General features: G+C 42.4%; 1 protein-coding gene across 1 annotated transcript; it reads right to left on the reverse strand.

Annotated features, from left to right (window-relative positions):
- Window positions 1-32,097: 32,097 nt before the first annotated feature.
- CDH4 (cadherin 4) lies at window positions 32,098-447,442 on the reverse strand. Its single transcript, XM_041478439.1, has 16 exons — window positions 447,316-447,442; window positions 445,197-445,308; window positions 200,542-200,765; window positions 185,602-185,778; window positions 129,140-129,295; window positions 120,938-121,082; window positions 107,862-108,034; window positions 75,330-75,467; window positions 56,057-56,242; window positions 49,889-50,142; window positions 46,654-46,796; window positions 42,442-42,675; window positions 41,151-41,384; window positions 36,889-37,028; window positions 33,691-33,855; window positions 32,098-32,321 (listed from the first exon to the last, which is right to left on the reverse strand). The coding sequence occupies exons 1-16, from the start codon at window positions 447,379-447,381 to the stop codon at window positions 32,115-32,117; spliced, it is 2,754 nt and encodes a 917-aa protein (XP_041334373.1). The 5' UTR covers window positions 447,382-447,442; the 3' UTR covers window positions 32,098-32,114.
- Between the last annotated feature and the right edge of the window lie 129,274 nt (window positions 447,443-576,716).

Raw genomic sequence — 576,716 nt, forward strand, 5'->3', positions numbered from 1 at the left:
GGCAGATTGGAATATGAAGAACAATATATCTAATTTCCCAGGAGAGCAGCGTGCTGATGTTTAGGCACAGCCTCTCTCAGTGAAAATGAAAATCCTTGTGTCGTGTTGAGTGTGTCACTGTTCAGCTCCTTTGCTCCACTTTGAAAGGGACAAGAGTAAAATCTGGGTAGGTTATAGGTAAGGCCCTTCACCTTCAGGTGGAATTGGTGGGATTGATCATTTATATTTGAGAAATAAGAGTTAAGTTCCTTTTAAAAAATTATATTCTCACTTTCCACACTGATGCACAGCAGTGGTATGTGATTTGAAATTGTGGATTTCCTTCCTATAGTGTTTTTTGTTTGTCCTTTTAATTCTATTTGTGTGATGTGAATTCCTGCTTTTCCTACTTACCCATACTCAGGTGGTGGGAATATGTTTTGTGTTTGCTTTTTCTGGACACAGACATTTCAAGGTCTCCATTTAGAGCACAGCTCTAAACCAGCTGTGCTGGTGGAGCTGAGTGTGCCAGTGGAGATGGGCACCATTCCCATCCAGCCCTCTCCTCCCCAAACCCAGGGGAGGCCTGTCCCTCCTGTCCCTGCAGCTTGATCTCAGAAAAACTCCCCAAAACTCAGTTCCCTGATGGAAAAATGCCCAGGAGCTCATGTGGGCAGGGTGAAGGTGCAGGAACTGACAGCTGGGAAAGGGAAAATGAAAGACATGGACAGCCAAGGTGAGAGGCAGCACAGGGTGGTGAGATGGAAGCTCTGAGCACTTTCATCCTATGGGAATATGCCTGGTGCTGGCCATAAATTTAAAATATAAATACCCTAAAAATAGCTAAATCTGATTCCTGCACAACACAAAGCAGGTCTGTGTGAGCATCCCCATCTCCTTGGCAACAGAGGCAGTCAGGGAGCAGGGAAGGTGGAGTGTGGTCAGCAGTGGCCATGGAGAAGATGAGGGCTCAACCCCCCAGTGCCAACATCACATTCTTGAGATGGGAAGTGCTCTCTTGCAGGGTTTGTAGGTTTGGATGGATTCTTCTGTGAGTTTGTGAAGTTGCTTTGTGAGCATGGAGGGAAGGTCAGGATGTTTGGGATCCCCCAGGCTGCTCCTGGTGTGGGCTGCCCCTGCTCCCAGCCCACCTAACTTATGGACAGATATATATATATATCTGCACATGAAATATGTGTGTCTGTATATATATTTGTGTATAAATACATGCATACACTGAGAGATATTTATAAAAGTCTGCTTTATATAGATGAAAGATGCACGTTTTTGAAACATGCAGGTGGGGCTGACTCTGTGACCCACCAGCTCTCCTGTATCCCTGATCCTGACAAAAGCTGATTTTGAAGAACTGGGGAGTGTAAGTGTCACTAAAAGCTGCTTAAAGGTGTAAAATGGAATAATTGTCCAGCAAGGAGCCTCTGGGATGTTTCATCCTGCACATGGAAACTACAGAGGGATGCTCCTTCTGAGGACGGGGATGCTAAGAAAAGTTTTCAAGGAAAACTCCTGGGGTTTTTTGCCCTTATATCCAGCGAGCACTCTGTAGATTGTTTTGTGTCTGGATTTGGAAAGAGAGTGGTGTGACGAAGTGTGAGAAGTTGAGGAAAAAAAAGAAATCAAAGTGTTGGCAAAGTAGTTCAACACTCAGCGGGAGTTCAGTGGCAGAGCTGGGGCAGTGTGGGCCGGGCGGGGGCGAGGAAAGGGGTCAGTGCTGGCCTCTCCCTGCCCTGGGGGGCGAGGGAGAAGGCAATAATGACTCCTGGGAAAAATAATACAAAGAGGTGAGAATCGTGGAGGCAGCTGGTCCTTGTTTTCCCGTGTCAGAGGGGATTAACACCGACTGCATCCCTTCCGTGCCTCAGCTGAATTCCCGCCGAGGGAGGGCACGGAAACCCTCGGCCGGGAAACGCTCTGTAATCGCTGTTATTTCATTAGGAAGGAGCCGTATCCGTTTTCTCCCTGTGCAGGGAAAAGCTGGGAGTCCGCACGGCCGGATCGCCTGGTCAGGCGGCAGAGGGTGCTCTGAGCCCGGCTACGCCGCGCCCGAGCGCTCCGGATCCATCCCCGCTCCGGATCCAGCTCCATCCCCGCTCCGGCCCTATCCCCGTTCTATCCCCGTTCCGGCTCCATTCCCGCTCCATCCCCGCTCCGGTTCCATCCCCGTTCTATCCCCGCTCCAATCCCACCCCGGCTCCATCCCTGCAGTATCCTGGCTCCATCCCCGTTCCATCCCCGCTCGGAAACACAGCCCTGCCCAAACCACGGCCCGCGGTGGGGGCAATGCTTTTTCTGCTTAATGCGAGGTATTAATTATTAATTTGCTGACTGTTAAATAATAGAATGTGGGGAGGGGATAAAAGGGGATGTAGCTTGGATAATGCTATATCATCCCCCTCACCCTTCCGCCGAACTCCAATTTTAAAAAAATAAAGAAAAGGAATGTGTGCTTCAGTAGAGTTTGATCAGAATGGCTGCCCCAGACTATTTAAGTCTTTGGGAGGCACAGTCACTGAGTGGAGCAAATGTTTGTAAGCTCCAAGAGCAAAGGCAGGTACAAGCTGAGGGAAAAAGTGCAGAGGAAAATGAAGCTGTCGATTAGAAACATTTACAAACAGGACAGAGATGTTCAAAGGAAACTCCTGGTGATGGCGAGATGTAAGAAAATCGGTGACAAGAAGCACAGTACACACAGAATCAACATTTTAACCACTGCCTCTTAATCTCCTCCCTTCTTTCAAGCGCTGCAATTCCTACAAGTTGCAAATGGATGAGGGTCCACGTGAATTGTGTTTAGAAAGGGTGGAGGCAAACTGAGCCAGAGCTGTGCACGCTGGAGGTAAAAAATCCCAGCTATGCCAGGAATGTGCTTTGGGACTGCGGGGCTGCAGAGCGGGGTCTGTCGGGGTTCTTCCCCTTCACTGCTGCCTCCTGCCCTTACCCTAATTCTGACTGCTGCATGCAGGAGCAGGCTGGTGTGGGCTTCCCAGCTGCCTGGATCCAGCCAGGATCCCTGTGGCACCTGGCCCTAAATCCCAGTTAATCCGTGCTGAGCTGTGCATCACAGGGATTTCCCTCCCCTCATCCATCAGTGAGGGATGCAGCGATGGGCAGAGATGGGTGCAGGGCCGGGCTGTGGGGACAGCAGTGGGGTGACCCTGCTTGCATTCCATCCATCCATCCATCCATCCATCCATCCATCCATCCATCCATCCATCCATCCTACTGGCAGCACTCAGAGGGCTGAGTCTGCTCCTTTTCCCATCTCCCTGGGTGCCTAAGTCACTGTAAACCCCCAAGATGCTCCCAAAGCCACACTCTAATGTCACCCTGTGGCTCAGGGGCTGGCTTGGCCCTGGCTGGCAGTGCTGTCATGTCCCAGCCCTGGCAGCTGCGTGGATTCCAGGTCAATCCACCCCATGGGCAGCGCCGTGTCAGGGAATCACTGTTTTCTAGGTCGTTAAATCCTTCGCTCTTTAATTCTTTGCCTCCTGAACACCCCCAAGGTACATTATAATCACCCCAAAATGCAGCCACTAATTGTTTGGTGTCCCCATGGGGGAGGAAGAGCAGAGTCACATTAAATCACAATAATCAAGAGCTTCTGTAACAAATGAACTCGAACCTGCTTGGCAGGAGGAAACCGCGGCGCTGCCTCGCGCTCCGCGCAGGGCCATGCTCACTCCTAATCTTATTTGTAATCTAATCAATATGTTTACTGAAGGGGAGAATATCATCAAGTATTACTTTAAGACACTTAGGGGATGTGACACCGTTCCCAACTCCAGTGTAAACAGGTTTGTTGGCTGTTTCTGGTGGGAGGAAGGCGCTGTGCTCTAGCGGGGCTGGCGGAGGGGTGTGTGGGGAGTGGGGCACCCCAGCTGCTCAGGGAGCCAGGGTGGGCTGTGCTGAGCCCCTCCTCAGCTCCCCATCCCTCCAAGTCCGTGTCAGTGCCCAGGCCCTTTCCCTTGTGGGCAAGCAGTTCCCTCCAATCTTCTGTGGCTGATGGTGAACCCTGCCCTGCACCAAGCCCAGGTGTCCTGTCCCATGAGACTTGTTTTGGGTGTGAGCCTTCAGGAAAGTCTGGAGGATGTGGCTGATGGCAAACCATGCCCTGCACCAAGCCCAATTTTCCTATCCCATGAGCCTTTTTTTTGGGTGTGAGTCTTCAGGAAAGTCTGGAGGTTTTATTAAAAACTTACCATGTAACGTCCATAACAAACAATTAGGCTCTAATGCACCCAGTGGAGGAGTTCCCCCTTACCCCAGGCAGTTAAAAGGTGCTTTTTACCCTGAAACATGAGGGTTATACACATAAAAGTGTATATAATGCTTCCCTTATAAAATTTTTATCCTGTTTAATGTATCCTAAAGCTCTTTAAAAGCTGCAAGCAGAAACTCTGGAGGTTTGGCTGCAGCTCTGGGGAAAGGGAAGGTTGTTCAGGTGAAGGCAGCCCAGGCAGACTGGCATCATCCAAGACAGGCAGGATGGCACCAACCCCCTGGGTCTTGGACAGATGTGCCAAGATCCTGAAGCATCTTTAGGGGTGCAGAGCCCATGACATCCCACAGACATGCCCCCAGCTCACTGATAAAAAATCACATTACCTGTGAGTTAAACTGACAGGGAAGCTGGTAGGAAAATAAAAACGAGAGGAAAAATAAATGCTGCCTGTTCAATTACTTAAATTGATACTGATTTGAAAGCTGTGCTTGCAGAAAACACCCTCCTTCCCCTTTATATTTTAAAGAGTTGGGGTTAGGGTAAGGCTTAGGGTTAGGCTTGAGCCTAGAAAAGCCTAGAGCTTTAGAAAAGCCAGGAACACTGGTGCTGGAAAAATGAGTAAATGTGGCACTTGACAGCGTGGTTTAGTGGGCAAGGTGGAGTTTGGTTGGACTTGATGATCTTGGAGGTACTTTCCAAGCTGAATGATTCTATGAATGCATCTGCTGCTGCTCTGTGTGGAGCTGGCACAGGGCTCCTGAGGTGGCTTTTTGTGGGATTTTTGTTATGTTTTTCTTGGAAGTGGCATGGGTTTTTTTTGAATAACATAAAGAGTGATTTCAAATAGAGCCCACTCATCACAGATGACAGGGTAGCTACAAAATCCAGTGTTTCAGGGGAGAAATGCCAACACAACAGCCCAAAGGCACTTGGAAAAGCCAATGGATAAAGGGTGGGAGGCTGTGCTGGGGCTGGTGCCTGGCACCATCCAGGGCTGGGAAGCTGCTTCCCCTTGCCAGGAATGGGGGCAGCAGGGTGGGGATGGCATTTCTGGCACAGCAAAGTGAGTCCAGGTGCCTTTGGCTGGGTGGGATGTGGATGGGAGCAGAGGAGAAGCACGAGGGGAGGGTGGTTTTCCACAAAAGCCTTGTAGGGATGCTCCAGGGCTGATGGCCCAGCCAGGGCACCCCCTGCCAGCTGCCATCTCTCCTCAAAAATAGAGTAAATGCTTTGGCAGCTCATCCCCCTGCACATTTGGCTGCTGCTGCTGCCTGAGCCATCGGGTGCAAGCCTGGGGGTGCTGGTCCTTTAATTTAAGGGGTACTGGAGAGGAAAATGCAGGAGAGACATGCTGCTTCAGGGATGTTTTTCCAGTGGACCTGCCAGAGGCAGGTGGCTGGTTCCCCCATGCTGGCTCAGACATGCTCCACTCCCTGCGGGCTGAGTCTGCCTCTGGAATGGGGCCCTACAGCCCCGAGGAATCCCCGAGGAGCCGCGGGCATCCCCGGCAGGCAGAGCTGGGAGGGTGTGTTCCTGCTGCCTGCAAGCAGGGAGCACTGTCCCCACGCTGGATTCCCTGCGAACCTTTGCCTGGCGAGTGCAGACACTGCCCCATCAGAAACGCTGTCCCTGGGTGCTCTGAGCACTGTCCCATCCTCACCCATGGACTGGAGGGATCCCCCCAGTTCTCCTGTGCAGGGACAGGGCTTTGCTTTCATTCTGTTATTATCAGATAGACCGAGTCACACTGAGACAAATCCTGCAGATATTACAGCCTGTATGTGCCTGGAAAAAAAAAAAAAAAAAAGATGTATGTGGATGTTAACATTGCCAGTTGTCACCATGCTATGAGGGATGTTGTGGAAATAGAAATGGAGAAAATATAATAGATACTTCAGATTTGCAGCCTTAATGGCTTTACAGCACATCTAATTATTATATATCTATCACATCAATACACTGCAGCACTCGTGGTATTTTTATTTAGCTCCATCTGGTGTATGATAACACAATTCTGGCACCAAACAAGCATGAATTGGAAAGGAATTTAATACATAGTTCTGCAGAGAAGTCCCTTAAAACACATCCCAAACCAAGCACGTGTCGTGCAAAACCCATACTGCAGTTTGGACAGAGAAAGCACTTCTGGGTGAAAAGGAGGGGTGTGAGCAATTAAAGAACACCCAGGCAGACACTCTGCCCAGGTTTCTTGCCTGTGGCCTGCAAATCTGATGCTGATGCTGCACGCCCATCTCCCAGCAGTTAGTGTGTACTCCTGGGAACAGAGGTGTGGGATGATTCCAGGTCTTCTTCACCTTTGAGAGGGGTGAAAATGACAGGCACAGGAGCACTGGAGGCTGAGGGATGAGAGGAAGGGACCAGCAAAACACCCTGTGGATTGAGAAGGGTGGGAATGAGAAGCACTGAGCCCTGCTCACTGAGGGCTCCTTTGCCAAGACATTCTGACTTCCTCAGCTGTGTGGAAATCACTCAATGGCAAAACCAACCAAATAAATTCCCTGCTTGCTTTCCCCCCTGCTCCCCAAGCAAGGGGCAGAGGTGGGGATGTGCCAGACATTGTGGCCCCATTAACTGCAGGGGGAATAACACTGAGGGAACGTCTTAAGAAGGAGGAAAGGGGCTTTGTGAGGGGAAAAATCCATTCCCAGCTGTGTGATGTGAAGGAGATGATGCATATGCTGCCAGCATGCCTTGCTGGGGAAACCACCTGCAAACCCCTGGGATACTCCAGTGCTGAAATCCTCCTTCCTCCTGCTCTTCCAGAGATTCACCTTTGCTCTCCCAGATGAGCCCTAGAAAGTGTAATTGCATTGAACAACTCCAGTAATGAACTCCAGGTCTGCAGAGAATCAGTTTATAGCCGGGCTGGCCATGGCTGGTATTAAAAACCTGGCTCCACCTGGCCCCAGGTGCCCCAGGGTGTGCTGGCACCATGCACTGACCCTCCAGGCTTTGGGGTAGCTGCAGAGCAAGCACTGAGGAAATGGGGCTGTGCCCTGGAGGAGCTTCCAGGGACTGCTGGTGACACAAGGTGAAGGATGCAGGTGATACAGGCGGGTGAGTGATGACCTCCCCACTTTGGCACTGGGAGTTCAAGTGGAATTTTCCAAGGAAATCTCCCTCTGCCTCACCAGCAGCACATCAGTGACTGCACAGGCCCCAGATTTGAGGGTGGGAAGGACAGTCACAGCTTCTGTCCAGAGCTGACCTGTAGCTCCATGCAGCTGGTGCTGCACTGCAGGCAGAGATGTGCCTGACTAACCTGTCCCAGAACAGATGACAGGGGAGCTGTGCTGTATTTACTGCTGGATTACTTTTAATCATATATTTTCCTCCAAATAAAGAATTGCCAACTTGGTACTTAGAGATCAATGCATTTTATTTATCATCTCCAGGCAGGCACTGTTTCCTATTAACATTTTCCACACTTTACAGCATAATTAAGGTCATCAGACCAGCAGAACGCTGCTGTGTGTGTTTTAAACTACTGTACCTAATTATTTCTTTTAAACCTTACATGGAGCAGCCTGTGTCTGACCAGCAGGTCCCTGCTGCAGGCTGGGGGCTCAGCACTGGCTCCCTCCTGCTCCTGGGCAGGAGTCAGCACATGGGGGGACATTGCACGTGGTCTCCGATGCTTACTTTTTTTTTGTTTGTTTAAGATTCAGGAGCTCAAAAAAAAGCCCTGAAAACTGCTAGAAATTGACTCAGCCTTCCAGCATGAGCAGCACCAAGGCCTCTTGCTGTGCTGTGACCTCTGAGCACTGGGATGGTCCCACCTGAGCCCAGCCCGGACACACCTGAGCTACCTGCATCTCCTGCAGATTTCCTTGATGTCATCCCCATGCTCTCAGCACTGGTATCACTGAGCTTGGCTCAGTGTCACATCTGATTTCACTGCAAATAACCCCAAAATTCTTTGAAAGGCACGGCTTCCCCTAAACAGATTGTGGGACCTGCCCCCGCCTCCCTGCTACCTTTAAATCAAACTTCTCTGAATATATTCCACTGCAGAGCCATATGTTCAGTGCCACTTCCCTTGGAGTGCCACCTAATTCACTGGCTATAGGCTCCCCAAGATATATGGACATTGCCAAAAATAGGGAATGCTGGATCAACCCTCCTTCCTCCTCAGCAAAAATGTGCTTTCAGCTGCTGGGGGAGAGGGCAGGTGGGAGTGGGCTTGAGGTGTGACTACAGAGGAGAAAATCCCTTAAATTTTGTTCTGCAGACCCCATCCTGTGAATGCTGGGAGGACAATCCTCCAGCCCTGTCACACCCAGGATTTTTCATGGCTTTCAGTCTGCATTTCCATGTAACACTCTGCTGGATAGAGAAATTGGAGGGTGTTGGGCAAAAAGCATCAAGGGCATCAATAAATTTTCACTGGCATAGGGGGACAAATGTGCTCCATTCACATCTGAAGAGAATGGGACCTGCTAAAGCTCTGGCAGGTTTCATCTTCATCAATATGACTCAATGGGATCATCAGTTCCCTGTCCCCATGGTGTGTCCTTCTCCTGGTGTCCCCATCCTGGGACGGGCACAGAACAGCTTGGGTTGGAATGAGCTCTAGAGCTGAGGCTCTCCCAGGTTCTGTGTCGCAGCCTCCTTAATTCCACCTTGGTTTTTGGGTTGGAATGAGCTCTAGAGCTGAGGCTCTCCTGGGTTCTTTTTCACAGCCTCCTTTATCCCACCTTGGTTTTTGGGTTGGAAGGATCTTTAGAGCTGAGGCTTTCCCAGGTTCTGTTTCACAGCCTCCTTTATCCCACCTCAATTTTTGCACCTTTGGCTGGGGCTGCCAGTCCATTTGGGGCTGTCAGGGTCTGAGGAGGTGCCAGACCCCAAAAAGCCCCAGGATCTGCCTGGCTCCTTGCTCAGCCCAGTCCAGCACTGGCAGGGCACTGCCAGGCCCTGCTGAACGGGCACTGCCGAGTGCAATTACAGCTCTGGAATGCTCTTCCCTGTGAATCCCTTCCAGGACCAGATAATATATGCTCTGATATTGGCACTGCTCTCGCTAATATTCCTGCCAGCGAGTTCTCTGCTCTGCTTGAATATTCATGGCAAGTGAATGTGAGGAGAGGAACAGCCTAAATGAGGTGAGTACGTTTAAACATTCAGCTTCCAAATTCAGTGGCTATTTCTTGCAGTACTCACCCAAGCGTTAGCTCCCATACTATTAATTTCAGTCTGTGTTTCAGACTTGTGAGCAAATTTTCTTTGTTTTCCCCTCATTGGATCTGCAAACTCTTCCCTCCCTTGAGATCAGTAGCTTTGTATAAAAACAGCAACCCTCTCTGATGAACTTTGCAGTCAAAGAAGTTCTTTTTCCTGACTTTTATTTAAATTATTCTGCCTTCACCTCCCCGTGCATGGTTCAGACGCTATGGTGGCTCTGTGCTGGGATTGAAATGATTCTTGCTTAGGCAAACTCTCATTTGGACTTGTCAAAGGAGTTGAGTGTGTTTGTAATTAAGTGCTTCTCACACCTTCTTTAACCTCGCTTACAAGGAGTCCAGGAGTTAGAAAAGCCTGCAAGAGGCAGGAGAGGCTCATTTGCACCTTGAAATGCCAATGTTTTGGGAGATCAATGCTGTCTGTATGGAACACAACTATAAGCAACTTTCAAGGGCTTTTTTTAACGCAGTGTCTCCTTTGCATATGGGACTCATGTCTGATTACATGGTGAGTGAGGTGTGAGATGACAGCGGAGCAGCTCCGAAGCGTTCGCTCCTCCACACGTGCCGGGGCTCCAGCTCAGCTCAGCTCTGCTTTCTCGCGCTTCCCCCCTCCCAAACTCAATCACACCCCACCGGAGGAGGGGAAAGAAACGCTACAGTTCCCAAGCCGAGCGTGGGAAGTTGAGACTGTACCAGAATTCGGGTAATTAGTGTTTGCATCAGGCTGTTTCTCAGCCGTGCAGCCCGTGGTTCCATGGCAGGAAGGGCTGCTCTCCTCTTCCTCCCAGGAGGTGACACTGAGGCAGGATCTCCACCTGACCTTGTCTTGCTCTCCAGCTCCACGGAGGTCAGAACCATCCCACACCCCTGTCGATGCAGGGGTCTCCCCCTTGTTATGAGTAGAAAAGTTGTCCATTTTTTTAAAAGTTGCAGAGTTAACAAGTTAAACAAATTGCTGCTAAGTTGGAGTTTTAACTATTTGTTGTTAATAACTTCATGTTGTAATCACCTGTTGTTAATAGTTTTTCTTTAATTACCTGTTGTTGATGGTTAGAAATCTCTCTTCATCGAGTATCCCCCTGCTGCTTCCTGAAAAATGACACCTGGGACTGAGGAGGAGGTGACATCGGGGCTGGTGTGCCAATGTGGGAACACCTCACCAAATCTAGCAGGAAAAACCCCTAAAACAACGAGCCACCATGGAATTAAAAGATCTAAGTGATGTCTAGAGGTGAGGTACTGAATCCAGTGTCTGTTAAGATCCTTTTTACCTCTCACCCTAACCTAAAGGATGTCGGCCGGAAAGAGGACCTGGAATGTCAGACTGAAAAACTGGAATCTCCAGGTGCTCTCGTGAGGACGGAAGCTCTGCCAGCTCTCCCAGCCCTGCCTGCACACCAGCAGACACAGCTGCATCCTCCTCCTCCTCTGTGCCACTCCTGGGAGCAGCGGCAGCGTGGGCACGACCTGTTGGCTCTCCCCACTCGAGCTGATTTTTAATAAAGGCATTTAAAAAGGAGAAAGATCTCCTGCCCTATTTATTTGACACGGGTGCAGTCAGCACTGACTCCATGATGCAGAAGGCTGAACCATTGCTTTATTCTTCTATGCTACATTAATTCTATATTCTTGAGAAACCCATAACCCCTTCCAGCCTGTCTGATACAGCTTTGGCCTCGTTGGTCAAACCAACCAAAACACCACCACCCTTTGGAAAACAAATCTCCATAACACAGTCCACGTTTACCTGGCAACAGGTGCAGCAAGTGGAGATAAGAATTGTTTTAATTCTTTCTCTGAGCTTTCTTTCCACAGCTTCTGGCAGCCTTCCCCAGGGAAGATGCCTGGGAAGTCCTGTGCCTGCCCTCTGTGGCCAGGGAGCTGCTGCACATCCCTGTCTCCCTTGAGCTGCAAGGGAACAATTCCAGGCTTTGCCCCTCTGCTCACAGCACTGCTGGGCTCGGCAGGACCAGGTACCTTGGTAATCAGCCCTGGGCCACTCGTGAAAAGCTGTGAAATTTCCAATTAGCCTGGAAAAAAAATGTAGATAAGCGTGTAATTCTCAGCCCAAATTAAATCAAGCGTCCAAGCACGCTCTTCCCTCTCTGCTGAGCTTCATCCACCACCACCTCCCCTCTGCATCCTTCAGCACAGCACATTTTTCTTTTTAATTGGTGGCAGACTTTATCCTTGGAGTTTAAACTTTGCCAGTGGATGGAAGGAAGGGGCTGTCTTCTTTATTTGATTTAAAGAAAGGCTTTGCTGCTGTGAGGATCTAATGCATGAGATTTTTGGGGGTTTCATATCTACTCCCATGGCTGTGGCAGGTTGGCTTTGGTCTGATGCAGCAGAGGAAAGCAGGAAGCTTAGTCTGAGATACAGGGAGGGAACCTGGCTCATTTGGGAAGCTCTGCCATACATTAGAAACATGTTGACACTGCTGAACAAGGAAAACCAAGGGAATACTAATGGCCCATTTATTAAATATCTCAAAGTCCATCTAGGATCCCACAGAGACCTGGAGTAAATTAGAGTTCAGGAGACAAACTGGTGCTGTTGAATATGCCAGAGTGAATTTGTGTGTCCGGTGAGGGACACCCTCCACTGACAGGTGCCACCAGGAGGGGCAGATTCCAGCATTCCTGTGCCACCAACAGCTCCCAGACAAAGCCCAGGAGATGCTGGGCATGACACAAATTGGAAAACCTGATAAAAAAATAAAGAAATAATGCATCAGGCCATGGCTTGCCCCAGTGGAGCATGTTTTGGGTGCTTGGAGGTGGCATTGATAGAGGTAGACACTGAAATTGTCCTCAGTCAGAGCAGAGTCATCCTGTCCTTCTCTCCTGGAGTGCTTTCCCAAAGCTTTCTGATGCTTCTACCTTTCACCATTTAGCAAACAAAATTCAACACAGACCCTTTTTTTTGTTTACTTATAAAACTTTTTCACAGTTTTATCTTTTTCCCCATATAAAACTGTGAAAAATGTCCAGATCACAGGGACAGCCAGGGAGCCTCTTTCACCCCAGCTCAGTTGCTCTCCCAGTTGCTTTTCCAAAGAAATACTGACCAATTATTTTTCTGTCTATGCAGCAATTGCTCCTAATTGCTGCCTCCATTGTGTGCCTTCTGGTTTGGAGCATGTTTAGTGGGAGATTTGTGCTCATCTTGAAAGGATGCTGGCTTTAATGATCAGGGAGAGCGCCAGTGAGCTGGAAGTTCACAGAGCAGTGTCCTTGTTTCTGATTTCCAGTGTGAAACCCCATCTGCAGCTCCTGCAGTTTAACACTGTGGAGAACCCAGAGCTGGGCAGAGAGGTTTCAGAGTGGGTGGTGGTTCAGTTGTACCAGGGCAGGTGAGAGGACAGGCAGAAACAGAAATCATGGACTCAGAGAGTTATTATGGCTGGAAAAGAGCCCCAAGCCCAAGCTCTGCATGGACACCACCAGGCCCACTAACCCACATCATTCTGGTGTCTGCAGCAAGGACTGGGCAGGAGCTGGACTCAGTCCCTGTGGGTCCCTTCCAACTCAGCTTATTCTCTGATTCTCTGAGCCCTTCACTCCACCACAAGCACCAGATATCAGCAGCTCCTCCACTTGCTGCAGAGGCTTGGCTTTGCTTCAGCATTTGTGTAACAGCAGGAGAAACCCAAATCCTCTGAGAATGTGTCCCGTGCCCAAAAAAGTTCATTTTGAGCCAGGTGGGAGCAAGGCCACGGTGTCCCAAGGTGGTCTTGGGCAATGAGAGCAGTGTCCTGCTGGGACAGCCAGCAGGGATGGCTGTGGGTCACAGTGGGATTCTGATGGATGCCTCTGTGGGCTCCACAGGCAGCACAGAACAGATGAAGTGGGATCAGCCAGGTGCTCTGGAGGCAAAGCCTTGTGGTGGGGGCACAGGGCTCCTCAGCCCAGGGCTCCTCAGCCCAGGGCTGAGCTTTGTGCTGCAGAAAGCTGGGGGGAGCTCACCTTTATGACCCACTGCTTCTTCCAGCTGTGGGTCTCATTTGGTGGGGTGGATTTGGACATGGAGTGTGACATTCACATTTTCTGAAAAATACCTTTGCCCAGGATTTTTCTCCTGGGGAGCTGAGAAGCCTCAGAGGAAAAGGAAAACAATTCTTTTTTCATTGTTTCTCCTGTGTTTTGCTCCTTTGGAATGTGTTTGAAGATTGTTTATCCAACAGGTGATTGTTTCATTGGTTTCATGTGCATTGTTTTAACTCATTGGCCAACCAGTGCCAAGCTGTGTCAGGGCTCTGGAAAGAGTCACAGGTTTCATTATTTTGTTTTTAGCCTTTTGTAAGTATCCTTTCTGTATTCTTTAGAACTTTTTAGTATAGTATTCTTTAATAAAATACAGCATCATAAAATAATAAATTAGCCTTCTGAGAACATGGAGTCAGATTCATCATTCCTTCCTGCCACGGGATCCCTGCAAATACAATAATGGAGCTTTGAGCAGGGATGCCTGAGGTGGGACAGCGAGAGGCTGGGGAGGGCTGGAGGAAGGGACTGGTGCTCTTATCCAAGTGCCAAAGGGACACTCCTGCAGCCTCACACCCTGATTTTGTTGTGTAACTCCAGGGAAATGGGAATGATTGTCTGTGATTAGATGGGTTTGGGGGGAGAGCTTTGATCTGTCAGCAGAGATGGGAGAATGATGGAAAGAGAAATGAGTGCAAAGAAAGGAGAGGGGAGGAGGGAAACACCATCAAGGTGGTCCTGACAGACGGGGAGGAGGTGAGGGATGTGTCAGGAGATGTTTCCCAAGGCTGCTCAAATAGGCAGGGGGAGGACAGGAGCTCAGGCTCCTTCTGGGGAAGAGCTTTCTCTTAAACCTAGGCTGTGATTTCCATTGGTACTGTCAGATCAGCCCCAAACCTTGGCAGGAAGGGCAGTCTGACATCAATTACTGCAGCCCTGTCTCTCCCTGCTCTGGCAGCAACCCGGGAGTGCACTTTGGAGACAGATGTGTTTGACTCACAGGTGTGATGCAGAGCAGGGTGTGAGGCAGTGCATTGAGTTTGGTGCTGCTCTGGCTGTTTTAGTGGGAACCAAGACCCTGAACAAGCTGGATGCAGTGGTCTCAGTGGGCAGTGCACTGCCCAAATCCCTGTTTGTGAGGCAGGGATGCACACAGCCACAGGGAGCTCTGGAAGCCTGGCAGCACTCAGGATGTGGGGACGGAACAGTGAGTCTTGAGCTTTATCAAATCACCCCAAAAAGCAGTGTCAAGTAGCTCTAGGGGTGCAATTCTCCCAGGAACTGAAGGAAAAACAAACCCAGTGCAAGGCAGTACCAGCCCTCCCTTCTGACCTTCCTGTCCTTGCTGGGGAGTGCCGTGTGTGGGGTCTCACCTGCACCTTCCTGCAGCACAGAACCTGGGGTTATCCTGCAGCTCCACCATCCCACCTCCCTCTCAGCCTCCCCACCCATGGCAGATCCCAGAGGATGAAGCAAAACTTGTCTGGATCAGATATTTTTGTAAACACAGCTCTGACACCCCCACACTTTAATACAGCGCTTCCTGCTCTCTGTTGGAGGTTCTGTAGTGGAGGCTTCTAAAAAAAGGAGAATTTCTGGCATTATTTACAGTTAAAAAGATTGGGTTTGACACATTTATGGCTGAGACAGTAAATATGACTTATGGCAAATCAATTCACTGCATTTGACTGTGACATTGGTGCTGGCAGGGATTTGATTGGGGATTGATGGGGTTGTTTGCCAGAGGGCTGGGGGATGCCATCAGGGTCCAGGCTGGAAAATCGGGGTTCTGGGGCATGCTGAGAGCTCAGCCCATGCTGGCCCACCCTGCCATGCCTTTCCTGCTCTTCCCAAACCCCAGGAATCACCACCTGGGGCTGTGCTGAGGCTGATGCCATCTCCCTGTGCTGAGCTGGCATTTTCACAGCTTCGCCAAATTTTCGGGTTTGTTTTCCAGCCCTCCCCCTTTTCCTTGGAGTCCATTTGGATGTCTGAAAACAGAGATGTTGAACACTGAGTTTATGCTGCAAGGAGAAGCAGTTGAGATAAGGGTGGGTGTGTGTGTGTGAGGGGGGAGCTCGAAAAGCAGCTTTTTTATTTTTTTAAAACTTTTTTGCTGATGGCAAGTGGTAAGCATGTTTAATTTATGTATTCTGAGATGCACCAACGTTCTGTTTTTCTCCTGACTGATGCCTTGGCTGCAATGACAGCTTACTGTGTACAAGCCTTATTTACCCTCCACAGACACCTCCCTGAGACTGACAGTGAATTATTCTGCTCCTTGAACTGCTCCTCAGTTAATGCAATGCAAATTTGGCTCCTTTGTTAAAAAGTTTTGGGTTTTTTTTTCTTTTTCCAAATGTGCAGGTTATTTTTTCAATGAAAAGGGGCTGGAGCCTTTTTTGAGGTGGTAAAAATAAGGCATCTTACAAAATTTTAGTGAACTTTATCTTCCACCTGCCTTGCTGTTCCCTGACTGTGCTGGGTGGTGCCTGTGTAAGGTGAGAGCTGAAGGATGGGGATTCCTTTCTCCCTCCTCTTGCTGCTGGAGGAGTGATGGGTTTTGCCCATTTTTTGAGAGCTACACTGTGCATTCCCAGTGCCTGCTCTCCTTTCCCATTACTTTTGTGAAAACTCATCTGCCTGCTTGTCTCCAAAACCCTTCTTGGGGTGGCCAAAACCAGATCCAGGCAAAGATCCAGGTGTAAAATCAGGGAGAAATTAGGGGATGCTCACTGCCAGCTGCCAGGCTCTGTGGGAGATGCTCATTCCATGTGTCCACGAGCACGTGTGTGTGTTCAGGAGAAACTTTTACCACCAGGAAAGTTCCTGCTGAGGCTGTTTTGCTGGTTCCTGGTGGAGCAGGGCCCTGCTTCAATCCCAGCTGGGGAGCTACTTGGGCAAAATCATCACTAAACGAGGTTTTTAGCAGCGTGGGGTATGGAAGGCATCCAGGGTTGTGGTTTTCCAAGGTAGAAGTTGAGGGAAAGGAAAAATAAAAAGAAAAAAGAAGAAAAAAAAAAGTAAGCCTGAGCTTTTGTTAAGTAATTAAAGAATTCCGGGTTGCTGGAAAGCCTCAGGGCTCTGCTTCTGTGGCTGATCAGAGTCTTTGTTTGCACAAGGCTGGTAAACAATTTGCAGTTCTTGGCAATAACCTGAATTATGTCCTACCATTAAAAAAAAAAAAAAAGGAAGAAGTTGAAAACACTGAGTTTATATCGTTATTGCAGGGCAGGGAGAGGAGTGAGGGAGGGACTTTAGGTGGGCTGGCATTCACTGGGTCTGTGTGGAGATGCCCTCACTTCTCCAGCTCCATCCACGGGATGCTTTTGGGGAAATAATAAAGTTCAGCAAGAGCAGAGAGCCCAGGATTGCTCAGCACAGGAGTTCCTTCCCTCAGAATGGGTTTAGGCACCGATTTAGGCAGGGGGCTCAGTGCACAAAGCATTAATATGCTCCCTACGTGCCCTGGCTGTGCTCATAGCCAGGAGATTTGCATGTGAAATCTCTGCTCCTGGAGCCTCCACACCCACATCCCTAATTAAGCAATGCCCCGTGTTTTTCTGCTCTATAGGATAAGTGAATATATGCAGCTGCAATGCACAGGAGAGGATTTTGCAATGATTTTGCTGTTTGTTTAAGCGAGGAGGAAGTTTGCTCCGTGGGTTCTGGGGACCGCCAGCTACACTGGGTTGGAAAAATAAAAGATAAATAAAAACAAGATGCAATTTCCTTTTTGGGGTGAGCTGCCAAGACAACACCTTCAGTGGCACATGGGGAGAGCTCAGGGGGGCCATAGCCCTGCTCCCATCTCTGCTGGCAGGGCCAGGATTACCCCACACCCTGTGCTCAGCTTTGGTCAGGGCACGCTCAGGGCAAGGGGGAATGGGGAAATTGGAATAAAACCAAGGAGCACATGTAAAATATCCCCTGTCTTGCCCATCCCTCTGAGGGTGAGGCTTGCAGGGGAGGATAGGGGAGCACATTCCCCTGAGCTGGGGATGCCTGTTGGTGCTCCAGCCCTGCTGGCCCATGTCCCTGTAGCCCTGTGCTGTCACCACAGGGTCCCCAGAGGGGATCCTGCTTCAGGGATGGGATGGCAGGCAGCAGGACACTCACTGCATCCCCCTCAGTCCTGAAAATACACTGAGAAACCTCCTTGGACCCCTCCCAGGAGGAGATCTATTAGGAGAATCTAATTTTTAAACACTGTTGTCTCTGTTCAACCTTGAGTCAAGTGGAGTTTGAGAGCGTGGTAAAGGACACGTTCTCTGTGGCCCTTGGGAAACCACAGGAGATAATTTTTTATTTTCCACAGCCACTGAGGCTGGGAAAAAAGCTTCTGGGAGAGGCACCCTTCCTCATCGTGCTGCAGAAAAGATCATCTGAATTAACATGAGCTCCTTGGCTATTAAACGGAAATTTTAAATGGGAAGAAAATTCTGCAGTGACTGCTAAATTGTTTGTCAGCAGAAAGGGGAAAAAGCGACGTGTGTCATTCCTATTATCATCCTGAAATCCATCTTCCCTCTCCACGCCATGGTAATCCCCGACACGACGCCTGCATCGCTGATGTTTGCAGAGGCAGAATTCCTGCTCTGGAAGAATTTTGCTCTGCATATCTTATCCCCCACCTTGAAGACATGGTCTGAGATGATCAGAAACGCTGAACACGCTGTTCCTGGGGGTTGAGTTTTGCCACTGGTGGCAGCAAAGTGGCCTCTGAAGCCCAAGGAATCAAGGGATTATTGGAATGCCAGTCACTGCTGGTGTGTCCCTACGTGCTCTGTGCCTGGCTGGGGGTTGGACCTGACAAGGACAAGGGGTGTTTTCAAACCAGGAAAATTGTGCCAAGCCCAGCCAGGGTGAGGGCAAAACGTGTGTGTGCCCAGGGCTGCAGGAGCACACCTTCAAAAGGAAGAAGAAAATCTCTGCTGCTTCTTTATAGCCTGTGGAAAAGCAAGGAGATCAGACAGGAATGCCAGGGCACGATAAATTTTACAACACCTGCACCTTTTTAACCCCTTGGTGTCATGGGGTGTGATCAGATTTTGGCTGTGGTGGGTTTAGATGTGAAGTGAAGGTGGGAAGGGGTCTCTGCTCCCGAGAGGGGGCTGCACCTCCTGCAGCTTCTCCTTTGGGATGGGGGCTTGGGGCTGTTGGTGGCACAGCCCAGCTCCAGCTTCCAGCCCTGCAGGGTTTGTCAAGGTCATTACCCAGGTGCCAGGGGGTGGACAGGCTCACGCTGGGGGAGTTGAAAGCAGGGCATCACAAATGAGGGATAATGCACAGTTTGTCAGCCTTGGGGATCAGCCATGGCCTGTCACAAGTCTGCTCTCCAGCCAATGTCCCAGGGGCTGAGCGAGGTGGTGGCTGTGATCTGGGTCACAGCTTTGGTTTTCCAAGCCAGGCTTTGGTGTTCTCATGGTGAAGGTGGGCTCTGTGTGCCAGGTACCACTCCGTGGGCAGGTTTTGGTGCTGCTGTGTGTGCCAAGGCTTTGCACTGCTGCCCCACAAGTCATGGGCTGTGGGGAGGAACTGGGGGGGTTTGTGTGCATTGAGGAGTCAAGACATGGGAATGAAGAGAGTGGTGGAGAGCCAGACCTTGTGCGTGCTCATCTTTGCATATGGCATGGAAAAAATCCAGACCAACTCCCTCCTTGAGAAAAAGAACCTCAGCACTAATAAATCTCCCCCTCCAGTCCCCATTCCACTTTGCCTGGCAGGGAGAGGAGCATGAGGAGGAGAAGAGTACAGAGGGGATGTGATCCAGGGTGAAAAAACCCAAGCTAATGATGTAGACGTTTGTGCAGAGGTTAAAAATGAAGCAATAAAACCTTTACACAAACTTCCAAATGCTTCAGCAGCCACAGGCCACAGCTCCAAGTGGGGAATAAATAAGGGAAGGCACAGGCAGGCAGAGGGAGGCTGACAGAGCCATCACTCCTCAGTGGCAGCCTCAGAAATGTGTCCCCACGGTGTCCCCACAGCCACGGGGGGGAAGGAGTGGGGAAGTGGAAGTTTGGGGTGCCTTGATGCCTCTTGATGGGTTTGGGTCATCCCATGGGGAGCAGAAGGGATGAAACATGAGCTGAATTTGCCAGGTCTCTTTGGCCCACAGCCTGGCCTGGAGGGTGGGTCTGTATTCCCTGGCAAGGGCAAGCTGAAGCCTGTGTGTGTGGGATGGAACTCACTGAGCATCCTTTCAGGAAGCCTGTGAGAGGTGGGCAGGAGGCACATGGGGGCCCTCCAGCCCTGCCTTGGGTTTGGCTGTGTCTGGGATGAGGCTGCTGTGGCTAAGGGCTGAAACCCAGTTAAAGCCCAGCATTTCCCTGCTCCTCAGCAGCTCTGCTGGGACTCCCCCAGAGGGATCTGTCCACAGGACAGGGAGAGCAGGGGCAGCTCTGGGGGCACAGGGACAATGCCACTCCCCATCTCCCAAGGCTCTCCTGCTGTTTGCACTGACACAAGCTTTTCTTAGCTGGGTCTCTGATGAGTGCTGCTAAAGGCACAGCTAATTCATCATGGATTTCCAAAAGCAGAGACTTGCTGCTGGGAGTGCCCTTGGATTCCTGAGTGGGTGCAGCCTCCCTGGTGCCATCCTGCTGGATGGTGAAGCTGCAGCCACGGACATTGTGCTACAGCTCCACGAGGCTGCCTGGAGAAGGGAGAAGGGGAAAAAAAGGCTTTTCTTCATTTAGAGCCAGGGGTCTCGGTGGTCCCTGGGGAAAGCTCCTCCTGGCAATGCAGCCGGGAGCTCTGGGTCATCCTGTGCTGGGGCTCCTGACTGTGAGCCACCTCCAGCACTGCTTGGACCCTTTGCTTTACAAAGGAGTGTGGAAAGGGAATGTGAGCATGTTGCAGCTTCCCAGGAAACTATTCTGCAGCCTCTGCAGATGAACTCACTGTCTCCTTAGCTTAAGGCCTGGGTAAAGAACTAATTATTTGGACCTAAGCTTAAATCTGTATCCACAAAGATGGATTTGTGACTCTTGCCAGCTTCCCCTAGAGGATTGCAACCTCATTTTGTTCCTCGTGAACTTCTGCTGAGGTGTAAAATAACAACAATCTTGAGAGCTAAAATTGCTGAAGGATGGATTAAATTATAATGCAATCACTCCAAAGACCTTCTGTCTGCAAGGAGCAGCATCAGGCTGTCCCAGAGCAGGCAGCCTGGCAGGATTACCCAGCCCGCTTTGTTTCCACCAGGAAACTGCATTTCCTGGGCATTTTCTGTTATCATCTGTGAATGCTCCTCTGGAGCCTTGGCATCACCCTGCCCAGGGCAGGACTCTGAGAACAGCTCCATAAACCCACAACAGAAAAGGACAGATGGCAATGAATATTTCGAGGTCTGCAGCATATTCCTGGGGAAGGATTGCTTCCGACCTGCCATCTCTGCACAGACTTTAAATCACAACTTGAGCAGCAAGCCCGGTCTGGGGCCTGTTAATGTGTGTTTGGAGAGGATTTAGCATAGCAGGGCTCCAATCCCCACTGAGATTTTCGAGAGTAAGCTCCTATAAATAGCTAGGATGGAGCCCATGGGACGATTTTGAGGCATTTGAAGTGCCCTGGGCCATGGCCTGGCAGCTCTCCGTGGCCTGGGGAGCAGCTGGGGGAGCAGGAGCTGCTGGTTGGGACTGACCCTGCTGGGTCCTGCCCTGCTGCCCATCCTGCTGAGCCTCACCCCAGAGGGTGACGTGCTGCTCCTCCAGCTGCCCTGTGACACCTTGTCTCGCTGGCAGGAGGAACAGGGCTTATTTTGGGGCTGCAGGCAGCTGCTGGGATGCTGGGCAGTGACCGCACAGCAAACAGGGCATCCCACAAGCGCCAGTGCAGAAGATGTGGAGCTCCTCATGGCTCCTTGTAGCTGGCTGCAAGGCCCCTTGGAGGCTTTATCCCTCTTCAGGGCAGCTTTAAGGTCTCCTTTCCTGCCAAAGCTGGACAAAGCTAACAGAAGATGCAGGGCCTTAATTATCTTTCTGTCTTTATCCAATTTAGTTCAAGTGTTGCTGTGGAGCAGGGGGAAGCAGGGGAGGGGGATGCAGGCAGAGCACAGCTGCTTTTGCTTAAGAAACCTTGCTAAAAACACATCTCCTTTCTGCAGATAACCCAGCACTGCCCTCTGCTCCATGCTCAGCCTGCTGGGAGCCTCTGTGCTGCTGGGCTGTGCTCATTAGGATGCTTTGAGAGAAGAGGTCCTTGAGGACCCTGCCCTGATACTCCCCTGCAGAAGGCAGCTCAGTCTGGACCTGACCCTTTGCCTGCTCACCTAAGCTGTTCTTAGGCAATGAAATGTGGAGTTTCTCCTAAAAGAAGCCCTCTTCTGCTTGGGCTGAAGTCCATAGGTTGACTACAATCTCCCCCTAGAAGGAGGGAGCCCAAATGATGGGGACAGAGCTTCCACAGCCAGGGAATTCCCAGTGACTGGACATGATTTCCAATTTGGCTGAAGCCTCACTCGTTGTTTCTTTGATAAGTCTCAATGAAAATATTTTGATTTTTTTTTTGTTAGATAGTTTGTTTTTAGTGTTATTTTGTGCTTTTTTTTTTTTTTTTTTTTTTGGGAAGAGGTTGCTGTGCTGAAATAGATTTCTTTGCAAAATGTCAAGTTAAGCAGTTCCACCCCTCCACCCCCCTGCACATACCATTGCCTCAGTGCCACCAGGGCCCTCCTGCAGCTGCAGAAGTATAAGAACAAATGGGAGAGACAAGTATGAACAGAAGCAGAACAAATGGAAAAGTAAGGTGCTCAGTGAAAAATTTAGAGAAGCATTTTAAGCAAGGAAAAGGTTGTTCCTTTTCTATTTGTTACATGCCTTGGAAGCGAGGCACTGCCTGCTCGCAGGGGCTGGGTACCTGCAGCAAAGCCCTGCTCTCCATTTGCATGTTTCCTTGCATTAAGGCAGGGAAGATGACAAAATGCTTTCCATCAGAGGCACTTAAATAGCAGGATTCTCTGTACAAACGTGCTTTCCTGCCCTGATGTACTCAGGAGTGTCTCAGCCAGGGCTTGGGGGCTGTGCACAGCACGTGGCCGTGGTGGCATCCTGAGCTGGGGCAGGAGGTAATGAGAATTTCTTGTCAGACTTGTCCCAGGTCCCCTGAGCCAGCATGGCCGTGGCACTGCAGTGATGTTTGGTTGTTCTGGGATGGATATTTGCTCTTGGCTTCATGCCTTTTACAAGAGCACAAATGTAATGTCAAAAGAAACCACCTTGGTAATGTACTTAGAAGTTAAATATTTTATACAGTATTATAGTGACGTGATGTATTGCCTTCCTGATGTTGCTTTTTGCCTGAGGTCTGGAATTTGGGGTCATCTGTGGGGCTGCATTCCTGCATCTTCTCCTCTGTGGTGCCTCACGTGCCTTTTTCACAGGGTGCTGAACTCCTTTCTGTCCCTCCAAAATGCTAAAGAGCAGCTCAATCCCAGTTTGTGGTAAAACGTGAATTCTGATTACCCAGTGGTTATTGCTTGAGCCCTCAGGATCGATTGCTCTGTATTAAAGCAAGGCACTCACTCCTTCTCTAGCACAAGGTGAGAAGATTTGTGGGGATGAATGTGTGTCAGGCTGAGTGCTGGCTGCCAGCACGCAGCTGGGGAGCAGCACAGGCCAGGGCACAAATCTGAATATCTGCATGTCTGATTTGCACTCCCTCCCAATCAATGTGGTTTTCACAGACCAGGATTAGCTGGGTTGCCCTTTATACTCTGAGGTAACTCAAACTACTTAATAAAGTAATGAGTTTGGCTACAGATAGCACAGGTTAATGGCATGGTTGTTATGTACTCGGTTACAAAGCTTCCATGTGGCCTCAGGTATCACAAATCTGGTTTATGAAGATTGGGAGTATTGACAGAGACCCAATTCTGACTTATTCCTTCTGCAGCCTGCCAGGGATTTTTGACAATCCACTTTTAGCAGCTTCCAGCACAGGCAGAGAGAGACTTTATCTCTCTGAGGAAAACTTCTGGGTGAACACCAACTTGTTTTTTATTTGCCAACATTTGTGTGTGCTTGGAGGATAAAACAGAGCCAGGATAAGCACAAGCCAGAGGGGCTGAGCTAATTCTCCAAACCAAGGTAGGTTTGAACTACTCAGAGTGACAGTGGCAGGACAAACCCAGCCCTGCTATCTGCCCTTCCCACCTCACCCCCAGCCAATCCTTGTGCCCAGCTCTCCAGCTCAGTTTAGCAGCTGCTGAGCATCAAATGATGATTCTTCTGCATTTTTACTGCCAGGTCCAATGATAGATTTTTAAAGGTGCCCGTGCCAGGCCAGCCCCAGGGAAATCCATGGCACTGGGTCCTGCTCACCAAGGCAAACCTGGAGCTGCTTGCACAGAGATTTAATGACTAAAAATGCCTCAAATGGCAGCTGCTGCTCTAAATGCACCTCTTGTAGGGTCAGTGTGTGGTTTGGGGTTCATGGCCCTGCACACAGCGAGAGCCTGGCCCCAGGCTGTGAATTCCCAATTATCTGGGGAGGGACCATTTTCCTTTGGCTGCAGGTGGAAATGACCCTTCCTAAAGCCACTGATCACTAATTAAGGCAAAACCTTGAAGCAAAGTTTCCCTTCCAACCCTGTGCAGCTCACCAAGGCCTCCAGGCACTTCAGCAAAGCTTTGGGGTCATTTGGGTTAGGCTGGCTCAAAAACCACCTTTACAAGGAGGTGGATGAAAGGTGCCAATGGAGACGTCCCTCCTCCCCAGTCCTCTGATCTCCATGGAGAATGGGATGGATGAGGGCAGCAGCAGGGAGGGCAAACCTGCCAGCAAGCCCTGGCTTTTCACAAAACCCCAGGGGTAGCCAGGAGGGTGTATTAAATTTGTATCTGGAAGTCCTGGCCGTGGCACCGGGCCCCTGTCACCAGGCTGGACTGTCCCCACTGTAGGGGGACACTGCCCTTGCCACTGCCAACCCTGCTGCTGTGGCCCTGCTTGCAAAGAGCATTGCAGAAAAAAATAAAAGAACAACAATACGTTCTCATTAAAACAATGAAGTGGGGAGGAGGAGAGTGAGGTGAGGAGCAGGAGAGAGGGATTGTGCTGGGGCGCCGAGTGCGGAGCAGCCGCAATTAATCACGGGCAGAGGGAGAAAATCCCACAGCTCTGCTGGGAGGAAGGGTTTGCTGCTGCCCATGTCCCCGGGTGCCTGTGCCTCCCTCTGCTTGGGGGCTGCTCCAGCCCCACTGCTGGTGAGGGATCCCCAGCACCCAGGCTGAGTTTGGGAGCACCCAGCTCTGCTTGGCACCGACATCCAAACCCTCAGTGTCTCATTAACCCTTTCCCCACGCAGATCTGCCCTGAATGGGAACACAGGACACCATAAATAATAACTGGAGCACTGCTAGGGCCATGTGAGCACAGGGCAGTGCCTGCTGAAGCCCATCCTCTGTGGGTGCCCTTGTCCTTTCAGTGTATCCCAGCGTGAAGAGGGATGCTGCTCCTGGAACTCCTGAGTGCTCTGCTGCTGTTGGGAGGCTGCAAGAAGTGCTGGGGCTATTTCCAAGTTAAGGGAGCCACTTAGCTGGGCATGGGCTTTCCACAGGTGTCTGTATGTCCCTGTCCATCCCACCCTGGTTCTTTGAAGATTTGTTGACCCTACTGATAACAATAAATGCAGGGGAAGAGGCCAAAGCTCAGTCTCGGGCAGCAGCAGTCCGTGCTGTGCTGGGCAGGGGGATGTGCACACCAAGGGACTGGGAATGTGAAGGTGCTCAGCTGCACACAGGACCCCACCATGCCATCAGCACAGCTGAGCACATTCTTCTTTACATGTGGAGTGAATGTGCCAGAAAAGAGGTCTTTAGGCTCTTTTACCTTTTTTTAAATATATTTTTGAGCCCAGTAAACAATTTGGCCAGTGATTAATACAACACTTGAACTTCCCAATGCTTCTTATGCCCTCTCCCACTACTGTCTTAACAGTATTGCAGTATGGCATAAGAGTTAGGGTTCTTTTTTTTTTTGGTTTCTTGTGTCTGTTAACTCAGTTTTTGGCTAAAAAAATCTGCTAGGTATTTAAAAAGAAATTGGGGAGGAGGGATGGGCAGAAAAAGGTCTTGGTAATGCAAAGGTTTTAGTCTGGAGAACAAAGAAAAGTTCAGTTATTTAATTTATTGGAAAAAAAAGTAGTAATCCCTGTGTGCTTTGGTTTGATCTGAACCAAATTCTATTTCAAATTCTGGTGTATGACTTGGGAGAAAAACCCCAACCCAAGAGCCTATAATAATAACTGCAATAGTAATTGTTGTTGTTTTTAATTTTGGTACAAAAGTCCCTGGATTTAGGGGAGGGCAGCTGTTTCCAACAGCTTAGGAAAACTATTCACATGGTCAAAGTTAAGCATGCAGCTCAATCATTTGAGGAACAAGACTTTCTGCAGGCAGATAAGAGCCTAATAACACGATGATGGGAGCCCAGCCTTCCACTGATAGCAGAAACTAATATTTGTGATGCAACAGTCTTGCATTATTCAGTGGTTAAAGATAATTCTAAGAAACAGAACAGCTTGAGAATTAGCAAAACTAGCAATAAAATATTCTTAGCTGACTCCGGGGGGAAGTAAATTGCCATGTACAGGATTTGCATTCATCTTAATGTTCATTAAAAACGAGACAGCGCTGCCTTCCCCACTCTTGGCCAGAACAGCTCCGCGGATCACTGGAGTGTGACCTGCTGGCCTCCCTCAGCCTTGGGACCCCTGAGGCCCCCCCAGCTCGTGGCATGCGTGGGCTGGTGTGGGGTGAGAGCGATGGAGCCCCAGCTGCCCACCCGGACACGTCCCCAGGGCGCAGTGAGCGGCGGCTGCCAGCACTGACTGCTAATTGTGCCCAGCACTAATTGCTACTTGTGCCCAGCCCTTGCTGCTCAGCCCAGCACCAGGGTTCTTGTCCCCCCTCCCAGGGGTGAAACCACCAGGGAAGAGCAGCTGCAGGGAAGCAGGAATGCTGGCCCTGCAGGAGATGTGCTGCTGCACACAGCAATGCTGACATGAAGGGTTTGCTCACTCGCTCACAGCAGCATCTCCAGCCCTGACTTTGCTCCTGTGCTTGCAGAGAAGCTCGAGAAACACAGCTGGGAGAAGCAAGCTCAGGTTACCAGCAGGCCATCAGCTGGCACAGGTGCTGTCATTCTGTAAGACCTCTTTGGACCATTCCTGTTCCCTGGCAGTGGGCAGGTGGAGGGGCTGGATGCCCTGATGCAGCAGACAAGGGTGACCAAAGTGTTAGCAGAAAGTGAAAACCTCTGAATGTGCTGGAATTGTGCTAAAGCACGAAGACCTGGTGCTGCAGGAGTGAAACCACCACCCAGCTGATCTGCACCAAGAGCTCAGAGCAGCAGAAATGGGTCACTCTGGGATGTGGGAGGAACCTGCACCACCTCAGCCATAATCCAAACAACAACACGGGCCAGAGGGGAGCCACGCTCCTGCCTGTAATGAATGCAAATTTCTGCAGGAGCACCCAAGATCTCCAAAAACCCCACTGATGTCTGTGCACCTGGACCCACACCTGCAGCCAGGCCACCCCTTGCTGGTTCACTGTGAGTGTAAGAGCCACAAACAGCGACTGAGCTGGGGTGGACATGTGGAGAAGGAAAATGAAACAAACAAAATAATAATAATAATAATAATAATAATAATAATAATAATAAAGCAAGTGAGACTACTCAAAAGGGGGACTTTATTTTTATTACACTGGAGCCAGGCGTCAGTGCGCCAGTTCAGCTTTGATACACAATAAATCAGCAAACCTGTCACTCAGTTTGGAAACCAAGATTGCAGTGGCACTAAAAACACATTGAAAACATTTACTTTCTTCCCTTTTTTTTTTTTTTTCCTCTTTTGTTTTTGGTACAAAAATGGTACAAACAACAATACAAAATATTTGTGCTGTTGGCGGTTACAAAAAAAGGTTTTTGAACTGGGTTAACAGACGCAAACTTTTGCTTTTGCGCTTCAGCGTGAATACAGCAGAACAGCAGAAGTCTTCCTTGAGAACAACCACAGTCATGCGGGCTGCTACACAGCTTCTCCATCAGAAAGGAAACATGCAAAATCATCATTAAAATTAAAATTAAGAAAAAAGAAAAGTGCTCCAATTGTACACCTACATGTTGTTGGGGTTTTTTCCCCCTATTAGGTTTGTAGCTTCAAGCACTAACTACATTATGTACACTGTGTGTGAGCAGTTGTATGTGGGGTTGGTGTGGACTGAAAAGAACTTTTATTTTCCCCATGAAATGAGTTAATTTGCGTGGGAGATACCCACGTTGTCTGGCTGCTGTTTTAAACACTTGCATTCATCGTGACACAGCATTCCCCCCCTCCCCCAGTATTTTTTTTCACACTTAAAATGAAGAGCTCCAAAAAACATCACAAATAAAAGTTCTGTATTTTACCTTTAGTAAGTTTTTTAATAAGGTTTTTTTTTTAGATTAAACAAAGTTGCAATCTTGGCATATTGCGTGGTACAGACGCTGCACTGACCATTGCCGTTCTTCAACGCCCGAGTGTCCACCCTACGTGAAGCAGTTACAGCCACCTCTGAAACCCCACTTCTGAAGGCTGGATTTGGACCCAACTGTCCCTAAAAACCCACGGGGAGCAAACTCCCCATCACCATTGTACAGCTGCCAATGGCATTGCCTGGTCCAACAAAAAAGCGGAAAAAATGGGAAACACAAAACCAGAAGCGAAACCGTGACTAGAACGTGGGACACCTAGAACAGACTTGCCTATTTACTGTCAGTAATTACCTGCTGAATCTCCTCCTTGCCTTGCAAAGCATTTCTGTGACTGATGCTGCTCCCAGTCTTAGGCTACGTGATGAACAGACCACCAGGGCTGTGGGCCATGCTCTGCCAGGGGTGGCTGTGGGTACAGCTGTGACACTGGACCTGCACGTGCCTGGCTTGGGGGTGTGCAATCCTCATCCTTAGGAGGCAGGGAGGCCACCACGTGTTCAGCCTCAGTGCCTTGGGAACTCACTGTCCCCATCCCTCAGGCAGCAGGGAGAGCTGTGGTGGTGTCCCCTGGAGTGCTATGGGGTAACAGGGTGGGACAGTGGTGGTTTAGGGACAGGATACCCTGCACCTGCCTGAAAGCAAGCTCTTCCCCACTAACTTGAAGGGTGCAAAGAGTGGGGATCACTTATTCTAACAGTTTAATGTTTTAGTTTAGATCAGTCAGGGAACAGGGACTCCGGTGTCTATGCATTAACCCCTCCTGTGGCCTCTCAGAATAAACAGCAACTGCAGGCTCAGCCAAAGGGCTCTCTGCCTCACCACAGCTCCTTGAAAGTCACCTCCAGCTGCAACTGATGTGTCACATCCATGAGGACCAGAGGGGGACAGAGTGATGGCAAAGTCACCTTGTCAATGGGACCCCGTGGATTAATGTAAATTTTCTTAGCTGGGTTACAAACCACCAGTAACCTTAGCGAGCAAAAAGGTTTGTAAAAAGTGATCTCTTTTCATTGCTGGATGTGCCCCTCGCTTACCTTCCAGCAATCCCACTGCGAGAAAAGTGGCCTGAGGCTGCTGCTGCTTGTGGGGCTGTAAACCTCAGAGAGGGAGTACACAGGGAGGAGAAAGGGGAAGAGGAAAAGAAGGAAGAGGTCCTGCAGAGGGAGACTGAACAGAACTGGGTCAAAACACAATAATCTGTTTGGTTTGATTTATAGGCTCGTGGGATTGGAATGGCTGGATTGCAAATGCTGCAGAAAAGAAAATCCGCTGATTTTAAAAAAAGTCGCCAATGGAAAGAGGTTGGTTTATTTTTAATCACTCGAAGAGTTTTGTTTGACTTAGGTTGCATAAATTCTTGAAAACCTGAAATGTTTAGACAAGCTGAAGTCAGACAACATCCCCTCCATGGCTAAGTGGCTCCTTTCACCGCTGGGGAGAGTGCACACTGCTGACGGCCTGGAGCCGCCCTTCCCTACCTGAAACCCCCATCCCAGCCCAAGCCACAGCAGATGTTAAGCACCAAGCACTCTGGAGCAGGGATTGAATTGCTCTCCCAGGTAAGCAGTGCCAGGTGGGTGGCAAGGCACAGCTCACAGCAGAGACCTGGCTTTGCAGGATCCACACAAGCATTCCAGGAGCCGCGCGGAGCCGGCAGGCAGCGGCACCGACCCAGCGGATGGAGAACCATCGGCATCACCCGGCCCTCGAGCTGAGTCCTCCTCCCGTGTCGGTGATGAGGCTACGGCGACGGACACCAGCAGCAAGAAACACCAAGTGCATTTTTATTATTCGCTGTGCCTGTGCACGAGCAGCTTCTGCAGAGGTGCAAAGCCCTGGTGGTGAAATATTCCAGCCCGTGGCTTTTCCAAAAGAAACAGGGAAGAATCAAGAGTGCCGTGGGTAAGGAAGAGAGGCTGTGGGGCCATGCAGCCTCTGTGCCAGGGAACAGGGGCTATGAGGTTTGCCAAGAGTGGTCGAGAGGAGGGGGACGGCACACGGCAGAAGCAAACTTAGACTTTCATGGTGGTCACACAAGATGACTGAGCTCACAACGATGGAATGGGAATCTGGAAGAGTGTCAGGTGCTGCCAGCCCATGCCCGTGGTGTGACATCCTCACCTTGCTGGTGCCATTAGCGTCATCCCTCTCCTCTGAGGTCCACACTATTGCCTCCTGGTGTCCTCAAGAACCTTGGGTGAGAGTGAGTTTGCTCTCCGAGCCATGAAAGACAAACTGACCCACTGACTGGCGACCAAGACAAAAAGAAAGATCTCACCCTTGTTGGTTGATAACATCCTGGTAACGCTGAAGTCCCCTCAGGCAGACTTTTACCATATTCCACTTCATACAAGACACATTTCAAATGCTCATTAATTTACAGAAATTGCATTTTATAGAAAATATGATACAATGAAATATAAAATGCACTAGGAGCATTTCAAAAATCTATAGAGACGATCTTGCAGCCCAATTTACCCTCTGAAAGGCTCTCACTCATCACCCCAAGCTCTCGTCCTCTCATTCTCGCTCTCATGTGCACGCGCTCGCTCCCCCCGCCTCCCCCCCTTTAACTCTTAGCATTCAACTTGAGAATCAATAGAGATATCAAAAAAAGCGTGATTATCCCCTGGATAATCACTTTCCAATACTGTGCACATTCTTGGATTTAAAGGAAAATATATCTAAGCACTTTTACAAGTTTTAGCGAACCCACTGCAAAATCGTCTGCAGAATATAAAACACAGGTAATCCAAGATTTCATAGCACATTAATTAAGTGGCTCATAATCCATTAAATGTGGTTTATATTACACATCCATGCAGTCTAAATCATTTTACAAACATTAGACATAAACCCACTAGTCCAAATCAGTAAAGGAAAAATGTAATAAAAAAAGCTAATAACTATTTGTTATTGGTTAAACTGACCCTACATATAAACTAGGTAGTTTGCTACCATTTATAATACTGATGTTGAATTATGCCTGGATGCTGCGAAACCTCTTGCTTACTTGGCAATGCTTGAGCATATTAACCACAAGATACTTAACAGGCCCTCGTTGCACTTCTTCTCCAAAAAAACACATTTACTACAGATAGCAGCGCCTACCCATCGAATAGAAAGGACACACATTAGCTGAGTCACACGATGTTGTTGAGCTTTGGCTACTAATGCTCCAAGGCATTAATGTGGTACTAGACTAACTCCATACTTAGGGATGGGAAAAGTGTGGGTAACCTGTCCCTGTCCTTGGCACTGCCTCGGCCGCACAAACCCTGCCAGGAGAGCAGCACCGGTGCTGGGCATCCCCAGGGATGGGGGACACCACCACTTCCACCTCCACCTCCACCTCCACCTCACCCCGCCGGCGTGTCCATCGCTCACGAGGTCGTGGGAGCCAAAACACGGCGATAGCAGAAAAACAAACAGATGGGCCTTTGGTCATGTCACCGTTTACTTCGTAGGGTTTAGGCAAGGGCTGTCGGAGATTTCTGTTGCAATAACCAAAGGCTTTATCAATGCTATAGTTCTATGCAGCTACATTGAGTGTGACCAGGGGACAGCAGAGCCCTCTGGTCAGTATTTTGCATCTGATAACACTGAATTATATACAACATGATGACTAGTTCACCACCTGCTGAGGCTTAAAGATGGCTGTTAAGATTTTGACTCAAAACACCTCCCCCCCCTCCCCACCCCCCATCTTCTTCCACCCCAGAATGAGTCACCCCCTTAAAAAAAACCAACGAAACAAAACAAAACAAAAAAAGGCAAAAAAGAAACAATCTCCACAGTTCCTTTTTGTTAACTCCTTCCCAGCTAGAACTGGCTTAGGGTCACAGGGAGTGCTGCCCAGGATGGTTGTATGTTTGTTTTCATCACTCCTGAGATTGAAGGGAATCTGACACATGCACCAAAAGGCACTTTCAAATATATATATATATATATATATTTTAAAAACAGTGCTTCTGTTCTAAGAAATTCAAGTTAAGACAGAGTGCCTTTCACTCTCTTTAGTCATAAAGCAGGTAAACGAGCAATATCCCAGCTGACATTAAAAAAACAAAAAAAAACCCAAAAAGAAACCTGCAGCAGAGACAAGTGTTCATGCGAGACAGCTCAATATTCTAGGAAAAAAAAAATACAACAGAAAAAAAGGAAAAAAAAAAGAAACCTCCTATATCACCACTAAAATTTTTGTAATAAGATGAGGTCAGTTTAATCTTCCTCTCCTCCCCCGTACATGTCCGCCAGTTTCTTGAAGCGGGGCCCCCAGTCGTTCAGGTAGTCGTAGTCCTGGTCCCCGGAGCTGGAGGAGTTGAGGGAGCTGACGGAGCCGGCGGTGGAGCCGCTGCCCTCGTAGTCGAAGACGAGCAGGGAGTCGTAGGGGGGGGCTGTGGGGTCGTTGTCTGCTGCACGCAGGCCCTGGGGGGAGAAGGAACACACGGTGTTAATGCCCACCACGGGGTCTGAGGGGCGCTGGCATGGTTGGGGTCCCTGCAGCGAAGCCAAAAGGGAAAAATTGTATTCCTGGGGCTTCCCGGATGCACCTCCAGGTAGAGACCTCAGCTGCCCCCAGCAGAAAACCCTGTAACTCCCACTGTCCCTGAAAAGAGTCGTTATTTCCATTTGTTTATGTCCAATGATCCATTTCTGGATCTGGAGAGCTTTCTGTCCTACCAGCGTGCCCTTGGGGTTGCCTGTTAAGATCTCCAGTTTAGCCAATGAAACAAAAACCAGCACCCTTCCTCTCCCACCAATATTTTAATTCTGGTGATTTTCGTTCCTTCAGGAAAACAAAATAGTAATAAAAAAAAATCACTCCTGGCAAAATTCTGCAATTAGGACAGACGTGGGGTGTGGAATCCTGGGCAGAAGGCTGGGGAGCATTGCTGCTCCTGTGCAGTGTGGGCAGCAGTGTAGGCAGGCCATGGAAATGGCCTCGGGATATGGAGAAAAAGAATTGCTTTGCTGCGGAGCCCAGTGTCAGGAAAAGCCGGGTGGAATTGCCCTGCAATAAAGCAAATGTTCCACATTCCCACCCTCAGAAGCCCTGGCCTCAGCGTGGGGAGATGGAACTGCTTTCAGCAGCAGGGGCGTGGGTAAGGACAGTGAGTCCTCACGAGCACAGATGTGTGTAAATGTGAGTGAAGGATGGGCAAAGGGACAAAGGAAGAAGGCATTTTAATGACGAAAATGAGTAAAGCACAGCAGGAAATGCATGTAATAATAGAATTAAATGGCTGTAACATTTATTTTTCTGGCTTAGGAAATGGATGGTGTTCTGTGTCTCAGAGGAAATAATGCATTGATTGGTTTGTAACCACTCAATCACTCAAAACTAAAAATGAGATAACAAATACCAAATGGATAGATATTTGTACAGGCAGATAAAGGAGCAGTAATCTAACATAAAATAAAGAAACTCTGTCTGATCTGAGTCTCTCTGTGCTGCAAACTCTTTGAGGCTTTACACCAAACACAGCTTACGAGGAAGGCACAGACTGCTGAAATAATTACAAGCACAGGAGCCACAAATGGCTCATTCTGCCTGGGTTCTGAAAAGCATGGTGTTTGTGACACCCATGAGACAGAAATCTTGGGCTTTTTGCTGGTTCAATGCCTTCATTAGGCCAAACCCTGCACCCTTGGCTCACACCAATCCTTTCCCTGGCTGGCATCAGATTTCTGGCCTGAGCAGTAGCACTGCTTGGTGTGTGCAATCAGGAAAACCTCACTTTAGCTAGCTGCTCAAGCTTTGAAGATGTGACACAGGACCGCCTACAGAACATACCTCATTAATAAAATCACCAATATCCCCTGGATGTGGGATTACTGGTCTTATGGGATACTGTGGTTCAGCACCAATAGGTCTTTCATCCACCCTTCTGACTCCAGGTGTCTTGTTCAGCACGTGATCCATGGTCTCTGGCTGCTGGAGCTGGCTTAAATCGTAATCCTGTGACAAATGGGAAGGCACAGTGTGAAAACCAGAGCTTTTCGTTCAGATCACCTGCTCACTCCATGTGCAAACAAGTCGAGGGCTCTAATTCTGTTTCAGCTGAAGTTTGATGGCAAATCTTATCCCTGGGTATGTAGCACCTCCATCTGAATTACAGATGAACCTGACCTCTGAGGAGCTCATAAAATTGACCTCCTAAGAGTGTATTTTATAAGTTAAATTAAGTATTTAAATACTTTCTGAATATTTCACACAGTGTCTAAATATTTGGGATAAAACCGTGGCTTTTGTTTGCGTGTGCATAGGTGCACACATAACTTTTTGACAAAATACACAATATAATGTAGAGACACAGAGTTAGCAGACATATTATTGCAATTACATTTCTACAGAAGTAAAACCATTAAAATGTGTATTGCATTTATGCATGTAGACCTTTCAAAGTAATTATGTTCTTTTTGCTTGTGAAAAATCCCAACAGAATAGGTTTCTATCACAAAATGAGAACCAGGTAATATTTCATTAAAAATGTATTCATGTAGGTAATGGTGTTTTGCTGCTTATCCTTTGCTGTTATTTTTAACGAATCCTTCCTAAAATATTTAAGCCTACTGTGTAGTTGCCTGAAACCAGATACTTCAGCTACTTGGAATGCTTAGAACCGTGCTTTGTTCTACCAGGAAAACTATCCTTGTGCTCAGATGGGGATGACTGAATCTCCAGGAGCAATATTTATAAGTAACTTGACAGTGATAAGAAAAAAAAAAAAATAAATGTTAATTGCAAGGATTTTTCTGTGGAATAAGAACTTTTCAAGGTTTGGGTAAACTCAGAGTTTTCCATGGCAGCTCTCACTGGGCTCGCCTGCTCGTCACCAGGACCTCCACGGCAGGATGTGCTGCAGTGGTTTTGGTGGGATCCCCAGGCACTGACCTGGAACCACACAGTCCAACTCAACAAGCAAAAAAATAAAGCAAAAAATAAAGCCATTACACAATGTACAGTCACATAATCTGCATGAACATCATATTTGAGAGTGTCCTGGGCTCTTTACTTGTGTTTGGTAGGAGTGAAAAACCGGTGACTTCGACGTGAGTGACCCAACTTTGTTATTTTAGCTGAGGAATTGGACAGGTAGCAGTGGAAAAACACATCCCAGGAGTGCAAGTCAGGGAAGTTTTCCTGCAGTATCAGCACTGGTGTCTGTAGGAAGAGCCACTGGAGGAAAGCTGACGTGTTCAGGCAGCCTGTGGCTCAGGGCTCTGTCACCCAGCACAGCTTTGCCACCACGCGCTGCGTGGTGAAAGAGAAAATCCCCAAATCTCTTTAGACATTTCTCACAAACCATGTCCAGAAATTAAAAGAAATTAAAGGCACATTAGAGATGATTAGAGTAAATGCAGGGAAAGCCCACAGAAGATCAAGCAAGCCAAGGCAAGAGACTGCAGCCACAGGGCAGCGCAGGGCAGTAGCTACTGGCTGGTTTTATGAAGATCTCTGGTAAAACATACAATTTTAATGACTTAAATAACAGAAATATGGTTTGAACATGAGTGTCAATGGAGTGGCAATTACATTTCTACAGAAGTAAAACCATTAAAATGTGTATTGCATTTATGCATGTAGACCTTTCAAAGTAATTATGTTCTTTTTGCTTGTGAAAAATCCCAACAGAATAGGTTTCTATCACAAAATGAGAACCAGGTAATATTTCATTAAAAATGTATTCATGTAGGTAATGGTGTTTTGCTGCTTATCCTTTGCTGTTATTTTTAACGAATCCTTCCTAAAATATTTAAGCCTACTGTGTAGTTGCCTGAAACCAGATACTTCAGCTACTTGGAATGCTTAGAACCGTGCTTTGTTCTACCAGGAAAACTATCCTTGTGCTCAGATGGGGATGACTGAATCTCCAGGAGCAATATTTATAAATAACTTGACAGCGATAAGAAAAAAAAAAAAGAAATGTTAATTGCAAGGATTTTTCTGTGGAATAAGAACTTTTCAAGGTTTGGGTAAACTCAGAGTTTTCCATGGCAGCTCTCACTGGGCTCGCCTGCTCGTCACCAGGACCTCCACGGCAGGATGCGCTGCAGTGGTTTTGGGGGGATCCCCAGGCACTGACCTGGAACCACACAGTCCAACTCAACAAGCAAAAAAATAAAGCAAAAAATAAAGCCATTACACAATGTACAGTCACATAATCTGCATGAACATCATATTTGAGAGTGTCCTGGGCTCTTTACTTGTGTTTGGTAGGAGTGAAAAACTGGTGACTTCGACGTGAGTGACCCAACTTTGTTATTTTAGCTGAGGAATTGGACAGGTAGCAGTGGAAAAACACATCCCAGGAGTGCAAGTCAGGGAAGTTTTCCTGCAGTATCAGCACTGGTGTCTGTAGGAAGAGCCACTGGAGGAAAGCTGACGTGTTCAGGCAGCCTGTGGCTCAGGGCTCTGTCACCCAGCACAGCTTTGCCACCACGCGCTGCGTGGTGAAAGAGAAAATCCCCAAATCTCTTTAGACATTTCTCACAAACCATGTCCAGAAATTAAAAGAAATTAAAGGCACATTAGAGATGATTAGAGTAAATGCAGGGAAAGCCCACAGAAGATCAAGCAAGCCAAGGCAAGAGACTGCAGCCACAGGGCAGCGCAGGGCAGTAGCTACTGGCTGGTTTTATGAAGATCTCTGGTAAAACATACAATTTTAATGACTTAAATAACAGAAATATGGTTTGAACATGAGTGTCAATGGAGTGATTTATAGTCCTTCTCCAGGAAGGTGCCTAGGTGTAGAAAAATCCCCGTGGCACTGGCCTCTTGGCATGGTCCTGCTTGCCCAGGAGTGTATCCCAGTAATACCCTGAATGTCCTGGACCTGCTGTCCCTCCACCACACCAGAGAAAGCTGTCTGGTCATAAATAAAGGAACACAACCCTTTTGCACATATTCTACTAAAAATAATGTGGTTTCTGCCTTTTTCGAGAATGCACATCTGCTCTCTGGCCACAGCTCAGGGGCTCTTCTCACCTGATCCTCCTCTCCACCTCCCTCTTCGTCGTACTTGAGGATGTTGTCCCTGACGTCGTCCTCGGGGTCGATGAGCAGCTGCTTGGTGTGCCGCTCCTTCTCCCGGCGCTTCATCCACACCACGAAGAGCAGGACCATGGCTGCAACGAGGAGGAACCTGGGTCAGCTGGGACCTCCTGCAGCACAGGGCCAGCCCGAGGCTGTCCTAACTCCTCACCTACCCTCGCCCACTGCAGAGAACCTCACTGGCTGCTGGTAGGAGGAATAAAATGTTAACCTATTGTGTGGTTTAATTTTTAAAGGAGAGATCAGTGAGTGCTGTAAATACTGTGGCAGATTCCCACTACAAACATTTCTTTAAGATCCATCACTGACGCTGACTGAGCTGATATTAATCAGGAATAAAACACGCAATCAAAGGAGAAGAAACCAAAAAGTGTGAAAACTGCAGCTTTCTGAAAATATTTGATCTGGATCCTAAGTTTTCAGGATTAGATTTCCACCTTTATTTTATTCAGGGATATAAAGATGGAGGGAAGAGAGCTGCAGAGAAGGAACAGGTGCAGCTACCCAACATTTGTGCACAAGGGGCCATTCCAGCAGCATGGCACAGGTTCAGCCCATTCAGGTCATGAGCCCTGACTGTGACAGTCTCTGCTGTTTTCTGCAGTTGGCCAGGCAAGACTGATCTGGGGAGGATGCACAACACTGAGTCCTGTAATCCAATTTGGCCTCTCTCATATTCTTCTTTGGTCCATGAGGGAGGCTCTTTAGACTTCTGAGATCAGATTAGCCAGGACATTAGCACATGCATTTGGCCATCGACTTGGAAAGCAAATCTCAGATCATCTGAAATCCTTTCAGAGAGTATGGCTAGCTTTGCAGAACGGGGGAGAGCAAATCTGGTAGCACACAGCCAAGCTCCTCAGGCATCAGCATTTGCATGCCAGGCTTGGCTAATCTCTCTCAGTACAGTAACAGCAAGAGATGAGCAGTTCTTGAATCATGAGAAATTTTTCCCTTCTTAAACAACTCTACCCACAGGGAACATGGCTCACTGCTCCACAACCTCATCCTTCAAAGGGACACCCGCATGCCAGGGGCTGGCTGTGTGCTCCCTGTGATTTACTGCATGCAAGACATCTGGGAACTCAAGTCTCCACTAACATAAGGCAGCCAGACCTCTTCTTCTTCAAGAACGTGCTAATACGTTTGTTTTCATTTTTGTAATCAGTAGCTGCAAATAATGCCCTGAAGAATCAAAGTTCAGCCTGGGCATCTGCTGCAGTCACACCTTCCACTGCCTGCTCTCCCCTCCGCTCTCCAGGCAAGCCCCACACTGAGCTGCAGTGGTGGCAATTTGCAGGAGAAGGAAGCAATGGATGGACAGTGGAGGTGGGAACAAGTGTCCCAGGTTCATTTCACCTGGGTCAACCCTCAGCTGTGCCAAACCAATGAAGCCAACACAATCAAACTCAGGCAGGATGTGAGATCCCAAAGTTTGGGGTTTTTAGCTGAGACCAGGCCCTGGGGACATGGATGGAGGAGGTGGTTAGGAGGATCCAAATTCTTCCTCCCAGCACCAAAGTGTTTATACCCAATAGGAATTCCAGGAAGTGAGCAAAGAGGACCGGACAGCTAAATACTGCCATTGTGTGCCAACTGGCACATCCCTGCCTGCCAGCTAACAGAATTGTTTTCAGATAGTTCAGCATTTCTTTAATGCTTATCCCAGATCTATTCAAGAAAGAAAAAAAGAAAAGGAAAGAAAATGTAACTCTCATCTGTAATATAAAACCTCAGCTATTTAGCAGACTATTGAAGTCCTTTTTTCATTGTTCCTTTTCAAGTCTCTCACAACAAGATACCTGACTGGTCCACAAAGACAATATTATAATGCTTACTGGGGTTTATCTTTTTATTTCCCTTTTTTTTTTTTAAATGATACTTTTTCACGCACTTGTGGAAAAAACGGTGCCATTAATGCCTTTACAGCTACCTTGGAAAAAAAACCACCTTCAAAGTGTCAATGGTGGATGTAGTGCACTCTCCTTCCTTTTATTCACTCTGCAGAATGGGAAGTGCTATTACTGCTGTTAGAACCATTTTCGCTCTGCATGTAGTTTTCCTTGAAATCTATTGTCTTCACCCTTCACAATTTTTTACTGCATTGCTCTTCTAAATGTGTTATTTGTGCAGCTAATACATCAGGTAGCAAGAAGGAGGAAAAAACCCCTTTGAGCAAAGGTAAAGGCATCAACTTCCTTCACAGGAGCAATCTTGGATCTGTCCCCTTGTTTCTTTTTCCTTTTAAAGTCATCCAACTTTGACCTGATGACTCTAAAATGGACAAATAGCACAAGAAAATCCCTCTTCTGCCTTCTTCTAGGCTATTGTTTAGAGGTCATGATATGAAACAGATAGAAAGGAGGAAAAACACTGGAAGGATGTAACTGTAAAACTGCTCATTGCAAATTACATTTTTCATCACTGATACAGTGCTTTGCAGCTCTCCAAGATAAAAAAAAAGTCAATTAGAATTACAATGAATGTAAAAATAAGCTTTTGTAATAAAACCCATAATTTAAAATGGGATAATGTATCTGAAAATGGAAAGAGGAATCTCTTAAATCAAATGTCCTTCAGCTGAAGTTAATTTCAGTCAATAGGATTTTCAACCGTTTTAAATTGTATTTTACCACTGGATTTATACAAAAGCAGCAAAAAGAAGACCTGTGTTTAATCACCTCTGTGGCTCCCGTGCAAACTTTGAGCCCAGGGGCAGCAGCAAACCTGCACAGCAGAAGGAGGTGAGGCTGATGAACACCTTCATCTTCACCGGGGTGTGTGACTGCAGTGCCCCCAACAACCACCCTGGCTGAGGCAGCAGCCAGAACTGGGAATGGGGGCAGGAACTGGGCACTTGGCTGGGCACAGGGATGCTCCACCAGCTCAGCTGGGTGGGGAGAGCAGCAGGGTCTGCACAAACACCAGCTCCTTCCTCACTCTCCATGCTGATCCAGCAGATCAATACACACCAATACATTTCCAGCACCAGCCCAGGATGTGGATGGAAGTCCAGGGGTGACCCATTCTCCAAATGTGCCATGTCATGTCCCCATGAGGTGACACTTGGAGCATACGTCACTCTGTCTGCTCTCTGTTAAAACGCATTGGGGGTAAATATTAAATGTGATTTAGCACCATAACTCCCATTAGCTTTAATGAGAGTCCCATGGATTCATCCTGTGTTTCTTGATTAATATTTACCTCATTGTTCATTTCAGTGCTTGTTTTTATCTATTCCTACTGTGCCAACTCCTGCTTGAAGTTATAATGATATAATTTCTGCTTTTTAAGTGTGCGCATGCATGGTTATTGGTAACGCTCATGGAAGCTTGGGACTGACAGCATTCCTGGGCAAAAGGGATAGTTTTGCCTTGAGAAAAGGGATGGCTAGTCCTTCTCTGTGATGTATTCCCAGTCCTCCACCATTTCTGACAAACCTGGAATCCTTCCTCTAAAAACACTCATAATCCCCCCAATATGAAGTAATTTTAAAAGCAATGGGAATAGCTAGCATTCTTCTTTTCCTTGGAACAATCAGAAAAACACAGTTATGCACTGGCTCTGCAAGGGCCTAGCCTGGTTCTCATAACCAGTGTATCTGGTACTGGGAACCAGTATATCCACAGCCAGCCAGACATGAGAGCTGTGGGAGAATCTGACAGAGAAATTTGGAAGGAGCTTTCAACATTTTCCTGCAAAATATGGACAATCCTATCACACTCACTACTTACAAGCTGTTGTCAGGTGTAATAATGTTTGTAAACCTACTGGAAGTCTTAGAAAGACAGGTCTGACACAGGCAGAGCTCATTTTGCTGATGCTGCAGTGAAGGAGGTTTGAATGCAGATGTGTGAACCACTTCCACAGCCCAAGCTCAGGGACCTGCCCTCTGCACGGAGCTTGAAAAATACAAACTATAGGAAAGAACAACAGGGAAACATGAAGGAGGGTAGATTTAGAGCAGATTTTGGGAAGTAATTCTTTACTGTGAGGGTATGGCACAGGTTGCCCAGAGAAGCTGTGGCTGTCCCATCCCTGGAAGTGTCCACGGCCAGGTTGGACAGGGCTTGGAGCAACGTGGCATAGAGGAAGGTGTCCCTGTCTGCGACATCAGGGTTGGAACAAGATGAACTTTAAGGTCCCTTCCAACCCAAAGCAGTGTGAGGTTTTAGGCCAGGCCCTGTGGTACTCACTCAGTAAGATGATGATGCAGATCAGGATGGCAATGATGGCCCCCGTGCCCAGCCCCGCGGCAGCCACGGCCCCGATGGTGGTGCAGTCGCCGTTCTCGTCACACGGGCACACCTTCACCTTGATGACAGAGGTGTTGTACAAGGGGGGGTTTCCTGAGTCTGTCACGATGATGGGCACATCGTACACTCCCGCTTCCAGGTACATGATCCGCAAACTGAGCTGGGCATAGTCCCCTGGAGACCAAGACAGACAGACAGACAGATGACAGACACTGGTACAGCCTTGCAGCCACACTTGGGCAGGCTTCTCTGCTAGAGCCTTCTTCTGAGCCCTGCAGAAGAGGTTAGCAACAGCACACCTGGGCAGGACAGCTTCAGACCTCTGCCCCCAGCAGTCTGGCCAACAAGCAGCCTGTGCTTTGCCAAGGACTGTGTGCTCTCACTGCTGCACTCATCTACCTGGATGCCATTTGCAAATCCACTTGCATGTGTTCAAAACGGCATCAAACACAAATAGGAACACATGGATAATGCTTCCTGAGGCTGGGCTGCCCCTGGCCACTTGTATAGGTTCTGCACTCACTCACCCTTCCCCCTGAGGATTTTGGGAACTCAGTGATGACAGGCACAGCCAGGTAATCCCCTTGTGACTGAGCCCTGAGCTGTGAGGGCAGGAGCTGTTGCCCTCGTCTAGCACCCTCTGCCAGACCTCAGCGAGAGGGACCAGCACTGAAGCCAAAACCAGCCCACAACTCCATGATATTTTCCATCCTCTGCTGAAACTGCCAATAAGCAGAGCAATTAGGGCCATTTGTGGTTGCACGCTGCAATATAAAAATCCTTCACATACTGGTAATCTTCACACTTACCTAGCCCTCCTGGTTCCATGGTAAATTAAAAGGCTGCCTTTATGCAATTATGGTCAGAGAAATGAACATTGATCCTGATTGTGGCTTATGACAATTACACTGGAGGAACATAAGGAAGACTGATAATAGCTTTTTTCCCCTTGGCCATTATGGATGATTTATACTCTGTTCACTACTGATAACTGTTCATAATTATGAACTGCATTAAAAAAAGCCAAGTGCCAAGGCTCTTAGAGTTATGCTGCAGGTCTGATACAAATCATTTCTGATTAACTATCTTGTCTATAATGTCAGCCGTAATGTGCTTTAAAAAATAAAAATCGGATTAAAAAAAGTGGGAAAGTTTTGGAGTTGGAAGCCTCACGTGGGGCTCATCAGCGAACCAGAGCCCAGATGTGCTCAGCATTGCCTGCCCCATTTACCATTGAGCCGTGTGATGGTCCAGTTCTTCCTCACTGCAGATGGCACACTTGGCAGCTCGAAGACGAAGGGCCCCACGTTCGGGTCGATGTCGGCGTCCGCGGCCGTGATGTTGATGACGTTGAGGTTTGGCTTCTCACAGATCTGCGCCTCCTTGGGCAGCAGCTCGGGAGCGTTGTCGTTGATGTCGATCAGGTAGATCTGCAGAGTGCCGGTGCCGCTGGCAGGGGGAATTCCTGCATGGGAAACACCGGCCCGTGAGCACCACCTGGGGAGCAGCAGGACTGGAAACACCAAGGACCAGCCCCCTCTCTGCCTTACAATTCCAATAAACCAGGATTTCCACCTCCCCTCCCTGGACCTTATTAGGGACATACTGCACTTTCATGGTCCCTTGCTTTACGTGGTATAAAACTTCCCCAAGCCTCCTGATGTTGCTGTTTTTCACTCCTGCAGAACAGGAGGTTGAGTTCTGCAGATCTGTAGCCTGCAGCAATGCCCCCAGTCAAACTAAAACTGCAAGCAGGTGATGCCAAGCTGCTCCTGCAAATCTTGGTAATGGCTGTTTTGAAGAAGAAAAACCATTAGAAAGAGAGCTGACAAGGGGAAGAAGAGGGCTTGGAGGGGAGAAAAACCTACATAGTGTAACCCATTGGTCAGCATTTACAGTAGAACTTGCTGACCAGTTTTCAGCTTTGCAGATCATTACTCTGCTTCTAGGAAAGCCCAGCTCCCCAGCATGTCCCACATCCAGCCCCAGCTTTAGTGGTGAGAGGTCCCTGCTTGAAGCCCACAGTGTGAGCCATCACTAGACCTGCTGGGTGATGCCACTAACTGAGAGGTCCTTGCTCAAAGCCCACTAGACCTGCTGGGTGATGCCACTAACCCCCAGCAGCAGGGCTATGTCCCAACACACAATTCCCCACCCTCTCCACGTCTGTCCCAACCAGCAGGGATGTCACAGCACAGCAGTCCTGGCCCTCCACCCTTTCTTGATGGAGAACCACATTTGTCAGACTAATGACTACTCACACAAAGTAGTATCTGCTCTGGCAGGAGAGAACAGCCTTCCCAAAAATGGCACAGTGTTTTTCATTTCTCTCCCCACACATTTATCTGGCAGCTCCGTGTTGGCCTGCCCTCTGCCTGCATGGCTTCAGCCGTTCTTTTTAAAGTTTGCATTTTCAGTCCTGGCCCTTCCTCCCAGGGCTAGATACAAAGCTACACAAACCACTTCCCCATCAGGCTTCTGCTTCCACAGACCTTCCTTCCCATATTCTTTTCTCCGTGTCTCAAGGGAGCCTCAAAAATTCTGAAGGAGCCCTGGAAATCCTTTTTTCATGGCTCCCACATAAGCTCTTCAATGGACTCTCATCCTCTCATCTTGTAAGCACGGCATAGGTCTCCCTCTAAAACAATGTCTTTTGATCAGCCTTGAAACCTTCTGGAGAGGCAGACAGCCCACCAGGATACTGGGGCTGGACATGGAAACTGACTTTTGGGACCAAGCAAAGTGATTTTACTGCTTTCACATTACCCAGAGGATCTTCTGGGATAAAAGCACTGTAACCTTTGAGACAGACTGAACACAAACCCTCAGTCCTGAGAGGCACTAAATGGCATGTGGCTGAAATAACCTGCAATTGCTGCACATACAAATGCACTTTGGTTGGGCCATTGAGTATCGCTGGGGTCTGAGTCCTGGTATTTTTGTTTCTTTTGTGTTTCTGGGGGCAGTTCTGGGGCAGTTTTAGGAGAAATGAAAAGTAAACAATTCTTTTAGTGGCCAAGTCCTACCAACATATGGAACATTTCACATTATTTCAGCTGTCTTATATGGAGAGAGCAAGGACACAGAGCAGGTACTGATGTGCAATGAAAGATCCTTGGACTTTATCCTCAGGAGATGAGGACTAAAATAGCATCACTGACTCCAGTGGAGAAGCTGGTCTGATCCCTGGAATTAAGACTGGAATACTAATGCCAAGAGGAAGAAGACAATACAACTTCTGCATCTACATTTAAATGTTGAAGTCTCCATCAGTGCCTTTTTCACAGGGCCAGTGTCTGCATTCCCACAGCAAGGTATAAGCCAAGGTTTTCATGCTCAGATCTTTGCTTCATGAAACCTGCTGGAATATGACACATTTAAGTTCTCAGCTTCCCTGGGAGATTGGCTGAAATTGGCTGAGGGGTTCAAACACTGCCAGGCTCCACTCTTGTGATCAGTGTGATCCAAAGGACTCTCTCCTCAGAAACCAGGTTAAAACCATGCTGTTGATTAGGATTCCCTTTCTGCCCTCCTTACACTGCAGCCAAGACTTTTCTTAAACACACTATCTCTACACTGGAGCCCAGAGAGAGAAAAAGAGCATGTCCAAGGAGTATTGGCTAAACTTCTTTATCATGTACTGAGAACAGCAAAAAGAACTTCAAGGAAAGAAGATGCTGTTGCTTCTTCAAGAAAGACAGAAAAATCCCCAGCAAAACCCTTGACCCAAAGCTTTTCTTTGATGCTGGAGAACCTGGAACTTGGGAGCAACGTGGTAAGAGTCTATTAGCCTAGATGAAACTTTAGCTGTTATCCTAAGCACTCTAGACAGAATTTTAAATAAGGTGTTGCTTTATGTGCATTTTAATGGCTGCAATATACCAGTGATAGATTAATTTTTCAGAATAAAGAGATTTGTCTAGGCCCTCACTTTCTGAGCTGCTGAATGATGGATGTGGAGGTGCTGATGCACTGCTGCATCAGCACCACAGCCAGGGAAAGGGGCTAACTCCACATCATGTTGCACCAAGTGCCTGGAATTTGCAAGGTCAGATGGTGAGGATTAGGTTGATAGGTTCAAACTCTACCACTACATCTGTGAACAGCCTTGGCCTACTCATTTGACCTGTTTTGCCCTATGGCTTTTACAGATGAACACCACTAAACCCATTTGAGAATATTTTGAATTTCCCTGTCCTGGTTGCCTTCATGGATGGGAAGCTCAGGACAGGATTGTGAGGTGAGTCCTACAATTCATGGCACAAAGAAGGGGCAAAATGCACTTCTTGATACAGCTCCTCAGCACTGAAACTCTTCCATGAATTTCCCTCACCCCTGTGACCTGGTGCTGGGGATGCAATGATTGAAGTGATGCCTGGAGTTCCCTCTGGAACCCCAGAGGGAGGAAGTTTTTATTAGCCCTGCAACCACCACCAGATCTGCTCATAATGACCACGGCATCTCCAGCCTGAGGGATCACACCAACCCTGCCCTGAAAGCGCCTGCAGAGTATGAGCAATATATTGAGGTGCTCACAGCCAAGCCCAGACTGAATTGTGCTGCTGAAGCAGGGCTTTGGTTAGAGTGCTCAGCACCCTGCAGCAGGAAATGAGGGTGGGTGAGGGGGAGGAAGGCCTTCTCCTTGTCCTGGGAAACTCCTGAACCTCTTCCAGGAGGAACTGAGGAATGAAATACCAGCATGGCCACATTTGGGTGTGGTTAACAAAATTTGTCAGTTCACCCTAAGTGGGATTAGGAAGAGAAAAGCAGAGCAGCAGCACTGGGCCAGCCCTTGAGTGAGGCCAGCACAGTTCTCAGCGCTGACTGGACCAAAAGCACTGAGCGATCTTCAATGAGAAGAACAAACAGGACTTCTCCAGGAGCTCTGACTGGCCTAAGTGGCTTTGGAAATAAGCACAGCAGCACCCAAATGATCTGATGATGGCTGCACGTTTCAGGCAGGCAGTGGCCAGGAAGAGCCCAGCTCCAGTGACAGACACACCTTTTATGAAAACCACCACCGTTCAACAGATGGGCTTATTTTTAATATCCTCCTGCAATCCCATAAAATTATTTCTGGTTTCCTGATGGAAGGCTTCCTGAATGTTCTGATCAGTGCCTTTGGGAGGATTACCAGGACCTGTGTGCTCAGCAGCCCCAGGAGAGCACACCCCTTTGACACTTTTTTAAGTTCAGGCTACGCCGCCGCACTGAACTCCCCAAATCAATTTTCCATTTGTCCTCCCTTTCCCTTAATAACACTCCCCGTATACTGTGCACATTTAATTTACTCCAGCAATTTCCCGTCCCACTTTCACATTTTTGACCATAAAAACCTGGGAAAAAGATAACTTATACTGACAACTCTGTCAGGGCATCATTTCTCTTAATGCATCACATTAGAGTCTTATTGAAGCATGAACAATGTGAAGCCTGGGCTCACCGTTGTCAGCCGCCAAGAATGTGGCCTCGTAGACATTATTCTTAATGTAGTCTGACTCTCGATCAAGGACAGCAGCAGTAGTGATCTGACCATTTGTGGCATTAATGTTCAGCCAGTTTGCAGGATCTGACAGCTTAGAGTATCTACAGAGAAAGGAAATAAATACATGGCAGTCTTTTCACTGACATATCCTTAATATTGCTTGAAATACTTTTTTTTTTTTTTGTCTGGACTCCTGACCTGTGATTCAAAGGACCTTTGGATAACTGGTTTTGTTGACAAACACAATGCTAATTGAGTATCCGGTTTTTGACCTTTACAATTATTCAATTTTTCAATTATTTTAGTTTTAAAGGTTCTTCTTTCCACTAAATGCCACTTACATGCCAGTTTCCTGCTGCTAGGAGAGGGCATTTCCTGAGGTCTCTGCAGCTGAGCATTAATGGGGTCTGCAGTGACCATAGCATTCATATTCCTGAACTGGAGGATGGATTCCTGCTCCCTCCTGCTCCTGACCTTGTTCTTCTGAAAACTTGTTTTTGAAGTCAAAGATATTCCTGTTTTCTGCCCACCACTAATAAACAACAGTTTGGGAATACCACACTGTCAGAATTACCTCCCAATTACTCAGTCAACTCACAGCTGTTTTCTGTTCATGTCCCATGCAACCAGCTGAGAACATGGGGGTTTTTTTGGGCAAGCTTTTCCTGTGTTCTCCAGATCAGTGTGTTCAGTTCATCCTTCTTACTTGCTTGTTTTCTTGCTTTTCTGTTTACCAGTTTTGTACTGTTTGAAGTGAGATGGACCATAACCATCCAACTGGAAGCTAATAAATGGCCAGACTATAAATTACTGAAATAAGCAAACAGAAGCTGAGCTTATTTCATGGGTAACTCAGACCTGCTGATAGTTTTATATAATTTGTCATTAGATATGCAGGTGAGAGCATTACTGGCTTCTGCTGAATATCCCTTTCCAGAACTGGGCTGTTTGAAGCAGAAACTCAAAGGGAAACTTGAGCTGAGTCAATCCATGTGAAGAGAAAAGCAACACACAGCTGCACAAACTCCTGCCAAAGGAAAGAATTACATTTCATGGAGCTAGACTCTTTGGGATGCTTTCATTTCAATATCACTGCTGTGAGGCTCCTGCCCTTTTCTCTGCTAAATGACCAGGGATCCAGTTTCAAAGCTGGCTTTGTGAATGTGTCTGTGGCTAATGAGGATAACCTGAGGTGTGACACTGCCCATGCCAAGCTGTGCATTACTGGAGATGCTCCTGCTTCCTCATCTTCTATTTGTAAAAACTCTGTTTCATCAAAGACAATTTAGAGACTGAAATCTGTATGCAAGGCTCTAGCAGCTGGATCAGCTCTGCAAAGTGCTTATCACGGATCTGTAGGTTTAGCCTTTTGGGTATCTTTTTTCCTAACTCACCAATGCCAACTGTGAAGTAAAAATGAAATATCTTTTTTACATCTCACAAAGACAGGACCCCAAAACCACCCCACTGCTTCTTGCAGAGCCTGGGCATTGGCTGTCCTGATGCAAAGGGAGAGAGATTGTACTGAGGTTTGGAAATGAGGTGCTGGTGGATGCACAAAATGCATGTCCTGGAAGCCCTAGAAAGAAACAACTCAAGTAACTGGCTTTCCTTTCTGCTAAGGAAACCTTAGCAGACCCTACGCATGCCCTGTGCAATGACAGGAACAGCAGGAGCTCGTTTGGATTACAGATCACCCCCCTCCAGGTTAGAGGGAGTACTCAATCACAAATGAGTTGTTCTCTCCTCTGAAAACCAGCCTTGGTACAGACATCAGGGAAATAAAGACCCTTCGAAGGCCAATATTTCAAAAAGAACATAAGAAAAATGGGCTTGTTAGTTAGGATGGTCTCTTTCCTCCAAAGTCACAGTCCCTGTCTAAAGACAACAAGATGAGGCAGTGAATAAACTACCATTTTCTAGACCCGACAGCTCTGTGCCAGGTGAAATATTTCAAACTCTTCCTGACACAAAATGTCACAACTGATCCAAGTTTAAGTGGCCTCAGCCATGGTCATGTTGTATACTCAGGTTTTGCCAAAAATACCACAGCTCTTACAGACTGGGAGCAAAAAAGAAAACAATTTCTGTAGATGTGAAAGTATCCAAGAGCAGGAAATGCATTTTCTGTCTGCACAGACGGAGCTGAAATAGTTGTGAAAGTGTCACAAGGACTCATCCTCACCTACACTTTTCTGCCAATTATTTCCTGCTGGGAAGGTGTGTGAGCTGGGGTCCTGGACCCTGGATTCAATCCTTGCTCTGCCCGGGAGGGACAAAACAGAGTGAGTGACACCCTCCTGGTCACAGCACGAATTAAAAGTGATCTTAAGCTACTTGGGTAGAAATTTGACTTTTACAAGGTTAAAATTTTGCCAGCTGAATCCCATTCATAGGGAAAGCAGCTAAGGGAGGTTATGTTAGGCAGGTGCTCTGAACAGAAAGGGAAGGTTGGAACAAATTGCACCTACTGGGAGCAGGCAAGGGGAGCACTGGTGAGATACAGACCAAGTGCCAATGGCCTGTGAATGGGTGTTTGACTGCTCAGGCAACACTGAACAATTTGACACTTTAAAAGCCTGCCCAGCAGCTGTTTGTAACCCCACCAGCCTCGCTGCGAACTAGACAGCTCCTCTTGCACTGTGCTTTTAAGCAAGGTTGAACCTAAATGTTCTGGAAGGCATGATTAAAAATCCCAGCCATTCCCTTTGAAAACCCAGGCCTAGCCCTTTCTATGCCTCAGTTCCCCCCCTTAAAACAAAAATAACAAAGATGCCTTTTTCTAAACCCCTGTGTTTATGAAGTGCATGAACCACACAGGTCAGAGCACCCTGGGTGAGGCACAGCCAAAGACTGGGTACGAAGCAGCCCTGACCTCTGTAACAGCACAGAAATCTGCTTCACTTCAAGGTGTGCTCTGCCCCACGGCAAGCCAGTAACACAGGACCCAGCTGTGTCTGCTCTCCTTGACCCAGCTGCTCAGAGCCTGCCTTACCTGGAGCAGGGGCTGTGAATTTACAGACTCACAGGACACCGTGCAAGCGCTCGACTGCAGGCGCCACTCCCTGCCACGATCTCACTCACGTCCCACCAGCCAGTTTGGAAATCAGCTTTCAGCTGCCTGGCTCCCCAGATTCATGCAGCTGAACCCCCCCCAGCTGCAGGGGAGCCCCCAGGCTGCCTGGTGTCCCACCTTACTGCCTGCTGCATGAAGCGATCGGGATCCACCGCCGAAAACGTGGTCAGCACCGTCCCTGTTGGCACCCCCTCCTCCAGCCTGATCAGCTTGTGGTTGGTTGGGAAATACGGAGCTTCGTTGACATCTGTGACTGAAATGGTGACTCCTGCTGTCGACTGGAAGGACATCTGGATGCCACTGGCCAGAGGAGCTTGGTTTGACACCATCACTGTCAGCATGAAAGCTCTGTTCATCTCGTAATCAACTGCCTAAAACAAGCAAACAAGCAAGTAGAGAACCAAGCAGAGAATAAATTCTACCTTCTGGCTGGAAGCTGCAAGACTAGAAGGCAGATGATATCAAAGTCATTGCCTCATCCTGCTTCCTCCTGAGCTCAGTTCTTTTGAAAGTGTAAATCCAGAGGAACTTCAATCCAGTGGAGGATTTGGCCTTCCAGTTTTTGGAGGGTCAAGTAGTTAAAAAAATTCCACAAAGGAAAAACTGCAAACAGCAGGGAGCATTTGCTCTGTGTTTTGTTCCAATGCTAAGTGGTTTCCAAAAGACAACTTGCCTGTGAGAATTGAGCATCAAACGAACAAACCCACCCAGGGCTGCTCTAATGCAACAGGTGGAGACTGTTCAGAGGGCTGGGACTGACACTTAGCAGTGCTATTAGCACTGAAACTGCTGACTGTGGAACCAGGACAGTCTCTGTGGACCCATGAGCCTGAAGGGCTCTTTATTTTCCCTCTTAAATGAGTTTATAAGCAAAGGTGGAGCTGCCAGGAACAATCCCTGGTCAGGCTAAGCAGGTCGTCCTTCCAGTGGGACCTCTCATCCTCCTGCAAGGCACCTCGTGGTCTCTGGAGGTTGCCCACAGCTCTTACAGCTGGGTTTTGCTGCTGGGAGGCCACAGATCTCTTCTCAACACACACATGAAGACAATGTTTCTGTCCCAGGAGCCAGATGGAGTGAAAAGCCTTTGCTGGCACGACTGACTGAGCCCAGTATAATAATAATTTCTAAACCATCCCACTAATTATTATGAGGGAAGTCGCTAATCATCTTCCAGGGAGGCTTGAGTTATGCAGGATCACACCTCTGCTTGTTAAAAACTGCTTTGCCGTGATTTATAAATTTAGAAGCATATCCATCCTCCCTAATACCTTCTCCAGCGCTGAGTCTGCAAAGCACTCAGGGTGTAAAACGCCACAGCTACACCGACTTGGACGGGGATTTACAGCAGCAGGAGCTGCCTGCCATGTCCTGTTTAAAACCCAGTATTGTCAGGAGGGAAATCAAATCATAGGAGCCTACACGAGAGAAACAAATTTCAGGGGCAAAAGGTAAAACAGCGGAATCTCTACTCGATTGAAGTGCAAATGTTCCCGATGCTAAATGGCTTCCTGACAGGCAGGGCCAACATTTAATAAATAAAAGGAAGCATAAAGATTCCCAGTACACCCACCCGTGCTGACTCACGGACTTGTGCTGCATTCAAAACCAATGCATGGTAAAAGTTCCCATTTAAACACTATTCAAGGCCTTGAAACAATTTGACTAATGCATTTCCTCAATTTCTTTTCACATCCCCTCTAATTTATATTCCTGCAGTTTTCTTTTTTTTTTTTCTTTTTTTTTTTTTTTTTTTCATGCTGCTCTGTTTGCTAGGCTGTCCACAGCCACTCTGCACCCAAGGGGGCTCAGAGGCAGCTGGGGGCTGAGCAGCTCCACGGGGAATGATGTGGGCAACTCCCTGCTGCTGATGCTCAGGACACACAGCTCTGCTAGGATGTGGCCTGATGTAAAGTACTGGGGTTTTCTCCACCAAAAAAATGTAGGGCTTCCCTCTCAGCTTCTTCCTCTTTCTTCTGGAAGCCACAAAACCTGGGCTGCAGAAAAATCGTGCAAGGAGCAGAGCTGGACCAGGATCAGGCACCCCAAAGGCTGTCTAGGAGGCATCAGTGTCACCAAATAGTGTCCACCACACTTCAGTCTGCAAGACAGAGCTTATATGCTCATCTCTTGTGTGTCCACTGAGTCCTATTTCACACAGTTTTGTAAAGAAGAAAAAAAAAGGAAGGTAAAATCAAGAGTCTGTGCTGTCCTGGCAGTTTGGGCTATTGAACCCCATGGGAGCCCCTTGCAGCCTGACACTGTCCAGCCCTAAGGCAGAACTTCTTTCACTCCTTAATAAGCAATTTATACCAGAACTGTTCACACCTCTGCTCCCTAAAACTGCTTCCCTCTGAGGATAATGGTGCACAGAGCACTCAGTGTTCCTCACACCACACTCACCCCTTCCACCTCCGTGCACCTCACTGGAAATGCTGTCCACTGGTCATCTGACATGGTTTTAGGGACACGGTGGACTTGGCATTGCTAGGTTAACAGCTGGACTTGATGATCCTAGAAGTATTTTCTAATCAAAATGATTCTTTGATTCTATGACAGCAGGATCCTGAAAAAGCCCACAGAGCTGCTACATTTGGGACAAGGACACATGGGACTCTTGCCTACTTTCCACTTTCATGTCCAAGAAGCACTTGACATGAAATTAAAAAGCAGCACTTTTGCAGGTACTCCTTGCTGGACGTTTGGTGCGTGATCTGGCTGTGAAACATTCCCTGGAGATGCTGCACATCCTCCTCCTTCACCAGCACCTCCAACCTGGGTGCAGCAGAGCAATGCTGAGGGCTTGCCACTTGTCCTCCTTTTCTTGGGGTACTTTTAGCTGAAGTGAACAAATTTGCCTGGTTTTACAGTTGAGGCAAATAATAACTGAAGCTTCAGCAGCATCTCCATTATAAATTCACAGCTCTGATCCATGCAGAGTTTATAATAACATTTTACTTAGCTGGCTGCCACAGGGCAGCCACTGCTGCTCTGGGAGATTGTCTTCAGTCTCTGTGGTGCCTCATCTGAGTGGGAAGCTTCTCTCTGCCCTTGATCAAGGCTTTCTTTGAAGATTAGGCTCTTGCACAGTTTTGGAAATGGTTTGGAAAGGCAAGAGCAGAAAAGGGAAGTGTTACACTTTTGGTGATCACACTGGAGATACAGATAGGGTTTTGCTGAGGGCAGCTTCAAAATGGCCCCCATGAGCATAATCTGAACTCCAAAGGGAAATCTGGCTTGGAAGGATTTCTGGCCCTCCATTTCAGGCCCCTGAAATGCTGGTGAAGTGGTGGGATTCTGCACAGAGTCCCTCTCCGTGTGCTGTTGCTGTCACTCCTTTGCTTGTGGCAGGAGTTATCTATGAGTGGCTTTGAAGAGCCACGTGAAAATCCAGCCATGTAGGGTCTGTAAATAAATGGTTCATTACCTGACTTTAATTTTTTACCTGTGTTTTCAACCCACATCAGTGATCAAACCAGAAAGAGACCGCTCCAACACACAGCAAAGAACAAGCTCTGACTGGCCACCCAGTCTGATGAGAATACATCCCCCAAATCTTTAAGCATATTCACTTATTAACAGAGAACAAAATATTTCAAAGAAGGTGGAATCCTAAGAGTCTTCCCTTCTTCACCATGAAAATTTAATCACAAGCAATTTCACTCATTCTCCTTGCTGAAAATACACCAAAAAGCCTCCCAGCCAGATAGGGGTAGGGAACCCTGGTGCCCAGGAGGATCAGGTGATGTGATGTAGTGAAGACATCCAATGTAATTTCAAGCTCTGAGCTCAGCTTGATGAGATGGGATTTTCATGTGGTTCTCTGCTTTGTGATCACTGTGGGTTACACAGCAGTGGAAAATCAACACCAGCATCAATGGTGTCTTGACAAATCTGCCCTGCTTTTTGCCTGCAAGTTGTGAATAAGGGATGGTTCATTATGCACAAGTCCTTGTGCAGCAGTGTTGATCATGCAAATCCCCTGTTGTTCACTTTGATGTGCCTTTAAACTACAGTCCTGACACTTTGCAAGATTAAGAGTAAGGGGTCCTCCCCTACTTGCAGTGAAAATGTTGGCATTTCGATTTCAGACTGGCTGCTGATGTCAGTGGAAGTTAAATTTTTGCACTTTTTTTCGATCAATGTTTTCTGTTTAAGCAGAAAATATACAGATTTGGATATGTGTATGCTTACACACATATATGCAACATATACATGTGTCTAAGCTTGAAGAGGTTTCATAGTAAGGCTGTCAACCATCATCACAGAGCAATAAAAAGTGATAAATAAGAGAACCCTGCTGAAATACCATCTGGCAGGTAGGATGATGTGTCCCTTGAAGTTTCAGCAGAGCAGCATCTGCAGACACACACACATAGCCCAGGGCTCAGGGAACAGGACAGGCTCACACGTTCCTGCCAGCGTGACCTCACTGGCATCTCACTGATACCATTTCTCCTAAGACACAAACTGTGCACATTAGGAATGATTGCAACTTGTTTAGCTAATAACAAGGAAGCAAGGCTCAACACAGCTATCCTTGAATCATGCTGCTCATTAAACTTAGTATTTCTACCTATGTTGTTAATTAAAACTTTTTGTCAGGGAAGGCCAGACTTATCAGAGGGTGCTGCCTTTATCCACCCCAGCAGGTATTAACCCTTCCCATGTGCAGTGCAGTGTGGGCTGTGCAGCTCCTGCACATCTCAACAGCCTATGTGAGATGTCTTTGCTGTTTTTTGTAGTCAGAGGGAGCATCCGGCATCTTATCTGGGAAGAGCTTCAGTGAATGCTGAAGGGATCCAGAGATGTCCTGGCTGTGTGTAATGACTGCAGAAACACTCACTGGCCTCACAACTGAAAGAGAAGCGAATGCTCCAATGAAGGTAAGAGTCACGTTCTTTGGAAACATGGAGACAAGGAAGGAAACACAATTTGGCACTTGCTGCAGGTATTTTGAGGCTTCTAGCTCTACCAGCACATGGAGAGAAGAAGGGATGGTGGATATTTCTGGTTTGATTTCTTGGGAGTCTTTAGACAAGATCTTCTGATGATCCAGCCTGGGGGGTGGCTTTGAGTGGAGCTGTCCCACACTGTGTGTTTATCACTTAATACCAGGAAAAGGAAAATCTCTCCAACAGTTTTGCTGCCAAACAACTCAGTTCAGCAGCAAAAATGTTGGAGAAATTTTCTTCCCTTTTGTTACCAGAAAATTCACTCCTCCTGAGATCTCTCCTACACACCCTGCTTTCATAGAGGATCACTTGACTGACCCAGGCAGTGGAACAGTGCCTTGATTCACAGCAAGCAGGGGCTTTTCTGGCTCAAGAAGGGCAGGGCTGCCCAGTCCAGGCTCTTTCCCTCTTGCAGAGCTCAAAGAGCCAAGGAGAAGCAGGAGGTGGAGGCCAGGCTCTGGTGCTGGGAATCCCTTCAGCATGTGAGACTCTTCGAAAGCTCATGGTGGGCTGGGCTGAGCTGGGAAACCCAGAACCAGTGCCACATGCTGGAGAGTATTCAGGACTCCTACACACAGAGAGATGGGAACAACAGATCCAAACACTCATATTTCCAGGCAGGGAAGGCACGGAACAACTGCAGGCTCCTGGCAATCCCTGCAGCTGTAAAGGTGACAAACAAGCGTGCTTTGGCTTCCTCTTCACTGGAACCCAGGACATTCCTCTGACTGTCCTGGATGACTCGAGACCCTGGCAAGGGGCTCAGAGACCTTGGCATGAAGTCAAAAACCCCTGTGCCTTTGATTTTAGCTCATGGAAAAAATTACCCACTTTGTGTGACGATTTACAAGTCACAAGAGTTTGAGCAGAAGGATAGTTAATTTGTCACAGGGTGAAAAAGGAGAATTTTTGGGTTTTAGAATGGTGATTCAAGGGGCAAGACGGAGGAGTCTGGGCATGTCCTGTCCTTTCTTCTCCTTCTTCTTGTCCTCCATCTTCTGCTCTGATGGTGGCACTTTTGGATTGGTTTTGAGTAGAGACAGACTGTCTAACATAGGTGATAGATACTGGAAAATTACTGTAAATAAAGTACACGTAGTTCTTAGTATAAAAAGTTAACACCACCCCAAGGGCAGGTAGTGTGCCACAACCCGACCTGCTGGACAGATCTCAGCTGGTCAGGGAAAAAATGTTACAGATAAGGAAAAATAAACAACCTTGAAAAGCAGAACCAACCAATCTCAACTTCTTCTTCGGTCGCGGGGCTGGGAGAAAAAAAGACTTTCTACTACCTCAGGGTCATCCCAACCTCAGAACCCCGACCCTCCCTCACCTTTACCACGGTGACCATGCCCTCGTTGGTGACGGGGTCTGTCCGGATGGTGAAGTGGCCCGAGGGGTCCCCGCTGATGATGCGGTAGATGGCGTTCCAGTTGGGAGAGTGGGGCTGGTCCCGGTCCATCACCGTCAGGTTTGCCACCACAACCTCCACTCTGTTCTCAGGCACTTCCCCTGAATACTGCAAAGGAAAGACAAGGGTGGTCATGCTGGGAGCTTTCTGTCCATCCTCACACCTCCCCTACCCTCTCCCCTCCATCACCATGCCCACTGGGAAGCCAGTCCTGTGAAGGGGACCATGGCGTTATTTGTAATGAGCAACACATTTCTTTTTCCATTCTGCTTTTCTGTTGAAACCCTGGTTACTGAGAATTTTAGACTTTCTGTGCTGACAAGCACTGACCCCCAAGAGAACACTGCCTTTCTACTGCTTGAGTAAGGTGATCTGTGAAAGAGGCGAATGGCTCATATATTCCCTGCTTTACTTCTGTATAAATGCCCTCTGGGATTCCAGTAGGTTGGATTTACAGAACAGCTTTCTGAGCTGCTTCCTTGATATCTGAAATCACATCTCGAGGCAGATCCACAGCTTGGTCCTCAGGTTTATTATGAGGAAAAGACAAGACTTCTCCTATTTTTTTCCTTTGAGTATTTCCCCAAAGCCTAACTTCACCTCTCAGCCCAAAGGAGAACAAACCTGCTATTGCACAGCCACTGCAGAAGATTCAGCAAGATTGCTCCAAGGATTCCAACAAAAAAAATTCTTGATATTCTTGCTCAATTACAGCAACTAGAGAGTTAATTGTCAACAGCATGGGAAAATGGCATACTGAAATGCCTGAATTTTTTAGGATGACTATCTCCATTTATCTCAAGGTATTTTGCTTCACTCGGATTTCAGTGATGGCATTTTATTGCTTTTTCAGTGATTTTACTTCATTTTATTTCTTTCTTGCCCCTGATTTTGTCTCATTATTTGAAGTGTTTCTTGTGATTTTGCCACAGCCTCTCCTGGTGCTTAATTTTCTCATTTAGCACTGATTTCCATGGAGCATGTCCCGTTAAGGCACATCCTGAGACATTAACTGCATTCTTTTCTGCTTTCCAGTCCCTGATTTATCTCATGGCTGATCAGGGATCCTGGCCTGTGAATACTTCCAGTGTTTGGGGCTCAAAAGCTGCCAGTAAGACACATTCCCAAATTTTCAACTGTCCTCATGTCTCAGCACTGCCTATTAGCAGCACTTGCAAATCAACACTCTGATTGACATATGGCAAATTAAACACTGGGGATACGCCGGGAGCGGCTGGCTCGGAGTCTGCAACTGAAATTCTGGCCCCAAACTGCAGGAGCAGAGCACTTCTAAAATCTGGCCTTTGGTGTGCACAAATGCCAGGTTGTGTAAATGATAATAAATCATTCCTTCGTTAGCACAAGAGTCCGTTTCCCCTCCTAACCCATCCCCATCCTTTGGCATCTCTCCGTTACGGATACTTGTATTCAGTATATATTGTTTCACCGCTGACAGTGAAAATATTCAATCTGCCTTATGCTAATATAAATTTAAATTTGCCCCTTAGTGGTATCCTGAATGGCATCTTGCCCTCTTTTCTGCTATGCACCTGTCCTAAACAAGTTTTCATTAGTGAATGCAGATGGCATCTCTTTCTAGCCATGCCGAGTGGTGGGGAAGAACAGTGGGAAGCTGCAGGATAATTCTTATTCCACTACATGCTACACATCTTCTTTTCTCTTTATTTCCCCTGATTTCACTTGTTCTTTACCCATTCTCTTGCCCAATTTGGAGTCTCTGCGGCACACAGCTTAAGCAAGGGAAATATATGGAAATTTATCAAAAGCCTCTTGAAAAATCCATTAGATTATGTCATATGTACACTCTACTATCAACCTTGTCTGAACTGAAGCAGATTAGTTAAACAGGATCATCTCTTCCTAAATCCACACTAGTTATTGCCCATTACATTAAATTAATGTTGTATGGCATGGCAGCAGTGACAAGCTGATGAGCCCCCAGTCTCTTTTAGGCTGCACTGCTGACAACAAGGTATCATACTGTAATTCCAAAGGAGTTAAACACTCCGTGAAACCATCTCAAATCTTCAACCCAAGACCACAGATTTCATCTGTCAATCCTAGGCTTATCCCCTGCAGAACCAAACAGAATGAAGTCATCAAGAACAAACCATCAGCTGCATGTAACCCATTTAAGAGGGCCAGTCCTGTGCGACCCCTGAACACCTTCAGTAGGTCACAGCCCAGGTGTTGCCAATGAGTTTGGGTTACATGGAAAAGCCCCACACAACAGATTTCACAGCAGCTCCTCTAGCAGCCATCACAACATCTCTTTTCAGCCCACAGTATTAGAGCTTACACATTTTAAAACACAAGGTTGTATTAAAAATTATAAATACACAAGCACATGCCAATGTAAAGCCCGGAGGAAGATCACAGCGGCTTATAAAGCTTCTCTACTGGGGTGAATAGCACAATGCTCAGCACATCCTAGGCAATCCAGGAGTTCATCCACTTGTTGTTGACCTCTGCTAGGTGAAGTTAGGAAATTATCAGTCCTAAGCAGAATTGACAGTGGATACTGCTTACTGTGCTTATAAAGCAAAGTATTATTCTGAAGAGAACAGAGCATCTTCACTGGAATCAAAGGAGCCATCCAAAGCTATTCAGGGTAAAAAGCAAATCTTGGAGAGATGTGCCATGGAGAAAAGAGTAATTTTCATCAGCTACAGATCAGCAGCTACTGGGAATTCAAACTGGAGTCTGCCTTTCCTCCCTCTCACACTCCCCCACTATCATTATTATAGGTAAATGCTGTAATGTGTATTGTCCACAATTGTCTTTACCTTTAATAAAATTAAGTAATGACATTAAATTACACCTGCTAAAGGAAGGATGGCAGCTCAAAGCTACCCACACTTCTTTAATGTCATTCCCTCCCTACCCTTGAGTAATTCAGTATAATGAACATCTTTCACTATGCTGCTTTCCAGCATTCCCTCTGCTCTAAGTTCTCTTTCATAAGATTACAATTGATTTTCAAATAAAGAGAAGCATATCTATTCAAACAAGGTAAAACAATGGGCAACAGAGGAGCTGCTGGAGTAAACACAAGATTGATAAAGCAGTGCTTGACCTATACCTGTAGCATTTACTCATATTCCCCTGTATTTCATTTAGCTTCACTTTCAATTGTTGCATTCGAAGTCCTTGATTTCCAGAAAAAATTTAAAGACCACTCACAAGGACTTCTCTGGCTGATTGTTACACACTTCCCTTCTCAGATAAGGATTCGTTCTGAAACTGGCATTTCCCTTTAAATTATGTGGGGTATTATTTTCTTCCCCTCCTATGAAGACCTGTGCTGGCAAAGCTCCTTCTCCCACTCCTCTTGAGCTGGCCCCTCTGAAGTTATGCCTTGCTGAAAAGGAAATAATTCATTCTGATTTTTGGGTGGGTACTAAAATTGGTTAATCTCAGAATTTGTCTTTTGTGTCATTTGGACCTGACAGCACATAAACACGCAGACAAATATCATTCCAGAGGAGAAAGGGATTGATGTGGAGGACAAATGATGAATTCACACCATGACTTGACTTTGTGCAATAAATCTGGAGTCTGGGCAGTGAAGCCATGCACAGCTGAGTAAAACCAATTAGCTGCTGCAGCCACTCCTAGGGAGGTGTGGGATTGAGACAGGTGAACACAAAGATAATTTTTCAGGCTTCCTTCTAAAGGGAATTCATTTTTTTCCAATGTTTTTACTTCTTTCCCTGGCTGGTTTTGCTAAAAAGCTGTGAAGGCAAAGACTTGTTCAGATGCATGTCTGCAGGAAAGATCTTTCTGTTGCCTCCAAGATTGGCTAATGATGGCACAACATTTGTTCCAGGCAGCAGTGGTTTATGAAGGCTGAATTGCCTGGACAAACAATGTTTCAGGACCTATAGCTATGGATTAACAGAAGAATAAGGCCATCTCAGTCCTCTTATTAGACTCTGAGCCCCTCCCCTGACAGATGTGACTGCTCCAAAGGGCTGAATCTTCTCTCTAGGTCCCTTAGGCTGGGAGGAACTGAAATGAGAGTGAGTGCATGTGGTGGTGGGGAGTCCCATCCCTCCCCAGTTCCTGCTGCCAGGCTGTCCCAGTATGAGACAAGGTGATGTGCAGCCAGGGATCCCAGCACTCAGGGGGCTCCACTGGCTGAATAAAACCACAGCTCCTCATGCTCCAGGGCATCCACACAACCCCATGCTGGCATCCCAGGCTAGGGTTTACCTTTTCTGCTAACAAAGATTCTTGAAAAGCACGAAAATTAATAAACAACTGTGGTCTGGTCGCAGCAATGTGTGTAAAATGGAAGGGGGGGCAGGGGAAGGAGAAAAATCTCCTAATAAATCATTAATTGTGATGTACCTGCCCAACAGCAGCACGGAAACAAGCAAATGCCATCCTAATTGATTGCTTCTTATTCCACCTTTATAGGCCTGCATTTTTTATTGTGTGGGTTGAATGAGCCCAGAGGTGTAAAAAACTTCTAGATTGTACTCTGCATATCTGCCAACTTGATATTTAGATCAATAATACTCTTTTTTCCCTCCGCTCTACTCCTACTACTGGCAATTTAGCTTTTCTTCCTAGCAGACTAATTGCTGTTTTCTTAAGCCTTACTATCAATTCTGTGACCTTTAATTTCCAATATTGTTTTCTGTGGGGATGGGTGTGCTGGGCTGTGAGTTATCCCAGCTCTCAGCTGCTGTGACAGTCGCACAGGGACTGCCAGGGTCTCCTTCCACTGTGTGCAAAGGAGACCATGGGCTTGCTGAAATCTCCACAAAACCCCTGAAAAGTCAGCCTTATTTTGAAAGCCAGGCTTTGAGGTGCTCATCTCTGGTTTTATTAAACTATTCACTCTGGTGAGGTCTCGAGTGACAACCACTGATGTTCTCACTCCTTTTTGAGGCTGCTCTGCATTCCACCAGCCAGCCAGCATACCCTCCATAAACCTCTGGGCTGTTGTTTTTCCAGGTTCATGGCCACAAAATCCCCTGCACTGCAGCATCCCTGCTTCAGCTTCACATCCACGTGGATCTACTCCAGAATCCATGCATGCATTCACAGCCAGCTGCCACGGTGCTGCCTTGCAAAGGAACTGCCTGGGCTGCAGGCATCACCTCGTGGTGGCCAGGCAGGAGTCAGCCTTGCCCAGCCCACTCAAGGAGCGCATGACAATGAGCTCACCAGCTTGGAAAAGATGCTTTGGAAGTTCTGCCCTCCTCCTCAGCACTTTGTGCCATGAAAGCAGCTCACCTGCCTGCAAAGGAGCCCCCTCAGCTCTGAGCATGGTGTGGGGCAGGCAAGGCTCACAGGAGTTTGTGCAGGAAGCTTCAGTGATGCTCAGCGTGGTCCCCATGTGCTGGTTTCTTTTTCTTTGGAAGAGTTTGAAAAACAACAGCAAGCCTTAAAGCTTGGCACTTCTGAAGCTGATCCCAGGCTGGAGCACAGACCACCTCTGTCGTGTTCCTGCCACAGGTGACAGCCACTGGCTCTACACTTTGTCTTTACCGGTGTCATTTTTTCAAAATCTCAAGTAATGACTAACTCTGGATCAACATACAAATTTTACTCTTTGAATATGAAGACAAAGCTGGAGCAGAGGAGAATAAAGCAATACCCTCACTTTCAGAAGCAGCAAAAGAAAACCCTCTTATTTCAGACTCTGGTGTGAGGAAGGAACATGTAGGTTTCACCTTGGTTCAAAGACTCTTTGAGTACTTGCCAGGAGTTCAGAGCACACAGTAGTAAAAGGATATTAAAAAAAAAAAAAAAGTAGTTTGCATATCTAACAAAGAGCACTAATTTTTTTTCATTATCAGATGTTACATTCTTTTGATAGTATGAAAAGATGCTGCAGAAATGATGACACAAGACACCATTCTGCTGCAAGATAACAATTTCCAAATAAATATATCTTAAGAAATGAGGTTTGAAGTTTGCATAGAAATTTAGATATTTTATAAAAATGCATTACAACACAAAGGAGCTTTTTACAATGTTCATATGAAAGGTTTAAAAAGATATTAAAATTATGTCCTTGGAAGGCATATAGCCTTGTCAAGAAAAAAAAAATCTACATTAACCCGTGTAGGAAAGTTGTACTTTATCTCTATTTCAAAGGCTATAAAGAACCACTTTAATCAACCTACTTGACTTTGGGGACTTGCACATCTCACTGAAACTCATGAAATCTGGTATAGTGTGGTTTCCAGAACACAAAAGCCTTTAATCCGTAAACTGACACTCTTGTACATTCAAATCCTGATACTATCTCCTTGTTAGGAACAAAAATTGTGAATTTATCCAAAATGGGATCTCATCTCCTCTAAATGATGTAGCCTTTGCAACAGTGACCTTTAACAATGGTTATACCCAACAATGAAAGATTTTATGCCAGGAACCAGTGGAAACAATATACATTAAAATTCTGATCTGATAGCACAGCCCTTTATTTTTCAGTTTTAGACAAGGATCCTTTGAACATTTCGTTTGCTCTCTTGTCTAACATATCTTTGTTTCTTGCCCACGGAATGAACAGCAGGAAAAGGTGGCTGATACTTTTCTGCAGACTATTTGATTGTCAGGTGTAATTAGTAATGTTCTCTTTAAAATAGAGACATAGATTTTAAAACAGCTGGAACTGCCTACAAAGCCTCATTCTTAAAAAAAAACCCCTTATATACATACATTTATATAACAGAACATTTTTGAACAGATACATCATGGCTCTACAGTGCTTGACAGCCCTATGCTTCCCTTCAGCTGCAGATCCAAAGGCTGAAGTGACTTGTCTGTCTCCTGAGGCAGCGGCAGAACGGGCTGGAGCCATGCCCTGTGCTGGGGCAGAATGCTGAGAAAATCATTAATTCATGTGTTACTTGAGAAATCCATTAGGTCAGCCTGGATTAGCCTATCTACCTCCCCAGTGCATTGCCACAGAGCCCTGTGATCCTCGCTGAGCTGCCAGGGTGGAAAGGCCCCAGGAAGGCTGGCAGGGAACTGGGATGAGCTGATCCCAGCACGGCTCTTCCCAGGCTCTGAGCTCCACTGGGGAGCCCAAACAGCTTTGTATGGGCTGGGCTGAAAGAGGCCAGAAGAAGCTCGCTCTGATTCCCAGCTGGGAAGCTCCACCACCTCAAATTAAACCACCATGGTTTAATGAGGCTCTCCAAGGCCAGGTCTGGGTTGGGAAGGAGAATTAGAGCATTTTGTGTATGACCAAAAGCAAAAAGAGGCACAAAATCTACAAGAAACCATGCAAATTTGAGGGAAATGCTAGAGATGAAAAAATGTCAGACAAGAAACATGAGTAGATATGTGATACCCTGACCTGGAATTGCCAAAGCAGAGCCCCCTGCCTCCCCCACCATGGCACAGGGGAGCTTTCCAATGTACTTTTACTCTCTAAAATAACCAGCTCCCTAAAAAGAGGATGCAATCAATTCATTTGTTGGCATGTCCCTTCTCCTGCAAACTGCAAAGCAGCAAAAACCACGCTGCTTTGAACAACATTCTGAAAACAAGATCTTCTTAATTTACATGTAAACCAGAGCAGCAAAAATTGAGTGAGAGAGCTCGGCTCCTAAGTGAGCAAAATGTACTCCACAGGTCTGGCTCTGTATCTCTTGGTGAAATGTGTCTAGGAGGGGATGTTTCAATTCAGGCACCTGTAATAAAGTTTCATAAAGAAGGGCCTTAAGCTGATAAATCTGGTTTAGGATTTTCTTATTAACTGCCCATTCCCCATAATGAGTTTTTAATTTAATTTTTTCAGATTTCAAGGCATATGAAAGCTGCTCATGTGCCTCTGGGATCTCAAGATGGGTATTTGGGAAGGGAAGAATTATGGGAGTACTGAAACTGAGTTTTACATATGCTATAATCCTGGTATTGAGATTTCTAACAAGTTTCCTGTGCAGCACAGCTCAGCCCATCTGCACACTGACTCCTGCTCAAACTTCCTCTGCACTGCAATTGGAATCTCTGTTATTCCCAGATTAGTCTCAGAATTAGCACACAAGGGGGGTTTTGAGTTTTTTTAATGAGTAGGTTGGAACTCCATCATCAGGCCCTGGAAGACCCTCTGGTCTGGCCAAAAAAAGGGGTCCTGACTGGACAGAGTCTTGTAGGAGAAAGCCACTGAAGCAGGTGTTTTATTCTGAAAATGTGGTTTATTCTGTGGTTTAAAGACAGGATTTTCTGCGCTGGTGCCACAATGGACATTTCTTTATATCCTTACTGATGCTTAAAATGTAATGTCAGCCAGCGGAGTGAGAACCTGCACTCACAGGAGATTTGTGCCAGGGTTCCTGCAAGAAAGGATGGAGTGCTTAAAATCTCAGAGTTACAGAATGCTTCATGTTGGAAGGGACGTGTACAGGTCACCTAGCCCAACTCTCTGCCACCTTCACCTTCTCTGGCATTCTAGAGAAATGCCTGCCTGTTTGCAGTAACTAGAGCACAGAAAAGACTACATTAAATCCTGTGTAATTAATCAGCCTTGCCATGAAAAAGAGGCTTCTTGCTGAAATTTTGTTTACAACATTTCCTGTGGAATGGAGCAGAGGAATGCAATGAGAAACACAGGAGGTTGGGTCAAAGAAAAAGTGGGTCGTAAATTCAGGGAAGAAAAGACTATTATTTCTCCTTTTTTATTTTTTAGCAATTAAAACCTATGCTGAAGAACTCTACCACACTCAAAAAAACTCTGTGAAACCTTTCAACCATTCTCTGATTTTCACTGGCTGTTCTCTGTGTTGTGACCCTTTCTTCTACAACTGGGAAGCTTTAAGACATCCTGGACAGTTAGAAAGATTTGATAAGAGAAAACTCACAGCACTCCAAAATCCTTTGCTAAATCTCCCTTTTTCTTCCCCCACAGCATGTCACTAAAGATTTCATAAGTGAAATGTACTTAATGAAGTTCCAGATATATATCCTCTTAAAATGACAGCCCTCAGAAGCAACTGTTTTTAAAGCAAAAGAATACTGAAGAATTAAAAACCTGCAGACCCAAGGAAGTTAGCCAACCCCAGGAGGGGATTTATTTCACTGCCCTCCAATAATGGAGTCACAGAATGTATTTAAATTTCTCAGCCTCACACCAGTGCCTGAGATGCTGAGGACTTTAGAGATAAAGAAGTAATCCAGCACAAATGGGTGTCTGCCTGGACATCTGGCAGACATGGACATGCCAGGCCTGTGTGGATATCCAGCCTATCCATGATGGTGCTGGGTGTCTACATGCAGACAGCTGAATGAGGCTCTCCAGGGGCAGGTCTGGGTTGAGGAGGAGAATTAGAATATTTTGTATATGACCAAAAGCAGAAAGAGGCACAAAATCCACAAGAAACCATTCAAATTTGAGGGAAATGCTACAGGTGGAAAAATGCCAGACAAGAAATGTGGGTAGATATGTGATACGGAAGCATCAATGTCTCATTTCTCCTTGAAACTGCAGCCTGACTGACACACCAGAGATGATGGGAAGAGTGTCTGATCCCCACACACGGATCTGGTGGTGCAGCCCAGGGCAACTTCCATGGCAGCACAGCCCAGAGTAACAAGGGCATTTCCCTCTGATAATTCCTCTGATTCCAGGGATTCTGCCAGTGACACGTGGCCCTGTCACACCTCCCTGCACACAGGGAGAAAACACCTGCCTGGAACCTCATTCTCACTGGGCAATTCCATGGAAAGCACGGGGTAGGGATGTGGTCTGGGGCTTCTCCCTCTAGGTCCTGCACAGACTGGACAGGGGAGGAGAGGGAGGAGAGAAATCCCTGCTAAATGAGACACTGAACCAGGAGACAGCTCTGCCAGATGCTCAAATGAGAGGGCTCATGACAAATGGGGACGGTGAGCGATGGCTGATGGGCGCTGCCGTGGGTTGTCTGTGCTTTGATAATATTATATGGTATTTAATATTAATTAAAATTTTAAATTATATTATTAATATAATTATCTTATAGTATTAACTACTAACCCAGCTGCAGTATTAATACTAACCCAGCTGCAGAAACCAGCAGGCTAGAGAGCCAAATGCCAAATCAACTGATGTGCCACACCCGTGCAGTGCCAGGTGTCTCCGTGGTGCTGAGGATGGATGTGCCACTCTCCCTGTGAGTGACAGCTGCTCAAGCACTGCACAGGCACAAGGCTCCAGGTGCAACACATGCAGGAATGCCCAGCACATGGAATCTGTGCTGCTCCTCCTGCCTCTGCCTCCCGTGAGGTGCTGCAGCTCCAGCTGACTGAGATTACACTCTCCAGCATGGAGAGCGGGTTGTATTATTCCTGATTTTACACCAAGTATTACATGTGTCCAATCTGAGAGAGACCAATAGAGTATTTTTTAATATCCCCATCCCCCCCATTTTTTTTTTCATGACAGAAAATTGAAATTTGTAATGGAACTATCGTTCCTGGTTTTTTTTTAATCACTGGTCTTTGGCAATTTTAAACTCTGAGGTCTGAAAAATTCATTACCACTAACTTCCATCAAGGGTGTTCCTGAAACCAAAATTACTTAATCAACTCAATTTAGCTTCTTGTGTAGACCTAATTCAGAAAAACTTTATCTTCTTGAATTGTTATTGCAATTAATTTCCCCCCCCTTTTTTTTTTTCTGCAGCAGATGACATTTCAGTAATTAGATATTCTATAAAAATGACTTATTCATTCAGAAGAGCTTCACTTTTATATTTGATTAATCACATTACCACTGAGGTCTGGGTTTTGTCTCCAAGGAAAGTTTAATGACCTCATTTTAATCCTTCTTTTAACCACCAGGCAGGTATCAATGAGAAGAAATAAAATTATCTTCTTTTTTCTTTTTCTCTGCTTTATTTCACAATCTTGAGATTACATTTGATGTTTTTTCCGTGTGACTGACCCATTTAGAAGGAAGAATCTAGCTGATTCCAATTAGGTTCAGGGCAGAATCAGGCTAAACAGAGCCTTGAACTGTGCCTCAATAACTAATGCTCAGTGTAATGGAGAGGAACCAGAACTGCTTTACCACGTGGCAGCCAGTTTAAAGCTCTGTACATGATTAATTTAGTGATAATTTGAAAATGAATGTACTGAAAGGAAATACACAAAACAAAAGGCACTGTAAATTTAGGTTTTGATTAATGGGGTACATTAGGAAGAGACTTCCATCAAGGAGATGACGCTTTTTTTTTAAATCAATGCATATATACCCACACAATATAATGGAATAATTCATATAAACCACAATTTATCTGTGAGTAGAGACTTGGATATGATTGATGACTGTTTCCCTGGCATCAGCATCTATCTATGCTTTGGATCCAGCAATATGCACATCTATATTTGGTATTTATACATATACATCTCTGTATCTCTATCTGTTTTGCAGTCTCAAAGGTATCTCATCCTTTCTGTCATGTGTTACACTGGTGTAAACGCTTAACAGACACCACAGAAGAGGCTGATGCTTATTTCATTAAGACATGAGGAATTATTGTTTTCTCATAAAGTGAGAAATAGCTTTCATTTTAGATGAAAGAGGTGATAAAATAAAGAACAAAAGTTGAGCATCCACAAGAGAGAAGGAAGTGTTTCTTGTGTTCCCTAGCACAGCACTGAAAGGGCCTCCAGGCACTCAGAGATGCTGTGCCTGGGAAAGCCCCAGAGTTCCCAGGGAATCTGCACTTGGAGCTGGGGATCACCCTCATCTCTCCAGAATGGAACTGGGTGGGCACCTCACCTCCTCAGCTCCCCTGGACAGGCTTTGCACTGGGGTAGGGATCCACCCCCAAAGGCCAGTTTGACTCCAAAGGCAGATCAAGATGTAAATAATTTCCTAGTCATGGTTAACCTGTGTTTCTACAGCTGCAAAGCCCTGGAATAATTATTGTGCTGAGTTCAGCACGAGGCTGTAACAGGATGGGAAGAATGAATATTGTTTCTCCTTGTGCTCTGTTTGTTACCTTTACCTCCCAACCTAACATTCTTAATCTAAATTCATTGTTCATGGCAAAGGTTGTCACCAGGACATGCAACGAGAGGCAGAAAGTCCATTTCAATTTATAAGCACTGGGGTCTTATTTAGGAAAACTAGACTGATTTGTGGTTTTTAAGACTTCACTGACTGTATATTTAATGGAAATGCACACAGAATTAGGTAGATGCTCATATACCCAAATGCTACTGGGCATATCTGATTCACTTGAATATAATAATTTATTTCAGTTAGAGGTTGACAGCTCTGTAACAGCCCAGGCTTTGCTGGGTAGTTTGGCTCAGCCTCGTTTTCACTGGAAAATTGCAAGTGAACACAGACATCGGGGAATTTCCATGAAAGCATAATTGATTTTTAACAATAAAGCCTGTCTGCAGGACTGCACAGAACTCAGGGTTTGTCTTCAGCTGTAAAACAGCACAGTCCTGCACATTCCCTCACCACAGCACTGGTCCTTCCCCTTGCCAGCTCTGATCTGTGCCACCTACTTGAATTCTGCCTCGTGTGACAACTGCCTCTAAATTATGCCACAGGCAGAGTTCTGATGATTTAAAAACGCTGTATGATCCGGGCTAATCTACATCCAAATGTCACTGCTGACTTTCTGAATGGCACAGGTGTAGTGACAGGGACAGTGAGACCTCAATGGACAGCTACATATGCAGCTTTAGTCTGTACACAGTGCTCAAGATTTAAGCCCTTAATCTTTTCCAGGGTCTAGGAACAGGGAGGAGGCAGGTGGACACGTGCCAAGGTCCTGGGAGAGAGCAAGCTACCCACTTTCACTAGTTTTTCTTGGATCAGCCTGTTAAGATTTCTTTTTAGGAAGCCCTCGAAGGCATCCTGGTCCAATTTTCTGTCTGTAGGAAATCCCAGTGACATCCCACTCCTGCTGGGCTCTCCCTCCACAGTGTAAGATGAATTTGTAAAACATGAGCATGCATGTAAAAGGGATTTCTCATAACACTCCCATGTTCCAAATGCTTCTGGGGACATCTGCCTATAAATGTGTTTAGGAAACCCCAAGGCAGCCCAATGTGGATGCCAATTTTGGTTTCCTACGACCATTAAATATTTCTCAAAGCAGACCTATTTGCATCTTTGCATCCCAGTCACTTGGAAGTCACAATCTTTCAGCCTGAAGGAAGAGCTGAGGTTTTCCCTGCTACTTTTCTATTTTGAAACTCACTGTTGAAAATGGAGCTCAGCAGGATCTGACTGAGGGGGCCGGAGCCCAGGCAAAGCATTCACCCCACTTGCAAGAAAGTCACATTTTTACAGTTCACATCAGCTATTTCTGTGCACTGCTGCTCTTGCATAGGTTGATGCACAGCTATATTCTCTCCTCAAACAAACAATGAATGTGAGAACAAACACATTCAGAACAGGGAATACAATTTTAGGTTATGCTTGTTTGCTTTGTTTCCACAATTTTGGCAAGTTCACAGAGCAGGAGACTAAGTGAGAGTTACACCATGGCTGTGAAAAAGGAAACACTAATGCCCTTGTTCAAGGCACTGAAACTGGATTACTATATCCAAATTGGGTCAGAAGAATGCAAACTGAGCAGAGCATGGAGCACAGCAGGGTTAGCAAGACAACCACAGAAGGAAAGCTGTAAAGCAGAAGAGGTTGGAGGATCTTGACTTGTTTTGCTTCATGGAATGAAGTACACTAGTAAATCACAGGGGAGAGAAAACATGAAGGAAACATCAGAATGGGAGAAGGAAGAACTATTTCTGGTGAAGGCAATGTCAGCAGGGCAGAGATGCTCCGAGAGCATCTTCACTCTCCAATTCCAAAGCACTTCTCAGAATGGGCTCATCAACATCTCCCACAGCACTCGAGGAACCAGAACACCTGCACAGAGAAAGGTCAGGCACTTTTGGCAGTGTGGTGCCAAAACCAAGAAGCTCTTTTATCATGGGTCTCTCTCTGTGTTCTTTTGTTCAGGAAGCACCGAGGTCTCCCCTGCAGATTCCAGCACTGCCTGATCCAGCCCAGCACGAGCCAGGCTCACTCAGCCTCACTGCAGCAGCCAGGGGTGAGCCTGCTCTGACAATATTAATTAAATAGGCCAGGTAGAAACTGGCAAGAACTGCTTTTCCCAATGTGCTTGCAACGAGGACTTGCTCCTTTGCACTGATTAGCCAAATCCATGCTGTAACCCGATTAACCCTACCCAAAACCACCTCCCTCCTGCCTAACACAGCCTCCCTGAACTCAGGTTACTCCACACCAGCAACTCTGCTTTGAGTTCAGCCAGTCTTTGACCAGGCAAAGGCCAGCACTGTGAGCTGGGAAGCACCCACCCATCCCCAACAGTCCAGTCCTAAACCTTTGGAGCTCTTCCTAACTCAGGGATTAGCCAGTGAGGCAGGGAAGGGGATGCTGTCCTAGAGCTGCCTCTTCATAACAGACTCCACTGGATTCAGCTTTGGAAGAGGAGATTCTCAAAGCAGTGACAAAGGGCAAATTTTAAAGTAGCTTAAAATAAGACCTCCTAAGGCTCAGGAGCTTAAAGAACTTGAATAGCCCAGTTTCTTTTTTCCTTTTCTTTCCCTCCAATTATTTTTTTTTAAGAGGCTGATTGCCAGGCAGGTTTACCCAAGAATTCACAAACTCAAGTAATCATGAGCACTGTAGCCCTCTGAAATAATATTTTCCTTACATGGGCTACTATAAAAACAAGTTCTGCACAGTAGGCAAATTTAAAATAACTTTTAATTAACATTTCAGACACAGAAGTCTGATCATGCAAATTCATCTGCGTCTCCTCTCTGTGCCTGATTGTTCCTGATTGAATATGATAAAAATAGACTTTGTATGAGTCAAGTGTAGGCATGGATTTCTTTCACTTCTCCTCCCCTCTGATTATGCATCTTCTTAGATAAAGTGGAAATCCTTGAATGGCTATTAACAGTATCATGGGTCAGACTGGAAAGGGCATCCTGCCTGAGAGGAGTTAAAGATTTCACTGGAATTAAAGGTGCTCCTCCTGTGAGCAACAAAGATGCTTCAATCTTACATAAACCTCACCTGAGACTATCCAGCATTGTTCTGTCTCAGCTGACTTTTAATCTCTGAAATACCAACTCTGATTTCACTGCACCCCCTGTATCTGAGGTGAGCATCTGATCAGAGGCTACGGATCCATATTAATATGGAAAACCCACAACTCATTTGCACACAGGAGATAAATATTTGAAGGGAGACTGAGGAATTTCTCCATAATTAAGACATGTCAGAGGACATGACCCTGTTATAAGTAACAAGGACTATGGATAATGGAGGGCACAGTGATACCTTCATCTTACAACAGTAAGAGAGCCAATAAAAATGCCTACAAAGCCTTTGTAACACAGTCCAGTTAAAATGTCAATATTTTACAGCAGCTGGTGACTTGGCAGGTACAAAAGCCATCAAAAAATCCACAGAAATGAATGAGTCACAGAAAACTTGAGCATGGGGGGTTAAAACACCTTTTTCTATGGCATCTGACCCAGAGCCTGTGGGCATGGGCTGGTTGGGCACTTTGAGGAGTCAGTGCTACCTCTCCTCTTTGGCAGAGGCAAGAGTTGCCTCCCTTCATTTATCTTTGCAAGCAACAATGTCACACGAAGAACACAACACTGTGGACAGGCTGAAGTCCCTTAGATAGCCAGAAGAGCACTCCCTGGGACACAATCCTGCATTAAACCATTAAAAATGCCCCAAACAGCTGCCTGTGATGTTTACACCGTTTCAGGGCATGCTTCACTCTTGTGGTGTCTCTCTCAGGAGACACTTCCCCACTGCTGGCTGCTCTCTGATGCTTCTCAGCACAGGCACAGGTAGCATTGCAGATCAAGAAAATATTCACTATCACAAAAAAGAGCTGGACAGGACCAGAGGAGGCACCTGGTCCTTGCTGTGCTCAGTGCCTTGCAGCTTGGTGCAGGTAATTCTCATGACTGTCAGGACTGGCCACGCTGATGGAGACTGCCCTTAGAGGTAACAGCAGACTTGAGTTCCAAATTGTTTCATCCAGAGACTCTGATTTCCTTCCTCCCACATAATTTCAGAACCCCTTGTTTGAGAAGGTGGGGCTCCTTCTTCCCCTGCCTTTCAGGTGGTGGACCAAAGGATGTGAAACCCACTGACATCAGTTTTCATGGAAGCACCCAGGAATTCTGGAGTTTTACTTCACAAAATCTTCATTTTGTACCTTTAAGGATCATCTCTGAAATTTTATTGCTCTTTTACCACTTCTCATCCAGCACTACACTTTGATGCCAGCCCATCTGGTATTTTGGATGTCCATTCACCAACACACCTCTGCTGGATGTGCCATTTTGGCCATTCTGGCACTGCTGTGCCTGTGTCTGAACTTGCTCATGGTCCGTGCACGCAGCCTCTTCCCCCTGCCCTGTGCTTGGCTGCAGACGTGCCCTGACTCTCTTGACCATCACAGTGGATGCTTTCCTCTCTCCCACCCTGTTGTTAAATTTTACACAGCAGCATTAATTCCTGCTGCTGAATACATGAGCTGTGACACCAGCGTGGTGCAGTGTCCTCCTGAGCTACATTCCCATCCAGAAAAGATTAAGTCTGAAACCACCCTGGCTGAATGACAGGTAATTTGAGAGCGCTATAGGGTGTGCCTCTGTATCTATCTGGGATGAATACAGCTCCTGAGTTCCTCTCATCTGGCTGCTTGCCAAGAGCAAGCCACGCTTTCAGCTATTCAGTCTATTTTTGTTTTTACAGCAGCATCTCACTACAACTATTTAAAATAAAAATATACAATATCACTCCAAACAGTCCGCAGACTTAAAAGAGACCATGGGCTTTCTCACTCTCTGAGGAGCTATAGATTTCCTGGAAAGTGATTTTTGCTATTTTTTTTAGAGGTGTTAAAATGCAGATCAGACTATTTGAGGACAGCGAGGAGATTCAGCTCAGGCTTAAAGAAACTCATCAGCCTGATGCTGTTCCCTCTGCCAGTAAGAGAAAAAACATATTATACTTTCATACTCACAAGAAATTCAACCTGGCTATACCCGGGAGTATATAAAAGATATTTGTTTCCATAGAATCAGAAAGTATTATTGTAAAACACCCTTGCTTTTCAACTCTTTATAGAGAAGTCCCATGTGCCACAATGTAAAGCCCTTTGGCCCTTGCAAAACTCTTTCTTCAGTGATTGAAATTAGAGAAATAATGGTACACATCAACTCTGCTTAGAGGAAGAGTAGCATTTTCTAATCCATTTAACACAATTCTGTGGGTAATTCTCTTGATGGCTTTTATTCCTTCCAGGTTTAATACACACCAAGACATTAAATACTCAGAATTCACCTGAAAGAAAATTTCCATTATCCCATCTTCCATCAGCTTTGAGAAGTGCTTTGGAAAGCCATTACAATACACCACATCTGGAGGGGATGCTGCCCTGCAGAAGGCACCACTGTGCTCGTGCAAAGAACCCTGACCCAGCTCACCCTGCTCCCCAAAACCTCACCTTGCACCTGGAGACAAGGACCCCACCACCTGGTCATGAGAACAGCCTGTGCTGAAGTGACATGGCCACTAGATGTCATTCCTTTTTCACTCAGATGGAGGGCAGAGAAGCATTTACCTGGCAGAATGAAGTCCCCACACACGCCAGGGAGCTGCGGCAGTGCTGTGGTGCAAGGTCCTGCAGCCCCACAGACACAAACCTCCCTCCAGAGAGAATAATTCTGTCCTGGCAGGACAAAGGACCACACAGCCCAAGACCTGTGCTGTGATTTTATGGCTCTTCACAACTGTACCATACTGAGGGAGATCCTTAACCACAGCTTTACAGCAGAGGAGTATCCACGATGGACACAGAGCACACGTGTGCTGTTACATCCACTGCAGCTGGGGATTGATGCCCAGACCTGACAACATGTTGGGTGTCCATTCTGCTGAGACTCAGGAGGAATTTGGCGCCTTTTTTCTTCTTAGAACTTACGTCCAAGTCACTGTGTGAGAAAATGCTGTTTGGGAGCTGAGCACATCACAGCCCCAAGCCCAGCTCCCCGTGGAGATGGGAAGGAAGGACCCAGACTCCAAAACTGACATGAATCCAGTCTGGGTCCACAGGGGCATAAACTGGGCTCTGCATGACATCCTTGAGTTCTGTGACATATCTGCAGTTTGTAAGAGTATAACTAAGGGGAAACTTTGGTCCTACACTAATAAATATTTAGAGACCCTTTAGGACGGAATGAAAATTCAGAATTATATAAATAATAAAAACATTCCTCCAAGGATGTTCAGTGACTTGAGCACAAAGAAGTCAGACCACCTGTATTTGAAAAGATTTGATGTCTATTTAAGATACATCACTTACTGCTCCTTGTTGACCCTCCTATGAATACAGACAGGGGGTACACAAGGATTTCTCATTTATTAGCATATAGACTTCTGCACTGCTCTGTGATTTCTAAATTTACCATGCACATTTCAGATATTCTGCATCTACGGATTATGAAGGCTAGAATGAACCAGACCACATCATTTCACCTTCGAAATCTTCATTTTTACCTTAACCAGCTCTAAAAATTTGTCATTTGCAATGTCTGGTTTTTTTCTTCTTGCCCTCCAGGAATATCTTGGAACATATAAGAACAGAACAGAAGAAGACTGTGCTAATAAAGCATAAGAAAAATGATTAAAACCAGATGTACTGAAGAATGTCTACACATTTACTGCCAGCACACACAAATACATCTGTTAGAGCTATCAGTGAAATACAAATTTTACCAGCTACCTGTTACCATTTAGAGAACTTACAGCCCTCTTGAAATTATATCCAAGCCATAAACCCCAAATATCTCTCACTGCTCAGGATTTCACTCAGAAGTATTAATAACTCTGATATGTCTACAGCCAATTGCTGTGAAACAACTTCATCCTCTTTGGTGCAATCAGACATGGGCAGTTTGCCACGTTATTTCAGCTCCTTCAGCGCCTTGGCCAAATCCGTCACCAAACAGTTTTGCTGGTTCATGAATCAGTCTTTTCCCTTTTCCTTTTTCTCCCCTGAAAGTCTTTATTCCACAGTTATCCATCAGAGCTCCTCCTCTCTGCCCAAGCAGCTCGGAGAGGCAGCAGATATCAACATCCATGAATTAAAACCGGTGTGAGCATGCATCACCCTGCTGCTGTGGGGATACTCACAGTGCTGGTCGTGAATTCAGGGGGGTTGTCATTCACATCTGTCACTGTGATGATCGCTGTGGCCGTGTTTGAGAGACCATAGTTCAGATTTCCTTCCATATCTGTTGCTTGAACAATGACTATGTACTGCTGAACTTTCTGGAAAAAAAAAAAAAAAGAAGAAAAGATGAGAGATAAAAATGCACCCTATAAAACACCTTGGTTTATTTTCCACATACAAGTGTGATTTTTAAGCAGACTAAGAAGTCAATTGGATCAAAAATGTCAGTAAAAAAAAAATTCAATTAATTTTTCTGCATTGTTTTTGAAGTGATTTTTGCATAGATTCGTGGACATCACCTGTCTCATGGGAAAATAAAAGTCTTATGGGCAAAATTCTCTGGTTGAAGCTGACATTTTTATTAACTTTTAAGCATTTTCTGCAACATTAGCTTTTGTCTTCAGAAAACCAGTAAAAGTTTTGTTCATGTGTTTTCACTGAAAACATTGCTAAGAACATTATACCCCCAAAATTGACATCAACATTGCCTGGCAGCCCTCCAGCTCAGTCTGCTCACACTGTCTGATGCCCAAAAAGCATTAAAATGCTCTTCGTGTTTCAATCCTTAACACAATCTTGGTAAATAAGGAGAATTTAAGTCCAGTATGGAAGAAAAAAATAATTCAATGCAATAAACAGCAGTTCAGCAGAACTAATTTAAATTCCTGAGCACCCCCTACAACACAGCTCTCAAAGGGAAAAAACCTCACAGATCCAGCCATAAAAATCACACAGTGAAGTTCTAAAGGATGCTGTAAGTCAATGCAACTGGAAAATAAACCTGAATAAAACAGGAGAGGCCATCTGATGTTGCATGTGTACATATCTTCCTGGGATCTCTTAGGAGTATCTGCCTGCATCAAGAGAAGTCTCCTGATCTTTACAACTGGCCCCAACAATAAATTTTCATTTAGACCTGCAGAATTTACTATTGATTACTGTCGTGCTCACAGAGCAATTTACAGGCAGATAGGAAAGAAAAGCTCCTCTTCTGAGAAGTGGACAAAGGGAGGCACAAGAAGCAGGGAAGGATCCAGCCAAAAGCTCAACACAACCCTGCTCCTTAAGGCTGCAGGAGGCACATCAGAGAGCCCCAGAGGTGTGTAAACCAAGTGGAGGCAGAATTTTATGCAGGAAAAGCTTTTTTGTGAAGTCAATTGGAGGGACTTTGGTGCAAAGAAAGACCAACTACCCCAAAACACAGCTCTGGTACCCAGGGCTGCTCCTTCAAGGTGCCAATGCTAAAAGTGTGTGTAAAATGTCAAACGTCCTCTGAAGTTACAAAGGGCAGGAACTGGGTCAGTTAGGTCCCTTTATTCCCACATAAACATCCTTGAAGTGCTGTATCTGGTTAAGTTCTTTAATTCTTCTGAGTTGCCAGAATAAGAGATCTGCATTTTAGCTTTATCTTGATTCCAGGGCTTTTAATTGACCTGCTAAATTGACAAGACACCACACTTAGGGATCCATCAGCACCTTGCAACTGGAATATATTATGGAAATGCACTTTCATTATCTCTTTCTATCTTGTATAATAAAACATGAGGGAGAAACTATTGTTAGCCCTTGTTTTGCCTCATGCAAGAAGGTTCTGTTCATTACTCCATTTGTAAAGCACTGCACAAGGCTGAAATGTCCTTATTAGTGAATGCAATTTCTATTTCATATCTAGATTTTACTTCCTTATTCTCTGTTATAGACTACCTGGGAAGCTGATGGAAGTGTTTCCTAGCAGGCCAAATACTCTGGTTTAAATAACAGAAGGTTTAAATCATAGAAGGGGAGGATACTTAAAAAAGTAGCAGCAATCAGGTTTCACATAAATGAGAAAAACACATCTGTGTGTGTGTACTCACAGACCCCAGGTTTACAACGGAATTGTTTTCTTTAACAAAGCACTGTTCACTGAGCTCTGTAGTGTTAATAAAAAAACCCCAGACAAATTCAGAGCACGAAATTAAAGAAGTTTAAAAGAAAGATGTTGATCAGATCATACAACACAAAAAAAAAAAAAAAAAGAAAAGGAAAATGGCCACAATTTATAAGAATGTGCAAATGTACCACAAGGAGCTGGTGTAGAGGGATGGAAAGAAGGGAGGGATGGCAAAGGAACACAGCACTTGTGCAGCAAGTGCAGGCAGTGAGAAAATGTGGGAATTGCAGCAGATCCCAAAGGGATGGAGGGATCAGGCAGGACGGACCATGATGGGAATGCACATGTTGGGGAGGTGTTGGATCTCAGGATAGCCACTGGGTACACATCAGCAGTGAGCTGCTGGGGGAACCCCAGAGACATCCCCAAAGCTGCCCTGATTTCCACCAGCTGAACACAAAACTATTGTGTTTAGAGCAAAAGAGGATTTGGACATGGAGAATGGTGTGGGAAGTTGTATAGAACTGAGACATATGAAATCACAGAAATATCTAGGTTGGGAAAGACCTTTAAGATCAAGGCCAGCCATAAAGCCAACACTGCCAAGTCCACCAAATGGAAACAGTCTGAGATCTGATCTGCCAAACCTTCAGGCTGCCACCCACATCCAGCTCCATCCCAAAGGCTCCAGCACTGTGGGCATATAAGGGTGCTCCTTTCAAGTGCCTAGTTTTACTTTATAACTAATTCAATCTCCAGTGAGATTGGCCCCAGCAGATAACAAATTACTGATTTTTTGTTTTTCTCTAGCTAATCTTTTTGCTTTTGTGCATTAAGCTGATTTTATTGAACTATTCAATCAATTTCAATTTCAGCATGTCCTTCCAATTTGTCACATCATCTCCAGGGGCATCTCAGTTTGTTGTCCTAATAGTATTATTATTGTTACGACTATTAAAAAAAAAAAAGGCAGCCTCATGCCCCCAAGCATGAGAGACATTTTCTTGATGGCATTTTGATCATACAGAATAATTTTCCTATTCTCTTTCTTTGCAAAAATGACATTTTAAGTAGCACAGGGCAGGAACTACAGCATGGAGGTAAACCAAAATGTTCCTAACATTTACTGTAAGTTTGCTCTGATGGTGATGCTGTGGGACTCAGGAAATGAGCTGTGGCCCAAGGGGGTCTAGACTAAAAACCCAGCCCCACTGAAGCCTGTGGGAGGTCCTGTGGCAAGTGTTTCTAACAAATCTTAACAGATCTTCATGCTACAGCAAAGCAAATGTGCTGTTTCTACTCCAGACAAGGAAAAAACTCATCTTGATAAGAGCAGAGCTTTTAGTCTGACCTAAAAACTAAGAAGGAGTTTTGAAGGAAAAAATTATGAAGGAAGGAATAATTAAAGGAACTGTGGCAGATATAATCTGTCTGCTCTTCTGTCAGTCATCTGACACAGTGCCCCAAAGAAATATATCAGCTAAATTCCAGAAGATGGGAATTAGATGAAGGAATTTGTTAAGCTGGCTAATGGGTAAATTAGTCAAGGGCTTGGTTGAAAAGGTGCTTTGTACAGGAGGAATGGCAGCTTGGAGGAAGGGCAACTGACTAACAGAAAGATGTGACCTAATAGCACAAAACTCAGGAAAATGCAGCAAGGCACCAATAAAATAAAACCTTCCTGGAAGTTGTTCTGTTGGACACGAGGAAGAAGGGCTGTCCCCGTGTCCCACCAGCTCCCTGCTGCCGAGCAAGGGGGCAAACACCCTGTGTGCAGCTCTGAGCAGGGCACAGCTGGCAATCCTGAGCCCTGTGCCAAGCAGCCAGGGCTCATCAGGATGCTGAGCACAAGCCAGGCCCTCCTGCTCACTGCTGAGCCCCTGGATCCATCCAGGTGCTGGCACTGAAGAGCCCATCACAGGAGAAGAGCCTGCAAGAGCCTGGCTTGTTTAGTCTAGCAAAATGAAGGCTGATAGCAGATATGATTGCTGTCTATAAATAACATCAGGAGGATAAACACTAGGAAGGCAAGGAAGCAATTTAAACTAAAGGACAATGTTGACACAAGAACAAATGGGTATGAACTGGCCATGAATAAATTTAGGTTGGAAATTAGTAGGTCCTTTACCAATAACAGAGTGAGATGCTGGAGCAATCTAATACAGGGTCTGGGGAGCAAAAACGTTCAAAAGAATATATTAAATTAGGGCTAAATCCTCTTGGTCTAGGTAGAAATTATGATAAATTGAGCTAAAGCAGAAGGCAGATCTCTTAGCATTCTCTGTGTACAAACAACTTTTTAAAAAGAAAAAGAAAAAAAACCCCTTCAGTCCAAATAGCACAGACTGTTCATGTGAAAAGGCTTAACACTGATCGTTATCACTGAACCAGCCCATTCCACTGGCACACACAAAGGACCAGGTGCCCCAAACAAAATTACAGGTTTTGCAAGTGGCTCTCCCCATCCAGACAGAGCCTGGCATGGAAAGCATGGGCTGAAATCCCTGGCTGAGCTGAGCAGAGTCTTGCTGAGAGAGGGTAGAAACAAGAGTAAATCGTATTCAGAGACAGAGTAGAAAAGAACAAAGTATTTTAAAATGAAGCCCTAGTGATGGAGTGCTACCTGTGATCCCAATTTTCAAATCTGCACGCACAGTATTTGAGAAATGTGGCTACTGCCAGTTTACACAGGCAATTATTATACATCACACATAAGCTGGGGAACTGTGTATACCAAAGTCCAGAAATGCAGTAATTATGTGATTAAATTAATCTGCATTATGGACAAAGGGTTTGCAAAATTAGGAACTACATTTTCAAAGCTCTGTACAAATATTGTCCAATTAATTACTACTTCCTGAGGAATGTATGACTAGCTAATTTTAGCATCACGTCTGGTAAAGCAAATAAGGTTACCAGGATGTAGGATGTATTAGCATGAATCTACTGGTGAAGGAGATAGGAAATCTAAATTCTCTTTCTTCCTGTGGTTATCCTCACATCTCCTTTATATCTATGTTTTTTTCCATTTCCCCTTAATTTTGCAACACCAATGAGATGAATATGAAATGTTCTTGTAATTTGTTTTCTAAATAATTTTTTTGCATCCTAGTGAAGACTTGATGTTCATGTTTTTGGGTATCAGAGATGGCAAACACACCATTAATAAATACTGCACCAGAACCAGGAAAGGCAATTTAAAAATAAATAAACAAACTCTTCCCAAACATTCACTTGACTCAAGCAAAAGTACTTTTTCCAAAAAGACCTCAACAGCCACCATTTATACAAAGCTCACAGGAAGCTTTTAAAGCATCTATCCCTTAATACTCCCTACTTAGCTTTGGTTAAACAAAAACAGATTTCCAGCAGGAAGCCCTCTGCTGGGAGCTCTGGGAAGAAGGCAGCTTTCACAGGACACCCAGGGAACCCAGCAGAGCTGCAGCTCCCCCAGCGATGGTGGTGCTGGGTGAGCCTCACCCCTGTGCCAGAGCTGAGCAGAGCCTTTGATAAACCTTGCCTTTTTCATTCCTCACATCCAACACAGCATCACGCTGCGGCTGCAGAGCCTCAGCAGACATCAAACCCTGGGCTGGAAATCCCAATGCACAGGTTGCTGCCTGAGCTAAAAAGATGCAGTTCTGCTCCATCTCTGCCTCGCTGCACAGGACCAGCTCCTACCTGAGGTGCCCATGTTTCTGCTAAGACAGGCATAAAACAAGGGAGGGAATGCTATTTTTAAAAAAACACTTGCTTAGTGCTGCACAGCCAGACAGTGAAGGAAACAGCCAGGGTGTTTTCTCCATTTGGCTGAGGCTACATTGGCTTTTCCTCCAGCATGGCAAGGTGTTCCCCTTTCACAAGCCTCTGGTGTATTTGATTTTATGAGCTGCCTGTGCTGGCAGAGCCCCAGGCAGGGCTGGTGCTGCTCTGGCTCTGCCCAGCAAGGCAGCGTTTACTCTGCTGGGAACAGCCCTGTGCTCCCCAGGCTGCCTTTCCTCCTGGCAGAGGTGTTGGTGTGACACCCTGGCCTGTGATGTGCTGGTCAGACTCTGTGTGTTGCTGTGACCCTCTGACCAAACCTGCCACCACCCAAACACCAGTGAACTCCTCTGTGCCAAGAACAGTCTCAGTCCCACCACCCACACCTCCAGTCTGGAGGAGCTGTTCCACTCCCCTTCAAAAACCATTTTTTCTGATAAAAATTAAGGTCCACAGCCCACGACTGGAGCTATATTGACATCCAGCTTTAATGGCTTTCTCCTGGCAGCCTGATTAATAACCAGCAATAAAACTACTTCTTAACACTTTCCCTCTCAGCACCTTAGACCCATAACTTGGGGGATCTGACATACAACTGATCTAATTCTCTCTTAAGCTACTGCACTTCCTGATAGTAAATTAATGTGTTACAATTTACACCTTTTAACCCATTTGGAACCACCAGACACACCATTGACTTTTCCAGCTTTTCCCAGGGTGGGTGTTGAATCTCCCACATAAGTGTAAACGGGACCTGCTCCAGCTTTTAGCTCTTTCCTCTTTTCTGTGGCAGCTTCTGAAAGCCAAACAGCCTCTGGTGGTGGGTACAACACCCAGCACTAGCAAGCTGAGCTTTCCTATGAAAGCAGGAGGAAGTGCTTTAAAAGTTACCTGAAAGAAACTGAAAATGATCTTTTTTATCGCACAGAGGTTACAACATCAAAGAATGCCAGAAAGCTTTTCAGGAGTCTGCTCTGTTTGGCCTTTCAGTAGCGTGAGACCAAGCAGCAGAGTGGCTGCTGCCCTGGGCTGCCTTTTCTTGTGTCATCCAGGCAGGGGAAGTGGTGAAGTGGAAACTGCTCCTGCACTGGGTACAGAGCAGACCCCAGCAGGCATCCCAAAAAGCCTTCCAGCATCCTGGCCACATCTCCCTGGAGCCTCCCAGACAGAAGGTCTGTGAACCAAAGAGAATTGCTCATGCACCTCATCTCATGGTGAGTGCCAGGACGCTGCTGAGCTGCTCCAGGAGCTCAGCTCAGCTCTGAGAGTGATCTGCCACTTGTCAGGGATACACAGGGAAGCTCACAAATACAAACTCCAAGCACTAAACAGCCCTGAGACTAAACCAGGAAAAAAAAAAAAGGAAAAAAAAGAAACAAAACCAACCCACAGCAGACAAATAACTGGAAATGGTAAGACAGACTGGGGATCCTGATGGATCATTTTAATGATTCTCTTAACAATGCCTGGTGCCAGCAATACTGTGCATAGAAAGGCTGTATTAAGCTGGATCTGAGGTGCTTTGAGTGCAATATGCTGCCACCACATTCATCTCAGATAGATACTTTCTTTTTTTTTTTTTTAATTTTTTTTTAAATTTTTTTTTAGGTGCTTTGAGTGTAATATGCTGCCACCACATTCATCTGAGATAGATACTTTTTTTTTTTTTTTTTTAATTTTTTTTGGAGTTTTATCCCTAAGGGATTAGATACTGAGCCTGGGCTATCAAGGTTTTGAAAAAAAAGACCCAAGCTGCAGTAAAAAATGTGGAATTTCAATGCAGCAACTTCTGCCCAAAGAAAGGTGCATACAGGAAAATACATCCACCAAAACAGTGAAGTGACCCAAACACACCCTGCAGAGGGTTTGCCAGGCTCTGACCCCAGCTGGCAGCAGCACGTTTAGAAATGTGCTGTGTCCAAGGGTAACAGCACAGCATTGTTTGTTATTAACCCCATATTTGTTCTATACTTGTGCATTTTGACTGGTAAAGGGTGGGCAACAGAGGCCACAACATTTCTTATCTGGTATTTGAGCATAGGCATTTCTCAAAACTTGAATGAAGTGACTCAGGTGCTATGAGCTGACTTCAAAACTATCAGAATTATTGTCAAAATTATCGTCAAACCCCCCATTGTTACAGTATCTCTGTCCTTGGATAGTACCAACTTTTCTTTTAGAAAGACCATATGACTAAACTGACTAAATGTCAGTTCATGAGCTTCTCATGTGGTTATCTCACTTACACCAACGTTAGAATCACAGCATCACTAGGAATGGGCATCTCTCTTTTCAGTGATCCAAACTCCAGATCAGATGTAAGTCCACAAGGAGGCAGGGGAGAAATAAGAAAACTGAATTACCTGCTGCTGACAGTCATGTAAAGGAATGGCAGTGAGCTGGCATGAGCTACTGATAAATTTCACTAAAAAAAAAAGAGATGTGATGAATATCTTGGATAATGTATTTAGATTCTGACTACAGCCACTGTGCCAAAACAGAGGAGGGTTGTGATTAAGGCTGCAGGCTGCAGCTTGAAGATCTGGATTTCTTTAGCATTTTCCCAAACCCTCCCCAAGTGACCTTTAGCAGGTCATTTAATTTTTCCGTGCATCAAAGAAATTGAAAATAACACTTCAAAATGAAACTAAAACTCTTTCTTATCTAACAGTGATGCCATGAGAAGAGAAATCCATTTGTTGGCTGGAGCACTCGGCCGCTGGGATGAGGGAGGCTGCAGAGCTCCCATCTGCAGCCCCTTCCCTCTGCCCAGAGCTGGTGTCCATCTGCACCTCCCAGGAGCAGGAACCAGCCCAACTCCCACCAACACTTTCCAGCCTTTATGCCCCAGAGATTCCAGGTCATCTCACTAAGAGCACTTAAAAGGACACCTCAGGAATAATATGCCTTCTAACTTTTGGCTGAGGCAATTTCTGTAAAACCATGAAATTACATCTGGCTTTTCTTGGGCAGGGAGAGACGAGCAGTAGTTCAAAGTCTGGGTGGTCACACAGCACCTGGTGCTGCAGAGAGGTGCCCTCTGGTAAATATGCCAGCAGTAAATTGATGCTGCTTCCAGGTGGTTTCTGCCACTTACTGACAAAAGCAGTGAGTGCTGAGACAGAAAAAACTCAAAATCTCAAGGCAGAGAAGGGAAAGTAAACAACAATCTCAGAAACATTCATTTTTTTAGGTAAAAAAACAACCTTCTTTGGACTTGTGGAAAGCAAATTCCTCCTGCAGCGTGTAACTTCTTGGTGATTACCCAAAGGCCAGGCTTTAGGATAAAAAAAATATCCTAGTTATGTCCATTGCAGTCTTATAATCCACAAAACCTTTGCTGTCAAATGCTGCCAGAGCAATTTAATAAACAGGGAGAATGCCTTAATGTATTCTGAAACCTGAAAACCACCCATCATTAGCCCCACATGCTGTTTTCCTACTTTCTCTGCTTTAAGCCATTTAGCTGCTACAGCTGTTTTTCTTATAAGTCTGACTTCTGTTTTCATCAGCCTGATTTGTTTGCTGGTATATCACGCTTGATTAGAAAGAGGAAGAAAAACCTTTCACAATTCAGGTAAAACTGCCTTCTTCTTTAAGCTCTGTCAGGCTGGAAGCTTGAAAAAGATCATCAGGAGGATCAGTGTAGGTGAATAAATATTCATAATATTGCTCATTACTTATACTTGGTCTCATTTTTGCAGAAAGCTTGAAATTCCATACTCATGACACCACTGATGTAGCCAGACCTTTTTATTCTGAGGAACATGAGTTTTTTTTTTTAAATCTATCAGTGCAGCAACTAAAAAAAATTAAAATCAATGTAATATATTCAAACCATTTTGTCTAATCCTATATGTATACATGTGGTATGAACAACACTAAAATCCTGGATTTTAAAATTATTGGCAGTCAGGAGCACAACACAAGTCTGGGGCATCTGTACTGTGTTGACTCCTTATGGTCTGGATAAAATAAACTCATTTGGTGTCATTCGTTATTAATTGCCGAGAATTATTTTAAGAAAATAGCTTGGGTAAGCTTTTATTTTTTTAAGAAACTAGCTTGGCTAATAGCTTGGCTGGCTGCATATCATATGTGCCTTATGAATTGAAGGAAATGTCCAAACAGAGAAGAACCAGGTTAGAGCCACAAAAACAGCTGATTTAATTAAATTTGGCAGAAGGAAAGGTTAGTGGAAAACAGTCAAATAACAGAGAGGAGAGATTAATGTGAGATGCTCCCTATTGTATTTCTCTTAAGAGCTGTTTCACCCACCGTGGGCAGGGTCATGTTGTGTCGATCTGCTGAGGGAGAATGTGATTGACAACTTCTGGAAAAGAAATTCAGTCTGGTTGTGAAGCTGGAAATAGTAAAGGGGGCTTTTGTCAAAACCAGCTCTGTCTGCAAAGGCTTTGTTTCCCTGCCTTGGAAAAGGGCTACACGAAAATAGGTGCAATGGAAAAGATCTCCAGTGCTGTGGGAAAATGAACTGAAAGCTGATCCTGTGAGTGAAGGATTATTTTTTTTTCTGGCTGGAAATTCTGACCCATGACAAGAAACAAAGGCATTTGAACATGAGCAATATTTGATCTTACTGATTTTGTATATATTAATAATGTTAAAGTTGTAACACACAGGAAATAAAGACATGCAGTTGATTCAATACTTGTACTATGTCTTGGTGTAGAAGGGCTACAATTCAGACTGAATCTGATGGAAAAAACACTTAGGTCCAGAGCAAAATACAGTAATAAAGTTTGTGATAACTTATCAAATGCTACACAGCTACAATTACTTCAATGATACAAATCATTCACTGAGCAAGGTCTAGGATTAATGGAGGATAAAGTGCTACACTTTTCTGAAGGAGGCATCTCAGCTTTTTTTACAAGCTACTGATCCTGATGTTTATATCTAGTTGTATTAGACAAATAGAAAAGAAGGATTTTTTATTAAGCATTGTAATAATGGATTTGAGAGAAGTCACAAATGGGTAATAATGTGTACTCTTACAAAAGGAAGGCCACCAAAATGAAGAACTATTTTCAGAGAGCAGTCTTAATAGCACAGGGCTTCCCATGGAGCTTCCTGATGGCTGTCAGCACTCACTGCTCTCTGGGCTACAGCATTTGGGGAATGAGACACAGAATTCCCACCTGGGCAATGAGATCCCAGGAAAATACTGACTGCTCTACTGACCCATCATGGGTTTGCAACAGGAAGTGGCCGCAGGACACTCGGGCAAACTTAATTTTGGGTTCCATAATAACCAAAGCCCCAGCAGAGAAACAGCACAGTGAGGTCTGAACCCCAGCCTCTGGTGTTCAGGGGTTTTGCAGACGCTTTTCAAAGGCAGCCTGCTCTGCTATGGAGAGCACAACTCACTGTCCTGCCTGCTCAGAGGGCTTCAGACACGAGATAAAACCGGGCAAGTGAGGAACAGGAACAAATGACTTTGTGATAAAGGGAAAAACTGCTGATAAACGAAATGATTGAGATGCCAGGCTGGCAGAGTGCCACTGTGAGAGCTGCTGTGACGAGCAGGGACGTTTTCCTTCCCATACTGAGCCTGTCAGCCTCAATCAGATGTGCCTTAGCAGAGTCTCTGCACACCCAGGTGAAACTCCAAAGAGAACAGCCGCTGGCATCCGGAGGAAAACTGCTCCATGTCAGTGACAGGAGGGGGTCTGGGCAGAGCAGAGCTCCAGAAAAAGCAGATTGATATATGGAGTGTGAAATTGAATGCCCTGTTTATTAGCTTGAAAGAGGAGGGAGTAGACCAAGAAGGATTTTTGATAATCCTAAATTGTCCCAGCTGTAGAGGGAGACCTTTGGAAGGGGACCTTGGGCCCTTTCTGGTGACTGTGTATGACAAGAGGATGGAGCAGCAGCCAGAAGCCACTGCAATAATTGAAGGCAAAATTTAATTTTCTCAGATCAGAGCCTTAATCAAACAGCATTTAATTTCTACGCTTTTTTGTCAACTAAGGGATGTGCAGGATCTGTGCAAGTGTCAAAGGCCTCTGGGTGACCAGGAACAGGTTCCATCGTAGCAGGGGAAATTTTATAAAGGAATTGGCACTGCAGAGACCCTCCTGACAACCTCCCAGGTTCCAGTAATATGGAATTAACTTCACATTGCCACGAGGTATGAAAGAGGAACTTGCCAGCCACCTTTATGTGATGAAATGCAATTCTTGCAGTTACAAAATTGGAGGAATGTAGCAGTTTCTTGGCTATTAGCTGCAAGAGGGAATTTCAGCACTTCAGCTCTCCCCAGTTCTGGCTACATTTCCGCTTAAAAAACATTTATGTAGGGAAGTGCCGAATTCCATACAAGAAGCAAAATGACCCTGAATTTAGTAGGCTACATTATCAAATACTCAAAAGCAACAGACTGAAATGAAAAATTGCAAAGCATAATTCTGCCAAGATAATTAATCCTTGTTAACCCATGACCTGATCATATATGATGCTGCTCTGAGGAGCTTACTGAAATGCTATAAATAATGCCAGCATATTTTATTTTCTTTGTAGGCATAAATATTGACAAATTCACACTCATTAAACTTCTGCAAGCTGAGAATTATTCCTGTTCCTCAAATGGGGAACAAGAAGAGGAATTAAGGCTCTTTTTTCAGAGGGATTCATTGGTTTGCAGAGTCCAGTTGGAGATGCTGAATGCAGTTTTAAGCCTTCTTTATGCACAGAAGTAAAATTGTATTGATTAAATCCACCCTCACAATGTTACTTCTTTTCCCCCCACCCCCAGCTCAGACCTGTTTCTATGTGCAAGACAGTCCTTTTGCTGAGTTGCATCAGTTCCCTGAGCAGAATTATTCCAAAAAGAAACTTTTTGCACATGTAAATAAACTGACTAAGTTCTGGGCAGCAATTCATCAGTGACAGAACCAGTCCAAAAACGCAACTGCAGATATAGGTACATAAAAAATTGTTGAGAGACAAGCTGGAGTGTGAATTTGGAATGCTTTAGACCTTCCACAGGATGGCTTCATGCCACCCATCACCTGCCACAAACCTGGGATGTCTTATCCCACTTAAGGGTACCATGTGTGAGCTGGAGTCTTTTCAGGCCATGTTAATTGCAAACAATAGTCCTTATTCCAGAACTGATAATCTCCGGCAATTACAAAGGAAAACAGACACTGTGGAAAAAGAATTCCCTTAAAACAAACTATTTTTGCTTTGGTTGTGAAGTGGAATTCAAATGAAACCGTTTCATCTGTGGTCCATGCTCCAAAATTTCAGCTGCCTGTACAATGCAAGGGAAACATCCCCAAAACTGCATCCCTATTTTCTTCAGAATCCAGTTGAACATCTCAGCCCTGCAGCAGATTTAGGAGGAGTTGATGAGATTCTAAGTTTAATACTCTCCAAAATACTGGTGAGATATGTACTTTTGGAAAAGCAAATTAGTATTTTTCTGCTCCTACAGCAGTGTTAAGCTCCTGTGGAGCCGCTCACCTCAGGTTCAGGTGTATGAACTTACACTAAATAAACGTTGTGTGTGTGCTGCTGTATTTCCTCCACTTCTCAGACAAAACCATGCTGGGAAAGGAGAAGACCAGAAGCTGAAGTTTTTCACTGCAAGAAAGAAGCAGGGCTGTAAGACCAGGCTCCATGTGGGGATGGTGGGACCATCCTCTTCAGGCAGCACGCAAAGGGATTTAGGACTCTTGTCTTGGTCTCTCTCAGAAGAAGCTGGAGGCTGTGATAAGGGTATGCCAAGAATTTTGTGAGATGGATTGACTCCCTGTGGGGAGTTAAGGTGAGATCATGAAATGTATTTAATTTTATCCTAAGTTGAACTCACATTTGTGTCCCAGAGTGAAAAGGTTTTTATCTCACCCCACTAACAGCAGTGTTTACCCCTCTCTCTTGGTTAATGGGAGCTGTATGGATTTTTCATTTCTTTTTTCTCATAGGAAATGTAAGAACAGTCCAGATTTAGAGATGTATTATCTGACAGAAGAAACAAAGTGCTATCTCACACCAGCTGTAACAGGTCCTTACTCTGAGTCATTAAGGGGTCTAACTAAGCCATTAGCCCAGGGAATCACTGATGGGAGCCTTTCCCATGGAAAACCCCACAGAGACCCCACTTTCACTGCCCTGTCTGGAACAGAAACACCATCCCAGGCTGGCACCTTCTTTGGTCTAGATATTAGAGGGTACCTGTCTGAGGGACAGGGATTGTCCCAGGGATTCTGCATGGCCTGTGGAGAGATGCCATGATCTGGGCTCCTGGCAGGCTGAGGGCGCAGGGGCAGGCACAGAGGGACAAGCTGGCTGCAGGAGCATCTCTTCAGGAAGTTTCCCACCTGCTCTCCTGTGCGCATGGAGCAGAGCCCTCTGCCCTTGGCTGAGCACAGCCCTGGATAAACAGGGAATTCCTGCTCTAACAAACCCTCCTCTCTCCTGGAAAGCTGCAAACAGAGCTCTGGCCACACTCCAGGGGCAACAGGAGGTGTGGATGGAGGGTTTCATGGGTTAGCTCCTGCAGTGGCAGGTGGGGTACATTTGTCTGATGTTTCTCAGCTCCTTTTCCAAAGGGAAGGGAATGCTCAGCCCTGTACCCAGGGGCTGGTGTGCAGCAGGACTGGGCCTCGGGATTTTCACAAAATGGGAGAAAAAGCAAACAAACACAATCAACAGATGGAAACCCTCAGATGGAAGGGGACATAGTGGTTATTTATTTAAAGAGCTGTTAAGTCCTAATGGAAATTTTCAAGAACCATTCCATTTAGAACTAGCAGAGGTTTACTTAGCCCATATTTTCTGTTTGTTTTCACTCATTTTTCATGTTAAAGAACATTTGCTACCAGTACTCATCTCCAGCATCTTCAATTGTGTATTCCCCAGCATTACCCTGGTTGCTACGGAGACAAGTGAGATGCCACAAACAACAAAAACCTCTTCTGGTGCAGCAGCAGTGCTCCAAGGAAAGAAATAACCCTGGAAAACATGATATCCACCAGCCCTTGCACACAAGCATGGAAAATGGGGGACATTTATGGGACAATCAATGTGCTGGACCCTAAGTCTAAACAAAATATTTCCCCAGAGCTGCTTCCCCGTCGCCAGCTGCTTTTCAAGCTGCACAAAAGCCACAATCCATATTCCTCTAGACGTGATGCCAAAGAACATTTTCTACCTGGATTTGAATAATGTGAATATATTAATTAAAGTTGATAATGGCTGATAATGATTTCCATCAGCAGTAGAATGTTGCTATATTTATCATTATTTATGAGATCACTGTACCTCACTGTAATTTATACAGAGAAGACTTGAAGTAACGTGACTTGACATCTTAACAACTTTTCTGATCACACCTTTAAAGCCACAGAACGTTGTTTTTTCAGACAACTAGATTAGTAGGGAAAGGAAAGAGAAGAGATCAAGCCCCCCAGGTTTTGATCAGCTTACCCTTGGAAGGGAGTTGAATTTGAGACTGGCCACAGCACTGGCAAAATTAAGGGGACAATTTAGCATTTGTATTAATTATGGCCATTGCTTTGCAGATCTCAGATGTGATCTGCAGACAGAAGTAGGGCTTAAAGAGAGATGTGGGAGGGAGAACAGAAACTCTGTGTCTTGTCCTTTCTAAAATCCATCAGGAGCTGCCCCCACGTTCCCTGGGCTGAGCAGCAATGCCACAGGGGTCTGGGGCTGGCAACCCTCCCAGCTGCCCTGGGGCTCAGGGAAAGAGCATCTCTCCCTAGGCAGCCCTGAGGGGCCCTTCACAAAGGGAGCTTGGCAGCAAGGTGGAAGAAGCATCTTGCAAGAGCCAGAGGAGGCAGCAGGAGGAAATCTGGAAGATGTCTTCTGCAAACTCTTGGGCTGGATGGGTGGGGAGAGACTGGACCCTCCCTCAATGGGGACAAGAAGGGATGGTCCCACTAAGGAAGCACCCAAATCCTCACACAGGGGTGGATCAGTAAGGTCTACAACCCCGTGGGGTGGGACTCATGATTGCCTGGTTCTCAGTCTGGGTGCTGGAGGCATTTTTCCTGCTGCTGCTGTGGCCGGGCTCAGTGGGGCTCCTGGTGGGGAAGAACCTTCCAGAAGAAAAATTAGAGAGTCAGGCACTGAACATCAGGCACTCCCAGTGCTTTCATGGTAGTATAACCTAAAACCAGCTGAATTATATCTGACTTCAAAAATTCTGTTTTATATCAGGTCACTGGTTATAGACATGCGAGTGAAAATTCTGAAAAAACCCACCAAAATATCAAAGTAAGCATTTCCTACAAAGCAGGTCCTAGTGATATAAAATTTATAAAACATGAATTCATAAAATATGCAAACCAAATTCACTTTTAGCTGGCATGGCCAAAACTCAGAAACATCAGTAACTGACAGACTGAGGTTAAAACAGCTCAGAAAATACAACAAGCAAAAAAACCATCCAGGAGCCCCCAAATCTCTCAAAGCTGCTGACATCCCTGCTTTTGGTTTCAGCAGACTGGGGCACAAAGAGAGAACAACAGGAATCTTCTTAAACATTTGTTGTTAAGGTAAATCTAAAATGATTGTCTAGCACAATGTTAATTACATTGTACAGCAATCAAAACAGAGACGCCGAGTCTAATGAATCTCTACTCTCACCTTTGGAACTGAACTGGAGTGTCTTGTTCACCTCCTTATTAGCCCATAAATATTCTAATTAGGAAGCAACTCCAGATGAATAGGATTAGCAATAAGGACATTTTAGACTAGGTACACAAGAGATACTCAAAACTCTCATGTCTTATCTAAGGCTCTCCTGACATTTATAATCATGTAGAAACGCTAAATTTACATAGCTCTGCCTAATTAGACATGGTTGCAATTATGTTTGTGGGCTTCCTTTTTTTCCTGCCCAAGTATAACTTACACTGTCAACACAGGAAGCAGGAACTGAATAGAAGCTCAGCAAGAAATAAAAGTGTTTTCTGCTATTTATTTTTTCCTGGTTTTAATTTGAAATTCATATTTCTAAGCTTCTTTTTTTTTTTTTTTTTTTTCAGCTTGCAGGCAAGAACTGGCTGTTATGGATCCAAGTCCAGATCACTGCTGCTTTAGATGTAGGAAATATGCTTTTTTTAGATCATCAGCATCCCAAGAGCAGGCACTAAACCAGGCCAAATTCTGCAAAAGGTGACACATTCTGCAGCAGGTGGGTCGCTCGTGCTCTTGGTGACAGCAAGAAACCAAGAAACTTGTTTCCTTTGAGGACTGTAAGGTCCCTGAAATTCTTATCCTGCTTATGAATTTTCCTAACTGCCCTGGGGTTTTTGATTTCAGTCCCTCTCTCCAGCCTGAACTTGGCATTTCTACAAGAATCCTGTGTTTATCTTTCTTGGCCTTCAGAAAGCTGGTGGGAAGCAGGTAATCCATCACGTTGTGTTTCTGTGCAGCAAATGTTGGCATTATTGGGCAGAGATTTGATAAATGATGTGTACATTAGAAAACTGAATTTCAATATATTGTCTTTGATGTCCATAATCACAGATAGAGTTCTTTCACCTCAGCTCAAATATAAATCAAGGTAAGTTATATGCACTCAATTCAACATGCTCACAAATTCCTCTTTCAGAACTAAAGCACAATCACGAAAGCTCACCTGTGTCTGCAGGCTCACCTGCACCGAGGTCAGGCTGCAGCCAAGGTAGGAGGAGATGCCCATACATATAAAAACCCTCAGGACTGGGATATTAGGGAATTCCCAGGACAAACATCCACAAATCCTTTTTCCTGACTGCTTAATTATCTCTACTCCTAAATATTTTGTTTATTAGAAAACCAGCACCTTATTTGACTCCCACATCATGTTTCAAGCTCCATGACAGTGATCAGAGAATCATGGAATCATGGAACAGCCTGGGTTGGAAGGGATCCTAAAGCTCATCTCCTGCCCTGGGCAGGAAAACCTTCCCCTATCCCATCTTGCTCCAAGCCCTGTCCAACCTGGCCTTGGACACTTCCAGGGATGGAGAAGCCACAGCTTCTCTGGGCACCCTGTGCCAGGGCCTCACCACCCTCACAGTAAAGAATTTTTTCCTAATATCTAATCTAAACCTGCTCTCTTTCAGTTGGAAACCATTAAATGGCTCATGCCAGCAGAGTCACAGAGCCCTTGGAAGCCAGGCTGCCTGGTGGCAGAGGTCAGTGGCTCCAGGCAGAGCAGGACTAAAGAAAACTGTCTTAATAAAGACTCCTGAGGAATGAGACAACAACCAAAGAACAGGATGAAAACCTCCTGTTTCTAGCTCCACTGCTTGGAACGTGGGAGAGGTGGAAAAACAACAGTTCTGCTCCGGCAGGTTTATAGAAGCCAAAATTAAACAATTAAGAAGCCAAGTCCCCTCCTTCAGCAAACTGAAGTGAAGCAGATCACGCAGCAAAGTGACCCCCGTGAGCACTCCAGGCTGTTCCTCACAGCCCACGCTGGGCACATCCAGCAAGGCAGCCCAAAAACCCAACTGCAGCTTCCCAGAGAATTCCACAACACAGAGCTGCCTCCACGGAGCTGAAGAGCAGGGCTGTTCCTGAATATCTGCTCCTCAAAGGATATACCCAGCAGGCTTTCTCTGGCCAGGACATCAGCCCTGTGCCTGCTTTCTTATCAAGCCTTCTTATCAAGGCTTGTATCGGTCAAGGCAGTCGGATGTGAAAGCCTCTGATGACAGCCCAAGGAGCTGAAACAAAATCAATAACCACAGAAACCCCATCCCATCCCCTGCTCTGCTGTATTTAAGATCAATCAATATGCACAAACGACCAGTGCCAGGCACATCTGCACTACTCGTGCACATAATCAACTTTGTCTTGTCTCAGCTTAATACAATTTTCCACCATATTAGCAGCCTTTATGATATCCTGTCTTCTCAAATAGACGTGATTCGGAATCACTGCATAGTTCAATTGGATTACTGGAGTTGCACACAGACCCACACTGTCACACTTCCCCCTCCAAATCCACTCTTGGTGACAGCCTCTCCTCACTCCACTGAGGTTGGGATTACAGCCATGTTTGAAGTGTTTGCAAGGAGGTGACATCCGTGGCCACAGCCAGCTTCCACCAAAACCTCTGGCAGAAGAATATGTGTGTGCGTGTGTATGTATAATTAACAGACTGGGAAAAGAAATGAACAAACTTATCAAATGCCATGCTGAAGCATCCATTAGAAACTGCACACACTTTTAATGACTTGGGTGAGGGTTGCTGTTGCATAAATTTATTTAACATTAATGTCCCCAGTTTGCTGTAAATTTCACACTGTGAAATTACCAGGGCAGTTCTAATGGAGCTGAAGACTCCAGCTGCACTCCATGATAAAGGAGGAAATAATTATGAATTCCTCTGGGAAGCCAAAGAAAGTCAAAGATCTCCTTCGAAACTGCTCCCAGCTGAACTGCTCATCAGCCAGCTGAGGAGGTGCAGAGCTGGGGGAGGCGGGATGAGCAGGACGCTCCCACTGACGACGGCGCTGCCATCAGCTGACATTTAATTTGGAAGGATTGAAAGCTGGTGTCTGAAACAACTTCTGCCAAGAAACATTATGAACAGTCAAGACAGAGCATGGAAGTGGTTTTATGTTCCAAGTTGGGATGATACTGTGTAATTTTACATCTAATCACCTAGCGCGAGACGTAACCGGCACACGCAGCTCCAGGAGCTCGTGCCTGCAGCTCTGAGATGCCTGGATCATGAGAGGATGCTGCACTATGTGTACTGTTCTACCTAGGATGGCATTCTCTATAACCCTTCAAATTCAGAGCTAACAGCCTTTTCAAGAGTTTACAAGAGTGGAAAAAGTAAAAACTCCTCTCTTCCACCCTCCTTCTATCCTTACAAATGTCTCTTCCTCCTGTTCCTGTTCTCCCTTTTATCTTCCTGTTCCTTCTTGTTTCCTCCACACCACCATGGGCTGCCCTGGCCAGCAGTGCTCTCCCTGCAGCAGGAAAACCCACCTGGACAGAGAACAGCTGGGGCACACCTGGAGACCCCAGCCCCTGCCTCCTCCCCACCACCGCACTCCTTGCCTGGCATCCTCCCTCTGTAAGCTTGGAATTCAGGCACGCAAACCAATCATGGCTCACCTCTGAGTACACCTCTAAAATGATAAAACAACTCATTCCTGGTAGATGAATCAGAGAAATGTAAGAAACAAAACCACCTAACGGGGCAGACAGGCAGTATTTATTCAGTTCCTCCCGGTGCATCACTCATAATAACGTCTTGCAGTGTACTTCAGGCTTGTTCCCTAAGAACAAATATAATTCTTATTTATAATGCAACAAAGGATAAAGCAGGTTTCCTGATTCTGATAAGCGACTCTCTGATTATTTCTTCAATAAAAACCGTCACATCTTTCAGATTATTCTTTCATGTTTTATTCTGGTTTGGAACAGAGACAGCACAGACGAGCATCTCTGCGCCTTGAGTCACTTGGTTTATTTCCTCATTTATAGAACCTTGGGACCTGCTAGAGAGAATTTCAGTGGTGCTTTAAGGACTTCTCAACTTTGTGGACTGGACTTGCCGCAGTGAGTAACCAAGGCCCGGCTCAGGGTCACCCTTTATCAGGTAATTGATCTGTGAGATGAAAACAGAGGGGGAGGGAGTGAGGCTTCATCACCTTGGATGGTGACAAAGGGCTCTCCTGGAACTGCAAACATCAGCCCTTCCCAAGAAACAGCAGCCCAGGATGCTGCTGGGGAGCCTGCCAGCAGAACAGCTCAGTGCATCAGCACACACCAGACATTGGTTTGATGCACTGAAATGGGGTGAAAAACGTGAAATGAAATGTGATCGCTTCTTTGGACTCTCTGCTTGCATTCCAGTTTCTCTGCAAAATACGTGCCATATTATTTACTGTGTCTTCTTTTGAGGTATCTGTCACCATATGACTTAGAAACTCCAAACATACTAAGAATGGGATTTTCTGTGTCAAAATGTCCCATTGAAATTCAGACACCTCCTTCTCACAGTCTGTGCAACACTGAGAAGCAAACAGGGCCCAGACCTTATTGGGAAAAAATCCCCAAACAAATGTTGTGTTTATGTAACGATCTATTTATTTAGGGCTACTTCAATCAGATACAGCTGGTTAGACTTGAAAATAACTGCATGTGAAAATGCAAACAATAATTTATGTAACTTTAAATGAGTTTTTGCTAGATGCTTTTGATGCATTTTCCTTGAATGCTCCCATGCACATCTGGATATGAAGTCTGTAATTTAGCTTTATTTATTCCCTATGGAAGTTGGAAAGGACTGTGCCTGTGCCCCTCTCTGAACTGCCCTGGCACAGAGTCTGGGGTCAGCAGAGTAGCACAAAATCCATTTCTCAAATGTGTCAGTCAGCCTTTGAAGATGCTGATACTGCAGGCAATGGTCACTCCGAGTTACATTAGCAGCTCTTATTGCAAACACTGGAATTAGTTTTCAGAAGAACATCCCTAAATACCCATTTTGATATGGTTGGATGACAGTAGTGGCAGAGACCATATAGAGAGCTGAAGGGGCCTGAGGATGAAAACTGGTGGAGAATATTATGACAAAATGGTTTTTCATCACAAGATGCTAAGAGTGAAACTGCTCCCAAGGACAGGCACTTGAAAGCTCTCCCTCACTTGGAATTTATTTTTACATTGCAAAAGAGTCCTTTCTAAAATGGTTTTAATGGGCTGAGCTAACTTTGACAAAAATTGATCTTTCAAAATGTCAAACATCATTTTAAAAGACCAATATCAATGCGACATTTTTGCAGCTATTAAAACAAAAATGCTAAATCTCTCCAGATTTTATTTTCTGACTGGTAATTACAATTTAAAAAAAATCATTATTTTGTCCTAATCTGGGAGTGGGGAAAATGTTGTGGGGTGCTTCCTGCTCAGTCAGGATCATCTGTATAAATGATTGCTGATGCTTCGATTTTAATCTGATGGACAGATCTCAGAGATTCTCCTGCTTTTTACTTTAGGGGTTCTCAGGGATATAGCCATGGCCAAAGGAGCTGGGGGTGGGCTACCTACCCTAAGAACCCTCTGATGCTCTGCAGATTACCCTGCAGGCTATTTTCCTAGGGAAGTTTGCTCAGTTATTTTGTCAAGAGCTGATACCCTCAAATCATGAGGCCACCCAGCTCCTCTCCAGCACTCACTGGTGGAAGCTGCTCTGCTGCTCATCTGTGGAGCAGATTTTCTCATAGTGCACAGCACTGGTAACCTTCCAGATTGTCTCTTTATGCCCAAAGATGCTTTCTTTCAGACCACATCTAGCTGCTGATTTACCAGCAAATACTGTTCATTATCTTCTCTGTCAAACATCATCTTCTGATATCAAACATACGGGGAGGGGAGGGAACAGCACATAATTTACAAACCTAGTAATGCATTTCCCATCACACTCCTCTCCATTGCCATGGCCACAAAAAGATGGAATCAGCCAAGATGAAAGCGTTTTCAGGGCTGAAGTTTAATGGCTAAAATAATTGCAGAAACATACACATCTCCAAAACAAACCACTTCCAGAATGAGTAATGTGTGGAGTATCCTCTCATCTACTACTTCACATCAGTACAGGCTCCCCTCTGAGCAAAACACACCCAGTGTAGGGTAGGGTATTTTGATAACAGCAGATCTCTGAGGCTGGGCCAACTCTGCTGCAAGCAAGCACAGGGTTGGCCCTGAGTTCAAGAGACAAGGCAAGGATGCTGCTCTTCTGACCTCTCTGAAATCCACCTTCAGAAGGTGACCACTATAATTCCTAAGTAGGCATTTCGTTTGGCATGTTCCTGCTTGGGTGGCATCAAACCCTCCCTTTAGAGTAGCAGATACCTGGCAGAAAAGCTTCCCACTCCTACAAGAGTCATTTGCTGCTGACTTACAGACCCTGATGCCCATCCTCAGACAGCTGCAATCAGTCTGGTCAGTTCACCTCTTCTTGGGCATCTGCCCAAACCTTGAACCATTAAAACAAGATCCTTCCCTATAAACTGAGGTGAATTATATGTTGTTATTAATAGAAAACTACAATCCTTTCAATTTTCAGGCATGTATAAGTAAGTTGGAAAGACCAACTTATTGAACATCTGGATATTATGAGTCACTGCATTTTTATGCAATTAGTTTCCCTTCTCAATTTGAGCCATCAGATTTAAGGTCACTGAGTATGTGACCTGTTTACTTTAACTGAAAACCACATTTATTTTTCTGGAAAGGCATTTAGAACAGAAAGCATTTTAAGTGCAAAAAATGAATAGCTTGAATAAAACATGATTGAACTGACAAGTACTCTATTTAATGAGGACTTCTTACACCAAGTCCTCAGAATTTTTTATAAAACTGGAATAAGAGAACAACAATGAAAGGAAAATATTTAGCCTAAAAATTAGAAGAAAAATGGTCAGGTTACCATGACAAAAGAACAAACTGCCTCACAGCTTCGGCTCTGCTACTACAGGCTCCTAGATGCTTTAATGTGCAGTTCTGGGAAGAATAACACACAGCTCCATGTGACATCTTGCTGGCCTTATCCATGAGCCCTCTCAGCCTGCAGTGGATGGAGAATAGCCCAAACCTCAGTACCTGATGCTGTGATTATTTATAGCCAGCCTAGCGATGCTCACAAGTGTCTAACAAGAACAGTCCTCCCCTTCAAAGAGCCACCTTCTGCCACCTTTCTGGGTACTAATTAGTACAGAACTCAAGGATTCGTGATGCAGAACAGCAAATGCCCACATTTTGGTCCCTGTGCACACATTTCTGTATTTTTGGAAGAATTACATCCTCTGCAAATACAAACGCCACGATCTTGACACTGTTCCAGATGAGATGTACTATAAAAACTCCAGATATATCACAATTTAAATTATACTTTACAGAGCATGTAACAGCCTCTCCGCTGTTTACACTGAGAACTTCCTATTTTAAGAATATTTCAGAATACAAGAGACTGTATTTGGTCTTCTGACAGTCACAGTCCTTTGCATTCAAGCTGCCTTCTTCTTATGCCCAGTTAAGAAAAGTAAGTGATGCAGGGTGAAACATCCCACAATCTCACTCATGCTCTGGCAAATGTGTTGAAGACAATATTTAAGCAAGAAATGGAGCCAAAGATGCTCACACAAATGAATTCTGCTATTAAAAAAGTAGTACTAGGTCTAGGAAGAAGGAGTTAACAAAGCCTCTCTTTAATATGCTAATAACAGACAATGGTCTGTGGATAAGTTAATTAGTGGAGCCAGCTTGTGTTTAATTATTTCACTTGACCTAGTGCAGATTTAGACAATAATCCCTTTAGAGAGGGGAAGGGGCTGTTGGAAAGTATGTGATGTACCAAAAGAAAAACTTTAAATCTGCCTGAGCTGAGCAGGTAGTCTTCTATCTGAAATTGGAACGATACACTCTTCTCCACTGTAAGACAAGCTCAAATAGAAAAAGAAATGCAGGTCTGAACCAGAGAGATTATGCTAAGGACCTGGTGAGCTTTCCACTCCGATACTTAACTTTTTTTTTCCTCCTCCCTATTCAGCTGGGATTTTACTGCTGAATAATGTATAAACCAACCCACTGTAGTCAGAGGTGGGATTTCATGAGCAACTTGAAACAAGTGCAACCAGACTGTACCAGAACTCTCTGAAAATATTAAAATGTGTGTGAAGAAAGAAAAGGATCTATAGACTATTAGTATATGTGGAATTTTCTTACAGGAGAGGCTCTGAAGATTTCCATATTTAAAAGAAGGAAACTGATTAGGTGGGGTGTCAATATTCTTGCTTGGACTCTATAATCGGATCCAATTAAACTCAAAGCTTTGTTTTATCTGAACAGTTCAACCCCAAATCATGCAGCTTTTCAATTTGGTAATATCTCTTCAATAGCTCACCCAAATATGAATAAAAAGCCATTACAGTTCCACATGTGAGTCAGTACAACCTCCTCCAGAGGCTCCAGCATCTAGATGCTGGCAATACTGAAAGCAAGCCAGGTGTATGAAGAGTCTAAGCCAAATGGGAGAAATAATTAAAAAACCAAACTGTGAGCTACTCTGGCAGGCAGTAAATAGTGCCACAGGCACTGCCTGAGTGGGAGAAACTCTTCATTTCAGCCAAAGGGCAGGACTCACTCTTGGTGGAATCGGCTCCCCAGGAGATGTAAACTGGCTGTAGGCTTCCCTTCACAGCCCAGTTCTGAGGCTGGAGCATCCTCCTGTGCACATCTTCAGGAAGGACACAGAGCCCTGAGACCAGGGCTGACAACCTACACAGCAGACCAATAAAACCAAACTGCTCTGTTTGATCCTCTTTATTAAAAACGCAATCTGATGGGGAATGAAAGGCCTTAGGATGGGACAGGGCCAAGATGAGTGCAAGCAGATCACACAGCCAGGCTGAGCTGACACAAACTCCCAGCCAAACTGTGCCAACATAGTCTCAGTTTGTACAGCCAGCTCATCTTCAGCCTGTTGCACTTGTGTCCTGATCTCCTGGCGTATCTTTTTTGGGAGATAAATACCATGGCTGTTTTGCTCTCTGCTCATAGGACTCCCACAGGTTTCAAGCTATTTACCGCCCTCTTTCTTTGGAAAGCTCTTTTATTCTTTAAAAGTGTCTCCCATCATATCTATTTTTTTTTTCCATACTCATGCTGTTTTGTTCCAAGGCCATGGCTCAGTGCCCTTCCTCTATCAGTTTTACTAGTCTATCTAGCTATCAGGTTTTTTTAAAGGAAAAGTAATCAAAAAACCCTTTCCATACACAGGAGCTCTAAAACTGATTGCCAGCTTCTTGTTTAGAGAGTTGCAGCAACCATGCAGAAGAGCATAAGGTACAGATCATTGCAGAAACACCCACCAGAAAGACACGCAGGCAGTGCCATTTGAGGTGCTCAGATGGGGAGACAGATTCCTTCTGGGAATTGTGGCAAGGTTTCAGAACCACTGGCATTGTTCCCTTCTTAATTAAAACAAGTGGTGTGATTTCTGTGACAAGGATTTGCTCACATCTTTCCCACCCTGCAACAAAGGCTATGAGGGATCTCTTAAGCAGTGCTGGACTAAGAGTGCTCAGAGCAGATTTGAGCCCTCCCCCTCTGCTAGCTTCTGGTATCTCAAATTACTGCAAGTGGCCCTCCACTGAGTGCACAACACACTTGCAAAGCACTGAACAGGGTTAATAAAATGATTCTTCTTCACTGATGAGTGGTAGTGCTCCTTACCATAATTTGCTGAGAAAGGTCATTCTTGTCTGTAATGAGAAAATGAAATGCACTGGAATGGTGGAGCAAACTCAAATCAGTCCTACGTACAATGTAGAAACATAAACCAGAATCCAGCATAAATCTGCTGGCTAAATTCAGCTTATGGCTAATCAGCTCTTCCTTTGACAGGATATGCTGCTGTGGAAATGGGATAATTTTATAACTGAATAATTTAACCAGTTTTATCTTTAAGTAATGATTTCAGGCATATTAATACATAAAGCTTCAGTATTTACATTTTCGTTACATGGCCCTGAAAAATTACAAGGTATCAGGGATAACATAGTATTCACGAGAAATGACAAATGACGTGCACAGAGTGGATTTCACCCCTCAGAGTGACTTTGTGCTCCACAAATCCCTGGCATGGCACGTGGCTGCCAGGCAGACAGCGAGGGCAGAGCCTGCTGTGTGACAGCACGGGGCAAACTGCTCCTCAGTGGCAGAGGGGAACTGTTTTCCTGTTTTCTAATGTGTCAGAAACACATTAGGGCCAAGGCTGGAAGGGACAAGTAAAGCACAGTCTGACAGAGGATGCTGAAGTATTTTACCTGCTTATCCCTGCTAAGACTCTGGTAGTTTATATCTGCCTTGAAGACATGTTCCACAAGGACTCCCAATCACTGCTTGAATGCTGTGAGAAGTGGAAAAGCCACTTAACCCTGGAAGTCTGTTACAGTCCTTCATCATCCCAGTCACTTGGGGAGCCTGCAAGTCTGGAAGCTAAATACAAGGACTTGTGGTCCAAATCCATAGAAATGGATGTGTCTTGCTGGCAAAATAATCACTGATCCCTCACTCTGGTTCTCCTCCTGTGAGTTCAGCTGTGGAGGCATTTTTCTGCATGTTGCGATGCAGTGATACGGGAAGTTCATCTTGAAAAGCAAGATACTCATGGCTCCACAGAGTGTAACAACCTTGTTTTAGCTCTTCTCTGGAAAAAGCAGTGAAAAGAACATGAAAAGCAGAATCCCTCTCATTTTGAAGAACTCCTGTAATAGATACAAATAGCAAACAGGGTGGATGTTGGATTGTGCATGTCAGAAGGTGACATGCTTGTAGCAATTCTGCATTACTCCTCTCTGCTCCTTGGAGAAGGCTAATCTGAGGAAAATGGGAACAGGAGCTCTCAGGATGCAGTCGAGCTATTTAGATGTCACATTCCCTCATTCTCTGTATTCTGTCAGTACACACACAGGAGTGACAATCTGCCCAGGTAAAGCCATCCATCACTGGTGTGGTGTGGGATCCCTCAGCCTCACGCTGCAGCAGATGTTCCTCCAGCCCTGCTCAGAGGAGCAGAGGCAGCTTTGCAGAACATCACAGTGATATGCAGTGAGAGAAATCATTAGCATGGGCCATGGTAATCTAGAACAGAACATATTCCTTTTGCTGTATTCCAGGGGTGGATGGAGGATTGAAAGCTGCTGGACTCCACTGTCAGGGGGGAGTTTCCTGGTACAGAAAGGCAGGTTCAGCCTGAGTTACCTGCTGGCTACACTTGGATGATTGTCTGGCTGGAAGAGACAAACCCAGACTGAACCCACTGTATTTGGGTCATCTCAGACTAGTGGATGTCTACCTATGGGAATGTTTCACAGGAATCTCAATGGCTAAACTCATTCCTGTACCAGGGCACTGCCTTGTTTACTCTCAGCCAGCATCTGAATGAACAAGGTTTTGAAAAGCTATTGCAATGACCTGGAGATAAATGTACCCAAAATAGTTACTGCAGATAGTAAAAAAACATCCCTGCTCCGTGTTTTGAGTAGTGTACAGTTGTTGTTGTTTTTTTCCTTTAACATAACATTTCAAATTTTGCACTATCAGAAACGTCTAGCTGCACCGAACCCAGAGTTTTGGAAAAGAAATCAACTGTCTCTGCTAATAAGAAGAACTTCTCCTCTTCCCCACAAAAATTCTGCCATTTCATTCATAAATAAAATAAAGCTCTAACTCAGTTGTTGGCAGGCTCTCCCTTTTATCTTTCACTCACTTGAGAAGGACCAGCAACATCACGTTTTCAGAAAGCCAAGTGCAGTAATCATAGAATCGGATTTCATGTATTTTTAAAAGCATTTGCAGCAGCAGAGATCCAATCACTTTTAAAAGAAATACAAACATACAGAAATTTGGAAGAAGCAACTCAGTGCTCCTGACTGCCTTCATTTCCCCAGCACCAGATGAATGTGCTGGGAAGGGACTCCTTTCTAAGGGACATCTCAAAAAGTTAGCAACATTATACTACAAGCACCACAGTGCTGAAACACTTATTATCTCAAATAAACCTGGATGACATTTGAGATGTCTCAACATTTATTGGCCTGCCAGCAGAGCCTGGGATCAATCACCTCCTTTTCTCTCATTCCTTTTTTTTTTTTTTTTTCCCCTCCTGCTTGCTCAAAGTCCGTGTTCATAAAATATTTAGGGGAAGCTCTTCAGAGGATGATACTGCCTATACTATAGCCCCAGTGCAGGTTTACTGTGCTACTGAGACAGATATTCTGCCACCAGAGAAATCAAAATTGGTCAGGGGGTTGAGTTACTGCACCAGGAAAACCATCAGCCTGACAGTCTGGGCTTGATCCCACCTGGGACACTGGGCTGAGTGAAAGAACTAAAATAACACACAGACCAGAGCTGGTCACTTTTGCAAGATTATACAAAGAAATGTTACTTTTCAGGATGGAAAACAAAAATATGAATGTTTTGCTTGTGTCTGATACTCACCTTACCTCCTGCAATTTTCTTCACAGTGGGAAAAAAAACCCAGATTAATGAAATGTGGAATTCAGACGTGCTGCTAAATGAAGCCCTCAGTCTGGCAGCATCTCGTGTAGTACCACCCACTCCTGCAGCAGCCTGCCATAAATTAAATCAGCTGCCATGGTCCCTTCCTACCCCTGAACTTTGTCAAAACCTGCTCATCCCATGCATTCACAGCCTTCCCTATAATTCACACATTCTGTGCTCCCACCATCACATGATTTTTCCCTCTTGATTTCATTAAATCAGCTGCAGATTTCCTTTGCTACTCCGATATCTTCCTGCAGCAAGTATCTGCTTTTAACCTTCTCATCAAAACCTGCCTGTCTGCATGTACTTCTGAACCTCTCATGACCCTAAATCCCTATAATTTCCCCTCTTAGTTCAAGGGATGGGTGTTCCTTTGTTCCACCCCTGGCATTTCTCACCCTCAGGCATCCAGGCTTACATCAGGCTGTTGCTAAACTGTCTTCCTTTAATAATTTTTATGAAGTGCAGTCCAATTAACTTTATCTTCCTTGGGGATCCATTCAATTAAGTGCAGTCATAATGAGAGAGTGGACACAGAGCATTGTCACCATATTTACATCCAGATTAATAGGAACCAGGTAAGATAACTTTAAAGCCATCAATATTTTAATACTTTGGCTTTTGATTGTGCTATCTTCAGTGTCAGACACATTTAGGAGAGACCAGCACAATTTGAGAGGCTGAATTTTTTAATTTCCTCCACGGTTTGTGGAAATGAGGGTTTAGAAACAGCAGCAAAAATACATGACTTGGTCTTAAAATAGGTTTCCCACAGGTTAAACAAAACACTTGTCCTGACACAAAATAAGCTAAAACTTCATCCAGTTCATTCTTTCATGGATTGAAGGTAATTTAGGAAACCAGCAAAGAACCAATGTGGAGATGCTGAGAACATCAGGAAATCTCATTTAATGAGCATGCAACAGAAATGCTGAGCTAGGAACACCAGTTCTGAAGTGACTTTTCTCCCTTTTGAAAGACAAATGCTGGATCTGGAACATGGACCTGTCTCTCAGATATGGAACAGCTCTGGAAGTTATTTTTACTCCTGCTTTGCATTGCAGAAGCAAGGGAGAAGGATACCAATGCAGACTGAAAACCTCATTCTGTATCACCACAGCTTAACTTAATCATGTCTCAGCCACTGATAAATGTGTCAATAAGCATTTGGAGAAATAACTGGTATCCTGGGAATTTATCTTGGTTATAGGAGTTTCAGCTGAATAGGTCAGATTTGTTAACATTTTAATTTATACAAATCTGCATTCCAAATATTGCTCTTCGTCTCCTTTTCCTAATGACAAGGAAATGTCAGCAGCAACCCCAAATTCACTCCTCTAATAGCTTCCTCAAGTTTCTAGGAAAAACAAACAAAAACAAAAAAACCAGTCCATGGTACAGTAATGGGGGTGTTTAAACACAATGTTCAATTTAGATGCAATATAACTTTATGTTAATAAACCAGAAAGTTTTGCCAATTCCAGATGTAATCCTGAAAGCAGGAGAGAGAGCTGGGAATAAGCATGCCCCGTAGCTTCAGGGCAGCCCCAGGATTATGCCCAGAGCTGGTTGTTCTGCCTTGATCCAAGTGTCCCTTGCCCACTCTTGTACTCAGCCTGGGACACTCAACACCAGACTTCCACATACAATGTGCCAGCTGTGAGTTCCTGACCCTGTGCACAAGGGAACTTACATGAAGCACATGGTTCCCCTGTAACTTTTTAAAATACTTCAGATGCAATGAGAGAAGCAATAAAAAAAGATTCTGCCTTATCCTTTTCCCCTAATTATCACCTGCCTCTTTTCTGAGCTGATTTGCTGAGATTAAAACCTCTCTCCCACCAAGTTATCCCAATCTGTGTTTCTGGAATTAATATAAACCGACGACCTTTCTCTGCCCATAAAGCCCAGCATTAAAATGCTGGCCCCCACTGATGTCAGGGGGGCAATAACAGTTCTTTCATTTCCATAAAATCAGCATTTTCCTGCCAGAATTCCAATTTCTTCTCTGAGTACTCTGCTACCATCCCCCTGGGGGCTGCCAGCAATCTCTCCAGCACTTGTTTCTCCTCTTCCACTGCAAGGCTGCCGCAGGCTCCAGCACAGCCTGGGATCATCTACCTGCTTAAGATTCAGCCAACTTCCCAGCTCTTGGAATAAAAGGAGCAGGGAAAGGTCAAATCCACCCTAGGTTGTGCTTGCAGAGTCTGCCACATCAGGTGGGAAGGAGCAGATGCTGGAGCTCCTCCTGCTCCCCCAGCTCTGCTTCCTGTCTTCACACCTGGAAAGCTCTCTGCTCTGCTGACCTTCTCCTTGGAAAGCTGTCTCACACAGCGTGCCCCCCCGGGCCAGCTCACCCTGAAACAGTGCTGGGGGCGAGCCCTGTGCTGCTCCCAGCCAGCATGCCCATCCCATCCCATCCCATCCCACCCCATCCCATCCCCAGTGTCCTGGGATGCCCCAGGGCTCCACACGTGTTGCTCAGCTGCCCCTGGGGCTTTTATCTGCTCTCAGCAGCTGCCTTTGGGATCCACCCCGAGCTGCCCTGGAGCAGAGAAGCAGCCCCAGACAAGGGAATGAAACGGGCACAATCCCTGGCAGGGAATGTCTCCTGACTGGAGCCTGGCACAGCATCAGCAGTGGGGCCAAACGTGCGCTGCTGGCCTGAGGGGCACCGGAAAAATCTCCAAGGTGCTGGAGGCTTCACCTCTCAGAGTTTAGGTCCCAGGCCCACATGTGGGGACTCCTGCTTGCCCTGCCATTGCCACAGGGGAGGAAAGGAGAGAAAGAGGAACAAAACCAGTTTATGGTGCCTTCTCCTCCCAGAAATGCAGCACACTGGGCTCTCCCAAACTGGACTGTCCCACTGGATGTGCTGGCTCTGGGGACTGCCTGAAAATAAACACCTGAGACTCAGACTAAGCATGTCCTTTCTTCCATTCTCTCTGGGGCCATTGTTCCCATCACTTAGTCCACAGAGCTCCCCTAGCTGCACTGAGCTGAACTCCATCACCTGCACAGTCCAATGGGGAATAAAAACAGAACTGAAGTTCTGGGGTTCTCTCTCTTTACAACCATTGACCCCATCCCCTTCTTCCCCACTCACTGCATCCCACCACTGACACTGCACTGATTTTTGTTTCATGTGTGAGGTATAAATGCTTTGTCCTTGAGCTACACCCACAACCAGAGGAGGCAGAGCTCTGAGAATCATATATAGTTTACACTGGCAGAGTATTTTTTTGTCAGTAAAAGTGAAATTTCTGCTGCATTTGGAAAAGCTGCACATTGTAAAATGCCAGAAAGAAGAGGCACTAAAGGCAGAACATCACACAAACCCAAAATCACTGGAAGACTTTTTACTAGTTTGGAAATGACACAAGGACCTGAAGTGTGCTGAGTGCAGGCTGTGCTCCTTTTCCAGGGAGCAAAGAACTAAGAAAGACAGGTCTGGAAAGGGCTACAGATGTCTGGCACTTTATTTCCCCCCAGCAGAAGGGGGGATAAATGACCATTTATTCATCCCCCTATGCCTCCTGGAGTATTTTCTACATCTTTTGAGTTTTACAAACTTAGGAAAGGAAAATATCAGCTCCTGGAGTTTGAAGATTCTCCCAGGGTTTCATTGACTGATATGGATTAAGACAAAAATATCACATCAAAGCCACGATGCCCCACAGTTGCTGCAGAAGCAAAGACTGTGATCTCCACACCTCAACTGCAGCTTTTAGAGGCTTGGGATTAAACACAGGCTTTGGGCTTTCCACATCAGCAGCCAACTCACCTCCCTGTCGAGGCCAGCAGCCACGGTGACAATGTCCCCTGTCTCGCTGTTAATGGTGAACATGTTCTGAGAGGGGCTCTGCGGGGTCTGGGTGACGATCCTGTACCTCACCATCCCGTTGGCCGTGGTGCCGTCGTCCGCGTCGTTCGCCGTCACCGTCATCACGTAGGTCCCTGGGAACAAGGCAAGAGGAATTATCAGTGCCACCTCACTGCAGGGCACGCTGGGGTCCCACCGACCTGGGGTCACGCATTTTGTTGAGAAATGCTGTGGAATAGACATCTCACTTCAATCCAGCCAGGCAAGGCGAGGGTTATGGAAATAGCAACGCTGCTGAGACAGATGATCTGGAAGGAGGCTGATTACACGTAACTGGTAGACAGAGAGAAATCATGTGAGGCTATCTATGATTAACTTCTAATTCTTTCAGTGATTGTAAGTCTTAGGGCAGCATTTTTTGTCCTGCAATTTCACAGATTCTTTTTTTCATCCAATCACTGCATTCACATGCATTCAGAAGCAGAATTTAATAGTGGAAAGCCCATCAGACTTCTCAGCAGCTTCAGAAGGACACCATCAACATGCCCATGCCTAGTGCAGGAAGCAGCTGCCTGCTGCTTCCAGTTCTTGGAGAAACATCCACCTTTCTTGTCCCTCCAGGATTAAAATGTCCATTTCTGCAGAGCAAATACAACAGCTGCTGCCCAGCAGGACAGAAAATCAATGATTTGGTATGTGTGGCCAGTGATGTATTGAATTGTTGGTTTGTTTCTTGCTAATCATCAGTGTCTTCATTTGCCTTGCAAAAAACAATCCCTACATTCTCCATACTGTCGGGAGTGCACTGATGCACTGACAGGCTCATTAGCAATGGAGTTTGGCAGCAGGGTGTTTTGCTATAGTGGGAAATTATCATTATGAGCGTAAAAGATGTTACTTGATTGGATGGACTCCTGCAGCTGTATGGTCCTGTGACCCCCCCAGAGCTCATAGGGCCCAGCTTTACATTTGTTATATTGGTGGGAGGGAATGAGTAGAAGGGCAGGCACACACTGCTGACACAAGGCAATCTGCAACAGTGGATGAATATAATGATATGAGACCTGAGAAGAGGAGTGGGAGGCAAAGAGAGACAGCAAAACCAGACAAAACCTCGTTTGTGATCACCAAACCCAACAGCATCCATGAAAAGAGGGAAGGTGCCGCTTGAACACTGCACATTTGGGAAGTCTGAGCACACAGACCAATTTATGAACCTGCCATGCTGGAGAGATGCAAAGTGATCCCAGCAAGAACCTGAGCTGACCTGAGATGGAGCCTTTATGTGGCTTTACAAAAAGAGCTGAGTTTGTTCTGCTCTCTGGGTCAGATGTGAGCCATGGGCAAACTTGAGGACGTGTGGCTGCATCAGCATCGTGCCGTGTCTCCTCTGCCCTGGTCACACTGGGAGCTACCACACTCCCAGATCAGGAAGACCAGAGAGCTGCAGAGCTTGTATCTGTTTACAAAAGACTTGAAAAACACCACATGCTCTAAATAGATGCAGCATTTGGTACCTTAGCCAAGTGTCTTTAAGCCACTCAGCACGTAGGAATCCCCCCAGTACCTTTCCCAACTCTGGGAAACCAGTGCTTCTCAGTATTAGCAGAAGTTTAGAAGAAGTTCCTATTTTTGCACTTGTGTGAAGTGCTTTGCTGATCTTCCATCTGCCTCAATCAGGCTCTTTTTGTTCTCAGTGGTGATACATATATTCCTGTTTTCTTAGTTCAATAGGAATTATAGATTAAAAAATAAATGAATGTGTAAAGCAAATCTTAATGATGAATACATTCCTGTTTTTCTGCAATAATCCTGATTCACATTTGTGAAATGAAAACAAACTATTCAACAACTTTAACATTCTCCCGATCAATAAACTTAAGAAGACGGAAGGAACACTGAATTGAAACAAGGCTGTGCAAGCAACAAATTTTCTCTACAAGCATTCGTTTTTTGCTCTTTTGCAAAACCAGTTATCACGAGACAGTTGATACAAATAATGAAACCAACTCTTAGATAACTACAGGGAAAATGTACAGGAGAAATTTAAATAGGAAATATGCTGAATGAGATGTTTGATTTGGAATTTATGTTATCTTAATGCATTCAATACTGAAAATATCTCTGAACAGAATGTCAAAACCTGGGGCTAATGAAAACAGAAGCAGAAGAGGAAAACATAATCTATTTTAAGACACCTGCAGTCTTAGGATGTATTCCAAAAAACAGGTGGTATTTCATGATGCACTTCTAGCTCAAAAAGCTGCTCTGAAAGTCATTTGGACTTACAGGTTCAGACAAGAGCACCCCACAACTGTGGTCCCTCCTCATGTGGGATGTCTCAGACTGTGTTGTAGATTCCAAAATTACCAAACACATGCATTAAATGGTGGGTTCCCAACTTGGCAGGGGAACCTGACAGGCTGCAGCTCTGGTGGGAGGGGGTGGGGGGACAGCAGCTGTACTGTGGATGCAGAGCACAGAAAGTCTCCTTCACTCTTTCTCTGACCCTTTTGCTTCTTTCCTGTGGTGCAGCACTGGACTGAGCACATCTGCTCTAGAGAAAAAGGACTATTTCAGCAGCATTTGACCTGCATCTCCATAAAGGGAGATGGGGCTGGACAAATGTCTCTAAAGTCATGAACTGAGCACCAGGGAGCTGTATTTCAAGAGGCAATCTGCTCCCTATCTCCTATCTTTAATTTCCATTATGAAACCCAACCACAGAGAAAATAAAGAAAGGAACTTGGCATTAATTACTATCTTGTAACTTAATAAAACGCCCTCTGCAAAGGGCCCTGTGTGGCTGCAGCACATGGTGGAGCTGGAGCAGCCACTTCCTTCCTGGGGCTGGCTGTCTGACCACAGTCTGCTGTAAACTGGCTGCAAATTGCTTCTCCACAGTCTGGACAGTGGCTGATATCTCCTCTCCCTTCCCTGTGCACACACTTTTCCCACCTGGCAGTGCTAACCGACAGCATCTCCTGCTCTCCATGCTGAGGGCACCATCCCTAGGGATGGCTCCTGAGGGATCAGCTGGGGTAAACTACACCACTGCCATGTTCCACTTGGTTTGCTTTGCATTTAGCCTGTCTTTAAGCAGGATTTATCCTCCAGATACCTGCGTGCTGCAGTGAGTGACACAAACATAGATCTGTGCACAAGAGTATTCCACAGAGCGATGTGGATATACACAGATAAAGTGTCTGACATCCTCTGGGTGCTGTATAAACTCTTGCTCTGTACTCGGATGGTTGGTGATGATTTACCTGCAATGAAGTAAATAATGTCATGCTTCTATGTCCTTTACACGGAGATACATCTTCATGTACTTTATATTAAAATAAAGGCAATATATCCCTGTATCCACCCCTAATACTACACAAATTAGATAAATATGCAGTGGCAGAGAGCACAGCTCTAACACACTCGAGGATTAAAGCTGGTATTGTTTGGTTTGAAGTGACAAAGTACTGACTGCCCTAATCTAGCCCACAGCATGTGTGTCTTTTGTGGAAATCAAAGTATTAACCACACCATATTTACAGCCCTATATCCTACCCAAACAGAGGCTAGGAGCAATTACTACAGACCAGAAACACTGGGAAAACTCCTCCAAGTCACACTCAAGACCCCCAGTCTGTACTCTGTCAATTTGCATCAGATCCTGCTGGTGGTGATGAAGCTCCAAGAGTAGGTTAAACAAGTGTAAACAGGGCAAGAGGGACTTTCTGCTTTCAGTGCCTGAGAAAAGCATCACCTTTATTTTTCTGCTCTGCAGGGCTTGCTCTAAAGCATGCTGACAACATTAAATGAATGCATAAAGTGCCCAAGTTCAGAAATTTGCCCCAGTCTGTGCAGTGTATCACAGGATGAATACCCAGTGCAGATACAACAGAATATATCTGATATAACTGCATTAAACTACACACCTGGCCTAACTCAGGTACGTAACCTGTTGAAAGAAAACTATTTATCATCAAATAAGGCACATGGTACGTTAAATAAAATACCAAACCTAGTACATCATGTCAATATTAAATCAAATTTGCTGCATGTTGAACAGCTCTTCTGAGCACCAGATTGAATTACCATGCACAGCTAGTGATGACAAGATTACTGTGCATTAGCCTTCATTAACAAATGTGCAGAGTTCATATATCACCTGAGTTAAAATTAATGGATGGCATGAAGAAGGAGATCTATCAATAAAGGCGAGACCTCCAGAATCTGTAACTTCCCAATGCATTCCCTTTGATTTCCAAGAGATTGTAACATCCCAGATGTGATTTTGTCAAATGAGATGGTTTTGTTTCTAACCATGGATAAGACACATGAGAGAAATGCTTGAAAGCAACCCTTATGGAAAATATCCCCATTGGATTAATTAAAGTTTCTACAGGATAGGAAAAAACTGCCTTACAGAACCTGGGGGAATGGAAGAAAAGGGAGATAATTTATACCTGTACATTCAGTTTTGTTTGTCAATTTTCAAATGAATTGCATCTCCTTGTAAAAGACTGCAAAGAGATTTTGCTAGATTCACCATATCTCATTCCATCTGTACATGCTAAGGAAAAAGAAAATCAAAACAAGAGAGATAGCTGCCCTGAGCATGTGTAAGCAGATAAGCACAGTCATAAACAAATGTCGCCCTCAAATCACTCTGGAATCTGAGAATCAGCCCAGTTCTTTGTAGCTCAGACAATCCCAAAGCATGCTGAGGGCTGCTAATTCCCCTCACGTCATCTGCAATCTCTGCTCTCCCATCTATGCAACTTCATTTCTCCATAAAGATGGAGCTTTCAGGAGTTTAAGGCACACAAACAATATTTTGGCACAGTTGTGCTCCTGAAGTCTTTGTTACAATTGCTTTATAATTGCCATTTTTCTAAGTTGGTTTGATATCCATTAGTTAGATTTAATGCATGTTAAAATAAAGAGCTAATGGGCACTTACCAGGAAGCTAACAAAATATAAAAATCAAAACTCCTTTCACTTTGCCCTTTATCCCACATGTCACTGCAAAACTACATAATCCCCTCAATCTTCTCCTAAGATATAAACAGAAAACATTAAAAATTCACCCACTTTTTACTGATAATGATGTTCCTCTACCCAGCTTTATCTTACAGTTTATGTTTTTAAATGGCTGGTAAATGGCTGCAGAATCATTAAAGGTTGGTTAACCTTCTCAGTCTAATTTTGACCTACAAGATACTTAATTTAATCATTCCCCCATAGAAAAGGATGGAATCATTAAGTGCAGACATGTGGTGATAGCCATGTTACATTAGGTCTTCATTAACCCAAGTTAATAAAGGCTTTGTACTAATGGAAACTTCCCCTTACTCCTCATTTTTCCCCCCAAACTGGAAGGCTCACTTAGTGAATCCTCTGCATCCAATGCTAGATAGAGAAGACATTAAGACTTAAGTGGGAAGATTAAATACTGAAGAACAGTGTAAAATTTACTACATTTCCTAAAACTAAAATTTTCCACTCAGAACCGTTTCCTGATATCCCACAGGAATGGACTTCCTTCCCCACAGAGGATGGGAATTTCATGCCACTACTCATAACAGGCACACTTCACCCTTTAGGTGATTTCACTCATTGCAAGGAGGTCTCAGGGACAGAAACACACACAAGAGAAAGCAAAGGCATCAAAACCAAGTTGCAATGACAAGTATGATGGGATCCTGAACAAGTCCTCAGAGTACAACTGAACTTTCTGTAATGTTAAAGACTAAAGCATTTCATCTAACAAACCTGCATCCTCAAGTGAAAAAATATTAAATTTATTCAGTGGATGATGTGAAACAATTTCACACACTCATTTTTTTTTGGGGTTTCAAATGAAATTGGGTAGCTGATGCAGTAATGGTGCTGAGTGGAGTCACAGAGGTGAACAGGAAAATGGACAAGACATCAAGTTGACAGAAGTGAGTGCAAGTACTGCAGGTGTAATAAATTGCAAATATACTTAAATTAAACTGCATCCCACATGCTCTGGATAAAAAAACGAAATAGAAGCAGCACTTTCCTTCTGAATGATATTCCTTCCGTTGTAACTGATAGCTACTGTCATTCTCCTTCACCATAATTTTTGTAATCATTGGCAAATTTTGACCTTTCAAGCAGCTAACCTAATTCATAACGGATGCCACTTCCTAATTAGCAGAGACATTGGATTTTCAGCTTCAGACAGGGCAAGAGCCAACCTAATGAGAATAAAGAGAGCGAGCATGTCTGGAGAGACAACAGAGAGAGCTGAAGAGGCTGCTGTCACCCAGGACGGAAGTAAGACCTCCTGATTGTTAAAAATGGAATAAATACCTCCGGAGAGCCAACCAGCAGATGCACTGACTGCAGCACACACATGGCCCTTGCCAGATTTGGAGATCATTCCCCTCTAGCAGCCTGCAGCTCACTGAGACCCCCTTACCCCAGAGAAATCCCACCAGTCAAACGTCAGGGTGGGTAAAGGCACATCCAGCCTCTGAGCAAATGGTTCTGGCTGCGTAAATCCACGAGCTTCAGCTTGGCTGAGTCCCTGCACACACATCCTGTCGATTTCCAGGGCTAATTTAAAGAAGGGGGAAAGCATGGCTGCTTAGGACAAGATATCCTGAACACCCCCACTGAACTGTGCTGAACACCCAGGTTTGATGCTGCACTGAAGGCATGATGCTCCAGAAATCATGCAGCCCCAGCTGCACACAGCCTGACACTGAACACACCCTCCACAAGGCTGCAGTCCAGTCCCTGAACTTTGATACTAGAATACAACACAATATAAAGTGGTCTAAGATAATATAAACATTATTATATATATCATACTATGCTATTTGTAACTATTTTATATGTATTTGTAACTGCTGGTTAAAAGGAGGCAGTGTAGGCTATTACAGTGTTCAGTTGTAATTCCCTCCTACATTGGTGTCAGACCATGATTTCCACTTTTTTTTTTTTTTTTTTTTTTTTTTTTTTTTTTTTTTTTTTTGAGGGAAAGCCCACCAGTCTTGGGATTTGCATTTTGTTTCTCACTTACAGTCCTATAATTCACTTCCTTGCTCTTGGGACTGGATGCTTCTGAAAAGGAAATTAAGAGCACAGATTTCATAACCACTCACCTCGAAAGAAAATGGAAAGCACTACCACATGAGTCTGCAGAAAAACAATTTCTTACCTTAAAATTGTGCTTGGCTGAGCAAAAGAACTTGAAAAAGAATATTGTGTATCCAAAGTCTGTGTGTAATGTGTGAAAGAATAGGATCAGGTTGGACAAAGCCATTTTTAATAGTATATAAAGTGCAAGGATAAGAGCAACACCTGCCCAGGGTGCAGAAGATGGCACTGCCATAGATGAATATATTCCAGCTTGGGATGGATCCAGAAGTAATGTACCCAACCTGTGAATACCTCTGGGATAAATGGAAGAATCCATTGAGTCCCACTCTGACCCTCTGAAATATTTTACCTGTGCATGATCTCTCTCTAAAACATTCAGCATTTGCATTATTTTAAGTTTCTAGTGCTACAAACCAGAACGTGTGGCAGCCACACCCATGAACTTGCTCAGGTGCTCTCTTGAACTGGGACCTTCCCAAATGAAGAGTTCTAAAATTAACTTACCTCCGAGCTGGAAAAAACATATTGAATGTTTTGAGTATGAGCAGTGCTATGGCACTTTTGGAATGGGTTGCAGTGGCAGGAAGAGGGATTCACTCTGTGTCCTATTAATTTTTTAAAATGAAACATCTTCTCTTCAGATTTCAGGCCCTGCCAGCCAGCTACACCTGCTCTGTTCCTCCACTGAACAAACAACCAGGCACACCAGGCATCTCCTCATGAATTGCACTGTCAGGTTGGAGAAGAGGAACAAGCCAGAACTGCAGAATCCAAATTCTCCCCATGAATATATATATACAAATGCAACTATATGCCTTAAAAGATTAATTTCACATGCCTTAAATTGCAGTTTAATTTGAAAACTAATTCAGCCTCATAATTGGCTTTCTGTTCAAATCACTGAGGCTAAAGATTTAAATTCTTAATATTCAGATGACTTTCGAGTTTCTGGCCCCATCTGTGCATTAGTCCATGGTGTTAATCTCTGAGGGAATCTCTGCTGGCATAGAAATAAAATAAACAAACTGGGACAGTAGTAGAATAATCAGCATTTAAAATCCTTGGGTTTTTTTATATACTGATTATTTTTTATGAGATTTCTTTAACTCGATTTGCCACATATAGACTTGGCTCCCAGCTATTTCATTTTTCACGTGGCATGTTATCAACAATTATTCTATCAGAGTTCCATGGACTCAGGAGGAGAAGGAGAGATTTTAAATTACAACATTTCTCATGTAAGAAATACTAATATTCCTTTGTTTTGGAGGACTCTCTGTACTCAGCATTCTTTCACACCACCCCTAAGAAGGGTGGTAGGAGTAAACTATCCTACACAACTCCAGGAGAATGAAGGGGCTGGATAGAATTTAAAAGAAGTCCCTTGGACTTGTGCTATTGACTTGAAAGGGACCAGGATGCATCCAGAGAGTTAGTGAAGTGGAAAGGATGAATGGGAATGGAAAAGGCCAGTCTGACAGGAACAAATTGTTTTGGAGAGATGAGTTAATTTCTGACAATCTTTCTGTTAAAACAAAATAGATACAACACAGAGCAAAGCACTCAAGTCGCTGCAGAGCATTTCACATTGACCTTTTCAGAACTGAACACTTCAGTTAAGTGAGACATCCACATCCTTCCACGAGGAAGGGTCTGCTGTGGTTACAGCAAAACAAAGCTTCTGCAGAGATGGAAGTAATCCTTCTCCATCACACTATTTTGTAATTAAACTCCCTTTCTTCTTTAATGTTTAAGCATTTTCATGTCATTTTCTTGAGTAATTTTTTTGAAACTGTAAGTTCCTCCCAAAAGAGCCCTCCCCAAGGACTCTGCTGGGATCCTGCACACCCAGCAGTACAAGTTCAGTGGCTTGTGCTCACAGAGGGGAAAATCCCACTCCAAGCCCCATCCCTCCCTGCTGTAAGGAGCTGGTGCGATGCAGCTGGGAGTCGTGGGCATGGAAAAGGCAGCAGAATCCTTGCAGGGCAGGCTGTGCTGGGCAGCCAAGCTCTGCACCCATCCCGCTTTGTCAGCGCTCGAAAGGCAGCTCCAGGAGAGCTCTGCTGGTTAAGGCTGCCAGAGGGAGCGGGGGAATTTCAGCTCCAGCTTGCAGCTGCATTTTTAAAACCTCGCTGTGTTCTTCACACAGAGGCAAAGTTCAAAGAGGCAGAACATTATTCAACATGAGTAAAATACGGTCTTTTAAGATACACTTTCAAACAGTGGCGTGTTAAATCAAAACAATGCGTGGAGGGGGAGAATGAGGAAGAAAGATAGTCCTGTGGAAAAGGAAATCCTGCATCACTACTCCTGATCTGCATTTTTGGAAGGGCCTGCTTTTACACATTTTAAATTGCGCAGCTACTTGACCTGAGACTAGAAATGCATTAAACTGTTTTTCCAGAGAGTATCAGAAAAGGAAAGAGATGTAATTCAGTTTAAGAGCCAGCACATCTGAGGATGTCCAGGGGCCAGTTCTCACCACAGAGAACTTCACCGAGAGTGAGCTCCTGATTTTCAAGAACACTATGCTATGGCTCAAGACACTATTTCAATTAAGTTATTATAATCTTAACCAGCAACAACAACCTATTATAATTAATAATACTTGATGATTTCTTTTCTATTCCTGTCAAGGGTTGCTTCAAGGTGACTTGCAGAGAACAGGCTCCTTGGGAACCCAGGCTGAGTGCTCTGCAGGCTGGGAAGCCCCTTCACTTAAACCCCATCAGACTGTCTAATGAGTCTCTTCACATCACTGCCAATTCTTCCAGCTCTTGGACAATTTTGTATATTTGTATTCCAGGCTAAAGCAAACTTGTTCCTGCGGGAGGCTGAGTGCCCAGCAGTGTCACACCGTGCTGCAGGCTGGAGCACGCCTCCTTCTGCATTCCCTTTCCTTGGTTCACTCCACCCTCTTTTGGCACGTTCACCGTTGAGTCAGTAGGTCACATCTTACTTGGCCACCCTCCATGCCCTGCCCTGGCCTGGCACACTCTGCAGCTCCCTGCCAGGCTCAGAGATGAGGCCGCACACTCTGTTCCAGGTCACCACATCCCGGCCCCGAGCAGGGACCAGGATCCTGCGGGGGGACAGCCCTGCCTGCTGGGCACACACAGCCCTGCCTCTGCTCCAGCCGGACCCTGGGAGTGCTGGACAGCACCTCAGGGCCCTTTCCTGCTCACTGGAACGGGATCTGCTCTATTGATCCTGCTGAAGCCTTACCAGGCTTTCCCTGCAGCTCAAGGTCACTGCGCCCTGCTCAGCCTCTGCTCAGTGGCACATTTCTGATGGTCTTGCTCTGCAAAATTTCCATGGGTAGAGCTCGAGCTCCATATATCCTTTTTTTTATCTGGGTTTTTTTCTACTAAATCTGGGCAAAATTCTGACTGACTTCAAACAGCCACTGGCTGCTCATTCTAGCTGCCCTCAGAGCCAGCATTTATTTGGGATACTCTAATATCTCTCATCAGAGGTGTGCAAAATTAAGAACATGGCAGATACTGCCGTAATCAAGTAATCCTGCATTTTTAATCACAGCCATTATAAATGGGCATATGGAAGATGTGAGAAATAACAATTGCACAGGATATCCAGGGAAGCATTTTCAGTCCTCAGGCATAGTTCAGCAGCACTGAGCAGAGGAAAATGAATGCTGAATTCCTGTAACATATAACAAGATTTTTTGGTTTGCTTGAAGCACGGATATTCACACATATGCAGATATATTTTTATAGATGCATATACATCTCTAACTTACTGTTGAATCAGTACTGAACAAATTTTGCTGTTACCTCAAAGAATATGCAGTGCCTTTCATTTCTCAACCGCTGCCAGAAATAATCATGAATTTTGGTAACGTATTTCTTCTCTTGCAATGGCTGGTGGTACCTCCTTAGTTGTTACAATATTCTGAGGCATCTTCAACCAATAAGAAGTTTCTAAATATTTGCAAGATCTACCTTTAGCTAAATGCATTGTGTGCACTTGTCTCTGCACAAAAGAGGGACACATAATTTTGAGGCAAAGGAGGAGCATGCAGATATTCCCTTTTAACTCCATGACCTCTCCATCACTTTCTCAAAGGCACAAGATCATGTTTCTTGCCAAGCACACGGAATGAGGGCCTCCAATACCCAAATTCCTAGGAGGCTCAACAAAAGCAAGGAAGAGAAATTCAATACTAATATAAACCTTTAAAAGAATACCGATTAAACAGGAGAGAGAGGAAAAAAAACCCCGACAAATACATCAAAGACAAATGTAATTGCTTTTGAATAAAAACAGATTGCTTTCTACCTTCCTGCCTTAAAGGCAAGCACTCCAGCCTGGGATAGAGAATACCAAAAAACACTGCTAGAAGCAGAGGCACAAGTATTTTGTAGGCAAATTATCCTGTTCTATTTAATAGCTCAAAGGCTTATCTGGATTTCAGACAAGAAGAGGATGCAATTTACTGCTTTTTTGACAGATGAACAGAGCTAGTTAAAACATTTGGGAACACTTGGAATATTGATCTGTCCTCGAATAAGATGTAAGAAATTTGATTTGCTATGGAAATGTTGTATCAATCTTCAAACTTTTATATGCCCCAAAGTGGCCTTCAAATGAAAGCTGGAAAAATTCTCTGGGAAGATGTCATCAGAGCTGTCAGCTCAGGGACTTCTCACATTCCCTCCTCCAAGCAGGACCAGGATCAGGACTTTGAAGCTGGAACATCACCACCCAAAGGAATCAGAAAGGGAGCTGTACCTATTCTTTGCTCAGAAATAATGTCACGTTCTGCCCCCACCACGTGTCCCCCACAGCTGCCCGTCCCTCACAGTGCTGGAAGACAATAAATCAGGACTGTGAATCACCTTGTTAAAAACAGTGCCCACCGGAGACTCCCCTGTCACACCTCCGGCAGCAGAGCCGCTGTGATAAATGTTTGCTGACACAAACCAAAGTCGCGGGGTATTTAACCCCCCAGCTGGCAAACAACCAAGGAGAGAATCTAGGCAAAAAACTCCCTCTGATTTCAGGAGAGTTCCAATTGTACTGGTGACACAGAACAATGTTCAAAGAATGGATACAGTCATTTTAGTTACGCCCAGCAATGAGCTAAACCAACCCTGCTCCCATATAGGAAACTGCAGGGTTACACCACACTTAAATAACAAATCAACAGTAGAGTTGGAAATAGAACATTAAAGACCTTTACAGCTCTGCTTCTTCCAAGCATATAAATGTGCTCATGTAAAAATCATCACTTTTCCCCATACAGCTTACACCCTCACTGATTTTTCACCCAGAAATTTCCTGCTATTTACCTTCAGTTTTTTCCCATTTTACCCTCTGTTACAGAAGTCTGTGGGGACAGAGGATGAACCTGCTATTTCAATATGAATATTCCCACTTCTGCAGGTTTCCATCAGGTCCCAAGTAAGAAAGTGTTTTCTTGAGACAGCCTTCCTTGGAGTCTGACTGGATGCCAGATATTGAGTTGGCAAATGACTGAATTAAATATCAAGGAGGAGGATATTGAGCATTTGAGACACAGGGTCAGTGAAAGGCCACCGCCAGGCTGGTTTTCAGTGCTCTGTAATTAGAATAACAGCCCTGTACGTGTGCAGTGAGTGTATGAGAATGGTGCTACACAGCATTACTCTACAAAACTGCTGCTTTTCCAAATTCCACAGCCAGGAAAGGACCACCAGGACCCAGGTTCCCTCCATCCCAAGTCTGCACTTTGTCTTCATCCAGAAAAACAGACATAATGGGATTGTTCTCACCTCCATCAGTCTTCCACCAACAGCCAGCAAGATCAAACCTCATCCTCTGTTCCCAGCAGAGCCCAAGCCACCACACCAGATGAATGACTGAAAAGCTGTGAAACTTTGAGCCTTTTTTTTCAACTGTACCTGGTTTAGAGCCTTCATCAACAGATCCATTATAGACTTGGTTGATGAACTCCGGCCTGTTGTCATTCATATCAATCACATAGATGTAAAGGTCAATAGGATTCTCCACCTTGTTTCCATTCATATCCACCGCATGAGCCCGGAGCTGGGGAGGAGCACAAAGAAAGCACAATATCAGAAAATGGATTTGTTGCAGAATAAGAGACTGTTTTGCAAGGATTGACTTTACATCATAAATACTTCCTCAAAATTGAATGGAGGCAGTATCTAATTCCAGCAGAAAGCACTGACATGGTTTCCATCTACACTCGACTCACAGTTTTTCAGAGCTTAATATAATATTGAAATAATATTTTAAAACAGTGATTGTCAGTGGAAACACTTCAGCTCTGGTGTAGTGATGCTATCTTATCTCCTTCACAGCTCACAGACCACCCTATTTTAATTTTTAAGACATATTGAACCTCATCTGACAATCTGAATAGCAAATTTTGCTTAGTTCCAAATAAAGTGAGGAAATGATTTTGAGCGAGAGGTTTCTTATGGGAACCTGCAGCATTTCACACCCATAATACTGGGAATTAGGAAGTGAGAAGATTTCAGCATGATCTTAGTAATGTTTATTCTTTGTTTAATCATGGTCTCCAGGAACAGCAACAGCTACCGACCCCATTGCTCTGCGCACCAAAAGACATTTAAAAAGTCCCCTTCCTTCAAATAATGGGAGCCCCCATGGCACTAAGAATGCAATTTCCTCAGGCTTGAATAAAATACCCAGCGCTGAGGCATTTCAATAACCAGAGCCACAGTGTTAAGCCCTCAGTTAAACTGGAACTGCAGCTTTATCTTATTAGCAATAACCATCAGTAAAAATGCCCAGAAACAAGAGCATCTGTTTTCTGAACAAAAGAGACAGATACAGCATGTCAAAATGAGTAATTAATAAAACGAAGCAATCACAATAGTCTGGAACAATCAGTAACCAGGTGAAAAAAATGGATAGCTTTCTCATTAAAGGGAACAGATGGCTACTGTAAATGGCGTGTGGCTGAGCACCGCCGGCGTCGGGAGAGCTCCGACAGCGAGGGGAGAGCTGCACGGCCCCGACCCGGCTGGCACTGGGGAGGCACTGCCTGCCTCTGAGTGCTGCAGGTTCTGGCCACCATCCCTCTTCATCTCAGCCCCTGTGAGCACTGCTGAGCCTCCACTCTGCCATGAGAACGGGGGATGGCACTTGGGATGGTGTGACATCGCACAGGGCTGGCGGGCTGGGGAACCAAGGCTTCAGAGGATGTCAGCTTCACAGAGTCACAGAGTCACACCATGGGCTGGGCTGGAAAGACCTTCAAGCTCATCTAGTTCCAACCCTCTGTCACAGGCAGGGAACCTTCCACCAGACCAGGGTGCTCCACGCTCCATCCAACCTGTGCTGGAACACTTGCTCTGGGCAACCTGTTCATGCCAGGGCTGGCTGGGACAGTGGGGCTGAAGGACAGGGGACACACCAGACGGATGGAGACCTCTGGTCCCTCCCAGCAGTTCCCTACACCATCAGGCTGCTGCTGGGAGTCAGAGCTGACTTTCCAGGGAGGTCTCCAGCTCCTCTGATGCATGACAAATAGATGTGCTAATTGCATTAGCCCTGGTTCCTGTCTTTCACTCTCCCTGTGCTGGTGATTGATGCAACTTTCCCCTTCATGTATGGTGCTCAGAAGTCCAGAGCTTAACAAAAGGAACTGCACACCATTAGGATGGGCTGGATTAACATTTAATCAAGCAAAGAGAACAAACTGCCACATGAAATGAGCTGGGGGAAAAACACTTTTTTTTTTTTTTTCCAAAGGAAATTAAGCAGCACGTTTTCTTTAAAGCCTGAAGAAGTCCAACTTTGCTTTCAATACAGGGTGTACCATTTGTGTTTCATAACTTGCAATGCTCTTAATATCTGCATTTCTTTCCTACATAGGAACTGCTTTGGCTCCCACCTGTTGAGCTATCCTTCATCATGTCAGATGTAGCAATTCAATAACTTTACAGTCAGAGGTCAGACTGTCTTTGAAAAAAAGTAATTCAGAGCTAAAATTAAAGTTATTATCTTCAAACTGAGGCAGCACTGGGCTCTCTCTTACAGCATTTCCAGCAGCGGAAATGGTTCCATTCAGAGATAAAGCAGAGAGCAAAGCTGGTATCTCCCCCCTCAGATCTGACTCTCCCCCTGCAAATTTTTAATTACATTTGATAGCTTTTGTTTGAAATCTCCAGGAGTAAGGGATTTCTCAGCAATGCACATCTATCTGCTTGTTGCACTCACTGAGCACATGTACCCATCACCGCATTACTGCCTGCACTCAAGGCAAAAAAAAATTCAATAAGCAAGACTGCAGGAATCTCATCAAACCTGTGGTGACATGCTCAGGTGTCCTGAGCACTGGGCTAAGCTATGGGAGGCAGGGCAGTGCTGGGCACTGGAGTGGTCACTGGTGTCCTGACTCAGCATCTGCAGTGCCAGGAAGATGGCAGCCTCTCTCCTGCTCCTTTTTTTGGCCTGGCTTCAGTGAACATTTCTACTTTTTTCCTTTTGTGCTTTTTTGCATTAATTTTCTCTGCCTGCTCTCTCTGAACAACTCTCATGTGCCAATGTCTCCATATCTCCCACAACACGTGGCTCCCCTGTGGTCAGTGCCAGCTGTGGCAAAAGCAGAATGGAGTCCTGAGCCACAGGGTTGAATTTCAACTCAATGGGAGCTGTTCCTGCTAAAAACTATTCCTTGTTAAGAGACAATTCCTCATTAGAGACCATCCTCAGCAGAGAGAGCCAAGGAAGGAGGGACTCCAGGGGGTCAATCTGTCTGCTGGGAAACTGGCTGGATCTCCAAGGCAGATCTATACTGCACTTCTCTTCCTTAATTAGCCTTCTCCCTCATTCTTTTGTCCTGCTTTTGGTATTCATGAGGCACCCTCAAGGTGAAGAACACACTTTGCTCTGGAGCCATTCCTCAGTGGCTGAGATGGGGGGCACAGTCGGAGCCCACGTGGGGCTCTGTGGCCACCTGTGACCAAGCCACCTCTGCCACCTCTGTTCTGGTGTTGAAGTGATGGAGGGCATAAAAAGCAGATGCATGGGAATGCTTTGTAGCACTGGGAAAGGCACAAAAGGTGATGGCTGAGCTCCACCAGACACACACATCATTTTTAAGCTGGAAAACACACAAGTGCAAGGTGTGTGAAAATCACCTGGGCCACAGGCCACATGCCACACATGGGGCATGTGCAAGTATTCAAATGGGAGCTGCTGTGTGCCTGAAGAGACAGTTAAGAAACATTTATAAAGTTAGTTTGAAATATTTACATTTTCCTCAAGAGGGAGAACATGACAGGAGTGAAGAAGGAATAAAGTCAAGTCAAATACCTTACAAAGGATTCTGAAAAATTAATACACGTAGCCAACTAATCTCTAGCTGATGCATCACTCTGCTGTACCAGCCAAGGAGCTGGCTCAATATTCTTTAACAAATATTGTTTAAAAGTGTGACAATTATTGCTATCATATTCAGCAGCAGCTACCACAGGTCTCTGAGGTTTTCCTACTGACAGTTTCCAGTGTAAATGTAGCTGTTGGCATACAAATGATTTGGTATCATGATTATTGATTACACTGGAGGCTGGTGGTATCTGAAGGTAGTTAGTCAAAGTCAACACAGTGAATTGTGTTAAATATGAATATTACTTAGGCACTAATACTACTAATACAAATATACATTATCAATCAGTGACAGAGCCTTTAGGCAATAAGCATACAATGTCATGCCTAATTTGTGTGGTCTTAATTGTGATTAAAAGTTCAATTTAGAGCATTGTGACACAAATGGCTGGCATTATTCAACATGGTTGAAAATACTGGAATTATCCCTTAATTTGTAGTAAAATTGTTTTGTTCCTTTTCATTTAAAACAATTCTTTGTCAGTCTATAACCCACCTGTTCTGCTCCAGCCATTTCTGAGGGAGTATTCCATCAGCCTGAAGCTGACAGTGCACACATGTGTCTGGAACTGGGTTAGGACTTGCTTCAAAGTTTCTCTATAATGCATATTACTTGAGTATCATAAGCAATGATTACTTACTGACATGTTTATGCTGATGTCTTTTGAAAACAGAGCTTGAAAAACGTCTTGGAAAACTAAGCTACCAATTTTCTATCCCTTGTACTTGCCAGGCCTAACTGCAGCTTAATATGAAACTGGTGTCTGGATCAGAAAAGACACTGAGAGCCACTAATTCTGTCAGCAGCACAAACGGGACTTGGGGAGTGCAGCTAAATAAGGCCAAGAGAACTCATGCATATTAAGTATTACTACCTGCTGAAACTTCCTTGGCATGCAGAGAACATTCCAGGGGCTGACTGCAAGGGGACATGCAGCACATGCCTGCCACAGTGAGATGGCAGAGAAATGTGGGAAATGTGCCCCACGGCTGTGTGTCCCTGGCTGTGTGTCCCTGTCTGTGTGTCCCTGGCTGTGTGTCCCTTGCTGTGTGTCCCTTGCTGTGTGTCCCTTGCTGTGTCTCCCATGGCTGTGTGTCCATGGATGTGTGTCCCTTGCTGTGTGTCCCATGGCTGTGTGTCCATGGATGCGTGTCCTTTGCTGTGTGTCCCTGGCTGTGTGTCCCATGGCTGTGTGTCCCATGGCTGTGTGTCCCACAGCTGTGTGTCCCATGGGTGTGTGTCCCTGGCTGTGTGTCCCTGGCTGTGTGTCCCATGGCACTAATGACGCCAGGGTGGCTCCCAGGCCATCACTCAATGCCACCTGTGCAGTTCCACACCATGACATGGGGTTGGTTAAGTGGCTGCAGAGCCCTTTTTGCTTTTCTCTGCTCGTATTTTCAGCTGACTCTGTGTCTGGGATGTCTGCGAGGTCCCTGGAGAGTTTGTGCTCTGGTTTGGAGTGCAGACACAAACAGATGAGGCCAAAATACAGCTGAACTTGCCATCACCAGCACAAACAGCACCTGGGCTGGGGCTCTGAGTCCCAAAGGCACATACATCTCTACATAACTCAAGCTCAGAATGATCCTCCCTAAAAGTTCAAGAATGATCACAAAAACAGGAGAAGTTCTGCTGCAGAACTCCTGATCTAATTAGAAAAAAATCTGTTTCACCTTAGGGAGTGAGGCAGGTTTCATCAGACAAATGGCTTGCTGAATGCAGGGAGTGTTAAAACACTAGTATTTTAAAAATGGTAGTCCTGAAGCAATACAGATAATTATGCATAAGAAAATATGTGTTGAAAATGTGGGAGTTAATGAAACAGAACTCTTGATATGTAGTCTTACAAAGACTTGCAAATTATTGTTCTTTCTTTTATAATTAGTTTTTAGATTACCTGGGAACAAAAGCAGCAAGGACAACACTCGAGAGTGACAGAGATGCTGAAAAGATTCGGTTTTTGTTGTTTGGGGCTGCAGAAAACCTGAAGCTGTGTCAATGCACCCACCTTCAGCTGGAGCACAGGGCTGCACCAGACACAGAACCCATGTCCTGCTGGGTCAGAGGGACCAGTGGTCCTTGCAGCTCCACTGACATTCTCACTGAAGAGCAAAGCTACTAATTCAAGCCAAAGGAAACCACAGCAGATCTCAAACAAGTTTGAAGTGGCCAAGCTCTCCAGTTCACATCCAAGCCTACACCTCAGTCACTGCTCTTCCAGCACTCAGTTCAAACCTGGCTGCATGTTGCCTTTCCTATCAGTTAGAGACTGGGCTCTATGAAGTGGCATAAATTCATTGACTTCTTCAAACCCTCCACTAGCCAAGACTTTGGAATTTATTTTCTTTCTGGAAATGGGCCAAATTTTTTTTCATTTCCAGCACTGATCATTCCTACTGTAAGTTTCTGCTCAAGTGTTTGGGTCATTGCTTTGTGCATGGTGTATTTATAAAGGCTTTGTAAAGGGTTAGGAAATGAACAACTGAAATCATCAATCCATTGCTACTGAGGCTGAAGGACCTAAAGGTCATTTACAGACACAATTTAAATTTTCTTCACCACCTTCTACTATTCTCCTAACAAAGATTTTTCTACCATTCAGTATTCCTGTCTATAAGTCTCATAACATACTCATCAGTTATTCTCTCTATGAAATACATCTTCCTGTAACCTTCAGAGTATGAATATGCTTATTTACACATGGATGCCACTAGTTCAAGGTTTCTGTGAGGAACAGCAAAGGCTGGAAATCCTGTGGTATGTACAAGGCAGATTCATCCCATCACCTTTGACAAGGCAAGAATTCAATTTGCTCAATTCACTGTGACTGGTAGGTTCAATTCATTTTTAAGGGGCACAGGGTTTGTTAGGATGGAGGACAAAATCTGTTTCATCTCATGTTTTTGGCTGCGAGTGTCTGATTGCAGACATCACAGCGGCTCCATCAAAAGTCTTAACTTTTTTATTATTGACTAGACTGTTATAATAACCTGGCACTGCTGAAACAATATCAACAACGCTGAGATGACACACACTTTATCTCAAATACTTCTTCTCCAAAACAACCTTTCTTCATATTTTCCTAGGCACAACAAACAAAATAATTGTTCTTGTTCACAGAGTATAAAATAATTTTTCTTCAGATCTCCTTTTACCCAGGGGAAATCTCTCTTTCCACCCAACTAAAGAGGTAATCTATTTTCTTTATCTTTCCACCCCAGCCCAGAAGCTGTGTCAACATGGTTAACTGGATAGCTGATAAAGCTGACAGAATGAGCATCTCCGACGGCGCAGTTCGGGATGCGGTGTCACTGGAAGTGACCCGTGCGCTCCGCTGGCATTGCAGCATCCCTGGGAAGGGCTATTACCATGCCAGGAGATGGGGCTAAGGCTGATAGCAATCCAGGAAACAGCCTTTCACAACCACTTCAGCAGACAGCTAGAGAGCAGATGCAGAAAATGTTTGAAATCTTGCAGGGCTATCATGCAAGGCGTAACCTATTCTTTTAGCAATTTGTGGGACTGGAACTGCTGTGCAATTGAGGAGCTGGGATTTATATCAAAACACAGCAATCAATTACACTGTGAGCATTCTGCAGGTAGTGCATTTTATGAACAAGGATAGCATGAGGCACCATCACTTTTGAGTGTAATTAATCTTAATTAATTCCCTGATATTTAATATTAGCCTATCTGTGTATTTAAAAACCTATCTGACACACCCCCATCATACTGCCTGAACATCTCCTGGTGAATTAAAGTGAAAAATGACTATAGCAATTATTGCATGTTTAGATGCAGTAATGATTCTTAAATTAGTAATTTCCCAAGGCATGCTAATGTAGTGACTGGCTTCTCATGGTTTTGGGTGGCTCAGTCTTCACATAAATTTGCATGGATTTAACAAGCAGTGTGAAACTGCACCATTTTAAACAAATGACTCTGTGTCTGAAAAAGACATCAGTTTATCTCCACTTTCATATAATCACAGAATTGTTTAGGTTGGAAAAGCCCTCTCAGATCAAGTCCAACTGTTCCCCCAGCACTGCCAAGCCCATCAAACAACCATGTCCTCAAGTGCCACATCTACACGGCTTTTGAATCTCTCCAGGGATGGTAACTTCACCACTGCCCTGGGCAGCCTGTGCCAGGGCTAGACAGCCCTTTCAGTGAAGAAATTTTTCCTGATATCCAACCTCAATCTCTCCTGGCACAACTTGAGGCCATTTCCTCTTGTTCTCTCACTTGTTACTTGGGAGAACAGACCAACCCCATGTGGCTACAACCTCCTTCCAGGGAGTCACAGAGTGATGAGGTCTCCCCTGAGCCTCCTCTTCTCCAGGCTGAGCCCCCCACCAGCCCTGTCAGCTGCTCACCATCAAACTCATCTCTCTCCACCCTTCTCCAGCTCCACCACCCTTCCCTGGACATACTCAATGTGGTGAGGGGCCCAAAACTGACCCCAGATTTGAGCAGTGGCCTCACCAGTGCCCAGCACAGGGCGACAATCACTGCCCTGGTCCTGCTGGCCACACTACTGCTGATACAGGCCAGGTGCCATTGGCCCTCCTGGCCACCTGGGCACATGCTGGCTGATGGTCAGCTGCCACCAACCAGCACTTTGCATCGGCCTGGCAGATTCAGCGTGCCCCTTCTTGAACCCAGCAATCCTGCCTTGAGCTTGTGAGCCCAGCTGTAAGTCAGGACGTTTGATGCTCACGTGGTAGGAAGCTCTTTCCTCCCTGTCCATCGGGCGTGTCACGTACATCCTGCCAGACACAGGGTCAATGTTGAAGACCTCCATGGGCGGCTGGTCGGCTCCCACTCCAGTGATGCTGTATCTGATATGGATCTCCTTGTCCTTATCCGAACGGATCTGGAGGAAATAACAGAGACGGGAATCCATAAGTTCTGGACAAAAGCCATATGGATGTTTTAGCAACTTTAAAAGATCTCAGCCTGAAGGCTGCAGAGATGTAATACCACTGTGAGTCCTGACAAGGGAGCTGAACGCCAAAGATTTGGCAAAAAGCCATGAAAAGTACATTCCACAAAGTTTCAGCTATTTTGCTCCTTTTTAATTCATGAGAAATCATTGAAATTGTGACTTTCAACTGAGATGTGGAATAGCCTAAAATACATAAAACCCACTGTTTGCATATTACTGAAACCCTGGTCTCCTTAAAGTGTCCAAATTTTTCAGCTATACCCAGAGTCTCCCAGCCATTAATCATTTCTGAAAACGCTGTCTGCAAGCTCCCCCATTGTATTCTCCGTCCTGGTGACTGTGCACACAAATACTCCCATGAAATTCAAAGAACGGGGCTGTTTGCTCCTCTTTGTCCAACCCTGCTGGCTTGACGAGGCCAGGCTGGGAATGCCCAGTGGGATGTTACCATTTCATGTGATATTTGTTGAGGGAAAGCATGTTTTAGACACTGTTTCTAAAGCCCTTCCCTCCTGCACTTTGAGAACAACACTGCAAGCCGAGTACAGCACAGTGAGTTCCATGAACCTTGGATACAGAGCTGAGGAAAAAAAGAAGGGAGGTTAATATGTTGTCCTAGCAACCCTGACTATCTCTTTAAACACAAATTTAATTTTCTGATCAAATGCTGAAAGAAGTTCTTGCAACAGCATGACTATTCCCAAAAGAAAGTGCAAGGTACAAATAAATTACCACCCCCTGCACCATCACAAAGTGTCTTGGCACTGCAAAAAGCGACGTGCATAAATTTTTCCCTAACAGGTCTATGAATACAACGAAGTAGTGGGAAGATAATAGAGCCCTCGTAGCTGAATGCACGCTGGCATCTCTGCTACGGCAGCTGCACCCGTGGAGGTGCCTGAGTGAACTTAGTGGGATCCTGTGTCCCCCAAACAGCCTGGATTTGGGGAGAGAAGGTCATTTTCCAAGAGAAGAGGAGATTTTGCTTGTCAGGCAGAGGAATTGGGATGGGGCTGTGGGCTGCTGCACACTCCTCCCACATGTGACCTTCTCTGTTCCTTCCCCTCCTGACACAGGAGGCTGACAAGATGCTGAACGTGTCGGTGCAGGGCAATATCAGATCCCTGTCTCCCAGAATCTCCTTTGATACCTTTGTCCAGATCATTACCAAGTTTCTACACTGTTTTCTTTCTGCTTCCCCCACCAAACTGTCTGCTCCTGCTAATGGCTAATCATGTCAGTTATTACAGGCACCGCCAGGATTGATCCGCGCGGCACCTGCGCCGCTGGAGCTGCAGGTCAGGGAATAGACACAGCTCCATTTGTCTTCTCTCCAAAGGATTCACTGCTTGTTACACTGTTAGTACTGAGAAAACTGACTGGACTTACACTGGTACAGTCATTTAAAAGAGGACCTGGGCACACTGAAAGAGACCTCATGCTGCACAGGAGGATTTGTCCAGATTTACGTGGGGCTAGCGGGTATTTGGAAGAAAGACCCAAGTAGAAAAGCCATGAATTCAACTTTCATTAGCGAATCTGTGGGTGAGGAGGGTATATCAAAATCAAGCATTGCTTGCACAACTGTGGTTTCAGTGACAGCATTGTCACCAGTTTGACAGCTGAAGATCACAGTCCCCATTTTCAGAAGGTCAGCTCTGCCCTGCCAGAGGGAAGGGCTGGAAATCGAGCTGGTGGCAATGTCTGTGCAAATGCACAGCTCACACCAGGGAGTTCAAGCTCCAACCCACTAAATCCACACCTGGAGCCAGGCTTCAGGTAAGTGGAAACAGGAAGACACTGCTGGACCTCCAGCTCTGAGCCAGGGTGGGGTTCCCACCTTACAAATTAAAAAGGGTAATGTGGGACACACAGCTGCGTGTCTTTATCGGTGTGTGTCTGCACAACTCCAAACAAACTATAAATTTACCCTTAAAAAAGGTGGAAAAAACCCAAAACAACCCAACAAAGGTATTTCGCACTTCTACCCAGCCCCAGCCTGGCTCAGCTATGGCTGTGCTTGAGCACAAATGCCAAAGAGCTAAGCAGACACTCCAGGGAACCAAAATGGGAGCAGTTTTAACCCGAATCACAGAAGGGAAGAGCCTGTTAGTGGACATTTTTCTGCTCTATTTCCTGTTGCATATAGTACCCAGATGCCATTGTGATAGAAGCATTAGAAATGCATAGAGAGAGACAGAAACAGGGAAAAGGAGCCTGGATTTAAATATTCAGTGCTAAAGGCACTATATTTTATTTTTGGGAAACGCAGATAAACAGAAGCTCTCGAAGAAAGCTATGTACAGTTTAATAAAGTGCACGCTATAGGATGTCCTTGCAGCACTTTTATTAGCATTAATAGGGTCTAAGCTGTCTGTATGTAAATCATTGCAGATCTAGGAGATGAAATATATCATAAGACCCACAGCCCATTATACTGAGAGAAATCCATGAGCTAATTATACTGCATTGAGCAAAACAAAGATGGGGAAATATCCTGCAAATATTCAGCAATTTGCTGTTAATTGCAATCATAGCACAAGGGTTTGCCTGCTACCTATACTTAAATCCATTTCCAGTAAAAATACAAGGGTATGAAGTGTTCAGAAAAAAAATAATGTAAGAAGTAGCACTTGTCACAGAAAGTTGCAAAGACCATTGACAACGAAGCATAGTACATTTTACTGCCAGGGAGATATTTATCACACACATACTTTTTATATTGGAGCATATAATTTTAGCACTCTTAATGAGATTAAAAAATAAAAAAAAAAAAAGATTTTTTTCAGTAATCCTGTAACATTTTGACCAAAGGTTTAATTTGCCTAATTCCCAGGGTGCAATTTATTAAATCTTGTTGAGAAGTTAAGAACATTATCTTGAATACAATGCAAGGTTTACTTCTTTTGTTGAAACTGTTCCTGGAGCAGTTTACCATAATAATAATAATAATAATAATAATAATAATAATAATAGCAATAAATCCCTCTCGATTCCCAAGGAGCTCACTAAATCAGGAATAAAAATTACAGGTTGGGGGAATTTACTGGTTCAAAAGGGAGTTACTTTTTCCTTCATTTATCCTGGGAAGTGTGAAGATGGTAACAGATCCATATGATAATCTTCTGACTGGAGAACATACACATGAATTTTCCTTTCATTTATCTCTCCTTTTATAATGCAGTCAAGAGGTATGCAGGGCTCTGGGTTACAGAACAGATGGCAGAGGGATGGTTTTCCTTAGCTGCATTTATACATTTTTTACTCGGAGAACCCTTGGAGCTTTGAGCTTCTCCAGTGCCTGGCATGATACAGCTCTGCATATGATGATGTGAGCAGGATGAATGATGGTGGCTGATGACTGTCATAAAAGGAATTTGCTTGCAAAGCAGCTTTTATGCTCTAAAAAGCCCCTCTGGGATGGAGCTTGGAGTGGATTGATTCACTGGCGAGGGAAAATGTCCCAGATCAAAAGGCAATTTATGTTGGAAGATGCAATCCCTTGTTCCCACCCTACCTCATGAACACAGGTAGCATTTTCCACGCAGGAACCCTCACCAAGTCTGACAGATACAAATGGCCCATCTGGAAGCTGTGGGATCAGCCACCAGAGCCCCAGAGGGAGCGTGCAGCAGAGCCAGGCACCTCTCTGGAGCTGCCATCCCTCTGCCTGGCTGTGGCCAGCAAGGACAGGGTGGCTTTGCAGCCCAGCACTGAGTGGCTGGAGCTCAAATCATTGAGGCATCACCCAAAACACAGCAATGTTTGCAACTCAGAACCACAACATCCGGAGTCTGATTCAGCCCTTGTTTCTACAAAGCAATCCCAGAAACAGGAGAAATGGTGCAATGTCACAAGATGGGGATCTTCTACTGCAGGTTCTGATCTAATAACGAAAATGTTTGAAAATGAACATTGCAACTCTTGAGACAATACAGGGCTAAGCCGTTCCAAGCTGGCCTCTCCTCAATGTCACATTTAGACAGAAAAGCAGTGTTTGTGGCACAGGATTGCATCCTGCTTTTACAGATAACATCTTGGGGATTGTGCATCTCCATCAGGATTTATTGGGAAGATAAACCATTCCCACAAACTTTACTAGTGAACAAAATTTCAAGTGGTGAGCTCCTCTAAGGTATCAGATTTTATCACTGTTTTTCTTCTGCTGACCCACACCCTTGTGCTCTCAGCACTGCCCTTTCTTGCTGCAGGGGTTTGAATCCCCAGGCCCTCCTCCCTTGTCCTGGCAGTGACAGAAACCTCCAGAGATCCCTGCAATGCTCCCATGCCAGGAACAGGGGTGGTACAGAGCAGGCAAAGCTATGTGGTCAGCAGATTGGAGGGCACCAGTGAGAACATAAATTATACAGTTTTTGGAGCACGACATTGCCAGGAAAAAAAGTGTTCCAATGGAGACTGTTTAGAGAGCAGTAAAGGAAATGCCTGGAGGCCCAGGAAATGGGGTGTGCAAGGAAAAGCTGAATGAACAAGGACAACTGAGCCTACAGAAGAGAAGATGTGACCGTAACAACAGTACTCCTGTACCTAATAAACTGTATTTAGAGAATTTCATAAGGTGTCTGTGGTCTGGGTTCTGCCCATCCCTGCACTGTGCCTGGAAATGTATCTGGAGAAAGTAAAGTAGGACATTTATCCTCTGTTACATTTTCCTTCCACAGAATGAACCAGAAAATAAATTTCCTTTGAAATTCTTTGTCTTGCTCTACAACATATGGAGTCAAAAATGCCCTTCAAAAAACACTTAGTTTACCAAATCTTCCACTGAATAATATACAAGATTTGCACTAACATGACCTGGGGATACTTAGACTTGATTTTTTTTGTTTTATAAAACCCATTATAATTATTAATGAACACATAAAATAATGTAAATGATAAGCAGTAAGTGTCTTTTATTATTAAGCTCTTAGCTATTTTGCCCATTAAGAAAACCAAATTAAAATAATTGAAGATTATAATCTGTCATGCATTCAAAATGCTCCATAGAAATTCAGACAGGCAAACATATTCAAAGCCTTTAAAAGAGCACACTTAAGAGTCAGTCTAAGCATTTCAGGATTGGCTCATTAATTTTAGTGGAAATATTTTAATTCAACTACTCTTACTGTTTATTGAAATCTTTGCTAAGGACTTATTTATTTTTAACTGAATTTGCAATATGTTTAGGACTCATTTGTACTAAAGTTCTTAACTCTTATTTCACAGTTGTTTTAGAAGCCAGTAAAGAGACACATCTCTAGCCCTGTATTTCCAAACAAATTACTGCATGTTGCTGAAAGAACCACATATGGTTTCAATAAAAAGATGCAAAAGTCAAGCAGAGAAAAATTAAGACAGATTTGGAGACCCAGCCAGGTGAAGGTAACATTTAACTTCTGTCTCCTTTTTACCACACTTGCCAATGACCCCAAGCTACCTCCTAGAAGGAAATGAAAAAAACCCCAAAACCCAGAAGATCCTCTAAAACACTTCTGTCTTCAGAGTAAATCCTCTCTTCTTGCCTCTCATGCCTTGCAAGGGGGATGCTTCGACATGGCAAGGGTGGTTTGTAGGATTTTCACTAACTCCAGCCCCGGGTTTAGCAGCAGCTTGCCCTTAAGTGTTCATCCACCCCTGGACAAAATGAGCATTGACTGAGCCAAGTGTCCATGGTGGTGGCATTTACAAACAAGGTTAAGTGGGGAAAGATCTCTACTGGCAAAGAAAGAAGGGATGGAATTGCACATTTTTACTTGGGGATTTCTTTCTTTCCTCAACTGGGACTGGTTTCATCTCACACATGATTTTCTAAAAACTTTGTATCTGGTTTCAGATAAAAAGAAGAGAAGCAAGTCTTTCAAGGGTGAAATCCATCCTCCTGAAGACTTAAGTATATATCACATTTCCTGGAAGAAGTGGTTTTCTCTTTCCACCAAGAAAAAGAGAACCAAGGACTACACCTAGACTAGAGACCAGATTTTCACATGGTTGAGATTCACTGCTGAGAACTTAAGTTTCTTCCTCTTCTTTAAAATACAAATCCAAAGCTGAACTATAAAATGTTCCCTTTGCCTCAAAGGCTGGATGTCTCCCATGTCAAGCTAAATCTTCCAGCTAAAATCTGTGCAAAGTGATTTCTAATGTTATTTATTTTGATGATAAGACAGAGTCCAAATAGTGCCCCAGAGAGATTCAAGCTGTATTTTAAGTCATTAATTTAACTGATGATGCAGCCTGTGTTAAAGAAACGAAGCTATGAGATGCCTGAATCCAAAAGAGAAGAACCTCTCCTGTGTGCCTGGCTTGTTCTGTGGTACCTGCAGAGAAGCCCATTCCCATCCAGCCACTCCCATCCAGCCATTCCCATCCAGCTCATTCCCATCCGGCCATTCCTATCTAGCTCATTCCCATCCAGCCATTCCCATCCACCTCATTCCCATCCAGCCATTCTCATCCAGCCCTTCCCATCCAGCCATTCCCATCCAGATCATTCTCATCCAGCTCATTCCCATCCAGCCATTCTCATCCAGCTCATTCCCATCCAGCCCTTCCCATCCAGGCCTTCCCATCCAGCCATTCCCTCCAGCCATTCCCATCCAGCCATTCCCATCCAGATCATTCTCATCCAGCTCATTCCCATCCAGCCATTCTCATCCAGCTCATTCCCATTCAGCCCTTCCCATCCAGCCCTTCCCATCCAGCCATTCCCTCCAGCCATTCCCATCCAGCCCTTCCCATCCAGCCATTCCCATCCAGCTCTCCTGCTCCTTACCAGGAGGATTTGCTTCCTCTGCACGCACCCTGCGAGTGCTGCACCAAATGTTCAGCTGCTGACAGCTCCCAGCATTTCACAGGTCATTTGGCTTCCACATGGCTCTCTCTGTCCAAGGGCTCCTCTCCAAACCTGCTGCTCCCATCAGGCCAATTACATCCACATGGACACACTCCTCTGGAGCCTTCCCTATGCCCATGGGTAGCTTTGATAGTTTTCACTCCTCTCGCGTCCAAGTTTTTTTGAATTGTTTACCAGGATTTTCCTCCTCTACCTGGATGAAAATGTAACACTGAGCAGATGGAGAGCAGCATATCAATCAGGCTCAATAAGGAGCTGGTAATGCAGTGGGAGAGAATTTCTGCCTGCAACTGTGGCCAGTAACTGTGTGCGACCCCACACGTAAGTACAGGATGAAATTGAACTTGTCAGACTCACAGCCTAATTCAAAACTACCATTATTCTGCTTGGGATAAAAGTGAAATAACAATGCTTTTGCCTAGAAAACCAAATTCTTTACATGATGAGATGACACACCACAAACACAGAGTACCTGGTGTGCAGCAGTGCATTGAGGCCAAGGATTTGCTGCAGCTTAACTCTACTTTCCTACCTGCTGAAACAGCAAAGAATTTATGTTTTAGCTTGAGTTGTCCTGACACAAAAAGATTGAAGTCTGCAGGGCTCAGGGGGCCAATCTGCTCTGTGTAACTCTGCAGCTGGTCCAAGTTTCTGAGTGGTGACTAGGGACTGCCAGAAGCTCATGTCAGGTCTCTGTCTTTACCAGTGAAAAACTCAGTAAACTGCAATTTGCTGCATGGTCTTTATGATTAAATAATTAAGTAATTATTTATCTCTCCCACTCACTATTATAAAGGTCAAGAAGCCAGGGTCCCCATATCAGGAACTGGCCAATGCTAATGGATTCCCATCCAGCTCATTCCCATCCAGCCCTTCCCATCCAGCCATTCCCATCCAGCTCTCCTGCTCCTTACCAGGAGGATTTGCTTCCTCTGCACGCACCCTGCGAGTGCTGCACCAAATGTTCAGCTGCTGACAGCTCCCAGCATTTCACAGGTCATTTGGCTTCCACATGGCTCTCTCTGTCCAAGGGCTCCTCTCCAAACCTGCTGCTCCCATCAGGCCAATTACATCCACATGGACACACTCCTCTGGAGCCTTCCCTATGCCCATGGGTAGCTTTGATAGTTTTCACTCCTCTCGCGTCCAAGTTTTTTTGAATTGTTTACCAGGATTTTCCTCCTCTACCTGGATGAAAATGTAACACTGAGCAGATGGAGAGCAGCATATCAATCAGGCTCAATAAGGAGCTGGTAATGCAGTGGGAGAGAATTTCTGCCTGCAACTGTGGCCAGTAACTGTGTGCGACCCCACACGTAAGTACAGGATGAAATTGAACTTGTCAGACTCACAGCCTAATTCAAAACTACCATTATTCTGCTTGGGATAAAAGTGAAATAACAATGCTTTTGCCTAGAAAACCAAATTCTTTACATGATGAGATGACACACCACAAACACAGAGTACCTGGTGTGCAGCAGTGCATTGAGGCCAAGGATTTGCTGCAGCTTAACTCTACTTTTCTACCTGCTGAAACAGCAAAGAATTTATGTTTTAGCTTGAGTTATCCTGACACAAAAAGATTGAAGTCTGCAGGGCTCAGGGGGCCAATCTGCTCTGTGTAACTCTGCAGCTGGTCCAAGTTTCTGAGTGGTGACTAGGGACTGCCAGAAGCTCATGTCAGGTCTCTGTCTTTACCAGTGAAAAACTCAGTAAACTGCAATTTGCTGCATGGTCTTTATGATTAAATAATTAAGTAATTATTTATCTCTCCCACTCACTATTATAAAGGTCAAGAAGCCAGGGTCCCCATATCAGGAACTGGCCAATGCTAATGGATCTTCCACATCCAACAGTAATTGATATGGCACAATCATTTCTAATGCAATATGTGCCTTTCTTTGGGCCTTTTGCAGCCTGAGAACTCCACTGTGGAAATGCTTCAGACTGTAGCAAGGCAAGAGAGAGGGAGGAGAGCAGCTCTGATGGGAAAAGAAGATTACAGAACACCTCCATGTGACCAACATCTTATCACTGCCAGAACCTTGATAGCAGAAGCAACAAAACTAATTTTTACTACTCTTTCCCTTATCTCTCTTGCAAGAGAGCAGATTCTTCACTGCAGTGACTGAAGGCATCCCAGTGGAGCTGATGTGCTGCTATCAGGTGAATTTTGGCCTTGAAGAAGTGAGGCAGGTTCCTACTGTGCAAGATGCAAGGGGCTGATAATGCCTGGCTGGGATTTGAACCAGATGCACAAACCCTCCTCTGCTGCAGAGGATGCTCCACGACAAAAGGTGAGAGGAAATACATCTGAGAGTTCAAAACACACTGTTCTTACTCCTCTGACAGAGGAGTTGTGACAGGCAAGAGAAGATCATCCTTCATGATCTGTTTAAGAAGGGCTACCCACTGTTTCTTTGCAGAGGGCATCATCCTGCAGCACCTTCGTGCAGCTGGCCCCACTGCTGCCTGTGATGGCTATGCCTAAATGAAGACAAAGTCAAGTAAAACAAATCATGGCAGTGGGAATTTGTCCTCATTTCTTTTTGAAGTGTATCTCTCCTGAAGCCTTATGTCCTTACATCATGTCTGCCACAGAGCAAGCCTGGAAAAGTGAATCCAGCACCTTTCTGGGTAAAAATGAGCAGGAAACTCGAGTGCTCAGTGCAGAAGATAAATAAGGGTAGCAAATATTGACCTGCACAGGAGTAACCTGATCACTGTAACTAATGATTGAGGCCCTCAGCTGATATAAATCAGTGTAGACGCAGTGGCTTCAAATAGAGGCACGCTAATTTATTTCAGCTGAAAATCCAGCACATGGCATTTAAAAATTTAGCTGCACAGCAGAAGAACAAGTGAAGAATGCTCTTCACTCGACCCCCAGCAATTTACCACAAGCAGCATTCCTCTAGGTAGGACAGTGAGCTCAGACACAGGGAACAAGCATTCAGGGGAGAACAAACACACTGGTGTCCCTATGAAGGAAGTTTTTCCCAGCCTCAAAGGATATAATTGGTCTTAGTGTGTGTGACCCTTGCTTTTGTAGTGAGCTTGGCTTTCCCAGAGTCATGCACTGAACTCCCCATGGCATGATACCTATAGATACCCCTGATCATGGAGAAGTAGTGCTGTGGCATGATTGTGAGTGCTGCCCTCAGCATAAAATAAAGCTTTTGGACCTGCTGCAAATAGCTAACAATGGGAAACAACAACAAAACCCTCCAGTGTGTCTATTTTGGAGAACAAAATCTGCTGAGGCTTCTATTTGAGACACTACTTTGGGATGCTTGCAGAGCAGGATTTAAAGCTCTGCAGCTCTCATAGTCTCTCTAAAAAGTTTAATTACAGGAAGAGCAAACCTATTTGTTTGTTATGTAGGGTAGATTACATGGCATAGCATATACAGAAGTTATTTCAATGGTCAGTAAAAGGGAACACCAGTGTGAGGAGGCAGGGGATGAAGTTCTTTCTGTGCACTATGGGAGCAATCCTAAAGGACATCAGTGCAGGTCCAGGTTTGATGATCCTGAAGGATCCTGTCCACCCTAAGATATTTTATGATTCTGTGATTTACTGACCAGTGAACAAAGACAGCATGAGGTGCCTTTGCTCCTAGGACTCATCCTCTTGTTACACAGACAAAATATTGAATTCTCCAGGATAACTCCTCCCTGATGGCCAAATTCTGCCCATGCATGCACACATACGTTTCCTTCCACAACAGCTATGCTGGACACTCCAGAGCTGTATTTTCCCTTCAATAAACTTGCAGAGCAAGACACCACAAGAGCTCTGTGGTCAGGAATGCCCAGTAAGGTGACAGCAAACAGGCTGGCATCAGGCTGGCTCACCCATCCCGCACAGCTGGATCCAGCCCGTGCCCACATGAACACATCTGGCATGCAGGCACACAGCTGCATGCAGGACACTGCAGCTGCAGGACACACTGCCAGGCTCATGCCAGCATCCCCTCTCCCAGGCAGCTCTCCTGTGCCCTCCCATCACCTTCCTGCAGCCCCCGCACCAACACCCTGAGCTCCGAGGGTGCCTTTCCCTCTGGTGTGGGTGCCCTCACTCAAACACCCACTGCTTGTGCAGATGTGCCTCGTGCATCAGGGATGGGAGATTGCCTTCGAGGAAATTTTCAAACCTGGCTGAACTCTGCTCATTTGGAACGAATTCACAGGGCTGGATTTTTGGCAAGTTTTTCTCTTTCGTTAACTCTGTTTCTGAGTGGGTTTGATCTGAGACCCCTGCTTGCTTTGACTTGAATTCATGTTAGACTTATTCATGTGACTTATTGATGTGCTTCCCATCCACACACTTCTAATGCAAGAGGCAGACAGGCCAGCTTAAGGACATGGCGCCAGAGATTTAAAAAAAAAAAATAAAAGCAGTAATTTCTGACACATTACAGAGCCCTTTCATATCACTTCCATTTATGGCACATTCTGGTTCTGGATTTAACTCTCCAAAGCAAGTAACAGTCCTCAAAGATCACAAACACAAGCTTCTCACCCTCCAAAAACCCCAACAACAACTGCATTAAAGTCATAAACAATTTTAGAGTCCAGACTGGTCTGGGCTGTCTATTCTTAACTCCCCTTTTAACTGCAGATACTCTTATAGACGTACAGAATTTCTAGTTTAATTTTTTTTTCTGCAGTATTATTAATTGATAATTTAATTTTTGATCTGGTGAATTACATGCATTATATGAATTCACCATCAGTGAAATGACAAGTTTAGAGCAGAATAGTTTAGGTAAGCAGATTGTCAGTGCTTATGGCTGTAAGACATAATTATGTACAGCCAACTGTGTAACGCGCTTGAAAAAATTATAAGCCTAGGCACAGAAATTAAAATTATTTCAAGATGAAGTTGTACAAATACAGCTGCAAAAAGCTGCGAAATCCTATTAATTTATGCCAACTGTAGTGGGTAGTGCAGGGGGGATCCAGCTCCCTCCTCCCTGCCAAAGGAAGTTTAACACCCGGTGAATAAAGGGCTGGGTGTTTAAACAAAAGACTATTTCAGCTATTCTTTATATACTCATAAACTTGTGGGCATCAGCTGGTAACTTGGTATGATGACTCCTCAGCGTGTCAGGACAAACACTAATTCTAAATTACCATATGTCAGCTTAGGGTGGTTAATAATTCTACTGCATCTTGGACAACTTGAAGGTTTTCCTGAAACTGCTGTCAAATTGAATCTTTCCTTCGATCAATAAAGGAGCACAAGGAAATACACCATTCGTGGTGTCAAAAAGAACAGATTAGCAAAATACCGTAAATGCAGCTGGCAGGGACAACAAACTGCATTCTCTTAGCTAGAGATGCCCAATAACCACATCAATAATTCCAATGAGGGGACCCACACGAGGAAATGGCAGTGTCTGCTCATCACATACCTCCTGCTCTGTTCTGGCTGCCACCAAAGCTCCCCTGACCCAGTGCTACCTGTGGATCTAACAGGCAGCAGGTAATTATGGGAGCAATATTTGTTCTACACCGCTGGGTCCATCAATTGCAGCCAGAGGAATGAAATAGAGAACGACTGTGAGCATGGAGAACCCGTCTGACCTGCTGCTTGCTTTCCAAGCTGTGTAATAGAGATAATTCTGGCAATACTGAGGATCAGGACCAGCTGGGAACAGCCAAATCACGTAGGAAATGCAGAAATCTGCACACTGGGCTTATTTAGAGGGGTACTACCCACCCCAGACCGTGCTGCTTCTGCCACTTCTACTCTCAGTCAAGCACCAGCTACAACAAACACATGCTACTCCAGCAAGTAAAACAGATTGAAAGAGATGTTGTTTCCTCTGTGCATTTGATAGCATCAACGACACATTTCAAGATACTCAACACTGGGAAACTGGGATCAGATCTCCAGTTCAACTGTGGTTCCTATCGAAACACCTGAAACCTAAATCAGATTATTCCTAAGGGTTTCCTGCACATCTTACCAGGGATATACCATATCTGGCCATGGGCTCCTGGAGAGCAGCCACAGGATGCTGCAGCCTCTATGTGAGCCCTGGAAAAGATTATTCCTTAACATCAACTGACAGAAAAGGTGTTGCACTGCAGATGGCTTTGCTGAGCAGCACCCAACCTGCTCCTTGCTCCCCTGAGCACCCTCCAGGAACAGGGTTGGGAAGCCCTGCTCCAGTTTCCTTTTTAGAAGCACTAATGAAATCTGAGCTCTTACAACATCTCAGTGTTTTCTCCTGCTTTTTGATCTCTTCACTACATTCACTGTCGTGTCACATTTTATAGTTCAGTTGTGAGTCAGAAAAGGAAATTAAAAGAAAACATTCTGCCACACACCCAAACCATGCAGCTGCTTTATAAGCCATGCCTTGCTCTCTGAGCTGGTGTAAACCAGCACAACTTCTCTAAGTTCAGCTTTACACCCATTTCCAGTGGCTGCCAGGCTGACCCAGTATTTCTGTGGTGATTAGAGTGGGATATCTCTTCATGTTTATTTCTGGGAAAGCTCAAAGTTGGCTCTTGTGCCTTTGAGGAGCTGGATGTATGTGGGGAAATGATGTTTCTTCAAATTCTAAATCTTCAGGGCTTTTTATTTTTTTTTTCTTTTTAATAAGAAGCAGGAGGAAGATTTCCTGACCCTCTGAACTATCTCTGGGTTTGAATACACTACATGGCATGCCTGTAAACACAAGAAGAAAGCTCTTGTGTGAAACTTCTTAAACTGCAGAGGATGACGGACAGCAAATGGGATGCAAGCCAAGGAACATGACAATTAGCACAGAGAAAGTTTTCAGGGTTTATTCCATCAGTCAGCACTTAAGGAGGCTTTGAAGGGGAAAAAGCATCCTTTTTATATTAATCCACTATTTCTGCACTTTCCCCCATTCCATGGATTTAGTGCTTAGCTGCTAAATATCTATATGCAGAGCTTTATTAAGAGGAGTTGGTTTACTTTTTGAAAGATTCCACATCCATTAGTTCATAGAGAGAAAAGAGGCAAAATCATTTCTCCCGCTGCAATACCCAGAGTTTAAATGACAATTTACTCTTCCCCAGCTTTTAGTACTTAAAGATGTGGATGAGAAAAGACTTAGCATTTCTTGCAATGGTATTTCTGGTCATCACCTTACTAAAGAGTTGGTTGTGCTACTGATGATAAAGTAATTCAGTAAAAGCAAAGGGAAAATCCTCCCTTTTCTCCCCCCTTTCTTTCCTATCTTGGCAGACTTCACATCTGAAGAGGCACCTTACTGTTCCAAGAGAAAATATTTGCTTTTTTCTTTAAAAAGAAAAAGTTCTCTCAAGCAAGAACTTGGGCAACAGCAGGGGACAACGCTATGCCAGTATTAATTAGCAAATTCCAAATGAATCCTAGTTTGTGCTTAGCAGGATATGGTTGAAAACGATGTGAACTTTCAAAATGTTGTGTTGAGCATACAAGTTACTGCTTACTTTTTATATATATTTTTAATGAGCCTAACAAAGAAAGACTTGCTTTGGAAGGGCATCTTATTAATTTCCTCCATGGCCCTGTTCCCAGGCATTTGTGCTCTTGCCCATCTCTTTATCCAGAGGTTGACAGTCACTCTTAGCTTATCCCTTTTGGTTTGAGGCCACGACTGGGGGATGGCATTTAGTCTCTATTTAAGAGGTGGCATGCGGGGCTGTCCCCTCTGTGACCTGAATAACCTAGCAGGGGGGCACAGTGACATGGAACACTCATCACCTCTGTGCCTCTTGGATCCTGAGTCCCCAGGACTCCAAGATGTGCCTGCCCCGCTGAGGAGTGGTGCTCCAGCACCTCTGATCCTGGGCTCTCCACCACAGCACAGGAGGCAGAGCTGGGCAGCGGCTACATCTGGCAGCACTGATGGACTCTAATCTAAATTTCAGGATTATTCAGGCTGTGACTAAGCTGGGGCACCTGCCAGTGCAAGGCTCATCAATTCTCTTTGATTTGGAAAACTTTGCATCTGTGTCAGAACTTCAGTTTCAAGGCAGAGCTCTGTGGCTGTTTTTCCTCTCTTTCCCTTCAATATTGAGTTTAAAAGAATCAGGAGCTGAGAGAAGAGACTGATGCACTGGTCTGGGGTAAGCAGCCATGGGAGGCTGTGAGTATTCATTCAGGTAGCTACAAGGAGAAAAAGATGCCCTTGGCAAGCTGAGAAACGTGAGATTCCCAAGTCTCCTTGTGCTTTCCCTTACCCTGGCAAACAGAACTGACAGTGCACAGAAGAGCTGGGGGCTATTGCAACATAAAGAACAACTGCAACATCCACTGGGATCCAGAACATTCAGAGCTATTTTAATCAAATTACTATCGATTAGGGACAAACTAGAGTCTGCTGAAGTTAATGGACACATTTCCATCGACTTCAAAGGGCTCTGAAACAGCCTGTAACCGAAAACAAGCAAGTACCAAAATGAGAAAATGCATTTGAGTCTCACCCTAATTGCATGAGATGAAAGAACTGTTTCAGCTGGAACTTTTTGAAATTATTCTGCCCGAGACAAGTGTCAAACACCTCAAATGGTCAAAAATTCAGCAAAGCTACCAGAAATAAGGAGAGCTTGACAGCAGCAAGCGTGGCCAGCTGAGGGTACCAGAGACACACAGAGAGATGTATCAGCTCTACTGACAGTTCTGGAAGACCTTCACTAACCTACATAGGAAAAAATCTCTGCAATTCTGTGTGTGTTTAGATATATACACTAATTTAGTTTTACTTTCCAATCAAATTTATTTTCTGTAAGAAGGAAGAGGTTTTTTCTTCTTTTTCCCTGGAAACGTTAGGGTTTAATTCCATGCTACAAATGTATCATTTCTCCTTTTGTCTTCACAGGACCTAATCATCTTCTCTGAGGGATGAATACGAAATCATGACACAAGCAATTTGTTTAAACTAGCCTCTTTTACTGCCTAGAACATTTCATTGTCTTTAAAGCTATATATTTATGCGACAGCCAGACATCCATTAAAACACACAAACCTTAAGGCCTAAGAGGTACAAAAGGGATTTCTTCTTTTAAATTTTGTAAGGGAGAAAACCAGGCCTGAATCCTGGAGGGTCATAACTTTACTGACCTTCATAACATTCAGTTCTTCCCAGAGCAGCTGTAATTAAGTGTTGAGTCAGTGGATGAAATAAGGGTTTTATTTTTTTTTCCTATATAAGAAGCTAAATTGAGATGGCATTTTAAATAGCTTGTAAGGACCAGCAGCACCATATTGTCAACTCCAGCACTACCCTTCTCCAGCTTTTATTCATTCAACAGTCTTAGAAAGCAAATGGATAAATCCCACTTGAGGTTGTTTGTGCCACGCTGGGATGGTAGTGGAAGCTGCAGTGGCTTTTCTTGACTGCATGGTACTTGAGAAAATTTGGGGCAGTATTAAAGAAAGATTTTGGGATTAAATGCTCCATCCTGCCTAATTCCTTCCTCCATAAATTCTAAGGGAGATGTTTTTCTCAAAGTGTATCAGATCAGAATAAATACCAGCATCTGCATATACAGAGATATAAGGAGATTTATATAGATATGTATATATATACATACAGACATATATATGGATGGATGGATGGATGGATGGATGACAATTCCAGCAGCACTACTGCCAACGAGAGAAGAGTACAAACATCCAACAAATACCCAGATACCAGAGGCCTGACTGACAGCTCTTTGGTAGAAAACCACACAGAAGACTGTCCACCAAAGGCCACAATGCCAAGGCTTTCCAGACAAACCCTTCACCCTGTGGGAGAGAACAGCAGGAGCTGATGGGAGCCCTTTTCCCAGCCATGTCAAACCACAATGTTCCATCAGGGAGATGCTGCTCATCCTTCCCTTCGTGTTGTTCCCAACCAAGCGTCACCTCGGTGGTCATCTCAGGTGTGTGACTGGAGCATGGGCTGAAGAGCTGCAACCTCCACATCACTTCAGATACCCAGCTGGGATTGAAAGATATGGTTCAAGCCCCTCTTAATGTCCTATTATCTGTGGATCACTGACAGGGTTGATTATAACAGTTTGACACGGCTCCAGAGGAGCTGTTACAGTCTATTGTGTCAATAGGTACCTAGGGAGTCTTTAATCTGCAGATACATGTGTAAAAACAGCAGACTAAAAACACAGCTATTTTTTTTTTCTTTAAAAGTTGTTATTGCTAAAGCAGTAAAAAGAAGCAAAAGTAATGCTCATTGTAGAAATAAAAGCCCTGTCACTTTTCCCATGACAAGAGCACAAAAGAGTCTGAAACCCAAGATTTTTCCCCTTTCAGTTGTAATATAAAATGATCCAAAATGTTTACGCCAGGAGACAATTTGGAATGACTTGTTTTCCTGCTGAGCTATAATCTTGGTCAGCGGGAATGCTGCTGATGTGACTCAAAATGTATTGCTGCTCTGGTGTGAAGGAAAGAAGGGATGAACTGTCATAATTATTAAATTAGCAGAAACGGGTTTCTGTGTATATGATGTGTGAAAGTATGACAGTAAACATGGGGGGAAATTGTTTGTTTTCCTTGGAAACTGGTAGCTGGATTTGATTAAGGGAAGTGTAGCTCCATGTTAGGTTCTCATGAAGCTCCGGGATACTGCAGACAGGCGTGGTGTGCAGGCACACACAGAGATACTGGCATGGTACAGAGAATATACAATTATCACTTATGAAGTCACAGGCTCCTGCTTTTAACAAGCAGATTCTTTCAAAACACTGATTTGCCCAGTGAGGTCTGTGAGATGCCACATACCCAGAGCACTGAGCAATTCAAATTTGTTTTCCTAGAAAATGCTGTTAAAAATGGTTCACTTAATAAAGAATTCTGTTTACAAGCAAGAAGTTAGAACATGCCTTGGAAACATCTGATTGCTCATTCTTTAAGCAGTATCTTTTTGCAGATACAGTATAATTTTCAAAAAAGGGTGTGAGGTACATAAACATCCAGGATGTGTCATGAGAACATCACTGATTTTCAGTCCTATTTCCATTTAGTCCCAACAAAGAAACACATCCACTGGAAGTTTTGCAAGAGAATAAACACTTGTGATGCTAGCAATTAAATCCTTCCTTGTACAAGGGTCTTGATGTTTTTTTCTACTAACAGTCATGACAGAAGAGCACCACCATCTTATGAGAATTTTAATAAAAAACTATTGAATGCAGAACTTCCCTTGTGTGACTTGGCACACTACAGTCCCCAGGTCTTTAGGGGAAAAAGGCTGCATTGCAAAGCCCATACAATAGAAAAATATTTGACAGTATGTTTCAAAACATTATTTAAATAGAGACTTCTGTTCAAGTTATTAATGCCTTTAATATGGATTCTCATCTCCTCTTTTTATTGCTTTCTGTGTCTTTCTGGTTATTTAAAGGGTTGTGAAAAGAGCTGGTCAGCACTTCAGAGCTCCCACTGCTCGTCAGCGACAGATGCTGACCGTAAAGTCAAAGCCAACACAAAAGAAAAGCCCAGTGCAGATTTCTTCTTCCTCCTCTCAGGGGAGGGAAGGCAAATACATCCATCCTTCCCTACCCTGCTCCTCCCAGCTTCCTACCAGAGAGCAACCCTGGAGCCAGAACCGAGCTGCATGGCTTATTTTAACTAAGCATGTGGGGGAATGAACTCTTTATTAATCACTACCTGACCTGGAGCAGAGCTGCTGCCCCACGAGGGAGTGCTAAGAGAAGTCCAGCAGAACATCCTGCATCCTCAGAAGAACCTGCAGGTGCTGGGGCAGCGCGTGCCCCCTCCTCTGGCACCACGCTGTCCTTTCCTCGGGGCAACAGCTGGCTGTGACAGCCTGTGTCTTTGATGGCCTGCATATCACACACATGGGAGAAGGGTCACGCTTTCCAGATCATCTGGTGCAGTAATGGGAGGAGACAGCTCCCCAGCAGCACGAGCCAGAACATCTCTGCGCTCTGACATCGCGTCAGGGCAGCGGCACAGGCAAAGGCACAGCAGCCATCTCCCGTGTCCTGCAACATCTGGTCATCTCCATCACGCCAGGGGTGGTGTCACATCGTGCCAAAAGCATCTGGGCTCCTTGTTTGCTTCATCTCCCACACTTTCAGTCTGAACTAATTCAAAGTGCCGATCAGCTGGTGAATTTTTAGTGATGATGAAAGCTGGCAGCATTAAACAAACACAGCAGAACAGGACAGATACAATCCAAAGGCAAAAACTTCAGTCCTATCTTCTAATACACCTACCAGTGTAGTCCCAGGCTCTCCCAGTAACAGTTTCTTATCTTGACATGCTGAATGTTTATGTAGCATTTTCCACATTAACAGCACAGCAAGGAAAAAAAGAGCCAGACAATTCATACTTGTGAGTAAACGATGCACACAAGGAGAGATAAAGCCCTAATCCATTTGGAATCTGAAATCAGATCTCCAGGGATGCTTTAGATTATTGCCCTACAGGATGCCCAGAGTTTTTAGCCAACTTAATGACTTTCCTAATACCGAGATGCTCCTAATGAATAACAGGGCTGGATGAAAAAACTTTATAAAAAGTCACTTACAACTGGATTAAGTGTATCAAGATGTTTTCTTTGATATTGTCTTGTCAGTTCATATCAAGTGACTCTTCCATGCTTTCATGTCAGGTAATTCCCAAGAAATTCATGGCTACAATCTAAAATAAATGTGTGGCTTTCAAATCAGCGAGAGCTGAATGATAGGAATTTTAAATTGCTGGGATAAAACTGCTACCTACTTCATAACACACATGCTGCTTCCAGATTTAATACCTGCCTTTTCAAACACTATCAATTCACTTAATATGTCAGTGGGGAATAACATTACTTTATTTTATTTTCCTTTATAAGGATCATGAACCATTTTCTCTTACAGAAATGTACCAATTACCCACATGCCAATTGTCCCAGCCACATTCTAATCTTACAGCGTGGACATTCAGCTCAGGTGCACACAGAGCTTTCTGATGCTACAAAAGAACCACTGTGGGCTAAATTCCAGACTGATGTAAGCAGGCACATTTCTGCTGACATCAATGGAACTGCACTCCCCAACGCAGGTTTTGAGCTTTGCCCTCTGCCCTAAGAATCTGACAAATGCCGATGGAAGTCAGAAAGAAACCTTTCATGTGAAGAATTCCTAATTTAAGAAATTAGCAGAGCAAAGCCATGGAAAGAGAGGCTAGAAATAAGACACCATATTGTTCCATTTGTGCTGGGATAGGCAAATTGTGCCTTAACTCTGGCAGCTGGGACATTTGAGGATGGAGAATTGCCAGTGGGGCACGGCCAGAGGTGCTGGTGCCGCTCCCTGCCCTTGCAGGACTGCTCGGTACGAGGAGCACAACAGGGAAAAAGGGAGCCAATGCTCAGGAAAGGCTGGATCCAAGGAAACACTGAGGGATCAGGTGTATGGGGGCAGAGTTGGCCACTCAGTGTGGCACAGGGGCTGCAGTGTCTGCAGGGCACAGCGAGCAGTGCCAGCGCCGGAGGCTGCGTGGCTGCGCCTGCCCTGGCTAATTGGTCCTGCTGAGGGTTTGGGGGTGTTTGCCAGGGCACAGTGCCAGGCTAATGGAGCTGTGCGGCTGCTGGAGCAGGGCTGGAGCTCTGCAGGGCACTGGCCTGGGCTGGCCAGGCTGTCCTGGCTGCTCACAGTACCACGGCTGCCTCACCTGTGCTGATGTATCCCCAGCTGTGCTGCAGTGAGCTCTGCCTCCTGTGAGGGTACAACAGGCTCTGATCAGATAAAGGAGGTTCATTATTCCAAAGCTGCATCCACTGACCACATCCCAGAGCTACCAGCATGCTCTACACCTTTTGCAAGCTTTTGCAAGCTCCCCTGGAAGAGGCAGGGCATGGCTCTTTGATCCAGGCAGAGCTAGCAATGCTGGGAGCTCTGCAGCAGGTCCCTGCCAATTTATTTCTGGTAATGGATTGTCCCACTGTTTCAGTATTGTTTACACTGATTTATTCAGAGTATATCTGCATATATATTATACATGCAATGCTCACCAATGCTGGGTAGACCTTATTCTGCATTGATTGGGATGTGCTGGGAGATATGCCAAACATTGTTAGCACAGAGTATCACACTGTACTTGGAAACCTGGACCTTGAACTTACCAATTCCTTTCAGCAAGGAAAACTCACATGTCCCAGTCTTTTGGGAGCTACTAATAAAGCTCCAGTTTATAATGCTACCTGCAGTATCACTGATGCCAACACAGGTTAAAGACACAAATACTACTCTCAACAGACTAATGAGCTCACTGTGATACCCCAAGCACTGGGGGACATCATCCCAAGAAACAAACTTTTTTAGATTTGAAGTAATTTAGGAATTAGGTGACACATTAAGAACTGAACTGTAGAAGCCAGCATTTCCAAACCAGAAGTGCTTTGCTCCTGGTGAATGGGCATTGCATGATATTCCCCAAGGGTAAAAAAAGAAGGAGCAAGACCCTGACATGAATCCAGCACTGAACCTGGAGATACATCTGTGTGATACTGTGGCAGGGAAAAATTAGGAAGAAGAAATGGCAAAGAAATCAGTTGCAGCCGTATCATAAAGGAGAAAGATCTCACTGTATCTGCACACTGGGGTATAAAACCTGTATGAGCCAGTAGGGAAGATATTAATGAGCATCAGACAAATCTAACAGGAGGTATCAAAAGCAGATACCAAAGATGCAAATAATGAAAGAGAAAAAACACACAGTAAGAGAATAACGAGACTGAAACGGGTTTTGAATCTTTTGGACACCAAGTAACAATTTAATTTGCACTGACCTTCTAGAAGCAGCCACAAATCTGATTTTAGATAAGCAGGCTGCAGTGCTGGTGCTCACTCACAGGGCAGAATCCTGCTCATTCCCTCTCAGCAGCGCTGGAAACAAGGGATAGAGGGGACAACCTCCTCCTGAGTTTTACAGCCTCTCCTGGCAGAGCCAGGGCAAAGTGATAAAGCCCAGGGCACTGCAGGAGGCAGGGATGTGTTACAGGATGTGCCACAGCTGGCTTGCTCTCCTACAGCCCAGTGGTTTCATGGCATATTCCTCTTTTTAAGAGGTTGCGCTAGTATCGATTCAAATCAGTGAGAGCTGTATTGATCCCCCCAAGGGTTCAACTCTTACATAGGAAGAACATTTTCAAAAGACCTGATCCTCCTTATTTTTCACTCTTATTCCCAACGACGCAATAAGAGACAGCTTGAGGCTTCCTCTGTATTCCTTCCTTTTACTGCTGCACCTTAAAAACCTTTCCAGGAGGTGATCCTCAGTTGGCAGCAGCATTTTGGGCAGCTGAATTTCTCCATGTAAAATCAGCTGGCGACCTCTCAGCGTGGCTTCCTTGGCCAAGTGCCCTCCAAGCAGGTTGGCAGCCCCTGTGGCCAGCAGCCAACCTCCCAGGGCTCCTGCTTGGACAGGGCCCGTCTGTGTTTTATCGGCCTTCATTTCATTTTCATTTTAATGTGATGGTAAAATTTTTATCTGATAATCTAAACAAGGTAATAATTTTGTGCTGTAAAAGTGCCTGTCTTCTGATGTTACTGTCACCATCGTATATTGGAGGGTAATATTTGCAACATTATACAAAACTGTTATTGTATTAAGATGATAAAATGGCAGCAGTTTTATTACATGAGTGATTTTGGAGGCACTGAGATGCCCTTTACTGCAGACAGGAATAATAAAAACATTATTCACCAACACATTAGGGAACAATCCTGTGATTTTGGAAAACAGTTGTAACAAACAAGTAAGTTATTACAGTGACATGCTCAGGAAACACAGCCCTAAATCTTGTCTACTGTAAGTAAATAGTGCTAATAGCCAGGGACTCTGTCTGCTCTGCACTTCAGCACCCTGCCCCCAAAGAAGTTGGCAAATCATAAGACAGACACTGAGAATTGTCCATGCACTTTTTGCAATCCCATCTAATCCAGGCCTTTGGATTTTAACCCTTTATTCCTACTGAAGTCTTAAGGATTTACCATCTGTCGCTGCAGAATCCGTGAAGATGAAGAAGGGGAGAGGATTAAATTAATTAACAAATTCTAATCCTGAAACAGTGTTGGCGATGTTAGGGCTCTTTGAATTCTAATGAGGATTTAAAGCAATACTGACAACTTTCCCATAAAAAGGAGGAAAATAGTGTCACATTATCACATCCCCAGCCTCTGCCCACCCCACACAGCATTTTATCCAACAGAAACCATTACAGGGATCATTCAGTTACCCAAGGCACCTTCCCTGCCACATCTAGGAGCCTAAAGCCACGTGCACAGGCCAGAGCTACATCAGGCTGCTGCTCAAACACATTATCAAGGTTCTCTATTTATTATTATACATCCTCCAAGTTTTTTATAAGGTAATCCTGAATCAGGTAGTACAACCTGGTATATCTGATTAGTAAACAGACCTTGTGGTTTATTCCATCCTGCTCTATAACTCCAATGGATTTGCATCCATTGCCAACCAGAACTGCTGACAGTCTGTGCCTGCAGGAGATGAACAGGAAGGTCAAACAACCCAAGTAAGTGTCTGAGGTGTCTGAAGTCACCAGTGACTCCAGTTCAACTGGGAGAATGCAACATGGAAAGACAAAGTTGAGCAGGGAGAACTTCACAGGGAGAGCACAGAGTTCCCCTCCTAAAGTGTTCTGGTTTTGTCATAAAAAAATCAAGCACGGGATGTAAATCAGACCACACCAAGATGCAATGCAGTGATGTACAACACGTTCTCTCTGCAACAGCAATGTATAATGTGCATTGAAACAACAGTCCACAGCCCCACATCCATTTAAAACCCAAGATTTCTTGTGGAAAGTGCAAATTTAGGCCATGTTGGGAAGGGAATTTCACTGGGGGACCTGCGCCCTTTGAGCAGGGAAGCAACTTTATATTTTCTGACATCGCCGTGAATTCGGAAAGGAAACATATGGAAAGCAGATGACATATTTCACAAACTGCCAAGCAGATTTTGCGTGGTTTTAGAGAACGTGTACTCCAGGGAGTGTCCACAGCAACTTGATGGTCCTGATGGCCAACATTTGTTTGCATCTTTATGCAGAAGAAGCGAGACATGACCATTCATCTGTCTCCTGTTTCCGTACAGGTGCGCGTTTCTCAGCCGTGCTCGGAGGACAGATGTTGCTTGCAAATGCCTTTTTAAAAGAAGGAAAATAACAGGAGGGAGGGGAGAGCCCAGTGGGGCAGCTCAGAGGCTTGGACTGCTCTCTCTCCTGGAGAGCCCCGGCAGGCAATGCGGATGTGCTGGCCGTGGCATCGCTCCTCGGAGCTCGGGGTCTTTATGGGAACTGCTCACTATACTGCAAATGAAGTCAGCTTCTTATTAGTCTCCATAGTGGAATAACAAACTACAGGATTCATAATATCTAGAGACCAGTGGCTACATTTTGATATCCGAGCTTTTGAAACCTCTGTGCGCAAACAAACTCTTCAAAACAAATGCAAATTTGGCAGTTTATGCAGCAGTGAAAGCCACTTGGGGGGATTAAAGGCTGATGTACTATCAGCTGAAGAAATGAGTAGCCCTGAAACACAGAAATAGAGCTCCAACATTTGTATATTGATCCTCTATAAAATAGGGCTGAAAGCAGATTCTGAAGGACACCAATTCCTTAATTTTTAAGCCTTTTTTTTTTTTAAGTAGGAGGAAGCTGAAGAGATTTGACTGCCTGAATGCTGTGAATCCGATTTTCACAAGCACACCCTGAGTTTTAGAAGCACAGCCTGCAGCACACAAGCTCCCAATGACAGTGTTAATATGTACCAATACCAAATCTATTGAAGCCAATGGGAGTCTCTAAGGCCCCACCAAAAATTAAGTATTTTATTTACATTTTGCTGCTTGCTTTAGAGAACTGATTCACTGCACAGTGTGATGCATTTGCAGATACTCCTCCATCTCTGCATCCTTAAGTGATGGAGTTGTCTGAATCCTGCACGTTTGTTCCTTACTAAGGATGGCTCACCTGCACATCATGATGAGAACTTGCAGCTGCCAGTAAACTTAAAAACATAATTTCAGGGACTACAGAAAAACTTAGGCTACAGCAACCTGAACCCCATTCAAATTAGCCTGTCTCCTTTGAGACAGCCTGCCAGGCTAGCAAGAATAAAAACCAGCTTTCCCTTCTGTACATTGTGCTGCAGAATACTGTTATCTCCAAGACATTTTGTTCACTTCTTGAGAAGGTGTTATCAGGGAGGCACAGAATGTTAGAAAGCCCAAATAACCATGCTCCCAAAACGTGTGTGCATGTGTGTGGGTATATATCCACTGGAAGGACTGAAATAGATTTTAAAACACTTCCACACAGCCAAAAATACCTGGAAGATATGGATGGATTATATGTACATTACAAGTAGACCACACATGGGGGGGTGTTGAAGCATTCATATAAATTATACCAACCAGCACAGAAAGGAGGAAAAGAAACACTGAGGACATCAAATATAACCCTTGATTAACTGATACACACAAGTATTAAATCATGGCAAAACAGTGCTTTAGAAAACAATGACTAAAATGCCATCCTAAAATGAGTTCCATCTATAGCTCTGCTGCCTCTATAAATGCACATAATCATATTAATGATCCATTTTGAGGACAGAAGATGAACCAGAGAGCCAAAAGACCCCATGGAATGTGAATACATGGGGAGATTTTTCTTCTGGAGGAAATAAGGTATTGCCAAAGAACTGGAGTGCCATGTATTGTAAAGACTTTTTAATTGTGTGGTTAAATGGGGAGGTCCAACAGCTTCTGGGGTGTGATAAGAAAACGGGTTTGATGAAATTTTCCCCCTCAAAGCACAGCACAGGCTGATGGTGGTTCTGGAGTGCCTGACCTACATGCCAGCAGAGCCAGCACGACACTGTTTTGTTCAGAAATCTCCAGTCATGGTGCCTTGGGACAGGGGAATTAGAAAAAGAATTAGGATAATCTTTCCAGGCAGAAGATTTAAAGTCTGCTACAGTTATTCTCTATCGATCCCCAAAAGATTGCCAAGAAGTGTGTATCTTAAAACTGCTGCTAATTAGGAGGTTTTAAGACACCGTTATAAAACACCTTCTGCCTGGCTTGTAAGGGAAACCATTTAGACACGTAGTATAGAGAACAAAACAGTCATAAAATGTTATTTGTAGCTTCTATTATATTATCATTACACTATATTATCACCAGCATAGTTACATACCTAACATAAAACCATTTAATGAAATGTTTGAACTTTCAGGAGACCTACTGGCAACCTTCTCATTTTTAGCAACAGGGCTGACATTTCTTGTTTGCTGCAATACCAACAATAATAATTACACATTGAGATGTTAATGGGGACAAAACCTAATATTTAGTGCTGCTGTCTGCTCATGACCACTCACACAAATAAAGAGTCCAGGATTAGGAATTTAAGAGGGCTTTGTTGTTGTTACTTGGATATATAATTTATTTACTTTATTATTATTTATCCTGCATGGGATTTTGAGGTTTAGACTAGAAAGCAGTGACAGACAAGCAAACAGGCTACTCAAATGAAACAGGCCGCTCTACAAACTGAAAAACTCAATGTTCTTTTCATTCCTGTAAGAATGGAACAACCTTTGAAAAGTTTTCATCATCAATTTGCACTCTGTGCAGCTGGGCTGTTCTAAAAGATGTATCTGGAATATGCTACATCTAAATGCAGGCCCTGATGCTGTCTGAACATTGATTTTATTAGCCTGTAAGGATGGCTAATCTTGCCTGGCCAAACTGCATGACCTTTAACTATTTCTTAAGTGGGAGCTACAGAAAGCCTGTCCCAGACAATTACTTGAGATGTCAATAGGAGAGGGGAAAGAATAATGAAAATGTTTCCTAATTTTTTCATGTTTTTCCTCCTCCTTTGTGTTATTTGCATTTTTCTCCTTGCTGTCTGTCTGGATCTCATTAGTGAGCAACAACTCTGCTTTTCAGCGCTGGCATCCAAACTCGAGTTCTGTGGGATGGTTCACAGTCTTTGGTAATCACACTGAAAAACACCACGAACCACAGCCAGATATGAAAAAACCAGTCAGAAACAATTGTCACCCCAATAATTGATTTTTGTGGGATGATTTATTCAATTTTCTGTTTGCTTGCAATGGCTCACAGAAGAAGCTTTCTTAAGATTCCCGTAAATGGGGAAAATCATTGCAGGTTTAGGTAAACACAATTAGGCCCGATCAGGAGGCAATTACAACATCCCATTTCCAGTGAGTAAAGAGCGTGCAGACAGCAGGTCTGACTTGACTTTCCATTTGAAAGCTCAGCTGCTCTGATGTCTTTATGTCTCTTTTTTTCACATGTTTTCTCATGATAATTTAGGATTAGCAGCTTTGAGAATCAAATCAGAGAACAAAGTTCCATGAGCCTACATTTAATTCTGACTTGGTTCTGATCCAATGTCTTTGTACACCCGCCAACTGTGGCATACAACATCACTGAGAAGAGGATCATTGAGTGATCTTTTAGGTCCTGCAGGTTTTATTTTCTTGTTGAAAAATGGAAAAAAAAAAGAAAAAAAAAGAAAGAATTATGTGGCCTCAGCACATTTCAAAATATTTGACTAAGAGTTTAATATTACAGGATTTATCTCTTAGATCCACTAAAGCGATTGTGTCTTAATACTGAATCCCTGAAAACACCTGGTATATGAGAGGGACTGGGTCAACTCTTGGTCATGAAAGAGCAGAGAGATTGACAAAGCATGTCAATTATTGCAGCATGCCCGTGACTTTGAGCTGTGCCAGCTTTGCTTTAGAAACCACTGGAGTACAAAAAGAAAAGAAAAAGACCATTAACCTAGGGGGAAGGAAAAAAAAACAAAAAACCCACACAGGGAGATGTTAGTCAACTCAAATGCAGCAATGTACTGATCAGCCATAAATTCTGGGGCAAAGCTCTCCTCCACCCCGAGCCCATCCACGGGCATGTCCAATTCCCTCCATGGCTATTTCCTGCTATCTCTCCCAGGGGTGATGTTTGCATTAGAACTGTCACTGCAGGCGACAGCTCATTCCACTTTGCCAGTGAAATACTCCTTGAGGAGTGTCTGTGTGCAAATAATGAGGGGGCAGTAAATTCCCAGCCCATCTCACCACACGCTCCCATTTGATCTCTGTTGAGCTTTCTGACACAATACAGAAAATACTCAGAACAGCCACCCTCTCTCTCCCCCTTGAGAAGTGACCAGCCTGCTACAAGGTGTGGACAAAGCTGCTCCCCCTGCAATCTGCCCCAGTGTCCAGCTGTGTCCAAGCTCCCTGGGGCCCTGCACTGCCACATGTGAGCTGGGCAGGGGTCATGACAAATGTGACACAGCTTCATTTTGGGGCAGCTGGAGTGAGCAGGGAGATCCAAGCAGGAGCTGCAGGAACCTATTTCAAGTTGGATCAAGGTTAACCCCACTCCCAGTGCTCATACACTGCAGCTCATATCATAGTAGAGAAGGAGGGAAAATAGCAGAGCTTGCTGGATGTGGAAGGAGATAGTGCTGGGTATTAGGGGGAGACCAGAGGAGAGAAATGGTGAAATTCAGAGGGAACACTGGCTTTCTGTGAAAAGGATTAATACAAGAAAGCCATGGGTTTAAAATAGCCTAATTGACCCAGGCATAATGTAGCTCACAGTCACATGGTGAAAGTCAGGCAGTATTTGAATGCCTCCTCATCATTTAATGTAACATTTCTGCTAATAGAATATGTAAGTCCTATTTTATCAAAATCTCATCGCTCAAGTGTAGGAGCCTTTTCCATTGCTGAAGCATACAGTGTTATAAATTCATGAAGGTCATAATTATGAGCAGCTTCAACACTGCAAATGTGTTTGGCAAAGATATTATGCCCTTTCTAAACAAGATTTGAGTGACTACAGCCCACATTCAGAGTTACAGGGCTTTGCTTTTCATGTGCCTTGCAAGAAGCAGACTGTTCCTTTTCTCCAAGATTCCCACTTGGACAGAAATGCTCCATGGCCAGGAGGTCATCCCAAAACCACCACTGCCATTTCCTCCAATGAGCAGGCACAGAGGAATAATCCTGCTCTCTCACGACACAGGAGAAGCAGCATGTTCAAATCCTTCTTTAATTCAGCCATTTCACATCTGAATAATTAGTCAGGCATGAGATTTTCCCAGCATACAAGGACTGATTACCTGTAAGTGCAAGCATCCCCAGACCAGCACTGTGGGGGACTTGGTGGCCACAGTACAACCTTGGCAAGCTTTCCTCTCTCTCAGGAGATGACACTTTTTTATCCCACTTTTCTTTCTTTGATAGGCAAACAGCTCCTCTGCCCAGCTCTAAACTGAGGCTGTTGCTCCAGGATCACCTCTGAGCTGTTGATATTTCAGGCAGAGCTCAGGTCTGAGCTGACCTTGGTGCTCCTGGGTCCCTTCCTGGCACTGCCTGCTCAGCTGAACCCTCTCTGTGGTGCTGGGATCACACAAGGCTCAGCTCCAAGCTGGACATTTGAGCACTGTGCAAAACTCAGCACTTGGTACAGATCCCACACAGGCCAGGGTTGCTGGAACTGATGGTAATGCCAAGTGCATGTACCAGTCCATGTTTTCCTCTCTGGAACACCTGGGCAATCTAAAAAAGATCCACTTTGGGCAGCTGAGCTGCTCTGTATTTGCATTATAAGTGAGGAGATGAAATTCCTGTGACAGTTTTACACAGGGCTGGCTCTGAGCAAAGGCTGCTGTGTAGGGAAGTGGTTTGGGAGGCTTTGACAAAATCAACTCTGCTCCCTCTGGCCTCATTCAGGGATTTCTAAGCCCTGGAAAATCAGCCTGGCTCCTGTCACTGCTACCATAGCCGAGACTGAAAAAACAGAACTGCACAATGGTAGTGCCAAAGCCCAGGACAGGCACTTCCACTCACACCCATCTCTCCCTGCAGGGCCACAGCTCATCACCTCCATCCTCATCCCAGCCCTCTGGTGGGAGCAACCAGCTTCTTGAATCCACCCACAGTCTTGGGAAGCCCTGAGCTGGCTCTGCTTTACTATTCTCCTTACAGGAATTAGCAGGAATTCGTTTGGGAAGGGGAAAAAAATGCTTAAGAGATGTATTCTTTAGCCAAATCTAAAATTATTTTCCAACAGATTGAATTATCCTTCTATGGGGGAAACTGACCAAGAGGTTGAAGTCATGTGCATGAAAAAACAAATGGAAATAAGTAGCAGAGTCAAGACTACATTCCCAGAGATTAAGATAACACATTTTTACAGCCTTGTGCTTTGTGCACTTTAACCTGTGCAGGAATAAAATGTGGCCATGTGGTTTTCCATGCACTCTGTTTGCTCTCTGTGACCCATCACTGTGCATCACAAACAACAACACTGCATGCTCAGGCAGCCAAATTCATCCACCAGTTACACCCCCCTGCACATGAGGGCACACAAGAACAAAAATCACAAGTCCACATGGCAGCTGAGAAGTCAATGTCTACTATTTAGCATTGCACAGCACACTAACACATCCTCATAACCTATTTATTTTACCAAATGTTCCCTTATGCTCAACAAGAACACAGTTTTTGTACAACCCTAACAGCAAATTCCAGCGATTTTCCAATCCTACAACTGCTCTAAGACTAGTGAAATCAGTAGCAATTTTCAAACAGTTCTAACTGGATATTATTTGATATGAATTGTCTTATGAATATCAGAAACAATTGCTTTTATTTGAAAAGGCTCATTGCTAAACAAACCAGGTATAGTCATACTTAATAAAATTGTCATGGTACAGCGTTAGGGGTGAACACCCTTTTCATTCATATCTTAACTTCTGCACACAAGTGTCAGGTCTGTAACTTTTCTATTTCTACCATCAATGGTAAAATCTGTCATGAAGCACAATGAAAAATCACATTTGAGATAAGAAGATGTGCAGAAGCAAAAGGCAGCATACATAAAAGCTACTGCACTAGGTTTTTTCTTCATGGTCATGACTTCTAGGTTGCTTTCCAGCTGGATATATCCTTAAAAGCCTTTTGTTCACATTCTTTATTCTCTTCTTACTTGCAAACACTTAACAAGAATCAAAGCCAACCAGGCACACAAAGAAATAGCCAAAATGCTCAGATGCAAATAAAGGTTTGAGATATGTATTTTTTAATAATCAAAGCAAGCTTCTCGGGTCTGAAGTACAAAATTCTAAAAGAAAAAAAGTCCTAAACTTTTGGCATCTAGCTATGAATGTTGGGCAAGGGGGCACAGGCTGACAAGTAAATATTGAATTATACAGAACCTTTTGTTAATATTTATGTTCATGCTCCAGATAGTCTTATAGAATGGATCAGATCTGCACTTTAAGACAAAACTATAAACATGCTTTTCACAATCGGTCTCTTTGCTGAAAGATGAGCTTTAGTGAAATTAAAATATTCCAAAGTTACAGCATTTTGCTCACAGGAAAGTGTCCACAGTATTGAGCTCTTTAGTCACTTCTTGCCAGAGAGACAAGAAAATCCAATCTAACAAAGAAATCCCTGAACAACTTGACTGTCTGCCTGAAAAAATTAATACTTGCACCCAGGCTGGCTTCCCCAATCTAAAATAATTTGAAATGGTTTGTTATCTTCCCATTATGAAGCAAACACAAATTCAGAAGCTTGGGAAACCCTTGCTGTGGTGGAACCAAGGATGCAGAGATCCAGCAACAGCCTGTTCCTGGGAAAAGGGGGCTGCATCAGGACACAGGAACAGGTCAGCCTGCAGCAAGGGCTGTGCACAAGGGCCATGGCACGTCCTGTGGAGATTTCTGAACCACCCAAGCTGAGACTGGCAGTGCTCTTGGCACAGCCATACCCCCAAAGATGCATGGAAAAGTGGGTGGTGGGATAAAATTATCCAGGAGAGACCTGGAAATGCAGAGAACCCTTTCTTTGTAAGCCATTTAACCCTTTCTTTGTAAGCCACTACCTCCAGCCAGCACTAAGCCCAACCACCAGAATCTGAGTGTATTAAGTGGCTTTTGGAAGGCTTTTGTATTTATAAATGTACCAGAAGAGAATTCCAAAGAAGGAAGTGCAAGTTGTTAAACTAACATGACAAAAACCAACATAACCCACTGAGCTTTAGAAACTGAAATCAATTGAAGCCTTTCCATTGACTTCAGTGAGAGCTGGATCAGGATTTAAAGAGATTACAATTCTGAAGTTCATCTCAGTTGCAGTTCAGACTTTTTCTTTTGTTTCACATCACATTAAAGATTCAGCATCTCTCTTCTTAATGCTCTGAAATATAGTATGATCTATAAGAGAAAAGAAAACAGAACTAAAGGGGAAAAAAACTCTCCTAAATCTCATTAAGATCTAAAGTTTGTCCTTAATGTGTGCATGAACTCGGAATGAGTGTCTAAATGGAGACGTTTTTTCCTGCTACAGGGTAAAGTGATTATAAATGTCTCTGTGCAAAAGCTTAGTGGTATTTTATGCAGCTGGCACTACAGAGTTTGAAACAAATCCAAGAAAACAGATTGTATCTTTAAGGTTAGAAATCAAACCTTCTCCTGCTGGGGTGCACACTTGCTGGTACCGGGCTGGGCTCTGACACCAGCAGCCATGCAAACAGGAGCTCTGCCACTTCCAAGTGTGTTGCTGTCTGAATTCCCTATGGCCTCTTCATCTATTCATTCCACTCCCAAACCACCATCAAATGGACATTATGAAGTCATTTTTTGTAGTTTTCTGCTTTGGGTACTTACCATTTTTTTCCCTCTAATACTCATTCAGAAGTGTGCCAGCCATCTTTTCCTTAAGCTTTTTAACCTACATTCTCCTACAGACCTGCAAACAGCATTGATGCCTTTGTCAATCAGCAAAAGCAGCAGCTTCAGTTTACAGGTAGGAATACCCCAAGCTGCTAAACATCAGTTACAATAAACCTCATGTGAGAATAGAGATAGCCTCATCCACAGGCTGCAATTCTTCCCAGACTTTGGAGGTATTTCAATGCCAAGCACATAGTTTGCATATGTTCTTTCAAGACGGTTGAATTGATTCTCAAAAGCTTAAGAAATCCTATATAACCATATAAATGACATCCTACTTTGCCTGTACTGCTAAACTGTGCTCTCACCCAGTGAAACAGGGCTGCTCTGCAGGACTGCTGGGAACAGCAGGAGCAAGCTGCTGGATTCCTGGGCTAGAGCAGCCCCAGGAGCTAAGAGATTGCTCTCCACCCCTCAAGCAATCTGTGCTCAAACCGTCTGGTGATGTGTAGGTTAAAAACAGCCTCTGGAGGTGCATTTGACTCCCCCGCAGTGGTGGGAGCCACAAAGTGGTCTGCTCTGCATGATGAACTACCCAAGGAGTGGCAGCTGTGCTCTAATTTAGCTCCTGACTAGTCCTAATGAATAACCTCATGTACAGCACAGGCCACGGAGAAAGGATTTGTCTCCTATTCCTAGCTAGAGGCAGATGAGGAAAAATCCTATTTTTGGCTACAATTGCTGTTTGATCTTCCACAAGCAGCCCTGCTTCTAACAAAACTCCACTCAGCCGTGCTCAGTGGGGACACTGCGGTGGAGAGCGGAGGGCAGGGAAGATGCAGGCTCGGAGAATGGCAAATGAGTCTGTGAACCAGCTGGATTTATGACCCACAGTTTGATCCAAAGTGGTCTGTGGCCAGCAATTCCTGCTGATCCTGTACAGGGATGGCTTTCAGCTTGCTCTGTGCTACTCCTGCAGGTGAGGGGAACCTGTTCTTTCCAAAATCTGTGATTGCTGCCCAGGAACTTTGGCTGTGCTGTCACCTCACCTCTAGAACTTCATCAGATGTTTCCAGCACGGGTACAAAGCACATCTTCTGCCTTGGCACATAGTGCAGGGAGAGATTACACTCTCACAGTACATTGTTGTTAGTATTCCTTACATATTTGTGAATGTCTGGGTTCAGGGAGTGTGTCAGGTTAATTCACAGCTCTGTGACTAATTTCAGTGGAGCAGCTCTGTGATTACAGTCTGACTCAGCACAGGTACCCGAGCAGCTGCACAGAACCCAGGGGGTGCCCTCATGGGAACATCCCTGTGGGGTACTGACCTCAGCACATCACCTGCTCCAACATAAAACCACCTCCATAAATTTAAGTTTCCCTGGAATGCACTAAGGTGAAAGGCAAGCAGATTACCCTAAAAGTTTGTAAAAAAAGCAGATTACCCACTTGGCCTACAACCTGGTGAAGGTGAGAGCAAATATACTGTATCTCCCTGCTGGTATAATTCAGACCCGCAATCTCTTGTCACAGATACCTGCTCAAACATGACCTTGACTCCGTTCCTGGCAGTTCTGTGCCACTAATAACTGATAGACAAACAGGGATATTTACTTGATGTTTACCTTTCTCTTTCCCTCCCTTGCACAGGCTGATGCTCAGAATCAGGCTCCTCGATTAGTTCTGCTCACTGCAGTAACCCTGTGGCCCTCATTAAAGAAAAGCTTTTTGAGAACCTGTATCCATCCCATTTTCTATCATCAGTCCTTTGTGAAAACTGGATTGAAAGCACCTTGGTGGCAAACCTACCTCTCCCAGAGGTAAAATGCAAAGAGCAGAGAATGATGCTCACCAGCAGAGAGAAGAAGTGATTGAAGGATAGAGAGAACAGAGGATGAAATGCTGGCTTTAACAGGAGATGCTGAGAATAAATGCTGAAATTCTTTGTTTTCAAAGAACTCCCTTTGTTTTGTTTTCTGCTTCAAGTAAATCTAGATCGCTAACCCCAAAAGCCACGGCATGAATTAGCCTGATGTCACTTGGCAATCAAAGACAGCACCCTACTTACTGAGGATGGGAACTGCACTGATCCTCCAAATACATTTCAAATATCTGGATCTTCCTGTCATATTTACTATTTGCATAAAATGACATTCTCCTTTTTTTTTTTTTTAAAAAAGGAAGAGCTGTGGGGGGTAGCAAAGATTAAAGGCAGTCTGTCAGTCTGCCTCTGCCTGGTTTGTATTCTCACTGGAGTGTATAAGTAATGCCTTTGATTGCTTCCACGATGGGGCTGGTGTCACCATGGCATTTGAATCACAGCACTTTCTCTTTGTATTGCTTCTGTCAGTCAGGAACAATAAAGAACTTTTTTGTTAAAGCCTTTAATTTCACGTAGTAATTACCTATTTGATCAGACAAAAGGTGCTGTGAATGAAAGTCATTTGCTTGTTTGATGTGACTGAGAGTGAGTGTCACTACAGCTGCGAGACTGTCAGAGAAAACACTAGTGGCTGATTAGATAAGCAGTCTTGCCCAGAAAAAAAAAGGATGAAAATGGAATGGGGGAAGAAAAGTCAAGTTGTACCTCACTTAAATACAAGGAAAATGAGAAATCCCTCAGACTATAATTAATGCAGCTATGGGAAGATGCAACTTCTTTACAGCTTCACTGAGGTCAACTTTCCAGATAAAGGGTTAAACACCCTCCTGGCTCCCTCCTCTCTCCTTTCACTCCATCAGCCAAGGCCAACTTACAAAGAAACCAAGGATCTGCTTGGCTCTTGCTGAACACCTGCTGCTGCTCATGTGCACATTCACACTGCAGCAGAAATCATGCTACAAGGACATGAAGAAGCATCATCTGCTCGTGCCAATCTACTACTATTCAGATAAAGTTTTTGTGTTTGCAATCTGAGATGTTGTCACCTTGCCAAGATGAGCCTTTAGGCACCTTCTGGGGCACAGAAGGAGCTCCAGGACACAGTGGGGATGGCTTCAGCTTGTGGAGTCCTGCTGGATTCCCCCAATGAATTATAACAAAAATGAAAAAATCTTTGAAGCTAAGCTGGACAGTTAACTCTGCCAGACCACAGCCCTGAGAACCTCCCTCCCAGTTTTCAGGTCTGGCTCCAGCACAGAATTGTATTAATTACAACAATGAATTATAACAAAAATGAAAAAAATCTTTGAGCCTTAGCTGGACAGTTAACTCAGCCAGACCACAGCCCTGAGAACCTCCCTCCCAGTTTTCAGTTCTTGCTCCAGCACAGACCCAGCCACAGGTGGGAAAGGGACCCAGACCTTGCCTTCAGATCTGATACTCTACCCCAACCACAGTCATTTGCCCCCCAGAGTCCATGCTGGGCTTGAGTCTCATCTCTCTGCACAACAATCAGGATTTTATGGAGAGAAGGACATTTTCTGGATGTGAAACTGATGAAGTAGAACCTGCAGGTTGAATTCACTCTTCTGATCATCTCGACTTCATGCCAGCAAAACATTAATTGCACGGCAGCTGAATCATCTCTTTCCTTTTTGTACACAGAAATATGCACAAGGCAGGTGGCTCCAGATCCCAAAAAGCTTTTCCTTCCCTCCCCTTTCCTCTTCTCTCCCTCCATGTAAGCAGCAAACGAGGGGACTGCAATTTCCAGCAGTTCCTTAGTGGTAAGTATGATGCAGGAGCAGGCTGAAATGCAGGCTCTCATCTCTGCTCACTGCTGGCCTCTCTGCACTTGCTGCTTAGAGCTGCACATGTTTAAAACATTAACTGGAAATATTTTATTCTGTTGGATAACGTATCAAACAACATTGTAATGAAACTTTCAAGGGCTTAGAAACTGTGCCTGGAGGTACTTGAGAGGTCCCATGGACTCCTTCAGCAGAACAGCCCCAAAAAGCCCAGAATGGGTTTTTTCCTCCACAAGTGACTCAAGATGAGTGACTCATGTAGCACGGAGGCTGAACGCCTAAATTTGTCTTTCTACTCTCTCAAACAAGGCAGAAGGTAGAAGATAAAAGGGAAACCCTCAGCTGGCTGACAATTTAGTGCATCCTCAATGCACAAGGCTACTGGAGTGATGCATGGCACGCTGTGGGAAGGCTGGAGCCTCTCTGGAACAGCCCTTGTAGCCTCTGGCAGCAGGAGGACATGTCCCCAGCTCCACTCATGCAAAGAGGGAACCCTGTGCCTGCCCCTGCCCAGCTCTGCTCCAAGAACTCACCTGTCCTGCGTGAGCTGAGGTGTCCCCTGCCGTGTCCCCACGCCTCACTCTTGGGACAGTGGCTCCTGCACAGGGGTTCCTGTTTCTCCTCAGGCCACACGTTCCCAGCCATGGCTGGGAGCTGCTTTGGAGCAGCTGCTGCTGCCCCTCTCCCCTGGAGTGGCTCTAGCACTACAGACACTCTCACAAAGGCAAAGCCAACACCACAGGGGAAACAGTTCCCTAAAAAAGCAAACAGACTATTTCCCTTTACAGGCTGCTCTCAAAATCTAATTTCACAGCATGATCAGTCACTGCATTGGAATGACTTGCTTTCTTATTCAAATAAAATGAACATATTAACAAATAATACTCATAAAATTCACTGGACAACACAATGGAAAGAATTACAATGCATGAAGAAGTAGGTTACAGAAGCTACATCACTGCTTGAGTTAGATGCAATATGTATTAACCCAGAGAGCCTGTATACAGAATTAAAGAAATCATCTAATTTTAAAGTAATATTTTATTCAATGCATCCCTCAGTGCATGTAACTGCTAAATGAAATGCATTGCATGCTCTACAAACACATCATCACCTTGTAAATGAAATACTCATGATATTAAAACTGATATAACATTTATTAAAACCATCATGCCAAGAACAAGGTTGGGTAGTTGAAATGCTGAGGGCAAGTGCTGGCTCTGGCCTCGCACACACTGAGCAGCCTGTGGCTCTGAAACACTAATCAGAGATGTCTTTTCTGAAGGTGAGAGTTCATTCAGCTAGAAAGAAATCCACATCTTGCCTGAGAAGAGTAAGGAAAGGTGTGGGAGTCTTTGGCAGAGCCGTGCAGGATGTGAGGGGCCGTGGGCTTCAGGAACAGTGTCACTGCCCCAGTGCAGGGCACCAAGGTGTCTGCTCTGCTCCACAGGAGGTCACTGTAAGAGCGTGCTAAACCCTCCACAAAGCTGAGCTCTTTGCTTTCATGTTGTTTCTTCCTTCTAGACTAACAGCAAAGTTCAACAGTAAGGTATTTTGGGATCAGATCCTGACCTGTTTTCTCAGGATGGCAGAGGTGGGAGCACGGGGAGGATTTGGTGTGTCACCTTACAGCTCTGCTGTGATGGCCAGAGGATGCTACAATGCCTGGACTGAAAGCAAAGCAGTCACTGATGTGAGAGTCCCAAAGTGCATGTGGAGGGGCTGAGCAGAGCCTGTGTGCCAAAGAGAAACTGTGCTAAACCCAACAGGGTGATGCCACCTTCTTCACAGTGGGTTTGTGCGTCTCTGGACATCCTTCTGCTCCCTTGCAGAGTGCTCTTGCTGCTGATTCTCTCCATACATTTTCAAGACATTTGACAAGTTTTTCAATGCAGCCACCTTTACCATCCTCTCCTTTTCAAAATCAAGCATTGTACTATTAATTAATCTCTAGGGGATAGGTCTGACTGCTTTAAAAGCACAGTTCTATTGTGAATACTTGAAGCATATTTTTAAAGGAAAATCTCAGAAATTTACTTTATGCTATTACTTCATTCTAGCCTATGACATTTTTAGCTTTGCACAAAGGATGCCTCTCTGCAGAACCCTGGCAGTTCAGCCGAGTTACACATTATAAAATCCCTCTATTTGTCACTGCCTTCAAGCCTCTTCAAAATGAATCCTGGTTAGGATATGTGAATGCAAAATGCTCTTGTTTCCTAGTGAAACGCTTTGAAACGCGCTGTAGGAGAGGCTTGATTTTACCCTTCCACAGGCACAAAGAGGAGTTCTTGCCTTTAAATGTTCTCTCCTGAAAGAAGAATTCACACAAACCACATAGAGCTCAGGCTGCCAAAAAGGGAAATATAAACTCTTCTCCATCGCTTTCAACAAATCTCAGCACAGAACAGAATGAAATGAAGCATACATTCAGCAAAAAGGGATTAAGGGAAAGATGAGGAGAAAATCCTTTTAAATACTAATATTCACTGAAATTAATCTCCAATCACATCACAACAGAGACAGGCCCTTGACAAAGAGACAGTAAAAACCCATCTAAATATACTCCATGATGGTAGCTCTGCATCTTTCTCCAATGAGTGTTACAGGAATCTATATGTACATACCTATAGAAACTCATTACCAGGACCCCAGTGCAAGCTGTATTTTGGTACATAGGTACCATATACTGTGTTCCACATCTGGGGATGGTAATCCTGGCATCTCCACATTTATTATAAACTGGTTAGGGGTCTAACATGGCTGGAGTCTGGGCTAGTTTTTTATTTCTAAGCATGACTAAGCAACAGAATTAAAACATGTTATTTGAGAACACAGGTTTAAATTTATGCACTGCGTGTGTGAAAGTACTAATTTTTTTTGACTTTCAAATATTTGAGCATTGGGAAGTTACACTGTAGAAAATGTGCCTGGATTGACTTTTTCACTGTCACCATCATTAAGTGTTCCCTTTCATGAGTCTCATGCAATGCCCTGAAATGCCGGGGACTTTCTGGTCAGACATTTCTAATCTGATCAAGAGAGCACTGTGACATTTCAGATGGCAACACACTGATAAAAGCTCTCCGACACTTCATTATGTAAACAGGTATAGCTGCTAATTAATGAATTACAGTGGAGAAAGAAACTGTTGGCAAGGATGGAAACTTGGCCCAAAATCTCCCCTGAGTAATGCTCAGTCAAGTGAACTAAGCCCTTTTAGCGCTCACTGACAGGTGCGGCTTCAGCACCTGCTGAAAAAAGTGGATTTTTAACAATATTCACATTTTCCCTCTTCCCATTTCCCACTATCTAAAGATTCTCAAGACTGTTTTGCTTTGCTGCCACGGAGCTGATATCATTCCATATGTACACATCTCCCCACAACGGGCATGGCAACAAGGAGCCGAGGGTCAAGCTGCTCCTCCCTGAAAAGGACACGTGGTGCCACCTTATCTCCACATGATGCCACCTTCTCATCATGTGGTGCCACCTTCTTGCCATGTGGTGCCACCTTATCTCCACATGATGCCACCTTCTCATCATGTGGTGCCACCTTCTCGTCGCCTCCTGCCACCCGTACGCGGCAGCGCTTGCAGAGCACCGCGGAGCCGCCAAGCCAGCAAGCTGCTCAGACACGGCCTGGCTGCAGAGGGATCTTGGGGAAATTCAAGACTGTTTGAATTCCTGTAGAGTTTTTTGCTGTTTCCACACAGGAGGGAGAGGGTTGCGTTTAGGAGGCCGTATGGAAATCTTTGGACGGTGGTAGGGAATACGTGTCTGAGCAGTGGAGAAGTGTTGGAAAGCAAAGTATGAAAACTGAAACCATGCTGGTCCGAATAAGGAAAAATTACTGTCTCTTAATCATACACCAGGCTGCTTGGTTTTTATGGGATGATGTTCCCATTTAGCTTAGTGGTACTGTTTTACGCATGATGAGGATTTCAGAAGTGCAATTAAAGCTTCATCATCAACATAAAACCCAGCACAGTTTGCCCAGTGCTAGACTTAAAAAACACTAAGTACTGTGTACTAACCAAGAGGAAAGTGGTTATATTTTCACTACATATAGCTTGGAAAGTTGGGGTTAAATGAAGATGAGAATTACAAACCAATATTCCAGAAGCACCACTGAACTGTGTTCTAAATAAAAGCCATTTAGAAACTGGGATTTTTGCTTTATCTGCAGAAAGTTAATGAAGAACAAAACCTACAGTCACATATTGAAAACTAGGGCCTTTGCTGATTATGAGAAGTATAATACTACTGATAACATTATAAATATTAGAATCTTCATTTTGCCAAAATACAGTCACATTTTGAAAACTAGGGCCTTTGCTGATTATGAGAAGTATAATACTACTGATAACATTATGGAACACTTGAAATAAGTTTCAGTTTGGCTGTATGTTATTTTTAAAACTAGATTTTGCAGAAATATCTACCAGCTCAAGTTACCACCAGCAACATCTTAACAACTCCAGAACAAATGCAAAAAACCTAAGGTGGAGGGATTACTTGGGGGATTTGGGAGAGCCTGCTCAGTTCTCAAATATACCCTGGATTTCCTTTCTGACTTTTGCAGAGTCATTTAGGCTCCCCTGGCATCAGCAGCATTTGTGCCTGCAATTCAGTTGAGAACTGAAGTCTGAGAGCACGTGCTACTAAACATCTGAGGAGAAAATCCAGGTAAGCAAAGCTGTAGACGTAGTCACAATTCCATTTATAAATGAGAACCGGAGCCAGAGAAAGAGAGGCTGGACCTTAACTTTGTTGGGTAATTTACTGCTTAATTTCTATCAGTTTCTTGTTTTAAATTTTACCAGGTATCAGGAATAATTGGTTTTGTGTACTTGTGGTAAGAATATGCTATGCACCGTTTACTGTCCGACTGCAGTTAACAGCAGCTTGGATTTATACAACATTTTCACATATATAACTAAAGCAGATAACTCAGCAGGACAGTGAGTCAACCTAACCATTAAAAAATAAATAAATCAGTTCTGAGTTCAGACTTCAAAAGCGAAATGGTAGATGCTCCATGAAAATCTCTGTAGGCTGAGTTTTCCACAGAGCAGGAGCTGAGCAGCTCCACGGCCGCATCCTTGGGCAGCACATCACGGTCCTTGCCCAGCACAGATTAATGAACAGCAGGAATGGAAACGCTAATAATTAAGAAAAGGTTAAAATGTTCACACTGTGTGAGAATGATGCATAAAAGGATACAACCGCTAAAAATCACTGCAGCGATGAAAGATGTATTTTTTTTCAGAAACTAAATTCCGACTGGGAATATATTAAGAACAAAAAGAAAGAAATTCTCAGGGTAAAAAAAAACAATGCAAAGCTGGTGAAAACCAGTCAGCTCTGTGGAATGGAGGCACTATCCACAATACAAACTAAAGCTCCATTCTGAACCAAAAGCCATCTGAAAAATTTAGGGAAATATCCAGACAAGACAAATCCCAAAATTACTATAAAAATCAGACATTTTTCCATATGAACAGTTTGTGTTCAAAGCAGCATTTGTCTCTTAAAATTCTACTAATGTAGCTGTAATTCAGAGTAAGAAACTGAGCCAAATTTTCCAGGCAGGTGTTCAGTCCCACTAGTTATTCCAGTGAATCCTCACCCTCTGCCTCCCAGAGATTCCTCCCATGAGATCTGTACTGGTGGACCAGTCCCATCCTCTCTGGGCACAGCAGATGTATGATTTACACACACTATTAGTTCAAATCTATCACATATATAAAATTATACATATATATTGGTAGGGGTGGGATTTGTTTTATCTTTAGAATTCAGTACACACTGACACACTACAGGAGACCACTGCCTGTGAATTGTACCAAACCTCCCAATTGTACCAAACCCATCTCCACATTACCCCATCCACCAAAATCTGGCAGTCACATCCTGCTCTCCATGAACTGCTCTGGCAACAAAATTTGAGGAAGCAACTTCCTATAACTAATGGGCAAGAAAACACAGGGAAGAGACATGGCCCTTCTTCAGACAGGGACATTGAGATTTTATCATTATCTTTTGCTGACTATTGCTTTCATACACTTTTCTGAGATTACAAACTTAGCCTTAGATTTTATTTTTACATACAAAGTCAATTTCCACTTGTATAATAATAATAATTTCCAAACCACTAACCCTCAACACAGATAACAGCATATGAAGATTTTCCTTAAAGATAGTACAAGCATTGTACCAGAAAAAACCTAAAGGAGAACGGGGCCTGTAGAACATGGGTTACCCCCACCTGTCCAAGAGATCCTGTCAGCAACTGGCTTCCTAATTCCACAGATTCATTTTCCACTTGCTTGCTGCAATTATGCTATTGAAACCTGCAGGTCTGGGGTTTTTTTCCCCCTTCCCTTACTCTAAACAGAATTCATTTTTAATGTCTATTGCAGAAGGCCAATATGATATAAAAACCCCAAACATTTCACTACTCATGCACTCTTATTCATAATATCACATCAAATTGCTGAAGTAGTACCATATGGCGCTTGAGCACCAAGCCAGAACAAGTTGTTCAGCTTGTCATAATCTCAAAAGCTGCATAAAACTTAAATAATTTCTCTATGAAGTGGAAGATCTTTGGGTTTAATATAAACTCATCAGAAATGGATTCTGAATTTTCCTCCTATTATTTCCCATGTTTTCTCTGATTCACATTCCATTTTCCAGTGCAAGCTATCAGTATAAGTGGCTACAGCTATGGGGCTGAAAGGCTTTAAAAGCATCCTGTCCATCCTTTCTTCTTGATAATTCATCATTGAACAGATAAATAGCTTTCTCAATCAGACAGACATATAATTATAAATAAAAAAGCTCAATCAGAAAAACTGAATGGAAAAGATTAATGAAATCTCCCACACTTTGATTCAGCCCTTAAAGCAACACCCTTGGTTGTGAAATGTCCACACTTCCGCCCACACTGTCCTGTAGGAAAACACATTTAACTGGTACATAAATCCATGGAGAGATGACGGTGGGAATGCTCCAGGTTTCATCACAGATTGCTCTGTATTTACATTCTCAATTTCTGGAGACACCACAAGTCGAGGTGTTTGTGGGTTTTTTATTTTTTTAAAAATATTTCCAACTGAGAAGAAAGGTTTGGAACTGATGGTACAAGAAGTAGAGACAGCCAAGACTTCAGCCAACCTCACAGTTTTCAGGGATTGTGACTGACTCCTGATCCTGGCACAGCGACCACCTGAGACAGAGAAAACGTGTGGAAAGATGGGAACACACTACAGCAGAAACAAAAATGTGAAAGCAAGACCTGAAAAGGTGGAACAGGAGACAAGAACTGGAAATGTGAAGACACAAAGAAGGGAGGTACATAATATGGGCTGCAGTATTGCTTTGGGGGGGGGGCATTATGGAACTCCTCCAATGGAAGGCTCATTTTAGCAGCTGCTTTATCAATTGAAGAATAAAAAGGAGAGCAGCAAATCAAGCAGAATTTCATAACCCTTCCTAGCATATATGTTCAATCCTCATTCCCATATGGGATTAGGATAGGCAGGAACTGCAGGCTGGCACACAGGCATCACAGAGACAGCTATTACACAGCCTTTTGCTTAAAAATTACAGAGAATGGGGACATGTCTTATGGAGATATGGATTGAGAGTTTCCAGAAAAACATTTCTGTAATGGTTGCATATGTGATTGTTCTTTTTTTCCTTAGCTATATGGAGGAAATAAGTGACTTGTCACCAGCCCAAAGGGAAAAGCACTTGGCTGCATGGAGGAAGACAGGATGTGTTGCATCTGTGGCTTCACAGAAGGAAAGAAACAGCTCTTCGAAAAGGCAAGAAGCGCAGAGAATATCTAAGATAAATAAATGTAAGGAATCAGTCCCACTTCTCTGGTGAAGAGATGATGTCACAGTTCCCAAACCCTCCACATTCACAGGCAGTATCAGCTGGGAGGGGGCAGCAGCAGCCCGGTGTCCCTGCCGTGGTGGCCCTGGGCACGTGGCAGGATCTGCTAAGGGACCCAGGTATCCTTCAGACCTTGAGGGAATCTGTGGCAACAAGGACTAATTCTCTGCTGTTCCTGATCATCCTCTGCACACGGTCTGGGGAAGAAATGGAGCTTCTCCAATAATTAACAGTATTTTGGGTACAAAAAGGGTAAAGCCAAAGGAACAGACTAAAATATTGAACACACGCTGCTTTCACATGACTTGGTGGAGGTTTTTGATCAGCAAAGCCCCAGGGAATACTCCAAGTAGTCCAAAGGAATAGAAAAACAGCCTTGCTGGGGAGCTGACTGGCACCAAGAGCTCAGGCAACACAACATTTTGGGTTACTTTAAATGTTGTGTTGAAAGCACCTTACCCCAGAGAAGAAAAAAAGAGGAAATGCAAAAGCTGTGTTGCGGAATTAGCATCTCCTTTCCAACAACACCACCTTTTTTGCTAACAGTTAGTTTCTGGAAGAATAATTTAGATGGAGCCAAGCCAGGCACGACTTCAGAGCAGGAGGATGAAAGGGAAGATGACCTGTGAGCGACAGCACCCATCAACCTGGGCCAGAAAACTCTTCCCCACCAGCATCAACTCCCCAAAGGCTGAAGCAGAGCTACAGCACAGATGCAAAGGGAACCTCACCCTTAGTTAGGATCACACCATTCAGCATTTACTCCCTTCCTTCAACAACATCCACACTCAGTGCTCAGTCCTTAGGAACACCCTCTATCCAATTAATACCCCATTAAGCCGCCCGCCCGCAGTGACTTTATCCTCAGACCACTCTACGGCAGCTTTTAACTCCATAATACCCCGGCATTATTTCCATATTAGACTACAAGGGTTTGATCTAAAGCTCATGGAGGTTAATGAGGGCTCATTAAACTTTGAATTGAGCCCTAACTGCTCAGCAAACACGGAGTGAAGTGAAGCAGCTCGTGTCAGATGAGATGACAGAGGGTGTAGTAAACTTTAAGGCGAAATATTGAATGCTGATGGTGACAAAGGCAGGGAATGTGTGAGAAAGCAGCCGTGGGAGAGAATTATGATTGTGTTACACTCGATATCAAGCAGGACAGATTTGTGCCTATATAAATAGATACGCCTGGTCTGACTCTGATGTGATTTTTGTCATCATATGGTTAGACAGAGCATAATATTGACACTATGGCTTTCCTTCACATTTTAGTTTTGAATTTCAGCTGGAGAGTATGATACTAAAGACTTGAAAGCAGTATGACTCCTTCCCTAATTACTGATTAATCAAGAGCTAAGGTTGCCTACATAAAGATTCATGGGGAGAAGGAGGAAGTCTCATTAAGAACAAGAGGTTAAAAAAAAAAGGAAGGGAGGGGGACATTTAACACTGAATGGATACAGAAGGAGGAGAAAAAGAGCTGATTTCCTAATAGCATGTTATACCCAAATGCTACATTTTGTATTCATGTCTAATTAAAAAATTAAAAGAAAATGTTTTAATGCTTGCAGATACCATGGGTTATGATTCAAAAGGAAGTACAAAAACAAGTTGGGTTGTTTCTTTCCAGTGACTTCAGAAATACATATGTGTTGTGTCATTCTGTCCCTCAGGTGCTCAAAATACACAGCAGCTGTTTCATAAATTCTGAATTGCCTTTTCCTTTAGCATACAAAAACCTGTGCCACGAACATAACACTGTCTGAAAAATATTCGGTAAACCCAGACAGTTGTTGGAAATGCTTCCTCCGATATTTAAATTCCTCTCTTAACAGGAGTTTCCCTGCAAAACCAGATGCTAACGAATAGTGCTTTTGCCATTGAGCTGAATGGGAACACTTTGGTATAGCATTTTCCTTTTTTCCATGGAGACATTACAGGGTGCATTTCCCATGACTGAAAGAAAATGCCACCTTGCTTCTCAATTCTTTGCTTTCAAATAATAAATAACTGCTATAATCTTCTATAAAAGATTTATGCTCTGATGATGTCTGATTCTTCCACTGTAATTTCTTTTTGTTAGAGGCAGTTGAATGCCACTTACTGGTAAGTAAATTGTGTCATCACTTCACTGCAAACCACACCACTGAAAATGTAAGCTGGCCCAACATTTATTTTTGTTTTCCAACTCACACAAATCCCTTCCGAGGGCTTGGATTAACTAGCAACACTTTTTAGTGCAGATCCTTAATCTTAGTTTCCTTTCCTCTCTCTACTAATATGCTCCCTTCCAGTGATGTTACTTCAGAAATAACTCCAAATAGCTCACAGTGTGGTCAGAAACTCTGCCTTTTAGCTGCCATAGCTTTTTACAGTGACTTGGAAATAAGGAAAATTGGCCATTCCCACTGAATTTTTCATAGTCCTGCACTAATGGGGACACTGCAGCTCTGCCTTTTCCACAGAGGAGTTTAACTAGCAGAGGGGAACATGCACTACAAGTTCCCCTAAAGGTCCAAACCACGGGCTCCATGTCCAATCTTTTCACAACACAATACATGCCTTTCATTTCTTAGACAGAAACAACAAGCCCACACAGTTTTTCTTCTTGCTTAAACTGTCCCTCTTTTAACAAGAAGAAAATTAGGTTCTCTGCTTAAATAAATGTTACAGCTCACAAAGCCTCAAAGCACAAATCAAACAAATAAGTCAACTGAAAAACAGCCCAAAAGGGCTAAAAACCCAAGCACAGATACAAAACCCTCCTCAGGTCATGATGTTTTGATTAAAATGAGCAGAGATCACGAGTGGAAGGAGGAGTCAGGAAAGCAAATGTCCCAGCAATGCCACCAGCACCATGGCATTTAGGGATCTGTTAATATTTCCATGAGAAACTTCTAGGTTTAGGAGTTTACAGCTTGAGTCATAGAGGATCAGTCCTGGTTTCCAAAACCTAATTCCTAAAGGGGAATTCCTCAGGTAAAACTCAGCACAGGGAGGGCAGGGCCAGTGGTTTGTTATGACAAGGATGAGTACATGCAGGTTCAGCAGCTGTGGGGGCTCTTAGGGGATGCATGAGTTGGTTCATGGAAGGGAAACAATTCAGCTCTCTTTATCCAGTGCCAAAAAAATACAACCAAGGTCTACTGGGTGGCTTTTCAAGGCAGGTTCTGCTGTCTATTAGGAAAAAAAGGACATGTGTAAAGGCTGATGTGTGTGCACATCTGAGATGTGCTCCCTGTACGCTACCAGTACACTCAGAGAAGTGTAATTAAAATTGGGAATCTAATAAAAACCATAAACATGACCAAAAAGGTTAGTACTGCACAATGCTGGGTACACTAATCCAGTAAGGCCTTATTCATGCCCTTAGTTTCCAGTCAACAAATATATTCTGAAGAGCCACTGGAGTTACTTAAAGGCTCAAATTTAGGCAAATTCTTAAAATCTCTGCTGAACAAGGGCCAAAATGTTCAATACCACCATCTGCAGATATCCAAATTGCCTTGGGCAAAATGTTTCCCTTAATATAATCCAAGGTTTTGTTTGTTTGCTTTTTAAGTTGTCGAACTGTTCGGATAGGAGGAAAATGTCCTTTAAATTAAGGAAATTAGCAACAAATATGAATGTTATTATAAATATGATAATTATAAAAAATATGGTAAGAACTATGGGAAAGGAAAAACGGCAAAGAAATGGGGCCTTTATTGAAACTGGTAAACTACTGCATATCCACTCTTTGCTGCCCCACCATGTAGCCATGGGCTTACATCTTTAATCAGCCTGCATTAGAGACACCTAAGAAAGGATTTGGATGGTGACACCTTTATCTCTGAAAATCTCAGCTGTTATAAAAAAAACAATTAACCACAGCAATGAGAGCTTAAAATTAGCCTAAGAGTAAATTCTCTGAAGTCTTAAAAGCTGACATCTGAAATTCCAGGGTGCTGTATTTAATTCTTCATTGGTGCAGACTATCAAGAACATATGCACTAGTAAGGAAATAAAAACTGTAGATTTTTTTTTTTTTCCCATCTCATCCCAGCCTGCTACAGTGAATTTCAGCAACAGCCTAGCTGTCAAGGTTATATCTGCAGCATCATTCTGCAAATCCAAACTCACACCCACACAGCACCACTCTGTCTTCGGGACTCCAATTCAACTCATCAAGGAAGCCAAGTCCCACACTCACCTAATGTGGGTGCTGAGTGTTAAAGAATGAACTCCTGCAGCAAAGAGGCAGATTGTGAATTCTTTGTCTGCTCTGTCTCGGCTTTTTTCATTATTATTGTTTTACTTTGGAAAATGCAGGAGCAAAACCAAAGCTCTTTTCTAAGCAAATTAACCCACTGTTTTTGTGTACACTGTCTTCACAGATTTTCAATAGCTTTCATGAGCTGTGTGCATTAGCTCTGACTATGCCTTCCTGCCTTTGCCTGTACATGTAATGACAGCCAGCCTGAGTGGCTATTACAGTTATCTCACTTTCTGGAGAGGATGGGAGGTAATGATATGTTGCAATATGTGCAATGGGGTATTATAGCTAAATACTCTTTGGAGTGACTGATGAACTCTTTTGCAGTACGCCTGTGATGACAATTCGAGGGGTAGTTATCCTTCTGTGCTTCCTGAATCTCTTGCTCCCAAAGTGAAGCTGGAGCTAAAAGGTGTGGGCTGGATGGGGGTGGTGCTGGTGGTGGAGAATTGGTGGAGAGCCAGCAGAGAGCAGAGAAGCACCTTTGCATGGCTATGAAAACAGACCTGTGTGTAACAGACCCGATGCACAGGAGGACTCAGACATGGAACAATGTGACTGACCATAACCATCAGCAAAAGATTTCTGACTACTCCATTAAAATCTGAGTCCATTATGAGATTCTTCAAATAACCCCAGGACAGGCCCCGATGCTGATACCCAGAGAGTGCTGCCCATGGCCATGGCAACAGCTCTGTGGTCTCAAAGCTTCCCTGCCTCGGGTTCTTATCAGTGAAAGACCATCCTCAGTGATGCAGGCAGAGTGAAAAAGTCAGATCCTGCATGGAAAAATACCTAAGCAAAGACTGTATGGATCACAGCTGGACTTGAGGATCTTAAAGGTCCCTTCCCAACCTAAACAATTCTATCATTCCCTGTCTCTCACTTACAATTTGTATTTAACCAGCAATCATTGGTAGTAGGGTCACAAACCCCTGCTAGTATATCCCACCCCACTGCCTCAGGGGATGCTGAGTGACTGCAAACCAGTTTGGAACATCAACCACAAGGTCAGACCACAGGTCTGTTATCCCAGCCTCCTCCCAGTTTGACTTGCTGTACCCTAAATTAATGTCTTGAAGTTAATCATAAATATTATTAATGATTTTTGAGACTTCTGAAATGTCATGCTGATACTTCCCAATCAGTGGGAGCAGTCTCACTGCTTCCAGTGGCTTCTGAGAATCTCAGTTTTTATGTTATGTGAGAAATTAAAAATGGTTCCATTTCCCTCATGCAACTGGGATGCTACATTCAAAGATTTATCACTTCCAAATCAAATGGTATTTTATGATATAGTGGGTTTTTTTATGATTTAGTGGGGCATTTTTCCATTCATGTTATTATTCCCAAAGTATCCTGGAAAATGGCAAAACTTCAAGGGCAGCTTTTTTAGCTGAACTGGGCAATAGGAGTCCTTGATATCTGTCTGCAAAGTGTCAATCACCTTTAAATCCCAACCTCACTTACGACGGTTCTCCTTGAGTAAGTGACAAGGCCAGTCTGGCAAAATGAAATTTTTCAGTAATACATTGACAAACTCAGAACCACAGAGCACCAAATTCTCCCTCAGTCTGGATTTGAATGCATAAATAAATCAGGCTCTTGCATTTATTTCTGCTAGAAGATTGTATTATTCCTTTCTGCAATTATGGAAAAATGCAGAGCACAGGCAAGATTTAGTGTCTGAGTTTTTGCTGCAAGACTTATGTCAGTAGAAAGGCATTTGTGCTCTTGGGAATCAAAGTGAGATTCACCCATTTGTGGCAGGTGTTTTAAGCACTCAGCCTAACAATCTACCCACGCATGGCACTACAGCAATTCAATGACTAAATTAAATCTCTGAATATTAAATTAATGATGGAAATCTAAAATATTAATATATTCTAATTGAATATTCTCCGATAAATTATCTAGGCATTCTCAGCAATTTGATTTTACTTTCATTTCTTAAGGAACTTTCAGCTGCATAAATACAGCTATTAAAGCAATTCAAAAAGGGAACATTTTCTGCTCAGACAAGAGAACTCTAAACACAAAGAATCTAAAAATTTCTTTCATATGATTGATTAAATCATAGAGCCCAAGACAGCTGAATCATTAAATGACTGCTTTCCTCCAGTCCCTCTGGCTTTAGCAAGGACAATATAAATTCCCTATGGGTCTGAATACAAGGAAATACAATATGTATAATTACAGTATAGGCTTGAATGCTGTTGTAAGAGAATTTTAAATGGAGCATTTATGCTGTAGCTGCACTTTTCAATCCATAATGCTGGATGTGCGTGTGCATGGAAAGCCCATAAAGCACTGGGCATCTGCTTCCTTCGACCCAGATTCCCAAATGGCACACACTGGGGTAGCCCCACCAGCTCTGGCAGAGAAGCGTGATTTACATCAGGATCTGCCCTTCTCTTTTGGGGAATGCTGGAAAATGAGCATGGCATCCTCAGGGAGAATGCGAACAGGGATGTCCTTTGAGCAGTACATACAGTGTGGAGTATGTTCAGGAACTTGCTTCAGACTGTAGGTTTTAAAGGAATTTCAAATGGACATGTCAAGGAAGCACTGTGTCATATTTCACTTTGTCCATTCATTCTGTGAGTTATATGTGAGTCCTGGTTTGGTAACACACACACACACACAGAGGAGAGATCAATACCAGAGCCAAGACCATGGCAAGATGAACATTTAATGAACCATTTTTCTGCTCATCTTCCCCTCTTTGATGCCAGGTTGGTTTGTGGTGTGAAATTGCAGTAGAGCCAAGAGCTGCCTCAATCTACATCCTTGAACCAGCTTTCAAAGAAAGGCTGTGACTCTCCAGAGCACCACAACCTGCACAATGTCCCATTTCCTCTCCACCCTCTGGGCTTGCTCCTTATCCTGTCCTCAGTGTTACAATAAAGACCAAATGCCCTCATTTCTGAATTTCAGCTGATGATGCTCACAGGGCATCACAAAGGTGAGGTGCACTGAGAACCAGAACTAGCCATTTTTTTTCTTTGAGTGTGTGTGTGGCTGGTAAGGCAAAAGAAACACCTGTTCCTGTGGAGAACAAGAAAGATCTAGGTGTATTTGTAATCAATGCTGTCTGCATCTCTCTCAGGAAAAGTAAGGTCTGATGTCCTTTGGGAAGCATTTGCAAGGCCTTTTCTCAACAAACCTTCTCTCACCACAGACAGATGCCATCTGTCTTGCAGCTGGGAGCTAATGGATTCTGCACTGCCAATTTCACAGCAGTGAGCAATGCTGTGAGAGAGGAGGCAAGAGGGATTTCCTACAATAAAACTATTTAAAACAGCGCAAAGGCACACGCTGAAACAGCCATGAGGAGCAAAGGAGATGGCAGCACTGAGGGCTGGTGGTCCAAGCTGGCAGGGATTTCACAGCTCAGTGTGCCTTGTGTGTCTCCAGCACCAGGATTCCAGACTTTGGGAGAGCTGTCTCACCCATTTCCTGTGCCAGGGTGGGCTCTGGCTCACAAACAGGTGTTGAGCTGAAGAGTGTGCTATCAACCTTTTTAATATTAAATATTCAATGTCACAGAATAGCTTAAGATGTGCTAACCCCACCCATGAGTCCACCACAGGGTTTTGCAGTGTGTCAAGAGGAGCTCTCTGCTCCTCTTGTGTGCCCCGTGCTGCTGGGAACCCGACACGCCATCGACACCTCTGCTAAGCAACAACACAAGAGCCTTCAGGTATATTATATTCTGCCAACTTTCCAAGCCACTTCAGGACTTTCTGATTAAATTTACATAAAATGCATCCTTCCCTCTTGTTCCCTGTTACACACATCAGGTTATTTCTAGCATTCTTGTGGCTGAGATCACCAGCGCTGGGATGCGGGAGCCCATGCTGTGCCTGTAGCGTGCAATCAAGGCAGTTTGTGAGAGCACCAAGATCCTGTCTTGGTCATCCTCAGGGGATTTTCATGCTGGCATAATGAGAATGAACAAGTTGTTTATCATAAGAGATCTAACAGGAAAATAATACATTTTTCAGTTTTATGTTTAATAAAGGCAAGCTGGAAAAATTAGGGTCTATGAGGTGCAAGATGGGAGGCTCTGCAAAGGTCCTGGAGATGAACTGAAAGTTTGGAGCCCTCACAGAACAAAGGAGAACATAGTTGCAGTGCTTGACAGAGCAGCCCATTATCTAAGCATGCCGAAGATGACCAAAGGCCAATTCTGCACAAGGCTTGTTTTTTAAAATTAATTATTTTCATGTAGTCCGTTGAGATGAACCAAGACCTGCCTTGAAAACTGAGTCAAGATTCCCATTAGAAGCAGCTGGATACTGGCTTGTGGATCCAAAACTGAGATTCTTTTTGAAGTTCAAAAGAGGATGAAATACAAGATAAGCTAATAGATAATTAGATAATAGATAATTAAGAATTAGCTACGCATGTAGCTAAAAAGGATGAGTCAGTGAGAAAATAGACAGAGCTCAGCAAGGGTGCAACTATTTAATATATTATCTTAGCTGATCAGTGTGCCTGCATGAGTCATTTGCTTGGAGAGGGAGGGGGATTTCATATTGTTTTTGTATTTTTAATAGGCATTTTTATGGACTTCAGTTATAATAATGAGAGTACCTGAAAATTAGTAATGAAATTAGCCTCACAACAGTGAAATATTTCCCAGCATGTACAATATTATTCCTAGTACAAAGGTGGAAGTGAAGCAGAAGGAAATTAAACTCAAGATTTTCATAAATGTTTCCAAAATAAATAAGCATATATCAATAAATTTTGATAACTGTTTTCTCAGCTCAAAGACAAAAGCAGAATTTACAAAACATTTTTATACACTAACAATTTTTTTAGCTTATAAATGTCAGATGTTAATTTAAAATCTTCAAAGAGTAAGTAAATCTTTTCAGCAGTCAAAATTAATTAGAAATTATTTTTTCAGCTATTATTTTTCTGAAACACATTTCCTAGTTAGTGTGGTTGATGTATATGAACAGACATGGATGTTCCTCAGAAAGAAAAAACCTTGTAATTAACAGAAGGGTTTTTTTGGCAGGGATAATGTTCCTTTTTTATTTTTTTCTATAAAAACTTTTTCATTTAACGTATTTTATCAGAATGAAATGGTTTAATGAGCAGAGAATTACAGTTGATCCCAGCTGAACCAGACAGGGCTGCCTTTCGAGGTATGTGGCTCCCATCAAGCTGCATTCACCTTTGCTATGATTTAAACTTCATTCAGGCACAGCCTTGCTAAAAATACTGACAAGTAACTAATCAACTTCCATAAAATGGAATTTTTACCTTCACAATAGGAAGCAGGAGTAGGAGGGAACCTGAAAGATTTGCCTATGCATTTCAAATTAGTCTGACCTATAAAAACGCAAACAGCAAGTGGTTCTATGTAAAATGTACTTCTGGTAGGGATTTTTGGTTTTTTAGTGATGAGATTTTTCATGCCATCTCTTCCTCTCCTAGGAGGAAGCCAGAACCAAAGATAGCACTATGGAGGGACTGGTTTCCATGAGTTATACCTACAAAATGCAAGCTCAGACTGGTCTTTCTGAACCAAAAAAAAGTTCAGTGTCCAAGAACCAGTGGTAGGTTTGAATGTTTTATATAAAATAGCAGAAAAAAACGTGACAGACCTGCTTCTGTACAAATGAGAGCTGAGCTGCAGCTTCACATGTGCACTTCTGGTTCCAGTTTGTGAGCAGATGGACACAAAAATATTCAGTGCCCAGCGAGCAAAAGCATGGGAAATCAGATCAAAACTCTTACCTATATCTAGGAGACAGCAAAATGCCTCAGGGCAATCTGAAGATTATGTGGACGGAAATAATCAGATAGTGCTGGTCTTTGAAGATGTTGATTTGTCCTATTCTGGATAATTAAAGAGCAAAGTCTAACGGAGGGAGCTGTAACTCCTGATAGGAATCACCCAAGCTTCACATTCAGGCGTTGGCAAAAGGGCCAGATGCTGCAGAGGAGCAGAAACTCAACCCAAGCCTGAAACATCAGGGGTCTCACGCTTAATCAAGTTGCACTCTTTGTATGATCTTCCCTGTCATTATGATGCTTTCTGTATGTCAGGTGAAGAGGAAAACAGCCCTTTGTAAGCCAGTTTGTTTTTTTTATTTCCCACTCCATTTTCACTTTATTTCAGTGTTTCCTCTAGCATCTGTATTTGAAAACTGCAATGGAATATATTGTTGAAAATCTGTGAGTTCTGCATTTCCATAAGCCAGGTTATCTTTCCAAGGTTACCGGTAGTCTAAGTGATGAATATCAATTCTTCAGTGCCTATACAAAATTTATTATTTGTCATTTCCATTAATATTAGAATTTTGCATAGTCGAGTCCTTCTGTTTCATCTCCAGACTGTATGGTAAAAAGTGCCACAGAGATTTCAGTCCTTATAAATCAACAAATTTGCCACGGTAAGCTGGTGCCAAGTTGTCCTCTTGCTGTCTAGTCAAAACTCAAAAGAAATCAGTAGGGAATGGAAGAGAGCACAAGTTCATTTTGCAACTACCACCCTTTATTTTTCACAGGAATTCAAGATTTAATCTAAATTATTAATTTAGAAAGGCATTTTTGACACATCAGGTTATTCTGCTCTTCAGACATTTCCTCAGCTTAGGACAACGCATTAATGGGTCACTCCGTACCCCGCACCGCTGACCACACAAAGACTCTCTGGCTTCCCTCCCTGGTTTTATTTGCCACCTGGTACTTCTTAGTCCTTAGTACTTTATTCCCTAATTGCACAGAGGAATTGCACCAACGATCCAAGCTTAAAAATCCCTGGCTGAATTGGAACATGCCCCTTCCTCCCAGACACAGAAACAGGTAACGATGCAACTCATGTGAATCCAGGCACTGCTTCAAAAGGACTAAATGTATTTCCTGAGAAGGGGTAGCCAATGACACACCACTGCTACCTGAAATAACTTTTGAATTTTTATATTGTTGCCTTTTTCTTCCAAGGGAAGAGTTAGTTGCAAATGTCTGCCAAGGAGTTTTACTTATTATTTTTTTTTACAGCTAATCATTTGACTGCTCCAAAAAACCACAACCAGCACCCACAAGAGGAATAGCAACATGTGTTTGTATTTCACTAACACTTATCAACAGCAACAATAAATCAACCAAATGTCTCTGTAAAACACTCCTTTTCCCTTCCTTTTCTTTTCCTGTCATCCCATAATCACCACAGAAAACCACATGGGTAAACTTGATCTCAGAGATTATCCTTGTGAAGAAAGAAAGCAGCAACACAGGGGAGGCTGCCGGATCCATCTGCAGCGGCGGCAGGCAGCCAACCTCCCCCGGGCCGCCGCGCATCTGCAGCGGGATCGGGGAGGGAGGGATGGGATGGGAAGGGAAGGATGCAGCACCCTCATCGCTGGGTGCCACCCAGCCCAGCTCTTACACCTGCAGACGCTTTTTGGATGAGAGCGTGGGCAAAGTGCCATCCTGGCAGCAGTGCCAGTGTCTCAGGAGGGACTGGCTGGAAGGAGGCGATTAGGCTGCCGTCAGCTGGGAGGGAAACTGGGGCGAGGAGCTTTGGAGCAGCATGGAAAAGGCAACCGATCCTGCAGGAGGGAGGGAGAGCAGAGAGCCTGTGCTTTGAGCCAGGCTTCCCACACCTACTGCTTCACCAGAGCCATTACAAGATCACCATTATTATTAGCCCTGTTATCACTTGTCCTTGAACTCACCCGAACCAGCTGCTGCGGGAAGGGCCCTTATTATTAGCCCTGTTATCACTATTTTGTCCTTGAACTCACCCGAACCAGCTGCTGCGGGAAGGGCCCTCTGGAGTTCTCGGGCACGTTGATGGGTGGGATGACCCAGTCGCGCTTCTGCCGCCGCAGCCCGTTGGCACTCTGGTGCTGCCGCCACGGCAGCAGGGTGTCACTCTGCTGCTGCACCAGCTCTCCAGGCAGTGCCTTCCTTCCTTTGGGCTGTTTTGGGAACAAGAAAGCACAGACAGTTAGCTTCTTCCTCGCTTCTTAGGACCTGTCCAACAGTGGCATCAACGGCAACACGGAACAAAGGCACAACGTGTTTACTGGCAGCTCTGCTGCTGCTTCATTTTCACAGAAACACAGAGTCAGAGAATCAGCTAGGTTGGAAGAGACCTTGCAGATCACCAAGTCCAACCTATGACCTAACACCACCTCATCAACTAAAACATTCACAAATGAATGGAGCTGTCACTCCGAAGTCAAGATGCCTCCCAGAATGTATTGTCCTCATTACACCAGCTGCAAGGAGAGGCAGCAGAGAACTGGAGTAAAGAATTTGCTGAAAATTTCCCATAAGTACAACCTACCAGAACACAAAAAATGGGAGCTGATTCCTTTGCAGTCCATCTCATGGGTCCAGCTTTACAGTCTGGTATTAACCATGAGCAGGGCTACAAGAATCTCCAGTCTGTGGCTCTGCAAAAGTATTCTGCCACACAAACCAGAGGGAGAGTCAGCCCCATGGCTGCAAAGGTGCATTAGTTCAGATTTTTAGTGCTTCATAACAAATGATCTTTATATGAGAGCTGGGTTTTGAACACAAATCCCAAAGTACACACCCCACGCTGCCTGGGAAGTGTAATACATCTCAGGCACAGTAAATTTTCATTATTTGGTATGACTTTGAGTCTTTGTGATTTTTTTTTAACTATGGATTCTCTGAATGGAATACTTTTGTGTTGGAAATGTTACAGTGCTATGAATAAAAATGGAAATGGTGGGACCATGGTTTTGACTTAGAGAGACTGGCTCACTATTAGAAAATTTATGCCTTATAGAATGGATGAATCAATGAAATGTAGATTTGGGAAGGCTCTTCAGAGGTTATGCAGTCCCAATACTTCAATACTCTGTGGTCTTCTAGGATTCCAGCAATTACTTCTAAAAGTCTGCAGAAAAGATAACTAGCAAGGTCTTTTGTTACCATATGGTGACCCGCACTCCCACCAGAAAATGTTTAAACTTTCATAAATCACAAAGACTGCAAGTCACATTCTTTTCATTTGAGGTAAGATCCAGTGGGAATACTGTTCTCTGAATGTTACAATTTTCAGCTATTTTTCTCAAAAAACTGCAAAACCCCCACTCACCCTGAACCCAATGCCCCAACACACAAGAACAATGCAGGAAAAGCTATCAAAGCATTTTCTGAGGCTCCTGCCATTTTAAGCCACATTCACTTTTTGTCTTACTCCAAACATAAAACCCAAACACCCTCCAAGCAGTTGTCTGTAGGCACTGATTTCAGTGGGAATCATTGCTTCAGGCCTTCTAGTCTGATGTAAATCCATCTATTAGCACATTTCAATTCCTGATCAGGAGGTAAAGGAACAGGCAGTCACCTCCAGACTACACAGTATACGAAAACTAAACAGTAAAACTGAGATGCGGCTCCAGAGCTGTGTGGACCTTCTCCAGAAAGGATGGAGATACTGAGAGCAGGGCACAGCAGCAAGGAGCCTATGCTCACAGCCTGGTCATGGCTCTGAGCTCTGTTACCTCTGGAGGGCAGACATCCGCTGGCTGCAAGGACTGGAAACATTTGAGCCAAAATGCAGCTATTTTTGCTGCAAAACTTAAAAACAAGCCTGTTCCAGAGCTGAATTTTCACACAACAGACAAATATGGTCTTTTGAGTCACACACAGAGGCATGTTCCTCAGGTCCTGTCTCACACTCACAATGTGGGTTGTGTTCACCTAAGTGCTGTTTCCACACCTTCAAAAAAATCACAGCACTGTGTTCAATATTTAGATGTTGCACTTAAAATGCTTACTGAAGTGGGCAATAAGCAAAGAAACACAATCATAGTGTGGCAGTGGAAGACTTTCTTGGGATATCCAGGATACTGGTAGGCACTACTGACCTCCTCCTTCCCATGGGATGCAATGCTATATTCAAAAGAGGTTTCATTTTAAAATTATTTTATTGATAGAAAGGTATGTTTTCTGAGCACTGGTAAAATCAATCTTATCTAAAGAAGACACCCAGAAATGCATGACAACAAGAAATAGGACTATGAGACATGAGCCACAGAATAGTGGATATCCCCTATTTTTTTTAATTGGCTTGTGATTCCCAAATGGGAATCCTTTGAGAGCAGGTATTTGGATCAGTTTATATAATTGGCAAGTGAGCATGGGGACAGATTATGAAAGGATGGTCAAATAATTTGTGCTCTTCTGAGTTTACACAGTGGAATGAGTCTGAACTAAAGACAGACTTGAGAATTAACACGAGTCCCAAAGCTCCGTGTATACTGAAATAATTAGTGTCAGCTCAGCAAGGCAATACCAGCCTTTTTAGTCTGTATGAAATACTTGCTGGCAGGTGACTAGACAGTGACTAGCTTGCTTGTCACTCTTGATGATGTTTTCCTATATTAGAATAAATCATCAACATGACTCTGAATTTGATATGTAGAATTTCAAAAGCATCTTGCAACAACAATTTTTCTCTCTTTTTTTAAACAACAGCTCTTTTTTATCTTCATTTGTTGACAATGCATTCTCTTGACCTTAATTTCTCTGGTGTTGTTTAAATATGTTGTACATGTTTTCTGCTGCTTAAAAGCTGTGAGACAAATGCAGTAACAAAGTCTGGTGAGTATAAATGCCAGAACTATTCAGATCTCTGACTGAAACATCCCAGAACATATCTGGAATAACAGCATTGTTGAACTGTGAGCCCCAGAAAACTCTCCAGCGTTTTTGAGTTTGCAAGAATCTAAAGTTCAACTCAGAAGCAGAATATGACACCAAATTCAATTAATTCTAAAATACAGCTTCCAATTCTAGTTTTGCTGGGGAACAGTTTTTAGTGAGATGACAACTGCTCATTTTCTCATGGCCTCACTGGCCACATGCTTTAAGGAATCTCAGAAACATTTTCAAAAGATAAAATATTCCTCCACCTTTTGTAGTGCCAGCAGAACACAAACACAGTCCTTCACAAAATCAAGAGAAGCACTTCTAGCGCTCCTGCTTTGGGGTGTTTTCCCTCCTACTGTTTTTGTGACTCTCTTATACATGGCACAAAAATGATGGTGTACAGAGCCAGGCAATCCATGAAACACGTGCCCAGGGGAAAGTGAAATCCGCTCTCCATTCCAAAAATTACACAGTGACATTTATAACTCGTTACAAGAGGATCAAACTCTAAACATGGAACATGTGAACACAGTTTTTGGTAATACAAAGATAATTACAGGAGGATACAAAATAGTCAGATAATTTTGCCTGTCTATCACTTTAGGACACTGATAAGCTAGAGAAGTACAGCTGAGCCAAAACAGATGAAAACCTTCAAGATCAGGGGGAAAAAGTAATTACAAAGTGTGGGATGAAGAGAAACAACAGGAGAAGAGCCCATGCTGGGATGTAAACTTGTTAGGAGAGTTTGGATTCAGCAGGATCTAATACTTTAGTATTGTATTGGGGCAGAATTTTTAAGAGCTTGCTGATGAAGCTCAGCAGTCTTGTGCTGGCTGTATTATCTAAAGCCCAAATTCTGCAAGCCTGGGATTGACACTTGGCTCTGAGTTATCCCATGTCTCTTCCAGTGGGCTTCTGGCCCATAACTGTGACACACACGGACACTGCCAGTGCTGGCAAATCATAACACAGCCATCATCTTCTGCTGATAAATGTTTCTTTCTTTGGAATGTGCAACTCTAATATTTGTTATGAGCAGTTGCAGGGCAGAGGAAGAGACTCTTGGAGACCATCCTCCCTGCATTTGGTAAGGCAGCTGAAGAGCTGGATCAGCTGCAGCTCAGAGTGGCAGAATTGCTCTGCAATTCCCCTTACCACTTTTTAATTTGGTTTTTTTTAGCTATTAATTGAAATCAATTACAAACATATAGAAGTCCATCAGAAACCTTTCACTGAGATGGCAGATCAAGCTTTCAGAAAGCAAGGTCGGAGGAGGTGCAGCCTCAATCACAACCCTAATTTTTCACAATCTATAAGGATTGTGAAAAGAACTTTCCTCTCCCAGCCTGCTTCACAGAAGGTGTAGGGGTATCTTGGAGTCCATGTCAGCAGTTCCAGTGGAATCTCCCAGAAGTAATTTCCAGTCCCTTTTCAGTCTAGAATTGCCTTTAAGGATGGTGAACACAACCTGCTGCATGGAGCTAAATCCCAAAGGGATTGTTAGATTCAAAACCCAACAGCTCCAGGACACCTTACTCCAAACTAGTGAGGCTGCAGGGTGCTTCAACTAACTCCATTTACACCATAATGCTGAGAGCCCAGGGACATTCCTTGTCTGCACCTGGCACTGGGAATAAAGAATAAGTTGGAAAAGCCATTTAGTGAGCCCATAATCTCCTGTCAGCGCTGGTCTGTGGCTCGTCAGCCATTCATTTACTGGGAGACTCAGCCTAAACCCAACCTCTACTGGTGAAAGAGGTCGAACGATAATCCCCTGACAGAACGAGACACGGGGGATGCCAGCAGCCCCTCCAGCCCCATCCTGCTCGTGACAAGAAGGCTGCGAGCCGCTGACTTTTCACTAGCCCACCAATAAAACCAGCGAGTGTGAAGGAACACCAGCTTCCACCTTCCGCTACACTTAGCAGTAGCCAGTCTGCCAGCTGGCTTGTCTCCCCTCCCAGCCAACCTGCCTTTGATATCCGTCAGCCTCTGGCTACGGAGACATCTGGAAGTTATTATCCAGCAGAGCGTATCGCAAACCCATTTACATAATATAATATCATATTTTGTGTTCCTGCTTAGCTGAACATTTTGGATCACTCTAATGTTTGGGTAAATAAGCCGCCATTCCCTGCATATAAATAACAAGCGAGTCTTAGGGTACGTTTGTTGGAGATTAATAATTTCATAGGGCTCAACCCGAAAAATGAAATGCTTCGGCACTAAAATATATTATACTTGCATTTGCAATAAAAAGTACCTGCAATTGGAAGAAGGGAAATAAGGCCTTTATTTTCCAGGTATCAAAATGATTAATGATTTAACCTCTTTTATTTATATGCCAGTCTTGTTATTTTCGTAGGATCTTTAACACCTCACACTAGACATTTTTCAGAAAAGAAATAATACCTAGGTTGCTTTGCTTCTAGTGTCACTCATAGGGTTTAACTGAGGCAATGTGGTTTTAATATATTTTTGTCAATACAAGGGGATACAAAGCCACCTTTAGTCCACTGCTTAAACATATTTCCCTTCATCTCCTATATCAATATACATTTTGAAAACTGGGACCATTTTCTACCAGGGAAAATAAGAACCTATTAAAAAAATATTTAATCTGAAGCATTTTTGCTTGTTTCCATGGTAGCTGCAGAAAGGACAGGAGAAAATGATATTTACCAAACAGAAAATAAGACAATGAAAATAGAGCTTAGTTCTTTAACAAAGGGAACATGAGAGCACTGCAAAATAAACATTTGCATGAATTCTGTTCTAAGGAAACAACATTTTGCTGACATCAGGGACAGCAGTGGAGGACGAATGAACCCTTTTTTCCCAAAATGCACCATTTCTCCAGTTTTTGATCTTTCAGTATAGAAAGATATTCCATTTTGTGTTCTCGTACAGTAGAATGAAAGGGTTGCAGAACAAACAGCAAATTTATTTATTTTACGGTAATTGATTCCTTTTTTTATTTAGGTCATTGCTGAATTTGCTGAAGTTGGAGACAGGAAAAAAAGTAGTTTTAAAAAGATCAGACTTTTTATTTATTATAGTTGTGCTATGTGCAGCTATTATTTAGGAACTGCATAGGTAAGAAATCCATAATCTGTTTTTCTCCTTATCCACCCTCTAGAACTCTGAGATGACTGTCTGTATTAGCTTTATTTACTAATAGTTGTAAGCTGTGGTAAATTTAATCAAAGATAGCTGCATGTCACATCCCATTACCATCAAGGCATAAATTGCCATTCATGAATGATTTGTGTCAAAGAGCTCTGAAAACTATTGTTTTAGCAGCAAGATGTTCCAACATACACAGCTCTTCAGCAGGGGCATTAAATTAATGTGTTTGCAGAGAAGCCACTAATTGACAATGAGATGGGATTTTGGCAGTACACTTCCACTTTAAAGATAATGAACAGTGTTCAAATACAGAGAAGAACCCCCTCTACTCCTAAAACTATACTAATAATTTCTGGTATAAACAGGAATAGAGGGAACCAATCCTGACAGGATATTTCCAGTACCCAAGCAAGCTGTTTGATCATCACGACTTCCAAAAGCAAACAGTGGAATTGCAGCGTTTGTGACCTTTATCAAATCTGGCTACGTACAATCAGGAATGTTATGTTTGGTTAGGAACTCATTAAACAAAATTACCTCTCCATTTATAGAAACCATACAAGTACAGTATAAAACATTTTAATTAAATCAGCTAGTTAAGCAAAAATTCATTACTTTTTGTTTTTATCAGCTAGCAGTGGGGCTGCATAGAGCAGTTCGCATTAGAGTCAATTAGTAAGAAAAATTGTCAGATTTGGCAAGTGCATGAGCTTCTAGAACACATCAGCTGACAGGGAAGAAAAAGTTTGACTAAAAGCTAACCAAGTTACTGCCCTCAGAGGAGGAGAATGAGCCACGTAACACACACAAATGCATCAGCCATGCCAAAACCCCTCGTTCCTGAGTCAGTGTCAAAGCTCTACATGCCCTGTTCCTTGAGAGCTGAAAAATGAGGCATGAATGCAAATTTAAGGTTGTTAGGTATCTGGCTGGCTTTGCAGGCTTTGGAAAATTTTATCTGATAGAACTAATAAAATGTGATCAGAGTGACCGAGGAGCCAAAATGCTCCTTGGTGTTGCAGGGCTGCAAAGCAAGAAAAAAGCTGAAGAATAGTACGGGGTAAAACCATGGAATTTTTAAATAGGGAGAACATGACAGATTGGCTTGTGAGTCAGGCAGGAGAAGATCCTTTCTCTGCAAAAGGTGCAGCAGGGCCCTTTGTGGGTTACTGTAATTAAATGCTGAGTTAAATCTGGACTCCAGAGAAAAGAGATGCACCAGCTCTGGGCATAACCCATGTGGTTACCACAGAAGGTTCTTATTTAAAAAAACCCCAAATACATGTTAATCTCTTTGATCAGAAAACCTAACAGGGTTGGTGAGGGCCCCATGGACACAGGCTGCAGCTAACACCCCCAGGGCCAGAACGGGCTTTTCGGGTGCCTGCTGACCAGGCTGGGACACGAGATGGTGATTTCCCAGTATAATTTAATTGAAATCAGAAATATCCTGCACTCACCCACACCTTCTGTTGGGTAAGTTATCACCAATTTAAGCTGAAATCCAGCCAGTCACCAGAGCACTTCAATGGGCTTTGCTTTTGTGCTGCAGAGTCAGGACGGGCGCGGGCAGCGCGCTCACTTCGTTACTGAGCAGACACAAAATGCCCCCGGGATCTCTAAGGGATGGGAGTTTCAGCAGGGAAGGAAAGGCAGAGCTGTGCTCACACTTATTCTGTGGTACCACACGGATGATTAGAGGCACCTCCTGGCCAGTGCACTCTCTCAGGGTTCCAAATGATCTTCCTCTTCCATTCTCTGGAAGAAGCATGTACCAAAGGAGGTACCTTAGAAATCTGTCTGCCTTTGGTGGAATCTTTTATGGCTCCCACAGGTGTCCAGCATCTGTGATACTCTTCTTGTCATTGTCAGGCTTTGAATATTGCAAGAGCTGTCAGTGGACAGAAGATGACATCACCCCCAAAGCACAGCTCTGGATGTACTTCTCCTCCTCATTTTAAGGCTTGAACATCTTATCTCAACAGGAAAAGTTCTGATGAGGTTGTTTCCTTGCAAAGCTCCCCACATCAACTTGACCTTTTCACACTCCCTTTGTAAGATCTAATCTCACAGTGCTTCTCAGGTAGGATTGTTTAAGAAACATCTAAATTACTGTTGTACTCTACCTTCTAGTGTTTACGAAGAGACACTTCTATCTTCAAGTTAATGTCATTCTCATAATTGGGAGAAGCCATACACAATGGCTTCAGAAGTACAAGCACTTCTCAAGAGCAGGGCTATTAAATCACAAAATACTCATACTCGTTACCTGTATATTAGGAATAAAGTTGGTAGATCTTGCTACATACTATACAGTGAAAACCTCTATTGCAGCTTCGAATTACCTCTCTCATCCTGCACCTAATCTTGAGAAAAATGTATGAAATATCTGGGCTAGCAATCTCAGCTCTTCCTCCCCAATAAAATTTCTAAAAAATAATTGAAAACATGGCTCCAAAACACAATTCTTTTGCTTCTAAAACTCAGACTACAAGTGCTCTTCATCGCAGAAAGAAGTGGGAGCAAGTCTACCCCTTAAAAGCCTGTGAAAAATTGTAATCTCATTTTATTTCTCTAAAGCCATGAGGTTCAAAAGATACATGAATTAAAATAATCATAATGAATTAAATGTAACAATACTCCTCCTCTTCATAATGTTTGCAAGTAAAAAGATCACAAGAGATTTAAAAGATCACAGGCGCTGCTGCTACTTTAGCACAAAGTAAAGTAATTCAGTCTGGTACTTCTCCTCAGTGCTAGTGTGAGAATTTGCCCTTTCAAGTTATCCTTTGGTTATTTCAAGAGGCTCTTGAGAAAAGACTGTTCTTCTTTTTTTTCTCCAGTTCCACAGTGCACCTAAGAAATGCTCAAATTTGACCGTGAGGACACATTCAATTTGTCTCAATTTGCAAGATGAAATTTAAGCCTGAGTTTAAATGCTTTGCTGGGTGGGGACAGTGTTTGAGATCCCACTCCCTGAGGCTCTCAGGCCACCTGCCCTGCTGGACACCCATCCCTGGCTGCTCTCCTCACTGCAGCTGGACATGCCAGAGGGTCACTACCTCACCCAACAATCCAGAACAATCCTTCACACTTGAGCTTGCACCTACCAATCTGTCCCAGCTTGCTGGGCTAGAGGAAAGATCCTGGACACTCAGAGCCCCTAAAAACCAGTTTATTTTAATGGACGTGCCTATATGAAGCAATTTTTGTCTGTACTCAAACTCATGTTTACAAGCAGCTGCCATCAGATTATCACAGCAATGAAGGTATTTTTAGGATATCCAGTCCAAAATTTTTTTTTTTGAAGTGGCAGTCAGACTTCAGCAGTTACCAACAAAGAACATGAAATGGGAGGTCAAAAGCTTTGATCTGGCAAGGGCAAGGAACACATCACAGGCAGGAGCACGCAGCAGTCCAAGGGGTTTGTTTTATCAGGAAAATCTTATTTCAGTGTAGGCAGTTCAATCCTTAGGACTTTTTTTTTATTTGAAGGAAGACAGATCTGGAGTGAATTTCACTTACAGATGGTCTTTTGAGCACGGCTTTGAGCCTGACCCTTGGTATGATGCTGACTGCTTAAGAACTAAATGCAGCAAGTGCAGTGCTTGGAAACTTCCCGTAGCAGGCTGATTTTCCAAGGCAATGAGCACCTGTGTGCCATATCTTATCCTGGCTGCAGCACGAGGCCATGGCATGCAGCACACCTGAAAACCAGGCCAGGGAAGTTCACGTGTTTTCACAAACACCACTCTCTCCTCCTGCAATGATTACATGTGAGACGTCCAAATTCACTCAAGCACGAGGTCAGGCAAGTTCAGCAGATGCATCTTCATTAGACTTGCACAATTATCATGAGCAGTCTCACTGGTAACAATTATATGATACTAATTTATTAGTCATCTTCTTTCTTATCTTTTCCACTGATCTGATTTGTTAAAACCCCAAAAAATGTCTCACAAATTATCTGAAGGAAACAGAAATCTCTGCATGTACCCTCCCTGACAGATAAATCCAGGTCTTGCTTTACTGATGAGACACAGAAATAAAAATTATTCCAGCTGCCATTTTTCTGGATTTAGTTGCTGCCTTGGATCCCCCACAGAGGTAGTGAAAGAGGACAGTGCCACTGCAATGACCCAGTACTCAAAATATGCACCAGTATCGTCAGAAAAAGGCAGGATGGCAACTAAAACCTCATTTTTTCAGCTCTCCTCTAGCGATAAAAGTTTGATGAGGCAAACTCCCCTCACCCTGATGCCATAGATAACATCTCACCCCAGTGCAGGGAAAAGATGGAAGAAAGAAAGTGAACACATTTTGTCTCATTTCCTCTAGGTGCACCTGCTCAAGAGTGCCAGGGAGACTGGAGTCACTGGAAGCACAGTTCCCACTTAAACTCTGATTTTCCTCCTTCAAGGGAGGGCTCCCCAGCCTCGTGCAGAGCATCCTGGCTGCACAATAACCCAGGTCATGAATGAGAGCAGTGCTGAATAAGCCTTTCCTTGCCCAGAGACCTTTGTGCTTGTGATCAGCAATAAAAGGCTGTACTTGGAACTTAAAACCTCAGCCAGGTGAAATACCACAGATGATTATTTAAAGGCTTTAAATAAAAAAAAAAAAAAAGCCCTGTGTCTGTAAGAACCAGCTTTTCACATTCACATTGTATGGCTGCGGACTCAGAGCTGGGTTATGAAAGCACACCAAAATAACATGAGATATAATAAAACACAAGCTGGGCTTAAGCAAGAATTGATTTCTGACAGCAGTTTTCAATGTTTTAAACACTAGATGCAGACCTCATATATTTCTAAATTTAATTGCACATATAATGATTTAACATTATAAAAATTTACATATTTCCATGCTCAGAATTTGAAAAGCTAAAACAACAAGAAACTTTGGTTGACATAAACACAGTTCAAAGAAAACAGTGTATTTTTTTTCCAAACTAAGTCACTGGCAGATGACTGACATCTTACATGTGCTGAATATATCCTGTACCTCTCAGCTCTTCTGCTGTGAATTCCTTTCTATGCTGTACTTCTGCAATCTGGATTTTAGCTTGTGAGGTAAGAACTACAGAAAAACAGCTAAATAAATACAGAAGAAAATTTACCAGATGTGCCTTAGACACATGAAATGACTGAAAATTAAAGAAAACAATCAATATAAAGGAGAAGGTCAGAACTTCAGCTGGGATGAGCCAACACAGGGGGTGGAGGAAGTTGATTTTTAAGGAACGATGAGGAGGAGCTTGGACTGATGGACACAGAGGGCAGGTGCAGGGTGTGAAGGACAAATGCCACAATATTTCTACTCGTAAATGGGTAAATTTGAGTTTCTCTAACTAAGAAACAGGACACTCTGAAGACTGCAGTCCTCAGCAATGTCACTGTTCACAAACATAATCTTCATTTTTAGACTTTTGGTTGAATCGATATCCAATTTTTCAAAATAATAGCATGCACTCTTAGAAAAGAAGACATTACACTGCTAATTCCAGATAAGTAAAGCTCGGCTTTACTTTGTTTTCTTCTGGAACATTATCCCACTCAAGTTCATCTTTCACAAATGCTGACACAAGCCACAAAGACTTTATATTATTTCATAAAAATAGCATCTTTTCTCTTTTCCTTTTCTCCTTTATTCTTTTTTTTTTCTCCTTTATTTTTTCTTTTCTTTTTCCTTCTTCCCAAACTACACCCACAGCCCCGACTGATACTTTCAATTGGAACAACAGGCAGCCAGACAAGAAGGGTAGAAGAAACTTTATCTTAAGTATTTATTGTTATGCTGGAATATCACTCAGTTTCCTCTGGGGTAATTCAGCGCTCTTGTGGGAAATGTGTGACCTCATTTGCATTTTCTAATTGAATTGCTATCAGGTTTCCTGCAAGACTGAACAAAAAAGTTGCTTGAGTTACTAACATCACTTGTATTAACCAGAAAAAAAAAGTTTACATTCAAGTGTTTGCTGGGGAGGAGGGGAAATGCATGCTTTGTGTATCATAAAGTACATTTTTAGAGTATTTGCCTTCTTTTCTATCATTTCACCCTACTAGCATGACACTTTAATGTAGCAGTTAGAACTCTTTCCTTATAGTGTTTTTCACTGAAAACTGACAGGTTATTCAGTCATCTCAAGCAATCAGCACGTTTATAAGGCCAACACTGAAAGAGGGGGAATTGTCACTATGCTGGGTCCCTCCCCGTTAAAATGAGAGGCTGCATCAAGAGCAAGGCTCAGCTGGGGGATCTGGGGCACAGCAATGGGCACCAAACCTTCTGATTTTGCACTGAAAGCACACAAGGAGGGGACTGGCCCAAGAAGAAATGATTTGGAAGCTCCTGGCCAGCACCAAAGCAGCCTGTTGCACAGATTTTCAGTCATAAACACTGTGACAAGAAAGGATCCCAGATCCAAAGGATCATTTACTGCTGGATAAACCCTCTGTGCTCTCCTGGAAAGCAGCCCACTGTCCCCACTGTGCAGGCAGGCTCACTCTTGGTCCCACAAAATCTCAGCCAGTATCCCAAAAACATTGATTTCTCCCATAACATTTATTCTGTATTATAACCTCCACAACAATGGCCATTCTAGGAGGGCTGGTTTTGATGCAGTTTTAATCCCTGGATAATCATGAACTGAATTCTGATTTATCCTTTCAGAGGGGGCTCTGAGGGGCACCAAGGCCCCTGTCACGAGGGACTGCCCTCACTGAGGTCACTGCTCATGGAGCTGAGGAGGACCAGGCAAAAGGACTTTTTTTTGTGCTGTAGGTGGCAACAAACAGTGACCAGCAGGTGCAGTAACTGAATTTCATGCCAATTATTTATAATGCCTGGGAACTGTTCAGCATTTTTGCAAAATCAGTCACAAATTTACAAAGTAAAATGGAAATAAATGGATGCACCAGAAGAAATCTGGTCTCCCTCCCTCTCTCAAGTCACCTCCTCCTTTCTCTCCCACATTTGCCGTCTCTATATCCTGAGTATAACAAAACAATCTGAAATTTCTTAAAAAAATATATATATGTATAGTTCTGCTTGAGTCATATTATTCTACACAAAACCAAATGTGAGATCTGCCTCTAGAAAAAGCCATAAAACATATAAGGGTCATGGCCTGAAACATATTGAACTGGATATTGTAAGGTTTGGGGTTCTTTTTTTCTGCACAAACACTATTATTTTTTAAAATAATCTCATAATCATATTTATTTCTTTAGTAAACAAAGGATTATTTTGCTTGCAAAAACCACAGGCATTAAATAAAACACAAGTCAGATGCCTGCTATAGGGACCCACAATAAAACTGCTTATGACCTTGTCATTAGTCTTGTTTTCTGTATTTTTCCAGCCTCAAACTACACACTAATAAGGCTTTTAGAAAGAAGGGATATGAATTTTAAGAAGCTTAGCTCTCTGTTTTCAACCAGAGTTCAGATTACATTAACATTAGATGAATTTCCAACCAAATATTCTACTAAAACAGAAATGTGTGCTTATTCAGGTTTTTTTTTTCTGCTACACTGAGAAGAAATTTAAGGCAGTATGTAAAACATCTTACTTTGTTCCTTCAATATTTAATTACTTTTAGAAGGAAGCAGTATTCCTTTGGTTAGAAATGGCAAATAGAGTTGACAATAACAAACAGGGCTTAATTACATCTTGCACAAGCTCAAACCCTACTGAACAGCAGCAGAAGTGTATTCATATGACTCTAAGCCCTGTAAAATCTTAGGGGTCAGCCCACTGGGCAAGTGAGAGATTTAAGTCTGTCCAAGTTTTTCCTTTTTGTCCCAAATGTTACATGGTAGAATTCTAACAACTTGACACAGAAAGTCTCTCCTCCTTTCCCCACCCTGCCCTGCACTCTCTGTCCAAGCACTGCAGACAGGAGGACAGCAGAGGCCAGTCTTGCTGTTTGGAAAATTACTGGGGTGCACTAATCCAAATTACAGCCATGGCCAAGAGACCCCACCTGTCCCTGGAGGAGCCATGGCTGCTCCCAGGACACACACCCTCATCCTTACTCTGCTGGTCCTCAAGATCCAGCAATAAACCAGGCTCTTGAAACAATTCCCTGCCAAATCCTGCCCAAATGTCACCACCCAACCAGCCCGGCGTTGCATTGTTTGAGCCAGCACCAGAGAAGATAACTGTATTTACTCCGTGGAGTAAAAGGTCTTCAGCCCAAACCAGCAGTGAAAATGAGAAGGTGAACTGCTGCTGCCAAAGATGATATGGAAGAGGTGGGAAAGCGACAGCTACTCCAGGGGCAGAGCAGCAATGTGTTTTCATGGAGCAGCCCCCAGCTGCAGTGGCTCTGTGCAGCAGATTTTCACTGAAGGCACAATGCACTGACTGCTGGGCAGGGACAGAGCCCTCCTGCTTCTCAGCTGCCTGTATGGAGCTAAAGCAGAAAGAAAACATCTCTACCTTTCTGACTGGAACGCTGGCTCTGGATTTCTCTGCTGGGGTGGGTGGGGGAAGCTGGAATGGGATGAATAACAAAAACCTGTGACTGCTCAGAGAATTGACACAGCTGGACCATGGTTGGTCATTCAGTAGAAACAACTCACATGGATTAATCAAAGATGTACCTGTTGGTAAACAACTTCTAGACTATATTCTACAGCTATTAGATAGCTGTTGTTTACATTTCTTTTCTGAGGCTTTGCAGCTAGAATAGGAGAAAAATCCTAGCAAAGGATTTTCATAAAATATCACATTGGCAGGAGACCTTAAATAATTTCTGTCAGAGAGGTTCAAGGATCATTTGCCAGGAATTTGACGCTGCTCATGGTGTCTCCTACTTGGACACTTCCTTATGAAGCACAGAACAGACAACACAAAGACTTTGGGGCAAAGGAAGAACAAAGCAGGGAAAAGAGCTTTGAAAAAACTCCTACCTTGTGTCCGTTGTGTTGGGACTTCTCTGCCACCAGAAACCTGACCATGGCCTCCCACCTGCCCAGGGTCTGGGGGTCCCAGGCGGTCACCACCAGGATCAGCTGCTTGGAGGGCACCTGCAGGTGGTGGGCGGCGTACAGGGTCCCGTCCGCCCTCACCTTGAAGTCCAGGCTGTTGGTTTCGTACCGCACGCCCTTGTTACCGGCACAGTTATTAAATTTTACTAGAACAGAGAGGAAGAGATGGGAGAAATGTGTGAGATTGGCGTGATAAGGAAAGCAATCAAATACAAGTTTCAGACATTTAATTTTCACTGATGTCTTCTGTATCTCTAATAACCATCAAGGAAATGATTTAACTGTTTCTTCGACCTTTCAGGAGTGCTCTTGTGCTTTATCTCTGTTCCCCAGGGAAGAAGTTGTAAGCCATTTTTAAAGTATTTGATACAGTTTCATTAGATCTCAAACACAGCTGTTCCCCATTTGTACAAGTGGATTTCTCCCTTGTCGCCATTATCTCTTAAATTCAACTGGAGTCTATTACCCACGCTGTGGGTATTTTTTTTCAGGAAATGTTCTCCATTTCCCTAACCCTTCAATAACCTACTTACCAGATAGCCTATTTGCACATTCTTAACTGAAATTCAAAAGCCCATAACAATTCCATTATCAGAAATATAAAAACAACAAAAAAAATTTAACACAGAAATAAAAGTTGAAACCATCCTGGAGCACGCATCTGCTGCTGGAACTGGACCCCCCACCCTGAGCTGCATTCCCACCTTGGACAACCCCTCACACGTTACAGCTATTGCAAAAAGGAACTGTAAAACTGTGCTTCATAAACCATAACGTGTCATTTGAAAGCCTACTTTGTCAGATCAAAGCTCCCCAGTCGCTGATATTTCTATTTTCGCCTTTTTTTTGGTCAAAGTCTTTCACAGTCTAGTTTGAAAACTATTTTTATTGGCATTATGAAACATGTCACATACATTAGACCAGAAAAAAACCTCAACCCTATTATATGACAGAATTGACAAATCGGATAGAAATTGAACCTGCAGCTAATAACACAGGAAACCAAACACTTTCTGCCATTTTAGTAATCCACGGGGCGGAACACACATGTGGTGAAGGGAAACATATTGTACCCGTAAAAACATCTCAAGTGAGTGAGAGTGGATGCACTAGCTCGGATCGCTAGACAGGTTCTCATGCTGAGATGCTCCAGCCTGCCTCGAGATGAGGACAACCTGCTGGGCCAGCCCTGGTGGGCCTCACTAGACACTTAATTCCTGCAGAAGAAGGGCTGGGTCAGATGGATCCACCCAGACTGGTGGGAGAAGGGATGCAGGGCACTCCGGGGGAGAGTGGGACAATTGTACCCCAGCTGTCCCTTTTCCCTGTACCAGCCACAGCTCTGCAGCCCTGCTCTGAGCTGAATCAAAGGCTAATTAGGATTTAAATTTTAAAAAACCCATCCACGGCACAGGTGAAAGAAAAAAGCAGCCAGGAAATGGCTCAACTCATGCAGCTGTCAAAGCCCCCAGGCACATCAAAGGACGGAGAAATGAGGAGCAGACTGTGGTAGAGGAGGGGAAAATCCTTCCCCTCTTTCACCAAACTGCACCCCTCAATAACTGGGGTGTTGTGATCGTGTCGTAACTGAACATCTACAAAGGCTTTCTGTGCTCTGTATTTATTTAGACCACACTGGTACATTTTTATGTGTGTGGTGGGAAGTGTTACCAAATGCCGCAGCAACTGCTGGGCACAAACAGCGAATGTCACACATTGATTTATAAAAAATAAGATGGATAAAGTTATCTAGTACATAAAAACTACCTGAAAGGCCTGGATGAGCGTGAGCACACACAGGATTTGCTAGAAGATCTGGGACAATCTCAGAGATCTGTGAGGGAAGATTCCCTGGACCTCTGGGACCACCCTGCTGGGAGATTGCCTTCATCTCTCTGGAATTTCTGCACATCTCCCCTGCATTCACAGCTACAATAAATATGTGTGAATATATCAAGTGCATCTTCACTTCTAAATGTTATCTATTTTCAGCTCAACACTATGGTCACTGTAAGGAACTTGGCACATCAGCTGCTGTATTGCTGCACCCCTCTGCTGTGTAATGGTCACTAAAACTCAAGTTCCATCCCTACTCCCCAAGTACCCACATACCACTCACTGAAAGACATTTAAAGAAGAGAGAAAGGAGTGATAATGACTGCACATTAAAAAACATTTCAGAGCTTACTTTGATTTTATTGAGATTAAAAGAAAGCCCTACAGTGTACCAGCAGTCTGAGAGAAAAAAAGAACCCAAGCCTTCTATATGTGTATGTAGTGATTTCAGTATTCAAAGTACTTAAACATCTGCTTAAGACCCAGCTCGTGGCTCCAAGATGCTGCTCTGGTGTCATATGTCACTGTGTCGACTTTTATGCTCCATTATCTAAAAATGGCTACCTCGTAGACAAAGTCCCTCTGTGACTTGCTAATTACTTCCATTAGTTTAAAACAAACTTGACTAGAGACGGAGAAAATCCTGAGAGAAATAGTCTTGATTTTTTTTTTTTTTTTTTTTTTTTAAACAAGCACCTTCTCTGTCCCACATTGCTCCTCTCAGGTAGCACAGCTAGGTGAATGCTCAGCAAGGGATTAACACAGCCAGCTCCTCTCCTAAGAGCCTTTGGGAACTGCAAGAAAGGCTTCAAGGACACAAAGACTGCAGAGTTTGCAGTCACTCTGCACAGCAGCAACAGCCCTGGCTCACCTGGGCAGCTCTGCAGGAGATTCCAGCCCCACAGGGATGACCCTGCTTGGCTCTGTCAGGCACAGGAGCTGCTCTGGCTCCAGGCTCTGCTCAGACACAGCCCAGGAAACACACTGGAAATATGCAGGAGAGCTGAGCTGCTCCCACACAAAATCTATAAACCTCATTTATATATATTTATATATAAAATACTTTTCCCAAATATATGTGTACAGGCTTAGGAAAAAAAAAAAAAACCCACTGGAAATATGCAGGAGAGCTGAGCTGCTCCCAGCTCCATCACAGGGAAGGGCAAAGCTCAGTGCAGGGTTTGGCAGTGCTGGGTGAACAGTTGGACCCAATGATCTTTGAGGTGTTTTCTAACCCAAATGATTCTGTGATTAGAAATCCTAAATCATCCTCTTTGCTGCCCTTTGAAAATGAGTCCTTGGGATGCTACAAGACTGCTGAGCTGCACTGGTTTATATATATATATATATATATATATATATACACACACATACCCACACAGAAAGATCCACAAAATCTATAAACCTCATTTATATATATTTATATATAAAATACTTTTCCCAAATATATGTGTACAGGCTTAGGAAAAAAAAAAAAAACCCACCAAGCTATTGTTCTATAATAAATAGCATAGCTCAAGGAAAGGAAGTCTCATCCATATTTTCAAATTCTACCTCTTACCCATACTCTTTGCTCTTGTGGAGACAGAAATTAAAATTTCATTCAATGGCAGACAACTTTTTGCTTTTTTTCCTCCTTTTTCTCCCTTAGAAATCTCTAAGTCTACGTAATTTGCAGTTGATGCAACTCTTGACTTTCAAATAATGCAAAAAAAAAAAAAATAAACAACGGTTGGCTGTGTTTACCAGTCTTAAAACTCTCTGTGGACACAAATCAATCTTTCTTTGACCAGTCTGAAGCCTAAAGAACACTGCATGAATTTAACATTCTAAAGCTGCAGCATCAGTAATTAGGATTTTGGATAAGCAGCAGAGTCACACATCTATCATTTTTACAGGATGGTAAAAAAAACCCCAACTTTTTAAAAGCTACACTGGAAAAATGTTCAGTGAAGCTTATCGAAAGCTTATGCTGAAAACAACATCTAATACCTGATGAAAGGAAAACCAAGAAGGCACCCTCATTAGCAAGCTTTTAGGTTTAACCCTTTACCCTCATCATTTTTAATTGCTTCTCTATGAAAGGAGGAAGTACAACAATTTGATAAGCTGAAACAGGTACTGAGTGATGGGCAGAGAAGCTGCAGGAGTCTGCAGCAAACTGCTGGGCATCTGAGAAAAAAAAAAGGTATTTTACTTCAAAAAAGACACAGGGTGAAAAAAAAAATTCAACAAGTTTTGCATTGTTCCCTTTTATTATTTAGCTTGTTAAGCTGGCTGGACAGAGTCAAATGATCAAGCCAGGATCTTGAAAGATGTACGAATACACTGAACTTCTTGCCCCCCAAATGTCTGAGAGAAATACTGAATTTAATAGGACTATAAATGGTATAAACCAAAGAATTCGCTTTTAGCCTTATCCTTCTGGATTTTCCTTTGACTTCTCCTAGTCCATTAAAAAGTGCCCCCTCTGGCAAGCAGCACAGGGCTGGAAGAGCAGGAGGGATAATACTCGTTTATTAGGATAAACCCCCTGGCAGGACATCATCCCACAGTTCAGGATATGGGTCCCTTCAGGACTCTGTTTTTCACCATGGTTTTGAGGATTATTTCTGCAAAAGATGTTTCTTGCCTGATGAACTTTAAAGCAGCAAACACAGAGCACTGTTTCCAGCAGGATCCATCTGCTTTTCAAGTTGTGTCTCCTGACCAGCTCCCTTGCACATGGTGCACCGTGATAAATCTGAGCTGCCAAATCCACCCCTCACCCCTTCTGTGAACATCATTAAGGTGAGGATGGCTTAACTGCAACCTTTGGGATTTTCAGATGTCTGGGTAACCTGCAGAGTCCTCACCATGCACGGAAATGTCCCTCCTGTGTGATCATGAGCATATCACTTGAATTCCTGCCCTGGCACTTCTGGCCCAATGCTCCCAAATGTCTGCACTCATCCATCTCCTCTGGCTTCTGCAGGGGGTTCAGTCCTGGCCAGCCTTCCCTGCGTGTCACCACACCAGGAATTAAAAAATCCCAAACATGTCCTGTATGGAGAGGCTCCTGTTGCCTAAGAACAGGCACGAAAGCATTCAGTTAACCACAAAAATGCACGGGCACATTACAGCCTCACAAAGTGATTTCTCCATTAAGTGCTGATGTGAAGCAGAGCGTGCTGTGCCTTGTTGGGAAGCTGCATTTATTTGGCAAAGTAAGTACGCAGCATAAAATTTTACACAGCCACATTTTCCAGGCATCCTTCTTTACATTCGTGCAATCCCTCTGTGAGTCTGAGAAAACTGTTTTACAGCACTGGGAACCAACTGCAGCTGAGTGAATTCCCCATGGCCATGCTGGAAACCTGGAGCAAAGCTGGGATGTGAGTCCTGGAATTCAAACAGCCAGGAAATTGCCTCCATCGCCCAGACACAAGTGAACAAGACAGAAAAATTAGAAAGATGGACTCTCAAAAAGCAAACAGAAGCAGATCCTTCTCCCTACAAACTACTGGGCATTTCCAAATTAGTGCAGGGTGAAAAATTTAAGGGATGTCACACAAATTATTGCAATTGTTGTGTGAAATGGAGTCCCATGAGCACGTGTAAATACACAGTGGAATTATTCTGTGACTGAAATATCTTGTCTACAAAAGGCAAATGCTAAAATGGAAGCAAGAGGATTTTAATACAATTACAGAGCCACAAAGGTTGGAAGAGACCTCTAAGCTCACAGAGTCCAGCCCTTAACCCAACCCTGCCAGGTCCACCCCTAAACCATGTCCCCAAGTGCCACATCTGCACGTTATCTGAGCACTTCCAGGGATGGTGCTTCCATCCCTTCCCTGGGCAGCCTGTTCTACTGCTTGACAACCCTTTCAATGAAGAAATTTTTTCTCATATCTAACCTAACCCTCCCCTGGTGCAAGTTGAGGCCGCTGCCTCTTGTCTTATCTTGTCCTATTTTGTTTCTCTGTATTAAAAGGATGGATGTATCCAGGTACCACAGGCATTTTAACCACTCTGGAACAACTCAGAGATGGTGTTTTAGTGTTTTGTGGAAATTAAAACTGACTTGAGCCATCACACTTACGCACAGTGCTACATCTAAGCCTGGACTCTTGTGTCTATCCCACTCCTGCTTACAGTAAATCCCACACTATCATACAACACACAGCCAGATTTGCTTCCTGCAGTTCATTAAATGCTCAGAGCCCTTCTCCTTCTCCACTAGAAAAACAACACATAAATAGGAAAAAATGATGGCTGTAAAACCTGATGGAGACAATGTGTAATTTTTATCTTCTCATTACTAATTTTATAGGTTACATTTTCCACCATGTCCCCATAAAGGATATCATACTAATAAACTCTTAGTGTCTTTATTTAATATTTATAGCACCGTGGGAGAACCAAACTCTTCTGGTAAAAGGTAAAAACAGCATTCAAACAGCTGCTTCAAAGACTAATAAACACATCCCCAGTGATTGAGTTTAAGAGTGTACAGTTTAAAAAAATAATTTGTTACAAAAAAACTGTAGGAAATAAATGCATGGATCTTGGTTGGTATATGAATGTATATAAAAATGTGCATTCCCACACCCTCAGCTTCACAAAGCATTGATTATTCATTAAGTGTTCTTGGAGTAAAAAACAAATATAATGAATGAGTTTGGAGAATTAATGAACTATCCCACAGTCTATCATCTCCTGAAAACATTTAGCATGATTTAGCATGTTCTTAATGTTATTTTCTTGCAATTAATAGCACAGAAATCTGCTGCAATTCCACCCATTTCTCAAATCTCAGGTCAATGTGAAACATTACATCCAATTTTCTAGTGCATTATTTATTATCTCTGAGCTATGACTGCTAATATTTGCCTTTCTGAAATAATAGTAAATTACCATAACAATTTACCATATGTAATTATGTTAAACAAAATCTTTCTTTATTTATCTTCTTGTAATCTTCAGTTACAGCGAATCCTCCTATTCAGACGATGCAATAATACAACATTCATGACATTCCCAACCCATTACATGCTTGTTGGAAATGACTCCACGTGCCACTCAACTGGTGACACCTTGGAATCAGCAAACGAGCAGCAATCTGCCTCCAGCAGAAACTCAGGTATTTCAAAAGGGACACAGAAGCATTTTATGTTTAAAGGCACATGTTGAATTTGCCCTCTTTAAGTTCCAAAGCTCAACCCCCTCCACGATCAGATTATCCATGTGGGTTTTAGGCACACACCACTGAATTCCTGACTACCTCACTGTCACCTGCAGCTGTTTTGCTTCCACAAAGCCAGGACTGTAGGTTTTATGGGGGAAATGGCAAGGCTTTTTCGTGCACAAGTCATTTATTTTAAAAATATAAAATACTTCTGTGGGCTTGATGGAACTACATGGAAAAGTAATATTTTCATTTCCACAGCCACGTAAATGCTTTCAACACCTCTTCCAGCTTTATATTCACTTTTATCAGCTCTTGCTTACACAGAACTTCTGTTTCCATTGCTAGAGGAAAAGGAACAATACAATTCAACAGACAAATCGGGATCCTTTAAAAAGTCACTCTGTCACGTGTGCAGTCAGCCAGCAGCAATGAGGAGTTAAGGGTACATTAAAAAAAAATCTAAATCCCATTCAAACCAAACAAAAATCTAAATCCCAGACACTGAGTGCCTCCTCCATATTCCCACCTGTGCTATTTTTCATTTACTGGAAGCCAATTCAACTAAAATACATGTTTTTAAGGAAGAAAAAATGAAGAAGTGTATTTCACTTTTGGTTTGGAATTGGAGGGGAGTACAGACCCCTGGAGAGAAGGACTATAGAACATGATAGAAAAGATGAATCACTCTGGCAACAGCCAGCCAGCCATTAATTTTCAGCAAGCCAGGAGTTGGTCCAGTTAAGCCAGGCTCCTTTCTCTACATTAACATGCTTTACTCAGTTTTTTTCTGAAGCTAAAACATCAGCTCGAGACCCCAAAGGCTTTTCTATTTAGGATCAATCAATCTACCTTGCTGCACTGTAAAACATACACTGTCAGCTCCGAGGCGAGCTCCAAAAAAGAGCAATGGTAGAAAAATTTGATAAATCGACATGTTCTGGCAGTTAGTAGAGGGATTCTTCCTACACTGTCACTTATTTTTATCTGATTAGAAACAAGTATTAGTAAAGGGAATATTTCCTTCTATTCTCTTTCTGGTATTTAGCATTAAGAGGAGTCTTTTTATCCCCGATTTTCTACATTTTATCCAGCAGATTGCTGCCAAAAAGGCACAGAGATACTACCCAGATTTCAAAGGGCAGAGAGTTTGAATTGGATTTGCAGGATGTGGACTCACATTCAAGCATTTTCTTCTGCACAGAAACATGAACCTGCATCTATTGGTGCTCATGTTAAAGACCTTTTTCACTGCTTTCCACATTGTCATGCTCAGGGCTTTACTGTGAGTATGCAACCTCACCTCTGGGTTTCCAGCACCTGCTTTGGCAAGGATTGCTTTATTCGGGATTTCACTGCCCATCTGAGATGCACTCACTCTCCCTTACTGAGGCATCTCAGAATGGTTTAATTAATACATGAGCCAGGGCCATGTAAGAAGAAGACAGAGGCAAGGACACTTAACAAGGTCTGAAGTTTTCTGCTGGGATAACTTGGCCCCTTTCTTTGGTAAAGACCAAATCACCAAATCACCACAGTGACTCTGCTGTTGGTTTCCATGTTGTTCTCAGCATCTTTATCTTTGGATAAAAACCTTTCCTAGCAGTTTCAGCATGACAGTCCTGCTCTGTTTTTAGCAGCAATGTAGACAGCCACTGGGATGGGCAGCTGATGTTCCAGCTCCAGATTAAAAGGCTAATAAAGAGAAGCCTGGTTTGGGTAATCCTGCCAATACCAACTGTACCAAACTTTGTGGCAGATGCTGAGTTTTTGCACACAACCATTTTTGTTCTTTGCTCTTGAAATTCCACACGTCTGTAGGATGGTACTGAGATTCACTATGGCACTAATGAGATCATTTTGCAATTAAAGGCTAAGTAGAAACAAACCTCTCACCACTCTACAGGAGAGTTTGGGTTCTCTGATTAAGCAGCAGTAAATAAACCTGATTCACTCTTGGTCCTGGTGCACACCAGAAATTAACTCTCCAAACAAGATGGACTGATTGACCCCATGGATTAATCAATGAGTTTCCCAGCTTCAGAGCAAAGTGCAAGTTGTGGGAGTTACCTGCAGTAGGATATGTTCTAATTATTATTACCAGCACAGAGTACATAAATCCCAGGGTGCTTTATTTGGAGGTTTTTCTCTTAGCACTAATGATCTCCACAACACTCTCATGTTTGTCAAACTACCTATGTGGGAAAACACTTTAAACACCACTATGCATTTCTTGAGGAAGAACTGCAAGTTTTATGGAAGCTTGGTGTGATAATTACAAAGGGTGGAGTCTGTGTGATGGTAGGGCAATCTCTAGGATGCAACAGCTGCTTGCCCATCACTCCTGTGGGCAGGAGCATCTCTGGAAGGAGCTATTGGGAGGCTGGGACTGTGTTGGAGACAATCCCCATGTGAGGCTTGGAGCCCTCCTGGGCAGAGCAGAGAGCCCAGCCCTGCTGGTACAGGAACATGCCAGCACTGGGAGCACTGGTGGGAAGTGGGAAGGACACACAGCTCCTGCACAGCCACAGCCACCCCTGCCAGCCCCACTGACAGCGACCTGCTGGCCTTGGGGGGTTTTCCTCTCTGCCACAGATCTCTTTTCAACTTGCTAGAAGTGTATTAGGAAGACATCAGAAGCTGCAGGAAGATTTTTAGTGAGGAAAAAACCAAAGTGAACAGAGGCCATTTGCAGCCTAGGAAAGGAAGTTGAAAGAGATGCTCCAACTGCAGCTGTGTCAGACAGCCTCAGGCTTCTCTCTCCTCACACTCTTCAAACAAACAAACTCTCAGCACCTAGAAACAGAGGCTGCACATGTCAAGGGAAAAAAAAAATCAGACACACCAGTAAAGACACTGAACTCCTTACGGACTTGACTTGTGTGTAAACACTGACAACTTTGGGGTTGAGTGTTCTCATCTTCCTCAGCCTGGCTCGAGTGTGAATGCATGCTGATCCAGGGAGTCACATCCCAATGCAGTAAATGAATAGATGTTTCAGGCAAGAATATTAGAAATGGAAGACTTTGTTACCTGAAAGAGTCAAGGCAGGGTAGCTATATTTAACTTGCAGCTGCTGTGAACCTCTGCTCTTCTGCCTGCACAAAAAGCAGCAGCAGTCCTTTACCTTCAGCTATAACCTACACAAGTCTGCAGGTTTCAAGAAAAATTACTATTATGTAGAATAAAACACTGTTTGGTTCCTGGTGGGCTCAAGTGCTTTGACATTTGGACAAATTCAGTGAGTTTTATTTACAGATGGAGGCTCTGGTTCTGTGTCTGGCACTTGATCAGAGGGAGCAGGAGGAGAACAAGTGGCCTTGATGCCCAAACTGCACTTGTGGGGGTAACAAACACTGGCCAGTGTCAGAGCTGCCAGGCTGCAGAGAGACAGAGGATCCTGCCCTGGGGCTGGGCTCCAGTTACACTGACTCCACAGGAAATTCATCCATAGAGCAGGAAATTAACTGGAAAAAGCAAAACCACAATAAAACACAGATCCAGGCAGTCTGGTGGTGGTCATCACTGACCCAAGCAGAACCTCCTGGCCTCTGCAGCCACCCTGGAACATGTTCTGACCACAGCATCCCCACAGGCACAGAGCTTGGCTGCTGCTGCTGCCACTGATGGAGTCACAGGGATGAGGTTTACTGAAACTTTCCCTTTCCTCTTTTACATTCCTCCCCTCTGGCCTTTCTTGCTTACAGTGGTGTCCAAAAGAAACCTTGCCCCCTCGCCTGAAGAACAACTTCAAGATTAAACTAGCAGCCTTAAATTTCATGGAGCACTTTTGCCGGACTCAGTCCCTTCAATTAAAACCGAGAGAGACTGAAGCCAGTAAATTAGAGAATGTGACAAATGCAGCACAAAGCACTGAAGATCCCAAAAGGTATCAAATTTAGTGTTAAAGTAAAGAAACAATAGGGAAGTCCAAGACATTTCAGAGTGTAGTGAATCAAATTAAATTGCCTGAAATTCCACATGGAATACATTTGACAAATTTCTTTCCCCCTCTTCAGCTTTCTGTTTGAGATGAACTGTCGTCTGGCAGCTTCAAACGTCTGGCACAGCTTCAGCTTCAGTTTGCTGGGGCTGAATCCAAACACGAACCTGAACTTTACCAGTTCTGCTCTTTTTGTAAACATACTTGCTGTGGCTGCCAAATGCTTTCCAAAAGCACACAAAACCCAGAATCCAAAAGGAAAATATTGTCTTGCCGCAATAAAATTTGCATTTTGCCACCTATGGGCAGCAGCCCGCATGCAGAGCCAGCGGTCAGGCTGAGCCCACCTGGCCTTGCATTCCTCCCAGATTTGGAAAGGAAAAGGTGATTTGGGAGCTGATGTGGGAGGGATGAGTCTCCCATGCACCCAGCACGAGCTCAGCTCCAGCCACAGCAGTGCCAGTGCCACTTGTCCCCACAGGGCTGCAGGGGCAGCAAATAACAACAAAAATAACAATAATGATAATAATAATACAACAATTAGCAGTAGGATTCCTCAGATGAGCTGGGTAAAGCAAGCAGTAAAATGTCATTAAACACGTGTCACTGATAGCAAAGACAGGTTTAGATTCCCCCAGTGAGTAGCCTCAGAACAAACTCATTTTAAGGTAGGGAATTTCAGCAGTGGAAGAGATGGATATAAAGAGGGTTATGATCAAATTGCTCCTGAGAGCAGACAGCATCAGCCTGGATGTATCTGAGTTTTTTTTCCATTTTGCTTTTAAAACATATTTGGTTTTGCAAAATGCTTACAACACACGTGCTCTTTGATGCAGGATGTGATTCTTCAGCAGCATCCTGCTACCTGCGTGGATTCCCTCTTAGAAACTCTTTCTTTCTCCATTTTAAACCTTCTAAAACACTCCATTCTAAAACACCCAAGCTCCATAAACTATTCAGCTGCAGACAGCTGAACCGAGCCCACCGTTAGGCTGGAGAGCAGCAAACAACAGAAGTGTCTGAGTTCTGGCACAAGACACAAAGGCTAACAGCTTCTGCTAGAAAAGCACATTTTGCTGTCCACAAAGTCTCAGCCTCACCTCTGAGAGCCACGTGGAGTTCCACCACTGCCCAAAATAGACAACATCTGGTTCATACAAACACTGATTTATTGCTTGTCTTCACTCCCCTTGGGTTTTAATTATGAGTAGATCTTGTAACTATTACATTTGTATTTGTTTTATCCACCTAGATATTTTTCTACACTATTAACTACAAACTGAAAGCAGTTTCTAAAAATAGTAGAAAAACATACTTAAAATATGCATATGGCCTTTATTAAAGTAATCCCTATAATGAATTTTTAGATGAAGTAAAAGTACCACTGAAACCACTGATTAGCAGGCAAGCCTGCACCTGAGTTCATGAACAGCATAAGATTAAAAAGTTTATTGTTACAATAAACTCCTAAAGAAAATAAGAGTATAAAAATGACTGCTGCTCTTAATGCAAACCAGAGTGGTGACAGGTAAAAATCCCTCATTAGTGCACCCCTCTCACTACCCCCAGGGGCTCTTTGGGGGTGTTGAGCCAGTTCCAGTGGTTAGGTGCCCTCATTTTAAAGCACCTCCATAGGGTGGCACTTCCTCAGCAGATGGGGCAGATCCATACTGCACCTGAAGAATAAAACACTGCTCCTCCCCTGGGTAACAGCCAGGAATGCAATTGTTCAAAGCCATCATACTCAGATTTTTTGGGGCTAAATTTTCTGGGATTTTTTTTTCTTTTTTTCTCATAATGTTCTTGATCTTTCTGGGAATAAGCTGATGCAGAAATGACTTTTTAATTTCTACAACTGAACAACACCACTACAACACAGAGTGCAATAAATAAATAAATAAATAAATAACACTTGCAAACTTCAAGTTTCTCTGCCTCCACATCAACCATCAAAATTAATTCTGTAAAAAATGAAAAAAGGATGTGACAAACCCAACCAGCTTTTGTCCCCAATTTACAAAAAGGCTGGAAACTATTTCTGGAAATGTCCTCATGTTTCTGTTGAATGATTGAGGCTTCTGAAAACGTTTAGTGGTCCTGCACAGACCCTCCAGGAGGACCATGAGATCTCATCTCTGGCAGCCCAACACACCCACTGGGCAGTTCAGGTCCATTCAGGCATTTTGGCAGAATCCTGTCCTACTCACAGCACAGAAGGTTTGGGAATATAATGAGAAATTGCCCCAGATGTCTGAACTGCTGAAATTAGAAGGCAAAAAGGGCCAATAGCTGCATTTTCCCTCTGCCAGTGTCAGCACAGAGCACGACTCGTGTGCTGAACCATTTGCTGACCAACCAACCCTCCAGGTAGAGCAACAGGAATGCAAGAAGTATCTTGGCTCCGTATCTTTTTTTTAATTAAAAAGTTTTGCATGTAAACAGATACCTTCTTTTCTTCCAAATCCACGCTGACATCCACTACTTATCATTCTGCTAGGGGAAACATGATTAAAAAATACCATATTCCATGGAAGTGATCTCAGAGCTGCCGTCCGTCTGCTCCCCTTTCACACCAGCTCAACTGTGAGAGCCTTAAGCTGAAAACAAGAAGGCCATTTGAAGAGATGAAAGTCAGTTATGAGGGCTGTAATTTTATTTTTTTATTTACTGATTGATGGGTTGAAAAAGAAACATCGACTGGCTGGTATCTTTGAAAGGTTAGACAAATGTGATGAATGCTATCAAAGGAAGTCCTACCAAACCTCAATCCCCACTTCTTTTATGAACTCCAGACATCAGGGCTGGGCTGGATGGGGTTTTTTGAGCAAGCTGGGAGGTGTCTCTGCTCAGGGCAGTGGGATTAGAACGAGGTGACGTTGAAAATCCCTGTGCAGATGTGAAGGGCACCAACCCCACGAGGACACTTGTGTCCTTGTCCAACCCAGGGAGCAGCACTTCAACACTTTGAACTCACACATTTGCAGTTTTTTCCAGAGCAGGCCTCAGTAAGGACTGTCAGCTACCACTGTCAGTGATGTCTAGCTCAGTGTAAACACTTTGTTAGGAACGTGATGAAATTACACCCTCCGGTTTATCCTAAATACTAAACTAAGTCTTGGCACAGAACAAGTATGCACTCATTTGTAATGCAGTGCTATGACCGCAAGTTTTAATTTTTACTATTTAATTATGCATCCTGGATCAGGTCTCAAATTAAGCTAATATGCAAAGATGAGGGAGAATGGGCACTTGTTTATCTCAGTTTTTTCCAATTAATTCAAGTTGTTCAGTAATCACATTACTTTTCTACAATGAGATAAGGAGGAAAGAAACGACCAGCAACCACCCAAAGAACACAAAATATTCCCTTTATATAAAAAGCAGAATATTTTACAAAATTTACCTGCATGAATAAACTCCAATAAACCAATTAAAATGCTCATTTGTACGGATGGCTCATATTATTGACTCAGCCTGCAAGGAAGATTTTTCATCTTTTTTTCCTTTAATGTCTACAATATTACCAGTGAATTGACCTCCTAACAGATTAGATGATGGAGACTGGCACATGTTTCATGAAACTGTCCTGGAAATACGAAATTGTCCTAAATTTCCCTCTTGTTCTATGTGGGCAGTGGCAATAAATGGTACATCAAACAGCAATTTCATGTCTATGAACTGGTGTTATACCTGAATTAATCAAAACCAAAGCTTCCAACCCCCCAAATGTCTGCTAAAATTAACCATCTACTACCTTTTTTTCAATAGAAAACTAGAAAAAAGTTGAAGTAAAAAACAAAAGAAGTATTATTCAGTCCATAATTCATACACTTGTAATAGTATTTCTGATCTTTAAAGCTTTAAAGCTATAAAAGCATGAATAGCTCACCCAGACCACTGGGCAAATAGAAAAAGTAACAAGAAAAGCCAGCAAAGAAAAGAGAAACTACTCACGAGGAATCCTCTGCAGCTCCAATACAACAACATTTCTACTCCATAAAAAAATAAAAGGCCATCAAAACTTTACCAACCACTCTCAACCAATCTCACAATAGGTCATTACATGGAAGAGGGGACAGACATTGAGCTCCACTGGATCCCAACCAGCCCCACCAATCCTGACCTGTACCTGTCACTTTAACCTTTTCCTGAATGTCTATAAAAGATCAAGCAAAAACCTGCAAATCTTTTTGTTGATCCTGCCTGCCACAGGCAAGTCCTTTGTCTCTGCAGGACCCTCCCTGCGGATGCACCTCCCAGAACACCGTGGGCACTGATCCCACGTGCTGAGGATGAGGTCCTGGCAGTGCCCAGGGACGAGGCTGGGATGGGCACAGGGCTGGCATGGTCCCTCTGTGCCAGGACACCTGCCTGGCACCCACCTGCAGCTCCCTTGGCTTGAAAACCACCCCTGTCCTCCAGCACCAAAGGGACTGAAGCTGTGAAAGGGAAAGGTACAGGGGAGCAAGGCAGCCACCCGGGCAAGATCCACCCAAGCAGCAGCTTCAGAGTGAAAATCACAGCCTTGTTTAAAACACTGTGCCTGGGCAGCCATTTGGGTGTCTGTGCCACACAACACCCCTGTGGAGGGGGATATTATATTCCCTCCTTGCCCTGTTATTTCTGGATGCTTGAGGAGCAAAGGACCAATATCCTGTTCAGCTCTGCTCAGCTGGTGCAGGAGGAATCACACAGGGGTGGCTCTGCTGCTCACCCCCACGCCTCATGCTCGTGTGTGGCTGATTTTTGGCAGTGATTGATGACTTGCACCTGCTACCAGGAACCACCTCGTGTGGCACTTTGTGTGGCTGATTTTTGGCAGTGATTGATGACTTGCACCAAGCCCCTGTTACCAGGAACCAAACGGGTTTTTCTTCATGAGCTGCCTGTTATCAGGCAAACTTCATGAGCTTTTAGGGTAGGAAGCTTATCCTTTGGAACAGACTTTCCTGTCTAAAGCACCTCCTCCTTTCTCCTGTGATTTACTGTTCATTTATCTTTACTGGAAAGCTGGTGTACAGGTTAGAGACATCCGGGGCTCTTGTTTCTGGAAAAGCCAGCCATGGAAACCCTAAAAACGAAAAGCCAACACTCCCACCAGCATATTAGCTGGTTTAAGACCAGAGTCAATCTTGTCAATCATACATAATTTCACATTAAATTTCATTTACATTCAAGTCACAGTGACTGAGCAGTGGTGTATATATCCATCATCCAGTTTCCAATGCCCACCAAAAATTAACAGCTTCTGTTCACCCTGTGGGGGGTGTTTTCCAAATCCAGATTGACATCCACCAGGCAGACTGGCTCTCTAGACAGCATTTCCACAAAAACTAATTCACACCTGAAACTCAGCACTGACAGCATTTCCTTCAGCAATGGTTTAGTTCCTTTCCAAAAGTCGCTTCTCTATTTCTGGGCACAGGAAAAACACTCCTGTTTTGATTTGAAAGGGAGATTCAAAATAAGCAGTGCCAAGTACCTCAGACAAGGCAGGAAATTAACTAAAGGATTAATGAATTTTATTCACCTACTACCCAGCACCATAAAGTGCTTGTGCCCTCTCCAGCCTATCATGCCAATGCTTGTTTTGAAAATCTTGGTTCTATTGGGTATTGTCCATTGCCTGGATTTCAAATCAATATTTAAAGGAGACTGAAGGATGAAGGTCCTGGGCTGGCCCAAATCACAGTTGTTATGGACTCACATCACTTGGCAAGCACAGCATCACTTCATCTTCTCCACCTCTGTCTGGTCTACCAGAGAACAGAGAAGAGCCAGCCCAGCCCTGGTTGATGCAGGGCCACTCAAACCATGAGCATCCAGAGGACTCACAGGCACTGCAGCCTCCTCAGCAGGGCTCATCTCCATTAGTCTGGAATTTGGCCATTTTTCTGGCACTGTTCATCTGGCAAATGAGGGCTCAAGGATGATCAAGTCTACAAAGAATACTCTAGGGTAAGCAAAGGACAAAGAGGTACCCTCCTGTTACACTCTGTTTGCTCCAAGCCCTTACACTGAACCTACACAGTATTTAGTGATTTATTCTGCTTAGTTCTAGCCAGATTACTGAAACATTCTCTTCTGTCTTAGCAGCAAGGCAAGGTGTGGGCACACAAGGTCAAATCATGCCTGTTTACGCCACCTTTTAATTTAGCTGGTTTGAACTGAAAGGTTTGCTCTAGAGATGAATTACTCCTTAAGAGAGTTCTTTAAAGCAACGCATTTTAAAAAATTTTGAAAAGCTTAAGGCCTCCTAATACATGTGACTACTTTGCTGCGCTTCTGCCCTGGAAAAAAAATAATTATTGAAGGAACAAAACTGTTTCTTCTAGTAATGAACAGTAAAAGCTTGTCTGGGGGAAAAACCAGTGATTAGATTGTGAATGTGTGTTACTTGCAAATGTAAAGCCATTTTGCTTGAGACAATATTAAGATGCTAAGATGCAATGTTTGATCATTAATTTTAGCTAACATTACACATTAGTGTTGCTGCAGTCTTAGATTTTTTTTTTCTTCTCCTCTGGTTTTAGACAGCCTTAATCATGCTTACAGCTGATCCTAATTGCTGAATCCTATCACTCTCCACCTTCTCTAAAATGCTCGGGGCAAAAGAAATAGCGAAGATTAATGACAGACATGTAATTAGAAGAAAATGTAAAGATCTTGTGTTAATCATTCAGAAATAATTTGATAAATATGAAATCCTGAAGAGCTCTCGGAGTAAAAGATGATGGAAGGAGTGCTGTGGCACAAAGCTGAGCACATTTGTATGTGCCACACTCCGTGCCACTGGAAGGAGGCAGCTCACGCCCGAGCGTGTGGGAATGCAAGGGAGGCTTCAGGAACATAATGGGATTCAGCATGGAAGACCATCTGTTTTAATTGAGCAAGCTTATTCGTGCAATGCTTTGCTCCACTAATCTTGTTTAGATTAATGTTAATGTTCTATTAAAAGGTAGTTTATCATCCCACAATACTGAGTTAAAGCCATCCCACCCATAGCAATGTTCTCAGCTCTCGTGGAGGCACGGAGCTCACTCATTACAAGGCTATTGATCATTTACAGCACAACTACGAGGCTGGGAACCTTGCTCAGAAATAACCAGAGGTCTTTTGTCCAGTGAGGGTACAGGCACAGATAAACAGCTTTTCTTTAATTAATTTAAAATACCAAAGACCACAGTTCGCAGAATAATTCTCAATTATGCTTTTGTATAACTACAGGAATGATACTTTGGCTAAAAACACCTTTCAGGCTGTAACAGAGAAGTGTCAAACAGGGATGGGTTTCTCTCAGTTTCTTTCTTTCTGTGACACATCTTCTCTCCATAACCCTTGGTCTGTCCTTGGCGTTTTCTTTTAATGAGAAAGCAGGAAGCTGAGTGCTAGCTGGAAGCACACCTATCATTAAAAATGCAGACACAGGGCAAGACAAAAATGTGTAGCAAAGTACCTTTTGTATATGGATCTAAAAATCCCAAGATATTGGAAGCATTATTATATCCTGAAGTTTTGTTGGTTGTTTATTTCAAATATGGCAGAATCTCAAAATGAGCTCTTGTATCCTCCATGCCTGGAGAATAATGCACCTAAATGTTTTGGTTATTATTTTTAGAGGTTTTATTTTTTCAAACAGCAGCAAGCCAAGAAATTAATAATTTCATCATTGTTTTGGGGTTGGGGGGTGCTGGAGTAGCAAAATGCATTAGAATCTACTATATTTAAAATGTTTGTTTTGTGCAGCTCCTACTTCTCTGCTGTCTGTATCTGCAGCTGCTCAATAGCACTGCAGCACAAATCAAGAAATAAAAGAAACAATTGCAGCCCCTACCCCTCCTTCCCAAATTTCAAGTACGGCTTGAGAGAGTCCACTTAAAATTTTTATTTCCTAAGGGAACATTTTATAATTACATTTTGGACATAAGAACAAGGAAGATGAAGGATACCAAGAGAAGATGAAATATATTTGAAGAAATTTTTCACATGCCATTCTAAAAACAATAATCTCACAAAGCAATAATTCAAGGGAGATTTCCTCCCTGAACACCCAAACATGTCAGTCATTAATTACAACTCAGAAAAGCTTTTCTGTGATACAAAAGCATCACCATTCCTTCTCTGCAAAATTGGGAGCATGAAAAAAGGAAAAGTTTAATGGTTCATCCAAGAAAAAACAGCTGACAAACTGCAGAACACTGCAAGCAGCATCAGATGCTGCTCCTCACACTGGCTGTGGGGATGCCAGCAGCTCCCCACTTCATCTGGAATAAGTTTTAAGTTTCTCAGTAAAACTAAAACTGAAATTAGCCCAAGCACTAAATTTTGAAAATCCCACCTGAGCAGGCTCCCAATCCCATGAATTATGTGTGACACAAAGGCAATGTCTCATTAAAAGAACCACGCTCCAAGATGAAGCCCTCTCTGATTGGAGCACTCCAGTGAAAACAGGAACGGCTGAGGACACGTGCACGAGCCACAATTTTTCATGGGAATCTTGGAAGAGACTTAAATGAACCCCTTAATTTGCAGAGTGGAATTGTTAATGTTTCCCTTGGAAAGACAAGATGCATTTCTACCTCTAACGAGCGATATCCATCCACAGCTAACGAGCCTCACAACCTCAGCGAGCGCTGACAACTTCACATGGGAGGCACACGAGCCAGAGAAAGCTGGGAAACTGATAGTGCTCAGGGTTAGAAATCACTGATTTCCTGACTACTTGTCAAGCACCCATTCGACGCTCCAGGCTGTGTCCAACAGAAATTCAAAGTGACAAAATAAAATTAAAATACCCTGAAAATCTCTGCCCCCATCTGTTTTCAACGGTTTTTTGTCCTTTACAAACAACTTCCCGTGCTGAGCTCCATCTCCCCAGCCAGGCTGTGCCCCACAGAATCATCCCTTTTGCAGAACAACTTTGGACCAGGGATGCAAGGGGTTTGCCTCACTAGTGCCTTGTTTTTAGGGCTTTTGCCACATTTTGGGGGCAGCTGCTGGAACGGAGAGCAGCTGGGATCCGTACTGCACAAAGCCCTGCATGCAGTTATGAGGCTGCCTCCAAGCACCAAGCCCAAGGGAAGGGAACTGGCAGAGGCAGCCAGGCACTGTAAGAAGGCTGAGGCAGAGTGAAATTGCATGGGAAGTGTGAAAGTGCAACCCTCAGAGTCACAGACAGCAGACAATTCCACACTCCAGTGTATTCCATCATCAGCTGCATCCAGCACTGACGTGTTCCATCAGTTTTGTCCTGAGGCTGAAGCTACGCCGTGCACTGCAGCGTGGGCGTGGAGCTGCCTGTCCTGCTGGGCTCTGCAGGAGAGCAGAAATCACACAGCCCGTGTAAAACCTCCCTCTGCACCTTCCCTGAGATTTCCTGGCTGTCTCCCACATTTCTGTGTACAGAGGGGAGGGAAGGATGCTCCACCAGCATCCTTTGGGGTCACTCCTCCCTGGTGACAATGCTGAAGGAGGTGCCTGTGGGCTCAGCAGCAGAGTGCCTGCACCGACACAAAAGGCACAAACCTAAAAACCTCCTTTGGTCAATAATGCAAAGCACAACATGACTGGCATTTTCTCCCTAAGAAATGCATTTAGGAACCTGTGCCTAAGCTGCATGGGCTGTCAGCCAAGGCTCTGTATCTACACATGACAAATTATGAATTCATCCATTGTTTGAAAGTTTTGAATTCACTGTTGGTGGTAAACTTTTTACTAGAACACACAGATGGTCCTGCCTGATCTTGTTAATGAAAAACTCTCACACAGCTACAAAAACAGACGTGATCATCTGTTTTTCAACATTCTGAAAAAAATCTACAGAGGTGTAAGGTGCTATACAAATGAGAATAATTAGCTTGTGCCATCTGTGGACATTAAAAAAACCCAATGTGCCTGTATTCCTCTGTTTTATAATGATAAGCATTATGTCTTCAGCAAAGTACATACTTAATAACTTTTCAATTTATTGTGACCTTCTGCTCCAATTTACTTAAGGAACTATAGTACTAGCTGTGCCTCACACCTTTTTCACCTTGTAATTAGCAAGTAATAAAAAATGCTATTAAAAAGTAATAAGTCTGAAGCTCTCTGACAACTCACTGATTAATTCTTAAGATTTTGAAGTACGTTGGAACATAGCTAAAACATCAATTTTACCCAGTTTTCAGCCCTGCTAACGAGTGTTGGTGCATGACTGAGTCTCACAGTTCACTCACTAGTGATGGCAGTAGGAACTGTACCCCTCAGTGTTACATCTGACAGGGTCACACTTCCCAGGTCTTTCTAATCCAAATTTAGTGGTGAGCTGAGCTTTGTCCTTGCACAGGCAGTGCTGCACGCCCAGGCTCTCTGGCAGCAGCCTGGAATGGATGCCCTCAGCATCCAACAGCAATAGAGGTGAGTGCCTTAGAGGGAAAGCAGGAAAAATGGTCAGCATCCAGCACTGGATTTCACCTGATTTTGTATAACATCCCCTGGAGGCATTTAAACATGCTGAGGGTGCAGAACTTCTATCCCTCAGCCTCCATAAAAATGGGAAGTGACTAGGCAGGCTGGTCCTGCAGGCTGTCCTTGCTTGTTTTCACAGCACTCCCACGGCACGGGGAGAGATTTGTCATTATTGCTGCAAAAGGGTCATTTGCACACAGAATGAAAAGCAGGTTAAACAGCACTGCACAAGCTTGGCTAAGAAAGAGGAAACCCAGCCAGCAGGGCTGAGATGGAGCCCACATTGCAGATATTTGCTGGACACCAGGAGCACAAATGCTCAGAGAAGCTGCTTCCCCTGGTTCAGTCCTGTGTCTCCCACAGCAGGCACTGGTGTGAAATATCCTCCAAGTGCCACCCAGCTCCTCTCTCTGAGGCCTGTACTCAATGAAGTGAATATGAAGTGTTTCACTTCATATTATGTGAAAGCAAAAAATGTTCAGTGGGCAGCTGCTGGTTCCATGGAGTGCTGAGAGCTGGAATGCCTCAGCGTGCCACTGCCATTTCCAGCACCCTTCCACTCATGGACTGCTCCTCTATTACTCCCACAGGTAAAAAGGCAGCCAGCTTTCAGCCTCCCAGCTGCCAGGGAAACCTGGGACTTTTCTCAACAGCATTTTGCACACAGAGCTCCAAAACAGACCTGAGCAGCAGGTCAACAAATGCTATGTGTTTTTTATTCTTTAACGGTTTATCATTGCTTAGATGCTGGTAGCAGACCCCAAGGTACAATGCAAGATCCAGGCTGTGCCCCAAACAGCCTGACACCTAGAGAAGATTGAAATACAAAACACATCCTGTGCTCACCTTGTAATTCTAGCATGAAAACCTGTAGCTGCAAATACACAGATGCAGAGTCCTTACTCTCTTATCTGTTATGTGTTTTAATACCTGTAAAACCCCTCTCTCTACTCATATGTGACTTGAAACCAGGACAGGCAAGTGAGGGAAGAGATAGCAGCAGCTGAAAGCATTTTTTAATTGAGTAGTCTCCACTCCCAACAAAATCTTGTGGTGTAACTAATTTAAAAAAAAATATCCTGTACTTTCTAGGTTTTTTTTCCTGATTTGTACTTTCAGATTTCAGCTACTGCTACACTGACTCACCTACTGTCTTTAAAACTTTCAGGAATTTACCCAGGACAGATGGCTCTGATTAAAAGTGTGACTAGACCATCTTACAACACCAACTCTCATCCATTTTGAAACTTTCCTAGGGGCATGGGTGAGGAAGTCAGTCTTTGCTCTCAGTCCAAGTACCTGGTGTTGTTTCAACTTTTAAACCTTGTTTCCCTCAACTGACCCATTTCCATTTCTATTTCTGAAATATCTCCAATTTTCCCTCCTCTGATGCCATTTATTTATACAGCAATTATCTGCTGAAGATTTGAGAGTACCTGCCTTTACTTTTGCTGCTGTACTCATTTAAGCTGCAGCATCTCCTAGTTAATTTATTTCAAAATGTTTTTTCCAGACTTCTGCTGGATAGAAAGCAGCATGGCTCTACTCTGAGATGACTTGGAAGAGCCTGCATGCAATGCTATCTCCTAAGTGCACTCTGAAGTCAAATAAATTCACAAAGTCATGTTCACAAAATGGGAAATGATAAGAAAAGAATGAGTTCTGTTCTACAAATTACCAGCAATTCAGTGCAGTGCTTTAATGTCATTCCTGTTCTTCATGGATGTCACTGAATGCACCAGGCAAGTAAAATGCCCATATGAAATTAAGACACTAAAAGTAACTGTTTGCTCCCATGTTGTAAAGAACCTCATAAACGTCAGAGGTTTTTATTTCATGCACACCACAGCTTGTAGAGACACAGGAAACATTTGGTTCTAATGGGAAACTGATGTTCCTTTCAGCACTGTGGTGCCCATTAGTACCTGTCTGAGCAATGTTCTGCTGCCAGCCTGAGCAGCCCCACACACAGCTGACCAGCACAGCCCAGACACAGCCTTCAGTTCTGCGCTATTTCAAGTGCCAAGGGAAGATAAATTCACATACTCCTCAAAAGCACTGTGTGTAAAGTCTCGTGCCTCGTGATGCTGTTACTCCATCGGTCAGAGAAGCTCCTACTCACTGTATTCCCACATACAGCCCCGAGTCCCCCAAATTCCTTCCCTCGCCTCCACATCCTTCATTTCACTCCTGTCTACTTGACAGAAGTGTAACTTGGAAGGCACAGACAGCTGGGAGGTGAGGAGAGATAGGAAACACATTTAGGGTACAGTGGGTGACTGCAAGTAAAAGAGAAAGGGGTGCTGAGGCCAGTGATTCATTGCTCCTTCATTGCTATACTCATTCCTAAAATTTTGGGGTGTGCCAACTGCACCAAGATGAGCTTGGCCGAGTACAACTACCCTGCACTGTGATTAAAGCTGGACACTGCCAGCATAACAAGGATGTATCACATTTTCCAGTAGCTCCTGGTACCAAGCAATGCTGTAAAAGCCCAGTGCAAACACACTGGGCCAGACTGCCAAGAGAAACCAGCATCTCAGCAGCTCCTGCTGAAACATGGGTTAAAACCCCCTAAGGTCATGGTATGAGAGATGCTCCATTCCCATTTACACACACACAGACAGATGGTCATCCCTCAGTGACTCAAACCTTGCCCTAAACCTGGTGACTTCATCAGGTGGTTCAAAGGCAGCTCCATCCTTAAAAATCTGGTTTCAGCTATGAGAAGTCTACAACTGAGCATCCAACCCCAGGTGCCTTTGGAAATGGAGGTTGATCCTTTTCACAATCCAGTACTATCCTGGGGAGGAAAGGAGGGGGAAGTGCTCTGGCAGGAGCTCAGCTTGTTCAGAAGCAGACTCCCCTTTGGAGGAGGGAGACGCGTGCTCAAGTGGGCTGCGTTTCAGTCTTGGAAATGCTAACGAGATTTTGTGTTTGATTTTTGCCTTTACACCAGTCAAATCAAAATTAAGGGATTTCCATGTGTGATACTGAACACACACTTTTGCATTAGGGATTTGTGTTTTGTAAATTATACCCTTTAGCCATATCACTAGTCATTAACCTAATTTAAATTTCAATAAGGAGATTCTCCATTTTTGTCATTAAAATTAACTAGCTCCTCGCTGCGCAGATACAATCAGGAGGGTGAGGTGAGAGGATATCACCAAGTAAGTCTGATTAAACCCACTTTTTATTCTGCAGCTCCTTGTACTCCCTGCAGTGATACAAAAGCACCTCCCAAGCGACTTCCCGTGGCTGATGGAGAAGGTGTCAGAGTATCCCTTTGCAGTGTCTCAAAGGGCACTCAGCGCCTGCTGTTCCTGCTAAGTGCAGTCTGTCATGTGCTGCCCAGGTTTAGACAGACACTCACAAGTGCCTTTCTCCACCGTGTTCAAATGCACGGGGTCATTCCAGGAGTCACCAGTGCCAGCAGCAAAGGCTGGGAACAGCCCTGGTGGCTCACTGTGCCAGCCTGTTGGGAATCGGTGCTCTGGAGTTCTGTGATGCTCAGAAATTCCATCGGAGCACGCAGGGACCTTCCCTGACCACTCGCTGCTCCCCCGGCGGTCAGGGATGCAGCTGGGGCCAGGTAAAGGAGTGGGGAAAAACTTTATCTGCCAGGAGCCAACGGGACAGGTCCTTGTGAAAAATCACTAAAGGGATGCTGCTAGACAAAAAAAAAACCCAAAAGTGGTGGGACTGGAGAGGTGCCCTTGGGGCTCAAGGATGCCCAGCTGAAGCACAGATCCCTCCAGCTCCTGGCAGTGCCACCAGACCATGGAATGTGCTGCAGCTTGGGAAAAACTGAACTTAACAAACCAGGACAGGGAGAGGTCCAGCTCCCCCATCAACTTCTGTCCTGCATTTCCAGAATGGCACAAGCCAGAGGAATTTCCAGGTTTATTTGCCTCGGAGCATATTTTATTCTTCTGCAATTGCTCCTTCCAGAAGGAGCTCTGGAGTCAGCAACACCAGCAGTGACTAACAAAGTGGGTGCTGAGAGCAAATATAAAGATAATAGTTTTCCCAGAAAAAAATTCCTCTGTACTAAAGGACATGCCAAGAACTGAAGCGACTCAGATTTTATGGGTCCTGATGATGTAGTAGAAAATTAACAAGACTGCATATTTCACAGAAAACAGGTAAGAGAGGAGGCTGAAAAGAAATGTTATTTTAATTGGATTTTTTTGTTCTCTTGTTATCTTCAGCATCTCAACAATGCCTGCAGTACTTAAAGTCTTCTGGGACTTAAGAAAGCTCCATGTCTTTGATTCTTTTCTCATTTGAAACTTATATGAGCAATATTATTGGTATGTAAGAAAAACCTTATGTACATGCAAAGAATACCCAACACTAAGTGGTGTAGGGTAAACCCACCCCACACAACCAGCAACAGATGTAGCCCAAGAATTCTAAATTCCAATCAAACAGATCTGAAGATTAATTGTAAAATCCATCAAAGTACTGCGGGGAAAAATAGTAAACTCTACATAAACATTCAGGGACTTTTGCAAATTCCTGTAGCCTATAATTAGATTTAGTGAATGCCATCAAATCCAAGGCTCCAGTGCAAATATAGACAGTTTCTGTTGTTTTAAGATGCGTACACAGATACATGAAATGTGCCTAATTACCCACAGTTGTTTTGTTTCCCTATTTAATTTCAGCAGCACAAATCCACTCAGAGCTTTGCGTACATTGGAATAAATAACTGCGAAATTGGAACGTCTACAAAGTTAAAAAGTAAAAGACAAAAATGGATAATAAGCACTTGATGAAGCTGTTTTGCCAGCCAGCTCAGGGTAAGGATTGTGGTGTCTACACCTCTCAGATAATCTATATCCAGATTCATTAAATTCTCTTCTTTACTTTTCTCATCACAGAGAAATAAAAAAAAAAAAAAAAGCCCTTAATCCTGCAATTTCATCCAGGTGAAGAGCTTGCACAGAGCCCTTCCAGGCAGCCAGGCTGTGCACCTGCAGCAGGCTCCCTGAAGTCTGCAGAACCAAAACAGGACATTTCCAGCCACAGGACCTTTGGGAACTATCACCGGCTTCCCCCAAATCCCCAACCATCTTTTAGGAGGGAGAGCTCTAAAGGAGATTTTGGAAAGCAAATTCACCTTGCCACATGCACCCAGGTTGCACAAACAGGTTGCCTGAGTGACGAGGAGACAGCAGGGATGCTGCAGTGCAGATCTCACCCTGTGCTCCACTCTCTGCTTCCCTACCAAAGAGGAATTCAGCTCGTCAGCATCTGCAAAACAGATGCTGAATCTACACCCACAGCTGCAGCAATGCAAGACTTGCTGCATCTCATATGCAGCCCATGTGTTGGAATAAATGCATTAGTACCTCTAATTAATGCACAATTATGCATCATTTTCAGACTAAGTCACAGGATATTTAAATACACATGGACACAACACACAATTTAGGAACAAAATTACAGATGACATTCTTCACCCTTAGCTGCTTTATGCAAAATATTTCCCAAATTTGAAGAAAGAAGCCACTAATCTGTTTGGTAGCTGAAATAATTTTAGAATTAAGCAGAACACTTTTTATTATTGTTGGTACTTGCATGTTTAATTTTAGAAGAGTAAATCATGTAATTGAAGCTTTGACATAAGAAGTGATTATGCTCAAATGCAGTACTCTATGCTATGAGAAAATACAGAGGATGATTTCAGAGTTCTGTATTTAAATAAAAAAACCCCATGCATTTTAGAAACAGAGAATACTGTGTAACAAAGAGATGCTGGGGCCACATCACGTAGGCTGAGATGCTCTCAAGCCTCAGAGCAACCCAGGACTGAAAAACTACAAATTACTTTGAGCCATAACAGCCATCATAAACTTCTTCCACATAAGACCTCTGTCTTCCAAAGGAAGATGACTAAATCTCCTCTACTGCCAAACAGGTCTGACAGAGAGACAATTTCTGTTCCTTTCTTCTGCTCATCTTCTCCTCTCATTGAAAAGAATCAGCACTGCTGAGTTGAAGTAAACTGATAGCTACACAAGATAATTTTTTATAGGACATTTATAATTTCATATTGCATTAATAGGCTTAAAATAATCTCTTAGACTTTGTTGGAAATTAGCCCCTAAGGGAATTAGAAGCCTAACTCACCTTGACTTTCCATTGTATTTTGAGTCTAATTGGCTTAGCATCTTTTGAAAATTCTAGTTTTAATTATTGGTTACATTAGTTCTTGAAGTTACAGCTGAGTAAGAAAAGTGAATGAAATGCTGCTTATCCCACTTTCTAGGCAGGGTAACAACCTTGCAAGCACATCATCCCATCCTCTTTTGGAGCAGCACTCCGGTTTCTCCAGGTTGCCAGATGCTTGCAGCCATGACCAGGAGAATGGAGCTAATCTGCTGCTGGCTCCACAGATGCCTGGAGAATTTTATCAGATTCTCATCTCCCCTGTTGCCTACAAACTTCCCTGTAAATGTGTGACTGCAGATTTGCCACCACCACGCCCTTTCTGCCACACAAAAAATACTGGCATTTATTTATCACTGCTACAGGACACGAGGATCAGGCTGTAATTCACTTTTATCCAATATTGATTTTCTACTCCTTCTCCTGGCCACGATTTAAAAAAGAATCAAAATGAGGCTGGATTCCAGAGTAAGGTGTAGGCACATCATAAAAGGTTCTTAAGAAATATTATGGGGCTGCCTCTATTTTGGTTATTTTTTTTCCCCACAAGCAAAAAGCTTTACCATTTCCAAACAGATGGGATGCAGGCTGAAAGACAGGAAGGTTTTATCACAGGTAAGAAGTGGCTACAGGATGTTAATGTGGCTAACACCCGATTTGTTCAACCAAACATTAAGGTAGGGATCAGGTTGCAAAAACTGGTACGGGGATAAAACATTTTCCTACTTTATCTGCCCAGTGAGAGCCAGGCTGGATCAGCAGGGGCTGAAAGCTGGTGCTGGGAGAGTCCCCTTTGATGGTGGCTGCCAAGGTGGAATTACAGCTGGCTCCGACGGGCGGGCGGCCAGGCTCGGCTGGAACTCACTGGCAACTCTGCAGCAGTTTCATTTGCTCATAACGTGCTAAGCAGAGAAATAATATGAATCAACTACACATAAATGAGATGGGTTTTAAGCAAAAAGGAGGAATTAAAAAGAGGAATTCACTCAAAGGTGCCTGTGCCTTTGGGTTATTCCAGCAAATAGCCAGGGCACGTATCCATAAATGCAGCTGGAGTCTAATTTCAGTCGTGTTTTAAATAATAGCACATTCACAGATTTCACTGGCATGCCTCCCAATTTGCATTCCAGTAAATTGTACCACCTCCATTCTCTGCCTCCCTCCAGGAGCAGAGTTACCACAGGTCTGGGGTTCCAAAAATCCCTGCAGAGGCTGCTCTTCCTGGGTCAGTCCTGTCTCCTCACCTGGGAAAAGGATGCTTCCCTAAAGCACAGGCTGTGATCCACATGCACCACGGCCCCAGGGCAGAGCTGCTCTCACAGAGGGGAGGAGAGGAAAGGACACATTTGCCCCTAAAGCTGGCAATTTAAACCAGTCTCTGTGTTGATAGATCATCTATCTTTTTGTACAAGCAGTGCTACAAGACCAAGGAGAAAAGCATTTGGGGAATGATTGAGGATTGCCCAGGATAGAAACAATCTCTGTGTATAAATTATTGCTATTAGCTGTTAGCCTCTGAATTAGATTTCATCCTGCAGAGGTGCCACCTTAATAAATCTGAAGATTATTTTAAAATGTAAACTGTTAGATGGAATATTCACCATTCAAACTCTTCCCTCAATTGCTGGAAATGTGTGAGCCCAGAAGAAAAGCAGAATGAATCTTCAAGCTGCAATGAAAGCAAATAAACTTCCTGCCTCTTTCCAACCTTATCACTCTCCACAGCACAACTATTAACGTGGGGGGCAGATTTGTTGTCATTAAAATATGTATTAGGGCAGGAGGACATCAGGTTTTGAATGCTCTATACATTTTCTGAATCTGAGCTTCTCCATATTCTCTTGTTCCTCTAATTTCTTTGGCTGGGCCACGTACTGCTCTGCCTGCAGCCTGAGTAACCTTTGTGGAAGCAAGGAGCAGTGAGTCAGTTAACAGGGAAAGGACAGAGCAGGCCAAAGTCTGTCCCAGATGACCACATTTCACATTAAAATCCAAATATCTCACTCTTACGTACTGCAACCAGCACATGCAAAATGTAGGTATAAATATAATCATTTTCCAGTATTCTGTCAAATGTAGAATCTTCTGGCCATACTTTCAGAACATGACATTACATTTTAAACACCAATCCTACTTCCAGAGGCATTTGATTTCCACACTCACTGAAATGAGGCCTTTCACATTTGCATTTCCTGTTGGGAATTTTCCCATTGGGTGCTTCTGTCACCAACTTGCAGGTAAAAAGGGAACATTACCTATTTAACTTGTTCTGGGTAACAATTTGAGGAGTTAAAATAAAGACTTGACTTTTTATGTCAGAGAATTTCCTGTAAACTCTGTGCCAGAAAGAAACAATATCCTTTGTGCCCCTCTCACAGTGCACTGGGTGAAGGGAGCTGTTACCTGGGGCATGGCTTGAAGGTAGAGCAAAAGGCCAATCCTGTCCTACTGAGCACAAAATTAAGAGAACAGACTGCAGATGGGCAGGGAGTGATGGGTAAGGGAAGAGGCTTGAAAAAGAGGATATATTTTATCAGTATGTCTTTTTTTCCCCCCCCTTAGTTCTTATAAAATGACAATATAGAAGAGCTTTTTTTTTCCATTCCTAAATTCTGTATTTTCATGTTCTCTAGATTTTCATTGCATATTTATGTACTGGTTTCCATGTCTGCCTGGTTACTTTGCCTCTAAACTTACAATAGCACAGATCTCCTGAGAGAATAAATTGCATTGATCCTAAAATATACAGTTATGAATGTAGTTTTTAGCAATATTGGCATCAGAGAACATCTGTTTACTTTGAGTTAATCAAGATTAATATTTTATCTTCTGTCTGGCTAAAACACCCACCTATGTGAAGCAATTTACTTCATCTGTAAGGATGAAATCTTTAAGCAACATAATATTAAGCATATACCAAATTTCTGACAGGGTTGTATCAGGGTAAAAGACAATGAAGACTGAGTGCTTTGCTTCATAGTCAATCCCATCCCAATATCCTGAAATAACCTGGAATATATGAAAGGCACACACAGCTATACAGGGGATGCTTATACAGACAGACACTGTGGCTCCATGGACACCTTCCAGTGATGTAAAGAAAACTTGAGTCATATTTGGAACTTTCTCCCAGCTCTCTGTTTTAACAGTAAATACGGCACAAGGCAGCTGAGGGCAGACAGGGAACCCTCATGGCCTCACTGACCCATTTTCTCTCAAGCAGTCTCTGCCAAGCTTATGGAGAATTCCATTAATTCCTGCAGGCAGGTACCCATCATTAATATGGGCAATCTGGAGGTACAATTTCAAAGCCTGAAATTCCTGCTCTCGGAAAACACGGCTGTTTTGATCTTTCTATGCAGCCAACCAGTAAAAATGTTGCACATATTTTCTGCACCTATCCAAAGAAATTTATCTTTCACACCCTACTTCATGCCATATGTTGGAAGCTGAAAGAATGAAGGATTTAGCTGTCAGTCTCTGAAGGCAGTACAGGCCCTCTTCCAACTGCACACGGCGTCAGATCTCAAAGTATGACATTTCACTTTAGCTTCTGTCAGCACTATCTGCAGTGTATCACTGGTGCACTGTTGAAAATATTCTTGATAGGCAGCTCATATGCGCTGGATAAAGTGCTCATTAATCTTGCCTTTAAAGAACTGAGAAGTTGGGTGGTAAATCCTTAAGGGGATGCGCCCGGCTCCCGCGCGGAGCCGACGTTCCCGCTGTATTCCCCAGCCAGCAAAGGGAGCGTTCCAAAACCCGCTTCTGCAGCGGCTTCAGCGCTGTTTGTTTGCTTTAGGTACACTGTTTCTCCTCACAGAAAATCTCCTTCCTCCCAGTGGGTTTTGCGTTGCCAGCGGTGCCGCAGAGCGCCAGCCCCGCCGGGCACCAGCTGGGGAAGGGTTTTGCCATGCCCACGTCCCCCTGCAGTGGTGGCACCTGTGGCTGGTCACCAGCCTCAGGACACAGCCCTGTCTCACAGCAAACAGAATTAATCCTCTCGCCGGCACAGTGGAGGTACATTTTGAAAGAACACTTTTGAACCGCCTCAAGAAATGCATGCGTGCGGTGGTTTTACAACTCCTCTCCTCCCCGTGCTTGAATATTTTGGTGTTTAAGAGGAGCGGTTCAGTCTGCAAGAACCTGGTTCTCTGACAAATATTTTAAAAATACTTCCACAAAACAAGGACACTTCATGAAACATTTAATGAAAATATGGATTTTTGCTTGTTTTTAATCCCTTCCCTATTAATAAAAGATTGGGTTTTTTAAAGATTCACTATTTATTTTTCTCCCTCTGCAACCTAATACAGCAGAAGCAGCCAGTAGGTGAGGCATTTGCCAACAGCAACAGGAAAACAATAAAATGAAACAGAATAATACCCTGCCTCCCCCCCAGCCTCCCTGGGCAGAAAATGTATGATATGAAATTTATTTTGACAAGGGACTATCAATCACTTCCTCCAATTTGTTATTACTGCTAAACTATTTTATGCCTATACTGGTGCCCATATGAGAGAATCCAGCTTCATAGCGCAACACACTAAACAGCTGAAAAGCTGCACTTCCTAATAAAGCCAAACCCATATTTTGGATGAAGTCTTCCAGTCTTCCAGCTTAATTCTACCAGGAATAAAAAGCCAAAGAAGAAACCAAACTCTCAAAGAGACCAACCACTCTCTCTCAAGACACATTTATACTGTAAGTGATACCCATAATAAAATAATTAAATGTCACTTATTTTAGCCTTAATAACAATTTTACTCTGCAAATATCCCTACTCTAGGTAGCTATGCTGGTTAAATCCTGGTATGCCCACTTACCAGCCACCAAATTACACAGTCACATAAACCTGCAACCACAGCAGAGCCTGCTGAAGCCTCAAAATCTCCTAATGTCAAATCAGGCTGGTAGAAAGGGGCTGCACCAACTCCAAGTCTACCTGAGGTCTTGCAGGAGAGATGCAGGGAGAAGCTCTGTGATTCATTCACAGAGAAGCATGAATGAATCAAACAACTTACCCTGAAGTGCTCCTCAGACTCCATTTGTGCTTGTGGAACAGCAGCATCCCACTCTCACTAACACCCATGCCTTTTTTCCCCATGATTAAGCAAATTTTGGTCTACATTTGACTCTTTGCACTAATTAACATGCAAAAATATCTACATCATGATTTCATATGAATGTAAAACTCTAAACCACGTACACTGTACTAGGGGACCTCTCTCAGCATCAACATTCAGCCACAACCTCTCACAGCTTGGAGTTAACTCCCCTCTGCCAATACCTGAACACATGTACCCTTCACAACCCATCTGCTTTGGGGAAATCTGGCTGAGGAGAAGCGCTGGCAGCGCCTGTGAGCTATGCCCTACAGCACACACAGGATATTGGGAATAAACCATGGACAGCAGGCTTTCCAATCAAAATGTCCTGTCCCCCTGTGCCAGCTGACTGACAGCTCAAGCCCTGTAGCTGGGCTGCAGCTCTACCTTAAGCAAAACCATTTTCAAGTCTTAGAAAGAGCTCCACTTTCATTCCCTTATTCCCTTCCTAATTTCCAGGTCCCAAGACCATCTGGTAAGAGTAATCACTGAGCTACCAAGGTGTCAAAGGTGCACTAGTAAAAGCGTCACCAAAAGGACACTGAAAACACACCTCCCTTAGGAATCCCACTGTGGGGAATTTGGTATTGATCCAGCAAGCCCCCAAAGCCTTTGCCCACCATGGGCTTGAGAAAGAAGGCACACAAGGTCTGGAGGTGATCACCTGCTCAGCCAGACTTCAGGATGGAGCTTTGCCATACTTATCAGCTGGCTGGGATCACAGGGAAGGAAGAAAAACACTTCAGGAGTACCAACAGACACGACCACGTTGATTCAAAAGAACACTTTAAGTGACAGAAAACATCTGCCAAATCCATGTCTCATTATCACCCAATGACAATACTTGTGTATTCTTCAATGTCCAAGAGACTCAGACACACTCATGAATGGCACATGGGAAGCAAAGAGTGAGTGAGACCTCACAGCACAGCTGCCTCCTGAGGTACCTCCTTACTAAGTCCACAGAATGTCTGGAACTTGAGTTTGGAACAAACTTGACTTAACCCTAGAGATAGTAGTAAGAATTTTTTTTTAAGCAAAATCTGTTCAAGCCTCAGACCTCTATATTAAATCTTCAAACACTCCATCTTACAAAGGTCAAACAACCAAGCAGGAATTTGACTGATGTATAAATTTAATGACAGATGCTCATGTAGACTCAGCGTGTTTGTGCCAGAACAACTGTTCTGGGCATCAGATTGCCATTTGCACACAGTGACTTCCAACTGCAAATTTGCACACACACCTTACAAAAAAACCAGAGCTTAAATAAACGCCCTCAGCACTTTTCCCATGGTGTGCAGTTATGTTTCTACCTAAACAGATGATTAAAGAGAGAGAGGACAAAGCACCAGGAGATTATTGAGGAGTTCTTTGGAAAGACACCTGTATGGGATATGCACACCAGGTGGGTCTAACACGCATGAGACAATTTAATTGTACCACACAAACACCGAGCTCTGTGCCGTGTTCCAGTGTGTTATCAGCACCTAAGCCATTTGCTGTGGAGCAGAACTGAAGTGTTTATGTGAAAGCTGCTTATGTGGCCAGCCACCCGAGAGTTCTCACTTTAAAGTACCATGAAATAGGCACACTATTATGGGAATTAGGGACATTTCTCAACAGAGGCCAGCTGGCAATCACAGGGAGACACGGCTGCATCTTCAATGGGATTCTGCACGTTTCACCTGACCCACCACACCTGGATAAACCCAGGGTGTGCTGGAGGTTTGGCTCCAGAGGAAAAGTGTCTGGGAAAAAAAAGCATCTGGCAGTGCCTTTGAGAGGAAGAACCCCGCAGGCAGGGATGTTGGAGCATCCTCTGGATGCTGGGGAATGTTTCATCAAGCTGCACTTGATCCTGTCATATGTTTTTGACTCACTACTCTTTTACTTAGCAGACACATTTGGAAGTGTTACAGTTTCCTCTGCGAAATTTAACTCACAGGGAAGGCTTTCTTCTGACACATCCCGAATTCCAATCAAAAAGTTGTAGCTTGCTGCAAGTGCCCCACAGAGTTTCCTATTAACCTTCCACTGGCTGCCATCACAACATGCTACAGAGGAGATTCAGCTACAAACTACCACAACAGGTAAAGCTGGCTTGAAAAATTCTGAAAGAACCTGAAGAATAAATGTATGACAAAGCTGCCACAAAACATTTCTGACTTCATTAAAATAAAACCTTACAGAAGGAATATTTAAACATTTCCAGTTGAAATTTTTCAGACATGCAATCACACAAGACATTTCCGTTCCTTTTCTGGGAGTGAAATTCCAAAATCCTGCTAACTGAAAAACAGTTCAAAAACATCTCCACTAGCCCACGCCAGCAGCTGTGAGGGTTTAGCCAGAGGCAATGGGGACCCTCAGCACAGAAGGCTGGGACATTTATCCCTCCCTAAATCTGCTGTGCTCCAACTAGAGCAGCTACTGCCTTATTTTCCACTATGACTCACCACAAATCTAGCACTGAACACAGCACAGACCCACTATTTAGAATGTTTGGCATTATTTGTCATTTCTGTTGTGTTTCATATGAATTTCCTTCCAGAATATGGTGGATATATTAATGATGGGAAAGCTGTTTTAACAGCAATTCAGTGTCGCAATAACACTTTTGTTTCCAAGTATTTTCATCTCAAGACTACAATTTCAGGCAATTAAACATTTCACCATGCCTGGGAAACAAGTAATTATTGTCACTTCCATCTAACAGACTTAGAAACTGGCAAAAACCAGTTGCTGACTAAACTGAATTGGGAATGGGGTGTTGGGAGTTGCTGCATGAGATCAAACCTGGAATCTCTCCTGGCACATGCTGCTCCCTGCCTGGGGCAGAGAAGACAGGGGGAAAACAGTGGGGAAAGTGGGGAATTCATCCTGACCCCAGGAACTGCAGATCAGCTGTGCTCAAAGCAATTTCAAGCTTTTATTTACCAAGTGTGGTATTTGGAAGCTGTGAATGCTTTGCAGCCACTTCAATGCCATATTTCCCATCGAAGATGCTCACTAAATTCTTAGTGTCAGTGACATCTTGTGGCAATGAACTCTTTGCTACAGCATATGGGAAATGCCAGCATGAGAGGGAGAGGCAGAAGCCCAGGGACAGGCAGAATTCTGGACTGGAATGTCCCCTCATGTCCCTGTTTGTTCCAGGCAAAGCTCAACCCCAAGCTACCCAAGTTTCTAACCCTGCTCAGGCTGCAACCCTTTATAAAAAGGGCAATCCAAGTGAAAATTATGAAAGGAATTATACCAAGCCCTCCAACTAGACATGGTTTTTCACATTTCTTGTCCTTTGTGCTGCTTGAATGCTTGGGCTTCTGAAGTCCATATGAATAATTCCAAAAGCTTCAGAGCTTCTCAGCTCAGAATGCGTATTTGGCATAAAATACATTTAAACAAATTGTTTGAGTTCATAAGGAATCAAATAATTCTGTTTTCTCTACTCCTCGTTCCTTCTTTTGTAGAATGAAAAGGGATTAGTACATGTCCAGCTATCTAAACTAAGCTTTTTTTAGGAAAAAATGTTGACAAAGGAGAATGTATATTTTTATAGCTCTGAAATCCATGCAGAAAATAAGTACTTCTGAGATAAATACCACAACTTCATAACTTCAAAAAGTATTTGATGAAACAGAATCAATTTTCTTTAGCTGCATTTCATTTCCTTCTGTTCTAATACTTTCTCTTTTAGACTTACTTCTTTCACTTCATGTTGTTGGTCTAGTGAGTCTAAAAAAACCCACTGAAAAGCCTATGGCTGCTCCTTAGTCTGCTCAAGCAAGTGGGAATCTTCTTTACTCTCAGCAAATCTGAGGCCAAGCCCTTTGACAGCCTTAACCAGATGGTTTTTTTTTTTTTTTGGTTTTTTTTTTTTTTTCATTATGGCTGTTCCTCAAACACTCACAACGTTCAGCTTATTTACACATCTTTGCACATGTCAGCACTTTGCTGTCGGTGGGAATTCTGCATCTCAGCACTGCTAACTTCCATCCAGGTTACTTGCCTGCGATTTTAGAAGTTGGGGGAAGGAAGGATCCTGGTCAGAGGGATGCAAGGGAAGCCCAGCAAACTGGAACAAGGTAATTAGGTGTGTTCATGTTGCTAAAGGTCACAATAAATGACTCGTCTCTGAAATATGTGGGTGATTTCATCCTAGTGAGTGCACATTCTGGAGGTGTAAAGTACAAAAGACAGACAACAACCAGCCTTTTACAGCCTGATGAGAAAAAGGGTAGGAGAGGAGGAAATTTCAACAGGCAAATGGCACGGCTTTAGGTAATTGAAAGTACCTCACAGTATCTTTCGTTTGGAAAATTGTCAGAATGGTCTGGCTCAGTGTCTAACAGATTTTGGACTGGAAATCCCACTGCTGTGTGCTGCAGAGAAAGAGAGGTGTTCATTTCTAACTGCAGTCTCGACTCAAAGAACAGGGAATGTTCTGGAAAAAACACTGGACAAAACCAAAAAAATTTTTGCCAATTACGATTTAAACATTTGTTCAGCCTCCTGCCTGCTCTCCTGATAATTGTTTCCCATTTAGAGAAGTAATTAAAAAGCAATTGTGCTATTTTACACGTGTTACCATCAATTTACTTTTCTACTGCATATCTGAAAAACTGCAAAATGAATGCACTTGAGCCTGAATTTAGACACCCAAAATTCCACCTGAGTCTCCACACCTAATGTTTCCAGTTCGAGAGGTATCTTTACAGATTCAGCAATCAGGAGCCAAAAAACCCCAAATCCATTAGACCGTGTGCCCCTGTGCAACCAACTTGTTCCAAAAACACAGAATCACAGAAGAGATTGAGTTGGAAGGGATCTTTTAAACACTTAATATCTGACAGCCTAGGTCAGCCAAAGGGTTCCTGAGCTGGGACATCACTTCCATACATGGTTTCAGTCAATATTAGTTCACTGACTGGATTTAAAGAGAGGTTGCTGATTATTTATGTCATAAACAGGGACAGGAGCTTCCTAAAAATACATATATCCATCCATAATCTGATCCAGAACTTCCCTGTAGAATTCACAGTGCTCAGTCCTTCATCTGACTCAAAGAAGGCTTTACACTAAACAGTTGTAAAATATGGCTTTAGCAAAGTCTCTTGTTGAGAACAACTCCTTAAAAATGGAACTTGTGCTGTGAGGTACAGATGTCTGAAGTAGATAAGGAAGGGTTTCTGTGTGCTGAGGGAAGTGTCTGATCTGCACTTATCAGAAAACATGAAGGAATGTAATCCAGCCCTGGAAGGGTTCCGAGCTCACAAAAGGCTGAAGATGAAATGTTGGTACCACAAACCTGGAAGTTCCGTGCCTTCAGAAAGCCAAAACTCTGTAGATGCTTTTCACTAAGAGCTGGGCTCATTTCCATGCCAGATCATGTCTGTTTTGCATGTGTTCATCCTTAAACACCAGGGCACCAGCTGGGAAAGCCAGACACCTCCAGAGCAAGAGGTTTGGGTGCCTGCACACAGCAGGAACCACAGCAGCTCCAGGGATGTGCCAGAGCCAGGAACCAGCACACACTGCCTGCCTGGAGAACACTGTGAACGCCTCACCTGACCGACAGGGACACAACCAGGGTGACATTTCCACCAAGATCTGATCAGAGCATTGGTGTCAAAGAGAAACGCAAAGTGAACATGTGAGAAAGAGAAAAACAGCATCATTTCCTGAAGAATGCCAAATCCTATGAGGTCACCTGCAAAGCCTTTGAGGAACAACTCAGATTCCAGAGTCAAGGTGCGTTAGCCTGGCTCAGCCATCCTGAAGAAGGCAAATCATTGAAACTCCTGTTCAAGGCAAAACAATTTCAAACTCACTTTCTGTCAGGCACCTGAGCCCAAGTGGTCTTATTCCAACAGCAGCAAGCACCAGGGCTCTCAAAAAGATGAATGGGAGCTGTGATTGCTCACCACTGCTGACAATCAGGTGGCTCATAGTTAAGTGTCTACATCTGCAAAAGAAAACAGCTGGCTCACAGGCTTCATTTTCACTGCAGGCTGGGGTGTTTGAGTGCAGACAACAGCCTCAACGCCTTCCTTGCAAAGTCTTGCAGCCTCCAGCAAGAAAACCTAAAAGCCTTGCACGGGTAATGCTCCTATTTGCAATTTGCAGTTGTACCTTCCTAAATATTTTAAAGGCTTGACATCAGTTGCAGGCAGAGGTACCCAGGGAACGTGTGCCTTCTGCACTGCGGGGTCCCGGGGGATCCTGGCACCAGGCAGCTCAGCACTTGCACTGCAGGGAATCCTGCTGACTGAGAGCCATTTGCTGCGCAGGGTGGAGAAGAAACTAAAAATTCCTTTAAATAAACTCTTTTAAGTTGGGTCCATTAGGCTGGAGCTTGCTTAGGCTGTATATTTTTACTGTATTTGGGGTGGGGCTGTGAGCTGTCAGACAGGCTTAATAAATCTTCCCCCCACCCCATTTAGTCCATTTATTTTAAGAATCAGCTGCTCAGTAAAACACAGAGAAGGATCACTTCTTCCCAGGAAAACAGAATCAGCATTCCTTGCTCTGAGATCCTGTCCTTCACGCACAGAAAGAGTGCCCATAAATCCAGAATGGTGGATCTGAGAAGCTGAAATAGGATATATTTGGATGCCTTCCACACACTGCAGCTATATTTCATAACCACTTGCAGCACTCACTAAATTTTGACATGGCTGCTCTTGAAAACACACTTTTCATGGGGGGAATAATTAACTGTGCACCTTCTACCCACTCAAGAGGTATCAGGCTGAGTGCATTATGAGCAAGATCTAAAATCTGTTGCTACTGCACTGGAGCTCTTATGGAAAGAGAGTTTAAAGTTCTAGGTGTGATGGCAATTCAGAAATATTTAAAAACACAACCTGGACTCCTTCTTTGCATCCCATTAAGATCTCAGTTAGCACGTTATCTCCCTGATCAGTGTCAATGTTTCTGCTTCTTAACCAATCAAATGAGGAAGAATTATTCTGTGAATAGGGAATGTCCTGACATCTAAATCAAGTTAAAGAAGAAGGATACAAGAAATTCTCTTTTAAAGATCTTATTTTTGGGGGAAAAAAATAATCATTTCACCACCTAGAGCACAACACACTGGTTCAAAGCCTGACCTGAAGGAAAGTGAGAAAGAAGAAAGTGAATATAGAGAGGGGTGACAGCTGCTATACCTAGGAGAGAAGGGATTCAAGTAATGAAAGGAAATTGGGGCTGATCATTGAGATGGAGGAGAAATTCATCATAGAGGGGCTTCTTAATGCAGCACATCACTTCAATGCATGCTTTTTACCTTATGGAAAGATTTACAATCTCTGAGTGTGTGTACTAGGTACTTGACTTCCTCTGGCTTTTGAAAAGAATTAGAAGCTCTAACTGTCCCCTACGCCTTTGGAAGTTTTCTCCTCAGACCCTAACTAATCCTTATTCACTTCACTTGGTCCATTTCCAGGCTGAAAATTAAGCACTCAAGTGCTTTGCATAGGATTATGGCAAGGCTGAAGTTCCACCATGTGAAACATTTCAAAGGACCAGCATCCTGATAAAGGCACCAGGGTGCCCAGCCAATCCTGCTCTGCAGGGCAGCCTGGAAAGAGCAGTCCAGCCCCTCTTCTCCATTTCTGCTTCTTCCATCCCAAAATCCCGTTATGTAATGACCAACCCATAGTTTCAAAACAGAGCTGTGGCTTCTGCGGAAACTGAAGTTTTTCCTAAAGGGAGGATTTTTATGCTTTAAGTACAATAGACACTCTTGTAACCATGAACCCCCATTTTAATTTTTCTTTTTGCCTCATCAAGTACTTACTGAGCAGAAAGTACTACCTGTGATAAATGCTACCTGTCAAGACTTTACTTTGATCACGCTTCAAGAAGGAAGGATTTCCAAATCATTTGCTTGAAAATTTTTAATTCTTAAGTGGGTTGTTTGTTTGCCTCAAAGGAAGCACTAACCTATTTTACATTGTCAAAAATCTATTTTTAAACAAAATTTTCCTTTGTACTTTAAATATTCCCTAAAAATACTTCTTAGGCTCAATTAAAATGAAGTAGATGTTTAAACTACTGTCTGATTCAGCAGCTCTGTCACTGTGCTTATCCACTGCCTATGGAAGGATCAAATCTGGCCAATGGCTCTGTTCACCTGAATTAGGGTGGTGAGTTAATACTGTCATTTGTCATGGCACTGAAGTCCCTCTAACTGTGTCAAATCACAAACAGGAGAGATTCCTAGGTCCTCCTGAAATTCTTTTAGAAGCCACAAGCAGAGCACAAGTATTACAGCCCTCTCACTAGCCCTTCCTATGGTTTATATTCACTGTCAAAAATAAAAGTAGGAGGCTTGGTGTGGGAGGTGGTTTAAAAGGTCACCTCTATAGCTTATAGAAAGGATTTGCTGTGCTTCACTAAGCCCCAGACACTGTACTTCAATTTTCCCAGTTAAATTTGACTTTGCAGGACTGGGCGGGAGGGGTGCAATTTATACAGCATGGTCAGCACAAAGCACAGCGTGATGCATCACAGGTGAGCAGTGCCAGGAGCAGCCCTGGCTTGGCTCTGCAAGGCACAGCTGACAGGCACAGCAGCCTGTTTTCCTTGCAGAATGAAAGATTTGGAAGTGCATTGATACCCTGAGCTGCCAGGCTGTGACTGGGAGCCTTTTTGATGGAACAAGGCAAAAAAACAACCAGGATGCTGCTATAAACTAAACATCAGCTGTGTACAGAGGGATCTGAGCACTAACACTGCACTAAGATTTTTAGTCAGCAGTAAAAGTAATGGAGACTTTGCTTTTTGCATTTGGAGGATGTTCTTTTCCACTCCCTCATCTCTTGTCTGAGGGAATTACTCACGGGAAACACAATAGCTAGACCCCTTTGTTTTGCACTTGCTGTTCTTAAACTCAAGGATTTCATTAAAATCCTTCCATGTAAAAAAAATGGAAAATCTTTTGAGGAAGGGAAAAAAATAAAGCTTTTTTCCCCCATTTTATTTACAGACACTGCTAAGCCTCCTTAAGCTACTTTTGCCTCGCTGTCTCATACCCCGACAAAGCAGATGTGAAGAAGGCAGATATAGAACAGTACAGCACACACAGCAGGGCTGCCAACTGTCAATAAATTTATGAACAGTTTGGAGATCTACAGGAGTTTTCTGAAAATTCTTATTCTCCCAGTAAAAACTGGCAAGCTCTCCTTGATCTTGGCAAAGAAAAAAAAAAAAATATGATTTGGGAACATTCTGGTCTACTTACACCTGAAAAAAACCCTCACACAAAACATAATCCTGATGTTGCCGGATCAGATCAATTCTGCATGGAGCTCTCTTTCAAATTCCTCTGATGTTGGAATGGATAAGAGTTGCTGATGTTTAAAAGCAATTGGCAAATGAATTCTGCAGGATACTGAAGGCTGAGCAACAGAACGTGAATGCAGTTTTGTTCACCATTAAAATAGAAATACTTTGTTTCTGAAATAACTTACTGACACTGGAGTTTTATAAATAACCACCTAGAATTACTTTTATGAGTAATCCCATGGGATAGTTCCCTTTCTGCCCCAAAACTGGGTAGGTTGGTATTCAAATGCTAATCGGCACAAACAGCTAAAAGCTTCATTTTCACTGATCAACTTGAATGTGCAAGATCTGTGCTTCCAAATGTACTGAAACTGTTCTGCATAACTGGCTTAATATGCATGAAATTATAGGGGCATCCTACAAATTACTCATCGTGTGCTTTGTTCTTGCACCTGTTCCTGTGTCTCCAACCTGCCAATGGCTGCGGTGGGTCCACACACCTGGACACCCCAACCACAAAACCTGGGGCAGGGCTAATTACAGAGATCAGCTCACGATCCCAAATCATTTACCACACCAGCCCCCAAATCCTACGCTCAGCTTTAGCCCCTCTCCAGCTTTTTGGGTTGCAAAGGTTTTATTCAGGGGAGTGCAGCAAGAGCGTTATCGGAGAGGAGCCTTGCCTACAAATTTTTATTGTAACGGAGTTGAATTTATTCCAGCTGGCTTTCTGCAAATGCAAATAGGGCAGCCAAAGATTCTACATTCAAGATTAAGCAGGATTTGAAAGGCAGAAAGTGTGTCTGCCTACAACAGCATCTCATGAGGTTCCACATCTCTTGCTGTGGTTGAAAAAATAATGAAGAATCTACAAGATGTCCATTCTTCCCAGCAGCTTTCCTTGTCCTACAGCTAGAAGGCAAAGATTTTTCAGGCTCATGCTATCTGTCAGGGTTAATAACCATTTTGAACACTCATTTAACAGTTAACCATGTCTTATCCATGATGTTTCTATCAACTACTTTAATCAGAAATAAGTGTTCAAGGCCGGGAGCATCCTGGTCTAGTGGAAGGTGTCCCTCTGCCTATGGCAGGGGGTTGGACTAGATCACCTAAGGTCCCTTCCAACCCAAAATATTCTATGATTATGTCAGGGACTTAATAAAATCAAACTAAGGAACTAAGGCAGTCTCTTCATCTTCTTCCTTTATTTGGTTTGGGGAATGGTAAACAGGAGCCTTTCATAACTGTCTACTTGTATTATTTTTGAAATGTGTTTAAAACAGGTAAATTTGAATAGAACGAGTGAAATTAACTGCAACATTTCCTAGAATCTTGCATGCTCCCACCTTAGCTGGGGAGGGAAGCAGAGAGAGAAAGAGCAGCCATACAAACCCAGACAATCATTCTGGTGGGGAAAAAAAAAATTGCCGTGTATAAAACTGAGATTAAGTGAATTTCTGAAATTGCTGAATGACTTGGGAACTCTATTCACTTTAATGTACTATGAGCTGTCATTCCCATCTTTACACAAAGACACTCAGTTTCTCAAAAGCAGCTTGCAAAAGTATTCAACATTTTCTGTAATTTCTATATGTATTTTTCTCCTGTAAAATGATACTGCTGCATGTTAGCAGGAACAACACAGACCTCTTGGCTCTCTTTTCTATTTGTATGTATTATTTATGGGGAGCACTGGCTCCAACCTTTGCATTTAGGCTAACACTTGCTATTATAAAATATTATTGTGACCTTTTTTGAGTTCTTAACACTGTTTTTTTGCAGCTAGTCTCGGAAACTCAGCAAATGCCCTGAAGCCTTTTCCTTGGTCCATGAAATTTGTTTCAGATTTGAGGGGTAATGATTCGAAAATCTCCATTTTGTTCTCTCCCTTTGTCAGCACCGTTCTGGCAGCCTCAGACAACATCTGGACACATGGAAGTGCTGTACCAGGGCAGCAGCATGTTCCTGCAAGGGCTGGGATGTCAGCTCGAGCCCTGGCCAGGTCCTGGAGGGACGCTGCTGGTAGCACATCCCCGTGGCCACGCTGTGCCCTGGGAGTGCTGAGCTGGCTCTTTAGACAGACCCCTTGGAAGCTCTGGAGTTGCCAGTGCCACAGTGGAGTGCTGTGGATGATTTCACATCACACCCCTGAGCTGCTGGCAGCCCCGTGGTGCCTTTCACCCTGAGTGCACCCGAACAGCACAGCACTCACAGCAGCTCCTTGAGCTGGGGAGTCCCCAAATCCCTGTCCTGCCACCAGCACAGCATCCCCAGCTCTGGCCCTTCCTGGTGGGCTCAGGATGCAGCCACAGCTCAGCTCCCTGGCCATGTCCCAGGGCATCCCAGGGGAAGCAGAGGCTCTGGAGCCGTTTTGCAGCCGGTTGTACCCAGGACAGGAACACTTTCAGCTCCAGTAACTCTCCTACACTGCAGCAGGGACAAGATGACAAATCTGATTATATTAATGTCCATTCTTTCACCCAGCTCTTTGGAATTTACAAGTTCACCGGATGCTTTAATGGAAGAACAACCTGCCTTTTTCAGGTAACTATTGTTTCAGTTTTAATGGATTCAGCCCTTCCATGCATGCAGTGCCATGTACACCAGCAGTGAGGTTCTGTATATTCATGGACAGCAATCCTCTTGGCAAATCCCTGAGCTCTGTGCCCTGTGCCAGTCAGGCAGCAGTCAAAGAATGTTTGCAAATGGGTGTCCCCACTTCAGGTGCATTTGTATTCAAATTTTAAAAGGTGCTCAGACATCTTTTTACTGATTGTGTCCAATTAACTTCAGAAGCCTATATAAACAAACACAGGGAAGGAGAAATAAATATATATATATAGAGAGATAGTTTCACTAATCTATTTTGGCAGCTCACAGTTTAACTATATTCCACTGCATCAGATTTTTAATCTATTATTTTTTAATAGATTTTTAGATTTTTTATAGATTTTTAGATTTATAGATTTTTAATAGATTTTTAGATTTTTTATAGACTTTTAATCTATAATTTTTTTTTAAATTTCAGACACATTATTCAGTTTGTCAGCAAGAGAAAATCCACACCAGGTATTGCAAAGAGCTCCTTAGTGGCACTGTATGTGATTTGTAGGTAACTCACATTAAATTGTATTTCCCATTCCACTGTGTGGTAGAGAACAACAGATGTGCCAGCAAAAATGACAACAGAACATGTGCACAGAGAATCTGTGAGTATGGGGCAATAAGACACATTCTCCCCACAAAGCACTTGTGGAAATGTGGGTGACCACGGGACCTTGCCTCCAAACAGGACAAAAGAATACTTTCTGAATTTCTCTCCCAACTACACTGAATATAAGCCCACAAAACACACCAGAAGGAAGGGTGGTGGAGTGGGTTTTCTTTTTTTATATTTTTAGGAGGGCAAAACTACAGATCCAGACTGTTTTTTTTCCTCCTGGTATGTGGGTGTCAGGACATTGCAGCTTCTTCTGCACCTCATGTAATTTGATTTTGCTCGTGAGTTTCCCTCACACTGTAACAAAAAGCAAAGTGGGTGGCATGGACTGGCTTCCAGAAGTGCCAAGTCCCATTATGTTTTGTATTACATTCAAATGTGGTCTGGAGGAAATTAAAGACTATTCTGCAAAAGGGATGGATTTTCACTCCTCAGCCTCAGTGTGCACACACCTGCACCTGTGTTCCCACATCCAACAACACCAACCTGTGAAGGAACCCCAAAATAAGCACAGAAAGCTGCAGAAACTGTGTGCCATGCTAATCCAGGAGGAAATTCTGGGCCATGTAGGTGTGAGGCTATTTAAAGGATTGCCAAAAATGTCAAAACGTTAGCAGATTTCTTTTTGCACCTGCAAAGTGAGGGTTTGCAAATACCCAGTTTTCAGCACATGTGGAGGCAGAGTTGAGGCACAGGTACTTTCTGAGCTGGGGTAAACATTGACTTTTTGTTCCTCTCCTTATACGGAGGCAGAAAAAGCAAAATCTTATGAGGAGGATTTTACAGAGACCCAAAGCACAGAAGAGAGAAGTAAAAATTCCAGTGCAGTGGAACAACCCTTCCCAGCACGAACAGCAAAGCCCTCAGCCATTTCAACAAATTTTCTCTGAGGAATATTTGGTCTAGAAAAGCAAATGAAGAGACATCCACCCCCGGGTGGGCAGCACCCGCCCCCTCACATCCACACTGGGGACTCTGCTGCCGAGGAATTCCTGGGTCTTTCCATCTCCCTGGTGAGAAGGGGGAAGAAAGGAGGATCCCAGTGGGAATGAGAGCAGGAATATTGCTGTCAGCCCCCTCCCATCCCTGGCAGAAGTGAGCCCACGTGCCTGTGAGATCTCAGCAGTGCCCCCAGCAGTGCCCATCGCTGCCCCGGGAGCACCATGAGAGGAACAATCACTGCAAAACTGGAGTGGGGCTTTTCTTGAGATGACTCTTTTCCTCACACTGCTTTCATCAAATATATAAAGATCAAATAAAACCCCTAATTACAGTGTGTGTATACATGCTGGCTCACACCTAACTAATCCCCATATTAACGAGTGCAGGATTTTTTTTTCAAGTCTTTGGAGAGCTTTTCAGAAACACCAGCAGTTGGGGTGCCTGATGTTCTTCCTCCTGAGATTCTGTCACTTAGAAGATATGTATAAAAATGCTTCTTCCCAAAGCAAGGCCCCAAATGAAATTTCTGCCCCTAAAACCATCCTTCATAATTTGCATGTAGTTAAAACACTTTCCATTTTCTGTCAATTTAAACGTTATTTACAGTACAATGATGCCTGGTTTTAATTGAATATTTAAATAAACGCTTTCTAATACACAAATGCTCAGTGCCTGCAACAGGAGGAGACAACCTTGCTATAGATTATTGTGTCCTGCTTTGATCTGGAGTTTATTTCAATGATAAAATAACCAAAGGAACGTGTTTAGCCATCTTTACTCATCTATAATTAAGGGCTGTATCTATCCTGCATGAAAACTCATCAAATGAACCTTTTTAGGCAGGAACTAACATGCATAATTGGTCTAAATGAAGTTTGCAAGTTGCATCCTGCCAAAACCCCTTCCCTTTGCCATATGAGCCACTCCAGCCCACTGCACCAGGGGTGCCACCTATGCCAGGACATGTGGGAAGGGAATCTTCTGGACGGAGAAAAAGGTCAGTTCCTATAAGACAGATAAGTAAGAGGAATAAATTCCCCTGTGCTTGAATATTAATTACTTGTATGTGAATAATAAACATGTCCCATGAGTCTAAATGATCCACTCATGTTTGTAAATGAGCTATCCATGGAGATTTTTCCCACAGAAACTTGTGAATACCTGATCTTGCCATTGCTGAAGTCAACAGCAACATCTCTATAAACCTCATTAGGCTCTGAATTTGTCAGGCCTATAATAAAATATTACAGTCTTTTCATTGCAGGATAGCATTTCTCAAACTCCAAATTCACTGTCAGCTTCTCCAAGCTACGGATACCCAAATCCATCCTTCCAGAAATGATGATTTCATCCGTTCCTTTCAAAATGCACACACACACACATATAAATGTTATTTAACACAACTGATTTTGGAGGCTGCTCTATCCAAGCCAACACCCTGTGCTAATCCATATGGATATATTTTCAAAACAGCTACCAGTGGACAGGAGAATTTCCAAATTCATTCTTGGTAGTAAAACTCACAAAGGTGCCGTCTCCCTTAAACCACTGTGGCTGCAAAATGAATAACACTTAAAACCCAAATGGTGCCACACATCCCCAAGTTCACCACTGCTCTGCTTGCTGGAGGTGTGTAGATAATTAAAAGCCATTCTAAGTTACATAAGAGGATTATTTTTTTAGGAAACAGTACTTTAAAAGCTTCACTTTACTTCCCCAGTACTTAGCTATTTGTTTTATTTCTTAGAAATTTTTATTTTAATAAGTGCAGTTTTATATGGATTCTACTGCTTTAATGTAAAACACATGAATATGAATGTGCAGTATTTACACGAGATTTCCCCCCTGCATGCTGCTGTATTTTGTCATATTGTCTGCAGTGGATATGTGATTTTTATTTTCCCTTTAGCAGTGAGGTAATTTGCCCATGTTATTTGCTCTGTGGGCATCCTCATAACACATTTTGAATTTATTTCCTGATGTCTCTTGAAAGCACTGTGAATCCAAGACATGCCGAATCAAACTAATGAAGTAATCCCTGCACTAACAAACCCTCCCTGTCTCAGCTCTGTTAGAAGCAAAAAGGACATGAGACTGATAGACAAATATTAAAGATATAATTCTTTTGGACTTGGTCCACATGTTCACAAGATAATGAGACCTTAACAAAGACACAGAGACTCACAGGGAATATTAGATCTGACATTTCATTTGAGGTGAAAATCGCCAGTGCTCCTAATGACATCTTTTCTTACCAGGTACAAGAAAAAAAAAGGACTGAACTGTAAAAACTTGCTTTTTACACAGAACTGATTTTGATCTTACCATGCCAATCTTCATTGAAGTATTTTAAAGCAAAGACAGTGAAGAGCTGGCAAGGAAAAAAAAAAGAAAAAAAGCAAGCTGCTGGTAGCTCACTAGGAATTCCTTTAATTTTAAGTGCCATGAAACAACCTTACTGATACCCCCATTATTTTCTAATTTGTGGCTGGCTCAGACCCCTAAGATTTAAAATGTTTTACAGGAAGCAGAGAGGTTGAATGTAGAGTGAGAATGTGCCTTCTCCAAGTCAACGCTATTTATCTCGAAATACTGGGGGGGTTAAAACCAGTTTACATCAACGAAGACATTTCCATTCCTTAAGTTGCATCTTCAGCTCGGTCTGTGACCTTACAATGTGATGTGTCAAAAAGAAGAGGCATCTGAATCTTTTATTCCAGCTGTAGTATTGCATCCTGCATACATTTATCCGTTTTGTTTATGCTCCAGTGTCACATCCCATTCCACATTGGTCACTCAAACACAGCTGCCAAAAGTTATTTTCATTAAAGCCTTTCAATGTGTTGGGAGGGGAAGGAGGTCAGGTTCTGATGCCTTCTTTTTTGTTGGCTTGCATTTTGCTGGGGTTTCTTTCAGAAAAGAAGAGAAAATATCAAGAATGCAGAAGAACGGAAAAGCTTCCCAGACAATACCACAGAACAAGGGAACGTCATGGCAGATATTCAACCCAGGAAGATAAAAGAGACATTTAAGCAAAAAAGTTCCATTTCACCTATTTATTCTTAGCAAGAGATGGCAAGAGTTGTAAAGCAGTAATAATAGTAACTTCACTAACTCTGAAGCTTTATCCCAGTAAAAGCAAGGGTTCCCCACAGTAAATGGTGTAGGAAAAGGTGATGAGATGTCCTCACAGCTGGATCTGTTTCCCATCCATAGCCAGCCTATAGCAATTAGCCCTGAGGGTCTCACAGAGCTCCAAAATCATTCTTGAGGCTTCATCTCCAAAATCACGGTGCACAATGGCCCAGCCCAGTTAGGGTGATAACAATGTGTTTAATTTTAGTCATTTAGTTAATAGAGCTGCAATTATGGGCCATGTTCTTTCTTCTCCTCACCCTTTCAGGCAAATTTCATAACAGGGGTAGGCCTATGAGAGAGCTGGAAAGGGACACTGGACAAGGGCATGTAGTGACAGGAGAAGGGGGAATGGCTCTGAAAGGTCTAGATTTGATGTTAGGAAGAAATTCTTCCCTGTGAGGATGCTGAGGCTCTGGAACTGTTTGTTCAGAGAAGCTGTGACTGCCCAATTCCTGGAAGTATCCAAGGCCAGGCTGGATGGGGCTTGGAACAACCTGGGATGGCGGAAAGTGTCCCTGTCCCCATCACATTGACCCTCTGCCAACACTTCCTGTCCCATTCAAAAATAAAGCTCATTGTAAACTAGAATTATCCTGGAGGATGAATAGCACATGGGAAGGGAGGGAAAGGGAGGGAGGGAAAGGGAGGGAGGGATGAAATGGAAAAAGGAAAAACAGCAGCAGACAGCATCAGTAAAAAACACAATCTTTGCACATAGTGCATCACAGCCTCAGCATGACACACTCAGAGGTCTGGGACACTTTTGATACCAAACGACCCCAGTAAATCAGGAAGCAGCCTTGCTCTTTGTGCCTACACGAGTCTCATGAAAGATGAATAAACATCAGCTGCTGTGCTATTGTGTTTGTGTGCTCAGAGTAATCTTGAGGTATTATTGTGAATCCTTCCAGACTGTCTAAGCCCCTACGAAGGGCATGTTATAAAAGGCATTCATCATCTGCTAAGAAGCTACATCTGGGACATTCCAGCTCCTAGGTAGTCACTAAAACCATTTAACAGGGAGAAATGGCAATCAGGAAGATAATCAACTTGTACCACCCAAGAGAGAAATCACCCATTCCCTGTTTTGAACATTCATGTATTCTTAAGGAGATTAAAATCTCCAGTTGATTTTTAAGTAAAGCTACAGACAAAACAGGGATAAAAATATATTTTAATTCTTCCAGAATATTAAAACACAATCTGGAATGATGAATATCAATAAGAACCCAAAGCAGTTTTATTGGTTATGAAAAATGGGACTGTTAAACACTGAATTGGAGAGGCTAAAAACCCCCAAATCAATGCTTATTTATAGCACATTCCCTTGGTAGCTGTAAATAGCATAATTTTCACGGTTATAAAATGCACTGCCATGTGCTCTGCTTCATTCAGCACAGGTCACTAGTTAGATCCAAGATAGCAGAGAAGCACATGCTTTAAAAAGGGTGTGTTGTCTAATTCCCAAAACCTGGCCACTGTATACAGAAACACCTTAATGTCTGAATAGCATCCTCTGCTTCAGAAGAGAATTTCTTCTGTCCTGAGATAACTATAAATACATAGATCTCGACAACTGTTGGTGATTCTTAATTATTTTTGTTGCTGTTAACATGGTGGACATATTCCAATGAATTCCATAGTCTATAATGGAAGAACTGTTTATCCTAAATTATAAATTTTGACTGTGAACAGAAGTATCCATCTGCCAGCAACAGCAATTTTATTTACTCAGTATCTGTAAGAACAGGTTTACAGAAGCCTTTTTAATTATTAAGTATATGTTCAGTAGTTATATGTTAGGTAAAAATTTTGCTTCTTTTGTTAATTTTAATTAAAAAGTCCACTCCATGCCTGCTGTGTTCCTTTTCTACAAAGGCACTTAAAAGATTACTCTTAATTATGGGTTTCAATGTACAATGTGGGAAGAAAAAAAACCAACAAACACACCAATAATGATGGATGGACTGCATGGCTTTCTGCTAATTTCTCAGCAGGCACAGCCCTGCGGCATTCAAAATACAGAGAAAAATGACTTCCGAAGTTACTGAGGGAAAACTACCTAAAAGAAAACTCATGTGCTGTGTCACAGGCTGAGTCTCCAAAATTTCCTATAGCCATGTATTGGATGGGGTATTTGGGGGGTTTTCAAAAGCATTTTGCTGGCACAAAGATCTGTCCCAGTGCCACGCATGAGTGAATTACGCACCTGATCAGACTAATTTCATGGGGTGTTAAGGAGCCAACTGGTTTAAGCATTTAGCAAATCCCACCAGACACCTGCCTGCATCCTTGGGGAACTGAATCTCTCCAGACAGCTGGATGAACACTGGATGTGTCCACACAGCAGTGTCACTCACACAGGGACACCTGTGCACGTCGTGGGGACAGAAGTGCCCACGGCAAACACGGCCCCGTTCTGGGTCTCACACATTTGAGCAGATCAGCAGCTGCCATCAGTGGGTCTTTCCACACTTCTGCAATCTTATTCCTTCATACTCTGAGGGAGGAGAAGTTACAAACATTAACAGAAGAGATATGGTGAGGATGGAGCTACATAAACACTCCCTGCTTTGAAAGATTTTGCTGCTGCTATGTCTTTACCACAGATGAGCACCTGCAGCTGCAGAATGTGTGAACACCCAGTGTCCTGTGACAGCTCAGGAAAGCAGCTCTCAGTCTGCCATGCCCAGCCCAGCTCATTCATGGGGCCCAGATGGACTTTCTCTCCCTGAGAGATGCTGCATCATCCACTCCCCATGCCAAGTCCCTCGGAGCCCAGCAGCCACCCTGCATGCTGGAACTGAAAAATTCATCAGCCCCTCTCTGTTTGTCCAGGATCTCAATGTGCTCATTCTTCTCTTCTCCTCTCTGCCCTTTTTCTCCAGTTCAGCTCAGTCTGAATTTCATTACAGCCTTTCTTCCCAGTGCCTCACTACATCCACATTCATCCATATTAACTCTGAATGGCAAAGTCACACTATCTGTTGGGAATGCTGACAACAGATTGTTTCATAATTAATTGAAAGGCAAAACCTGGACATTCTCAATCAATGCTGATGGGAATTACTTTGTCCAACTTCAGTAAATCAGCAGTGCATGGCACAGAGAAACCAATGCTCCAGTTAAATACTAGTTATTTCCCTGAGACCTAAACATACAATTTTAAATTTGTGCTTATTTTAGGAAACCTTTTAAAAGCACTGCTTCAACAGTGAGTAGTGTAGACATTTGGGGGTAGATTATATCTGGTTAAATTAGCTAATATTTTGCCTTCAAGCCAAGATTACATAATATCATAGTTTCCACTTTCAAAGTCAATGTGGATGTGCAACAGGGATCAGACATCCATGGTATACAAGTATCCTAGCAGAAACATGGAAAAGGGGCTTTGCTTTTTACAGCACCTATAAGAATTTAAGGATGAATTTAATGGATGAATTTAAAGGATTTAATCACTTTGGTGCCCGTGGCTGTGACACATCTGTGACACTCAGGACACGGTGTACAGTGTTCTCCATCCAAGCTCCTGTTCCACGGAGTACGGACCAGACCCTGGTGTGAGAAAAGCTGCAGTAACTCTGTACGAAGCTATTCCACAGACACGTTCATGCAGTTCATATCTGAATGCAGCATGTGACAGAGAAATGGCCCTTTGAGACGGGGCCAATGGTCCAGAACCTCCTCCTCAGTTGCAGTCCACCCCACAGCCTGTCAGCAGGGATGGTGTCAGCAGCGCAAGGACGTTCCTCGTTACCCCCTTAATTAGAGCTTGCTCCAGAGAACAAAGGTTTACAGTCTGCACTAATCCAACCCTGGCCATCTTTCCCACCTAAGTATTCAGGGCTCTCACAAATCTTATCAAGCTTTACGTCCTGTAAGGTTTAACATGTGGGACCCGATCAAAGGTTCTGCTGTGAATTACATCTTATCTTGGCCAATGGCCAATATGAGATACTTGAGATGGATAATGCAAATTTACATAAATAAACATAAATATATTTATATATGCATCCATCTGAGTGTGCCAGTGCATAAAATTAGAACCTGTGTAATGCATATATATAAACAAACTTTTAAAAAATGGACAATTTTAACTCCTTCAGTAATCCAACACACATGGAAAGCTACCATCACACACATCTGCAGGGAAAAAACAACTAAAAGCAGAACCTGAGCTAATGAACCCCCATAGTTTTGCAGGCTGGGAATTGCTCCTGTGGCAATGGGAGCCCAGGCTGTTGTGTCAGCAGTGCCTCTGTCAGGGAATGGCCATGCTCCAGAGCCATGTGTGCTGAGGGGCAGGGAGCAAACAACTGCCAGGCTTTGGAATGGACAAAGACCATGATGCCCTTTATTATTCCTTTCTTTTAGCAAGAAATTGGGAAGAAGGGATATGTTACACAAAGAAATTCAGCACATTTTTATCATTCTGAGAAGCTGACAGAGTAGCTACATTTTCAAAAGGCATCAACTTTTGTAAGGAACAGAGGACTGAAATGTTTAACCATTTGAAAGGCTCCCTACATCACAGTTTTGCTGCTTATACTCTTGCCTGAACCAGGGAAACTAAAGAAGGTGTATTCTCTTAACACTGCTTCAAACCAAACTAACACAGATTTCAACTAATACTTTTAAAATGCTCCCTTTATTCTGTTCCAGATACTTTATTAAAATACAAGTTAATCTTGCACTATATATTAGAGCATTGTACCTAGTGGCAGTATAGTAAAGGATCTGTCAGGCTTTTCACTACAAAACCCTATTCTAAGCCACAAAAAAATGAAAAAAAAGAAAAAGAAAAAAAAATCCCTCTGGGCTGAACATTGGAATACAAGAAACTTGAAAGAAATCTATTTTGTGGTTTTTGAATTCTAAGAGTGCAAAGAAAATTGATTTAAAATGTTTAAGTGACTGTGCTGTGCTTATGCAACTCAAAAAAAGAAATTTCATGTTTCCAAACAAAATCTCACTAGTTTATTAATCTCCACCATAGATCAAGAAGACTTGCTTTTAAAATTAATGTACTCTCCTCAAAATCAGAGATCCTCTACCCTTCTCAAATGTATTGTCTATTAATGAGAATTTGTACAAATGCTATGTATTTCCCACCAAACTCAGACAGGCATCTCACAGGAAACATCCTGGATACATCAAGACTGTGCTCAAATGGGTAGACAGAAGTGATTTAAAAAAGACATAAAAGGAAATAATAGAAAAGGAAGAATAATGATGACAGCAACTCAGGAAATCATACGAAAACTGTCTGATTTCTGCTGCTGAAGGAAGAAGGGGTATTTACAGCATGAGTGGCTGCTTCCTCCCTGCTCCCCTGTTTTGGAGAAGGCTGAGTTGGACTTTCCAAGTGTCTGAATTGTGCAGTAGAGGGGTGTGGAGCTTGCTGCACTGCTGTGGGGGTGTCCATGGATGGCATCTCTGAGGCAGGAGAGCCACAGCAGCTAACAGGGTGGTGGTCTCACTGCAGGGAGACCACCCAGCAGAAGCTCTGGGGTCTGGAATCCCTTTGAAACTGCAATGCTGGGGTCAGAGAGACATGAAATGTTCTCAGCCTATCAGTCTCCGAATGTGGACCCATTTCTGCAGCTGGTGGTGCAGTTCTGTGTGCTGAATGCTCCTCACCACGGTGAGGAACCAAACTCACCTTCCTGGTGCTTTTTCAACACCACCAACACAAGGCACAAGCCCCACATTTTCCTTTTCTTTCTGCATGCTGGGATTTAATCCAATGCCAGCCAACCACCATGCCTTAACTGCAGGATCTAATTCACTGCTCTCCTCTGCTGACAAACAGTTTGCTCCAAGGCCCATAAAACCCCCTTTTCTCCTCTCAGGACCAAATGTCCTCCCCTTCCCTCCCTCTGCTTGGACTCCTTTTAACTTTCTGTGTGCTGGAGCCATCAGAACCCCTGCCCTCTGATCAAACTCATCACAGAAGCTGTGGCTGTTTCTTCCCTGAAGTTCTGAACTCCTGGATCGATGGGCAGGTTGAAGGAGGCAGACATTGACTCCTGGCAGGGGAGTAAGGGCTGGGTCCTGGCTCAGCCCTTGCATGACACACTCCTGCTGAACTCAATGGGAGTTAATCCGTAAAATGACTGGCTAGAAATTGAATCAGGATGTCAGAAGTCAGTTCTTTATCTCCACAATCCAAAACCTTTATTAAGTTCTCACTCAACCAAAACTTGGCAAAATCAATGGGGCAAATCTCAAAGTGCTTACTCGGTTTTTACAGTGTTAGGACTAAAGCAAATTTCTATTGAGTTAGAGCTTATTGGAGACAAGACTCAGGAAACTGAGTGAAAACCCCGTGAGATGGCTCAAGAGTAACTTGAAGTTTTATCCCCAAAACCTTTTCCTCTTCAAGATAAGGGAAATGGGATATTTGCATCACAGAAAACCTTTAGAGATGTGTTCTTGCCAAAAAACTTTCACAAAAACCTTAGCTCTTCCTTCAGCACTGTTTCCACCAGTGCTGTTGCTCACCCATGTAACACCTTCTTTTCACCCCTTCCTGCAGCATGAACAAATATTCTTCACATTTCCTAACTAATTTTTGGGGTAGGAACAGAAAAGCTGACAAATTCCTGGTGAGGCATATTTATAGCTGCAGCTGATGCTCTCGTTTCTGATTTCCATGTCAGATCAGCAAACCATGCTCTGCCTCATTTACTCTTAGTGCCTGTGAATTATTTGGTGCATGATACTGTGAGGGTTCTGTTTAATGGCATTCTCAGCAACCTTTCCTTTCCTTCCCCTCTGCAGGTTAGAATTTCTGTCTGCTGGTGACTGAGATTTTGGACTTTTTAAGTTTATCTTTTTTCAAGCTTGTCAGTAATAAGCACTAACACAGCCAAACTAAATCTACTGGTACTAAAACTACTTTTAAGCATCCTGGTAGGGCCAGAACGGAGTGGGGACACAAATGCACCCGTGGATCCTGCAAAGCTGTGATCCAGCTCCAACATTTTGGGTACAGTCCCTAAATCCCCCAGCACAGCACTTCTGCCTCATGATTTGTGAGAAGGCTTGTAACTGGCTATATCAAATTCTGTACCTTTGATACTACACTGGCAAAGGTGCTGGTAGAAGTTCAATTACAGAATCCCTTGTTCAGTATGTTTGCTCAAAGGACAACAATGTCTTTCTTCATCTTACAGGTTTATTTTACTGCTCTGAACAAGGTTGCAAGGTTTGGAACTGCTGAAATGGAATTTGTCCTAAATAATCACAAAACGCGCCCTTTGCGATTTAATAATCTCGTAGAATAGCAGTATTTGTGTACACCCACTGAAATAAAATGGGAGCACAATCATCCCCTGATATCATTACAGGGCTGATGGAAATCATTCTTGAATTTAAAGGATATTTTATGCAGATAACTCTACTAAGTACATAAGGAATTTAGGCACATAATGTCAACAGTTTGCTGAGATGAGAGTTCATTCTGAAGTGAAGCAGCTCATTTATCTCTCTCAGTAGTGCTCTTTGCACTATCCACTTTAATTTTCCAACAGAAAGGTGAATAATAGCATTATTCAGATAATCCTCCACAACCCCTCCCCTGGTCCCAAAATCAATACAAACTTTTGATTTGCCTTGAATTTTCTCCCTAATGCACAATGAAGATGTAATTCAAACACTCCCAGGTACACACACTTCATGCAATATGCAGCATTAGTGCCTCACATGGCCTTTGATTTGGCAGTCTTTGAGCAACCTAGGAGCTGCCTGCATGCTCTTTCCAATGCAGACTAGGCAACAGGAGCTCTTACACTACCTCACCTTCATTTACCAGCTGATATTAAGAAACACTGAAAAGACAACCATTATTCTTTGTCTGGTTTCTAATTTACTCTGCAGCTGATAAACTCTTTCCGGCACAAAATGCTCCATCCAGCACGGATGCAAAGAACTACTTACAGGTAGAGCAAGAAGGAAATGTTTCAATCTATGGATTGCTCAGTGTTCATACATTTGTGGTCTGACAGACAACTGCTATCTTTGATTTAAAACAAAGGAGAAAATGAGCTGTGCTGTGGCACCGTTGAGTTTATTAAAAAGCAGGACTAGGCGAGGCAGTAAATTTCTCTGTGCCCCAAGTTCCAGGATCCTGTATCATGATACAGAGCTATTCTCCTGGCTCGCACTGTCAGCAAGACCAGATGGGTCTGATTAGTTCCAACCCAGAAATACAAATGGTTGACAGTCTGTACGAGACAACAGGGAACAGAGAATTCAGTGAAGTGAAATGCTAGAAACCTCCAATTGCACACAGATATTCGCTGCTCCTCAGGCTACAATAAAGGAAACGCCAGGAAACGAGGAAGTTTGGCACACGTTCAACAAGCGTGCTGAGCTAAAAGTAGATGGCAATCCACTTACTGCATGGCTTCCTTTGTCTAATACATCAGTTACTTAAATATAGTTTAAATGCTAAATCCTGGTGCTATACAGACTGGAGCGAGGGGAGGAGTCCCCTGATCAATGATATGGGCATAATTACGTTCTCTGCTGTAGATGGAGCTGGAAGTCCTTGAGGAATAAGGCAGTTTTTTCATTTATTTATTTTAGTGATGAACAAAATCTGCAGAAACGCGCACCTCGCATTTACAGACTCAGTTAGGAATTAGAAAGCAAAAGATTAAGTCTGCTAAAACTGGTACTAAGAGCGTGGTATCCTTCAAATTGCTGCAATTCTGCAGAGCTGCTGAAATCCTTCCCTGTGATGGGTGGAATTACAAAAAGTAAATGATAAACTCTTAATAATTGTGGAATACTTGTTTTGTTTCATCAGCTTAAATTACTTTTAGAGTGTTGCACAGGAGGGAAGGCCCATCTGCCTCTGAATACTCACATGAACATTAGGAGACAGCAATAACTGCAGTAGGATGGATACTTGCTTAGGATTCAGTATATCAGAGCAGGTCTCAATTCCCCACTCTTCCAATCAGTCATTTCCTCCCTGTGCCATCTATATTCCTGGAGATGCACTGAAGATCAGTGCTCTCTATTTGAGATCACGTAAATACCTTAGAGAGAGAAATATAATAATCTATTTAAAAAAAGAAAGGAAAAAAAAAAAAGCTGCCTCAAGGACAGCCTGGGTAAGCTCTGTCTAGTTGATTTAGAAAACACTTTAAAGACTCTGATAAGCTCATTAGTACCAATGACTAGATATATGCATTCAAATCCCTGTAAATACAGGAGGGCAACATCATGGATAAGTATCTTCCTTTTTCATTTAATAAAGAGCTCCTAAGGATCACAGATTCAGGATGCCTGGTTTCCTTCCGTGCTCCCTCCCTGGCAGCAGTGCAGAAACAGAACAATTGTTGTTTCATTTATCCTTTCCTGCTGGAAATGGAAATCCAGTTAGAGGAATGCGAGGGTGACACTGTCAAAATCCCCATCTTTTGCTGGGACTCTCAGTGTAATTTTCTACAATGAGGTTATCCTTCCTTCAATTCAGACAAGGAAAGCTGGCACAGAGCAGCTCGAGCTGAGAAGCAGTTGCAGAGAGCTCAAGAGCTGCCACTCCAGCCACCAGATGCCTTTTCACAGGGGCATAAACACTCCATCACACCGTGCTGCATATTTGTAAATGTAATTCCCACTCAATCAGCATGTTAATTCCAGCATGATTCATCCTTTCCACCCAAATAAGTTTACACTGACAGGTTTGTCAGGTACAGAAATACAAAGAATGACTGGAGGTGTGGTTCCTCCTCACTCGATACAACCAGATGGACCAACAGGTGAGCAGACAACAGCCTGGGGCCATAGAAAGGCTTGCAAATACCCCTGCAGCAAGCAGAATGATAACAGCTTATCACCTTCACTTTTCCACAGACTTTAATGTGCGCACATGGTTTTAATAGGATTCTTTTAAGAACCAATGGCAAATCATGAAACCTGGTATTTCTGCCATGACCAGCCCCTGAAATGTTGTCAGCTGTACCCAGAAGACTGGAGTGTTACACAAATCCTACCCAATCCAGTGACAGTATCCCTGCCAACTTCAGGGATGCACAATCCAGCCTGTGACTGCAAGTCTTGTGAAATTCTCTTAGCTTTTTGAGGGGCCCCAGCCTCGGAAATGATATGACATCATTTCATTGCTCATTAAAAGCAAAGTAGATTTTACTATTCCTCCATGTCAAGAAAACTTGAAAAAGTCATCCCTGAAAGCTCTGAAACTGAGATAAAAACATAAACAACATTAAATGTGTCAGGTCTCCTCACATCACTCTTGGGTTTGGAGGTCTGATGCCTGTTTTCCATCAGCAATACCATGACATGTTATCCTCCATGCAAACCTGCCTTAAAGTCATATCTCCAGTATTTACCTACTTCACTATTTACCTACTCCACACAGGGGTTGTGAGAACATCTGCAAATGTTTCCACAGTGTTTTGAATACAGAAAGTACTGTATGTTTGAAATATTATTATTTGCATGTGACTGCACAAACAAGTTGTATCCTGGATCTCAACCAAAACAAGGCAAATGAAAATCCAAACCTGTAATTGAAGGAAGCTCCACTGATAACTCCGTGCTGCATCATGCTTCAAATGGTCAAGTAAGTTCCTCAGAAAGAGTAGACATGACTATTAGCACATTCTGCCTAATTATTTAAATGAATCCTTAAGTTTTTTCTGAAACTGAAGGATATCTGCCACTCCAGCAATCCCAAACACCACCCTTGAACACTTGTGCTCACACACAAGCGCAGCAGAACTCTGCCATTTATCACTGAAAACACAACAGTGATTTGAAGATCAAGGGCTTGCATCTAGCACATCAGTCACGGGACAATATGGTAGAAAAATCTCTTGAAATGCAGAAATGGTTCTTCTGGGTGACATTCTTCCTTCTTTAAATCATTAGGAATGATTTCAAATGGGCTGCACTTTATTGGCTGCCACTACTGCTATTCCATTGAGTGGTATCAGAAGCTGTTTAACCCTGTCACCCTGGAGGAGGAGGAGTTAAATTCTGCTCTCAGAGCAAATGAAAGGCAAACACCAGAGGTTAGAGAACATTCATACACAAACAAAAGGCACTACTCCTGCTTTGGACGGATGTTTTCTGAGAAACCACCTGTAGCTGCCTAAAGCTAAAAATCCTGGTATATGAATATACACGTATGCTCAACGAAGAATCCTTGCAAGAAATGGTTTATATTGAAATCAGGAGGTTTTTTTAGAGGTTTTTTCCTCTTTTTTTTTCTTTTATCAGAAACACAAAGGCCAGAGATGAACTAGAACCACAGCTGCAAACTTTACACCTGAGTTGCCCTACATTTATGTATGGCCTTCATCTGGAGCCCTGGTTTGGGTCCCCTCTTGAATTATTCAAGACAGAAGCACTGTATAAATCTGAGCCTAATAAAGCCAGAGGGATCTCTCTGCCATAACATCATTACTATCAGCACAAGAGATGGGGGGCTTCACTGGAATACCAAGATGGAGAAATGCCTGCGAGAAAAACAGTAATTATTATAAAAGGTCTTAAAATCAGCTGCAGGAATGCTTGTGGCAAGTGGCTGTAGCTGCACAAGATAAAATGTGCTGCCATAACCTGCAGCCCCTCTGACTTCAAAGGAGCAGGGCAAAGGCAGGAGGATGCATGGAGATAGGGAACTGGGCTGGGGGCAACCCCCAGTGCTGCTGGTCCAGCCTGCAAAAAGGACAGGAAAAGAAACAAGACAGCACAAGTAGGATGTTCAGAAAAAAGCAAAACTGCAGGGCTACACCTGTGGTATCACCTCGGCTCTTTCTCAACAACAACAACCAAAAAGTTCTCTTTGGAGAGAATGAATTTAAGTGTCACTATCTGGACCAATTTAAATATTGCATCCACATGTCCAGAAAAATCCTATGTATAAAAGCAGGTTATCTTTAAGCCAGGTGCCTCCCATGAGCTGCCTTTGGTTGTGATAAAAATTCAAATCTACACCTGCAGGAAGGCAGGGAGGACAGATTTTGTGTTTGACCTCAACACAGTCACCCACAAGCTAATACTTCTACTTTACGAACCTAACTGCACTTCAACTGCAAAAGAGAAAGATGGAATAATTAAATTTAATTCAGGAATCCAGAACGAGGAACAGAGGGATAAATCTTAATAGGAACATGGGATTAATATCTTAGCATAAATAATAGTCTCAGGAATCGCGTTTTGATGATTCAACAGTTCTGCTATAAATAATTCACATCAATAAAAGAGAGATAACATCAAATTCAGTTGGAACATTGGTTAATCTGAGCATAAAGTGAAGGACTTCACTCAAACTAAAGGACAGCTATAAGTAACTGCTCTGCTGTATGGGAATCAGCACTGAGTATTTTCTGCACATTCACATGTATTACAAATTGCTTTCCAAAGTTACAAAAGAGTATCTAAGGGGTGAAGAAGGATAAGAAAGCTGTCAGTGGACACAGCTTAAATGTGCAACAGAAAGTGAGTGCAGGACAAACAAATCTGCTGGGGGATCTTTTGCATTCAACATGAGAAATACTTTGTCATTTCTAACTTGGAAAATATCTGTGTTCACCTGCAAAGTGTAGTGACAAGGAGGGTATCATAAACTGAGCCCACACATCAGGACTTGCTGGTTGCTCACTTCAGCCTGAATTCATGGTTTCCACATCAACAGCACAATCAGAGAATCGGCCACCCACACTAACAAAACCCCTTTGTTAAAATCATAAAATATATATATATTCATTAAGCCACGGAGCAAGAAGTCCAAGGTGGGGGGTGGTGAGGCACAAAGGGATAAATGATTTGTCCAGTCTCATGGAGGGGTTTGGGGCAGGGCTTGGTGTCACACCCAGGTTTCCAGGCTTTAACACAGACTGCACGAGTCACCTTCTCCCTGTCCCTGGGCTGAAATGTGACCAGCAATGGGATCAATATTAATAATGTATCTGAAAGGCTTATTATTTTTCAATGGTGCTCTTCACTCCAGGGAAGTTGCCTGAGCACTTTAACAATTATTTATATATGAGAGTCAGTTTTCCCCAAGAAAGGCAGCCATCCCTGTGATCCAAAGTGGCAGCTGCGCTGCAGTGCAAAGCAGGAGTAAAACTGGCTGGGGCCAGAAGCTCAGGGAAGGGACTGCACTGAGTAGGAACTGCAGGAAGTATTTAGGTAACAGACTGCAAGATTTAATTACACAAGTTGGAAGCCAGCCAGCAGGCATGAACAAATGTTTTCAGTGTTGTGTTTAAATATTTTAATTTGCTTTTTTTATAGATGTTACTGTAAAAATAATAAAAAATGGAAAAGGGTACTTGTTAGACAGAGCATTCCCAGCAAATGAAAAAAGTTGGTATTTTTATCCCCCCAAAACCCTGTAAAATGTATAATAAGTTCAACTCTTACTCAGATTTCTTTGAAAAGAGACATAGAGGCTTTGCTTAAAACACAAAACACCATCACTAGAAAAACAGTCACCACCATCACTGTCTGCAGCGATTAGGAAGATTTAATTTTTCTTTCTTTAAGCATAATAAAACCCTCCTTAAGTCAAGGTTGCCTTGAATTCAGTAAATCATGGCTCAGACTCTGTGTCCTTACTTCATTCAGTAAGTTTACCTACAAATCTTTTTTTTTTTTTTTTTTTGTTGCCCAGCTCTTCCAATGCCTATTTTGGTAAGGAGCTGGCACTCAGCGTGTCGGATCACATCCCCTCTGTCCCGCCCCACCTGTGTCCCTGCACACACGTGGAAACAGAGCCAAGGTCACCAAGACATCTGAGATCTTAATTAGCACCGCAGGGCCCTGGGAGCTGACCAGCCGAGGTTCTGCTCTTCATCACAGCCCTGAAATTACCTTTCATCTCCCAGGCTGATGAAGATCTGAAGCCCTGGATGTGGGCAGCTCCGTGACAGACCATGCATCCATCACAGGCACGCTGCCACGAGAGCCAGCACCAGCAGAGCACCACCAGGCTCACCTTGGAAAGCCCTGCTCAAAGCTGGCTGTTTCTCCTCCTGGACTAAAAGCTGTGGACTCCTGACAATGCTAGGATGGATTAGCTTGGAAAGAGAGGTTTAGCCTTCTGTGGATTGGTATTAGGGCAGTAAGAGATTACAGTGGAGATACCTGTAAGTCCTATCTGCACGGAGAACAGAAATATTCAATATTTGGTACATTATGTCTCAATGACAGATGAGGCTGGGATCAAACAATGCTAAGCATACACAGAGCCTTTTTACTGAGTACTGGGTCAATAACATATAATTATGCACAAATAACATGTGTCAGGGGTGACTGATGGCACTCCAACCCACCCACAAAAGACTTCAAGGTTGGGCCAAATCACATCCCATAAATGACGTAAGTAATTTGTTTGCTTTCAATTTTTCATCTCACACTCAGCATCACCTTGACATCTGTCTGTCACTTCAGACTCAAAGAACTTCTTTAAGGAAAGCCTTTGTGTGGTGAACTTCATTAGACATCAATGGAATCGTAGCTCTTTAGTGTTTTGAATGTTTTGAACAACCTGGGAACGGGCTTGCAAGAATGTGGATATGCCAGGATAGCAGTCAGGATATACTTTCAACCATGCATGCTATGGGATAATTTAGTTTTGCTTGATACTGCACAGTGTTATGATATTTTTTATTTTCTTAAGATAATGTAAAGATGATACCTAAACTTACAGGAACACATTACCTACTGACAAAACCTAGCCTTTAAGGTGTTTGGGCATTTTTTTTTAGTTTTTTCTTTAAAAAAAAAAAAATTCCCACAATTTATTTCATTATGGCCCAGTCTGTCTTACTGTTCAGTGCTCAGGCTGTACAAGACTTTGATTGCCATAAAAAGTTATTTTAGAAATCAGAAATAACAACCTACTTGTGTGAGAAGCAACACGAAACACGTTATGGCTGCTTCCTCAGCAACAGTCCAGGTCACATTTTCCATGGATTCAGTGCCCATATGATATAAACACCCATAATATCCCTAAGTCAGCAGCCTTTTCAAACAAATCTGCTGTTTGAAGTACAAATGCAGAGAATTTATTTCCAGGATCCCAATTTTCAGGGTCTGTGACAGCTGAATGTCCTCATGTACCATATCCCACCTCTCCTGCCTGATGCATCAGAGAGACCCCTCTGCCAGAGGCACATCCCTCATGGCTTCCTGGTCCCATGGTCAACCAGGCTTTAGGTCAGAAGGACAAGTCTGGATTTAGGCAACATGAACAGCACATGGAAGGTTTGGTCAACAGGACTTGCTGGATTTCTTCCCCTCCCACCTCCGTCTTTGAAAAAAAAACTGTGGAAAAGAGAAGTAAAGGATGGTGGAGGAATAGAGGAGGGGAAGCAGCAAGACCAAAGAGCATCCACCTCCTCCCTCCTGAGTGCTTCTTGTCCTGCCTCCACCTACCCCAATCCTGCCCCAAAAGACGCAGAGATGATGAGACACATCTGATCCAGCCCCTCCTCCAGCCAAAGGCATCATTCATTCCCTGGATGTCCTGCTCTCTCTGGATGTCCTGCTCTTCTTGAATGTCCTGCTCTCCCTGGATATCCTGCTCTCCCTGGATGTCCTGCTGTCATTGGATTTCCTGCTCTCCCTGGATGTCCTGCTCTCTCTGGATAGCCTGCTCTCCCTGGATGTCCTGCTCTCTCTCCGGATGTCCTGTTGTCCTTGGATGTCCTGCTCTCCCTGGATGTCCTGCTCTCTCTCTGGATGTCCTGTTGTCCTTGGATGTCCTGCTCTCCCTGGATGTCCTGCTCTCTCTCTGGATGTCCTGCTCTCCTTGAATGTCCTGCTCTCCCTGGATGTCCTGCTTTCCCTGGTGCCACCCCTGCCCCTGGAGCTGGGACAAGCTCCAGCCATGGATGTGCAGAGTGGGGCTGGGCAGGAACCACGGCCAGGGCACCACAGAGCCCCCAGCCTCAGCCCCATTCCAGCTCTGCTCCCAGCCCTGCTGCAAAAACACTGCTGGGACCACCGCCATCCCCCTTGGAGTGGTTGTTTACTTCTCCTAATTCAGACCTGAACTATGAAATATTAAGATGATATTAAAGAGAATACAGAAAAGTCTCTGAAAATAGACCAGTCCTGTAGCCACAGCTTTCACTGTTCTTCATATATTAATCAATAGTTCATATTTAATTAATTAGCAGCAAGTTCACTTGGTGATGAAAGTAGAATTTTCATGAATAGGAAAATAAATTAATGTGAAAATCCAGCTACCAGACTGTTCTAAAAGACTCTCTCCCACTGACTTACATGTGATAATAGATGTCCCATCTTTATATTATTAGGCTTTTTGAACTTTTTTTAATTTTATTTTTTCAGAGGAGAAAAAAAAGACAGCTCTTTTTTTTCTCCCCACCAGCTGGGCAAGAAGTCTCTTAAGTTCTTATTGCAGCAAAGCCACCTGTCTGGTTTGGTTAGATGGTATCAGCAATCTGTGGATCAGCACTGACTTAGGAGCACACTCAGCATGCATCATAACTGCTCCAGACAGCACTCGAGTCTGGAAGTACAGAACATTTACCAATTAGAGAACCAACCCAAAGCATTTATTTCCAACCAAAAATTTAATAAACTCCTCATATACTATGGAGTAAACACCTCTACTGCTGCCGAGCAAAGTATGTTTAATATTCAGAATCTATCTGCAACGTTATCATGTTCTCTTCATTAGAGCATCCGTTTTGTTAATTAGCATTTGCTCATGTGAGCAGTCCCCTTGACTTTAATTGATCCATTTTCATGAATACGCAGAACATAATTTTATAGTTAAAGAATTCAGTTCCTAGTGAATGCAACAGCCGCTGTGCTCAAAGTTTAATTCTTAACATAATAAGGAAATAAAAATGAGTACAACACTTTTCATCAGATAGAAGAGAAATGTGTGTAAGGCAACAGTGGAGACAAGAATGAGTCCAAGACAAGATACCTGGCTATCAAATCCATTTTCCTCACTCTCTCACCACAGCAAAAAGAAATGCTGGTAAGAAACACAAAAGACTTGGCTGGAGATAAATTTGTATCTATTATAATGGCAACTCCTTCACTAGCAGTGCTCTTGTTTTCTGAAAGGCCAAGAAGCCATCTGCCCTTCAAATGTTTGGAGTTAACAGACCACGAGATGGTGTGCTGAGAACTGAGGTTTTAGAAGAAAGAGAAACAGCACAATCCCCATCTGTTTCCCAGGGATTTGTTCTCAAGCTCTCACTTCTCATATCTGCTCTGTGCTTACAGCTGAACCTTCTTGTTTATACTCCTTTTTATTCTTCAAACTAAAGGCTTCAAAATGGATTAAGGATTTTATTTTAAGGTATCCTGAACAGTAGGATGGTTCAGTAAGACTATTGTAGCTGAAATTTGGAAGCTTTCTTTAGGATGGTAATTAAAGATGGAAGCAGTGGTTTTCTTTCAGAGCTCCTTATCACATTTCAAGAATATCAGACTACAGATGTAATCACAGATAAGAGTCTGGGCCACAGTGAACTCCTCCAGGCTGACAGAGTGCGTGTGGGCACTATATTGCCTCCATTTGTATAAACTGCTCACAGCCCTGGCTGGAAGTTGTTCCCATTTCACCACAGGCTTTATGTCTTTAATTTCATCCTTAATCCAGAGTTTGAGGACACAGAGCACAAGATCACCAATAAATCTTTAGGTTTATAAACTAAAAAGGAGCCACTTTAAGTAATTCAGAGAGAATTAATATGTTTCAGGAAGGAAGTCAATTTAGTGGGCTAATTGCTGTGTATATTTTTTTACAGACTACCTTTGAAAAGGTGCCTGCAATCACCAGGTGTCTTCAGAGTTTTCTCATGTGACTGATTAGAGCCACAAATCTAATGGGCTGCAAAACCAGGAATGAGAAATGCTGCTCTTTCAGATGAACTGTTTACTCTGTGACCTTGCCATTCCTCCATTTTCATATATAAGTGAACATTCTTCTAACAACGTCCAGCAAATGTCTAAAGGGACAGAGCTGAAGTTATGTGAAATTGAAAAATAGAGGCCTCTTCAGACAGCACCTGCATCTAATCTGGATAATCCAATAAAATATCACCCCTTTCTTCCAGAAAGGCATTTGTTCCCCAAGAGACTCACATCAGCTTTGGTGAGACAGCTGACCCAACAGCTGAAACAGCACAAAGATTATGGTCAGCATGTGAAACCCTTTTCCAACACATCAGGATTTTGATGCTTTAAAACTATTCCAAATCCCTATGAAGAGACAAAAAGGAGAAGGCAATCTAGCATGTCTTTGAAGATTCACTACAAAGTTATTTCCCTTAGTTTGGTAAAGAGGTAACTAGCAGACCAAACCAGAAAAACATTCCTTTCATGTGACACAGATGGATGACCTACCAATTCTGTCACAGACTACATTATGCTTTGATATATTAACTGTAACATAATATTTATCAGCTAGTGCTACAAATTGCTTTGAAGATGAAAAGCCCCACAAACCAGTTTTGGGTGGTTTTGAACACAATTTAAAATATGTGTTTTGAAACCATTATTTCCTTAAATGAAATCTATTTAAAAAAAAAAAAGCCTGGCAGGGTGGCATTACAGGAGCTTTGGGGATGGAGATGTAGGGATGGAATGATATATTTATCTGCATTAATTAGCAGATATAACCTAATGCACATGCTCTACCATCTCCTGACCTGGCAAAATCCCACTGACCACCCTATAGAGAAAAACCCTATGGATGGGCATGGCTCCATGGGCACAGGGATGACAGAGCGCCCCTTGGTGCTCTGCAGTACAGGGAAGCTGGAAAACAGAGCCCTTGGCTCCATGTGCAAGACACAATTAGGATTATTGTTTATTACTGCATTTATCATAGATTACAAAATAACATCCCATTCCTTGCCCTTCAGGACTCAAACACTTCAATTACCAAATTCTTTGACCACAGAACACTGGTAAAGCACAAAGTATTCACTGAGACAAAGAGAAAAATAGCAAAACACAGGAAATTATTTATATAGCCAATAAAGGAAATCAATTAATTCAATGAGACAGAAGATGGTAAATTACCATGTGAGTTGATGTAGCCTTGGGTTATTATCAATAGCCTTTTGAGTAAGTGCCTTTGCTCCTGCTAGAGGAGGATGTCACAGGATGTGCTCTATATAATTCAGACACTTTGCAGTCTGCATCATAAACATATTGATTACATCAGTTGGAGGTCAGGTAGGCAGACAATAAATCATTGTTTATCTGGCATATTTAGTCCATTGCTTTTGATAACTCCGTGAAGGGTTTCCAAATCCCACATGACGTAATTTTACCTGGATATATAAAGCAGGTGCATCATTTTTTAACACCAATATTCATTCTTGCTGATTTTTTTTTTTTTTCATTATCAATGGAGCCAGACTTGATGGTGTCACTGATGGGGAGGGAGAAGAAGAGGGGAGTGAAAATGTTGCAATTAACTTTATGCTGATGAAGATTTCCTTATGAAGTCTGAGAAGCTGCTTTGGCAGGTAGCAAAGAGGGTGACCAAAGTCAGTGTGAAATTTGGATTACAACTGAACACACAAAAGGAAATGGCAGCTGCAGTAGGGAAAGCAGAATTACAGTGAGCTGAAGAACAGGAGAGGGTAAAGTTGAGCTTGCTAAAGTGGCTCTCCAGCTGGAACACCAAAGACAGATCTGGTGGCAATGTGAAGACCTCCAGGAATATTCAGCCCCTACAGAACTGAGCTTTGCATTGCTAATTTCTTCCTAATCACAGGAGGGATGTATTGTTTCAATGAAAAGATGACACACGTTCCCTGTCTGTAATGCCCAAGCATGAAAGTCCAGTTCCTGCACTGAAACTCCCTTTCTCATGCAGGGAGTAAGCCTGAATAAATGACAAATGAGCATGGAGACATCTGTCCTCCTCCTGTACCTGTTTTAATCCTACAGGCCAGCTCTGGTCAGGGAAAGCTCTAACCACAAAAATTAATTCTCACAAAAAGACACAATGAAGATCTCAGGGCAAAACAGGTGCTTTTTTGTTGGTGGGTTTTATTTATTTTTTTTAAACCACAGTGTCTGCAGGGTCTTATTTCAGCAGGAAAGTGTTTTTACCCTGGAAGGGAAATGTAGTCTGGGGAAGGGAGCAGCGTTTAGTCACTGCCTGGGTGTGCAGGATACGTGCGTGCCCATGCAAGTGTGTAAATGTGATGCTGTCAGCAAAACTTGCTGTCTCCTGACAGACACCCCGTGCAGCCTTCAAAACTCCTACAGTCAATCCTCTCACCTGTCAGCCTGAAAGATAACCTGGAGTGCTCTTCCCTTCTCTTCCTCCACGAAAACACCAGCAGAGGTACAGTTCTGTCACTTGGAAATATGAAAATTCTGGGATTCTCCAGCACAGCCTCTCTCCGAGGGGTTATTTTAAACATTTTTATCTTCCAGCTCACTTAAAACTCTAACAAATAAAACTAAATGATGGTGTTAATTTTATCTGCTGCTCCATGTACTGCTGCAGTCCTCAGTCTTCCACTGCGGTCCAGCCTCCAGCGGCGCAGGCAGCAGAGCTGGAGCAGCGGGCCCTGGCTGCCTTTACAAGATGCCTCAGCTAATAATCTGTCAGTTTATCTTCCTCCACTGTTCTCTTCTGCTTTCCACGGGGGGTAACAAAAAATGTTCCCAAAGGTTTTTATTTTTTTTTTTTTTTGGCTGCATACGTACGTCTATATAATTATCAAAGCATCACTAAACGTTGGCTAAGACAGATCGTGTCATTGAACAATTCATTTTCAGCACTGCAGCCTGGTATGACTGGGCCTTTTGGCATAATTGAATCCAGACTACTGCTGTCAAAACAGGGAATTTATGAATAATAAATTGATTGTAGCCAGCAAAGCTAAGTCTGAAAGATAGCGGGTTATGTCAAGGAATAAGGAGAAATTTAAAAACACAATAAAGATTAATTTAGAATCAAACCTGCAATGCTTCCACAGTGGACAATAAAAGCAAATAAAACTGTCGTTCTTCTATGACATAACTTATAGTGCCACAAAGTGCCTGAGCTCAGAGACAGAAGTGAAGAAAAAAACACATGCACACCTAAAATGTTAGTGCAAATATAAGATGCAATGTAATAATTCAACACTGTGGATGTTGACATAGCCCTGATGGTTTCTAGGTTGGGTTATCACAGTTTACAGAAGAGGTAATGTGTTTTATTAGATCAACTGGTATGCAGAACAGCAGCAGGCAACTGTTCTGGCATGGCACGTGTTTGTGAGGTCTCTGAACTTCAAACAAGCACGGTTCAAGGCTTCTGTGCCAACAAAAGGCAAAAATAGAGATACAAAGGAACTCCACCCAGCAAAGAAACAGCCAGAATTAATGGCCACGACTGAAGGCAGAAAATAAGCTGTAGGGTGCGACTGTCTTTACAGCAAAGGCACTTAGGAGATGGAACAAAGGGTCACAAGGAGGAACACGTTCCCTATCCCATCGCTTTGAAATCATGATGAGCTGCCTGTCTGCAAAGAGAATTTTAACTGCACAGAAATTTCAGGAGCAATGGAGTCATGGGGTAAAATCCTGCAGCCTGTGATCTGTACAAGTCACTCAGTGACCTCCCGGCCCCTCAGGGCCTTGGCCTGTGTTAACCTCTGCCTGTCTTGTGACCACCCAGGGCCGTGCCAGTCCTGGCTCCACATGCAGCTCATCTGCTGAGAGGAGCTAATTAAATCAGCACTGCTGGTTCAAAGAAGGGACTCCAGCAATTTCTACTCATCTCCTGTTACTCCTGTTTTCTGGGAAATTGTTTTCTCTTTAACTTTCTCTAGCTCCTGTCTCTGATCATAGACTTCACAACCCCACTAAGCCTCCATAACTGCTTGTTTCTGGATCCCTCTTGATTCAGAACTGGTCTGATTTGACGATCTTCAGCATTGCTTCAACCATTGTGGATGAAAACCTACCAGGGCAAACACCTGGCCAAACCTCCAGCTTTCAACACTTGCTCTGCAGGTGCTGGCCAAACTCCCTGCACATCACCTGCAGGTCAGACCACAGGAGTGGCAGGCATGGACTAATAGGAGCAGATGGTCCTGCAGCTTAATGGCTCCCAGGGAGCCAATGGACTCAATGAAGTGATCATTAGCAGCACATCATGTTGGTTTCATGACAAATTGTCCTCCAGGAATGTAAAGTTAACACAGGATCAAGACCTCTCTTCAGAAGTTTGCCATTAGCAGCTGGTCAATTATTCTACTTTTAAATAAAATGGGTAATCATATCTGAACTCAATTTACACAAGACACACAGAAAATTTCACAACTGCCTCAAATTCATCCTTCATTTAAAAGAAAAAGTTCAAAAAAGCTGAACAAGAAAAAAAAATGGTATGACCTGGAGCCACCCTCTTTCATGCAGTAAATTGAAAGTAACCACTTCCAACTCAGTGGATTTATGGAGATGGGTGCTAAAATAAGGAGAAAGCTGTTGGGATGAGGTCTTCTCTGGCAACATTCTGAATAAAGATTACTTTTTAGCTGGGATGTATCCTGATACCTAATAACATCCAGGTTTTCAGCCCCATATTCCCAGCCTGGATTCACTACAGGCACATCTGCAAAGTTCTGTACAAACCCAGAATACCTACAATGCTCTACATTAAAGCTGTGAATTTGGAAAAAAAAAACCCAAAAGAACAAACCAAAAACTAACCAAAAAACCAACTCCACCATCTGCCAGTAAATTGGCAAGATTTTCAATAAGGAAATGGTTCTCAGGACAAGATTGATTCTGATGACAAGATATAGTAACTGGGGCAAACAGATAAACTTTCAGTCATTGCATTGGCTACCAGTCTGAAAACACTGGTGGATTTGGATACTCAGATCAATTCAAAGGGCAAAAATCACCACTTCAGGACAGTGAAAATAGCAGAGGCTTTCTGCAAACCTCAGCTGACTTTGCTAAGAGCACAAACTCAAAAAAGGAGACAGAAAACCTATCTATACATTTCAATGGATGTCTATATTCAGAAAAGAATTGCTCTGTACCCTGACCTCTTATCATAGCTGGTCTTCTTATATTCTTTTTCAATGGTATTGAGTGATTCTATCATTATTAATAAGACATGTTGATATGACATTAATAAGACAAGCTACGTCCCCCCCGCCACAGCCTGACAGAATACAAAGTAGCTGATAGGCTTATGTTCTTCCAGAATTGATGGATTTTCTTATTCCCAAGTCTTTCCCCTGCCAACTGCTCTCCCTTCTCATCTAAGGGGCCTGCAGAGAAGCAGGACAGTGTGGATGGGGGATGGAATCAGACGTACAAATTTATCTTTGCCCACCTGGTCCTCTCTTCCCTTCCACCCACTGTGAACATCAGGAGGAGGGACTCCGTATCCCAGGGAAGAGCTCTGTAACACTCCCCCCTCAGCAGACTCTCTCTGACACACATATGTTTGACTTCACTGGAGAAGTTGCCAGGGAACCCAGCCATGATGGAGAAGCAAATCTATTCAGGAGGAGGAATGACGCCTTCTCAAGGAAGGACTGAAATAGTATTAATGCTGGGTACACTTCCACCATCTTCTAGAGGGGGATATTAAAAATGCTCTGCAAAGCAACGGCCTGCAACATCTCTCCTGGATGGTTATTAATTTTCAAGGTCAAGCCTCACACTTGACTACAAAATAGTCAAAGACTACAAAACTACAAAACAGTCAAGAAAGTCTCTCCCATGCAGAGGACTGCAATTTATCTTTTTTCCTTTTTATTTAAGGTCCTGTTTTGGGGTGAGCTTCAAATTTAGAGTCATCAACAACAAAGAGAGACACTTTCAAGGAAATATTTCAAGGAACATCTATTCTTCTCAGAACCAGTGAAAAGTTCCAGATGAAACCTTATTTTGCATACTGGAATGCTCATCACATCTCAGCCTTGAATGCTCTGCAGCTCTGGATGATGCTGGTCAAATTGTACCCTCTTTCACACTACAGTAAATCTAGGCTAAATCCAGTGATTTAGCTGGAATTACTCGCATTTCAAGCGCATCTCCTAGAGCATGAAAATGTTATTTGTGGTAAAATGAGTTATTGTATTTTTCTCTCCATTAACATTGATGTGTTTCATGCAGCAAGTACTGGACGTAGTCACTGTGTGCACCACGGATGATGAGGGAAATCAGTAGAAGATCAGAACTTCATTGTTAAATGATCTTTCAGATTGTCAGAAAATTAATGGCACACTGTGGGCCATGTAGTGCATGCCTTGGAAATCTCAGTGCAAGTTCCCAGCTCATTTAAATAATTTCAGTTTATACATTTAATTTGCTTTTTATGCAGACATTTAATTTGCTTTTGTTTTGTTTTTTAAAGAAAAACACCACGTATTAGGAATCTTTATGCACGCACATGTACATACACAATTTCCAAGAAACTGCTATTTTCAAGCAAATTATATGAAATGTAAAATTAACAAAATGCAAATAATATAAACAATCTAAATTAAATATTAAAACAATGCTATATTTGAATGACTGGATTTTATTTTCATAAGAAGCTAAACTATAAAGCATTCTTACCAATGCAACACCCAGCTGTTTGGTGTTTAGCAGTGGAATAACATTATTCTAGTGCAGCTGCTGTTATTGTTTGCTGTATTTCTGCCAACTCGTGGAAGCCAGAGATGTTCGTCTCGCAGAGAGGGACAGCTCTGATGAAAGCTCCAGTTTGACAGATGCTCCCATCAACAACTTTGTTCCTCTGATTGACTACACGGTATTTTAGGCAAATTAACCTGTCCAAAAAAATTCTTTATTGCTGTGCTTGTGGCACAGATGGAAATATGAACTTGACAATTCTGGGTACTGGCTTAGCAATTAACTGAGATGTTTCAATAGACTAATGAACTTTCATTCAAAGCATGCTCCCTGTCAGGAGAAGAGACAGGCTGTTGTCTGAGCAAGCGTTACAGAATGTCAAATAGATCTTGACAGTGATGCTACTATGAAATCTGAAATATTAGAAAGGCACAGAAAGGAAGTCATTTAACACCTTTATAATCTCGGGTGATCTGAGATGAATCTTCATTATCAAAGTCTGAAACTCTATCACATTTTACAGTCCTTTTGCTGTAATTCACACCCTGGATAATAACAGTTCTCAGTCACTACAGCTGTTCCATTTTGAATGGTCACCTGTTATAGAAGAGGAAAGAAAAAAATCAAGCCATCATTCTTCTGTTTTATGAAGATGTTAACATCCAACTAATTATCTACGAAACTATTACAAGAAACCCAAATTATTTGAAATAGTATGGTTAAAAGGAGAGCTATGTGTAATTAGTATATACAGATAAATATTAAAAGGATTTATTTGCTTGGAGAGAAATGAATGGAAGGTTCTAGGGAAGGTTGAAAAAAACACACAGAAATGACTTAAAAACATGCCTGAATTGACATTTCTGGGATCCAGCTTACACAGTGCATGTATTGCTCTTAATGCAGGAACAGTGGACAGATCTCATCCTCGATGGCCTAATTCCTGCACATTTCCAGCATGGGGGACAACAGGAGCAGGCCAGAGAGAAACATTTTGCTAGGTCAGAACTGAAAATCTGATGGTTCTCCCAGCTGTATTTTCCAATCCAATTTATTCAAGACAGGTAATCTATTCTTTAATTTTTTGACAGCCACATTTTATTCCTTTTGTTGGGGAGGAGTTAAACCTGTCCCATTACAGTCAGGTATCTAACTCTGGGTAAAAACGTGCACCATGACAAAATATAATCCACTCTTCCCTACACACCTCGTAAACAGCTTGAATCTCATAATAAAATATTAAAGTTTAATATTGCAGTTGGTTCCTTCTGAGTATCAAGACTTGGAGCAGCCCCAAGCATGTCAAACACGCATTGGAAATGCTACATTTTTAAAGCAAGGCAACGTGTTAACTGATATTCTGCAATATTCAGTCTAAAAACCTTCAAACAGTTTTTTAAATTCTTGAAACCATTAACTACTTGATGACCTAATAGCACTAAAATGACCATTAAACTTTAGAGTGGGCTTTTTAAAAAGCCATCAATAAATAAAATAATACGAAAATACTGTTCTGCTGCTATATTTAATAGTACAACTGGAAAATTGCTTCTCCTACTTAATCTAACTGCAGTATTCCCACTGGTTTCAAAGTAATTCCACATATTAGCTTGTAACTTGGACAAGTGCCATACCAGAGTGATTCTTTGAGCTGACAAATTAATAAACCAGGTAAGATGGGCAAACAGCCCTGACCTGTGTCTCCCTTCTCCTTCCAGGCACACCAAGGGCAAGGCTGGATCTTTGGATGCCACTCACTCACTGCTCCAGAGCAAAGCCCAGCCCCTCCTCCATACAAACCCCTGGATAAATCACTTAGCCTGACTCCTTTCTCAAACTGTTATATGCTGCTTACATCTATTCCTCTTGAAATGATGCTCACAGCCATAAGTATCATAATTAATTATGCAGATTATTATTGTACATGACATACCTGTTTTTTACATTTAACCATCAGAGCAAGCTGTTTAACTATGACAAATGGGAATACATGTTTCCAGGGCTCTTCTTTTCAATAAAGAAGAGGGTCACAGAAAACAGGCTATTTTTGTTGACCAGAATCAAATGGGAATGTTTTCTCTCCATTGCCTCACAGGTTCCTTCCAAAATTTCCTGTTTCACACAATTTCCCAATATCAATTTATGAATATTTCTTTATCTCTGGAGCTGTAATACAAAACCTGAAGCCGTCAGAAGGCAGACATCCATTTGAGCATCTTTCAGCTATACATGATATTCAGAAACACATTGCTCACCTGAACTGCTCACCCCCATGCCACTGGATCAAGTGATGCAACACCAGAGCTCGGAGCTAAAGGGGACAATCCCATGCAAAAAAGGCTTGGGAAAGAGGTTCTGTGAGGAATTCCTCCAGCCAAAACAGGGAAGGTAGGCTGAATCCTCCAAGAGGAACAGCAGCTCTGTTGGGGCTTCCAAGTGGAAGCTCAACAGAAAGCCCTGCTCAGAGGCAAAAATAATGGGGATCTCTTTGTTTAAAGGCGGTAGAAGAGCAAAAAGCTCTGAGGACCTTTGGCATCCTGCTGAGATCAGTGCAGTATTTGTGTCCCAGTGCACCTGGTTTATGTTCTCCAGCACAGTGGCTGGGAAGCAGGATGTCAGGCTGCCTCACTCTGTCTGTGAGGGATCTGTCGTTGATCAGGGAGCAGTGGGCAGACGAACTATTGACTGCACAGATCGATTCCTTTTGTTATCCTGGCCCATGGAACCCTGCCAAATTTTAGCGCCAGTAAAATCATCTGAAATTCCCTTTTAACTTGAGGATGAGGTTTCTGGCTCTTTAAAGCAGCCCGCTCTGACATCAGGCAATGCAAAGACACTGCTGAAAGAACACTGCAGTGAAAGGCCAAGAAAAGTTCTGTTTGCCAGAAAGTGGAGTTGAAAGGCTTGCCTTGGGAACTGTAATCAAACAGCCACATTAAAGCAGTGCTGGATCTCCTGAAGTCCACAGGAATCCTCAGGAAGGCCCCGCTCACGCCCCAAGAAGACAATGAGTCAGCGGCTGCTCTCTCTGTTTGAAAGGCTCCTCTATTTCTCCCTCCATTTCATTCCTGTCAGACCAGAGATGAAAGACCTGGTGACTGTCACATGCCTGGTACCTCCTGAAGCACAGGGTGCGTCAGAGGGCAGAGGAGCAGCTCCACTGCACAGGAGGAGAATAAAACTGGGGGGGCTGGAGAGGGGCTGCTGATGGAACAGCAACAGTGGAGAAGCACAGCCCCACATCCAGCAAATGATGGGACCCACCCTGTGAGAGGACAGATCCTGGATGCACTCTGTGGTGGTTTAAAGTGATGCAAAGAGGAGAAGGCAGCATTACTTGAACCAGGAACCTATCTATAGCTACATAAACACAAATGTATATACATCAAAATATTTACAGCTGTACGCTTTGGTAAATCACTGCGCTGCCTTCAGTCTGCAAAACATTGCTGGTGATTTCAACAGCTAATTACTTGGTATTTCCCCCCTCATTCTCCTAGTTCTTTATTCACTATAAAAATGACAGTTGTAACTCCTATAAAATGTTGATTCAATTTGAGACACTTGGTAAATTTACCATCACCCCTTCCAAAGCAAAATTAAGGAACGCCCTACCAACCTGTTCCTGCTTTATAAATAAATTGTACTTCCTGATTCAGAAATTAAATGTGTTGCTTGGGAAGGGTGGTGAACTGCAGGCAGACTTGCATTTTATGGAAATCTATGACAAACAGGCTAATAAGGATTCTTTATTTTTCATTTACCAAGTTCCATCTTTCTGTATGAGCAATATACCATGCAGAAGATGACTTTGAGCTTTTCTCTGCAAATAAATCTGAGATACTCTCCCTTATTTATTATTTAACTACTGACTGTTCAAAAAGCCCATTCTTAAAGCTGAACCCCAAACAATCTTTCATTTTTCACAACACAGCTTTTTACTTTCTTGAGTCATCAAACCAACAACTACAGTCCTATTTTTGTTGAAAGGGTAAAAAGGTGTTTCAGTGCTTGCTGCTGCCCAGTCGTGATAATTGTGGGTGTAAACGCATGCCCTTGTTTCAGAACTGGGAGTTGGAGGCTGCATCCTGCCCATCTTATTTAATTATCACCATAAGCTCTCCTCCTCCTCCTGCCTATTCCAATGATGGATCATAGCTCATACTACATTAGCAAATTTTTTTATGTGGGAACCATTTCCTTATTATGGCTTGCATTGTGCTTAGCACAGTAGGACTCTGTCCCTATGTGGCATCATAAAACAGTAAGCATAAAATAATAGTAGTAATTATCAGTAGAAAATAATTAGATGAAAAAGACTGTGACCTCCCAGTGACAAATCACATAAAACCCCAGTATGTAAAGCATTCAGGATTCTTAAAAGCATCAGCACCAGCAGAAGTCATGCTGGTGATAAAGACAAGGCAAGAGGCCTTGGATGGAAATATTGTAACGCCCTCTGGGAGCATTTCCATCCACTGCAGACACATCTGTGCTGCTCTGTAATGAAAAAGACAAGCTCACCTGGAAGCTGGTGAGTCACCCAGACAAGGAACGTCTCTGTCTGCACCAAGTACACACTGAACAGGGGAGAACGGGATTCTGACTGCATCACCTCATTGGGAGACCAACACTGAGACCAACACCAAGGGATTGAAGCACTCCTCTCTAAAAAAGGGGGCATGGACTGGGTGCAGGAGCTTCCTAAGAAAGCTGCTTTATGCCATTGAACCTGCAGTGTTTTGCTCTGAACCTCTGTTAATAACTCGGTATTATGAGAGAGGTTGCTCAGCAATTCAGAAGATGACACATCAGGAAGCAGAGTGCACCTTGCAGAGCACTTAATGCTCCTTTCAGACACAGAAGCTTTTCAGAGTCACTGATAAGCCACAGCAGCCACCCAGAGTCCTCCCAGCATCGCTGGTGATGCCACACAGCACAGCTCCCCTGATTACTATCACAGTTAAACACCACACTTGAGCTGAGGATCCATCTCATGGCTTCTTTTGTTCAGAGGTCCCTGTGTACTTATTTCTCATTTTTCAGCCAGGCAACATGAAAACACTAATAGAAAAGAAGCACCCCCACCAAGGCGATAATGAGATGGTAAATCTAGTGATTCTTCTGGAGTTCCTGTAAGCAACAAAAAAGGAGCTGCTTGAAGAAGAGGTTTCCATCGGAAACACAGAGAGTAATCTTTTAAATACTGCATTTATTCAATAAAAATATTTTAGTGAGGCTGCAGAGGCTACATGTTTGCAAGGCAGCCTCTCCCATCCTCTGGGTAAAGAGTCCACAGTTCCAGCCAGGAGCTCCAGGACCACGCTGCATCTGTTCCACAGACAGAAGGTGAGGAGGTTTTGGCTCCAGCAGTTCCCATCCCTGGGGCAGAGGGCATATGTGGCTGTGCCACTGCAGAACATCTTCCTCCATCTCCACTGACCTGGCTCTACAGCAGCACGTTCTCTTTTTCCTGTAAAACCTAAAAATGACCTATTTATTTGACATGCAGCTCAGTGCCTTAATAATTTTGCCATAAATGATGGAATTTGCGTCCCCACTAATGCCTGGACTGTGGAATTATTAAAAAAAAACCATTAAAAATATTAATGATTCTGTCACTAAATGGCACATTTTTAATGGCACCTGCTGTATTAAACCAAGTCTGCTGTAAGCATAAAGGATGTTTATTGAAAAGAATGTTTAGCTTGCAAAGCTTGGGTGCTGTCCAGCCTGACTGGCTGTACACATTAAGCAAATCCTTGTACAGAGATTACAACACAATTTCCTCTCATTAGTGTAAAGTGAGTGACATTTTGAACTTTTGTGGGAAGACAAGTTTCAAGAAACCAGAGAACCTGGTGTCTGGAAGGTAACCACAGGGTCATTACTGCCACTGTGCTGGATGGGAACTCAATAGCAGCTATAAAAACTGACCTAGGAGAGCCCCCATGGAAATGATTCCTTCCCAGGACTTACAGCACAGCCTGAAAAATGCACTTTATAACTAGGCATACTAACTGTTAACCAGCTATGCTCTCTCACGGCCATACCCTTCTACCCCCTTGAACACTGAAAAGGTGGTAATGAACCTCTCCCCAAAGGCACAGAAAATACATCCCTTTACCAACACCCCTTCTGGCGATGGGGAAGAGATGGTTTTGCCCAACTCTGTGGGCTCTGCTTTGGGAAGCAGCAGCTGCCTTACTCACTTCCACTGCCTCGGAGGCATAATTCCCTTCTTCAGCTGGAAAGAGGAAAAAGCTTTCTCTCCTTACTCCCTTCTTTGTAAAATCTCACACACAGAGTGCTATGAGGGGAGGACTGCTGGTACTCCACTGCTTCCCCAGAGCCCCGAGCTGCTGTAACTCAGCTGAGCACCATCCACTGAAACAATCGTTTGTTTATATTAAATCTTACTTCAAACATGGTAATGGTATCATTTTATATTTATACAGAACTATTCATCCCAGAGGATCCCAAAATGTTTCAGCTACTTATGGGCAGCAGCTGTTTAATAGCGGATGGTATGAGCGCACAGCAGTGCAGGGCAGGAGCAGGCAAGAGCTCCACATCCAACAGAAACTGCAGGGGGAATTCAGGCAGGTGAAACTGAATTACCCAAATTGCAATTTAGCCAAGACGCCTGGGGCTAACATCTCTCTGCTCACAAAATGTTGCCCTTAACAATTCGGAGGGCATTCATCTGTTGACAAATAGAGAGAAATGTCTTCGCGTATTCATGCAGCTTGCTCAACTCAAAAGCAAATTGAAAATTATAATAAAGCCTGTTCCACATTCTTCATTCATTAAAGCTGTGTTTGTGCCACGTTATTTCTGGGCACATTAGCATCTGCTGGGAAGAGCTCATTAAATGACCATTAGCCTGGTCTTCTCTCCTTCCAAGACAGTGCAGGAGCTGAAAGTCTGTCTTTCCTCCATGGCACCACACATGGAAATGGCAACAGGACAGGATTTCATTTTGGCAAGACAGATAACAGAGAAAGTTTTTTGTTGGAAGCAGCTGTGAAATAGAAGGAAGAAAGTGCAGGAAAAAATGTTGCTGAATAGCAAGCCTAGGGAAAAGTATTGCCGCAATCATCGAGGAACAACTGCAGTCACCCACAAAAAAAACCAGGGACAGCCCTGGCCACTGATCTACAGAGATTTGCCTAAAACTCACAGATGCCTGGTCCATCAACAAGTACTTAGGGTGTTGAAATGGCCCTTACACTAGTGGTGCTAAAGACACATTGCTTGGCCCCAGTTTTGCCAGACCCATCCGTAACAAAACCACATCTGCAGCAACCAGAGATGGGTGCAGAACTGACACAGCCTGAGCTCCATGAGGAGGAGAAAAACTTGTGGGAACAGCTAAGCGGAGGAGAGAATGAAAAAAAAATCAGATTTGACATGGGAAGCACCAAAACCCAAAGCAATTCTCAAGGTCTCATGGTTGCCACAGATCAGATCAGCTCTGAGACAAGCTAGAGGTGACACATTTACATTGCTTTGCTTTTCAAAACAAATTATTTCTCACTCCTACCAACAGAGCACAAAACACGTGAGCTGGAGCTCACAGACACAAAAGTAATATTGCAGGTGCAGGAATGAAAAGATGGGAAAAACCTTGCACTCCAAAAGTAAATAAAAAGTTGAGGGCTAAAAATTGTATTTTGGGATTTTTATTTTATGGAAGGCTTTCCTGGTGGAGAGAGTCTATTAGGGCACTGGCTTTATGGCCTGTCCAAACATTACTGGCTCATGTCTTCTCCCTCTTTTTGATTTACAAGGAATATTTGTTTTACAAAAATATTGATTTACAAGGAATTACAAGGAATAATGAGTGACATAAATTGTCACACAGGAGCATGGCTCTGCAGTCATCTCCCTTCTTATCATGTTTGTGATGCTCTTTCTAAACATCCAATTTGAAGTAATGTTCAAAAGAGTCTGTTGTTGGCAATCATGGAATAATCCAACAATGGTCCTCGTGACCACTTAACAAAATCTGCAGATTTACCAAACCAGGAGATTATGCCTTTCCCTGGATTTGTGTCTATTTGGTGTTTTAGCCTCATTTCTCAAAGAACCAGTGTTAAAGAATCTCAGTGTCTGTGTGTTCCCCTCATGCAGTCCCCTCCAGAAACTTAGAGCCCCCTTCAGCTGACCTTGCCAGAAAGACAGAGATCTCGAGAACTTCTATCAACAAGCTCCAGGAAAAGCTGCTGTGGAAGAATCTCCACCAAGGAGAGCTGCAGTGTGAGCTCAGCTCCTGCCAGATTCCCAGGCATTCCCAGTGCCCAGGAATGCCCAGCCATGGACAGCACTGCTGCCACAGCACAGGCTCTGGAGAAGGCATCTCCAAGGGATGTCCCAGCAGGGAACCAGGCTCCAGCAGCTCACCTGCTTGTGTTCGCTCATCTTCCTTGTCACAACTGCTCTGGCCAAACAGGTTTTGGAACCTTCCCAATGATGCTGAGTGCCAGTGAGTTCCACTGACTAATTAGACACTGCACAAAGGCTTTTCCTTTGGGGTGCCTTGGGTTTCTCTGACTATCCCCCCCTTCCCTGCAACCCAGAAGGAATTAGATAGTCTACATCACAGACAGTAATTACTATCACCTTCTCCTCTTAATTGATCTGGCTCCAGTGAGCAATAAGAAATTAAAATAATTAGCAGATAGTGTTCCTGAAGTCCCACCCACACTTTGCAGTCTATTTACTTTAGAATCATCTGGGTCCATCTCTTTCCCTGCCTCACCACGTCTGACTAACCAAACTTGGAGAAGTTTCCCAACCCATCCACAAAACCCAGCTGTAGCTGCTGCACTGGGCAAGTGCTCCATCACCAGCATGGGTGAAACAGCTCTTCCTGAAGGCTCATTTGGACAGCAAGGGAGGCTCAGTGATCTGCTGTCCCCTGCAGAGACAGAGCATCACGGGGGTGTCTTAATGCTGTCAACATTTACACATTTGCTCCACTTTCACCGAGAAACACATACATCCAGGTTGGGAAGAGAAGCTAAAGTCTTGGAATAAAAATAGCATATTTAAGGGATTAATTTCATTTTTGTTCCTAGTGATTTCAGCATTGCATTAATTAATGTTCCATCTTGACTGCTGAGCGCAGACAGATTTATTTTATTTTAATAGGAGGAGAGAGCTTTGAGCACCATGTGGTTTTTCCCAAGCACTTGTTCCTCCAGTAGCTAAATGTGGAGATATCACTTAAAGTAAATAGTGCCCTCTCTCCCCTTAGGAAATAGTCAGAGATTTTGTTTTTTTTTAATTTTTCCTTCTATGCACAAATAATCTGCATCTATTGCCCTCCTTTCAAGAAACAAGAGAAAATCCAGACCCCAGCAAAGTTCAATCCCCTCCCTGCACTCCGTAAATTTAGTCAACAATATTAATCCACATCGAACAATTCTGCAGAGTACAACAACAAGCTGGTTACACAGACAGGGATGCACTCAGAATTTAAATGAGTTCCTGTTATTCTCTTCAAGCCTGCACAGTGCTGAAGAAGCCTGTCTAATGTCTCTTTAACAGAGGAGAAAAAATCAATTTAAAATATTTTTAACTATTCTGTTAGTACTATTGTTTGTACTCCTGAAGGAGAGAGTTTCTTGATTTGCCCTCCCTCCCCAATTAAAGGCAGTCATCAAAGATAGACATTGACCCAGTTGTCTTGACAATGCTTTATGATTAAAAGACTCAAATACCTTCAGCTTATCATGCATTTAAAAATATTATGAAAACAAAGAGTAATTTAACAATCTGCAAGTTTGTTGTTTCTTTATTCCTTCTACTTTAAAATTCTTTTATTAATTTTCTTTTTCCTATTGCAATGCTACTCATGAGGACAACTCCAATACTCTTTGTGCTAGGAGCAGTAGAAACAAAAATAATGATAGAATATGCTCTTATTTAACCTGCATTCATACTATACATTCTCCCACCCTCAACTCCACATATTGTGTAATGGTTGGACTAATGCCTATCAGGGAAATGGTGAACATTTGTGCTTATTTAAGTCAAATCAGGTCATAGTCTGTTCTTCCTGCACAACACTCACTGAATTAAAACACATTATATTCCCTTGTCTCCTTTTCTCCAGCACGTCAAGGGATTACTCAAAAAAAAGAAGAGATGGTCTTGGCTACCTTTCAAAGTAGGCTCATCTGTCTGTTTGTGTCCTCTTGAGCAGCACCAGGTGCACAAGTTAATGCGGACTGTGCTCCTGCACCACTGCCTTCAAAGCATCCCCACTGCCAACATGCTCATTAGGGAATCTCTGACCCTCCACCAATAATCTCCATTCCTTGCCCTCTTCTAGCACTCAATACAAGCAGCCTGCTGCCTTTCACAGCCAGGGAAGCCTTTCTGTGGATCAGTATGGACACTGGAACAAGGACAGCACTGACAGGAACAAGTGCCCAGGGCCTGCAGATTCCCTTGCACCGGGGCAGTAACAGAAGAGAATACAAAGATTGAGAGAAATGTTGGAACACTAACTGTGTGAAATAAAACCAGCTCTAGGGCTGAAGATAAATTCCTTCACTAGAGCCACGCCTTATACAAAAGCCCAGTTAAATTTTGGCCCTACAACACTGTACCCCAAAACAAAAACCCTCATGTAGCCCAGAGTGGACATTTTCACAGTGGCATGCTGAACTGACTGTGACAAAGGAATGTGTTTGCTTTTCAAGGCCTAAATATTAAATAGTATTTTCTTTGAAAACTTTGCTTGAGGAAAAAAAAACCCCTTGCTCTCATTGAGCTAAAATTTTTTCTTGGTGTTTTCTCCTGGGCTCTTAGAGCTCCTTTACACATTCTGTTGTAAAGAAAGAAGGAAGAATTATGGTAATTTAATGTTTATTCTTCTTTGAGAACCACTCTTGGCTCTTCTGTATAAATAACTAAATGCTCTTATAAGTCCGAACATACTGAAAAATACATGCTGTTTGAGACTTCTCAGTGTGAAACCTATAGCAAACCAACTGCTGTCTCTTGCTCCTTTTTTTTTTTTTTTTTCCAACAGGAGTCTGATATTTCCCTCTAGTTTTTCTCACCTGCTGTTCCAGCAGCAGCACCCCTCCAGGTACTAAGAATGTGGAAGGACCATGTTCCTATTGGGATGGCAGTGCTATTTCTGTGATCAGCCCAGCCCTTGCACTCATTTCTGTCTATCAGCACACAGAACCTGCTCTGCAGGCTCCACTGGGCTGGGCACACACCTTGGGAACAACCAGCAGTGCCAGGAGCTGATGCCACCATTCCCAGGAATACTGCTAGAGATGTTCCCAGGACCAGTTCTGAGGAACTGCAGGGCCTGGGATGCTCACATCACACAGCCATTCCTGTGCCAGTGGGGCAGCCACGATGAGACCTGGACTAACATGGCACATTCCTCTTGTTTTAACTGAAATGAAAGGCTCAGGAAAGATTGTAATTTCTGGAGAAAACCTCACATCTCCAGATATCTGTGATAGTAAGTCAAACCACATTTTTGTTTCCCCCAAGTCTGAAATTTCCATGCACTTTAGGCTAAAACACTTTCAAAAGAGCAGAAGGACACAGAGGTTGCTTGTGAAGTCAAGGAAGAGAAAAACGACAGCTCGAATTTTCAATGGATTGAACTGCCCAGTGGAAATATCTCTCACCTCTCACTAACGAGGTAGAAAGCTGAGAAGGAACTGTGCTCCTCACTCAAGTGAAAGAGAACATGAAAATTAAGTACAGCATCTGCTTCAGCATCGGCTCCAGAGACCTCAGCAAAGAGGAGCAGAGATCAAGCCAACCTGAATTTCAGCATCAGCTCCAAATGTACTTTTCTGCCTTGGGGAAACTACAGCTCCTCTACTGCCACTTTTTTTTCCCCATCCATAAAATGATGATGATAATATTAATTACCCGAGGCAGTTAAGCTGAAGTATGGATTTTCTTCCCACATATTTATTCCACATTATTATGGCACATTTCTATAGAAATATAATAGCAGAAATGTTTGAGCTTTTCTAATCTTTACCACACTACAGCTGCATTTGTAAGCACCCAGAGCTCAAATTGGCAAGTATTTGTTCTCTATTCTCATATTGATTTCAATAGGACTTCTGAGCACTGAGTGTTTTCAAGAGCAGTTTACATGCACAGGTCTCAGAGTAGCACATTGTCAGTGAATGGAAATGAATACATGGTAAAAAATAACAGCTGCAAAACACAGGGGGATGTTCGACGTCAGATGCAAAAATCCTCAAAAGAAGAAAACTGTTCAGAAAAACTTGGTTTTTTTTTTTCCTATGAAGTATGGAGATTAGCAGACATTAAGCACAAATACATATTATTATACATGTATCTCTATAAACACATGATTTTCTGTCTTTCTAAAACTGTTCAGAATGGAAAGGAAAACTACACAAATGACTTGTTGATTGCACTGTGAATCTAAGAATTCTCTAATTATCGCTGACATCTCCTCATATTTTCAGAAGCTAAGTTGTTTAAAAAAAGGAAATCAAATCCTGACACTAATAACTGTATCTTGCAAGTTATTTTCCCCCTCTCAGAACTGTAACTGCTTGTGTGTGCTATAGTCCTTCTTTAATTCTTTAAGATACTTTTACAAACAAATGCAAATATTGATGATGCAAACTCTTAAGAACAGCAATCATTTTTCAGCAAGTACATAAACCTCTGGAAAAGAAAAGAAAAATCTGGGTTTGGGTAGCACATGCTGAGACCTCTCTATAGTTTGAGAAACTCCCCATGCATTTGAGATGGGAAGTTGGGAGTTGAGGACAGCCAAGCTCCACACACCTGCTCTGCTGTGCCTAAGCCTGGGCCAGATTAATTTGGGAACTGATGAGGTCTAAGCTGTCTTGCCAGCACACCTATTTATGAAATTCCTCCTGGCTCTCAACAGTCTGGGCCAGCAGAAGAGACAGCGTCAACCAGAAGCCAGTCCTTGTGAGGGATGCAGCAGGATGCACAGCGATGTCTCCCATCTTTGGGGAACACATTTTTGGAGGTCAAGGCATTCTGCAGCATTAGTGGGAATGCAGGGATAATGATAAATGCTCTCTGTCTGGCAAGGAGTTATTTAGTGCATGCCAGAACACAGCAGTAAGGAACTGACACCCTTCTCCCTCTGAAAGACATTCCTTGCCTTTCTTGCAAATCCGTTCTTAATAAGAAACTTGCACAAAGAAAGGTGGCAGCATTCTTCCTTCCCACATCAAGGAGACTAAGCTCTGAATTCTCATTTTGTGGAGAATGCTCCTTTAGAGACATGGTGACTATAAATTTTTTTAGAGAGACATCATTTCTGCATAGCACAGAGAGGTGAATTTGGATTGATGTTTACAAGATGGTAAGACACTGCTGCCCAACGGAATTAACTGTTCCATTATTTAAAGAAGGCAATTCCTCAAGAACATCACTGAGGCTGGATCACAGAAAGGGGGAACGGCATGAACTCTCTGTCTTCAGGCTGATGAAAATGCAACTTGTGCAGAAGAGGTTGGATGAACCTCAAGTGCACAGCTGCTTGTTTTACAGTTTCGTTTTTTACATTCTGAAAGTTTATGTGATCTAATTAGCTATTTTATTTCACAAAAATACATTTTGGCACTGTTGGACTTGGAACAACTCAAATTGCAAGGGGTTTCCTTATGGGGGAGGCAGACAGGCACATGGAAAATCAGCATTATGCTTCACTTTCAGAGACATTAGGATGGGGAAGCAGAGCTGAGCTACACTTGCACGGAGATTACTTCAATTTGAATCTTTTAGGTGCTATAAATATGTTCAAATCTAGCTATGAAAAAACTGACAATGCCTAGCAGCAGCACCTAAGCATTATTCCAGCTTGATGAAAAGGCTGAGGAAGCAGGAGAAGCAGCGTGTGCTCAGCCCTGGGTTATCGGCACCGCTGACCCCCAGCCCACGGCGGGGCAGCACCTGGGATGTTATCACAGAGCCATCTCCCTCCCCAAAGCCCTCTGCTTCCTCCTCACACTCTGCCTGCCCTTTCCTGCAGCAGCTCCTCTGCCTCTGATTTTATCTGGTTCCCTGACAACGTGGATTGTGATACTTCTCCTTTGCAAGCACTGTTCAAGGGTTATCCGAGGTGCGGGTTTTGCCAGGGAAAACACAGCAATTATGTTCCTGTGTCTGTAGCTGTTCAGCAGCACCAACACCCCAGGGAAGACATCCTGGCCACGGATATATCCAAGACATCTGGATAAACGAAAACATCTCATCTCTGGAGCCAAATGTCAATCAGGCACTTTTAAAAAGCGCCGAGATAAAATATCTGCCAGTGCTTCAAGAGCTGATACAGACCTGCTCACTACTTGACCCAAAGCGGTTCTTAAGCAGAAGCTAAGATGCATCCTGCTCCCACATAACTCTTTTCTGACAAAAAACTTTTTTCGCAGCCAGAGGACAAAAATATGCCCTTCCTCCTCTGCCTTATCTTTGTAACATGAAGGAAAACCACCCAAATTAAAATGCCTGAATTGAGACATTACCAGGAGATTTCAAAAACAAGACAGAGCCTCTTGTTAACATCTTACTCACTGTTTTCATGCCACCACTTGTGATAAAAGCAAAGTATTAAGGCATAAATTAGTCATAGAACAGCTGCATACTTAATACATACAGTCCTTTTAACTCCCAGAGTCTGTGTGGATAATCTGCAGTCCTACATTCATCACGATGGGATAGAAAGTACCAGGAAAGGGCTGACTCTCCCCGGTTGTATTCATCCAAAAGCAAACACGCCAGCAACAATCAGGGTGTGTATTCTGTGGCTATGAACCCCCCACCAGGGATATGGGATAACCAGTGCTTGCTTCCATCACTTCTTGCACTAAAAGTGCAATTTGAGTAACCTGAGGCAAATCATGATACTGCAGAACATCTTGAAAAAGTTCGAACAATAAGCACTTTGATTAAAAGGATCTGTGAGTGCAAACATGTCTAATCTACTGAAAACCTCAATTTCTTTCTGCTTGTCCTTGCTTTATTCCAACTCACAGGAAATGACATTTAGCCCCAACTGACAGGGACTGATAATAAGGATAAAATACCTTTGTACTTCAAATGCCCATCTATCACTATTGAAAATAGCAATGTCCCTTGATGATGCAGCAGGTGCATTTGTTTCTCTTAGAGTCTTGATGGATTCATTTCTTCTCATTAGAAGAATAAATCTTATTGTGTATCTTATTGCCAGCAGCAACATGATTGGCTCCCAACCTGGATCAGGCCTCCCATGTCTGACAGTGTACATGGATTTGATGAAAGACAGCCCTTACAGAACAATTGGCTGATCATGGGGAAATAGCACTATTTTACAGGCAAAAAATATGGCACAGATAATAAATGATGGGGCTGTCAGAAAAATAACAACCTATGCACTTGAACATGCAGATGAGAAATGATCTTCTCCTATCATTTGACTTGTTTTTACAAGATGCTTGTCCAAAGTCACATCAGTGTGCTGGCCTGTAAGTCTCAACTTTCTTGGAAAACACATCAAATGCACGTTCACTAAGCAACTTCTATGACCACACATTAAATACACTTGTTAATTTACCTATTAATCATTTATGCAGGAGTAACCCAAGCATATTGGCACAGAAATGTCGGTGTGCAGTGGTGTGCATGCAATATCCATGGGCTCTGGGCATTTATTACATGTGGTGATGTGCTGAAATGGTTTCCACACTATTATTAGCTCTGCTCTAAAACTTCTCTAGACCAAGGAGGTTCGGATTTTCCTGCTCCACTCCATACATTACGAACTTAAGAATCAATTAGCATTTCCTTGCTCTTTTTCTTAGCTTGCCTTATTTTTTTAAGCATAATTTTCAGAAAGACAATGCAAACAAGCTTCTTTAAGAGATTAAGGATATTTAAAGTATCAAATAAACAAAAACTTTTCAAGTGAAGAACAGAAGGGTTACTCAGGACAGTGAAACTTTTGCAGGAGCCATGTCCTTCAGCCATGAGAAGGGGAGTGGTGATGGGTTATCTCATTGCTGGCATGACTGATTGCTGGAAAAGGGCTGCAGAATGAGGCCAACCTGCCAGCAGAGACAGGGCATTAGGCATAGAATTAATTGCATGGGATGGTGTGCCAGAAGTTCAGCAGTCCTGGCCCAGACCAATTCCAGCCCCGTGCTCAGCAGGGGGATTTTCAGCACCAAGTCCCACCGACACTCCTCAGGCAGCCAGATGTATTTCAGCTGAAGGATGCAGCAATGAATACTCAACGCCATAAACATGCTACCAGTGACACAGCACGGAGATCTGCTCTGTTATAATTTAGGAGAGATGCTTAATCAATTGCCTTGACTTACTAAGCTTTACTGCTTTCTAAATGAGCAGCAATACATAACACAGTTTTCAGCCTGGTTTTAGGAACCGTGATCATTTACCCCATTAAATCAGAAGGAGGAACACAGGCTGCTAGTGGGAGCATGTGCTGATTCTTGTATGCAATTCTCTGACAGCAAAAAACACAGTGCAAAAATGCATTTGCTGTTTCAGCTGACATATAACACAATACTTCGAAAGAAAATATTAGCTTTGCCATTGCTACAGCTACTGATGTGTGCCCTCAAATTTACTACATGCAATAGGCAGGAGGATAAAAACATCCCAAAGATACCAGAAGAATTTATAAGTCAATGATCTGCTTATGAGGAATGGAGACACTGCTGATGCAAGCTGCAGTCTTACTGATAAAAAAATGGATTTCCCATAGCATTGCCGATAGCACTGGGAGCTAATTGGCCTGAGCTTGCTCCTGCTGACTGTCCTGTGTTCATCTGGGCTTGCTCTGGAGGACTCAATCAATCACAAGCCCAAGCTGCACCTGACCCGTAGTCAACCACAATTAAAACTCAGCTCCTACTTACTGAGAGGTAGAAAGTGAATTTAACCTGATCTAAGTAAGGGAGAGAGTGCTTAAAATCACTTGCAGTCCCTGAGATGTTCTATCACTTCAGACAACCCTTGTCCTTTTTTAGCAGAGCTTTTCATTGCCCACAGCCTTTAGGAGAGCTCACACGCCATTTCTGCAGCTGGTTCCTCTCCCGGATGCAGGGTGGATACATCAGGATGCCATAGCAGCCCAGGATCCTGGGGATCAGTTACATGGCACTTAAGGAACTCACCCAGTCACTTTAATGAATGCTCTACCTAAAACTAATTATGTGCTTGTGCTCACAGCGCTTTTCTGGGCATTTGACAATTTATTTGCCTACGTGGTACAGAAAAGCAATCCACCAGAAAAAACCCTCTTGGAATAAGCCATGAGTTGCAATACATTTAGAGGCAGGTTGAGCACATCCTAGGAAATGCAGACACTTGGATTGTGAACCTGGATTAAAACTGGCTCAGTGGTTTCTAAATGTACAGTACATACATGAGACAGAAACTGCACCAATTTAGCACCACCACTGCCTTTAGACAAAAGCTGTACTGAGAAGAGCAGGTCACAGGAAAGTCAACAACAGTTACATTAAATCTCCACAATTAACAAATCAAACCATCTCATAATGGCTTTTATTTACTAGTTGTATATTTTCAGAAGACTTGTTAAAAAATAAAAACAATCAACTATTTCCAATGGAAGCTGAATTTCAAAACTTTTTCCACTATACAGTCAGCCAGGTACCCCCAAAATTCTCCTCTAATGTATTTTTCAGGCTGTGCAGTTTTATCATTCAGAAAGTAGCACTTCTTTTCTCAAAAAGAATGAGTTAAGGGCAAGGCAAGTCATATTTCAAGCTGCTCACATTTTTGGTCAACTTCAGATCTCTTTGTACATTCCTGTCTGAACCCTCTTCTCATACAGCAAGAAACACACAGCTGGTCAGGGTAGAGCAAAACTGAACAGTCAAGTAAATGGAAAAGTTCCTCTCTGGAACAGCAGGCATTTGCTTTGGATGAGTATCCATAACAGATTTCTTTGACTTAAATACTGCTCAAGGACAGTGTTAGTGTTTAGAAATTGGTATTTCACAGTCAAAGTAAAAAGATGCTGAAGAGCTCGTTACACTGGCCTGTTTCTCTAGCAAATCATATGCATTTGTTCAGCCAACGACATACATTCTCTCAGTGCTTCTGCTTTGTAACTGTCTAGGAAAAAATGGTTTCCTGTAAAATGTCACAGGCTTTTCTAGCATCAGGTGTATGTCCACTTTTTAGCTCCACTTCAGAAACACAGAGTGTTTCCAATCACAAACTTACAGGAAGAATGTAATTACCATTTAGATACAACAGGACAGGATGACAGCAATTCAATTGTTGCCCAAATCATAAGATTTTCAATTCAATCAAGCATTCATTCTCTGATTTGGTGACAGCTGAAGTTGGGCAGAAAGCCCAGCAAGGTTAATCAGGCAACAACTCCATACCAAACACTTATTATAAAGGAAATTCTTTTAGAGTCAAGATTCTTAGTTCTGTTACTTCCTCTGCAGAGTGAACATCTACACAGCGCAAACACTGGAAAAAATCCAAAGGACCAAACACTGAAAAAGACAAATCACTTCAATTTTTCAAAACTGTGTTTCAATCATGACCTGGACTGCAGGGAATAAACATCATTTGGACCCTAATTCCTCTGGAAGAACAGCGAGAGCACATATGTGTCGCTTGGGAGAAGAGACCAACCTCGTTGTTTCTGTGCTGTTTCTTTAGCAGGCATCTGGAAAGCTGAAGTCCCCCATGAGAAAAAGGGGTAAGGGTTGTGAGACTCCTCCCAGCTCTTTACAGAATATTTCATCCACCTCTTAATCCTGGTCGGGTGATCTATAGCAGATTCCCACAGGGATATATGCCTTGTTGGCCTTCCCTGATTCTCAGCCATAAACTCTCAAATTTATTGTCACCACCAGTAAGCTCTGCTCAGCAGCTCAATAAAAAATAAGAAAAATCAGAAAAAAAGTATGGGGAAAAAAAGTCATCCTCAGGACCTGTGTTTTAGAGGATTCCATCACAGCCGTGGTGAAAACATGAGAGCTGAATTCCCGAGGAATTCATTCTCCTGCCTTTGGACCAGGACCTGGCGCTGCTGTGGCAGCACAGGCACTATCGCACCTTCTGCCCAAGAGCAGATATCTCCTTATCTCCTGCTGCTTCTTCCGGCTTGGTGCAGCCAGCTCTGGATGTGTCACTGCCCATCCCTCCAGGACAGAGTCACCACTCTGCTGTCAGGAGCTGCAGGTGACACAGAGCACCCCGAACAGCTTATTGAAAACACTCCTTTCTTCCGGCCCTGTTAATCTCTCCATTAATGGGATTCTGCTTATTCCACTGTTCTTTGTGCTTAAATCCCTTGGGCTCCCCAGGCACTGACTGCTAAATTATGAAATGGTTTTGAGAGCTTTGGTTAGATGTGCCATCATGTTACACCATAGCTTTTTATAGGTATAAGGGAAATTCCAACCCTGAGGGTGCTACTCTCCTGCTCCCTATCCATGGCTCCTTCAGTTCATCAGATTTTAAACAGTACTTGCCCAGAAAAATAAAGTATTTTTTCTTCCCCCTCTTCTCCTTGTTTAAAGTTTATTAATACTGTCACATCAAATCTCAATGCAAAGTGATACGAAATGTCATACACTAAAAATAATGTGCTGGAAATGGGTCAGTACTGAAATATTTGCACTGTCTACAAACTGGTCTATTATCTCCTCCAGTTTCAAGCTCTTTTAACCCAATTCTCAAGTATACCAACACGACAGGGAGTTAAATTATGATGAATATTAAGAGAAATACAGACAGAACTGAGTATTTAGGTCACTGTTAGTGAAGTTATTTTGAGGGGATTTCATCATTTTTGTGTAAAATAATGAAAATGCTTTCTTCTGAGTTCCCCCTCCAGTGCTGACAGCTCCCTAAAGCTGACAAGGTGCCCATGAGGTGCTCCTTGCAGTGAGAGGAGAGGCAGGAAGAGCACTGTGGAATTCTTGATGTTGGAAGGGACCTTGGGAGGCCATCTGGCCCAACACTCCACTCAAACCAGGGGGGGAAAAAGGGAGAAAAAAAAAAGGAGAAAGACAGTTTGTAAGTTTTAACAAACTAAGAAGGCCTAGAGGGAAAATGAAATGGCAAAGATGCCTTGGGAGACAGAGAGGAGAAGTGTCCCAAAGCTTTACCTGGTCACTCATCAGTTGGCAGAAAGGACACAAAGACAAGGAGAGATGTAGTCTCACCAACTCCACATGGAAAACACAGACATAACACTGGCTGTGGGGGACTACCAAACCAGCAAGTATGTGCTGGTAACTTTACACTGTTAATAGAACCATGTATTTCTGCCATGTGCTAAGGTGTAGCAGTAGGAAAGAACTCTGCTGTAAAAGACGTGAGCAGTTTACTGAAATACACACAACACAGTCAATGTCCAAAGAGCTGTCATCTTTTCAGTGAATAATTAGCAGGAAGCTGGAGTATTACTCTGGGAAGTGGCTGGCTCAGGCTGTGCTGGGTACTGAACAATGACACCCTCACAGCAAGGACAAATGCCCATTCCAAGTTATTTACTCCTTTACAATGCACATGCACATCCTTCGAGGAATGGCTCCAATCCACCTGGCACCCGGGAACGTAGGCAGCAGTGTCACAACATTTTGGAGCTTAAAGTGCAGGCACAATGTGCCAAACTGAGGTAACAGATGGGGATCCAAACATTGCTAAGTGCTACCTAGCAATGCAGCATATGCAGTGCCTGGAAATCGTGACATCAACTCATGAATGAAGAAGTCTTGCCCTAATATTCAAATTAGATACATAATCAAGTGAAAAAAAATGGAGATGAGCAAGGAGGAATGGTACCAAAGGCAGGAAATATGACAGTGACAGGAACAAAAAGGATAATCCCCCTGGTCCCAGTGTGGGACAGAAGTGTGGATACTTTGCAGTCCTCATCTTCCCTCCTTTCTGCTTCAACAGCTTTTGGCACTTGGATAGGGACAACCTGTGAGATGGTTTTGTGTTGAGAGTTTTGGAAGGGTAGGCTGGTATCCAAGAATTTAAGATAAAAAGCTAAGCAGACTTGCAGAATACATCCACCTCCTGGAAGCTAAACATGCACTGTACAACTGGAGGGTCATCAGTTGGATTATTCTTCTTAATTGTTAAGTATGTATCAATTCTACGTGTCTTTTATTTATATTATTTGGGGGGATTATAATGAAGAGAAAAATTGGTACAGAATCCTGAACACCCAGCTTGAAAACTCTGGCCTTCAGTAAGAAGATGAAACCACTTTTTACTGATTCAACTTTCATTCTAGACTCATGTAATTTAATCAGATATGTTCACAGCTAGAATTGCTGCATGCTGGAAATCCTTCCTGGCAATATAGAAGCTACCACTTTACCACTCCACAGATAATTTTCTCATTACATTATATACCACAGTTAGGAAAAGCTCAGTTATATTTACAAGCATACAGTTCAACCACTGATTGTAAAAATATGCATAATGCATAGCTAGCTTGCCCAAGTAATTAATGTGATTATGCATTCAAAGCAGGTAAGTGCAATAATTGAGTTGCTGTGCAAGCTGTGCAAGTGCATGCACAATTCTGCACACCTAATGTTTTGGGAGGTTTGCCCACTTGGGGAGATTCTGCTTTGCAATCACAGCCTAGAAAATAAAAATAAGATTATTTCCTGTGCCATAAACTGACCTAATGCTACTTTCCCAATATAATTAAATGTTAAAAGCCTTTAATTAAAGAATATAAATCAGAGTGAATAATGTCCGACCAGAGCAGGCTTACCATACAGGCTGCATCCAGTGCTGAGAGTGCACAAGAACAAGGCCATAAAAATGCCATTCACACCTTTTAATTGGTACATTTGAGCATTCTTTATATTGCTCTGCCAAACCAGCAATGGTATCACTTCCCTTCTGAAAACATTTTCACTCTCCAAACTTCAACCCAAGTGTTGAGGATGACAAATGGTGGCTCCTGCTTCCCTCAAGCCCCATCCAGAACAAAGCAATTCTTTGCCCTGCAATGCCTGAAGCACACCTGGGCCTGGAATTTAATTCTCTTTCATATTGTATTTCTTTCCATCTCAAGCTCTTAGATAGGGATTTTTATTTGTTTATGTATTTAGTTTGGGGACAGCAAGTATTATTAGTTCCTCTGACATGGCTGTGTCATTGCACACTGAGATAACATGGGAAGGAAGCTGCTGTGGATAAAAAGTGGGGGGAAAAGCTGCATTTTTTCCTCCTGAGGGGCAGAATCATCTCTCTCTCGCCTTCTCCCTCCCCCTCTGTGCTTTCAGCTCCCCAGAGCAAAGTGATGGGTATCTATATATTGCTGGCATAATAATACATTTATGGATTGTGAACACATAAAACTACAGCAGGGTAAATGCAATCAGATTTACAGATAAACTTGAGGCCTCTATAAATCTGGACTACAATAGAAATTAGAGTGAGAGAGAATGAGGGGGAAAAGGCTTTTTGAATCTGAATTCTGAGATTCAGCTTCAGCTCAACCGTATTTAAAAAGCTTTTGTTCCCACTTTCTACAAACAGGCAAGCATTTAGCTAACATCGAGGAACACAGCAACAGATTTTGAGCTTGTAAATAACTTCCAACTGTGTATTCAATTCTAAATTTCAGTTTATACTGTGCTGGGTTATTGTGTAAGAGTCAAATACAGAAAAGGAAACTTAAACACGAGATGATACAAAAACTCAGTACTACAAAATTCAGCAGTAATTGTGATGCAGAAAGAAAACAAACCCCAGAAAGATGCATCAAAGACTTTTACAAATAATTTCAAATACGGAACCACTCTAAGGATTTTGTGGTCAAATCTTTAATAAAGAATTCCTCAAAGAAAAATATCTGAATTATTTACTCAGCCCCGAGGAAGTGAATAGAGAACAAAGCAGATGAAAACAAGCAATCAGAAACGCTCCTTTTAAAGTTGTGATCTAACAGTAAAATGTTGCTAAATAATGGGAATGAATATCCTCACCAATGTTGAGTATGCAGGAACAAGCTGGGCCAGCTCTCCCTGCAGCCCTGCAAGCACAATATGGGTTTACATCTGGTCTCAAGAAGCACCAGGCAGGCCTCAGACAGTTTGGCTGTGCGTTCAGACGAGCACCCAGCAGCTCGGGTTCTTATCCAAGGCTTACTCAACCTACCTGAACCTTTTGGGCCAGCAAAACGGAGCTGGCACTCTCGTCAGCACAGGCGTCTGCCTAACATTGCTGGCACTGCCTGCTACCAGTGGGGCTGGAGCTAGAGCAGCAATAATCCTTCTCTTCTGACATTTTCTATTGTCAGAGTGGCAGGAGGCTGGAAGTGTGGAGCTGCACAACATGCAGGATGAGAGAGGAAAGCATTTAAACCACCTGAAGCAGAGTTTGCAGGGAAAGCCTGGTCTCCAGGAGCCACATTCTGCTCTTTGTCATCCTCCCATGGTGTTAAAATCACTTAAGTGATTTTTTTTTTTTTTAAGCGCTTTCAACCCTGAGGAGATTATCACATAAACAAGTAGTTTTGCAGTGGGAAGTCTGAGGGCCAAACGGTGTCTCTCTCCCCACTGTATTCAAACAACACTGCTTGAGGCATCCAACACAAGTGTGTGGGGCAGAGCCTGATCTAGCTGAGCTGTGGTACCTGGAGCAGCTTCACAAGCAGCACCTTGGCTCTTCTTCGGAGCTGGCACAGGAGCCCTGGCTCCTGGGCATCCCCCCCAACAGGGGGTGGCTGTGGGGAGGCACCAGGACCCCCACACAAAGCTGGGGATGCAGAGGCTCTGCTCTCTCTGGGGTCTCACTGTGCTATGGGGAGCTGTGATGGGCTGGGGAAGCAGCACACAGCAGGGATGGAGCCCGCCCTGAACAGCACAGGAGGAGCACAACTCTGGGGTGGGCTGGGAATTTAACAGGGTAGAAATTAAACTGCTTGTAACAGGAGGAGGTGGCCTCTGCAGCACAAAGTATCTCTGAAAAGTAACAGCTTCTTATGCAAGGCCAGACGTGAACAAGGAGAGCTATTCCACACCTATGGACTCTCCTGGTAGTGCATAAATAATAAAGTATTCTTTATGATCAGCTAGGTGATCCTGGGAGGATTGGGGGAACCTGGAAAGCTGAAGTACCAGTTAAAACTAAACCCATACATGAAAAAAACCCCAAAACATTCAATGATTTGCTTGTGCTGAGAGGACAAGAGCTTTTCCCCTGGAGATGGGAAACAAGATTTTCTGGCTGGGAGAGCTGCGCTGCGAGCAGCAGGCCCGGGCACTGTGCTGGGCAGCCCTGTCCAGCCTGTGGGAGCCTCTGCCAGCCAAGAACTCACAGCTCTAATCCGAGATCTGTCACCACTCACTGCACAGCCCTGGGCAAGTTACTTAACCTCCTTGTGTCTCAGTTTCACCATCTGCAGGACTGGGCTAACACTGACTTGGCCAGTAGAGAGGGGCATTCAGGGGCTTAATCAAGGGTAGCTGGAGTGATTAAATTCCAGCTGCTCGGTCTGTGGCTGCAAAGTCGCGGCCCAGTGTCAGGGCCCGGCGCTACGGCACACGAGCCAGGCTCAGAGCAGGGCAGGGAAGGAAGGAGCTGCCACAGCACAATATATGGGTCAGCATCTTCCAACTGCAGCTGCCAACCTGCTGACTTGGCATCAGCTCCTCCCGGCCCTTGGCTGAGGCACACCAGAGAAATCCCGTCACTCCCAGCCTGCTGCAGGTGGGAACAGAGCCAGGTCGTGCCTCCAGACAGCCCAGTGAGAAATGAGTGGACTGCACCTCCACACAAGGGAGCTGGAGCCAGGTACACGGTGCCTTGACTGTGATGGAAACACAAAGGTACGAGAGCTGAGCTCCATCTGCCCTGAGGAAGCGCTCCCGACTGGCACCCGAGTGCCCCTGGCCACTAGCCCAGGCAGGACTGAGCACAGGCAGGACTGAGCACAGGCAGGACTGAGCACAGCCCAGGCAGGACTGAGCACAGCCCAGGCAGGACTGAGCACAGGCAGGATGAGAGCACAGGCAGGATGAGAACACAGCCCAGGCAGGATTAGAGCACAGCTCAGGCAGGACTGAACACATCCCAGGCAGGATTGAGCACAGACTCAGCCCAGGCAGGACTGAGCACAGGCTCAGCCCAGGCAGGATTGAGCACAGGCTCAACCCAAGCTTCCTGAGACTAGGTCAGGGAACAGGCAGGGTCAGTCCCACCCAGGAGCTGAATCATGGACCAGAGCCACCAGACAGCACCAGAACTGGAAAAAAGAGAGGGGTCCTGCATGAAAAACCTTCCCAGCTCCAATGTAGTTCTTGCTTATTCCATCACACACACCCTTTCATCTCGAGCTCAGTGCCTGAGTCCCCTCAGACACGTCCCCACTTCAGCTCACTGTGTCTCTGTCTCTCCTCATCATTTTGTTCTGTCAGATGCACCTCCCTTTCCATGTGTTCCCTCACTGGCCATCAAACAGCCAAGAAAACACAGTCCATCCTTCAGCTCTTCTCCCATTTCAAAGAGGTTTTCATGCCTTTTTCAGCATTTACAGGACTATTCAGGACAAGAGGCTCCATATATATATATAAATAGGTATTAAGTGCATCTTGGAATAAACATCAAGGTACAAGTGATTGCACAAGTTGCAAGGAGACTCTTTTAACAGGAAAGAAACTATTTCACCTGCAATGCAGTAACCATAGCGTCAATAGGACACAGTAAAATGACATGGTTATAAGTCAACCCTGTAAATCCACAAAGCAACTTAATTTCCAAGATCCATGCCCGGAATTAGATGACAGAAAAGTAAATTTTACGTACATAAAGGAATTTCTTCTTAAACTTTCTTTCCTGGGATGGCAGAGGGAAGGTGAGGGAAAGCAGTGCCATAGATATCAAGAACCACGTCTGTGTTGGCTGGTACCACTGTGACAGGGGTGTCAATAGACTGTCATCAACCCTTGCCACATGAGATCAAACATTCTGTTGCTGACTCTGAAGCCCAGCAGGAGCCAGCCAGAGCAAACACCAAGAGAGGATTGTAGTATTTGGCTCTCTGAGTTTTCACAAACAACTTTATTTCTCCCTGTGTCCTGTGACCTAAGTAATAAAATAACATTTACAACTCAATTAAGGCATCAAATACAGATCTGTGATTTAACATGCAGACACTTGTGGTACTGCAGATTTAATATGGTAATGACTGAACAGATGTTTAGGAAATTGTGTACACTGGCAGATGCTGACTGACAAAGAATCCCTGTTTCAGGTGTTTGGCTTCCATGGGTTTACACATGACTGCCAAAAACAGACTGTTCCCTGCTCCAAGAAGAGCAACTACAGAAGCCCCTGTGCTTTGTATCAATGGCAAATTAAAGTAAAATCTAAATGTCTCCTGCATGTACAATGGAAGTGACTCAGCTTCCTCTCCCTGTGCTGCACAGGTGTGACTACCACCACTCCTTGCAGTCTAAAGAAGTAACTCCAGACGTGCAGAATAACTCAGATCAGAGCTGTCTCCAAGTCAGGCAAGAAAACACACAAACTGTTTTTAAACCACCACATCCTGTAACTGCACTTTCTGTGAAAGTGATGAACGCCACTGGATTACAGGAGACTGTTCCCATTAGGAAACATAATTCAATACAACAAAAGGTGGCAAAATTGAGCCTGGATTGATCAAGAAGATTTAACTTCAAATTGACAATATTGCTGAGCAGCGAGGCAGGGAGCACAGGCATAATTTGGTTTCCTGCAGCACCACTCCAAATGACGGCTATCAGTATTCCAATCAGTGGCTGATGGTTTTATTTCCCCCATGAGTTTCTCCAGGTCATCCCTGACAGTTAGAAAAGTGCTTACTCGCTCGGGCTGCACTGAGCAGATGGTTCCTGATCAGAGATTAGTGCTGGAGCCAGGGGTCAGTGGGCTGCCAAAAACCCTCGTCTGGGGGCTGCCGACTGCAGTCACCCCGGGGACAGCAGTTTGCTGACCACTACAGACAGGTGACACGCTCAGCAATGCTAATGGACGTGTCCAGGTCTCCCCGCAGTACAGCCAGTGCCCACCTGATATATAATTTATATCCCTGCGACTTCACTGCCTGGTGTTACAATATCACTTTTGCCTTGGGGTCACTCGGTATAGACTTCCGCAGGAAATGGAGGGCACACAGAGGTGGTGGGAGAGAATGATGAAAACACACACCATCCTGCCTCTGCCCAATCACCAGCAACTCACATTTTTCAAACCTCAGATCAGCATCACAACAGCCACCTATTTTCTATAGGTTTATTTTTACTCCTCCCTCCCCAAAAAAAGGGAAAAGAAAATGGAAAGATTAATGTTGCTCTGATTTTGTAAGACTTTGTTAAGCTTTTTGATGTTTACATTCTTTTAACAAACTTTTTTAACAACATCCAAAAGCTAGTGGGGTTGTAGAACACAAGCTGGTATTTCATAGCCAAGCTTCTGGGACTATTGCTATGCATAGCATCTATTTTCTTCCTCCTGATGTGGTTCAAAGATAAGTTTTGGCACTGACTTGATTATCATGGAATTCACACACATTTAAACCAGAAATGAGCCCCAGCTTTACAGCTGGGACTCTCTAAGTGGTGCTTATTTTTACTAAAACATAAGGACCAATTCTTGCCAAGCACTGTGTCTGTATTGTTTTTGACCTGGTGTTTTCCCAATTTCAGTAGAGTTTTGCTGCCACAGGAGGAAGACAAGGATAATGTTATGCTGTAAGATCCTAGAGAAATATCACTTTTCCCTGGGAAAGGTGATGAAGAAACAAAGCTGAGCTTTGCTCTGATACTAGAGGAATTTTAAACACCATTTCTGAATACTACTGCAGTACAGCAAGAACTGTTCTAAGGATAAGAGCCAAGCATAGAGTACATACCATACAAACCAACCACAGGGAGCCATGCCCTCCAAACCTGTGTCTATACAGAAAAAAGGAGAAGAGAGGGGAAAAAAAATAGATGGAAGCAAGTCACTGAAGGTAACCTGGAAAGTCACTAACAGAGTGAGAACCACAGTCTCCTGACCCCTGTTTTAGTGTCTTCAAAACCATCTGCATCACAGCAGTAAGTGACTGTCAGCAGTCACCTTGTTTCAGGGAGTTGAAAAATAAAGGAAAGTATATTCAACCATTTTACACTTCTGAAGAAGACAATCTTATTTTCCCCGATTGCAGCATCCTATAAAGAATGTTGCTTAGATACACTACTACACATACAAAAATAGGTTTCTAACTGTTCTCAAATTACACAACAATATTAGTTTGGGGACACTTAAGTCTTGCTTACTTGATTCCACTTTATCTTCTCACATGTGCTTTCATTTTTATATGCATTTAATTATGCACTTCTGTGACAGAATTAAGTCAGATCTCAACCCTAAGAACACTTACATGCATGGTTAACTTAACACACACAGCCTCACTATGAATTTATGGATGTCAAATTGGAATGACCATGGTTTCATTGTTTCCCATTTATAGTGATGTTTGCCTGATTCATTCCTATTATTCTTTTTATTTCATTGATTTGTTTTGACATTCATGCATTTACTTCCAAGCCAATATATCATTTCAATGTAAAAGATAAGACTCTTCAGGAATTTAATGCCATGGACTTCTAAAAGAGGAGAATTGAGAAGTTATATCAGAGAAGCACATTAAAAACCAAAAAAATAACAGAAGTTACATCTAGCCTGCCTTGAGATGTTTTTTATGGTCACAGCTGGAAATCTGTTTGGAATTAGCACGACGGCAACATAGCCCCTGTCTTTGCAGGGCAGTTTCTGTGTGGATAATGGATCTCTGAGGTTTGGGTTCTGAACCCCATCCTCTTATCACATGGATCTCTATTAGGTAAAAATATTCAGGTATGTTCCCAAAACCAGGGGAAAAAAGGATGTTATACATCATAGAGAAGCTGCATTTTACTATTATAATCTAATCTATTACTACAGCAGTGGCTGGTTGGAATTCTGAGTCCATGATAACACTTACTGCCTCCAAGTCCTGAACCAGCCAAACAGTATCTCCCGATAAAAACCTTCCCTGATGTTTGCTGCAAAATCCTCGTCCACTGCAAACAAACACCTCTAACTACATTTAGGACTTCAAATGTTTTCAAGTATTGAACACTGTGGTTTCAAGCAATTGCACAGCACAGTCTATAGCAAGTGGTCAGCAGGATTTCTTTGGAAAAATACCAATGAACTTTATTAGACAACAGGCTGCACTAGCAGGAGCAGCACACACGTGGTTTGACGACTTGAGAACACGCTCAATTCCCAAGTACATTCTCAATTTAGGCTCTGTACAAATGTCTTGTTCCCTGCAATCCTGGCGATACTGGAAACCTTCCACATTCACTCGAGGCTCTCACTTCTCCTTGCGTCAGTTATTAAATAACCCTCATCCTCCTCACCACATGGGCAATGCCTCCTGCACACCAGCTCTGTTCCCACCCACTCACTGTTGGTGCAGGTGACCCAGACCAGCTGTCACATTATGTGGCAATAGCTAATGTCATGTTTAGTCCCAGTAATTACCCAGATACTTGCACTGCTTCAGCAGCAACAACAAATATCCCAAACCCCAGCTCCAGCCAGGGGATTGCTGTGCAGTAAAGCTGCCACATTTCTGTGCACGTTTGCCCCAAAATATCTATGTACAGAAGCACCTCATAGGAAGCAACAGTCCTACTATACATGTTTAAATGAATTGTTTAACACACAAGCTCCCAAGGAAGAGTTTTCCTGTAATAAACTGATTGGAGAAGGCTGAATGGATTTTGGATGGGAGGTCTGGTCACTGTACTGCACAGGGAACTCCCACCAAGTGCTAGACATGGAAAATTTGAAGCTGATAGAGAAGGAAAAAAAATTAGACATCAAAAACCTTGGACAAACACACTGAGGCACTAAAAGAAGGTGTGTGCACTCAAAGGGTGAGAAATGAGAAATGCTGTGTGTTAATTGAAGCGGGGCTGGGCTGCTCGCTCAGAGTCATTGGGACATTAAAGGAATTATTTCTCTTTGCTTTATTAGATGGTCCTAAGCTGTGACTGGTTTGTGGGAGAAGCCCCAAACAGCATCACTAACTACAGACTGGGTGGAGCAAAGTTCCAAATTCTGCAGCTTTTTGCAACATCCCTGTGCTGCCTTCCCTTGTGGTTACTCTGCACTGACACTCAACTCCAGCAGCACGGATGGTTCAGCTCATCCTGAACAAGAACCCCCAAACCTGCAAGACACAAAGTTTCCCTTTCCCAAAGCTTGCACCTCTAGCTGGCTGCAGAGTTGAAAGATGAATTGTTATACATTTCTCTTTCCCACTCTGAAGGTGAGCTTTTCAAGCCAAACCACATCATTATTTGTGTGTCAGGGGAAGGTTTTTAGTGCAGTTCATAAAAATGTAGGTTCTAAAGCACAAGATACAGCAAGTAGAAAAAAGTCTGGGTCCATGCACTGCCATATACCAGCCAAAGATGCCATGGCAGCCTATTTGCCACAATTACTACTTGGAGTACCTATCCATTACACCTTGAGCTGTGTGCTAGTAACCTTTTGAAACAGGATTTGCTTTTGTTCCCTAATCACCAAAAGAGATTTCAAAGCAATCCAATTCTACTGATGCAAACTCTTGAGCATACAGAGTATTTTGCTTGAGTATTTACAAATGTTTTCCTTATTCATGAGCCACCTTGTAAGCAAGAACTTGTTTGAAAAACTATTCCTGGAAAATGAAAAATAAGTTACAAATATGATTGTTCATTAATGCCACATGCAATATTCAAAGAGTTCTTCTTTCAAAGGTGTTTTGAGAATGAATTTATTCTTTTGTGTAGTGCTACAAAGGTGTAAAATGCTAAGTGTTAGACAGTATTATATTATCAGTGTCTAAGCTTGTGGCCCCTCTTGAAACACTTCATTTTTGTACATCTGAGAGGAGAAAGCAAAAGCAGCTAGAGAAGAGATAGCTGAAAATCTGCCTAGCATATTTTTTTCACCCAAATATTGCTTTTAATGTATAATCAATCTTTATGGTCTGTTGCTGCAGGGAAGGTGTAATAGAATCAAGTTTTCATAAAACTGCAAGTTGCATGAATCTTTCAGAAACAAGATCATAACATTCTTCACTCCAAATCAATATCGATTATTCCTTAAGTTACATATAAATTGCTTTTAGTCTCAGACATTTCATGTCATACAAATGCAGTTAATAATGGGAAATATCCCTTTCACCACACCAAGAATGCCATCCTGCTTGCTGGGCTCATCTAGAGAGAAAGAGGATTCCCTTCCTTCCCTCATATGCTATTTTAAATATACTTTAGCCAACCTGTGTATCCTGTTTCACTCTTGTTACAGCTGATCTGTGCAGAACTTCCCAAGAATAAACTATTTTGTGACAAACAATTTGCAGGTCTTGACCAAAAGGCCATTTCTTTTAGCTGGTATTTCCCCATTGAAGAATTGACTTCATTCTGAAGGCACATTACCCAAATTCTCTAGACAAGAAGCAGAATTCAAATTATTCACACCAAGGGATGAGTCACAAATCGTGCAGGAAACAAGTCAGAGGAGGAGGCCCAACACTGGAAGTGCTGCATGGGCGGATTTCTACCAACGGGCCTGGAAATGCACACACAGGGTAAAAAAAACCCAAAGTGAAATCCCTGCTCTGTTTTTTTCTCTTGTTTCCTCTCTATTTGTAAAATACACTGAAAATATAATCAAAATTGAATTTAAAAAGCCACAACAGTGAAACCCACATTCTCCAACTGAGGATAAAACATAGGGGAAGGAGCTGAAGCAGGAAGTCACCTGGATAAAAATTAGGGATTCAGCACATTCCTCCTTGGCTGGCTGCTCAGCCCAAATGGTGCCACTCACCATGTGTGGTGCTCTGTCACTGCACTTTTATGTGGGGCCAGCACAGAGCCTGACCATCATTCTTCAGGGTTTATTTCCACACAAGGAAACACAAAGTTCTCTCCGCCGTAAAATGTTTTGCATTATCTTTCACGGCTTTAAAACCACAAAATACTCCTTCCATTTTATCTCAGTGTTTAATGCTTTTTAAGTTTACATTTGAGCTCTGATGATTAACTTTAAGAAACAAAGTAAACTGTGTGTGCTTTTTTAGCCCCTAAGGACAGTTATTCCTTCAGAATGTAACTGCAAAGATATTTTTACATTGTAGGAAACCAACTATAATGTACATTACAGCTCATTTTCCAACACTGGATTGCATCATAAATATATTTTAAGCTGCTGTGTTAAAATTATAGTGGAAAATTAAAACAAGCATAACCCATATTATTTAAGATGAATTTTACAGCCAAGTAAGAACCAAAATGAAATAAAAACACGGTATTTGCATCCAAGGAAATTTGGTAGAAATAACATAAAAAACCTGTTACGGCTAAAACCTACTTAGCAAAAAAAAAAAAAAAAAAAGTAGATGAAAACATTTGCCATCTGTTGAGAGCATGGAACTGGTTCCCCCATTAGGAGCTGCAATCTCAAAGCCAGGGATTAATATCCATAGCAGGGTCACCTCCCAAGGGCCAGACAGAAAGTGGATGGAAATAACCCAGTCCAGGAGTTTGTTCTGGTTTGCCTGTTTGGTTGTTTGTCCATTAAATATGGAACATTATTTCACATGAAGCCCAAATTAATTGTTGCAGCTGACAATCCTAACAGGCAACGTGGTGAACTATAAAGGCTGAGAAATATTTCTTTTAAAACTGATGCGTACTTGGTCAACATTATATTCTCCTTTTCACATATCCACAGATATACTCAACAGATCTATAAAAAACCTGATACTAATTACTGCCTGCAATTAGAGACCCTGCTCAGGGTTAACAGTGCATGAGCACATCACACAATGTGATTTTCCTGCTTTGTGCCACATTTGACCACAGGAGAACAGAGAACACTGTCATGATGAGGAATAAATAATGAAAATATATTGGCCTTGTCTTATTTGCTGATGTTGATATCAAAGACCAGAACAGTAATGAGGACTTCGAGTCTCAAGACACAGAGTTTAAGAACACTGAGAACTAACTCTGTACAGGAGCTTTATTTTTAAGCTGACAAATCTGCTTGCTGCTGCAGCAAAACAGAAAAGCCATGGATAGTTCCAGTCTTTTGGCTGAAAGATGGATTTCTGCCCTGACATCAAACTCAATATTTGTTACTTAATAAATATATTATCAGGGTGAATATTTTTTGCATTTTTAATCTCTCTATCCTTAACAGGCAACAGAAAATTTTACTTTTTTCAGTTTACTACCTCCAAAATATCTCTGAAAAACTACCAGAACTGGCAATGTCAGGTATAAAAGTCATCAGATACTGAGATTTTGCAACAATGTGAAGTATTACAAAAGATCATAATCAATACAATGTATTGTATTCATAACAGTAATTTCTTGCCTCCATCAACACTCTATCCTAACAATGCAGATAAACCATGGAAAGCAGAGAGTGTCCTGGTGGTCTCACTGCCTTTAAAATGTCCATCACCACAAGCAGCCACCCACCCTTTCCTAAAGGACAACGTTAAATCCAATCCCAGCAGATCCTCAACCAACAGTTGTTGCAATCACTGTAAAAGTAAAGAAAAAAGAAAAAGCAAAAGAAAGAAAAGCTGAAGTGGCAGGACTAGAACCCCAACTTCCTGCCAGAGATGCATATGACCCAAACAAAGGCACTAAAGTAGGCACCAAGGCATTAATAATTAATTCAGAATTCAACATAACAATACTAATTATGGTGTTTCATGTGGCATTATTGAGAAGATAATATGCACTTCTACAGGAAATTAATTGTAATTCACCAATTAATGTGTTAGAAAGTGTGTTTTTACCAGTCCTGCTGAAGTGTAAAAGCTGGATTTAAATCTCCACCTTGGTGACATGTTTTCAGAAAGCAGAGAGAGTTCAGAAGGATTTGACAGCAATTTTATCTACACAAGATGCAGGGCTGAGTTTCTCAGCTAAGCAGCCTACAGGGAGAGGGATGGGAGTTTTGTTGGGTATTTCAGAGACCGTGTGTGATTCTCCTGTAAGGCTTATCTCTCATCTCCTAGCTAGGCCAAGGGATCTAAGAAATCCCTCTCATTCAAATCAAATATCAGTCCAACTGCTATTGTTGCTGCCCTTATTGGAGATGCAATCCCCTTGATAAAGAAGGATGCACGGTGCTTCTTTAAGCACTTATCAATACTGCCCCTGCAGCAGAGAGCAGGCTTGCCCAACCTATCCATTGACACAGCCTGGGAAGCCTGAATTTATGAAAAACAAAATATTACTGCAAGGCTGTGAGTGGTTTTTAGCTACACTTTCAGTCCACAAAGTCAAATACAGAGGCTTATCTGAGCAGGGAGTCTCACATCCCTGACACGCGGACGCGCAGGAGCAGCGAATGTCCTGTGGCAGGGCAGGAGATTTCATCAGCATTTCCATACTCATTTACAACCCCCATGCGGCTGATGTTCACCAGGGTGTTTTGGGGCCCTGATTCTCTCATGTCCCCTCTGCACAGCATCCTCAGGACACCCCAGCTCTGTCCTGTGAGGGTGAGTCCTGCTCAGACTCAGTTCTGCTTTCCACAGAACTGCCCAGGAATGACACTGCCTTAAAAAGGTGCAGACCCACAGGTTCATTATTCAATCAATTCAAGAGAACATTAATACAAAATCATTTATGCCTGGGGGCCTTTGCAGATACCAGGTCAAAGGAAAAGACTGCAAGAAGGGGAGTGGTGCTGTCCCCCCCAGTGTCCTCTCCCTCTCAGAAAGGGTGAAGGATTCAAGGATACACATGCAAGAGAGCCCAACCTGTGTCATGTACAGCAGGAGCACCTAATCCACATATATGAATCTTTAAAAAAGCTAGGCAGGAGACCTTAATAAATTTGTGGCTTTATTAAGCCCAATCATTCCTTCTAAATCCCATCACTAATTCTCTTTTCAACTGCTTGTATGTCTGGATCAAAGAAAAGATGGATTTTAGTGTATTTTAAAAACTGCTGAGCTTGGACACTGTTATTAAAAATTACTAATTGTATCTTGCTAAAAAAACCAAGTCACGTTTTTTGAAGTCTGGAAACAAGTCTCCTTGGAGGAAACATCCCCATCTCCAAACCTCAACCAGAGCAAAGCCTGCATGCCAAAAGAGGTGTTTTGGTTAATCACTTCCTCACATCAACAGATTGGTCAGGATAAACTGCCAGCACTGCTGACCTCTGCCTGGCTCCTGTTCCCTCCCTTCACAGCTGCTCCAGCACCAAGAGATGCTTGGTCCCCATGGCCAGGGCAGCTCCAACTGCTTGGTCTCCATCTCGTGGAAAGACATATGGAGGTGAGAAAGCTGCTTCCTAAAATAGCCTGTAGGTACAATAATCTGTCCTCAAGCCAGCCAAACTCAATGTTCATTTTTATTACCAGATTTTCTCAACACCCTCTGCTAACAAAAGTTGCCTCATCACATTTTTTCAAAGAACTTTCCTTTTCAGTTCCATCTTTCAGACAGGCACACTAATCATATTCAAGGGTAGACCTGCAAGCAGGATGTAAATCACCTTACCAGCTCAGCTGCCATGTATTTAATAACTTATTCACAGCTGCAGGAGGAAAAAAGGTGAGATTATATGGGGGGTAGACAAAGAGAGAGAATACAATTTCAGGCGTTATACAGGACTTCCCATAAATTTTTACAGTATTGTGGTGGAGGGAAGCCCCTTCATCTTATTGCAGGGACTAAACCTGGAGCCAGAGTTAAAATCCTGTTGGTGTTTGATGCCCCTTGGGCATGGGAGGGAATCGCTGCTTGTAAGCAAGAGTGAGTGGAGGGAGAGTCAGTTTGCTGGGAAAAAAAAAAAAAGAAAAATAGGAAAAAAAAAAAAAGGTTTTGCTTGTCAGACAGAGCTGTACAATTGTCTGCAAATGCCAAGGAGGGCAAAACTCTCTGAAGACACGTCAAGGCCCTGATCCAGCTGTCAGCTGTTCTGGTAGACAGAAAATGAAGGCTGACATGTGAGAGGGATGCTCACGGTGCCTGCGTGGTGCAGCCCTTCCCACCCTGCACCCAGCCTCCCCCTGTGCTCCTGGAGCACAGGGAATGTGTTATGCAGATTTCCCTATTAGCATGATTGACCTAATATTGGATGACTCTGTACCCAAGTGCTTATGTGAAATAATAAGCCTGGCTACTGAGCAATTATTAAATACAAGGAATTGTTAAATCCTTGCATTGTACATATTCTAAAGGAAATTAATCATTTTGAACTCTGGAGAATACAGTTTTATAAGAAGAGAAGAAATAGCAAATACACAATAGGGTATTTAAATGCTAATACAGTCAAACAGTTTAAAGCATAGCATACATTTTAATATTGGTTTACTGAATACTAATTATGCTCTCCTAAGTAGCAGTAAGTAGCATTTATTATGACTTGTTGAAAGTATTGATCCAGATGGTGACAAGTGCAATTTCCCTTTCTCAAAAATATCCTTAAAAATACATATTATCAGATTACCAAGTCTTCTTAAAACATGTTTTTCCAGGAATATCCTTCTCCAACTATCAGCAGCCTGATACATTATAGCCCAGAAATATTTCAGCCCAATTGCATGAGGTAAAGGATAATGTTTGTTATACATGAGCCAAAATTTACTGTCCTCTACTCAAGGCTGACAACTTTGCATGCTTTTTTGCATCTGGTCACTCAGGAGCCTACACAGGATGGAGAGGAGTCTTAATCAGCCCTCCCCTGTGCTCTGTCAGCACAACTATCACTATTAAAACAAGCAGAGCATGCTTTGGGATGCTCTGAGTGGTGCTGAGCTCATCCCCATGGGTGCTCAGGCAGGAGGGGCTCAGCCTGAGCTGGGACCAGCTCAGGGCACCTAAATCCCCTGTGCAAGGACTCCAGAGGACACAGGCACCTCCAGAGCCCAAACAAATAAAATACTAAAGCCCCTTCATGCCCAAGCCCACTTTGAGAAGTCCCAGCCTGTGGGCCATCCCCTGATTTTAATTAACAGAAACTCTGCTGAATTATGGCAAAGGAGCAAATTCAACTATGCTGTTACCAAATCAAACTGGGGTGGGATAGAAACCAGCATGGGATTTGTCCCCAGCCTGTATGGTAAAACTCTTCTAAACACATTGAGCAACAACTGTCACAAACACACAGCAGCTAATTCTTAAATGCATATTTTAATAGCAATCTTCAATTTGATTAACATGCAATACCTGGTGCATTAAATGCAAATTAAATATGCACTTAGTAAATTTAATTTAAAGCTCTTCTGTTTTCTTTTATCTGTTACATCAAAGATAGCAAAAAAGTAGTGGCTTTATTTTTTTCATGTGCTTCAGAAATATAATGTGAATAGAGCTGATTTAACGGGAACATGAATGCAAAAGTAGATTCAACTCTATTAACTTTTACAATTTTGCTGCAGAAATTGTTTCTCTTGATATTTTAATTTCAGCTTTGCTGACCGTGGAAAGAAGCAAGGTCAGGACCTCTGCTGCTGTTTCCCAGACTGCACAAGACCACTTAGCATAATTCAAGCAGTTGTAAAAAATTAGTACTGCACGCTAGGATAAATGGGATTGTGTTTGTGTCTCTAATGGGGCAGGATTAGGGTAAAAAAGTACCATTTCTGTAGTTCAACTGAAATAAACATTACAAAAGGCCAATTTACACTTCCAAGATTACATGCAATGACAGAATGTTTAAGAAATTATTTCAGTCTAGCATTATTCTGCCATATAGCTGTAAGTAGGCCATTCACTACAATATCCCAGCTGTCTTTCTCAGCAGCAACAAATCACAAATGTTTTACAATTTATTTTTATCACAAAATTTAAAGATAACAGTTTTGTGTTTGCACTGTCACAAGGGTAACGTATCATGGCTGAGAAAGTAACAAAAGAATCCCAAACTGATGAAATTAGCATCATCTTCCCTATTAAAACTCTCTACTAGAAACTTTACAACCCAAAACATCCAGTTTTATATCTGTCAACCTGACAGTAAAAACCCACAAAGCAAACAGATTATAAATTGTCTTTGGTTTATAATTTGCTGCTGCTGCTGATGAGCAGGTGAAAATTCACACACACACCCCCTTTTATAACCCCCTTGACAGGCTTTCAGTTTCAAACCACAACTTTTCCAAGTGTAAAGGTATTCAGGTACACACAATTAACAAGTTATCTTCTGCAAACAAAGTGGCCAAATCCCCTTCCTACACTCCCACTCCCAGCTCCTCCTTTTGGAAGAGAAGTTAGTCGTGGCAGGTGATGCACAGAGACAAAATGGTTTTCAAGAGATTGGCAAAAAGCTTTAAACTGAATATCCTGTTTGATTATGACTTCATGCAACTGCAAGTCGGTGTGATAATGCCAGAGCCATTCAATCCCAGTGCTGCTGGAAAGCTGCCAAAGCAATTAAGGTTGCTGACTTGGCCATGAAGCTGAGAATATATACAACAATTTTACAGCCCATCATACTGTGGTAACGGGTACTTGCACCCACAGAGGAGGCAGAGACAACTGTAAAGTGTGGTCTAAGTCAATGCACAGAATATTTACCAAGAGCAAATGGCTCTCAAATGGGAGGTAAAACCCCTGCTGCCAGTGCAGCCCCAAAACTGGGAAAAGGTTTGTGTCCTGAGGGGCCCAGGGCAGAATTTTTCTTTCATGTATTCACAAGGGATGTTCCCAAAAAGAGCAAGCACTAAGATACAACACTGAGGCACAGCCTTACAAATCTGGGGATGGAGATGTAGGAACACACATTCAGTTACACATCTGCCAGCCCAGCTCCACCTGTCTCAGATTCCTGTCTGAGCTTCATGTTCTCCTCCCAGCTCTGATTCCCTGTGAGGTTGTGTAGGATCCACCAGCCCAGCAGATGGAAAGGCAGCAAGCAGGAGTATGGAGGGGACACCTCCAAAAGCATCTCTTAGTCCTGGAGTGAGCAGAGGAGAGAAACAAGCAGGTGCTGGGGCAGCCTTTGGGGAGGGCTGCACGAGCACAACCCCAGACACACAATTACTGTGGAGCTGTGACAGCTCTGGGCTACCTGACCAGCCAGCCCTGATGAGGGGACAGCACAGAGCCACCAACACGTGAAAGGGTGGATTTCCAAATGGAACAGTGCAGAGCTCACAGCAGCAGAGCTCTGCACCAGCCAGCAGCCTTTATGTGCTGCTTAATATAATTATCAATATATGGAGGAAAAAATAAAAAAGGCAAGTAAATGAGGAGTTGCCATAGCAACTGTTACCTCCAAGGAATATGAAAGATATGGGACCACCCTCACCGAGGGAATGTTTTATTTATTGTTTCCTATTTTGAATGTTCAGCAAAGTTCTGCTGGACACTGCTGTGCAGGCTGGTGACCTTCTCTGGGCAGCACTTGCATTTTGTTGGTGGGTTGTGCCTGGAGAGAGGCCCCTCATTTCCAGTGCTGACAGGCAGGACCAAAGGCAAACTCTCCCATCAGCACAGCAACATCTGCTCCTAATTCAAGTGCCTGCTGATGGTCAGCACCTCCCCTGCTAAATTACAGCATGCTCCCAATTTATAAACCAGCTAAATAACTATTACAGGGACAAAGACAGAGAAATTCGCTCCAATCTTGGGGATGATAAGCCTGTAAGGATTCATAGGTTTTCCTATTTGTTTGTGGTCTTTTAACCAGAACTGTTTTTTCCCTGAATCACAGTTTCACTGATAGCTGAATGTCCATGTAAAGGATTTTGAAGCACATGCCTAAACCCCACTGGCATTACAGGACAAAAGCACGCATCAAAACATCGAGCTGTGCACAAATGGTGACAAAAACATGATTAAGTAAAGTTTAAGCTTTGAGGAATTCCAGCCTTTACACCATCAGATTTAGGCACATGTCTGTGTAACATTGCTACTGCTGGACAGAACTTAAAAATTGGGATTTGGAACAAGGGGGGAGAGTATCACCATTTCAGGATCCTGCTCAGTGTCCAGGACACAAAGGCACAGCAGAAAGAAATGAACACATGGCTTAATATAACTTCATTTATATAATATAGTATTGGAGGTCATCTTCAAAGAGCACAGCATTTTGTAGATACACTGTTTTTATGAATGGATCCCACAAGAGAAGGAAGTAAAGGGTAAAATGCAAGATTTAAAAGTAGTAGGAACAGTAGAAGCAGCATCAGTGCTGCTTATTAAAATGAAATAACCCAACCTAAAATTCTATATAGCTGCCTCTACAAAACTGGATTGTGTTCATAAACTCAGAAAATTATTCGAATTCTCATTTATGTTGAGGCTAAGCTTCGTCCCTGTGACACCAGCAGACTGTCCATCTCCCTGACTATTTTATTTCCTGATCAGCTTATGCATTTCCCTTTATTTTCCTGCTGTAGTGTTCTTTAGAGATGCACTGTTAATTCTGCCAACAGATACAACAGGACCTTTATTCCCACTACCTACCATTTCCTTGAATAACAATCTAAATAATATTTCTAATCCACAGATAATCCATTAATATTATATTAGTGGAATGCCAATGCTCTTTCATGTAACATGAAATATAAACTTCTAAATAAAAATCAATATTATCAGCTGGAAGTAGAAACAGGATGACAATGCTGAAACACAAAATAAACAAAAATTTTAAAAAAGCAGCCTTCATTCTCCTGTGCATCTCATTAAAGGAAGCAGACTGGATTTATATCAATCAAAGTCTGTGCTAGCTTTAAAAGGTAAAAAAGCACAAAAATTCAAGCTTACTCTTGGAAGCAGAGACACAGAATTCAAATCATTCTTCTAAAAAAAATTCTCATTTTCCAAGTGTCACGTATTGAGCAGCCATAGCTGAAGAGCAGATGACAGTGGCAGTGCAACATTCCCTTGGTTGGGTTATGCCATATAAAAGAAAGAAATTCACCTTTATTTTTCTACCTTGAAAAGTGGAGATTCCTTTTTTCCCTGCCCCACAAGATGCCTCAGCAGCGGAAGGAATGACACAGAAATTCTGCGTGTGGAAGGGCGCCAGCAGCACAGCAGTGGCTCTGCCACCAACCCTGCTCTTCTCCAAGGCAGAGGGAGAGGCAGGCAGCACAAGTGTGAGGTGAGAGGGTGGCAGCGAGGAGGATGAGCGCTACAGGACACTGGCACACCACACTCTTCCCTCCAGGCACAAGATGGGCAGCCAGGAGCAGCGCAGCCTTCCCCACCACAGCAGCTGTGCCAGTAGGAGCTGCAGCCTTAAAAAAGACACATATCCCTGTTTTTTCTTTTCCTAGTATTTCCTGTCCTGACTTTCTAGCTTGCTTTGCTGCCAAGGCTGAAATAACATCACATCATTTGAGGGAGAGCTGTGAGCTCCCGCGCCAGACGGGAGCTGTGAGCAGCGCAGGGCACCAGGGCAGGTGCAGAAAAGGGCTGGAAAAATGGGAAATGCGCCCCTTAAACACACCTGAAGTTGTCTCAGTATCCAGGGCAGGGTGGAAGAGCTCAAGGGAGAAGTGCTCGACCCACTGAAATGTGTCCAAATATAACACACTTGGACCCCAGAGGGAGTGTATTTGATTATTTTATCAGAGCAGAGCAGGAGAAGCCACCAGCACCTTCTGTTCCTCCCCCATCATCAGGGATGTGGAAATCAGGATGATCTCCTAGGATATGAGAGAGCTGAGCTCCAGACTTACTCAAAGAGAAGGGAAGGCAAATCAGAGACTTTGAGATTTTGAACTCTGTGCTTGTAGGTGACACAGAGGACAAAGGGATCCTTCAAGCACAACATCCTTCCACAGCTCTGCTCTGCCCATTTAGCATCTCACCACTTCTCCCACAAGTGTCTGAAATGACTGTCCTGGATAAGCTCTGATGGAAGGGCTTCTCTGGCACAACTTTTCTTGGTCCCACCCTGACAATATTTTTGGCAAGTTTTGTTGGTTTTGGCTTCTCTCCCCACCCCATTTCACCTGAGGAAAAACAGAGATGGGAAAAAAACTCTAAAAGCATGTAAATCCAAACACAGAATCTGCTTTGTTTGCCATCTTGCAAAATCAATTATTCATGTTAGTCATGCAGCCAAACTTGGAGGCAGAAAGGGATTGTCAGCTGAATTTCCTGATGGGACACCACAAATGCTGCATTGTCCCACAAACCCTTCAGCAAAGGAACTGACCCCAAATCCTCAAATCCATTAAGGGATGAATTCCAGCAGTGCCCAACTCTTGACATCTCCAGGGATGGGCAGGAGAAACTCTGCCCTGACAGACTCACAGCTCCTTGTGACACAAGCAGCACAAAATCACTGAGGAAGGGAACGAGGGCACCTCCACTTCACCCCACCTTTACTTCAGCGTGGGGCAGAGCTCCAAGGGACTGCAAGACAAAGCAACACCAGCAGAAACTTCCCCCTGCTCACACAGCCATGAGGCCTTTTTGATGTCACACACACTCAGTGACTGATGATGGCAAAAGTGGATGTGGGGAGAAGTTGTCAGGATTTGATGGTTTAAGTGAAAGACACTTCAAGGGAGAAGAAAATGTTCAAATGATAATAAGGCCCATTTTACTCATGCACTTTAAGATGGCAATAATCCATTTGATGCCAGAAAGAAGAAAGGAAGAAAAGAATCAAAGAACAATAAGAAAGATGCTCTGGCTTATAATTGTACTCTCTTCTCTATAAAGTCTGTAGCCCTTTTTCTTCCTGCTCTATCCTGAATCTTCCACAGCTGCAAAGCCCTCAAGCTACAGACAGGTTTCAGTCCACTAAGACTGTCTGTGGCTTATTACAGCTGAAGATCCATGATGAAGGGCTGAAATATCCTCAAGTTTGCACACTTGAACAACACTAGAGATAAGAACAAACTTTAAAATCCTGGATAATCCTCACTTTACTAATAAGCAATTTTATCTAAATCCTCCTTTAAAAAATCGTGCTTCCCTGAGTGATGCTGGGGGAAGGAAGTTACCACGTCCAATTTCCAGCTCTATTCAACCAGTATTAACCTGAGCTCCTGCCAAGTCATGGGGGCTCTCTGGTCCTCCTCATCTCAGCTGCCAGGAGTTTCATCCTCATCCTTTCTCCTGACAATCTGAGGTTTAGCTCTCTCCAGGCTGCCTCCCTATGGTGCCAGGTATCCCACTCCTACTGGCCACCCTAATGCAGGCTCCCATCTGCTGTATCGCAAAATATTTATTCTGTCAGCACCCTTGAGAGGCAAAGAAGTGCAATTATGCTTTTATGGCTCTGAAGCTGCAGCAAAGGAAGCTGAAGAGAGAGATCTGCAAAGATGCTTATATGTTGAGGCCCTCAGCTCTGACTAAACAAGTTCCTTTTTTGAGTACCCAGAGCAGACCCCACAACATTCAGTGAAGCCCTGAGTCTCCCTTGTCTCCATTCACAGAGAGGCTGCTTTCTCACCTGGCATTTTTGGGCTAACACACACCTGGAGATAATGGATCAAGATTCCAAGAAGAAGCAAAGCCCCATCCAAATTATGACGGTTAATTAATCAACATGTTCCAAACCTTTCACAGAATGCAAAACACTAGCCAACGGACCCTCCAGCAAGCATTGCCTCACTGCAGGACAGGCTACACAAAAGAAAGACACTTTTTTCTTTATCTCCACCCAATTAAGTCTTTTGAGAGGCTTACTCCATGATAAAATCCCCAGGAAATTACAACGACATCCACACAAAACCTGTCACAGCCCAAACTTGGAGTCCAAATGATGCACTTCTAACAGGAGGAGCTAGAGTGGGTCTTGGAGCCTATGTCCAGAGCCCTAAATCAAATAACAAAACCCACAAGTTATTAATCCAGAAACGAGCCCAGGAAGCAGCTGATGAGCTGTGTCTGACTGCTCCAGATCTGTCCAGGCAGCTGCAGTGACAGGGCAGCACAGGCACACTCACACATCTGACTCACTAAACCCTAACTGCAGCACAGGGACCTGCCCTGGGAAAGAGGGGGGAAACGGGCACCACACAGCCCATCCTCTGCAGGAACAGAGCCTCTGCTGAGGCGAGCAGGAGAGCTGAGCAATGCTGGATTGTGCTCTGGGGGTACAGGCTGACCTGCAGAGCTTTCAGCGTGCCACTGCACTGGCACTGCAGCTCTTCAAATGAGAGCTGGAGCACAACCACAGCTTGAAAACGTTTTCATTGTGCAAACTCTGCCTGGCTTCAGTTCTAATGTTGTGCCCTTTTTAGAGGATTAACTGTGCAGCACAGGACTGTATTCCAGCTGGCTCTGCCCTGGCAGAGCTGATCCAGCAGCAGTGCAGGACTTGGGATCACATCAGGATGTCCTGATGGTGTGGCACGTCGTGTCCTCACATGGCTCCTGGAGCTGCGGCCCTAATTAATGCAGCCACATCAAAAGAAGTGCACTCATAGGTGTGCAAATGTGCCTGGAGGGTTTGGTGGGTGAAAAATAGCACCACAGCACCTCACATGTGAAAACCTCTGCCTGCCTCCCTCTGCCCCAACCCAGCAAGCTGTAATTGTAATACAGGGGATGAAAGACAATAATTAGCTCTGAAAATAAATTGAGTACAGTTAAACAATCTCCTTGCTGCAATCTTCAATTAAAAAAAAAATGAAAGGAAATGAATGAATAATTCCTTTCCTCCTCAGGGAATAAGGGAAACCAGATCTCCAGAAATAGGGAGTATAAACAACAAGGCAAGATCTATTCCCAAACAAATTCATCTACAAGGCAAATACATTAGAACTTTTTTTTCCATTAAAACATATTTGTTTCTCAGCTTATGAACCAAACAGAGCAAACTGCACATACATTTGAAATTCTACATTAAAAATGTGTGCAAACATTTCCAATAATCAAGATGACTGTGAAATGTTTGTGCCAAGTGTTTCAATAGCTCTTCTTCATTTGAAGATGGTTCATATCCATCACATGGTATTGGTTCCAGGCCCAGTGTTTCAGCCTGAAGTACTCAAACATCATGAGTCAGTTCCCCTCAAAATCATTTCAGTGACTTAAAATGAGACACAACATACATAATTCTTGGGAACGTTTGAAACTGCCTTTTATCTTACAGGAATCTACATCACTCATTTTTCAGGCTGCTTTTCTCTAACACTAAAAAGTTACAGAATTTACTACAAAAGTTAATATATTAAATGTGAAAAGGGCCATGTTCTAACATTTATGTTATTCCATGAACTGGAGGGTTAAAACACCATTCATCATGAGGGAATCCTGAAGGTCAGTTTGCTGCTCCTTGATTGTGAAGGTGATTTGAAACCTTCCACACTCCCACTCAAGTTATTTGGTTGCAGGGAGTGAAATCCAGCAGGCAGTGGACCAGTGTCACCCCACGACGACACTGGCACTGCATGGGACCCTAAGTCATTGAGCTGCCAGGTAAATAATGCTCCTGGCAAGGGGAACAGATCCCTGGAACGTGGCATGTCAGAGTGCAAACACACCTAGGCAAGCTCCTATTCCTGCTTAATCTGGGTTATGCCTTTGCACTGATTTCTCTTTTCACATTCTCACTCGTTGCTTTTGCTCATGGCATTTTCTCAGCAGCCATCACCACCACATCTCCTGTCCAGCCTTGCCAGGCTGTGCCAGCCCCAGACTGCCAGAGACAGCCACGCTGCCTAGACATGTCAAACAGCAAAACTGCGACATTTCAGCCCACAAGAAGCTTTCACAAGCTTAAAACCTCACAAGCTGAAAGCCCCACACTCAAAACCCAACACAACACCACATCAACCCTCAAACAAAATGAAAAATAAAGTGCCAAGAGCTCATCAGGCATAGGAAGTAAGTGAATGCAGAGTTCTGCAGGGATTTCATTTAAAGTCAAATGCTCTCTGTCTCCTTGATAGGCAGCACCCGTGCCTCTATCCTTCCAAATATCAGCACAAACAACATGAAAAGCTGCCCAGATATTTTTCTTTAATCTCAGCCTTAAGACAGTCTATTGTCAGCTCCGTTTGTTTAAAGCCAGAGAAGCTCAGGATCAAAATATTCCTGCAAAGTAACCATTCTACAGCCTGCTGGACAGCAGTATTATAAAAAAAGGAAAGGAAAGAATCTCACCCTTACACTCGCCAGAGTTCGTAGGGGAGTGCTGCATAGAATTGTCACAATAAGTTAATATGACAGTGTAAAAGCCAATACTCACCCTGGGATTACACAATAAATAGACTCCATTAAACTACTCTGTAAACTCTCCTATGAGAAATTTCTCTTTGATCCAGAACTTAATAGGAATTATTTAATCATAATGAGATGGTAATAAAACAGCATCACCTGAATAAGCTATTTTATTACCTGTTTCATAATTAGCTCTTCTTCATTATAATTCTTTCAGATACTGGGAACTATGCTAAGGCTCACAGAAAATACAGAGGTGATTGATGACAGCCAGTGGGGCTTCATGAAGGGAAAATCGTGCCTGGCAAATCTGGGGGCCTTCTACAAGGGGGTTATTACTGTGACGGTGGGGGTGGGAAGAGGGAGTGACATTGTGAGAAAGCATCTGCCACTGTCACATCTGTCCCACTGCCACATCTGCACAGCATCCTTGTCCCTCAGCTGGGCAGAGATGGGTTTGACAGGAGGGTTTGGGGATTTTTTGCTGGGTTACTTTTCCTTACCACACTTACAAAAAGCCCTGCATTGGCACCAAGGAAGTGACAGTAAAATCCAAGAATGAGCTCTCTCCTGAAGTTGTGCTCACAACAGAATCCATGGTTTCACCCATCTCTACTGAGGATGTAAACACACTTTTTTTTTCAAAGACTAAGAAAATATGGTTGCAGCTCCAAGAAAAGAAAGAATTTTGAGAAAGAATTGATCCTTTACGTCCTCCAGCCTTGGGCCAAATGTTGAGTTTCTGCACCAAAGCAAGTGCCCAAGACCTTAAAAACTGCAAATTCAAGACACAAGCTTGGAAAAACAGGATGTTTTTTCAGCAAAGCACAACTGGACAACTGTTACTAAAGCTTTCCAAAATCTACCTGGCACACACCACACAAAAATACTCACATGAATGATTTATTTGAATTTGCCAAAATTACCAATGAACAGGGTCAAGAGTCCTTAAAATAGCCTTGAACCCTTAAAAAGCCCTGAAAATAAGGGCAAAGCACATGCATACACCAAGCTATTTTAAAAAATAACCTGCCATAATAAGATTCTACATTTCTGAGGCAGATTTTTGACCACACAGATTTATAACCAGACACCCTCACAGAGCATCTCAAAATTTTTAGAGACCATACACCCTGGACAGCTGTGTATCTCTCCAACAAGACTGCAAAAGCAATGTTTCACCCTTTATTTTTCCTTTACTCTAAAACTTTATTTAAAGATATGAAATCTTGCCACCACAATGAATTTTTTCTCCCTGTCCACACTTCCCTTGTGTATTTTCACACAGATACCAGAAAAGTTAAGAGAATTAGAAGAGTTTTGCAACACTTTGGTATTGATGAGTTCCTTTAGTGTAATATGAAATCCACCAGAGTATTTTTCTTAGAGTTCATTCTGAGTCTTCAAAAAAACATTAACAGATAACTTGACAAGCCTTTAAATGCTGTTGAGCTCCTAACATAGGATTCATGCCAGAAACCAAAGCCCTGGCTGTATACATGGGAAGTGTTAGGCAAGTTTCACTCCAGTAAGAACGTAATTGGATTAAAACACATCATTTGATAATTTTGCAGTTAGTCACTGAAATAAGCATGTAAGTAATTTCAATTTTGCAGAAAAGTAGTCCTCTTAGTGGAGTAATGCAATTTGGTAGGGAATTACTTTTAGGAAATTTTGAAAGATAGCACTATTTAAAATCATATTAAAGATGTAACTGAAATTAAAAAAGAAAAAAAAAGTTGTACAAAATTCTGTCAATACCTCAATTTGTGAATTAACCAGCTCTTGATATTCAACTCTACTAGAGTGATTATGGGCTACAGCCAAGAAGGGGCATGTGTGATAAATATCTCTTTTTATGCCTCTATAAAATGCTCTTCTATCATGAATAAAAAAAGTAGATAAACAATCTGTGATGACAAATTAGCATTTAAAATTTCTAGGCTATCTAACCTCCTCTGCACGTACTCTGAACAAACACTAATAAAGTGTTCAGCTCTACAATGAAGCTGTTTGGGTAGCTAAACAGTAATGGAGCAGATGCTTAATATCAGCCTTTAAGCCTCAAAATGTACAAATACAATTAATTGCCAGCCCAATTTTGGAGGCTGAGTTGTTAGAAAAAGAACTGTCTTTGAAATTCTGACTGTAGGCAGAATTTTTCTTTTGGAGGGGGAGAGTGGTGTGTTATTCTAGCATAATTAAAACCTTTCAGTGCAAGCATCACCTGCACCGGTGTTCTTCCCACCCCATCCACTGGTATAGAATTCCTCTTACCGAGATTCTTTTTGTTACATGGAGAAAGTCAGAACCTGAGCAACGTGAATTGTCTTTTTTTTAAAAGGACAATTGCACCATTCAGCTCTTCACAATGGAAGCAATTTGAGGTTATCAGTCTGTTTGCATGTGTTTTCACTGTGCTCAGCACAAAGAAACCCTGACCTTAATTACTGGCTATCATCATAAAACTACCACGGTTACTAGCACCAGCACTGAGTCAGAAGCTTTGTTTTATACATGATTACTAGCTGGTGAACCTTCCCTGATCAAACTGAGCGGAGCAGCGCTGAAAATAAAATAACCATTTAAAATAAAATCAGTTTTCATAGTCTAAAGTGCTGCTGGAAATAGGACAATATAAGCTATTCATTCCCAACACCGCTGCTGCAAGTACAATCTATGGTTTATAATTAACAGATATACAATACTTTTCCCCTGCTACTCCTTTTTTAAGCTCTCCTACATTTATGACTGTGCTAATTCCCAGTGGAAGTGCCTACACTGCAATGCTGCTGAAACTCCCCTTGTAGCACAGTCCTGCTAATACACAGCATTGATCCAGCAGCAATTGCTGGCTGGCTGGGAGAAAAGTTGCACATTCCTGGTGTTTATTCCCCCCCTGTGCTGCAGGGTAGTTTTTGGGGCTGTGGGATGTGTGCAGACCCCTCTGCCAGCAGGGATGTGCTCCGGGTACCACGGGCACAGCGCTGGCAGCAGGAGGGGCTGGGGCTCTGCTCCAGCTCTGCCCCATCTCCCGCCCTGTGACCCAGACTGGGGTAAAAAGGCCACATCAGCACCAAATCCAAGGCAGGGCAGCATTTCAGACAGGCCAGTGGACTTCAATGCACGTGGATCCTTTCCAGTTTTTCCCCCCTGTGAAGCCCACTGGAGGGGTGATGCCACCCAAGCTCCTGGCAGGTGAAGGAGGGATGAAAAAGGATTATAGCCACATCCCTTTAGGCTGCACATTCTAGAAACAGAATAAACTTGGTACTACTGGGCATCTGGCCCACAAGGAAAAAAAAAAAAATCAGCAGGTTTTAGGGAGATCTCTTCCAACCCTTGCCCAGTCACACCTCTCAACAGAGGGGAAGAAAGGAAACCCAGGAAAGGGCTGAATTACACTGCCACATCCATCACTCTGAACTCCATCAATTTCTTTATTTCTTCTCTACAATGAAGAGCAAAGTACACACCTTAATTTTGCTGACACTAACCCTGCTCAGTAAATAAGCATTCTGTATCAATATTTACTTCTCTCTCCACAATAAGCCACTGCTGGAATTCAAATCTTCCTTGCTCCCTTTCAGAAGTCTCAGCTGTCCTGAAAAAAATCAATCAGCTGTAGCAGTCACTCCTGAAGGGCTCATAATAGCTCAGCTGAGGCACTGGACAAACCCAGAGATTACCATCCAAAAGCCAGTTCCCTCTAAATGACATTTCTTCTTAAATTTATCACCAGCTACCTGGGGCAGGCATCAGCCCTGTGCAGTGTATTGAGCAAGGCTCAAGGAAACACCCAGACATGACAAACAGGCTCAAAGGCATCTCCATCCCAACCAGGTGGAGCTCTGAGGGGCTGTGGGCATGGCCAGAGCATCCTTCCAGCTGGTGACAGCCCAAAGGTCAGCACATGGCAGGCTGGGGGTCACCTGGGGAGACAGGAGCAGCTCACAGCCACCCAGAGAGCTCAAGAAAGCTGCTACAGGCAGCACCAAGGACAAGGGTGGAAAACACAGAAAGCTCCTGGCTTTCAATCATATCAGTGCTTTGGGTTTTTGTTTGTTTGATTTTTGTTTCCCCCCTTAAATACAATTTCCAAGGGAAGCTTCGCCCCTGCCAGAAGGAGAAAGGAGAGCGATTCAATTAATAAAAACAGATTACCTTTTACCAAGTTAAATAAAAGCCAATAAAAATGAAATACCAATGCACATGGCAGATTTATGCTAACCACTTCATTGCAAGGCAGACACACCTGGGTATGATATTAAAAAAGATCAAATTAAACTTTTGTGACTGCAACAGCAGGTGACAGAGCAGCACTCTCCCTTACAACATCTTGTGACTATAAAGTATATCCTTGCCTTCTGCCTGAACTCACTTTCCAACCTTCCTGAGAGAAATAAATACCATTTCCTGTGCTTCTGCACGACCTTACACACACCTGTGGGGAAGGGGAAGAGGGCTGACACCAAAACCAGTTCCCAAACCTGGGAACTCCTGCTTTTCAGGAGTATTGATGACCAGATTCCAGAGCCACAGCTTCTACATAATTAAAACTTTGGGTTTCTAAGTGCCACACTGCTGCAGCTGAAGCTGTGCTCTAATAACGTGTCTACAATGAAAACACAAAGCCATGTAAGGGGCTTTCTGTTTAGACACTATGAACAGTTTGACCTCTTTCATCATAGCCAGCACCATGTCAGAATTCTTTTATTAGCAGAAGTCACAAAGAAGTAGAAACAGTAAGATCCCATATTATGTCAACTCTAACTGGGGACAAACAGCTTAATGTCTAACAACAACAGCAGGCACTATCAATGTGGCAGCTTGGGGTGAAGGGTGTTTAGCTTATTATTCCTGGAAAGTCATTATTACTTCAGCCTTATTTACACACACATCATACACAGCTGACTGCATCCCATTCTTGCTCGTGCTATGCAGGAAACAGTTCCCCCATCCCCTGGAAATTAGATTTTTCACTCTATACCACGACACAAGCACAATGTTCAAGGCTCAGATGGAGACAGCCAAGCAAAGGCTGCAGATCAGTGACTCGGGCAGTGCAGAGAACCAGCATTCCTGAGAATGGGAGCTGCTGGATTTTCAGCCACCCACCACCCAACGTGCTGTGCCAGCAGCTCCCACAGCGAGTGCCTGCACAGCACCCACTGACTTCCCCGGGTGTTTACTACAGGAGTGGGGCCTGAGCATCAAGGGAAGAACCACCCCCCACCCCCGCCTCGATTTTGTGAAACGTCCAAATTCAATTAGTTTTGCTTTCTCTCTTCTTCCACTGCCTATGCAGTTGGTTTCACACTGTGACAAATGCAGCCTGGCTTTGAATTTCAGCAGTGAAAGTTGACTGCCCAAATGCGTGCAGAAAGGAAAAAGCAAAGTGATGCAATAGTGGCCAAGGTGAATTAATTTAAATTTTAAATCAACACTTGTAAAGCAGTTTTTTAACACCGTTCACCTTGGCTTTACTCCCTCCAGAAAAAAAGCACCATTTTAAGCAATCAGAAAATCCTCAATTTCATGTTCCTAGTTATGTACACAGCATTTTCTATTTTATATCATCACATCAGAGAGAATTGTTGGAGATTAAGTGTCTGTTTACCTTTTAGCACAGCAGTAGGGCTGCTGGATTCCAAGGCAGGATGTCCAAGCTGAGGATGAACAGTCCTTTGGCCCACTGGGTACTTTAACAAGCAAATGCTGAAATGACTTTATGAACAGTACATGGAAAACTGCCCTGAGGAGGAGGATGATGATGCACAGGTTGGAGTTCTGAGAATCACCACCAAGACATTTTTGCCCTGCAGCATTCTCCTCCTTCATGCTAAACTTGCACTTGCAGTCAGCCCAGCACTGCTGGGACACCAAGCACACAAGCCCCAAGCAGCTGCAGAGATGAGGAGCTCTCCTGCTCACCTGGGTTAAGCAGGGCCAAGGAGAAGTCACATATTTTGGGGCCAAACTGAGAGCAAAGCCAGGAACACAAATCCCAGCAGTCCCCTGAGCTTTTGCACTTGTCCTCCTGCTCAACTGAGCAACTACAAACAAGAACTTATAGGCCACCCTTACAAGCTTTGCAGAATATTTCTCCACTTGCCCTTTTATCTGAGACTTAGTATTAAAAAGGCTCTTTGAAAATTACTTTTGTCTATTTAATTAATCTTTTGCCCATATAAAAATCTTAAAATTATTACGAACACATTCAATTTTACTTTCATTGATTTATCTCCATCTGATGACCTATTTTATCTTTTATAAGGCTCACAATAGCAGAACTGGGTCATAATGGAAGTAATACAGCAGAGTAATGTACATTTTGGTGAGCCCTGGTATTAAACCTCTCATTCCTCTCTGCTCTGTCCCAAATGAAGCCTATTACAGCAATTGGATCTGGACTCCTTGGACCAAGCTCTGTCAATTTGCATGATTCAACCTAATTTTTACAGCCCTAATCCTGACATGCAGTGCACCAAAACCAACACCAACAAGGGAGGCCCACAGTGCTCCTGCACAAACGTGGACACGACCAAAGAGGCCACAGCAGCGTGGTGGGAGGTTTTAGGAATGACACGGAGAAAATGAGAGGAAAAAGAGATCACTTGAAGCCCAATGGGGAATGCTCAGAATAATTTCAGGGCAGAATTTGCAGTGGGGCAGGAGCCCTAAAGCTGGACTTGGTTTTCAGCTGGAAGTCCAAGGAAATTATTCAGCTCCGTAAAAGTCTCCAGTGCCAGTAAGGAGTGTCCTTGCAAAACTCTGAGCATGGAAACAGCCTGGGGTCATCCAGCTTTGGGCTGAGGATGAAGCCCAGCAAAGTCAGGGCCTGTGAAGGGCGTTATTTGGTTTGCTGCTGAGTTCCCAAGTCCCAGAAGTCAAGTGCTGCAGTCTGAAATCAAGATAAAACGAGCTGTATCTACTTTGCTGCAGGCTGCTTATCAGCAGCGTGGAGACATCCCAGAGACTCATTATATACAATATACATGAGAGATGTGGAAACAGTTCCTTCCAATTTATTGTGGTATCAATGTCCTTAGGTGATAGATTCTGTCTTTGTGAATACTATTAAGAGCACTGGCACGGGGAGCCTTCTGAAGACTTCTTTTTCCAGGTGAGATCCACCTCAATTAACCCAGTGAGTACAGGGGAGATGAAGTTTATAGGCTGCTATTTCGAAGTTGCTTGAATTTAATTTCAAACAGAAATTCATCACCATGGGTGAATTCACCCACTTCAGAGGGCTAATAAAAAACATTCACAGCACTCTGGCATCCTTGCACAATCAGACCTTTAAGTGAAGTCGAAGTTTTGCATCCAACTTGAAGCTTCACTGGGAGACTGCCATTCTCCAGCATCTTTCAGTGGCTAGTTCTTGTATTTTTATAGTATTTATGAACACATTCATCTGCTAATAATACTTTAAAGGGCAATATTTGAAAGGTAGCTCTAGATTTAATACACTCTCTCAGCTTAGATGAATTGAATGTTCAGCTGCTGCTGCTGTACCAGTGCATTTGGTATTTAACTTTATGCAATGATGACAATGGACCATCATGACATTGAAAATGGAATTCTTTTCTTCCTCACACCTTTTAGTTACAGCTCACTACAGAGAAGGAAATACAGTATTTTTACAGCAACCACCAGTCTGTCTCCTCTTGATTTACAGACAAGAAACCCAACAAAGTCTTGCTGAGCACAAATATTGAGAAACACAGGTTTTCTCAGCACGCAGCCCCCACAGACTCCAGCATGACCCTGGCTGGCCAGGCAGCACATAAACAGAGACGTGGGGTTGTGTATCTATGAGGCTCCCTGCCTCTTTTCCTCCTTTCCTGAAAACTCCACCAGAACAGTTTTTCATCCACCCTTTTCCATTCCCACAACTTCTTGCTCTCAATCCCAAGGCTGCACCTCCAGAGCACTCCCAAGCACATGCAGGGACAGCAAAGCCTCTTCCCTAAACACAAGAGAAATGTCTTTCTGCCACTCCTCAGCTCTGCTGGCATCACAGACAGAAAGGAAAAAGTTTACTTATCCCTACTTGATTAAAATTAATGTTGCCTCTGACACCACACAGAGGTGTTATTACCCAACTGAGTCTTCAAGGAAAGAGAAAATCCCATCAGCTTTATTTTGTCAATCTTTGCAAAAGTCTGTAATTCTTTTTAATACCTTCTGCCCCTTGTACTTGTGGAAACTGTTAAAACTGGAACAGGTCCCCAAGTAGCATGGAATAGCCATAGTCACAGAAGATATTCTGAGAACATGGAAATACTGCATGTCCTCATTTTATCTCTCATTTATGAAACAGCTTCAAGAGCCCCTCTCTAGAACTCAGTGGAGAGGGGAAAACCCCTACATTCACTATGCAGAGAGGTGAGTCTTGAGATGTAAAACACTACAGACACTCAGTGAAAGGGTCTTTTGGGTTTTTTCCCTTATTTAAAATGCCATTTTTATATATACACTACTATATATGCATTTATATTAGTATACAATATGTATATATTAGGATATTTTTATATATTTAGTAAGTAGTCAAAAAGAACTCCAGCCCTAAACTTCAAGAATCTATTCTGTTTCAACCCATTTTCAGGATAAAAACTTACAGCTTTTCTTTGGCAAAACAAGAGAACTGTTCTCACTGCAGCAACCACCAATTAACAAAATTACCTTTACACAATGGTTGCTGCCTCGTTTACCTTTCTCATCCTTTGTAGGCTTACATTGTCAGACATGAAAGAAAAATAGATCTTACAGGTATTCTTTAAAAAGTAGTAATAATGCATCTCAGAATGTGGCAGCTCATGAAATAATGATGCCACAAGGGTTCACAGTAGAGCAGGAATCGTGCATGATCAATTCTAATCTACTACAGGTGTGACTGTCTCTCTGACTTAATAAAAGCAAGCCAGGATTGAGAAAACAGCAATGTTTTCCATTAGGAAGGGAAATGGAAACTGGCATTTTGTGCCAGGCTGTATTTCAAGGTGGAGACACAACTTTTCATCAGCCAGAATCCTTGAGAAACCCAACCAATACTGTCATTCTGACAGCAAGCATCACAGCCTCTTTCACAGACACAAGAAAGAAAAGGCAATGATCACATTTAATTTTCATACAAAATAAATGTGTACTATCTGCTGTCAGATTATCAGAGTACCTTTTTTTGTGCAATATAAATAATGAAATGTTCTTATCATGCAAATCGTCATGTCTCATGCATGTGGTACCTTTCAGATGTGTTTCAACTTGACTAAAATTAAATGTTTCTTTTGTAAAATCCGATTTCTCAGCTGTTTTTAACCAAATCAGTATCAGTCTGACCAAGAGGTGTCTTTCCAAGTGTCTGCCCCAGCTTGAAAGCTCTAGCTGAAGGAGGTCAGCTGGGTTCAAGATCAGGGTGAATAAAACATTTGTATGCATTAAAACAATCTGGCAACCTTTTGTTTGAAAAGATGTGGCATCTGCACAGCTTTGAGCAACAGCTGGAAATTTAACAGAGGGGGCTTTGAGCAGGAGAGATGCCCTGCCTGCAGTCCTCTGAAAACTGGGATGCTGGATCCCACAACATCAGCAAGCGCTGATCTGCGTTTCACTGTTCAGTATTCCACTGGAACAGGTCAGAGCTCCAGGGGAAAACACAGATCATGCCATGAGAGGAGGAATGGGTCAGGGCAAGGCAGGAAGTCAGTAAAGAAGGGCTGAAGGGGGTTAGAGGTGAGGAGGACAAGACTGCCAAGAAGGGCAGAGGCTGGAGAAGAAGGGATGTCCACAGAGGGGAAAAGCATGAAACAGGCAGCAAGTTGGTGGTTCAAGATCACAGAGTCCAATCAAATGGTCTCCAGGACACAGCTAATTAAGAATGGAGTCCTTCCTCACCTTCACCAGCGCCAGCCTGGACAGAGGAAGGCAATCTTTCCACTCCTGTCTGTGATTTCATTATCTTAAGTGCAGGGCTAAATATTCACAGCTGCAAATGGACTCAGTGGGAGCTGCAATCTGGTTGTGTAAAGTGCTGTACATTGCTAAGTAAGCTGAAAAAAAACAGGTCCAAGTCATCTCAGACTGGACACCTGAAATTAATGGGTAGTTTTGACCTTAATCTCTTGTTGGTCAATTCAATCCTACAAGACGGGGGAAAACTGGAACTCCCTTACCTCACAAGGAGTTTTAATTCAAAAAAAGAAACTCCCAGGTGCTTATGATCCAGTCAAATACTAAAATGATGAGCACTACAGAGGAGCCCAAAAGGAAATTAATAATTCTGTCTGCAGAACATGGTTTGAATTACAAGCAGAAATAACGCATAGGGGACACATTGATTAATGACAGGAAAACAAAATATTGCATAGCCTCTCATTAACTGAGCATCCTGCTCTCTGTGCACTGAGGCCAGGGTCCTGTGCAGAAATAGCATGAGACCATATAAAGGCTTCATTGCAATGCAGATGCACATAAGATGCAAATAAAGGTTGCACAGACAATCTCAATTTAAGGATTTCTTAAAGTTTGTGTGCTCTGTTTAGCTGCCTTTCTAATATCCTTTAATGCAGGTATTTTTGTGTGTAACAACTTGCTGAGAAACATATCTGGGAATGCTGAAAGGGCTGAATATTCCCACCAGATAAATCAATTTCTAACCTCACCAATACCAGTGCCACTGGAAAGTGTATTTGACACCTGATTTATACAGATGCAACTCTTTAAACACCCAGGCACGCTCCTGGTGCTTTCTGATCAGCTAATTCAAAATGCCACTTATACAAGAGCCCCTTTGAACTGACATAAGTGTAAGGGCAATATTTTTACACGACATGAGAAACAACAGTGTCTATTCAATTAGGGAGAGGTGCACGTTTAAAGCACATTTTGCAAACTGTGGCATCACAGTGTTATATGTGCCATTAAAGATACTCAGCAGCAATGACTCCTGAACTTGGTAATTTTCCTCTTAGTATGGTCATAGTAATGTACTTGTAAAATCGAAATACATTTCAAAGAAATAGCCCAGAGGTTATATATATGTGGAATATATCACTGAGCTAATCACAGTAAAGTAATATCATAGGCAACACTAAACCCCCAGTGCTAACTGCCCCAGGTATTTAAAGTAGCAGTGCAGAAAATGCTGCTGTAACTCAGCCAGTGCTCTATTTGAAACTGAGACTGTATTTCCCCTCTGATTTAAGGGCTTTATACTGAAACATGCTGATTTCTTCTCACCTAATTTGGGATTATAAATCAATACATATGTACTCTTTACTGTCCAAGTGCTTCCACTTCCTTAGTGGTAATTCCCACAGCTGGTGCTTTAAAAGAGCAAAACCAGGACAAATGCAGGGTCAAGACCAAGGCAAGGTGGTGCCTGCAGTGCCTCTGAGGACAAAAGTAATGTGTTTAATTAAGCACAGCAGCCAGTCCACCCCAACCCCTCTGCCCCAACCAATACAAATAATGTCTGCCTAGACATGGTTTTCTCCTTCTCTCAAGGTGAGGGACCAGGTGAGTTTCACCACACGTCCTGCCACCTCTGAGATTCAGCCAGCACTGAAGAGCTTTAGTTTTGGCTGATTTATGCCACTCTTAAACCACAAATGCAGCTACAAGACCTTTAGTGCTATACCAGCTGCCACTGCCCTCATGGGACTTCAACAGGGCATCCCAGGAGCGACAGAAATGGGCCACTCCAGCCTGAAGGGACTCAGCACTATTCCCAGGGGCTGGGAGATGCAGTGTATGGATTCCCACAGCATTCCCAGGGAGGGGTGACAGGATGGATGCAGCAAGGCAAGCCCTGGCAGCGCCCCCGGCCATGGCCACCATCCCCAGGAGGGACCCACACAAACACAGGCAGGGCCCAGGGATGGGGAACATTCCCAAATGTCCAAGGAAGGGACAATCACTGCTTGGAAGAGCGCTGTGAGACTCTCAGAAATCCTCAAGTGCTGCTCAACCACTTACAGAGCAGCCAGGGTGGTAAGAGCAGGATCTGTGCCCCGGGTGAGCAGCCTTGAAAGGATTCAGAGAGAGCCTGTGCCCAGACTGAACAGGGTGCTGCTCTGGAATAATGCACAGGAACAGAAAAAAAACAATAAACTCCAGCACAATGTACCAGCCAGCTTGCTGAAACCTGTCCCTGAGTGCTCCCCATCTTCCCAGGCTCTCGTTCCCTGACCCTGTCCCTTGCCAGCACCATCTGCCCCAAAACTACCTGACACGTTCTAAGCAGCAAAGATTGGGTGGAATTTCTTTGCTGTGGTCAAAAGCATCAGCCACCTTTATTTGCCTTCTGCTAGGAATTGAAAAATAAAACAAATTTAATTACAAACCAGTGTAAAGTGCTGATGTGCTGCTGCATTATCTGAAAGATGGTTATTATAATCAAGACAGCTCTGCTCTACTCTGCTATCTCCTAATGAGGGACACTGCAAAATGTTATTCCAGATTTTGTCAGGAGGAAAAAAACCCCTTTCATTGTTATTTACTTCCTTATGTATAAACTGGATTACACACACACACCTGACACTAACACCAGCTTTACTGGCTCTGCTTCCTCTGTGTCAACAGGCACCTCTTGCAAAGGGAAGATGCTAAAAATGTTTTAATATAATGCCAGTACAGGTATTTTTCTTGTTCAGACTGAAAACTCTCTTGACATACTGCATCAGGAGTGATGAACAAACTGTTCTGTGTTTAAGCAGTCAGAAACATTTGTCTCCTTAAACAAGACATTATAATCATTCCTTTTGTAGCCTACTAAAATAACATTCCAGAAAAACTCCTCTCTAAATAAGGATAAACAACATGGTGGCTTGATCACAGCAGACTGCCAGAACAATCACACTTATAATCTTAGCACTGACAGCACATTGAGCAATCTCAGTTACAATTACTTGGTCTCATTTCACAATATCCTCGGGATGATGATTCTGAGAATGCTAAGAGACAACTCAGGAACTGTTTCCAGAGATACAAGCACAACTTGGCAACACAGAGCAAGGAAAGCCAAAAGAAGCCACTTTAAAAGAACAGTATTTTGGAATAAAATATCCATTTTTAAATGCTTATCTGTGAGCATTTTTTTCTTGATATCTACTTGAAAGAAAGTAAGGCAGAAGTTGGAGGGATTCTCTGCACAACTGGTGAAAATGAAGCCACCAGGCTACATGAGAAGTAGTAATACCAATCCCATTTTCCTAATATTTAGTCCTTATTTTATGGCATTTATATTTGGCACTAGTCAAAACTGCAGCACCTGAGGTTCTGTGTCTCCTTTCTGTCCTTTCAAATAAGAGCTCTCTCCAGTCTGGTAACCTGATGGGAAGTTTGGAGCACAATTTGTTAAATCAGATCAGAGCAGTAACTCCTACATCTGTAATAGTAATTTCTGAGATCAATGAAGGCAGATACACGGTTTAAAATAATTTAAAAAGTGAAAACAGCCTGGCATCGTATTTTTCTTAAGCAAAATATTCAAATATAAGCAATGAAGTCTGAGGAACGTAATCAAAAAGAAACACCTTCTGCTACATTAGAAATGCTCCAAACTGCTGTCCGTGTTGTTTCATCATTTTTTCCATTAAATCAGACACTTCTTCTAAATCAAGCCCTTGGGGAGCAGGAGACAAAAGTGATGAGAATGCAATGTGTGAATACAAAAGTGGAGCATGTGTTTTATAACTAACTCTGTTCAGAGATCAAGGGAAATGTCACTGTTTATAGCCATCAGGAAAGAATCAATGCAATTGTATTTGTAGTATCAATTCAGGTCAATATTCTAATACAGACACCGTAAAGCCACAATTACAATTTACATCTGCATCGAACGGTGCATTTACCTCTTAACCTCACCTGAAAAACCAGAACAAGAACCTTTTTCCTTCTCCCACACACACACACATCCTCATTTCAATCTTTAAACAAGATGTAGTTGAGCCCCTCAGATTAAGTCAGAAAACAACACAGTGCAGCTGGATTTGCTCTGAAACCTGAGAGATCTGGGCTCACAAGTGAAACCAGAGCACCAGCCCTTTAAAGCTTTGAGGTAGATGCAGTAAAAACCTTCACTAAATTCCCAGATTTGGAGCAATTCCCACTTTAAAAAAAAAAAAAAAATCTAACAGCATTGCACCAGGATACTTTTCTCCACTTGCTAACCCAACACTGCTGGCTGGCTGCTTTTTGGGAGGGTTGAATTCCAGGCCAACCAATCACTCCCACTACCAAAACCAAAATAAAGTTCCTTCCAAACCAAATTGTGTCCAAAAAAAAGTAAATCATCTGATGGCTCTTAATCCTCCCTCCATGGTTTTTACTATGAAGGCTAAAATAATAGATATGTACACAATAATATTTCTGTAGCACCATCAAGATGGGTTGAGATGAACAAGGACCAGACTATTTCAGCCTGTCTGCACACTCACAGGCAATTTAAATTAATGGGACTTTAGCCAACAATAGAGGAAAAAACCCAAACATTTAAAAGGTGATGTTCTTGATTTTACTCCATTCAGTCTTTACCCTCAGTCAGCCTCAAACTTGAATCTAAATTAAAAAATGTTGTGCACACAAGCCTGCCTCCTCTTCAAGAACATGCAAAACCCATTAAACATGACAAAATCCAGAGGCAAAAATGTCAGAAAGGACTGAAAATCTGTGACAGACTTTACCAAAAACCGAAGTATAGGAGCTTTACTTGCTCAGCAGGCATCCAACTTTTCCAAATTCAAAGAACTTTTCTGCAGTTTCAGAATGGAGACACTTACCTAGAGAAAAACAACAAAAAAAAAGGTATTAAAGGTACATTAGGTAGAGCCTAAAACTTCTGGAAAAGTTTTGCTTTTTAAATGATGAGACTGCACTGGACAAACTTTCATTATAGATTAAAATTACATCTCATAAATACTTTATTATAGCAAGGTTTCACTGATAAACAGATATCAAGTATTAATATACCATTAATGTGTATTTTTCAGAATGGCTAACCAATTTTAAAAAGTTCAACAAAACTGGAAATTGCTGATGCTTATCACAGCTTTCAGCAGGGATTTGTTAATACTCTCAATTTAGGCTTAATCAACCCCTTGCTCACCAGCTGGTAAAACAAGCCCCAAGCCCAGACTTGTACAAATCCATATACACAAGGGAAATGGATACCAAAGTAACAAAGATTTAAAGTTGAAATTCAGGGTGTAACCCAATCATTTTCAAACACCAGCTCCACCTCTGGAAGCCTCATCTCAGCAATAAAGATCAGCATCCTCAGAAGCACCACGTGGAACAAAGGCTGAGAGCCAAGTGGCAGAGCACAAAACAACAAAACTCACTGGGAAGAGGAATGGGAGAAGAAATTTACAGGCAGGAAATACTTGAACCAAATTTAGTTATCTGTCAAACCTGTTCATCTCCACTCTGGGCTTTAAAGAGCTCCCCTGTAACTCCATTTAGAGAGGACATTTCACACCCCAAAGTGTCCTGTGGTGGGAGCTGGCAGAAATTTGGGTGTGGGGGGCTCAGTCCTTAATCCTCCTGCTCCAGACAGGGTTTTAGCACAGACTGCAGTCCCAGACACTCAGCTGGACTTATGTGGGTACATAAAGCTGAACAGCAGCTGAAGGGCTACCTGGAAGGAGAGTCTAATGGTTTACATCACTCTCACCCATTCCTCCTCCAAACAAGGTAATACTTATAAGTTTTAGGGAAAAAAAGGGGAAAAAAAAGGAAGAAGTAGAAAGTCTGCATTGCTATTTTGATCCTTCTAAGCCTTCGGGACAAATGCTTTACAGACCTTCTAGTCTTACAGAGTGCAATTTATAAAGATTAAAGATTAACATTTATAGAAAAATGCCTTTCCTTAATACTGTAGGGATGCCATAAAAAGTAATACTTTTCATTATAATACCACTTTATGGTACATGAGAGCTTTAGTACCCCACAGGTCTTTTCCTCCTCAGTATCTGGAGGGGAAAGAACACAGATTGCAAAAAGTAGATGCTTCTTTCTTTCTTTTTCCAGCTGCTCAGCAAATATATATCATTACTTCAGTCCCTTCAAGGTGAGCTTTGTTGTGAAGAGAGATAAGGCCCAAAGCAGAGGCAAGACTGGAACAAAATTAGTCATTGTATATGCATTTTTATCCAGTTTGACAATGTAGAATTTTAATGAAGGAATGCTACAAGGATTCTGCTCTGAAACAAGCAGTTTAATTCTCTCTGTAATTCAGAAAGCAAGTTTAAGTAATGACTTTATAATTCTTAATTATCATGGAAGAATCCTTTTTACATTCTTTTTCTTCATTACTCCAGTATATCCTACCAGAAATTTAATTTTCATTTTCAGCTTCTGCAATAATATTTTTCATTATTTGGCAAATAAAACACACTACAATGAACAAATTAGAGAGGGGCACATGCATGAAATAGCATCCTCTAGATTGTGTTTTCCTCTGTGCTGCATCCAAGCAACTTTTAACATTTTGCAGTGGCTGTAACAAGCGCTACTTCACCCTTTTTTTTCTCTGAACATGGCAGCTCCACGCTCAGGGCAGTGACAAGAGCCTGGACAGACCCCTCTGCCCAGTGACACCCTCACTGCTCTTCCTGCTGCACACCAGGGACTCCCCTCTGTCCCTCCAGGAGAGCAGAACAGGAGGTGAAGTGACAAGAGTTTACAGCTGGGATGAGTACTGGCAAAAGTCTGTTCTCATTCCAGCTACAAGGGATGAGACACAACCCACCCTGAGACTGAAGGCAGCTGCACTTGGGAGATTTGCTTTCCAAAGCTGGCTCAAATTTTCTCTGTTCTACATCCACCATCCTTCTAAAGCCTGTGAACTTTGACACTCGGCTGGTACCCATTTGGCTGAAACTCCAGTAGACAATGTACAGCAAGCAGCTCTTCATCTCTGCTCATGTAAAAGTTAGAGTTTGGTACAATAAAATAAAATAAACCCCAAGCCCTCAGAACTAATTATCTGCAATATGTATTCTTATTTTTATATGATTTTGGCACTTGCCATCAAAATATCATGCTCATAAAAAATAGATTTGCCTCCTATACAGATGATCTATTACCACCACAGCTCATGTTATTTCCTCAGAAGAAAATGAAAAGCTCCATTTGAAACTCACTTAGCAGCTGGTTATTCTGCATTTCATACAGAAAGCAGCACCCGTAAAGGTGAAAATGAATAATGATCCATTTGCGAAGAAGTCACAAAAATTCAAATGTAAGACTTATCCAGAGCTTTGATACTCCAATCCTCTTAGAGAATTTATAAAATAATGCTCTGCGCGCTGGAAAAAAAAATTGATTCCACCCACTGTATAAAACCAAAGGAAATTCACTTTATAAAAGAAAAACAAATTAAACAAATTCAGAGGCCTGGCAGGCCTGTAATTCATTAGGAGCAGCCCTGGGGTCCCTTGGGATCAGCCTCACACACTCTGCAGAGCTGGGAAACATGTACTTAGAGACCAGAATGAGCTGAAAACTTGCAAATCCAGAGAACGGCTCTATGTTTAATTCATTTTAACGCTTTGTTTGGCTGTGGCTGTTCTCCTGTGTCTGCACCCAGAAGTTGGTCCTGCTGTCTCCTCGTCAGAGGAAGCCTCCTCTCACTGTGGAGCCTGGCTTGAGCTTGTGCAGCCTCAGCTTCTCCCACTCCTCCAGCCCTGCCCACCTCCCCAGCACCCTGCACTGCAGGGCAGGCTCTGCCCACCCAGCCTGGATGGGGCTCGGGGCAAACAGGTCCAGCTTTTATGGACCCCGCTTCTTCTGGCATTTCTGCAGAGCACCAGCTCCAAATTCCGTGCCCCCCTACCAGGGAGAGCCAAAACAAACCACTCTGCAGTACAACAACAACAAAAAAGGCAGAGTGGGCTTGATCTCTCTGAATGGCAGGGGGTAGGTTGGAACTTGATGTTTTTCAAGGTTCCTTCCAACCCAAATCATTCCAGAATTCTGAAATTCTATAAATTAAACCCCTCCCTGAAGGCTGGCCAACCTGGCCAGCACAGACTCAGCTCCCTGCTAAGGTAACCCAGGCTGTCAAAAGTGAGACAAGACACCACAGTAACAGTGGAAGTGCAGCAGAGCCAAAAGCGAGTGCCAAAAGCTGTTGCGTTTTGTACAAAAATTCTCGTCTCGATAAACATTCTTCTGCGTTTTTACAGTTTTATGAAAAAGAACTCAAGCCCACAGTCAAACTTTTTCTTCTTCAACAGAGCTTGACCACGGGCTCAGAGGTAAAGAAACAAACACATCCTCGGACAGCAGGGAAGCTGCTGGGCGTGAAGTTTTATTGAGAAAACCCCATCAGGAGAAGAAGCTGTGTGGAACACAGCGGACTCGGGCTGCAGACGCCGGCGATAAACATCTGAGCTGAGTTTCCAGTCCAGTGGCAGTACAAATGGTGCTGAACATCTCTCACAGATATGCCTGGTCTAGCTCGAGCCTGTCAGGCTGAAAACTCGCACAAGGATTTGTATGCAGCATCCCAGATTACCCTGGAGATGCCGGAGCTATCACAGTGTGGGGTGGATTTCTAAAGCAGCTCGGCCAAGTTTAACAGGCAGAGACAGGAAAGCTTTCGGAGTCGAGACACATCCACACGTATCAAAGACACAATCCCCAAGCAAAAGCTCCTATTACACCTTTATGTGCCTACAATATGGAAAACACTAGTTGCATTTTAAATTTTTAATGCACCCCAATGTTCACAGAATTTTTTATTTTTGCTAAGAGGGAGCTTCTGGGCAATGTTGCTGCTGGTACATCTTGAAACGCACCACCTCTGTGTTTTAACAACTGCAAGGAATTGGGTGATGCACGTCAAGAAAGTTAGACTGCTTCTGGCTGCTGGGGTAAAATAGGTCAGGAGAGCTGAATACAAGGAGACTAACCCCTACTGACTGGAGAAAAATCTAAAATTTTGGATTGCACCCCACATTTTTCAAGCTGTCCTTCCATTAAAGCAGCCAGCACGGGCAGGAAGGACAGAACAGTGCGACATGGCTATAAAGGTGTTCTGGCATCTGAAATAGGTCATAAAAGCACTGGGGGAAAGCAAAGCTTGCAGGCACCTCATTCTCAGCCAAAAGGGAATCATCCACTGGAATGAAATGAATTGTTGGGGATAAATGTGGTCAGGGTCAAGAGGAACAATCCGTATTAACTGCTCTCATGTCTGAAACGTTGTGGAGCACAATCCAAACAATGAGGACATACAGAGAAGGCTGGATTATATTGAAAATGTGTTCCTGCCAGGAAACAAAGCACAAAGCCATTCCCTGAACCTGCAGTGACTTGAGGGAAAACAAATAGATTCTAAACCAATCTTGTTCTAACTCCTTAAATTCCTCTTTGGTAACGGTAAAGGCTCAGCAATCATTACAAAAAAAAAAAAACAAAAAAAAAAAAACCACTTGGGATTTTTGTCTGTCCTGAAAGATATTCGGTTCCCAGAGGACAACCTGTACCAAAATATGGGAAAATCTAAAAAGGGGTCCCATTCCAGCAGCAATGCACTCCTGTCTTCTGTGTAAGATAAAAAATGAGCTCAGGGGAATTTCACTACTATGTTAAGAACTGACATTTTATATGTAATGCCTGATTAATTTGCCCCTGAATCAGATAAAGACTTCTGGTCAGAAATGGGTCAGGTTGACCAGAATTAGCTGTTAGGAAGAGAAATGTGGATAGGAGGGCTGAGTGAAAAACTGCAGCATCACAGGAATCAGTGCCATGCACCGTGTAGTCCTCCACAGAAAAATAAACTACTCCACAGTTATGAGACAACAATGTTCTACCTAACCTACAAAAAAAAAATCCCTTTCTGCTTTAAGATCTATTAATTTTTCAATGTCCCATTAAAAAAAAAGTATTAAAAAAAGGAGGAAAAAACCCTGTCAGTCAAAAACCCCACAGCAGTTTTCACCACCACACCTTGGCAAACATCCTCCCCAGGAACATGCACACAGAACAGACCCCTTTGTAACCACAGTGACACTCTGCAAGAGCAGCTCCAGCTGACTCTCCAGAGAGAGATGCTGCAAAAACGAGCCAAATTACAATGGGACTCTGTATAACAGGGCAGCATAACACACAATTACTGTAACCTTGCCCTGAGGCATTTCACAGGAAGATAAAAAAAAATAGCCTGCATTTAAGTATTTAACTATTTTTCTTAAGAGAAGAAAAAGAAAAGGCTCATTTTCTGCTCCTTCCAAAGCAGGCAGCCCTGGGATGGATTAATCACACAGAGGGAAACTGAAGGAGGGATCCCCTTCGTGAAGGACAGGTTTGTTGGGCAGATGTTTGACATTGAACACAGTTGTTTCCCTCTCCTGCGGATAGGAAGGACAGTGCAGAATTGCAGCAGCTCGTTAATAAATGACATAATGAGCAGAGTGAAAGCAGCCACTCCCTCAGTCCAGAAATGGCCACACTCCAGTTTGGAGAACCTATCAGGGGCTGCAGAAATTGGCTGCCTACAGACTGTTGTCAGGACCTTGAATTATCCCTGACACCATCCCTGCGGTGTCTGCCCCTCACTCACAGCACATCCCAAAACACCTCTGCCTGAGGCAGGACAAAATGGATGGCACTTGGAATTATGGCAAATACTGGAGGATCATTTCCCAACATTAAGGGAACCACAAGGAGACTGGAAAGGCCGGGCAGAGCCTTCAGAACTGGGTCTGCTGAGAACCAGCTGCTGCTGTGACAGAAAATTTTGTAAGATGTAAATACTGACATAGACTAATCCCTCAATAAAAACCTAATTTAGCTGTTTCTCCTGGAAGAGATGCGGAATCCTGCTGCCACCCAAACAGGAAATGCTTAGTTATTAAGCTGAATTAGCTAATTCTCCCTTGGTACTTACTTTGGTCTAGTTCAATAATATCCCCAACATCACCTTAACAGTTGAGCAACCAACCGAGAGAATGGCATTACTCTGATTACTCTTAGGTACTGCTTCAGCAAAATAAATCCTTTTTTTTTTCCCCCTAATTGGTAAAAAGGAACTTATCTCTACAGATAAGCATCATCCTGTCTAGACAACCATTACAAAGTCTCTGCTATACCACCACAGCAGTTCATTAGACACAGATGCACAAAAGCCTGGGTTTGAGAATATCAGACAGAGATACTCCAGTACTTGGTTCACATCTCTGGGAGATGAATGCCAAGTGAGCCTCGGGAGCAGTTTTGTGTTTGAAGCAGTGACTGTGAGCACAACTTCATCTCATTTCACCAGTGCCTCACTGGCACCTCAGATCCTGAGCAAACAGCCCTCAAATACAGAGTTCTGGATACACAGGAATGTGTTCAGGGCTCCTCCCAGTCCCACCAGTATCACACAGCAGCAGCAAGGCAAGCAATTAAATGCTTTGCATTGATGACCAATAGCTACAGGGACCCAAAGGGCTGGAGCAGGCAGGAAACCACCTTGGCAGCCAAGAAAAAGCACGTTAGATTCTGCATCTCAAACTCTGAGCCATCTTCAGCTGACAAATAAGAATGCTTGTGAAGGACGTGCCAGTTCACTTGGAAACCACAGCTCTGAGCTGTGTTTGGTGACCACAGCACACAGACTCACCTGCAGCTATTGATGCTGCAATTCAAAAGTGGACTCAAAAAGATACACTTGTGCATGCCAGCCACACCAAACAGCAGGAGGGGGACAAAGAAAGGCACAAAAATAAAAATCCTTTGAATTGCACTGATTCCCCCTTTTTGGGGGGAAGAGGAAGAAGGAAATGTTGCAACTTCGTTACTGAGAAACACGTCCCCTGAGTTTATAGGTGTTCACTGCTGAAGAACAAAACTCTAGCCAAAGTTACCACATTAATAATTAATCTTGCCAGTTTTCCCTCTGTAACTCAGCTGCTCTTTGGGAGACAGCTATAACTGCAAAAAAAAAAAAAAAAAAAAAAAAAAAAAAACCAGCCTGAGAAAAACATTGAAAAACATTTACAAACATGGTACCATTAGCATAGATATCTGCTATTATTTCTTAAAAACAGGACTTTATATTGCAAAGATTGCCCCACAGAGAAGCTCAAAAATAAAATAAATCTTTCCTCCTTAAAGACCTGAAGATGAAGAACCCAAAACTCTGTGATACCTCTTAATGCAGCCCCATCCTCCTCAAGAGCAATTTTATGCAGAAAAAGCCTTTGATGCAAGAGGAATTAAAAGGACAATATTAATGAGAAAAATTAGATACTATTTCATCTCATTGTCTCCAATAGTGCCATTAGCAGCACTTAAAATAATGATAATTCAGGATTATTTTAATTATGTTTCACACTTTTTCAGGGCACACTAATGAAGGGCAGGGACAAAGGAGCAGCTCATTGTGGTGGGCACTGTCAGAACTGCCCAGCACCCCACATGAGGGATGCAGAATTCAACTTCTCACCCTCACCATCAATTCCCTGTTGACACCTCTAACTCAAGGGCTGTCAACTTTTCGAATCTTGGCCAAATTCCAGCTGGAAAATTAGATTGTGTCTAAAGTGCTTATTTATCCCTGGAGTTTTAATTGGATAAACACATACATTTGCTTTTCTGGATAGCCATGAATGTTGCTGAGCACTTTTCAGTACTCTCGGAGTTTATTCCACAGTTGGCTCACGTTGTTTCAGGTTAAACCAACTCGATCAACTTCTAATTCTGTGCTGACAAATTGTCCATGGATTTATATCAACAGAAACAGTAAAACTAAAAAGAACAAAGTATTTAATCCTTCTTCAAAATTAGTTCATAAAGCACTTAAAAATCACATTTTTCCCCTCAATGTTTATTAATAATTTTGAAGCTGCTCTATCCCCAAACCTAACCTAAATTCATTCTCAATGTACCACTTGAAAATTTCATGCAAAATCCCACTACAAAGTAGCCTTCAGTTTGATAAAAGACTGTCATACACCATATTTTTTTTTTCAAATTTTGCTTCCATGCTCTGGAGCAATGTTTCTCTCCAACCATCAGCCAAACACTACTATTAATCATTTATATTCCCATATGGACACAAAGCTCGGGGAGGTGGCCTCAGGCACACAGGAGAGCGCTCACACCTTTTTGTGGGGTGTGAAGCTGAGAGGCACAGACAGGAACCCAAGCTTCCACTTCACCACTGCAGACTCTGAGCGATGAGTCAGAGTCCTCAGGAAACTTTCTGGACTATCTAAAGAACTTCAGTCCCCAACAGACTCCTAAATTAGATGCCTGTTTTGAGATGCGTCAGTGTCTCATGTTTTCAATTGGATTAATTGGAAAAAGTGTCTAGAAGTTGCTAGCTAAAAGCTGCTAGATCTCCTGGGGGGGGACACCTCATTCTCTACCATTAATTTCTACAGGTCCACATTTTTTTAATGTAATCAGACAACTAAACCACTAGTTTCTACATAAATATTTTCATAACTTTGACAATTACTTTAAAACAGGAATAAGATGTTCAATTTGACTGCAGCTTCTTTTTCTATTCATAACACATTAAGTATCTTAGGAAATCAAAAATTGATCCTTTGTGCAGCCAGCTTCATACTCATAATTAAAAGGCAGATTTTGATGTACAGCAGGCACATCACACAATTAATTGCCTTTACAGCACAGGGTACTCTGTTGCAAACGTCTGCACCAAGAAAACTGAAGATACCATTTCTACTGAGCATTACTAAACCCATTAGAAATACAACAGAGCAGAGCATTTTTGCTGTCCCTCCCTAGCCCCAAATACCCTGCTGAGAATATATTTAGTCTGCAATGGCTAAAATCCATAAATGTTGAATCATCACCGTATTCTGGATGATCATCATTTAACCTAATCAGCCTAAACTAGGACCAGTCCTGCTGAAAAGCGTGTGTTAAGGCAGCAGAGGCATCATCATGCATATCAGGTCCAGCAGATAAAAAAGGGCTCTGAGGCACATCACTCTACAGGAAATGAAGCGTCAGTGATGAACATCGGTTTCTCATTTTAAATATTAAAACAGGCCATGGGACTTTGCCCTTTCTAACTGGGACTGAGGAGACAATTTGAAAGGTTAATTAAATGACTGACACGTAAGGGCGACACGGTGCAGGATCTGCAGAGTAAGGTCTGTCCATGGAAATCCGGGGCTCCCACTCTGCAGGCAGCAGCAAGAGCAGGACCAAAAGTCACATCAACAGCATAAGGACACTCGGGAAAGTTGAGGCAAATCCACTGATGGTGTGCAGGGAAAGTTGAGGCAAATCCACTGATGGTGTGCAGGGAAAGTTGAGGCCAATCCACTGATGGTGTACAGCCACCGTGCAGGAGTCGCAGCACATTAAATCCCAGTGGGAATGCTCCCATGGGAGAGCACAGACACCCCCTGGGTTTTAGGTTAGAGCTGCTTTTCTCCTGAGCACCAACATCCACACACCATTTAATGTGCTTTAACTTGTGCTGCACACCCACCACAGGAAAACTTCCTGGAACTTCGCAAAGCCAGCAAGGCCGGTGGTTTTACAGCACACATCTCAGCAGTGTTGGTTTTGTTTTCTCCAGGGCTGAGTTTGCCCTGACAGGGGATTATTTGCTTGTGGAGGCATTGCAGATGTGGTGGAAAGGACTTCAGCCCCACCAGTTCTGTCCTAAGAGCTCCCTGAAGCTCCATAAGTGATAGGAGAAATAAAACACAGCAGAACTTTTGTGTCTTACCTTGCATGCAGGACTGGTGTACAGCGGCTGAGATGAAGATGTGAACTCTGCCTGGGTTTTTTTAATATCTGCACCTTTGTCCCCATAAAATTCCAAAGGAATTTTATGCAAAGGCAGCAGCACATCCCCTGTGCAGCCCCTGACCCTGAACATCCCCCCTGAGCAGCACAGACCAAGGCAGGTGCACCACAGGTCATCCCTCCCAAACACAATTCCTAAAAGCGTGAGTGAATTTTAAAATGAGGGAATTTTGACATTCAGAACTCAAATTTACACAGAATTTATGTGCATGCATATACAGAACTTCTCCCTTAAGTGTATCTGTGTATGTATTAGTGACTGATGAATAAACACCAGGAAGAATTATAAGATTTCATACATTTTTATATCACTCATATGAATGACAGCTATTTTAATAAGATTCAAGCTAGCATCTTCACAGAACTTTTTTCCTCCAAATTTCTGTAATTTTTTTAAACAAGCTGGCCAAGAAACTGAATTCCACACAGAAAGGACTGAGATTTTTCATCCAGTCATTCCATAGGGAAACAGAAATCCATACATTTATTTCAAGCCTGGATTCCTACTGCAACATCTTGAAATGCTCAATAATTCCATTAAAGCTTTGTAGGGGAGAAATATAATCTGCTATGCTGCTACTAAGGCTCCTCTGCTGTAACACAAGCCACAGGAGCAATTCTTTGAAACAGTAAACAAAAAAAAACCACTCAAGGCATTAAAAATAATATTTTGAAAGAGAGAAAGAATTAAATGTTGGAAACAATCATAATTATGCTTTAAAGCAAGGGTTGATTGTGTAGCTTCAGTTACCTAGGGCATAATGATTACCAAATTCATAACTCTTCCCCATCAGAGTGAAAAGAGAAAAGTCTTAATAATCTAAAAAATATTACAGTATCTTTCTCTATTTCGAGTGAATCAATGATATTTATAGCCCCAGAGGTATTGAATTTCTTTTGTATCAAAGAACACCAATAATATTGTACAAGTCCATTATGGAAGTGTATATCGAGAAAGTGAGCACTGTCTACAAAAAGGGAGAAAGTCAAAACTCAGCCTGTGATCCCAAGAAAACATGTCAATCTTCTCCCACCAGATGCAACAATCAAATTATCTCAGGTGTTTTTCATCCACATAAAAATGGGATGAAAAATGGAGACTGGTAACTATCAAGACATTTTACAGAGTTTGTCAGGAAAACTTCACAGCTGAACTCCACAAAAAATTATCCTAAGCAAATCAGAGTTGCTTTAAAAAGAAAATATATAATGTGTGTAAAAGGAACAAACAAGACAGCAAAGAGTTTGCACCAATTCTGGAATCTAAAGTAATTCTGAGGTACAAGCATTCCCTAAAAGCAGGATGAGAAAAGAGACTGGCAAAGAGGGAAGTTCCTGGCCTGTTAACTCCACAGACCTTCAAAGGAACAATTTTTTTGCCAGCAAGAAGAGCGGCTTCATCTGGAAGCTCCCTGGCTTTATTCTCCCACCTCTGAAGAGTGTCCTCAGGCATCATCCAGCAGTTACAGAGGGGACCTGTGGGAGTCATTAAAGTAATTAGAACTGCTTGAATGTCAGCTGCAGATGATGCCATGGAGGACAACGCATCCCTACCCTACTGTTAACAGGAGATGTTAATTTTGTGAAATCTTTCCTTTTGTGTTCTGCTTTCTACGTTAACTATGTAAGGCAGAGCCCAAGAGAAAAGACCTACAAAGATCTTGCCAAGCAAGGTACCCAAATGGGCCTGGTTACCATGGCACTGGCATCCAAGTGCTTGTAACTGCAAACTACTGAACATCCTCTGCTAGCGGGACTTTTGAACACTTGGTGAGGCAGTCATCCAATTCAGATGATGGGAATTTAGGTATGTATAAACTTCGATTTAGCTTGATCCTTTTGAAAAATCACCATCTAACTCAATTCCTGTTTCCAAGGATGAAAATAGCACCTCAGCTGAAGGCTATCACAAGCACAATCCAAATTTCACATGGTGCTAAAATCAAGCTCAGCACATGGGCTTGACACCTTCCTGGGGCAGCAGATACCACAGAGTCCACCACGGCTGCTACTGAGCTTGGAGTCAACCAAAATAAGTTCTTTTAAGTGCTTTAATAAAGGAGAAATTTCCTATTTAGATGAGCAACAGATATATGGACACAGGTAAGCAAAAAGTGTTGCCTCTATTACCAATAAAAATTAAAAAAACATGCCCAGTGTACTCTATATAGCCAAGGAGACAGTGTTCTTGCCCCCAAATTTTCTGAGTGAAAGCATAAAGCAGGCCTGTGGAATAGAAGTGAGCATATCAAGTCAGTACTTCATGAGCTATAAGCAGTATCACTGACCTTCTAGAATAATTACTGATTATTGAGCAATTGTGAGAAGTCATTTCACTGTAAAAGAAAAAAACATCCTGGATATCAGAAAGGGCTAACACTTTACTCTATATGCAATATGAATTCATTTTGTTTCTCTTTATACTTTGCTATTCTTAGACAGATAACAGCTTCATGAGACCTGATTTATTGTCCATATGTATCAAAATAGGAATGTGCTCCTACATTTCAAAGCATTAAATGAGATTTACTCCACAGTAACTTCATTCTGCCTTACTGAAGCAGGATTTGCCATGCCCGGCACTTCTGCCACAATAGAAAATCTCCTCCAAGAAATGCAGAGCTTAGGAAAAAAGTTACTATTACCAGTGTCTTGATACTTAATATTGACAGCCCAGGCCAGCCAACAGAACTGGTCTGTGACTGGAACTGTCTGGAGGAAAGAATGGATTACAAGAGTAGAAACTGCAAAATGCAGCTGAAAAGAGGTGAGTGCTGTCCCAGGTATCTCTCAGCATCCCAGGCTGCTCCCTGCCCAGTGCCACGGTGCTGCTTTGGGCTGGGAGAGCTGATTTTCTGCCAGACAAGCCATGGGCTGCGGTTTGGAGCAGCGCTGAGCACAGAGCTGACCACACAGGGGTGTTTCAGTCAGTGCGGAGCAGGGCTCACACCAGCGAGACCTTCTCTGCTCCTCACCCCAAGCCCAGCGAGGCTGGGGCTGCACACCGAGTTTGGGGGGACTGCCGAGCCTGACTGAGCCAAGGGGTGTCCCACACCCCTCATGCTCAGAATACAGAGCTGGGGGAAGCAGGAGAGGAGGGGATGGTCAGAATTAGGGCATCAGCCTTCCCCAGCCACCAGCACATGAGATGGAGCCTTGCTTTCCTCAGGATGCCTGAGCACCTGCCTGTGGGAAGAGCTTTAGGAATTCCTTACTTTCCCTGTTAAACTGTCTTTACCCACATGTTTTCTTTCCCTTTCTCTCCCCCATCCCAGTACAGGGGATGTGGTTAAACCATGACAGGCACAAACTGAAACACAGGAAACTCCCAATTAAACATAAGAAACCACATGATTTCCACAGGTGACTTCCAGCCTCAACAACTTCATGGTTCTGTGATCTCCAACACATTTGTTGTTCGTACATATGAGCATTACCAGCACAATATTTAATAACTGTATCCTTAGCTAGATATAGATTTTTAATCCAATTTCGGAGAATGATAAAACAGTCTAGATTTTAATAGGTCATCACAGTGACAGTCAGGTCAATACAATCCCTGATTCATTACTAACACTGCTTCCTTCTGTTCTCACAAAATAAATTGTGCCAAGAGAACATGTGTTTTATACCATTTTAACTCTTCTCTGTGTGTGTGTGTGTGTGTATATATATATATATATATATATATGTATGAAGTTATTTCACAACATTTCTGTGAAAGAAAAAATATATTTTCCATATTGTAAAAATCAGGGAAACTTGAGGACAGCTTATAATGTGATTTCCCCAAGGTTATACGTAGTTTGGTAATAACTGACACCATATTCATGGAGAAACTAAACTGGCAACAACAGGAAATCCTCCACCCAGCACACACCCTTGAAGTACCTTATTAGCTCTGGCAACTTTTTCAGAAACTTACAGCTGAAGAGAAAATTCAGATTCTTATTCTAAATGCGTGTACAGTCTTTATTTGTCTGTATTTTATGTCAGGTGCTGTTCTGTACCTATTTGTTTCTTGTTTCACTGCTCCATGAAATTCTGCAACACTAAATGATATGGAAATAGCTACACAATTATGCAGCTGGAAGTAGAAACAAGCTGTGTCCATCACTTCAAAGATGCGCAGCCATGAAGAGATGTTGCTCCACACAAGCAGCATTGCTGTTTGGATTTCTCCCCTTTTAGCTACTCAAGGATAGACCAGTACCTACTACAACACACCCCAACAGCTGAAGATTTTCATTCTGTTCTGCTTATGATCAAAGCTTCCTTTTGTCCAAATCCCAGCTCTGAGAGTTGCATGTTTCACCTATTACAACAGGACCCCGCAGCATTTGACTTCACCCAACTGTTTTCCCACTAATTTTTTTTTAAGAGCTTATATAATAACAAATGGACTATCCAATATGTGCTTAATAATGGCTCAGGCAGCCTCTGACAACGGGGTTATCACATCCATTTGGTAAGTTTCATGGGAATCCATAACATTCCCCTGAACTGTCACCAAGGAACAGGCTGCAGGGGAATGAGGTCTTCCAGAGGAGCATATTATAAAGGCAGCTTTTATGATACACATTAATGGAGGTCAGAGGCAAGGCTACTGTTCTCATTTATGAAGGGAAAACACTAGATCATAATGATGGCATGAGGATGGAGAGAATAATAAAGTCATTTCCCTGGTTCAGGAAAGATTAGCACATTTTGCCCAGTTAAGTCTTTTTCACTATAAAAGGACTGCCTAGAGGTGCCTTTAAGTATAGATTTGCAGACAGTCAGAACTAGGTGTGTGTACCACATCAATTGCAGCAGGTGACTCTGTGCCTAAAAGTTATTAGGAATAAATACCCCTTCCAGAGCAGAAAATCAATTCAATGCTCATGGCACTCCTCGATTGAGAAGATGTGGCTTTTGAGACCAGAGCTCCAAAAGTGGACCAAAGCCCAAATTACAGTAAGTCTCATTTCCTGGCTCATATTAGGAAATTTTATGTGGTACTAAAATGCACAGTGACAGCTCAAGTTTCTTTTTGAGCTTGTAGATACAAGCAGTGACCCATGCCTTTGAGGTTATGCTAACCACTGCTAAGTACATACTTGTTACTCATATAATTCTTCTCTAAATTGCTTAAGATAAAAGAAGCCAAGAAAGAGCCAGGTAGAATCAAACATGATTGCTTCCTATTAAACAGCTGTCAGTTCCACCAGATCTCACCAACCTTGGATCAAAGGCAGTCACACTTGGACACTTTTCCTTTAATAGCTTCATTCATGCCTGGGCAGCGCTGGGAGTCTTTAGCTGTGTTCTGATGCTATCTCAGCACCTGAATGAGCCCTGCACACTGTGCTGCTCTGTACCTTCTTTCAGTTCTGACAGAATCCTTCTGTTGGGTCGAGAAGCACAAGAATCTCAAAGGAGAACATCTACTCCCTTACAGTGGGTGGCAAGCCCAAGCTTGATGCCCTTTAAGTTTGGGAAGAAAAAATGCAGTCATGTACAATACTTAAAAGACTTCTATAAAAATTGAGCATTCTCAGTGAATTGCCAGCCTATTCCCAGTACTACCCCCAGCTCAGAAAACCCATTTTAAACTGGCCAGAGGAGCCATTGGGAGAACCAGGCCTTAAACTGAGAGAAGTCAACCAGCTGCTGCAGCAGATTAAAGCTGTTTTAAACTGGAAGGTTAAAGCATGATGGTGAAAGTAACCAGGTCACAACTGTGGCCTCAACCTAGAGCAGAGCAGCTCCCAACGAGCAGCTGGTAAGTGTTCTTGAAGAAAAAGTAGAATTATTGCCCTAATTCAGAAGGGTCCTCAGAGCAGCAGAGGTACCTGCCAGCACTCAGATCTCAGCTCTATCAGCTAAGCAGACAGGAGAGCACCCCAGTGTATTCCAGACATACATTATTAACTTTTATCTAAAGGTATTAAAACTTGGAGGTCAGCATGCTGGGTTTCCCCATGTGAACAGGGCCCAGAAAAGCCTGTCTCCTGAATGTTTTTCTTGGGAATTCATTTCCATGCCTCACAAGAGAACACCCACTCTGCTCCCTCAGCAAACACCCTACCAGTGTTCCATGCCTATGATCAAAGTTTCTCTTGGTCTTCAGTGGGGATTTGGAAACATAACCTTTAGATGTAAAGGAGTGTTAAAATAAAAAAATTAAAAACACTGAACCCAAACCCCTCGTGTTTTGAAAATCTACAGTAACTCCAAAGGCTTGCCTAATACATGCACCAAATTTTACATCTCCAGGCTTTGGCTTATTAAATAGGGAAAAATGTAAAAATGCATGACCTGGATGAAAGTACCATTCTTTTCTGCTGTGTTCCCAAGTTTTTGAAGTTGGGGACTTTGTTCCTAGCAAAACTACTTTGGTAGCAACTCTGTCTCCACTGGATGAAAATCTGTGTCATGGAACAACCGACCTAATTTGGATCCATTGTCCAGTTCTGCTCTAGAGAGAACCCTGATTAAACTCAGAGTTATTCTGCACTTCTTCTGAGGGTTGAGGCATTCAAATTAGCTATTAGATCCTTAGCAAAGATCTTGCAGCCCTTGTGCTAACTCAGACTAGCAGTTGTATCAAGGACTATAATTTCCAGCATTACACAAACCAATTAACCTTTGCCAGAGGTATGCACTATAGAGAACTAAATATAATAAAACACTTTAAGAGTATTGTTTAATTCATACTCGGAGCACTTTCTCAGAGGTAGTTATGAACTGATATGCACTGAATCACAGCATGTTACTACGTTGTTCAGTGTTGCTCCATAAGGTTCAAATTAGACTCCCTCAGCTCCAAAAAACCAGACCCAAAGCCTGGCAGGATTTTCACCTAGATTAGCTAATTCTACTGCAGATAAAGCCAACAAATAAGCACAGAGGGTAGATAGAATTTAAAAAAGAAATCTACATTTTATAGATTTGTTCACTTCTACCCTGAGCACATGTATATATTTATACGTATTCAAAACTTTCATTCATTTTTTGGGCTAACAAAGAATGTGCATCCTTAGTCTTTCAGCAATGGGAAAGAACAGTGGATAGAAAAGATGTGTGTTTAACAAATGCCATTCTCAGCTTCTCAGTTTGTATACAAAGATGTGCACACGAGACATTCATGGGATTCTCTGTGAAAGAAAGAGACACCTGGAAATGCCAGATAAAAAGCCTCATTACTATGAGAACATTGTGTTGACAAAAAATATGCAACATACTTAATAGCCAAAAGACGAAAACTACCAACCTTTAAAGCTTCCTTTCTGTAAACATACATTCAGGAAACACTGGAACACATCCAGGCTGTTCAAACAGGAGACACACCTTTGGTACAACTGATGGCACACTCCCCAGAGGTTGCAAAGGCAGACTGGAGCCCCATGAACCAAGTGGATATTTGAGCCCCAAGTTCATTTGGACAACCTGAAGCGTGTGTGCTCTCAAAGCAGTGTCAGCACACAACCTCGAGCAGATTTGCCAGAAGGACATTTCCCAATTTCCTCCCTTTTACAAGTAAATTGGTTAAATCACAGATATTTTTGTGTCTTACTAAATGTCTGTTGAGGATGTCACCATTCCTTAACAAAAAAAGGTCTTCATCCTGCTTCATCTCTGAGCGAAAAACCAAAAGCACTGTGGGTATGAACTCCATGCTGAATTGCAGGAAGCTGATCTGAATTTTAAGATTCAATATAAATTATCTCCTGCATGCACAGAGCTGCACTGAGCACTATCATCAATTATACGGGCACAGAACATCACGTGGAGAAGTACCCAGCTCATAAATGGCACTTTTGGGTGTGTATGTTTTCCCAAATCAGCCTTGTTTTAATTGTCAGAGGGATTATCTTGCTAAAACAGTCTGTTCTGTTTGTTTTCTTCATGCTTATCAGCTATGAAGTCAAATTCCAGTAATCACATCTATTTAGCTTCCCAGCCCCTCTTCAAAACACAAACTCAAAAGCCAAACAAACCAGAGGAGGGGGAAAAAAGCTTCCAGCTGACCATTCAGGAGTATCTAATCTAAGAGGAAAAGGTGAATCCTGTGTGACATGCATTTTGTGGTCGGGTTGATGGGAAGCCTGAGGGTGAGAAAAAGGCAGACCAAAATCCTTAACAAACCTATAAAGTGAAAAAGCAACATCTGCCTATGGAAAGATAGGAAAACCAGGGTCTAATACAGAATGACACATCATAACTAGTGTTTATTTGTATTGCCAAAACCATTGCCCTCTGAAATTTCTAAGAAAATTTCAGTTTTAGTCTCTTAATCAGTTCAGCATTCTGCTCTTGTTGAAATGTCTTGTCAAAAGGCATTACCATGACTTAAAAACTTTAAGTTCAGAGGAATGCTAGAGGAACTTAAGCAACATCTATGAAATATGGCACTTCTCATCTTAATTTTAAAACAGTTTTCACTTTCATGATATGAGGCACTATGTTCTGTGCCCTCAAAATTTACACCACCTCCCAGGGCTGAAATAAGAAAGCATGTTGAATAATTCCTCTCTTATCACTTACTACTGAAGTGTAAAGTAAATCTGCTGCTGTTCAATAAAATTCCTCCTTGAAATCACAAGTCTCTCAGTTACTCTTTCTGTCTCAGTGGCACTGAGTATTCCAGGTCACTGCACAGGTTAAGTGAACAACCTCACAAATGCAGAAATAACACAAACTGAGATTGTTCCAATTTCCCCACAGTAGCACTTGGGGAAAAAAAAAAAAAAAAAAAAAGACAATAATCAGAGCTACCATCTCCTTCCAGATATGCACCCCACGCCTTTTATTTATTTAAGATTTTCATTCTTATGGCCTCTTTATGACTGGCTCTGCCTCGAGCCTTCATTTCGTAGGCAAAGGCTCTGATCTGCAGCACCCCAGCTCAGGGAGCATTCCTGTCAGGGAGGGCCATTCCTTCTCCAGGGCCAGTCTCATCTCATCAGAGCTTGGCTAAAGCTCTGATAACGGATTTGCTGAGTTCTGACACAGCATTCTGACACTTGGGGTTGTTTCCCCCCCTCCTTCCCCACTTTTTTCCCCCTCGGTACTCTAAGTAGTTCATTAACCCCACATAACTGCCAATTAAGAGAATTTCTCCTCGAGAAGGAACATTCTCTCCGTGAAACTCACTTAATTACAGAAAAATGCATAGCTTAAATGTAACAACCTCCTCTCCTGTTAATTCAGCTGTGGTGAATTTTGCATGCTCTATTTTATCCTCTGGTTATGACACAAGGGAATGCTGAAAAATACTGCTTTATTTTTTTCTTTTAAAAACAATTGCCTAGAAATTTCTGCAAGTTGGGAAATCCTGAAGATTTCACTCCTTTAGGGATTATTGCCACATAGATCAGAAAGCACAACTTTGGGAACTGCCATAGGTACGCATTCCAAGACAATCCCCAGATCCCACAACTGTATTTGCTGAATGCTCACAAATACCTTGTGTTTTTCTCCTAGACATACTCCTATGGAAAGAAAAGTTATCTTCCACCTACAGCATGCCCAGGGAATGTGCCCAGGCTGACATGAGATGTACGTGAACAGGTACAGGACCTAAACCAACTCATTCCTAGTAGGAGGCAAATACTTTGGTACCCTGTTTTCAAACTCCCAAAGAGGCATAGTCCCATAGTTTAAAGATATTTTCCTGCTAATCAGCAGATCTTCAAGGGACCAAGCAGCAGAGAGGCAGGAAAAAAAAATATCATTTCTCAAAAAGGTTGCAAAAATACTAGTACTATTTTTGAGAAAACTTCACCTATTTGGCATAGTTTGACCAGATGCAACGGCAGAAAGGTGGGGGGGTTTAAACAAAGCAAAGCTAGTTTGGGTACAAGAGCATGTTTCCAATACTAAAAAACCACTGGCTTTTTGAGTTTGCTTTCTGAGCTTGATTCTCAGCTGGTATAAATTGATAATGCTGCTCTGATGTGGTTCTTTTTATGTCTGCTCTGCTCTCTGCAGTGTTTGTGGGGTTTGCTGCATGAACAGCAAGCACCCAACTGATGATGGGAGATAAGCAGAGTAATTAAAACATGTTTAGAGTTATGAACTCTGGAAAGAATAGCATGCAGATCTCCAGTAATCAAAATACAGCTTCTAATAAATAAATAATTAAAAAGATGATACCATTTGAATGCATTTATTCACAGGCAGCAGTGTTCATTCCTGTACTTTTCCCTGTATGCAGGAATACATGAGACAACCAGTAGAAATTATAAACAAGATTAGGTGTAGCAACATTCCCCATCAGTGCTACGTGGGAAAAACACATCCAGCTATCATGCTGGCTCTTCATCTCCACAAAGCTTCCAGCATCCATCCACCCTGCGCAGTTTTCCTGCGGAATGACTCTCCCTGCTCCTCACAGCCAGCAGGTAAGGAAAATTCCAAGCGCTGCTTGGTCAGCACGACCTCACTTGGAGAGGAGGCAAGGCAAAGGAGCTGAACACACCTGCCCAGCGTGTTCCCTGCCAGCCAGAGCAGCTCCCGAGCTGCAGCTCCTGCCGAGCAGTGCAGCACACAAATCACCAGGTGGCCCCATTATGTAGCAGTCATTACCACAGACATCCCAGCCCTGCACCAGCCCCTGCTTTCATGTAGTGCAATGCTGTGTGATTATTTGAATAAAAATGTTTCCCATGGAGACAGCTCCCCGTGGCTTACACCTTGTTTGGGACAAAGGAAACGATCTGGAGATGCTGTTAACCTCTGGAAAGATGTGAGAAAGGCTCAGCTGAGGACAGAAAAGTGAACAGTGGCAATGACTAATTGTTTAGTGCAGGAGATCCATCGCTATTACCAGCATATAAACTCTGCCTTAAGGAAATTTAGGAAATTCACTTTTCCCCCTCCCGAGCCTGAAGTGGAATAACCAAGATGGGAACTGACCCAGCACACAATTTGAAGAATGGCATCCTGCATGAAAACAAACGAGTTTGTCATACAATACCTACCCAGTCACATTTCACTGGCAATTGAAGCAATTTGTCTCATATTTTTGGTACTTAGATTTTAGCTCAATATATGTGCATATAAACAATTCTCACTGTGTATTACAGGCTTAACTACTCTAAGCTTGGAGCTTCTACAAAATTATAGATGCACATAAAAAAAAAGTTCCTATTCTTCCACCCCAATTAAAAAGGAACATATTTTCAAGTGCATTTCCTCTCCCCTGTGAACTCAGTCACTAAAATGTGCAGCAAAAGCAGTTGGATTTACAGCCTTGGACTATTTGGGGACAAGTAAGGACGTACAAATGCAAGCATCAAATGACTTCAAAACTGGCACCAGCACTTCTTGTTACACTGTTAATTCACCTGCGTGGGTTAATGGGAGCAGTCAGTGCACAAAGCTGACCGTGCGTGCAAACCTTGACTTGGTCAACAGTGTCAAAAGTAGCTGCCACAGTTAATGCCAAGAAATCTTGAAAGGACAGGATTATGCACAGTCAAGTACTTCTTCCTTCAGGCTGTAAAACAGCAAGAAAAGAAAAACCCATCCCTTGGTACTTCCAGGAGTGCTCCATCCAAGACACCTGGCACACACACATGGCTGAGGTGAGCCCATCTCCCCAAGATCAGGAGGCACTGATGGAACACAGGGACCACTCTAACTAAAAAGGAAACCTCCAAGGGCCAGAGATTAAACTCTATTTGCCTCAGGTCAGAAGACCTTCTGTGGTCCCCAGTGACCATTTGTATACAGCACAAAATCTTCACAGAACTCAGCAAAACCGGCAGCTGGAGGAGACATCAGTGCTGGAATTCCAGAGGGATTTCAATGCACAAGTGAGATGATTTAGTCAGATTAAGGAAGCTTCTTCCTCATCACATCTGCCCCTGTGAACCTGAAGTATGACACAGGCAGCCAGGAACTGTACCAACGTGTAACAAGAAAATAGCAAAACATGAATTTATCATTCCACCCTCTCTGATGTCAAAGGGTCCTTATCAGAGCAAAACACGAGATGTATTTCAGTGAAAGGTCAGGTCTCTAAGTGACTTTCTTGGGAGGTCAGAATCTCACCCTATTCATAAGATATAAATCACTAATATTCTCTCATGTTACAGTGACATTTTAATTGCATTGCATATTTTAATATACTCAGCTTGGGGTTTAGCTAAGTTGACTGTATTTCTTGATTTCTTTGTGGTCTTTAGCCATTTTTTTATAAATTGACATGGCTATTTCTCAAAGTTTCATTTGCATATCTTCATTTCCTTGCTTAATACAGACTCAGAATTTGATGAACATTTGCAGATATACACACATTTCCACATACAGAAGACAGAACCTTAACATCCCATGCAGGCATCAATGTGCCAACACAAGCAGCATTCCAGCAGCAAAACAAAACCAAAACATGTGTCAGAAGAAAAATCATATTAAAATTCCTACCAACACTGGCCAAAGGTTCAACACTTGCAAGTTTATTGATATTAGACAATTCAGAACATGCATTATGACAGAAATCTTCCCTTTTTATGCAAGTATTTCCACCAGAAAAAGAAGAATGCATCTGTATGCAAGCAGTAGATGTCAATTCTAATACACATGCTTTGTAAGAATATAAAATGGAAATGTACTGTGCTTGCTCTGCCCTGCAACACCTGTTAATGCTCCCATCTCAGCAGTTATGAAAATCAAACCCAGAGAAATAACCAATGATTTCCAAACCTTCACTTGAATAGAAAATAGGGTTTTTTTACCATTATACTGTAGTTTCTTTGATTTTTTTTTTGCTTGAACAACACAAAAAGAATAATGATGCAACCAATGAAGAGCCCTTGTAATATCCGACTTCTGCACCTCACATTCCTGTTGGCAGAAGATGCTCAAAGCCACACATTAGCCCTCTAAGAGCACTATTATTTCAATCTTTTGTATTTTTATGAAAAGAAATCAGAATCTACTTGAAGTCATGATGATGACAAGCACCAATACCCACACAAATTAAGTCACTCCCCTGCTGTCCATGCTGAGTAAGGGCTGGAGTTCCCAGCAGGGATTTGCTCATGGTCTCTGTGCACCTGTGCTGCACACTCTTACTCCAGACATTTAGCAAAATGTTTCATACTCCAAACGTGTTTTTTTTTCTGGCTCACTTTGACTTTACACCCACAAACCACCCAGTGCTCACACCTTGACGTGTGTTTATACTTTGCTCTCTCTGTCATCCCCTCTCAGTCCACATGAAGTTGTGTTCACTCTCTCCTGTATTTGTCTGCATAAGCTCAAAAGATGATGGTCTCACCTGTGCTGCTGCTTGGAGGGCCCTGCTGTGGATAACAAAATCAGTCTGAATTGGGACCTTCCCAGTCCCAAAATCCTTCCCTATCAACACAGGCTCCAGCTTGACCACATGCGCTGACTCACAGGCATTGCAAGGTTGGGTGCTCCATCTGGATGAAGAACTGGGGTTATTTTTAGGATTACAAGCATGACTCCTCTTACCACAGCCCTGAAAGAGTCCTTACTGAGTGCCTCTCATGCTCAAAGCAGAATTCCTTAGAAATCTCACCTACAGAGGAGCAAGGCGGAGTGTTGTGCATAAAAAGAGACCAAAAAAAAAAGGTCTGGAATTTAGGTTTAACAAATACAACTCACACTGACTGGTCTGGGAAAAGAAAGCCTAGGCCAAGCAATTGCAAAGAAAATGCTGTGGGACAGAACAGTTGTTACATCAGGAGCTGCTCATGTTCTCCAGCTCAGTTAATGCAATGGGGGAAAAGAAGCAGAAAATGGTCCCTGTCATAGTCCTGGGCAGTGAGGCTGAAGTGGAAATTTGTGATATAGGATATTAAAAGCTTTAATTATTTCCTTTTCCTCCAGTCTGATGGGATCTACCTGTAGCCATCAAGCATGACCTTTGTTAAAGCCACACTTCCCTCCTGTCAGCACACACCTGCTCCATGCCGAAGCTTCCCGAGGAGCTCCAGGGCTGGGGACATTCCCATTCCCTCCTGGAGAATGTGAGGCACAAACACTGCTCTGCAATGAAGCAATCCATCAGCACACAGCCCCCACCACAGCTCTGCCAGGCCTCTTAATAAGCTGTTAGTGACAACCACTCCACGTGTCACATCCACAGCGAAAAGCAAATTACCAGGGATCAGAAGGTTTCTGTTTGAGCTTGGTGATTCCCAGGAAAAGCCATCATCTCCTCTCCCCTGCACTTAACTTTGAGTAAACTGAATGGAGTCGGAAGGTTTGTGTTTCCTCACGATTTTATCATATGAATTATGGAGCAGGAAAGTTGATTCAGATACTGCAATGTTCTTATATAAAACCATTCCCATACAACAATATTTTCCTCCTATGACTTGTTTGTTGTTCGGCTTATTATTTTCATTTTCATTTTGTAGCTCATTCTCAGGACATGCATATTCTTTTTGAATAACAACTTCAAAAATGAAAGTCTGCTATTCGCAGCAGCAATCACAGCACATTCCATTAAAATGGAGCTTTTAACAATAACTCTGATTAAATCAATTTGGTTTGCCCTTTTTAAAATACTCCGGAACGCTCAGAAAACATACTGCATTCATTTATTTCCAAACCAACATAGCAAATACAAATGAAAATAAAATGACATTTTGTATTTTAGGAGATTGGACATGAAAAAAGTACATGTAATTAACTGTACCTGGCTGGACAGTAAATGGCAGCCTGCCTTTGCATATAGAACTCTTGATTTTCTATTTTGTGTAATTGTGTAATGTGTCATAAGAAATAACAAAATATTCATGAAAAAAATCAACATTCCTGGTGCACCAGACCCCAGGATTACCTACTGAAATATCTCCTAGGGAAACAATTAAAAAAGCATCTACTTTATCTACCCAGAAAAAACCAAGATATTTTGAATCATGGCTAACTGTATCAACAGGCAGGTTTTTAAGTTTTAGGAGTTAAGTCTGCAGCTCAGAAGGCAGAATTAAACAGATGTCAACCAAAAAAACACTACCTAATTTTTTCTTCTGAAAAATCCATTAATCATAGTAATACAGGAGAATAGCAGAGAAGTAATAAACTTATCTGTGACAGAACTGATTCACAAAGGAGGAACGACTAACACATGACCAGCTACTCTGAGTAGTGCTCCTCAATCTGATGGGAGCAGGATCAGACAGCAATGACATCTCCATAACACAGCCAAAAAAACCCCTGTCACCTCAGCTGCCAAGAGACAACACGGCAAATCTTTGCTATAAATCAGATGAATTTGAGTCCTCAGATATTTTTATTTTAATAACTTCACCAGCAGTATCTCCTTTTGAAATTAACACATCTGCCTTAGTGGTTTTTAGTTTCCCTTGTAAAACATTGACAGCTAATAGGAAAGCACTGTCATGTATCCTGACTAAAGGTAATGTATATGTGACAGCTGTGTGATCATCAGTAGGAAAGTATTTCCACCAGACAAAAGGAATAATTAAAACAAGCCTGCAGTCCTGGCTTTGGATTTAAATGTTTTAATTTGAAAGAACAATGGCTCCTTGAAGCTCCTTCCCAACCAGCTCTGACAGCCTGTCATCCCTTAACCAGCCCTAAGTAAGAGTTGTGCAAGTCTGAGCACCAAACAGCAGATTATGCCTGATGATCCTTAAACAGCACCACTGCTTCCAGGAGAGCACTGGAGATGAACCCAGCTTTGCAACCTTTTGAAGCATTTATTCCACTAACAAAGCATCCTTGAAAATGAAGCTAATGAGAGAAAAACAGTGAGCCTGGATTTTGTTTAGGTCTTGTTTTGCATGCAGTTATTTGTGGCACTGCACAGCAGAGCCCTGAGCACACTGTGTGTGTGAGCTTGCTCCACTGCTGATGGGCTCCATTTTCCACCAAACAACCATCCCAGAGCTCACACAGACTCCAAGGCAGTGGGGATGGCACAGGGATGTACCTGTATTCATCTGAGTCAGGTGACATTAATGGTAAAGGATTTGCAGCTACTGCCCAACAAGTGTTTGCCACTGAAACACAGGCTCCACTCAAACAGCATCCAAAGCTTCTGAAAGTTTGAGTTTTCCATAAAAAATTGACTTCTCCTTCCTATGGAAGATTCTGCATGAAAACCATTTGATTTATTTTTGTATTTTTATGAAAAGAAATCAGAATCTACTTGAAGTCATGATGATGACTTCAAGCACCAATACCCACACAAATTAAGTCACCCCCCTGTTGTCCATGCTGAGTAAGGGCTAGAGTTCCCAGCAGGGATTTGCTCATGGTCAAATATTTTTGTGAGAAGAGCTTGCTTTTTCCCAGGACAAGGTGGAAATGAACTGCTTTACTACTGAACTGTTTCCAAGACGTTGCAGAATTCCTCTCCTATCAACTCTCCTCCCTCTGAAGAGGAGCATCCTCCCACTGATGCTGGTAGCTCCAGAGCCACACAGGCAGAGGTATGCTTCAGATTAAGGGATTCTGCATTTCCCCTCTCTTTTGAGACAGACACAGAATTAAATAAAGTAAAAATGGAAATTATTTGAATGAAAGGAGAAACTCCACGTCCCCATCAAAAAATACAAACGTGTGCACGTCCAAAATGTTTTCCACCAACTGCAATGCAGACATCAACAGCACAGCATCAGTCCCCATGACCCCATTGCCCCTTGAGCCAGACTGCACAAATAACATGGAAGATATAGAAATTGATTATATTTCAGTGACGTTAGTGTCCAGGAAGAGTTGCAACTCTGAAAAGTCTTGGATCCTGCTTTTCTACTTGCATCCTTTTATGAGAGAGCAAAAGGAACCAGAACAACACAGGTTTTTAATACAGCAGATGTTTCTGAGGGAAAGGTCAATGATTCAAACAAAGATTGAACCTTGTCAGCCAGCAAGGCAACGTGTCACCTGGCTGAAACAAAATAAAACATCCTACCACTGCTGAACTGTCTTTAACCACACAGATAAAAGGGATTCTTTCTAATTTTAGAATATATGACCCCTGAAAGAAAACACTGCTGCAAATATTTCCTTTAAAAATACACTTTGATTTGACAGACTTACTGGTGGCTAAAAAAAAAAAAAAAATCACAGGAAAATAAGAGGAAATAACGCATCAAAGTATTTTGTAGTGATTTGGGACTTCAGCTTCATTCAGATGTTTTAATTTTTTTAGTGCCTGAATTATTTATTTCTTCTCTCCTTCAGGGCACGCACATTGTGTTTCAAAAACAGTAAGAACAGTAGTAGCTTTTCTTGTTTCCTACTCAGCTGAACGGGAACCAGAGTCAGACCCTGGCTAGCCTGGAGGACAGGACCAAAGCAGCACACAGAGCTGGGAGAGGAGATGCATCCAAAACCAGGAACACGCTCCCTGGGCTCTTTGTATTTTTTGGGGGTTTTTATTGGCATCCTCAAGGTTTCTTTCTAAAGATCTGGCTGTCCTGCAGGATTTTGGAAGGAGCCTCAGGCACTGCCATGGTGTGAGCACTGAGCACTTGCTGTGCGCCCCAACAACAAGAAATCCCTTCAGCTCCTCAGAGCCCAGCCCAGAGCTCCCACTCCCTTCACTGGGTCAAGATTTCACCCTGAAGAGCTCTGCAGAAGCCAATTCCTCTTTTCCATATATCAGTTCTCAGGGCAGTGCTTGCTGTGGTGCTGCAGAGGGGAGCTGGCTCCAATAAACATTCCCCACACGTCAGTGAAACACACATACCCAGATCTGCAATAAATTTGCACTGAAGGTGATAAACCATAATCACAAGCCAGCATCAATGGAAAGCCAAGTTTCCCTTACTCCAAGCAAGCCACTCTGCAACTTTTCAAGGGTTCAATAAAATATAAAGCTCTCCCAAAGAGTGCTCTACACATGTAATGTTTTCCTTTTGCTGTAAAATGCATCTTATTGATTTATAATGCACTTTCAAGGAGAACAAAACCTAGCCTATAAAACAAAAATTTAGGAGAAAGCATAAGTGTTGTAAAGGAAACTCCATACCATTAGTGACAGGGATACATATTCTCATACTTTCTGATGGACAGATTGTGTTCTACAGTTTTTTACTTCACATAAGTAGGAAATAAAGGACAAAAATGCAACTACAAATGTAAAGATAATCAGTACTTCTACTGTACCCAACAATCTAAACAAACCTTGCTATTTAATAAGCTGAAAGCTGCTAAAGTGCATTTATTAAAACTGTTACAGAAGAGGATGTGAACCTTAAATTTACATTTGAAGAAACCAAGTTGTTTGCTTGAAACTGAAATTTTTAAATAATTTATCACATTTTAACAGGACTGTAATCAAGATTTGAGCAGCTCCAGAACAGCATTGCTGTTGTTTTCCTTCTCTCAACATCAACTTCTATTTCACTAAATTTTTGTTTACAAAGTGTTTTATCAAGCTGAAGTGCAAGGAGTTTCTCACAGATGGATATGAGGAAAATGTTTTTGATTCTTGTTATTCCATCAAAGCCATGTTTATGTTTGTGCAAAGGAATAAAATTCATCTCTACCTTGGGAAGAGATGTGTTGATGTTATTCAAGCCTACACTGTAACTGCATTTGTTCTCATGATAACAGAAAATAAATCTGTTACTGTGTTTAGCACATCAGTACACCAGAAAGGGCTTTTATTGTAAAACAACCCAGAGCAATGCCAAAGAGAGTCTGCAGATAAAATAGCTCTGCTACTCATTTCATAAGGAAAGTTTATTTAAGTTTACAACTGTGGTGTAAAGGACACACAAAATAATCACAAGGGAGAAACAATCATGCTTTATGGCTCAAAGACATGAAACATCACCCATGAAGTCTTGCCCTCTTAAATACAAGGTATAAGTCTCACATTGAAGAGTTTTTGGAGGAATTTTTAGCTGGTATATTCCAAGGTGAGAAAGGTATAGATCCTGAACCCATAGAGATCTTGGTATATACAGCCCTGACTGAGAGCGCTGTTAATTACTCTTCATTTACGTTACAGACCCAGAAGATGCATGAGAACTCTGGAAAAACTGCAATTCCAGTTACTCCTGCCACTCCCCAGGGGCTGCACAGCCTCTGCTGCTCATGGCAATCCACACAGCTACAGGAATTCTTTGGTTTAAACAAGTTACAAACCAGGGGTGCCTCAATCCAGCAGCCCTGCCAGGTGGGCCAGATTAAGAATGCAAGGAACAGCAATACTTGCACTTGTGGGAGCAACAGCTTTGCTAAATAAATGTAATCACAGAACACTGCCAAAATTGGAAGCCTTGGAGCCTGCAAGGTACAGGAAAAGTTGGTTCATCTGCATTCTCTAACAGGAGAGAGAAATTCATGGAATATCCCACTGGAAGTAAGGTTCCTCTACCAAATGAATTCCACTCAATGCTTTCAGAGATGGTTGTTTTGCCTTTTTTTTTTTTTTATCTGAAACATACATTTGCACAGTAAATTCCCCACAAACAGCATAAATTTCATAGTTGATAACATCTGTAATTAGACTTTGAAATTCACACTGCTATTAGCTGTCCTACATGGCAAAAGTTTTGCCTGAAAACACCATTTAAGCTGTTTTCATTTTTTCCAACTATCAAATTTGAAACCCTATTAGATCAGAGGAATTTGCCTTGAAGAATAAAACTAAATTGAGTTTATTTGAAAGATCAAACTGTAGGGACAAGATTGAAATAAATGTTTGGTTGCAACAAATGACCTGCTCTATAAATCAAGCTCAAACAGGATATAAACAAAGGACATGGACCAAAAAAAAAAAAAGCAGATACCAATTCCTCAGATTTGACCTAAGAAAATGAAAACCATAGGAAGGAACCAGCATGATTAAGAGCAGAGTGGCTGCAAGAGAGCTGAGAAAGCATCAGGTAAAATATAGGTTCCCTTAGTCAAAATTCATATCACAGAGCACTCTAAGTGTGGGATATCCCCAGTGCACAACACCAGAGCCCCAAATTATTGCTGTATTTACCATGGAGGAGTTTAAATCTGACCTGAAGACATGCCAAGAGAATGGGTGAACCTTTAAATGTTCTCCAAGGGCTGCATAAATCAGCATAAACTGCATCACTCCCCAACACCAGCTGAAATCTGAACCCTCCCTCCAAAAGCTGTGGCAATGCTGGTGCTTTGGGATGGAAGGGCTATTTTAGTTTTCATGGAAGGGCTATTTTAGTTTTCATCCATGACTTTGTGCCAGCCACAAGTTTTGTAACTTCTCCAGCACAGTTTCCTGTGTACCTCTCACTTCTAATGGCTCCTTTTGCCTTTTGGCCAGGCTCTTTCATAGATCCTGATATTCAGTTAACATTCTGCTTGCTGAATGAAACTTCTCAGGATATCTTACAGCCCATTGCGTTGTGCTTTTAGGTGGAAGAGAAATAAACACAGACCCTAAATCCCAGTTGCAAATCTTTGTTTTAAAACCCAAATGAATTTTCACTGCCAGTTTCTCTGCACTCAAGTAACTTGTTGATACAGAGACACTGCACTAGCAGCACTAACTACTTTAGTGTGTATGGGTGGACAATGTGTGCTGGTCCAGGAGTTGATTCCAACAGCCTCACACACACAACAATAAAAGCAATAAATTATTCACAGAGTTATTTTTCCATGTAGTGAAGTGCTTAACAGAAGTAGTACTTCTATCTGAATAATTAAAAAACTCTTTTTCCTCTCCACCCTGCAAGGCTGGATCCCAAGTCCTTAGCCTGGACCCCCATTTCTCCTCCATATGGTATGTGCAATTTCCATTTCGTTTTCAAGTGCTAACAGCGGCCCATAACTTCAAGTACTGCTATTCAGTCAGTGCCTTTTCCTTGATTAATTACTATGGAGAGATGATACCTCTGGGAATCAAATACATCGTGTGCTTAACTCCAGAATAGACAGTTCTTGTCAATAACACATCCAAGCAGCTTACAACTTCAATAGCCTGGTTTCTTATACACTGTAAGTGGTGCTGAATATTCAGTTTTATTTCTGTTTCCCTGCCAGTAGGAAATAAAGAACACACTTTTAGCTAAATGAGAACTGAAGTGCATTGGAAGAGTGCTATAAATTATATGCAGGCCACCAAATAAAATTCAATTTTCAGGTAATGTGAAGGTGTAATGCGTCTGGAGAAGCTGTTTTGCATATCACACACGACAGCAGGCAATAAGGAGCAGGGAATGACTAAAACCTGATCTGTCACATGCAACTCTTTGATTGTTCCCTCTACTTTACCTGCTCTAATCGCGCTGTTGCAGTGTTGATTCAGAACACGGCGGCCCATGAAAAATGTCACCGTTCTGTCGATGTTGCGGATCCGCTGGCAATTTCAGCAAGCACTGGATGCACATAAAGGGTGATAAGGCACTATATCCTGCCATGCTCAGCAGGTTTTCCATTTCCTCCTGCAATTACACATCAAACTGTTTTAGCTTCACAAGCTTCGGCACTATAAATGGCCTCAAGGCAGAAGTCTGCTCCGCACACTGATGAGTCTATCTTCAAAGCAGAGTGCAAACTCAGGTTTTGGGGAGAGATGATTTTTTTTTTTTTAAATACCCTTTTTCCAGAGCTTTTAAGAGTTTACTTAGAGATTATACCTACCATTATCTCCATGTACTCCAATTAACAGGCAGTTTTATATCAGCATTAACTGGAGCTGCTCTAAGAGGAGGTGAAAGCCATGCATACACAAGAGCAAGCCACCATCTGCAAAAGAACCCTGTTCACAGCATTACGTCTCTACATAATGGGATTTTTCTTTAGCTCCACCTTCTCTTTTTTTCCTACAAGACTACCTGGAATTCCAGACTGACAACAGTAGAGGAATCTGGTTTTCAGACACTCAAAGCTCTCCCACACTACAGCAATGCTGCCAAAACAGGTTCATTTCTCCTGTTGCTCCATCTAAAGCGACTCCTACATTCTGGTATAGATATCTCACACTGATGTAGGAAGGAAACAAAGCAATAAAGTTACTGCTCTCAACCATTCTGGCATTGTGATCTGCTCAAAATCAGATATTAACCACATAAAAGCAGGGATGAGCCAAACAACTCTGGGGGCATCTGTGGACTCAGGCAGAGGACAAATCCCACCCAGAAACCACAGCTCTCACCTGGCTCACACTCCTCCTGTCAGCCACGAGAAGTGGGATACTGCAGAAGTCATAATCCCCAGCAACTCATGCCTGGCCATGACCTCCACACTCCCCAGAGCCCCCAGGAGGAGCTGCTCCAACGCCTGCATCTCCTGCCAAGCACATGGGTCACACACACAGGGTCTCAACAGAGATGAAAAACACACAGAACTCCTCCAGGTGTTGCCAGCTGCAGGACACGCTGGTGGCTTCTCCCACAGCCTCTCCCTGGGATACCATTAATGCAATATTGGGAGAGAGAGAAGAAACCACCACAGCCACAGAACAGAGTTCTCCCTCTGTCCTGTCCCCCCAGACAGTCACACAGCAGGACCTGTGCCACCCCAATTACACCCTTTGTTCAGTGACAGGTCCTGGGACTGGCCTGAAGTAACGGGTGGTTTGTGTGCCCTCCACCTCTGCGAGACAGCACCACAAAAGGACTGCCAGAGAAAACGTGGAGCAGCAGTTTAGCCACTGAGAATGAATGGGAACAAACAGCTCCTTGCCCACCATAGCTGACAGCTTGTTCCTGTGCCTCTCCAACAACCCCAGCCATGAAGAACATGGACCTTTTATAATATGCTTCAGCGTGTATTATCATTTATTGCCAAGCTTTGAAAAGCTTAGCTGTCACTGCTGCCTAAAATGGGCTTAAGATTCTTTAAAAAAAGAAAGACAAAATATTCTCAACTAATTATGTTTAACATACACCTGATTTTGTTCTTAAATCAAATTATCAAAGCATATGCAGGTATGTCAGCTCTCCCAACCAGGACTGCAGCGTATCCACTGTAAAGCAGGCTCCAGCCTCCTGAACAGCAAAGACCTTTCAGGAGGGAGTCAACAGCCTCAGGCAGCACATCCAAAGCAGCAAAATCTTTATGCAGATGATCCAACTTGTGACTCCAAGCTGTCCCAATTTATGCACAGAGAGCACACACAGGACTCCAGAAGCATCAGCACCACCAACCAAACCAATTCCACCCCAAGGACACGGACAGAAAACAGCAAGGAGGGCAGAAGAGGGTGTTCAACTCCTTAATAAAACTTAATAAAGCTTTGAATATTAGTGTGTTTGTAAGTAAAACACAAGAGCAGCAAACCAAGTCAGTAATGGGCCTAAATGGGACCAGAACTGCTGGCAGAGCAGGAAATTCAAGTCAACACAGGGAAGATTTATTTTCCTATTTGATGGTGATCTACGCCTTGGCAAGAGCAGCATCTGCCCTGAACATTTATCATCACTGCTACCTGCATCTTTGACTCCACCTTTGCCATCCCATGACAAGATACTGCCTCTACTCACTGCAAATTCAGACATGCCTGGCACTGCTTGCTACACTAACTTAACCACCTGCTGTTTGTAATAAAACGAGTATTTCCTTATTTCTTGGCATATTCTCGTAGGTGGCACTGCTAAAACACTTGCTATAAATCTCAAGTGCTGATGCAGATTGAAAACTCACCCAGGAGAGGAAAAACCTCTTTAAATTTCCAAAAATAAGCAACTACCAAAGTGTGGCTGGGTAGGTCCTTTTGGTAATTTTTTTTGTCATTGTCATTTTTTAAGTCCGAAGAGGTTTGCTGGTTCTTCCATTCAGAATTACAAAGAAGAGAATGATAAAAATGGACGAATTTTTGTAACAAGGTGCAGATGGAAGACACCAATGTGAAATAAAGACCATGCTGCTACCAGTAAAGGACTAAGTCCAACAAGTGTCCCCTGCATTAACAGCTGCTTCTGCATAAAATCCATTTGCGAAGAAACAAATCAGGACTCACTGTTTAAATACTTGTTTAAAAAAGCCTTGTGAAATGTTGTTTAATATGTCTTCTTTAACCAGTGCCAAAAGCAATCCCAAACCAAGGAAAATCACACCCCCATGAATGTGCTGAATGTGAAGTGTGTCCAACCTTGTTAAGGAGCCCTCAGTGCTGTTTACAACAAACACATCCTCTCAAAGGGAAGCTCCAGTGATTAAGGAGAAAAATTAAGCCCTGGAAGTCTCCTCATGAACAGGAGTCCAGACAAGCCATGGTTAGAATTTAAGTGGCTTCTACTAAATTTAGATTATTATTATGCCCCACCTCAGTTAATAGTGTGGTTGCTGCTCTAAGTTCTTTTTAGTTGTGGATGCTGGTTGAGTTGGTATCAATCAACATAAAGCACAAGAGCATCCTTCCATCTCCAGCTTCTCAGAAAAGCTGCATTTTAAAGAGTCTTTAATGGACTATTAAATACAGAGGAAAACTTACCCATGATCACTCACTTAACCAAGGCACGACGAGCATTTCCAAGCAAATCACTCCCCACATTCACATCAGTAAGTGATTTCAGGGAGTAGCTTTGTTCACGTTACCCTAATGTGAGCTTTCCATGATCCATCTGCAGGGTATCTGCCTGAACAATTATGTCAAGCATATGGAAACAAAGCTGGCAGGAGGAGGGGAGGAACAGACAGCACCACACCCGCTGAATGGGATGTAGGGGTACAGAGATGGCACCTACATGAAGCTGCAGAGACCACCTACTAAATGTTCTGAAAAATAAAATTATGATTCTCAGATATAATTATCTGAAATTCAAGTATGCTTACAGAATAGTTCAGCTCCTTCAAAGCATAAAGTGCAAGAGATGACGTTCGAGTCATTTCTATTACCTTGACACTGTTGACAAATGCACCATTGAACGATTTTATCACTGTACAAACTCATCATAACCATCAGCACACCACTACTGGTAACGAAAAGCACTTTATGAAGTGCCCTGTGTGAAATCTAGAATTTGATATGGCTCCTAGCTGACAGCTATCCTGTATTAAACTCACCTTTTAACTACGGTTGAAGCCAAGTGAGTACCCGGGCAGCCTTGGAGACCTGTGCTGAGAATAGCTGAGCAGATGGAGTCCAGAGAAGCTAAATAACACCAATATTAAGAGGATCTAAGTTCACACAGAATATTTCCTGCAAGTACAACGTGTTAGCTTCAGATGCTACATCAACCATTTATATGAATCCCGACAGGCAGTGAAGATTCACATGCAGTGACACCTGAAAACAAAAATTAATGCAGGTGGTTTTCCTGCCTGAACATATGTTCTGCAGAAGATACACAGCTCTTAATCCTGCTAAGTGCAGTACACAGTAATGCTAGGAAATTATGAGTGCACAGACATCTTTATGTTTTGCCTACTTGGCAATCTATGTTTTCTGTACACAGATTTATTTGTAAGTGATCCATATGCATACCATTCCCAGAGTTTGTGTAAAGCCATACTTCAACAGCAAACAAAATAAAATCACTGCGGGTGCAGTGAAGGGCAGAAAAAAGGAAGGTTAGCACATGGTGTAACTCAGACAAAGAGCTCAAACTGAACCCAAACTGCAGGAAATAACAGAATTGGCTCCAAAATCAGACACACCGCTGATACTCAAAAAGGAAAGGCTTTTTTATTTGTGTAGTTTTTTTGGTTTTTTTTAAAATTATTATTACTTGCTTGTTTCTTAAAAAATCCCTTTAGGTAACTTTTGTTATTGAGAAGTTGTCATGCCAATGAAACGGGCAAAGTTTGGACAGCTCCAGACCTGGCACTTCTGGCTACCTCCAGCTGCTCAGCTCATGGTTCTCCCTTTCAGGACTCAATCACCCCTGTGTGAAACATGTTCTTCATCTCTAAGAACATCTAATCCACCTAAATGTTATAAATGATAAAACAAGGAATCAAAATGCAGGTACTTCTGGATGAGTCAGGCAATGGATCCAATTTGCATGATGCAAGCAAACAAAACTTCTGCAAACTGGAGCCTGGAGAAACGACAACACCTTCACCGTGCGCATTCCCTGCTGTTTAATCAGAACTGTTTTCTTTTATATTTTTTGTATCTGTTTGATGCAATTACTGGAAAACTTTTTAGCTTGTTATGCAGGTTGTCAGAAGAGATGATCTAACAGTGCCTCCTGGCCTTAAAATCTCTGCATCTTTGATATATTTCTCAGGAGCTGGTGAAATATTACCATTACTTTTAAAATGCCTAGGCATACACTTCTCTGGCAATATGCAAGGTATTACTCACATTTCATTTACTTAATGCTCCATCTTCCCAACAATTTGAAATAAACTTCCTGTGGGGGAGGCATGTCAGGGTATGCTCTCTAGTACTTCTCTGAAATTAAATTCTAATTGCAGGGTGTTCTCTGCATCAAACTGAGCCTTTTAAACTGTAACATTAAAAAAAAGCTAAACAGTCTTGCTGAAATTAATCCACCCAAAGAATGGCTGGTCCCTCTCCTGTCCATCCCATTCTGGCTGTGCCAAGGGAATTTGCTGGAACTGACTGGATGGGCCCAGGAGATGATCAGCCTTCTGATCCCACTCTCTCAGCCAGGGCAAACACCACAGCTTCACACAAATGTGCTTTTTTCTGCCCATACACAGCATGGGTGCAGAGACAGATTGGTACTGGCAGTTAAATACAAACTGTTTTACAAGGGAAAAGGAAAGAACCCAAACCAACCCACATACATGTTTTAAAGCTCATCTTAAGCCCTCATTTATTGAAAAAAAAAGCTGGTTTCTAACACAGGGTCCAGTCCCCTTCTCAGCTCGTAACACCACTGCAGTAGGAAATTTGCAAGTTAAAATACATTTCTAGCACACTGAAAACATATGCAAAGCCACATTTTTAAGCCATTTCCTCCCCAATTTCCTCTCTGTGCCAGCTCATGGTTGCACTTCTACTATTTCATTTGGCTTATTAATATTGCAGCTGCACAACCAGAATGGCTATAACCAGCCCCAAACTGAAGCTCCATGTACAGGGGTCAGTTTGTCAAACTCCCCATGAACAACATCTGTAACAGCTGAATTCCAGCTGAACACTTTCCTGCTGGAAGCAAGTCTCTGACTTATAAACTGTTGACTTTGTTCCAGAGTTGCCCAGAAAAAGTGCATTTTTAAACCTGATCTGCATCAACAGGAGCTAGCCACGAGCACATTAATTTTCTGACTGCAGTATTGCAAACCACAAAAATATTTCTTTCATAATCACAATTAAGACTTCTCTTGAGGTTAAGCTGCTTTCTGTGATCAACAACTTTGCAGTACTAACCATGATTTTTTTTTTTAAATTCCATACAAACCCAAAACACTCTTCTTTGATGTATCTGATTTTAATGGAACTCGGCTGCAAAGATCCATCACTGCAAACATTTAGGTCCATGTCTGAGTTCCATTTCAAACACAGCCAATGGCCAGCTGGAGTTCTGTGAGACACTTCCAGGTTACCCTCAGGATTTATGCCTATAAATCCATTTCTGGCACCTTTCCCACATTTGGCCAGTATTCATATTCCATAAAAAGCAGCAGAAACAGAATGACATCAGTGCAAAATTCCTCCTGAAAGTCCTGCCCTGTCCCTACCAGAGGGAATCAAATTTCAGAATTCACTTTTCTTACAATCCCATAATTTTGTATAGAGACAATTTCCCATCTCTTTTAACCAATCTTTTTTCCATTTTGAGTTTACCAGTTGAGTAAACTCCTTAATTTTAGCCTCCTTTATCATGACTATATTTTTATTAGAACAGTTCCTGAACAGATTCTTTCCCCTTCTACATTTTCAGTGTGGGAACTCTGCTGAATGTAGGTGGTCAAAAAGAAATCACAAAGCCTGAAAAAATCTACCCAAGGAAAAAAATGGGAATGAAAAAAAGGAATAGAAGGAAGCAAGAGATAGAAAGAAGATGGCCCTAAGATGACTTGAGGAAAAAAAAAAAAATTAAAATCTGCTATAGCTTTGGGTGCAAACTGGGTCCAACAGAAAAGGTTCTCCCTTATCAGGAGGAACATCCCCATTCCTGGTTTTAATGCAAAGGCCCAGGCAAAACATGGTAAGCACAACACTCCCCCCATTACAGTTCCTTCCCCATAAAGAATCTCTTTCCTAAAAGAGATGATCCAGATTGTGGAAAAAGCTATACATCTTTTCAATAGATCCTTCTCTTTTCATCATAAAAGCGAGCTCCAGCAGCTCTCCCATGGAATTCACTGTGAAATAAAATTTGCAACCTGGCAGCAGTGTCTGACAAGCAATATACAATCCTTCCTGAAAGGCCCAGGAGGATTCTATTGTTTTGAGGCTTAATTTTCAATTTGCATCTTTAAAAAGGTATGATTTCATCCAAATTCATTGGTCTGCTCATTTATATTTATCTGTAAGAGACCACATTTTAGTTCCTTTGAGAAGAAGCACAGTAAAAAAATTTTATGTTCAAAATTATTCTAAGAGCACTACTCATATTTCTTGTTTTATTGCAATCTGCTTGGACAGAGATGTGAGTAATTTATTTTGAAGGGCCTGATTCTGCAGGCACTCCACACTGAGTAATCCCTTTGTGTTTTGCATGTCAGGCAGCAAAAAGCGGAGTTCAAGTGGCAGAAATCTGCACAGTTTCATTACATCAGTGGCTTTAGGCTCATTTACACCAAAAGAAGATAAAGTCCTGTACGTCACGATGAAAAATACAGAGATGTTTTGCCTCACACTAAACAAGTTTCTCCCTAACAATGACAAGCTGAAAAGTAACTGCAACTGGAATCAATTAAAATTCATCGCAAAGCGCCAGTACCTTGCTTCAAACCAAACAAAAAGTTGTGCCTCGCAGCCAACAATATCTTGGGAATGTTCATGCCAGCTCCCTTCAGAAAAGACTCTTGACTCTGCTTCTATAATGAACATCTTAAGAACTGTAAATGCAACATTAACTGGTGGTAAAACCTTCAGGATACACAATGATTTTGAAAGAGAGCAATTAAACGGCGAGTTATTTTGAACCTGTGTCCCCATTTAAACTATTTTCCTTGTAGTCCATCTGCCAGAGAGCCTCTAAGGCAGACAGGAAGATGCAATACCCATCCCAGAAAGCTGCTATTGCACTAACATTTCCAAAGGCCCACAACGCTGACTATCATGAGCATCATTAAGAAAATGCAAGTTGCTTCACTATCCTTAAATATACGAGTTCCATGGGCATCGCGCACAGAAACGAGACTGAGCTCCTACAACAAACACAACCAAGAGCAGCACCACGCCCTCCACGCCTGCTCTGAGCCCAGACATGAAGCCAAGGTCCTGCTGATGGAAGCCCAGTCCCATCGTGGCCATTTGGACTTTTTTTTATTTTTCTCATGGAAAGTTGTGTATTTCAACAAAACAGAAGAAATGATGAGGGAGGCCTTTGCAGCTCTCCCAGCAGGAATGAAAAGTTTCGCTCTCATTCACGACTACCAGATGGCAAAACAAATTCCAAGAGGAAGATGAATTTTAGGATTGATATTTTTACTACACATGTTCAAAAAAGTAAATAAAGAATGTGAGGAAATTTATGTAACTCAGAGGAGATTTTTTCAGCACCCAAAAATTCAGGAATTCATTTAATTGCTGTACCTGAAGAAAGAGGAGATATAACTGGGAAAAATTCATTATCCTGCACAACGTTCACTTTATTCACCTTATCATCAATGTCAGACAGTGGCAGCTATTTTCATCAAAGCTCAAAATACTCCAGCAGCACTCTGGGATGAAATCTTCACCCACTGGAAACAACAGGAATGTGATAACTTTGGTCTAGGCAGGATTACAACATTTGCATTTGATGTGTTTACAAAGACTGATGAACGTGACTCTACACTGCTTTCTGTTTGGAAACCTTCCCTCCTCACCTTTGGCATTTCCTCCACAACACTTTCCAATACCTTCACTGGCAATCCCCCTCTGAAGGCAAAGAAAATCAAAAGGTCAAAGCCTTAATTTGTACAAATCATAGTGTGCATGACTAAAAAACGTACTGCTAACCTTGACACTTCAATAATTGATGACCCAACTTGACTTGGAAAGCAGTAAAAACAAATAAAATCAAGGAAAATTTATTTTGTGGTTTTGAGAGTCACTGTCACCACTGACATGAAAAACCCTGCAACATTCATTTTTTCTTCTAAATCCTGGAAATTAGGTTACTGGAAAAGCATCCTTTTAAATATATAGAAATGCAAAAAATGCAATGCAAATGTTGAAAGGCTGGAAATTCGTGTATATCTGAAGTCCCTAGAACCAAGAAACAAAAATAACTTGTAAACACATCTCTCTTCACCAATCTCAAAAACATCTGGAGACTGACTCACAAGTTTTGGGTTCTTGGTTTAGTTTTTTTTAATTTTATTTCAAGGTTGGCATGACTCTTATGATTTGGCCAAATTAATCCTTTGGAGTAAAAGATACTAAGAAGAATAAAACAGATTAGATAAATATTTGTATTTATTTCACTAACTTTTCCAGTCAACGCTGTATTTGTGAGCCATTCCACACTGCAAACTTCAAGTAGATCTCTAATGTGAAGGCATTAAATAAGTGAGAATTGAGCTAACAGAGCTGAAGTGTTCAGCAAAACCTATCACTGAGGCTGCTCCATCTGCTTTTACTTATTTAGGAAACAGCAGGTTTCACATATTTGAGATGAAACGAATGAGAAAACATTACAGCAACATAACTTCCCTCAACTGAAAATATCCACCTAACAGATTTTAAAACAGATTTCTAATACATGTAGGAAGGGTTCCCTGATTTTTTTTTAATTGGCTCAGTAAAGTACAAAGATGTTTCATTTCTCACAGGTTTACTTCTGTAACACTTATTTGTTTAACAGTTTTGCAGCGAAAACGGTGCTGCCAGCTCATGCTGCTTCCTCCCACATAAAGTTGCTAAAACCCATCCTTTAAGAAAACAATAAATGAAACTTGGGCCCTGGTGGTGAGAAGTGCTTACACAGTGCTCAGTTTGCCCACAAGGAGCAATTCCTCAGGCCTGTTTTCCTCCCTCCTTCGGCAGCCCTCTGACCCCTCTGATCTCCTGTGCATCCATCCATGTGCTGCTTCCCTCCTCCCTGGCCACGTGTGAGCTTCAATCCCAGCCAAGTTTGGACTTTCTGCTGCTCCAGAGCCCATCCTGCCCAGAGGACCCTGGGCACTGCCCATCCTCTCCAGCTGTGCATCCCCAGCCTCAGCTGTTTGATAAAACCATCCTTGATGCTGGTGCAGGATGCTCAGTTCTGACCCCCAAAGCCCCTGCCATCCATTTCCAGCCACCACTGCTTCCATGCTGCTCCACCAGCAGAGCCTTTGGGATTCCAAGGCTTCTCTCCAATAGGGGAATTTAATGATAAAGGCCAAGATGTCATCAGTCCTGTGCTTCCCTAAGATAACCATTCCTTTAGTACCATATATATATACATATACACACACAGGCATATATAATCTCTCAATGCACTCACTTGAGCTACACGTGGTCTTCAACTTAGCACAAACCAACTACAAAAGGTCCCTACTCAAAAAAAGCCAACTCATGCACTCAATGTATTGCACACCATGGAATTTTTGCAACATCCTAATCTCTTGACTACATCTGCAGTTTTCTCTCAAGTGTGCTATATACACATAAGGCACTAGAGATGATAAAGGAACAGTAAAACCACAAAACTGGAGGAAAATCATAAAGGCTCCATCAAGCCATCCCACACCTGACAGCTTTACCATCTCCCTGTGCAACAGTGCAATCCTCATCAAGAATCATCATGTAGCTTCTCTGCAACCATCATAATTACAATTACATTTCAAAGGATTACCTCCAAGCCAGGTGCTAGCCACAGTTTTAATGTCACTGGTCATTTCTGAAATGCTGAGAAGCATAAAATTTTTCTGATGTTGAATGTGACAGCAACCCACCATTATGACAGAGTGTGCTAACTGTGAAAATTAAATAAATTAGCTCAATCTTCCAAAGATGATAATGTCAAGGATACTCAGCCATTGCAATGGCATTGCCTCCATGGGGGAAAAAAAGGAAAAGCTCGCTTTGGAAAGTAAAATGGAGTTCTCTTATTCTTACTGCTGCATGGAAGACTGTGTCAAATGAATGGAATCAGGTAAAAGAATAAACCAGCAAATACCTTCTCATTGTCAGGCTGCCAATTTAAACCAGCTTGGAAGTTACCAAATAAAAAGCTTATTCCCTAAGCTTTATGGTCAATAGTAAGTACTGTAAGCAGTACTTATCCCTAACATTTTAATTTTCCATGGTTGCCAGTCATTTATGTATTTCAAGAAAATAATAAAAAAATAAGATATCCATATTTTCTAAAAGTTGACTTCTGCAACATTCATATTTTACTTTAAGGAATAAAACCAATAGTTGAGACCATGCAAACACTATTTATGAAGAGAACCAACCGACAGAAGTTTGGACCTGCAGTCTGGCATCCCCTTTTAAACCAGTCCTTCCATTTCAAATACTGGGGGCTCCTGTCTTTCTGAACCTAACACTGCCGGGGTGAAACCACAACTCTCAGTGCTGAGATTGGGATGAGCTACATTAATTACAATAGCAAGCAGAAATAATTTGCTTACTTAACACATCAAAGCCAATTGACAAGTTGAATATTTAACTTATGAGCACACTGGCATTTCAGAACTTACTTTACATTGTGAGGAGTAATTTGTGAAAATAAATTCTCACCTGAAAAGCTGTGCAGTATAGTTCTTATTTTATATAATAAATCATAAAATAACAAGCATAAACCTGCAGTTTGTTCCAACAGGGTTCCAATCTTGTATTTTGATCAAGCTGAAACAAACACCTGTGTATTTTGAGACAAGCATGCCATCAAATCGTAACTACAGTTCCACACTGATTTTACCACAGCAAAATTTACTATTCAATTTTACTGATGCTTTGACCATTTCTATAAAGCTATCTGGCTCTAATATAAGCCCATAACAAAAAAAAAAAAAGCAAGCAGTGAAACCAAACAACCCTCCTATCTTGATAAAAGCCCCAGTTTCCCCCTGCTTCACAGCATAAATTCTCTCCCAGCCTTTCCTGAGGAAAAAAAACACTGCTGCTGTGTAAAACTGCACACCAGGAGTGATCATCAAATAGGGCTAACCTTGATTCTGGCACAGCATTTAAAGGCTGACCAACACTTGAGTCCATACATAGTAAAAATGAAAAAAAACCCAGGAATTAATTATTCAGGGTTTAGCAAACACAGTGCTAATTGCTGGCAGCACACCCATGGGCTGCAAATGCTCAGTCCTGGTCAGCACCTGGTGGTGCTGGGGGTGAGGATTCTGCCAGCAGCCACAGCCCCAAGGTTCTGCAGAAAGGGAGGACAACAAGAGAGGATGAGCAGGAAGCCACATCAGCCTCTAAATATGCCTGTGCTGAGGTTAAAGCTGCAGCAGAACAAGAAGCAGCTGTGAAATACTTCATTTTCAAAAAATTATCATCATCTACTTGCACATCTCCCAAACTCTCCATGAGCCATTTAAAGCCTGCGAGGTGCACAGGAGTTGAAAAATCAAATGGCCAAACATCAGCTTTTATTAGCTGCACATTGAAGAGCTGCATCTCCCATGCCCCCTGCATATATAAAGGCAATAGAACATCATCCAATTTTGTTTTGTCATTTTTCTGCATAACTTAGTGAGTTAAACATGTATTTATCTCCTTTTCAAGTATCTCGCTAAAGGCTAAAGCTCATGTTTATTTGTACAGACAGAAGATATATCCCACAACTGAAAAACATGTTTGAGGCTCAAACAAATGCAGTAGAAACAAGAAAAGGGCAATTGGTTGATGAATGGAATATTCTGTCTAACTCCTGTAATTGATAAATACATTTTGCTCAGAGGAGGTGAAGGGATAAAATGGCAAAAGATGAACTGTACATTGTTTTTTCTGTCCTGCAACTCCATTAGACTGTTACCTTGTGTATAAGGCAATTCATTCAGGACTCATTCTGGCACATTCAGGTTGTCCCAAGACACATAACATTATTAGACAGATCAGTAATAGGTTAAATTTCATAATAAAGCCCAGAGTAAATTGTGTAACAGATCCGAGACCACAAATTTAACAGCAGCAGCTGCTTCCAATTTTAATGTAAAGCTTAATTTCATTTGGTAACAAATCCAGAAAATATGGGCAAAGAAAGACCACTGTCAAATAGTCCAAAGGCAACTATTTTTGCAAGACAATGATAGTTTAATTCACTGGCCATGGAGAGTTTTGCAATGAAACAAACTGCAATCTAATTACTTGCTGCAAAACAAGAGCCTGATTTGATTTTAGGAGAGGTTCTCTCTAATTCCCTGTTATTGTTTTGTCACTGTAAACTTAGATATTGCTGGAGGGCCAGCAAGTTTAATTTTCAAATCAATCCTTGATTTACACACACATCCTGCCTGGCGTGCATGCGTAATGTGCACGTCCCCAGGCAGGAACTGCTGCACAAACACACAGAGCTGGAAAATATCCACCTACCTCATGTCTGCACACATGGATCTGGGGGTTAAAAATAATGATCAAAGAAAGCCCTCAACCATCTGCACAAGGAGAAAGGGAAGAGAAACTCAAGGGAGCAGAGAATACAAAGCACATCAGCAAATAAGGAAATCTTGCTCTCTAGAATAGTTTCTAGAATAACTCTTAAAATGGGTATGACTTGGAAATTAGAGTTCTTTTACTTAAGTTACAAAAAGTAAAGCCATGTATCTGCTCAGAACGATCTCTTGCAATTGATGCTAAAGTGTTGAGAGATAAATGAGTGGTCTGAAATCACAGAAGAGCACATCAGCTCTGTCACAGGATGCTCCCACTCCATTGCTCTGGACGTGTCAGCAATCCCATGCAGTACCAGCACATTATTTAAAGCCTTTTCACACAGCTCCCCACACGCTCTATCAGCTTGGGAATCTGCAGCACGATGCCTGTGGAAGGCTCTGAAGGTGCATCCTTGGAGAAAACTGCCCAGGCAGGAGTGCTGGAGGAAAGGCAGGGCGCCCTGAGGCCAGGCAGGCTGTCCTGGCAGAGCTCAGCCCAGCATCCCAGGGGAGCACAGCCCTGCCTGGGAACGGGGCAGGCTCAGCATCCCCCCGACAGCCCAGACACACCAACAGCCCAGGACAGCCAGGATTCATGGAAAATGTCACATCCAGCAGCACAGAGAAACGTCTTTTGAGTCAGAAGATGAGAACTCAGGGGAGTTAAATTAACAACATAGCACAACATTTTACCAAGTAATAGCACTATATTTTTTCTTTTATGGAGCACTGCTCAGGGCAATATTTAATCTCTTGAGTTTAATGAACTTTTAAAACTACTCAATAAATACTCAAAGCCATGACAAGTACAATCATAAGATAAATTTAGTCCTACTCCAGTGGACTATATCACTTTTTGTTATTAAAAAATGTTAATTTTAATATACTAGGGGACTTCATTTCTATAAAAGAAGGTGTCAGGGTTTCTAAATTCATATCACAATGGTTAGTTTTCATTAAAGATGTTAAGTACGTTGTCATTTTTAATAAAAATACATGGTGAGCCCTTCTTTCTAGGCTAATAATAGAACTTTGGATAAATAGTCCTATCTATAAAATGTTCCCGCTCTCAGCAAGGCTTCCTTTAGTCACTATAGAGGTTAAAATTTCGTGAAATTACTTGATGAATTGAATTCATTCAGCTAAAGAATTTGTGATGGACCTCAAAGTGAAGACCTAGCTAATTATTCCATATTAATGTATTACATGTATAATATAACATTAGACATGTAATAGGAATGTATTTTATTGTCCATATAATACATTAACATGCAATTAATATCCATGCTAGAGTAAACAAAAAGACACTACATCCATAAGAACACTAAAATAGAACAGAGCCATCCTCAGAGTAACATCCCAAAAAATGCCTGCAATGTCTGTTATTGCTGTCCGCCTACATCCAGAAAAAAAATGCATTAAAAGAATATAAAAATTGCCATGTGAAGTACTGAAAAGGTAGGAAGCATCAAAACAGAGTTATGGATATAGGGTGTCAGTCATCTCTTAATTTCAGTTTTGTTTAGCTCTGTAAACAGTGTCTGCCTGCAGGAGTTCAAGAGCAGCCCCCAACTCTCTGTCTACACCTCCTTGTATCAAGACAGAACAGCAGAGAAAATAAAGTCAAAGCATAAGGAGGGTTTGGTCAGTGGCACGAAGTATGAAAAAAGCAAATTCAACATACCCAGGTCACCACACTGCCACACCCACACACCCTGTTCCACCCAGAACAGCCAAGGACACCATCCATGCTGCCTTTATCCATAAATTTATCCCTCCTCAAAGGCCTTTGAATTGACTACAGCTTTGTATATATGCTCTCTGAGTTATCAGACACGAAGTACTAAGTAGTCTCCCCATTTATTTTTCATTACCTCCCTGAAAAATGGAGAAAATCAACTGCTACAATTCCTTTTGAAATACATTTCTCAAAATCTGGGTATTGATTTAACCTCTTTCATGCCACATTTCTTTAAATTCCCAGAAGTGTGCCTTAGTAAAACATCCCTATTAGTCTGAAATAGCAGACAGGATGTTCTGAGAGAGTTATGCAAGGATTCTTCTGATGAGAAGTTTATCTTTGTTAGGTGATCAGATAGCTCAAAATTGCGTAAAAGACTTAGGGATTTTTCCTCTAAAAAAAGAGAGTGAAGAGCTCTCAAAGGTTGGGATCTCATATACTTTCACAGTTAACAAAAAGTTCTTGGGGAGGGAAAAATTATGAAAAGTCAGGACTTTTTCACCTATCCACAAATCCTAGGTCTCAGAATTAAATCACAAGACTTTTCTAATGAACTTCTCTATTCTTCGTTATTTCCAACATTTATATAGGTTCTTTCAAGAACAACAACATGCTGTGTATTTAACAGTGTGAGTTTTTCTTATAAGCAAGAATGAGTTTGCCTTCAGCTCAGCTGCTACAGCTGCTATACACATTATTACCACCACCCTCAACCAGATAAGGCTCATCTTGTAAGGCTCTGACACCTTTGCCACTCAAAGCACTAGGTAATATGAACAAATGAGATCATAAAAAATGGCTCTGACAAATAACTAGTTAATTCACACATTATGTTCTGATAGCTGAAATTGCCTTCCCAGTTTTATGAAGAGATTTCAGGACTGGAAAAGAGAAATTGGGTGGTTCTATTCCCTCTTCTCTGATCCCATTATTCACCAGGCAGAGCTGTCGCTTGGAAAGCTTAAACACTAAATATATTTACTGTGTTAGCCATACTGTACTAGACATTTCATATACAGCTCAAAAGATGCACTTTCAAACTTGCCAATTATCACTGATGAACATGTCACCCAAAATAACTGTGTACATTCAGTGCAGTTCTCCTAAGGATTTTCTGCTCTTTAATACCTTGGAAGGCTGCTGCTCATAGCTGATGATGCAGCTTTGCCAAAATGGAGCCAACTCCACCAAAAGCAGAGCATAAAAGACAAGATAACCTTTCTACTGGACATGCAGCAACTAAAGTGAAAGAAATGAGATAGAAAATCAGACTAGGAAAGGACCCTGTTATTACTGAAACCATGGAGAAACTTAACATAGGAAAACTGTGCCTGATTTGCCTTCAAACACAGACCCAGCCAAACAGATCAAACCTTCAGCATTTTGCATTTCCTGCACCGAGCTACACAAACCCCTTTGTCTAGGGGCTGCAAGGATGATGACTCTGCAGATTCATCACTGGAAAAAAACACCCCATCCTCAGGGTTTGCATTCACTCTGCTTCTGCTCCATATGCTGACTTAATTTGGATTTCATCAAGCCCCAGCCCACACACTGCCTCACACCTGAGCTACCTTGAAGAGTAGTTGTGAACAAAAAAAAAAATAAAAATCTGTCTTCACCAACTAAAATCCATTTTTTCCAATTTCAGATGGAGGTTTCCAGCCTCGTAGGAGTAATGGGACACAACCACTGACATTATAATTCAATAAAGGGAAAAGAAATCATATCTGTCAGTCCATCTTTGCATCACAGGGCCTCTTTCTTGTTCCTCCTAGCTGACCTCTGCAACAAAGCTGTCAGCTTAGAAGAGCTTAATATCTTGAGAAGATAACCCCCTTAAATTTCTTCCCTGGCTCACTGACATTCTGTCATCTAGGAGAAAACCTGGCCCAAATTTAGGATCGCTGGGATTTCTTTCAGCTTACTGAGCAGCATGCCAATGCTGTGTGCATCTGCCTAGGGTAAACTCCCAAAGAGACCCTGATCCTGAGAACTGTCAGGAGTCCAAGAACTTCACTAATGCCTCTTAGCAGCACACTGCTTAGAAATTAGGAGAATTTTTTGGGTAGAGAAGGTTTAATTCTCTTTGGTCTTTTAAACATGTAAATAATGCCGTACTAGAACACACCAGCGCCAACCCAGCTGCACCTCTCTGCCTCCAAACTTTACTGGCATACCCAGAAGAACAGGAAATTTCATTGTCCTTCCCCAGCTGGAGAGGTTTGCAGTCCTCCTGGACCAAAATGGACAACTCCACCTCAGACAGGGATCCAACTTCAACCTGCCAGGGCTGAGCATCACCAACACCTACACAGGCTGGGGAGTGAGATACAAACTAAGGAACCTGCCAGGCTCCAAGGTTTTCCTTGTGCTCTTCAGGAGTATTTCCTGTTAAATTAGAGTAGTGCATTTGGATGTCAGACCACAACCTAAAAACCAGGTGCTAAAAATCTGCCTGTGAAGAAGTAGAGACAGAAGTAGCATTTCCTTCTTGCACAGGGATGGAATATTCTGTCCCACGGGCAGTGCACACATTCCAGCATTGCTCTGCTGTACCATGATGGAAAACAGCTTCTAAGGAAAAACCTTCATTATTCTCGCTTTGTTGTCATACACAAGCATTATATGAAGTTGTTAAGGAATTCATGTAGGCTAAAAGCTGCTGCTACTACTAACTGTAAATACTGTGTGAGGAAACTCAGATTATTTTGGTTAATTAACATCTGGGCAGTCAATTCAGCTACAATCCAAGCTGAAGCTTTGCTTTTCATGTTCTGACATTGCTGGCCTTCTTAAAGTCTTTGCCATCAAAATCATTCACAGTTTTAGAACCAGAATCAGTATTTAGTTATCGACAGCTCATTTAACCAAATTTTCCACAAACATTTTCCAGTAAAACACAGCTTTTAACTTTTCCCCCCTCCCCTCTCAGATGAGCAATTTTCAATCACTTTTTACATGCCTGGAATTTCAAGCACTGAGTGGTTCATAAAGAATGAGGAGTAAAAAAACTCCAGGGAAGAGACCGACAATCAACTCAAAAGACATTATTTGTTAAGGTATATCAAGCGAAGATGTATAATTTGCAAGCTCAGTTGTAACAGCTGACACCTGCCCTTTGCTGTGTTGACAGTAAGGTACAAAATCCCTATCAGCCACCCTAATACTGGCACTTGGCAATTAGCATGTTTTCAAAATGCATCTAAATCTAAAATCTGATCAGGTTTATTGCAGGAGTAGAAGAACTCCAATTTAATCTGCCTGCTGTTGGTGCAATGAAGTATTATTGCCTGTCTTTGCTGTGCACAGACAACAATATGAAGGATTTTGGAGAGGAAGTTAGCAGAGGCTGTTGGATATGCACTTTATTGCCTTATAATTTAATTTATTTCTGATAAGATACATGGAAATACCATACATTTTATGAATCTAAGAACACCTGAGAAACAATGTCCAGGCTCTGGCACTGGGTTTGCACACAGATGGGTAGATCATTATATCTCTATCAAGGAATATGGCATTAAAAACTTCAGCAAAGGAGTGGGATGAAGCAGAGACAACAATGATTAATGTATGAACAGTGTCCACTCAACCACTGAGGCAGTAATAAAGGTTTTAATTTGACTGCAAACATTAAAATATGTACAGTAAGATGGATTTTTGAACAGTGCAGTGTGGCATAACCTTAATACAGTACATTAAAATCATTCATTACAATGAATAAATAACTTAATGAGATTTGAAACATCCAGCACTCTCTGTGTAAGCAGGTGATGAAGTGAAGCCTGATATCAGCACCACTGAACATAAATTATGCAAAAGTAATACTTTTAATGTCATCTATTCAATGGCATTGTTGCTTTTGTTAAATATTCCAGTGTACATCCTTCTGGGATAATATCAAATTAGTCAGTCCTGGAGTTTACAACAAACTCCCCTGCAACAGCCTGATTTGCATAAAAGTAAACAAAATAAAAATGTGCACATCCAGTGTGATTTCCCTCCCATAGTTTATTTTTGTAAGGAAGATAATTCATCTTACCAGGGCTAGAACATCTCTTTGTTTTGTTGTTTTTTTGTTGCTGGTGGTGTATTACTCCCTCAAAGTCAGCTGCCACATTAAACATGGGATTCCATGTTAAACTGCAAGGGTATAAGATGAACTGATGGAGCACTTTTTCCCCCCTATTAATTTAAAGAACTTATTAACAAATCGAGACATTTTATTTAAATTACGTGCCTAACCATGTAATTAGGTAACTAAACCCACTTAAAGCACATTTTTCTTCCCATTTTAAACTGTGATGTTGGAGCTATTCTATGCTAAAGCATAAAAAAGAAAAGCAACTACTCCAACAATGATGTTTTTAAAGGCTGGTACACAGGTTCTGTGCAGTACAGACAAGGCTGTGGGTTTTGTTTAATGATCACTTATTTCTTTACTGTGTACAGACACAGCTCGAAGTTCTGGATTAATTTCAATAAATATGAAATCTTTATTCTAACTGTTCCAAAGCACTTGTTATTTACATTTGGAAGTGCAGGATTACTCATGCATGGCTGTCTGTCAATTAATCCAATATCACCCTGTGGATTTTCCCATTTGTAATTGGAAAAATAGAGCTTTCCTGGTTCTCTGCAGAAACAACAGCCATTTAACTACAGGTGGTGCTCTCAGTGGCAATGCACACATTTCTTCAATGTTTATATAGAAAATAAAACCCCTATTTCCCCCAGAGACAGGAAAGCATTTTGGGGGGTTATTTTCCTGTCTCTAGTATTAAAGTGGGGTTTTATCAATGACAGAAGGCAGAATAGCAGCAATGGGTGAAGGAGATTAACAATCTTCCCAGCATGGCGTGGTTTAACCCCAGCCACAGCTCCGACTCCCGCGGTGGGATGGGGGAGAGAATCCAAGGAGTAACACTGAGAAAATTGGTGGGTTGAGATAAAATCCCTTCTCAGTGAGAACAGAGCCACTGATCCCCTCTGCTGACTCCCCACAAGTTGCAGAAGCAAAGTGACCCAGAGCAGAGCGCTCAGCCAGGTCACCCCACGGGAGAGGGTGGCAGGGGATCTGCTGACAGTCACACAGCCAGGCTGCATGAAATCAAATGGAAAAGCTGATGGATTACTGTGAACACTGGCTCCCAGAACTCCTACATATTCAATGCAAAAGAGAAGGAATAAAGATTAACCAAGTGTATATTCCCCATGGTGTCCCAGAGAACTTGGGTTTTTACCAAGTTCAAAATCCAGGAAGTTTTATCACAGGGCACCTATTCATCACTACAAAGTGGCCTGGAAAAACTTATCAGTGTGCCTTCCCAGTCACCATGATTGCTCTCCCAAGCCTCTTGGATTCTTAAGGTATTTACAGCCAATTATTTACATCCCTTCTTAAGTGATTTCCTAGAAAAGATTCACACAAACATCTTAATCTCTGGATATCTTCCAGGGACTTTCAGTTTTATGAAATGCCACTACACTCACCAGTCACAGTGCTATAAATGGTACCAGCAACCATCCAAATTCAAGGGCTTTGTACTCAGAAGTAAAATACAGCAGCTCTGAATGTCTGGCTCAAGTGGAGAACTGTCCTTGCCCAGTAGCAGGTGGGTGATGCACTTTTGAGGCACACACTGCAACGTAACTGCACACCCCAAAAAACCAAATACCATTTAATGTACAAACTCATATGAAGGGGAAAAAACCTCAAAAATATGACTCAGCACTAGAAATTGAATTTCAGAAAAAAGGTAATTTTAGGGGGAGATAAACCCACATAGTCCAACCCTGCTGCAGAATAAACAGGTGTTCACTTTCATTCAGTGGAAGAGTAATCTCACCTACACCTCAACAGCATTAACATCACCTAATTACTCATCAAATGCAGGAGCAAAGCTTGCTGACCCAGCCAACATCCTTCTTTTTTCTTGATGCTCAGTGTGTCCATATCTCTGCAGCACACGGCAAGACACAAAGGTGGCACAGCAGCTGTCACAACAGGGGCTTGAGCTCGTGTTTGCAAAATACATCCCAACCTGATTACACGCTTCAGCAGCTATCACTTCTCAAAATTCAATAGAAATTAATTTCTCAACAATGAGGGCAATTAAAAGGTCTGCATACTATAAAGTAAGAATACCTGCTGACACACCAGCTTTGCCAATAAAGCTGTAAACAAAGCTGGAATGCAGGGATATTAAAAGGAAGACATCAAACTCCCATGCTCTGATTATGGGTCTGTTAATACAGTTAATGAAACAGTTACTGGTTTAATACAGTATTAACTCCAGCACAGCTTGTGGTACAGTAAGTTACACATAGCAACTAAATTTTGTCCTCTAATTAAAGGAATTAATGTGAAGTAAAAAAGAAAGCCTTCATTATATTTGTGGTAAAACATCATTGTTAAAAGGTTCCAAACAATCAATGCAATCAGCAGCCCTGGAGCTTATTGGAGGCCTTGTTTTCACCACTCAATACGAGTTGCTTCAACCTCCAGCCATGCTTGAAATCTGAGCAAAAATAATAATGGTCATCAAAAAAAAAATATTCTGATGACTCACAGGACCAGCTGAACTGTCTGTGAGGCAGCAATTTTCTGAAAGCAAGGTCAAGTAAGTAAGGGTTGTCCAAAATACTTGAGGAAATTTAGGTGTGCCATGATGATGCCTTAACAGAAATGGCATGGGAAGCCTTCCCTTTAGCTAACTTTAGTCCAAACTGAAGAGTTAGCCTTTTAGACCTGGGTGGCCAAAATTAGAGAGCAAAAGGAAGAGAAGTGGGCTGGGACACAGATCCTGGTTGACCATCAGAATGAGCTTCTTTTTGGTGATAAATTCCATGTGCCCTAACCACATGTGTAAGTAAAATTCCTACTCCAAATCAGCAGTGCCTGGCTATTGTAACTCCTCTGGCAGGTACAGTAAATACAGGTACCTGCATTTAAATACAGAGCACACAGCCATCTCCACAAAGGTGATGTGTTTTCCCTTCCTTGCAAAACCTCCCCAAACTCCTGAGTGCTCATGCTGCACGCCTTTTGGTTTTGACACATTTCCTCAGCAGCTGCCTGAAGAACGCTCCCACCGTAAGACGACAAAAATAAAGGCAGGATGACAAAGTGCCTTTCCTTTACCCCAACAGCTGGCTTTAACTAATTTTCAGTTATTGAACAAGCTCGTGCAGGTGTGGAGTGTTTGTGGGGAACTCGGTGGCATGGAGATAAATGAGAACAGCAGCTTCCTGCAGCTCCCAATCAGGCAGAGGAGCGTCTGTGCTGGCTGCCACCGCGACCGTCACAACAGACACCGCGGGGCGTCATCAGAATTCAGGTGCAGTTCCCATCTCCCTCCCATCATCGCTTTATTAAGCACTTTCCAAAATATCTAAGCTGCTGCTCTAGCAGCCCACAGTCTGGGCTTTAAGTCAGAAGAAACTGTGTGTCAGATGCAAGTTATGATTTGGGAGGAAATGACCATGTTTAGTCTTTTTCTTGGAGAACTGAGTAAGGAAATTGAGGTGGTTTTGATGAGCTCAAGCAGGTTCCTGGCACAGTCTGTCACATTTGAGCCACAGTCTTGATGCCACCACAGCCCAACTCTTCATTTTTCAGTGGAGTTAACCCACGAGTTGATAATGGCATTACAGCAGAGAAATTCTCAGACCCGAAGATAACTCTGGGAAGCTTCAGGAAACAGAAGGCTGAAAATCCACAGACGTTTTTTCCAAATAGGTCCTCAAGTTATGTAACATATCAGGCCATTGACATTTCACCATACTGTCACAAAGGGTTATAAAAAATAAAGATTTATACTGCAGTCTAGGCTGGAAAGAACACCAGTTGCCCAATACAAAAGAAAAAACCCAACAACAAAAATCACAAACAAAAATAATCTCCATATTTTGCATTGCAGAACCTACACATGAAATGCCAAAGTATTATTTTAACACTAGTTAAAATAACATTTCCTCTGGTCAGGGAAGAGGGTTTTCTGAGGCTTTTTTTAAATCAGGTTTTGCCTGCTGCCTCAATGCTCCAGTGTCAAACAAGGCATAAGATTGTTAAGGATTTTTCCCTTTAGTGAAAGATTTTTCCTCTCATGCCCACCTCTAACCCTGGTGGGAACTTCGTTATTTTTGACACTTCTACTTCTTGCCAGCAAAATCTGTACCAGGGTAGTGAAGCTGCCCAGGTGGCTGGAAAGCTCAGTCAGGGAGAGACAAGGGGCACTCGAGCTTTGTCTCCTTAGAACAGGCTGGAAAGCTCTCGATGCAACGCTGCCTACTCCAAACTGCCAGAATACAAAGTAAAAAAGACTTCAATTATTTATTTTACAGAGTTTATCTAGATTAGACAATGAACATGAGCTTTAAAATAATTTCATCTTCAGTATTTACTGACCCCATCTGTGTGTGAATTAACTAAAGTTCCCTTCCCAAGACCCACTTTGACCTAAGATACACTGGCAACCTGAACCGAAGGAAAGCTGAATCCATTTGGCTTTTATTTTTAATTAAACTTCCCTTATTTCCATCATTCTTTCTTCTCAATGGGATATAGACAAATCCATTTTTCTCTGCTTGCTGCTTTCTAAGTCTGAATAGATGTTTCATTAAAAAAAAAAAAATCATGCAAACTGGTGCGGTTCTTGGGGCAGGGGTGAGACAGCAGCAGGTTCTTTACCTGATTTTTCTAATGCCAAAAACACAACACAAAACCAACCTGAAACAGAGCTGGCCCCACTCCATTTGCAGGCACAAATACTTAAATTGCCCCACGGCCCAGCCTTACATACCTGGACATTTTGCACAAACTCAATTAAATGCTCCAGCGCTTTTCAATATTTTCCCACTTGTCAATATAAGGAGATGTGTGCACACAAAAACCTCTGCCTTTTAAGCAGCCTCTTTATCTACTCCCATTACTTCACTGACAGTGCTGTGTTTTGTGACCTAACAGCACAATGCTACAACAAATGGCAATGATGAGCCGCATCTCTGCATTTCCATGCTCTGAGGTGTTAAGGCTGGATTTAGATTGGAGTATCACAGGTTTTCCCCCACCCCTGCACAGCGAAAGACCCCCTTTGGGGACTTTTCATCTGAAATTTTTCCAAGAGGCTTATAACATCAAAATTACAAAATCTCAAACCCAAAATTTAGCTTAGACTGTGTCATGCCAGCATTTTTCCTTCCTTACCAGAACTAGTTCACAAACACCAAGCGAGATCTGACTTGAGGTCTCTGACATTTCCCCCTCTGCCTTGTGTTTGTTGAAAGACAGATCTCTTCTGACAGGACTTCTTTGATTTTGCTTTTTTTTTTTTTTTCTTTTTCTCCTGAATTATTAAGTAAAATCTGTGCTATGGGCCCCACTGTATGCTTCATTCAAACAAAACTATTTGCACAATGCTCGAAAGCTCCTTTTTCAGAAACAGGAAACAAAGCAAAAAGGAACTAGGTCTGTACAACGAGATTATTAAGGACACATTTGTCTTTAAAGCACCTGAATCCCCAGTTTGCTGCTGTACTGTAACACAAGGCTCATTGCTTTCCCTCTGCCTACCACGCAATAGCTGTGTGAGTACCACGGGGACTAAAGTAAATTCTTTGTTATGTCTGCACAAAGTAGTAAATGAAGCATGCAGCTCAAACCTCTCCTGCAGCGGCCAGATCCTCAGTGCTTCTCCTTTTGGAGGGGGAGATTTAATGCTATTTTCTTTTCCATATGCTTCATCTTTCAGCTTTAGCATAAAAACGAAAGGGAAAATCTAAAGGCTTCGTTTTGCACTAACTGCTCCCTTCAGATTCTGAGACATGTCTTGATGAAAGCTCAGTTGTGATGGAGCAAAATCAAAAGAGGAAGAAACTTCACCCCATGAGATGATACTTGAAAGGGGGGGAAAAAAGACCTTGGAAAAAAACTTCTTTATTGAGTAATTAGCCATAATCTTAGATAAGACAACAGATCAAACAAGTTCTCTTAAAAGAGTTGCTGTGGGAAAAAGAGAGGGAGGCTTTTGGCAAGGGTTTACAAATGAAATACAAAAAAAATTAAAAAGCAGAAACACTGGCAAACTTTTCCACCAAAATTAAGGCTAACCATGCAGTTGTGTCTGCTCCATTTCAAAACGCAAAATTGGTCTTGGACAACTCCAGTAAGCTCTTCCCCTCCCTCCCCAGACAGCAAGCCAAAGGAGGGCTCTGCTGTGCCAGGATTCCCAGCACTTTCTGGGGACCTGCATGTCCAAGCTGGGTCCAAGCAGCTGGGACAGGGGACTCAGGTGGCCCAGAGCTGGTCCCCACATGCTGCTCCTCAGCTTTAACTTCACAGCACTTTTCTCTGCGCTCTCCCTCTGCTGACTTTTGCCACCAGGTTAAAACAAGCAAGACTTCAAAACCAAAATAATTAACAACTCTACATTTTCCCATTATCGGGAAGGAATGATTTAGAAGGAACCCAATTACTAATTTGTTCTGGCCTCTAATCTCCACTGCCCTAACACCTGAGCCCACCTTACAAGTCTGATTTCCACAAATGCCATCTATGAACTGCCAGGATGCTCCCATGGACATCTATCAACTCCAAACAAACTCTGGAAAAGCAGCAGGATGAGCTGTGCATAAACCTGCTGGCCTGAATAAAACATTAAGGGGAGAAAAGAAAACTTAAAAAAAATAAAAATCACACCCTAAACTTGACATCCTCTTTTTATCCACATCCCTACTACATCTGAGTAATTCCCCAGTCCCAGAATAGTCACGCTCGATTCATGAGCTAACACTTACTGACTTGCCAGATGCTTTACCTCAGATGACAAGTTTTGTTTTATATATGCAATGAAGACTTAAATCAAAACCCAACTATAAATATTTTGATGAGACATTTTTTTGTCACATTGTGAAAACCTAATTAAAGGGCTCATTACATGTGTGAGTGAGTGCTGTCTAAATAAAGCTGGTGCTTGCCCTGGGTTTGTTATAAACCCAAGCTAGAGCATCCACTCCTATTCCCAAACCCACACAGGGCTCACCATCCTCTCCAAAGGCTGGGCTGGAGTATCCCTGATGGGTCTGGAATGGTTTTCCCTGACAAGGAGTTTGCTCAGCCCACCGAATTAGGGGCAGCACGTTCTCCAGTCAGTGGTGAAACAAATACAGGCTCCACACATAGTGGAAGGGATGGGGATACAGTGAGGAATTCAGAAAAATCACCTTTCCCACAAAAAAATTAATTGGACTTTTGAACCAGATTAATGGCAGATTGTTCTAACTCTCTGCAGTCTTTTTATGGTGTAATTTTGTGATATTCTCAAACATCCAAAAACACTTCAGACAAAAGAAATAAACACATGCACTCACTCAGATGGCAGTGGGTGTCTTCCTAAAATAAATGTTTCTAAAAAGGCACTTTGCCAGCCATGAAAACAAAACATTACAGCTGTAATTTGTTTCATCTCCTTTTTTTTTTAAATAACAGATTTTTAAATCCTAACTTCAAAAAGACTATAAGCAAAACAATTATGTTGGAGTTTAAGGGCACGCCTGACCTCTTTTATAAAGGTTCTGCCCCTTTTACACAGGGTGCTATTAAGTTTCCAGAGGTGATTTGAAGTTTATGGCCAGGAGTCACAGCCTGACCTGCTGGGCATCTGTTCAGAGTCACTCAGCAGCTGTGACATCCCCAAGTGCCCTTCTCTTGTACAAAAACACCAGGATACCAAGCAAGCAGTGACCCAGGCCACAGATCAATCCATGCTCTCAAGTATCAGACCAGAAAAGACAAATTTTGGAACATTTTTTCCTTTAGATAGCTCTTGATACACATTTTATATTCTGTAGATCTATTACATGACTAGTTTCAACTGTTATTGAGATGCTTCCAGCTCTGGAAGATTTTCATCAATACTGTTTAGAGCAAATTAATTACCGTAATGTTAAAAATAGGAAATACAATGCAGGTTATGAAATAAGAACTCTTCAATCTGTATGATTAAATGGAATTAGAAATCCTAGGTCTGATGCCTTAGCCTAACTCCTGGAGCACTGGAAAAGGATGAGCCAAGCCATGGACCAATGGGACTATTTAGGTCATTCATTAACAGCATCACACATCTTGGTGGATGCAAGACAGGATTGTGCCAATGTCTGGGTGTATAAATCCTAAAAACAGAAACACACATCACACAGAATTCGTAATAAAAACAGGCTTCACACTATGGGAATATATTTTCACTTTTTTTGCAAGGTTTAATCTCAGGTTTAACTAAAGGAGGTGAGGTGAGTCAGGACCAGGAGTTATCACTTGACATGTCTTGCAACTTGTAATTGACCACATCCAGCCTGAAGTTTAGATTTCCTAAGATTCATGGCAAAAAGGATTTGGCCAGCTGGAGGTGCAAATATTCTGTGGTGAATCAGTATCCTGTATACACAACAACAGGCACAGAGCACATTTCTGTTCTGAGTTCCATACCGGGAACATCAGGGCTTGTTTTGGGCTTTGGCTGTTTTGTGCTCTTAGCATCCAAGCTGTACACTTCTTCCAAGTGATGCACTAATAATATTATTGCTCTTTAATGGCATTTTTTTATTATATAATTACCCCAGAAGCCTCACAGCCATGGAAAATATATGTTCAGTGGTGTTTAATTGCCTTATCATCATGACTATAATCACAAATGAGGACCTTCCAGAAGTGAGAGCCAAGAGAGGCTTTTACTCACTCTGTTCTACCTGTCACCATAATAAACACTCCCTGGAAATCTCCCCTGTGCTGTATTTTAAAGGATTATGTATCCAAGAGTCTTATTTATCTATTTTGAGTGGGTGGTTGCTTTTGTACTAAACTGTTTCCATTTCTCAGGATGCAGTGTGCCCTGCAGAGGGACAAACAAATGCAAACATGGGCTCTCCCACACAGCTGCTCATGGCACACACCTGGAGGGAAGCTGGGATGCTCCAGGTGCCAGAGGAATGGTGTTACCTGTGATACAGGTGTTTCTGCACCTTCCCAGCACACAGGGGCTTCCCCCTGCACCACTGCTCCCATCCCACATCCCATCCTAAGAGGAAAGTCTGTGCAAGTCAGTGAAAGGGTCAGGAGATACTCCTATCTCAGCAGAAACACAGTGTGCAGAAACAAAATCACCTGCAACACTTATTTCCATAACTAAAAGTCCCTAAAAAAAAAAAAAAAAAAACACCAAAACCACCTTCAGAATAATTCCCTGACACAGGACTACTTTTAAATTCTGTATGGCTTGCCTAAGTAGTAGCAAACCTGTTTCCATTCAAATTCATAATGTTAAAGAGATCAGTTCTTGGGGTTAGATCCTATTTTATGAAGGTTTTGAGTATCAACTTCTCCTAGATGAGAAAACTGGGAGAACTCTTTTCAAGGCTATTTCAAGGTAAAAATTATTTTGCATGAAAGCAACAATTAATTAGCACTCAGCAAGGTTCCCTCTACTCTATGCTGTGAAGTAAAAGCAGGTCACTTCTGCAGCCCCTCACACCTGTTAAAGGTCACAGATCCTTACCTGAACACAGTATCTTATTTGCTGTTTCAGCACCTCAAGGTTAAAACCTATTTTCCTTCCAAACATAATAGCAATTACATATTTTTTAGCATAACTGCATCAAGGGATGGAAGCTGAGATGCTTCTGTTTGAGAGCTGAAAAAAATGCAATCACTGCTTACATTTTTAAAAAGTAAGCATTTGTGCTATAATTTATGCTCCTCTTTTATAACTCATGTAATTTAATTGCTCCTCTTATAATTTATGCTCAGCTTTTATTCCTCTTCATATCCTTTTTCCTAGAAGGACATCTTTAGCAGGAGGGCCACCACATCCACCCTTCTTTAAGCTCTTGCTTGAAGATGAATTATTCCCTGCCTTTCCTGACTGAGACAGGGGGAGATCTCCATTTGATTAGTTAGGACGGCTGGCTGGCAGCTTGAAATTATTTGTATATCAGTAATGATGCTGCTCCACATTTAGTGTAAATGCAATTATCATTAGGGCACTCAGAGCTATCAACTGAGAGTACTTTGAGGAATGTCAATGCCTAAGCAGAAATAAATGCATGCACATGCACACAGGTGGACTCAGAATAAATTCTTGGGCTCTCCTCCCCTTCTGTGCCCATCAAATTTCTCCTCTAGGATCTCTGCTCTCATTTTCTCACACTTCTTACAGTAAAAGCTACTTGAGAAAAGCAATCCATGCTTAAAATTTCACCCCCACACCCTGCAGGAGCTGTGACAGTTCTCATGAAGTTAAAAGGATGCTCTGATGGAATGCTGGGCCAGGCTCCAGTCCCATCCCCACCTTCCTTGGGAAGGAACTCAGTCCGGGTCACCACTTCCAGGGTGTAACTACACTGAACAGGACTTGCAAGGCTGATGGATAAAAAGGCCTGGAAGGGAGAATTTGAACTCTTTGGACACTGATCCTCAGGGGAGATGCAACAACCAGGCTGCTCCAGCCACAACCCCAGCTCAGGCAAGAGCAAAGTGAAGATCCACAGCCAGGACATCAAGCCATCACATAAAAAAAAACAACCAAAACTAAAAACCAAGTGTAGGACACTGACCTACCACACATTTCTGATGTGATTTTGTGCAAGTCTCAATTAAGACTCGTCTCAATCTGAGCTTGAGGAGGACAAACAGCATTCAGGGCATTTCTCCCTGTCCCTGCTGACCAAGGGGAGCTCACCAAGCTAACTCTGGCTCAGTGTCTAACTTCTCATGGCAGTGCCAGAGGAAATCAATCCCTCAGCCTGGAAAATGGGGCAAGAGCAGTTCCTGCTCCCCATGGAGCTGAGAGGTCAAGAAATCCCAGATGGATGGGCTGCAGGGCCTGAGATGGGTCACTACAGGAGGTCAGCTCTCCCCATAGCACAGAGACACTGCCAAGCTCCTTCCTAAAACAGAGATTTCTTCCAATGAAACAGACCAGCAAAGGCTAAAATAGATCCCACAAGCTGGATTCCCAGTGCTTGAATAACCTGGGTGAATTAAAAAACGAAAACACCAACAAAACAGAGTAACCAAAACCAAGGCTTGAACCCTCCTCACTCTGTTCTAACACTTTACACAGGGAAATGACAGCAGGCTGGAAATAGATGATTTCCAGCTACAAAGAAAAAAAATCACCCTGAAAAGCAAGAATTTAATAAAGCTACCAGAGCTTTTTTCACTGCACTATTAGTTAAGATTTTTGAATACATAAATGAGAATTATTTGACTGACGGCCTCTTTATCAATGGTATAATCAGCTTTCTACTGTTGGAGTAAGACATTTATTTCAACAGTAGAAACATTTATTTTAGCTGTAGAAATATAACCCTATTTATTTCCAATACACAAAAGTAACCCTTGGTAGTATAAACTAATTTAAAGAGAAAGGAGATTTCTTATCTGCAGAAAGCAGCAACAACACCAGCAAAGGACAATAGCCTGCATTTTTATTAATGCAAACATTAACTTTCTATTGCCACACTTGGATTTCTAGCCTCAGAACAATATTATTATCTACAGTGGAACTAAATTTATGGTAATCTAATTTTATCATACATTATTTAACTATCAGGACATTTATCTATTAATCTCTCCTTTTACCTCCTTAGTGTTAATATTCCCAGCCTGCTTACAACTTCAAGGGCAAGTCTGCTTCATCACCAGCTATCATCATTAAAAAATAATTTCTTGTATTTTTAAAGCAAATGTAAAGTAGTAAGCCATGTCACAAAAGCTAGACAGAGAACATACTTCTGCATACAGTCACATGCTGATTCCTACTTGACTGAACACGATCATATTTTTAGGTTCTATAATTAATAGCTAACAGCTTTAAAAGTCTCACTAAATATTCATTATTAGAGGAAAAAAATTGAGAAGGTCTAATCCATTTTAAATGTCTCTGACAACTGCCATTAAAGCATCCTTGTGCAGCCTGTCACAGATATTTATATTCAGGCAGAGCTGAGATGGATCGTAGGAGTCCACATCCTGTGTTGTTCTTGCTCTGTTAAGTACGAGTAGAATAAGTGTCAAATGTTATAAAAACACCTTACACACTTAACTCCTCCCTGTATTTCCACAGAGTGACAGGGGTGCACCTTCCGCAAAGGTTTGAGTTGACTTCCCAAGGTCATCTCCATGGGCAGGGACACCTCCCACTGTCCCAGGGTGCTCCAAGCCCTGTCCAGCCTGGCCTTGGGCACTTCCAGGGATGCAGAGCCATCACCTCTGGGTCATCACCTTGTGCCAGGGCCTCACCACTCACAGGGAAGTCTCTTGCTTACACCTGGTGTGTGAAGTACACGAGTGCATCAGGATTTTCTTGGTGCCCATGGGGCCATCAGGAGGAGTGCAGAGACAAAAAGGGAACTCAGAGCCACCACTCATTTCCTGCTGCTTGACCAGGAGGGACCCCTTCCCTCAGCTCAGGCACAGCTGACTCCCATCAGGAGCCTGAAGCTCACACAGCTGATTCTCCTAAAGGTCTAAAAAGATGCTGCAAATGTCAGTCCTGCCCCTTAACAATGAAGCCCAGGCTTGCATTTTCATAATAATTAATACTTTTTCCCTGTTGCTTAATATAGGTTTCAAAAGCCAAGGGTTTGAAAGTTCATTTTACAATTGACTGAGATGCTGTTTGGATCCAATAATAAGCTTTGCTTAACCTTGAAATTGGCCACTTTCAAGTCTGATGAAAAAGCATTCATATATAAGCACCACATGATCTTTTTGGTATATATATTTTCAAGGATTACATTTTAGTTTTATTCCTTTTCTCATGAAATCACTTGGAAGTTACACTGCAAATCTCAAAATGGGTAGAGCTGCCATGAATGCAGGAGGCCCAGGGTCCTGGTACAAGCACAGAGAGCTCTTAAAATCAGTGTGTTTTCAGAAAGCCAAACTGCAATTTTTCAGACTGAAATGCATGACTGGCAGTAATCCATAATCCTGACACAGTGCCATGGGTGCCAAAGGGCCTCCAGTGAGTGCTGCCTTTGCATTTTTAAAAATGTTTTATGAGCTCAAGACCCCAGAATTAAGTATCTTTACTTCACAAGCAGCCCGCCATCTACTAATACTATAGCAAAACCAAGCCAAAGCAAAACAACCAGTCAAGCACAGAACAAAGGCTCTCTAACCCATAAGTAAAGTCTCTTTATCCCCAAATCCTCCACTCTGAGTGCCTGAGTGTTAAAAGCTAAGAGCTTTCAGCTTCAAGCCCATTACCATTTGCTCTTTTTTATCTGCACCAAATTGCTTTTGTTGCAAATCAACATTGGAAAAAGAGTAGGACAAACAGATGAGCTTACCATATAAACAGCTGATTCCTCACAAATAACCAGGTTTCCCATTAAGAAGACTGTAGAATTAAGCAATAAGAAGATATTTACAGGCCCAGCAAAAGATGGACTGCTTTATAGTGAATTAGGGCCCAAATCAATTTCCTAATTGCCAGACCACAGTGTTTACCAACCTGACTCCAGAATTACTTAATTCCCTGCTCCAAATAAAAACATTTAACAGCCTATTGGTTAATTAAATAAGCTGATGCAACTCCATTTAGCATAAGGAGATATTTTTTGTTTATTTTCAAAGAATATGGAGGCATGGAGCTCCTTAGACACAGCTGTCTTTGTCACTGCCCTTCAGTCAGTAAAGCAAAGAGTAAAGCAAAAGGGCAAGGCTGGAGCAGCCTAATCAAGATTCTTCTTCTCCAAATGCTGTCATAAAAATCAAACATGAGTTTTTAAAGAGAGTTTTTGCTGTGATCCTGAATGGAGAAATACAGAGCTGGTCACAGTCAGTATTTCATTAACATTTCACAAGAACTGTACTTTGGAACAATTTCTCCAGGTAAAATACATAGATTATTTTTTAAATAAGGTTATAGATACAAAAATAAGGAAAATAAATAGTAGCACCATATCACATAGTCCCCCAGATGGAAAATTTCCAGAGCAGTTTACAGACACCGTATGCATCTTTTCTCAAGCTTTGTAACCTTAGTATTTCTTTAAAAGAGATAAAATCTCATCACAGGAGCTAAGCAAGTGAGTGAGACTGAAGTAGATCAATACTTCTCCCAACACCCCCTGAAGTGCCTCTCCTGAAGGAAAAGCAATGTCACAGCTTGTACCAGCCCTGCTGTCCCATGGCAGGTGCAGGACACCCCAAAATCCACACAGCACCAAAACACCCCAGCAGGGAGGGCTCCTAAATCCCACGGGCACCTAGCACACAGAGAGGATCCAGGAGATGAGGAGGAGTTTGGGTGAGCTCACAGGCAGGGACAAGGGTGCCCTGGCAGCTGCAGCAGGAGGGACATCTCTGCCAACACAGAAGGTCAGTGTGACACCCTGGCAGCCTGGTGACAGCTCTGCAGCACTGAACTCATGGCATCGCCTGACCCTCCTCCTCCCAGACAGGTCTTACTCCCCCAGGTAACGTGAAAATGTCCAGTCTGCAGCCACACAAAGCTTCAGGAGCTTTTCACAACAGCACAGATGGTCAGCACCGTAATCCCAGGCATTTCTGTCATGACACTGTTCACACAAAAATGCACATAATCCTTGTCTGCAATCCACATTCTCATTGTCTGCATTTACCATGAATCTCAACCCTGCAGACAAGCCTAAAGCACCACAGGAAGGGTGTGCACAGAAGGGTGGACAGCTGACCCTTCCTGGCTTGTCCAGCCAGGCAGCAACAGCCCCAAAGCTGAGGAACAGCTTCAGTTTGGTCAGCACCTGCACGAGGAGCAGCAGTGCCAGGAGATGAGCTCAGGGTGCCACATCTCAGCAATCCTGTGACCCCAGATCTCTGCAGGTCCTTGCAGAGGGACTGCAGCTGCTCAGGGCTCCCGTGGGACAGGTATTTCCCCACCTATGCTTTATTTTTCCAGACCTTCCAAAGCAAGACACAGCATGTAAAAACCTGGAGACTAAAAAAAGCCTAACTCATGACAATTCCATTCTTATAAATATTCTCTCAACTTCAGGTATCAAAACCTCAAAGAAACCTGGCATGGTGTTTCTGTACCTCTTTGAAAATCAGAAAAGATTGAACCTTAATGTAGCTATCAATATTCAAACCTGAAACCTAACAAAGAAATGCACTCATTCCAGCTTTGGCTCATTTTCTTATGCCTTCCCTCTGCTGGTATCCACGAGAGCTCACAGCTGGATTGGAGTTCCTTTAGTCCAGAGACAGCACATCTTTTCCTGGGGATCTGCCCTGTGCTCAGCCATGACACTCTACTGTGTTATCTCAACACAACATTCTGTGAATTATTGTTACTTAACACCAGCATACTGAACCTGGAGCAAACTGATTAAAATTCCTCGTGTGTTTCTGCCATTAAAGCATCATTACCACCCATCCCTCCCACTGAGGTTAAGTGTCTGTCCTGCTCTACCTCAGGATCCTTCTGACATCCTATAATGATTCAGGCTGGGACATCACACAGCATGTTAATTTGGAAATGAAGGGAGAAACATTTAAAAGCAAGAATAATAAAGAATTACCAAAAATCACAGACTGAAAGTAAGATGAGTGAGAAGTATTGGTCCCATAGCAGAATTTATGAGTAGTCCAGCAGCTGGCATGTGAAGTTTCTGCCCATAATGATTTTTACTGTCCTAGCTACAATAAAACTAGAGAAATTAGAGGCAGGCAAGAACAATTAGGCCAAATGAACCTTTCCACACCAATACAGGATGAATTTAAACTATTAAAAAAAAAAAGCAACATAAAATAGCAACACCTTTTACCCTGACCTCTGAGCAAGTTTAGTGACAATTTCACATATCAATACTATAATTTACCTACAGATGAAGAGCTTCAACTGTTCTCTCTATTCAGGGCTACATAATCAAAGGAACTTGAAATACAAAGAAAGCTCAAAATTTTAAATAACTGATAATTCCACCAGTGAGAAAAAGGTGGAACTGCACACAGCAAAACTGCATTTGACATTAAATTCACATAAGAACTGTCAAACTTATTGATCATAAACTGAGATGGCCACTTGGAAATGCCCTCTCCTCCACCAGAGCTATTCCTGAGGAACATACTTAGACACTTGTCTTTAAGGAAATGCCAGTTGTACTCAGATTATGTAAATGCCTGGAACTGAGGATTCCTAACAAACTCCCACGAGTGACAACAAGTTGAGGATCTTTACCTTACACAATGCCTGTTCATCACTCCTCTTGAGTGTCTGATAACCTTCTCTCAATGCTTTCATCAAACCTGGGGGTTTGACCCCAAACCAGTTCACAGATTTAACACGAAAATTACATACTCAGACCAGCTCAAATTTGCCTCTGAGGGATGGAAATTGTCTGACAAGCTTTATGATAACAGTTTAAGAATGATGCAGCTATTTCCAACAGGACAGTTGAGATGAGAGCAGGCAGCATTCAGCTACAGTCATTCTGTCTGTGTTCATGTCTGGCTAAAACCTCATCCTGGATAAAAAAAGCAAAAATTTTAATATCCAACTCCTAATCATTATCACCTGCTAGAACAAAAAGTTTCAGGTGAAAATTATATTGTTAAGTCCAACAGCTGGCTTTGAAGATTTCAGTAGCACCTCTAGCTGCAGAGATAATGGAACACCATCCTGGAAAACTCAGAAAAAAGTCTTAACAATAGAAGCTCCAACACCTTTTTTTTTTCCCCAGGTGCCTCTTGAACAGTTCCCTCAAAGATCCAAAAAACTGATACAAGCTGCCAGAAAAATTAGCATCCTGAAAGAGCTGACAGACACAAATGTACCATGCAGGTATCTCTAGCAAGTATCTGAATTTATGATAATCCCTCTCCAAAGCACTTCTGCAGTCAGCAGCACGCAGCCTGACATCAGGGCTTTCAAGTCAACAGGGAGCAGGATGCCTGGCTGAAAACGGTAATTTTTGTTTCACTGCACTGTGTCACCCCCCAGGAGCTGGATATTCTGTAGGTAGCACCCAGGGAAGTTCTCCCCCCTCAGAGGCAGCTCTGTCCACATCCCAGGAGAGGCAGAGATGCAGCCCAGGGCCCCAGGTCCTGATTAAAACACCATCACCAGACCCCTGCACAGGCATGCCAGGACTGATCTGGGCTTTTCACCTTCCTAGGAACAGACTGAAATATGACTGGGGAAGGATTTTAAGAATGGTCTTGCTTATTTCAAAGCACAGATCATGCTTCTTAATTCCAGGGAATATGCAGCCCATAGGAAAGTCAGACTGCAGCCTCTCAATCACTGACACACAGCAGCAACAACAGGGCACAACCACCAGGTCAACAGACAGGCAGGAACATTTCTCAGCAGATTTACACCCTAGAAAAAAAAATACAGTTGCTCTATCTGAACTCAAGTTGTCCCTTTTTTTTTTTTTTAAAGCTTATCTAATTAAATCAATACAAATACCTACAAAGCTAGGCCTATTTCAGTTAAAATACAATTATATTTCTTTTAACTTGAAAAAAAACCCCATCCAATGGATTAGAAATATTTTTTCCTCCAGTTAAATTAAACTTCAGGTAAAGTGCTAGACTAGTTAATCTTAAATGTCAAGAAAACAATAGGAAATGTGTCATTTATACACAAAAACAAGTTTTGCAGAGTCCTAAAGTTAGAGCTTCTGTTGAACATCTGGCTTAATACACAGTTCAATTTCATGGTTACTGAAAATTTTAAACTCAAAATTTCCAAAGAATTTATTGTTTTGCATAATTAAAAGTATTACTTATAGCCCCCTAGGGTAGACATGGAGATCCACAGACAATCAGACTTTTAGGAGATTATGGGTTCCAGCTGTTTGCTTTGCCTGGTAATCTCCCTAAGGTGCTGTTTCCTCATGATACCAGTAATCACTTTTCATGGGTTTACATAAAAGGTGCTGTATATCATCAAATCAAAAGGTTATTGCTCTTCTTGTTACCCTGAATATGTGGCTTAGTGCTAAAAACAGAGAGCCAAATAAAACATGCATTTTTACATTACAAATGACCTTCTGGTTTTTATTCAATATATAAAAACAAGCATTGAAGTTGCCCATTAACAAATTGGCTTCAATATTTCATATCAAATCATGTAAACATATTCACATTTTCAGTAGTTGTGCTTGTCCAGTACTGCTGAGCTTTCAAGTTATACTCAGGCTGAACAATACAAATCCATGACTTGTCAACATCCTTCATCTCATTAGTTTCACTCAGCAACAAACCTCAGTCATCATATTTATTAAAATACAAACTGTTCTTGTTCCATGTTGAAAACTGTGGGAGATCTGATGTGGCAAAACATTGCCATGGCAAAAATGCCTTGTAAGATCTTTTGAGGTTGGAGTGGAAGCTCAAGTATTTCCTGTTGGGTTTTTGGTTTTTTTTTCATCTGACAGAAACAAACCTTGCATTGCTCTTCTGAGGCACAGAAATAGTCCACAGTTAGAGTTCCTATAGTCATGAAAATAGCTGAAAACAAGAGGTTTTACTGGAGGGTTCTCTCCTCTGCTCTGCAGCTTCTCTGGCTGGAGCATCTGAGCCAGAGCCAGTTCCCAGCAACTCAGTGACCTTCACAGAATGTGGGACACTCAGAGTCTCCAGAAGCCAAAGTCAACCATTCTAAGCCATTTCCCACTTTCTCCATCTGGAAAGCTGAATTTCAATGAAGTTGTGCTGACTTACAGGACAAACCTTGTGAGGAAGCACCAGCACGGAAGGGACCCTAAGGAGTCACCCTTCAAGTGAGACCTGAAATGAAAACATTTCTGGGCTGCAAAAATCTAAATTAAAACCACCAGTGTTCTGTTGACAAGCAGTGCTGTGCAAAATTCAAATTCCCATCCAACCAGCCCCTCTTGCTGCTGGAAATCTGCACAGGCAGCTCCTGACTCAGGCGCCACTCTTGTCTCTTGCAGCCCCTGCTCCATTAGTCCGTGGCTTATGAGAAATATTTACTGCTTCCACTCAGAACTTCAGCAGCCCTCACAGCACATGCTCAGACTGCAGCTTTGTTTACTGCAATGTTTCCTCCTTTAATTTTTTTTTTTTGGGGGGGGGGGGAACTCAGCATTATCATATTTTTAAAAAATCTTAAAAATAGAAAACCTGCAATGGAATACAAAGACTGCCTCTGGAGGAGTAGGAAGGATAAAAAGAGTTTGGATACAAAACCTGGGGAATTGTGTGGTCTAAACAGACTTTCATGAAATTAGCACTGCATACATGGCAAGCAATGAAGAACCTGAGCTCCCAAAGAGCACAATAAAGAGACATTTCATGAAAACACCTTTTATATGCAAGGATCCATCTTGAACTATCAGTATCTACAGTTAATAATAAAAACTACTACTCTCCAATCAATTTTTAAAGCAGTCCTTGTGAAAATAGGACTGCACTCAGGACTGTATACAGGTTTCTCCCACTATCTGCACAATCTTCTGTTAATTCTGTGCCTAGGACAAGAACAATCATTAATGTCTCCAAACACCGATAACGATTCTGGAAGATCTGCTCATTTGGTACAGGTGAGAGAGGCCTTAGAGGGAGGCTCTCCAAGGGCACTTCCCCAGCCAGGAGCTCCTGGGGACATCTTCATTAAGATTAAGCTCCACATTCCATGGTGAAGGTGCCAGAAGATCCAGTCACAGCAAACCAGCAGCCAACACTCACAGGGCAGGGGACCTGACACAGGCAGGGTGGGGAGAGCCCCAGCCCCGGCTGAAGAAACCTGCACTGTGTTTTGAACAACAAAAAAGAATAAAGGAACAGGGATTTTATAATTTTGTATCTTCCACCCATCTATTGCAGCATAAGCACCAACTCAGCTCCAATCAATGAAGAATTCTGTTGCTGGTGATGTCCAAGCACTACAGATTAAAATATAGATTTTAAATGTTCTAAGGTTTTTCCCAACCACAAGTATTTATTGATAAAAACCCATACTCCTTGGTTGTGGCAAAGGCAGCACACATCCCAAAGTAACCTGAAAATCCATAAAGCAAAACTAGCTGTCTTAAATTGACAGATTACAATAATTTTGTCATATAAATGTCTTCTGTGACAGTCACACAGGCCCCATCCATCAGCAGCTCCTGGGAGGGAGCACAGGGAGCCCTAAGGACCTGCCAAAGGAGCACAAGCAGGAGCTGCAGAGGATAAAAGCCAATGCTGAGAGCATCCTAAATGCTAAATCCTGAAACAACCCTGACTCCAGAAACGCCATCATCCCTCCCTTCACTGCATTGCTAAAACAAGGGCAAGAAGTTTTACAACCATCAGGCATGTTACAGAGTCTTTTTCAACATACTTTGGAAGCAGCAGGGGAGAAAAAAAGCAAATAAACAAATAAAACCACTCACCATATTTGGTGTCAGTCTATACTGTCAGTGCAACTAAAACTCTTCAAAATATCGAAAGCTCCACAAATGTTATTAGCAAAAATTTCACACTTTTTAAATGGATATTTACACTTTGAGGCAGTCTTTTAATTACTTTTGTTATTTGCATCTGATGACTCTGGGAAATGTTGAATTCAGATATGAGACTATCAAGGACCGCTGGATGAAGGCCAATAAAAAAGCTGAGATCAGCCTAGTTAAATTAGCCATCTGTCCTAAATAAACACAGATCAGAACTACTTTTTAATATTCTTTCAACCCAATCTTAAGCGAAATAAGAACTTCATAAAAGGCAGCACTTGTGGCAAGGTAAACTCCAAGGAGGTTTGCATCCATCTGGTTTATGATTTATCTCAGTACTTCAACTCCAGTTACAAAAACCCACACCAGATATGGCACAAGAAGACCACACAATAACAACCAGATTTCAGACTTTAAATTGTGATAAAATGAATTAATGAATTACATTTGTACCAGTTACTGCTCTAGTTAAATTATTACCAGGAGAGTGGATTTATAACATGCTGGTTCCTGTTCTCACTACAATCCATTCTCACGAGAACTTATAATCAGAATTTTAATGCTGCCTTCATTCCAGGAGAGATAGCTGTAAAAATATATTAATTTGACCTTTTCAAAATTTTGTTATTTGATTTGCTGCCGATTTTTATTTGCTCCTATCTACAGCTCTTATATTTGATCCTATCTATAAAAATGCGTAGAAAATGGAAGTATGTCAGTAAGTCAGAAGAGTTTTCTGTTCATTTTTTCCACCCAAGCTTATGCAATTCCTTCAATACCACACACAGGCCAAAGTCACTGCCTAAAGCAAGCATTACACTTTAAATAATGTTTAATCAATAGCAGAGGAACAGTGATATCCTGAAAACATAAAGAAATACAATAAAAACCATTCCCAGTGGGCATTTCCTAGATATTCCCAAAGGATGACCCACACTGGACACCAAACCAATCTCCCTGGAGACTTTCCCCTCTTTGTACCACAACAGGAGCCTTGAACACCTGGATTACAACACAAAGGTGCTTTTAATCCCCCCTGTTGTCTCTGCTTTTGAAAATACACCAAGAAGCTGAGCTCCCAGGGACCTGGAATTAACCTGATCCACTTCCAGGCTGAGACAGCCCCAAGCAGCTGTGGCTGGTGGGAGGCAGCCAGCAGGGGCACAGAGCTGACACTGCAGGAGTGAAAGGAGGATTTCACCTCTTGCCCACGGGGACTGCTCCCCCCCGTGACCTGTGCACAGGCTGGGAGTCACCGTGCCAACCCTCTGCCCACCCAAATATTCCTTGATGACTTCATCTGAATTAACCTTAATTTCATAGCACACAAGGAGGTTAACAGAAAGCAGATTTATCAGACAGTAGAAGCTGACCTTGACTTCACAACCAATCCTGTACAGTCAGTCTCTCTGTTCTGCTTCTGAGACTGGCACTGTGCTACAAAGCTTTGTGGTACCAGTGACAGGCTGAGGACAGCTTCAGGTGCCTTCTCAGGAAACTGCTTTTATAAGTTTTGGATGCTTTATGTGACACTAGAGCCTAGAATTTTTTTTTTTTTAAATTAGGGTCATAAGACTGACAAAAATAGTGTCACCTTTCAATCACTGATTTGTTGAAGGTTTTTTTTTAACATTCCTTAGGGTTCCACTTAGAGTACTATTTAAACTACACCTAGGTAGTTTAATGCTATTAGGCAGTTTAATTCTATATCAGGTGAATGCTATTCAGAAAACTGGTTTTGAAATTCAACTGCAGTTACATGCTGTAAACTAAAAAGAAATCATATTTCTGTCAGCATCAGGAATACAGTTCATTCAAGACCCCAAAGTAAACCTTCTAGAAGATCAGCACCATCCACACTGGGAGAAAAGAATAAAACCTGTAACAACAGATAACTCACTCCCTGTCTGCTGGATTTTTCAGATTCTATCCACCCTCCTCAACTGAATCCTTCTGTTCTCACAGCATCTGCAGTTATCATTTCCCCTTTTTACCTGCCTTGGGAGCAAAGGCTTCTCCTGCACAGCTATTTGTGATTACAGGTAAGTACACATGAAAGGCAGTCAGGGAGGAATATATATATTTATGTACACACTTCTCTAGGTCTTCAGTTCTACAGATGAGGATAGGCACAAACCAAAACTGTGACAGAGTAACACCTGCAGCAGTGAGTGATGCAGGAACCTGAACTTCAGTGATTACACCACTGATGGATTTTGGTTCCTGAGTCGCTTGGGTACTTCTGGAGATTACACCTGTAACACCTACAACATCATTACAGGAATTAAAGTTGTTGGAGGCAGCCCTGACAGCATTTCCCATTATATCCATCACAGGGCTGACATCAACAACAACATTCAGCCCTAAACAAGGACAGCAGGAGAGACAGATCCCTCCCTGTCTCCAGTGATTTGTTGCTCACAGGGGTTAGGAGACATAAGTCACATTTTTAAACAAGAGTGCTCAGCAACCCAGCTCCTCTGGGTAGGGGCAGGACTGACTACATTCACACAGCAGCTAAGAGATCTCATGAACATCCTTTTCCATGGCAAAGCCATCTCTAAAAAGTTTTTCCCCTTCATGACCCAGTCGCTGACCCATTTAACTTGCTAATTTCAGATGAAATTCACACATACTAATTCTAAGAACACATTGGGATGGTGCCTTTTCTACAGTTAATGAAAAAGCCCTGAGAGTTGGAGCTGTGCTGTGCAGAGATGATGTTTCTGTGACCACGTTGCTGATCCAATGAAGGTAAGAGCAGACAGTGTTGTTACAGTGACCCTGAAATGTTAATTTCTGGTGACTCTGGGGATTGGAGATGTCAGCATGGCAATGTTCCTGGCTTCCACGGGGGCTGGAGCGTGTTCACAGCTCTGCTCTTACAGCAACCCCTACAGTTTAGTGCACGGAGTGGAACTGATGCCTGTCTCCATAGAGACCTCCTGTCCTGCTTTTGAAAACGGAAAGAAAATGGAAACTATGACAACAGACAAACCTGTGGGATGAGAAGGCGTAAACAAGCCAGCAGGAAGCCCACGGTAGTAACTGGGGCCAGGCCTCGTGTTTTCCTTGTTATCCAATATTAACATAAACAGATAACTGAAGCACTTGGGAACTGAGCTGCACGTGGCACCAGCAGAACCAGAATCACCCCAAGACAGGAGCTCTGCACTCCAGCTGATGGGGAAATGGCTCCATTTCCATCCCACCAAACCCCAGCCCTGCAGCATTATCACCGTCATCTTCCCATCACAGACACAACCCTTCAAGGCACTGATGGAGGCACAGCATCTTCACCCAAGATCACTTATACATCACTCTCATAATGAGCAGAAGAGGACAAAGTTAAAACATAAATCCTAATTTACCACACCTTCTTTAAGACAACTTAAACCAAACCAATCTGGTGGCAGAGCTCCTGTAGACAGATCCAGACAGAGAACACCCCTGCCTCCTCTCTGTGAGCTATTCCTGCACACCTCAGTGGCCTGAAAAAGCCTCTCTACTTAAAGGCCAAAAAATATTCAAGACTTTTTAATAGAAGACATCCCTATCTAAAGAGCACCCTTGGTATTTGTAAAGCATTTTGCAGAAGTAATTTGCTTTAAGGATGATAAAGTCAGCTCTTCATTGTTTTATTAGAAAGCATCCAGAAGGTCATTACCTCCAGCACACGGAGGGATTCATCTCGTGGATTGCGAGAGAGATGCCAATGGGCAGCTGTTCAGCAACTCCTGCAAGAATTAGAGCCTGTAATCAACTTCTGGTCAGGTTTTTTTTGCAGCTGTAGCCTGGATACATGGCCTCCAACAACAGCTCTTAAGGAGCAGCATAGTTAAGATTTTTGGATTAGTATCTGCAGTATTTGTTCAGTGACTCCTACCTTGCACACCCACACTTGCTCCTACAGCACAAAAACCACAACAACGCCAAGGTGAGCTCTCAGGGTGAGGCAGACACCAAAGAAAGCTCTGTGTTTAAAATAACCCTCTTGCCAGGGCCTCTGCAAGGCGAACAGTTTTTCTGTGCTATCTCTACATAAATATCAGTGCTTGATATTTGCTCTTTAGATGTTTAGCTATTTCACTGACTTGGCTCAATGAATTCATTAGCATTTCCCCAGCTTTCCAGCCACACACATACTCTCTCAGCCTCAGTTTAGGGGATTACCATCCTCTGACTCTTCCCAGCCTAATGTTGCAAAACTCAAGTTGCCTGGGTTTGAAGCAGATCATTGTCCAGAACTGTGCGTGCAGAAACATTTCATACTCATTCCATTGTCAGTAATTAAATTTGCTGTTCCCATCTGGGACACAATCTTCCCCGAGTTTGCAACAGAATCTCTTTGTCTGATTGCACTGATAGATTGAGATGATGTTCTCCTCATTATTATACACTTCAGATAACAACTGAGATGGAAAGGGACTACAGCTAACGAGGTCAAATTTTCATACAATAAACAATATATTGCATAAATATATATTGATCAAATCATGTCCTGGGATGTCCTTTAGTGGGTACCCTTTAGTGGGTACATGCTACAGTGCAAATACTGTTTTATAGGTTTAGGGATGGGAGGTCCATCAACTGGTAAAATAAACACTGCTGTCAATCAACTTTTCTATTTCACCAGTAAAAGGAACAAGGCCACATAACCCGCTACAAAGACACAATATAGTTGCTGATTTTAAAAGGAGTCATGCAAATCTTTGATTCCTTTGATTTTTTTAAAGCACAGAAGTTCAGGTCTGTACAGAACGAGGGGTCTGCTCTGCAAAAGATGTGCAGAATGCTTTCACTGAACAGACTTCCACCCAAGGAAACACAGAGTTAGACACACAGACACTCCCAGTTTTGTTTAACACAGCAGAACCAGCAAGGATCTTATCTGATGTATGAATTTATCCCTGAAATGCCACAATGAGATAAGGAAGCTTTATCACATCTGCCACTTAGGGAAGAACTGCACAAAAAACCTCCCAAGGCCATATACAATTTCTAGACCCACAAAAAGGGAGTGTTCAGGGGAGCCCCAAGACTCTCACCCAGCAAGGAGGTGACGGTGTGTAGTCAGGCAGAGATGCCATGGTAGAGGAGGAACCCATTATCAGATCTGAGCCACATTCCAGAATGGAAATCCAAACACAAGTGGTAAATGACCCATGACAGATTCATTTTTGTGGGCTCACAGATAAGGAGCCACAGAAGCAAACAAAACCCAGCAAGAAAACGTCTGTTTTTGAGGGAAGTGCTCCTGCAGGTATTGGTGAGAGGGGCTGAGCATTGGAGACCAAGCAGTTCTCCTTCCCCACCTTTCTGTTTGTTACTGAAGGTCACATTGATGGGCACAGCCCAATCAAATATCTGAGTGGCCTGAAAAACACACAGTGACCTGTGAGCACACCCTCCTGTAAATAAACCCAGCCAGAAGCTGTGAACAACTTTAATCCTGTTCCAAAACCCCTCGGAGTCACAGCTCCCACAGACTGCAACAGGTATTTGATCAATTCCTTTTCACAGCACTGAAAAAATCAGGCAAGATGCCTCAATTATTCAGTTTCATGTTTACTTTAAATTTGTTAACAAGTTTATTTACTATCAAACATTGGAAACCATCAACAACATGACTACCCTGCTAAAGCATCACCAAAAGGCAGCTTGCAGTTCCTTCCGATAGTACAGGGATTTGTTTTTGAGAGAGAGCAAGCATTTTTTAATGAAAAAGGGCCGCTCAAAAATAACAAAAAAAGAAAAATCTAGCAGCTGAAAAGGGGTGAGTTTCTTTCCTCTTTCTACCCATTCCCCTACCACACACCAGCCAAAGATTTATTCAGTTTCACTTAAAATAAAAGCTGTGCTTGTGCACTGACTGTTTAGGAGAGCTAACCATCCAGCAGACATCATCACAACTGAATTCATCTCATCCAAAATCATCCCAACTGTTAGAAAAAAAATTAAGAAAAAAAAACCCACAAGAGCAACAGTAATTCACAAGTTTGAAGCTATCTGTGTGAAGTTTTTGCTAAGATTCAGCTCAGGACACATCAAGGGTAAGATTCCATCACTACTAAAAAAAACGTTAAAGAGTCTCTCCCTGTATTTAACATTCTCATCCCACCACCTTTTAATATACTTATCCACAGAAGAGGTGTATGCCTGAATAATTCGTGATCTGCATTTTGACAGCAATTTTGGGGCAAGTCAGCAGCAGAGAAACTTCAAACTACTCCTCTAATTCACACAGGCATGAGAATTTTCAGTCCACAGTGCATCTAATGATACTGGAATGTATTAGAGGCCAATGCTAGCACTGTGAATACCTTTAGGGAAATGAGATTTGTGTGTGCCATGGAGGAGACCAGAACAATGCAGGTGCTTCTGTTAATGAATGGTCCATCTCTTAATAGCTAAGACTTGTCTGATATGATTTATGCCTGTTGATTTGTGATTATCCACCACTACTACAGAAAGATCTACTGCAGCTCATGCTATAATTGGAAGCAAATTGACTGCTTGTAATAAAAAAAGTCAAAAACCCACACTAAAAACCTGTAATAATGAGTATGGTATAGACCACATTTCCTCAGAGCTTTTGTGAGCAACATGCATTTGTCTCATCAATCACAGAAGTGCATTTTCATGTCAATCAATCATCACATTAATGTACTGCTCCATTTTCCACTGTAAACACACATTTACTTTGTAGAGATTGTTGCAGAAGAAGAAGAATCAGGACTTGCCTCTCAGAGGCTGCTGCTTGAAGAACTGAGAAAGTCAGTGTTTATCTGATGAGAGGTAAAACACCCCAAAACCTGGGGTACGTTTTCTCTTTAGCAGGGAGATGGAACAGGGAGCAGCTGCTTTGATGGCTGGGCTCACACTGCCACATCCCTCAGGCACTAAGGGACTTCAGTCAGGAGTACCCTGACATGGATCTGGTGCACACCAGAAACACCCTCAGCCCACCCCAGATAAGGCAGATTTCTCTTCTCACTCTTTGCATCCAGCTTAGCTGCAGGTTGGAAGCTCGTGCCTTATGGCCTCTCAATAAATCTCCCCACTCTTCTCCACTCCAAATACTTATACACCAAAGAGCTGTAAAACAGGCTTATGTGAGCAAATGGTGGAAAGGCTGCTTGCCTTTAGGAGCCAAGAAGGCTGTTTATAATTAGCAGTAAATGTATCCACAGCGTGGAACTGACAGCTCTCTATCCAGCAGAAATCAAAGCGTAGTGCCAACAACATCCAGAATAAATAAAAACCCTTCATGGAGTCCACACAGAACCTCAAGACATGTTTTTATGTAAATGTATATGCTGTTTTACCATTATTTTCATCCTTCTCTGCAGATCAGCCCTCTTATGTAAGAAAGAAACAACAAATACTAAGGGGGTGAACACCATCAAGATGACTTAACACAGAAATGCAAGAAATTCACAAATAAAATCAGAACAGCAGATAGGAAATCAACAACCACAGTGCCTGTATGTGAAGGCAGCCCCAGGATAGCTTTAGTTAACATCCCTGCAATTTACACAGGGTTTACACAACTGTTTCCTTTCCAGTTCCATAAAGCTCAGGGAGTTACAGTACAGCAACAGCTCCCTCATCACATGCTGCCCACACCTCACCCCCAGGACACAGAGCACCTTCCCAGAGCAAGGCAGGTCCTTGTGCTCTCCAGAGCAGCTGAAAAAGCAGCAGCACATGCACACTTCCCATCTCACCCTCTCAGTGCTGATGCATTCACGGCCAGCATCACTAAAAGCAAAGCCAGCCCCATCACTTCACACCACCTGCATCACAAACCAGCCCTGTTCCTTCTACACAGCCACAGCACCTCTGTTTACAGAGCTGTAATTCCACACAGGGCACAACTGGCAGGCCAGGACCCCAGCCAGCTCAGGTAAAGCTGAGTTTTAAGTGCCCTATCCCTGGGAAGGAAAGCAAAGCCACACACAAGAAGCCCAAATCCTCCATTACAGAAAACAGACATCTAAATGTAAAAATACACACCAGGCAGCACACTGAGCACCTCACCATCAAGATACACCAAAGAACTGGACAAAGAAAAGAGAATTATGATTACTTTGGGGGAATTCTCACCTGCTCCAGAGTCACAGCCACTACCAGACATCCAGACTGAACGCCAAGCTTCCCAGCAAACACTAACTCCCACCCCCCCTGGCCTCCTTATAGCCAGGTCACACAGCTGCAAGCCATCACCCAGTGATGCCACAGCTGCCCCCAGTTTGGGAGCTGATGCTGGTGCCAGGGGAGTGCCAATGTTCAGCCCTGGAGCAGAGGATCCCTGCCTGTGGCTGCTCAGAGCTTGGGGGACGTGGCATCAGCCCTCTCACAGCTGGTGGGGAGAAAATGAAGTTCCTCTGGAGATCCTTGTGCCCTGCTGAGAAGGGAGGATGCTGGGAGGCATCAGGGGCTAGAAATTTAAAGAGTTTCAGGATTAACTACAAATTAGCTTGAGGAGGAAGAGGTGTCTCCCACAATTTTGGAATGACACTATTAAATTCGACCCCCTGTAGTTTATTGAGCTACCTAACTGTTAACTGTGCCAGAAGGTCAGAATCACTTCAAATGCTTAGGAAAAAATGTCTATTTTTAAACTTTTATTAACGTGTTCTTCTGTTCTTAGAGGATAGAAATATGAAATATGGCTTAATTTGGAGGAATAGAGAGCTCATTCATGTGGGAAGCATCAATATGTTGTTATAATGTGCTTTTAATTAAGCAGACATTGCACAGCACTTGGTAAGATCAAGTAAATGCTGCTAATGTTTCCTGTACTATTGCCCCTCCCCTGCAAAGCATAATGAAATCAACAAAATCAACTGAGAAAATAACAAACTTTATTGAATTTTCAAATTTATGAACGTTAACAGACCCCAAAAGCTCTTCTATACCAGTAGATGGCAATCTTCAGATAGAGTAAAAAATGTGTCATTAGCAAATGCAAAATTTCAAATTAAAACTGTAGGAGAGAAAAAAAAAATAAACTCAAGGGCTAAAATTCCTGAGAATTTATTTAGAATCACTCCAGTTTCACTTTATAAAAAAGAAAAAGAGGACAGAGAATTTTTTATTGGTTTGGTTTTATTTTTCATACTAAAAATTTACTTTTTTTTTAGCAAGTTAGAGTAGTATGGAGACACGCATTAGCGTGAAAACTGAATCTTTCATTCTGGACAAGTGAAACATTTGGGGTTTTCACTAAAACTCGTATTTCTGCTTCCCCTGGGAGTCCCTCACATGGCCACAAGCCCCGCCAGTTTTGGACAGATGTGGCCTGGAGCCCACAGCTGGGTACCCACCTTATTAGGGAATAGGGGGAGACCCAAGTGATGGAAATGAGAGAAGTTTGAGGGGGTTTTTGCTATTAGGAAATAAATCTGTGCGCTCAAATTTTGGTTTAAAACTCAACAGAACCCCCAGCTCACGTGGCCAGCACACCACCAGGAATGCACAAGAATGATCTGGCCTTTCTTTAAGTCCTGCTCTTCAGAAAAGCTGAACCTGAAATTCTGCTTACTGTTGTTTCTCGATATTTTAAGACCTCAGGACATCATGGAATGTGATCACACTTATAACAGCAGAAGAAAGCCAATAAACAGTTTCAATATCCATGCTGATCCCAGCTCAGTGTGCAGCCATGGGAGGGCTGGTAACTCAAACTCCACTCAGTTGTGTCCACTGACAAAAGAACACATTACAACACAAGCTACAAGAACATTTCTCCTATCTGACATCATATTTTTAAATTAAAAAATAATAACTGTAGGATGTAAGTTAAAAAATAAAACAGTTTTTTTACACCCAAAGCTGTATTTATTTTTATTATTTGTAATAAAAGTTGCAAATTCATTGCCTAAAATCCTCTTTTAAAAAAATTATCTCGGACACAGAAACCTTCCAACCTGCTACCTGAGCTCTCCAAAGGGAACTCCCAGCTTCCAGAGAACAGAAATGGGGCAAAATCCGTAACAGCTGGAGCAATTTTCTTGGGAGTTAAAATTAAAAAGCCTGGCAGTGTCATAAAAAGAAAATATCTCAGGAAAAAAATTATGCGAAGGATTTTATTAAAGCAAGGTTTATGAAGTTTGAGAATAATTACAGATAATGTGTATTTATTATTCCTGTAGGATCAATCCGTGGCACAGATTTCAATATCTGAAGCCAAACGTACAGATAATTCTCATGTCTGTAGTTATCTTTGCTCTCAACTCCCACTCATCTCCCCAGTGACACATTTACTGTTTCCATTTGTGATATATCAATACCCCTCATTTTATTTATTTCAGTTTTCTCTTTACAAGGAAAGAAAAAGAAGAAAGCTGATTTTAATCTTTGATTACAACCCCTCCATTTCTGACAAGACCCATATCCAAGGAGTAAAATCCCAATTCCTGATCATCATACAGAATGGCTGATCCATTCTAAGAGCACATAATGAACTCCAGAGTCACAGAAATGCCTCTGAGGACTCAATGTATTCTACAGTCAACAGGAAAGGGCAGATTTTCTGCTCTTTTGAGGACACCCATCCCAGCAGATAAATTAAGATCTCTGCAGACAAAATGCTGTCTATCTCCCTGGGCTCAGCATTCAGATGTGGAAGGTTTTAGGTAGATTTCAATTCCTTGAAGCCACAGGATCAGCCCCAGAGCACAAAACCCCCCAGAGCCCCAAGTGACACTGAGTGCTGAGCAGGGCTTGCTGTGGTCACACATTTCCACTTAAAAGTATGAAGGTGGGAAAAACGTTTGTTTTTTATTTGAAGTTATATATAGCAGTAATCCTACACACTGGTTTTGCTTTCCAAGCATGATTTTTTATTTTTTTTTTTAAGGGAAAATTAAAAAACCCATTCAGCAGCCACGCAGGCAAAATTTCACTCTGTTTGCTAAGAACAGCACCATGACAAAAGTTTACACCAGCTCCCCAAATGTTTTAAGAAATTTTGCTAGTGAACAATTTCTTCTTATCATTACACTGTTTAAAAGTTAACTTGATCAAAACACACCATTTAAACACGTCCAGGCTGTCTCTAAATCTTGCACAAATTACCCTGCAGCACTACACCTCTTCAATATTTCCAAGAGGAACACCACCATCATTAACACCCTCATTCATTCTGGAAATATTCTTACCTCCACCTCCTATCGCAGCACCTAAGATGATCAGAACTGAATAATTAAAAAGAAAGAAACAGATTCCAGTTTGAAAATTTAAACCAGCTCAGGATTTGACCCAGAGTTTAACTAGCAGATCCCTCAGTGCTGCCCCTGACTCTGTGAAACCCTAAAATCTGGACACCACCATGCTTCTACTGAATAAACAGATAAATAAATGCCCATGGCACTTCCATCAGCACCCAGCTCCCCCTGGAAATACAGCATGACATCCACAGCCAGCATGACATCTACTCCATCATACAGGCAAGAAAAAGTCAGTGTTCTTGTGCACCATCAAATATCCAAAGCCTTTTCAATGAACTGTTTCAGAATACAGAGCTGCTCAATGCTATTCACTTCCCTCCTTTAAATCAGCAGGTATGGCAATGATGGGTAAATTTTCCATGGAAAATAGGAGACAAGCAATGAAGAAGGGAAAAGAGAAAAAAAAAGCTTTTTCCTACATCTGAAAAACTTTTAGAAGAATTATTCTTGAGGAATTAATGGAAAGAAACTATTTTTTATACACAGTATTAAGTGATTAAAAGCTTGTTCATCACTTTGCTTAGTTTAATTTTAGAAAGGCCTACTTGCAGATTCTTTGAAATGCATAATTAATTGATAGCAGCGTGGTTACATCAGTACAGAAGTGAACGATAGATGTGAAGTGGTTTTTCCACAAAAAAACCACAAGCAGCACAGGGCACAATTACAATATCCAATTCACTCCGCCCTCCAATGAGGCTGTTTGATCTGCACATCTGATTGCACAATCGTCCATAAATATCCCCTGCATTAAAATTCTGACTGGTTTGCAACTCGTTTCAACTCGTGAGAGATTCTTTTTTTGTCAATTGGATCTGACAGAAAAATTAAAATAATCCTCTTTTACCTCTGCATTATCCTTTAAGTACTTAAGTTTTAATTATATCTCAAGTCTACCTGAAGACATTTCAGGCAACTTCCAGTAACGTGCATAAGCAGTTGAATACAGTGTAAAAGTGCATGTAATTTTCAAGTCCCCAGTTGTTAATGAAATCCCAAACATTCAGATTTTAATTGAACTAGATAAAGATTAAGAAGCTTAGCAGCAGCTGGCATTGCGAATTAGTTCTCAGCAGATTTTTATGTTGTACTCTAAATCATTGCTTTTGTAATCTTCCTAAATTGTCCTTTATCTTGCTAATGCAGATATGATTCTCAGAAAGCATTAGGCTTCCACTGTTCCCATTGCCTGTAAAATCTTGAACTGTAAAATCTTAATAGTCTTTTTTTAATAAGTATTATGATCTATATGTATAATGTGCATTCAATAAAATCTTACTGTAATTAGAAGAAAAGTTTTTAGGTTTTTTTACGTGACCTGTTTTACAGATTAGATTTATTAAACAGCATAAACTGTTGGAGCTGCTTTAAGACCTATTTAGAACCGTCTGGCATCAGATAAAAAAACAGTGCTAGACCCAACGCTTGGGGCTCGGCTCTCCAGGAGGTTCATTAGGAACTTTCCTTCTCCTTCTGGTTCAGGGAGCTCAGCATAAACAGTTTCATGTTCCTAAATGCCTGACAATGCATTATCAGCACTGATCAAATACCATTTTGCTCGCAGGGCTTTGCAAGGCTTGGGGAAAGGATTCAGATTAACACCAGAGTTCATCAGCTGCTCCCGCTCCCCATGTCCTAGCCCTCCACCCCAAGTGTCACCTGCACACACCAGGTCTTTCTGCAGGCTGCCAGCTCTGCAGGGAAGGTGTGTATTTGAAATTACCATGACAAACGTGCTCTCAGGACCTGCTTGTGCGTTGTAACAGCTCTTAGGAGAGTTGTGAGTGCAGTTATTACTTGCATAGTAAAAGGGGTTATATTTATGCATCTCGCTTGAGGATGCACTGTTTTTATTCACATTTAATGCAGATAAAATTGGAGTTCATGCTTTATGGGGGAAGTGTGGGGAAAAATAAAAGAAAAAAGATAAATACTACCACTACTACCATCATCAAAAAGCAAGTAGCACTTCCATTTTTCTCCTACATAAAAAACCCCCAAACTTTAGCTATTTTTCCAGCTAATGGTATTGGTCTTTCAAGTCTGTTGGTAAATGACCAACTAATGCAGTTACGTATGCACTGAAGAAGAAAATTATAAAGAGATAATACAGCCAACTGGCATTAAAATTTTGAACAGAATGGAATTTTAACAGTTCCGCTGAGGTCTTTTAATATTAAGAATCTTGGCTGCTCTAATTTTCTCACAAGGAAAGGAAACATTTGGCAGAATAACAAACGCGAATGTCAGAAGAAAGGAAATATCTTCACCTGCACTTGAAGACTTATTTATTTATTCATTAGAAGCATGGTGGTGTCCAGACTTTAGTGATGGCATTTCAGTGTGCTCTGTTGTCCCAGTCTCTACCCAAGTGCATTTTCCTCTTTCCAAGAGAATTTTCCTCTTCCCAAGTGCATTTTTCTCTTCTCTCCCAAGCTGAGCTCTGTGGTGCCACCGTGCCCAGAGATCAGGATGCTCCAGGGCAGGGACAGCAGCAGCAGCACAAGGACAAGCACAGTGATCATCAGTCTGTACCTGTCTTCAAAGGATTATGTTTGGATCAGCAAGCTTTGAGATCTTTGAATGAGAGATGCTCTAAGTAGCACTAAGCAATTTTCTCTCCCTCAAACCAAGATGAAGCCGTGAGCTCCTTGCATCTCCTCGGGCCCCTTGTTACTCTGCCATTTCCCCTCAGCAATCTTCTCATTCCTGACTCTGACATTCTGGCAGCCCAGCTATTTTCAGAAACTATTATCTGAGTTTGAAATTGTGATTTTTCTGCTGGGTCTTTTTTCTAAGCAAGCATTTCGCTACCTAAACTTCATCAAACTTCCAAGTAGACTCCTAGAAACAAGTCTGGTTTTTATTTTTTTTTTTTTTTTTGCCATAAAACAAGGAGTTAACTTCACAGTGCTGACTTCTCATTTGAGCCATTTTCTGAACTGCAGCTCTGAAAGTGATTTCAGTACTTTTGCCTCAATTTGCTGAGCTTTTTATAAAATCTTGACAATTTTTTTCCTAACATTTAATAACACATTCTTTGGATGTTCCAAGTTCAAACAGGTTTTTGTGATGCTGCTGCTGATTCCAAGGTGCCCTAAATTGAGCATTTATTGAAAAGCCTGTTATGAATTTTGTCCTTCAAATTACTCCAGTAAGACCAATGGAATTTGGCTGTCAAATTGCTTCCAAGGCTGAAGAATTTCATTTGCTTCAGGACTGCTTGTAAATAAGCATTCAACCCATTTTTTTTAAACATAAATTATGCAAAAGAATTTGACACCAAAAGGAATTTTGTTATGGACTTTATTGGGAACATACTGAGTTTCATCCCTAAGAGCCCATCATTCCCCCAGTGGCTTTATCCCCAAGTTTCTTCAGAATTTACCAATGCACCTTGAGAACAAAAGTAGCAAAACCAAAAATCTCTCATTTAGAACAAAAATGAGACATTTAATTTTCCTAAACATACAGAGAGGCATGCACAAGATTAATCATTCAACAAAATGTTTTCCTTTTTGTATGAAAATACGCAGGGTGGGAATGCAAACAAATTATAATTATTTGGACTCCTGTTAAACAGACTAGTGAGCCTTATAATTAGTAACATAATCACTTTAAGACAAATACACTAAATAAAATAATGGATCCTCGGCAGTGCTCCACAGAAAAATGCTAACAATTTATGCTTTATTAATTAGCTCATTGCTTTAACAAAGTTGGGAATTTGGAACCTCGGAGAGTTGCCATCTTTGTTGGCTGGAGGATTCACTCTTGGTGGAACAGAGGTGCAAGAGCAGAAAGGAAGTTCCATGGAGTCCTCACACAGCTTTAAGATCTGCCCGTGGGGATGTTGATTATCCAGGACAATGGATCCATAGAATTCATGTATTCCAATCCCCTCCTCCAAACACACCCCCACCAGCCCTAATTGATTTCTCTTCTGGCTAATGACCAACCCAGATGCTCAGTGACTTGAAAACGACTGACCAGCACTTTATAAACAGTGTTGTGGTCACGTCCAATGAATCAAAGGCACTGAAAAGAGCTGGATAAGCTATTTTTCTGATATATAACCACAGATGCAACTACTTCTATTACGCAAATCATAAGGCAAAGAATGCTTCATCAACTGACTGCCGGAGTTATTGGAATTAGCCACTCAAGTGCCACTTGCAGGCATTAAAAATTCTTCAGAAAATTTCACATTGAGGTGTGTTCATGTGTTGCCTACATGGGAAAAAAAAAAAAAAAAAGAGTAAGGCGCTGACACCACAATGTAGACAAGGAATGCCTGGAGCAGCTATAAAGGGAAGGCAGAAGTGGGGCAGATCTGTGCCAGGCCAAGCAGTTCAGGCAGGAGCTGGGGCAGCGGGAACAGGCTGAAGCAGAGAAGCTGCCACACAAATCACCAACATGCAAATCAGGAAAGATGCTCCAGGATCAAAACTCATCACGTGCCAAGGTCACTTCAGAGAACACAAAAAAAGTTCAGTGATGATCTCACATTAAAAGTTCATAAGCCCATCAGAGGAATTTTCTAATGAAAATTATTTTATCTCAAGAACCCTCCTAAGGCCAAGCAGAAATCACAGGTTTCAGCAAGTCTCCACTGAGAAGCAGAAAATTATATTTTAAAACACCACAGAAAGTTAAAGGATTTATAAGCAAAATGGGAGTCCTTAACACAGGGTCTCATATCCCCATGTGATAGTGGGGACTTGCAGAACTGGGTTTTACAATAGGTTTGGCATCACTCAGAAAAGATCTTCTGAAAGAAGAGCAGGTTATTGTAGTCCTTGATAGAACAGGACGCTCTTAGAAGTGTTTTGTTTTTGCCTTTTTCACAGCATCACAGAGTAACCACGGTTGGAAGGACATCAAAAAATGAGCTGGTGCAACCTCAGAATTTTTATTTGTTGATCGCTCAGTAAATTGTCTATGACTTCAATTGAAACACAAGCTCTGACTTGCACCCAGACCCACACTTTTTGTTGGTACAATGATTTCAGCAATACGGATCCCAAACACAGCATTCAATACTTTAAAGGTAGGAATGAAGAATTAGTTATGAAAATAACTTCCTTCAGAAGATCTTCAGGAAACAAATCATCACCAGCAGGTATCATTGCTTGAATTACTCTGCTGGAGACAAACATGCCACACCACCATTCACAAAAACCCACGTGCTCTCTGGACACACACAACAGCTTGTGTTTTTTTAAATATTACATAAAAAAGAAAATCCTTTCCTATTTTGGTTTTGCTCACCCTTCTACTATATGAAAACAATTTGCCTGCTTTCAGACTCTGGCTGTGACTATTTTGTTTTCACTTCATCTGAATGCAAGGAATAATCTCGGTCACAGCTACTGAGACAAAAGCCAGGAGAATTCAGTTGTTGTCCCACAGAGACACGAGATGCTGGTGACACCTGCACCATCAGGAGTGCAACTGCACACTGAAAGGGAACCTCCTGCCTCCACAGACCCAAACAAACCAATCCCTCTTCATTCATTTCTCTAATAATTGCGCAGTTTCCTGGACAAACACATAATGTTGCAAGAACAGATCCATCCTGACAACCAAGGCCAGCTGTATAATGCTCGTCTAAGTGGCAATAAGATTCATTAATTAGGTTGCTGCTTTAGAGTGTTGTTCCCCTGCAGCTATGTTCTGCTCAAGGGTATTTTCAATAGTATTGAATAGATGAAGCAATTACTAAGCAAAATCCACTAACTGACGGCCAGTGTCAGATTCCTCAGGCCATGCTTTTAAAGGGGGGGGTGTGTATAAATACATGTGTATAAATACATATATATATACACACACACACACATATTTATTTGAATGAGTGATTACTTAAGGGGAAAAGGGAAAAAACTGAAATCCCAGTGAGGCACAGCCTGGTGTTCTCCACTTTTAGAAGTGTGATCTCTAAACCAAAACTCCCCCTTGGCAGACATAACTAAGACGTAGAAGGGTTACAGGATATCTGATTGTACATGCAAATCAGGTTGTTTGCTATCTAAAGGCACATACTAAACTCTCACAATTAATGGCAGGCAAAGAGTTATATCCAAAATTATTTGCCCTCTTTAGTGACAGCTGTATAAGCAATTGTAAAAATTGTAAAAACTGGATTCCAGCTGAGTGTTCCCAGTTCAGGTATCTGACTTACAGGCTACTGTAATACTATTTTTATAACATGACATAGTTCTAAGCATTTGAATTAAACAAACACAGCACAAATATTTTGGCTCTACTGTAAACATGTGAAAATATTTTCTTGTGAATTGTTGGGTTAGCTTTTTTGTCCCCTTTCTGCTGCTTCAGTTACTATGATGTTTTAGACTGTGCCTCATTAAATTTAGGAGCAAAAGTAAAAAAGTTTTCAGCAGAAGCATTATTTTCAAAGTTCAAGATATCTGTAATTCTAACTGATCTTCCACCTGGCATTAAATCTTCAAAGAATGTCAAAAAGTATCTTAGAAATTTGAGATGCCTGGCTGTATACAGAGAAGGAACAGATGCACCTCTGTAATTTGCCCATAAATAAGTAAAAATGAACCCATCAACTTTTCAGGGATACTTGCATGCAAGCAGGCAAACACATCCTTTTTTCCCTTTTCTTGTGTGTTTGTGGTTTATATATATATATATATTTTTACAGTTTTTAAATATCTTTTGAACCAGACCTTACAGCGTGCTGGTAAAAACTGATGTGTTTGTTTTTAGAAACTTTCTATGCAGCAGTGCCATCTCGTAACCTTCTGCTACTGCCTTTGGCCTCCAAATTCAGGGGGGCCCATCTGTGGCAGTAAACCACGCATGCACAAAGTACATAACTTCTCCCAGAAATAGTGAAAGCTCCGTCTGCAAGAGCTTTCTTTAAGGTCACAGCAAGTCAACTGCTGAAGAGAAGCTATCACCATAAATTAAACTATTCCTGAAACCCAGCAGACACTTAACTGAACTCTCCTCGTTCCCCCAGCTCATTTTCATCTCCAGATTTGGGCATGCCTCTGAGGAGAAGTGCACACCCATCTCTCTCTTTTTCCCTTCTAAGGAAAGAAGAGAAAATCCATACATTTGAAAGACATTCAGCTGTAAGTTTTTAATGGTGACAAATTTCACAAGACAGATCTAAAAATCAAGTTGTGGCCAATCCAAAACCTTCACCTTTATTCTTCATAGATTAATAAACACATTCTGACGACTCTTCTGATTTGACCTATTTCTTTAAAACGTCATGTAGGAGTCGTGGACGCAAATTTTAAAATATCCTTTAAAGTCACATGGGCAGAAATGACAAAAAATTTGTGGCTTGCAAGTTCAGGAGGAGTCAGCTACACAAGCACAGGTGAGGAACTCCCACAGCAGGAAATCCTTCAGGCTGATGGCATTCCCCAGCTTGACAAAAGTGTGTCTGGGTGGGTGATCAGATGGGGCATCACACTGATGCTTTGTTCTCTTCAGTAGGCTGTGCTGGGTTCTGTAATGAGCCTCAACGTCTGAATAACACATCCAGGGAGGAATCCTTTCATTCCCATATTGAGAAGGTGCAGAATGAAAAGAAACAAAGGAATCAGCTGGTTTCTGCTAAAGCATCCCAGTGCCAGTTAGGAAGTTGGGAATGGAGTAGGATGTACATCAATGGCTGGCAGCACGTGAGATCTGCCACTGCAGATACTATTTCCCCTTTTCTCATTTCATGATACTGGCAGGCTTCCTTCCATTCTCCTTGGTGTTTTCTAGTCCTCCTTCAGGCCTGCACAACAAGACACAGAATTTCCAGGCTACAGGAGCAGCCGTGCTGACCTGGGCAAGGTCCCAGCCAGCTCGGGTTGTCTGTCCTGCTCTAAAGGCCACGTGTGTGACCACTGCCTCCCACCTGCCTCCAGACAGGTGTAAGCTTCCATTTCTCTTTTATTACTTTCTCCATTCATAGATGATCAAGCATGAAGAATCTTGTTTTTCAATTATTCAGGTCTAGAGGATGCCTTCTTCTCTTTCTGAAAAAACCACATCCTTAAAGACAGCAATAACACAGAAACCCCAAGACAAAACCAAAAGATAAAGCACCAAAAATTCATGAACAGATTTCTGTAACACCCTGCTCTAAAGCATCATCTGAGCAGGAGACTGAACAGCTACCCAAAGGCATCTCCTGTTTGTTTTATTAATTACTGACTTCAAGATAAATGCTGGGAGACCCCACACATGGCCAGGATCCCACTATGCCATTTGCTTTGTAAACTCAGGTCAGGAAAATGGTGATCTCCATCTCAGAGATTATTTGCAATCTACAAAAAGATCAAGAGGTAGATACAGAGGAAGACAAGTGCACAGCTGAATCAGTCTTAGTTAATAAGTAAGAACAAAACAATTCACATTTAGTTTGCAGGTTGTTTTTATAGGAAGACATTTATTTCTGTCACATCCTGACAGAACTAATAGTAATTCATCACATGTACACCTGGAAAGGAGCAGGATGTCTGATACCTGACAGACATCCATCACTTTGCCACAGGTTATACACAAGTCCTCAACACAGAGAACTCCAACAGAGAATATATCTCACATCTGAATTTGAGGAAATAGTTATGAGCAGTATTCCCCTCCTTTTATAAGCTTTGATCAAGAAGACTCAAGAAATATGTTCTACCACACTTTGATTTCACTTGAGGGCTTTTTGTTATTTAAATAGTGAATAAAGATGACAGGCAAATAGTCTAATTAGCACAAATATCTTGTTTCCTGAAACTTCGGGCAATTTTTAAACATCTCCTGCTCAGTGTTATTACAAAGCTCTCCATTCCCAACCCTGAGCTAGTGTGGGTCTTTTGTCTGACACAAAGACACTTTTCCCTTCCATTTCTGGAAGGGAACAAGGCATTCCCACCTGCACCATCCCTGCCCTCCCACGTGGCAGTGGAGGGGCAGTGGGACCCCTGGATGCTCTCACATTCCAGAAGGTCAGTGGATTCTGCTGGGCTAAGGCACATCTGTCCCACTCAATCCCCATTTGCAAAGCTCAAGGGTCAAAGCATATTTTCTTTCACTTGGTGACTCCCTCCAAGGGCAAGGCCCCCACCTGTTGGGAAATCCATCAGGGCTCTTACTAAACCTCATGTATTTTGGTTCTCTGTCAAAATCTTAATATTCCCTTCTCCTGCAAAGATACAACAATCACCAGTACAGAGCACAAACAACCTCTGTGGATCTGCAAGATTTATGACAAGAAGATTATTGTATTTGGCTAAGAATATGCCAAAATGAATCATGAAAAACTTTATTAATGCATAAAAGCCATCACTGCTGCACTGCCCTCAGCCTGAAGCATGAGGTGACAGAGTCCTCGTGGCATCAAGAGCTTGTGATAATTGAAGTCTGAAAACATTCCACAGAACAGGTGAAATACCAATTTATACTTAAAGAATATACTGAATTACCACAGATCACACAAAAATGGGGACTAGAATTTATGTATTTTGTTGCTGAACTTTCAGCTCAGCATTTTACAAAAGGCCATCTAGTTTTAACCTAGGTTAAGTTGGAAAGATTATTCAACTAATGTCTTCTCTGGAAGTCTGCAGCTCTGGTGCTAATGAGGGAATTTAATTAGATGGACAAGCCTTGACAGCAATCCGTTTCCAATACACTTAGTATTGGAATAGGTCTGGGAGTTCCAAGATTTGTAGAAGAAATCCACTATTCATGTTAATGTGGAAAAATATCTGAAAGGTTTGACTAACCAAGCTGTAGGCTCTTGTTTTTCTGACTTTATATGTGACACACATCACATTACCAACAATTACACCAACAGACAAAGTGCCTGTTCCAAATGCACACGCTATAAAGTTTGAGCAGAACTGATTTTCCCCTCTGTGTTGGTAAATCTCACTAATTCCCTGGAAATCAGCTGAGGACAACAACCCACCCAGCAGTGCTTCCACATGGGACACCCAGTGTTTCACCTCCCTCCAGCAGCACCCAAAGCCCCAGGACACAGCAGAGCTGCTGAGCACAAGGGCTCGGTACAACCCCAAAACAGGATCTCTTTGAGGGTATTTACAATAAAAAAGACATGCACACAGACAAAAGGCACAGAATAAAGAAATGCACAAAGCCAGTACTTCCTAAAACTGCAGAGGGAACCAGCCTGCCAGCAGGCTGATGAAGCACCTGAGATAAAGTAGCACAATCAATAACAAAGCTGCACCTTTAAAACCAGCAAGCACAACGCGATCAATTCATATCGCAGGGAAGTAGCATAATAAAAATCTGCAACTACAATAAGCTAATTTAATGATACTTTATCAAGTGCTCACATTTCCAACCACTGTTGTTCACAGCAGAGTGAAGCCTGTGTAAAAATATGTCATGAGTCAATCTGGCATTCTGCTGAAGAGAAAAGACCCACATCATTAAAATCTTAAATAAGCTTTCATTAAGTAAATACATGAAATTAGCTCTTTCAAAAGAATTTAATTAGTCAACACATGCAGGTTGCACTCACAATCTGCCATTGTGGTCTTTTAAGCCGTTCCTTTTCTTAAAGCTTTGTCAAAAGAAGGATATTTTTTAATTGTTATTATTTTTATAATATGGTGGGAAGGCACAGTTTCTTTATGAAAAGGACAAAGTATCCCTTGCAAACAGCAAGACACATTTTCATTGCTGCTCTGTATAGAGCGCTGCCTTGTTAAGGCAATTTCAATCATTTTACGCATCTTCATTAAGTCAGAGATACGGTTCAGCTTTTCACAGAGAAAAACCTCAGCAGCTGCAGAGAAAAGGAGGGACAACAGATTCTTAAACAGAAAAGAGAAATTACCAGTTATCTAGCTTGAAATGAAGCCTCTGGGAAGCCCCATCTGCAGTCTCAGTCATTACAAATCACAATAATTACGTGAGCTCTCAAGCCCATATATAAAATTTCAATACCTACAAAGAGCTGCAATACTGCAACGTCCACAACACAGAAACATTGCCAGCTCATTTTGCCAGGCTTCAGGCTACTTGTAACACCCAGAGAAGATGAATCAATAAAATGTTATCAGTAAAACAGTTTGATTCCTGCACAGTTAAGCGCACGGCCACTTCTATATTTCAATCCCCTCAGGTCAATACAATTTTACACAGTTACCCAATTCTCAGCAGTGAAATTATACTGGTAGATGCTTCAGATATTCTAAAGCACTTATTTCTACATGGGGGGGGGGGAAGGAAAAAAGGACAAAAAAAAAAAAAATCTCTTGTTTCCTATCTGGTTCAAAGTTGAGTTTTCAAACCAATCTTAAATGCAACTCTTTACCCCAGAACCAGCAAATTAAGTCCCTCTGAACAGTTCCCTCAGCCAAACCCTGGGTGTCCTATTCACCCTGTGCTTAAACAGGTGTTTGGGAAGAAAAACAAGTCAAATCTGGATTTGGCCTTTCAGTTGAACTGAATCTGAGACATTCTGAAAGAAGATGTAATTTCTGCCTACTCAAGAAAATCAGCCCATTTAAGCAAATTGAACTATTCACCAATAAATTCTGCTAGGTTAGTCACCACAAGGGCTGAACAAACTCTAAATGCTGCTGACAAAGACTAAGTGCACAGTTAATACAACTTTTTGCCTCATACCCAGATAATTCTTCATGCATACTCTGAACTTCCAGCTTCCCACCTGGGTCTGCAATGAAATAATGCCTCAGGTTAATCTCATACCTCCAGAGAGCTGCATTTTTTGCATAAGTAAGAGCAACAAGTGTGCTTCCAGACCCAAGGAAAAAAATAATCATGTCTAATAAACTACAGGCAGGGAATTCTAGAGGAACTCTAGAGACACGGAATTCTCACAAGGAATCTCTTTTTAGATAAAAATTCACCTTCCTTGACTTAACTTGACAACATCCTAATGAAATTGAATAAACCTATTACTGGACCAGCCATAGGCACTGTGAGGTCAAGGGCAACTGATTTCAGCTGGACAGGACCTTAGTCCCCATAAGCTAAAAACTCTCTCAATGTTATTTCATTTCACTACTAATTTCATCATATTGGTCTGCTTCATTAACTCCTGCACTACAGACAACACCAATGCACACAAAGGCAGAAAGTACTTTTTGGGGTTTTTTATTGTAATACAAGATTATTTATTCCCATATTCAGTTCTCAGCAGAAGTAATGAACATTTTAATAACAATAAGATCTATAAAGCACCATTTTCTCTCCTGTCTCAGCTCTTTTAAAAAGCTTACTTAATCTTCAATACTTAAAGGATGGTGGAAATATCTGAGGAACAAAGTTCCCTGGTTTATATGGTGCAATTCCCTTGGCACATATGTCTTATTGGGAAATTACATGGATTTCCCAAATACTGGCACTAAATTTTTACTAGTTTAAAAATTAGTATGAAAGGCCCAATTGTTATGAAATAAAGCACACAAATTTATGGAAAGACAAAGCTGCACTAACCCATTAATTTTTATATTTTGTTATATCACCAAAACTGTTCTCATTACTTTCTTCTGAACAAGTTTCATAATTGCAAAATTCTCAGGCAGTAAAACTTAAGTGATCTCCATATTCTGCCTTCCTCCTAAATAATGAGCCAACCACCACAGACACACAGAGGAGGAAGAAGCCTGACTATTTCACCAGAAGACTGAGCTCATGAAAATCCAACTGCATCAATCCTTCTTTTATTATTCTTTCAAACTCCCCAAATCAAATAACTTTCTTGAGCTTGGCTAGAGCCTTCTGAATAGAAATTCCACTGGGGAAAGAGGTTTTAGATTAACAGCACAATACATTCAGAAATCAATAGATAAACCCTCTGTGCAGCAGCTCTACCAAAGTCCATGAGACTGAACTAGGGCTCAGAAAATAGAAAAAACCACTCAGAAACAAATTTCCTGATCTGCCCACTTTTGTTTTTGCACTGAAACCAGCAACATGAACTTCGCCTCTGTATCACACCCAGAGAATTGCTGCCTGATGTTCTGAATCAAAAACACTTTCTATTTGTAAAAATATATTTATCTTTGTATTAAAACCAGAGACCAGAGGGTTTGCTTGGTGATGCTTTTATTTTAATTTTTAGACTACAGAGATAAAGCTGAAAGGCAATAATGCATCTCCAAGATAACCAGATATGGGGTGCCCATCCTGATACAAGGCAAGCTCCATAAAGCTATAAAACAATGTGACTGGAAGCCAGGTGAGGGAGAAGGGATAGAGTGAAGCTTCCAAACTTATGGTGAAAATTCTTTAGGCCTGGTCTTAACTTCAGTCCAACACCTGGCTTGGGCAGGATTAGCTTCGATTGTTCTCTATGCTGGAAGCAGGATGACTTTTACTTGATCTGTTTGACCTTTTCTCTCCTCATTAACAGTTGTTTTCTCCCTTTGCCAGCGTCCCTTTTGCAATCACGAGGATTGGAGGGGAAAGGGTAAATCAGAGCAAGAGCAGGACTTGGCCAAAGACAACTGGACAAATTTCACTGTGAGCTGCAGTCGTGCAGCCCAACTGCAGAGCACAGCAGAGCTGGCTCTGCTCTGGAAATACATAAAGCCAGCAGCTGCCAGAGAACAGAAAAGCTGCTTCTGCCTCTGCCCATGTGCCTGCTAGAGCAGTCACAGGCATCCCAGCTCTGGGGGATGTGAGCAGGGCACCCCAGCTCCATAGGATGTGAACAGGGCACAGCTCACCACAAAGGGCATCTCCTCACTGCTATCCCTTGGTTCATCTCCAAACCTGCTCAGATTAGATGAGAAATGTACCCGTACTGAGACACAAACGGAAGTGGATTTCCCCAAATTTTTTCTCTTGCCTCGCTGATGCTCCTGTTGTGTTATACTCATTAAATCCCGCATTTGTTATTTATTATCCTGCATTTCTGTAAGGCAAATCTAAAGAAACGTTGCCATGACAAACACACACCGTGGAGTTTTCACACTAACCTAAGCCCCATGATGTCCCTTCCCTCCATTAACAGAGCCCCACTTTAGTGTATCTCAACAAGACAATCAAAATATTTCCAGTCCTGCTGCCGTGAGCCTCACAAAGGGACCGAGCGCCAAATCCAAAAATCCTTTGCAGCAAAGCAGAAGAGCTTTACACACAGCCAGACCTCTCAGATGCCATGGGCTAGGATACCATGTTATAAGGCTGTAAAACTATGGCCTGTGGCTCCAGTCCAGCCTGCAGAGTAATTTAATCTAACTCACAAAGAAATCAGGAAAATGGCCTCTGCTGTGCTGAATCAGCAGTGCTGGAAGCCGTGCCACCCTCAACCAGCTCGTAAGAGAGTGCTTTGTCCACGGTGCCAACTCTGTGTAGAGCAGCTATTGGGCAGAAGAAAGGACCAGCAGGAATATTATGTGCCAGATTTTCAGTAGATGTAAGTCAGAATACTTCCAATGACTTAAGGAGCTGCACCGATTTACATCATTTCAGGATTATCAGGATTTACATCCACTGGAAGTTTCACTTCTCTTTTTTTTTGTCTTTTTAATTAAAAGAATGGTGTGGACTTGGCAGCAGTACGAGCCTTCAAGAGACTAAGATTTGGGAAGGATCCTTAAAAAGTTTTGGGCTCAGGGAATGGCTATAAGCCATTTTTAGTTTAAAAAGATACAGTGGCCAAATTGAAATTCACAGGATGTATATCAATACTGATCTATTCATGAGCAATATACATAAGCATATATTTTCACTCGTTACACTGGAGCTCCCTAAATATAACAATGGCAAAAGAAAAGCAATAAATGAAAACTTTGTTCATTCAATCTGGTTATATATCACAAAAAACTATCAGCACAGATGTTATCCCTATTTATGAGTCACAACCAGTGCCAAAACAAATGCCATGTATTACTTTTTTTCTCCTAACTGCAAGTGCCAAAAAAATGACTGCCACTGGGATTAGGAAAAAACACACAAGTGGAAAAAAAACAGGAGGTACTGCTCCTGAGGAAGGAAGCCAACTAGGCAAAGTCTGGTTTGCTCTGATTTCTAAATAAACTCAGAACAAGCACAACATTTCTTGTGACCTCAGAGCAGTTTCTGTTGCTCATCTACTCAATTCTCAAAGCCAGATCCATCATAAATTTTAGAAAACGTGCCTAAAACCACCCTCAGAAACGTGCACACATCTCACTTGTTACCTACAGGTGACCATGGTGGGGAGAGAACAGAAGGAAAGTGGGAATCTGGTGCCTGACATGGGAACAGATTGATGCTTTAAGAGCAAAAGTGAGCAGGACCTGTAGGTGCGGCCACGGGCAGAACCACACAGCTGCTCCTGAAGCTCTTTGTGTGGCACAGTGACCCACTCCCAGCCCAGCTGAGCCTCAGAAACACTTAAAAATAGGCTCAGAAATAAACAGGCCACTGGTACCAGTGCAGTTCAGCTGATGTGCTACACAAGAATTTAAAAATAAACTGTTCCAAGAGCCACCTCAGGAAACAATAACTTAAGGCAAAAGGCCTCAGTATTGAAGGAATGCAGCCTCACTCCATCACATCTTTTTCACTACTCACCTCTGAACAGGTCAGTCTTAAATCTCCTTCTTCCAACAAGTCCAATTTAAATGTGTTCTTCAAAGGCTTCTGCAATTTTAAGAGTATTAAATTTTATACCTCCTAAGCTATTTATTAGCTGAGGAAGAACTTAATTGACATTCACCAGATATTAACTTTTTTTGAGCATGTGTTACAGATTTTGATATATAACCTTGAGGGTTTTTTTCTTTACTTCTTACTGTTGGATTTGTTGGTTTGTTTGTTTTTCCTTTTTCAGGACAGCTCTCCTAAGAACAGGTTTCTCAGTGTGTGGATTCCCTACAATTTCTCCAGGAAGTGCAGACAGATATACTGCAATAAAAGACTGCTCACAAGGGACCCGATGCAGATGAAAGGTCAAAAAAACCACTCAGACTGTTAACAAACTGTTGCAGAAATATTGTCTTTGCTTTAAGTCTTCATAATTGGCACCACTTCCAGACCCAACACGAACCCTGGCCCAGCAGTTCTGTGGAGTCCTCAGGGCTCCAGGCACCCACAACACTTCTTCCCACCCACCCTTATTTTAATTTTCTATATTTTTTTCCCGAACAGCTCCACTCCACAGATGTCAAACTCTCCCTCTTACAGATGCATTGCCAAAGGACACAACTGTTGCATTTACAGAACTTGGCTTCATCATCACAGTTCCCAAGCAATGAAACTTGCTCTATTACTGCACAGGTAAAATTGGATGTGCCACCACCACTGCTTGGTTCTGCTGCCTTTAGTAGGGCTAGGTCTCAATTCACAGAAAGAGAAAATAAAACTTTGTTTTATTGACAATACAGGAAGATTCATTCCAGTGAAATGCCTCATCTGCACTGATCTCTGGTTAATGCAGCACTCAGGAATGCCCACAGGGCCATGCCCTGGCTGTTCAGTGAGCAGGGTGGGCTGAAACCTCTGCTAACACCAACCCAGGCTTTTCCAACTGCCCCTGCCCACACAGCCCCTCTGGGAGGGCATCAGAGCACTGCTGAGCTTGGAAGTGCCCCCCAAGAATCATCCACCACTCACTGTCCCCTGCCCCAGGTGCCACATCCTCACGGCTTTTAAATCCCCCAGGGATGGTGACTCCACCACTGTCCTGTGCCAGTCTTTAACCATCTCTTTGGTGAAGAAATTTTAATCCTGCCCAACCTAAATCTCCTCACTTTCTTCTTGTCAGGTGGTCTCAAAAGCACCTGGTACAACTGGAATAGTTTGCTGACTAGCAGATACAGCAACCAGCCTTTTAACTTTGAATTTCTCTTGTATCTGAGACTCCAGGCAAACAAAAAAAAAAAAGAAGAAAAATCTTTCAGTAAACTTTGCACAGAGATAATCAATCTCCTATTCAGTTATTTGAACAGGCATCTAGAGTTTAGCGTTCCAGAGATCACTGAACTTCTCCTGATGAGGGTCTCTTCTGGCAGCTTGAAAAGAGGATGGGGAAATCTTTGGGTGCAATCCAAACATTTTTTTATAGCTGCAATCCCTGAATATTTCATCACTCCAAATTTTGCCCTGACCTATAGTTTCTCCTTCATCCTATCAACCATACAGATATTTTTCTTCATCCTCAACCTGTCCCTTCTGTCCACAGGCAAAGGAAAAATCTAAACATGAAAAATCTTTTTTTTTTTTAATAATGCCATTTACCCACATTGCTTTGGCCTCTACAGAGGACCAAAAGGAAGCACTGAATCAATTAAAAAATGTTCAGAAGCCCATAAAAAGGTAAATAAGTGGAAGCTTATTTTCCAAAATAATTCAGGCACAAAATAAAAATATTTAAGGTTCATGGAGATGAGCAGAACAGCTGCCTTTCATGTGTAATTGTGTAAACCTGCTTTGAAGGGAGCCAAGCAACCAGCCAGCAACATCAGGCTCCTAAAAGTCAAGCACCAGAGCACACAGGGTCTGAAACAATGACTTTTTCTGCCTCTTCAGGAAAGGATTTTCACTGAGAGCAAAATACTCAAAATTCTCTACCCCAGCTCTTTTTCCCCTCTAAATTGAGATGCTCCAGAAGATTTCAGCAGAGAGCCTCTTCCTCCAGCACAGGGAGCAGCATCTACCTTTCTTCAGTTACCAAAATACAGAGGTAAAGAGAGACACTAAACAGTAAAATATTTCAGTGTGGGCTAGGCCTCCTGAAAAGCTCTGTGAATAATACAGATCTATAAAAACAGGCAGTGGAACACCCAGCTGGTCTGTGTAGAGTGAACACCTTGCTTTCCTCATCTTCCAGGATGAGCTGGGAAGTGGGAACACAGCAAAGTGGAAATCCCCAGCCATCAGTGGCAACAGGTCACACCAGAGTGCATACTCCACATCCAGGTACAGCCCTGATGTGGCTTTCATTTAATCCTGTTCTTCCAGCTCACCCTAGGATTAGTAACAGCTCTGTCAACAAAAATGGCTTTTAAGAAGCAGACCTCCAGCATCCTGAGGAAAGCCAAGCTGAACATTTTATCCTGTAGCCTGGACACACCTCTGCTCCTGCAGTTGGGGCATTTAAACAACCCAGTGGGCAGAGAATTCCAGCAGTCCTTCCTCTCCAACAGCAACAGCACTTTGTTGAAATTCCATGAACCTATCCCAGGCTTTTAACCTGGAACGCCTCTAGATGGTGAAAGTTCAAAGGTCCCAATGTTTGTAATTCTCATAATAGTCAGGAAAAGTACTGACAACTGAGGACATTTGGAATTGTGTTTCCACGGATCCCAATAGACAACATCAAGACATTAAAGGCTCTGCTCACCAAGCCACCATTCCAATTTTAGTTACTGAAATAACTACCCAGAGCATGTTTTCATGGTGCATGGTCAGAGCAGAAGGCTCTATCACATGGGCACTGCCACAGACTGTTTTGAACTAGGTTTGTTCAATCCTTTATTAACAGAACAGATAAAGGAATGCAGCATATGCTGGTTACATCTGCAAGCAGGACGCAACTGCAACGCTGTTGGATGTCGAGATCAGAATTCAAAACAATCCAAACCAGTTAGATAAGGCTGATGATAAAACAAAAACAAGATGTAATTCAACAGAAGAGGAGCAAGGTAACACAATTCAGCAGGATTAATCAACTACACATATAGAAAATGACTGGGTAGGTAGCAGTTCATCAAAAAATGATGTGGGAGGTTATACTGGATCACAAGCTGAACATGAGTCAACAGTATCATACTGCTAAGAAAAAAAGCAATCATCACATTAGACAAATCAAGTGCAAAACAGGCAGAGTAATATTCCCTGTCTGTTCAGCACTGTGAGACTTGGCTGGCAGCATCACATCAACCTGGAGTATCGTGTTAGTAACAAAGACAAGAGCTCAGAGGAGGGAGCCAAGCACGACACACAAAAGGCAACAAATGAGAAGTTCAGCCTAGAGAACCTGAAAAAACATATAATTCAGTTGTGTTGGGGAAGAGGGAAAAAAAAAAATCAGCAACTGTTCTGTTGCCATGATAAATACAAACAGGGTTAAATTGCATCAAGAGAGCTCCACTTAAACTCAGAGGAAGGAAAGGGAAGCAAAGTAATATATTGGCTTTGGTCCCCAGCCATGATCTTCAAGCCCACATCAGGGACAAAGCTGTTACAAGGGAGCTGCTCCTGCCCTGGGGAAGGAGTGTGCACCAGAAATCCTCCTGAGCCCAGGAAACACCAACACACAGGTCCAGGTGACACCACAAACAGCTCTTGGTGGCATTTATACAGAGTTATCTGTGCACCCCCACTGACTACATCAGGAACAAACAGGTTATTACATTTCATACTTTAAACTACTCCTGACTTGCACCTGTAGTAATTTCTTTATTTTCCACCACCTTACCAAGCTTGCATGTTTTTCTTTCATATACCAATAATTCCAATACGCTTTTCTTGCTACATGGTGAAGTGACAGACATTTGTTTCACTGACCTGCCTTTTATGATTCTCTAGACATGAACTGACAGAGAGTTGATACATAGCTCTGTATAGAACAATTCTTGTAATCTTGACTATTTATCTTTGGATAATTGCTACATTCATAATTATTTTAAAGACAATTTTGTTTAATAAGGATTGGAATTACTATGAGAAAAACTCATTGTAACAAAATTTGTGACTAACCTCTGAACTGCTAGGAAATTGTGATTTATAATAGGCATAGTAATAGCCTTTAATGACTGCAGTGCTTCTGGGTATCAATGAAAACAGACTGGCTCATTTCAAAGCAGAAAGGGCATCTATTTTACTTTTTCTTCCTTCATGGGTGGCCCATACATATCTTCAGGGTCCTTGGAGGAGCTTCCAACACCCCCGCTGTGCATTGCACACAGTGGCTGCTATTAGCAGGCTTGTGTTAATGGGCTGCAGCTGATGTGACCCCTGCGAGCAGCACAGCCCTGAGTTACTGCCACTGGCTCTCTGCTAGCAGCACCAGAGTAGTGAGGGCATGGCAAAAAAAAAAAAAAAAATATATGGTTCATGAGTTGAAAGAAGGACCAGAAGAAAACACTCCAAGGGCAAAACAGACGCTCTCTTTCAGCACCCCCCGGGGAGGGGGGGGAGGAAAAAAAAAAAAAAAAAAATATATATATATATATATATATATATATATATTATTTTGTATTGGAAGGGAGCAGGAAAGGGGAATGTGGATGCTGCAGCCCAGGGTCACGAGGCACGGGGCTGCTGAGTGCTCCCAGTGACAGCACAGCCCATATGCCAGAGCATTTGCCACTTCACGCTCCTTCTGTGCAACTGCAATCCAAAATTAATAAATAAATTAGAGATAATGAACATAAACAAGAGAAATCGCAAGCCTGTGGCAAAAAGAGATCTTGCTCAGCCCAAGTGTTTCTCATGTTGCAGAAAACTTGCTTAGGAAACAAACATCCTCCTGAAAGAAGCGAAGTAGCGGGTTAATATTTTGGGTTAAACAGTAGCTCCCCATGTTCTCTTTCATTCTGCTAAAAATAAAGAGGAAACTGAGTGCTTTTTCAATGTAAGTGTTACATTTTCTTACGCCAGGAGACAAACTATGCCTAGGTTAAGTCTGGACATTAATGGAAGCAAACAGCTGAATGCTGGTCCCTGGTGTTTCAATTATTTGCTCTTTAGAGGTTGTGCTTCCAAGAAATTAAAGAAACACAATTTCCCAGTAAAGATCACGTTTTGCAGGCTGTTGCAATGTTTTTATTTAAAGTTGTGTGATCTGTATTTGAAGAAAAGCTCAGTTCATCCCTCTGTCTTTTCACCTGTTCACCTGCACAGTGTCTCCCAGGTCAAAGCCCAGGGGAGGCTGCAGAGCTGCTTGCCCAAGCCCTGCTCAGCACAGGGACAGCCAAAGCAGGCTCCAGGACCACTTCCAGGTGGGTTCCAAGTATTTCCAAGAACAGAGACCTCATGGAATCTCTGAGAAACTTCCTCCAATGTCTGCCAACCCTCAGGCTGAAAGTTTCTTCCCACATTTAAGTGCAGTGTCCTGTATTTCATTGTTAGCACCCATTTTGTTCTGCCCTTCGTCTGTGCACCTCATCTCAGCACATTCTCACAAGGAGTTTATACGCAATTGTAAAGTCTTCTCCAGGCTAAACAATCCCAGCACTCTCATTTCAGAAATACTAATAAATAAATATTAAAATATCTAAACAAATATATCATGTAATCCCGAGCAACAAGAAAACCCTGCCATGGCAGGGCTGGCCAAGGACACTTCTGGGCTTTACCTGGAAAAACAACCCTGGGGGTCACGTAGGCACCAAAAGGAGAATGCAATGTGAAGCCAAATCCTCTTCAGAAGCTTTGGCTAGGACACAAAAGGTTTACACACACAAAAAGGGATACAGATCAATTGCATCGAGTCTGCAGAGGTTCCTCCTGCAGTGCTCCACATCAGGATCCTGGGGAAATCTGTCTGGAATCACAGTCACACGTTCATCCCAACCCCCTGCAAACCACTCAAAGCTGGCAAGGACTGGTCTTTGCTTTTCAAACACCACTGTCTGCTCTTAGTTCTTACTACTTCCATTTGCCTGAAAATAAAAAATTCCACTTGATACAGCAATGGCCTTAATTCTGAATATACCACTAACCTCAAATCAAACAAACTCCCTTCTTTCCCTATGTTACTCAAATTCATTCTATGAGAAACATTAAGCAACAGATTTCCAATGAAATCCTATCCTCTGTAGTTTTAATCTCTTCTTGCCCTTCAAATAAGACTTTTAAGTATTATCTATATTGCTAAAATATTCTATGAGCTGTGCACATGGCCCATGCTGCTGTGGAACCAAGTACTTCCCCAGCTTGAGTTTGCAATGAAATAAATTCCATCTAAAAAAACATGAGACTCATTTCCAGGGTAGAAATTAAGGCAGAAGGAGGCCTGCACATAAATATCAATGAAATTAGGCAATGAGAACTGGCATTAGGTCAATGAAAATTAGGCAAGAAAATATTTCACTGCTAGAATAAATAAGTTTCAATTGCCACATGCAAAAACCGTAATTTCCAGAATGCTTTCAGCATCTGCTCTGTGAGATCAGAGCTCATGAGCTCTGTCAGTGACAGTCAATTCCCGTACAAAGAACTGACTTTAAAATTAACATTTTCCAACCTTAAAAGCCCTAAAATGATCAGCTTAGCGTTCAAAACAACAGGTATTTCACAATAAATAACTAATTGATACTGTTCCAGACACAGCTTATTTCCTAAAAGCCTAAGCATAAATAAAGAAATGAATAAATTATTCAACAGAAATTGTTGTTTCATCTTCTTTCTTAATACCTATCTAGAATGCCTAATTTGAAGCGGCACAATTCTCTAACAGACAAATCCCTGAAAAAACAGAGAAGCTTCAAGTCTGTTGTTGGAGAAGCAGATTTATTCAGATAAAAATCAGTTAACTCCCCAGAATGCAGAAAAATGTAATTTTGCTTGGGTTTGAGGAATTTGGTTCAAAGCTCTGAACTAGAAAGCAATATATACAGTTATTAAACAGTGTAAGGGGATTAACTCTACAGAGTGTTATTGACTACTCCAGTCTCATTAACTGCAATTTTATTTAGATAAAAATGTCATCTTAAACATCATTTTTGTGTCAGAAATTAGATCTGAAGAACAACATTAAAAATACATACGCATCAGCAGTTCCCTGCTCTGCAACAGCTCTTTCTGGGGTCTCCCCTGGAACTCATGATGGAAATGATGGTTTTGATTTGCAACGTGCCCATCACGAGAAACTGCTTTTAGAAGAAGTTGTCCAGTGGAATGTGAGAAGTGCTTTCTGAGAGGCAGCTCCACTGGAGCTTGTGCAAGCTGAACACAAAGAGCTGATTCCTGCCTGCCTCTCTTTCCTCCAAGAAAGGACTGAAGAAAGGTGACGGTGAGTTCTGGGCTCCTGGTAGCTGCTCTACTACTTTCAGCTGTTATTAGGGAACTGTGAAGCTAATTACATCTACAATAACTGCAGTAACTGCTTTTCATGCAAAATCACAGACCAGAAAATAATGAAAACACAAATGGAAAAGCCTCTGTTTTTTTCAACTCTGAGCAGCTTGGAGAAGGCACTGGCTATTCCAGGAGGCTGCAGCAGAGCTGCTGCAAGCACCGAGCAACCCTAAGAGGTGCTCAACAACCTCACCAAACACCAGAACAAATCCAGCATTCCTCAGGCTCTTCCCTTTCCAAAAGCACCCTCAGGAAACACCAGAGATCAGCTGCGAGACTACAGGCATGACTATGGGCAGGGCATCCTCAGACATCCACACATCCTTCAGAGCCACACCTTGACCTGTGGGAACCAAGCTCCTGCCAAAACTCACAGCAGATGAGTACTGGGTATTTTCTGGACTCTAAACCCAGGAAAAGTGGGAAGCCTACACCATCTACAGTATTCTCCACTATCCCAGGGAGATGCTGTGGTTCTTTGGTCTATGCAGTCATTCTAAACAGCATTCACAGCCTTCCTAAGTTTTAATATTGGATGTGGTAAGGGCTAAAAAGGATGGAGGTTTTGAAGTCCCAGTGGAGAGAACAAAAAGCTTTTGACCATGACGAACATCCTACCTCTCAAAAACTTACAAGAGATTATTTCCATAGTGAATTCTTCTTAAAAAAAAAAAAAAAAGCGCGTAATTCCAATAAAGCTTTTATGTATTTTTTTAACCAAAAATCATGCTAGTAAAAAATCCCAGAATAGAAGCAATTACACTTTTATGCATTTGCATGAGCTTGGCTACCTTTGGTTTCATACATTTGCTCAGAGCAGAACATGCTGGCAGAGTTTATTCATCTCCCCATATGAAAATAAAGTGTGCTGCCACACACTTGTCCCCAGACGTGGCTGCCCACACAAGAGAAGTTCCCCTGCTCCATCAGCACAGGCACTGCTCGGGCTGGGCAAGGAAACATGAATCACTGCACACAAAGGGATGCACAGAAAACACAAAAACGTGGCTGTACCTCTCATTTGCTCGTGTTGTCTGCTGTGAGTTGTTTTGTTTAGGTGTGTTTGAGAGGTGCTGGAGCCCTGGTGGGGCCACACTGCAGAAATGATGCATCCAACATCCTGATGTCATCCCACCCACTCCCAGTCACCACAGCCTCACGGCGTGCCAATTAAACCTCAACTTCTAATTCCGAAAAGCATATTTTTTATTAATCATAATCTTAAAAGACACTACAAAAAATCCAAAAGGGCATAAAGCCAACAGCAAGAGTATCATACTGCACACCACTTTCAGCATCCTACTCCTTCTCTCCTTCCTTCCCCAAGAGGCCACTGGTCTTCATCACTCCCAAACACTGAGTTCACATCAGGAATCAGATCCCCTGGGACACTGCTGAACTGCTTCAGTGCAGCCCTACATGGCCCTGCTCCCCACCCCTCAGGACCAATGTTCTCACCACGTTAACATGAATAATTAACAAAGAGGAAAAGATCCCCGTGCCACAATCGTCCTCTGCCATACTGCAGACATGGAGATCTTGCCCTTAGGCTAAAGAAGAAAATACTTAACGAAGCTATCTTAAACATTATCATGCATCAGTGATCAAGACTAAGTTTATTATCCTGCAAACAAAAACAAAGACAAAAAAGTATAACAGATTACACTCCAGTAGCTTTCATTAAGAGATGCAGTGATGGCATTTCTGAGGAAGGCGCTGGCTCCACAAATCACCTCAGCTACCACCCCATCATCAGGCCACAGTGCTGGCAGTGATGTGCAGCATGTGGTATTTGTGGTACTACTGGGGAAAACTATTTTAAGTCTAATTAACATGAAATTTTTAGAATGCAGATGCTTTTCATTTATACATAAAACAAAATGCCGTGACATTTCTCCCATCCATTTATCATAAACAAGTTAATTACTGTGTAACAAATAGCTCCTGCTAGAATCTGTATGTTTTGAGCATGTTAGAGAGCTGACTCAGGCAAATAAGATGAACCACAAAGTAGTAGCTAATAGCTTACGGCATACTTATAATAAAACAATGACTCTGTAAAAGCTCTTGTTGTCAAATTAAGGCTAAGCTATTTCCATTGGAATAAACCAATTATAAGCAGTGATTATCTGTTTAACTTGATTCAAACCTAGAATACTATAAACACTTTCATTTTGATGCATTCATAACAGTGCATACATTTGAGATCTGGATCTTGCAAAGCTTAAAAGGGAAATGACAGGTTTATTTATTGCCACACAAAACCACGAACATCCAAACTTCACCGTGGTGTGGAGAAATTTCACCATCATGCTGAGGGCTGCATGCTCCCTGATTTCTGATGGAGAAACCTTCAGGGATAAACTGTCCCAGGACTGCCCACCTCACCTTCCTAAGGACAAGGTGAGCATTTGTCCATAAAAACCTCATGTTCACTCCATTAAATCCCCCGAGAGCCATCCAAGCTACAGACACGCTTCTTCCAACCCCCAGATTCCAGGAAAGCACTGACAGGTGAATTTCTGCCTACTTTCCTTTTTTTTTTTTTTTATTTCAGGCAAACAGTCCCATTTGGCCTGCAAGATGAATTACTGAATGCTGATGAATAAGATGGTGGTAGCTGCTGGCAGCAGAGCTTTGCGTGGTAAGATGGTGTGAAATAGTACATATGTCAATCTATCAAACATGATAATGTAAGCAATCTGAACTCATTTTTGGTCTGAACTATTGTACAATACTTCACCCAGATGGAAGAAAGAGATAAACATTTTATGCTTCAGACACATCAAGTGCTAGGAAGTAAAATTAAACCTAAACTGGAAAACTACCAATTTTACATGCTAGAGTATATATAAAGAACAACACAAGCATGAAGAAGAATTTTCTTGCCCATTATTGTATAAATTAATTAGATGTATTTGCTTCCTATGATAAACAACAGCATGTATTTGACTGTAGATTAAAAGGTGCAAAGATGATAGTTTACTTATTAGCAAACACAGCACTTGCACTTTTTTTCTTCCTTCTTTTGTTGAGAAAATGCTTTTAAATCATGGAACCTGTGACAACACTATCAGGACATGAATCTTACAAGTGGGGCACAGATACATAACGTCCCCAGGGTGAGTTCAGCCCTAAATCAGAGGCAGGGTTGCCATGACTAATGTAAAACTACAACTGGTCCCTAAAGGATAAAATCAAATAGAAATATATTTTCATTCAAATCAACTTGACAGCCTGTGTAAATATAATTTCATATTTAAAAATTATTAGTTAACCCAGAAATGAAATGACAGCCACTGTGCTGTTTTGCAAGTCACAGCCATCCAAGGCCTTTGAGCAGACCCTTTTGCTCCATTCGCTGTCCACCTCCATAAACACAGCACAATTTATCAAGCACTAAACTGCAAAAAACCACTCTTCTGAGCAAATATATTTATGAACGGCTTTCTACAATACTCAGAGAACATTTTTTATCAAATAATTTGAAAAGCTAAAAGAGCATGAAATCTACCCAGTTTTCAGACTGACCTGTAAAGCCGCCGTCATGTTTGGGAAACATTACTACAAAGGGTGTGAACTATTGGTATTTGGTCTCTTTAGGGCTGCCTAATCTTGAGCTTATCCATCTCAATTCCCTCTTTGGTTACCCTTCAAACTAAAAATAAACTCCCCAAGGTCTACTAATTAATGCCAGGCCAGTCAAGAGAATTCCTGAGCAGCAACACTAAGACAACTGGGCACAGAAACAAAAGAGATTGCCAGCTCATGCAGAGCAAAAATGTCCAGTCCTGGATTCTGCTGAAACCAGAGAGAATACTGACAACTCTCCCTCTCTTCTGAGAAAAATCAAAGTAACAGAGCAGGTGTTTGGTCTGGAGGAAGACAGAAATCCCAGCTATCTGGCACAGAGACATGCATGTGAGCAAAATGTACTCAGGAAAACACTGCAAAATAGTTATAAAGCCTTCAGTAGAGCACCAAGTCCTGACGTGCTCCCCAACTTCCCGGACTGTTGGGGGAGGGTGGGATTCTGCTCTTCAAAAATTCTCTTGGAATAAAGTGTTTCTCTGTGTCATGCAAATATAAAGTTTAATTATTTTTAACTTGAAAAGGAGACAGAGCAATACACAGGATAATCTACTGTTATTTGGATTATGAGACATCTTAGAGTTTACAAGCACAAAAGTGGTTATAATCCTGCAATTACTATAAAGCTAATTGGTAGTTTCTTTTTGCCTGTGTTTTCATGTTGTCAGTGGGGCAGTAATGAAAATGAATGCCACATTTGTGAACAGAATGTCTGTAGGCTTGTTTACCACATTTCCAACAACAACGTCTGCTTTATCATCCATTTCAAAGCAGAGATAATTTAGGGATCTTTGCATTTCATGCATAAAAATACTTTCTAAAATATCAGATGCTGAGTTCCTTCAGACAGGGTGGGAGTGGGAGACTCAAGAGTGAAGTGATGACCTCGCATGGTGCAACAAACAATCCACCTGAAGCAGACAGCAGCGGACTTGGAATGATTCATCTGTATTCAAAACTGTGCTCAGGTAAACCACTTAGTGTTTCATCCTCCTACAAACATAATTCTGCAGACAATTTCACCATCAAAACCAGCATCTTTAAGCCTCCTTTCACCTCCTGAAAATACAGTCATTGCAGAAGCTATTAAGCTTTTTATTCCACTTACCTTTGAGTAACTTCTGCCCTTCCATGATATTCTGGGAGATGAATGCTGTGTAGTCTTGTTCTGAGAAGCCAGGCTTGCATGCGGGTCTAACTGTAAGATCCCCATTGTGTGCCTGCAAAAACAAAACAAGGAAAATGCACACCATGACTTTTGTCATTTGGGAAAACGTTTTGCACCCAGTGATGAAGTGTTTAGGCATGAGCAAACCTGAACAGTAAAGCAGTGTGCAAGTAGAAGTTGCTTGTGTTAGAGTGCCTATCTGTTGGAGTGGATCCATACTGTAGCTGCAAAAAATAAAATGGGCCAGCAATAGTTGCCTGACTACAAGAGAGCATTGTTTGTTGGAAGACTGGAATACTGGGCACTGTCAGAAGAGGGGAGGAAACAAAGAGCAGCAATTCATCAAGGCGCTGTGCTCGCTCTGGAGACACGCAAAGGCCTGATGTTGCAACATCCAAACCACCGAGGTTTGCTACTGAGAAACTGGGCAGACCCCAGCATGGAAGGGGGAGAAGCACAGGAGTCTGCGACCAGGTGATGACACCCTTCCTTCCCTTTCACCCTTGCAGCAGCATCCCAGGCTCTGCCTGCTGCAGCCTCTGGGACCCTCCAGGCTCTGCTCTTGCCCCGGCAGTGGGAAGGAATGGAGGGATTCCCAATTAAAAACATGACAATGCACAGAATCGTGCACAACCGTGCCAGCACCCTAAGGGAAGCAGCCAACCAAACACTCAGCTGCAACTTTGGACTGAGCAGAGGATCCAGCCCCCGCCACAGGGACGGGGCAGTCCAGTCACAGCAGCCCAGGCTCCTTGGGATTCCCCGGCAGGGAAGGTCCCAGACCCCAGCTCCAGAGAAACTCGCTGACAGCACACAAGCCCGTGATTTATGCGTGGAGAGTGCCAGGTGATTTACGCACTAACAAGTGCTGGTGGCAGGGGATTTCTAACGCGCCCGGGCTGTCGGCGGAGCCAGCCAGAGCATCGCTTAGCGATGCTGCCGGCACCTCCGCCGCCTCCAGAGCCGGCAGCGCCGGCTGCAGCCCGGGGAGCGGCGCTTCCCCGCAAAGTGCAACTCCAGGCGTGCACCTGCCTCCCGGGGGAGAACCGCAGCCCCCCGCACCCCCAAACGCTCCGCACACACACTGCGCTGCATCAGACACAGAAAGGAATAGGAGAGAAGGGTCCTTTCGGATGAGCTTAGTAAGCAGAACACAAGCCAATGTACTCGGCTTAAAATCACGCTCGGTAGACGGATGCCAGCTACTGCACGGGAAGCGCAAGGAAGCGGCGGCTCTGTTGGACTCTGACCGCGGCTGGCAAGATGTTGCCATTGGGAAACATTTCAAAGGGTCTCGCCGAGGATAGCGGGCTTCGAATCTGAAATCGCCCCATTATTAGAGCGGTGCTCGCTAGGCGAGAGCGCATCGGGGCTATTCCTGGGCACCCACCAGCCTCCACGAGGCTCGGGACATCCTCACGGATTCTACTTGGCACCGGGGAATTGAGGCAGAAAAATAAGCGGCTCTTGTTCCCGCAGCCAGCCCAGCCCGAAAGCCAGCAGCCGCCCGGCTCGCTCTGTAGCACTGCAGCCACGCGTTCAGGCGCTTGTTGATGTTCTACAGAAATCCTTCAATTTCAGCCGCCGTGGGAATAAAACACTAAAAATCCCAAAGTTTCAGAGCATCATCCCCCAGCACGATCCGGACCATCTCGGTTGGGTTTATGGCAAAAATAAAAGTTAGGGGCTGCAGCGGGCGCGGGCGGAGCGGGGCTCGGCGGGGAGCGCGGCGCGGCCGCGGGGCTCCGCGGGGCTCGGAGCGGCTCCGCGCCGGGACGCGCCGCTGCCCCCGAAGTTTCTCCGGCGAGGCGCAGCGCGGAGCGTACTTGTGCCGCTACCGCGGCGGCACCTGAGCGGCGGCTCAAAAAAAAAAACCAATTAAAAACTGCACAGCGGCGATTCGATTTTAAAAAAGGAGGCGAGGAACCGCAGCGCGGCGGGGGCAGCGGCAGGAGCCTCGCGCGCCCACCACCACCACCCTCACTCCACGAGCCCGAAGTTGCCGCGGCGGGCGCGGAGGAGCCGCGGCGGGGATGGCTCCGCGCCCGTTTCTACTTACCGCCGCCGAGCCCCAGACGGGCAGGAGGAGCAGCAGCAGCAGCCGCCGCCTCGCGCCGGCACTCATGTCCGCGGCGGGCGGATCGGAGCGGAGCGGTACAGCGAGGAGCGGAGCGGAGCCGGCCGGGTCCCGCGGCCGCTCCGGGCTGCAGGTGAAGCGCCCGCCGCGCGCCGCCGCCGCCACGCCACGCCCCGCGCGCGCGGGCACGCGCCGCTTAAAGCGACAGGCGCCGCCCCGCCGCGGGGGGAGTGAGGGGATGAAGGTGATGATGATGGTGGTGATGATGATGGAGGGGGAAAGGTTCGGCGGCGCTGCCGCTTCCTCTCTCAGCGCCCTGACGAGCTCCGCGATCCGCGGGAGCCTCGTCTGTCCGGAGAAGAAACTTACGCGTCCAAATGCTGGTGTGTTCCTAGGAAGGAAGCCCAAACAACCAGCCGGCCTTGCAGGGAGATCGTGGGTTCACATCACAGAGCACGGTGCCGATGATGCCAAGGCTGTGGTTTGATGCCCGGCGTTCACTGAAGGGTTGGATTTGGAGATCTGTGCCCCTTGCAGCTCGGGTTCGGTGATTCCCTGATCATCATGTCTAACCCAGCACTGCCGCTGTCACCCCCAAAGCACCCCCCAGCGCCAGATCCAGACAGCCCTGAACACCTCCAGAGATGGTGATTCCACCACCTCCTGGGCAACCCATTCCAATGCCTGACCACCATAACAGGAAGTTTTTCCCATATATAACCTCAATCTCCCCTGTCTCAACCTAAGGTTGTTTCCTCTAGCCCTCTTTCCATGTGCCCACAAGGGAACAAGCAGCATGTCCAGGGGAAAATTAACACAGCCCTGGAAATGTGCTAAGTGGGCAAAAACTAACGTCCCCAGGTGAAAAACAAGCGTACTCCATGAGGAAAAATAAGTATTCACAGCATTCATGTCCAGGGGTTCATGAGTGTATCATGTGAGGAGAGCAAAGCCCAGGCTGTGAGGGAAAGAAAGGTGGCATCGGGGAGTAGCAGCAAATCTACAAAAAATTACATACTGGGGAGGAAAAATCTGACATAGCCAGAGATGAAAAACTCAGCATAGGGTACAGAAATGGGTAGTGCCAGGATTGCCTCCTCAGCTGTATCTGTGAACCAGCCTGAGCCTGGCCCTGCTTTTTTTAGAGGAAAATAGGCTTGTCAGGCCTAATCCACATCCACATCAGTAGCAGAGGAAGCTAACTCCACTAAACTAGCAAATTTCTGGTGTAAAAATAAAGGCAGATCAACACAGGGTCAGAAAGTGAAACTTCAGTCAGTTTCACAGAAAACTGAAAGCAGAGTGTGGCTCCTGCTCTTTTCCTACAGCAGGACCCTGGCACCCAAACCCCATCCTTTTCTTCTCCAGCTCAAGGCCACAAATAGGAATTCCCAGGCACGAGTGTTTTGTGCTTATAAATCCGGCAGCAATTTGCATAAATAGGTGCATATTATCTGATGTACGTGCAAAATCAGACATTGCAGCTGAAAAATCCGGCCATTAAACCATTCTGTTGGATTTGCACGTCTCCCAAGGAATGGGACACATAAATCCACTGGCTGCATCTTTGGCTATTGAGTAGATTTAATAGCATTGTGTTAACACCTAGAGACATTAGCAAAGAACTGAGGCCTCATTGTATTGAGCTCTGTGGACAAGAATAATGAAAAGATTGTTCCAACCCCACCAATTTACAGTCTTAGTGGATTATGGGGTTTGTTTTGCTTTTAAACAAGTATTTCTGAGTTTGTTATATAACATTAAATAAATGGCATCATTGTATTGGATTTAATGTGGATCCTTTTTTATGAACCAGTTCCACAGAGGCAGAAATAGTTGAGTGACACTATCACAGCAAAAATGAATCCTAATATATGTTTGTGTTTAAAAATCTATTTTTTTTCCTTTATCTTTATCCTCAGTTTCAAAGTTTGGAACAGATTGTTCCAGGTTTAAGGGCAGTTTCTATTTAAATAAAACTACAAGTTTTATTTAACTCCAGAAGTCTGGAGACTTCTGAGGATATTTTGGATTTGGGAAACTACAGTGTGGATGTTCTTTTTCAAATACCTATGGCCAGTTATTTTGACTCTTGCTGGACTACAGCTGTTGCTGTGCAAGTGCTCACTCTGCTTGATAACTTTGTTAATATGACAAGTTCTACAAGTATTATCAAAATAAGTCTGACACCACAACAGATTGCGAAGAAAAGGCAGAGCAGTAGTGAAAAAAAAAATAAAAAAAGAATTCTTCAACATGTTTACAGTTGATTTCTAATCTGATGGCAAATTGATTTTTTTCCCAAACTAGTTTGCCATCCCGCTTTTCTAAGCTGTGGTAACAAACTGTGTGCTCAAGGAATGAGGCTGCAAAGGGAGGTGAATTCTCAGTTGTATTGTCAGTAACAGTGGCCGGTGTGAAACAGCAGGTGCCTCCCAAACTGAGGTGTTCCAGAAGGAGCAGAGGAGAATCCACATCCATGTTCAGACAGTGGAAATCTCTGGTTCATGTGTGTGGTTGCTTTCACTCTACCATTTTCCTTCAACTCTTGATACTCCAATTAATTTTGGAAGGAATTACAGTTCTTCTAAACGATTGTAACTATTTGAACTAACTCCTTGTTTAGCAGCACCTCTCATGAAGTGCTTATAAAATGTCTTCCTTCGGATCTTTAAGGAAAATTTAAAATATTCCACTTACATTTTTGTACTTTCTGAATTTTTCCCAAACTTTCAGATGGCAGGCCTGAGCTGGGCCTGAACATCTGTTATTTGGGAGGGTTTGCTTCACTTGGAGTCTTCTGGGAGACTGGTTAGGAATTGGTGTTGTGGCACAAAAAGGAAATAAGAAACACCACTGTCTAACGCAGGGATGCTGCGAGATGTGGGGTTGGCGGGATGAGGACACTTCGGAGTGTGCACATGCACAGTAAATCAACTTGCTAAACACCTCAAGAGCGAAACTGCCGATCCTAGGAGGCAACTTGCTGTACTCACAACACCCAAGAGAATAAAAGGCTCATAGATGAGCCATCTACAGAGCTGCCTGTGCCAGGATAACGAGGAGCGCAGAGCGCACGAGGGATTTCCCCCTCCTTGATGCACACATGTAATTCCTCCTGACAGCAGTGGGACTTGCACATCCACACCAAGGGGACAACAGAACCCTTGGTGGTGGAGATGAGTATTGGATGTGAGCTGTGTGACCACGGAGAGGGAGCCAGGGAGAGGGAGGTGTGATCACTGAGGGACTGTACAACATACAATAAAATTGTCAAGCAGCCATCAAGTACGTGAAAGCATGGGAATAACAAATTAAATGGACAGGAGGTGAGAAAACAGAGTCTCAAGAGGCTTTTGCCTTCCTAGCTTAGGGCTGATATTTGAATTATCTGGGAAATATTCCCACTGGCTTAACCCATTTAATTCCCTGGCAAGTAAATATTTCCCTGAACTCGAGTAAATAGTTGTGGCCCAGATGTCAAGGATAAAAAGTGGTTTTATTAAAAGGTGTGATAAATGAGAAGAAATTAAATTAATACAGTGTACAGACCTTACTGTGGGTTTCTTCTGTATGATCTGGAGATTCTTGCTTTTTCAAGTAGGAGGCAGCTGGGTGACCAGTGGTTTGGAGTCATTATTACTAATTTGGGTTCGTGTCAGAAGTAGTAACAAAGAACACAACAGGAAATAATGACGATTCTAGTTTGATAGATAATGGCAAATTATGTGTTTGTAACAGCAGTTCAAAAATGAGATGAATGAGCAATGCCTTCAGATTTAATATGCATTTGAATCTTTTAAAGATGCATAGGGAAGATGGGATGAGATGAAACTGAACAGTGAAGTGAAATGTAAATCAGAGCTGTGGAGAAATTAACGATCAGGAAAAGAAAGGCTTCTACCAGATCTTGATGGAAACCAACAGAAGAAACAAAGGATGCTCCTTAAGTAGGAAGACCACAACCACAGAAGGAAAATAACCAATGGTAAAAGCCAGAGTTTGTGCATTTAAGTAATTTTTTTAAGCAACAGCAACTGGAACTACATGAATAGCTGGGCACAGCTCAACATTCTGGATTGCCTGTGATCTGGCTCCAGTACAAAATCCAAAGACAAAATGATGAATCACAGAGGAGAAAGTGACTCGAAGAAAGAATCCACAAGAAAAGGCTGCTCAGAACAGGCATGGGATATGCTTCAGTCCTAGCTGATTCCATCCCTGCACGTGCTCCCTGTGTGCTGGAATGGTGGGGCTGACACAGCTATCTCCCTGGTCAAACAGCTCTTTTGAAATCACATTTTCAGTCCTGCCAGACAGGCTGCAGTGCCAAGGAATTTGAACCTTCTCTCTTTTAGGCTACCTACTCATCCGCACATTGTGGATCCAAGGGATTCTTCTTCCCAGCTGCCCATGTGAATGGCACTGAGGAAAACACAGCTTCAGAGGCCCTGTGCAAACCCTTCTGCTCACTTAATTACACTGACCAAGGGAGGCCAGCTCTGGTGCAGTCTGACCTCCAATTATGAGGCACACTGTGGTCTCCTCACTGAGCTGTGCAGGCATTAGTGGCAGCATGCCAGCAATGGCTATATTAAAATCAATTTCAAACTCCCAATTCCATGTCTCTTTCACCTTAGGTGAGGTAACACACCTTATACTAATGCAACTCTTTGTAAAATATTGTAAAACAAAACTGACCTGTGCAAAACAATTACCAGTTCTATTCTCTTTTTTTTTTTTTTTTCTTTTGTCACTTTTTCAAAGGAAAAAGAAAAAAGCAGACCAAGAGGCTTAATAGATCTCTATCTTTGCAGTGGACTGCTGTTTAAAGAAGGGGTATTAAAAAAAAATTACAAAAAAAAAAAAAAAAAAAAAGGAAAGCAGACTAACAGAATTAGTTTTGTGCAGAGTCACCAAGGAGAATAAACTGCAAGAGCTCCCTGACACAGCAGGCAGGCAGCTCCCAGGCTGCTCCATAAGGCAATGCTTGATATTCATGGAAACAATGAAATCTCACCAGATTTAGTGCAAAAAAGAGATGAATAGCCAGTCTGTGATTTTACAAGCAGGAGGAAGGCCACAGATTCCCAGTTTCCCCAAAGTCTTCACAAACTTAAAACTGGTTTTAAGACTCTCCTCAGATGAGCACAAGATTGTGCCATCACCTCAGGAACAGAGAGTTACCTGGAGGGTCATCACCTGCTTTACCTGGAGCAGCAATGGGAGAGCATTATCAAGCACTAACATAAACCCAGGGATTTCCTCCCCACCCTCTCCATGCACCCTCAGCAGCTCAGGAGGAGCCTGATCATTTTTTTCTAAAAACTCCTGTGCCTGTGATTTTCTGTGCCACTGGAATTCTCACTCTCACATTCAGTGAGGTACCAGGGGAAGGGGGTAGGATCTGACCTGTCTAACCTTATTGTTCCTTAATTTTTACTCATCACACGCCAGAAAACTCCAAATTAATATCAACATAAATAATAGTTTCATTAGGTGACTGCTGAAGGAAAATGAGAATTTTTGAGGCTTGCAGCTTGTGCTGTTGTTATTGTTTACAGCAGGAATCTCATCACCATTGCATTCTTCTGATTGACTTGGCCCCATGTACATTGAAATGTTCACAGTAATGTAACTTATTCCAGTCCAAATCTCAAAATAAGTTACCCTGCAACAACCAGCAGTATTAATAAATGATCATTCTTTTCTTTATCTAGCAAAAACATGATGTTCAGATCAGCCTTTCTAATATTACAGTATATTCTTTTTTCTTTATTAGAAAAAATTATATTTTCCTCTGCAAAGATTGGTAAAACATAAATAGAAGTGATGTTCTGAGCTCTCTCAGCCTTTTGTGGCATCCAGCTTGTTGGTATTCCTCACAAATATTTCTCCTCACAAATATATCCAACAGTTTTTGCACTGCAGCAGATACTGTAAATCGTGTGTGTGCGTGTGCTGGTAAATGCTGAGCCAGAACTCCTCAGAGAAAGCCCCAGTTACCTGTTTAATATGAACTAATTTTCTGGAGCTGTCAGCATTTTTGGTCAAAAACCACCTGGAAGACAAAGCACTTTGCAAGAGACAGCTTTGACAACCTATGGATTTTAATAGTGGAACTGAAAGGATAAGAGAACTTGGAGAGAGGGGAGAGAGAGGAGATGTGCTCTTGTAAGGGATTACTTTGTGACAGGATATCCCATGCTCAAAGTAAGGCAGCATATTTCCAATTAGGAAAAGTAATGAAAAATTTACAGTGTTTGCCTCCTTGCAATTCCTGTCAGGTTAAAGTTGTATACAAACTTTATTTAACTATTTGAAGCAGTGATTTAACTACAAATGAGGATGGTAATATGATAATATTACATACTAATGCTAATATTACATGCCTCAGTGAAATAAAGCCTGGAAATAAAAGAAAGAGAACTATTTAAGAGCACCATATGCATGAATAATATGGACTGACTGCAGGCCAAGAATAATAAAAACCGAAATCTTCCACACATGCATAAATAGAAAGGAAGTGAAAGTGCAGAGTCACAGGGGTTAAAATTTTATTATTTACCATTGGTAGTCACCACCTGACTGCTGCTCAGCTGATAAAGGCTGGTTTTGATGTTGGTGGAGTTCTGTACATGAACTAACTGCTGCTTTTGCCAGTGTCTAGAAATGCCTGAACTCCAAAGATTAATTTTTCAAGTTCATGCATTCATCTAACGAGATTATCTGCATTTATCCCATTAACTCTGGCCAGCAGATCCTGGGGTCTCACATCCCCTAATCCATTCCCAGCTGCTCACAGGCTTTCAAGTCAGGACACACAAACAGGTGCTAAAAATATTGGTACATCCCAGACTGGGTAACTCCCAGCTGAAACGCGTTTTGATCTCTGAGAGAGAAATCTGTGGGAGATATTCTTGCACCATCTTTCAGTGTGAGCTACTGGCAGGCTTGTGTTTTACTAAAGCTCATTTTTACTGATTCTGATTGTGCTGACCCATCAGTAGGAAATGGAAGAATCGTGGATCAGGTTTCACTGAAGGCCAGCAGCAGCACAGGATTCAGATGGGACATTTTTAAGATTTTAACAACAAATATAAATTATGTCTGGTGCAAGCTGTGGTAACCTGGACTTCACCTATGCAGGTATTTCACCAGAACAATCATTTGCAAGCTGATCCTTAAGTACTTTATGAGAGATAAATCTAATAACCTTTCTGGGAAAACCTCAGCAGGATGCAGACACTGTAATAATCCATATGCAAGCTACCACATTGTATTGTGTGCTGTCAGACAACTCAATTATTTTCTTTCAGATCTAACATAAGCTTCTGTTTAGTAAACATGATGAGAGTCAAACTTTTACATATATATATATATATATATATATGCTTAATTTGCATGCAAAATTGCCCTAAGTATGTATGCAAATAGGAAAACTCATGCACAGATGACTAATTAAGTGCATTTATGTGAGAAATTACCCAATGCACGCATGGAATCTCAGTAATTGTACACACAATTCTGTGTGAGCCATTGCCTTTGCAATTTGGTCACGTAACTGATTGAAAAAATTGTTTCTCAGCAGTGTGTTGGAATAACTGATGTGGAGCACATGGCCAGAAGTAGGACAGCTGAGGGGCTTTGGGAAAAAACTGCCAGAGCTTGTGAGGAGCTTTACAATAAGAACAGAATTTGCCACCTCTACCATTACTGGTTTTATATTCACTTACAACCTGTGCTAATCTGTGGTTTAAAGAGAGTCATATCTGTAAAAAAAAAATCAGAAAAATAAAATCAGAGCAATGGCACAAGAGGTGGTGCCATTAAAATTAAACCTGAATTCTGTAGCCTGCTGTTGCCTGTCCAGTATGTGTTTTGGAAACAAACAGCAATCTTTACTTTATGTGTTCTGATCAAGCTCCCTTTTGTCTCATCTAAGCAAGCTTTGTGGTATGACAGCACAATATCCCTCTGGAAGGTTCAGGGAGTTTTGGTGAGAAAAGGGACATCTATCTGTCTGTTTTAATTTTCCAGGCATTGATGTTATTGTAAGTTCAGTTATCTCTAAACACTGATTAGTTCTCTTTATGTCCCCAAAGTTAGAAAGTTCATGCTAACATTGTTAAAATTCAATATAGAGAACAAGTTCTTTCAATATGATGTGATAAACATCCCTGACTTCAATGTCCTGCAGAGAAAAATGCCTGCCCAAATTGTTTGGATACGCTCTGGCTGCTGAAATCAGGGAACATCCTCAGCCTGCTTTGTGATGTTTTCCTATTTTCTGGTCATTGTGTTGATATTGAGCGTAACAGGTAGAGGAGCACCTGTTTATTTATCCACAACTCGAGGTCAAACGTTTCAATCAGCCACTAACACAGGCAAAATGTCTTTGTGGGCACAGCCAAATGTGAGGAGCAAGGCAGGGGAGAGAGGAGGGAGGCTGGGCAGGGATGGGATGGGATGGGATGGGCAGAGATGAGATGGGCTGGGCAGGGATGGGGGAGAGGGCACGGATGGGATGGGCTGAGCAGGGATGGGCTGGGCATGGATGGGCAGGGATGGGCAGGGATGGGCAGGGATAAGCTGGCCCTAGGGATAGGATGCTGCCCTGAGCAGGGATGAGATGGGCACGGATGAGCTGGGCAGGGATGGGCTGGGAAGGGATGAGCTGGCCCTGGGGATGGGATGCTGCCCTGGGCAGGGATGGGCTGGGCAGGGGCGAGCTGGGCAGGGATGAACTGGCCCTGGGGATGGGCTGGCGCTGGGGATGGAATGCTGCCCTGGGCAGGGATGAGATGGGCATGGATGAGCTGGGCAGGGATAGTCTGGGCAGGGATGGGCTGGCGCTGGGGATGGAATGCTGCCCTGGGCAGGGATGCTGAGCTGCACCAGACCCAGCCTGGAGGGCTCTGAGCTGAGAGCTCGGGCAGGAGGGGAGAAGGACGCGCTGTTCCAGGGTGGTTTTACTCAGAAGGAAGTTCCTCAGCTCCGATTTCAGGAGGGAGGATTTGAGGTCGGCTTCTGCCGCTAAGTGGTGCTCTAAACAGCGCAGCATCCCCGTGGTACCGAGCTCTCCGGGAGGAACAAACCCGCTCTGCCAGCCTGATCGGACTGATGCACACACTTAACAAGTGTCCATTACGCTGATTTAATCCTTCTGTGCCACCGGATAAATCAGGGGGGAAGAGCAGGCCAATCCGAAAGATTAAAGAAATCCAAAGACTGAGCCCTGCTATACAGTAGCTGAAGCAGAGGATTACTAAAAACAATTCTAATTTTTAAAAAGCTTTGTCTGCCTTCTTTCTGCTCCTTTTTAATTATTAGTATTGTTCTCGCCAAGTTTATGGTTGTTAGAACTTAAAGTATTTACCAAATAAAACTGAAGGAAAACACTTAATTAATACTTGCAATTATTCCAGAACTTATTTTTAAAACAGATGCTCCGTATTTTATCAATTGAAAAAAAAAAAAAAGTAAATAGTAGAAGAAAATAGTTTTTTTGAAGCACATATCTACATGTAGATCTAATCCTTCCCACTCTCCAAATACAATGCAATTGAAAAACTGGGTGGGAATTCAGAAGGAGAATGCAAGATTGCAGCTTCTGCTCTCCTCAGTCCCAGGAGAAGTGGAAATGCAGCAGGCAGAGGAGCTGTTTTGGCATTTTGACACCCAAGTTTTTGCCCACAAAATTGGATTCATTACCTGGTGTGCAACGAGCCAAGTTACACAGTCAAGGGGTTATTTATTTGAGAGTTGTACAAGCCTGGATTCTCTGTGTATTCCACAAATCAAGCACCACCACTGGGCTTTTTGTGCCATTATTTATAGACAGAAATTTGGATTTAGTGACTTTCCAAGTACAGCCCCTCTGTGATGGTTGGTTGGTATTTTCTGTACAGATTACATAACCTCAGCTGACACTTCCACATGCTCAGGGGAACGGTCTGCACCTAGGCAGGGTCTGTAGGTGTGATTTTCAGTATTATAATGAACATATTCAAGCTTAGGATCCATGGACCTTGGTGTGTTGCTAAATTAGCAATGTGTACAGAGATCTACATCAATATCTTGATGCTAATACCCCAAGGCTTGTTAATTCCTGGATGTTCTGACTTAGAGATGCAGCTGCTCTGGTTCCACTGTTTAGGTTTCCTTCCTTGTTGATTGGAAGTGCACAAAGACCTTACATCAAGGAACATCCTGAATTAAGATAATCTTGACAAATTCCACATTTTGCAGTGCTGTGAGCCCTTGCCCCAAGCAATTCTGCACCCAAGGTGCCTCTCAGTCTGAGGGTCCTGGGGAAGGGTCAGTGGGGAAAGTTGTGCAGTCCCAGAGATTCCAGTTCAGGACTCTGGAAGCTTTTGTCCTGCTTTATGAGAGGAGGAGAAATTTCTATAGCCCTAGTCCATGGAGGAGTTTACTCCTTTTCTCTGCTGTGGGTCAATCCTACAAAATGAAGGATGGACAGAAGGGTGGGTCGATGAACACTCAGGTTCTGGGATCCCACGTGGTCTGTAGGTGGATTTCTCAGCTCCTGAGGGAGCAGGTTCAGAGCTCTGTATTTGCACACCCATCAGGTGGTAAATAAGGTATTTGCACACCCATCAGGTGGTAAACAAGGTATTTGCACACCCATCAGGTGCTGTGTCTGCAGCCAGGCCCAGCTCAGCCTGGCACTCAGCACTTTTTACCACATCTGAGGACCCTAAAACATTGCCTCCCACTGAAACCCAGTGAGCATCTGCCTGTGTGAGCTGCTCTGCTGAGCAGAACCCTTTAAAAAAGGAGGTGGAACTTCTGGGGAAGAGGATTAGTGCCTTTTGTGAACTGTATTTGTGTGCAGGGTGCTGGCTTATTCACAACATTTCCTGAGAAGTGCTTTAAATCAAGAATCAAAAGCCGAAAGGGTATCAAAGCTGTACAGGAACTGATTACTACTATAAATTTTGCTGAAACAAGCTGATGCTTTGCTGATTCTTTGGTCTTTTTCTGGTAAAAATATGTCAGTGTTAACTCACAGCATTGACTTCTCTGGTTTTTTTCATTTTTGTTCCATGAGATTATTTTTAGCTGCTGTGCATTAGCTCTGCTTCAGAAAAATATTGAGGTAGATGTTGCAGCTTCTTCCTGAAAAAAAAAAAAAGAGAAAGATTTATTGACAGAAATGCAACAATACCTGTCTATTCATAAAATTAATGTCATGTGACATTCCCCTTCCTTTTTGAATGGAGCTGAGACAGATATTAGAGACATGTGAATTTCTCAGGAGAGAAAGAAATATTACAGGTAAATCAGCTTTATACCAGAAAATCTGATAGAAATGAGCATAACAGCTGTAAAATAAGTAAACTCTTAACAGAAGGAACCATTTTCAATTTTAGGGGAAGTGGCCAAAGTACTCAAAGCAACTTTGTATGAGTTATTCATATTATAGGAAAATTTCTGAGCTCCAAACAAGGATAAGAAACAGCAGCTCTATAGAATGTCCTCTAAAGAGAACAGCAGAAATGCAAAATTCAAATGCCATGAACAGGTGCAAGTCCAGAAACAGCGTGGTTCTTCTGACATTTACATTTTGTGGGCATGCATTTACATATTTAGAAATAAATTCATAGTGTCTACAATTTCTCTGGGAAGCTTTTGAGCTTAGCTGTAGCTTCACCACCAGAAATCCTGGCCCTCAGGTTTTCCAAGATTTAATCAGTGTATGTCAATTTTAATTACTTTTTTGTGATGCAAGAATTGTGCAATTGGTTGTAATATTTTCCAAGTGTTGAAATCCACTTTGCCAAGGCCAGCTCTGTGGTGGCATCAGTCTGGCTGGCTTGTCTCTCTGCCTTTCCATTGTTCATGCACTTCCTTCTTTTATGTTAACAGACCTTTTCTTCAGAATAAATCCAACTGTAAGCAAATTTTCTGAGCTGCTGATATCTTACTCTTTATCTCCAAGGAAATACCACAAATTCAGTAGCAGTGACCTCGGTTCTTCACCTGAATTTCAAATTGTCTGGCTTTCTGATACCTTTTTTCTTTATTTCTGTTGCCTGTAAATTTGGTCTTGGATCTTGCTATGTACAATTAACTCTGGTTTCTGACATCACCTTTCTGAGCATGTGAGATTCAAAGAGAGAAAATGTTCAATTTTCAGCTCCTTCTGTCCTGTTTATGCACAGCTTGGGTCAGACACGGCTCCCACAGTTCCAGGAGCAAGCATGGAGATCTTCCAAAATCTGATCCCACCTATCCAGCTGCCTCTTACTGGGAAATTAATCTGATTTTTTTTCCCCACTTGTTTCCTGGCTGGACCAGGAAAGAGGTTCAAGTTTGAATGTCTTCATTTCAGAGACAAGAGTCACACACAAGGTGAATCCTGCCATGGACTGTTTTATCCCCAGAAATTATTTGGAAAAAACAAATCCCACTTACATTTAAAGGAAAAAATCAAGGGAAAAATCTGAAAATGTGGCTTTGTAGTACTTAGAGTAAGATTTCTCAGTGTTATTTGGATTCACTAAAAACTATGTTAAATACTAGACATAATTCCTGCAATGGTAGAAGTGGATAAGGAACTCTAAAACAGCAGTTTAAACCTGCAAGAAGCTTTCTGTTAAGGAAAAGTAGGAATAATTTATTTGGAATGTAAATGAAGCACTGGGTAGGTTTTTCCCCCATAGAATGTGTACATCTTGTACATTATTCTGCAAATTATAGACAAAATATTGATTACAATTTGAAATAAAATGCAAAATTACATTTATGCCAAGTATCATAAACAACCCAATATCCTCTCATCTCTCAGAGTGAAGAATGGAGACAACAGCATTTCCTCACAGAAACAATAAAGAATTTAAAGAGTAGGATCAATATGATAAGAGGAACTTGTATGCATACATATCCAGCTGAATTCCCAGCAATATAAAAGGGAAATATTTGTGTTGAACTCCCTGCCTAGGGCTTTAAATTGCTGTATACTATCATGCATTACGGCCTGTATTAATTACCTAATTGAGACATTTATATGGTCATCAGGCAAGTGGGGACCTGGAGAGAAATCCCTAATTAAGACTTTGGAGTTTGATAAGAGGCTGCTACAGCACGGTGATAAAACACTATTTTTGTCTTATCTTATGAATGTGTCAGGGCAGATTATGTTAAATGCTACCTACATGCATAATCAGATGACATATCTCTGGCAATACCCACAGATAACAGTCTGCAAATGCACATTTATTATTTTACAGTTCAGACTGTTAAAAGGAGAACAAAACTTGTAGATCCAAAAGTGCAGTAAGTGCACCTTGGCCATGTGCAGTGTGTCATGCCATGGGTGTGTCCCTTGGGATTTGGGGACAGAGTTTTTGGGGTGTGATGAAGGAAGGCAGCACCTGGATCCATCCTGCTGGCTCTGTATTCCTGAACTCTCCAGGCACTCCCTGCCTACTCCCTGATTACAGACATCAGAAATTCAATTATGCCCAAAAAATCCCTGTCTGAGTGCTCCTTTTAATACTTCATTGCCTGCCCAAAGAGAGGAGGAACAAACAGGGCCAGTCAACACTCCACATCTCACCTCATTCAGAGTGCACTCCCCATTTCTTGGCATTGAGTTTGTTGTGAATGCTGAATATGTAATGCAAAAATACCAGCAGTGAAGACTTTTTTTTTCTTCTTGACAAGTTTTCTGGGAAAATCCAGAGCTGCTCTATGTTTTGCAAATTTTCTGAGCTGCTGATATCTTACTCTTTATCTCCCCATCCTTCTTCTCATTCAGGGTTGACTCAAACAATAGCATTCACTTCAGGATCCCTTTCCTCATTGGTGCTTTGAGATCGCCTGGAGGATGGTCAGCTCTGCCACCAAAGCAAAAGAAAGCAAATTCAGAGAACAAAACATACATGAGAATTGTTTTAGTGTTTTTCCTCTTCCAACACTGCTGATATCAGTGGTAAATCTCCTGCCATATCTTGGAGCCTTGCTCCAACAATGGAAGGAAATGTTTACAAGATTGCTGTATATGCATGTATTCATATAAATACATATATAATGTGTAAATGCATTATACAACCATATATTTATACACACACACACACACACACTCAATTTAACACTGCAATTATAATTTGGGATTATTCAAAGCCTGCATTATAAAACTTCTACAACCTTCTACCTGGATAATATATTTTTTAATTTTCTGCTATTTACAGGCATGCATAATACAAACTGACAAGTGCTAGAGCTGCAGAGAAGAGGCGAGAAACAAGGACCAAAGGTCCGTGCTAAGTAGCAGGATGAAAGATGGCTTAGTGTAATTTTGCAGAAGGATTCAGTTTCACAGATTTCCAAACAAGAAACGTGGATATTAATGGGGGTTTGCAAAGAGCAAACTCAATAACAGTCCTAGTCAATTAAAAGTACATAAAGTATTAATGTCTTGTCCCCTGGTTTGTGTTTAAGGAGCTGTGGAGACCAATGTTTAAATCCCAGGAGAAAAAGTCCAATCCTGTGCTCAAACCCCCTATTTGGAGCTGTCATCCATTATCAAACATCACTTCATTAATATGCAAAAGGTTTCTACATGTTTCCCAAAACATTGATTAGGTTCAGGGATTTAGGAAAGCTGAATTGAAGCAGCCCCTGTCTCCCAGAAGCTCAGAAACATCTCAGCTCTGTCCTCTCAGCTCAGTGTCTCCTTCTCCCTGTGCAAACAGGGCTTCAGGGCGGCGAGGTGGCGTCAGCATAAATCCATCAGATTCCCAAGGCCTGGATGCTGCTTGTGATGTGCTCCAGGTCCACAGTTCTGTCCCCTGAGAGCTTGGGAAAAATGGAAAATTAATTGGAAGCACAACAGAAGAAAAACAGCTCAAAAGCTGCACACACCTGGTTGAGGTGCAAGCCAGGATCTTTCCCACAGTGATGGCCCAGGCATGGCAAAGAACCTGGCCACAACAACTGACACATGTCTAATTTCCAGCTGAGAAAGAAAAGGAAAAAAAAGGGAGAAAAAAGGAGAAAAAAACACTTGTGAAAACTTTATAACCCCTCTGCTTCTCGTTTAACCTGATCACTGCATGTCTAAATAGGTGCTGGAATGAGCACGACCCAACAGAGCCTCTGTGGGTTTGATTGATGGAGTGCTCCAAAGTAAAACACTCATTCTGAAAAGCTGAAGAGAAATGCAAACTTTTAATAACATTTTCAAATTATTTAATCATACAATCAGGCCTGACCTTGTTCAATATGAAACTTCATTACTGCCTGGAATGTTAATATGGAGTTCCAAAAGCATCATAAATTACTGGTTTCTTCCATGATGCATGGGCCTGTCCTGCTGGGGCCAACTGCAATTTTAATATTTTCTTAAGAAATGAAGAAATGAAGAATTAGCAAATAATGGCATGATCTTGAAATTACTGTTCTACGGATGCCAGTTTATTAATTGGCTAAAAAAGATAAAGACATTACTCATTTCCATAGATAAATGATGTAGCCAGTCCTTTTTTTGGGGGGGTGGGGGGAAACCCTACATGCTTATTTTTGAATGTATCCATTAATAGTTCAACTGACCTACCTTTCTGCAACATGACAGGTCTGACAGTCAATGAAGGAATTACAACTTGTAACTGGCAATTTCTCCATCAGAAACATTATTTTGTATACAACTAGTACCTTGTAACAACTTAAAAATGGTATTCACTGCTTGAAAAGGGCAAAATGAAACCACTTGCAATATTGACTGACAGAGATTCTTATTTGGCGCTTATTATTTACAACAGAACAAGGAAAGTGAGTGGATAATTTAAATGGCTTGAAAAATCAGGGAAACTGAGAGTACGGTGAACTTATAGCTCAAAAATGCATTTTGTAAAAGACCTGCAATGGCTCTTTGTTTGCAATGAAGAAGGGAATGCTGCAATCTTGGTGGTCTTCAGGAAAAGTCCAGTTCAGTCCCCCAGTTTGGTGGTTCTGTAAATTTCAATAGGACTGGATTGAAATATAGTGTTCTTTGCTTAGCTGCTTATCAAAGCATCATTAAAAATTGTGGGTCAGACACTGGCCCAGGAAACCCCTTCATGTCTTAGCACCCCTGTTTTTGTTGGGGTCTGAGGGTCCCCATGGTGCAGGGTATTCCAAAGATGAACTCTTTGCTGGCAGCACTGAAAAACAACAGCACAGGCCTGCAAACAAAGCTAATCAAATGTTCTGCAGCAATTAAAAAATAAAATTGCATTTTGTTGTACGATTTTCATATAATGAACAGCATGGAAATGTGGAGATTCAAGCAGCTTGAATGCTCGATTAATTCAAGTTCAATTATCATTATGACCAGCACTATGAACCTTCCCACCATTCCTTTCCCCCCACCTAGATCTCTGTTTGTAACCTCTTCTGCATTATTTTAAATCTGTACCAGATTAATTCTAGAAGCATTTAATGTAAATAAAACACACACAAGACAGTTCAGCTTTTTTTCTGTGATGCTCATCCAAGGCTTTACTTGCCAAGAGGCAGAAATACTGAGCAATATTGTGCAGAAATCTATAATTTCCTCTACAATAACCTCAGTTTGCTTTATATTTTTTGGGTTTTTTTTTTTTTGTTTGTTTGTTTTAATTTCTTCTGGCCATGAGACAGCGTCAAGAGTTTTCATGGGCAACTCATTGCCCAGAACTAATTGATTGGAAAGCTCAGTAAGCAAAGAATTTCATTGTTTTCAACCACAATATTAAACAACTACTTAGCAAAGGGCGAGAATAATGGAGAATAATTATTAACTGAAGAAAATATTCCGAACACATGGTAAAACAAATAATTAGGCCCAATTGTGCCAGTTCTGTGAATGTTTTACGCTGCCTGCAATGAACTCCCGTTTGAAAGCTCAGTTTTACACTGGGCAATGGTTCAAAACCCAGAGACACATCAGTCCCAGGCAGGAGCTCAGAGAGAAGTGCCAGACTGTAACTGACTGACAGCACTTCCCACTGCAATCTGGGCTTGTCTTGGAGAACTTCTACTCAGCTCTGCTTCAAATCAGACTTCACTGAACGGAGGAATTCTAGCGAGGTCACGGACAGGCGGGGCTGCCTGCAGACACCAGCGCTCCTTTGGGCTCTTGTGCCATCACACATGGGAGATTTACAGGGCAGAAATGCCACATTCCTTCTGTGGCAACAACCTCACCAGACAGAACTGCCACAAACCCCCAAATGTTGGATTTGCAGCTACTGAGGCACAGCATAGTCTGTTTGTGAAGTCCAGTACTCGACAGTGTGACTACTCTCATATTTATCTTAGGGCAAAAATGAAACTGGAAGAATGAATAGAAGGGAAAATACAACTGGACAGTGCACTGGCAATTACAGAGCTGAGAATTAAAGCTACAGAGGAAAAAAAAAAAGTGTTTTGGTGATGAAAGTCATCTCTAGAGTTACAATTAAGATGAAATTTATTGCCTCTGCTTAATGTCTGTTTTATATTTATTCATTCTGATAAAAAAATTATATCCTGGATCCAAAGCTTCAGCTTCCAAAGTTGCAGAATAAATGTTAATTAAATATTTGATATAAAGTCTTTTAAAAACCCACAAAAATTACTCAGTTTACTTAAAATAGGACCCGGCAAAATACAAAGTGTGGTATCAGATCCCATAATGAAGTCTTTCAGTTCCCTTGAAGTCCCTGCATTTAATGTGAAATATAAAGGACTAACTTTTATATTTGTTTCCTTCTGGTATAAACAGACTGTGTAATGAGCTGCTGTGTGATAGGAACTGAATGTCACTCAGAAGGTAACACATTCCCAGCTCACTGGTGGCTTTGCCCCTCTTAATCTTCACCTTATATCTGAGATGTTCTTTCTCTTTTTCATGGATGCTCATTATGTATCTGTTACTCATTCACTTTGCTGGATTGGAATAAGTATGGACTTCTAGATATGACATAATCTACCAAAAACTACTAGAGGAATGAATATTATTTGCTGAAAAGCCTCCTGCTCCTGAACAGCTTGTCAGTCTGCTCACTCCTCAGAGGTCTGTTTCCCCATTAGTGCACATTTCCCCAGCTGAAGATTTAAGGCTTTTTTTTTTCACCACTGTCACAATAAAAAAAAAAGAGGAAAACGAAGCAGGTGGTGTCTTTCTAAAGTCCAAGTGTTTTTTAATGATCGTTCTCTATTTCTTCAAGTGCAGAAATTTCAATTCTGATTAAAATGAAAAAATGACAAGCCATTACAGACAGATCTCCATTCTCCAAGGGCTCCCCTCTGAATACACAATATGTTTTCCTATATAATGCATGCACCATATTTCAATATTAATTATAGGAAGGTCTCTTTGGGGTCACATGCTAATTATATCTATTTAGAATTTATCATGCTACTTCCAATATAATGTGCTGTCATTGTGTCCTGTTGTTTTTCCTTGCCTGAGGCAGAAGGAAGCTACAATAAACCTGAAAATAGTGGCAAGAAATGTTAATTTTAAAACATATGGGGTGAAATCTGCACTCAGGGCCTTGCCCAGCACTCATTGAAATCAGCAGGAATCATTATGTTAACCTCAAGGGAAAATGATTTGAATCTGTTAAATGTGTACAGTTCTATCTGAGGGGCTCTGTGCATCTCCCAGTGCAAGGAAATGGTTGTGCCACAACCAACTGTAAATAACCAGGGAAGCATCCAGCATCCTGCCAGGGAGGATGTGCACAGAGGAGTTTGAGCTGTCCTGATTCTGAGGGGGTTAGACTGGTACTAAATGGCCACAAGATAACGAAGAATCAAAGCCTGTGTTCCAAATCACCTCGAGTGTGTTTGATATGTTCATCTGTAGCAGTGTGGGATCACTGGCTCTGTGCAGGAGGCAGTGACAGTGGGGGTTTGTTAACCAACTCTCTATTGCACTACTGGATTCAAATATGTCACATTTAAAAAATTCTCCCTCATTACAAGCCCTAAAGATATGAGCACGTTTGCTGATAAACACTCATTGTATTTATAATTTTCTTTTATAATGACTGGTATAATTTTGTCTGCATTTACCAACCCAAGGCATCTTCTCTGTGTGAGGAATCCTCAAAGTTCCCTGCACAAATCACGACGAAAGTTAAATGGTGCCTCCTTTATGCCACCACTCTATGAACACAGAACCACATTTCCAGCCTTGCCATCCATGTACAATTATTAATGCTAGAGACTTCTGCTTTCCAGAAATGGCTGCCTGCAGGATTAAACATGGATAACACATGGAACAAATCCAGGCACCAAAGATAAGCATCTTGGCATAAATTATGCCTCTCGTGTTTCCTGCCCTTCTAAATTGTTAGTGCCACATTACCAGGCAGCAGTGACACAAATCAGCCAGTCAGGGACTCAACACCTCGTCCAAATTTCCACACATCCTTTCAACCCAGTTACTGCAACTGGTGGTCCTTTTACCTTCTGTGCCTTTCTGTGTCTGCATGAGGACTTTTCTAAACACACCTCTCAGTATTTAGGTGGTGCCTGACTCCTAGAAGTAAGACTCACAAGATAAAAACATGAAATTACATTTACATAGCTATATCTCACTGTGGCTACCTTTTTCTTTTTAAAGTCTATAATGAGATGTTTTCAGAGTAAAAAAAAATGTTAACTTCCAGCCCACTAACTGTATATTTTTTATTGATAGGTCTCAGCACAGAGCAAACCGATATTCAAGTGGAGAAAATGAATTATCTGGAGCCAAATGTAATTTTATTTTGGTAGGCCAACAATCAATAGAAGAAATGCACAGTCATTTCAGTAATTGCCACAGCTTCATGACAAATACTTCCTAGAAACTCCTGGCTAGGTGATCTCAGCATCCAGGGTTACTGAGGTGTATCTTTAATGCAGGTTAGCTCAGATGTTCAGAGGCACATGCAAATTATGCAAGCATGTGGCCTATTTAATTTTAATATCCAAGGTCATGAGTCAGATTGTCTCATGTTATGTAAAAACCTTGTGGGGAAAACGAAGCTGAAGTGTGAGAATTTCACTTTACTCACCTGCATAAAAGTAACAAAGCCAACTAAGCTGGTAAAGCCACATATGAGGACAATTCTCTCAAGGTGTAAAGGCACAAGACCACCTTCCACATGCATCTTCTTGCAGAGATGGAGGCTCCTTGTCACAATCAGCTGTGCCTTGAGACGCTGCCGAGGCAGCTGTAAATCCTGCTCTGAAAACTGCTGAGCAAAACCTCACCTGAGCTCCCCTCGGGGTCTGCTGCTGCTCCCTCACCTTCTGCTGTCCTGCCCAGCCCAGGGACCCTGTTCAGCACGGAGACCAGCAGAGGAGATGCAGCATTCCCACCTGGACGTGCAGGAGGAGATGTTATTGCAATAATAATCTGGAATTGGGCTGCCGAGTACTTCAGGGCACAACTGAGCTTCCGAAGGTCTGGACTGTGTGCTGTGGGGGCAGCTCAGGGTGTAAAAAGGAGCTGTATTTACATTTCTAGTGTCTGATGAGGTGAGGAATAATTCAGGCTCGGGAACAATGGGGGAGAGATGGAATGGCAACAAGAATTTTCACAATTCCAAAAAGTAAATGATGTGGGTGAGGGAGTATGAACAGATCATGAGTTTTAACTGGGGTTCACCGCAGTGTTTGGACCCTTTTTGTTTGCATACTGCCCTGCTTGTGGAGTTCATGGCATTTTGAGGGATTTTTGAAGCTTCTGGGAACCTGATATTAGTCTATTTTTAAAATGCCTTGAAGGAAACAAAGAGCAGTGGAATCACCAGTTTTGAGGGGATTACAGAAGAAAAAAACCGAAAAGCATACTTTTCAAATGTATATGACTTATTAATCTACTTTCTCTGAATTTTCCACTAGAAAGGAAATCCTGTTTTACTTAACTACTTTGGGATTTTTTCCCAGTGGCCATTTGTCTCAGAGTTTTCAGTTATGCAGATCAGACACCCGGGAAATGGAGAACATCTTCATTTCCCTTTTTGTTCTGAAACAAGAAATATTCTTTATAGCATCTGAGGGAACCTCCAAAGTATGAGAGAGACTTTGGATTATAATTTCTCCTTTAAATAAAAGCTATTCTTTGTATAAAGGGGGAAAAAATAAAACAAAACAACAAAACATTTGAAGAGTGTTCAATCAAAACAAACTTAGCCTTGAGTGTTGTGAGAATAGAAATTTCTTCTACCAGAAATCTTTCCTACAGGTAATGTTGTCTTTAAGCATCTCTTTTCAAATGTAACAGAAAGTAAAAGGTAAAGTTCCTACTTGTAGCATAATTAGCAAATCTTGGAAGAAGAAAGGGAATAAAATATTTTACACATGTTTTTGCAGCGTAGGGAATGGAAAGGATAAAATAATTCTGGTTGGAAAAAACCCCAGCCCAGTCATAATTGTGAAATAAAGAAACATTGTCATGTTCCTGCCCATATAAGAGCAACGTGCCTGTGGTTGGTCAGAGCCAAAGAAAAGACCGTGAGTTCATTAATTTGAGATGAGAGTGAGAATGCCTACAAAGGAGAAGGTAAAATTATTTCCAAACCTCCTGCTGTGACCATGCAGGGTCAGCGTTACAGACAATTCCTAACACCTGAAACAGGAGGAGTTGTTGTTTTTCAGGGCCAATGGGTAAATCAGCCAGGATGCTCAGGTCTGTTCCTTGTTCACAGTTGTCTCAATCTGCAGTGGTGATTTTGTTTGGCACAGACTACACCCAAAGTATTGATGGTAAAAGCTTCCTCCAGTCCAATCTGACAGCACAGCACCTCCACTGAACGAGTCTGGCTCCTGCCTGCAGCATGTGCTGCACTCAGCAACAAGAGGGATGCTCTGGAGTCTGTCCAATCCACATCCCTGCCTTGCCACAAACTAATCCTCTGTTCTGGTACAGGAATTGTGGCATCACCTCTGCCATCTTTCCCACACTGACCTGATCTTCCTGCTGACTTCCACATTTATTTATTCCAACTGCACATATAAAATAAATAACAAAATGCACCAAGTGTCCAAGCAGACTTGTGCCGTCAATCCTGTGGCTGCCATAACCGTGTTTAAGCTGAAACACAGCTCTGTTGTGCAAAGCCTACAGCTTTAGGTTGTTTTCTCAGCCCCTTCCTAACTGAGGTTCTTCATTTTACACTGTGACCACACACTACATTTGTTCTCATTAATTAAACAGCATGACTGAAATGTGTATTGCAAATATAATAATCTGCCTGTTTTTTTCCTGAAGTGGTTGTTCTGTATACCGTGGGTTTTTAAATTAAAAAAAATCCAGTCTAGTTGGTTTTGGCCAAAGATAGCCATATTAGATGAAAAAAAAGACCAAATAATGATTGACTAGCACTTATATTTCCAAAGTTTTTGTGATCTTCCATTTCCCTGCCCCCATGCTACTAAGTTTGAATTGCTTCCCTACCAGCCTGTGCATAGGAAAGTACAACCAAATATTTTCAGACTACATCTCTCACCCTCAGGATCCACACTTGATTTTGATATAAAATGTTATTAACTTTAGCTCCCAGTACAAAAGGTCTTGATCAATAATTGTTTCTACCTGTCTATCTTCTTTCTGTGTATCTTCTAGGACACTTTTGGATTGCTGCCAAGACATTTTGGTTTGTAAGCACATAACACTGTATCATACACCTCATATCTAGGTGGGTTTATCTTATCTTTTCATTAGGTAGAAGATGGGGTTTTTTATCTACATAGATTAGATTAGTTCAAGGTCACCCTGAGAAAAGGAGAAGAGAAGAGAAGAGAAGAGAAGAGAAGAGAAGAGAAGAGAAGAGAAGAGAAGAGAAGAGAAGAGAAGAGAAGAGAAGAGAAGAGAAGAGAAGAGAAGAGAAGAGGGATAAAGCAAGGGAAAAATAACAAGGCTAATGCAAACTGTTAGAAAGTGGAACCCATATATTCTAATGTAAATCATCCTATATCACATCCAACCATCTCTTAAAATTATTCTTACTGATTTTTCAAGTCTAGGAATACAAGAAACAGAACCAGACAGCCTTAAAGGGGATCCTGTGAACACCTGCCCATCCTCTGTCTCTTGACAGTGCTCCAAAGACACATTGTCACCATTTGATCATAGTATTGAAAAGATCAGGTAGTACAGCCAGATGATCCTAAATAACTGGTTAAATTAATCAAATAATATTTAATTTAATACCTGTTTCAGTGTTTCATTCCTGAAGAAGCAAAATCACTGCAGGTTATTTTCTTTATTCTCTTTCTTGACCACAGTGGAAATATCATCATGTGTGAAAACAACACAGAGTCACAAAACCAGATAGTTTCTGATTTTACAAGTGTAAAGTGTACAAGTGTACCAAAACAAATAAAGAGGGGGTGGAAATTCACTTATTCTGTCAATAATTCAGTCCCCAAAGATAGTAAAATCAGCAGAAAATAAGCAGTCTGTCATATTCAGCAGTTTCATATATCACCCATTCATTCAACTAAAAAATAAATCTTTATTGCTGTGTTCTGTACTTGTTAAAAATACTGAACTTGAGGAATTTTCACCACCCATGGTGATACCACCAGGTGACAACTCACTCCAGGGTGCATATTTACCAAGGGCTATGACAGAAAAACATAACTTCCTGCAGCACTATTGTGAATAGATTTGAAAACAACTCTCCTTTGGTAGTGCAGAAAGAGCTGTGAGCGAGCCACCACAGGTAAAGAAAGCAGGAACCCCTCTGCCACCTGCACAACTTGAAACTTTCACCTTGAAAGGACTAGGCAGGAACTCCAAAACAGAAAAAAATCACACACAACAGATCAAGCACTTTTTAACACATAAAATCGATTTCCTGGTACATGGTACTTTTGCCATTTTAGCTAATTTCTGGGTGAATTACCTTCACTCGGTGATCTGAATTTGTAATATTAGTGAAACATTAAAAATTCTTCAGGGAAAAATAAAAATCAAAGGAGTTTTTGAATGTTTGGAAAACAGCCTGGAAAAAGAGGAAGCGGTACAGAAGAAAGAGCATCGTGCCTGGAGGTAGCAGGGGAGATAACTCTTCTCTCCATTCTCTTGATGAGGGAATTCTCTCCCTCTCAGTGTTCATTCTCCTCACTTAACATTCGAGGCAACTTTCTGAAACAAAACCTTACATGAGTCTTTGAACTCTTCATTGTTGAGAGTCAGTCTCTGACTCACCAGAAAGGGCAAAGAGCTTCCTTATAAAAATGTTGCTACCAAGACACAAATATCATCAGCTGGCTAATTGGGTGGGAGGGGTGAAGGGAGCAGAAACCCAGCAATTGGATTAGACCAGGTCTGTTCAGAAGGATGGAATCCACCTCTGGAGCCAGAGTCATTCACAGCCTCAGGGAATTTTCAACCTGTAACCTCCAACTCAAGCTTCAATGGATTTAATTGGAACACAGCCCTGAACAATCATCTGGCACTGATACGTTTTTACAACCATATATATTTAAGACCCTTATGCTTGACACATTATATTTAAAAGAAGTTCTGGAAAGAGCATATTTCTATTAGATTTTCCCTTCTCATGATCTACATTGTTTCACAAGATCTGAGCTAAAGATGGAATTTTGAAGGCAGAGCGAGTGGGAGGCTGTGAATAGTTTATTCAAAAAAAGGTTAATTAGAACTGAAATTATTCACCATTTTTGAGTCAAGCTTGGCAAATAACTTGGGCTGATTAAAAGAAAAATAAAGAAAGTGTGGCATAGGTGACCATTCACAAAACTTGTGAGCCAGAGATCTGTGAGTCCCTGCCTTGTCTCAGGGACCATGACATTCATCTCACACAGGGAGATGTGGGTTCAAGAGTTCCTTCTGCTTGCTGCAGAGCAGGATTTGGGAATGCAGCTTCCCATTTCCAGGTGAATGCTGGCATCATCAGCAACAAAGATTCATAGCTTTTATGAAAAGAAAGAAAAAAATTTGTGATATTTTGAAATATTTAACTGGCTGATCTGAATTAAAGATTCCAAATCTGTTTTTTCTTTCCAAGTGAACAAATCCATTTCCTTCTCTCCCTTAAATTTACCTTCCTTTCCAGGGTGAGTCTCCTAATTCCAACAAATGGACTTCTTGTTGTTCTCTTAGGGGGCATTCATCTCACCTAACTTCAGATCCCTATAACAGACAAAATGTCTGTGGATTTAAGCCTCCTGAGATCACTTATTTACCTAAGCTTTTCTGTGTATCTGCTGTTCATAAACATGAGTCCCATGTAGGAGGTTTAATTTCCCCAGCAGCCCATGAGGGGTGATGAGCAGGGGGTGCATTTCCATGTCAGTTTTCTATATTTAGTGATGTAAATCCCATCCCATTTCCCCCACCTAAGACTGCTATTGAAAGCAAGCAAAAACCCCTTTCATAATCCTGTATCTTTGCTCTGATACCGAGATCCTTCAGAAAACAGACGAATTCCAGTTATTCTAGCCGTCCTTTTCATTCCAGAAATGCAAATTAAAAATACTTATCTGCCGTATGAAGTCTTGGCATGTTTAAATAACTATTATCCTTTAAATATATTCCAGTGATGTAGGAATCATTATTCTAACAGATAAAATAGGCATTAAATCCACAGGGGAGTCATTATAAGATGGCTATTTCTCTCTGTTTGACCGAAGCAGCAGTTGTAATGTATTTATTCAGGATTTAGCAAATGGAATTCAATTAGAACTGAAATGGTGTTAAATTGAGTAATTCCTATTGTATTTGTCTGACAGCAGGAGTGGCATGACCTGGAAAGTGAAAAGGAGCAACATTCAGCCAGGATCTCTGTGGGCTGGAGCACTTGTTGACAGAATGTCACTGAACAGGGATCTATCCTGCTTAACTTCTTAATCACCTGCTTAACACCTGTAATAAAAAATAAGCACCAACAAACATCTATGGACATTATGTGATAAAGACCCACCTCAATAGAAATAATCTCATTTATTCACAGTGGCTGAAACAGAGCTTAATATTCATTGTATTACCGTGGTGTTTGAATCAAGTGTTTTGATATAATTCAATTCTAGGCAATGAGAAAGAATTCAGTATTATACAGTATCTTGTTTCTCTGGAAGAGTTTTTATTTAGGGACAATGTGATTTTAAGGTATGCAGCAAAATATTGTCTTTTTTAAACATGGTATGAAGGCATAAATATTTTACATATTATTTTTGGTGTGCATCTGCAGATATAAAATGTAGATATCTACAAGGACATGTGGGATGAGTATGGATGAAGAAGGTCAAATGTGGAATATTCTGTATATAAAGAGATTATGGTGAGGCATTGGTCAATGTAATAAATCAAGGCAGGGATGTGCCCTCCCTATTTTTGTAAAACCTCTTTGACAGGAACAGATGGGGCTGGGGTGGTGTTTCCTGTGGTTATCCATGGGGAATGCAGCCTGATGCCATGGAGCGCCAGGAGCTGCTGCTCATCAATAAAGGTGCTGTCCCTCGTGTTGATCATCTCTCACTCAAAAACCAGTCTGGGAGTGACATCTGGCACATGTTGAATGTAGAGGAAAACAGAGAAAAATTGCATGAGAATAGCCTAGTAAATCCAAGAGCCTGGTTAAGGAAATTGCCCTGCTAACAACATGCTCAGATACTTCAGCCAGACATCAAAGCAGGGATCAAGGTAAAGGACTTTGCACAACATGGATATAAATATTTTTCTTCAATAGTGGCAAGCAAAACAATCCTCTTGTTTTAGTCCTAAAACACAGAACGGGACCTCAGATGATGCAAAGAATTCTCTTTTATTTTTCTCTTCTTCCTATGGTTCGGATCTTTCTAGCTCTGAGCACCTATATGACTTCACTCCCATTAATATTCCCACCCGTTGCCAAATCTTTAATTCAACAAAACACTAAAGCTCCCGCTTAAAACTGAGCATGTGCTTTGCTGCTGGTGGCTGAAAGGGCCTGGGATGTGAGTGAGACTTAAAGGAAGTAAAATGTCAGTGGAATCCTCACCCACACCCGCCGTGCTCCTGACGAAAGGGTTCTGCTGTAATTAGCATGCAAGGAACGGATTTTCACAGGAACAGAAGTTGCTCAATCAGGTCAATAGAATTCACAGTTGAATAAAGCTAGATTTTGTTTGTTCTTTTCAAAATGTAGATGTGATTGGTGATAATAAAAGGCATTTCTGAGAACGTTTCGGTGAGCAATTTGTAGGGGACCATATCCAAAGCTTCTGTTGCAGAAAATGGGTCTGTTGTGTCTAATTTAATATATTTGTAATGACTCTGAACCAAAAATTGCTTCTGATGAGTACACACTAAATATCTATGATTAAATACGTAAGTATATCATTAGGGATAACATTTCTAAAAAGCATTTTATGACTTCAACCTCAATTCGCTGAAAATACATCCATGTGATTTTAATATATAAAGAATTATACTGTTTAGGAGGAAGAATGATGCCTTTAGCTGCTCACTAAAATATTCAGATGTTCAGAAAAAGAGGCAAACATATGATAAAAATCCCACTGGACACCACAGTCCCCTTTGGAGCACTGGAAAGCAGATGGTGTCTTTAAAAAACATGACAAGATCGGTCTTAGAAAAAACCAGATGCTATCCATTTTCCAGGAGAGATCACTGGCAACTAATAAGTTCACACAATAAACTTCTGCTGACTCAAGAAGCATATTAAAGAGTTTAGAATAAAGAAAATTATCTAGAATATTTCAAGGGAGAAATAACCTGAGGCTCAATAAAACTCTTTTTTTCCCACAACAATTATCATCGCCACATCAATCCAGAGCTATTACCAAGATGAAAGGTGAAACTATAAAAGCCCAAGGAGGTGAAAACATCACCTAGAAATTTAGGAGAAGAAAACAATACTGTCCTAAAATCCTTAAATTAAAGACAAATCTGGAAGTACAGAAGATGAAAAATTGCAATGCATTAAGAGATGAAAATTTGGATATATAAATAGAGTTTAGTTACTTTTAAGTCCTTAAGTTTAGGAGCACAGAGCAGTTTCCAGGAGAGCTTCTGGCCCCTGAGGGTGGCAATCACTCCTGATTAAGAAACATTTGTTTGTAAAATGTTGTGCATGGCTCCACATGGAAAGAACAGAACTGATATTCTATTCTATTCTATTCTATTCTATTCTATTCTATTCTATTCTATTCCATTCCATTCCATTCTATTCTATTCCATTCTATTCTTTAAGATTTCATCCCTTTTTTCCCCAATATATACTGAAAAATTAAATCACACTTATATAATATATAAATATATAATATTTTTATATATTATATAAAATAGAATATATATAATTTTTATATATTGATATATATCTGAATATATATAGTGATATAATCTATCTATATATCTATTGATATATAGAATATATCAATCTGTGTGGACTTCCCTAAAGCAGGGAAAAACCTCACAAAATCAAATTCTATAATTAGATGTTAAAAGGGAGAGTAAATGATGAGAGACTATATAATTAATGTAAATTTTAAGAAATTTCTGCATTTCTCTTTATACATTACAATGCTCTGCTGGATGTTGCTGCTGTCCATGGAATGCTCCTCAACCTGGGTGCCATTTTTTGCAGTTTTGTGTGTAGATTTCTACAAATGGATCTTCAGCCTAAAGACACAAGAAAAATAAAGTTCTATGAGAAAAAATTTCAGTTCCCATTTCTTTTAATGTGACCTCAAGGAATTTATAACTGTCATAGGATGATAATAATAAAAACAACAATAGAATGTTTACAGAGGATTTATAAAAGAAAAACTCCTAATGTGTGTGAAGTGCTCAGATATTCCAGGAACACAGGGATGAGCATTTAAAACAGGTATTTTTCAGGGCCATAGGCAGTTCATACAAACACAAACCAATAAAATGGAAGAAAAATACAGAAGGAAAAAGAATGGACTTTTCACAGAAGCTTCTTGACTGCCACATTACAGTCCTGCAAAAGTAATTTAAACTGAAAATCATTTCCATTGTGAACCTTTCACAGGCCTTTCACAGGGCTCAGTTTTGCTTCTTTCATAACAATTCTGCATTTGGCTCATCTTCCCCTCCCTTCTTTCTTTTAAATCACAGTCAAACTTAGATAATATAAGTTGAAAATAGAGAGATAAAGACTTTCTGTTACATTTTTCTTATTCAGGTTAGAGGATAATTCTGTTTACTTGGTTCAGGTAATATTCCAGTTGTATTGCAAGCTGCCGCTGACGAATGAAAAATTGATTTTTCTTCTTCTAAAGTATAGCCTACATGAGCACCTATAATCTTTATGCATTTACAGTGATTTTAAAAAGAGTCAAATAGTACATAAGTGTGTTAAAATCATAAAATGCTCTCCAGGCAGTGCTGACTCTGGGCTCCTTCAAGCTGCAGTGTCTGCAGAGGCAGAACCCAAATGCAGGCTCACACAGAGCAGTGGGTGCTGCTCTGCCAGAATTTCTGGCAGGGCTGGGAGGGTGGAAACTCCCCAGATGTGCTCTGGACACTCTGCCAGCTGTGGCACAGCTGCTGCAGGAGGCTCAGACAGGATGTGCACTCTGGGGTGTCCCTGCTCCCATTTGTGGTTGCTGGAGTCCCTGTTAGAGCTTCTGCCAAAAGCAGAGGACAGGGCAGACACTGCTGCGCATGGAATCGGCTCAGAACCTCTGATGGGAGATGAATTTTCCCTTTCTCAGAGAGCAGTGGTTTTCAGATCTGTTAATTTAGGCTTTTTCACCTGTTAGATCTGAATTTTCCCGTTTAAAGAGTTATTCTGTGTTCACCAGTGAGGTTTCAGAGACTCAGAGCCAAGTGTGTGAGGTGCTGAGAAAGAAGTGCTAGATCTTTCCTTTTACCTCATTGCCTCCTAGTCAACTGAGTTTCAAATCCAGCTTATTAAAACTTGAGTCATGAAAATTACTGTCTCTTTGCAAACACAAAGCTTTGAGTTAACTTTTTATTCACATGTCACGAAGATACTATTTATCAACTTAATTAAGGTGTAGAGAACATCAGACTCCCATTTTTCTTCTTAGCAAGCAGGTTAAAGAATGGTAAAAACTGTATTAACACAATTGGAAAATATGCCACAGTGGGGTATGGCAGTGGTGGGGTTGTTTTGTGTGTGAGGAGCCTGAATGCCTTTAAATGATGTTTCCCACGTGGGGCTGTCACTTTGCTCCTGGATGTGTCACAGCCAGGTTCTTCAGCTGGTTGGCATCTGGCACCCACACCACTGCAGCCTCACTCTGCTGGGCAAGGAGAAATGCCCCAGCTGGACCAGGGGAGCAGGGACTGGGATCACCCATAATTTGTAGGTTGGCATCTTGGTACCCGCACTGCTGCAGCCTTGCTCTGCTGGGCAAGGAGAAATGCCCAGCTGGACCAGGGGAGCAGGCCAGGCACTGGGATCACCCATAAATATTTTAGGGTTTGTCCCCACGGGCAAACTGAGCCCTGGAACCACCCCAGAGGAGTTGGAGTTGGAGCTCTGCAGCTCCTCAGGTGGAGAATCTCATTCTGCACTGAGTTCCTTTCCTTGTGAGGCTTCTGTGGCTTTGGGAGGGAAGACTGTCCCCACAAAGTTACACTGGTGGATGTCCCCATGCACACAAGTCCTTACATAATGCCAGGCTCATTTGCATCCCAATCAAATGTTCCAGCCTTAAAGCTATCATTGTTTCATTTATTTGTTTGGCATTTACCTTCCTTTTGATGCTGATATTGCCTGACATATTCAGTCAGTTGTTAGATGAAACAATTATTCCTCTTAACTGTTATTAGAAATGCCATCTATTTCCTTTTGTTAATTCCTCTGTGTCAAAGTTATTAACTATCCAATCAACTAATGTTGTAACTACTGCACATTTCACTGCTGAATGATCTGTATTTGCACCAAACATAAAATGCAAACGCTTGCTCTCTTTCCAGAGGCCAATTCTCTTCCCACAGGTCAGAATCCTTTATATCTTTTTCTTATTCCATTCCCACAGCTAAACAATTTTAAATAATTTTATATTATATTATCAGAGCTTTTTTCCTGGTTTGTTATTTTGTTTTGTTTTGTTTTTCTTATACTATCAGGCACAGATTCAAATGCAGAACAAAAACCCTTCAAACTATTTATAAAAAATTTTAAAGAATTTGCTTATAAACTACCAAGAAGATGCACATTGCAGCTGATGACACAGATTGCCTGTGGCACTGGCTTCCTTTACCACCCACTTATTTCAGCAAATAAATATGGTAATATAAAATCAGGGTTTGAATGTGTAATCTCTGGACTTTGTAAGCCAGTTTTTGTTTGTGTCAATGCAGTATTTTGAATATTGTCAGACGTGGAACCTTGCAAAAGGTGTGAGGTGGTTGAGCAATGCACAGATTTTAACCAAAAAGTGAATACCTGGAAAAGTAAAGCAAAAATGAAAGAAAAAAAATCCATTGTTTATGAAAGAATTCAGAAGTTAATGTGCAATCTTAGCTTTAGAACAAGCTTTAGAACACTTTGCCAGTTTAGCGAAAGTGTCCGTGTGCATCAGTTGATTTGACTCGTCTGAAATAAATCTGAAATATTCTTAGCAAACCCACAAAACCACCTTAATCTAGCATTAAATGTCTGCTGCCCCAAAAGGCAATTCCTTGCTGAGCTCCCAGGGAGCAGAGCAGCTCTGTTGGAAGCCCCTGCTGGCTCTGGCTGCTCTCTCCATGGCTGGGGGGTGAAGAGGCCAAGCCACACCTGCCCAAACCTCCCTGAAATTTGCTCCCTACAAGGAGCTGCTGCCTCAGCCTTGCCTGTCAGACCTTACAGCAGCGTGAGGTAATGGAGTGGAGCGGAGGAAAGGAAAAAAAACCTCATCCTGCAAACCCTGACGTGTTCCCCAAACACAATTTGCTGGGATTTCCCAGGGAGTGCCTAACCAGCTCTGCACTCTGGGCTGATCCGTGGTGAGAGCAGCATAAACCCTGCATTAACACAAGTGACAATTCAATCTCTTTTTAAATCAGATGTCAAGAAGAAGCTTCATCATGACAATGCAAAGAGACAGTGATGGACAGCCAGGTATTTATTAGGTTTTGCTACCAAAATGTTGTATTCTGTGTCTCAAAAGGTGTCTCAGTTACTGCGGGAAGGTAACTCTGCTTTTTGGGGAGCCTCTGTGACCCCACCTGCCCTGTGAATGATCCTTAACTGGATCATTCAATAGAAAGAAATGCCATATTCACTTTACTACTTCAGCAAGGTGAGGAGTAACATCTTATGATTTACTGTGTCCCCCAGCAGTGAGGCATAGCACAAGTGCCATCCATCTCTGGCACAGAGACTGTAACATTTGCCCCAGCACAGACATAAATTCATGACCTTCTCTATACATTAAATATCAGGAGTTCTTGAGTGTTACTGTTGTTTGTCAAAATAAAACCATCTCCCCATAGGAAAGGGACATTGTAAATTAATATGAAAACAAAATTTCTCAGCAACTTTGCCAAAGTGGGACATGATGACCAAAATCCTGTTTCTTACGGAGACAGAAAGACAAAATAACAGCCCTGCTGCATTCAGAGTACTAATGTAATCAAACAATAACTGCCGTTCTTAATGTGAGAATACCTTGTCAGGTGTTCTTCCAAAGCTTGTCAGAAAACCCGTGACAGGTTTTGTTGTGACTTTATTTAGCACCCTAGTCACTCACTCTGTCATGATTTGCTTCTCACTTGTTACTGTAGGTGTTCCAACCTCTTGCACTTTGATGTTTCACAAACTTTGCCAGCAATATATTGGATTTGTCAACCAATTCTAAACTTGTCAAGTTTCTGACCATAACTTAAACCTACTTTTCCTCCCTCAATAGCAAAACCCAAGGAAACAGAAAAAAAACCCCAACAAGCCCAGATTCAAACCTATCTCCAAAATGTAACCAGCAAATTCTGGGCAGCTGAACTCACTTCCCTCTCAGCACTCCCTGCCAGCTCTTCCAGCTCTGATCCCTTCCTCTCATTTTCTCCTCTTCCCTTATGATGTATTTGAGCAATTTAAACAAAACGTCTCCTATTCTCTTACTCATCAGCAGTGTACAATCCCAGGAAAGAGTCAGGGATCATTTGAAAGGCAAAAGGGTCCTAGAATACACTAAAATCATGTTAGACTTGGCACCTTCTGAGTGCCATGAACATGTTTTGGATATTTTGGGGGGAACAAGACGATCTGAAAATAATCCACAGACCACATCCTGCATTTGAGATGTAATGAAGAAAGAACAAAGTAGAAAAGCAATTTGTCATTTATTCTCAGGTGGAGGGTGCAGGACTCAGTAGGAATCCCAGGGCATACAGATAACATGGCTTTTCTATCAGAATACCATTTCACCACTGTCTTTGTGTTAAACAGAGTAATTAGTGCATTGGGAGCCCCAGCTGAGAGGCATTGCCTGTTCTGGGGGATGAGTACCTCTATTAGTGTATCCTATCTGTAAAATCCAATCACACCCAGGGCTGATGCCAACAGCTCCAGTCAGAGACCTTTCTCCTGAGGACCCTTCTCCATTCCTTCCTTCTTGTCCAATGAAGATATTACTCCTTGGGTACTAATTACACATCAGTGAGGTCTAAATTATCTTCTTTTATTCTGCAAATGACAGAGAAAAATGGGCTCTGCACCCCACAATCCTGGGGGCTAGTTTCCAGACATTATTGCACATTTTCTATGCAGCTCTTTTGTTTTCCAGGTGCTTCAGTACTGAAGTGTTGTAACACTGTGTAAATTATAGTTTGCAAATGAGCAATGGGGACTTGCACAGTGATTTAGAAAACAAAGAGTGTCTTTTATCCTGTGGAGAAAATAAAGATGAAACAGGCTGAAGGCCATGTGGTAACTGGAGAGGCTAAATTGTGTGCTGAAGTTATCAATTTTGTGTTCTAACTCACAAACAGGTTAAATATAACTGAAGTAACATGGTGTAAAATCTGCCCAATAAATGGAGTTCGAAGCAAAATATGTCTCTTCTTTTGTTTATGTTCTTCAAATACATTTTATAAACAAAAGTGACTATATCAACAATTTATGTTCCTGTGTGGAGCCAAAAACTCAAAACAAACCCAAGACACTGACTTGTACCTCTCCTTTAAAGGAACATGGGAGGAAAGGCAATGACTCTTGCTTCTGAAGATTTATGTGACAGGAGAACCAAAGAGAGGAGGCAGAAGGAAGCACCACATCCAGCTTAGGAGAACTGGCAGGCTCAGAAAAACTTAATGAGCAATTTGGGGCCAATTAATGACTGGAAAGTGATAAGCAAAAGAGTGATAAGCAAAAGAACTTTCCACTGGGGATCACAAGCGCTGCATGTTCTTTGTGGGGTAAAAAAAAAAAATGAAAAAAGAAAAAAGATTGCATCAAGATGATCTGCATTCATCTGTTTAATTCTCTTTTAATTTAACATTCTCTTGTTAAATGAAATAATCTGCAGCATCTGAAACTAGATTAGTACTTTAGTTACAGTGCCTTAACACACCTCCACTCTTATATGTGACCTCGTGCCAGACCAAAATAGGTATTTATGGCATGAATTATGTATAAATATATACACATCCATATGCATACATACATGTATACAGGACCATGATTTATTCATTATTCTTAGGCATTCTGGATAAAACAAGTGGAAACCAGTAGTGGAGGAGATGCATTTACACTGACAGAGTAAAAACTGATGCACATTATTTATGAAGCCTGTTCTGTCAAAGTGTGTTGGTTTTGATGATCCTACTCGAGTCAATGCCACCCTTATCTGTCAACTGAGACACACACCAATCTCTGAGGGAGAAAAAAGGGCTCCCAGAAATGCACACCTTATTATAAATAAACATCAAGGCATGGTCAGATAAAAACACAAGCCTTGGTATATGTGTGTTTTAATTGGCACCAGACAAAAAAAAATAAAATGTACCCAGCATGTGTGTGCACAGCCCCACAGCCACAGAGGAGGATTTGCAGTTTGGAAATGGAGGTTCATATTTTCATTTCTGTTGGCACTGGAGAAGGCAGAGAAATAACTGTCAGAAAATTGGAAAGCAGCAAAGAGAAATGTAAAGTTATTCCTCTTATTTGTCAGAAAATAAGAAGTTCAGATGCATCTTGTCATCGAAACAGTTTTGTTCCTAATGCTTCATTTTTCCTCCTAGTAGTTGAAGACTATTATAGAAACTAATAGAGGTGGGCAGCAATCTGATTTTCTGTTGTATGTGTCATTCTGAGATTTTGACAGGCTTTAGGTTTTTATAATTAAACAAAACAAAACCAGAAAAGAAGTTTATTTGGAATGAAAATCTGATTTGTGGGTAGTTGAAATGTGTCATTCAGGTTCCAGAGATTTACATTTTCTAACAAGATAATCCACTTTCAGTTTTTCACAAAGAGAGCGATCAGGGCTTGTTTTTCTGTGAAACATGTTATTTTGATTAATGAGAAAAAATGGAAAAACATTTCACTGAAATATTTTTGTTGGGTAGAATTTAAATTTTATGTTATGCAGGGACTCTGGCTCAGAGCACTGATATATAGCACTACAAAAATGAAGGAAGCTCCATGACAGCATTAAGTTAATTCTGGATTTACTCCAAAACCCCTAAGAGCAATATTTACTCCTACATTTTTAATAAGAAAAAATGTGCACAAGGTACAAAATATCCTCAGAATCACTAATAAGAAGGAAGAACAAACAGAAAACAGGACTGAAAAATATTGCAGAAAGGAAAGGACCCACTCATGAACCAACATTTTGCATGGAATTTAATGAAGCAAACATTGGAGGTTTGAAGAGATGACAGCAAACATCCATTTCCTGTATTTGTACAAATACAGTTTCTAAAGAATCTAACTGGAGATTTTCTCACGACTGAGAAAATCTGTGACTATTACAGCAGGAGAGGTAATTATTTCTGCCCTTCAAATTTGCAGGTATTCTTAAAAAACAAATTAAATCCTCAAATGTTCTTTATTTATCACTGACCACCTTTCCTATCACCTCCCAGAGAAAGCATCCTCCATCAGGGGGTTGTTTGTGAAAATCCAAATATTCTTTTCAGTCAAAGTAATCAATTCTTGGGCAAAACTTTGCCTGCAAATTGCACTGGCTCAGCTCAGAGCAATGCCACTACCCCAGGAAATCTCCAAAGCTCTTCTCAAATCTTCTCCCAAACCTGTAACTATTGTTGAAATCAAATGCTGTGCTTGACTTTTTGACTCTCTGAGTTAATCTTGAATCTCCATCAGCATAAAACTATTCTGCATCAACTTTTACAATGTCAGCATGTGGCTTTCTAGGCAAGAAAACTTTCATCTGAGCCATCAGCTCCGATCTGCCTCCCCGGGCTCCCGGTGACAGAATCCCAACAGGCTGCAGGGATCCCTGGTGGAAACCCAGCCTGGGCCAGGACCGTGGTGTCTGAAGGGATTAGAGAAGCCCAGGCCTTTCCTGTGTTATTCCCACCAGCCAAAGATGAGGAATAATTTGTAGGACACCCAGACTCCACAGAGCTTTGCAGCACTCAGGGCACGGGAGGTCACTGAGGGTGAGGTGACATTTTTGAGCTTTTTGAAAAGAAAGGTTGGGAATAACCTGGTGAGACACAACGCCCTTAATTACTCATTGTATCAAAGCCATTTGTGAGCAATCACACATGCAAAATTTATCTCTCTTTGGTTGGTAATGTTCTGTTTTCAGTCCACTCAGTCATAGAAATGAGGTTTTTTTTCCCTGTGATTCATGTTGTAGGAGTGTTCTAAGTGAAGCCAGATCTTATTAGCACAACTGTTCTCCTTTTCTTCTTGCAGACTTTGAGCTCAGTAGGTCATTTTGTGCTACAGCTAATATTTGTTCTGCATAAATTGTATTCAATTTAATAAATATGATTCAATAAATATAAAGAAAATGAAGATTCATTTTAAAATAAACTGAAGGTGAAGATTAATGAGTGTGGAAGCACGCAGAATTGCTTTATGCTTTAAAGCTAGGATTGGCCAAAAATTTTAAAATTAGAAGTATAAGGATGTAATCTAATTTTGCAGTCATAGATGTGCTCTCACCTCATGGCACACAGTTCCTGCAGTGGAGATCTTCAGTGACTGGCAGGTCACATCATTTCTCCCCTCCCTTAAAATGCCTTTTTTCATCAAAAGAAAATGTTATTAATGGGATTCAAATAAAAAAATCAAACAAACTTAATATGCTTATTGGGAGCAAATGTGGCCTTCATTTTAAAGAGACTAAAATCAGCTGAGATTTCATCTGATGAAAATGGAGAAGCTGAGCAAGTCTGTCTGTGGTTTACGTGTCTAATGAGAAGAAAACTTATAATTTAGTGCCAGCTGTGAACAAAACCAAGCAATTATCACCTCTGTATTTAATAAAGAGAGAAAGAAAAGCAAAACAATAACTGTGGATTTGTTCTTCCTGCCACAACAACAACAACAACAACAACAACCACCCCCTGAAGTAGTTACCACATATTCAGGAAACACTTTCAACCCTCTCTGTAGAACTTGCAGTAGTATTTTTAAGCATAAGCATAATATTGAATTTTAGGAACGGCAAATAGTACTTTCCAGTGGAACCCTCTCTATTTATAGTGTTTTCCAGAGAGTGTGCAGACTCAGAGAGGAAGGCAGCAATATTTACAAAAATTTCACCATGTGAGAAAAAAATGTTAAGGAACAAGTGTAAAACATGAAGAAGATGCATATAAATGTCTTTATAAAATACACCAAAGCTGTTAATTTTCTTATGGCCAAAAGCACTTGCTGATGGCTAGAGGGAAAAACTTTCTAAAAAATTAAGAGTTTGCTGGGAACAAGAGATTGATTTGTATTTGCTAACTTGGACTAATGAAAGCAACTGCCAATCATGCTTGTTAGGAAGAAAATGTCTTGCAGCAGCTAAAATAGAGCTAAAAAGTTAAAAGGCAGTTCAGTGCTGGGTGCTCTAGGTATGGAATATGCTGCACACAACAATCACAGCTGATGAAATGTGCCTGGACTACCCCAGCTGAGGTTACCAAAATGTCTCTGAGCTGCTCTGGAGCCAGTTCTGTCACCCACAGCAGCACAGAGAGCCCTGGGGTCTGTCCTGGTGCTGTGCACTCCAGGTCAGCTGAGCTGGGGGCTCTTGGAGCAAAAACCACAGGAAATAAGTTCATATTTTCTAATGTGCTGTTCTGGGGCCTGATACTCCTTCAATTCCTCCTGGTTTTATACCAGATAAGCAAAACTGTCAAGTTGTAGTCATTGAAAAATTAGGTCCTGTGTCTGCCAGCTACACACAGGATTGGGACAACCTCCTCATCTAAGCCCCAAAATAGTCTCTAGCAGGTAAGACAGTCAGAAAAAAAGAGCAATGTAAGGCTGAATTTCATTCCATAGCAGAATATTTTCATTCTGCATAACATTTTATCAGTTCTACTCTCTATTTCACTAATGAAAGGGGTTTTCTCCCCATTCTTTCTTTCCTGATGCCAATGATAACTGAGTTTGGCTTTTCTCTTTTTATAACCTGGCATGATAATTTTGCAGTAATCTTTTATAAATCTCAGCATGTTCTCAGAAAGTAAATGATGGCATAATTTATCACTATTGAAAATGCATTTTTTGCCATGACAGTATAATTAGACATTCTTTTCAGGAGACATATTAAGTATATACCAACGTATTAAAGCTACTGTGCTGCAGATCTATTTAGTTGATTTATTCCTTGTCTCTGGCTTCCTTGCTTATCATGATACCCACACAGTCGTGCATTCTCATTGCAAGAATGAAAAAAAAATTTAAAAAAGGCTCAGGCAAGGAAGCAACACATAGTAGGAAACAGTATCTGTAGGTTAACTAATTCAAGTGGGAACAGGATGCAATTTGGCTGTACTTTTGTACCAATTCAGAACACATTAATTATGCAGTGATCAAAATAATTTCCCATGCATAATGCTGACCTCATTCACTAGAGGGCAACAAAACCCCAGCTTAAGAAGCCTCCACCTTCTTCTTTCAATGACTGAGCACTTTTAACGAGATGTGGCGTGGGTTTCGTAATGAACACCCTTTTAATTTTACATGAGTGCAGAGCTCCTCCTGGGCAGCCAGGCAGGCTGGGGGACAGAGAGGATCAAGGCTCCCAAGAGGTGCCAGGGAGGTGTTGTTGGAGCCACAGCCCCAGGGATGGGTGGGTGTGCACATCCCTCTGAGCTCTCCTGGCTGGCCCAGGGTACCCCACTGAGCTCTGCTCCACAAACCCCCCTGGACCTTGTAGTGCTTTTGGAGATCAAAGCCTGTGGGTTTACCCAGAGATCATAAAGATACCAACGTTCAAGCCACTTAAACTGTGGCAATGAAAAGCTCTCATGCATCTGACTGGGCTTTGCTTTTGATCAGGGAGGTTTGGGGCCGTTTCCTACTCCTGGCTCTGCCCCTGAGCTGCTTCTCCTGCCATCACCTTCTCGCTCTGACTAAAGAGAATGAATATTTTCATGCTTAACCAAACTGCAATAGAAACCCTTTGCTTGTAATTTTTGAGGATGTTTGTTAGAAAGTCTGAAAGAGTTGATACTATCTCTGCCAACAGTCTAACAACTAATTAGTTTACTATGGTCCACCACGTTAGCTCTGCTAATTTAATTTTGAAAAGTTCACTCTGCATAATAAAATCTGGTGGCTGGATCTTCTCCTCCAGTTGTAAATAAGAAATAGCTATTACTGTTATGGTCTATTGAAAAAGGGCTTCATACACTGTGAAAAAATGATTACACAGACACAGACCCAACCAATTGAAAAATAATTATGTGAATTTGTCTTTTGTCCTCAGATGCAAGTAATGGCTAATGCAAATAAACTGCCAGAGAAGTATTTTATGTGCCTTTTATAGCATGAATAGGAATACATTTAACCAATTTTTGATGAATAGCTGATTTTTTTTTCCCCTCTGATTTTGTTAGAGAAGACAATTATTATGACCAGATGCAAATACCCATTTCTTAAAGCACTTTCTCCCAGGATCACATCCTTGGCCTCTCCTTTAAAGGGGCCCATCCCAAGAGGTGAGCAGATATAAACAGATGCATTCCTGTGTTTCAGAGGCAGAGCAAAGATTAAGAAGGGATGGGGAGGTGCTCAGAAGGGAAGAGATGTACAAATACATTTTTCTATTACACAGTTGACAGCCCCTTGGGAAAACAAGTCTAAGAAATGTGCAACCTTGAAATGTGTGCACGCTGCAAGGGATATTTTCAATGTGAACCCTGTGTTGGGGTTTTCAAAGTCCTTTATCATTTGGCTCTGCTGGGGAAGAGGGATGTACTGAAGCTTCCAAACAAGCAGAAAGGTTTGATTTTGATGCCTTCTCCTCCAGAAAGGCAGAGTGGGCTGTCCCTGCTACACCCCCTGGGCAGGGCACTGCAGCCCCCACACTCTGTGCCTGCCTAGCAATATTCTCCTGCACACAGTGCAGCATGACACATCCCCTTCCCACCAAAGTATTTAACAGTTTCCTTTGAAAGGCAACTCATTATACAAAAGCAGAACTAAATAAAAAAATACTCCAGAGAGAGAACAGATTGCTAGATATAGATTAGATGTGCAGCCTAATCCTTCACAAGCATTAAATATTTAACATGATCACACCACAGGTGACAGGAAGATGTCTGCATTGTTTAATTAGACTTAATTAAACATAAGGAAAATCTAATACTAATTCAGGTCTAGCTTTTAAATTGATTACAAAACTCTCTTTTTAAGGTACTTTTGTACCCAGAAAAATGTATTCTTCCCTTCATTAGCTGGGGAATCCTTGCCATGCAGTGCTCAGAGCCCATGAAGAGACGATCTGCTGTGCTCAAAAGCCCATGGGGAGAGTCACTTTTCTGCACTGGGTTAAGGACAAAGCCAGAGGACTTGGCACTTCCAGCAGGCTGCAATGCTGAGCTCTTCCAGCCATATTTTGTGTAAGCCATTACACTGGGGACATCATTTTTTTCTATTACCTCTTTTATGGTCTTATTGTTTACAAGAAAATAGATAGAGCATTTAATTATGAGATGGACTTAATGTTCTATAACAACTCCTGTATGCAATACATTGCCTCTGGAGCTCTGCTCACAACTCACATTAATGCGACAAATGAAAAAACCCAAACTAAACAGTGTAACAGAGAAGATGTTTTGCAAGAGGAGGGTGATATCCAATGCTATGAATCATTCCCTGATAATATTCTCACATCTCCCAGTTAAAGTTATGGTTCAGAACTGTGTTTAAGCACAGATGAATACAACATGAGTTGTCAAAGAACCAGGAAAAATGTACGCCTTGCTGTTTTGTTTCCCAATCATCTTATTGAGTGACATTAAGTGGAATAGCCTGATAAAGGCCCAACTTAAAAGGAGCGTCCTCATGACTGGGTTAAAAATTTAAGTATTATTTTCTCTCTACAAATTACAAGTTAGAAAGGATTAAAGAAGTGAAGCCATAGCTATCCTAGAAATGAATTAATTAATCCAATGAGCCCCAGCTCTGCCAGGCAGTAGGGATCAAAGTCTGATCCAGAGATCACCAGTTGTTGTTGAAGTGATATTCTATATATCACTGTGGTACCTTAGATCAAATAATTTATTGATGCAGTACTGAAACCAGAGTACTGCAGCTGTATGCTTTTATTGACAGTTTGTTGGTTTACCTGATGCTGTGGCTGCTTTCCTCCTCTGGTTTCTATGATTTTTGGGGGAAGGATACAGGTTGTGGAAGTGGTAAGTGCAGAATTTTGGTTTCCAAATATGTGCTCTCTGATCATGAGGACTGGAGCTGCTGTCATCAGCCTCACTGTGCAGGGGTGTGCTCATCTCACAGACCTGAGGGAGGGGTTTGTGCCCTGCCCAAGCACAGGCAGGAGGTTCTGGCTCTGGATTTGTGCGATGGAAGTTTAGGTCTCTTCTTTCTTCAAAGAAATTAGATCCATGTGGAATTGCTGCTCTAAGTTTGGAACAAGAAATAGCAAAACACCCTTAAAAGAGTTATAACAATAAATACCCATAATGCAGGTCAGTGACACAAACTCTGGTCACACTCAGCAAAGGACTGATTTTGTTTTTTTGCTTTGGCAGAAAGAAGTTGAGGCGTTTTGATTTTTGCTCAGATAACCTTTGTGGTGTGGTGGTGATGAATCACACCCTGCTTACCTTTCTGAGGCCTCAGTACCTACAGTCTGACACGTTTCTCTTTGCTGTGTTTGAAAACACAGCTGATGAAAGCAACAGCCACATTCATGGTGCACTGCCTTAGTCACTATTGTCCCAGTCAAAATGAGGTTTATCCACAGAGAGTAATAGAGTACACTCTGGAAATTGCCACTCTCACAACAGAGAATATATAATAAGGTCACAGGAAATAAATTGTACATAATGGGCAGAAATTTCTATTTTAGGCAGTTTTTTTCCCCAGGAACATGAAAAAAATAATAGAAACTAAATTCTACAAATGAAGATAAAAATTAAGGATGTAAATCAGAGGGAAAAAATCAGAGGGAAATACTGTAACAGGAGGGAAGTATTGGAAACACTGAACATGATTGAGCAGCACAATCCTTCCCTATATGAAGTACATGGTATTTAAATTCTAGACACAGGAAACCAAATGTTGTGTGTTGAGAACTTTTTCCTCGCAGGAACTGGGAGCATTAGCAGCCAGCAGAAAGTATCCAGCACCTGAGGGGAGGGGGTGAGGCCACAGGGGTGATTAATTCCCATTACACAAACCCAGCTCAAGGCTGATGTAGTGCATATATATATTTTAGGGCTCTCCTCTATAGAAGGTACATTGATAAACTAGAGACACTGCTGAAGAGAGCAATAAAAATGATGGAGTGGACAGAGTGCTTGTCCTGGGTAGTCAGGTTGGGTGAAATGGATCTGTGCTGTGAGGAGGAGCAGTGACAAACAGGGCACAGACAGGTTCCAGGTGCATAAATGACTGAAGGTAACTGCCTGATACTCCAGCCAGAGATTAGTGCATTTCCAGGAGTTCAACACAAATTCCAGAAGGCTGTGATTCAGTCATAACAGTCTCCAAGGGTGCCAAGACCATCCCAGAAAAATCTCCAAATAAGATAATCCATAAATATATCAGTGGCAGTGCTTCCCATGTGTCCTGTTCTCTGGAGAGAAAGGAGGGGAGCTGATCTTCACCAGGAGCAATCCCTGGCTAATCCTGTCCTCCCCAAGCCCCACCACAGTCACACCTGTAGAAGGGGGACATCCCTGGCCCCACCACCACGTGTGTCCCAGGGGAATGCAGCAGCAGAGTTCCCTCCAGGCCAGAGGCTCTGGCCACAGCTCGGGCTCAGTTCTAAGCCAGAAAAATGAAGATTCCAAAGCAGAAACAGGAAAACAACGTCATGTAATTTTCCCTGTGATGGATCCAGTACCAGCAGAGAGCAAGGGGCAGAAAGGAGGGAGCAGCAGCACTGAGAGCCCTCATGGGTGCACAGTAGACAGTTTGGGTGTCTTTCCTCCCTCATGGCTAAAGTCCCAAATATCTCCAACAATGTCCTTTCAGAGCAGCTTTAGACAATCAGTGACTTAATACAATGATTCAGCTTTCTGTTTCAGGATATGCCATGGTGTGTGGGGTTTTTGCCTTCCAGAATCTGTTTCAAGCATGAAGAGATCAGTGCAGAGCAAACTGCAGCTATCAGATCTTACACATCCTTTTGTAGGTTGATTTCCGTGGTGTGTAGGTTTCAGCTTTACCACAGCCCCTCCCTGGAGGACATCTGGAATCCTCAGCTTCGTACCAGAGTTTCAATAGGGGAATATTAATGTTTAAACTATAATGGGTCTGACTTAATCTGATTTCATTAACATTTTATTAACAGCTGTGTCTAGGCAGTCATTGTAATCATTTAACTATATTTCGGGAGTGGGGTGGGAGGGGTTGAGCAATTCAGGGGAAATGACAACTCAAAGTCAATTCAGTCCTGCAGTTTTTCTCAAGCACAACTCACACAGTCCCTCACACAGTTGAGGTCAGCTGGCCATTATCAGGACACAGCATGTGCTGCATAAATACCTTCTGACATTCCTGCCCAGTGTGAGCCCCAGGAAGAACAACATATGCTGGGGCTGTGCTAAGCCCCACTGGCACATAATCAAATTAATATTTATCATAAAACCCCACAGCCTTTCAGACTTCTGAAATGAGCTGTCCATAAAACCAAAAGACCTCAGAGCACTAATGTCTATCACAAAGCTCTAAAGGTACTCCAGCTGTTGATGCACTTTGAACTGTTGAAATTGTGTTGCAGGGGAACCAGATAGAGACCCCTGTTTTTCTAATTACCAAATCCCAGACCTGCAGCCCCTTGCAGAGCCCCCTGAGCTGCTGGCTGCTGCCTGGGGCCAGCCTTGGTGCTCCGGAGCCTCCCGCAGAAGGCAGAGAAGTGCCAACACAGCGGGCACTGCCCAGCAGAGGAGCTGCTTCTGGCTGCCACCAGACACTGCCTTCAGCAGCTGCTTTTGCAGCCACCACGGTGTGAAGCACTGAGGGCTGAGGAGAAGGTGAGCAGGGTCTCTCTTTGGGTGCCATCCAGCTCCTCAGCTCCGTGCGCGATTTGCAAGCCAACGACAGAACTTCTCCGCGTCGTTGTTGCAAATAAAATCCAGTGTGAAATCCTCTAAGACACAACACACTCCAGTACTTCATACTTAAACTACCTCCAGTTATTCTGAAGCTCCTAAGCTTTCAGCATTTCACAACACAATCATTTCTGGATCACAGAGAGAAGAAATTGTGCATACTCTACAGCACTGCATCAAATTCTGACGTTTTTAAAGACTAAAGGACTTGAGAAACAACCTTCTGCTCCCTCCCCCTGAGATAGCAACAAACAACCAGAACTCAAACATAAAATTAAATACAGTTTATCTCCTCCATGACATCTCTATTATATACACTGGATTGGAAGAAGTTTACAATAATAACTTTGCCTCTCTAATATGATACTTATTTCAAGCACTTGAGAGCAGAAAATAGCTCAGAACATTCTCGCTCTAAGCCTGAGACCTCATTTCTCCTTACATTCCAGCCTGAGTTGTAATTCTTATCCTGGTTTATTCAAGAGCAAGCACTCCATCTCCCACATAAATTCTTCTGGATTTCCAAGAACACTGGTGCTAGCTGAATGTGACTGAAATAAGTAAACCGTGGGTTCAGTGAGAGGCTTTTGATTCCACAGTGGCTTAGTTTAAGACTGCAATTGAGGAGCAATATGGTAAACTTACAAAATGCAGGCATCTCTGAAGCATTCTATTTAAGGCTTTGTTCAGGTAAACCCAACCAAACTGGTGCTTTGAGTTTTGTGCTTAGGAAAAATGGAATTTTTCCAGTTGCCCATTACTTATAAGTCAGAACAGAAATCCCAAAGAGCCAAGTGCTCCTTCCAGGCACTTCAGCGCTCTGATCTGCTCAGCTCATGCCCTGTTTGTGATGCACTGAGGTTTGCAAACAGCCAGAGGACTCTGAGCTAAGCAATTCTGACCTGCATCCACCCAGAGAGTCAAAGGATGCTGTTCCTGCTGCATCTTTCTTCACAAGCTTCATCCAGCTTTGCTGCTCAACACACCTCTTACCAAGCACCACCACATATTAGTGGGATGTTGCCAACACTGTGCACTGTCAAATTAATGCTGTTAAACACAAGGCCTTTGTTTACAGTGTGAAAAGAAGCTGTTGTTGAACAAATGAGAAGGTAAACATTTACCAAGGTGGAGACAAGGCTGCACAGCTGAAGCTGGGCTGAGGGTGCTGCATTCCTTTCTCCTTTAAGAAAAACTTAAAGGCAGAAAATTATTCCAGCGCAGTCACTCGAAGTAGAGTGACTTTTCATGGTTAGTTTTCTTCATGGGACTAAGTGAACTTGAGCAAAGCGCCAGAAGGAGCAGAGCTTTCTGAAAATATTGAGCTTGAAAGCAAAGATGCTCTGTGTAAAGATAATGGGCTCATGGAAGAGACATCCTGATAACACATTTACATGAGGGCTGGACTGAATATAGCACAGAAAAAAGGAGAGACAGCACATCACCCTTAGAAGGGAGGTTTGGCTCCTTCACATCACTACACTCCTTCCCGTGAAACCCTCAGCTGTGGCTCTGTGGTGCCTTCGAGGAAGGAAAGCCTCACCTCACATCCCCACATGTATCAAAATCCTCCAAAAGCAACCCAAGGCAAAGGCTCCACCATGAGTGTGCTGGCTCAGGGACAGCTAAAAGTGAGCACAGTGGTGGGAAGCTTTAAACACTCCTGTTTTTCAGCACATCTTTGTGAGCACCTTGGGTCTTTCTGAAAGCAGAGGTTTTGTGTGGGTCTTACTGAAAACAGCTTTCTGTTGTGACCTTATTTAGGTCGTTGGACATAAAGGAGCAAAGCAAACCAGAAATGTAGAAGCTGTATTTTAGCAGTCTGAATTTGGACCTCCTTTAGTCATCACAGTTTTGGAATTCAAGTTCACTGCCTCAGAGACTGTCCATGGAGGATGTTCTTACAAGGAATGAAAAGAGTCCTGGACTGCTTGTCATGGCCTAAGCTCACTGTGCTGATGAAATTTATCCTGCCCCACACTGCATCTGGAATGGGAATAAGTTACAAAACAGGTCAAATCCTGAAAATATACATAATACAAATACTTCTTTCAGACAATGGCTTCCTATACACAGGTGAACTCTGGGAATCCAAAGGTTTGGACTACTATATCCAATTTATTTATAGACAATAACTTACTGATATTTATGTGTATGGAATACCATTAATATAAATCAGCTCATAATATTTTGGTAGTGATATCAGTCTAATTTGAATTTTATATTGCACAGTAGAATTGAATGCTAGACTTGATTTTTTTAAAAGTAATTAATGAGCTAAGCTACCTGGGAGAAAAACAAAATGATGATTATAATTAGAAGTGTTCCATGGCTGCTACCAACTGTTTAGATGTACTTACAGGTAGCATTTCTAATTAAAACCCTCTCAATGCTGAGACATCTCTCTGTTCATTTGTTATTAAAAAAGCGGAACTTTTTTTGCATTAAGAAATCCCTTAATAGAAAAATAATAGAAAAAGTTACATGTAATTACATTCTCTGTACTATTTGTGGTGAGAAGTTCCTGTGAGAAAACGAGCTGCAGGTGCGTAAGAGTGTTGGCTCTGACTTCACTTGTTTGGAGTATTCCACCTGGAAAGGACTTGGGATTTAGGCTGGCATTTTCAGCCTGAAGGGGTTATTGGGGTTTTGGGGTGTTTAAGTCCCTGGGGGCTCTGTGAAAATGGTAAAATTTGGGGGAGAGGGGAGAAAAAATAAATCACCCCAAGTTACTCTGTTGAGAACTGTAAAGTCACAGGGAGTTATAAGCATAGTCCAGTGAGCCTGGAGTGTGTGAAAGTCTGACACAGACAGACTCGCAGTGAGTGAGGCTGAGCAATGTTTTCCCAGTCAAAATACATTTCAAGCCACTGTTTGCAAACAAAAATTTCAGTCATTCATGAAAATCCAATCTGTAATCCTGTGGCAGTGTTCAGTTAGATTAGTTACCAGCCAAGACTCTGCTTCTCCTGCTTCCACCTTAAATACTCTACATACAGGGGGCAAAAAGCAACCCTCGAGTCCCACCTGCCGAATTTCAGGGCCTGCAGTGAAAGTTTTGGTTGTACCAAGGGGGTTTCTTTCTGCTACCACCCTAAATCAAGGCTGTGTCCTTTCTCCTCCCCCACTGAGCTGCGCCTCTCTCGGGTGGGGATGGCTCTCTCTGATGATCCCATTGTCTTGTTTAGGATTCTGAAGCTCATTAGCTTGCAGTCATGAAATGGTCTAATGGAGCAGCCCTTGTGCAGATGCAAACTGTCCCACCTGGTGTGACTTCACCAAACTGCTGCTGGTTTACACCCCAGGAGAGTCCCAGCTCATAATTTGCATTGTTATCCTTTGTGAGCAATAACAGCCATGGTAATAAGCTCCAGCAGCAGTAAATTCTGCCTCCTGCTTTACATCAGTGCCAAAAGGTGAAGGGGAAGCTGAAATAAGGTATAATTAAGTCCAGAAGTGCATGTTTGAAAGGTGAATAGCTGCTTCAGACGATCTGAGGAGCTGGGAGATAATCCATTTTCCCACCAAAATCCCTCTCCTGGCCCAGAATTTGGCTGTAAGTACAAAGGACACAAACCAGCCTTCTCTCCTCCTTCTCTTGTACTTTAAAGCAGGGGATTTATACACATTAGCTGTGTTCAATCACTTCATGATCATTAGATATGAATTTCCTTTTTTTAGAAAAGTATTTTGAGGAAGCACCTTAAAAGGCTTTTGGAACAGCAGACACGACTTTGAAGATGAGTCACTGAGTGCAGGATGTGTGTTCTTGTCTCCAAAACCACTGGGAACTTTGGAGCCAGAAAACAACAATATCACAGTGGGAAGTGAGGGAACCTGTTTGCTTTGATAGCAGGTGCCTTGCTGTCCACAGTTTGCACACTGGAGAGTGTGGGGACAGGCTGAAAAGCCAGAAAGTCAAAGCTGGAGAGGATAGGAAAAAAAGGAAAATAAATTAATTAAAAAACCCCAATATTGCTTACTTTGGAGGGACAGGCTTGTGGAAAAGAAAAATGAGTGAATAAAGCCACTGTGCTAAGTTTAAAGTGCTCTTTTGATATCAAATGTGCCACTTTCTCATGTGGGAAGAGTAAAAAAAGACACATCTCAGATGATTTCTTACTGATTTAGAGGGGTGGGGTTTGCAGTTGATTATGGTGAGTTCTGGGGTTGTTCATAAATTACAGCATGTCCAAACTGTTCTCAGCCACGATCCGGAATGTGGGAGTTTGGCTGCTTTGATCCAGGGCAGCATAACCCAGAATACCTAGAATGGAATTTTTATTGCTCCATCCAAAATGCTTTGCTTGCTGCTGGAATAGAAGCAGAATGCTGAGGACAGGTGCATAGATTTCTGTTTGTATTGACCACTTTTGACCTGGATTTGACTAGTGAAATTGCAATATTCATAATGTGGAGCCCTTGGCCTGATTTCTGAGATTCTCTCTCTTTCCAGTCACATGCAATATGTTTATTGATGGAATGAGTGACACTCAGTTTGCACACAGAGCTGTGAGTTTCTGGCCACGTTTCTCAATGATGTGGGGCTCAGGAACACAACAGGAAATTAATCTTTTTCTCAGCACATCCACCCACTGATGTGTGCCTCTTATGTGACAAGGAAAAGGCTGGAGTTAAGCACTGAGACTAATAGAAAAATACATTTATTGTGCATATCTGAAAGTCAAGCAAATCTGACATGAAAAAAACTTCAAGCTGTTTCATCTGAAGTAAACTGGTGTGCAAAATGCAGTGTGGTCTCCCTGTCAATAGAAATCCTTCAGAGACATTAATTAGCCATGCCTGATATTTATCTGCTGATGTGGGTATTGTAAGATGGTGATGCAGGTGACATAAAATAAACAGAGCTAAAATCTCCTGCCCAGCTGGTGACTCAATGGAACAGGTACCTGTGTCTGTTTAACACCCTGCTCTGAGTTATCTCTGCAGCCTTATTGAAGTGGGGCACTGTGGGACAACAGAGCTGATCTTTAACTTATACATCCTTTACCAGTTCTCTGTCTCAGGTAGATGGCTTAAAACCCAGAAGTGATGCAGGTAATTACACATGTTGGAAAAAGGGAGAAACAACTTCAGGCTGTCATTGGTTAATTCAATGTTTTGCACACCCCAGGATCATGCTATACACCCACCACCAATGAATGGCAGGTTCAGTATTAGAAGGGAGATTTAATAAAAGGGAATGCTTCTTTCTGGGGGAGATTAGGACAGAAATTTCCCTGTTTTAGTCAGCTTAACAAACACCTCCAAGTACCACAGAAAAATGTGGGGTGATAGTCTTCTACAGGTTTTTATACTCCATTCCTTCCCTGCTGACTGATGAAATAAAAAAAAACAAAAACCAGAGGGGAAGACATCTGAGCCACAAGGTGAGAGTTCAGCTCCAAAGCTTTCTTGAGCAGAAGGATTCAGCCTGACTTATCATGCAGGCTAGAAGTCAAAAAATTTGAATGGGCTCTGCAAGGTTGAAAGATGTGAAGTTTTGGGCTGATCTTCAGTAAAAAGTTTTCAAAGGCATTGAGGGAGGTTATGGAGTAAGGGCAGTGGGTGAAGGAAAGCCATTGTGTTCTGCACTGCTCTGCAGCCAAGCCCTCTCCATCCCACTCCTCTCTGGAAGCAGCTCAGTGCCAGGGCTGTGTGGGGCAGTGGCAGAGGGCACAGTGGCAGTGGAGCTGTGAGTGCCACCGAGTCTCAGAATGTCACTGCTGCCTTCAGAGTGCACTGCACTCCTCGTGCACAGAAGTCTCTGTGAAACTGAATTCTGCTCTGAAATTCACTGCATTAAAAAGAGATTTATTCCCTCAGTCCTCCACATCACAGCCTTGTCTCTGTTGTCTGTGAAATCCAGAGAAGCTCGCTGCCCTACTCAGACCAAAATGACAACAAATTATGCTTATTTTATTATTGGGATATTTATACTGATTCCAACATAAAATAGTTCTAGGACTAGGGATAGGAAACATGCTTATTTTTTTTTTTTTTTTGCTGGAAGTCAGGTTTAAATGCAGGTTTGTAACTGAAAAAAACCAATAAACATAAAATACCTTCTGCCTTCCATGGATGCTTCAACACACAGGTAACACCTGGCCCTGACCTTCAGAACTTCCTTTGTGAACTCTGAGTTTTGGCAACCAGACCACAAAAGAAGACCTAAATCTAGAGTTATTTTTAAAATATGCCACAGAAATTTTCTAGACTATGCCACTCAGCTTAACAATGAAAAAATTACATTCTGGAGAAAGGATACAATCAAAAGTAGTAAAGCAAGCTTAGCATTCTGATAACATGGGCACAAGACAAAGGTAAAAACCATTTTTCATTTGTTTTGTGCCCTTCTGAGCCAGCTGAAATTCAGAGCTCTGGTTTTCACAAGCAGGCCTGAAGAAGCCAGCAAGAGGAGCTGATCTTTGAAATTACTTTCCATCTGGGGCACTGCCTCTCCTGTGCCACCAGGCAGCTGTGCAGTCTCAGAGTGAGCTCCCTGTGCATTTCCTGCAGAGCTGCTTTTAGTGGGTCCAAGCTCCAACAAAACAGGAGCATAAACTGCCTTTGTATAGAAGCTAATGAAACCTAGAAACTATGCACTGTGATCTTAAGAGGATTTCTAAGGCATATTGCAAGGTTCTTGGAGAGCAATGAGGCATACAGCAGTCAGCAGTGGGGACAGTGGTCACCAGGACAGACAGCACAGGCAGCCATTGAACACTTACACAGACACAAGGAGAAAGACAAAGCATGCACATGACAGTTTGTAAAAGGAAGGTGGAGTGGCATTCAAAATGTTAAATATTCAGTAACGAAGGAAAGCATTTGCTTGTCATCCACTGCATGACAACTGCTGTCATGGGCATTAGTGAGCTCTGCCAGGAATTCCCAGAGTAAGGCTCTGCTCCTGCAGGGGGGAATTTTTTCCTTGGTTTGTTAATGTTTGCCTGATGTTGTCCACAAAGTTAACTACAGGCAAAATAACATTTACAGTGTGTGTGCATGTAAGGATGAGATTTGCACTCTAAATCAAGCAGTTACAGGTCCCAGAGTTCTTCCCATGCAGCACTGGAAGTGTGAATCTCTTCCCAGGAGAAGAACAGCACAGCTATACTGCAGCCAGACAAGTCTTATTGCCACAAGTAATGCTCCTTTAGTAGAGGAAACATGGGAAATAGGGGGTGAGAGGGAAGATGTTTCTGGGGTATTCCTTCTTCAGGTTAGATTCATGGGCCTTAATGCCTGCTTGGTTGTTTTTGTTCTGTTTGGTTCCTTTTTTCTGAGTACTGGTTGAACTAACACACAGCATTAACACTCCTTGCAACGTTTTTTCAGATCTTCTCCAACTCTGTCGTGCCATACCCTAAAATCTCAGTTTATACATGACCATTAAAAACTCTGATTCATTTGGCATCTAAAAATCTCTGATAATTCAACCTGTGCTGCCTTTGCTTGGTGCAACAAGAAGCTAAGCACTTCACTCTTTCGTTGTCCTGGCAGCCAGGTGCTGCAGCAGCACAGAACACAAGATCTGAGAGAACAAGTCCCTCTGGCAGAGTCCAAGTGGCACAGAGAGAACAAGGGAAGAGACACAGTGGAATTCTCAGGGACAGGGAGCTGAGAGAGATGAGGACCCTGGGGGAAAAGGATGGGTTCTGATGTTGATTCCACTGAATAATCGTTCAATAGACCCCTGTGAGCCATTTGGAAACAGGACCTAAATGTGAAATAATGCACAGTCTGGGAGGGAAGGATATGGTTTCAAATAGCCTTTGTGAGCACACCAGAGCAGTTATTTTTCATAATAGAGTGCAGCATGGATCCTTTCTCTATAGGTGCTCTGGGTGAGATTAGTGAAACCTCCAGAGGATCCAGGATGACTTTCCTGAATGCCATTTTATCTCCATCATCAGCAGTGTGAGCTCCCCAGAGCCATGGCCACAGATGACAATCCCAAAGTGCAAAGCCTTGCACGAAGGGCCCATCCCTGTGCCTCAGCTGCAGATAAACACCTTTCCTCAGCTCTAATCTCTTGTGCAGACATTTTTACAGTGCTGAGACAAAGAAGTACAAGGAACTTTGTGCCACAATGCCAGGACTTGCACTAGCAGGGCCCAGTGCCACTGGAACAGGTCCAGATGATGCCCTGATTGCACAATACAGTGAACACCAAAATCACAGAGGGGCAGGTTACACCCAGCAGAACAAGCAGATTACCAGCAGCAGCAGCATATACTGTAACATATCTCTGCTTTTTTCTGTCACTAAGCCATATGAAGCAGTTGCTGTAGAATTATTCTTACATCTCTTCCGTTGATAAGCTACTTAGCAAGGTGGAGTTGAAGCTGAGTTCTGTATGAAAAATGTGATGTGCTATTGTACTGTGCTGCTGTTTGATATTTGGTTGCCTCTTGCCAGGTACCTTTTGTGAATTGCAGCTGCTATCTCAAAGGTAAATCCTTGGGCCCATGCACAGGTAGTAAAAAAATCCTGAAAGCAGAAGCATCTCCTGAGCAGAAGGAGGGTAAGACATTTTCTCTTAGTTTGCATCTGAGAGCAAGGAAAGGAATTTGGTTTCTTTAAACAAATTCCTTCTGAACTGCACAAGGAAGAAATAAGGCTCTGCTTTGCTCAAGTTTGATAAATGACTTATTAATGCATAAAATCTATTTCTGAAGAAGAAAGTTTATGAAAATATATCAGGCACCATTTCTGCAGTCATATGACTGATATTGCACAGAGCAGCCCATATCTTCCAATTATTTTCTTCTGTAAATCTTTTGACAGTCTTAAATAACTCAATCAGGGGTTTTCAACCACTAAAGTTTATAATTTCAAGGTTTTCCCCTCCTCTAATCAGCAGTTTTATAACCTACTGCTCTTCCTTCAAAAAGAGCTGGTGATGATCAGTGTTTATTCCAAACCATTTAAGAAGGCAGCTGTTTATTAAAGTGCCAACAGCTATGATTGATTTCTGATGCTCATGAGTGCATCTGTTTTCTAGTTAATGACATCATTGCAAGGAAACAGATACAGCAAGCTGGGGCTCTAATGGAGGACTAAAGCATCCATGCCTTCTCTATAAAAAATAAATTGATTTCACTCAGAAAAAGAAATCTATTAATATGTCAAATGTTCAACTTACATTCCTGCCAATTGGCATTCTTATATGCAACTGGCATTTCCTCAAAAAGAATCTGTGGGTTAACAGTGTTTATATTAAAATCTTTAAAGGGGACATCTGTTAGCTGAAATTCCAAAAGAAGTGACTGATTTATGATCTAGTAAATCACATCTGTACAGGGTAAAAAAAAAAAAAAAAAAGACTGAGCTGCAGCAAAACCAACATCTGTCATCAGGAAACTACAGGCCTAGAGAGTGAATGGAAAATGGAAGTACTGCAGGTTGGGAGGGTTCCCTTTAATTCTCCTCTTTTTGTAGTGTTTGAGATAAGGAATTAAAATAAATATACTCCAAGCTCCACTGAAACTTGCAAAAGTAATAGCTTTTTAAACCTCATTTCTTAGGGCCGAATTTTATCTGGTATAAACCAGCTCACTTTTTACTGGCTTTACCTTTTCCTGCCTCCTCAAGAATGCACTGCAGGCCACAGTGTTGTCAAAAAGGCATTGATGGTATCTCCTTTTAAGAGCCTCCTTTTAATAGAACTTTATTTTTCTTAAAGAAAATATAAAGGGCACCTGCAACCATTTCCTTTGCAATTCCTTGCATGCATCAAACGGGGATGTGGAGCAAAGAGCGCTGCTGCCTCCCCACCTCCTCCTGGAAATCTCCAGGAAATGGTTCCTATTTTATGGCAAACAGGGTTTGATGTGCTCAGACAACAAGGCCACGACTGAGAAACCCAAAATTTGAAGGGCCTGTCCTGAGCAGAGCTTTAGCTGGGTCTCTGTGATGCACTGGGAGCTGGAGAAGGGGCTCGTCCTCCTCACCAGGGCTCTGCCTTGGCGCTGTCCCAGCTCTGTCTCCTGACTTCCTTCAGGAGTCCCTGCCCTGCCTCTCTCCTCACTAAATGCCTCTTTTGGTGTGTGCACATTTTGCCTGACTCTGCGATTTGAATTGAATAAGAGGCACTAGATCTTCAAAAGCAGCCATTTGAAATTCTGCTCACTGGGAAAAAAAGGTTGGGTTTTTTGGTTTTTTTTTTTTTTTTTTAAAATATCAGAAATAGTGAAATCAAACTTTGAGGCCTGAAATAAAGCCTTCAGTTTTCTTGGTTTTTGAATTCTTTTTTCTTCTTCCCTGGCTCTTGACCTGAGTATCAGCAGCTTCTGAAATTTGGAAATACTATTCTGCAGCAATGCCTGCTTTCTTCCTGTTATTTCATTGTCTCTGTATTTCTTTCTGCACATGTTCTTCCCCTGGAGCATCAGGGAACAGCACTGTTCTCCTCACAGAAAGCAGGAGATGACCTGTTCAAAGCCTAATGAGCCTGACCTCATTCAGGTTTAAATATTTAACTTTGAGACTAAATTTAACCCTCCCCAGCCAGTTTTCATTCTTTTTTATTTTCTAACTTTTCTCTTCAAGTAATAACTCTGAGCCTCATATCCTTTCCTAACTTCACTCATAAATTCAATCCTCATACACATAAAGAGTGTCATTCCCTATTTCTTTTCTTATGTCTTGAAATAATTAGAGATGGGTATAAAAAACAGCAGAAGGCACTGGTGAATCACTTGACCTGCAATCCATGGCAAAGCTGTCAGTGATTGCCTTTTTGGTTGAGATTGTAAATCCTTTCTTTTCAACCCAAAGAGGTTTCTTATAACAGAGCTTCGTCCAGAAGTGGCAGAAGCAGCAGATCCTTATGTGCACCATAAGAAAGCTTGGTGTTGGGCACCACTATTGCTTTATGCAACAGCCTGAGACCTGTAGACCCTTAACTTGTCTCACCCATGGCTCCATGTGATCATTCCCCATCAACAGTGGGATAATGAAACCCCCTTTATTCCAGAGAGAGGTTTTGTGTAGGATTATTAACATTAAATGTAATCGTGCACCTGACAATGAAATGCTCCCTTGTGATCTCAGATCTGACATCTGGACACCTGACTAGTTATTTTAGTTTTCCAATAGAGAAATAAGCCTAGGGAATTGCCTGGGAAATCTCACCCTGTGCCTTCAGGGAGTTTTGAGTCATGAATAACCTTTCCTGTGATTACAGTGGAAATATTTACATGGAGGGTAAATAAATATTTGGCAGAAGGTTTAGGTAATTCATAACTATCAAATCAGTGGACTCATTTTTCAATGTTTGATACCATTTCATTATATTAATTATACAACATATTCAATAAGGAAAACAAACTTCTTACAGCTTCAGAACAAGCAAAAAAAAAAAAAAAGAGCTGTTTCCTCATGACTTTTTTTTAATAGCTATTTTTAATTTACTCTTCATGCTTCTTACAGCTTCAGAACAAGAAAAAAAAAAAAAAAGAGCTGTTTCCTCATGACTTTTTTTTTAATAGCTATTTTTAATTTATTCTTCATGAAACTTAGGGGAGGAATTCTAAACCTTGACCTTTCCTACACAGCTTACTGCATTATGCTGGCCTTACTCCACAGCTAAGTGCTTTTCTAAGCATCCCTGACGCTGAATTTGATATCCTAAGCATTTCCATTAAACTCCTTTTTTGGGGCATGCATTATCCCCTCAGGTAGCTGAGCAGTGAGCACCAGTCCCGCTGTGATTGCGCTCAGCGAGCGTCCGCGTGCTCGCGACACGGCAGCAATTATCCAGCAGAGCCCTGGGAAAGGTGCAGAGCAGGAGCAGCCTGGGTGAGTTATGGCTGGGAATTACCTTGCAGCAGACAAAGCAACAGCACTAGAGAGCAATAGCACTGATTAGATCATTTGAGGAATTATACTGACAAGTTTTTCAATCTTGTTTTGCTGCCGTCGTTTCCCGACAACGCTAAGGTTTGGGTTGTGGGTGATGGGCACACAAACTGAGTAAGATCAGAGGGTCAGAGTCACTCAGGGTGGAAAACACCTCTGGGATCTTCGAGTCCAACCTGTGACCCAGCTCCCCTTGTGGCACTCAGTGCCACATCCATTTGTTCCTTGAGCACTTCCAGGGACGGTGACTCCACCACATCCCCGAGCAGTCCATTCCAGTGTCTAATCACCCTTTGTGTGAGGAAATTCATCCTCATGTCCAGCCTAAACCTCTCCTGGTGCAGCTTCAGAGCATGTCCTCTTTTCCTGGGAGAAGAGGCTGACTCCCAGCTCCATGTGCAGGAAGATGCCCCTGCACAGGAAGGCTCTGCAGGGCAGAGACAAGCCTTGCATTTCCACAGGGGGCTCATGTTAATGGCAATCAACAGATAAAAACATCAGAGGGACCAAAATGTCTTAAGGAGACTGAACTTTAGGAAATCATGACCCATTAATTCTGCTGCTCAGAGAACAATTTAGGATATTCACTTATTTTCTGTCTCACTCTCAGATGATATATGGCTGTGGTTTCTGAATACAGCCAGCATTTAAACATTGACTGGATAAAGAGAAACCTCTCTCATTATTTCAAAGCTTTAGGGAGGATAATTTAACTGCCCAGTTTCCTCTGATTTTGCAGTAGGGAATTGCCAACTCTCCTTAAGCTGCTGACCAGGGCACCCGACAGATGCACTCAGCATTAGCACGTTTTACACTTTCAATGCTGAGACTTGAATAAGAAGGAATATATTATTTTTGCAGCCATCAAATTAGCAATATCTTGTTGGTTTTGTTTGCTTTTTTTTTTTTTTCTCTTTCTTTCTTTTATTTTTTTTTAATTCCTAGTAAGGACATCACACAAGTTCAAGATGAGAAGAAAAATGTACAACAAGGTAAATGTATTAGTGTGATCCCTAAAGCACCCAGCACCATATGCACATGTTTGTGAGGGATTCTGCTCCACTGAACAACTCAAACAACACATAATTTCTCTGATCCTGGTTGATCCCTGGAGAAACACTTGCAGGTTGCTGTTTAAATGAGGAGAAAATTGGTTATAAATCAACTTAATTTTCAAATATATTAATCCAAAGAGAACCCAATTTTGTGTGAAATGGTAACATTTAGAGAGGAGTATAACTAAATCTCAGTAAGGAACCCCCTTGAGTTTAATCTTAGTTGTCATCCAAATTGATATTGTCTTTTTCATTTTTCAGGTCCCCAAGTTTCAGCAGTGATAGAGAACACAAAGGTATGATTAATCATAAACAAAATATTTACATTTTGTACATGTAAATATGATGGAGTTTGATCTTCCCTTTCTTGCCTGACTCTGGGTAAAGTACAGACTATGAAGAACAGCTGCTACATGCAATTTCTGAATTCTTGCTTTTCTTCTGAAAGGAAATTATTTTAAGTCAGAGTAAGGTGACACGGTTTCTTTAGTGTCACAACTTTTAACTAGCAAGAATAAAGGTTTGAATTACATAACATATTTCTCTCTGTTCTGCCATGTACCTTCTGAATGATAAACAAACTTGCAATTGGAACACAGGGACACTCATCCCCACTCCTCTCTCCAGGAAGATAGGTAACAGTTGTACCTCTAAAAGGTTTTTCCTTGCATCACAAAACTACCACACAACTCATCCCAATCAAGCTGTGTTCAAAACAAAATGAGCTGCTTTGAACTGGTGACAGAGCTGCTCCTTTTCATGGCTTAGGTGGAGAAGCACAGAAAGTTTCCTGACCGAGATCCTGCCCCTGTGCACGCAGTTATTGGTGGAATTTTTCAGGAGAAGGATTCAGTGAGGGGGCTAATCCTGCAAAACACTGCCTCTACTCAAGTGGAGAGAGCTTGCCAGGGATGCTCAGCATCTCACAGAGCAGACTCCAAGTGACAGCACGAGAACAAAATGACTTCAAGGTCAGAGAGATGCAGGGAACGTAAATCTCTGCACGCCGCAGACTTCGGCTCCGCGCGCTGACGATATTTCACATTACAAATTGCCACATCATTTTTATAACAATTTTTGGGAAAGAGAGGGGGGAGAGAAAAATCAGCAGAAATACAAAGCAAATAAGCTTCAAAGACAAGAAAGTCAAGATTCCCTAGAATGTATGTAGTGAATCAGAGACAATTTGGACTCCACGGCTTTCTCATTAGCTGGAGGACAAATTCTCCTCTCTTTTCCTGTTCAGAGTTAATGAGTAAGGTCAGATCCAACTGCCTGACTGAAGCCAGCACTTTTTTATATCAACATGTAGCATGTTGGTACTGAGGGACGTGCTTTTATCTCTAAATGCAGCCGAGTCTTAAAAACATTCTTAAAGCACCAACCAAACCAACCCCTGTGGAAAATGCAGAGCAGCACTGGGGTGATGCATGGCTGATCTCAGTGGTGATCAGAGGCAGCAGATCCAGTGATTACAGCACACGAATAGTGCTCAACACCTCATGTGACACTGATTTACTGAATGACCTCCCACACCTCCTTTCAGGCACATTATGCAGTCCCTGTCACTTTCTTTTTTTACCACATGGTCAGGAAAATACTATTTCCATGTTTCTCTAAGCCACACAAATTGTGAGAAGCAATTACTATTTGTGAAATGCTTTGAATACACATTGTCTGAGCACAACTAAGGGAGAGGATGGTAATTACTCATAGTTTTCATTTTCCAGCACATTTAAAACAATTTTCTGTGCCTCAGCTGAAGTGATCACACCCAAACCTGGTCTCCCTCAAACTCCTGCTTTCAACAGGGAAACATTACAGTGCAAATGTGTAAAACATACCAGAGAACTCTGAGAGTCTTCAGTAAATATGCTGCCTGTTAGATAAGATGAATTACAAAGTTATTCTCTTGAGCATTTACATTTACAACACTTTCATCTAATTGAAACCATTCACCATTCACATACAGCTTGTGTAGTGCCCTTTGGATAATGATGAACTAAAGTGTGCTAAATACTTGAAAAGCAAAGATTTTCCTCCCTGAATGAGAGGGAAATGTATCTAAAAACACATTTATACTTATATAGAAAACACAGACAGATACATGTGAGTTTATGAAAACACCAGTGTTACAGAGAAATCAGGTATCTATAGTAACACCATGCTGGTATTCTAATGTCACTGTGCTTCCTCATAACAGGACCATTAATGAAATAGTTGTTTGATGTTCCATCACATATAATGATAGCTTTTTGTGCCCTAAGTAGACAGGAATACAGATGTGTGCAGATACATTGTTATTGCCAAAAAACTCCTCAGCAGGGCCATTAGAAAAGCCCATCATTGCAGCCTCACTTTCTATGATTTATAGTTGAATTATTCCCAATCTACACTCAACAGCAAAAATACCTGCAATTCTGAGAATGCAATGGTTTCCCATATGCTGCAATGTAAACAAACTAACAAATAAACAAAACAAGATAAAAACCATGAACCTGATGAAAAGAATTCATTTGCAATATGAAACTGTTGAGTGACATCCTATCACATTTTAGGACTCATCATGCAAACTTGCTGACCCTGGAGAACTCTCTCATTCCCTGGAAAATCTGTACTTCACTGGCATAAAACTAGTTACATATTTTTAAAATCAAATATCTCTTTATCTCTTTGATAAATTCTCATTTTGGATAAGGATTATACACTACAATATTATTTTTTTTAATCACTATTACTACATTTTCCTATGCAACCACTGTGCTTTTTTCATCAGCAGATAAAGCAAAATCCACTCACATTTGGACAAATATCCTTGACTGATCACACTGTCTCATCTTTGGCTGGCAGGAATTTACACCTTGCAACACAAATACTTTCCTTTCTTTCTTTTTGTTGTAAAGTAGGAAAAAAAAAATCAGTTTTAAAGCCTCAGATGTGAAAGTGAAATAAGGTTCTCTGTGGCTCATTTGTACCAACTCACATTAAGAGTGTATAAGGCTGGGCTCATTTTCAATTTTCTACACTCCAAGGCCCAGTGTGTAATTTTTGGAAGAGAAGGAACTTCCTGCTGTTCCCAAGCCCTAAAGTGAGACACAGATCAGCTCATGGTGTATTTACAACAGCCAATTCTGACATATAAGGTCTGTCAGAATCATATCCTCCTCTTCAGCTGGACTTGGAACTTCTGTGACAGGCAGTAACTTGTTCAAAAATATTGCTACACTTATTTTAGGTCTGTTTCAAAGAAATGAGAGTTTGGAAAGGATGTTTACTGCAGATGGTGGATTATAAGGGGTCACACACATGATATAACAAACTGCTTTTAACAAACAAGTAGTTTGTCTCCTATTTTCCAAACAGGTTTATAAGGAAGGCTTCAATCTGGCTCTTAAATTTCACTTTGTTTTTTAAAGTACTACTTCTCAGCTTCAATAAATGATAACAGCACCTTGAAAACAAGAGCCAGCATATTCAGGCATCCGTGCAAAGATAAAAACAAACACCTTGGAGACAGAACAAAATCAGCATGTGCCATTCACACAAGTGTGTTCCAAGGAGAACGGCTTCCCACAGAAGCACCCTCCAGTCTCCAGGACATTGTCACAAGTGTCACACTCCTGTTGTCCCTGCCTGGTGGTGGCTCCTCCTCACCCACACGGCAGCAAACCCGCTTTGCAGGGATGGGTTCTAAACTCAGCACCCTGAACTGAGCGAGCAGGGAAGAGCTCCAAACCTTCTCCAGCTGCCAAGGGATGATCTAGAGGAGCCAGGCAGAGGCAGGAGCCTGAGCCCTCCCCATGGCACAGGAGCGTGGCAGGGGCTCCTTGTCCACTGCTGCCGGGAGGGTGCCAAGCTCAGAGCTGGGCAGCCCTGGGGCATTCAGTGTCCTCACACACCCACCCTGAACATTTGACACAGCAGTTATTCTACTGTGGTTTTATCTGGTAGAAAATTGATTTTGGAAGATTTGTTGTAATACTGATATTAATGCTTGTTAAGGAGGACACACCTTTTATTTGCTGTTTTACTGCACATATGTGCATATATTTCTGCAGGAAAAGGGGGTGACCATGTGGCCAAAGCAGAAGTGTGTGCAGAGCTTTTAGAACAAAACAAAAGATGGATGTCTTGCTATGTAAAACACATCCTTACAAAGGACATTTTCACCTTGAATCCCATCAGCCCTCGCTTTCAGACAAATTCTGTTATTGTTTGTGTGCACTCAAACAGCAAAGGATGCTTTACACAGCTACATCTTTAGAACAGTTTGCCCTTGGCCCAGGCCCATTGGAATAGGTAGAACTGGTAAACATCCTGCTCAAACTCTGCACTTCTTTTGTTGTCTAAGATGTAATGAGTCAATTTTTTTTTTTTTTTCTGAGTAATTACAAAGCATTCTTGGTATTCAGACCTTTATGACATATAGCAAAATGTGACTTAGAGCATAGAAATAATAATAAAAGCTCTCTAAAAATTTATAACCTCCTCCATGTTGTAAAAATGCCTCACACATTCATTATATCTCCCACTAGAAAATTATTTCCATGGTATGCTTTAATGAAGCTGGGGTTGGTTTCAACACCTAGGCTGCTAAGAAGGAAAACTATTATTATTTTCCTGTTGATAGACTGAGGCAAGCTTTCAGCCATTTAGCAGCTGCAACATTTTCACACAGAGCTACACTTTCCTTATAAAAAGGGAAAATTAGGGGCATTGTGATGATTTGATTTATCAAATATGGGTAACTGAAAAATAGGGGTCGTGGTGGTAGTGGTGTGAAAAAAGCCATAACCTGTCCAAAGCACTGAATTACTGAATTTTGAACACACAATTAATTTGAAATACAAAACCATCTTTATAATAACAATATTATAATAGCATTATATAATATTTTGTCCAAAAGCCTAAAAACCATAGCATAAAGTCTAATTGATTAGAACTCAAATTCACTTATCTAGAAATGTATTTACCCCAGACCCAGCTATTTGCCCCATCTGTAGGTACAAGGAGAGTGTGCAGAGCAGGACCTGTGAGTGTTCTTGCAGAGGGAAGAGCACTGGACGTGGTTGGACACAGGAATTCTAATGCTCAGGACAGCATTAAAGGTTGATAAAACGTGACAAAACCATGTTGAAATATTTTGTTGCTTTTAGTTACATTTGGGAAAGTTTTCAATGATTCTTGGCACAGGACCAAATCAAATTCCCAAAGGGAATGTGCTCCTATAGTACATTAGTCCCATAGTACTCCATTTTTACTGCACAAAGCAGAATTCAGGATTAATAACTTTGCACCAGCACTAAGTTCAGTTTATTTCCTTACATGCTTTCCTAAAAGTCTAAACACAGCAAGTAGGTTTTATAATTATCTCTGTAGAGATTAATTTTTATTAAGACTTTACTCAGTTCTGTCATGAAATGTAAATATTTTCCTTGAGTTAAGCCAGAAGTAAATCACAGCATTACATTTGATGTAATTTCAATGAGGTGTTTGTGACATCTCTGAATTGCAGGGGGAATATAAAAGCAAAATATTGTCTGAGAGTGGTTTATTGCTGTGAAGCTCCTCTTTGCATCTTTGTTTTCTGTTTCCACACCTTTTTTTTTCTCTCAGAGAGCTAAATAAAGTGAGATCAGGAATTCTGTTTTCACACAGGGCTGCCTCGGGGCCCGTGCCTGTTCCCCTGGGTGTCTGCTCTAACCTGACAACATTCTTGCCCTTTTCCTGACATTCCTGCCCCTTTTCCTGTCAGCTGCCCTGGCCACCTGGAGACTGCAGAGCCAAGCCAGATGTGCTCTAATGTAGACTTGGTGCTCGAATATCCAGATGTGCTCTGATGGAACGTGCTGCCCTGAGCAGGCACAGCTCCCTGAGAGCAGCAGGAGAGCTCAGCTCCTGCCAAGGGAACTCGCTGTAGCCTCTGCTCCCAAGGCAATCATCTCAAACAAATGATATTTCCCCCCATCAACATTATTAAAGCCTTGGTGTCATCAGATCTATTTATCACTGCCTGTCTTCCTTTTCTCATATCACACATCTTGGTCTAACCAAATTCTTAAGATTAAGCATCTCTCATGAGGCAGTGCAGCCTTCCTGTCTTTTCCAGCTATAAACACATAATTAATAATAATAATAATAATAATAATAAATAACTGTGTGCAGCTGGATGAATTATTTATAAATGAATATACCAAAATGCTTGACATTATCTTCATCTTCATATATATCCAAGAAGGATGACTGGGTATATTTCAAAGTCATTTTTCTGTTAGATAGAGAAGGAAGAGTTTTGATGTGTGCACAGTTAAGTACAGTCAAGTGAGTGCAATGCAAAGCAAAACTTTCTCAAATTGACACCATTTTTGCCTGGCTGTGCAAACAGGAGGCTCTGCAAGTGTGCACAGTGCCCACAAAGACAGATTCATTGCTAAAGCTCTGCAGACATTCTTGCTTCCATTTCTTCTTCCATCCATGCTCCGTAGCCTGACAATTTACCAACGTTTTTAAATATAAACACTCACTTCCCTCCTTTCTGCAGAACTGCAGTTTTGGAAACTGCCTAAGTAAGTGATTTTTTTTTCCTGTTTCCATTATACTGGGATCATTTTAACAGAGTAGAAGAAAATGCCACATAATATTCTGTCTTTCACTTTAAAATACAATTATAGTCAAAATGTGAATCTAAAAATGGACTCATGGGACCAAAGTCTCAAACACTGTAAACTGGCACAGATTCATTCTCTTAGGCAGAACTGGAGTCTACAGCTGAGAATTTGACATTGCAGCTTTATATCAATGACTTCACCTAAAACTGCAAGAGTTTCCAAGTAAAGAGTTTTCCTGTTCACCAGCCTGATAAACAAACTTGTAAATTTAGTATCAGAGTCCTTGATACTGTGTAAGTGGCCATAAATGATTCTGTAGTCAATTAACAATTCTCTTACTGATATATGAGCCCGATTTAAGCTAAACCATGTTTGGGACCTTGGTTTGTGCAGCAAATGCAGCTCTGAATTCAGGCAGCAATTTACCCTGGTAAACCCCAAAATTTATCACTAAACTTACAGACTTGACTCTGGACCATACCTGTACTTCATGAATTTTTATTCCTTAATTTCTCTGGGCTTAAAGAAATATTTATTTATGCAGACCCCCCCACAATATTTATGGTTGTCCTCCAGGGAAGGTGGCAGGAAAAGCAGAGCCCTTCCTGTGAGTGGCCATGACAGCAGACACCAGTGCAGAGACTACACTGGGGGACAGAGCCTAAACCATAAATTATAGAGCCTAAACCATAAGTCCTTTTTAGACCTGCAGGACTAGTGGATGGGGCTTTGTCCCACCTCTGTGTAAATCTAGTGCATTTCTAGTTCCAGCTTTTCAGCCAAAATTCAATAATTTACACAGAACATTGCCTGCTTTTCATAAATATTTCTGACTTTCATAGACAGCTCACTAGCAAGTTTCTATCTTCTCTGCAATAGGAATACAGAGAACAATTCATAATAAATAAAGCAAATTAAAAAAAAAAAATCAAATACATTCTTTATGTCTTCCTCATTTCCATGAAATGGGACCTACCTAGAGATCTAATATCTCTAAATTTCTAATAACAGACCCCTAATATCAATACACAATAAAAACAGAGGAAATATCTAAGTCAAATACTCTTTTAAAATGTATTTAAAACACACCAGAGATATCTTTAAGTGAGACAAACCATTGTGTGTCCACTGATGGCAGTGGAAGCCAAGGGCTGTTACAGCATCATCAGGATGTGTTACCACTTAAAAACTCAACTGGGTAACGTGGAGAGCAACTCTTTTAGCACTGCTTTGTATTTCAGAGGCTCTCCTAACTTGACTTATCAGAACAAGTGTTCTGTTTATTAATAATTCCCCTGATTTCTATAGAAACAACCGAAACAAACAGAAATTTCCAATACTTTCCATTGCTGAAAGTTGAACTGCATGACTGTACAACTAAAATAAATACCTAGGAATATTTGAAAAATAATATAATTATCTCCAAAATGTGCTAATAGTCCTAGAGCAAATGGATTTTTATTGCATTTGTTATTCGTGACCTCTCAGCTCAATAATTCAGCAGAAGGTGACTGCAACCACTTTCCATCTAATGGAAGGGGTAAATGCTGCTTGGTTCGTGGATATTTCTGCAAATCTCAAATAACTGTTCCTCTGAAACAGAGGAAGTGATACTACACACAAAGATGCATGGCCAGAGGATTGTGTAGGCACAGAAAAACACAAATTATTGCACAGGGCAAAGCAAAAAGACACTATCCAAAATTCACAGCTCGGTGTGGAAAAGGGCTTGGCATATTCCTCAGAAAGGAAAAACACGAGCCAAAGTAATACCTAATGGAGTAAAAACACATAATCAATATGAACTGTCACTGATAATCAATAAAGAATTGATTTTTCTAATGGAAACAATTCAGAGAGACCCAAGTTCCTTAATTCCCAGCTCACATGCACTAACAGGCACCAGCACAGAAATGTGGCACACAAAGCCTGGCTCAGCACACAGGACATTCCCTGTTCACACTTACTGGAGAGATCAAGCAGTCCAAAATTTCCACCCAAAAATGCACTGTCTAAATGAGATTCTGGCCCAATAACTCCTCCTTCTTCCTCTGACCCATTACTGCCACCAGTTTGGCATCACAGATTCCCCCATCACAAATACTCTCTAGACCCCTTGCTCATGTTGTATTCTCATTTCCCCTGTGTGTTGCAATTAAAAATTCCAAAGGAAGTTAGATTATCTTTCATTACAAACACTGTTTTACCTGCCCCTGAAAATTTCTGCTTCTTTAAACTCCATCAAATAATAGGGCTAGTTTGGGTTTCAGTCAGTCTGTGAAAAAAAGCCAAGATTGTGGTGATGGAGACCCTGGCTGACATCTTCCTTTGTAATGTGTTTCATGTGCCTCAGATCTTTTCATTGAATAATTCAGTGTCTGAAGAGGGGAGGACAGGACAGGGAGGAAATTGATTTTAGAATTCATCGTTAAATGTCCTTGGGTTTTTTCCTTTTCCCCCCCTTTTGTCTTTCTAATAACAGCGTGGCATTGTCTGTGGGCAGAATCGAAGAGAGAACATTGGAGAAGTCAGGTCACTGCAGGATTGGTGTAGATACACAAATTTTAATGTTTAAAATCTTATCACATAAGGTATTTCCTGGGAACCCTTCATGGAAACTGATGCTTTTTCAATGCACAAAAATACCCTCACACTTATGCCAACACAAAACAGGAATTTTTCATTAAGTGCATGGGCTGGGATGGCCTTTCCATCTCCACAGGCTGGCAGCTCACTGCCTCCTGCAGCACTAGCACAGAGTCCTGAAAGCATTTCCAGCTTTATGAACACACTGAGAGCAAACACCTTAAGCGTGACCCTGCCATGATGTTGCACTGAGCAGGATCAGAGCAGTTTTTGCCTCCTGCAATCTCCCCTCTGTCAGTTCAAATGCAAAGAGCATTGACAAACATTAATGGCAACCAAGTCATGGTTAAGCCTCAACACTCATTTTTAACCTATTTTGGTAATAAATCCCAGGACTGCCATTTGAAGAGAATTAGACAGCTGCCAATGGATGTGTTTTAATGCCACAGAACTACAGGGAGGGCAGAGGAATCTGCAGAATGGCTGAGTTAATTCTATAAAGACCTCCATGTCCTCAGTGATGCTAAAAAAACTCTGGTGAGCAGAACTCCAATTTCTGTTTTGCCTAATGTAGTGTAAATAAATAAATCAATCAAGGAGCTGTGTCCTATCAGAGATTACCTTGTGTTTGGAATTTCAGAAAAACATCAGCAAGTTTATGTAAATATCTATGGGAAATGAGGGTTTTCTCATGGAGAGAAGATTTGCCTGGAGAAATACTATGGGATGCTCTGTGTGAAGCAGCCCTCCAAAAAAATCCTGATCTGGCACAGTCTGGGTCCCCTCTGCATTGGGAATTTTGGGTTGTTTCACTCCTGTTTGTTAAATCATTAAGAACTGGTTCTGATTTCTCAAAAATGTATTTTCAAATCAAAATACTGGTGTGGAATTTATGATTTGTTTAGGAGCCAATCACTCGAGAGATCTTAGCTTTATATTTTTATGGTTAACATTAAAATAGCACTCACATTATCACTCCAACATGGCAGAAGGTGTTGACTGTCATCTGGGCCCCCCCCCCAAGCACATTTTTTCTCTGATTGTTGCTTCCTATTTCATACCACATCTGCAGTTTCTGTCTCCCCTCTGGATGTGTGAAGTGACCTGCAGATTTGCACAGAATAGAAATTTCAGGACTTCTGTGTGGAGCAATTACTCAAAATTATCAAAATTTTACCTAATTTCATAAACATTTTGTCTGCACACATTCTGTCACACTCTCCTGATATTTACCTGGATACCAGGTGAGACAATGTTTTTAAACTGAAGGGATATGCTTTGGAAAATTGCTTCTCAAAGCACCACATCCTTCATCTCCCACATCCTGGAATTCAAAGGTAGGAATTCAACTTCTGTCAGCATCAAAGGTTTGCATCACAAGCATGTAACACTACCTGCCTTCATACCTACAGGGATCATTGTGTTTGCAAATTTAAAGTTGTAATTTAGCTTATATTTAGGGTAGTTATTACATAGTTTAAAGACTTCATTAGCAAGATTCAAAAAGGCCATTAAACACCATTTTTCACTTGTGGTGAATAGAAAAATCTAAGAAAAACCTTAAAGCTGGTTGCAAAATTAGAAAACTCTCCTGTGGATTTTGACTCATGGTGATCATTCTTTTAAGGTTAAAATCAGTTATTATTGTGGGTCTGTCTGTTGGGAAGTGTGATTTTTTTGGCACTGCACACAGAGTTGCTGATGTGAATCCTGTTTTGCTTTCCCCTGCTTTTCACTTAAGGTAATGGGAAAAACTTCCAAAAACAAAGATCCAGGACACAAAGTTATCACTCATAGAACTTCAAGATATCTTGAAGTTATCTTCAAGACAGAAGTTGGATTGACTAAACCACTTGTAGAAGAACCACCAATCACTCAATTCCAAACCTACGCCTCATCTGCTTCCAGAATCCAATTTTTCATATTCTTCTCCTATTTAAAACTAGTTCACATGAGTTTGGAGGTGATGAGGATCACTGTTGGGACACACACTCAACATCTCAGTGCTGTTCCCTCATACTCAGCTCCCGGACCACGGGCCCATCCAAGCCACAAAACACCACCCACAAGTGAAGGAGCATTTGGATATTTGGGGTCTAAACTGAAAGCTGGGCCCTGCCTCTCCTGTAGTTGCTGCCAGGCTGAAGGGATCCTCCCTGCAGATTCCTACTGATGCTGGGAAAACCATGACCAAGCAATGGGCAGGTCCTGGTGTGGATTGACACCCATTGATACCTTAGATTTTAAGTTTTTCTGTTCTGTTTTGGTGTGCAGCTTTTAGGTTTATATTAAGTGTTACTAGGATCTTTTCACTGGGTGTGGAGACAAAACAATCCTATTCCAGCTGGAGACTCAAGGACAATATCTTCAAACTTCAGGCCCAAAGCATAAACAACTTGAAAAGAGAAGGGTGGGCAATCAAGCAAGGAGGATGAAATGTCATAATTTGAAGCTATTCACTGGACAGTTAACTCCTGTATGCAAATAGACTAAAACTTATAAAAATGTGAGATCTCGTGACCAAAACCCCCTTTGTTTCCACCTTGAAGCCATCTGGGTATTGCCAGGGTGTGGTCTTTGAAGGCATTTTATCAATAAATCTCCACTTTATTCCTCTTAACTCCATCTAGCCTCTGTTCCACCTCCTTAAGGCACCACCATGAGTGAGGGAGCACTTCCAGGCAGAGCCTGTGCCATCCCTGGGGTGGAGCTGGCACTGCTCTGCCCTGCTGGTGGGACCCTGTGCTGTCACCCCTCCATGGAGGAGTCCCCTGAACAGGAATGTTTAGCTCAGAGCTGGAAGCCTTGCAGCTGAGCCGCTGTTCTCTGCGCACAAGTGGATGAATATGGTTAAATAAATAGTTTTGCCACCCAAATCATTGCAGATCCAGCACAAACAGGACCCTGCCTGAAAGGTCCTGGCCACATTGTCACTCACTGCTCAGTTCCATGAGACAAAAACCCCTCCATGAGTTTCCCACAAGGAGCAGGGTCCTGTCCCCACCTGCAGCTCACAACCAGTACCAAACAGCCCTGAGCCCCAAGGGGTCTCATCTCCTCCTGCTGTGCCTTCCAGCCTGAATGCCAACACAAAGGCTGGGAATTTTACCTTACACGGACCCTCACCAGTGAGGTTATTTCTCAGAGAACTTTTCAAGCTAAGAGACATAGAGGAATTTAAATCCTGTCTGTGGTGCAGCACGGAGAGAGCTCTGAGTTATAATATTCCCTTACACGCTGAATCTGTTTTTATCCATCTGTGTCAATGACAACACACAGGGAGCCAACAACTTCAGCTATAATTGGTGAGAGTGTAGGTACAAATAAAACCCATTTTTTCTCTTTAGTATATACAACGTATGGAGCAGTGCTGTGGGGTCAGGAGAATTATGTCTCAGTGTCTGTGGGCAGGTTTCTGATAGAGGTTTGATTTTTTGGTGTTGTAAGCTTTCAAGGAGTTATGACATTATTGTTTCTTTTCAGAATGCCTTGATTGAGATCAAAGTTCAGGGGTTGTATTATGTTACCCAAAGATTGCTTTGCTCCTGTTCTTTCCAAAGAAATGCATGGATCTGAGCTGAGTAGCTTAAGAGGCAGCAAGCCTTGGCTTCATTTTTGCTTGCAATAATTAAAATTAGGATTAATGAAACACAATTAAGATCATGTAAAAGAGAGGAGACAACAGCCCACAGTTTTTTTCCTTGTTTTCTTGCTGTGTTATTTACAGAGTGGTTAAAAAGGAGTTACTGAAAAGATGCAAATTGTTTCAAACTGTTTTCATTGTTATATTTTCTTTCACTTCTGCTTTTCAGGCCAAAGACTTTCAGGGTAATTCTGACTTCAATGCCCTTTATACTTATCATATAACTCCACAAGGGAATTATCATATGCAGGATAATTAAGCATCTTTGCTGATGGTGGGCTTTGACTATGGCAAGATTCTTACAGTGCTAGTCTTATTTTCTGAACTATTTTGTCATTTGCTAATTAGAATCTGGCCCTAAGGTCTTTCAGAAACAGTTTCCTGAACTCATCTTATTATTCCAAACTTCTCTCTGAGTTTTCCTAGCCATCATATAGCAGCTAATTGCTAATGTATATATTCACTTAGAGCAGAACCCTTGTCCTTAGCGAGGAGCCCTTTCCCACAGCCCTCTTTTTCTCCAATGAAAAGTTGAAAACTGCTGCCCTGAGAAGGACAGAGAATGGATTTGTTGTGAGAACCAGCAGTATTCTGCTGCTGTTTCAGTGTGTGTGTACTTCATTCTGGGGATGCTGTATGTGAATATCCCAAAACCCCCTAGACAGGAGCTGAGACAGAAGCCAAGGGTTGCACAGAGCTGAGAACATTCGTGTGCTATGAAATACAAGATCACTCCAAGGTGGAATCATGTCTTGGAAGCCTTGGAGCAAAATTCAGGGAAATGGAGCAAGATAAAGAGTTTAATTGCGTGAAGACTCTATTCTGTTTTACTTTACACACACATGGATTTTCCCTGTAAAGCTAAAGGACCACTTGAATATTTAAAATCAAGCACACAATTAAATCGTTTTTCTGGATTCAACCCAGACTGCTCAGCAACTTGCTGTATTATCCCTCTGGAGAGCAGTTACTTTGTCTTTTGAAAGCCAATTTGTCCACCCTTAATGAATCACTTCTTGCCTCTGTCCTGTGTTTTATTTCACTGGTTTTTACACGCATTTTGATGAGGCGAAATGACCATCCTGCCACCCTTCAAACACTTCTGACAACCCAAATATTCAGCCCAGGGTAGCACTGAATCCCCATTCCTGGCAGGATGGAGATCCATAACATTACCCTGGGAGCACAACGTGTGAAGTGCATAATCACACTGCCTTTACCAAACTTGAGCAAAAAAAGGCAAACACAGAAAATTGCGGCTCAGGAGGGTGAGAAGGGAGGTGAGTCAGCCACCAGCCCAACTTTATCATGGTATGATGTTTCTGTTCAGCTCTACAGACATACAAAACACAAGAGAATATCAAGAAAAAAACATCACTAACAGGCTTGTGTACTTCATAAACACATACCTAAGAGAACTGCAGCTCTGCAAACAATCTGCCTATGACTGACAAAACATTTATTGAATCAAAATGGATGCTTTTGGCACTTCCAAAACAATTGAAATGAGAGGCAAAAGGATGAAGTGTGGATCTGAGTGGAACTATCTGAAGACATAGGTACCAAAGATCCACAAGGCACAGGACCCTCTAAATGTTATTTTTGCTCATTTTCTAGCTATTCATTTTGCTTTATCATGGGCATAAAAATTTATGACATCCCTACTCTTTCATACACTAATTATTTCTCATGATAAACTAAACATTGTCCAGTTCTCAGCTCATTTCTTACTATAGAAAACACCTGACAGTTGCAAGAGACAACTGTGCTTTTCCAAGAGGAGAAAGAAAAGTTTAAACAAACTAAAAAACATTTGGCAGGGCTTGAAACTGGGAATGGGGAAAAACTTGGACTGGATCAGAGCCAGAATGTGGAATGGGGAAAACCATGGATGGGATTGTACCTGGAATGAGGAGTGGGAGAAAACCCAGACTGGATTCCTGCTGGAATGTGGGAAAAAAATCCAGACTGCTGGAATGGGGGAAAAACCCGGACTGGATTCCTGCTGGAATGTGGAATGTGGGAAAACCCAGACTGGATTCCTGCTGGAATGGGGGGAAAACCCAAACTGGATTCCTGCTGGAATATGGAATGGAGGAAAACCCAGACTGGATTCCTGCTGGAGGACAGGATGGTGGCAAAACCCAGTCTGTATCAGCATTGGAATACGGAATGGGGGAAAACCCAGACTGGATTAGGGTCAGAATACGGAATGAGGAGGAGCTCAATCCAGCCTCTCAAGCACCAGAGAACTAAATAAAAGTGCTCAAACCACCTGTCCCACGGCAGCAGCAATAATTTCTCTCTTCCTTTCCCTGTCCCCTGCACTGCAGGGACACCCCTGAGGCGTCAGTGACCGTGTTCCCCCGGATCTGGGCAAGGGCAGAGCCCCCAGCAGCTGGAAAGGCTCTTGTGGCAGCTACAGGAAGAGTAAGGAGGAATCAGGGTGTGAGTGTGATATTTAAAGAGCTAAAACAATCCCTCTGTCTCATTTAACCTGTATTACAGCTCTTTGGGTTTACTCTTCCCATTCCGCTCTCTGGTTCTTACCAGAGCACTGAAGCTGATGAGAACTCAGCTGGGTTTTGCCCATTTCACCTCAGGCAAACTGGTAAATAAATGCTGAAACAATTCTGTATCTTTTAGATTAAAAATTGCAGCTTGGGTTTCTATAGAGTAATTGCAGCACATGATGTGTTTTTCAGGAGAGGCATCTAAAATCTATGGCAGCAACACCCATTCTGCCAAAAAGAGGAAACCTTTTACTTGTACTAAAGCAGCAAAACAACTCCAGAAACACCATCTGAAGCAGAAGCCTCCAGCTCATCAAATCTACTGCACATGCATTATACGCATCACTACTCCCCAGAACAACAAAAATTAGCCTGTGGCTATAAGAAAGTACAAGTTGGCAAGGCAGATTTTATCCTTTTATTCTGTTCCTGACTTGTGGTGGAAAGACAGAGCAGCTGTTGTAGGGACCATGCAGGATCTTAGGCCATGATGAGAGTTTAGAAGGTTCAAACCCAGGGGTGCAGATGGAGAAAAATGTGTTAGTCCCATTTAATAGATTTGTCTCTCTGGATTAGATAAATTTGGTTACCTGCAAGAATTTTCACTCTGACAGTATTTGGAATTAGCTGTGCTAGGAAAACTGCTGAAGGAAGTGTGAGGAGTGTGTCCACAGCTGAAATGGATACTGTAATACTGAATGACATTTTATATTTTGGGCACAAGAATGGTACTTAGTTATTTTAAGCTATCACACTGCACCATGCAATGGCAGAGGCAGCCAAGATGATAAAATACCAGCTACATATTCCAAGGCCTATTCTGCCCATCTATTTTTAGGTATTCAGGTTGCTATCAGCTCTTATACCATTTCTAGGGGAAATAACATGACAGACCAACAATTCAGTGGAGGGACTTAGAGCAGCCTGTCAAGCTCAGGCTGTCAGAAAGAGCCAGTTTGTTGGTATTCAAATTATTAGGGAGCTGGGTGACCTGAATGTGGCTCAAAAGGCAAAGAAGAAATCACCTACCTGAATAACCAAAGGAAAGTCATTGCAGGAGAGGTTTGGAGGAAAGCAGATACTAATGAACTTATCTTCTTCCTCTCTACCCAAAGAAAATCAAAGTAATATTCAGGATATTGAATTCCAACAAGATACCCATCTGTACAGGCTTCCCTCAGATGGAAACTAAGTAGCAGAAAAGTGATTCTGGAATTCTGTTTCTGCAGTTTCTAAATCAGACCATTTCATAACTGGATCTCTGATACCTGTGATCAGATATGGCACTTGCAGCAAATTCTGAAAATGCACACATTTCTTAGGGAACAAGAAGAAAAACCTTGCAGAGGTTAGCAATAAATAAAAGGAAGGAAATGTCTCTCAACCTACCTCAAAAATTGTATATATTTTAAAGTTCTGGCTATGCCTCAGTAGAAATACACATAACCTTTAATACCTACATTGTTAAGATTTGCCAGTTAAGAAAGTGCTATTATCTGTCTTTTATGGATAGAGAACAGCACACACAGAGCCTGACTAACTTGTTCAGTGTCATAAAGGGATCACACAGCAGAGCTGAGAATTAAACTTTGTTCTCAGAGCTCTCCAATAAATGCCATTGTTCGTGAGTTCCTTAAATAAAAAGCATTTAACAGGAAAAAAGAGGTGGCAAGGGAAGAGGAATTTTGTATCACTAGAGATAAAGAATTGGAAGTGTTAGGAGGAAGAAAACTCAATGCAATTTAACATGGGAAAGTGCTACAAGGGACTTCTAATAAATAAATTAAGCTGACCACTAAAACCAAACTAACAGACAACACTAAGAGGGAGGACTATTTCTAATTAATTTTTAAATGGAAAACCACATTTTAAATGTGAAGCAGAAAATGAAGCCTTTTCATTCTCAAATAATGTTTAAAATGATATCAGAATGTATCATCAGGTCTTCACAGGGAGTTCTTCTGATTTAAAAGGGAGTTCTTCTGATTCAAACTTATTATCCATTCTACAATGTTCAAAATGACCAGAAAATCCCACCTTGTTTATTACGTTTTTATTATGTTACCAGTTTATTATTTATTTACTAGTTCTGTAACAATAACAGCTCATCAGTTAGGAGGTGCTCCATGAGAATGAAAGGTTGAAGAGGGTATTTTTCAACTTGAAATAATCAATAATTTAGTTTTGATCAATTCTAATTTCTATGCAAATCAATGTGGTAACCCTGGCCCATCTGTTAAGTGAAGCCCACACTGAATGAACTTAATCACATAAGCAGTCTAAATTAAATTCAGGCTTTTAGCTCCATACTAAAGGGAGAAATTACCTGTGGTGGTCAAAAGTTGAACTTAGTGACACCAGGAGTGAGACCAGGCAGAATTAGGAGCACTGAAATGTCAAATGTTCCCCCAATATCCCAGGAGCAGCTAAACAGCACAGGGGCTGATGCACTTTTGTTACCTTGAGCATTTTAGAATATATTCTCTGCAATGTGGCACTTTCCATAAGAATTCTGCTGCACTTTATGCATTTATTTATGCACACCACATATTCATGCCTGTCAGGAGATGTCTGCATGAAGATTTACTTTAGTGGACTCCAAATGATGCCTCTTTTACTTTTTACTGGTGTTGAAACACAAACAGCAAAGCTTCCCATGCTTTAAAATCATCCCCATTAGCACAGCCTCCTTAAGCACTTAATTCCTGCTCTGGGATATGTTTGTAGCATGGCTGGTATATGGCTTAAGGAAAAAAAATCCTATCAAAATCTCTGATCTGGCCTGTGTCCAATTTTGCCTTCCAGCAAATATTTTCTGTTTTCCTCCCCATTATTCCTCAGTTAGTTTCTCTGCTGTAACAGAGACGTTCATGCAGATTGGTTTATGTTCGTCGTTGTCGCCTTGGAAGACTACAATTAAAATCTTTCCCTGCTCCCAAATGTTTCCTCTGTTTTGTGTTCTCCAAACGAGCATTGTAAATGAACAATGAGGAAGGGAGCACACACAAACAGAAGAGAAAAGAATACAGAAAAAAAAATCCCGTGCGCTTTCCTCCTTAAATCACAATAAAGATCATAAAGCCCCCACGCAAACAAGGGAACAATCCTCGATAGCTTGGAGCTTACACTGACAAACTGCATGAAATCTTCTTTCTGGTGTTTCCTTCCCCTCCTTTAATTTAGTTGTAACATAGCTTGGAATAAATTCTGCAGTCTCCAAATACACGTTGAAATGAGTGTAACACAGGGAAAAAATCTGCTTAGAAATAATCTGTATCTAAGGTTGCACTGTTCAAAGGAGAATTTTTCCAAGCAATCCTCTGACTTCCTGTCCCCAAGAGAGGGACACCGTTCATCATCTAAAAGGCTGTAATTAATTGGGAAAAAATAAAATTAAGGTGATTACTGGGAAACACAGGGGAGGTGAGATAGACTGTTACATTTATTTCCAAGAGGAGATATAGAAAGTATTACATTTCCTTGTCCAAACAACCTTAGTTAATATACATTGATCAGCTACTGCTTCACGTATACGCTCATCTTATCTGTTTATCAGCATCTCAAGGTTTTGTGCCAATTGTTCTGACATGTTCTCAATAAATATAATAATAGCAAAAAGAACAAAAAAAATTAAATGGGAAGATCCATCTTTCAGTGACTACTACCACCTCAGTAGATCAATATATGTCATAACATTCTTATCACTTGGAAAGCAGAAATCCTCTTATGGCAATAAATCTTCAGTATTTTAGTTATTCATTTAGATCAGTCATGACGGACCCATGAAATTTCAGACTGGCACAGGAACAGCCCTAAAATTAGTCCAAAATAATTATGAAAACCATGTGATCTTAAGTTAAAACTTTCACCCTCATAGCTTTCATGAGTTTGAGGTTTTTGCCCAGATTTTCAATGCTTATTTAATGGGACAGATTCTGCTTTTATCTTGTGGTGTAATTCTGTAAAATAAGTAAAATAAAACTAATGTGCTGTTTTATTTTACTGTCAATCAGAGAATAGTCAAATCCTGCTTTTTGGCATTGGAACATGACAATTGTCATACCAAGCAATACAATGCTGCCAAATGCAGGGCAGATTATTGCTGCTGCAAGCCATGAGCAATAGCAGGTGTTACAACACAAACTGTTGAAGTTTGTGTGGTTTTTTCCACATTTCCACACCAGATCATTTTTTTAATCTAGTAGAACTAGATCCTTTTATTGTTTTTGATGATGATGATGATGATGATTATTATTATTATGTCTGTAGCTATCTATAGTTAGTGACAAGTAAAATCCAGGTCATCTTGGCTTTTAACGTTGTAGCCCACTCAGTGTTTTTGTAGAGTCATAAATTAAACATTTTCCCTTTAAAGATAAATTTAACTCTTGGACTTGATGTTCTTCAAGGTATTTTCCAACCTAAAAAATTCTATGATTCTATGACTCTATAGATTAACTCATTTTCCTGATTAGAGTAAACTTTGATAGCGACTGTCTGGTTGTGCTAAATCATGGTTCAGGAATTTCTGTCATTATTTGCCAATTCACACAGAATACCAACCAGGCTTTAAAAGTTACATATGTGTGATTCACTTGGAGCCTAGGAGCTGCTGCTTTGACTGGGAAGGCTGGAAGAAAGCTTGGATATAAAAATTATATATAGATTGTGTATGTTCATGAAAAAAAGATGGCATCAAATACAGTCAACTTTTCTCTCACCCAAGGCTTGGAATTTATATAGGGCATATTTCAGGGAAAGGCTGGGGCTGTATTTTATATCTGGCTGCACCACCACAGCAGCAATACTAATCTTTGGCACAGGGGAAAGCTGTCATGTCAGACAAACTCCAGCTGTCCACTCCCCCTGTCACTTCCTTCAGCTTCAAGTCTGCAGCAGGGGGATGGAGGGGTCTGTGAGCAGCAGGACCCGGGGGACAGGAGCAGGACAGGAGCTACTGAGCAGGGGGAGGGTGGGGAGGAAGGGACACAAGCACATTAGAAGTGAGAAAAGCGTCAAGAGAGAGTAGGATGGGCAGAAAATAAAAGCCTGGACAGGGACTGGAAAGAGAACAAGAGGACAAAGAGAAAAGCCACTGGATGTTTGTTGGCAAGCAGAGGAAGTTGATGCACACTTATTTTGGGAAGTTCTCAGTGTGCAGGTGCCTTTAAGGTAAAGCTGGCTGGCCCTTGGCTGGCTGCCATGTCACTGGAATGATTCCTGCCCCTGAGCAATGACATCAGGACGTGCATGATGGACTCCACCTGATGTCATCGTCTGGGGCTTCCAGCCCTGTGGCTCTCAGGAAGTGCAAAGCTAAAATTTGTGGAAGGCAGTTCAGAGAGAACAGCAAGAGACATTTGCCTCTTGAATGTGAGACATCCTTTGAGCATCCACACCTCAAGGTGAACAAAACCTTAAAATTCAACACATAGGTGTTCTGGGTTCATGAACACACAGAATAACACTCGCAGGAATTTTAGGTTCAGGTTCAAGTTTAGGAAAAATCTGGTTTTGGGATGTTTCTCCAGTTGGCTGATACTGCCATGGAGTGCTGATAGAAAGAGAAGTCAGGAGGCCTGGATCACTCTGTGGTAGCACAGAGGCCAGGCAATGTCCCCTCCCAGCCTGTGGGGAGTGAATTGCAGCATTTCATACTCTATAGATGAGTTTTTGTCGTTGGGAAAGATGGGAGAGATTTTTGAGGTGGGTGTTCCTACTCTTTGTTATAGGGGTAAGCATCAGATCCCCCTCAAAGACATTACTTTATTGAAAAGTAATGTTTTTTGAAAATGTATGTTCATTCATTATTCTGTCTAAAATACTTCTGAAAAGTATTTTCCCTGTGTCTCCATAGAGGTGGATGCAGCATCCATCTGCAATCAAGAGCATCTTCATCCAAAGATAATGGAACAAGTAGCCCAAAGGCTGTTACTCCCTTGCACTTCTTATCAGTGGTCCTGCAGCTGGTCTTGAGGAAAAAAAAAAAAAAAGGAATAAAAAAATTTACTTCACTCTAAGAATGAAACCACTGAACATTCTTTGCAGTTTTATACTTAGTCTAGTACTTTCTATTTCTCTTAGTTTGATAAAACTTTGGTCTATAATTAAGCCCCCCACAGTGTCACCCCAGTTTGCAGAGGTCTGGAATATATTGTCATATGTCTTTTGGGGAAATTTTAAATTGCTTTCCAGTTTTTTGTCAGAAGTTGTATGCCCTATACTGCTGAAAAGAGCTTCTTTTCAGTATAAAAAAATCAGTTCTTAGAAAATAATGGTATCTATAAAGCAATTTAATTTTCTTTCAAGAAGGGTCCTACCCTTCAGTTTAGCTTTTGTTTGGCTTCTTTCAAGATTTGCAGATTTGCAGACATACAGTTTTTAAAGGCTGGTTCATTACTTTTTTTCCTCTCAATCATTTCATCAGCTGATCATACAAAGATATGTGATGAAATTCAGATTCCAAGGACCACATGAAAACAACCTCTAAAAAGTATGAAACTGATAATCAAGAGCCAAAGCTTTTAAGCTCCAAAGAAAGCAGAGTTTTGTGTGTTTATATTTCTGTATTTCTGTTCTCTTTGCCAAAAGACAGGAGATTAATCTTCAAGGAGGAAATGTCCAACCCATGGGCTGTTCTAGGATGTGACACAATAGGCTCAATGAGAGTGCAAAAAGAGAAAAATACAGTGCAGAGCTGAACCTGCCTCATTGAAAATAGCTGATGCAGACTACAGGGATGTGTTACAACCACAGATTGTTGCTAAAACAATGACAAGCAACTCTCTCAATATTTTCGTCATGCCTCTAAGAATTTGTGTCCAAAGTTCATTTTCAGTACTTCCACTGAACCCCATGAACTAACTGAATCCTTCCAGTGATATTTTAATTAAAACATCAGGTTCACATACAGAATATTTTAGCTAATTTGAGATGTGTTCACTGTGCTCTGACTGAATTTCATTAAAACTCACTGTAAGTGTATTAAAATTTTGCAACTTTATTTTTGTCTAATTTTTTTTCCGGTGAGTAATTTTTCAAGGGCATATCAGAAACATACCAAATCAAGAAAGACTGTTCAGCAAAACAAAGCTTTTCCAGTGCTGAGTAATTAAAGTTCTGCAGCCTTCCATAACTTTGTACAGAGCTTAATCCTCACTAAAATTTAAGAGTAATGGAAAAAAATCTGTTTACCACCATTACAGAAAGTCATCATTAGCTTTGTATTCTTGCCTCTGTTGCCAAGAAGTCATTGGGAATCTCCATATGCAATGGAGGAGGAAGGTTTTGTGGTCAGAGTGTGATTACATATTCAAGGGGTCATCAAAAATATTGGGCTTAAACTTTCCTCTCTATTTTACTTCTGGCTGTCAAAATAAGGATGGTAACACCTAGGTCCTCGAATTACAGAATGCCAAAAGGCATTCTGCTAGCACTTGTAAAGAAAATAAAACAACCATCATGGCTTTTATATATTTACAGTACATCTAAAATTAGCTGCATAGTTACTAAAAAGAGTCTGTACCTCCAGGAACCGAGTTCTAATCTGAAATAAATAAATTCTGAAGAATACAAAGAGTTAATCATTATCCTGGGAAACTCGATGTGGTGAGGTGACTGAATTTATTATGAAACATCTTTTATGGCTTCCTCTAGATTTCTCTAGCTTTGGTGTTGGCAATTCCAAGAAATGAAACCATAGCCTGAACAAAGGTCATTGGATAAAGTTAATATAGTTTAGTGTGCTGCAATATATGAAAACCCCCACAAATTTTCTTCCACGGTTTTTCATTTCTCCAAGTCTAAATTAAACTTCCAGCATCATATGCTGCATAGAGCCTGGAGCTGCCACTAATATACCTGTTTCCATGTGAAGAAGCAATTGTTTCTCAAGAAAAGATTATGAAGCCAACAGAAAGAGTGGAGATGAATTTGGTAAAGTTGTCCAAAGTGGAACTCAGCCCTTTTTGCATGATGTGTCCTGCTTTGCATTATTGTGTCATATAAAATGTTGATAATCTCCATTATCTGCCAAAAATATGCAAGAAAAGAAAAAAGAAAAGCCTTGCTTCTCACACATACAGCAGGTCTTAGCAAACCCCAAATCAAGGAATGTACAAAATTTAATTCAAATCTGCCCTTGGGGTTTTTGTCACTTTCTGTTGTTTCCACCAGAGCAGTCAAAGCCACCCATGAGTGTTCACAAACAAGTGGCAGTGGAAATAAACACCCCTAAATTTGTGCAAATCACTGAAACCCTGCTATTTCAGTGGGGAATGCTGGGTGAACAAAATGTTTAAAGATGTTTTTCTTTAATTCAGTCCAACAGAGATGGAAAGAGAGTGCCCAGACAACAAAGGGATCCATGGATTAGTCACACACTTTGTTCATGCCATGCCTCTGCTCAGTTAAACTTGCTCTTCCTGACCTGCCTTCAAGATCTGTTATCATATTTTCTCTGAGTATTATTTTGGAAAAAAAAAAAAAAAACAAAACAAAACAAAATCAAAAAACACCTCAAATAAGACAAGCAATTCTTTTTTATTGATTTCTTCTGCCAGACTTCTTGATGCAGGAATACATTTTATGATCAAACTTCAGCCTTTACTTTTATGATAGCAAACAATATACAGATAATTTTTTGCTATTTTTTCTAAAGAAGAATTTGTGCACTTGTGATGAAGGAGGTAGAAGAAATGGGTCATTTCAAATCATTCAAAGTTCAATTCTCTATGTATTTCCTGTTCAGTTCCTTCAACCTACTTAACAATAACCATCACTAGAGGTTAAGAGTCTAGTATTGCCCAGAAGGTGAAAAAAAGTGGAAATCAGCTCCTTCAAAACTTTCCTTCCTAATTGCCAATTAAATATTAATTAAGTCTTACTTAATACAAAGATCTGCAATGCAGCTGAGTGCCACCAGAGCATGAGTCACAGCTCTCTGATGACTGGCTAATGAAGTCACCACTATGTCAGCCTGCACACACAGGCATGCAGAAGTTTACATCTGCTGAAATTAATTCTTAGTGCGGTTTTAACATCCTGAAAAATTGCAAGTAACCTTCCCACCCTGCCCTTCAGGATGTCTGCAGACATCCCTGTGTCTCTAATGCTAAACAAGGGCTGTGTCTCTGTGTCTCTCTTTCAGGAGAAGGTCGTGTGGCTTCTCATCCTTGGAAGAAAAGGACTGGCTAAATCCCCAAAATGTGTGGCAGCTACAGACACTGTCACCTTGGACTGGAGACAGGTTTGATGGCTCCCAGAAGAATATTCAAGAGATTTATTTAAAGAAAGAGAGAAATCTGCTCTTCCTTTAGGTGCTGATCATATGGACTATAAAGGAGTCAAAATCAGTTAATATCCACTAGACATATTTATAAAATAAAGCTAAAAGAGAGGGGTTATACAGAAAGCCCATCTTTTATTTAGTCAAGGAATAGGCAAGGATGGAAGAAAGGATCATATGCAGCACCTGACTGCTGCAGAATGTGGAATCACAGCACTCATCTATAATTTAGGAGTTACTGCAACAGTTCATATGCAGCCACTTCACAGAGTTTTCACCCCAGCAGCCAGAGTAACGCTGACAGGAGGTTTTCTGTCCTTCACAAAGTGATGATGGTCATCAGCTATTTTTTCTGGAAATTCTTGAAAGGAATACACAGATAGAGAAATATGCAACCCTACAGATTTTTGTGAGCAGGGCTGACAGAGTGACTTGGAGACCACTGAATTCTGGGAGAGTTTTATGTGATGGGTGGGGGGAAAGCAAAGAACCTGCTCAGATTCAAAAAGGGAGAAGTTACAAAGCGAGATACAAACCCAAATATTTATATACAAACCCAACACAAATGTATCAAATAATCATTTTATCTGAGTTTATTTGATTTTTGAAGAAAATTCTGCAGATAATTTTAGGGGAAATGTGAATTAAATAACTGTTTATTCAAATGGTGGCTTCTCTTGACAACAATTGTTGAGTGTGAGGAACCAACAGACCCCACCCTGCTCAGACACCCAGGGCTGGTTGCACACCTTGTCATTAGGAACAAAACAAACACTGAGGAACATGTTTAAAGCCTTTCCTTGGAAATGGAAAAACATAGATTTTCTTTAACAAATATCTTGGGAAAAGAAGCTTCATGTTGTCAAATATTGAGTAACTTAATCAATATGCAGCACTAAAGAAAGTTGAAGCACTCTAAAATACCATTACCTCAGCAGGTATGAAAAGCAAGAGTTCAGCCTTACAGGTTTTTCAGGAGGGAAATGCAGCAGGTTTAATTCTTCTTTTCATGAAAAGGACTGCCACAATAATACCTGGCCTTAGCAGAAGCTCTTATGTGCATAACAGAGAAAATCATGAAGAATACATACTTAAATATCTCAAATCTGTCTTGGAAAGTCCTCCCTTTCTTAGCTTAAAGAAAAAACCTCAATGTGTTTCTGTATAGAACAAAAAATACATCTTAACATTTCCGTGGTATAGGAATGTTTAGAAAATTGTAAATAAACTACAAATACTGAGAAAAAAAATTATTTGCTTATGATATTTTTCTATCTTGAGATTTGCATTGAATGTCACTTAAACAATGCAGAGGGAAGTGGAGGTGTCAGTTTTCATGGTTTTCTGGTTTTAAATACACACAGAATAACACAAACATGTTTTCCCCAGTTTTTCCACCACAAATGCAGTATACTCCCATTTCTTAGACCAAACCCCAAGTATATCCATGACAGGTACTTTGTAGAATCTCCTGTTCAGTTCTGCTTTCAGAATGTTTTTATTTTGAAGATTAAAAAAAAAAAGTACACACACACACACACACTTTCTAGATCAAGGATCTTTTTCTCAGTAAATGAGCTCTTGCCAAGAAAGAGCAATCAAGTAAAGAGTAAGACAAAATCTTTGCCTACTGCCAAAATTCTCAGCTTCAGGACACACTAAGTACATAAGGGAGGTACAGAGAAGGCTGAGATCATTTACATCTTCCCAGTTATCAAAGAGATAAATTCACTGGAGCACTGGAACTCAAAGCAAAAGCCATATCTAATTGTCATGAGATTTCCCATAAAGTGCAGAGAGTCCTTGGCAGGACTGAGCTCTGCTGTTCCTGTGGAGCATTTGCAGGTTTTTGTGCAAGCATCTCTCCTGCCCTTGTAAAACCCTGGATTCTCTTATTAAATGGCATCACAGCTTGGCTTTGGTTTGGATTTTGGGGCTTCTTCAAGATTCTGCATGGGAAGAAGGCTTCAGAGCCTGCTTTGCTTGCTGCTGACCCACGGGTCAGGCTCTGGCCAGTGCTTTGCTCCAGGGCTCAGGGCTAAAGCAGCACGAACCAGGACATGGAACCTTTCCTGTGGGGCTCTGCCTTTAGACAGAATTAACAGAACCCTGGAGAACCAGCAAATCATTCAGCAGCAGTGCCTGCAAGGAGAAGAGGAGGGGAGAGGGATGGCTCTGCCTTGCCCAAGGAGCTGCTCCCCAAACCCAACTCCAACCCCAACCCCAAACCGCTGCCCCATCCTGGGAAGTGCAGCAACAGCCATTCCATGGGCAGTCCTAAACCAGCATCTCCTAAGCCAGCACCTCTCCAAACCAACACTTCCATCCTGCACAGAGCATTAAACGTGGCATAAAGCACGGTGTCCAGCCGGAGCTGGCCTGGGAGCTGACCTGTTCCAGGCTCCTCAGGTGCCATCCCAGCCCCTGGAGCAGGCTCTGCCTGGTGCAGCCAGGCACTCCCAGCCCTTTGCCAACTGCTGCGTGTGGAGGAAATTCCAAACCAACTGCAAGTTATCCTGAAGGCCACTGGACCTGCCCTCCAACCAAATAATTTTTTCTGGTGAAAATTAAGATCCAAATCGCTGGAGACTGCCAAATGGAAGGTACAGCTCCCTACAGATCATTTTTTAAAGGCAGAAAACAAGCCAAATGCAAACTGAGGTTAATGCAATATATACAAGAAGGAGAAATAAGATTAAATGTGATGTATGTGCCAAGAGGCCTTCTGAAGGCAAGGGAAAAAAGAGAATAAGGTTAACATCTTTGATTTTTCTCCTCCCCATCCCCAAGAGCTGAGAGGAGTGTTCATAGCAGCAAGGTCAATTCTAATCTTATTTCCTTATTCCTCACAGTTATTTTATTCCCTTCATTCTCTTCACTTTTTAAACTTTGCAGCAAAAATATTTTTTTCCAGAAATTTCAATCCAGGATCAGTTAGATAACACAGCAGCTCATTTTAAATAATTAACAAGCATGCGATGTACAAAGAAACCTCTTTAAACAATAGCCACCTGCAACAAATATTGTAAGAAAATACACCCTTTTCTTCTTCTGAATGATTGCTGCCTCTCTTGAAAACATTAACATTTTGCACACACAAAAAAAATGATGCAATTAGCAAAAACTTTCTCTATTTCTCTTCTCATTATTGCTGATTACCAAAAATTATCAGGCAAATAATGGCTGCTTTCTCTTCTTATGATCAATTTGTTCACCCTCCATCTGATTTCTCTGGCAACAAACTCAAATGTAGCCTCTTGTGTCTGTGGCACTTTGTAAGAGGGAGAAAAAGGGGGGAGGGAGAGTGAGAGAAATTAAACAGCAATTATGTGTAAAGTGTCAGAAAGTATTGAAGTTATCTGTGCCAACTCAGAATTTTACTTCAAACCCTGCAATTTTTTTACACATTTTTTGTTAAAATTGTAGGTCCTGGAATCATCTGGTTAAGCCAGACTTCATTTATTAGTGATAATAAATAAAACCAGCTTCTCACATAGCAGAAAGACTGCAAGTGTCTTCTCACAATGTCTGAAATTACTAAAATGCTTAAAAGCTCCAAGTTTTTAAAGCCATCCTCTCTCTCCCCCCGCCCCCCACCAAAAAAAAAAAAAAAACTAAAGGGAGACCTCAAATCTCATAATTTCAAAGGCACTCATGATTTTGGGGTGATATCAATCATTTTTTAATGGTAGGGCAAGACTGTTACCATGGCAGCTGTCAAGAGATGGGGGTTGCTTCCACTTGAACACCAAAGCACAGCCAAGTTTTCAGCAGTTGCAGAAAAAGCTATCTGGGAACAGGGTTGGGAAAAAAAAAACAAAAAAACCCACAAAACCACCCAAAAACCTGTGCTGAATTCTACATCGCCAGAGTTATTGCTATTACCATCCAACTCCCCACTTCAGATCTATTTGGCACAAGACTTTGCAAGCTGCAGTCAATCTTTGGATGCTGCAGAGACACCCCAGTATTTTTCAGGAGGTGTAGGAAAGATTTCTCTTGCTTGAAGCATTTAATGCCCTGAAGCTGAGGGCAGAGCTGAGCAGGCTCAGCCTCTGCCTGGGAGAACACCCCCAGCCCCCTCCAGGGAGCTCTCCCCTGAAGGCACAACTGCACTTCCCATACTTAAGACCAGGCAAAATGATTTGCTTCTCAAAATGGTGAAAAAAAAATTACTATTCTCAGCCTGAGACTTTGCATTTTAAGCTTTAGCCTGGAGCAAATTATTAAGGCAGAATTACTGTCTAAATCCCTGGAAATAGGGGTTTATAGTAAAAACACTGACAGATCCATAACTATAGCCATGCAAATACAGCAGATAAAAATGTGTATAAATGATAATGTAATTTAATGGCTTAAAGAATTTTTACTGGGGAGGAGGGGAACATCTGCTTTATTTTGACAGTGTAAAATGTCAGAGCAGAATCCAAGGATGTAGCAGAGTCATACTCTATACTTCTTGGAGATTATTTGACAAGAACAATTTCAGTGTTCTATTTAACACACTTATGACAAATTTAAGTGATGAATTGATGCCTGAGAGACAGTGTGGCTGGAATTAGGAGGACAAATTTTCTTGTTATGGGAGCAGCTACAGGCCAGCTCAGTGCTGAAAGGCATACTGAAAGTTAGGTAAAGAAATGTGAGAAGAGTATTCTGTCAGTGGAAGTGAAAGTGGGAAGCTATATATTTATTAAACCATAATGTCACCAGGTTAGACTTTGAAGTACCTGAGAGGCACTGACTCCTCAAAGTCTGTGGATACAAGAACAGGATCAAAGTCTTTTTGGAAAAGTCGGTTTGCTAAGAAAAGCAAACATTACTGTACAGCTCCAGGTGTCACTTCGAGTCAAATATCGTATTATTTCATTGATCTCCTCTAATATGGAGTAAAATTGAGCAAACTGCTCTATAAAAATGAACCTTGATTTAATAGTAGTGGAATGAAGCCTGGCATCATTCTAGAAGTCTCATTTTTGAATCATTTTCCATGCTCAGTAAACAGTTACAGCCACTCTGAAATCTGCAGCTACTCGAGGTCTAATTTCACCAATGTCCCAGACACTGCAGTTCAGGGCAAGAAACACACCCATAAAGAATATTGAACTGAATATTTTTAAAGCACAATGTGAGAAGCAGGGGCTGTCAAGTGCTGCCTGATCTACATTCTCAAAACAGCCACATTTTTTGTGGCTGTTTTTGGAAAGAAAAGTTGGCCACCTGGTGAAGGAACAGATCAGGAGACCTGGATCCAGTTATTAATTCTCTCCCCTTGTGGCCTTAGCAAATTAATACTTTACAATTTTTTTTTTCCATCTGTAGAAAAGAAACCATGCTTCCTTTCCAGAGCTTGGAGAGATATGGAAATACCTGTGCAAGAGACCTTTCACTCTGCACAGGTGTCCCTAAGTTAAGGATCTGCAGGCATGGATAGTTTAGAGGATGTTGACATCCTTAAAAACACTGCTTGTGTAAAATAGGGATGGGAGTTCAAGGTGAATTCAGCCCAGTCTGCTGCTGTTACTGCTTCTTCTAAGCTTTATATATTAGTGATGGGAGAAGAGAGGATGAAACATTGCATATGTATCTAAATATTGCAAATGCAGATGATGTACATATTTTCCTACATTTTATGTAGTTAAAATTCATTGCAGATGGAGACTTATGCCAGATATAAGGACTTATTAAATGCAATATGAAGAGTACCCACTCTTAATTCAGAAGAAAAGTAAACACTCAACAATTCAGATATCATCCCCATAAAATCCTGTTGTGGAGTCCATGGAGTCACCTGTACGTGCTTGTGGACTTCATAAATCTTCAAAACCAACCTTGTGCTTAAATTATTCTTGATTTCTGCTCACCCCCATCCCTCTCTCTCCCAGTGGCTCTTCCGACTAACATTTAACTTCACCCACTGACATTATAGTCAATATTTCTACTGTTTGGAAAGAAAAGAAAACATGTCTGGCAACTTAAAAGTCAAGCCAGGAATTCTCCCAAATCATATAAATACTTATGGACCTGAAATCAATAATTAAAGAAAGAAAAATCTACCATTACTATTTTTTGTAATTTCCTTATTACTCTACTTTATCAAAAGCCACACACTAAGTGATCAAATTAATCTGAGGCATTTAGAGCAGGGACCATGTGGCAGCTTACAAAGCATTGGTTGTTCACAATAATTTGGACATGGCAAGTAGCCAAAGGACTGCTCACAAACATATGGTTATTTATTTCCACTAAACAGCCACTAATACAGCCTGTTTGCTACATTACTTGATAAATATAACAAGCTTCAAAACCAAAAAGGACCACAAGTGCACAAAGCAATTAATGAAAACAGCCCAAAGCATCTTGTAGAGCCACCAGCATCCTGAATCCCAGTGTGATTTGCTAAATTCTTTTCCGCTATCACTCAACAGATCCCCAAAGACTGGCTCAAACTTAATGTACTGTAGCATGTTTGACTCCTTTGTTTAATCACATCTGAAATGGCACCTTCTGGAGTGACACATCAGCTGAAGGAGTTTAGCTGTTGTTCTGAAAACAGCATTGATCCATGTTTTGCTTTCAAGGCTGTGAGAGGTGCCTGTCTGTGCAAAGAAAAGGTGAGGGAGTGAAGTCCACGTAACTGGTGATAACAGTGGGGTAGATTTCTTTTGGTGAGAAGGAAATTCACTTTAAAATGTATTTAATCGTTTCAACTCTTCCCACGAATTTAGATTCTTTGCTCCTTGCCAAGTGCCACAAACCAAATCCTTAGCTGCCCATGGAATATTTGAAGCCAAACAAAAGATTCAATCTTGAATGACAATTATACCAGCAGAAAATATTAAACAGAAATCTATGTGTGGGTCTGCCTCATTATCCAGATCACACAGCCTCTGTTTACAGCTCCCAAAGCAATCCAGCAACTGCTGCTTCCCAGAGTCAGCCAGGGCTTTGAGGTGGATCCATCCAGACCTTTTCCTTGTCATTAGGAAGCCAAAGCCTTTTGTTTTCAGGATGCAAAGTGGGCTGATTACACTTCTGTAACAGAAAACTAGAAAGCAAAACAGAAGAGATATAAAAAAGGTCTCAAGCAGCAATTTCCCTCCTCCCAGCCATGTTCTCAGGGGAATTTCTCACTTCAAGACCTGGTGCTTGGTCCCATGGAGTCTCTGGGACCCTTCTCCTTCCATCCCCACAAACACTGGGGCTGTAACTTCCCTTCCCTTCCTGCTGGAGCCACCCATCCTCCCCAGCTCCCAGATCATCTGCTGCTTCCAAAATGCCCTCCCTGACCCAGGCCCAGCTTTCCCAAAGGAGGGTGACACACCTGCTGAGGGCAAACACAGCAGGTGCTTTTTACCACCGAGCCCAAAAATTTAGAAGGCAAAACCCAAGAAATTCAACACATTTTATGGCTCGGTTTTCCTAAGGCAGCAATGAAGGATGGGAGGGGAGGAGCCCACCCCTCTGCTGGGAAGCTTCTGGACCACCAGAGCATGCTGTCATTTTTCTAAACACACAAATCTTAGGTGAGAGGAGCAGTTGTTGAATTCTGGTCTTAAATCAGAGTGATTCCCTCTGCTGGGATCTCACAGGGGATCATCAATAGCTCATCTGAGAGCGCTGCTGCACAAATCATCCCCGTCCCAGGATCTGCTGTATGCTAATGAAATCCCTGACTTCTCTGCTCAGTTAGGCAAGATTAAGTGACAGGATTTACAATCAGAAAATGCAGCCAGGGGGTTCAGATTCTCAGGCTGCCAGAAGGATGCACCAGCCACAGACTAATGTTTGAATTTGGCACTCAGGGAGGATAAATGTTTAAGGATAAACACAGGGAATAGGTTACAGAATATTTTCTCTGCATCTAGAATAACTATATGCCTACAATATCACAGCCATTTACTTCTTCAGTCTCTAACAATACACTAATAGCTGCTAAAAAATAATGGCCAAATACTTTATAATAAAACCAGGTATTTTTTCTGTTAGAAAACTAAAAAGTAAAACATGGAGAATTGGTAAGCAAGGTATTCTTTTTTCTTCTTCTAATGGAAAATAAGTGAATGCCATTTAAATAGAATTTTATGAAGAATTCTGATTTTACTGAATGTATAGAAACAGAGCTTCCTCATAAATTGATCTATTTCCTAGGGTTTAAGCTCCACCAGCAATTTTACTGGAACTGACAAAACGTTATCCATGGTAGCAGAAATAATACTGTTAATTATACCAGAGAATAAGCTGTCGTTTCAGAATTTGCATATGCAGAAGGCTCATTAATAGTGATTTCTAACTTTCTTTACCAGCATTCTCTTAACAAGTGCCATATCTTTTGGAAATGAGGAAACAAAGGCAGAAGAAGGGAGACACAGGATGTCACATTTCTAGCCCTGAGCAAGGAACAAGACAATTTTGGCAGCAGCAGATAAATCTTCAGATCTTCAGGCTCCCACACTGGGGGATGTTATTACCCAGCTGTGGAAATAAATAGGCAACATCTGTGAGGATTGGACAGTGGACATGTGCCAAACCTTCACCAAAGCATGAGGCATCCTGGAGTGGGAGAAGAAGAAAGGAAAAAAAAAAAAAAAAAAAAAGAGAGAGAGAGAGAAATTTGGGATGCCTGGCAACCAAAAATATTTGTAAACTAAACCAGTGTAGCAGACAGCAGGACTGCAGAGAGAATTCAAGGCTCAGCCAGAACAGTCAGTGACCTTCCTAAATTATTCATAATGTGTCATTTGTTTGCAGCCTGAACACTTACTTGAAACTCACAATCAAGATTTGAATCCCACTTCTGGTTTTGGGTAAACAAAAACGATTTTTCCATGACCCATTGAGCCTAATTTGAATCAAGCTATGGAACCTGCCTAATTAACCCATTGGGTATTTTCCTGCACTCTCTTTAAACCACTATTGACGTTTGTTTTAGTGCAACCACACATGGGACCACCAATCAGACTCTTCTTCGCTTGCAGAACATGCCAGATTAAAGCTCCAGTGGAAAAAAACCCCAAATAATTCTCATTTCAGCAAAGCATTTTTAATTCTTGGTAAGGCTGTACCTCAAGCTGATCTCTGAAAATCCCAACAATTCAATTTATTGTGTCAAAGCAATAGAAAAGGAGACATTAAGGATCAGAAGAATTCAGGACATGCAAAAGTAAAGATGTTGTGACCAGAGTTAAATAGCTTTGGGTACAAAGATCTGTACACCAAATATGAAAAGCAAGGACAGCTCCAGGATATCTTTAACACTTTCAGCCGTCATCTTTTCTCCTTGGCTCCTTTTGAAAAAGTCTGGTATCAAACCCAGCATGGAAGCACTTCCATGGATAATTTCCTGTGCTTACCTTCCTCCTTCCTTGAGTTCAGCAGGGTTTTGGTTACCTTGCTGGCCCTGGGAGGTGCTGGATGGTGGAAAGCAGGCTCAGGTTGGAACTCAGAAGCCAACTTTTGCTGCTGCTGACTCCCCTCCCTGTCCCCAGGACTCCCAAAACTCCAGGACCTTCTGCAAAACAACCCAGCAATGACAGATCATGATACAGCAGCACCCCTGGGTCTGATCAGGACCCTCAATAATCCAATTTCTTCAGAAAGCCAAACAATTTCTCAGTGTCCAAAGCCATGTGACCCATCCGTGTTGCTGGCAGCACTGGGTTCCAGCTGAATGTTTTCCACTTCCACCCAAGGCTGTTTCCCTTAAGATCCTGAAGCCCTTCCATGCAGAACTTCTGAAGACAAAGAGACTTTGTTAGGGAAAGCCTCAGTAGCTGATTCGGGTGACAAACTGCCCTAAATCTGAGGTGCACTGTTTGCAGTAAGGGAGCACACAAATACCTCAATGCCTCCCTCTCCTTGGCAAGGATGGGCTCCAGCAGTTTTCCCACAATAAACATCCCCAAAGCTTCAGCTAGTCAAAAATGAGACTCCTTTCTCACCATCCTGTGTTTGCATTTTTTCCATTCAGTATTACTGGAATATGTTACTGGAAAATATTGCAAACAACTTAAAGACTTTTTCCCCCTCAGATTTGTCAGTTTATACCTTTTTTCACTAATTATCAACTATTAGCATGCTCATGACTGTTTACTGAGAGGCACATCTGACTTTCAAAACACAAATGCTGTACCAAACCCATACAGCATTTTATCACACATCAAGTTATAAGACAATTTGTTACCATTTCATTCTTTTATGCTAACTCCAAAATTCAATCCAAGGTTTCTCTGCCTTAAAAGGCACGATTAGTTTAAATTTCTGGAAGTGGGCTTTTTTCCATTATTCATATTTAAATTAAGTTCCCTTGAGATGGAAGAAAAGCAAGGAATTTTTATCAAGAGACTAATAATATAACCAGTGAAAAATCTGAGCATTTTTATATTGAATTTATAAATCATGCTAGCAGTAACCAAACTGTTTAAATAATACATAGAGTTTAACTATAACATACTTATTGGCATAAGTAATTTTAGTGCTTTTTAATGTAACAAATCACTCAGAAAATATTCTCAGTTAATCATTACCACACTGAAGCCTAGAGAGAGGTGTAGATATATTGTTCCTTCACAATTTGGTAGGAATGCCTGAGTGATAAAACCTCGCACTGTGTGCCACTTGATTTAAAATTTCCTAAAGATGTTTGGGTACCCTGACAAAGTATCAATTTATCTCTGTGCTCTAAGCCACACTCTGGAGATGGAATAGCTTGTAATTAAACTCAGGAGCAGGGATTGATTAAAATATACATGTCTGAGGGTGCATAGATAGGTATTTGTGTTTATTATAGAAACAGTAAAAATACCCTCTAGCCCAGATACGTGTGAAATGAGCCTCTTCCTCCCCATCAGTATTTGATATTGGATTTATCACAGCAAGAGAACACAAAAGTGGTGACTACACAGAATTACTGGGGGCAGTGGGGTTGAACTTTGGGGGTGTAACTCTGAGTCAGGCAGTGCTGCTGGACACATTTCAAGGTCTCATTCTGCAGGTGATGCCTCACCCTGAGCTCTGAGCCACCCCTTGGCCACCCACCCCTCCCCAGTCCTTAGCAAGCAGCAGCTCTGCGACATTCAGAGGGGTTGGAGGTTTTCCTGGTGGTGTCCCCTGTCCCCTGCTACAAAGGAGCCACCCGAAGGTCACACAGGTCTGGGGATCAGAGATTTCCTGAACAATCAGGTGGAATCCACCCGGAGCATTCAGTGTGAGGAGGGACCAGAGCTCAGAGAGCTCAACCCAAGCTCCATTGTCAGCCTCGCTCACGTGAGATGCCATTTTAATTACCAGGGGTCAAAATGGAGAAATTTCTGTCAAGCCCCAGATCTAAACTTTCCCAGACTACTATAGTAGTCAAAAGTTGCATTTTATGCTGTTTTCCTGTTCTCATTTTCATATTGGAAATACTAATCTATTAATATTACCATCAATATTCACCCAACTTCAAGGCATTTCCCTTAAAATTTCAGTAGTCAGAAGTTGAATTTTGTGCTGTTTTCCAGTTCCATGTCTCATTTTCATATTGGAAATACTAATCTCATAATATTACCATCAATATTCACCCAACTTCAAGGCATTTCCCTTAAAATTTCAGGCTTACACTCTATTTTCTTGCTCTTTCAGTGACAAATTCCCATTCAACTGATGCAATTACAGTACTAGACAAGCACAGATCTTTGAGAAAATTACATTTTAGGGTTGTGGTTTTTTGCTTTTGTAATGTTGCTACATTGTTGAGCACCAAGTCATTTACCTACAGCATTATAAGGCACATGAAATAACTCAAACCCCCGTGGGTATATTGGAAACCTCAGGTTTATCAGGACCAAGGTGCCAGGTTCATGTGCAAGTTTGCAGCAGGGCAAATACCCTAATTCATCACATTGTGTAGTTTTTATGCTGCTGTATAAAATTAATTGGCTTACTCTGTTAGAGATGTTTTATGATGAGGTACTGTAATTAAGAGATCTGAGATGAAATAGAGGGTAGGAAAAAGCTGAAAACTGCCCGCTAGCTTCAGTTTATTTTTTATGACCAAACTACTTAGATTATCAATTAGCTTGAAAAATCTGTTTCTTTTTCAGATGCTTAAATATTAAAAAGGGCAGAGTCCATGAAAAAAAAATATAGATAAAGGCTAAAATAAATGTCTTCCATATAAAAATGAAAAAGATTAGCACAGCCATTACAAAAATCACATAATTCATATGTCACAATTGCTGGAGATTATTTAACTACTGAAAATTATCTTCACACATTTGGGCTCAGCAGAAAAGCAAGAGTAGCTCCATTAAGGTCTTTCCTTAGAGCATTGCTTCCCCCTAAATAAAAATATCTACAGAGAAGCAGGTGGGAATTACAAGACATACTTGGAGAGCAGAGTGGTTGCACCTCACCCAGGAATATGCCAAGATAGAGATCCACAGTTAAGGAGTTCCCAAATTAGTTCAAGAATCCATATTTCTTCAATATTTTAGTATTTCTAGTGCATGTGATTTCAAATAATGTGATGAGTCCCTAAAACATTCCTTTATAGTCTGCTGAAAGGGAAGTCTGGTTCTCTTTAGGAAATGTCACACGTAAGAAGAGACTCACTTAAAAACAGATGTTTTATAGGAAATTCTATCTGATTGATTTCAGGCTGATAATAATCCCAAACTGGGCTTTATTCTGCACTCATCTATAACTCTAGGGCACTCTGATGTCTAGCACCTCTGCCTGTGTACAAAATGACCATTTCTCTAGACTATGATAACCCTTCCACTATGATTCCCTTCATCTGGTACCAAAAAAATGTAATTAATTTCCCTTATAAGTTCTAGCGGACAGGAATACTTGTCTTGATTTTATTTTAAAGCACCAGGGACACCTGTGATGACTCACCAATAAATAACATTAAAACCTTAAGCTCACACGGTCAGTAGCACTGTGGTAATAGGAGGCAAAAGGGTGTTAGTGAAATTGTTCCAACCCTTTCACCTCACCCAAGTGAGACACCAATATTTTTATTGAAAAGCTATGTCATGCTTAAAAGACAAATCTTTCAGCTGTCACCTTTTCTCCTTGGTTAGAAAAACCTATTGTTAGCAACTGTGAATTTCCCCATCCTTCAAGTCACATCCATGGTTCCAGCAAGCCCAGGCACTTTGTCCAAGTTGCTCAACTGTCCTGTCTTAATTTCAGTGATTGGAGGATACACTCCAAATTTCTCAGGAGATTCTCATGACCTTGTTATATTAGCCCTTCAAATGGATATAAATTTTATTCCATGGTTCAGCAGACAGGGGTTCTATTCTCAGTTCTGTGATTATTAAAAAAATAAAACAAGACCAAAACCCAAAAACCACTGAGGGCCATGATTTTCCAAAACAGAGGCATTTAAGGAAGGCTTTAAATCTGTGTGAGCTGCTGAAAAAAGTGACCAAGAAACAGTCCCAGAATCTTCCTGCCACGAATGGGAGCTGAAGGAGAACACAGCAGTCTCATTTTCCTGGAGCACCTGCACTGCAGAGTGGGATGGGCTGTGAAATCCTCCAGGCAATGTGGCCACACTGATCCATCCCTTGCCTGGATCCCTGTGCCCCTGAGGGGTGTGTGGGACAAGCCCTGCTGGACCCCAAAGTGTCCAGGGGCTCTGGCACTCTGGTGGCTTTTGCTGCCTGATCTGCTCTGGGGAAAATGTATAATCTGTACTCGTTTGTACAGATTATACATCAGGGATGTCAATAAATGTTTCTTGGCTTGCCTTTGGAGCAGAAGTCACCTGGAGAATGTGTTCTGGAGAGATGAAGCATCCACATCAAGGCTCTCCCAACTCAGCTCTCTGAAGGCAATAGCCCAGCTAAATTCCCACAGTGAAACAAAATTCTAAGCCAGATGTTCAAAATGTTCTGTTTTGGTTTAACTCAATACCCACTGAATTCAACAATAGACCTCCCCAGTCTTAGTTTTAGGTCAACACCATTCCATTTCTTGCTGCATACTTTTCAAAACCATGTACAAGCACTTCACTTAGAGATTTTGTCTCCAGGAACTGCATCTTCATATCAGGGGAAATTTCTGTTTGAGGGATAGGAGAGATGCTCTAAAGCCTTTCCTCTTCTGCCTTGTCTGCAAGTACACACACCCTGGGGACAAAGGATTTATTACAAGCTAAAGGAGAACATTTTTGTGGGTGCCCTTTGACAGGAGGTACCAGCACTACACTGCACAGGGACAAAATAACACAATTTAGGCTATTGTATTCTTGCAAAGAAGAAGGTTAAAGGGGAGACTGAGTTTTGGTTGCTCAGCTCAGCAGAAGGATTAGCAAGGGAATGTTGTTGATACTCACTGAACAATATCTACAGTTGCCTTTTGTGCTGTATTAATTTTCAGCAGCAGAACAGCAGCCAGGAGAAATTTAAAAGGGGAGCCCCAAACGGCTGATTCCTCTGTAAGATGCAGGTGATTGCCCAGGAGACATCACAGAAGTGCATTGCAATAAACACGTTGATAGAAGATAAAGTAATAATAATATAACTAACTGAGGACAAATCCACCATACACGGTGCAATTTCTTTTATAAAACAATATTTTCTTGAAGCACATTTTCTTTAAAAACAATTTTTCTTGAAAATACAAGCAGTGGGCACAGCCCAGATTACTACTGATTGTTAAAAATCATACCAAAAATACCAGAAGGGAAATGTAGTAAGATGCTTAAAAAGCTTAAGCAGAACACATGTTTATTAATTTATCTTGCTTCAAGAATTACTACTGATTGTTAAAAATCATGGCCAAAAAATACCAGAAGGGAAATGTAGTAAGATGCTTAAAAAGCTTAAGCAGAACACATGTTTATTCATTTATCTTGCTTCAAGAAATTAGATTTCTAAAATATCTGCTATTGGCCATACAGTATTTTGCCTCCTCTGTTTCAGAAATTTAATTTAGTCCCATTCTTAAATATTCAGCATGCATGATGGTTCATTTCCTAATCTACCATGAAGGAAACTCAGAAAATGTTTATACTCATCTCTTTTTTTGTGGGAAGGGAGGTAATCACAGCTTTGTCTCTAATGCGGTTTCATGCTTTCCTTATAGGCATTATTAAATTAACCAGATAACTCTCAAACAAATTTTGCCACCAGTGATGATCCAAAGACATTTTCAATTATAACCTTTCAGTGTTGTGCATGTCATGATTACCACTTAGCAAATGGCAGAACCGAGCAGTAAAAGCCTTCACTGAGGAAGTTTTCTCATATGGATTGAACACATTTTCACCAGAATTGATTCAAGGCACAGATTTTTCTGTGTCCTTTGTCTTTTGCTATTAGATAAAAACATCTTGTTCTGCTGTTATGTTTTCTGCTGTCAAGAAAACAATATTTAATTCTTTTGAAGTACAGGAATAATATCAAGCAGATTATGCCACACTGACCTGGTGTTTTCCCCAGCAAGACCAGGAGCCAAGCTTCATGTTTTTCCCTCAGCAAAACAACCACTCCCCAAGTGTTCTGTGGTTGTTTTCCACGCTACTCCCAGCTCTTTGCACTGTTAAATTACCTGAATGGGTCTTGTGAACAAACTCAGCAGAAAAACTTGAATTTTCCTGCCAGCATGTTGGCCTCCTCACTCGAGGAGTTTAAGAGAGCTTGTGCTCAGGCTTTCCTGTTTTATCTCCTCCCAGGCACAGGCTGATCCCTTGGTTGTTACTCAGCCTATTCCCACCTCTCTCCCTGGAAGGCTGGAGCTGGGAGTAAGCAGCTCTGCCTGATGGATTCTCATTAGGCTGAGCTTTTGTGGAGGTTTGGCTGCAGCTGCATTTATCTCACACCTGAAAGGATCCTCTTCCTGTAAGACAGGTGGATTTTAAGCCTCCTTTTTCTGTCTCCAGCGCTTTCGCTCACTTGCTAAAATCTTGTAGCAGCTGCTGTAAGTTGTTCAGAGCAGTCATCAAACAGAGGGGTCTGCAAAGAGGCTTAAAAACCCAGGGCTGGGTGTGGGAAGGTGCAGGGAGATCTAAAAACCTCTTTGGTATCAACAGAATTTGAGGGCACTTGGTACATAACAGAATCTGGTTCCTGGCAGGTCAGGCTGGAAACACAATACTCTGCACCTTGGAACAGGTGAAAACAAATCCCCTGCCTGGCTTGCATGGCTTCAGCCTGTGTTTTAGGCAAAACCCAGCAATTAATTATTTTCTTCAGAGCTATAAAGCAAGGCAAGCCAGTGTTCCTTGCCTGGGCCCCAGTGACATCGTGTAAGAAATCAGAACTTATCCACTTTCTTTTTTGCTTTTCTCTTTATAGCTCCCACAAGCAAGTGAGGAAAAAGAATGGGACAAAATGCAAGCAATAAATGGATGTTTGAGTTTTAGCTTATGAACAGAAAGCATAGTGCCAACAAGCCAACATCATCTGCAGCTATTTGACTTTTTTTTGGCAATACTCTTACAAAAGTTTAGCGGGTCCTCTGACTTTAAATGTTTGAGAAACACAGAGTTCAGCTGTTATTCCTGGAATTGTGATAGTCAGAGAATTCCAACAGCCTTTATGCAGCTGTGGGCTGTAATTATCACCCTTCTGCTCTCGCAGCACAATGAGGACACCCTCATTTGAAAGGTGGTTCTGGTATCTTTGGGTTTCCATCTTTTAAAGAGAGGTAGGTTCCCAGAAGGTGGAAAAAATCCTTTTCCCTGTAAAGCAAACATTAATTGGAGTCATCATAAAGCTCCATGACCCAGCTGAAGCTGGAAGTGGTCTCAGTGATCAAGCCACAAATTTGCAAAGCGTTATGAATATGCCTTATTCCTTATTTTATGAAATGATGGTATTTCCCTTTGGCTTCAAGGGAAATATTCACTGTATAAAATCACACAGATGTCTAAATCTGAGCTGGACATGTTCCCAAAAGCTGAACAAAGAAGCCAAGAAGATGGACCAATTGTATAGCAGAGAATACAACATTCTAAAGCCAGAAAAAGATAATTTTGTAAAAAAATACTTTTTCATCTAGAATTTAAGAATGAATAGCATCTAACCATATAAATACTCTGCAGAATGAGAGGTTTTTACCTTGTTCACCCAAACCTGTTTGCATTTTTCAGAAGCGATCTAAAAAATTTGCGGTGCCTTTTTGCTCCTTTTCCCAGTTTATCACCAGGGATAGATGGGATATGAGAAAGAATAATTGCTTGCATATAAAGTGCACAATTTCCAATTCTAGGCTTTATTTTGGGGTTACAAGTTGTACCTCCATCTGCACATGAATTGCTGGTGCAAATATTAACATTTGAATGTGAAATGACCTGATTTATGAGCATGTGCCAGGCTGCCAGCTCTGCAAGTGCTAAATCCATATCCTCTTTTCCAAGGGGAGGAAAATTTGCTGAAGCTGTATCTCAGCCAGGATAAAAGCATTTTCCTTAAATATCTCTAACCATTGATGGTGAGGTGCAATTCCAAAAGGCTGGAGATGGCTTATTCTAGAGTAGAAATAACAGAGATTTGGTGCACTGGTAAAATTTTTAAAGCAAAATTTTGGCACTTACGTTACAGATCAAGAAGTGTCTTTGGCCTGTACATGAGACAAACCTGTGATGATTTAAGTTGTGCTAGAAAAGCTTTATCAGGGTAGCAAAGAGTTGTCACAAATATTTAAAATTACCAAGGAGAGAACACAACCTGTATTTAAAGTTTTACTATTACAGGCAAATAGTATAAACTCTTCTATAAATCCCTTTCTAATTAAACTTTCAAAGAAAAAAGCAATTACTAAGCCCATTTATCCAAACTTATTAAGATTATTTATATGTTTGTTTCAAATATTACATTAAGAAATGTTGACAGTTTTCCAATTAATAAATTAAAGCTTGCCAATATAAACAAGCAAAAGGAAACAAAAGACAAGATTATGAGAAATCGTTTCCATAGCTCCTGAGCACCTTTTAGAAGAGAATAAAGGTTATTATTGAACAGTCAATCTGCACTGACTCAGAGCAAGAAAAAAAGGGATGAACATCTCTTTTCTACTGGTTTGATATCCCCAGTGTGTTTTGGGGTTTCTTTTCCTTTTTACTAAACTATTTAACCTTGGCAGAACACGCCAAGAACACAAAGGCTGAGACAAGCTTCATTTTACTGCACATAAATTTAGGAAGGAATGGTGATTGTTGCCAGTTTTCATCATTTCAGTTTTTTTGAGAGCCATCTGATACATGTTATTAATAGTCCTTAGGAGGGGTATGTTCACCCCAGCCCAGCATAACCCTAAAATGAGCAATCGCCATCCTGCTCACACACAGACAGCTCTGAAATGTAAAACCCTACGGATGGAGATCCTTTGTGCTGAACCAGGCTCACTGAGCTGCCAGGGGAAGCAGAGGGGAAAAGTTCCTCTTGTTGGAGCAGGAAGGCATTGCTTAACCAGCCAAACATACAGGTACTGCTTTCACAGAATTCACAGAATGACCAGATTGGAAGAGACCTTCAGGATCATCGAGTCCAACCCAGCCCCAACACCTCAACTAAACCCTGGCCCCCAGTGCCACATCCAGGCTTTGTTAAACACACCCAGGGATGGTGACTCCACCACCTCCCTGGGCAGAACATTCCAGAACTTTATCACCCTTTCTGTAAAAAAACTTATCCTAATATCCAACCTATATTTCCCTTTGATCCGATGGATTCATGTGCCCCCAAATAAATGGGGTGTAGCAATGTGGGGGTTTAGGATTTCCCTGAGGGGTTCAAAGGATTCCACTACGGGAGAATCTTTCTCTGATGTAGGGCAGTGGAAAATTCTCCTGAAGTCCTTCAGGAGTGGCCTGAAAGAATCTGACTGGCTCCTGGAGTGCTCCAAGCACAGCCAGAGAGGAGCTCTGCTGGGAAAGCTTGGCAATGATGGAACTCAACCCATCCCAATTATGTGGGATGGGGTGAGGCAGAACCTCAAAGGAGGTGTTTTTGACATCCCACAGGGTAAAAGAGTGTGCTCTTCATTCAGGCTCTGGCCCCACAGAGATCACGACAAGAAGAAATGTCTGCCAGTGGTCAGGAACAAACTGAAAGTTGTCATCAACTGAAGGGCTGGGGAAATACAGCTGGGTCATGCATTTAGGTAACCACACATTGAAGTTTTGCTCCATAAATTTCTCACAGAAAAATTAAACCAGAAATTCATGGAGATACGTAGAACTTAAGGATATTGAAAATATTACTTCTTTTAAATACACACTGTGTGTATTAAAATACAGAGATGCAGAAAGACCAAGGGATTTGCTAGAGACAGCAAAGAAAGACAATTGCAAGAAGTGAATTTGGACTAGTTTGTGCAGATACTTCACTCACAAACTTCCAGTTTTCTGTCTGTGATGTCAAACAATTTAAAGTACAGAAGGTCTCAAAAGATCTCTTCAGTGTGAGTAAACACTGTGGGGAGGGTGAAAAAGAGGGTATTATGTTCACCAGATTCTAAATGCATCTTCTTTGTGCCTGAGATCTGGCACTTGGTTAGGCTGAATTATTATTTCTAAGTCCCAAACTTGACAAATTTTGGAAAATATGCATTAATTGTATCTAAGATATTTTTTGGTACTTAATGTATAAATGGACTAATTAGAGGAATGTGTTCATTCTTGCTTAGGCCTTTTCTCTGAACAAGTACATTAGATACATTAGACTGAAATCTTAATAAGGTAAATTCATGTATTTTCTCATATGAATAAGAAAAAAATGCAGATTTACGCTGACAACTGCCAACTATAAATTTAAAAAAATAGTGACCTCTGTCAAATGAACTACAGCACTAACAAAAATAACACAACCTCCAAAACTCCTCAGTCACACAGAACTGCACAGCTCTGACAGGTCAAGGTGAGCTTTCCTCCCCCGGACTGCTGATGCAGTTCTCTGCTGACCCTGGGAAACTCTGCCATAGACTGGCAGATTAATTCATTGCTCTGAATTGACTCTGGAAAACATCTTTTTTTTTCCCCTGTAAATTTGGTTCTTGGTTTCTCTGCTAAGGATAGCAACTAAGTGGGCAAATATTCCATGATTTTTCTGGTGAGTGCACCTATTACCTCTCCAACTTCTAACAACCTGCAGACCACCAAAAGCCATGAAGACCATTCAGCAAAAAAAAGTAAATCTTTTGTAATCTGTTACAAAACAGGCAGGAAATAATTCTCCAGATGTGGTTAGAACTAGACAAAGCAGAGGATGAAAATGTGCTCCTGTGGTACCTCACATGCTTGTCCTAAATCTCATTAAACAGGAGCAGGTCCAGCCACAGAGCATTGCAGGGAGTCAAGGGCTGAGGCAGCTCTCACAAGACCTAATGATGGAGGAGAAGGTATCAAAGCAGCCTGGACACCCCCAGGATAGAGCTGCTCCCACCCTGATACCAACAACTTTTTCTTGGAGGTTTTTGGCAGCCTCACTCAGTTACATCAACAAATCTCTGAGTCTAACTTGATTTGTTATTGATTTCCTCGAGGGTGATTTGAAGCAGCAATTTTAGTGATCTTCAGAGTGGAAATGCAGGGCAAAGAGAAAGCTTTGCTTAGAAAGAGGGACTCAAGTGGTCGCACTGCAATAAACTGAATTCAGGTGATTTTTCCAACAGAAAATCTGCAGTTTTGGGATAAAATGCAAATAATTTCAGACACTTTACCTGCTTTACTAGAAATCTGAACTACTTCAAATTCCAGCAGCTGACTGTAAGCAGATCTGAAAATAGGTATCTTATCTTAAACCTGGCATATTTGTGACAGCTGTCACATACCTGCTGACATACCAGAGACTGAACTGTGGAGCTGTTGAAGCAAAAAAATGAAGCTGGAATAGGCTGAGCTAATAATCCCCAGATTGAGCTGCAAGCAGGTTCTTTGCAGGTAGACCACGAAGGAAAGTGTGTGCTCAGCTGCTCACAGCAGACCTGGCTTTGTGTCCTGCAGGGGAGGGAAACTGGGAACATCCAACCTGAATGGAAAATTCAACGTATTCACACACCTGGAGCATCACGAGGTGTCACTAATAACTGTGTTCAGGATTAAACAGACTTTGAATCTGACTCCAGAAGAACATCAAGCATGGAGTCATCAAAATTTCACATTTTTCCATGTAAAAGCTCATGGTTACAGCTGAAAGTGCTACTGGATGAGAGAGAGAAGAGATACTAGAATAAGGATCCTTTACCATGCCAAAAGAAAGACCTGCCATTTTCAGGTCTTACTTGAAAAATATATAAACCCATAATATTGTATAAATCAAATAAATTCTATTTTATAAATATATATTTTATAATATATAATATGTACTATAAAATATATTAATAAAATATAAAAATAAGTCTATAAATCTAAAATATATAAATAAATATATAATACATAGATATATTTTTATAAATATATAAATATTGTATAAATATATTAATATATTTTTATATTTTAATATATTAAATTAAAACCATTATGTTACATTAACCCATAACATTTATTTTGACTGAAAAAATTTGTATTTCTATATTAATGGAAAATGCTTTATCTCTATAATGACCTCATAAGTACAGACTTCTACTGTGACCTCTATAAAATCCTCTGAAATCCAGGTTTTTCCCTAAGAAAGGGCTTCTCATAGCCCATCTTACTCTTTGTTGTTAGATTGCTTATACATGTCACTATTTTTTGTAGACCAGAATCAACATTTTTGATCATTAAACCTGAAGTGAATGTGTAGCACTATCAAATGTGATGATTTTAGATATGTGAGGTTATATATAGACAAAGATGGAGGGGTTGGGTCACCTTTTAAAAACAATTATATTTACTCTAGGAGCCTCTAACTTCATACCACCATGAGAATTTCAGATGGCAATTATTCTGTGCTTTCTAATCATCAAACCATACACATTTGATGTATGTTGAAAACACCCAAAATCAGAAAGAGCAGCCTAGAACAGCTGTGGAAAGCAATAAATGAGTCATCTTTGCACACTCTTCCTTTTCCTCACCCCTCTCCATCCATTTTCTCCTGGCAGCTCCAGCAGTCACTGCCAAGAGAAGATGCAGGAGACACAAAACATTTGCCCTTGTAAGCCTTGGTCAGCTCATTTCTAATGTGATAACCTATTTTGTTTGATTAAAATGCATCAAAGTAGCCTTTAAAGCACATCCCACTGTGGAGTTTAATCCTTCCCGAGCAGAAGGAGGGACAGGGAAGATTTTTGTTGCTGTTTACTTATGCCAACACTCAAAATAATCACAGTGCTTATATTTGGCTGGGATAAAAATTCCTTGTCTCCCACTGCTTGGCAATGTTTTGGGTCTTTTTCAAGTCTTGAAGTTTTATGGAAGTTTCAAAACTAAGCACTGCAAATCACATCAATTAATACACTGAGCTCTGGAGCACAGCTAAGAGGAAATGCATATATTTATATAAGCAACACAAAAATATTGTCAATTTTTTTTTTCTAGAATTTATTTACTCAATCATCTGATGTGCTGTGATTTCAGGGGCAAGTTTTCCCGGTTACATCAGCATGAAAAAATTGAAATAGAAAGTCAAGGCCACACATCCTTTTCAAACACCAACCAAATATATAGAATATACTATAACAAAAAATGTAATACATATTATATTAAATATATGAATATATATTAATTTAGCCATCCACTTTTTCTGACATTCATGTAAAGACCTCTCTTAAAGCACAAAGAAAATCAGCTTTCTCAGTATTCTGTGAACAACTTAGGCCTCTATTTTCTATAAGCAAATACTTTGAGATTTTTGCAAAGTTGGACTTCTTTGTAGCAAAATGTGGATTTCACTGCTTCCTTCTGAGGACTTGCCCTTAGTTGCTGAGCTTTAACAGTTGTAAACCTTTTGCTGCAGTGTATTTACTCTTTCTTTGCAGATGTGTAACTAAGATGGAAATTAAACCATGGAACTAAGAAAACTAATGGGAAAACAGCTTCATTTTCCTCTTTATTAAACTGACTTTTAACGACTGAAATTCATTCAAGCTGCTTCCCTCTTCCCAGAAAGCTCAAGTTTTAGGAATTTACAGCTTAGAGAAAAACAAATTAGCCTAGAATTATAGCTGAAAAATCACATTGTGGCATGTGATGTCAGGCTGCATCAGTCTTGTTTTATTCTATGATACAACTCACCAGGAGTGACACAATCCAAAGTGACTTTGCACAAGACAATGTCAGCTAAAACACCTGAAACAAATTACTTTTATCTACATTATAGCTTGGACAAGTCCACTTTTAAGAATGACAATTTACTGCTTTCAAATGAAAGTATAAAAAAAGAGGAACGTAGATATGGCTAAAATGTTTATAAACCGTATGACAACAATATGTACACAAGAGACTCCAGGGATTTTATTCATTTTCTGTGTCATCTACACATTCTAGGGCAAACCTCACACATTCCTGTCATCTGCCTTTGTACACACAAAGCCAATGAAAATCCAATTCAGCAGAAACACAAGTGATCACTGCCAACCCACACGTGCACCCCCTTTCCTAAACTGATCAGAAAGGGCTGAGATGAAGGAGCACCTCTCATCATCCCCCTGTTAATGAGGCTCCCACACACACAAAGGCTGTTTGGAATATCCACAGTGGAATTTGCTCTGGTTTCTCTTGCTGTTCCAGGGCTTCTTGCCCACTGATCTTTGAAACAGGAAGCTCATTTCCTTCTTATCTCTTTGGGATGCTGCCTGTACTTTTATTAAGGTATCAGGTGTGATGCAGAGACTGGAATAGGGTTCACAGGAAGGCTATTTGGTCATGCTACCTAGTTAAAAAGTTAATTGATGTATTATAACACTTCCCAAATATTTCTGTCCTTTTTTTCTTCTTCTCTTCATGCAAAAAGTTCCTTTGTATCCTCCCTCCACCTAAACCAGATTTCTCCAATTATAAAACTCAAGTGAAGCCCAGCTCAAAGTCTGTGGATTAGCACAGGCTGTGATTCCATGGCAGGGAGGTGCAGTGGGCATCGGGTCAAATGTTGAGATGAATTGAGGCTGACATCTTTCAGGGACATTCTTGCACATCTGAATTGCAGAATGTGCTCTGTGCCAGCTTAATTCAATTGATAACAGAGGCTTCACACTGACCACGACACATTTCACACGTACAATCATTGAAGCACAATGGGATTTTCTTCTCAGAACCTTTCTGGAAACATAATGACTTCCAGATTATATTAAGAGCATAATACAATGCAAGGCTAAAATCTGTTATCTTTAGCTTTCTTGGGAAAAGAGCAATTTTTATGTGTTTTAGCAGGTCTTTCAGAATAATTCTTAAACAGTAAAGTTATCTCCACACTAAATATATTTAGTAAGAGGCAGAATTTGTCAGATATTTAGATACCCACTCTATATGGGGAAATGCAGGAAACAATTGAATTTTCTACAATCTACATTAACTCAGTGGAAAAGGTCCCACATTGTGCCTAGTAATACGTGCTATTAAGACCTCAAATGCCAGCTATAATCTAGACATCTGTAATCAGCTAATCAATATTTACTTTTCATAATAAAATAAGAAACCATTTCCTACATATCACCTGAAAAAGAGAAAGCATTTAACTGTAGAGACTCATATGCCTTTTAAAATGCTGTCCCTATCTTTACTCCCACTTATAAATCAAAAAACTAGAAAAGGTACCAATATTTTATGCATTGCACCGTAAAAATTTAAAATCAGATTAGAAAACACGGTTGCCATGGTACCTGAGAGCTACAGTTTCATGCAAAGCAATTTAACAGATGCAGAAGAATTGAACCTTACAGCAGGCATGGTATCATTTTTAGATAAACTTAAGAAGAAGCTGTAAGGATATTTCCAGGTGGCTGGATGGCTTGTTCTGCATTTCAGGAAGCTGCATCTCTGTGTTTGCAACTGCTTCAAACCCTCTCAAAAGCCTGAAATGTTTCAGGGGTGAAAACTGGATGTTCCTCGTGTCAATGGGGGTTTCACCACTGACTTCAAACTAGAGAAGGTTTCCCCTTGTCTCTTTGAAGAAGGATGAAAAAAAGAAGCATTTAGGGAGAGCAGCAGCCTCAAGCCAACAAGGTCAGGCTAACCCACACCATGGCCCTGCTCCCTTGCTCACAGGAAATGTTCCTGCAGCCTATTTTTACAAAAGCTGCTTCTTTGGATCTCCTGAATCAAATTTAAGGGGGAAAAGGTTCAAAGATTAATGAGAATAATTTCTATTTCACAGTATGATTGCAGATGTTGTACATATTCTTTTCTTTGTCCAGGGGAACCATTAAGGAGAGGGAAGAACAAAGAAAGAAACATCAGGAATACTCTGGCACATAAAAGCCAGAAATAATAGGGACTAAAAAATACCTAGTTTTCTATGCAAAAGACTTTTTTTTTTTTCCCCCCCAAAAAAGGAAGATTCACCTTTTTGTATTGTTCTTACAGGAACATTGCACTGGAGAGCTCCATCTCCTGACATCATTGAAATTTGGTTCACAGAGACATCTAAGTTGCCCAAGAAAAATCTACTTTTTGACAACCAAGAACCACCTCAACAGATTATTAAATCACTCATCAGGAGTCTGGGCTGGCCTTTCAAGTTGTTTAACACCTGCTATTTTCTGTTCTGGCAGCAAATTAATGGTCAGGAGAGCAGGCTGGTCATTCTTCCAGATTTTTTTTTTTTTTGACCTGGTCAAAAGACCATAAGTTGAATGCTTTTTAAAACTTAGCCATTTCAGCATGACTAAACATTAGAAAAGTTTAAAAAAATCTGTTCCCAGCAGTTTGCTCTGTGTAATTTATACACCTCAGCCTGTGAGCTCGTTCATAATGAGGGCTAAACCTGAAGATGAAAAGCTGCCTCCTGTTTTGCTGGGCCACCAAGAGGCAGTGCTCTGCCTCCCACTGCACTTCATTCCCTGATTTCTGGGCTCATCCAGGAGGAGCAGATGTGGCCAACAGGCAGCTAGAAAAAAAGGGAAATTGGCACCAGCTTCCTTCAGTGCTTTAGTGAGATTATTTACTCTGAGAGACACACTCCTAAAACCAACTTCTGATCACGAGTACCACAGAGGGCTTTGTGCACTAAAAGAATTAGAGAGAGGCAAGCCAACAAACAGGGGATGTGCCCCAGACAAGTGCCTTGATTGCTGTTATTCTGCAGCCCAACGGGATTGCTGAGCAAGAGAAAAGATAAAGGAGCCCTTTGTAGGCACTTGCAATGACACAGCACACGCGTATGCACATCATGCACCACCTTTCACTGCTTTATCCTTTGCTGCTGGGGTTTAGTTTTGAAGGAATTATCTCACTTTGTAGCACAGAGGATTGCCCGTGGTTTCAGGAAGGCTTTTAGGTAGATATACCTCCCTTTAAAAATAGCATTTTAACAGAAAGGGGAAAAAAAATGGTACAAAATTCCCACTCCCTCAATGAATAATTTAATTTTGTCAAGAAAAATGAGGTATTGTGTTCAGACAGCAGCAAAATGTGTTGCAGCTGTTGGGGCAATGTCCCAATGTCCTGACACCAAACTTGAAGGGTCACACTCTACACTCCTTGGATATTTCCCTCTTTGCCACACAGCCAGATCCCACAGAACCACCTTCTGCTCACCTCCCCCTGCCCCACCAGGGAGGCAGAAGGTGAGGAGCAGGGACAGCCAGCCACAGCCACCAGGCACGGCAGCAGGCTGGCTTCCTTGGAGCACTGGAAATCTGCTCCCTGAAATTGCCCTTCCTGCGCCTGGAGCGTGCTTTCCTCAAGCAAGCTGCATCACAAAGTGACAGTGCCTTGCCTGCTGTGGCTGGGCCTGATTAAGAGGACACGCAGAAATTTCAGATTTTTGGTTCCTTTCCAGGTTGCAAGGAAAGAAGAGTGGCCACTCCAACCACTGCCTATCCCTGCAAGCTCAGAGAAAGGGATGTGGGACTGGAATCCCTTGGGTGGCTGCTCCAGGACAGCTCTCCCCTCTCTGGCTTTTTCCCAGCACTTTTCCCCTCCTATCTTCAACCTGTTTGCTGTGTCTGCATTTTAAAGGCCTCAGAAATTCTGAGGAAGCAGTAACCAACTTTGTGTAGACACAACCAGCCTTACATCTCTGCTTCTAATTAATATGGTTAAAACACTGAAACACTTGATTTTTAGGGAAAGGCAAACATTTCAATCTCTACTCTTCTCTTCCTTGCTATCACTCAGCCTATTCACAAAATTATATAAGGTTCAGGCTGTTTAATTCCATTTTGAAGAAAGCATTCAACAGCACTTAAAAAGTGATACCATTTGCTATTCATTTTCTCCAATATGTTTCATATTAACAATAAAATATCATAGTGCAGAATGATTATTAAAATCTAAGCAATAGGAGCTTTAGAATAAATGAACTGGCACACTTGACTAACCTTGAAACCTGCTTTATAGATTAAAAGTGCTTTTTTGCCATGAACACTTCGGTTGCTTCACTTTCTTTATATTTTTCGTATCTGAATTGTATTTCATTCTTTCCCTTCGTACTCTTGATTCTATTCAAACAAGGCAAGTCATTCTGAAAGCACTGAATGTGCACCTGATCACAGAGTTTTCCTACTTTTAGGTCATCAACAATGGGCTCATACTCACACCAAGGTTCTCAAAGCTTCACCAGTGAACACACAAAACCTGTGCTCCAGTAGAGATTGATCCATTTGATTGATCAGATGGATCAATCAGGGCATCTATGCAGGTAGTACATTTTATCACTCAACCCCAACTTGAATGCTGACCTCTAAGTTTAAAATGGAATAATTTAGAGTATTTAAATTTAGGTATCATAGGTAGAGAATATTGTGTTTGTCAACAACACCATAGCATGAATTATGACAATGGTCTGTACTGAAAAATTTCTATTCCATCAAAACCTTATTTTATACTGGAAGATGTGGAGGGGGAAGTGAGAAACCCCCCAAAACTAAGAAACAACTTACAACAAGATATTACCAAAAGCTTGTAAATTACAGGGCACAGGAGAGAGATATTAAAATGAAGATACAATGGATAGGACAGAACAATTACAACACACAGATAAAAGAAAGGAAAGGGGGTAAGAAGTGTAACAGGATTGAAATAAACTTACGCCTTTGTGGTTTGTGTACACCCACAACTGAAAGGTAAGCAACAAAAATTGCATGAAATACAAACATAAAAGGGCACTTGAAACAAGGCAACAAGCAAAATCAATGTAAAGCCACTTCAAGTCCAAAAAGAAATGAAAAGGAATAAAATAGAAATCAATAGTATTTAAAAGGATTAAAAACAATAGCACATGCATAAAGGACATTTCCCTTTTGGTTTTTAATTGACAGTAACATCTAGAGCAAACAGCACAAGCCACAGTGCTGCAGATGGCTGCACAGAAATTTGTTCCTGTAAGGAAGGCTTTCAAATTTGTTAATTTATCTCATTAGCAAAACAATCAGTTTAATTTGAGGTGAGCCCAAAGTCCTTTGACATGCTGTACCCGAGTGAAGCAGGCTGGTGCTGGGTGGGCAGAGCACAGACCTGCAGCTCCCTGTCAGTGCTGGTTTGGGATGGGTGTTCTGGTACAGGCAGAAGGGAAAGGGCCAGCATCCCTTCCTGCCTGAAGCTGAAATAGCCACATCTGCAGGGAGAGAGACCTTGGGAATCTCATCCTAACACCCCACACCCACAAATGAGTGTACTCCAGCAAATGCAGTTGGTTTTCCTTGCCAGGAAGAAAATGGCTAAAAGCCACAGATCCAGGTAGCCAGAGATCTGACAATTATTTTGTTGCTTTTGCTCCTGCTCTGGCTCCCACTGCCCAGCTCTGATGTGTGCTGGTGTGGAAGAGATGTGCAGGAGGAGCACAGGAAAGAGCCCTGCTCTGCTCCTGTCTCCTACAGAGCAGCAGTGCTGCTGGGTCAAGGAAAAGTTGGAGCCTTTGGCCATTTCAAGGAGGTGTGGGATGAGAATGGTTATTTTAACAAGAAAGGGGGAAAAGGAATCACAGGAGGAAGGGTCAAGGCTCATAGTTAAAAGCTACAGTTCTCCATGGATTCTTACCTCAGGGTATAAAATCATTCCCTCAGGTTCCGAGACCCACATTCTATCATGGAAACAAATTCCACTTTCATTTTACACCAAGCCCCAGCTTATTTACAAGTCCATGCAGGCAGCTGATTCCTGGCACTATCTGGCCAAACAATGACTAATTGTTACTGACTTCCCAGATGGTCATTCTAATAACTGGAGAAGGGCAACCAACCCAGCAATCAGGTTTCATTTAGCTGAGGATAGCACAACAGCTGTCTTTTCCTTTCCTACACACTCAAGCAGAGCTTTCTGTTGTTCCAGTAGTCTCTTGAGCATGCAGCAAATAGAGCTCCAATGAGCTGGAAAGTCCTGCTTTAGATGATGCTTTGCTGAGTTCTCCCCCCCTGCATTTCTCTCCACTACAGCTGCACTGTGACTTTATGTGGGGAAAGGGGTTTAAATGCAAGTGCTGACCCCAGCCTGTTCAAAGCATTTGCATCCAAAGGTAATTCTCTCTTCTGAGAGAGAATCCAAGCCCCACACATATGTCAGAGCCTTTGCAAACTGACAGTTCAGTTCAGTTGGTTCTCACTCAGCTTGGGATGCACTGGTCAGTTCCTGCAGCTCTAGATACCATTCTGAAAAAAGGGATTACACAGCTCAGATGGAGAGGCCTTTCCTGAGGAATATTACAGCAACGGAGAGCAAGAGAGATCAAACCTTTGCCTGGTAAAAACTGTTCTGGCTTAAAGGCCAAATGAGCCAGAGGATGTTTTGAGGCAGTCTGGCACATGCTCTGCTATAAACACTGAAACTGGGCTGATATTCCCTGGAACTGCTTTGGCTGCAGCACAATTAAAACTCTTTCAACTGTGTGTTTGCACTTCAGCAGAAAACTCTCTCTATCCTAAATATATCTCTGAATGTGTTATGGTTCCTGACTTCCAGACTGAGTACACTTCAGCCAAGTGCCAGTCTTGAAATGTTATCAGCCACTGAGTCTAATATTATCTCAGGTGAGAAATCAGACATCACTGCAGGAGAATTTCTCATATTCCTTTCTTTGGCTTTCCAGTCCAGCCTTTTAGGCTACATATTTGGTCCAGCGTTAGCCCAGGAGCAGCAGGTTTAACAAACCACACGGGAGGCAGGATGGAAACCTCAGAAAACTGAGGGAAAAGGAGATTTTTTGCAGGTACACCTAACACCAGGCTTGTCCCCACCCCAGCTGTCACCTCAGTGACCCAGTTCCCAGTGGTGCCAGCACCAAAATCCCACTGGCTGCTTCTTCCTGTGGCAAGATTTGGGGCACCCTGCAAGAGCAGAGCTCCTCTGCTAATCACAGAATGCAACTCCACCACTGGAAACCCTTCCCTAACAAGTCTCAGGTGCCCTACCCTATGTTAGCCATTTGCAGTACAATTACAGGGGTAAATGCTACAAATAGCTAATCCCAGCACAGCTTCCCTTTTGTTCCTTTTCCTCCTAAAAATATCAGACCAGGGAAGTCAAGACTTGTAGCACAACAGAATTCTAAACTGCTTCTTTCCTTGCAGCTTTTAATTGCTATCATGCTGGAAATATGAAGATAGCAATAATTTTTTTTTCTGAAATCATTTCATTGGGAAATACCATAACCTAAATGCCAAGAGATGAGTTTGCAAATAATAAAGTTGCTGATGTATCTGGAAGGGAATCTATTACACTAAACTTTAAAGGTAAATCACACCATTTTTGGGGAGATGGTAAATCACTTTCCAGTTAGACACAATTTTTGCAAATGTAGCATATCAGATGTTCTGAATGATTAATTTCCAAGTACTTTTAATAAGCCATATGGCTTTTATACATGTTACTTTTAATGTATAGCATTTCCAATGAAATCACATAGGGACATAAAACTTGTGTACCAGAACTAGGATATCCTAAAGTATTTCAAATTTTGGAATTCTGCAATCATTTCACATCTTTTCAGCAATTATCCAGAATTATGAACAGATTTAGTGACTTTCAGTTAATAAAATAAAACATTCACTAATATAAGAATTTAAAAAACATTTACTGATGAGTGCTTAAATTTCCTTTTGACGTCTTTTTTTATCATTAGTCCTAAAGTTTCTGAATTTGGGTCTGAGGAGTGTTTCAGGCATGTGAATCCCAGGAGGGGAGATGAGCATAACCCCAGGGTATATGGATTTTCTTCATGACTGGAACTGAATGGGAAATCTTCAGCTTAGAATACGAAATTCTACTGGCTGGGCAAAGAGAACCCTGAGCATGAGAATGCAAAGCTTCAGCATTAGACTGGCACAGAAAGGGCACTTAACACACTGTAGCATGTAGCTATGTTTAGGGAGACTGTTAATGCCCAATAAATATTTATTTCTGCAAAATCATCTCCAAGTAGGAGCCTAACTCAAGCCAAACATATCTGAATCTAAATATGAACATAACCTAATAAAATGTTTTCATTTTTAAATTATACATTGCATTCAGGATTTTAGAATACATCAAAAATTCTCTTTGTTAGCTTGGATTAATATTTTAAAGCTGGGAGTATGACAAGGAGACAAAAGGAGTATTGTAGCAGATTAAATAAAAAACACCCTTGCCACATTAAAATAGCTTTTAGAAATAAAGGGACAGCTGTTCACAGGATGAAAAGAAGTTGGAATAAATGAAACAACTACATGATGCCTTGATAGCCTGATGTATGCACTCCAATGCCACAGATCTCTCTTTGTACAATATTTATATTTGTTTCTCAGTAAGACTAACTGTGTTCTTATTCATTTGCATTTATGACTGGGTTTGAAAACAGGTTTCAGATCCCCTCCACAGCTCAGTTTTGCCTCTAAGTGTGATAAGAGAAGAAAAACAACACCTGTGCCCTGCAAAAGAACAGTGTTCCTGCAGAACATAAACTAATGACAGGTCAGGCCACTTGGTTTTTTTACCTTTTTCTTTAAGAAGTGGTCTCAGCATGAGCATATTTCCTAATTTTGCTTCTATAACAAAGGAAAACCTGAAATTTTCTGCAAGTTCCTTTGGATAAGTAAAATAGCAAATGTTCTGCCCTGTGACCATATCAGATTGCCCAAGAGAATCCTATAAACCCTGGAATTCAAGGTAAGAATCTCTCACAGCTCAGAGGGCACAACTACAGTTGTTCACTATAATAAATTTGCTTTTGCAAATTATTGTAAATTGTAACTGCTTTTGTAGATATAGTGCAAATTGTAATTGCTTTTGTGAACAGTAACTAAAATTGTGCATGAAGCAAGGCTATCACAGGGTGTAATTGGGCTTGCAAAAAATGGATCACAAGACATGACTGCTCTTGCAAAAGGTATTGATGCCTCAGGTTTTACCTTTTATATTTCAGATTCTGTGCTGCTTTAATGTATAGTTCTGGGCTTCATATTAGGGGATGGTGAGCTCTGTTCACAGAGTAGGGAGACAAAACAATTCCTTCTCCAGCTGGGGAGCAAGGACAAATGATCCAAATCTCAGGCCCAAGAGCACAAACCCTGTGGGCTGAAGAGAGAAAAACAAGAAGGATGGGACTTGATAATCTTGATAACCTGGAATTGGACAATGAACTCCAATATGCAAATGGAGCAGAACTTATAAAAGTGAGAGACCCTGTGAGCGCTCGTGCATTTTGGGGCCATTTTGGTTCATCTTGGGTGCAGCCCTGGCTGGGCTCTTGTGCTGCCCAAGGTGCATCCATGGAGGAGATCCTTTAACTCTGCCTAGTGTCCGTTCTAGGTCAGCCTTCACAAGGCATCACAGGTTCCTTCCCATGTCAGGCTGCTGAGTTTTCAGATGGTTTTTATCTTGATAACCTGGAATTGGACAATGAACTCCAATATGCAAATGGAGCAGAACTCATAAAAGTGAGAGACCCTGCGAGCGCTCGTGCATTTTGGGACCATTTTGGTTCATCTTGGGTGCAGCCCTGGCTGGGCTCTTGTGCTGCCCAAGGTGCATCCATGGAGGAGATCCTTTAACTCTGCCTAGTGTCCGTTCTAGGTCAGCCTTCACAAGGCATCACAGGTTCCTTCCCATGTCAGGCTGCTGAGTTTTCAGATGGTTTTTACCCTTGCAGCAACAAGGCTGGAGAGCTCCAGGTAAAACCACCACCCCTTGTGCACCTACACCATAAACTGGTCGTGTCCTATGTCCCATGCTGGGGGGAAACAATTCCCAGTAAAAGGGATTTCTATTCTGTCTCTGCTAGCCACCATTTCACCAGTTTACCCTTCAGAAACATTCAATTTTGTCTGCTTGCAAAATTACTCCTTAGAATATTGATCCATACAGGCAGTGCCTGGCTCTGAACTTATTCATTAGAGAAGGATTAAGGTGGGCAAGAGAAAAAAAAAAACAACAACAACATTCTTTGGAGTATATAAGTAGTGTGTTAGAAATTAAGCACCACAAAAGTGAGTCATAGGGTGGAACAGATCGATGGTAAAATTCAAATGAATGCACTTGCAGCTATCAAGTGATCCAGAAATGCTGATTCTCCCTGCAGGGCAAGTGCTGTGCTATAAAGGAAACAAAACAAAAATGAATTTATCATACTGTTCTTCACTTGAAGCAAAGTGTGAATACTTGATAAGAAAAACGTATAAAGTTGAAAAATAAGATTAATGTAAAACAATTTTGCTTTGCTTTTTGTCCTCTTGCTCACGGTGAGCAATGCTCTCTACACATTACTAGTCCACTATAAAACAAGAAAACTTTGAACAGAAATCTCTAGAGAAGTCTTGAAGGCAGAAAGGGAATAAAACCCCAACCAAACAGCAGAGCTGCTTTCCTACCCTGCATGGATCCTGCCTCATTCCTGTCTCCATGAGCTAATGAGACACCCATCCCTCATCCCTACCTGGAGCTCCCTAAACAAAAGGCAACAAGAACAGGCTTAAGGCTGTTTTAAATTCCACCCTGGGACAAACAGGATGCTGGCTGTTCCAAGGGCTGGGACTCACAAAGGCAGTGTAGAGTCCTTGCGTTTTTTAATACATCTTTTTTCTGCCTCCACTGGAGGTGAAGGCTGACTCGAGACCCTGCTGAACCACTTGGATGCATCTTTTTGGACATTGATTTTAATGTTTGGAATTATTTTGCTGAAGGTCTCTCAGCAAGTGTTACTGGATAGAGAAATAAGGTAAGAAACTGAATGAGGAGGATTGATTAGTACAGCCGCCACAACGTATAGGAAACAAGAGTTGAGATGAAGGAAAAAACCCTGTAAAAATGTTGTTACATGATGTTTGTGGCCCATGATTTTCTGCATGCCTGGGATTGTCCTGGAATACCATACCCTGCTTATCCCCAATTTTTCATGGTTGAGCTGCTCAGGAAGGAGTAAATCAACAGACTTTAAATAAGACCATGGTTTGTCCAAATAAAAGAATCTATGGCATATGTATTTTCAAAGCTGAAAATAATATAGCAGATACATTAAAGAGGATCTAGCTGTAGTTCAGTCTCCTCTGGGCATGGAGATGTAAACACACTTGTTCTGCATCACAAATAATACACCAGATCAATGTTCAGCCTTTGAAAAATCTTGAACAAAGTTTCCCTCAGAATGATCAGAGGCAATCACACTGTGAGTTGCTGCTTAAAAGCTTTTACAAGGATGTTCACAGTAAATTTCACGTGGCTGGAATACCTGCTGTGGTTATGGGATGCTGCTGGATGTGTCCCAGACCTGTTTTGGTAACCCTGGAGCTGGGTGTGCACAGAGAACAGAGCAGCTCCATGGGCTGATGCTGGAATGCCTCCTAGCAAGACAAATTTTGGAGTTAAACAGGAGCACTAGGCTCAGCAATTACAAAAGAACGTCTACTAAAAGCAATATAAATATGTAGATATCCAGATTACAGAGACACAGAGCCAAGGGCTCTGCTGGCAGTTCAGTAAAATCTGCAAGGGGTTGGTCTGCAGCACTCCCAGGAACCACAAACAGCTCCAGAGACACCCCCTGAGGAGGCAGGAGGAGCAGGGATTGCTGACAAATGGCTTTCGTTTCTTTAGACACTCACAGTGAGCCTGATGGTGCTTTTTACATTGCATAGGGGGTTATAAACACGAATACCAACACAGCACTGCTACAGCCACGCTTAAATCTAACCCTAAAGTGTCTTCTGGCTCAAGACAGTAACAAAACAGCCCTTCAGAGACCAAGAGTGCTGTGTTTTGAAGGATGCATAGTCTAAGCCTGCATTTATTAGAAAATCTGGCCACTCATCCTGCAGCCTTCTAAGATTTGCCAAAGTTGACTTCAAACAAGCATGATCAGCACTCACACACTTTGTGCTGATATAAAAGCAGAATTCAGCTCTGTGATATTGCTGCAGTTGGCTTCTACTCTAGTGCATAAAAAATTATTGATCAATTTGCAGACCACTTGGAGAGGCAGCCAGAGGAGCTGAGCATGAGATAGCCACAGAAAACATGACAATTCCATAGACATTTTAAAATAACAAAGAAAGGTAAATAAATTTTCTGTAATATTAGCCAATGATTTAAATAATATTTAGATTTAAATAATAAAAAGATAGTACTCTAAGGCACAGAAAAACTTCTTCATAAAGGGGAAAGTTTGTCCCTGGAAGAGAGTTATCCACAAGATTGCTGTTAATTCAGTTACAAAAAACTTTTCATCTTTAAGGATAACAGCTGAAGCAATGCCAGTCCATTTTATATCTACACTGTTTAAAAACCAGGAAGAATACTCCTGAACTTAGAATGTCAAACCTAAAATCTTGACCATAAGTGGGAACAACACTAAATCCTCCCCCAAAGATGGTTTGGCCTTGCTGTTTTATTCATGATAACCAGAAGTTATGGGTCAATTACAGAGTTCATAATCCAATGCTACAGCTATACAGAAAAATGAGATATTTTATTCATTCTGCCCAAAATTGACTTTATACAGCATCAGTTGTTCCAAACATTGCAACATCAAACTTGATATATCAAATTCTGTCATAACAAGCAAAAATACTCAGTGCTTCCCTCAATAAACCTCTTTAGATCATTTATTCTACAAGTTCTAAAACCTATTTAGACCTTTGCATCACATCTCGTGGCAGATTCTTCTACAACTTAAATACTGACTGCCCTTTCTTGAGGTGAAAGCAGCTGCTCTGACTGTACAGACTTTGTTCAGTGGAGGCTAAGAAACTTCATGGCCCTGAATCCCAATTCCATTTGGATGTCAGGCAAAAATCGTGCAGGAGCCAGGCAGGAAGCCTTGATGCTCTGGGCAGGTCACACTCCTGTGAACGTCAGAACAGAGTAAAAGTTTACAGCCCCTCGTTTGCTTCAGCAGGAGCTTATCAGAATAGGCGGTGTTCAATATTTAACACCTTCCCCCCGCCAAATTTACACTCAGGTTGAAGGAATGTTTTAAATAAAACATTAATGTACATACTATCAGTGGGAGGGAATAGAAAATAAAGACTGTTGAGATGTTAAGCCTTAAACACATCATTATTTCTTGCTGGCTACCTTTATGTCCCAAATTTTGTACTCAGGATAGCCATAGGCTGTAACCCCTTTGTGTAATGTATTATTTCTTTCTTCTGCTTTCAGAGTTTTTTCAACTGATTTGGGAGAAAAGGGAATTTAATGATTTTTTTTTTCTTTTCCCTCAAAGACAATGTATTTTGTTATATTCAATAATGATTTTCAACATCCAAACTCTGTCTTTAATGTGTTTATTTCCCTTATATTTACTTTCTTGCTTGTATTATGTATAAATTAAAGTTGGTTAAATAATTCCTAATTTTTTTCTTCACTAATAAAATATTTTTCACCCTTTATGAAATAGCCTTAGAAACAGATTCCTTCATGTCTTTGAAAGAAAGATTTGATAATATCCACCAGAGAAAAAGAGACATTGCTGATAAAGTTTCACAGGTCACAGGTACCACACCAAACCTTTAAATGTCTGGTGAAATTGGGTAAAAATATTAAATTTTCATCTGGGCAGTTATAAAACCCCAAAGTTTTGACACTATGGCAAAGTTTCCCCACTAGCCGCAAATTCTCAATATCAAACACAAAGAGCTGCATAAGCAGGGGCAAGAAGAGGATCCCTCAGCTGATTGTGTGAGCAGAACAGAGAACACACTGACACCAGAATTACTGCCACTGATTAGGGGTGAGCTGCTGTGACCCACTGAACCTGTGCTTTTGCTTTGTCATTTATGCTTGCCAAGGTTGTCTCCATCCTGCTTTAAAAGAAATGATAACAAAGAATTTCAAATGCTTGAATGGCTGTAGTTTTCTGCATAGGACCTATAATATCATAAAAGAACTACTGTGCAATCTGAATAGGTAAAGGAGAAAAAATAAAATAAATTGGTCTAGCAACATTTAAATGATGGCAAATGTAAGTTTAATATAAAACCATATTAGAACAATTGAGAATCACGAGAGACTGATTTATTATTTATATAACACACTAAAAGTTATCTGTAAAGGAAATTGTGTAATATGCAGTAAATTAGACAAAGCTGCACTATAAATTGGGATTAAATCTTAAACTGGTTTTAATATTTAATGTGCTATCATGACTCACATTTTCAATAATGCTTGTTCAAAGTTCAGGAAGAAGTGTGAAAGCAGACGGAGGAGGAGCACTTGCAAACCCTCGCCTCCTGATGATGCCAATTAAATCAGATCATCTCTTAATTGCCAAAACCAGACAAAAGAAGCACAGGTCTTGTGCTGAGGACCTGCTGCAGAACTCACCAGGGATACGGGAAAAACTCTCATTAAAGGCAGCAGAGTTGAGGTCACAGTAACTGCACAGGGTGCAAGATGAGTTCTTCTACATATCAGAATGCATTTCTTAAGTTAAAACTTGTTTTTTTTTTTTTGTGGAGTTTCACCTAAGGTCCTGGGGAACACTGATTTCAAGGGTATTGAACTGCATGGCTTAGTCCTGCCTCAGACATTCAGGTTTTGCACTACTGTGAAAAAAAACAATTGTATCACTTCCAGTCTGTGGCCTTAACACACTGTGCAAAGGAAATAAATCCAAGTCCTTGTCCGACAAGGTTTATAACTGAGGATGCCAGACAACAGACAGACAGAGGCAGGGACAGTTCAAGGGAACCATGGCACAGCTTTGGTCAGCACTTTAGGCAGAGATCTCAGCACATTGGCAGCCTGACTCCCTCGGGAGGGCTCTAAAGGGGAAATGGTTTTGTTTTACTCAGGGTCAGGGGCAGCCTCAAGGGCAACGTGGAAAAGACACTAAAATTCTGCGTGTACTCTAAGGGGCAGTTGTCAGGCTGGGGGGAAATCAAGCTACAACTTCTTCATCCTAGAAAAAGTGTGATATGGCTTTACAAAGGGAAAATGGCTAAAAATTGGTCCAGGGGAGAAGATAAATTACAGAATGTAAGGTAATATTTCAGCAGCAATAATCTGAATGGAAATGACTGGGTGATATTGGTCAAGATCACAGGAGAGGTTTTGCACTACTAAACAAGACATAAAACAAAATGATCCTTCATCTGCACAAAACTTATGGATCACTGAAGTCATACCATAGGTATTCTTTATGAAATCACTTATAAAATATAAATATATTTACATCTGTGCATATGAATAAAGAAATACCAGGGTAAAAATACTGCATATTTCAACTCTTCTCTGTCATATTAAAATGCCAGATGTCTAAATGTATGAATATGCTGAATCCAATCTAGCTGACAGTGGAATATTTGGATGGTTTCACACTAAACCTGTTCTCTGCCTATTGTCTGGAGAAACTCACAGGAGTTTTGTTTGGGTTTATCTTGACTTCAGCCCTGGACTGCTCTGTTTGATGCCCATCATTCCCCTAAAAGCATAATAACTGTGAGTAGAGCAGATTTTTAAAAAATGGTATAATTTGCAGCTTAGACTTCACTAATCTTTTTAAGGCTAATGTGTTCTGAACAAGAAATAATATTTAGTTGTCTGGAATGTTTTGAGCTGCTTAAAACACTTAATTGTCATGTTGATGAATGTAAAATAGGCATAAGGCAGATAAATGTGACCCACAGTGAATTGGAATTACAAATGGTAATACTTCCTAGCACTGCTGCTGTAGGAAATGTGGATTTTAATTATTATTTTACTTTAAAAGACATTGTTTTGCACAAGAAAAGGTCTCCTTATCTGCATGAACTTCAGACTGCTGAGCTAAGCAGAGTGGCTGCAGTTTTCCTTGAAGAACAAAGGACACCCTCCATCAACAACTCTTATGGGGACACAGTGGTCATCTGGTTGTAGGACACAGTTTCTGTCCTAAAAGATGTTTCTATCACACAGGACAGCCTCCTTGAGTCTCTGCAGCTCCTGTAGCTGATTTCTTCATTATCTTTAAAACTAGAGTTTGTTCATGGCTAGTTGTGATTCAGGTCAAATGTGACACAAATCCCAAATTATTGTGTATTAATGGCATACTGACTGTACATTATTAGTGCGGTATCTGGGCCTAAATAAACAACAAGAAAACTTACATTACCAAAATAGACAAATATATAGGAACAAAAACCAAAAAAAACCCCACATCCTCTCCTTGAATTAATGTATTTTGGAAACCAGTCCAATTTTCCTCCAATCCCAATGTCAGTAAGAGTTTTAAGCATCACACTAAATATTTTTTTCTAATTTATAACAGCCCCTCTCTTTACAGTTCCACAATAATATAGCTTCTAGATAGACAAAGATACATGTACAATCTCCCTCCCAGTTTTAATTTATTTCCATCCTTGTTACAAATATCTGAAAGCCAGCAGCAATGTTTGGGAGTCGGCCTGACTAGGCTGCTTTTTATTATCTAGCAAAACTGGTGAAAGATGTGAGGATGTGTTTAATTCCCAAAACTATCCAGCCACTTTATCTGTTGTTGAAAGAAAAGCAATACATTCCTGGTTCTCAAGAGAAAGGTAGATTAGGAAGTAAAGATTTCCATGAAAAGCACACCATTCTCTTTCTGCACTATTAGAATCCATGCTTCTCAGGAATGTATTTATGTATTTTCCCAAAGAATATCGTAAGCAAAGGTTTATCGATTTCTGAGAAGCGCTCACTATGAAAGAAACCGCTGTACTACTTTTTGCTAAAGACAGCTGATGTTCAGAAGGTAAAGGGTAATAAATTAGAATTCCAGACTTTTTCTGCACCTGCTGCCTCTGGCCCCAGTCCCAGGATAACAACTGAAATCATCCCTAGCAGCACGAGCCTGACAGCAGCGGGGACGAGAGCCACTTGTCACTCACACCACATCTCCCCCTGCAATGAGCCGTGCTAAAGGATTGCCCTGCAGACTGGCATTCCTCTCCAGCCTGGCACCTGCTGCACAGGGCCACAGGACCAGGCCTGACAGAGCTCCACTGGTTCAACATTCGGCTGGAAAAATCACCCAGGGTGGAAATCAGGATACAGCTCCAGCTCTGCCGGGCTGTGCTCGATGCACAAGTGCAGCCCCAGAGCCTCTCCTGGGGCAGGAGAAACCCTGGCAGTGCTCCTGTGTGTGTTTATCCTCCAGATCAGCGTCTGAAAATCCCTCCCACTGCAGATCAAAGATGATAGGGTAGACAAATAGTCCATTTAGATATTTCCAGGTGTGTCTCTCTATATATTTTTACCACTTTCCTGGAGAAATGTAGCTCAGATAAATGTAAGCCAGTCTTCTTCTGGAAGAACACTCTCTGAAATACATTTCTGGTGCTGATTATAAGCTAAGAATAATTTATTTTTTAAAAATTCTCAGCAAGAACATATCCAATCTTTATCATGATATGAAAAAAACATTATGATTTCCAGCTTGGTATTATTTTTATGAGTTCCATTCTTTCTTAATAGAAACTTGAATAAAAACTAGTCTGCCCAAACCTCTCTATTTTATTTCTTTTATTGTAACCATTAAATCAGCTTTCATTTCATTACTCTAATTGTGCCTGGGAGCAGCAACTGCCACCTTAAGGCACATAACCTAATTTAAAATGCTCACAGCTCATTCCACCTTAAAATATATTGCAGTACTTAGGTTCAGCACAGCAGGTCAAGCTATACAACAGCACTCTTGTGATCAGAGGACTTTTTGGCAGTTAAATCAGGAGAAAGACTGAGGAAATGTGAAAAAAGTAACATTTCTCTTGCTTAAAAGATACACAGTAGTTGACATAACCATTTTTTATTTGTACCTTAAGTGTCTCCAGAGGATTCTTATTTAGGTAGAGATTTCTCACACAAGGAGCATTTCTTGGCACAGCACACAAACATCTAATTCACTTGGATGATTTTTACTGAGGGGATTATACATGTAAAGAGCCACCTTACTGGGCTGTGAGGGGAAAATCCATAATGATGATGTATATGCCTGTTTGTGCTACTTGTGTGGGCCTTTCTCCCACTGTTTCTGACTGTTCTCAGGCTTTGTCTATTCCAGGTCTCCCTGTAAACTGCATATCCCCTCCATTTTATTGATGGGGAAGTGAGACACAACAATTAAACATCACATAGGTGTGCAAAGACAGAGCTGGCATTTGAATTTAGATCTCCTCCTTGCCAGGTGAGTGCCCCATATAAAAGGTGCTGTTGTAGCTACTCCTCCTTTCCTCTCTCGTTACACAGGGAACAGACTCATTCCCACAGCAGTATTTCTGAAAGACTTTCCGCTGCCTGAGGGATTCCAGCCCCTGGAAACAAGGCCATGAGTTAAACACTTTGCTTGAGGAGATGTGGGGCAGATCTTCATCAGCAGGAAGTGCAATTACAAACCTGAGTCGTTGTAAGGTGCAATAAAGGGGCAGACCAACAATTCCAGTCTTGAACATCTCCAAAAAGACCAGGAGCACACCCCACCCACCTGAAATCCCTGCCTAAAAACCTCTGTAAGCCAGTGTCTGCTCCCTGCTGGACCGAAAGAAGCCAGAAAGGAGCCAAATCCATGAGGGGGTTCAGGAGTTGTGTGAGGTGCAAGGTCCAAGGGAATTCAGTACAAACAACTCATAAATATCTGCAGCCTGTTGTTTGCTTTGGAAGCAGGAGGGATATTTTCCTTGGTCTTGCAGTGAACCAGGCTGATAGGAAATAACTCCCCACTCTGCTTGGAAGGCAGCAGCTAAGGAGCTGCTCATTTCATGGGCTGAGCAGACCCTAATTGCACCTCAAAGCACTGAAATAGCACCAAGCAGTCCCTGGGCTGGACATGAAGGATGAATGGATCCATTCTACTTATGAAGCTGTCTTAGAAATGAGAAAGCCAGAGATGGATCAGTGGATCTTGACCAAAACCCCATAATAATCCTACTTTGATGCATTCTATGGTGTAACATCTCTGTAAGTATTTGCATAAACACATATTTATGTATTTTTGGATGCTTACATGCCCCACCCATCTATAAAACAGATTCTGAGGACAATTACCCATCCTTTCATATATGTGTTCAAAAAAATTTGTATTTAAAATACGAATTTTAAAACTTCCTCAAACCTTCTTTTTGCAGCTATTTTTGAACAAGTTTTTCCCCTTTCAAACAAATCAGCATATTTTAAAAATCCTTCAGTTGAAGTGTCATTGATGAAATACTCCAGGCTGGGGAACTTTACTATGTGATAAGAATGACTTAACTGTGAGCTGAGGCATCCCAAAATGACAGTTTTCAGAAAACCCTGATTCTGTTTTCACAATGTAAATTAGATGATTGAGTGGCATATGGTTATCCTGTTGTTATGACATAGCTGTGTGTATTTTCTCTGCATCAATAAAATTAGAACTTGAAAAAAAAAGCACTCATTTAAATTGGAGCATGAACAAAGCCCCCATCTGAACACATCACACATATCATGTGCAGGGATACAGAGATACATTTGCATCACTTGATCCACATTACAGCTGACATCAACCTGCTTCAGAGGTAGGGACAGCTCAGGTCACTGGAGAGGCAGAGTTATTCCAGCAGCCAAACTGCTGCTCCAGGGTCAGGCCATGGCCTTCACCTTCTGGTCAGTGCAGGAAGGTGAAGCCTTCCACAGTGTGACACCATTTTATTTGAATTCCTGGTTATTAGGAGCCTGACTCTCAATTGCTGTTTTTCAGTCTCTGAATTGTTTCGCAGTAGTGCCAAATTTAGTGAAAATACTTTGAGTGCTTTCCCTAGAATACTTTTGTTCCCCCTACACATACTTTGATGAATATTTAATTATTTTTACAAAGTGCAACAGCCCAGGTATCAAGGACATGAACCTCTTGCCTCTCTAGGTGCTTCAGGGGCAGAGTTTCAAAAACCTGCTAGAATTCCATCATGTCTACACAAGTGCTGTAATTTTTCTGTCCAGATGAGGGACATGGGCACCTCCTGCCTCCCTTTTGTCTGTGCTCAATAAATACAATTTTAACAGAGAATTGCAGTACTAAAACCAGTGCATCATTAATTTTTGAGTATCTTCCCTAGATACTTTATCTGAGCAGCTCTGGAGCAGAACACAAACATCTAATCCAGGAGGATTAATTTTTACCACAGAGATTACATCTGGTAAAATGTGTCATGTAAAATCTTTGTGATGCCCTGGTGGAATGAGGGCTTTGAAGAGAATCTTGTTTTGAGATTTGTTGAAATATAACTGAAAAATAACATTACCTGAAAAAGCAGATGAGCACAAAGGTTTTAGGCCATCTTCAGGCAGGACTGGCGATCACTCAGGAACTGCCTGATGGCTCCTGTGATGCAGTAATTTATATTTTTTGGGGGATATTGGCAGCTTCCTTCTAAACTCGACTTTGTAACCCAAGACTCCAGCACGTTTAGAATTGCAGATGTGTGTTCTGAGAATTTGCAGTGTTTGCCAGAAAGACACTATATGATATTAGCACAGTTGGTTCTGAATTTTAAACCCAAATCTGATGTTCTATGACTCACAGCCTCAGGAAAGAATTAGATGAATATCTCATAAAGGGAGAGACACTGCTTGAATATCTTTATAGAGGAGATATTCTGAATAATAACCATTATCTCCATATGACAAGCTACCATTCTATTTAGGATCTGGTGTGCTGCGATACAAGCAGAGAATGCCACAGAGATAGCCATATCTGAATTATCTTTAATATACCTGGAGTGCCAGAAATCAATGGGACTGCAGCAGCACAGACCTCACTCATTGCTTTTTCTTTCAGTTCATGCCCAGGATGCCTCACTGACACCCCTGGACTGTCCACTCTGAAATCCAGGCTGTCCCAGCACTTCCAGGGCCGCCAGATAAAAGCTGTCCCAGGTCTCCTGCTTGTGCTGTAATCACACCTTTGGTCACAGCACTGCATCAGCTCCAATTTGGAGCAATAAACCAGCACTTGAAATATGGAGGGTGTTTACCAGAGCCTCGAGATAGCTGGCCTTTCATTTAGATAACCAGCACTTAATTTCCATGCACATCTTTCTTGTAGCAAAGTCCTTCACAACACCTATAAACACTTGGTACAATGAAAATCCGGCCCCAAGCAGATCTGAGAGGAATTTCTGTAAATAAAAATATTTACTACACCTGGTTTTGAAGAGTCTGGGTCATCGCATAGACTGGTTGTTATTAAACCTAGAGTGACCTTATTTTCGGGGTTTCCAGACTCCATCATGTGCTAGGATTTCTAGGATTTGCACTGGGTATTCCTCTCTCTTCCAGGACTCAGGAACACTATAGTTTTTTCAAGAACTTTAAGTAAACTGTGTCCAAAGAATTACAGCAGAGAAGTGAACAACAGCTTGTGGCATTGCAAGACTTGTGGTCCCATGTAAATCAATCTGCTCCAAGCATCTCCATTATAATTCTTTTTGAAAGGACCAATAAATGCTTGTATAAACAGATTATAAATCACAAATCCCTTAATGACTTACAAGAGGACACTGCTTTGAATGGGGAGGAGGTGCACTTCCATTTGGCTGATTTTACTGCCTAACGAGGCTCACATCTGGAACAGCAGGATTTATGGCACCTTCAGGCCATAATTCTGTTAAAGTAACATGGAAACAGCTCCTTTTGTTGTGCATCTCTAGGAGATGCCCAGACCAAACAGCTCAAGAGGAGCTGGGCTGCTCCTCTGACTTATCAAGTATTTTTCATTTCTTTTTTACAGAGAAAACCTCGTGACATTGTCCTCAAATGTCCTGAAGCTCAGCAGCAGGGTGTAATGGCAAACATCAACAATCAACATTCAAATAACACATAATTCACTGTATTTAACACAGTAACACCCAAAATTCCTAACAGGAATGGAATACTCACAGTACTCTGCAGCTACAGAAATACACAGTGGAATGTTTCTTTTTCTGGAGAGTTTTTGTAATCTATAACTCAAAAGGCCAAAGATTGGAAGAGAAAACATGGGTTAATTTGTGTTTGGTGGATTTTAGGGATAGTGTGGTGTTTCAGCATTGCTTGCCTCATACTTCCTCCTGCCTTTACCCTTCTTTATTCCATTTTCTCGCTGGATTCATGATGAATCTCTGGCTTAATCTTTGTGAATGGGAGAAGGACAATGCTGGAACATTCACTCACCCTCCAATTTCTGATCACAATTATTGTGAGAAGAGGGGGAACTACAATAGAAATGGGTGTGTTTTAACAAATATCCAGCATTTCTGGCTCGGTACTTTTACATCCCTGGTACCATTTCTAGACCATACCCAGGAGGAGTTTGTGTGCTAATGCTTGCAGATTTGGCTTCTGAAAAGTGCCTCCATAAATAGATTTATCCTTTAAACATCAGTCTTTCTCCTTCCCCTCTGAGCAGCATCTTTCATTTTTCACAAGATGCAAAAAGAACCTACTGATGATAATGTCCTTTTGCTCTTCTAGAAAAGGAAGCTCTTAAGCCCCTCCAGCAAAATATGTCCCTATTTAACAAGTAACTGAATAAATGCAAATTCCATGGAGCTTTGCTTAATGGGGCAAGCAAGTACTTCAGTTCAAAGTTGAAGAAATCATGGATGCTAACTTAGAAATGCTCCTTTTCCCTAAAGTTCAGCTCTGCACATAATCAAGGAAATAAAATCAGCTGGAAAAGCTATACAGAGATTAAAAAGAAAACAACCCAAACCTTTCAAAATTTGAGATGTAACAAACTGTTCTCAGATATGTATTTAGATAAAGTGATTTTTAACTAAGTGGCAAGAAAGACATGACTTTTCATCAAAAATTAGGCTGGTGTGGAAACAGCAGTGCTGATATATCACACCTTGCAGGCTTTGCCAGTCCCAGATAAGCAAAGCCTTCATGACTCAAATATTAAACTTTTAGAAAAGCTTTTGTTTCCTCCCATGCTGCTCACCTAAACAGAAGGACTGGTAAACATCTGCAAAGGCACTGCTTGTTCCCTTTACAGCCCTCCTTAATCTCCAGTGCTGTAATGGACCCACAAAAACAGTGACAGCTTGAATTGGACAGCTCAGGATCCACACTCCTGCTTTACATCCTAAGAAATATTGTCTCCTGGGCTATTCAAGCTCCTTCGTAAGCAGCTGTGGTCTTTTTCTTCTCCAGAGAATGCAAGATTTAGGGAGAAAATACTGGATTTTTTTTTTTTAACTACAGTTCAGTAGAAAGCACTTGAAATTTGAAAACAGCAGCAGCAGTACCTCCAAAATCTCTCATTTCTTGCTGCACTGCCAGATCTGATTTGTGATGAATTTCTTTCTTGCATAGAGAGAGGACAACCCCAAAGGCACAAACAACACCCATGGTCTACAATGGGTGCCAAATAGCAATGTTCAAATCCACTTTCTTCCAATATTATTCCTTTTTTAGGACCTTAGGTATTATTTTGAGGCTCAAAGCAGAAATTTCAGAGTCCAGAGAATATATAGCGTGTAATAGAAAGCTCTCCAGAGAAGTGTGGCTTCTGGAGCAAGGGGAAAACGTGAACCTAAACATTTCTAAGGGACAATACAAATGGTGATGAAGTGGTAACAAGATTTAGTTGGATAGAACTAATTACTCATGGTAGGGGATGAGAGCAAGGGCTTGCTTTGGCAATAAGTGGACTTACTGAAATCAGAAAGAAATAATAAGCCTAAATATGGGCTTGATTAGGGGAAAGATTTTCAAAATTCAATGTATGGAAGTAATTAGA

This window comes from Pyrgilauda ruficollis, unplaced genomic scaffold (genome assembly GCF_017590135.1).
Source record: "Pyrgilauda ruficollis isolate IOZ18807 unplaced genomic scaffold, ASM1759013v1 scaffold45, whole genome shotgun sequence".
NCBI classification, from domain to species: Eukaryota; Metazoa; Chordata; class Aves; order Passeriformes; family Passeridae; genus Pyrgilauda; species Pyrgilauda ruficollis.

Excerpts from the sequence above, each read along its gene's own strand:
- CDH4 (XM_041478439.1), bottom strand. The coding sequence starts at position 447,381 with ATGAGTGCCGGCGCGAGGCGGCGGCTGCTGCTGCTGCTCCTCCTGCCC. Across the intron at positions 445,309-447,315 it reads CCGTCTGGGGCTCGGCGGCG|GCACACAATGGGGATCTTAC; the intron begins GTAAGTAGAAAC and ends TTGTTTTTGCAG. Across the intron at positions 33,856-36,888 it reads GAGGTGGAGAGGAGGATCAG|GATTACGATTTAAGCCAGCT; the intron begins GTGAGAAGAGCC and ends CATTTGTCACAG.